Source organism: Oreochromis niloticus, linkage group LG12, assembly GCF_001858045.2.
Source record: "Oreochromis niloticus isolate F11D_XX linkage group LG12, O_niloticus_UMD_NMBU, whole genome shotgun sequence".
Classification (NCBI taxonomy): Eukaryota; Metazoa; Chordata; class Actinopteri; order Cichliformes; family Cichlidae; genus Oreochromis; species Oreochromis niloticus.
Genome location: NC_031977.2, coordinates 20,692,560 through 21,171,757, shown reverse-complemented (window position 1 = coordinate 21,171,757; position 479,198 = coordinate 20,692,560). Strand labels below are relative to the sequence as shown.

Below are 479,198 nucleotides of genomic sequence, written 5' to 3'. Positions count from 1 at the left end.
ACTCCTGAAGAAAATCTGAGCATCTTCAATTCTGCGTCCTGCCTTTTTGTTAGTGCCACTGTCTCCAAATCATACCTCACAGCAGGTCTCACTACTATCTTATAAACTTTCCCTTTCACTCCATCTGTCAAAAAACACCCCTGACTCTCATCTCCACCCACGCCACCCTGCCTACACTCTCTTCTTCACCTATTATATGCACTGTCCATTTCTTTGGATTTAAACTTATCCACCTTCGCAACCTCTGCTCGTTGCATCTTCACTATTACACCTGTCTCCCTTTCATTTGCACATATGTAGTCTGTTGTTTTTCTACTGACTTTCATTCCTCTTCTCTCCAGATCATACCTCCACCTCTACAGCCTCTCTTCCACCTGCTCCCTACTCCTGCTGCACAAATTTAATTTGTTGAGTTTGTGGGTGGTAATTTGTTGAAGGGGTGTGTAACTGTATTTATTCATTATAGATCTGTGTTTTATATTTGAGTTAGTTGAGGTTTTAGGATTAAATAAGCCACAGAGTTTCCCTAACCTTGGACATTTGCATAATCAGAGAAATGTAACTTGGATTAGTCTTGAAAAAAAATTGTTTATTGAAATATATTAATGATTAGAGTACCATGTAAATGAATAATGCTAAGGTATCTAAGAAACCTCAGCCACTGGCACAGATGATAGTGTTCACAAGGATTCGGGTGAAGATGTCACTCTTTGGACATCTGCTATTTTCACACTCATTGTTGGTTTAAACACTGAATGCACTTATAGGTTACAGTTGTCTGCATCACAATAATCACTCTATCTGCGATCCTGGTAAGGTGGGAAGTAACACAATACCGTACTTCAACTTTTAGGCAGCGTAGGTGTTTAACTTGTTGCCCATTATCCAGGAGCATCAGGAAAGTGTCTGACTGATCCCAGATACACAGAGATCTTTCCTCAGCAACAATAACAACAAGGAGTCCTGCAACAGATGGAGCCCTGATCTCTGCATCACTGAGTAAGTGTGGGATTAGACGAGGCGGAAGTCACTGAGACAGCCTAAATCCACAGAAGAACTACAGTAAGCTCATCCAGATGTCTTGCGTGGCCTACCTGGGTGGTAATGGGAGGTCACTTTATTGACCTCACTTGGCCTTTGCACAATAATGCACTGTACAGACCCATTTAAAATACAGCACTACATAAAAAGTCATATTCAGTTAAGTTTACCAGGGAAATAACTGCACTTGCATTTATTTTCTTCTTCTTTCAGTCTTATTTTAGGGTCATTTCTATATGTGCAAGACTTCGTCTGATGTACTGGCTCTTTGATCCTAGTACACTGACCTTATCTGCTGTTTATTTTGTGTGCGTGTGTGTGTTTAACTTGCAGCATATACCAGCACAAGCTTCTTCAATATTTCTAATTTATGAGTCTAACTGAGCTTGTTTTCCTATGAGTGGAACAACTTTCGACATTCAGCCCCTGACTCACCCAGTTTTGGGGAATTGATCAGAAAATTGGCGAGCTGCTTTCAAACACACGGCTCCAGGGTTGTTTTTCCCAGCAGGCTGAAAGCTCATCATGTATTGACCACCCAGTCAATAGCTATAAACTGGAGTCTGCCGATCAGAGACATCGATTACCTTTAGCGTGACTCATTCCAGCTATTGCTAACCACAAGCAACTAAACACACGTGCATAAACCCCCTCGTATTTCATATCTCGATCTTCTTTATTTCATTTTTAATTCAAAATGTTATGTTTTCAGTCAGCAATCGAGTGGAGGGGAAAAAAGGGAATTTCTCATCAATCATCAGGATACAAAGGAAATTAAAATTCCTTTATCGCTCTCGGGGTCACACTAATCCTCTATCTTCATTCTTTTTAGCCTGGCTCTGCCACTGCTCACACACTCAGGGGGCAACTCAGAAAATTTTCTTTAATTATGCTTGAGGAAACTCTGAATGCAGATCCTAAATGGAATGGGTCTTCCCCAGAGTCTGGATTTTCAAGGGTTTTAATCAGTTAAACATGTGTGTGGCTACGTGGCTAATCTGCTGGTTAATCTCACTAACACTTTTTATGGGATTGCTTGCTGCGGCGAGGATTACCGCACCAGAGATCACAACCTGATTTCCATAATCCTCCTCTTCTGATAGAACTCTGTTTGTCGCCCCCATCCCTTCCTTTTTGTCAGACTGTGAAACAGCATCCATTTGTTTCACTGATTCTAAAGGTGTTATTCTTCGCACTCAGACAAACTCGGTGTTTCATGCTCACAGTCAAATCCAGAACAAAAGGGGGTTGTAATGTTCTCCATTCCCGCTAGACTTCACTTTATCAAAATTCTAATCATAATGGAGATTAAACACTGGATTCTGATTGCTTTATGTTTTTTTTTCCTTTAATCTTTTGACATTGTTAATTCTACAGGTCACCTCTGATGCTGCTGCATCATGTTAAATGAAGCATGCTTGGTCCTTCTTACTGTGGTCTCACCGCAAGTCCTTATTTATTTGAAATGACATTATTTGGCTATTATTGTAGTTTATGTACTGTGCAGAATCAAACATGGAACACCAAACACTCAAATGTCCAATCTGTCAGCTATTTAAGAAAAACATTTACCCACACAGTTGTAATTTTAAATGTAGTGACGTAAGCTTTTCACCACAGTGTAAAGTACATGCTGCCGTGAAGTCTGAGGTCCCAAAAGAAGACCTAAAGTTTGAGCACCCTTCCAAGGTTTTAATCAACACAGAAAAAGGCAGACCAGCTAAGGGGGGGTGTACATTTATCTTCCATTTGGGTAAGTTGGAAATTTCATCCAAGTAATTTGTTTTGCCAGCTATCTCTTTAACAATAAGATACGTCTGTGTAGTTGAATTACGGTCAGTTTCACAACATAACACACTGAAAAATGAAGCCAACAGGAAGTGCCAGAAACTGCAGTTCTTCAGGTGGCCACTAGAGGCACTATCAAATAACATTTACAGTGGTCCCTCGTTTATCGCGGGAGTTACGTTATAAAAATAACCCGCGATAGGTGAAATCCGCGAAGTACCCAACTTTATTTTTTACAATTATTATAGATGTTTTAAGGCTGTAAAACCCCTCACTACACACTTTATACACTTTCTCAGACAGACATGAACATTTTCACACTTTTTAATTTAAACACTCAAACCTTTCAAACCTTAGAAGTAGAAAAATAAGTCCAGTATTATAGAATGAAACTGTGCAAAACGTTTGACCGACATTGTTGTGTTTGTTGGGGACTTACTTACTTACAAACATACAGTACAGCACTTCAGAGTCACACTGCTAGCGATCGAAGATTTATGTAAATTTGACAAGCTGGAGACATTCTGTACTGTACAGGAGACACGGTACGAGATTGACTGACAATGGTCTATGGCCAATCAGGACACAGAACACAATGTCCTATAAAAAACAAAAAAACCCAAAAAACATGCAAAATTGCACAAAAAAAATCAGCGAAGCCGCGAAAGGTGAACCGCGGTATAGCGAGGGACCACTGTACTAAAGATGAGAGAAGGGTGAAGCAAAGATGGAAGTGTCTAAAACCAGAATTTTACATTAATAACCAGCAGAGGGCGAGTCCTCTGGCTTCAGAAAACCTTCGAGGTTGAAATTAGTCCTCAGCTCCTTTGCTCTGTGACAGTAAAACCTTTTTGGGCTCAGTTGCTAGTTTTTAGTCCAATTGAATACAAAATTAAGTTAAACTGGTAAATTGTGGTTAGAAGAGGGATTATGGTATACAGGGTATACAAATGCACTGTCCCAAGTTTTACCAGATCAGATCCACCCCTCCTCATCACACCTGGTTTGAAAATACCATAATGGCTAATGAAACAAAGGTCAGCTCGAGCCCTCATAGTTAGACTTCACTAGCCAACAAGTCACGTAATGGTGGCTACGTCCATATTAGTTTGTTAAAATGGCCAAAAATCACAGAAAAGCAGAACATATAATGTTCATCAAAACTGATTAGTTAAAGCTAGCTGTGTCAGCTACTTGGCGGACGGGTGGATCCTGACATACGCGACTGTAGCCCTGAGCTGCCTGCTTGCCTTCATCTCCTGTCAGCTGAGTCACAGAAGAGAGCCTCTCACCTGTATTCCTGTCTCTTTCCTAATATGTGACCTCACAGATTGCTGCCCATCTTGAGCTTGTTTCTTCCTGTTAAAAGGGAGTTTTCCCTTCCCACTGTCGCCAAGTGCTTACAAACAGGGGTTTGCCGGATTGTTGGGGTTTTCTCTGTATTAATTTAAGCTCTTAACCCTAAAGCGTTTTGAGGTGACCTTTATTGTGATTTTGCACTATATAAATAAAATAGATTTGAACTGAATATGGCTGAAACTGGATGTTTGTACTACTGAACAGGAGCATTTCTGAGGCATGTATGTCTCTGTGTCTACATGTGTGTCAGTGCAACATATTTGCTTTTCTTTATCTCTTGCTGTCTCCCTCGACTAGCCTCCATTTTCTGCTCCGAGGGGCCAGAGAATCCCCTCACGTAGAGAGGAGCTATGATAAAGTAAGCAGAAGAGGAGTGGGGGATAAAGGGGAGAAGGAGGAGGAGGGAGTGTAAAGAAGGAGAAAAGAGGTAGGATGCTGAAGACAGAGGAACACTGAGAGTTGATTATGATTTGGGGTGGGGGAGCAGAAAGGCTGTCGGAGGGAGGGGGAAAACAGGAGGAAAGAGGAGGAGCTGAGAGGAGGGGGGTACAGGCATTTAGTAATGATGCCTGTGGAAATGGGGGTTTAACTGTATTACACACTGGCTGCTTCATCTCCATCACTTTGTGGCTGAGTGCGTAAGTTCATGTGTTTACTTGAAGACCTGGTGTGGGTGTGTGTGTTGGTGTGCGCGCGCGTGTGTGTAGATGTATGCGTATTAGTAACACACCCACGGGACCTTTACTCTGTCAGTGCTCAGTGATAATCAGCCTCTATCTCTCTGCTGATCCATCTCCACCTCTATCTCTCCCCTGCTGCTATCACTCACTGTACCCTCCTCACACCCACCCCTCCTTTCTTCATCCATTTTTCACTCTCCTTCACCCCCACAATCCCACTTTGCACAAACACACACACACACGCAGATGTAGCGCATGTGTTTGCGTGCTTGAATCGATTCAGCCTCTGCCCTTTCTAAGCTACAAGCTCCATTGGCCTCTTACTCTCCACCGAGCAGCATCTGTTTCACACTCCACTACTGCTGTATGCCATATCACTCCATCTCTCTCTCTCTCTGGCTTCATCTCTCTCTCGGCCATCATTTCCATTTAAGTGCATCCCTGATTCTTTTGCAAATCTGATTTCTTTCAAGTCCTTCCCCTCGCCCCGCTTTTGCTCTCTCACCAACCCCCTCTGTGGTTTGTATTGATTAACGCTCAGTCGGACTGAGTGAAAAATCTCGCAAGTTTACAATATATTGATAAGAGAGGGGGGGCGGGGGGTTAACTGCTAGTCTTGATGGCTTCCTGGTGGGATTTCAAATGCAAATGCTGCTGATTCAATCTTATTGGCCAGATTGGAAAGATTTCTGTTAAACTATGATGCATATTAACAAAGTGCCATGACTGTGAAACGTCAGGGGAAACACAGTGCAATTTAATATTCACTCTGTGCAACAACAAATCAGTTAATTAACAGGTGACTTTATTGTTCATGTTGTGGGAAATACACAAAAATATGTATAAAAAAGAAGTTAAACTGGATCCCTTTTGTACAGTATGTGTATTTTATCAATTATAAATGACCCAGAAAAAGTCTACATCAAGCTATTTCTTCCTCTAAGCTTTTAATGTTACAGGCCTTTATTTCAGTGCCTTTGGGGGTGAACAGGGGTCTTTTTCTTCTAAAGGTTTTGTTAACTGATTTCTGAAGAAAGGAACATTATCACCAGTGTAAAGCTTATATAAACCAATTTAAAGGCCTAGGTGGATTGGGAACAAGGTATTGTGTGATTTCAATTTGAATTCACGACCACACGCGGTGACATTCAGTTGATTTAATGGGGATGGAGTCTTTAAATGTTGTCTTCTGTCAGTAAGATTTTAATATATGGCATCAACTTCCCATTAATGCTCACTTTATATGTTTTCATGTGACTATGCTGGAGGGTATATGTCACTAAACATCTGGGTGAATGTTTTTGTTATGAAAACAGCCTGGGGCCAAGATTTGTGTGTTTACAAGAGCTCATTTTATGTTGTTTATCTGTTTGGTAGAACTTCCTAAAGGAAAAGCTTGATGAGAGGAAAAGCAAATTTGAGCAAAAAAGCAAACAAAAAAACCCAAACATCTAATGCTTAAACATTTATGAAAGCATTTGCATGCTCATCTTTGTTACATCAGTGATCTGTCGAGTGCTAACACATATAGGCTGTTTTTCTCTGACGCTGAGTGTTGTAGGATAGCAATTTATTACTCATCCTTCTCGCTCCGTACCCGGCCCTGCCGATCATTCTGTATAAAATCAACCAAATCAAACAATCTGGATGTCTGAGTATGAGCCAAGTGGATAAGGACGCTGCACTTAACACAAGTGCTACAGCAGCTCCATGCTCCTCTCTACTCTTTAGTGAAGCGAGTTTAGGGGCACGCCATCGTATGCTAAAAGAAAATTGCCACAAGCCGAATAAAGATAGCATCCATTAATCCTGTGACCCTTCTGGAAGATTTAAAGATTTCCTCAGGAAGTAAAGTTGTATGATGAGTGTGATACCGGTGCTGCTTTTCCATCTCACAGCCATTAGCTACAATCGTGAATGTTAAAAAAATATATACTATATCAAAAACAGTCTATATTAGAAAACTGTTTGACACAGAAGGAGTCACGGCTAGAAGATGGGCCTGAATCAAAATGCCGAAACCTACGACATAACCTGTCGTACACTTCCTGAGAACATGTAACCACACGTTGGCTCGATGCAGGCAGAAGTTATTGTGATTAGTCATCCTCCTGTGTATTTCTGGCTACCTTTTTACCACAGTTTTTTAATTTATCAGTGAAAGAATAGTAATCATTGCCTATCATAGGGAAATTATGAGCAACTTATGAGCAAATTCCTGGTGGGAAATTTCTGAAACTACCAGAGTGGATGTGAATGTACAAAGAAACGCAAAAACGTCGTCCTGTTACGTAGGTTATATCGTAAGCTCTGTAACCCTTCCCCACAGAAGAACCAGGCCTTCTCTCGTTGACAGGAAAGCTGTGAAGACTAATATTGCTTAAGTTTCTTCCTTCTGACTAAATACTACAGACAAAAGCAGTGCAGCTAATAGGAGGGCACATTTATACAATATTAAGGCTACAAATTGAAATTGTTGGGGTTCCCTTTAAGATCAGAAGACTGGCAAACCTTTAATCCACAAAACTCCAATTTAAACACCCATCTCTGTGAGTTTGTTTGTAGAAATATTCCTATGTAGTCAGTTTTCACTGATTAGGGAAACATCCAGCAGTGTGCAAACCATTTAAATGACATCAGAACCAGAACCAGGTGACGGCTGCAGTTTTGTTGTTCTGAAAGGCCTTTTTTTATGACTCTGAATAAAGGCAGTTAGTGTGCATCTCTAATTTCCCTGGGAGAGACAGCAAGACGGGCTGTGATTCAGAGCTCAGAGAGGAGATAATTACTGTTTCCTCATCACCTCTCTTCCTCTCTCGTCTCCACCCCCTCCATCTCCCTCCTTTTTTTTTTGCTGCTCTTCTTATCCAGCTGAGTGATTACCCCTCATTAAAAATCAGAATAAAACATTGTTAGCGCAGATCGTTAGGGCGCTCACTCCCGCCTTTCTCTCACCCACTACTCTGTCGTTAGCACTCAGCTCTGGCACTAAACGAGCGGCCTTTGAGGAATGTTATTCTAATTCCAATTAGCTCTTCGGGCTTGGAAGGGAGCCAAGTCCCTGAGAAAAACACTAAAGCTACGGGCACGCGCGCACCAATGAGAAGCAAATAAGGGTCTACACACAGAAGAACAAGCAGACACACACACACACACACTTGCTTGCATGCATAAATACATTGAAGTGGTGTGCACGATCATTTTCTAGAGACCAAACACATACACAGACATTCAAGTGACAACACACTGAATACTCTGAGAACAGCAGTGGCTAATGGCTTTGGCAGCACTCTCACTGGGACCTGAAGAGCAATTAGGCTCCAAACTACACATTGTAAATCCCCTCTGATTACTGTGCATGTGTATATCTGTGTGTGTGTGTGTGTGTGTGTCTGTTAAGCGCTGTTTATCTGCCACCAATTACCTCGGCCTGCCACAAGAGATGCACACTGGATAAATGGAATCTATAAACATACACCAACACACACACAGATGGGTTCATGCATTCAGGTAAATGTGCACAGTCACACACACTCACACATACAAATACACACTCGGAGTAGCTGTCTTATCAGTTTATGTTGGTGTAACTGGAGGATTTAGTCACATGACCTGCAAGACAGGAGCAGCCAGGCGCCAAAACTAATTTCCACCTTCAAAGACTCCCTTATCTCCTCAGACACCACATGTGTATGTATGTGTGCTTGCCTGCAAGTGTGTGTGACAGTGTGTGTGTGTGTGTATGTGCTGCTGATGATCTGATGTCCTCTGACAGAAAGACTCGCAGCAAATCGTGTATCACTGTCTCATCTGCATCAACCAGACACACACACACACACACATAGAAAGAAAGCAAGCAAGATAGAAAGAGACAGACGGATAGATGGGCAGATCAAGAGAAAGGACACACACACACACACATGCATAGCAGAGGACGGGGGAACAGCACGAGTGAGGGAAAGGCACATAGGGCAAGTGAAAGATGTGAAGCGTGGACAGAGATGGAAGGAGAGGTGATTTAAAGAGGGATGGAGACAAAGCTGCATCTGATTCACTGTCAACAGACAGAAAAAAACAACTTCTGCCATCTCGGAGCCAAAGTTGGCCAAATACAGTGACAGAAACAAACAAAAAAACAAGTCTGTATCTCAGCAGCTCGTGTTTCACCGGGCCGTCTGAGGTAGCGCTGCTTATCTGACCTGTGAAGGTAAATATCAAAGGCGAGCCCAGGCCCGAAAACAACCAGCTGGAAAACAGCACACCTGGAGGTACGAGGTTTTCCGGCGACAGAGGCGGTGGTGTGTTGTATATTTCATGGTGCTCTTTTTGAAGTTGTCCCTACATTTTCCACCGGCTCTTCAAAGGTCAGACTGCTACTGCGTTTCATCATCCCGCCCTCGCCCCCACACACCATGACTTTCTCCAGCTCCTCTCACTGATGTTTCACTCATGCTGGACTCTCCCTGTTCACCCTGTTTTTCTTTTGTGTGTGTGTGTGTGTCTGCGTTTCTCTCCCAGCAGCGAGTGCTGAAATCATAATCAGAATGAAATCAAATCATTTTGAAAAAGAAATATGTGGTCAAGTGGAAGAACATGAGACTTTCTGACCTATATGATGAAAGCACAAATCAAAACAGAGAGCAGAGTGGCTCTTTTGTTATAGAGTGCTCATGTTACATGCTTGACATGTGTATCAAGTGGCCCTACTCTGTGTTCTGTATACAGATGCTCATGTTAACACTGGATTCATTGTAGGCTGTAACGGCCTAGCAGGAGTGATTTTCTTTAAAATAGCTGCGTATTGTAATATAATAATGAATGAGTTAATTAATTATCAGGTAAGTCAGAGCGGCAACTGTATCATTAGCTATAATTGCCCCGTTAATGATGTACGCAAAGCCAGACAAGGGCTGATTGTGTGCTCGTACTGCATTTGTGTGCCGGATATTCTTTATGTGGGCGTGCGTGACCTATTTCTTCATGTGTGTCCTTGTGTACGTCTGCATTGCTGCGTGCGATTTGTTGTCCACATCATATCCATTAGCATCCTCCTGACCTGGAGCCTTTCCAGCCAATCAGGTTTGAGTGTGCTGTCAGCAGGTGTCGTCAGCTCGCTGTGAGATTTATCAAAGTGACGGGGCGCACCGCACAGCACGACAGCAGCATTTATCTCTCTTTCTCTCTCTTCCTTTCTATTCTCTCTCACTCAGCACCATACAAACACACACCCACAAACACACGAGAATCACGTCAGCGTCACTTTATTTACTGCAGAGGCAACGGATGCTCATGTTGAAGAAGAGAAACACCGACTATTGCCAGCTCGGTCTCATGATGATTTGTGAAGAAATAACAAAATGTGATAGTGTCACTTCATGACTTTGATTTTATTTAAATATAAAATAGATTTTCTGCCTGGATCAAATGTTTTTGAATACAGCCCCCTGACTGAAGTCATAAGCCAAGCAACCTAAACAGTGGATCTTTCAAAAATGTGATAAACACAGGATTTAAACGCCAACAACAATCATTTTCTACTATACATTGAATGTAAAAATATGTGTACTGCATAGGATTCAAACAACAATCTTTTAAGTGAAGGTCCTGCAACTTCACCTTCACCTTCTATAACCACGTACAACCAACTACACCTTCTCTGCCGTTTAATGTGAACTTTATTGCTGATTCAGTGTGGAAGGTGTCAATACAAGAAACGGTACATGCAACAACTGCTGAAGCTCTTGGCAAGAAACGACTAGAGGGGATGATTAAATGCATGGTAGCATTTATTTTTAGCCTCGTGCAGGCTAAAAACAAGTAGAAAAATAGCTTTTTCTTGGGCCACCCTGCGTGAAAAAGACATATGTCGCCACTGTGACGTCACCCACTGGTTGTGAACTTGAGACTTTTGGAGACTTTTAGAGAATCCAGCTTTACCCTCTGGTCACAGACACCTGCTGATGCCATAGCCTTGAATTTCAGGTTTCCAGCTAAACAGTTTTTTATAGTTTCTCTGGCAGATGCAGCAGAGTCATGCATGGAGTCATGCACTATAAAAATTATTTTGCTTTTAAAAAAGGGTGGAGAAATTAAATGTTTTTTTTATTTTTTCAATAAAGCTTTTGAAATATTCCACCTTTAACTTCTAAGCCAGGCTTATTGGAGTTGTAAGGTCTTATTTAGATCCAGACAGCAGGAGGCTTGACAGCCCAGTAGTCGTTTTTGTTATACTTCTTTGAAGTCTGCTTGAAGCCCCGTGCTTGCTGCGCATGCATAGTAGGTGCATTGTAATATAAAGTCTCCACGGATGAGTCTGTAGGGTCATAAAAATTGGCAGGCACGCAGACATCAGCACAGACCCTCACTCTCAACATCTGATGGAAAAAAATCTATGTTACTTGGACGTAAATTGACCCTAGTTGTGTGGCAAACTATACCAACTGTTCTCATAAAGGTTGCTCTAATTATCTATACTGAAAATACTAAATTTGTATATATCATATATATATATAATGCGTATCACTTTGTTTCAGTTAGGCTAACATGTAGCTTTAAATTTATCCGAATCTTACAAGATAGTTTATTTTACTCCAGACTGGGTTAAAAATGTAGAGAATTTGAGCCACACAGTGTAAATGCTTAGGTAATGCTTTCTACTAGCTGTCTGTTTAACTCAGTTTCATGCATTAAATTATGTAAGTACAACCTCCACCTGTGTCTTCCGCATGTACATGGCTCCAAAAGTTTTTTTTAATTTTAGCCTGACTTCCCGTGAAAAGTTCTCACATTGCAAGATTTAACCACCGGGACAATCACACTGATACCTAATACACAAACACACCATGCCACCCACGACCTTTGACCTTTAACTGTGCCACGACCCCATTATGATGATGTACAGCAAGCTCATCATCTCCATGGTAACATGAAGGAGTTGCACAGAGCAGCGCCGCAGGGGAGTGTGCACATGTGTGTGTGTGTTTTAGTGCATTCGTGTGTGTGCTGGAGCTCAATACACTTATTGATGGGAGGCAGTGCGCACAGACTGACACACACACTGACTTATACACTGACACACTAGGGCTCTCCATCTGTCTATGTAAATCAATCCTGACCTTTGCTGAACTCTGGCTGTGCAGTTTGACAGTTAATCACTTGATAAGTGTGCTGTGGTGTGTGTGTGTGTCTGTTTTATTATGTGTGTGTCTTTCTGTGTTTGTCTGAGCCTTTTCATTTTATTTGTTAGCACTAAGAAAAATATAGAAAGCTGTATACATTTTTATATATTAATTCTTAAATGTGATTTGGAAATAGTGTAATCCTATCCTTGTGTTTGCCTTCAGAAAAATAATAAAACAATGATTGCAGTCCAACACGTGTATGACAAAACCTACTAAAGAAAAATTATGCACCATTGCTAATGAAGCACTTTCCACTCAAAGCACTTTCTTACTACAAGCTCATTCATTCATGCATCCAAACACGAGCTGTGTCCTTTGCCTAAGAAGTTTAAATAAACATTCACACACTTACACTCCAGTGAATGCATTGGGGGCAACTTGGGGTTCACTGTCTTGCCCAGGGATACTTCGACATGCAGACTGGAGGAGCCAGGGATCGAACCCCTGACCTTCTGATTGGTAGACAGCCTCCAGGCAAAACAGAAGTTTTGAAATCTTGGGGGAAAGCTCAGAGAAAAAGAGAGAGAGAGAGTTAGAGAGTTCTCTGTGCACTTTTATTTATTTGCCAAGTAGCAAAAAGTTTTAATTGATCATCTTAGAAACATGTGCTCAGTTTTATAATCTCTAGACTTGTCATACATGATGTTTTTGGGCTTTGACAATTTGCTCTGTGCACAGCAGCTGGGGGTAGCGATCCATAAGCCCTAACACAATACAGTGTTTTATTCCTTTGGCTGCCTGTAGGACTGATTTTAATATTCAAATACTTTTTTTAATCACTGGAATCAAACAAAACCAGTCTGTCTATCTGTATTTTTTTTTTTTACACGCACCCTTTGCTTCTGCACTCTCTGCAGGAATCAGCCTGTAGCCACTGCAGCTCCAGTCTGCAGTGGCTACAGGATCTTAATACACACTTTTTAAAGTCTGGCTTTTATTTAACTCCATAATGCCAAATGTATCATATGTGATGTGGGATGGGCTTTTGTAGGTTTTTGAGACCTTTACATCAAAAGTGTGATTTTTTTTCTGAAAAATTAATTGCACAATACATTTTTAAGCAATAAATGACACGGAAATACAGAATATAGCAAAAATAATCCAAACTGAACTTCATATTAATTTATATTTATTTGGTTTATTGTTTTATTTGTCAGAAGTGTCAATAAAATTTTTATGGCCTTTTTTCATGGTTTTACAGGGTTAAGTTGGCTGTTAAATTTATTATAAATTAGTACTTTGGTTAGATCTCAGATCTTTGGGTTTTCCTTTGCCATTTGAACTTTTAGCAGTTTTATTGTTGTAAATTTGATTCTGCCTTTTCAGTGAGTGCAGCTTTAATGCTCATTTGGGCTGCATCAATCCGCAAGAGGTGATACGTACATGAAGCTGTGTTCAGCTGACTAAACCATATGGCAGCTGGTCTAAACTAAGATAACACTGCTGTGAGAGCAGCATGTCGATATTGGTTTCTCTCGTGTGTGACGAGGTTGGTCAATATGCTCATATAGTTAAATGAGATCTCTGTATTGTTGTGTAGGTCATTATGTCAGTGGGTGGCTGCTTTGTGTTGAGCTCACATAGAGACATCAGTGGACTGTCAGGGGATACTGGTGATGGAAGTAAATGAACATGATCTGTGTTTTATTCTTTGGCTCACAGACACCATGTGGAATCTGAGTTTTAGCAGTTTTTAAAATTGCAGCGATTGCTGCCTCAGACAGAAGTGCAGATCTGTTCTGGTCCCTGAGGAGGATTCGGTTTGTAACAGAGGGAGTCTGTGGACGTTGACTGCAATGACAGCTCATTGACAAGACATCAACAAAAAAGCTGTTCAGACACTGAAGAATACAGTCTGGCATCCCCACCATTAGCCGGTCATATAATGTGACTCTATCAGCAAAGACATTTAAAAATGCTGTCTGCAGCTGAGCAATGCACCAGCTTTAATCCTGCCACAGTGCAGCCAAGTTGTCATACACACTGATATACAGTCACACACAAACATTCTCAGATTAACCTAATCAAGTTAATCTGATTAACACACATTATAAAATCTACTAATCCTGCTCGTCCTTCTACAGAGCTGAACGCTCATCAAGAGAGGCACAAGTGCAGCATCTCCTCAGTTATTAGACAGGATCCACATTATCCACAAACAAAACTGTTTCCCTTCCATTCATTTACTGCTTTATGAAAATCATAGCGGTTGTGCATTCAGCATGCAGATGCATGGCCTGTCACTTAGGATAAGTGTTTGCTGGATTTATTGGACCCTTACAGCAGTTACTATATATATAAATATATATCACATTCATGCATAAATTAGTTAAAGCGTTCTTTTAGAAAACTGGACTGCAGCACTGATTCCAAGTCTTAGACATATTGACTTTAGTAGTCACCAACATAGCCCAGGTATGATGAGTCCACAGTCTCAGTTGTACAAACTAAAGTCATATTTCCTTCTCGGCAAACAGCATAAAAAGACCAAAAAGCTGCACAGTTTTGAAATAATTCACAAATTAAGAGCTTAATTTGCATTAGAATAAACCTTTATTCTTCATCTTTAAAGAACAGTTAAAACAATTAATCTTTCACCCAAATAATAGTCTATATAAATTCTTGTAATTCTACAGTGTATTACAACATATTACCCAATGCGATGAGCCAAGCTTGTATGATAGTAGGCTGCTGCCCTCTTGCCTGCAGATCTGGTACAGCACAGTGTTGTTGACTGGCAGCCTGCATTTACAGAAAAACACATGTAGTTATTATTGTGCAGAGAGAAACATATGATTAAAAAATAAATGCAATAAAAATAGTAAACCCAATAGTTCCTGTTAATGATTTTCCACATATGTGCCTTTATTTTAACGCTAACACAGTATCTTCACACACAAATACACACAAACCCGCTGGCTGCACTAGACTGTGTAAGCACTTGTGTGTATCTGACATGGGTGTGGATTTGTACAGACTGTCTGCCTTCCCAGATGTCATAAGAGTGACCACTGGTTCCATTCTATGACCTTTGACCTTTCCAGATGGTGACAGTCCCTGCCTCGATCAGAGGACGCTCAAGGAACATTTTCTGTGTGTTGTGTGTGTGTGAGAGAGTGTGTAGTGTTCCTGAACTAGCAATTTCTCAAAAATTTCTCCCATTGATTAAAAATCTATTTAATCTTGAATTATTTATCTTTTGAAACTTTTTAAGGAGACGCTAAAGAGTTACCATTTTATCGTTCTTCCTTAGTGAATTTCAATTTCATCAATTTGAAATCATCCATGACTTTTGCCGTGGTTCACTCTGCTGTTGTCACTTTTCTAAACCTGCTGACGGAGAGGAGAAAAGGAGAACCTGCTCTGTCTCCTTTATGGTAATATATTCATTACTGTCATTAACCTTTCGGCTACACGTTCTCCTTTATCTAATTATCCCCCTGCTACCGGTGAGCACTCACACACACTCGCTCTCAGCAGCTCTCAGCTGCTTCTCCCCACACACCCCGTCCCCACCTCAACCACCCCACATGTTGTTTGACAAATGAATGGTCTCGCCTCATCAAGCACATGACAATGTACACAGATGGGAGGTGGAGACAGGGACCCGTGCCAGCTCTAAACACACACACAGAGCGAAATCCTCGACATATGTTGCAGTTATTCAAACAGCCATGCTCACAGACACTTCCAGACGCTCGGGGAGTATGGCTAAACAGGAGGGTCTTTTTTTTTTTTTTTTTTTGAGCAGCAACCAAGGAGAAAATATCTGATTTATTGATTTGTCTCCTCCTTTGTGCTGTTAATGGGGCTGCAGATTGCATGAGTATCAGCGAGGAAGATACAGACAGATGGACAGTCAAATCAAATATCACCAGACTCTTTTGTCTGATATTGTTCTGATACTTTTAGTGTCGCAGTAATACCTTAAATTTGATTTTATAATCTTTTGTTACCTATTTGTGACTTGTTGTATTTCCACTTCACTGTGTGTAGAATTTGATGTTGTACTTTTTGCTTACACAGTGGACTGTTTCATGTCTGGTTTATCTCTGTTATTGTTGGTTTCTTCCTGTTAAAAGGGAGTTTTTCCTTCTCACTGTTGCCAAATGCTCAAAGGGTTTTTCTCGATCATTGTAGGGTCTTTAGGTTAAAGTATAAAGCGCCACTGACTCTTATGTTAAAATATGCAACTTTACCCCACATAGCAAGCAGGTCTGGCCCAGATCTGGTATCAAGCCGGCACTGCTGGCTGACTTCTGGCATGATAAGACGTATGCCATCCAAATATGGGCCAGGCCTGGTATAGATGGCACTGTCTATGTGATGGCATGCCATATCTGGCTCGATTGTGGTTTGGTGTATGTGGCCCAGGCTCACAGAAAACAGGTCTGGCCTGGATCCGGCATCAAGCTGGCACTTCTGACTGACCGGTGTCATGGCAGGGTGTATGTCAAGCAGATGTGGGCCAGGTCTGGCAATGATGCCACTGTTTATGTTCCTTTTTTCCTATTTTAGTTGGAAGACCCAAGTGCCATGTTGATATACTATACTGCTATGGTAGCCAACGCTTCAAATTCAGGTATGACCAGTGTGTCTGCAACGGGCCATCTCTGGCAAACCTGATCTGGGCCACCAAAGGGCCGTATGTGGGCCATGTGTAAGCACATTGTGTGGGCCAGATCTGGGCCATACCAATTTTGCTATGTGGGACAGTAATAAAAAACCCATTTAAGCCAGGTCTCTATGGAGAGTTTCCCCGTTCATGGTTCAGTAACTCTGAGTGGAGTTATTTTTTCCTCAAACTGGATAATTCAGTTATAGTTAGAGCGGTGTGGCCATGTGAATGACAGACCTGCACATCTGAAACTTTTAGGTCTCCTCCTCTCATGAAACTGGACCTCTTCACTGTGTGTCTGTTGTTGTAGTCTTTTTAATTGATTATCTACTTAATAGCATGTCTTGGACTGAGTTCAGTATTCAAACTACTACTACTAGAGCTGAAAAATTCTAAAGCTCATTTTAATGCTTTTCTTTTTTCCAAGGGATGATATGCAACAGGAGATAACAATGAAACTGTTCTTCACATGTGTAACATTTACTTTTTTAAATATTTTTGTACCAGCGAAATAACTGAAGGAGAAAAACTGCCTCTCCAGCTCCAACCAGTGATTTTATTTCCGAGCATACAGACACCGTTACAGTTATTCAGCGGTTAGATAATATAAATGTTTTTTTCTCTAATATTAATAAAAGAGATCCATAAAATGAGTTGGAACAAATCACCAGGATTACAACTTTACACAGTTAAAGCCATACTCTGCTTTCTGTCGCCTCTCTTTCATGCTTACCTCCTAATCATTACTCATTGTGTAATAAATTAGTGATTTAAAGGTTTACCTAAACTATTGGGTCATTTCCTAAGATAATATATTCTATAACACAAAGCTATCCTCAATGAGAAGACGAAAAAGTAACACTGCTGTGGCATCATAATAATAAAGATTGTAGGTTGCGATATTGCACCAGGGTTTGTCGTGATGAACAGAGAACGAGCCTTTGTCACTTTAGGCTCTCCCATGATTCTTAGTGTCTACATGATGGCGGTAAATTCTGATATGACCATAAACATAAATAACATGAAACATTTCAAATCTGTACATAGAGGAAAAATAACCGAGCGCAAATGTAATTACATGATTGTTGCAGTGGTGAGCAAAGCTACAGTGCCATGAAAATGTATTCACCCACTTAGTTTTAGATGTCTTAGTTTTTGGCATATTTGTCACATTTAAATGTTTCAGATCATCAAATAAATTTTAATAGTAGAGAAAGATAACCAGATCAAATACAAAATGCAGTTTTTAAATGTTTTCGTCTTTTCTTTAAGGTAAAAAGCTATCAAAATCTACTTGGTCCAGTGCGGAAAAGTAATTGGCTCCCCTTGTTAAATCATGAGTTAACAGCTTCTGTGATTAACCACAGAAGCTGTCTGACAAAGTGGAGCAAGCTATAAGATTTCAAAACCCAACACATCGTGCTATGATCAAAAGAAATGGCTGAGAGACAAAGTCATTGATATCGATCAGTCTGGAAAGGCTTATGAAGTCATTTCTAAGGCTTTGGGAATCCAGTGAACCACAGTGAGAGTCATTATACACGAATGGAAGAAACTTGGAAGAGTGGTGATCCTTCCCAGGAGTGGCCAGCCTGCCAAAATTACTCCAAAAGCACATCGACGACTCATCCAGGAGGTCGCAAAAGAACCCAGAGCAAGAACTGCAGGCCTCACTTGTCTCAGTTAAGGTCAGTGTTCATATGCAGCAAAGAAAAAGAAACTGAGCAAAATTGCCGTCGATGGCAGAGTACACAAAAGCTTGTCTCAAATTAACCAAAAGTTTAACATTTTGGAGAGTTTGAGTCCTGTCACATCTGCATACAACTAACACAGCATGCCCTGAAGCTCAAGCGTATTTGGGTGACGCAGCAGGACAATGACCCAAAAAACACCAGCCAGTCCACCACTGAATTATTGAAAACAAATCAAAGTCTGGACTTAAATCAGATTGAGACCTTAAACAAGCCATTCATGCTCAAAAACCTTCCAATGTGGCTGAATTAAAGCCAATCCGCAAACAAGAGTGAATTAAAATTCCTCCACGGGGATGTAAAAGACTCACTGTCCATTTCTGCTGCTGAGGTGCTGAGGGTGACTCTAACATTGACTAGATTTAAGAGGAATTACTTTATCAGGTAGATTTGAACAGCTTTACCCCCGTTAATAAATGGAATCATCATATAAAAACTGTAGTGTGACAAATATGCCAAAAAAAAAAATCAGGAAGGGGGAACAAACTTTTTTGCAACACTGTATATCAGGATCTGTACTTTCTTGTCATGAACATAAACCAAACTAACTTTCTATTTTCTGCCATGTGCAAATATTTATCAACATAAAAATATCACAACCATACTCACTCACCTGGCCTCAGATTTAAACCTCACATTAAAAGTCTACTTTACTCTCACATCTACCTTTCGCTTCTCCTTTTTCACCTGCTTTACCGTGCAATTAGTCAAACAGTGTAAATTACACCAAACAGAAAAAGGCAAATTTGTTATAACATAATGAAAAAAAACTTTGACATGGCGAGAGGTTTAAGCCAAGATCCAGCGACAAAGTCAGCGGTTAAAAGATTTAGCGAATAAACGTTTGTAATGTCCCGTCTCTCCACTTCTTTACTTCACCCTCTTAATCCAGCTGCGGTTATTCACATTGATAATTTGTTCCTGCTCTGCTTTTCATGTCTTTCGCATGTGCACAGTCCACATTAAGTCCAGTGTGGAGGTTCGCCTCTGACGAGTTTGATCAGGTGCAGCAGGAGAATTTTGGCTGATTCCTGGGAGCGTCTAAAATCGGCAGTGACTGACGACTGCTTTTTTCCTCATAGTTGGCGAACTTTGTTACCTGTCTGTGGGGTGGAAAAAAAAATACAGGTAAGACGGGTAAACAGGTGAAAGGTGGGAATGTGGAAGAAAAAAGAAAAAGAAAATTAGACAGTTTTTACATTTATAGTTGTTTCTTGTCAATAATGTTTTCTCATCAAGCAGCTAATTTCACAATAGTTACAGTAACTGTAATAAAGGCTAAAACATGTTCATGAGAAATGAAAACACAAGATTCCCAGCAAACTTTTTTTTCTTTTTTTACATCTAGTCATTGTTGAAAAATATTTCCAAAATAAAAGTTGTGGACATAGCCTTTGAGGACTCTTTGGTTTTACTTTTAAATGCCAGAATGCAGAAAATTATTAACAATTAAGAAAGTGTTTCACTTGTAAAACGAAAGATCAACCAGTATTTATTGTTATCATACAATGACGTATCCCTTGGTGGACGTTTAAACTTGTTGTTCTTAATGTCTTACTGATCAACACTGGCAATGCTTAGTTAGTGATGCGATATAAGCTGTATATACAACATCCATCCTCCAATAACGAAGTGAAACACCCACTAAACTAATGACAAAATATCAAACTGTTACCTTCTTTATGTCTAATTCATGAAGTCCCACAGCTTTTTTTTTGTTTTGGAATAATCAGGTGTGTGATTCTCACCTGGCCAGGTGCAGCACGGCCTCCAGGATGTTGGATCCATCTTTGGCGCTAGTTTCACAGAACAGAGTGTTGTATGTCTGTCGGTCAAAGACAGAAAACGTTTAATGTTTTAAAATTTTTATTTACTGCCATTCATTCCTCGAATTACAGGTTACAGTTTATATGATTTCTCTCAAAGTTGGAGGTGTAACAGGTAAATGTAAATGTTTGGTAAAATCAAGGTTTTTTTTATTTGTAATTACCATGGCAAGTTTCTCCCCGTAGCTGGTAGGAACGCAACCAATTCCATCTTGTCTAAGATCAGACTTATTACCCACAAGCATGATGGGAATGTCCTCGTGGGACACATCCTGCCAAGAAAAAAAAAGCCTCTTGAAACCTCTTGTGTCTTATACATCAGTATGAAGGTTACCGAAGGTGTGGTGAACTTGTGTTTTACACTGAGCACAAACTTCTGTACAGTGCATTATATGAGGAAACCACTGATCGAATATACAAAAAACACACACACACACAGAACACCAAATCATACTGAATGCATGCTTATCCAACACTTACATATTGGCTGCATGTAAATGAAGAAAAAAAGCAGAATTATCATATGTGATCTTTAAATAAACATGTCTTTTGATAACACAAATGCTGCCAGCGTCACAGTGGACACACTTAACCACATGATTATATTATACATGTTTCTAATGCGTGGACAGTTCATTTCAAAGTGTGTCAGGTGGTAACTGTATAACTGTGGATAGTATTGCTTTACCTCGATCATATCCACCCATTCTCTAATATTGAGGAAGCTTTTCTCGCAGGTGACGTCATACAGCAACAAAACACCGTCTGCCCGGCGGAAGTAAGACTTCGCAATACTGCGAAACCTGAAAATAGCACAGGAGATGTCTCAAACTACACAATTACAAACCTTATGTACTAATGAAGTGCTATTTATTGTCAAGAAATAGCAACACGTACTATCCACACCAACACATACCTCTCCTGCCCCGCTGTGTCCCAGAGTTGAAGCAGCACGGGCTCTCCGTCCACGATTAGGGTTTTCATCTGGAAATCCACTCCTGAAAACACAAAGGAGATCCAGTCAAGAAGGAAGTGGGTGAAAGTGTTTAACAGCTGATCAGAGTAACTACATTATACTATTTTATCGCAGTTCACAGTGTACAAAAATTAAGCATTAACTAGTCAGCTGAAACTTCCTCCAAGCTTTTATTTACAAGGCTTCTTGTAGAGAAGAGAACATGACATTAAAATGCTTGATTTTAGTTTGTGTCCAGCTCACCCAGAGTTGCACTGGAGTTCATTTTGAATTCATTCTTGCAGAGGCGAAGCAGGAAGCTGGATTTCCCCACAGCAGCATCCCCAGCTAACACGATCCTGTAAGCCTTCTCGGACGTCATGTAGCCCAGGTCAGTGCTGTCCTTGTCCTCCTTCTGTAGCGGTGACAGGGAGATAGTGTTCTCCAGGAAACTTTTCTGCACATTTGCTTCAAGTCGAATTCAGTTTATCATCAGCACTGATCATTTTGCAGTTTCCTCAACTCTTACTAGCGATGACTTACACATAATAACTCCACAGCCATAGCTACTACAGAGCAAAATGTACCTTCCTCATACATTTGTCTTTCTACAGTATCGTGACAAAGGGTCACAAAGTCTGGTAAGGTCTCTAAATAATAATACAAACTTTTCCAGAAATCTGACTGTAACTTAAATTTCAACAATAACCCCAATAATCCCTTTTTTCTGACATTTTTTACAAAAAAAAGAACGTTCCCTCTTTTATGACTCCTCTCATAATTTTCTCTCTCACCTGAACATTGATGGCACTGAGGGCCTTTCTCGTTGTTGGAGCTGGTGGTTCAGACGGCTTCCAGTCCAAAACTGAGCTGCTGTCTGATCCGAATGCTGATTCCCCATCCTGTGTCTCTGTTGGCTGTGATGTAGACACAAAGTAGCAGATAGTTAAGCATTCAAGGCAAGAATATGCTTTTTTTCCCTGGAGTTAACTATTTTCACTCTCTATGTGTTTAAACACCAGTTTGTATTTAATCATTAAATTATCGTCTGTGTAGGTTCTCAGTCATCCAGGTCATGGTGGTCTCAAGAGCTTGAAAAAGAGGGAATTAACATGGTGTATGCACAGGTATCATAGGTAACAGCACTATGGAACAACTTGGTCATCCCTTTTCAAACAGGTTTGTCAGAGAAACTTATTCAAGCATGACGGTGCAAAAACTGGTCCATCCCAAGATCAAACTTCCAAACAGAAGCTAAACATCAAAGTGCAGGAGTGCTTGGAGATCTGGAGAAACCAAACAGCCACTCCACAAACACATGACAGAACATTGAAGGGGCACCTCGACAGGGACAGACTCAGGTGTAGATCTACACTAAAAGGTAAAAGGAAGCTCTTTGGAGGGAAGACAGATGGCTTAAAAGAGGAGCAAAAGAGGCCATCACCATGAACACTGTGTGTGCAAAAAAGGTTGGGAACCCTTTCCAAGCACTTCAACGTCCATTCAAGTCTTTCCACTGTTACTGCAAGTGACCTCAATAGGTCACATGATAGGGTGGGGCGAGGTCTCACAGTGGCTTCACCCTTAACCCCCAGAGATGGTAACGCCTTTTTTCACAGTATGGCTCATGTGATGATGCACGCGATCAATAGCAGATCAAGAACCACCTCCAAAGGGGACCACCCCCACTGAGGGTTAAATACCCGGGACTCTCCATCTTTTGCTTTTATAACTGAAGAAACCTCTTAGATTGGAGGTGAAACGTCTCCACAGACTTGAATAAGCCCACTTCCTCTCTTCTTCAAGTTATTACATCTGTTGTGTCTGTTAGTTAGTATGTTATTAAGTCTTAGACTCGTTAAAACAAATATGTAGATATAAGCTGGACATGATTATGGTCTTACCTCAGTGTCAGAGAGTTCTCCGATTACACTGTCGTTGTTATCGTCGTCCTCCTTTTTCTTCCCTGGACTGGACTCGTACTCTTCTTCTTGACCTTTGACCTCATGCTCTGAGTCATAGCCTCCATGTGAGCCTCTGAGCGTCGACAGGCCGCTGTCCACGTAGATCTCGGGCAGGCTGTCCTCCTCACACTCGCTGCTGTGCCTGCGCCTCAGGCCAGGGTCACACATGGCCAACGCAAGGGTGTCACCGCTGGGCCGGCGGCTGAACAGAGGGTACTCGTCCATGCGCTGGCAGTACCTGAGGAAGAGAAAGGCAATAAAAAACACAAAAGCAGCTTTGTTGGTTTTCTTGTAGGATTTTTGATGGAATACCTGCAAAGCTAGATTGAGGGGTTTTTTTGAATTTCATGGGCTTATTTTGGGTTAATACGCTCTTTTGTAATAACATTTATATAGTCTACATTGTTTTTAATGAATAGTAATAAAGTAAAGTACTGAAAACATATGATAGATCAATTTTTAAGTTATATATAAAACCTGTAAATGATTTTTTAAAATGTTATGTGTATGTGTAGTTTTTGTATAAAGTACATGATCTTGTGTGCGCACTTCCATAAATATGTTGTTTTCATATTGCTTCTGCCTAAATGCCTGTACAAGTGCCAAAAGGCGTCACCACAAGCTAAAACTGTAATAATTACATACCTGAATCTTTTTTAATTAACATTTCAGAGAGGTAAAACTAATCCTCACATACATCGTCAAAAGAAAATACTTTTGTTGTCTCTTTTTAAGATGCAGAAAGTTGTTATTAGTGCAAAACTGGGCCTGTATTTGCTGCTTTATCGTACAAAAACAAAACCTTTATGCCGGATAACTGCAGAACCTCATGGTTCAGCTTCTCACAGCGGCTTAAATAAATAACTCGCAGCAAAATCTACTAGACAAATAAAAAAGTCACATGTTCTGGAAAAAAAAACCTTGTCAGTTCCAAAAACATCTGAATGTACCGATAAACACTGTCGGAGCCAACAAAACTCTACAGTAACGTCAACATTTATTTGAAAAATAAAAATAAAACAGTTTAAATATATATATTTGTTTTTTAGGAAAACAAAATAATTTCATTTTTGGTGTAAGACCAGCTCTAGTGTTCCAGTGCAGAGACTATACAGATGATTAATACATGTAAATTTAATGCACAGATGCTCTTCTTTGTCATCTGTGTTGTTTGTAGACCGTACCTGTCTAATAATGCATATGGTGATGTGTAGCAGATGCTTTTACTTCTGCTTCTTTCCTTAAATTCTCCTGGTGATCCTCCATTAGACTGCCACACACAAGAAACAAAAATAAATTATAAAATGTATCGTTATAAAGTTACATGTGCACAATGTTATATTGTAAGGCAGTGCATAGTTTTTAATGACACCTTAAAGCCTAAATGATGAAATAATTCCCAGAAAATTAAATGTTTTTCAAATTACTGATAAGTTAAATTAATGAAATATTATTTTGCACAGATGAGCTTTAATTTTTAATACATCTGGTATTTTTGTGCAATGTATTGCTCACAGTTTTTTTTATTTTAGATAAAAACATCTTTGAGAAGAAAATTAACATTGATGATGTAGATGTCCCAAAAACTCATGAATCAAATATGAGTCCCTTGGTGTTATAGAGTTAAAACATAATGAAAAAAATATTTTTATGTAAAGCTTTTAGGATAAATGTACATCAATGAATTTTTAAAATAGGCTGCAGTTCAATCAAATGAGTGGATTAAATCAATCCAAGATACTAAAATTTGCTAACTGCAGACACTCAAAATCTCTTTATTTCATTTGTGAATAAAGTAGCTTTATTAAGTGTTTATGAAGTGTTCAGCTTTACCCTCGTTATTCTCTCCAGAGCTGCTCTCAGGCCGTCATTGCTGTCATGGAGCTTCCTGTTGGCTGTCCTGCACATGCGCACACACACACACACACACACACACACACACACACACACACAGAGAAAAATAAAGACATTTTAAATGTAGGCAACGTCGTAAAATCAGTTTCAGTAAGTGTGTGTGTTATTATCTGGCTTACTGCAGAATCTCAATCTGATTCTCCAGGATGTCTCGCTCATCAGAGAAGTGTTTCATGAGCTCTTCGTCTCTGCAGGAAAACAGAGACAGACAGAAACACAGTTAGTAAATCCAAAAAAAATTAAAAAAAATACATTTGACATTTTTTGAGTTGGCAGAGCTTTACACTGGATACCCTTCTTCCTTCTTTTAAGGTGAATGTGTAAACCACTACATTGTGGAGCCAATTGTTACTAAATCTGAAGACAAGCATAAATTTATCTATCAATTTAAAAAAAATATTTAAAATGTTACATATTTATGTATGTTTTTTGTTTTTTACATGATGTTCATCACTGTTTAGGGCCACCGTTTCTACACAAAGCTTAAACAACACAAACTCCTTAAATGTATGGATTACTTTCAAATGATAAATTCTACAAAGGCTTAATTTTGACTAATTTTTATATTGTTAAACCAGAAGGGGAAGCAACCAAAGTAAATTAAAGATGCAACAGTTTGCGGCATAAATTTAGGATCTTCAGTCAAACAGCAGCTCCTGCAAAATATAACCAACATGGGTACCAAAACCTGCAGTATCTCTAGTGGCCACTGGGGGCTGCTTCAGAAGTGAGGTGATTCCAATAGTAAGCAAAAATTGCTTACAGCCTGACACAGAAAACTGGCTTTAGCACTATGGCCTTCTTTTATTTACAGTCTGCTGTCTGAAGGTAGGTAATATAAAATATAAACATCTGCTCTTATAATTCTTGCTTTTTATGCTGTGGAAGAGGGATCCCTCCTCTGTTCTGCTTTTTCTTTTTTCCCTGCTAAATGGTTTATTGGGAAGTTTTTCTTATTGTGATATGTAAGAACTGTTAAAACATCAATTTTGAATATATTATATATTTTGAATAAAATCATCATACTTTCCCCATTAAATAATGGCTGATATTTTTATACAGTCGTCTCCTTTTTTCTACGTCTCTCACAGTTGTGCAAAGTTACTGAAAGACACGCGAGACTCCTCAGAGATGGAGGAACAAAAGTGTCAACCCAGTGAGTCAGAAGCAGGCGGGGTTTTCTCCTCCCTTTGTCTCTGTTGCGTCTGTTACTAGGTAACGCTCCCAAAGATGTTATTGTACGTGTGAAGGCACTCCAGGATATCCTGTTTCAGCTGTGACAACACAATAAAATTCCCAGGAGCAAACACGCAGACAGACAACCAAGAGAGGTTGTGCCTCCGTCGTCTGTCTCTGTTACTCTGCTCAGGGGTGGGGTCGTGTGATAAGGTATAGTGGATTCTTCCAGAGTCAGTACATTTAGCCTGTATGAAGTGTATTCAGTGGTTTTACAAGTGTAAATATTTATTTTTCTCAAGTTCACATTAATCTTTAAACAAGGAAAGAAAAAGGTGGAAATAAAAACCTGTTCTGCAACTTCTTTTCATCATTAATGGAGGTTTAGACTTTCACAGTGTGCAGTGAAACTGGTGTCTGTATGTGTTTAGAAAGAGCTAAATGATGTGAAGTAAAAATCTTTTTTTCTTTTTTTTGTTTCTTTTTTAATCATCGATGTAAAAAGTAAACAGAATAAATAAAAAAAATGTGGTTAATTAGATGTGGTGCTCAGCTTTAACTCAGCTTTAACTTTAACTCCATGGACCATGGGTCAAAATCTGTACTGAGGGTTTAAATTATTTAACGAAAGCAACCAAACTGATTTACCGCTCGGAGTTGATGCTTTGATCGGTTAGCTCGGTCTTCAGCGAGTCCATCTCACTCTGCAGGCAGGCGACTTTGGTCTGAGACTTCAGCAGCTCCTGCTTTAACCGCTGGTTCTCCTGCAGATGCACAGACAAGCAGCAAAACAGAAGATTACAGCTGTGTGTTGTAAGCAGGAAGCATCATGACGGTATAAATGAGTTCAAATACATTCACTCTCACCAGTGTTAGCTCATTGATCTTCTTCTTCAAGGCTGGGCTCTCGTCTTTCACTGTGATGTTCTTGTACTTCTCCTCTATCTGGTAAAGTTGAAATGTTTAGGATAAAGATTATTCGGCCTACTCACTCTTGTGGGCTACTTTTACTTTTAAATGCATCCAGAAATTTCGATTCTAATTGGTTCAAAAAAGCCTCGGTCTCAATGAACAGCTCTTACAAATCAGTTTAAACGTTTTAACCTTTTACTTTCAGGATGCTTTTTTCCATGCATATTCTCAGACCTGATGCAAATGCATGGAGACATACACAGATGTCTTCATTAAGACCAACCCAACACAATAACTTGCTTCTCTTCATGCTTGATCGGCTCTTCAAGATTTTATGAAATCACCTCCCTTGTAAACAGCTGACTCGAAATCTTCAATAAGAAGGACCTCAGTCAGATTGAGACAGTAGTTTTTGCTGATCCAAATATTTACTGTGAAGTTTCAGTTAAAGAGGTCCAGCTGAGATTTAATGGACTCTGTGAAGCTGCTTCCTGCTTTCAAAGGTGTTAAGTTCTAAAATGCACCCAGAAAATTATTCTTCATCCTCAATAAACATAATATATAAAATCAAAGGTTTATTTACTCAATTAATTAATCATTAAGAAAAATGTGGTATAAATTGAATGGTATACCAATACTAATGTACTAATAATGTACTAATATAATTAAAATGAGTTAAAGTCAGCATTTTGGATATAAATTTGTTTCAAGTGTAAAATCCTCGTTGTGTCAGAATCATATAAATATGTTTAAGACCACCACTACAGCAATTATGTTGTATTATGCTAAAACCAGAACTCAGAAGTCAGACAAGTGAAAAATGTACCATCTGCATCCTCTGGATCTTACACTGCAGCTCACACACTTCAGTTTCATAACTTCTTCGTAATTCACTCAGCGAAGCCTCTGCTCGCTTCTTCTCCTGCAAAAGCACAGATACAACCCCCCCAAACAGGAAATATATCAATCAGTTGCATCAGAAAGGCAGTTTACTGTATGATTTGTGTGTTTGTGTATGTGTGCGATTGGTTTTTTGCTTCTTACTCTGCATAAAGCCATTTTAAGGTGGATTTTAAACCCCTTGATGAAGGGTCTGAGGAATCAAAAACTTTTTTAATGTACCATCTCCAAAAATAAATTCCTCCGTTACAGGTGCCAGGATATGACAGTGTGCATATCATGGTGTGAGAGGATACAGGTGACCGCCCTCTAATTTTGTGTGCTTTTCTTAGACAAAACAAACAGTAGCGCCCGAGTTCGCTGAGTCAATGGAGAACACTTACATAACTTTAGGCACAGTGATAAAACAGAGTTTATATTCACAACTTTTAAAGAAACGTCAGAACCGCAGATAAAATCAATGTGTTTAAATAAATTCAATGGTTTGTTTCCTGATATAACAAGTGATGCTTTATGTTTCTGCCAGTCTTTGTCAGCTTTTCTTCCTTTTATTGCATTTTATTTCATGTTATGGAAAGCTAAATGCTGTTATCAAAGCTTATCATTTTCCACAAAACACTGATTATGTGTTCTGCAGGATTTTGGGAAATATCTGCAGCTTTCATGATGCTCAAAATCCAGGGGCTTTTAATTCATAGACAATATATTTAAGACATAAACAGATCTAAATTTAGGCATTAAAAAGCTGCTGTAGTAACAAATTTGCCTTCTCTAGCTGTGGATGTGGATACATTTGACAAACAGACAGAATTCATAGAGATTTAACTTCATCAGTCAATAAAAAGCAGGTTAAACAATTCAAAGTTCAGGTCAGCCACATGTTGATGTAGCTGACCTGGCTCTTTATAGATTATCATCTTCACCCACACACCACTATCCTTATCACCACCAACACATACAGCCTTATCATTTTAGAATAGAGGATAAAACATGCCCCAGCACCTCGAGCTATCTGCTGTTTTATAACCACAGAGTTGTGAGATCAGCAGGCGTGTCTGAATTGGGATCAGTAAGCTGCTACACGGCTGCGTATGTTTGTTTGACATGAGGGAAGAGCTGAACAAATGCGCCCTGCTTATCACTTTGCCTACACAAACTCCAGGGAAAGAAACACATCATAGCAACTAGCCAGAAAAAGCAAACAGTGTAAAAACACAAAGTCATGGGTCTGCAGTGGAGGGTCTCATATGTGTGTCGTGTGGGCTCGGTATTGGTCCCACCTGCTCACGTGTTTTTCTCTCGGTAGCTTGAATGCGTTGGTCCATTTCTTCCTCCATTTCGCTGAGCTGCATTGATGCTTGGTCCTGCGCTCTGTAACACAGTAATAAGATCACCTCACTAGACTCCAGAAACTGCTATCCATGTGATCCAGGCAGCTGACGCTAACTTAACTTTCTGATTTGTGACAGTATTTATTGTTCGTCTGACATTTGGATTGACACAAAAACATTTGTAATTTCTTAGAAAACAAGCTTGACTATCAGTATCAAACAGTTATGCAACTTTTGTCCAATCATACATAACAGCGTTTTTGAGGCCAGATACTGATGTTAGACAAGAGGGCCTGACTCACACTCTTCTTTCCTGTTATCCCTACTCCACCAAACTTCACAGCTGGCACACAGCTCGGGTTCTCCTGGCACTGGCCAGACTCAAACTTGTCCATCAGACTGCCAGACAGGGAAACTTAATTCATCACTTCACAGGAAGTGAGCTTGACTTTCCCTTCCACTGCTCCTAGTAGGATTGGCATGCTTTGCACCGATCCATCCAGTACTTGTGACATTGTGCTTGCATTCAGGTCTTGGCCTTGGAAACCCATGGTATGAAGCTCCCTGAGAACAGTGTTTGTGCTGATGTTAAATGCAAGAGGAGGTTTATATAATGCAGTAATTACTGAGTCAGCTGCTCGTTAGAGACTTATGTCCTTCACAACTCAGTAATCCCGCTCATAATATTACATGTTTTACCAATTTAGGGACAAGTTGCTGTAGTTCTTTTATTCTTCCACTGCGATAACAGCCACTGTGACAACGTGGATGAGCAGTTGGAATACTCTCCACATGTCTCAGAAGTATTGACTTTTTGCACTTTAAGCACATTATTCTCTACCTATGTTTATTTGCTATGATTTGCTATTGTCAAAGTAATATTGCTGCACCTACTATCCTGGGTTTGTTTGTGTAAGCTTTATGTTGCCATCAAAATCAAACATTCAGCAGATTAAAGCAAATACTCAGTCACAGGTTGCTTTATATTTTTTAGGCTGCAGAATTAACTCCTTTGTGCATACTTACATCGATTGTTCTCAGCCTTCGTGTACGTCATGTGTAGGGAAAGGCCCAACCAGTGTTTCCTGATTTTTAAAGTACTAATGATGTCATGTCTAACATCAACAGGTCAAACTAAGAGGTTCAGTCTACATTGATGCACTGGTAGTTATACCGCTTAGTTATGATCTGGTTGCTCAAGTCTCTCTCCTGTGGTTCATACTCGTCCTGTCTACATCTTTGCCACATGCTCATTAGGGTGGTTGTAGATCAGTATGTAGAGCAGGTCATCTGCTAATCGTTCACAGATCATAACTGACCATATATGTGTGTGTGCATGATGCTCACCGTTTGATGGCAAGTGCCAAGTTCTCCATCTCTGAGTTCTGCTGTTTGATCTCTTTGGTGAAGTTGAGGATGACTTTCTCAAACTGAGGAATCAGTCTGGGCTCAGTCAGACTGATGTTCTGATACAGTGTTGCTGCTTGCTCACGCCTGGAGAAAAATCAGGAGATAAATTAGATCTCTGCAAACAAATTTTTGCTAACAGAAATTGAGGATTACATTGAAGAATTTTGGTTTGTACGGTTTGATTCATAAATATTTTTGTAGTTTTGTCTATTTTAAATAAAAACAATGAAGATGCGATTGAAGTGAAGCCTTCCTGCTTTAATTCAATGGTTTTGCAAAAAGATGGCAGTGACTGTTTAAACAATATAAACATTTTTATACACAGTCTCCCATTTTCAGAGCTTCAGAAGCAATTGACAATTGACTGACAATTTTCATGGCCAAGTAAGGCCTGTGCCCTATTTATGACCAATAAAGCAGATGAAAGATCTAAAGTTGACTCCAAGTGTTGAAATATAATTGATTAGTTTTTCACAGGGACGCTCAGTATGAGTAAATGTCAGTGCAAGTGAGGAAAGGTCACCATCAGGCTGAAAAACCAAATTAAACCCAAAAATCTTTAAAGTGGCCAAATCAAATCAGCAATTTATTTATTTAATTTTTTTAAAGAATGAATGCAATGACCAGCTCAGCAACACCAAAAGGCCTGAAAGACCACTGTGCATGATGATAGAATTATTTTGACGGTTAAGAAAATAACTTTACAGCATCTAACCAAGTTGAGAATAAACTCTTGAAGAGGAAGACACATCATTGTCAAAGTCTACAATCATGAGAGATCTTCATGGGTTGACAGCAAAATACAAACCACTGGTTAGATTCAAGAAGTTCAAGGCCAGATTAGCCTTAGCCAGAAAACATAAGAAAATACAGTAATGGAAACAGGTTTCAGGCAGATGAAACTAAGGTTAATTTGTATCGAAATGATGGGAAGAGAAAAGTTTGTATGGCTGTGACTGGAACTGGGCCACAAGTGTTTATTGATAGAAGTAGCAGGATGAGTTGTGAAGTACACAGGGCTGTACTCTCTTCTAATACTGATCAGGCACAGTGTAAAATCACAGTGCAAATGGATAATGACCCAAAGCAGACTGCAAAAGCAACCCAAGAGTTTCTCAAGCCAAAGAAATTAGATAATCTTCAATGGCCAAGTCAGCCACCTGATCACAACCTAGTAGAGTCGCTTTCAGTTATGAAATAAGACAATGAAGGCAGAGAGACTCAGAAACAAGCAGCAGCTTAAGGTGTCTACAGTAAAAACCTGGTGGAGCATCTCAAGGGAAAAAACACAGCATTTGGTGATGTCCATGGGTTTTAGACCTCAGTCACTGACTTCAAAGGATTTTTGTCTGGGCTGGGTTGGGGTATAAAAAATGTCTATAATTCCTAAACAGTTCATGAATGTTTTTTTTTTTCTGTGAGAACCAACCAATCAAAAATAGCCAGAAAATTCTGATTTTTTGGAACTTATAAGAAACTTATAACAACCCTTATAACAAAATCCACAAACATTTTTTTGCTATATCATGTTGTGTATGATATATTTTTATGATATATGTATTATATAGTTTTTGTATGGCATTTCATACATCGGGTGTGTTTGGCAACTTTATGTTAACAACAATGTTCATTTTAGACAAAAAAAGAGTTTTGTCTATAACATTTTGAAATTATGGCAAGTATTGATCATGTTGATGAGAACGAGGTCTCAGAAACTCATGCATCAAATATGATACAAAGGTCATCATAGGGTTATAGTTAAAGCTGAAAATGCACTTCACTCACGTCTTGAATGTTTATTTAAAATCCACTCTGGGGTAAACACAGATAAAATAACAAACAATTCTGTCTTTGTTTGGACTCAGCTGAATATGCTCTAAAAACAGACATTATCCAACAAATGCACAAGAGGTTTAATTATTTATTGAATATTTATTGAGTATTCTTAATAACAATGGCGGTCCGGACACACAAAGAATGTACCTTTTTATTATTAATTAGATAAATGGCAGACAACAGATTATTTCTTGTAGGTAACACTGGATTACAATAACAGCGTTAAAAGTCTTTAACTGTGGGAAAATGTTTTCCTCGCAATTGTGCATTTGGAGTTCTGATTTTCATTTGATCTGCTAACAAGACTGATGTTACGATATGAAAAATGGAGTGTAACAAATGAGTCAGGGTGTAGTACAGCTTTAATTACACTAATATTAAACAAAATAAACACTAAATAAACAAAATTGAGAATGCCTTAGGTCAACACTCCTCTGACAGGTAGACAAACTGTTCCACTTTATTCTGAGTGGCTGAAGAAAGAATTTCATCAGCTCGGTAGAAAGTTTGCTACAAAGTTTGTTCTATCTACCTCTACACCCTAACAGCAATTAACATAATTGAGATATTTAGCAAATCTACATTTTTGTTGGGCCTTTAAAGATGATTTAACAAGTAGAAAACAAATGATTTGTGTGTCAGTTTAAGTCATATCTAATCTTGGAATAACTCTTCTAATTTTAAAGACTGATTTTTAATGAATGCTTCTTTTCATGTATGTCACTTTACCTCCCAGTGACACAACCTCTCATTTATTTACCCTGAAACCAAAATAGCTTTCCTGGTGTGTGTTAAACCTGAATATCTGCTACTTCATTATGCAATATAGCCACTGAATGTCGTTTCGGAGTGATTATGGTAATACGGTGATAAAGTGTTCTGTATTTTCACATCCTACCCCGATGGTAAAAGTGGGCCATAAAGCTGTAGAGTGTTTGTTTGCTTTCTGATAGGGTGGACTGGCTGTAATCCTGTGCATACATAGACTGCTTCATGTACATACAGTCATACATTGCCATATACAAACTGGTCATGATAGAAATGCACGCAAACAAACTAATGTCAGACCTGCGAAGGTAAGATACAAACAGGAGCAGTTGTTAGGTAGGTCACATGATCTAAAGCCGCTGAAAACTCAGAAAAGCAAAAGCCTAAAGTATGAAATCAAATTAAACCCTGTAAAAGCTTGTTTTTATATATGAAATTTGTGTTCAAACGCAATTTTTGTAAACAGTTGATCATGTCAACAAATACAGAGTAGAGACATTTGACCCCTAGAAGAAAATTCTTGAAAACCAAGCGGTGAAAGCATGGAGAGCCTTTTATAGGTCAAACCATCTTTCCAGGCTCGGTCTCCATCAGCTGAGAGACTGAACAAAATTCATAACTCATTAGATCAGTCTCAAGCATAACAAAACTCTGAAGAAGGAAGAAATTGATTTTTTGCTCTTGACTTGTCTTCTTGTTCTCACACAAAATATCTTTTCAGCTCCTGAAAAACAGACATCTGTCTGAAGTGAAGCGTGTGTTGGTTTTTCCAAACTATCCTCCCTCAGCTGACTGATGTAACAGTGACTATAAATGCTTGAAGATGAAAGAGTGCATTTATCCGACGGCACCACCGTGACAATCAATGTCCTGATCCGCAACACAACAGCATGAGGAAAAGTCCCATGTAAGGCCAGTGGCCACACACACAGATAGGTCTACAGTGCGTGTAAAGCGAGTAAGCATTATCGAGCCCAGTCATCGGATGTGACCATTTTCAGAGAACTGTTTTTATCACTTAATACTGATTTATGAATAATTCAAGCATAAAAAATTGCACCTAACTCACAGGATGAGCCACATACATATAACAAACCACTTTGGAAAATAATCAGTTTTAAACTGTATCTTTAGGCACTTTGTTACTAGCAGCTTGTTACAAAACACATCATTTATTCTCATTTCCTTAGCTGAATCTACAAAAACGTAAAACATAAAGAGAAACGGAGGGAAAAAGCTTAACTGGACTGAATCAGTTGCACCATGTCTTATGAATCCAAATTTTAAATGTTTGGTTTCAATCATAGTCAGTGTGCACGATGGAGATCAGGAGAGAAGTACAACAGTCAGAGTCTACAGTCATCTGTAGAACACAGAGAAGGCTCCGTCATGGTTTGGGGGATCTTGCTTTATTTGGAAAGCACGGCGAATTCTAAGTGGCTTCATGTTTCAGCATGACAGTGCTCCCAAACACACTTCCAGAGCAGTAAAAGCATATTCAGATAGAAAAAACACAGTGGAACACAGTCAGTCATGGACTGGCCTCCTCAGAGCCCGAATCTCAATATTATTGAAGCAGTGTGGGATCATCTGGACAGACAATCGAACAAAAGGCAGCCAACATCCAAAGAAGAGCTTCAAATGTCCTTCAAGAAGCCTGGAACTATTGCTGAACATTACTTAGAGAATGAGACGGAGTTAAAGAATAAAGGAAATATCAACTCATAAGAATGCTACCAACTCTGTTTTTGCCTTATATACTATATTTCCATGTATGGTTTCACATTTCAACCAATCATTTCCCATTTTCCTAACAAAATATGAAGAAAAGAGGAATGACTTTGCACAGTGCTGTATTTAAATCAGGACTTATCTGGTCAAATAAGTAGCAATGAAGGCTGAAGAGGCGTCACGTTTTTGAAACTGGTTCAATCAAAAGTCAGAAACCGCACACTTCTTCCGACTAAACAGCCTCACAGCAGTTGATGAACTGCATCCCTGAGTTATATTTAATGCATTCTTATATGTTATGATAGTTGATTTTGGGGGACATCATGAAACCTTAATAATCAGTAAAGAAAACTCAAAGCGATGACATAATAAGGAATTTAATATACTTACCAGGAAGATTTAAGAACTACATGAAAAACCATAGCAGATACAGCCCACCACAGTGTTATTTTCAATGACACTGATGTATTTCCCTGTGGAAAATGCTGAGTTTGCATATAAAAATATTCACTAGGAGGTCTAACCTGTAGAAAGTTTTGAGAAATTATCGATCCATCCATTTTATTGCTCATGTATCCAGTGCATGGAGCCTATCACAGCTGTCAGAGGGGCAGAGGCAGAGAACATCCTGGAACCTTAGTTAAGGAATAAATAACACCGCTGGCCAAGAGAGAGAGAAAAAACCTTCTCTGCTTCTTAATTTCTTATTTTTCATCTCACCTCTCCTCCAACAAAGAGCACAGACTTTTAAAACAATTTAAAAACATCACATTAGGTGTTACAACGAAGGTGATTACTACAGTTATGGAAGGTGAAGCACGAAAATGCAGGATGAACACCTTCTAATCACACTCTAGTACTCCAGTATCTATTGTCATGACACCGACTACACTGTGCTGTATTATTCACATTCACAGATCCACTGCAGTCAACTGCTACATGGATCTGTTCTGGGATCTCTCTGTGCTTCCATCAGGACACATTAAAAGCCAAAAGGCAAGAACAGCAGCAGCAAGGACCCAACATTGTCTTACTGGTGCCAGCAACAGTGACAGCACAAACCACACTGATCAAGTCAGAAACAGCATTTAGCAAAATAAAATCACAATATGAAATTTGCTATTTGAGTTCAGCCATGATGTTGGTGATGATGTTACACTGAGATCAGCTGTTATCTCACAGGGTTGTGGCTAAACTTGGCTTCATGGCTTATCTGAACTAATGCTACACGTGATTATGTAACTGCTTCAGATGTTTTAATTTTAGTGTCCTTTAGCTTTAGTTAAATAAAAAAAGACATTTCTGTCTACACTAACGCCCCTGTACACATGTGACCATTCATATAGACTGGATATAGATGTGCTATAGTGTAAACAGGAATGTCCTTAGAGCTTCCATTCATATTTATCCACGTTGTGTTATTACATGTCTGCGATTCTTGTGGTTATTTCTTTTCACACAGTGAGATAAGTCTTGGCTAAGCTGGTTTATGTTTTTTTTAATCTGCTTTCCTTTTTATTATCTTAAATAAGGTGAAACAAACTCACTTTGAATAGAGATTTTACAACCATCACTGAAAGTGAGAACAGCTTCAGCAGGTCTTTGTACCTACCCAAAAAGGAATGGATGAATTTATTTTGTTTAAAGTGTTTATTTAAAGGAAAACCTCAATTTTTTAAAGCAGTATTATTTTTTTTAGTGTAACCTTCTTCTGTTTGCCTGATGGTCAGAAAATGTTTATTCCAGTACCTCTAAATATTAAATTCAAGGTGAGTGTCCTGATGAGTGATCCAATTGAACACCAGGCATTATAGAGCAAGAAAGGAAGTGTATAAGTATAACCAAGATTTCTTCACCTGCACCAAGAATGAGACTGAACTGATTGAACCGATCGATACATACCGATCGGCATACATGTTTTAAAATATAACACTTCATTGTGGACAAACTAACTGTAATTTCAGCTGACCCTGCTTGATTCCACAAGTGACGCAAAGGAAAAAAGGATAAAATTTACAAGAGGAACTTTAAAAATGCAACAAAACATCAGGTAACTGCCTTTTATGTATATCTATTTTCTGTATCTACAAACTATAACTGAAGATAAATTAAACAATCATAACAGAACATTTTTAGGTTTGAATTTTTGTTTGGAATTACTTTGATTTATGGATTAATGGCACAATTGTTAAACATGCTTTGGAGTTTGTTCCCCTTGTCTGCTTTTATGTTAGAACATGAGTGATTTGCACAGCTTGCAGCTTCCCATACACCTGTGTGTGTGAGGGGGGTCACCATTAATGCCTGTCTTTAGCTGACATGCATTCTGGAAAAAACAAACAAACAAAAACTTGAACATCCAGAGTGTTTCACACAGGCGCACTCTCATTTTCATATTATTAATAATGATTTTAGTCATTGATGGATATGGATTCGTCGTTTTGTAGCAGCAAACTTTGAAATGTGCTCTACTGGATCTTTCCCAGAGTTCACCTTTTTAAATTAGATGTGTGCTTTACTTTAGAGGTGCTATTTTCCCTGTGAAGATTAATTGTCACTATCACCTTTACGCACACTGCGCTCACTGTTGAACACACTCATATCTCCTGAACATTTCCATATTTTAAACACATCCGCCCGTCTGTACCCACCGCCCTTACCAGCCAGAGAACAGCTGTTCACTCTCACCTGGGGATGAACTTGGCCTGCTCGTTCAGTCTGCTCTCAAAGTCTTCCCAAGCAGCGGACGGGTCGCCTCCTTCTGACTCCATGTCCGCCTCGTAGCGGTCGTGAAATCCGCTGATGAACTCTTGCAGGGTGACAGTGCCGTCCTTGTCGACGTCCAGCTGGTCAAATATTCGGTCAGCCTCGGCTGTTGACACCTGTAGCTCTGCGCAAATTGTGAGAAACTCGTTTCGTTCGATCCGCCCGGAGTTGTCCACATCGTAGGCGTGAAAGAGGGACCGCAGCCGGTCCTGTTCCTCTGCGCTCATTCCCTTGATAGGGGGCTGTGGCTGGCTGGGGGGGAAAAAAGAAGGCGTTTCGGTAAATTACAATCACCACCGAGACGATGAAACCCTGAAACCTTACAGGAACGCCAGCGTTTTACTTTCCGGACACCAGGAAAAAACAAAAGTAGTCCAAACTCCAAACTTCCAGAGTTAATCCGCTCCTATCCAAACATTACCACAGCCGGTGTGCGTTTACAAAAGTTTTGATCAAAGAAATCCATTTTAAACAATCCAAACTATGATTAAAATAAAAGCATTTGCTCCCGTCTAGCCTTCACGCGTGATGTTACAGATTGTTGTAGCCAATGGCCAGCTGGACGGAAAAAGCTCACTGCCTCAGGTAACGCGCCTGCCATCGCTACCTGCCAGTGTGATCACTCCCCTCTCTCTTCCTAACAATAGAGCTCTGGGCTTCAGGCCAAATGAAAGTGGCTCTGTGGCGAAAGGCTATTATCGTTCTAGCTGAATAAACTGAAGTTTGTAACTGAGACGAAGAACGGACTGACACACACGTAGCCCAAATTTCCATTTTTTCCAGGCATAAATTATTATTTGACTATTAATCACTTTAAATAGAGGCGAAGATTTAAAAAAAAAAAAAACATGTATACATAAATATGAATTTATTTATCACTTTCAACACAATAATATTAAGAGGTAACTGATAGTAGACTTTACATTTATATCATACTGAGGACCTTTCAAATTCAAATCAGTTTTATTTATATGGTATCAAACCACCAAAACGGTTGCCTCAAGGCACTTTATATTATGAGATAAGGACCCTACAATAAGATGGAGAAAACAGAGAAAACCTCAACAATCATATGACCACCTATGAGCCAACACCTGATGACAGTGGCAAGGAAAAACTCCTTTTTAATAGGAAGAGACCTCCTGCAGAACCAGGCACAGGGAGCAGCGGCTATCTGCCTGGGTGAGGGGAGGAAGACAGGACAAAAACACTCTGTGGAAGAGAGGCAGTGATTAGTAACAACTACACATGTAGAGAGTGAAAAAAGTGAGTGAGCAAGAAACACTCAGTGCATCATGGGAAGACAGCCTAAGCCTACTGCAGTATAACTAAAGGTGGACTCAGGGTCACCTGATCTAACCATAATTATATGCTTTATCAAAAAGGAACGTTTTAAGCCGAATCTTAAAAGCAGAGAGGGTGTCTGTCTCCCGAATCCAAACTGGGAGCTGGTTCCACAGAAGAGAGGCCTGAAAGCTGAAGACCCTGCCTCCCTGCTTCTATGAAATATCCAAGGATCCACAAGTAAACCAGCAGTCTGAGAGCAAAGTGCTCTACCTGGTTGATACGGTACTATGAGGTCTTTAAGATGAGATGGGTCCTAATATTTTAAGATTTTGCATGTGATGAGAAGGACTTTAAATTAAATTCTAGATTTAACATGGAACTAATGAACATACACCAACATGGAAGCCATATGTTCTCTCTAGTCTTTGTAAGTATTCTCACTGCAGCAATTTCCCATTTCCACTGCAGTTTATATGGGAAAATACACAAAAATTAACAAAACATACTAAAATACTCTAGTGTTACACTAACAGGTATCATAATGAGCCTGAGGTCCTTGTCTTATAAAGTAATCATTTACAACAGGTTAAAGAAACCTCACATGTAGTTTTCAGCTTGCTAAAAAGTAATTGCAGCTTCTACCTTGTGATTGAAATGCTGTTTCTACATCAAAATTACTTTATTTGTTCACCATCGTCAGCACTTTTTGGCACACTGGCACATTTGCCTGATTTTCCTGCTCTGCCATGGTAACACAGCCCAACCTATGCTTGTTATCTAAGGATGGCTTCCTTGTGTGAAAAACATTAGGATCCATTGACAAAAATAGCTAAAATTTGCATGCAATACGTGGAATACAATGAAGTCACTGAGCACATTGTTCGGTTTTTACTGCCTCTGGCAGGTTAAGCAACAATCCTCCACCTGTGGATGCCCACTGACCTGATTTTACAGACTGCTCTGCAAACCAGAGACCTCAACTGCATATCTTACAAAATGTGACAGCTGTGATATTGTTAAATGCTTTGTAACACACAAAAAAATCTAGATTAGTACATCGCACTTTGTTCTTCAGTAAAAATCAGGTTAATGAACCAGATTATTGGTTATGCTTCCTGTTTAAGGACATGTCAGCAATGCTTGGTCCACATTTTCACAAGTAAGTCATCTGAAAACAGTGTTAATTTATCTTCATATTCAGCTTCCTGTCAGGTCAAAGTATCAGTTTCTGTTATCTTAACCTACACGATCCGTACCCACAAGAATAGTTGGATTCAAACCTTTCATAAATCCTAATCTACCATTAAAGAAGACCGCCGCATGCAGGCAAAAACATATTTTACACATTTTGCTATGACAAGCTGCAGTTAACTACACTCAGAGCACCCAGGACTTTTCACCTCTCACCTGGATAGGACCTGCTCTTTTTTATCTCCAGCTGAGGAGTCTGTGTCTTCCTCAGCATCATCTTCTTCCTCCTGGTGCTGTTCTTTGAAGCCACTAAGGAACTCCTCTAAGGTCACCGTGCCATCCTTGTCGACATCCAGGCGATTGAAAATGCCTTCTGCTTCCTGGGACGAGACGTGGAGTTCTTGGCAAATGGTGTTGAATTCATTTTTTTCGATCCTCCCGGAATTATCCACATCGTAGGCATGAAAGAGAGAGCTCAGGCGCTTTTGTTCCTCCTCACTCTTTTTCTTTGCTGCTGCCATAGTTTTGTTTTTAATTTCTGCAGCAATGTGGCTTTTAGATTTGAAAGCGAGTAGTTGCAGATAATAAAAAGAGAGAAAAAAGTACTAGAAAAACAGGCAGAGCCTACTGGACTTTAGCTGTTAGGTAAAGTGAAATTAAATTCAGAGCTGGATTTCCTTTTGATAGTTGATAGCCAGCCGTGAGGTTAAACCCCATTGTTGGAAGGAGATGGAGTGCAGCTCCAGGAATAGACTCAGTCCTTCTGGTACGTTTCTTTTATATCCTCCCCCTCCCATCTCTCTTTCTTTTTTATAGGCATGCAATACTGATAATAAACTATTTTAGGACCATCAAATGTGGTGTTGCAAATGCTGTTAAACCAAACAGCACCAAGCAAGTGGAAGAATCCTAACAGTGTGGCCAAAATCTGCAAAACCAGCAACTGCATAAAAAACAGCACTTTTTTTGTGTTTTGCCCTCAAACAAGTTAAAAGTAAACCCTCGGTATTGTCTCATTAAAGTGCCACTGCTGATGTGGTTCCTCATTTGACTTTGTAACACAGTTAGCCATTCACAGCATATGAATTATGTTTCTATCTTTAATTATTAGTACTCAGTAGAGCTTTTATTGGAAGGCTCTTTAAATCTGGAGTCAGACTAGTGCAAAACACACTGCTAGTCCTGCTATGATGATACCAGCAATGCTACACAGGAATGCAAATTATAGAAATTTAAAAGTACTCCTGCATCTTTTCGTATTTTTGCCAATTCCATGTACAATATCATGCCTTTGTAGCCAGAGTATAATCTTTACATTTTAATGTAAAATATAATCAGACATATTATTAAACCCATTGCCCCCATTTCCTGTTTTATAAACAGTTTATTAAATCAAATCTTAGTATTCTTAGCTTCTGTTTTTAGTTTATTTTTAGTTTATTTGATTCGATTCAGATGAAAAAAGTAAGCTCACAGTTTTGCTTTAAGTAGCAGTAACCCACTACACCACTACGAAGTCAGCGGCACATACAAACAACTGCAGTTTTTTTTTTTACTTTAAGTTGCAAAATACGATGAGATGGGTTTTTCCTAACAACATTAACCTGAGTTAAAAGTAGAAAAATGAGCAGCCTTTTCAAAAATTCCCGCAAAGTTATATAATGACAGAAAATATTTAATGCTTAGACGATACACTCTTCAGATTTTTGCACATCTGATAACAATCTTTAAACACATGCAGTCAAGCACATATATTAAATGCTTTTTAGTCATCCTTGAAAATAGTCCCCCAGACCATGGTAGACCTCATTCAGCCTGTTGCTCATGTAATAGCATGGAAGAATTAAAACTAATAATGCTACATACTTGGCTAAATCAACATTTCCCTCTTTGATATGTTCAATAAATATGTCGTGGAGATATAACTGTCAGGGTCAGGACAAAGGGGAAACATTAACGGTGCTGTTCACTTCTTTGATCTCGTGTTCAGTGGGTAGATGTGCACAGCCATAGAGATGAAGCACCTTCAGCCTAAAAAGAGACAAACATGGAAACAGATCATAGGTGCCAGCATGCAGTTTTTATATTTTGTAGCTACAGAAAGACTTTTGATTTGGGTATAGATTGCTGCTTTATTTTGCCATGTCACTCACTTATTAGATCACTAGCAGCTGACTTTCATATTTTCTAATAATTTCCACCAAACAGATCATCATTGTATTAATTACTGGAGAGCTGACATGCTTTATTTTAATTGGTCAGTTACAGTGTGCTCATGATAAGATGGAAGGAGAGTGGGTTTTTTTTGTAACTTTCGTAACTGTCATATGTTATGAAAACTTCACAGAGTTTCAAACTGCATAATCATGTCTCAGCATGTAATTTGTTTATTGTGACACTCATATATGTTTTTACACTCGTATGAACTTCTAAAAGATTGTTCTATTGAATTTAGGAGACAGATACAATATAATGAGCATAGTGTCAGCTCAGGCAGACCCATGAATTAAATGGAGCCCACAGTCCTGGGACATCAGCTGATCTCAATGCCTGTCCTCAATATTTGATGGCTCAGCTGATATCCTTCTGCACATATTATTAGGACATTTTATAAAAGGTTCACTATTTAAGTTGTCCCAGTCTCCCCACTACATCCCTGATTCTCCTTTTCATGTGGCACAGCTTCACCAGATGCTACTAGATAAACTACAGTCCATCCAGAAAGTAATTTTTTTTTTTACACATTTTATTGTGTTACAGCCTTATTCTACACACAGCAAAATTCTACACACAGTGCCCATCATTTTTAAACATCATTTATATATGAGCTAATTATAATTTTATCCTGTAAAAGGTCATGGGGGGTGAACCTAATGTGTTCATGTGTGCTAAATTTAGAACTGCAACAGTGGAAAACATTTGAATATGTACACAAATTAATAGAAATTGAGTTTGAAAGTGTGTTGAAGAGCAGCTACTGCAACCTTGTGAAACACTGTATTGATACGTCCTTGTGTTCATTCTGCTCAGTGGAATTAATGGCAGTACACACTGACTCTGCATTTTGTGCAGAGAATAAAGGAACATCTTTGAATGTGTGTGTTTTTACCTCTTGCAATGTTGGCAAAGCTTCAGTATTTTCTTTACGGTGATGTGGCAGAAACTGAGTTTGATGGTATGAAGATGTCTGTTGCAGTAATTTGCTAGCAGAGAAACCCTGGGTCACATCATGCACACACACACACACACACACACACACACACACACACACACCCATTATGTATGTAGCAGCAACACCAACACTGCTTTAGCTGTCAAGTTTTTGGTTGGAGCAGACAGAATCCATTCAGGTGAGGGTACACTTGTTCATCACTAACACTGACACTAGTACACAGATCACATGTGGTTTTGATGTGCGTTGTACCCTCTGTTTCCGGTGCTGGTGGAGCTGAGATCCAGCTGCTGAAGTCTTGTGCAGCCCAGAGCCAAAGACTGAACACCTGCATCTGTTACTGCTTTACAGCCACTCACATCAACAGCTCTAACTCACACAAACAAAAACCCACATGGATATCATAAATGATAATTGTTAATATGTCAAGTCTAAAATCTCACAGAAGCCTGAGAAAAATATTAATTTTGCTTTTTATTTTATAAAGTAAAACATATTTTTTGTACAGTTCCTCTGGAATTTTTTTTGCTTTTAACTGGAAAAACAAACCCACACTCCTGAAATGTTGTGATTGACTTTAAGGCCGGTTTTTATTGATAAGAACACAGCTGGCAACGGTTGGTTCTTATTAATTATGTGCACTTTGCTTCACTTTGCATATGTGTGGATACCTGATACAAGGTGAATATTTGCTGATGCTATGCAGTGTCAGGTCAGTGACTCCAGGACAGGAACTGAAGGACAGACTCTGAAGTTCAACGCAGTTCTGGAGCAAAGTATCAACTATGGCATGAGTGACCTGTTAGTGGCAGGGACTACATTTAGAGTACTATTAAAGACAGAGCTGCAGTTCCATAAACATTCAATGTGCAGATTCAAATTGAGTCACAGAAAACTATCCACCTGTAGTCCTGTGAGATTCAGTGAAATGAGGCTTTTGAGCCGTGCTGTGAACTCAGTGAGGCTGTTTACGGTGATTTTTGGCACTCGTCCGATGTTTAGATGCTGAAGGCCGGGAATCATCTGGATATATGAAGACGTGCAGAAATGTACAAGGAGTTATTTTTTTACACACTAAAGCGTGTTTAGTAAATGAAGCTCTGCAGAGCATCGTAGTTTTTTTTTATTTTAAATTTTATATTAATATTATGTGTTTTTAACTGTTATATCAAAATTTAGCACCTCATATACTGTCTGTAGCCAGGATGGAGTGAGGAACTGACAGCCAAACACCTCCAACCTGCACAGGCTAAAACACAATGTTGTAAACACCAAAAACAACAACATGACAATCTTGATGTGGTGGTTATTTAATGTCCTTCTGATAATCACATCTCACTCTTCACGAGATGAAGCAGTATTTATTTCAAATAATAAAAACATTCAGTGTCCAGGAATTCAAACTAAGCTTAAAATAAGGATTGCGAGGATTAACTAAGGATTATCTGAAACATAAGAGCAGCGTCTTTCGAGGCTTAGACTTAAGGATGTGAGGTGTCAGCCACTACAAGCAGTTATCAGAATGACATTATAGTTTTTCTCTTTGATGCAATTCTCACAACTCCTCCAGTTATTAAATCAGTTAAGTCAGAGGTTTCAAGGTGTTTTATGCCAGTGGCCACAACAGCCCACTGTGATCTTAAGTGGGCTGGACAACCAGATGAAAATCCCCTTTCTGTCAGTGCAAAGAAGTTTGACTGCACATTTAATCCCTGTGATATCTCAATAGAAGAAAAAGAAGTGCAAATTCAACAGCACCCTGAAATTCGCTGTCTGACAGAGAGACTGTATTTCACATTTGAAGTGTAGTTCAGATTTCGACTTGACTAAACTAAAACTCATCTGACAACCACTTGAAGACATCCCCCCAAAAAACCCTTCATGCACGATATTTACAAAGACAGTTTATCCAGAGACAAACATGCACGTGCATTATGGGATGCTTTCTAACCCCCACCTAAGCCTACAGTGTAGCATGAGTTACACCACCATTAGCAGTAAATGTGTTAATAGGGAAGGATTCTGACCTGTCTTTGTGTTTCATGACAAGTTCTTTCAGAGGGGCATCAGTAATATGACAGCCATTCAGGACAACAGATTTGAGTCTATAGAAGAAGAAACAAAGTTATCCGCCCATGTCAGATTCTTTATTTGGTATTATAACAGAGGTTAAGAAACTGGATCGACTGATTTCAACAAACACTTGGCATCAGTGGGAAGTAAAAACTTAACAGTAATAAAACTCAGGCAAAATCAAACTCATGGAAGTGCTAACATCTACCGGTTGTGGATGGATGCATGGATGGACAGACCCACAAATATGAAGATATAATATTTTCACCATACAACATGGCCTTCCTTACTCTGAACACAGTAAACAATTCAACATGTAAAACTTTTTTTTTTTCACTTCACTAACATAAAAATGGCAAGAAGTCAATTACACACAACCTAGAGTGAAGGTTTTTACTAATTTTAGAGGTTAGGTCAAGGCAATTAGTGGGAGTTGTTAGGGTCACTGTAACATCCTCCTATGTGTGTGTACTTGTTTAAGTGTCTTCATGAGGACCATAAATTGGCCTCTCACTGTATTCATGGGGACCAACAGTCAATGTGGGGACTAAATGCCAGATTTCATGAATTTGAAGGCATGCTTAAAATGTTGTATTTAGGTTATGGTTATAATTAGGTCATGGTTACTCAGTAAGCCGTGAAAACAAACATATGTGTGTGTGTGTTTACTGACCCTTTTCTGTAATCCGTCAGAGCCTTCACTCCTGTGTCTGTTGCTCCACTCCAGCTTACATCCACACTAGTCACGTGATCACAGAGCTGACTAATCACCGACAACATTTGATCACCATGGAGACCAGGACCAGTACAACTTGTGACCTTGAGTTCCTGAAATGATCACATGACTTTATATTCACGATATTTGCACTGCTGTCACAAAATACTGATGCAAGCCACGAAATATCACATTTTACCCACTTTACATCTATGAGACTTGTGACCAGTGATGGAAGATGCATTCAGAGTGTGGGTTCAATAAAAAAGTGTCAGCACAAAAACAGCTAATGCATGTGATTTTTTTTACATAACAGTCAGACACAACTCTAAGTTATGTGCACAGCCTTTCAGCAGAACATCCAATCCTTCGTGCCACCTCTGCGTGATTATCATTTAGTTATTTACTCTATTGAATCATATTCTTGTATTACTTTTCTTGTTATCGGATTTATTTTTTTTTTACCTTAAGCGAATTCCTACACAGTGAGAAAAACATCTGCAGCCCACAGGAGGAGACAGAGAGGCCACTGCAGCTATACAGAAACAAACTTCGAGGACAACGTCTGCCCACACACAGCAACCACTGGTCAGTTAAAGCTGAGTTTTCAAGCCTTAGATTTTTCCCTTGAAGGAGGAGTAAAACATAAACTTTTGTTTAATGTATGCAGCTTTTTTGTTAATTCAAAACTCTGAACTGTAGTTTCTATGCATCACTGTGCAGGTCAGTGTAATCATGTGTATGTTTGTTCAGGGAGCAGTAGAGCACACACCAGCTGGAAGCTCTTACATCATGAGAACGTACCATGTGCTGCTACTTGGAAAAGTTTAGAAAATCCCTCTGACATCTGTCGTGTGTTTGATCTGAATTTTAGCAGAATGATACTAAAATCTAGCTGAAGTGTTTACAAAACTACAGGTTCACTCACACAGTGAGTGATCAGATGCCAGTGCATGCAGGCGGTGGCAGACCTGCACCACTCTGGATAAATCCCTATGAGGCAACAGAGACAGGATGGACAGCCACACCTCATCAGGCAAACACAGCCAGCGGTCTCTTACAGGGACGCCTGCTGACTAGCAGGTGTAATGACACCACAACATGCAAAACAGAAAGTAGAGGGATTATTTTAACAAGGCACTGTGAAATGTTACCAGCGATGTTAAGATTTTTACATGAAAACATCAGATAGACTTGGGTTTTAATCAGAAACAGTTTAAAAAAGGTTAAAACTATGTGTGCATGGAGTAAAGATTTCCTACCTGGTATTCAAAGGTATTGTCCATACTGACATCCGTGGCAGAGTCTGTAAGTGTGAACAAAAGTTACACATTATAGTCTGATGTAAAAACAGTGCTAATTCTGAGGACTTCCAGCATTTACTTGGTTAAAAAGTGAAACGCATAAGTAAACATTATATCGGCTTGTTAACCAGAATGTCTTATAAAGAGTGAAATGAATTATACATAAGTTTCAACAGATGGAGCAAATTTGTCATGTGAGATGTTGGTGACTGAGCTTTCCTTTGATCTTCTGTTTTTTATAGCACTTTATCATCTTTTTGCAGTTTTGTCTGTAATTTTGATGTCAAGCTTACACTCACATGTTGTAAGTCCAGAGTCATCATGATGAAGAGTGTGTTTCTGTACAGGTTGAGGGATCAAATTCAGTTTCTTTGTATACTTGATTGCTTGTTGATGTCTGCAGGAGACAAAGGGTGAAGTTCAACTTGTCATCATCACACAGTAGAAACAATTATTTGGCTATTAAAATTTAAATTTGGTTCATATACCCTTAGATAAGAAGACAAAAGTGTACATCAGGACGGAGTAGACTTCTGGGCAAACTTAACGAGCTTTTCTAGTATAAACTTGTTCGACGGTTATGAACAACTCTCCAAACACTAAATAAGCTAACCTTGGAAATCTTTCTCCCAGTGAATTATCAGTGAGGATCCAGCGATCTCTATCTCCAGCTCTCTTTGTTGGATCTTTGAGAATCCTCTGATGATCTGTACTGTCTGGATGATGTCTAATCCTGTTTTGAAGCAAACCTGACCAAAGACACACAAGAGGAGGGGAAGACATATTAGCAAACTACTTAAACCTTTTCATCTCAGCATTCCTTGAATTACAGTATTTATTTGTAAAACCCGTTGACAACTTGCTGTAGAGCACTTACGAGTTATAAATAAGTCCATGACAGGCTGATATTTCTTCTAAGGATAGAAGTGAGGAAATTTAGTTTTTGATAAGAAAGCCAAACATTAATGTCCAAATTTAAAATGTGATAATCTTTTTTTCTGTCCTGTTTATCTCATAACCTAAGGGTTCATTTTGTGACAAAGTGAAAGCATCTTGACACCTTGATAGTAATAATTAGCAATGCCACATTTTTAATCTTTTAAACTATAGCATTTTTAAAGAAACACCCATCCATCTGTCTTCTTCTACAGATGGATGGATTTGGATGGTCTTGGTTTGACTGGAGCCCTTTCCAGCTGTCATAGGGTGAGAGATGATGGGGTACACTCTGGACAGGTTGCCAGAGACAGTCATTCACACTCACATTCACATCTAGGGCCAGTTTAGAGTCAGTAATTAGCCTAACCTGCACATATTTGGGCGGTGGGTGAAAGCCAGAGAACAAGGAGAGAACATACCAGGAGAGACTCCACACAGAAATGCTCCAGTTGGCTGGTCGATTCAAACCCAGGACCTTCTTGCCACCACACCACCATGCTAACCGGACTGTTATTTATTAGATTTTTCATCATCATTTATTGGTATTCTGTTAAACCCACATTTTACTGTTTTAAATTGTTGTATAATAATCTAGTTCTTTTACATATAATCTAATTGATTATAGCTTGAAATATTGAACTAATACAATTTTTTTATATTCTTTTTAAATTCTGTAATTTTGATGTGCATTCACCGGAAAATCCAAATTTCCAACTATATCTTGTTTTTTAAAGGGTTATATGAACTTTCAGTTGAATTTGATTATTCTGAAAAACACCAGGCAAACAGTATATACATGACCCCAATGCAGTGAAGTGAAGACAGCAAGGTAACAAGACTCAGGTGCAAACATCAAGACAAGAGGACTACATATGAATGGAAATTAACTACCAAAGTAAAACAATAAGTTAGTAAGGATAAATAAAACAAGAAAACTCAGTTGTAAACTTGACATGCAGAAAACACAGCTGGAAAACAGAGGAAAACACTAAAGAAATGATTCATTAAAATACAAAGAACTAAAGACTCAAAATACTGAGAAAATAAAAGAAGATGAAAAGGAAAATAATAAACAAACTAAAGGCCAAATGGAGAATGTTTAAGAACAAAATACAAGATCCATAAATTCTAAACTCAGGGTCCATACACCTCAGGACCATGAACACAGGTCGATTGATTGCATATAACCCATATAACAATTTCCATACCTGGGTTAGAAACAAGAGCAGCATCCTTCTCCACACAGTACACATCACCTGGCTTGTTCTCATCATTCGAGGCTCTCTCTTCTGCAGTTTCCTTCATAAGAGCTGTAGTATCTGCAGGTGTTTGCTTCACAGTCAAATTGCTGCAAGATTTAGCATTTCTATATTCGCTAGGAGTTTTATTGGTGCCATGTGAGCTCCTCTCCTCTGCGCTTTCTGCTGCGGTGGCTCCTTTGCTTCCTGTGTTGTTAACCTGTTTTTTAATCTCAGGATTTGTGATGTGAGAGTTCAGTTCAAAGCACGACCCCGGACAAGCTGGAGCTTTAACATAATTGCCCATTTCTCCAGATGTCGTCCCCTTTTCCTCAGGTGACTCAGGCTTGAAATGCTGGCTTATTCTGAGGTGATTTAGCTGAGCCACACATAGCTGGTACTGCTCATACACACTCAAATGTAATGACAATTTCAAGGGATGGATAAAATGGGAATTAGCTGTTTTTGCCGTCTGCTCAGGTATCATCTCTGGCTCAGCGAGGCTTATTTGACTATATGTGTGATCTGAGCTGGATTCCTGTTCTTTTCTATAATTTCCTTCAATCCTGTTGTCTTGTATTTTCTCCTTCTCATTTTCTTCCATCCGCTTGTCCTTTTTTCTCAGTACCTTTTGACTTTCTGACACCTCTCTTTTAGCTCCAGCTCTTTTAGAAGTCATGCCACTGAAATTGTTGCTTTCATGTAGCGGTTTTAAGATATTCACTTCACTGTATGCTGTGCTGTTTTTACAAATCGCATTGCTCCCAGATGATGTGGACTCTTTGATCAAGTGTGTTGCAGCATCAGATGTGAATGTGTGGTCCCTTTGATTAGTCATGTGAAATTTGTTTGTTCTGCAGTAGTCTTGGCTAGAAATGTGTTTATTGGTGGCATGTTGTTGCTCTGTACGTTTTATATTTTCAGTTTCAGTATCAGGCCAATTTTCTTCCTCTGTTCCTGGGGGGAAAGAGACAGGACTGTGGAGGTCATATGAAAACGTATATCTACAGGAGCTGGTTAGATCATTTAAAGATCTGGATTGACAAGTTGTTTTCATACTTGATCCTCCCCCATATACCTCACGAGCACCGGCATCAAAGGAAACTGGATGATGATATTTAGGTCCAGATGAATGTTTGGGTGAGATTTTCTTGGTTCCTTTGTTTTTCATATCGTTTATCAAACTGTCAGTTCTACAGAGTTCATGGCAAATCACTGAACCACTGCAGAGATATCTGTTAGCCCAGTCCAACACATGCCTGAGCTTCTGCTGCTCGCTAAAGAGAGAGTCACTGAGAAGATGAAGGCTCAGCTCCTGGTTGACACCCTGCCTACAATTCCCAACATCCTCCAGGAGTTCAGACACGGCACATTTTGTTGTAGTAGTTAGATCTGGCATTTGAAAAGATGTCTCTTCTCCAGTTTCATCCATTATTGCATGCTTTAGTATTTGGCCTTCCTGTGTACACCTTAATATGTTCTCTGTAAACAATCAAGTTATTTACATTAATGGCAGAACAGTCCTGTTTATTAGACGCAAAACAAATGTTTAATGCACACACTATGCAGAACATATTGAACACATCGACATGCAATACACTGAAAAAGTCACCCCTCATTTCTTTATATTTTGCTAGGACAATGAGAGATCATGTTCAATGGGGGTCATGTTGAAGAATGAAGTTGTTTCCAATCAGATGCTTTTCAGAAAGTTTTACAAAGTGTATCAAAATCTGATGGCACTTTTCTGCATTCATAGTTTCATCAGTTAATAAGACATCGTTAATACAACTGCTTGAAATGCACTCCTAAACCATTAAATAGCCTCCACCATGTTTTACTGATGGCTGTAGATACTCACTGTTGTGCATCTTTTCTGACCTCCGTCATACATACTGACAACAGTTTCAACCATGAATGTCAAATCTGGATTTCATCCATTTCCTTCTACCTATCTAGTTGAGGGCAGCAGCTAGGTGGGAGTCTATGCCAGCTTCATGGGGCAGAGGAAGGATACATCCTGGACAGGTTTCCAATCTATCAAGAGAGAGAATCCACATTTACACCTGTGGTCAGTGTGGAATCATCATTTAATCTAAAAGCCAGTGGCAGGCCAGAGCACCTGGAGATGATACGCAGACTTCACAAAGAAAGGCTGGAGGATTCAAACCCAGGATATTCTTGCTCTGAGGGGAAAGTGCTAACTACAACATTGTGCTACCTCAAATTTAGATTTGTTTCTCCATAAGACCTGTTCCACTGATTTTCAGTCCAGTTCTAGTGTAATTTGGCATACCTCAGCCTTTTGTCCATTTACTCTTTTTACAAATGGCTTCTTGATAACCAACCCTCCACTTATTTGTGAATGTGGGATAGGTCCACTTGGAGTTTTTCTGTTTCCTCTTTTTTATTTAAATACAAACTGTTTGATATTTTGCAATGACCCTGATGAAGGCCACAAGCCGAAGCGCATTGGTTACCTAATGAAGTTGTTCCCTAATACTTCAAGTGTGGCTGGAGTCTTCACATCATTCAACCTTTCACTGAGACTGTTTCCAATCAGGCTTTGGTGAACAGCAGCTGGATCAACTGAGGAACAGATACATCTCTCAGATCTTTTGCTTTTTCCTATTTCTTACAGACACAACTTTCAGATACTGTTCATTTACTGCAGCTAGTTTTTTAAGCCTGCAGTTTCTTCTTTTGTCCTTCTTTTGGTTTTTGTTTTTTTTTTTGCAGAGACACCGTGCATCAATCAAAAATATGCCAGGTTTTCGGCTAATAGCTTATTGGGAAATACCTTGTTGGTGCAAATTATACTATCAGACTGCATTATCACACAACCTTGGTTCACTGAAAAAGCAGCCAATGTCAAAAACCCCAAAACCAAAACAAAAAAACCTCAGAAAGCCTGGAGAACTTTAGATGAAGATAGAAGCAAAATATAAAGAAACAAGTGGTGCTCTCCAACATCCACTCTAAGAATTACATGGTTCGGCTATTTATGCCACAAAAATAACAGATTTAGTTTGAACCAGTTTAAGAGAATAATCACTCTTACCCAGAACTCTTTCCTGGCTTGTATTTTGATAGTTCCAGCCATAGAAATCACAAGTAGCATCTAAAACACATGAAGCTCAGGCTGCAGTAAAGCTCTGAACACACCCATGGAAATCTTGTGTTGCTTACACAAATATCACCATAGAGATCTCAACACAAGCTGCAGCAACTCCTTTTTACCACAGGAGGGAGGCAAATCTCTGACAAAATGGGATAATAGCAGGAATAACTCACACAGTAGTAACAACATTTCAATGTATATTCATCAGGGAGCTTTATTGTGGCAGTATTAACATATAAAACAAACCATGTTTTCTGTTATAACATACAAACATTCAAAATGTTCACTTCACAAAGTTCATAAGGCTTGGTTGTCCCAGTAGAGAGGGGGGGGGTCGTTACTCGAGGGATGGTTTTCCCCTTTTTTCTGACTCTTCCTAAATCAAATCTCCCAGAGTTTATTATTAAAAGTGACAAAATGACAAAAAAGAAACAACAAAATGATTTGACTAACTGATAAAACAACAAAACAATCAGATTTAACCATAACAATCAAAACAATACAGGGACCGTGCAAGAGATTCTGCTACTACTTTACATGCCCACACAACACTGAAATAATATACAGTTTATTTTGCTCTACCATGTGATGTCCAGTAGTTTTGCATATAGTAGACCTGAGTTCAAATATTTAAAATCTTAAATAAATGAATTAAAACATGTATTAGTGTATTCGGTTGTGTATAGTCATTTTAAACTATCTGATTTCCAAGTGTTAGTTAAGTGTTTTTGCTGTTAACTTTCCAGATATGTAGACAAGCAGTTAAATTTAAGGTTTGTAAATACTTGACTCATGCCGGTATCTTCTGAATTTGCACTCAGACATGACATCAAATGGTGTGATTTCTTTCTTTTTTTTTTACTTTACTATTTTTTTTTCTTTATCACAGTTTTCTTTACGTTTAGGCAACAAAAGTTGTTCTCTCAGTCCATCCTGTATCCTTTTTGTCAATAACAGAAACCCAAGTTCTGTAGCTCAAAAAAAGAGCTGAATCTCAAAGTGGTTCAATTCCCCTTTTCTTAAAGGCTGTTAATGTATAATTGAGCTACAGACTAACATAATGCTACAGTATCAAATAGACACCAAAGGCCTTTCTGTTGTTTGCAATGAATCAGTGGTTGATTCTAATTTTCTAGTTACAACTCTGAGGAAGTTGGAATTAATACTTTGATAAGTGAGGTTAAATTCATTTCTGTGAAGTGAAAGTGAATGAAATCTAGCCTTGCTAATGGCATCAGTGGCTAATATGCTAGCATGCTCTGTTAGCAATGAGGTCTGGCTTTAATGATGTACAAGCACACAGCAAAAGCACAATGTAGCTAACTAGAGGAGCTGCTCTTCAAGGGATGAGAATATTACTTCTTCCAAGGAGCCAACGTCTTATACTCAGAAAAAGTTAACACAGTTAGCAACCACCTGTAGCCTATGTTGAGAAGTGAGTGACTAAAATTAAGTCCAAAGCTCACTGCAAAGTGGTTTTTGGTTTCAAAAAGATCATCAGTTTCTCCTCTTGGTAAAAACACAGAGAACATGCATTTATCTAAGATGGTTGAGACAGCCAAGCCTGTAATCTACAGTGGATTGCTTTACACAGACAAGACACACAGAGGGAAGAAAGAAAGGAAATCTTTAACCAGACTGTTTTTTTTCTTTTGCCACAGCTATAAACACAGTATTTACAGATGAAGGGCATGCAACTTGCACTGAGAGGTCAGCAAAAGGAACCAAAAAAGAGAGATTCCCTGGTTTAACTGCAGGAAGATGGAGCACAGAAATAAAGAACCAAGGCCTGCATCTTTACAGCCGTGAAGAGTCTTTTAATCTGTGGTGAATCTCTTGAGCACTTTGATGCCTGTGCATACACGCTATGAAGAGAGAGATGATGGTGATCATTTAGCAGTGCATACAGATCAGCTTTGTTCACTCGAGCGAAGCCGTTAAAAAAAAGAAATCTCAGAATCTGCAGCGTTAGATGCAAACATCGTCATCAGAGTCATTTGGCCCTTTGCTCAGTTTCACCTTTGAAACTCAGTGCATGTGCTGTAGTAGGAAAATAAATGCTTTGTCCTCAAATAAACTTGTTCCTGTTGTTACTGCATATCTGCTATATATGCATAAAGCTTCTTAATGCATAAAGTCCACAGTTACACGACAACACAGCTGATAACATGAGGCAGAATAGATAGAAGAGAATGTGAGGGCTGTGCACTGCAGAAGCCTCTGTAGCAGCTCACTTACAAAGAGTATGAGGAGTGGAAAAATCAACTTTAAATGATGATTTTGTAATAGACCCTCGAGACTGGCTAGAAATTATACTTTGTTGCCATTCCCAGTTGTGATAGTAGTGCAAAGAGCATTGAAGTTTATCTATGAAGGCCAAACTGCACGTACAGGCTCTCAGAGAAGGAGTTTTGTGTAGTATTTTAATGAAACTGACATGGATGCATACATTAGTTGAGTGAAATTATGCTACAACAACACAGACAGTCAGCCAACATATTAATGTCTAACTTCACCTACAGTGCTTGGTTATTCTAAATAGCAAGACATATGAGATAAAGGTTATGGATAAATTACATGGTGTGTATATGCATTTTTTTTTATTAATGACTTTTTCATTTTTTAAACATAAACTGCATAAATGCCCTTTCCTGAGAAGTTGATCCAAATCAAACTACATTTCGGACACAACTACATCTGTTTTCATTTGATCTGAAGCCATTTAGCCTCACTTTCATTCAGAGCCACTATGCTGTAACAGACAGCCATCGTCACAGGTTCAACCAACAAGTTAATGGCTGTAAGGTCCAAAACGTCAACTTTTACTTAGTGACACTTTTGAGATCATCTATACAGACAGCACACACACAGAAACCTTGACTTGCTTTATATTTGACCTCACCTTTTATACTTTCATGGTAGACAAATGTGAATAACTTCCAAAATCCTACACTCTCTGGTCCAGATCAGTTTTCCTTTGTATATATATAGCAGGATGTCACTTCCAATGGCTTGAGTTGATCCTAAATTTACATACCAATCAACAACAAATTACAGTTGTGGTCAGATGTTTACATGCACGCGTCATGAAAGTTATGGCAACTTTGGGCTTTTAATGATTTCCTTGAACTGTTCTTTTCCCAGCGTGGAATCAATGTACAGCATACATCTTTAAAGACCGGCTGCACTATTTTGAATGTATTTTTTATCTAATCCACACATGGTGGACACAGGGTGGACACAGGGTGTCGCTTGAATAAATTTTGGAGCTGTCCACATGGACACATTTTTTTGTGGAGAAAAGGTGTATGGTGAAATGAGACAAATATTGAGGTGTTTGGCCACAATGACAAGAGCTACTTTTGGAGCTCAGGCTTTAAAACCTACTCTGCACTAACTATCAAGCATGGTGGTGGTAGCATCATGCTCTGCGTCTGTTTTGCTGCCAGTGGTATTGGTACACTGGACAAAGCAGATTCAATAATGAAGACAGAGGACTTCATCCAAATTCTTTAACATCATTTGGACACAATAAGGTGTTCCAACAGGACAAAGATCCCAGAACACATCAAAACTGGTTTTGGAATGCATAAAGCAGCCTAACGTTAAGCTTCTTGAGTGTCCTTTCTGAAGTCCTATCCTGAACACTTGAAAATGTATGGACTGTGCTTTAAAGCCGGGTCCATACCAAGAAACCAACCAGTTAAATAAACTCTACCAATTCTGCCAAGAGTGGTCAAATATCCAGCTAGAATTACAACAGAGATGTTGATGGCTACCAAAAGCATGAGGTCAAGGTGCAACAAGAGATTTTCAACAAAATATTAGTCAGAGTACATCTATATATTTAAGCCTGCATACTTTTTACTTATACTTTAACTATCCTTTTGTGAATTAGAGAAAATCCAAAATGAATTGAAACTCATGCACAAAGTTTGTATTTTTATAGTCATTAAATATGTATATTGTAAAATCATTCTACCCTGAAAAAAATGCTCAAAGAAATCATTAAAATCCACAGATTATCATGACATTGATGATGAGTCTATGCAAACACACCTGAAGTGAATAGGGACTGTTTCGCTATGAAACTGTAGGCCTTCGTGTTGATATTACTTTGATATCCACCAAGTAAAGCAAATAAAGCAGTGCTGACATATTATCCAATATCCTCAGATCCCAATCTGATAAAGCATTCCCAGGAAACAGAGGATCCTTAATGCTCCCTCTCAGAGGATTTTGCCAGTACCTGTGGGGCCTATACAGTGCTAGGAAAGTGGTTTTAGTTTATTTGGTGACTGATCGGGGTAAATACTTAAGCCGAATCAGAAGTATATGTCCATGAACAGAACCTTAAATCTCCTCAAACCAGAATCCCATGATTCACTGTGTCTACACTGCAACATGATACCTCTGTCTTTGGTCACATCCAAAGATAAATACTCAACATGATGCAACCACAGAACCTTTTAGAAATGTACTCTAATGACTGTGTCTGTGACCAAACTGCTGATCTTATTCTGCAAGATTAATAACTGCAACTGCAACCGCACCAATACATTACCTTCATGAGCGGTTTCAGGCCATTAAACGCATCACTTGTCCCACCGTGTATCATCTAGACACAGTGTAGTTGGAGCACACTCTTTTGAGTCAGCCACACCAACCCATCTTAGTTTCTCCTGAAACTTATGCACCGCTCCCTGTGAAGTAGCACGTTGCTGACTAATCAAAAATGAACCTTAATTCCACGATCATTTTCCCTCATAAGCTTCCATATAACCTTTTCTTCCTTTTTTCATACATTTACTGCAGACTCTGTCCATAGTGTTTAAAGACGCATGAGCGACCGTAAACTAATGAGCTAACATTTAGTTCAGATGACATTAACACTTTCATCGAAAAACATTTTATCAAGGAAAACAAGCTGAGAGTTTCTCTCGGGCCTTCCTTCCAAAATGACATCACGTAATCTGAAACAGTTGTAATCAGTGATCTGTGTAAAAGATTTGTGCTATAGCCTCTGTAGGAAAAAGCCAGGGTGCTACCAAGCCAACAACTGTTGGTGGTAGTCCTAAAAAATAGTTTAAATTTTTCAACACTCACACCCTGATAAATCTCAGTAAATTCGCTTTTTTTGTAATCTTTTGTAAACTATTAATTTGAAAATAAGCTCAAAGTAGATCCTCTGACTGAAAAATTCCTGAAAGATCTGGATCACATAAAAATGTACAAAATGTTAAAAACAAGTTTTTTTAATTGGCATTATTATCAATATCTCTTGTTGTTTTTTTAAATATATATGTATATATTTATATAATGTACCTCTGACTGTGGATGTTGTTGTTCAGTGACTAATCAATCATAGCTTTCTGCGTCCACCCACTCCGTCATGACTGACAGGCTCTGTGACCAATCAGGTGCTCTGCTCCAAGGACAGGAACCAATCAGAAAGGTTCGTGGAGAGTCTCCGCATCAACTTATCAGCATCAGGAGTGAACAGCCATTCAAATTTCTTCTTTTTGGAACTTTTTCTATGTCCATTACATCCCTTTCCACAAGTTCCTCCTTGAGCATCTACTTTCTTCTATCTTTTCACTTCATCACTATCTGAAGTGTTTATCTTAACAAGTGACTAAATGCTACAATTAAAATCGTATTTCGCTCTTCCACACAGCAAATTACGCAGCCAAAGAGGTGAAACAAATGCTCTTGTTCCAGTGTTTTTGCCTCATTTTAGGGATCCTGACAGAAATTTAATTGATTTTTTTTTTTTAATGAAACATCCAACAAGAATTTTGTGAGCCAATGTAGTGTTGCTTAAACTACAAAGTCTCATTTCATCTCTTTGGCAGACTGGTGTTTTGGCTAAATACTAGATTAAATATAAGATTAAATCACATGTTAAGACATACACTTGAACGTATTTGTTTTCCTCACAGTGACTCTTCTCTCTGCTCTTTTTTTGGATGTCTTTTCCCTTCTCAGTCTGACCACAGGTTCTCCATGGCCATGCTGATCTTACACAGGATCCAGCGTCGGAGCGGACAGTAATACTCGTAGTGAAACTGCTCAAACTCCGGTGTCTGCCGGATCTCATGGAGGAAGGACACGTCAATATCTGACTCCAGCAGCAGCAGCAGTGTGGGCACGGTGACGAGCAGGACCCCCATTACCACAGCGACAAAGCGGGCCACGCTCAACACGCAAGCATTGACTCTGTCATTGGATGACAGCAGGCGCAGACTGCTGGTCAGGACTCCGCTCATTCGACTTCTCGCAGCCAGGCGGGTGCGCTCATAGGCCCTGTCTCGCTCCCTCTCGGCCTCCAGCTGGGCCTGGATGTCGGGATCAGCATGGAGCTCCCTCAGCAATCTGACGGGGCTTTGAACTGGAGAGGAGAAGAGCAAGTCGACTCCTCCCTGGCTGTCGTCCACTGGGGTGGGAAGCATGCTGGCACAGGGACTGGAGAAGAGAGACAATAAGCAAACAGCTGATCCTATAAACATGTGCACCACAAAAATGACAATTTAAGTTTTATCAGGTAAACCATGTGAGAGGCGCTACACCAGGACCCAATGAACGTTAGTAATGTTTAGATTCAGTGTCTCCTGAATGTCCTGAGTCTCACTTATGCCTGAGAGAAACCTTTTGCTCCTAAAATGTTAAAAACTCTAACATTTGTACTTTGCTAGAGAAAATGGGCTTAAGTTGGAGTTTTCTTTCCAAAAACAGGCAACTGTATCCGTCAAAAACTCAACAATCTTTACTGTTTACACCGAACACATGAGCCAGAAAATGATCATTCAGCAGAAAACAGCTGTTGAGGCTTATTTAATAAAAAAGCTGCTTTTGACAGTTTATTATAAAGATTTATTGACCTGTAAGTAAGCTCAGAAATGGTCAGTGCGCCGCTGGCCTCATCGTCTTCCTCCAATTCATGTTCAGCTTTGGGTGTTTGAGGTCGGAGACTTGAGGTTTCCATGGAAACACGAGGCTGCAAGTCATTGCCTGAAGCAGAGTTTCCTGCTTCAGTACTTTGCTGCTCTGCATCTGCAGACCCAGCTAAAGATTTGAGGGGAGACAGGGGAACCGAGTCCTTCACGGGAGCAACACCTAGTGAGGGAGAAAAACAGAAGTCAGAGTATCTTTGTTTTTAATAAACATTCACATTTACTTCACAGGACAGATGATGAACAGACTTAGATACTTTTTTAAGAAGTGCATTTTTAGCGATGTGTCTTGCACAGTTCACAGCGGAGCTACAAAAAGCACATTTAGAGTTTGTAACTAAAAGACAGAAGATTATTTTGCTCTCCAATATGATCTCTCTTTAATGTAAATATGAACATTTTCACACTTTGTAAAGCTGGATGTTTTACCCCCCTGGTTTATTTAGAATCTATATTAAATTAGGAATATAGACCTTGTTCACACAGATGACCAGATCCCGCACAATGTTTTACAGAATGCAAATAAATAAATAAATAATATAAAATCAGAGGACACACAATGTAGTCAGTGGAGTTTATCTTAGTCAGGCTGACTGATTATAGCACTCCGTTCTTCTATTTAAATTCAGTGGATACAAAACAATGTGTTCTAATTTTTAAAAAGTAAGAAGATCATTATCTTACTATTATCTAAAAGTTCTTCTGAATGCAGTTAAAAACATACAAACTGGATTTCATGGATTATGTCCATAGAAGAGCAGATAAAGTTAAAAGTAGATTATTTGAATAAAGAATATAATAGTTTTATTCTAAACATATATTGAGAGCTCTGCCTTTATCACCACTTGCTTGACTTTTTCTTAGTATTGGCAAACTGTGCAGGATGTAATCGGCCTGCAAAAATCAATATTACTTTGTATGCAGCTGGGAATGGAGACCTCTTAGCTTTGCCTTTTTTGTGTGTGTTGCAGTTGACTACATTGACCACAAGATGGCGTTATTAGCTCACGTAAGGATAAAGCTTCAGACTTGCAAAAACAGCAACCGAGTAATAAATAAATACCCAACTGTGACATTAACACACAATTTGGTGACACCATAATAGTGCTACGCTGCAAGTGCATAGCATAGATATATGTCACTGCGTTTGGAGCAGTGATATGAGCAGTTGACAACACCTCTGTGAGTGTGAGCAACAGTTGAAGCAGCGATGAAGACCTCATGATTCTGTTGGTGTGTACAAATTTCAGCTAGCAAAATAATGCTGTGGTGTGCAGTTACACATTACTCTTTGAGATTGACGAGGTGCGAAAGATTAATGCCTAAATACACACACATTTGTTGATGAATGGAAATATGTGAAGTGTGTGTGTGTGTGTCTGCGTGTGTGAGTGAGTGTTAAAAATAAGCCTAGCTGTCTTCCTGCTGTGGATTAAGTAGGAGCTGGGAGGTAAATGTTCAGTGACATATGACTCAGTCTACACCTGTAATCCATAATCTATCTTGCTGTCTTGTGCCACTTTATGTTGTAAGGTCAAGACTCTACTGTTGGTCCCTACAAGCATAGTACACTTCAAATTTGTGGTCCCCACAAAGATATGTAAACAAGGACACACACACACACACACACACACACAGTTAAAGCACTCATACATTACAAACACAGCTGAAAACGTGTAGCCTTACAGGTTGTTAAAGAAGGGTTAAAACCTGATGAGAATACATGACAAACATTACATCTGCGATGTTTTTATGATCCATTGATTGAAAGTGGAATAATATCAGATACAGAAACTCAGTGTCAGAGTGACTAATGAGTTACCATGCTCCTGATTCAATTATAAATTGATAAAAATAAAAAATAAAAAAAAGAAAGAAAGGGCAAAGGAGTGCTGAAGAGTGAGTGGTGACTGCTACCATGGAAACACAGCAGGCAAAAAGCCAACAAGTGTGTGAACTCAGGGAGGGAAAAAAGGGGGGGAGGAATAAAAACATGGAAGCTGCAGCAGAAGAAAAACAACACAGTGATGCAGACGACGACGATGATGATGATGCTTGCAGTAAAAGAAAACAAAACTCAGATGTAATTATTGCAGTTTGTGCCTTTACTGAAATTCTGCACTGGACATGAATTTTGATTATCCCCTTTCCACAAATGTGTTGTCGTTACCCATCACAACACCAGCGGTATACTCCTCTGATTTTCTTCCCTTTGAAATCACCCTAAATTCTTCCACTAACACTGCTTAATAATCAGCTCTCAAATCTGTTGAAATGGTAAATGGACTGGTACTTACATATCGCGTCCCTACTCTGTTCAAGCACTCAAAGCACTTTCTCACAACAAGACTTGTTCACACATTTACACGAGTGCTTTTCTTTTAATGCCTGAGAACTTTTACAATAACATTCACAATCCGATGAATGCATCAAAGGCATCTCGGGGTTCAGTATCTTGCCCAAGGATACTTCAACACTCAGACTAGACTACTAGACTAGAACAACCCTGTGAATGGACGACCTACTCTGCCTTCTGAGCCACAGACATCTGATGTGGGGAGGACAAAAAGAAAGGGCTCAAAAGCAACCAAGGCAGAACTGCTTTGCACATGGTACATACAACATTATATGTAAAATTATGAATCAGAACAGAGTCCCATTCTATGTCAAGCTAAAACTCTGTTCTCGTCCAGTCGTGCCTTCCTGTTTTATTGTGATAGTTTTTGCTTTCTGTGACTCGTGTTGCATTTGCTTCCCCTCCCTCGTCATTTTTCTTTGTTGCATCGTCCCTTACTCTTTTTTGCGTCCCATGTGTTCTGTGTCTCCAGTATAGTTTTCTAGTTAGTAAATTCCTCGTATCTGCTCAGGTTAGGTTCTTTCCAGTCCAGTAGTAAAGCTGTATTTTGAGTTCAGTGTTGCTTCCAAGTCCTCCATATTGGGTCCTAATCTTGCCAGCCACATGGCAACATATCAGGTGCATCGTTTCATATTAAATCTATCATTCATAAGTGTGGCGGTGTGTCCATTACAGTTGGATGTTTGATTTTATGACACACTGATTGGAAAGCTGACTAACATTAAAATGGTACCTGTATCCTGTTTGCACTGTAACGTATTAGAAATCTATGCAGCAGGGACTGTTGAGTTCACATCATGAGCAGCTAAACCTGAGATTAAGAGTGAAAAATGATTTTGTAAATTTGCAAAGAAGAAATCCTGAGTTCTGTCTGACTTAACTAAACACATCGCTGCTGCTGCAGCTGCTTCTATTTCCCATTTATGATCCAGTCTGTCCTGTTAGCTCACATGCAAGCCGCTCCATAGATGAGGTGATTCACACTTCAAGGTGTTAGATTCCTCTGTGCCTATGCAAACACACACACACACACACACACACACACACACTAGTACTCAGAGCAGCGGTTTCCCCTGTTATGCAAGTGCCGACAGACCGATTCATCTTTGTCATGTAACCTCATCTTCACCACTCAAACACTTCAAACATAAATTTGTCTCTACGATTGTTCAGAAATAAATCAGCTATCAACTCCATTAACTGTGTGCTCAGCTCTTTTTTTAAAACTTTTAAGCCCAGTTTTTGAGCTGTTTGAAGGATTACAGCTTCATCAGTCAAATTATAAAATCTATTTTTCGACCAAAAGCATAGCCGATTTGTTAAAGTGATATAACTTTGTCAAGTCAGCTAAATGCACATGAGTCCATAACTGATTGCAGTCTCTCATGATGAGAATACATCTTTTGGCATCTAAAATGCTGAAATACAACAGGTTAGCAATAATTCTCTCTCACTATGTCTGTAAACGAGCGAATTTCTTTCACCTCTTTCATCTGCACTTCTCAGTTGTTCATAGGATCACTGATGAAGCTCCAAGGATATTTTAGCAAGAGAAACGCCAGTATGATAACGCTAAGTGGAATTCAAACTGAGAGCAAAAGTAAAACTATTAAGAGTTATCATAAAAAAATCAGTACTTGTGCTTTTATCAAAGATTTTGTTAGTCCTTTACTATTTACTAATTTAACTTAATCATTTGATTCATTTAACCATATTCCCAGATCTACTAATCAAATATTTAAAGTGCCTTATTCAACCCTTTCTTGACCCATCTACTTAATCACCATTTTATTTAAGGTTGTAAATATGCAGAGCATTTACTTCCAGCAGAAGTAAATGTCAGGTGCAAATGTTCAGTCTGTAACCAGTCAGGTCCTCAGGACGCACAGAGCCCCTGTAATATCACATTGCGCAGATGTGAGAAGAGAGCAGGTAATGATCTGTAAATTTACAGCTAACGAGTGGGTGTCATATATGCTGCTTCCCACGCGCTCCATCCAGCACACTTTCCACACGAGCCACATTTAGTATTTATAGTGGTGTGAAGAGCAGCTGAAGATTTAATCGTACCACTAGATCCTCAACAATAACCCTAACTTAAACCTAACCTAATTCTAACCCTATTTAATGATTTACTTCTGCATACCCAGATGTTTAATGTTATGGGGACAAAATCAAGTCCCCATAACATGAGTAATACTTAAACTATGCACACATGCACACTTCTATTAAAGCAGCCTCTTGAGAGTCCCATGTTTGGTAGCTTACATTCACAGTTTGCATCAGGCAGTTGCCACAACAAACCTGGCAACTAACTGCTGAGCTAACCGGGCTCACATATTTAAAAGGCGTTTACCTCCTGGTTAGACTGTGGGAAAAAATGTCAAAGGATACGTTTATTAGGAGCTAAAAGAAACTTCACACAGTGACCTTTTCTACTCGGCTTACTCTCTTCCAGTATGTTTCTCTGAGGTCCAGTACTGAATCCAGCGATGCGACCCCCATTGCCCACCAGTCGTACATAGACATCCCGTCTTGTGTGATTGGCTATACGTAGGTGGAGGCTTCGCCTGGTTGTTATCTTCACCTGGCACCTCAAGGCCTCGGCCACTACTATCGATGAGTCTTGCTCATCTTCAGCCTCTCCTGGGTGGAATACTTCAAGAGCTCCAGCCTCTCTCTGCTTCATCCCTTCTTCCCGCAGCCTCTCTGGTGTCATGTCGAGTTCGAGTCCCCCTATTTTGCTCCCATAATTCTGGGTGTTGTCGACACCGGGACGGTCGCCCAGTTCCAAACTACCCTGCATGAGGCTGCCTCCAACATCACTGCTGTTTCTGTGCCCTAGAAGCTCCATCATTCAGTATGATGACAAAAGCCGGAACAGCTGTCTGCACAAAGGCCCTCACACCCTGACTGACTGGGCTGCCAGCTGAGCTCCAACGCACGCACGCCTATACACAAACACTTATAGAGATGGTGAGAGACACACCAGTGCACCAGAGACATTCTCTCTCTCTCTCTCTCTCATGCACAGACATGGTGGGCCCTCCTGTGAATGTCAACGATGGTAACAAAGAGTGGAGGGGGCATTAGAGGAGGATCAGGCCCAAAGCTGCAATTTCTAAATATAACCAGGTGGTCCTGGTGGCAAAGGGGCAGCTAATCTAACTGATTACAGGGGGACAGGCCTGACTCAGGACGGGATGGGGGATCATTTTCTTTTCCTCTCTGCAACCCTCTCTTTATCTGAGTCTTTCCACCAATAAGATAAACCTAATTCTATTTCTACAGCAAACTGGGTACAATCCAACTTCATTCACTACAATACACGCCTCACTGTGAGAGTGAAAATGAAGGATTTTGTTGGATCACCCACAGGATCACATGCTGCATTAACTGCTGCAAAAACATGGATGATGCCTGGATTTTGAGGCGGAAATATGAAGCCTGATGGCTATAAAACATCCATTAATGATGTTCCTAGAGAAAACACAGCCAGAGTGTATGTTTTTGGATTGTGGTAGATAAGAAGGGAGCAAACTGTACAAACAGAACAAGGTCAGCTATGACCTTGGGTCAGCTTCCTGTTTCCCCTGTAAAGGCTGAGATTAGTGCTCTGAATATAGACTGTGACCCTAAACCATCTTGAGGACACTTTATCTTAAAGTCCTCGCGTCAGCCACCTTAGCAGAGTCAGCACATGAAACAGCGATGTGTCGTCCAATCACATCTGTTGGGTGAAAGCGTGCAACGTAATTAAACTCAAATCACATAACTCTCATCTGACTCCCATGGAAGCTTGTTTTCTTTCTCCTTTTTTTTGCCATCAATTAGTCACATTTCAGGTTATCATCTCAAAATTTTTACTTATTAACTCCTTAATGCTAAGTGCAAGACAGAGCATATTTCTCCTATACTGGCTTCTTTTCACTGGCTTCCTGTTAAGTCACATGTTTTCTTTGTATTATTGTAGAGTCTTGACCTTAGAACATAAACCACCATGAGGCAATTGTTGTTGTGATTTGGTGCTTTTTAAATAAAATTGAATGGAATTGAACTTAATTAATTTTGATGAGTTTTTTATGGCTCCACAACATTAGTGCAAAAAACCTAAATAAATGGCAAAACAAATATTTTAAGCAATAAATTGAAAAAAAAAAAAAGCCAGATGCAGCACATATGATACAAATGAAAACTCACATACAGATTTTTATTTACATTTTTTTGTTTTGTTTTGCATTTTCAATATTATTTGTTATTTCTAATGATTATTTCATGGTTCAGGTTTTAGATGGTCAAGTTGAAATTTGAATTTAATTCATTTTTAATAATAAATTTAAATTTAAACTAACTACTCAACTTTTTTTCTTGTTAGTGAGGAAAAAAAGCTTCCATAAACTTCCATGTGCAATGTTGGAAACTTGTGCTCATGAGGGAGGAGGACTACAGCACGGACTGATGTGCGTACCTGCTTCACATTAAGACGCCTGTGTTAAGAAGTCCTCTCTCAAATTCTCTTTCTACATTTCTCATGCATATTGTGAGTCTGACAATACATTAATATTTAAAAATCCTAATTTGAACAATCGATGTCTTCATCTCTTTTTAAAATGTCTTTTTTCTTCTAAACTCTTCAGTTTATTATATTTACTGTTAAACCTCTAATGTTTTAAAATAATTTACAACTATATCACTTAATATCTTATTACCAGAGGGAAAGGCAGGAACTGCAGAAGGAAACAAGGCATTTTCAAATTTAATCTTATGTTATTTACTCAGCCTGTATCCTGTACAAGGCCCTTTATTTGATGACTGCCTACTGCCCCTCCCAAACCAACTGAGACAGCCGAGATGGTTTCTACTGCAGATCTTTGACCCCGAGCCAAGAAAGAATTGATTTTCCTGTAAATGGGATGAGGGGAGATGAGTGAAAAACAGAGAGAAGCAACAAAGAGGAATAGAGATGGATAAAACGACGGGGTGACCTTAAAATCTGTCAAAAAAGGCATGAGAGAGAGCGATGAAGTCTATAAATAATTTGTAGACAGTGATGGTCCAACAGCATGACTGTACCGTATGCGTGTGAGGACCTAAAGAATGTGGTTCAGGTCGATTAAAGGTGAAAAATACTGACTTAAGTAATAGGAGAGGAGAAGCTCTTAGGCGATGGAAGAGACGTGGCTGGATGGATGGATATAATTTTAACTGAGGGTAAGATGAGCATCAAATCGTTCTTCATCCACAGAGACCAAGAGTTTTAATCCTCTAATCAACAGCAGCTAAGTGAAGAAGCGACTCAGGCACTATTTGTGGTTTAAAAACATACATCCTGCATGTTGCTAGAAAATACCAGAATACCATAACTGATGTAGTAGCTCATGATTCATAACAACTGGAGATAAAGTATCTGAATTTCAGTAGCGGGATCATACCTCCAAACACGCTCCTTCCGGTTCTTATATGTTCCCCCAGTTCTACAAGCTGTTTGTTCTCGTTTATGTGACCCACCTTCCCTCCCCTTTTCCATTCTTTAACTTCTTCATTTCTATTCAGTACATGGGGATCTGCCAGGCCCAGGAGCCGCCGCCAGTCCCCTTCGAGGCCTTCCCCAAACTGCAGCTCAATTCATGTCCAAGCCATTTACATTTACCTACTAAAACGCCGTCAATCCTAAAATGAGGACGCCCGGCGAGTGAATTCACAGGTTATTGTAATGAGTGAAGTACACAAAGAAAATGCTGTGAGAAATAAGACTGAGATTAAAGGAGATTTTCAAAAACTTGAAGGTCACCGCGATTCAAACTCATCCAAGATATTTGAAAATCCTAGGTCACTTCCTTCTCGAGTTATCGCATTCATAAGCTTTTAAGAAAACTTGACCTCTGACCTTGAGGTGGAGGTTACTGAGATTATTTGTAGATGCATCTATGGTATCAGTTTTCATTTAAAAACTTCTGAGTACGCGCAGCCTGCCCGGCAGGGTGACATCGACACCCCATCAGCCTTTTATGTCTGAGTAAAAAAAATGGAATCTTAGTCTGCAAAAACACACAAAGGTTCAGACACATGGAAAAACAGACTCAGAATTATAGTGGGATCCTTAGGGGGGATCATGAGAGGGTATTTTTAGTATGTCGCAATTGGTCACCAGGGAGACAGGATTGATGGCGAGATGGGAGCATCAGCTGCTCAATTAAAGCTCTCACTCTCTGAGTTTTGTGCATGCACTTCCTCCTACACAAGGAAGATCCCACGTGACTCCACAAATGTCTCTTAGAGGGGGCATCAGTGCATGTCTGTTGTGTGTATTTGTTTCTATAGAAAGCAGTATCCTCCTACCGCTGTCCATGGCCGTCTCTTCGTATTCGTTAGTGGAGGGCAGTGCAGGTACCAAAGGTTCCATGTTCATGATGAGATTTTTATGGCTCAGAGAGTTAAAACTTCGACTCTGACCAAACTGAGCTCTGAAAAACATGAACGTCATGCATTTTTTTAACACCCTTACATAACACCACCATTGTGCACTTTGGTATTCATATCTGTAGAACAATAGATGGAATTGTCATTATTTTATGTTTTATATGCAATAGTGTGACTTCAGGTGATTTCTCAGATGTCCTTACCTGCGCACTTCTGGTGGCTCTCTCTGAATTTTGGAGCTGGCTTCTATCACTTCCTTGGCTACTCTGCCACTAACACAGAAAAACGCATAAGTTAAAGGTTGGTTTGTTTTTATAAAAATACTGTAATTGAAAATAAAATGTTACGATGGCAGGTCATTAGTCTCCGTACAGGCAGGTCTGTAAAAAATGTACTGCTTTTCATTTACATGCATATTTATATAACTATACAAACCTCCCGAGGCCCTTTGTGACAGTAATATGAATAAGTTTACTCTATGCTATCGTCTGAAAAAATAAGCAGTAGCTTGTAGAACCACCTTTTGCAACAATAATATGAAGTAATCATTTTCTATATGTCTGTTCTATAAGTCTCTCACATCACAGGTATTTGTTTATGCACAGCTCTCTTAAAGTCCCATCACAGCATTGCAGTCGGTTTGAGGTCTAGACTTTGACTGGACCATTGCAACGCCTCGATTCATTCCTTTTTCAGGCATTCTGTTGTAGTTTTGTTGCTTGGGATCATTTTCATATTAATCCAAGTTGTTTGATAGACAGCCTCACATTTGAATCTAGAAATCTTTAGTGTGCAGAGGAGTTTATGGTCGGCTCAACGGCTGCAAGTCCTGTGGCTACAAATTAAGCCCAAATCATCAACCCTATACTACCATGCTTCACAGTTTGTGCTAAAATTCTGTCCACTTTGATCTCATCTGTCCAAAGCACATTGTTCCAAAAGTCTTATTATTTGGACGGATATAATTTTGCACACCTAAGCTGTGCTGCCTTGTTGTTAGAAAGAAGAGGCTTTCTCCTGGGAATCCTAACCTTGCCACACATGTTCAGTTGTTATCTAAATGTACTGTCGCCAACTTTAGCATTTAACATGCTAACTGAGATCTACAGAGTCTGAGTTTGTCTGAGCACTGCACGATCTGACCTTGGGGTGAATTTACTGGGAGGTCCACTCCTGAGAATGTCTCGAATGAGTTTTACTTGTAAGTAATCTTTGTTACTGTAAAATCATGGACTTCAAATTGTTTGGAAATTGCCTTATAACCTTTCACAAATGCTCACACCCACTGATGATCAGTTAATGAAGTGCATTTGAATAGCAGCACTTGGCTGCTACTTATACTCTTAATTCCTATTGATGCAGTAAGGGTCTATGCAGTTTCCCATGAGAACTTTTTGTTTTTTAATGTGCTACTACAATTTCATGGACAGTATGTCTGAGTTACACTGATTGCTTCATGTCATAAAAGAAAAGGAGAAAATCAGATTTGATGCTACTCGGCTTACATTCAGTGTTGTTCCTGTTGAGCAGACAGTTTCCTGCCATCAGTCGGCAGCTTCATTAGTCAGACTGTAACTGCACTGTTTAAAGCTAGCAGGCTTCATCATCTTACCCATTAATCTATTGTTGTTTAGACTGATGCTTAAGTCATAAATTAGGGGGTGATATAAAACATATGCACTTACATATTTCAAGAGACAGTGGCATCAGCACTGGTGGAAATACTGGAATCAGCTGGATCAACACACATTATGTAAAGACCCGATCTGCTCCGTTTTGCATAAACTGCCTTCATTTATGGGATACAAATCTCAGTCCTGTTTTGCATTTGCACAAATGACCAATTCCCATTTTTCAGAACAAATTCCACCATATGCTATTACTCATCGCTGAGCCCTTAAGCCAAAATGCTTCAGCGAGCTGATGAAATGGGGCAGGCTGAAGTGTAAGCCTGGTAAAGAGCTTTGTCTGAGGGGAGAATCAGGGCTCACTTAGCTTCAATAACAGAGTATATAGAAGCTTTCCGGTGATATTAGGGTCAGTAAATCATAGAAACCGGGATGTAGGTGCTGATGTGCAATGACGAGAATCCCCATCTTGGTTATTTGGTGTCTTGATGATCTAATTTTTGTCACTTTGGCAACAAATGCATGGGATAAGATGATGCTGCTGTTAGTAAAGAGTAAGGTGACACTGTGCAGGACTGAAACACTCTCTACATTTTTGCACGACATTAAATCTTCACATTTCAGTGCTTGAATTTTAGCATAACATCCCCTCCTGCCCCCCCCCCATCTTTTTTTCTCTGTTGTTCCCAATTCTCTTTGCACATATTCCTTATGATTTCTTTAATCATATAATATGCCTCACCTGTATCTGAACCTGCTGCCTTTGAAGAAGATATTACTGCTGGAAACTGTTTTTATCTGACTTGACTTTGCACACCTGTCAGACAAAGAAAGGAAGAAACAAAAAGAGACACATTACGTACAGCAGCCTTGCACACTGAACACTGACTAACACATGTACTAGCAGAATAACAGATTTTTGAAGGCTCAAACTCTCATCACAATAATGTTTCACTAATGTTTCACACGTAGAACACAGAGTAGCCTCTGAGCAAGCTTACAGCACAGTGTGTCTTTTTAAAAGCTTATTGCTGGAGGTCAAACCTTCATGTTTCATTCTATATAATTTATCATGTGAAACCAGACTCCAGTGCAGCAGAGAAGGTGCCAGAGCACAGACACACACATGTCTGCTGTCCTTCGTGCATGAGACACCATATGCTGGAAAAGCTCTGCTTGGCTGCCGTTCACAAACTCAATTCACTCTGATTTGATTTAGCGGCTCTGATGCTTGTCTGACATTCGAGCTGACATCCACTCCCTCTCAGTCCGCCTTTTAGAGACACATGAGCTGCTGTCATTAAGAAGTCAGTTTTCAGGGTTGTATGGGCAAGGACTATTTTACAAATTTATAACGATGTCTTCCTTTTGTAAGATTGTTTGCATATATATGGTGCTTCCTGATGAAATAAAGCAAGGCAGAGAGAAAAGCATGTGAAAAGTGAAGAATGCCTGCAGTTAAGACAGAGCAGGAGACCTTCAGATTGACTGACAGTGTGGAGGAGGAAGGCCACCGTAGAGAAATCCGTCACAAAGCAGCCTCCAGTTCTTGCGTCAAACCTTTGGAAAATCTCATCTCCTCCAGCCTGACCTCTCTCCATCAAATGAGACCAGCTGTTCAGAGCCGCTGAGCCTTCTTATCCCCCTCCACGCCCACACGCACTTTGCTGTTTGGTGCCTCTTCCTTTTCTTTTCACACAGCTCATCTTCTCAGATGTGAGCGAAAGATTCAACTGCTCCTGGGTTGTTATTTTGTGGAAATTTGACATCGCAGATGTGAAATCCTCTTGTGTTTTTCCATCTCAGTTGCATTATGTTTATCAGTCTGCTCTCCTCATATTCTCACTGAACTGGGATTGACAAAAGGGAGCAGATATGTTGTGCTTGCCCGCTACATTTAATTCTCTATTACATTAATGAACATAGATGTTAGCATCTTGTCTTGTCATGAACCTTGTCTCCATTCCCTCCATGCCAGTGGGGTCAATAGTCTTTGCAGATGAGATCGATGGCCTTGGAGCAATCAGCTGCTCCCCAGTGAAGGACGACGACATGTCCTTGCAGTACTGGGAGTAAATTAAGGAGAACGGCTGATAATGTGCTAAAATTAAAAGTCGGTTTTGAAGTGAAGCAAAATTTTGGCTTGATATAAGAGCTCAAAAGAAAAAAAAAACTTTTCTACTGGAAGCGGGGTTTTGGTGTAAGCTGATCCTGCACAGTCTCAGCAGTTACAGGAAAAACTCAATAAAAATAAAAATGAATTTGTGTGTGTGTGTGTGTGTGTGTGTGTGTGTGTGTGTGTGTGTGCAGACGTACTTGTAAAAGGCCTGGTTCTCCACCCCGCACTTCCATAAGTGCTTACACGCTGCAGGGGTCGAGGTGTGAAATGTCAACACCAGCTTCTTCTACACAGAAAAGGACAAAGACAGAAAGAGTGACAGTGAGGATGAGAAATGAGCTTACTGGAAAAGAAAAAAGTGTGAATAAGGACAAGAAAAGAGTTGAACGTAATGTGAGGGAGCTGTGCAAAATGCTGACCCACAGACCCTAAGCTGTAAGCTTGGCAAGATAAAGTGATTTGGTCACAGTGCTCAGCAGTAAAAAGGCTTCTACCTTGCAGAACATGGGTTTTTATGGACTAAGAGGAGGGATTTATTCCCGTAAATATCTAGTCTTCGGCTCTGCAAGTCTGGGAATGTGGGACGCCAGATCAATACTGTTCAGCAAAGAGGATAGAGGCAGAGACGAAGCAATGAAATCAATAACATGAGAATGAGATACTGTAACACAATATGATATTATTCAGCTATAAGTGTCTGTCACAAAAAATACATAAAAATAAAAACACCTCACTGTTAAGTTGACAGCAGTGAAAGGGTCCAGTCTGTGCCCACTTCATCAGCTATATTGCGCAGCCCCCAAACTGTCACATATCAGTTATATCAGGTATGCAGGTGTGATTTACACACATGTGCTTCAGTTGCCATGTGTGTGTTCACAGGTGTGTGAAGGCGCCAGGACTGCGTGTTAATCTGTATTTGGTCCCACTTTGGCTGACGTGCAAAAGCACTTTGTGAAGTATGAATGGATTTTTTGAAAATAGAAAAAAAAAAGATTTAATTTGAAAAAAATCAGCTTCTGAGGGTAGGAATAGACTGAAATTGTACATTTTAAAATGAAAACATGAACTCAGATGTCAGAAATGTATTTAACTACAATAAAGACAATGTTATTTACTCTGTGTGCCTACAGTAAAGGACCAATTAAGTTTATTAAAAGATCACGATCGTGGTTCAAATGCAGCCTTTTACAGCTGCAACCACTTCTCTGCAACATGCTTTTCAGACATGCTATCAGTCACAGCAGGGCGGCGTCCTGCATCAGCAGAGCCTATGTGGTCGTTGCTGCGCGTTCACCGGTGCGTTGTGACACCTGATCGAGTGTCAGACGGGTTGTTCAAAAACGCTTGTTTGGGGAAAAAAGGTTTTTCGAGAACTGCTCATCCAAACACATCAAATCAAATGGGATTTGAGGTACAGTACTCGAACTAACCTTGAAAACTGAAGTGAAAGTCTTTTTTGTTCTTTACATATCACAGCTGGTTATGAAACTGAGGTCCATGCACAGGCTAAGCCATGCTTGTGTGTTTGGAGTTAACTGTTGAGTCAGCCAAAAAGAAACCGACCAAGAATTTTTGACTTTGATCTCAGTCTCAGTGTTTCATCTATATAACCAGCAATCAGCTCAAAGTGGGACAGGTGGGTTTAGGTAATCAGAGGAGAGGGAAGAGTGAGGAGTGACCTGCCACATGGTGGAAAATTTAGGAAACAAGCATCGACACACAAATCCTCACATAAATAAAGTACACACACACCCACACAATCAAAAGGATGAAACGGTTATGAAAAAAATTGAATGAGTTGAATGAGACATGGATAGAGTTATAGATTAAGCAGCGTAACATTGCATGTTAATCTATAGTTCACTGGAAGTCAGAGGCTGAATTTGATTACATGGTGAACAAGACGGGGACGGAAACCACAGAACAACTGTGATCATATGAAATGAGAGCAGAGAGAACTTTTATATGACACACAGCAGACAAACGACACTGAACGACAATATCATGAAAAAATAAATAAATTATGGATAAAAGGTTCCTCCAATCATAAAGTGAGGTGAGGGCAGGGCTGCGGGTAAAGGTGTCAAATTGAGGATTTAAATACAACAACGATTTGCACTACTGTTTTCACTTGTATTTACTCACCAGAGATGACTATGTTTACACACAGAGAGAAGAGACAGAAACACAGAGATAATAGTGCATCTTCAGCCTTTCACGAGGAGCCGAACAGACAGACAAGGCAGACAAACTGACAAGTTAAGCAGCGATGAAAGAGCGGAACTGAGCTTCTGTAATGAAGACAACAGCTTTGACACTCATCGATTGGCTGATTGGTAGATTTAAGAGCAAAATGGCTTTAGCTGCAAGGATTTTCAGGTGTTTTTGAGCCACTTCAGGCAGATTGAAGGTAAAGAGCACATCGGTTGTAAATCCTGAAAGAATAAAGTATGCAGATAGATGCGGCACTGAAACTGCTGCTCAGAATCTACCACAGCTCTGTTGGTTGATAAACATCAAGCGACCAGATGAAGCATGTGTCCCAAATGCAAGACATCCGCTGTTTGAAAGTTAGTACTTGCTTTCTGTTTCAGTTTGGAGACACTGTGTCATATACTGTAGTTTATCTTTGTTAGGGATGCGGTGCAGTGAAGGAGTCTAATATTTGGGCCACAGTCAGCACATAATGTGAATTAGGAGGTTGTAACACACCCACCATCCTGTTACAGTGAATCCTGCCTGTTAAGGAGATCTGAAACAGCGACACACATATACAGTGTGTGTGATGGTGGACAGGATAACAAACAGTACAGTCACTTAGCACATTTATCTGACAAAACCATGATGAGGATAGGGGAAAAGGGGAGGGAGAAGGGAGGAAAGAAGGAGGAAAGAGAATGAAGGACGTCCGTTTTGCTCAGGGTTGGCAAACAGTCACTAACACACAACTGATCTCAAATTCTGCAGTCTGACTGTGCAACGTTTGCCTTTGTAATAAGTAATGAACACATGTTAGAGGTTTATATCTAACAAGTCAGCAGGATGACGATGACTTTGGTGCAAAAATACACAATTCATCGTCATGACATGGAGGAAACTACACATCTCTCTTGAGTCATCGTTTTTAACCTTTTAGAGGCACCTCGCTCACCTCTTTCTGAATGCCAATGACGTAAAAGGTTTTTCCTTCAAACTTCAGCTTGCTAACGTCAGCCCTGCAAACAAACACAGAGTTAAGACTTTAAAATATCTGCAGATGAGAGTTAAATATAGGCTAAATGCTAAACTTAAAGCTTTAAGTACATTTAAAGTACTGCTGTCATTGATTGTGTCATTGTAAAGACGTCTTCACAAGAAGCCACCCAAGCAACACAAGTTCCAGTTGCTAATGTCATAGAGAAAAAATGCCAGTTAAAAGAATTATTGGGTTAAAGAAAACTTTGATTAAAGGAGCAAATGTATATTTGTACTATGGTTAGCCTATAACTGTTAACCAGGTACAAGCAGAGCAACTTAGATTAGTACCTTTAGGTAGGCAACCTCCTTAAGACCAACAAAGAGCATCACAGTCTGAACTGATTACAATCACTCTCAGACAGTTTGGTGGGATTTGCAAATAACTGCAGCCGAACAGATTGGCAACACATTGCAATCAATCTGCGTAAGTCTGCGCTGATGAGCAGAACTTGCCTGCAACGCATCTCTTAGCAACAGAGGACTTGACTCAACTGGTTGTCAGCTGGTTGTATTCTTTTATATTCCTATATAAAACCAAGGTTGCTAAGGGCCTATGTCATTTTGCCATTAAATCGCCATCTATTGCCATTTATCACAGTTATTTGCTGTAGTATCACAAACAGATTGCAGGTAATTGCCAACTTGATGCCATTCATTGGCAAATGATAGCAGAGTTTCTATATAGCTGCAACGATTTTAAAGGCAATGACTTTGCAAATTAAAACATTAAATCATCATTAAATCATTACATCAATTAAACAGTCGTTGGGCTGCGTTCATATTCTTTTTTACATTTTTTTTACACACATATAGCTGCTCACTTCAAAAAATATTGTGTGTTTTTATCAGTTTAATTACCAATGGTGCATAGTTAAAAATAGCACTTCATCCATTCTTATTACTTTTGATAGATAAACTAAATTTTTCTCCTTATTCTTATGAACTTTCATTTGTTTAAAACTATGAGTATGGAGATATTACGACTGCTGCTTAAGTAAAGCATGGTTTTAGGAAATGCATGGATTGATTTTAAGTGTATTTTAACAGTTTGAAGCAAGATAATCTTATGGATGTCATGTTTAAATAAACAAACGGTTCTGCCTGCAAGGAATAGTTAAAGATGATTATTTTAATTTGCTTCTAGTAAAAATTATAAGTTTAGCAATACTTCAGCGATAAATCATAAATACAGAGTTTTCTGCTGTTAGCTTTGGTAGTGATTAGACATTTAATATCTATGTTTAACGCTTGATACTTGTGGCTACACGGTGTAGTGGTTTGCTTTTTTCCCAGCACACAAAAGACTTCCAGTTCGAGACTGGAGACAGTAATCCGTTAAATGCTGTGAAGGGAAGGGCGTCTGGTGTAAGAATCTAACAAATCAAATATGTGGAGCCTTCTGCTGTGCTGACAACCTGTGATTAAGGGAGCAGCCAAAATGAGCTTTTTACAGGTTGATGTTTTTACCATTTGAGGAGGTGAATCCTCTTGTTTCCCTGGAAGACCACAAAACCTGTGGCTGTGAACCCAAGAAAGGCAGTAGAGCCCGTAAAGTCCTGAAAAAAAAAACACATATCGCAGCACGTGAGTTAAGTGGACTATCTACGACCTCATTGGTGGATGCACAAAATCCCATGTTTGTCATTAAACTTTTTAATTGATCAAGAACAAGGCAGTTAAAATACAGACTGATTGACTAAGTCTGATGTAGTGAGGCAAAATTAAAATAATAACTTCCACATTGTTAATCATCAGTAAATCTCTAAATTTGTATTCATCTCTATATATCTGTGTAAATCCCTCCCTTTCCCCTGTGTGTTTCCCACATCTTAGTGCTTACTACTTTATCTCCATAGATCTGCATGTGCATGATAGTACAGTACTCGCAGTAACAGCTATTTCCAGCAAACTAATTTAAAAAAAAGCCTGCCAGACAAGAGTGGAACAGATAAAGGGGATCCTTCCCACTAGACAGAATTTAAATATCTTGTTAATCTGCTTTGTATCCTTTGATTTGTCTGTTCACAAGAGGATGTCCCTATTTCACACTTCGGCTTGGCAGAAGATGAACAGAAAGGATGAGCGCGAGCCATGAGCAAGTTGTAAAATATTGTTTTTCTTTATCAGATGCAGCCTGTTCAATCTATTGGGATAGCACAAGAAACAAAGAAACAAGTAAAAGGAGAATGAAGCAGAATAGCAAGTGTAACATATCTGATAGTACAGTCTAATTTTAACAATTTAAAGATGGAAGACAAATCAATGACACTGACTAACCATGGTTGTCTCCGATCAGTCAGTGCAGTCACTGTTTCCTCAGAACAGTGGCCTTAAATTATTTCCTAATCTGCTTGGAGCAAGTGTGTGAGGCCAGGTAGAAAGGTGCTATTACGCGACATGCCACTGGATGGCACTGTTTCTTTTGGGGTACCCCTGACAGCGCAAGGGATGCTGAGGAGCAATAGAGACGTTTACGGAATTGCTAGCTTGCGTTGGTGCATGTGTGTGCAACTATGTTTTCGTGTAGTAGTAATAGTAGTAGCAGTGGGTTACCAGTGTGCAGAGCTGTTAATTGCTGACAGCTGTCTGCAAAATATTATTTTCTTGTAAAACCTCCTTATTTTCTTAAATAAAAAAATATATACTCACTGGCTGTTGACCTATAAGTCTTGAATCATTAGTCAATGAGTGTGTGGTTTCACAGTCAGATCCAGCACTAGCTTTTCAGATGGTTACTAATCAACGTACAATGTCACAGTGGCTGCACCCATCTTTTATATACAGTCTATGGAACACGTAACACCCTATGATGACGAAATCACATGAACACAAGTGGATACGCACATGCTTGAGTGCATGGAAAGTATAACGCCCACATGAAGCCATCTGTGTGAAAATCAGTGTGTAACCCATTATGTGTAAAGCTACTGTGTACTGCATATATTCTCCATATTACGTTACCTTGCATGGGTGAGGGTCGACTCCATATGTTTCAAGACTGTGAGCCCTTTGGAGCATGTTCAGCTCTGCTAGTGCAGCACACTGGCCTCTGAAAGAAAACAGAGGAAAGGAGAGACCCGACTTTATAAACTGACAGACTGAAGAATGTGTTATTAAGGTGTTCCTGTGTTGGATTATTTTCAATTGGATTTCACTTAAATGTCGGATACAACCAGATAGAAAATCAATAGATGCAATTATCTTATTAGAGTTTTGAGATTTAAAGGTCAATATCTAGTGAATTTGGTTGTGAGCAAATTTGCGTTGACTTTATTCTAAGGATTGCTATTTTTTCTCCAGCAGTAAAGAACAGCACTAACCATCCACTGCTAGGCTAGTTTCTTTTACAAGGACAAGGTTGTTTGTCGTACTAAGTCTACAGTATTTAGACAATATCAGTTTTAAATAAAAGTATTACAGAATTTTTCACCAATTAAAGTGAGTACAATTATCTCTTATTATTATAAAAGAAAACAGTCATAACAAACCAGGCAAAGGGGTTGTGGGGGGGCGGGGCATTGATGCTTTACTTGCTCATTAGTCTAAGTGCTGCAAATTAGGAAAATGAGTGTGGTACACTGGTTCACTTCAAGACTCCAGACATATAAATCAACTTTAAAATTGCACACACATATATTGGATCTGTCTGTGCAGATAAAGGAAAGCATAAAACCCATTACAGAATGCCTGTGGAAATGTAGCTTGCAGACAGAGTGCTTCCCATTCAAAAATCACCTGAAGTCTCTCTACAGCTCAGTACTGATCAACATGCTGTTAATCCTGTCAGTCGTACCCATCGGGCCAGACAGAGGGCACTTGGCTTCATCTGCCTCTGTGCTGTGGGAAATGAAGGATTTGTCTTTGATGTTTTATAATCACTGTAAGTGTGACGGTCACAACATTATTAATCTGCTGCAGCAACACACAAACAACCCAAGAGAGGGGATTTATGTATACAGTACTACATATAATATAATGTAGAAACTTATGCTGTACCTGTAGAGTACATATTCAATCTACTGAGTGCATGCTTTTTTAATGACTTTTTACTTGTACTATTCTTTATTGCAGAACCATTTTCCCTTCAGGAAAGGTAATCACATGGTTGAAAAGAGGCAAATAAGGGTTCAAAGATACAGTAGTGGTACCCAGAATGTCTAGCTTTTGTTCACATGCAATAGAACACAAGATGATCAAATTTATCAGGGATGAGTGATTTTCATCAAAATTTAAATTCTGTAGTAGTAACAAGCAAGGTGTCTAAACAGAGCATGAAATAAATAATTCATGCTCATTCCTCTAAGCTAATGGATGTTTTTATTTACTTTCAACCAAATCTCGACTGAGAATACCTTCTCCAGTGCATTGAAGCTTAAATCTCTGGGTATCACACAATTCTGTGTCTAACCAGAAAGAAAGGCAGCATTTTATTGTCTGCTGTGTAGACAGTCGTGTCAGCAGCCTGTTATAAAACACAGATCACAGGAGTGAGCATCGACACCTGTCACCAACATCAAACGGTACAACAATAAAAAAGTACTGGCGGCCGCCAGTGCTATCCCTCAGCCTCCCAGTAGATGCACCTATGGTATAAATGTGCAACTCCTTCATCACCTTGTTATCGTATTCTCAAGATCTTCAAAAAAGTAGCTGCACCAAAGGCTCAATTAATTCAAAAATCCTACGTTGCCTTATCATCGAGTTATCACATTCACAAACTTGGCTGTACACACTGCCTGTCCGCCTGGCGAGGTGATAACAATACCCCAAAAAGCCCACAATAGACCAAAAAACCCTTCTCCAGACAAACAACAAAACCACGAGACAAAAAAAGACATTACTCTTTCACCTGAGCTCATTCTTGTGAATTTCCATAATCTTCCTCTCCAGTTTGAGGGATTGTTTAGGGAACAGCTTGAAGTCTCTGATGTAGTCTGATGGGTGCTCCTCTGGGTCATAGTCCCCAAGCTCAGCTATAAAGAGAAAGGGTGATTTCAGTAAAAAAATGATCTGAAAATAGGTCAAATACATTAGGAAATTAGTATACAGTGTTTGATAACTTTATATAAAGAACTAATTTAACACCCCTTCACTGCATATATAGTATGTACCTACAGTTAGCAGTCATGTAGCTCAGGTTAACAGAAAAACTGCATTGTAAAGCAAAATTAAATGAAGAAAGACATGTTTTATTTACTCAAGATTTACTCAACTTGAACTTTGCATATTAAACAATCTTAAAATTTGTAACTTTAATTTTATAGTACTTATTCCGTTTACATGCAACTGCTTATCTATTTCTATTATCGGATTGCAAATGGATGTGTCAGGACAGTTATAGACTTTAGTCTGAATTATTAAGCATGGTCACACTGAGTTGTTTTGTATTTGTGTTTAAAGTGTTAGAATAGCTATGACACCATGAGTGCAGCGGGTGGCTAGACTAACGACTATGACAATATTAAAAGACAGGAGTGTGCAAGTACAAAATACCCGCTGTAATATTAAACAGCTTTGTATCATCAGCAAATTTCCTGGTTGCTCAATCTAAGACAAAGGCTCAAAGACAGATCATTTCCTTTTTTTTTTTTAATTTCCACAGAATAAGATACCTATGAGCAATTGACTCAAATAACACAGATTATTGTTGTGCTCATTGAATCCACTAATTTATTTTTTAATGATATCTTAATTAACTATCCTTAGAAAGGTTTAATCAAAAACTTGCCTGGAGTTAATTAAACAATAATCCTCAAACTATTCCCCAGCTCTATAATCAACACCCTGACAAAGTAGGACAGAGACCTGTCGTAGTTAATCAGAGCAGCCAATGATACACTGCAGACATGCTCTGTTTTGAGATAAGTGAACCAGTCACACTCTCTTCTCTGGGGATATGAGCCAATCAGAGGGTGTTAGCACAGTTCAAGGATTTGTGTATGAGCCACAAGGGTTCATTTATATGATACAGCCCAGCTAATTCTTTTCTTAATCCATATTAAAGTAAGTGGCTCTGCGCTGTGATTCAGCATTAAACGGTTACGTTTAATTGACTGAAGAAAAAAATCTCTTTTATTCCTTTTCCCAGTAGTCCACATACATCTACTTTAAAAAAAAAATGTAGGATTATAATGACAGTGTGATGCTGTGAAAGGCAGCTGGTTAATGAGGACGAACTCAGTCAAACAGGGGTTAGAAAGTGGTTACACAGAGGTTGGATGATGTTAAGTTACATTTGATATAATTAGGTAAGATCATTGTTTGGTTAAAATACACAGTTAAGCACTTTAAGTTAAATGAGTGTTGAATTTTACCCAACACAGTGCAAGAGGATGCTCAAATTTAAAACTGTAATTCTGTAACACTAGATTAACAGTGTAACTAAACATAGTAATGACAGTTAGCTGAACTTTTAAAATGCTTGAATAAGACATACAAGTATTTACAAATCAGTAAGATGTAAAAATGAATAAATAAATGAATAAAAACGGTAAAAAAAATGTTTTTAAAAAAAGCACATGGGTCTTTCAGAATTGAAATCTTGAATTAAAGTAACTTAAAACAGCACTTTGACTTATAAAGTTATTTCAGTAACCTAAAAGAGGCATTTTACTTGGCTTAATTTTTACATTTCCTAAACTTTTGTTCTTTGCAATGAGCTTGTTTATTCAAGCTTAATGAAGAAATTGATAGACCTGCAAATATGTGGACTACAGTTGATATATCTGATTTTACATGTTAAAATTGTGTTTGTTAGTGATTTTCTATAAATTAAATGAAAAAGCACTGATGATAAAAATATCAGATAGACAAACTAGCATTAGATAGTGTGTTGTTGGTGGGTAGTTGAATATTTACAATCAATAAACAGTATCTCCCCCACCTCACCCCCACGGATAATGTCAGATGGCCTCCTCTCACTGAGGTTTATTCCTGTTAAAAGGGAGTTTTTCCTTCCCACTGTTGCCAAAGCCCTTGCTTATATTGGGTCATATCATCGTTGAGGTTTTCTCTGTTTTGTTGGTGTTATTTTAGTGTTGTTCTGATTTGGGACTATATTCAAATTTTGATTTAATTTAATATTTAAATAAAATATGGATTAAATAAGGAAGTAAATGCATTTGCAGGCACAAACAGTGATTTGTTAGTAGTCATTTTACAGCTTGTGCTTCTGTGACTTCAGCTGATTACTTTTGATTTGAGGCTACAGACTACAGATTTCATCGTCAAGAATCAACACCTCAGACACCATACCTCAAATTGGTAATTACAGTTTCTTAACTTAATTTGATGTGTTCATTCTATTCAAATCATGAAGCACTTTGCAAATGTGCATTCTGGAAAAGGCTAGAAAGTAAGTATCCTTATTCTTATTCTTATTACAGCTACAACCCAAGCAGCTCAGTCATTTCAGTAATTTCCGCCCTTATAATTTACAAATTAAATTGTGTAAATGTATATGTGTGCTTTTCATTTAAAACTCCAACATGTCACCAAGGATGTAATTGTGAAATATTGGCTACATCTCTAATACATTCACTATGAGTAAGGCCTCACCCTGTATGATGCAGGCTCCCAGATATGCAGCTTCAGCAAAAGGACACAGTAGACGACCATGGTAGATGTCTCTCTTCAGCTGAAGGTACAGGAGATACCTGGATGCACACGCACGCATAAAGTTACAGAAAGAAAGTCTTATAGCATAAATATTGATTTTTATTTTAAATAAATCAAATGACTAACAGACGCTTAATTACAATATACTATATAAAGCCACTGCTCACATTATGAAGGGGAACCGATACTCTGCTTTCACAATTTCTGTTTCCAAATAGTTTGGATGAAAATTCAGCATCCAATGAGAAAATAACAATCTGAAACTGTTGCCATGGTAGTTAAGGAAAGTATAGCTATGGCAACATACATCTTCACCAGCAGAATGTGGTACTTTAGTTACTATGGAAACACCTTCAGTGCTACTGACATGCAGACTTGTCTCGTGTTAGCAAGAAGACAAAAAAAAGTGGGGAACAGATGAGTTTCCAGTTGGGACGTCACCACTGACTCATCAAACTTGTTTTTCATTGAGGGAAAGACGCAGGAGAGGCAAAGCATAAAAGATTGAATGGAGCGAAAACCCTGCTGCTGTAGCTAAACAGTTTTATTTATAGAGTCAGAGTGCAGCTGACTCTATAAATAAACACCATGATCTACATTTAGATAACCTCGCTCATTTTTCTTCTTTGTGCTTCCTTTTATTTTAGGACATTTAGTCAGAATGTCTGCGTACATAGATTTGCTTTTCAGGTTTCTTAAATCACTTAAGCGTAGAAAAAGCCAGATTAGGCTTTGGTGCCCACTTAAACACAGAAATGATGTCGTTATTCTGTATGAAGATAAATGTCTGAGATAAATTTAAATTTTACAAAAAGAGCACCTTTATATACTTCAGTTTGCAAATATGATGAATAATGTCAGTGTAGTATAAATAATTGACAAAACATGTCAAACGTCTTCATGTGAGTGTATTCTTTTACACAAATAATGTTAAAATTACTCATGTGTGTTATATTGGCTGGATAAGTAATGAAGAGGACCTTCGTTATAGTCAGCCTGTAAAATCCTTAGATGAGGATTAAGTGCTGACTTTGCCCTTTAATTCCAGCACTGTGAAATATCTGTGTATGAAAATGAACAGAGACACACACTCAGCATTTGGTGAACTTTGAACTGCATATTTAATAAAAAGAAGAAGAAGAAGAATTTAGTTGTGTACACTCACCCACAACCCTCGTGTCCCTATACACTTTTCTGCCGTGCTAAAAATTACACCTGCTATATTCATATCTATAATGTGAGGTACCAAACACTTAATACCATAATCAATGATTACAGAACAGTGGGTTAACTTTTTCATCTATCTTCAATAGTTCTTCATATATAAGAGTTAAAATTACATCTTGCAAACTGGAGCGCGCACATTTTACCATTAAAAGTTTGGGGATTTTGATGATGGGGAAAAAAATTGCTCCCAGACATAACTCCATATTGAGAACTCGACAGGATTTCATTACTGACTGCATTTCCTTGTGAACTTTCCCGACTCATCTCAACTTCATCTTCCACTTCAAACTCATAAGTAGTGTGCCAGTGTGATGTTTTTCCTTAGGAGTCTGAGAAGAGGTTGTTTGTTTCTTTAGGACACGTGAATGAACAGAAATGGACACGCAGCTCTTTCAGAGGGAGGAATAAAGAGCTAATAAATAATACATCTGGAGAAAAACTGAAGCAGAATTCAGCTAAGTTGAAATTAGGCAAGAAAAGAGGGATAGGTTTCAGACATATCTGAAGAAAAAAAATAGGACAGAAAGACGTGGAAACATGACTTGAAAGGTGTGAAGAGGCACCTGAGGGTGGAGGGGGAGTTGACAGTGAGGAAGAAGAACGATCGACAGCAGGAAGGGAGGAGACACTGGGGGCGGAAAGACAAAAAAAACAAGGGAAGGCAGAGAGGAAGAAGGATGGAAGTGAAGGAATGGAAGAGAAAATTAGGACTGATAAAGAGAAGCAGAGTTGGTAAGACGTAGGGCAGAGAACACAAGTCCCTGCTGGGTGAGTGTCTCTAATTATCACTGCGCCTGAGAGAAGCTTTGTGTGTTTGGGTCTGTTTTGGCAGAGGTGGCGCTGGTGATGGAGCAGACTCTCTCCAAATCTTTTATTTAGTTTGTTTACTTATATAGTATCTTCATGGGCTCATCTACAGTTTCGAGAGCCTTTAACCTGTAACCTCACACAATATCATCTTGTGGTTATGTCGTTACCAATTGAGTGGCAAGCACTAAAACTTTAAGTAACTATTTGTAGCAATGACACATTTAGTTACACATTTAGTTTTAAGCAATCAATCACTAGAGAACATTTAATAACACACTTCCACTCACTGGATATTTTCTCCTCTCTGTAAACTCTAGGGATGGTTGTCCGTGAAAAACCTCAGAAATACTTTACATTTTCTCTCAGCCTGCCTTCTTTCTCTCTCACTCATACGCCATCGCCAGTGTTTGTTTACCTGGTGAGCTCTTCCTTGATTTTCATTGGCTCATGCGGGTAAAACTTGACCCGGAAGCACATCGTGTACGGCTGCTGAGCTGCTGGAGACAAGAAAGACACGATGTTGAGATGAAAAAACTAAGAGAGGTCAGAAACTGTAAGAAAAGTTAAAGGGCTGTTAGAACTTGCAGAAAAAAAGAGGAGATAAGCTTGACAGATATGATAAAGGGCATCAGAAGGAAAGTAGAAGATTTTAAGAAGCAGATAAGAAGAGAAAAGAAGAGGAAAGATAAATGAGGGGAAGAGAGGACAGAGGAGCCATCGGGATTGTGTAGAAGAAGAAGCTGGGGACAAAAACAGAAACCACAGCATGTCTCCAATACTGATTAGTCACCTCATAATTACAGTAATTACTCACACACACACACACACACACACACACACACACACACACACACACACACGGGCATGTGCTTCACTTGAACTGGGGTCTGTTCCTTCTCCTTTGATCTGAGTCCTAAAGCAGTTCATATCTCTAGGAGAGGATTTGTGCTTTGAATAGTATTTAAATATGCACCGTAACATACATACACAAGGTTACATAAGCGGTCACAGACACACACACACATATACTCAATGACAGGCTGAAGGGTTTGGATCAAATGACAGCGATAGCTTAAACTCCCTCCTGAGGTCTCACACAGCTCATCTGCTTATAAACATATTCATGCACTCACATATAAAAATAATATTCAATGTTTACCCTGTGAAGTTAGAACATTTACAAGATATACAAACACCAAAACACTGAAACACCAAGAGGAAACCATCATACATAGCAACAGATTTAATACAGTAATTGTATATAATGCATTTTAAATAATTTATACTTCCTTAAGTGAAGACTTCCTTAAGTTTGGTTATTAAAGAAATAAAACATCTTATAGGACCCTTTACTCATTTCAACTCCCATTTGGTGTCTTTGGTGCTCACTTTAATTAACAGAAAAACAGTTAACTGATAGCCTTGGTCTGAGGATCTATTGATCAAAAGCCAGAATTTTGTTCGCTCGATATAAAATTTTGACTCCATGTTTGGTTCAAAGCGTAGATCAAAGCGTTTTGGAGATTTGATGTCACTTCCTGTTTGGCAGCTTTGCAACTGATTTGAATTTTCTGATGGACACAATCAATCCAATTTTGTGGTTTTCTACATTTGCTTGCTCTGAGGATACTCTTTGCCAATTTTGAGAGTGGAAAAAATTGTAGCCTGTGAACTATTTCAGAAAATCCAATATAATGGTTACAGACACCACAGGGTCCGTATCCATTATAGAGGGTCTGTAGCCTCGAATTTGCCTTCTCTGACACATGAATGTTGAAAGCTAATATTTGAAAGTTGGGTTTTTTTTAAGTTCATATCCATAAATATACCTCCAGGTTCAGGCCTTTGCTAGTGACAAAGTGTTGAAGGCTATTAATGAAACTTGGTGAAAAAGAATTGAAAAAAAAATGAAATGGAAATTTTGACCTTCTTTGGGTCATTATAAACTAAAAATTCAGCAGATGGAAAAAAATATGTTATTATATAATTGACAGCTATGGATGGTTTACAGAAAGACATTTAAACCACGAGTAATAAATCCAACATGACAGCTGAATCACCCGTTCTTCATTATTTTGAGGTAGAAAGCTACAAATCTTAGAATAATGAATGAATTGTTTTGTCTTTGCTGTTCTCACAGGCGAAGCTTACATCTGAAGTTTACTCGTGTACACATGTGAGTTATTTTGAGTGCACATGGAGAGATTTCAAAGAGGATGAGGCAAAGGAGACGCTAAAAACAAAGATGCAAAAGTATCTGATAGGCATTCTGAAGTCAACATCAAGGAGGAAGAAAGTATCATTTCACATGGGATAGAAATCATCCAGAGTGCCCTCACCACTCTCCCTTTAATGGCAGGATCCTCTGCGGTGTTATCCAGCTATGAAAAACAGCACACATCTACATAATACATGCTGAGCAATATGAAAGAGCCAATCCTCCCACCCGCTCCCAAAGAACTTGAGCTGCTTATAATTATTTCTCAAGCTTAAGGGACGAAGAGGTTTTTTTGGAAAACATTTTAGAGAAAGTGAATTGTGCGGGTAAGACATGGCTGTGTAAATGTGACGTTTGCCAACGCACGTAAGCTGGGATGCACAAAGACGAAATAAAACACAAGTGCACGCACACATTGAAACCTAATTTGGGAGTAAATCCTGCCACAGGGAACTGATGTGTCAGTGCAACTCAGATCTATTCAACAACTCCCCTCTAATCTCGTTTTCTTTCTTTCACCCTGTCAGCTTCTCTCATCTCAAACCGTCTCTCCAATCTCCTCTTTTCGCTCATTTTTTCTTCTTTCTTTAGTTACGTTATCTATCACTGTCTTCTTTTAGTACTTTTTCCCCCTTGTTCCCGCTCTCTCTCTTCCAGTTTTCACTGATATCCTCAGCCTACCCCTTCTGTCATCTCACACATGTTCCGATGGAGCTGAATACTTTACTAATAGCTCTTTTATTAATTTATAACAGGACAGAAAGAACAGGACAGTCATTAAAAGGGTTAGTGAACTTCAGACTGAGACACGGAAAGAAAAGGAGGGTGGGAGAGTGGAGGAAAGCCGCTGCAATCTTTCAACACTAGATAGAAATGTAAAGATGTGAAAGAGTAAGTGGAAACGAAGGAAAGCAAAGGTGAAAACAAGAACCACTCTATTATTTACCTTTGTATTGTGTCTTCTTTTAGGGAACTTAGACTGTATGATTATATGTGTCACATTCTCAAGCTTATTATAGTTATACTGACATAACAGAGGCAAAATCTATCAGAGGCAAACATCATGAGGGGAAAGAAGGCTGTGCTCAGCTTGAAAACAACCCCTCGGGCTGTTTGTGTAAACTCTTATTACAACGTATAAGTAAAATTAAGTGGCCTCCAGTGACACATTAAATGCCACTCTGGTAACCTTGAAAATGTGAAAGCTTGACCTTTCCCTAAAGCCAAATAAAAAGGTTGGCCATGAAACCTAATCAAATGGAACAAGTATAAACAACAATAAACATTGAGCTAAACTCAAGCCCAGACACAACTAGAGCTGCAGTTTCCTGGTTAAAAAAAAAAAAATCTGGTGTGTTTGTGTCTCCATCGCTTCTTGTTTCCTTAAATGGATCTGTTTTCTCTTTGAAAGTGAAACACACCCATGCACTTTATGGGTACTGTGATGGACCCTCTTTCTCCTTCAAAACTTGCTTAATTTTTCATGCCATTTTTCAAGTTTCATCCATATTGCACAACTGGATTTAAAACTCACAATAGTAAAAAATATTATTATGCCAGATTCTACCCTACCATGTCAGTGTTGCAGCAGAAATAAAACCCTTCAGATCAGGCAACATTTTTCCAGTCTTCTACTGCCCAATTTTGGTGAGCTCGTTCAAATTGTAGCCCCAGTTTCCTAATCTTAGCTGACAGAAGTGGCATTCAGTGCGGTCTTCTGCTAGAGCAGCAGCAGACCACACCAGGTACAACCCCTGTTCTCTTTGAGTTTGTCATTTTAGTTTAGTTTAGCTTCAGTGTCCTGTTTCCAGAAGATAGGAAGGGTCAAGGAAGGGCATCTTCTGCCGCTGTAGCCCATGTGCTTCTAAGATAAACAGTTTGTGTGCTCAGAGATGCTCTTCTGCTTAGATTGTTTCACTGAGTGGTTATTTGAGTTCCAAAGAATTTTTGCCCAGAGAACTGCTGCTAGTGGGGTTCGGTTAATTGGTGATTCTAAATTGCCCATAGGTGTGAATGTGAGTGTTGATGGTTCAAATGTCTGTATGTGTAATAGGCTAGAGCTCAATTTTAACTTCAGTAAGTTGTCTTTACCATGCCTACATGCCTAAATGCTGCTACGTGATAGGTTCATTGGATATTTGTATTAGTGAGGTGTTGTATACGTGTACCTATGTCAATGCATATGTCATTTCAGTAAACCTTACACAGATACATCCAGAAAATGAATTTTCTGTTATTATCCTAAGGACTTGTTAACCAAACAGAATAGTCAAAAATGGGACATCAAAATAGACAAATAAAGTAATCAGATAAAATCTGCATCCTTTTTTGGAGATGGAAAATAAAAATATTAATATCATTCCTGTTTGTGGTGATTGTTATGAAGATTTGAATGTGACGTGCACATAAAGCAGGCAGGCTGTTTACTTGTTTTCGTACTCTCATAAGCTTGTCTTCCACTGCAACGTCTTTGCAACGTGTGAGTTTTTTCCTTTTTATGCCACTTGTCCCTCTGGCAGTGTTTTGTGTTTCTGAGAAACAGTTCTCTTGTCACTTTGTCTGTCTTCATTGTGTCTCTGTTGGTCTCCCTGCGGGACTTCTGAGGAAAAACTCATGTCCAACATTGCCTGACTCTGTCACAAGTGGGTGGGTGATAAAACTCTTAGACCTAGATGCTCTAAATGTTTTTTTTAAAAATTATTATTACATAAACAAATAAAATGTATCTGTTTTCAATTAATAACATAAACAGATTTTTTTGTACTCCTATCCCGTCACTTTAACAATGTTGCGTGTACGATGTTATGACCTTGTTAGAGTCCCTGTGGTGGTGTCGGCTTGTTTGCCATGCTTGACCCCTCACACCAGAGTGACCCTCTGGAGACAAATGCACGGCATAAGAAAACACACTCACACTCGCAAATACACAGACACATGCATGATGCTTTGCATCTGTATACACACGTGCTGACACAGAAAAGGAAAGAGAAAGGGCACTCACACTTCATCTGCCTCACTACGGGTTTATTGGGCTCCAGCCAGTGCTGAAAAAGAGAGAAAGACCAAAAATGTTACCTGAAAATAATCAAATTTATACTAAAGAAACTACAGGACTGGATTGAGAGCTAATTCAAAAATTATCTTAGAAAATTAAATTTGTATCATTGGTAGATCTCTGGTATTTTAAACTGTCATAAAAAAGATTATTACTACATTAAAGAGACTGATTTAGGGATTTAGGGAGACATGATGATCTTATATTCCTGAATAGAACCAAATTTGATCCATCTTCTTTGATCTACTGTCAAAAGCATACAATGCCAAGCATTATGTTACAGTTTCTGGACTGCATGACACTGCATGTTCAGTTTGTCTTACAACACATTTTCCTCATTTTTCCGTCCTCGCTTTGCATTGAGAAAAAAAACAGTCTAGCTGAGCTTCTGCTACGATCAAGCGTCTGGTCTGTTCTCTGTGTGGGCTGTTTGAAATATGGAGACTGATCTTGTTATTATTTGGCACTTGAACTTGTAATGTAATGTATCAGCTGCTTCCAGACTGATATTCAACATTCGTACTTTGCCTGTGCTGACTCACTGCCGCTGTTTCCTGTTAGTAGGTGTGATTCTGCTGTAATGAGCTGTGTGCTGTTTATAAGTAGAATTTCTAAATTGAGGAGAAGAATTTGTTAGCCGGGGTAAAAGAACAGCCAGATTTAGAGGAAGGAGACTCCTCAAAGATTACAGAGAAAAAGATGCGTAAGTGGCAATGCTGCACCTCAGGCCTGATTTAGACTTCTGCTGGTATATTTTTAAACCTTACGACGTGGCAGACGTCGTCGCCGGCATTTATGCTTGTGCTTGTGCCCTTAGGGTCCGGTTTTTCCACTTCCTTTCACATTATCCTACGTCAGTTAGCACTCTCCGTACAGGGATCTGCTGACATTTATGAGTCCTTATATTGATCCTACGATTGTTATTCCTGATACTGAAATGATGAATGTTATTCTCTCACTGATAGACTCAAAAAAAGTAGCCAGAAATGCACATGAGCAATCAGTGGTGCTGAACAGTATGGGTAGGGTAGGCATAGTGTTTCAGAGGGCTTTGTGGTTATGAAGCAGACTTCTAGCAGAAGCATAAATCCCCACTTTACTAAGATGTGGCTGTTGGAAAACTAACCACATACTTATAGACTGAAGTCTTTACTTTTCATAAACATACATTTCTGCAAATATAAGCACTGCTCTGACCGGCTGTGTAGGTCCTGTGATCACTCCTCTGGTAAAGAAGCAAACTCAGGAAACACCTTTATGCTTTACCATTAGTGTTTCCAGCTTGTATTTTAGGTTTTACAAGAGAAATGTGTGCTTGGTTGGACAAACAAAAGATCTAGGCTCTGGGAATAAATGACAGACTTTTTCTGATCCTTTGTACAAACTAGTCTCAATTGGTAATGAAAATGATAACAGATACTGTGCTTATGCGTGTGCAGTGTGTACGGACAGGTGTGTGTGTCATAGTTACCCTTTGTTTCTCGGGATCTACATATCGAATACCAAAGTAGTCTTTCTCAAGCAGGTTGTAGTGATTGCACACATGGTCCAACAGGAACTGGCCTCTGGTGTCTCTCTGCAAAGAAATAAAGCGCATCGGTTTAGGACACGTGACCCGTCTTTTGAGTTATGCTGATAAAAACCATAAACCTCTGAGCTCAGTCTGATAGATGCTGCATGACTGCATCGTGCCCACGATGAACCCTCATGGGTAATACTCCTCTGATGCTCTCATAATTTCATCACGGCGAAACATGTTAATGGAAAGAAATACGTCAGCACCCTTTTGGTCGCTTGCTGCTGACATATCTGTTATGATGGTGTTCTGGACACGGCCTCCTAATGTGCCAATAAATACAGTCTATTTGCAGGACCTAACACTGTGTAATCAATAAGCACCCTGCATTTACTGCCAGCTGCTTAGTCAATATCTACTCATTCAGATGCTCAGTATGATTTTCCTGCTGAGTATACTGACCTGCCTACGTCTTAACATACTCTATACCTTTGGATATATCTAAAGTCTAAAGATTTGCTTTTTGTCTGTCTATTTTATTTTTGTTTTTATATTGTACTTGCACTTATGTGCAGGTGAACCGTCTAGATTACACCACACCTGACACCAAATGTCAGCTGGGACGGTTGGATGAGCAGTTTTAAAAAATTGATGCTTTTTAGCTGATTTAAGGAAATACATATCAAAAGAAGTACATATTTAATTTTTACCTTTAACCTCTTGACTAAAGCTAATATTATGTGCATCAAAGATCCCAGCTCTGAGTGTGTGTGCGTGTGTGTGTGTCCTATAACTGCTCTATAACCTGCTGAAGGAGGTGGATTCTGTGCTCGGTTTAGCAGAACTGATTGATTCACTCAGATATCATGTCTTTGCCCTTGAGACTGGAATTTACTCATCACCTGGGAAGCATCAGCGTCATCACATACAGTCAGACCCACAGCTGGCCAAATCTCATCAACATAACTGCCTGTCAGCATGTCGCCTAATCAGGAAACTTTAGTTGGGAATTTGGATTTTTATAGCACTTCCTAACATAACTTACAGTCTAATTTGTGTCTCATTTCCTTTAAAGTTCCTAGTAGTTATGCACTACCTAGAATTATTTTTATTACCAGGTGAATTTAATTATGCTGGAATTTCAGGTGAAAAACATTGAAATTCCATTTAATTCTAGATGAATTAGACTCTTAATTGAGGGACATATTATACAGTGTTATTGAATATAGCAAAAAAATTGCACAAAAGCAAAAAAGCATTATCATATTTCACGTGATTGCACAGATAGATGTGCTAAGAACGGCTACATTTTGTGCACTGAGTAAGCAGCACACTCATACGTTTAAAAGCATGACTTTGTTAGTGCAGCTGAAAGTTTATTCAGCTGCACTAACAAAGTCTCACGCCCTCTGGCTTGACCAGGTCTCGCTTGAAAAATAGTTTTTAATCTCGATAAGACTTTTACCTGGATAAATAAAGGATGATTAAAACAATAAATCACAAGTTCATCAGGATTGAGAATGATCTGTTTCAAATCTGTTTCATCCTATATCCTTATGGTGCTCTTTTCTGTCCAGTGGCTGCTTCATCAGCAGTGGTCAGTATGATAAGGACCTCATCAGCAGCCAAGGTAAGGTCGTTAGCTTTGCTCTTTATTTCTATTTTCAGAGATTTGCAAGTGAAATGCAGTGTAGTGGCTGACATCAGCTGACTTTGTTAAATGGCTTTAACAGAAGCACATTTTCAGCACATTTGCACGGCTGATGGTTTGTCAGACTAAAGGCCCTGAGCCTCAGATGTCCCATATATTTGACTGGATTCTAATCTTTAAGAAAGCAGTGCTTTCTTTTTTGCACTATTTAGCTAATGTTTCCTGCTCTTATTTCCCTTATTATTTTTTTCCCACATTGTTGGATCTACAGTGGAAAGTCTGCAAAAAATAAAGTAGCATGGACCATTTTCCATCTGGTTGCTTCATCAGCTCTCGACTACTTCATGAGTTTATGTGCAGTAATGTAGCTGCTTGGTGTTTCTAATTGTTTTGTGCACTAATATTACAAATAAATATCTTTTTTGACTGAAATCTAAGGTTGTGCCTCTAATCTTCCTGATCTAATGTAAATCTTAAAGCTAATTGTGTGTCATTTGTTGTGTTTTCTGCTATAGGCAGACAAAAATAGAACATTTCTCAATTAAAAATTAATTTCTTTCCAGGCACAAAGCCCATGCAAATATTTTGTACTAATACTATATGACTAGAAGTTACACAGCATCTACAGCCTTTATTTTAAGTACATCAAAGCATCATTATCATCACCGCAGCATGCCACAAATTGTGAAATCAGTTCATTTGCTGATGTTCACTTATCCTCAGTTTTACACAAATATTAATTCCTCTTCATATGTTGAATTCTGTAAATACTGTAATGTTTTGCCAAGACAACCTTTTAAATGAATTTCTTAGTGAGTCATGCTGCATGTCTCAGTAAACAACTCAGCAAACACACTGTTATATGTACTACTAGACGCAAGGTGTTGACAGAACAGCCTCTGAAAATAAGATGTTTGCTGTAAATGTCACAGCAGCCACTCAAAAATTGTTCAAACGGGAACAGTTATATGTGTCCAGGACACTGTGGCTGTATTTGTTACGCACCAAATAAAGCAAAGCAAACATTAAACACAGCCTTAGTCAATTCACAAAGACACACTGTTGTAACAGCCAAAATTTTCAGGTCAGTGCAGCCAACAGTAAAGGAGAATCAGATTGTTTATCAGTGCTGGAATTACCAAATTACTGCTATTCAAGAAAAAGAGGTTTAGAATAAAAATGTAACATTCAAAAACATAAATCCTCCATGTCTTAACATTAAGAGGACTGTGTTAATGTCTGATACCTACACAGGTATCTGCAGGTGGTTTGAAACATGAGCTGCCTCTGAAGTAGTCTTATTTAGGTCAGTGTACTTCTGCATTAGCCAGAGGATACATGTAAAGATTAGCTCAACCTATTAATATTTAACCTGTTCAGTGGTCCTAAACAGCTTCAGGCAGAGGAGTTAACTGTTACCTCAAAGGTAACAGTTAATGCATACATGATCAAAATACACAAATGACACTAAAACCAAGTACGCAACTACAAACATAATTATTAGCTAATGCTAAAACAGTTTGCTAAAAGCACAGGATGGATTTTAGCTTCTTAGCTAACAGTGTTATTTATGAGTTGAAATTACAAACTAAATATAGTGGATAAACATCTTTGTTACCTGAAATGATAAATAAAACTTTTAAATTATTTTACTAAACATGTGATTAGCAGTGAAACTGCTAATGAACCAGGTGAAATTGTAAAGTATGGTTAAACTGTTAGAGGTAAGATTAAAAAAGAAAGACTTAAACACAATAATGAATGAAGTAATTGCTATAGCTATTGGATAGGTGAATGAAACAGCAGTGTTGGATGGTAAACTAGGGTGACCCAATCACAACAAACAAACACCATGGGACATGTTAACAATGCTCAGATTTTTCTGACTGAAAAAAAAAAAAAGAATAAATTGTGCATGTTATCAGAATGCCATTTAGCATGTATAGGCCTAATATATGTGAAGTAAATATAAAGGGAACTCAAGTTTTGGTCCTATGTTCTTACGAGATAATTTCTATAAAGTCTCTCATAATTACTGCAAAACCAGTCAAAATGCGGAATTCTGTTTCAAGATGTGGAACGTGGGCACTGGATAAAAATGCAGTGCAAAGTGACATAAAGAGGAACATCTGTTACCCTGTAAAATTATCAGGGTTTTTGAATCCATCTGACAGGGCTGCGGTCATCACGGTGACATCACCACCTCTCAAGTTTAAATTTTGATCAATCTTTTACACAACCAGCAAGGATCTGGATTGTGGATCTGGACATCTGATATCCTTTGAATAAATCCAGGTCCTGAAATACAAAATGCTCAATTTTGTTTGCCAGCTAGTTGCTAACTGTGTCTGATTCTAAGTGGATTAGTGCTGAGCATACAGCAGATTTTTGTTTTATAGATTTTTGAGTCAATAAAGAGGCCTGTTGTAAGCCAGTAACAACACTACAACAGCACTCAGACAATAAAGTTGTGACAGTTCAACGATGAGCCGTAACTCACTGTAAATCCCCGTAAAGATAAGCGGAGCTGCTGACTCAAATGGACACCACTATGCAACAATTTTCACACCATCATTAAATATGTTCACCTTTTCCTTCGTGAAACCTGTCCAGTTTAATTAAACCTTTTTATATAATATGTGACGTGGAGGATTTTGCAGGGGTGTTTGGTTGAATACAAGATGCCAAAACTGTATTAAAAATCTTCAACAGCAGTCTTAGGTGGATTTCCCCTGTGGCCTGTGTTATATCACCACAACATCAATTGGCTGTCAGCAATCCTGTTCGCTGCATGTCCCTACTGGCTGGTCCAGGTTTACTAGTATATCACCAGTAAGGTGATATACTTAGTCAAATGTGTCCCAGCTGTGATTGTCAGTGTGTCCACGTTCACCTGCCTGTGGGTTGTATGTAAATAACCTAGGACAACATCACTCTCTGTCTCTTTTAGCTGCACTTCTCCATCAGCATCCATGAGTTTGATGTGTATCTGTCTACATCTCTTTAGGATTTTTTTGGCTGATCCCTGACAACAGTGTTACTAAGATGTTAAATCTGAAGAGCAAACAGACAGAGACCCATGGAGGGAGGAGAAAAACAGACGAAACGGAATAAAAACAGCCACGCTGTGAGCTGCTTCCAGCCAGATCATCAAACGACACCTTTTCTCCGTCTCGTTCTCGGGCAGACGCTCGTGGAGTGTTGGGCTGACGCCAAGCGAGAATAAAGAGAAACAAACCAGACAGAGTGAAACAGGGCCAAACATACTGAGAGGCTGAGAGCAGCTAACATAAAGCTAAAAAAAAGGAGTGAATAAAAAAGAAAGACTGACTGGTGAAGCAGAGACATATAAAGACACTATCTCATGTCCAACAAGGTCTGAATACATATTTTATATATCCAAAGGCTGGGCATTAAAGATTAACCCAGTCATCCTGTCTCTACATGATCTCACCTAATGATGGCAAAGTGCTCTTCTCTCAGCCCCGCTCAAAGACAGAGATGCATACACACTCTGCAAATAGAACCTCGGTGTGGACCGAATTCAGTTTAGCACAAGCAAAGTGCACTTTGACATGTGTGCTCGAGTGTGTGTGTCCATCCACTACCATGGTTAACCTCCTTACAGCCAGTCCAGTCCAGATTCTGACCAAATAAACAAAAACTAAAAGAAAAAAACATAAACACAGATGTTTTTATTTTGTCCGTCTATTATTCATTTACAAAGCTAATTAAATTTTTGGAAATGAACTTGGAACACATGAATTAATGCCCAACTGAAAAGTTGTGTGGAAACGTGTAGTTTTCAGGGTTTTCCCCCAAATCTTCAATTTTAATTCAAACAAGGGTATTGAGTACTGTAGCTTTTGAATGTTTGAATTTTTTGCCTAGTCAGCATGAACAATTTTAAGTGTCTACACAAGGAACAAGTAGCAGCAATGTGGAGACCAACAACTAAAGAAAGTCAATGACACTCACTAGTGCTGTAGTGAAGCCAAGAAGAATCAGGCTGGGATGTGTTAAGGGATGTGCTGATAGTTGCTTCCTGTGTAGACGCGACTCACCAACAGCCTTGGTGGACTCTGTCCTTGAGAAATCACCAGAAACAGTCCTTGGTGGTATTTCACTCCAGTAATTGTCTCACTTTTAAGCCTCTGTGTAGCCACAGCTGTAGCCTGAGTTACACTTTTAGGCTGTATCACTATCTGTCCCTAAATTGTTAAAATTACTCTGAAAGGTAAGGACGGAGAGATGCCATTTTCACAGATGCACAGAACAAATTGGATTTCAGACATGGATCGGCAGGGAGCGGACGAGATTCTGATACTCCTCAGGAGAAATAGCCTGCTCTACCCCTTAATCAGGGCTTCACTAATGCAAGTTTAGTCTAGCTTTTTATTGACTTGACTTTTAGAAGTCTATACCTCACTTCCTCTCTGTGTAATTACGCTGGATAAGGTTCTTTGCATTGTCATAGCAGCATGTGATGAAGATCTCTAGCAGTCTAGGGACTGACTCTTTAACCAGCGGTCAAACAACTTTTTGAACATTTTGTGAACTTTGTGGAGATTTCAAGTACAACATGCCAGAAAAAACCTGAGGCCCACTCCCTTTAAGGAGTGTCATCATGTCAGCTTTTGAGGTGAGCATGTGTGTCACATTACCAGTATGTACTGACAATGGTGATTAAGGTACTCCCCGACCCCTCGATGATACTGTAACTGTACAGTATGTAGTGTTGAAGTTCATCACAGATATCTTATTTGTTCTGATCATGACTTTATGACCACTACGAGTTCTGCACTAGGACCCTGGGTACATTGGCCTAGTTAAACAGCGCTTGTTGTTTAATTAACATGCATGCCAGCTCAATTATGACTCCTCCTTATCAACTGAGACGCAATTGCTTCATGACACGGCATACCTAATTGCCTGAGTTGAAACACTGTGAGAAGATCAGCGTTAAATTTCTGTGATGCCCCCATGAAGAAATCTACTCTCACTCCTATCTGCATCCTCTGGGTGGGTGGTGGGGGATTCAGAAATAATGGTTTGCCCTCTTTACCTCCATGCCAACCAGTTTAAAAGCCTAGTAACTGCCATTCAAACAAATGATACACTAATTTGTGGCTTTTCTCTCTTTGTTGTCATTGCTGCTGCTCTTCAGGGAAATTGAAATTTAAGTCGCAAGTGGACCAATTTGCCAATTTATTTGCCAATTAGGATGTGTGTGCGAGTAGGCTTTTGTGCGTGTGTCCTATTATTCACAGTGCCAATATTTCTAAAGCCAGTTTGTGTTTACTATCCAACCCCCCCCACCCTGAGCTAATGAATGGATCAATCCAGAGGCTTGAGGAGGATACTGCAGAGACAAATCAATGTGTGGGACATGGGATGTGGGGAAAGGAACACACAAAACTGGGAGATAGAAACAGAGTTTAAACTCTCCTCGTTATTTTGCAACACGACACTTTGCCTTTTTCATCCCTTCTCCACCGTGTGACTGAACTGAATATACGGCATGTTCGGCATTGATTTATCGCAGTTTTTAATTGAAGCTACACAATGTTAACACTCAAAGACTATTTCATGGTACTCCATACATCATTACCTTTCCACCAAATGACTAATTTGATTTGCAGAGATCTATTCGTTTTTTTACTCTTCACGGCTACTTTGACCATTTTGATTATAGACCGCCAGAAGATAGACGGAGAGAGTCGGCAGAGTCTAAAACAGATTTTTGAAGTAAGCTACATAGACTGGGTGAAAATGCATAAGTTATCCACTGGGGAAATGCAGATTCTATAATTGGAAGAAAGCAGCAGAGGATCAAACACTTCCTGTCTGGGAGCTGAGTTATGCAACATCCACTTTATAAGTAGAGAAATCTTTGGTCTGACCTCAGCATCATTATCTCTCTAGCCTCCTATCATCGCACCATTTACCCGTAAATCTCTGATTAGGAGACCTATGCTGTCTTTGTTTTGCTTTTTTTACTGAAAGGCGGCACTGAAAGATGCAGTGTAAAGAGACAAGGCAGCATGCCGTGTGTCAGAATGAAACCCACACAGCTTCAGTATTGATCTCAAATGCTGCATTAGAGAGGGTGCTGATTTCACCTCTTCAACCAGTGACCCACAACAGTGATGGACTCTTGCCTGGAGCTACAGACCAGGCAGGACAAAAGACTTTTTTCTTTTAAGCTCATTGTGCAGTCAAAGTCAGAAGTTTACAGATACTCATCATGGGAATGGATGTCACAGTAATTTTGAGCACACAGGTTTTGATCTATTTTGGATTATTTTTGTAATCCACACAGGGTCAAAAGTATACATGGAAAATAAAAAATTGAGGGACTTGCTTGCAAAAATCTATATAGTTTTGATGTGATGATTACAATATTATGTTTTTCCCTGACTGCCAAACCTCTGTAGAACACTTTTCAAAGACACATGAGGAGCGCTTCCCCTGGTTCATGCTGGTTACTATGATTGCCACAGAAGCATTAAACTACTGCGAACTAAATAATTAAACTGAGCTCACACTGCAGCGACAAGGGTGTTTAAGTTTTTCATTACAAAACTGCATGAATTAGCGCAGGTTGTAGTCAAAGTGTATCAGCAGAATTCAGCTGAGGTAGCGCAGCGACGTTATTGGACAGGCCTGGACACCGATGCAGTTTTCCTGCGATATAATGTTAATGTGCCTCCTCTCAAAATCATTATTTTTAAATATATTTACACTTGTACAATTTAGAGCAGCACTCATGATGACTATGACCTTGCCTCAGTGTGACAGGAGGGAAACATAATTACCCTATGATCACCTACAGTGCTGTCCTCCAGAGATTCCCATGAACACATCGTACATGAGCTCAAAAGCATGCACAAATTACCCTACGTGATCTTAAACATGTTAGATGCACACCTCGAGCTCACTGCTGGGGGCGCGGTCTGTTACGCTTTGTGATAGGAATAAAAAAAATGATCACTATATGGAGCAAGAGCAGCTCCTTGTGTAATGGATTGTCATCAGATTGCGGGAGAAAAGAGGTGCGACGATAATGGCATGACTGCAGATGCAACACTGCTGGTATGAATACAAAGGAAGCACCGAAGCAGCTGCCTTATCTCTGCACCGCAGAATGTTTAAATTTGTGCCAAACGATCGGGAAATCCACGAGAACAGAAAAGAGGAGCCGCGTGTGAAAACCTGTGAGTTATTGTAAACAGACTGTTTGCTCATTTGCATGTTTGAAGCACAAATTAGTCCATCATATGTATCCTCCTCTGTTCGTGGTACAATACGTAAGGGTGTGCATTTCCTCCAGGGAAAAGAGTTGATACACCATGTTTGCACATTCACACGATGAGCCCATTGATGCCGTCACAAAAAACACACAGACTGTTTTGTTCTCTATATCTGTGTTTTTCTTTTTTCTATGTATAGGCCTTTTCTAAATTCAGAAACAGTTGAAACGATGCTTTTTAAGATGTTTCGGAAATGCAGAAGTCTGTCGTCTGCTTCTGTCAGCCTTTGCATATTCAGAGAAATGCGCCAGCAAGCAAAGGGAAGTGCATCTGGGCTCATTCTGTTACCAACAAACCATGAAAACATAAGCACAAATGTCGGTTGTTGGGTTTATGTACACAGCCTCACTGAAAGAAGCATTAGCAATAAAATGATTGTCTTCATGAAATCGAATAAATTGAATGTAGCTACTTGAAAGTTCTTTCTGTGAACTTGCTTTGAAAGGACAATATTGGCAACAGAAACTGAGACAGGAGCAACACATCAATCTAAATGCTAACGCTCAGTTTGAGAGTATGGTCAGCATCTTTAACCACATCTGCCAGATGTTCATAAAAGGGAGGGGGAAATCTATTAAGACAGAGCTTCAATAAACCAGATGTGCTCGCAGCTGAAGATAAGAACACTGTCCTTTTCCTTATGCATGTTTTTGTATTGCATATCTCATATACATAGAGACATTTTTTAAAGAGATGAAAAAGAAAGATAACTCTCTGTGTTACAAAGTAATTACTCCCTATCGTTAAATCCCAAATTAACCGTGATTAATCAAATGTTTTGGAAATCTGAGTTCAATTTCATGAGCCACACCCAGGCCTGATGACTGGCAGACCTGCTGAATTAAGAAATCACTTAAATAATAAATAGTAAATAGGGTGTTTTTTTTCTTTTCTTTGCTCTACTGGAGCACTCAAAGTGCTTTATACATCATGCTTCATTCACACATTCACACCAGCACTTTGTTTTCTACACCTAAGAACTTTCTGTCTAACTTTAACACACATTCATACACCAACAAATGCATCAGAGAACAACCTGGAATTCGGTATCTTGCCCAAGGATACTTTGGGATGCAGACTGGAGCAACCACTTCAAATTAGTGAATGACCTGCTCTCCCTGTTGAGCTACAGTCATCTATTAGCTACAGCCAGTAGAAACCATCTACGAAAGGGAAGTAGGCTAAAAGATCTCAAATAGCAACACATTATGCCGCAATCTAAAGATACTCAAAAACTCAAAACAGATGAGAAACAAAGGCATGCACATCTATCAGTCTGTAAACAGTTACACAGCCATTTAAAGGCTTTGGGACTGCAGAGCATCATCAAAACGGTCAGAGCACTGTATCTTTTTCATATCACAATACAGAAGAACCACAGAATGATGTCTCGGATTAGATATTGGAAATTTTGTCTCTGTGTCAAAATTCTAACTCCTCTACACATTCACCAATGGATCTGTATGTAGGAATGCAAACGTCTGACCGTGAATGGTCATTAACCTGCCATCTCTTTTGTACAAACTCTGTGTAATGGGCAATTGAGCTCACGTGAGAGGAGTGCAAGTAACTTTGCAGAGAGCAAGCTAGTGTCATGTGTCCTGCCTCCAGCACACATTATTCATTAACCACCATTGAAACCACACAGTATTTCCAGTAGTGAGAGCACATCTGAAGCGGACTATCTCCTGCTGTGAGAAAGGCTAATGACCAACATTGTCTGGAGTTCATGTGTGGTAATAAAAACAACTGTTGCATTAAAATGTTCAAGTGTCTATGTTTGCAGCGGTTATCGCTCCCAGTGTGGTGACAGTCAACGAGACCACGACACTGAACATCAGCCTGCTTTGTGTGACCTACTTTTTCCACTCCTACTTATTTTTTGTCTCTTTCTCCATTTTAAAATCCCAATTTTTCCACCTTTTGTGAATTCTTTTCTGTTTTTATACCGCCGCGTTTTCCGGTTTACCCTTCGCTCTTTTCTCTGCCCCGTCTTCCTTTTCCAAAATCCGCTCGCTCTGCCAGTCTCATTTCAAGTCTGTTTCATGTTTTAATCTTCTTAATCTTTTTTTTTTTTTCCACAGCCACGCCACCTCATTTCCTTTCCCGTTCCTTCCAACACCCTGTTGATTTTTCGATGCCATTTTCACAGCTCATGTTTTCCACCCAACCATGTCATCCTATATTTTTCCTTGTTTATCATCTCATTTTTGTTTCCCATCCACCCCGTTCTTTTGATGTGTCCCTCCCTCTCTGTCTCCTGCTGTCTCATCTCTTACTGCTGTCTTTCAGCTGCAAAAAGAAAAAAAACAGATTATTTCTCTTCACTCATCTTCGGGAAAGCATCAAAAAGGCGCCGGCAAGAAGGATAAGAATAGAAAACTGATGCTATTTATAAGCTTCTCCAAAGAATGCCTATTAGCCAAAACAAGAGCACTGCCTCAGCTTTATTTGAACACATACAGACAGATGTCTACAGACACCTCTCCTTGACCAGCTGGAACGGAAATGCAGTGAAAAACAATGCCATAGCTGATATGCTCCTTTAAATATACTGTGTTGGGGATGTATTGATGACCTATACTATAATAGAAACAACGCATTTATTACAGTCTTCCAAAAGTTCCCTGTAATCATGTTTTTGCACAGCCATATCAGTCTTTCTCTTATCTGTTGCAAATTAATGTCCATAATTGCAGAACTTTGGCTCGCTGGCAACTTTTCAATCTTTCATGGTCCCTCCAAATGCACACACACACATGCACGTTTGCACACACCCGCATGGTGTAGCGCTGACAGCCGACTGATGTTGGCCTCATGAAGCACAGTGATCTCCCTTAATTATACATGATGTGTCACAGAGGAGAGGGACGGAGAGAAAGAAGAGAGGGGAGGAGATGGAGGGGGGGGGGGGGCGAGGAGACAGAAAGAAGATATTGATGAGAGGCAGGCAAAAATAGAAAGTGAGAAAAGGTGGTCGGAGCGGTAAATGCGAAGCTGAAAATGGAGCAGAGGATAAGTGGGGTGAAAGAGGGAGCGGGAGTTGGAGGAGCGGAAAGTTAAGATGCCGGGGGAGATGATAGAGAGAAAGAGGAGAAGGACAGAAGGGAGGATGGGAGGAAAACGAGTGAAAGGAAATCAGAGGACGCCACCGTGTATTGATCTTGACGTCTCCCCTGCGGCTGGATGGACTTAACATTGCCACTGAACATGAGAGCAGCAGGTTGGACTCTTTCACCTCCAACCTCCAGGCTGTAGGCTGCAGGCACATGCAAAGCACAGCCACATACCCCCACTCGCTCTCTGCCTGCCTTATACACTGCTGTCAATCTGTTCTCCTAAACATGATTACACTCTTCTGGAGGCTGTCACTGTCCTGTATGACAATATTCTCTCAGTCATAGACCATAGGCTAAGAGAGAGAAAACCAATCCTCCTCCCTGATACACACACAAACTCATCCCACTCAATATTACTATAACTAGAACAGAAGCGCTCGTCCTATACCTCTTAATATTGCTGAGTCAGATTTATATGTATTATAAAAAGTCTTTCTCAGAAGCAAGTCTCCTCACTCCTCACTTATCTGGGAACTTATTATCAATCTGGTCATTAAAATTGGATGCATTTAATCACCAAATTAAGATTTTATCAAATCTGATGAAAAAACAAACAAAAAGTTGAAAGGTTTAAAGACTATGAGGCAAAACTGTATAGTTTTATATTTATATCCTGTTCATAGCCTGTACATAGCATGTACACTCACTACAGCCTGTACATACTTATAGTTGTAGCATATTCATAACATACCTTCATACCGTGTACATTGTAACATACCCATAATAGACCCATATTTTGTACCCTCATACCTATAACAGACCCATTTCTGTAATATATCTATATTATTGCTAAAGCACTTTCTGGATGGATGCAAACTGTATTTCGTTTTTGTACTTGTGACATGTGCAATGACAATAAAGTTGAATTCTATTCTATTCTATTCTATTCTAAACATGGTTTTAAAATGCTTTTGTTCCCTTTAATTTGTCTTTCCAACTTCAAATTTGCTGTTGCAGATTCTCCCAACAGTTACATTTCAGGTTTCTTTGAATTCCACACAGTACACAGTTTATCAAAGTTGTGCACTACAGTGAAGAAAATTGAAAAAATGACAGTGATGTTATGTGTCCTGTGTTCCTCGTAATCATATAACAGTCATACACAAAAGTTTTCACAGACCTCTCTGCAGTTCTGTGAAAAACTAAGTGTTTCCCCCTGATTCAGCAGCCTGCAGAAACACCTTTGGCAGCAAAGGTGTGTCTCAGGGTCTTTATCAGTCTGTCACATTGCTGTGGAGGATTTTTGGCCCACTTTTCGTTACAACATCGCTGCAGTTCATTGAGCTTGGTGGGCTTTCATTTATGCACAGCTTTCTTAACATCCCACCACTCAATCAGCTTGATGTCTGCACTTTGACTGGGCCATTGCAACACTTTGATTCGTTTCTTTTTCAGACTTTCTGTTGTAGATTTGCTGCTGTGCTCGGGATCATTGCCCTGTTGTATGACCCAGTTTCTGCCAAGCTCCAGCTGCCAAACAAATGAACTTGGTATACATAGAAGTTCATAGTCGACTCAGAGCCTGCAAGGTGCCCAGCCCTGTGGCACAAAATAAGCCTAAAATGTTGTCCCTCCAGCGTTGCGCTCGGCATGAGGTGTTTATACTTGATTTGTTGTGTTTGATGTTCTCCAAATATGGCTCTTAAAAAAGTTGCGCCTTTTCAGTCCATTTTTAATTGTGCATCATGAACTTTAACATTTATCATGCTGAGGCCTGTGAACTCTAAAATGTAGCTCTTGGGGTTTTTTAATTTTTTTATTTCTCTGAGCATTGTAAGGTCAGACGTTAGGGTGAAATTTGAAGGGGGGTCGTGGCATGGTCTTAACACACAACTGAATGCTCCAGACCAGCAAACTGTTAAAAATTCTGCTCCATAGAGATGTTTACACTTGCATAAGTATACCTGGCTGCTACGAACCTTTTTTATTCCCATGGAAATAAAAATTGTGAACTTTTTTTCCCGCTGGACTGCACAGAGTCCTGTGAAAACTTTCTTTTTCACATGTTTGTAAATGACTAGAATTTTAGATTAAACTAATGTTTTACTAGGTTGGTATAATTTCAGGTTCTGTCCACCCCTTATTGTGTCAAGACAGTTGAAACCCAGTTTGATTTTTAATCAGCTGCTCTTTGCTGTTTGTGAAATGCAAACAATAAAAATAAAAGTCATCTGACCATATCCACTAATGTTTACATTTAACTGATAAATTCTCAAACTGTTTCTGGCATTCAGCATTTAGAATCCAGGGCAAAAATTAAATTGAAATTTAAAATAAAAGAACAATTCAAAGCAATGGACAGGGAGAGGTGAAGAAGAGAGTGCAGGCAAGGTGGAGTGGGCAGAAAGTGTCAGGGGTGATTTGTGACAGAAGGATAGTAGCACAAGTGAAAGGGAAGGGTCGCAAGATGGTTGTGAGATCTGCTGTGATGTATGATGTGGAGACAATAGCACCAAAAAAACCCAAAAAAAACAGTGGAGGCAGAGCTGAAGATGTTCCGATTTTTACTGAGAGTGACCACGAGGGACAAGATTAGAAATGAGTACACCAGAGGGACAGCTCAGATGGAGTGTGTTGAGACAAAGTTAGAGAGGAAAGGCTGTGACAGAAGAGTATGCAAGGGATAACAGGAGGCAGATGATCTGCTGTGGTGACCCCTAAAGAGAGCAGCCAAAATATAAATGATGAATTCATACCCAACCCCATGTTTTTATCAATTAATAACAATGACAAAAAAAGCATCAAGGTGATCTATAGTCAGATAAAGGTCAGCACAACAGCAGCAACAAACACATTTTCCCTACATAAATCTGATTTAATCAATTTAAGTTCAGCACAAGCTCTTGGAGTTAAAGTCTGATATTTTCATTAACAGACACAAAGATGTGACGGAAAAACAAACGCTTTATTCTGTTGGCGCATTTTTTCAAATTAATTAATCCCCTATTTTTATTGTTGACCTGAAAAACCATCTCCCAAATCAGTCAGCAACAGCTTCACAACTGCGAGGCCAAAGTGAAAATCTTGGGCTCTGTAGAGACAAAGGAAGCCACAAACGAGATGCTGCACCTGGATGACACACTGATCAGCCGTGTCTGACGAATTATAGTCTGACACCAGCTTTCTTAAGCAGTCAGTTTGTTTTCTCTTTATACTCTCAATTAACCTCCAACATACTTCAGTAATAAACAGTACCATACACAATCACGAGCAACTCCAGCTTCAAATTGCCTCAGCGTTTGGTAGCGCTTCATTCTCTTGACTGGATAAAGATTGGTTCTTATTTATAGAACTGAGTCCTAATTGGCTCCTACAAGCTTTCCAACGAGAGAAATACAATGCAAGTGTTATCTGTATCACTGGGGAAGAATGAGATTGGAAAACTTCTAGCAAATATTGACACTTTCTTCTTCTACTTGATTAAAAATTCAAACAACAGCCTTATAAAAATAGGTCACTATCGCCGACATTATCGAGCCTCTTTTGTGGGATTCTCAACTGCAACTCCACCAAACGTGATGCTGCAGAAATGAAGAACAAATGTATATTTGTCATATTTAAAGCGGACAGTAAATGTACCACATGTAAAGAAATTGAACGTATCATCCCTTATCATGTCCTTTATATTAAGCCTGTTTTAAATCATTTATGTTTACTACCTACACTCACTGGCCACTCTATTAGTCGCACTTTGCTTTTAGTGTGTTGGACCTCCTTTTGCCTTCAGACCTGTCTTAATTAGCAGCAGGCAGCAACAAACAGCAGCAGCAGTTGTTTTTCAGCTGCACATCCATGATGAGAATCAGAGAAAGTGGCTACACTGTGATCATGAAGTAGCAGTAACACTCAGGTAGGCAGTACCATTTAAATGATGCTTAATTGATGATAATACACCGACAACAACCTGAGCCTTTGATACAAAGCAGGATGCTGTTTATGGTAAATTCTGACTCTACCATACAAATGTCACTGCATATTTTCAGACTCATCCAATCATGCAATGTTTTTCCAATCTTCTGTTGTCCAATTTTGGTGAGCCTGTGCGGATGGCTGCCTCAATTTTCTTATTCTTATCTGACAGGAGTGGCACCCAGTGTGGTCTTCTGCAGCTTTAGCTCACCTGCTTCAAGGTTTGAGATGTTGTGCGTTCAGAAATGGTCTTCTGCATACAAGTGGTTATTTGAGTTACTTTTGCCTTCCTGTCAGCTCAAAGCTGCCTCATCATTCTCCTCTGACATCAACAAGGTATTTTCATCTGCAGAACTGCTACTCACTTTTTTCTCTTTTTCAGACTGCTCTGTAAACCCTAGAGATAGTTTTTTGGGAAAATCCCAGCAAATTAGCAGTTTCTGAAATACTGAGGCCAGAACATCTGGCACCCACAACCATGCCACGTTCAAAGTTACTGAAATTGTCTTTCTTCTTCTCCAGTTTGAGCTTCAGAGAATGTCAGCTTCCCTAAAGCAGCTGGAATAGGTGTACACAGCAAAGTGCAAAGTGACTGCAAAGTTACTTGAATTGTTCAAGTCACTTGAACATCCCTTTGTTTTTTGCACTGCGCTGGATATTTCCTTACAAGTAATTATACTGGGTGCTGTTTTTCGAGACTTTTTAAAGTCTTCAGGATTATCCATGCAGTGTCAAACACTGTGTCCCCAAAGGGAGCAGCTAATGCACCAGTGTCTTTAATCCAGAGTCAACTGAACTGATGCCTTAGAGAAAAGTTAAAGGAATCAAGGGCATCCCAGACTGACATCACACTCTATTCAGTCGTGGTTTTTGCTCAGAAGTACATTTTAGGAACTATTCAAACGCACAGTTCTTTCAATTTTCCTATTTTCATGATGTGTTTTTCATTTTATTCTGACCTACATATGCAGGACAATTGGGAAAAACTGACAAAATAAGAAATGCAAAGAGGAAAAAAAAGAGCAGATAAAGTAAGAGATGGAGGTCTCCTAGCAGCGGTAAGAGGAGACGCGCTGTTGTTGAGGAGCAGAAGTGTAGCATGAGGAGCACAGGAAATGTCATGAAATATGTAGGAAGGAGCAGCTCAGCACCGGAACACAAAGCCATTAAAGAAAGCCCTGGAAAATGCAGTCAGCTAGAAATATAAACGTCCATTTCCTTATCGTTCATAAATACTCTTGCACACGGAGAAAAGCACACACATGCGTTCACATCTCCTGGAGAAAAAAAAGTAAAGCTTTAATACTCATGTACACAGTTTAACACACTCTTGTGCTCTCAGAGACGCAAGCACGCAACTGTACATGCATTATGAGCACTAAACACAAAGAAAACAGAGTCAGTCTCATCTCTCCTCTCTCTGCTCTCCTCCTTCTCTTCCACTGGACCTGAAGATGTTTTGTAAATCATTGATTGAGTACATGCAGGAAACCAGCGAGACAGCTAGTCTGACATGCAGCAAGTGCTCTCAGTCTTTCGGGTTAAACAGCAGGCCAGCGGACAACTCGCTCCGAAGGCGGTTTAGGGCGAGAAGAGGTGGCGCTCTGAGCTCTGAACACTCACTTCTCCCTCAGCCCCGTACAACTCACAGGCTTGTCAACAAGGTGCTTCAGCTGTGTGGAGGATTTGGTGCAGTGCTGAAGATGTAAGTGAAAAAACTATAACACAATACAATAGAATCCAGTCATTGTGACTTGGCACTTATTTGCTGTTCGGCATTTCATATATTTTTATGTGTAATAATGCATCATAAACTGGAAGACTGACAGGGTTTTATGTTTATCTCTCTGGCAGCAGCTGCAGCTCAGGGCTGGAGGGGCTGTGGAGCCTCACAGGATTTAGTTTGTTTGTGAAAACAGGAGGAATCTATACTTTCCTTTGTTCAAGCAGCCTTAAAACATCCCAGCGTTAGATCTCAGGTGAGGATAGTTAAAGGATTCATTGACTGGATCCAAGGATCGGGTTTTACATCGCACCTTGATTTGGATTTGACAGGATTTCAGTTTTGTTGTGGTTTTTGTTTTGTGCTTCAGTTATCAGTCTGCCTGAGCTAATGTCTTTATTTAAATTTGAAATTTTCATCTCAGATTAAAAAAAAACAAAACAAACGTACCCACTGTTACTGTTGCCGGCTATCAGCATGGCTAAATGATCACAACACTGGATGACCTGGACTGCAATCCAGCCAAAGTTCAGAGAAGGTAACACAACTAATGGAGATGAAGAGAAACAGCATTTATTAAAGCTGTACGTGTCTGCTACAAAACAAGACGAGGGGGATTTATTGTCTTTGTCTAGTCTATTTCTCCTGATCTCAATCCAGTCTCAAGGTAAATAGTCTTTTCCCCCTTTACTGAACTAATATATTTATTTAGGATCAGACACAGTACCACCGCATACTTGACAGTATGGCAGATTTTATTTTATTTTTTTACACCACATGCCCTTCCTGACACATACCAGTGGGATTTGCGTCTCCTTCCAGAATCAAACCAGGGATATTTTGCTTGTTGCACAAACGTGGGACCAACTACACTAGGAGAGCAGCAAAAAATCTCTTCTTCTTCTTTCAAATATGAGGACTTCTGACAAACACATAACACATAGCAGAGCAAAGGATGCTTTTGGAAAGACTTGTGACACACCTTTATGTGACATTAAAGACATTAAAGCACAGAGTTGATCTTTTCCTGTTAATATTATTCACAAGCCCATTTTTAAAGTAATGAAAATGATTGTTTTTCCCGGGATGTATATCTGTGGATACATTCATTTTAACAGAAATAAAAGACTGAAAGTAAGTTGCAGCTCTTTTCAGCAGCTCATGTTAGGTCAAAGTGCAAAAAGCAATTGAAAGTAGTAGTTATAGCCTCGGTTTCTCCACATTGGAGATAGCTCAGCATAAATACCTGCATCACGAACTCAGTGCTGTACAGTGACTGTCTTCACTGTCTGATAAAGACACTTGCTGCTGGTCGGGGGTAGAGGGTATGTATTATCATCTTTGTGGCAAACAGAAATGAGACCACACAAGTAAAGCACATCAGTGTTTCCGTCTCTCTCCCACTCAGCCAGCCACAGCCTCACATAATTGCAATCAATAGCCCAAACAGTTTCCGTCCATGTTATCACTACTATCATCATCACCACCACGCCCATGGCGCTCCATCGTTTCATCTTCTATAAATCAGAGTTCATGAGACTTCACTCTATGGCAGTCACATCTAGCCACGGTGACCACAACGCAAATGCATGGATCGCTACTGGGCTTGCTGTTTTCTCTCCACTGCCTGAATCATCTGAGCAAGGCAGCAACCTCTCCAGTAATTTACAGCAGAAGGGAAATTAAGGAGCAAGCTCTTATTAAACGACCAGTAATAATAATAATAATAAGCGTGAGGTTGTTGCAGCTCTAAAACAAAAATCCTCTAGTTTTAATTCTCCATGCCTGCGTAAAATTGATCCACTGCGTCCACGTGACATTCGCAATTATCAAAGACTACGAGATGGACTGGACGCGCGAGGCTTTAATCTACCTGAATGCTGCAGGAGATCTCGGAGTCGTCCAGTAACCGGATCGTACAGAGGATCTCCTGGTCCAAGGAGCGGAGGCTGGGGCTGCGAAACCGGAGCATTTTCATCCTTCTGTCGGTTCTGTTTCAGCCCCTCATGTCGGAGGTTCCACAGACAAGACCAGACGCGCGCAGAGGCTCACGCACACGGATGACTCACGCACACGCACGCGTCCGCGTATACATTGCCGTTCAGTCGGGTCTTGTCACCCCTTGAGACGCCCTTGGAGATGAATGGGTGGATGGGGTGGTGGATGGATAGATGGATAAGAGAGCGGATGGATGCAGCAGAGAAGGATGGGAGGAGAGCTTTCATCCGTCTCCAGCCTGCCCACTGATGGATCTACAGGACGGAGGATGGTTTTCCCTCTACTCCTCCTCCTCCTCTCTCTCTCCCTCTGGCTCAACCCCACTTCACAAGTGTCTTGTAACCCTTCTCATTGCTCTTCATTGCAATTACGTCCAAATGACACGGGAGAGCTGTAGATTGCTCATCGTGGATACCCTTTGATTATAACTAGTTAACAATTATAACAAGTGTTATTATTTCAAAGGCTGCTGATGCTGAAAAAACGGCATCTTTACCTTCCATATGTGTTTAAATGTTTGCGTTAGCGATAAATAATAAAACACATATATATGTATTGTTACTGATATTTCCTCATTGTAACGACACTCAAACTGAGATTAAATAATTAATTCCATCGGTAATGACGTCAGAGACAATTTCGTTGTAACGCAACACCGCGGTCCCTTTAACTGTGAACGTAAGCGACGTGCTTTGTGCGTCATCACGTCCCTTAGCAAAACAACCCGAGGCCATGGTCCAAATCGTGCGAGTTCATGGGACGTTATCGCCTCTTTCATGCGCCGGAGTCACGTTCAGCAGGCAGGTCTCACATTTTTGCTACTGTTTGTTTCAGCTCTTCAGGAAGGCTTGATTTTTTTTTTTAATGACGTAAAACCGAGGCTTTATTTTCTTTAACGAACGTTCGTTACAGTAAACGTCCTAAAAGGTTTATGTGTTATAACTTGTTAATTATGTTTTAGTGGGAGGCTGCACTTCAGCTGGACTTCCGCGTTTAAGGCATGACCGCTTTTTATAGCTACGGAAGCTCCACCCGTTCATCACAACGGCGGCATTGGTTACAGTTTAAACGTCCAGTTAACTGGACAGAGCCAAAAAACAACCCAGCAGATTATTCCTTAAGGAAACCATCATTAGCTGTAGAAAACATTTATGCATACACTCATCGGCCACTTTATGAGGTATCAGGTTGGACCACCTTTTACATTCAAAACTACCTTAATTCTTCCTGGCATGAATTCAACAGTGCTGGAAACATTCCTCAGACGTTTTTGCTCCACATTGACATGATAGCATCAGGTGCAGATCCCAAAGATGCTCTACTGGATTCAGATCTGGCGACTGTGAACTTATTGTCATGTTTAGGAAACCAGTGTGAGATGATTTGAGCTTTGTGACATGGCTTGTCATCCTACTGGAAGCAGCCATCAGCTGATAACAACACTGTCGTCGTAAAGGGTTTAAATGATGGTGAGTTCAGTTTTTTAAAGGGCCCAAAGTGAGCCAAAAAACCATTCCCCACACCATTACACCACCAGCAACAGCCTGTACTGCTGTTACAAGGCAGGACTTGTTTTGAGCTTTGTGGTATGGCTCCTTATCCTGCTGAAAACAGCAATCAGAAGATGGTTAAACTGGTTATAAAAGGATGGATGTGGTCACCAACAGTACTCAGGTAGGCTGTGGTGTTTACATGAAACTCAGTTGGTACTAAGGGGCCCAAAGTGTGCCAGTGAAATATCCCCCACACCATTACCAGTCCACCACTAGCTAATGCTCTGACACAAGACAGGATGGATCAATCATTTCATGTTGTTTACCCCAAATTCTGACTGTGTACCATTTGAATTTCACAGCAGAAACTGAGACTCTTCAGAGCAGGCAATGTTTTTCCAATCTCTTACTGTCCAGTTTTGCTGAATCATACCTTTAGTTTCCCGTTCTTGGCTCACAGGACTGGAACCTGGAGTGGTCTCCTGCTGCTGTAGCCCATCTTCTTCAAAGTTTGATATGTTGTGTGTTCAGAGATGCTCTTCTGCATGCCTTGGTTGTAAAGACTGGTTATTTGAGTTGTTGCATTCTTCAGGTTAAAGAAGTCTGGCCATTCTCATCAATAAGGGATTTTCTCCCAAAGAACTGACGCTCATGAGACATTTTCTCTTTTTTAGACCAGTCTCTGTAAACCTGTGAGATGCCTGTGTGAGAAAATCCCAGCAGATCAGCAGTTTCTGAAAAACTCAGACCAGCCCACGTGGTACCAACAAGCATGCCACATTCAACGTCATTCAAATCACCTTCATCTCACATTGTGATGCTCTGTTTGAACTTCAGCAGGTTGACCACATCTGATGTACTTAGTTGTTGCCATATTATCGGCTAATTAAATATTTGTGTAAACAAGCAGTTGAACACGTGTGCCTAATGAAATGGCCAGTTAGTTTTCATGATTGTCGTTAATTACTTTGACTTAAGTAAAATGTTCAGTGGGTGCTTTTCACTTCTAATGAAGTATTTTTACAGTAATTTATTAGTATTGATTTCAACTTTAAAGATCTAAACTCTTACATACATATATATTTATTTCCTTTTTCTTGTTTAGTCCTTTTCAGGAAAGGACCTGCTTTAAAGTGCATGAAGAACCACAGCCAGGATGATCTACATCATAATGGGAGTCTCGGGTTGTGGAAAGTATGTATACAATATGTTCATATGTATTGGAGACATATTCACAAGGCGGCATATCACATATGAAAAACATTTTCATGCTTATTGATTCACACAAGGAAAAAAATCATGCATAATTCTTTGCGAAACAAAAATAAATGAGTTATTTCTGTACCGTTATAACCATCAGTATATGTTTATGTCCTGTCTAATAGAGATTATATTGACAGACAATGGCAATTTTACTTATATTACACATTTTATTACATGTAAACTCAATGTGGTTAACACACAAGGTAAAGACATTGTCTTAACAATGTCTTAAGGCAGTGAAAACAGCAAAAAGGAAGCAGAAATTCTCACAGCTGAAAGAGAAGGTCCGTGTAAAGTTCGGTTTTTAACCCAGTTTTTAAAAAAAGTAAATATTTTTAAAATAAGTTAATAATAATATCATATTTTTATGATATTAAAGGATGTTGACAGATATTTTATTGTAACATTTCTCAAATGTTGCTACACCAGTTTTGTCCTTGATACTCTTTATTTATTTATTCAAAATATAGAAGCACGTTTGGGATCTTCCTATCTGAAAAGGTAAGTAGCCTCAACTCTAACCAACAACCTCCCTACACACAAATACACACACACAAACACACACACCTCCCTCTTGGTTCCTTGTGTGCCTAATACTCTTCTGTCCATGTGTGTTTACCCATCAGCTGGGTTGGCCCCTGTACGAAGGGGATGACTTCCACCCACGGGACAACATCGAGAAGATGTCTCGCGGTGAAGCGCTTACAGATCAGGTCAGCCCTGGTGTGTGTGTGTGTGTGTGTGTGTGTGCATTCTGTCTGCTTCACTTACATGTCAATCATTTATGGTGTTCAGTCTCTCTTCTGTCAGGACTAAATAACTCTGGTGGACTTGCAGAAACTCAACAAGTTGCCAGAGGGAGCTTCAGTCGTGCAGACAGTGAAAGCAGCAGGGAGCGATGCTGAGCTTTTCATAACAACCATCAGTCCTGAAATTCAGTTCAGTCATTTATTATCTGTTTGTTCGGGCCTCATCTCCTCCCCGTCCATGCTGACTTTTTAAATAAAGGGAGCCCTCCAAACAATTGTCTGGCTCCCTGCCAAAGTCGAGTATACAGGCTTACAGGCAGAGGAGCCCCCGCCAGCATTTGGCAGCAGTTCACCGGTAGCGGTGTTTGGTGGCAGATGATAACCTCCCACTCAGAGGTCTGCTTTGAACAGCGAGGAGAATTACCCAGGGACGTGCTCCGTCCAACGCTTTGGCATATTTTAAAAATTGTCAACAGTTGGCAGTTTGAGAATAAATGATGTGTGAGGAGTGGAGCAGAAATGTAAATACAGGATTACTGTCAGGCTGTGGCAAAATGTGTCTTTCATGCTACTATTAGAGTTGGCAGGTTGAGGTTGGCGTGACCAAACAGGACATGAGCGCGCTCAGAAACCTGCATGCAAGGGAGTGAGATTCCTCACAGAAACGTGGCTCTAGTTCAACTAGAGCTGAACATGCAGCCAAACTTGGACTAATTCTGTTTCTAATTGCAGCGTAATCAAAGATGCGTTTGTGTTGCCATGTCTGTCGGCCTGATCTCCGTTTGATCCCTGATTGTTTTTGTTGTTTTTAGTTTTTTAACCGTGCGAGTTGTAAATGTGGGTCGTTACTCTGATTAGACCCACTGTTAACAGTTTCTACCACATTACGCTCACTGCAGTCAGGTCTGTGCAGCCTCTGTGTTTCTGAGGAGCTTGCATAGGTTGAACCATATGTTTGATTATCAAAAGTGAGGGAAGAATCTTCTCTGGGTTTAATCTGCTGAAAGCTGTTACACAGAAGTTATTGTAATAGTCATTAAATCACATCTTTATTGACGGATACCAAAGTGTTATAACTTGTAAATGAGAGTACAGGGAAGGTCATCAAATGTCTTTATGAGGGAAACAGACAAGATTTCAAGTCTTCTGTGGCACAATTCAAAGATTCTCAGTGGGCTTTAGGTGTGGACCCTGTGGTGTCCAGTCACAGAGTTAAAAATTGTCTGACGCTTCCCTAGGCACATAATTTGAGCCTGATGAATCCTGGCATTGTCATCTTGGAATATGCCCCTGCCAAAAGGGATGAAAATATTAATTGATGGAAAAACCTGATCGTTAAGTAGGTTCAGGTGGTCAGCTGACCTCATTTTTTTGGCACATAATGTTGCTGAACCTTAGACCTGACCAGCTGCAGCAACCCCAGATCATAACACTGCCCCCACAGGCTGGTGTGATAGGGACTGGGGTTAATGACTGCAGCACTTCATCCTCTTCCTACCCTTTACCATTTTCTTTCCACTCATTACAGAGTAGATCTGGACTCCTCAGACCACATGACCTTTTTGTATTGCTTCCAGTTATATCAGAGCTCTTTTTCCCCGATTAGCGTCGCTGATATGTGGTTTTCTTAAGGCCACAAGTTTTTGGTTGCGGTTTTTTACAATTTGCTTTATACAAGTCAATAATTTAACCCTTCCTTTCCACGACGTCTTTTAAAATGTTTCTTTCACGTCATTAGTTTGTGTTAAATCATTTGTTGCCAGCCGAAACACGTTAATCACTACAGTAATTACCCAGTGGAAGGCTCTTAGTTATTTCTGTAGTTAATTCCATGTGGTGACTTTTCTTTTAGCCATATAAATATATATATATATATATATGTATATATTATTTCTTTTTTTTCTAAAGTAGCATACCAGCTGGAAAACTATTTAAAGGAGTTAAATACACAATCTTAAACTAAGCTGTGCGCAACAAAAATCAGTTTTTGTATTTAGTGTTTGCATTTCTTTGTCTCTGCAGGACAGATTGCCGTGGCTTCTCAAACTACATGAAGTAATTCAGAGGTGAGCCCTAACCAATCTCTACAAGTACACATAAGTTCTGTCATTTCAAATGACACAACACTGGCTTTTTTTAACCCATCAGCCTTTTAAAGGTTGATGTGGGGGGTGTTGTCATCACATCCAAGTTTATAAACGGGAGGGCGAGGCGGCAGAATTTTCACGTCGACCTCACAGTCAAGGTCAGAGGTCAAGTTTTCTAAAAATCTTGTGAAGAACTCCAAATGATACTATAGGTGTATCTACTAGGAGACTGAGGGGGTAAAACTGATGGCCACCAGTGTTTTGTGGCAATTTACCCTAATATCTGCTCTAAGCTTCATGCTAAACCTTTATGTGAATTTATGTTACTGAGACTTGATTTATGTCCCCAGAAATGAGGCAGGTCACCAAATGCAACTGTGTATAACCACATTCAGTTTCCCATATTCTAGGTAGTACAACTGCACACACACACACACACACACACACAAACTGATTCATGAAAATATGAGGTATTTTTTATGACATAAAGGAGAAGATGATGGGTTTAGAGGTGGAGCTGAAGAGCAGAGGAGCGAGGTGAGAATGTGCAGGCATGAAATTGTAGAGAAAATAAATGTCAACGATGGTCGTGAAAATTGAGATGAAAACCAGAGAGCCAGGAAAAACAGTTTGGGGAGTAAAGACAGATTAAGTGAGGAAAAGAGGTGAGGAAGAAGTAAAAAGTGTGTCATCTTTTTCTAAAAACGTCAGCGGCAACATCAAAGAGTCCTTCTGCTTAACTCTTCCACACTCAGATGCACTTATTTTTCTCCATCCGCTCGTCCTTGCGTCAATCTTTTTCTCTTTAGTTATTTGTGACTAAAGTTTACTTTAAGCTTGTTTTTTTCAGTCTGAACTTCAGTAGTTATTCATTCCTGCCCTCAGTAACGTTGTACATATGTGCATGTCTTCCCGTCACAGAGAGAGGAGTTCAGGCTCTGATGCTCTCCTGGTGTGCTCTGCACTGAAGCACCAGTACAGACGGATCCTCCTCCATGGCTCCAAAGCCCTCGCCTCCCCTTCGGACACAGACCAAGAAATCTTCCCTCCAGCTTCTCCTGATGTCTTTTTTCTTTTCCTTCGTGGTGACTATGAATTCATTTACCAGAGGATGGTGGCCCGGAGGGGTCACTATATGAAAGCAGACATGCTGCGTTCCCAGTTTGATACTTTAGAGGCTCCGTCGGATGAGGAGAATGTGTTGACACTGGACATCCAGAGGGGCATCGATGATATGGCTGTGGAGGTTGAAAGGCACTTAATCAACCACAGGTCAGGGCTACCAGCATAGCCCTGTCCTGCTACTAGCGTAGCCCTGTCCACCACAGCAGACCACATGGGAGCCATCACCGTGTTTTAACCATGCTTCATGGTAGTTGAAATAATAAAGTGAAATAACTCAGCAGCTGCCATCAGATTTCATGGTGCTCATAACTCCTTTTTACTTTGGCTCTCCCCTAACAAATATCTAATATATATATATCACCCCCAAGAGGTGGACATCTGTGATCCTTAGCAGCTCTAACATTGACTTTCCAGCAAATATTCAGGATCCTGCAGGATTACATTTGAATGACTCTGGTGATTCCCTGTGTGGCTCTCCACAGCAACCAGGAAGTCACAGTTTCCACTTATTTGGAAACATCCAGCATCTACTCGATGGATTGGCACACGAGCTTGATAGTGGACATCAGATGTTTGTTTTTTTCCCTCTTTCCCTTGAATCTCTTGAAAACAGTTGAGCAGTAGATGGATCCGCATGTTCGATTATTATATTGTCATGGATGCACATCCTGATGTTCCCCTCCTAGTTACCCAGGCTTGGACAAAGACTGGAAAGTTGTGACTCCATGAGGCTGGTTTGGTGTTTCCTTCTGGGGTCCCTGTGGGCATCTTTAGCATGTAAGGCGAATGAGTTAAATACAACATGGAGCCCATTTCTGAGAACTATAAACTTAAATCTATATAATTTTACAGAAATATAACATCTCTGTAAATTTTGTAATAGATTTTAAGGCCTCGGGAGTAATAAAAAGTATGATAACTGCCTTTATCAGGACATAATTAATATTTTTAGATACTTGAAAATTAAATATCTACAAAGCTGTGGTAGAAATGATTAACGTGTCAACATGACAGACTAAGATGATGAACATCAGTGTAGTCACACTGTCATGTGACATTTTAGCACCTAGCTCAAAGCAGCAGTTTGCCTAAGTAGAACAACACAGAGTGTGTGGCCTTTACTGTTGTTCTAGTCACTTTTGGTTTGTAATGAGGATGAGAAATAAATCACTGATTCAGTGTTGATGTAAAACCACAGAGTGTGGCAGGGTTGACGAGCTCATTAGTTATTTAGTAAAGAGTGGAATACACAGTATGTGTGATTCTCGAGAGTTCTAGCTGGCTGCAAACATTTAAAACGTTTAAATATTTAGATGCCATTCTAATAAATGCATTGTGTGTATGTGAAAAGCTTTGAAACTGAACCGGTTTGTGCTTATTTAAACATGGTATCTTTTAAGAATATGCCACAAATAAGGGATTAGAAGTTGAAGAGATGGTCGGTTTTTGGTCTACATTAATCACATTTGCATGGTGAAGATAAAAGGTTTTTACAGCCTGCTGTGAGTTCTGCCTGTGGGGGTGTGTCCTGCCTGTGGGGGGGTGTCCTGCCTTAGGTACCGCCCTTCTGTACTGCTAAGATCATAGTGCTTAATTAAGACCAGATAGATTTGTGTGGAGTGGAAGATGGTGCTAATTGTTTTTTGTTAAGTGACCAGCTTTTAGGTTTTTCTGTGTTTCTCTTCTTTTCATAGTGATAACATGTGACGAATCTCCTTTAGTTTAATCCTTTAACTAAAAAAACAAACAAACACGTATTTCATTACCAATTTTGCCTTCTTTTTCAATCTGGACATTTTTTGTTACTTCTCCACATCTCCTAGACTTCTGGACTTTTCGAGTGTTTGATCATAAACGATGTGATGCTGATCTTTTTAATAGTTGGAATAAACACATGGAAGCTCTTTATTTGTCCTGCTGATTGTCTTCAACAAACCCAAAGATAGTCAGGTCACAGAAGCTTAAGAAATAAAACTCTACAAAACTAGAACAGAGAGATGATGTCTGACTAAATTAATTTAGCTTATAATTGGTTTCAGCTTTACAGAAAAATAAATGTTATTCCTAATAAAAGCTGATTTACATCTTTGTTTGTTTTAGAGCCCTGGAAAACTCTGCACAGTGTCTTCTCTGCTAAGAATGTTTCTTTATCATTTTCAGGATAACAAGTTTCTTCTGAGATTGAAATCTTCACACCGACAAAGTCGAATCATTAAATAGATTTAACACTTCACTGCTCAGACCAAACAGTCAGACACACTCTCTCCCACCTGCACTCGGTCTTGTGGAGCTGTTTTAGTGTTGTGACTCATCTACAAACCTCAACCCGAATATTTTTGGAGCTTCTAATCCAGAAACCTCCCCTCCCGGCTACTCTCGTATCTCACACATTCAGCCGCACACACACTTTGCTGGAGATTACCCCCCCCAGTCTGGCGGCAACAGACAAACACATGCAGGTTGTCAAGCAGAGCGCATCCATCTGATGACAGAGTACGTGTTCCATGTGTCAGGTAGCTGTAAGCCCCCAAAAGGCAGGAATGGAAAGCAGAGGAACGCTCTCAGTTTAAGAACATCTTTTAATGTTGTTCAGTGCTTCTGTACAGTTTCAGTAAGTGGAATAACACATTTGCCCAGTTTGTATATCTTGCAGAGGTGAGCATGCAGATGTGGCTTTCTGGCTTACATTTTAACACTGTAGGCGATAACATGAGAATAACAATGATTTAACTTCGACCTACTTTGCTACATCTCAGATTCAAATTGATTTTCATACAAGCCATACTAAAAGACTCTAAATGCCACCTAGTGTTTATAGTGGGGTAGTGCAAGTTTAGATATTAGAAAGAAAAGCTTTGAGGAGTGTCATTTCTGCAATTTTGTGGATTAAATACTTAATCATACTTATACTTAATACATTATTACGCAAAAAGAACAATTTGTAGCCACAGAAAATCGTGCTAAACTAATGCTGCTGTTTGACCCTACTGCAGAACATTATATTTGAACACAGAGGCGTGGAGGAAACGCATCTTTTACAAAGCCACGCGTCCTCATAAATTCAGCAACAAATAGCACGTATTTACATAAATGAGAAACAACAGAATTGAATTCAAAGTAAATAACAGCATTTAATAGTTCTGTTTACAACAGAGCCACGAGTCATCTGAAGGATGTTGCTCAGTCTGTTGTTTGCTCATGAAATCCACGAGGAGATAAATGAGCCCGCTCCTTATGGTGCAAAAATACTGCAGCATAGAGGCTCAAGCTTAAGGGAGAGCATCACATCAGGCATTTCATGGCTGATGTGTTTTTCTCTTGGCTGTGCAAACCTCACTTTCTGTACCCGTCTAACCTCAAGATAAACACTGACGTCCAAGCAGATTTGGACTCTGCATGAAGTCATCGTCCTTCTTTGAATGTCTTTTTAAACTGAGTCTACGTTCGAAGACAAACTTTGTAATTATTTAGTGTTTTTATAGCCTGTGGTGCAGAAGCCACAGTAGCAGCTAGACAGAGTGGGAACATCACGTAACATATTGAACTCCTGGTTCAGTATGTTGGCTGAGAATGAGAGTGCGAATTTTCTGCGTGCATCCAGGACATCAGACTGTCTCAGGGTGCTAAAAGCTTTCATTAGACTCTGTCCAGGTGGCAACATGAAGAGGCCTGAGCTTTAAAGTGTGGCAGCAGAAAGATAATAATAATAATAATATAATAATATGAATATTTATGCAAACCTGCATTGTTTTAAGTCTACAGTCTATGACATACCTGGTTCCAAAAAAGTTGGGCTGTTGTGTAAAATGTAGATAACAACAGAATGCAATAATCTGCAAATCTCATGAACGCACACTATTTCTGGAAAAATATGAGCTCATTTTGAATTTGATGGCAGCAACACACCTTAAAAGAGTTGGGACGGGGCAACGGAAGACCAGAAAAGTACATTATAGTAAGGAAAAACAAAACATTGAAAGCCCATTTTACATCTGATTTTGTTCATTCGTAACAGGTCAGTAACGTGATGGAGTATAAAAAGAGCATCTTCGAGAGGCAGAGTTTGTCAGAAATAAAGTGGCCTGTGATTCACCAAAAAACTGAGTTTACAATTTGTGGAATAATTCTGATACTTTCCCACAATGCAAAAATGTGAAGACTTTGAATATTTTGTCATAATATTATCAAAAAAATTCTAAAAAATCTGGACTGCATTAAAACCAGACATGATTCTGTCTTGGACATCCCCGCATGTGATCAGGAACACTTCCAGTAATTATTGTCTGTGAACGCAGTTAACCGTGCAGGTTAAATGCAACGAAGAAGCCGTGTGTAAACAGTGATCCAGAAAAGCTGCCATTTTTTCAAAGCTCGTTTAAAATGGACAACGTGGAAAATTTTTATGTGGTCACAAAAATTTTATTTTTAAATTCTGGAAAATACGGACGCTGAAAACTGTCTAAAACTATCTCGCTTGTTATCGCCGTTCAGTTCAAAAATGACTGATGATACTTGAGTGCATCAGTGCGTAGGAATTGGAAGTTTGCAAATCAACACTGAAAGGTACGTACAGGTTCAAGAGCAGCGTATGCTCCATCCAGATGACAGCTTTTCTAGTTCAGCAACACAGTGCTAATGCAGACTGTATCTATTACAACAGCACGACTCAGTAGAAGAGTCTGGGTACTGAGCTGGCCTGCCATTCAGATGTTTCACCAACTGGAAACATTTGGAGGATTGTGAAAAATACAACAAAGAAACACAACATTTCTCTCCCAGAAGTCCAGCAGCTGGTCTCCTCGGTTCCCAGATTTTTACAGACTGATAAAAGAAGAGGGGGATGTTACGCAGTGGTAAACCCTGACCCCTGACCCAACTTTTTTGGGAAGGATGATACCATCAAATCTAAAATGAACTTATTTTTTTCATTTTTTAAAATTAATATATGGGTATAAAAGATTTGCAAATTATTGTGGTTATCTGGTGTTATTTACATTTTACATCGTGTCTCAACTTTTGGGGAATTTTGAGTCTGCACAGACCAAGACCGGTGCATATAAGACAGTGAAAGGCATTGTATTTTCTTGTTTCTAATATTAACCCAAACACTCACACTTCAAGGACAATAAGGATGTAAAAATCCTCCTACTGGTGTCTCACTTCTCAGTCAGTTTTACATGTACCTGTATACCTCAATATCATAAATGCATACAGCGCTCACCATGCTCAGACCTTTAGTTTGTTTAAGTGAAGTTTAAAGTGTAAGTGTAGGACAACAAACAGAGTTTAACATGATGTGTGTGATATAAGTTAGTTTTTGAAAGTGCATCAAGTAAGTATGGCTTTTTATTCTCTTATGTTTTTAGCTTTTGCAGAGCACTTTATAATCAGTACAGGTGAATCATTTCTTATCATAGCGTTCTGTTGTGTAGGTGCTTATGTTTATTGTCGATGTCTGTATTTGTGTACACTTGCACTGATGAATATGTGTCAGAGACTGAGCAGGTGTTGTATAGCAGTGGTGAGATCTCCTCCTGTGCTGATGAGGGCCTGAAGGTTCGCCTTCTTGTCTCTGAAGCCCATTGAGCTCAGCTGCTCCAGCTCCTCCTTGAACTCTCTCTCTGTGTGATGGACCTGACACAACATGACATGAGAGTTATTTAAAGTCTTACTTATTAAAATAATGTGTGAAAGAAGTCAAAATGAGATCATGATTAGCGATTTAATTGTGAATCCTTTTAAACAAATGGGAAAAAATTAATAAACCTTCCCAGATTTAGTGATTTTGTTTACCCAGACACCCAGTTTTGTTTCTGGGTATTTGGGTATGAGTCTCCCTTCAGGTGCAAAAACTTCTGGATATGAATCAGAAGCAGGCGATCCAGGCGATGTGGGAAACAAAAATAAATGTTTTGGGGAGGAAAAGGAGAGGAGGTGGCATGAAAAAAGTTTTTTATGAATAATTGAACTCAAAGAGATGGCCAAGCCGCTGCTGCAGGGGGATAAAAAAGGAGCACTGCAATAAAATCTAAAGCAAAAAAGGGAAATAAGTCAATAAGTTTGTCAGACCACACTCCTTCACACACTGGAGTAAGCAGCAAAAAGCTCTGTGGCAATAACCACCAGAGCTGAAGGCTGGGAGCACTCAGCCGAGTTTAGTGGTTCTGCAGGAAAAAAGCGTCAGTATCTAAGAAAGGGAAAGACTAATGCCATCTTCCTTCCCACCAGAAATCAGCGACTCTACCGGGGCTGTAACCCACTAAACAAATGTAGGATCCACAAGTAGAAGCACTGACTCTGAAACTTTAACGATTAACTAGAATTTGAGTCACTGAGGCCCAGCTGGACCTGCTTCAGTAGATTAAAATGTATAATAGTTTAAACCACTGAACAAATTAGACATCATCTGGCTCCATGAGATGTAGTGTGGTACTCTAATTTATCCACATTCATACCAGCAGCTGTTAATGCAAGCTGATATCAAACAGTCACTCACTCACTCTTTACACTGCGTAGTTTTTTAAAAGTACTGAATCACTAAATATCAAAGGCGTGTATCATTTGCCTGCCTAAGGGAAATTCTCATTTAGTGTCAAAATGCTATTTACTACTGATATTTTAAATTGAGGCTTAACGTTGGAGACAGACAAAAAGTTTACAAGGTAGTACCTCGTTATTAGTGTTAGCCAGGGCCTGTAGCATCTGCTGTACAAACTGCTGCTGCTGCTGCTCTGTCGCTGAAGCAGCCTGTTGACCGCTTCCTGATTGGCTGTTCGGAATGGAGTCAGATGGATGCTCAGAAGCGGCACCGATACCTGTTCCAGTGTTTCCGAGAGCATTCCTGCATGACGGGCAAGACTGGCGATAAGGTTTCTCTGTTCTTCCATCACAATAGATCTCCTTAGGTTGTTTTTACTCACGCAGGTATGAGAGCTGGAGCCTCTGTAGCCAGAGTGTGCAAGCCCTGTTGGATCTGCAACAGAGCCTCCATGGCTCTGGGGTTCAACATGGCCGAGAGCAGCTCTGGAGCCTGCATCTGCACATTATTGATAATGGCAAAGTTATTAATCATACCCACTGAGCAGCGGAGTCAGAGTAGTAATGCAGACATCTAATCCGGCTGAAAGACAGCAGGTTAACAGTGAGAGGAAAAAGCAGACCTGCTGCAGAAAGACGGGGATCTCCTTTCTCATTTGCTGCTCCAGCTGAGGATTTCCAGCCAACAAAGGGTGGCTCAGAAGCATCTGCAACAATATAAAAATGAAAGCAGGATGGACTATATAAGACATCTCTGCTGTTTAGGAAGAAGGAAATGTTGTCCTGCAGTTACCTAGTGAAAATACTGCACATTTAAGAATTAAAGTGTCCATGCATCACCTGTGCAGCCAGGTCAGGGTTCTGGCTAAGGCAGTTTAAAAGACTGCTGACGTATGGCCCAGACAGCAGGCTCTCCAGTAGACCTGGACTGGCAGTGATCTCTTCCAGCAGTGACTGCATGCCTGAAGCAGGAAGCCATTAATAGAATATTTTAAAAAGAAGTTCAATGATATCTTTAAAATATTTAACACATTAAAAAACATATAACCTAAGAATGCCTCAAGCATAGATCACCTGCTGTGATGCTGCTTTGAGAGTTTGAACCAGCTCTGGATGTGGCAGTCAGTTCACTGAGAGGATCTGTCGAGCGACCAAAGAACATCTGATTGGATTCACCCTCCAGTATGTGGTGATTTCTGGGTGATGTAGTCACTGATGCAGATGCTCCTACCTTCTGGTAAAAGACAAAGCAGATATTAAAAAGAAAACAGGTTAAGCATACAAGATAAGTTTAACCTGACCTAATAATAATCATCATTTTCAAAGTCACACCTGTAATTTTGCTTCTGGGTCAGAATTGCCAGTAATGACTTCAGGATTTTCCTGCTCTGACTGCAAATTTTCTAAAGCTTTGTCCTCATTTTTCATCATTTCTTCTATCATGTCAGGGTTCTTGATGAGCTCCAGCAACTGGAAAGAGAGAGAGATAAGTGCAAAAACATACTCAAAATATCGGAGGGAGAAATCAGGCGAGGAGGAGGCAACTGTATTCATACTGCAGTGAAATTAGAAAGGTTAAAATAACAACATATTCGCAAGTGTCTAGTCTAATGTTAGTACAGATGTTACAATGCTCTGACACCTACTATACCCACCTGTGTTATGACATCTTCGTCGTTAAGCATATCTTTCACTTCTGGGTTTGTTTGCAGGAGCTGCTGAATTTGGGGATTAGACAGAATGAGCTGTCTGATAAGTTGAGGGCTGGAGGTGGAGAGGGTGCTCTGCACAAAGGGGCTGCCCAGGAGACGGTGCATCATTTCTGGGTCAGCCAGCAATCTGTTCTCCATCTGGCGCTGGAGCTCTGGGAAGAAGCTAGTCCCACTGTTTTCAAGGACAAGGCTGTCCAGACCTTCTACTACAGAAACAAGGTGGAACAGAATGACAGATTGTAAGTTCACTGAGGAGCTGAGTACAGAGCAGCAGCTGAAGCTCAAACAGAGAAGTCTGGAGAAATGAGAACCACAAACTAGACTTATGAAAATAATTAAAGGCGAGAAGAGTTCCCGTGTTCTGCACATCTTACCCAGGCAGAGAGGAGAAGTAGGGGAAGGTGTGATGTTATCCGGTTCAGGGTCGAGGTCTGGGTCAGTGGGAGGTGGAGCAGAGGAATGCTGAGGTCTAAGACAGATACGCAGTTGTTGTTTTTTAACATAAGTTTGGTATAAATAGATTGTAAATCAAAGGAACCTTTTTCATAGATTTATTTGATTTGCTTTAGGAAGACACTCATTAAATTCTGACAAATTTAATATTTTATTTGCTCTATTTTAATATTTAATTTTACTGAGTTTTATTGTAGTTTTTCATGAGGCTATATATTTTTATATATTTATATTATATATTATTCATATATTCCCTGCTCTCTGCACAGACATTTTAGCCAAACAGAAGCCAAACAGAAAAGTGAAAGTTCTGTATTGTTGCACTTGGAAAACTAGAGCCAATAAAAATGTGGAATATTCTCTGAATATGCACAATAAACAGAAAAGAATAAAAATGCTGTGTAGTCCCAAAGTGGTACATGTGGTATCTAATGTAAGGCACTATGATTTAAAAACAAATAATAAATATAGCTCCAGCTAATGAATCAGCAGTTGCATTTTATTAGTGCCAGATTTGTCTGCAATTTTTTCTTAAGAGGTCACAAAAGTTTTTTGCAGCTGACCCTGTTGCATAAGTAAGGCGCAAAACACAGGAGGAACAATATTTAAAACAAGCGCACACACTGATTTACTGACAAATGTGACGTAATTTAAAAAAGAAAGTAAAACCTGTCTTATTTTTTTTCTTGATATTGAAATGAACTGACTGCACCTGTGTTTAGAAAACAGCACAATTTTTTTGTAAATTCCCAATAAACTCACCACTCCTATGAGCACTATTTGGGTGATTGGACGCACACAATATTGCTCCTTTTAGTACATCTGGACCTATATCTTTAAGGCAGTCGCAACCATTTTCTTTATCTTTATTAATACCAAATGTTGGTTTATTACTAGCGACAGCATGAGCCCATGCCATAAACAGAGCAGGTTGTCCATACCTTTGGATCATGCTAAGGCGTACCGACCCATTCTGTCCTTTAAGGTGACTCAAGGGTTCAGAGTCTTTGAGGACTCGACTAGAGTGGATCAGGACCAGCTCCTCCGCTGAGGCTCCCAGGTGCTCTGACAGACCCCATTTAAACTGCACACACAGAAACACACATCCTTCATTGTACCAGCCCAAAAATCAGCAGCAAAGACACCAGGGGCATGTCCAGACAGGGGCCTTGGGTGGCACCAGCCAATATAACTTCCATCCTGGGGTCTCTCCACCAAAACCATTAGATGAGGGCAGTGAAAGAACCAGTAATTCAATGTAGCAGAGAGTGACTATTCAAGACTTTACTTAAGTACAGTTCCAGTGTACTTCTACTTTAAGTGATTCAGGTTATGCTGTTTTCTGCTTAAATTCTACTATATTTTGGAAGCAAATATTGCACTCTGCACTTCACACCATTTATTTTAGGAATTCAGTGAATTATCATTTTGAAGATTTTAAAATAGGAATCTACATAGTTATGGAATGCCAGGACTGCCAAAATGAATTAATTAAAGACACCATTAAATAATTAATTAAATGTGTCAATAATTAATTAATTAAATATGTCATAAATATGTATTTAATAAATTAATTCCAATTTTAATTAATTATTGACACATTTAATTAATTATTTAATGGTGTATTGAATTAATTCATTTTGGCAGTCCTGGCATTCCATACATGGCACATTATGCTGTTTGACTATAAATAAAGCATACATGTAATATAATCATCTCTGACGGAAAGATTTAAGTGATATACACATTAACAAACCAATAACTATAATCCAATATATGATTTTGAATGGTGTGACAACAGTAAACCCACTGAATACATCCATATACATATAATAACATACAATCAGTGGCCACTTCATTAGGTACACCTATTCAGCTGTGAGTTAAACACAAATATCTAATCAGCCAGTCACAAACATTTAGAGTAGTAAACATGACCAAAATGACCTGCTGAAGTTCAAACATGCTGCTGATGTTGAGAGCATCAGAATAGGAAAGAAAGGTGATGTAAGTGACTTAGAATCTGGCGATGGTTGTTTGAGAAAGACATGGTAGTCTGAGCACTTTACAAACTGCTGATTTCCTGGGATTTTAGCACATAATTGTCTCTAGGGTTTACAGAGAATGATCCAAAAAAGAGAAAATAGTGGTCATTATCTGGGTGACAATGTCTTTTTGATGTCAGAGGTCAGAGGAGAATGGCCAGACTTCTTCAAGCTGAAAGGAACGCAACAAATCAAATAACCTCTAATTACAACCAAGGCATGCAGAAGAGCGTCTCTGAACGCACAACACGTCACACTTTGAAGAAGATGGGCTACAGCAGCAGGAGACCACAGCAGGTTCCAGTCCTTTCAGTTTAGAATGGGAAACTGAGGGTATGATTCAGCAAAACTGGACAGTATGAGATTGGAAAAACATTGCCTGCTCTGAAGAGTCTCAGTTTCTGCTGTGAAATTCAAATGTTACACAGTCAGAATCTGGGGTAGACAACAGGAAATGATTGATCCATCCTGTCTTGTATCAGAGGTTTCGCCAGTGGTGGTGTAGTAATGGTGTGGGGGATATTTCACTGGCACACTTTGGGTACCTTAGTACAGCTGAGCTTCACGTAAACACCACAGCCTACCTGAGTACAGTTGGTGGTCACTGTGACCCAAGGTGACCCTTTATCCATCTTCTGATGGCTGTTTACAGCACGATAAGGAGCCATACCACAAAACTCAAATCCCCTCACACTGGTGTCCTGAACATGCCAATGAGTTCACTGTACTCAAATGACTTCCGCAGTCACCAGACCTCAATCTAGTGGAGCACCTTTGGGATGTCACACATGGATGAAAATGATAAATGGACTGGTTCCTATGTACAACACGCCTCATTCATCCATTCATACAACAGCACTGTGCTTAACTGGTTTCTATCAAACATACACACACACATTTACACTCTGATAGATGCATCAGAAACCAACTTGGGGTTAGTATCTCCAGGATATTTAGCACGCAGATATAAAAGGACTGAACCAACCTCCTGGTTAGTAGATGGCGTGCTCTAGCTCCTGAGCTACAGCCACCCCCTGTGATGTACAACAACAACTGTGTGATGCTCTCATGTCATGTGAAGATGCTGATAACTGTTTCCAGCACCTTGTTGAATCTATACCACGAACTTAAAGAAGTTTTGAAGGGAAAAAGGGCGTCCAGATGTAACTAATGAAGTGGCCTTTGAATTATATTTTGTTACTGGATTCAGGGCCACTCTTTAGCTAGTCATCAACTTCATGCTAAATACTTTTTTAAAAACAATTTTTTGCCCCTTTTCACACAGTTATTCCATTCAAAACTATCTTCCCACGTGCAGAGTCACTTTCACATAATAAATCTGTATTAGCACTCTGTGCTGCACATGAGCCCAATTCCAATTTCTATACCACATTAGTGCCTTTAGTGATCTGCCCCTTTAGTGCTTTAGCCACGTAAATTAACAAAAACATTAATTTCAGTTTATTATGGCATGAAAATAAGTCTCACTGACGTTGTCAGCCTGTTATTATTATTATTACAAGGCTCTGAGGCCAGCTGGCTGATCGTGCTTCCCTGACCTGTCTGACGGTGCAGTCTCCTCTAACGATGAAGTCTCTGCTCTCCGTGACACTTGTGACGGTAACGTGGATCCTTTCAGCCCTGCGGCGGTGTCTCGATGTTGTAGTTTCGTCTTTCACTGCTGCCGACATCACTTGTCCGGCCCGCGGGGCTTTAAAGGCGGTGCAGACCAGGAGCGCACGGTCCCGACGCGGACTGCGTGTCTGTCCCGATGACTCGGCAATAAGTTGTGCGGATGTGTGGCAGCTGTGGCCACACCGGTCACTGAGGTGGACACGCAAAGCCCACACCTAGTTGCTACTATGCACAGATCTGATGCCCCTGCTGCCGGTTATAACAGTTTTTGAGTGCACATAGACTTAAAAAAAAAAAAAAAAAATCATACTCAATAATAAGCCAGTTATGTAACCGGACTTAACTTAAAGATATAGTGCACCATAAAAATCAGACAGCAGTTCAAATCCTAGATGCTCTCAGTTCCCTTTTAAACTCTCATTCCAGGAATAATAATGAATCATTATAATTTTAACAGCCTCCAAAGGTGACGCACAGGTGATAAGTGGTAGTTGATGGCAATAGTCTCAAATTTTTTAAATCTTTCTTCCTTTTGAGATTTGACCCAAGAAGTTTTAAAGTATCTTATTTTCATCTGGCTTATGTTAACATCTAATGACTCAAATACAATTTTTTTGGCTTGTTTGAGGCACTTTTACACCTTTTTTTTTTTTTTTAAATTTCTCCAAGGCTCTTTCATGCTTTCACACACAAAAAGTAAAACCACATTTTCACTGAAAAAGTAATTTATTTACTTAACAGTGGGAAAATAAAGAAACAAAACAACGTTGCATTACACACGTGTCATTTTGGCAACAAAACCTTTAAAGATCAGGCACAGAGCCTTCGACAGTACAGGAGATCCAGAGGCACTCTAAGGCCTGAAGAGGGCAGCACGATGTGCCAAGCAGCTACTTTAACACAAGCTTAGAACGTTTGTCGATATTTCAGAAAGCCTCTTGTAAATCTTATTTAATTGTGTAACATATCGTGCCAAATCTAGCTTTTTCTGTTAGAGTGTGTGTGTGTGTGTGTGTGTTTAGGGAGGGCATGCATTACAGGCTGACCAGGAGTCTAAGAATTTAAAATAAAAAAAAAAGAACCCTGATTTCGATCAGTAGTGGGAATATTCTTCAGGGGTTTCTTCATTTGTTTATTTCATTTTGTTTTCAGGCATTTTCCTTCTGAAACCTTCATAGATCTGCCTCTGAGCCTTTCTTCCCTTTCTTGTTTCCCTGTGAAACAGAAAATTGCAGAAAGGACACAATTATTTATGGATATCAGGAGGTCTGTGTGTGTGCTTTTATTAATTCAAGTCAAAAGATGGATGTAGAAACAGAACATAAATGAGGCAAACACAGTCTTTATCAACTGGGGAAAAAAGAAAAAAAAAGAAATCATAATAACTCAAAAACCAAGAAAAAAAGTGTTGAAATGCTCTGACCTGAATCTAAGCTCACCTCTCCCCTGACTGGGCCGAGTAAACTCTTTATGTTTCTGTCCTTTGGCTTACTTACGCTGACACTTTCTGACTTTACCTGCCTTACAGGCTGAAGTTTCTCTGTTAGGTTTCCACAGTTTCTACAGAAATCCACGAAAGCAATGAGGTGCATGCATGACCATAAAGTAGTATGCAGTCAGTTCATCGTAAATGAAGATGGAGACAACACTTTAACACCAGTTCTTCTCTCCTATAATGAAGATACCACACAGAAGAGTATTTGTACTCTCACCTGGTGCTTTGGTTGTTCTGACTGCAGTCCTTTTACTTTAGATCTCTCTTGTTCGAGGGCAGCGTGTAATAATGTTACCTAATTAAAATGAAAAACACAGATTTACAAATATAAATATTTAGAATCCCCCCCCACACACTCACTCACTTGGTTACACAGTTACAGACCTGTGAAGACAGCTCTTCTTTAATATGCAGTAGCTCCTCTACCTGTAGAAGAATTTCTGCTTTGTCTTTCACTGAAAAAGAGAAGGAACAGAAACATCACACACGATATCTTCATTAGGAAAGGAAAGGAAAGGAAAGGAAAGGAAAGTCAAAATCACTTTTTGGACAATGATTCACCCCCACAGTGGGTTTTAAATCAAGACAACTGAGATGTGACTCAATCGCAGACAAACACATTACATTTGTTGTTTAGGAATTGCAGACAATAATATACATATTCCTCTATATTCAGAGTCAATCCTACCTTTGTTTGCAGGTCACTCTTACTTAAATGACTTTTCTTTGGACCTCTTATTAGGAGTTGGAGGGAAAAGTTAAGAAATGCAAGTTCACTTAGAACAGCAGCTTTCATCTACTTCATTCATCATGAAATAAGACGGGAACAGGCCTTACCTGTCCATGAAAATGCTAGTCAGTCAATTCTGCTATTACTTTTGAGTCACTGAAAACTGTGCATAAATATATCCATAATTCGGAAACCTTTAATGCAGAAGTCTGCACCTCACTCACATCTCGATTGTTTGATTTAAAATCCAGAAGTGTTGTCTTGTTGTACAAAAGAAAAATTACAACAACAACAAAAGTGTCATTGTTCAAATACTTTTGGACCAAACTGTATCTACTGTGTTATCAAACTCACTCTCTCCCTGCTGCAGCATCTTCAGCAGCTGAGCATTTCTTGCTTTCACCTCTTTGTATTTTACCTGCAGAGACGAAAAGAAAGATTCTTTTTGTAGCACTGGACACAACAGTGAGGCAAGAAGTGTTGGCTGCAGGTGTGGTCACCTTTCCTTTTTTCTGTCACAGTGTTACAGTGGTGGATGCTCATATTAAACATGCACATAGTTTCAACGACGAGTGAAATAAGCCAAAAGCTCAGGCTTCAGACTGATCGACATGCTCATGTTCTGACATTTTCTTTCAACTCTTGTCTCTGTATGGCGTTACTGAGAGTGGATTCACTAACATGGTTATCTCAGACTCACAGCTTTGGCTCTGTGCTGTTTAAAGGGCAGCAAATCAGCGGAAAGTGGCTCGCAGGGAGAGGAACTAAAACTGCTATTTTCACACAGTCAAACAGGGCTGAACAAAGGCAAGCATGAGAAAAATAGTATTTTTGAATTATGAATCATCCAAAGCTACTCTAGTAGAGTCCAGTGATAAAAATATGAAGTTGAAAATTATATGTAGACATTTTTTTTTTTTTTTACAGAAGAAGTCCACACTAACTAACAGTGCCATGTTCAAGCAGCCCACAGCCTACATGAGTTGAGTTAGAACATCTCAATGATGATGACAAATCAACACTAAAGCCAACCTGTTTGGCTTTAAACATGCAGAGACTTTTCTGGTTAACTTCACCGTTTCTACAGCTGTGAAAATCAAATTTCCTTTTTGTGACTCATCATACAGGAATAAAAAAAAAAAAATCACTGTCCTCCTTATGAAACTGAAAAATGAATAGATGAGATAACTGTTTATGGCTGCTGACCTCCCACTGTGAAATGTTTTTTTTCAGCTTATCAATTTCCTGGTCTTTCTTCTCCAGCTCATACTTGAGCTGCTCCGCTCTGGGGTCCTAACAGGAAGAAAAACATGAAATAAAATCAGCAAGTAAAGAAAAAGAAACTTCACTTTGGTGATGGTGCGTGTATACAGTTTCACAAACAGCTTTTCAGATGTACCTTGAGGAAGTTTATCACTAACCAAAACTCAAAGGAAAAGCTAACTTACATACCCGAGTTAATGAGAGAGCTACGTGAGTATTTTGTTGTACTTGTGTCCACTCACTGGTTCATGTTCTGTTGACGTGCTGACTTCTTGTCCCTGGCTGTTTGTATACTGCTCGCGTCTTTTCTCCCGTTGGATTATCCGACTGACATCATCTTCCAACTTATTAAAAAAACGTTCGTCCTGCCCAACTCCCAATGCTAAATTAGCTGTTCTGGAGTCCTGGAAGGTAATTTGGTTGATGACATTTTTTTAAAGTTACAAACAAAACATTAAAAAATTAATTTTATCTTTAATTTTTTTATCCCTCACATTTCTGTGCAATCTATCTATAAAATATAAAGTAAACATAGAGTGGAGCCTGCTCACCTCTTTCTCTTGTTTTCTACTTAAATTTTCTGCAAAGAGAAAACACAATGCAATAACTAGTTACAAAAAAATAACAATATATGCAATGTAGTAAATCATATATATGAGGTCCATATATAAGACTTTAAAGTAATAGTAAGCTGGTCTCACCTGCACTGCTTTCAGCCTGGAAGTCTTGCAGAGAAACTGTCTTTTTGTCTTTTGCCTGCTGATTCTTCTTTTTGTCCTTCTTGCCTCCACCTTCTTTTCCTGCCCGTGACTTTGGCGAGGATGTGTTTGTGTTGCTCTGATGAATGAAAGCAGATGCTTTGACTTCAGTTGGCTCAAGTTCTTGCTTTGCATACCAGAAATGAATTCTGTTTTGTTTTTTAACCCACAGAAACTCCAGCAGAGTCATTTAAAACAAGATCCTTTAATCACCAACATGAAGGAGGAATAAGGTAATATGCTGACTTATAATTTAAGTGAACGTGTCACAGGTGTGTCAGAGGGATGTACGACTTACGTAAAAGTGAACATACAGCACAATGTAAAATGTTTCCGCTCTGACATCTGTGCCCCCAAATGTGGCTTTCAAAATGAGAATATTAGTGTTTTTCTGCAGCGTACCTGCTTCTGTTGTTCATACTCCAGTTTACTTAAAATCAAGGCCTTTTCCAAGTCTGCTTCATATAGTTCTGTGGTTATCTAAAAGAAAAGGGAGAACATTGAATTTTAAGGACTTTTTGTGTTGTGTGTAAGGTCAGGTGTGATCTGTGCTGCTCTATGAGGGACAGTCATACAAGTTTTACTATCTCACTCTTCTGTAATGTGAGTAGTTGTCATTTCTTACCTGCTCGTCTCTCCGCTTCCACTGCTGCCAACCCTCCGACGGTGTATCATGGTCCACCGACGTAGGATTGAGAAGTTCACTGGCTATTCCTGACAGCGTCATACAGGGAGGAGGGGCAGAAGATTTCTGAGGAATCTTTTTGAAGGCCAGATTACGCAACTAATAGAAAGAAAGATAAAACAACATGATGTCATCACTATTGATATAAACACAAATTCTGTGGTTAGCTGTAGAAACCATCAACCATCAACTTGTCTATGTGTGCGCAGCAACAACAAAAAACGGTCTGTTTTCTCAGGATGTATGCTGCCTGTGGTTTGTGTCTGTGGAGTGGAGGAGGATTTGTTAATGTGTTTAAGTGGGTGTTGGGCCTGAACACATTCCTTTTAATTGTGCTGCAACACTGTTATTGTCAGAGCTGAACATTTTTATTTTCCCCATTCTGTTTTGTAATGAACTGGTCAATAATATATATATACAGATATATATTATTGACCAGTTCATTACAAAACAGAATGGGGAAAATAAAAATACACACACACACACACACACACACACACACACATACACACATACATACACACACACACACACACACACATATACACACACATATACATATATATACACACACATAAACATATACATATATATATATACATATATATGTATAGATGTTTTTAAATATTTACAGAGTCCAAGGAGACAGTCTTCAAATCTTCACATTACAGATTCTGAAGCAAGATCACGTTTAACTCCCTGCTTATATAAGGCTAATTTCTGTCTAACTACAGTCACATAACAATATAAGCTGTGAGATGCAAAAACAAAAAACAGAAAACTTGCACTTTGAACTGATTAACTGTGCTGAAGCCAATTTGCTGTTATTTAGTATTTTTTCCTGGGATTGGACCAATTCCATATAAGAATTTAGTCCGCAAAATCCACTGGATGCTGTCTACTCCCATGTTATTTTATTTATTAAACATGAAAGCTATCTCACTGGCAGCTTTGATTAAAAATCTAGCCAGATATCAGTGTCACCAAGAAGGCAGAAAGCATACCTGCATGCTCATTTATGAGGACTTGGTATGAAGGCTTCTGCAATGTAATAGCTTTAGATAAGTTCAGCGCTGATAACCACAGACTAATTTCGCAACCATCACCAAATGATGTTAAAACTCATAGGGGTGTGTCTGAATGTTGAGGTTTTCTCTGTATTATTGCACTTTCCAATATAAAATTTTAATGACCTCAACGAAATACAACTTAAGTATTTACCATCTGAAGAACAGCATTTGTTTCACTTCTTTAGTAGCGAGCATACCAAAAACAAACCACAACCTGTTTACCTCTCCCTGCCCTCTGCAGTTTCGCTTCAGGAGAAGTGAAACGACTCAAGAGCCTGATCTTTCTTCATGTCACTGCAAAATAACACATATGTAAGAGGCAGAGAGCTACAGGCTGTTCATCTCACTCATTCACCTCATTTGCCTCACTCTGCTGCTGCTCTTTCTTCTTCTTCTTCTTGTCTTTCTTCTTGTCATTGCCCTGAGCAGCTTTCCCTCCGGCTGCACCTGCTTTTCCTTGTCGGGGCTTCCCAGAGGAGTCCCGTCCAGTTTTGGTGGTAGCCTTCCCCGACTCGGAGGTGTCGGAATCCGAATCTGAATCTATCTGTAGCAGGGCAAAGCGGGATGCTGTAGTGGGGACTGTGATCATTGCAGACGATGCCATCGCGAGAAGGCAAACTGAATGATGAAAGCAGATAAATGTACAACAGTTTATTCAGAATAACTTGGAGCAGGTCATAAAATGACGAGTTAGCGAATATTCACAACCTGTTTGTTTGTTTGTTGTTGTTGTTTTCCCCTTTTTTAGTACCACAGTATTTCAGCCAACACCTCTATACAAAGCTACGCACCTAGTCAGCACTGTGATCTTATGACAACAGACAGCAGTACAGATAAATGTAAAACATTTAAAGAGCTCCGTTACATACAGTCAGTGGACACAGCTAAATTAGCATCGCATAGCAGCAGCGTAACCCAGCTAAGGCTTAGCCGGTGTTGTTAGCTCCTAAACAAGTGCAAAAGTGCCGCTCCATGTCAGTTAAAAGCACAAGCGTGGACTCACGTTGATCTCCTTTTTTTAATGCGCTCACTGACTTGTGTTAAAGAAGGATTACTCACACGAAAACTGCCTGAGGATACTTTCACCTGTTCGCAAAGGGGCTGTGGGTTATCGTTGGTTTGCTACCAGCGATTGTCTCAAAAGAGTACAGTAGCCCGGCGGTGTCAAAAAGGAAAAAGACTGGGATTCCTATTCACCGTTATCCTTTGCGCTGCAGGTGCAGAAAAAGAAGTGTTTACGATATGTGCAGATATATCGTTTATTGTGTGCAGCATGTGCGCAGTTTGTTGACCGAATCGCTTTTTAAGGCCAATCGGACAATACTAAGCGATTATCGCACAATAACTAGCTAGTTTAGCCTGTTGTCATGGTTACACCTTAGTTGTCGGATGTCCAATCACGACCTGCCGTGTTCGTCATATTACAACAACTATCATATTACCATGACAACCGAACGGAAATACGCATTGGCGTAAAACAAATTGTAATATAAGACAAAGATAACCCAAGTAAATATAAAATGTAAATTTAAAGGTTGATTTCATTTATTAAGAAAAGAACTATCCAAACCTACCTGCAAAAGTAATTTCCCCTTAATTCTAATGCTCTTAGTTTATACATTTCATTGTCAAGTATGTTGGTTTTATTGCATGTTAAAAAATAGTGACAGCATTTGCAAGTTTTTTTAATTACTAGTGTATAAAATGTACAAGAAGAGAAAGATCACAGCACCCTCAAGCCAAAATCAGGTTGTAATAAGCCCAGACAATCAAAACATTACAGTGAGGTGAGCATTTTAGTGTGTTTAATAAATTAGATTGTGAAAAGAGTGAACCAATATAAAAAAATAATAATTTACACAGCAATCAACATAAAACTACATATATAAAGTGCACACAAAGTTTGCATCAAAAAGCTTTATATTACTGCAACAGTGCAGCATATTAAACCTTAAGCATTCACAATGAAGGATGAAAGATAGTGCTTCATGAACAAAATTGCTTTAATTAATTAATGAAAACCGTCTACGTTTTACGAGTATGTTCCAGCTTGCTGACTGACTTTGCATCAGTGTAATGGATATGGATGATGATAAGTATAAGATGATATATAGAAATACAAGAAAAGCGCCGACATATTTATGACACATTCATGACACATTTATGATTTAAGACATTTGAAAACTTGAAAGGATTAGAACCCCCCCCCCCCAAAATATGTGGGAGGAACAAAACCTTGTAGGATAAAAATTTATAACCACAGTGGAAGACAAATAAAAGGACTGAGCAAAGAGTAATGAGATTTTACTGCATCATCTCTCCAGGTCAACAGTTTGCAGTTCTTATTTTTTATGATGGTGCTGTTGTAGAAAGGTGAAATAAAACAGGAAAACAAAAATAATTACTGTTACAAGAAATTTAAATTCTTCTGGCCTGAACTCTAAAACCCCATTAAGTCATTGTATTGAGTGCCTTACAACATCAAACAGCTTTGTATCTACTACAGAAACTGTTCCTGACATCTCCATAAATACATCACCTGTCACTGTTTCTGAGGACTTCTATAGAGTCCTCCAAGATTGACTCAGTGCTTGTACCTACAGCAGACGGTCGCCTCCCAGTGGTAGAACCAGAGAACTGCAGGTCAGCTGGAGTGATCTGCTTCAGATCCCTGCGACACAAACGGACTGGTGTCATCTCCAAACCTTCCCCAGACTCATCTCTTACTCTCCTCCCCAGGGACGGTGTGAGCATTTGGGTGTATTCTGGCATTTTTGTCTTTTTGAGGGTTTGGCGGTCAGAAGAAGAAGAAGGGCACTTGGTTTGGTTTTCATTTCTGTTCATACAGAAATCGTTGTGCATCTTTTTGTCCATTTTCTCTGCATGTATTTTTTTGTATGTTGTTACAATATGTGTCCGTGTTTGAACCTCCTCAGGATGAGTTTGGGCTTCACTTGAACTTGAAGAAATCTGCATCTTTTGCATAGGTTTGTGCTCCTGTGGGCAAGAAGGCTGATCATTAGGCTGCAATGAATCACCGAGGATCACTCTGAGTTTCTTTTTGAGCTGCCGGCTGGTGCTTTTGTAGAAGTAAAGCTCTTTCTCCAGATGCTGCAGTCTGTCTTGCATTGCCTGTTCTGCCTCTCCCGGAGCACCCTCTGAACACATATGCAGACATACTGTGAAACCAAGTGTCATAAAACAAGTTCAAGTTCAAATCCAGGCTCTGCAAACTTCCTCACCTTTAAGTTTCTGCAGCAGCAGCTGGATGTTGTACTGGTGATCTCTGTGTTGCTGGGTGAGCCTGCGATCTGTATCCAGGGTCAGACGCTGCATGGCAGCCTCCATCTCTCTCAGCGCCATCTTTTGCTCTTCTGCCTGAAGTTCCAGCTCTTCACAGTGCAAATGTAGATGGCGCTCTGTCTCTCGAAGACAAACAACCTAAAAGGATGATAAACTTTCTGATAAGGTGATGATAAAATACTGTAGTAAGTAAGGCTATCCATTCATCCACACGTTCATCTGTCCGACTGTCCTCTGCTGCTTTTTCAAATCTGGGCTGCAGGGGCAGCAGGCTCCCAAACTTCTCTCTCCAGTGCATTCCCAAGCAAGGTGAGAGATGTAATTTCTCCAGCATGTCCTGGATCTGCCCTCCTCCCAATAGGACATGCCCAAAAAAACCTTACCTTGGAGGCACGCAGGAGGCATCCTAGTCAGAAACCCGAACCGCCCTTATTGCCTCCTTTTGATCTCTTTATATTTTAGGGACACTACGCTACAATACACAATGATGTCAGAGGGAAAACAGCAACAATCACACAACCTACTATGAGAAAGCACTTGGCAGAAGTGAGCAATAGTGGTGAAATAGTGGTACACCACTGAACCACATGCGAAGTGAAACAGAGGTGAGTAAACTTATTAGAAAATAGGAAATCCTGCAGCTGTATTTCTCAGCAGAAATGGTCCAACTGCAGGGGGGGTGGAGAAAGATGGATTGAAGATGGGTTGAAGATAGAGAAGGAGATAATGTGAAACATAAAAATGATGGACTGAAACAGAAAGAGAAAAAGAGAGCTTTCAGATTCTGTATGAGCACCGTAAAATCACTTTTTACAGGTAATTTAACAAGTTTTTATCAAAATCTGAGATGATGGGAAAGAAAAGGAAGAAAATTAATAGAGGATTTGAAGACGGAACAAGATACAGAACTAATGCATATGTTAGTTCTATATCTAACATAGAGAAAGGAGAATGCATGTGCTTTATATGCAAAGCAGAATATTGTGTATATACATATGTATGCAAGTATTTTCATTACCTTGTTGAAATATTTCACAAGCAGCTCCAGCGCCTCAGGCAGTGACAGGCCCATAAGTTTTCTGGTGACATCACAGAGTTGGGCGGGTTCAGCGTTTTGTGACTGATGCAAAGAAAAGTTTGTGGCCGACAGCTTCTTCTGTTTGTCCTGGATCGAGCGGTTTTTAAACTCAAGTGCTGCATCCAGAGCTTCAATAGCTTCTTCCAGCTGGAGAAGGCAATGCGTCTCCTACATGACGACACACACACATCACTTCACCTAAACCTGTACCAGAAATACATCGTGGTCAAATTTACACCATATACACAACACTCCCTTTGTTCTGACCTCCACAGTGAGCACTTGGTTGTCATTCAGCTGGGCGTCCAGAGCGTCTCTTCTTTCTTTAAGCATGTCTCTCTCTTTCTCCAGTTCCTCCATGGTAACTCCTGCCTTCCTCCTCTGTAGCTGCTTCTCCAGCGACTCCAACTGCATCGACACGTGCAGCAGGTCCTGACTCAGAGCCTGAAAAACAATTGATAATAAACCTCCTAATTCTACCATTTATAGGTGTCCACCTAATTTTTTACTGTAATTAATAAAGTGACTTGTGATAGTATTTAAATTAAACCATAGCAAACACAGTCTGACCTGACTGGAGCACAGCTTCTTGGTCTCTAATTTGCTTTTCTGTCGCACACACGCCTCCCTGTGAATGAGAACCTCCTCTCTCCTCTTCAGCTCCTCCTCCAGCTCATTCAGCTCTGCTCTCTTCTGAAGAACATGCTCCTCTTCCTCCTCCAGCCAACTACTGACACACAGCTACAGTGAGAAGGTGAGGGAGGGAGAAGAAGGAAGGAAAAGAGGAAAGGAAGGGGCACAAGGGCCCAAAAAGGAGATTGATGAAGACACGACAAAGGTAGACCCTAAAACACTGTAAGAAGATTAATACCTGCAGTTTCCTAAACTAAACTAAACTAAACTAAACTAAACTAAAGCCACTGTCCAAATGACTATTTCAGGGGAACAAGAACAATGTTTTACCTGTTCATTTGTGTCCTCTAACTTATACAGGTTATATACCGTTGAAACTCCAGCAATTTGCTCCTGTAAAAACAAACAAAAACAAACAAACAAAAAACACCCCCCCCCCATATATGTCATATATTGTTCAAATCTGATGTTTCTCTTAATGATAAAACAGTTTTCAGGTGATCACATTATTATATTATTCCTCCATTTTCTGATAGGTTTAAATACATTAAGGTTTTATAGGATAAAGGTCAAACTGTGTGAAGATTATAAAAGCTGACTCATATTTAAACTTTAGTTAAGCAAAGATAAATATGAAAGTGAGAAAAGGTTAATCTGTACATCTAACCTCATTTTCATTTTGTTGGACTTCTCTGTTATTCTCACTGGTCTCTCTCAGGCTGCTCTGAAGCTGTGCTCTCTGCGCTCTCATGTGCTGCAGGCTGTGATACATCTCCGCTCTGACCTGCCGGCTCTGCAGGGAAAGTCTTGCAAACACGTCGGCTTCTCTGCCGTCCTCAGTTTGCCTGTCACGTGTTTCCAAAGACAGAGTTTCCTTGTCTACTACACAAAAGCACACACTTAGAGATGCATGTACTGTTTAAAATAATAGATTTGTCAGGTTTTCAGTTCAAAAGTCAAAATAATCTAGGGTAGACAAGAATCAGCCTGAGCATGAGAGAAATACACTGTCATTACTTCAAAACATGACTCTGAGATGATCAGCGTAGGCATGTCGTGGATAAGCTTGTGTATGGTAAGTTAATCATTACAATCTTGTTGTCATTGTCATCTTTGAATTTCTAATGATGCTTCGGGAAGCTGCAGGACGTTCTGGTTATAAAGCTTTTCATACTTCCTTCGATACACCAATAAATCCAGAGGCTTCAATAGTTCCTCACTTAGCATAGAGCAGAATGCAAAGTATGACATTATCTAAACACACCAGTTTGCTCAAGCTCTTTGATGAGCTCCTCCTTCATGCGCATGTTGATTGACAGATCTCGGATCCTTCTCTCAGCAGCGCTTGCTCTTATTCTTGCTTTCCTCGTAGATCTTTGCTTGAGCTGGTTTTCCTTGATGGCTAGAAAAAAATAGCTGAGAATGTCACAGAAAGGTTCTAAGGCAGGAAGCCATCACTATAGAAAAGGACAAGCCTACAGACAAGTGCAAAACAGAGTGCATGTAAAGTGTACCTGTGGCTCTCTGAGGCTGCTGTAGTCCTGGTTTTCCACCACATGTGTGATTTGCTTCTGCGTTTTTCTCTTTCAGAGCTGATTTTTTCTGCCGATTGGTCCACGTTTGGTTTAAAAAATGCCTGCGGAAATGTCATTATATTAGTCCACGGACATCGTTTGACATTAACTTTATACTGAGGTTTTCTGAAGATTGACTTAGTAAATCAAACACCTGAAACATTTCCAAAACACCAATCAGGCCTATAATACACACAGAAGGGAAAAATTATGAGTATTTACAATACATACAATATGATACCATATATCAAACATATGGTCTGCGGGCCAGACCATCAATCAGCAAAAACTTTAGGTTTTAAAACTACAGGACAGTCTGGACAGTGATCTACCAGAACCTTTTCTGTATTTTACACATTTTTTCATGTAGAAAAACTGAGACACGCTATATAAGATATATCATGGATTAAATATGTCATTAAAAAGCTTTACACTAACAGAAAGCTTCACTCATCCAGACCCACTTAAGATCAAAGTGGGTCTGGATGTGGCCCTCGATGTAAAATGAGTTTGACATCCCAGCGTTATATAGAGATTTGCTTCAATTAAAATCCTCTCACACTCTTCAAATAAACACTTTCCATACAGTTTAATGTCCTTCACTGACAATTGATGAGGCAAACAGATTCATTTATCCAATTCAGGATCACGCGGTGACTCCTTATTTCATTATATGTGCCAAACGCAGGAAGATGATTAAACCAGGAGGGTTACTTTAAAAAGTGCAAAACTTGCTTTAGCTGCCGGTTCAAACCTGCAGAGAAAGCGAAAAAAATCTAAAAGAATAAAAAGAGAAACTTGACATTAGATGTTTTTGCCTTTGTGAGATGTCTGCTGGGCTGCACAAACCAAGTGAAGAGTGGTTTGTTGTCTGAACAGGTCGCTGCCTAGCAGCACAATATGCAGTCATCCTTGACAGCAAAATTGCAGCGTGTCGCTGGATTTTCAAGTACACACAACACACTATGCAGCCTTTCTTCCAGAACTGCTCTGCAAAGTGCAACAGCAGCGTGGAATAAATGCAACAGCATCTGAAGAAAACAACTTTTTACTTCTTCAAAGTCCATCCTTGCACTACATATTTAGCTTACATTGCCTTAGACATGAATAAATGATTTAATGACTCAGATTTTTTGGAATGCTTCTTTAGCAGAATACACTAAAAAAGATTCTTCAGCCTCAATAAAAATGAAGCAATAGTTTTGAATAAAATGCAGCTTAAATATATAAAATCAAAAGTTTATTTATTCAAATAATTAATCATTAGGGATTCTATACCAATCATGTAAATTTCATTTAACCATTAAATTTTGCATATTGCACTGTATTTATGTAACAGAATTACATGGAAAATTTACATGTAGTTAAATTAGTTAAATTAGTTAAGTCAGCATTTGGAGTGTAAGTTACTTGAAACTTATTACTGATGTTTGCACAAAAAAAGAACGATGCTCTCACCTAAATCTCGTTCTGCACATAAATGTGTCATTCTCATCCTCTTCCTCCATCTCTGGTCTGCCATCTTTGCTCTCTGCCTGTTGTTTTAAGAGCGGGCAGTACACGTCATCTTTTTCCTCGATTTCAGCCAGCAGGAGCTGGCCATGTATTTTAAAAGCTGCCATTACCCTCTCCAGTGTATAGGCTGGTGGACTGGAGTGAATCTAGAAGGCACAGGCACATTTTTTAGTATCACAGATAATAAAAGTCACAAAAAAAAAACCATTATAACAGACCAAACAAAAACAACAACATAAAAAAAAAACCCCTCACTTATGGACATCAACCTAACCCACACACTACCCACCGCTTCCTACCTTCCTGGGAGGCCTCCACATGCAGCTGTGTGTGATCAGAGGGACACTGTGGGGTCTCTTGCCTGAGTACTCAGACCCCCCCACTTCCACTGTTGCCCCTGAGGCTGTCCCCCGAAAGGTCATGAGTTCGCCACGAAGGCGATCAATCATTATCTGCTGGTTCACCAGTTGTTCTGTCTAAACATTTGCACAGAGGCGCACATTTACAGAACAAATGATAACACAGCAGACATGCATTATATTCATCTTTTAATTTTTTTCCCGTAAATAAAATATACTGATTTCTGCATCACAGAGCAGCTCTTTATTGCACTGTTCTCCTCCTCACCTGTATGCGTAATCGCTGCTTTTCTTCCTCTAACAACATAACGTGAGTTTTCCTCTCTTGAAGGAGTTTCTCGAGTTCCTCTTTTACCCGTCTCAGTTCTGCATCTTTCTGCTCCAACAGTTGCTCGTCTATGTGGAGAGCTTCCTAAGCATACAAAAGAGAAACTGGATAGGATAGCAAGCCTATAAAATTGTACAACTTGGCTTTTGTCTATGTAAACAGTTTGATCCATTTGAGCCATGCTGCGTTTATTCACATCATCTTCTCATAAGCTCTCAGAGGACAAGATGTTCCAGACGAAATGTTGACAACTTGTAACGGAAACAAAGGAATAACCAATGATATACCCATGGCTTTACTTCTTTCTACAGCCTCAAATCTAAACGGGATCCAGTCATTCTTAGTTTACATTAGCTATGTCTGTGGTTTTTTAAAAAAATCCATATTACACTTCAGTTCTTTAACGGCAATTCCATCAGCAGTTTGAAATGATTTCAGTCTGAATACACTTCTCCTATTCTGAATAGCAGGTATCTAAGAGGGTACAGTAATATATAAATAAAACACCAAGCTCATTTACATGCCTTTGTTGTTGTTTAATGTAACAGGCATGTCCACATGTTGGAGACACTAACCATCTTTTACACTTCAAGGCAACCAAATAAAAATCTCAGAGTTTTTTTGCTTTACTTTTTATCAGTTGATTGTAATCAAAGTGTTTGCGATCTCTTAATGGCAACATCCCTTTTAAAATCTTTTATAGTTACCTGGCATTTTTTTAGCTCTTCTCTGAGGTTTAATGGAGCAAAATGGTCTCCCTCCTCCTTTGAACACTCCATACGAGTTGGAGGTGAGTGACTGACAGCTCTGAGTCTCTCCTGCCAATCCTGCAGCCGCTGCCTGAAAGAAGGACTTGGAGAGGGGCCAGAGATATTCTCAAGCAGAGCAGCAGCTTCCTCTGCCAACAGACAGTACTGTGATGTTTCCTCTCGGCTTGCTGTCCTATCTGGTTCAGATACTCCGGTCTGACAGTATGCATTGATGTCACTTCCCTCTTCATATCTCTGACCAGTCTTTGCTCTTTCTGTTTCAACCTCTCTCTCCTTCCCTTTCAACAGCTCTCTCAGTGTCTCTACTTCATACTCCAGCTCCCCTAGTCGAGCATCATTGGGGTGCCAGGTTGTAGTAGCCTCTGTTCGACCAGGTGTTTCTCCTGGACGGTTCTGAACGTATCGGGCAGTGGATGCAAACTGCAGGACGCCCAGGGTCTCAGCTACAAAGTGGTGGGAGGGGCTTACACACGCCACCATTAGCGTGTGGGCGCTGCCTCCTAATGAGTCACGAAGGAGTCGAGTGATCTTGGCATCACGGTATGGTACGTGTGCACTGCCGGAGTTGTTACTGTGCCGATTTCGACTTTGGTCTGAAAGTGCACGGATAACGTTGCCCAGTGCAAACAGGCCTGTGTTGATATGAGCAGACTCTTTCAGTTGTGTCCCGGTGTTCCCAGTTTTTCCAGCACGTTCCGAGCCTGCCAGGTCAACCAGACAGAGCTTAGAGGAGTGGACAGACTTAAAGGAAGAGTTCTTGCTGTTGTGGCAGGATAACACGACCTGAAGGGTGAGGATGGTATGAGAGCGACTGGAGCGCTCGTTCATTCCTGTGGTGCTGGTGTGCCGCAAAGCATTTCCCATCTCTACAATGCTGAGCAGCTCCTCTGCTGAGGTGATAACAACCTCTTTGGCTCCCACCACCACTGGAATCACACAAAGAGACTTTTTAGTCAATGAAACAAGACTGTTGCTTCCCCTGTAGGCAGACATTCAAACAAAATGCCTAATCTCACTGGATCATTTATCATTCACTCATTAAATGTGCTGAAAACAATTTTACATATTATTACAAGTAGGTGCACCACAGAGCTGCTGACTGTAAATGATTACACAGTATATAATATCTTTTGCAGTACTTGTGATTTCTCCAGTGCGTTCTCTCAAACTTTTTATCCTGAAATACATAAGTGTTAATAACATCACAACGGTCTATCAATAGGATGATACTCAGATGGATGGTCGAAAATATAGGATGCAGTTTGTCATCTCTGAAAGTGTATGGTTTCTACTTTTTTATTTCCACTCTGAATACTAAAATATAAGTAAAGGTAGAAAAAGTTGATTACCCGTGTTTCCCCTCTCATCTTCCCTAATAAGAAGCTCTTTGTGGGTGGTCTGCAGCTGCAACAGGTCTCGTAGTTCCTCCTTGTACACCTCAATGTAGGACACCTTCACTGTGACATCCACAACATCACTTTCCTTCGTCTTCTCCGCCAGGTATATGAACAGATCCTGGGCTGCACGGTCAATAATTCCCCCCTCTTCATCTATGGAAGGTTTTGGAAAAAGAGAATTACGGTTATGAAGTTAGAAAGTTCAGATGATTAATGGGCCTTAGAGAGCACAAACACTCCTTGAACTTATCAGTCACTTATCAGTCACAGAGTGGTTAAGCTCTGTGTTGGAGTTTAACCACATTTTTTGGTTAAACTTCACATTACCTTGGCTCCTTCCACCCAGTGTGTACGTCTTGCCTGATCCAGTCTGCCCGTAACAAAAAACGGTTGCATTTTCGCCGTCGACCAAACGCTCCACCAGGCGATGGACGCAGGACTCGTACACCTCATCCTGGCTGACTGATGGTCCAAACGCGTTGTCAAAGTAGAAGAGTCGGTCCTCGCCCACCATCACCTGTCCGGTCCCCGGCACTACCCGCACACACACCCTGTGGCGGTGGAGGACTTCTTTAGGGAGCAGAGGTCGGATACGGACCGCCACCCGCACACACCCTTCGCTCATGACGTCCTGATGTCTTTAAAGGAGCTCTTTAACTTGTTTATCTCGATATTAACAAGAATCAATAAACACAAATTCACGGTAACACCTGTTCACTTTTTTTTCGGGCAATCGCTTGTCGCCCTCTGATTAAACTTCGTCCCATCTCGTTTGTTGTCGGTCCTCGGTTGCCCGGGAAACCGCTGCCGCCGCCGTCAAGAAACCGGAAGTGGGGATGTTCAAGAGTACTCATGGAAGTCGGTGCCGTGAAGGCGACAGCGCCATCGGGAGTCTGGGAGATTTACGTGATTTATAGATTTGTTAGGTCTTTTTAAGACATAACTTTCATTTGCCATACAGCGAAACCGATCGTATGAGGCAACCAACCAACTGTTATTTAACTCTATTTTTAAGACAACCGGACTTCTTTAAGTTTGCGAAGCTCTTACTCAAGAGTCTTCTCCAATTCTAAAGATTTAAGTTGTTTTTTTGTTTTTTAATAAAAATCTGTTTCTATTTTACAAAGGTATAGAGCGGTTTTATTTACACAGGCATTTGCTTAGTGGTTAGTATGAGTGTGTAGTTTTATTTTTTTGTGTGGTCATTCTGGGTATATACGTATTCTTTTAAATGTACAAGAATTCTGAAACAGAAATGTTTCCATGTTCAAAGGTATAGTGTGGTGAAACAGGCCATGTCTGTCCTGGGATAAAGTGGAGTGCACAGAAGCTGTTTACAAGAAGGGAACAAGCAGACTCATTTCCTAGGGAAACTGAGATCCTTCATTGTGTGCAGCAAAACGTTGGAGCTTTTCCTACACTTTGTTGTGCTGAGCACAGCTTACCTCACTGTGGTCTGCTGGAGGAGCAGCATCGGGTTGGTGACACCAACAGACTGGATAAACTGATCAGGACGGCTGGCTCTGTGATTGGCTGCAAGATGGACAGTATTCTAGCTGTGGTGGAGAGGAGATCATTGCACAAACTGTGCCATGGGTCATGGGTAATCCTGACCATCCTCTGCATCACTTACTGGACAGGCAGCAGAGCACCCTCTCTAACAAATTCAGCTGGCATGAACAAAATACATGAAATCTATTATACCACATGCTATCATCCTAATAATACAGTATACCTGTCAGGCAGACTGCATCTGCTAGGTAATTTATTATTATTATTTCAAATTTTAGCTTAAGCCTCTCAATATTCAGCTTAACACAATATCTGTACTCCTTCATTATGAAGACTGCAGAAATCTCTCATCTGAGAAAGGTTTCCATCTTTCATCACATTTTTGCTATATTCAGTGCAGGCTGTCACTTTTTTCTGTTCCCTTTTCAAAGAGGAGCAGAAAGTAAGATGCCTCTATATAATTTGTATTAAATAATATTTCACTGAAAAGAGAAGTGACCATAAAGGCTTTATGTTACCAAGAAAAAAAAGAGAAGTAAAAAGAGCTGCATGTTAACATCGGGCTTATCCATTTGCACTCATGAAATGCATAATACTGACTACACTGAATTTAAAAAACACTCTACTGATTACACTCCTTTTAAAAAAGAAAGACAGTATCAAAAACCAAAGTACTCTAATGTTCCTCCAGTTTGATGAATATCATTTATTGTTAGACTGTTACATACTTGCAGAGCATACGCAGATTGGCATAATATGATCATTTTCTCTACATCGAGAGGTTTGTGAGAAAATATGACCAACATATTTGAGACCGGCAATGAACAGCAGTGCCCACTCAGACAGACACGGTGCATTAACACTTCACAGCTGTTTCCACTGCAGCCAAAGAGAAGTCTGTTTGTATGTATACCTGGCACAGAGATGTGCTTGGCTTCAGCCCAGCGAGCGGCAGACTGAGAAGTGCAGCCTCCTGTATGTACGGCTGCCAGCCAGCTCATCAATAGTAAATACAGCGTGTGTGGTGTATGGGAATGTGGGCCATCTCTTTGTGGTGCTGCTTGGCATAAGGCCACAGGTAAAAGTCGATGATAACAGAGTTCACACTGCAGGGCTGTCCATCTCTCTCCTGCACCAGTTTGTGGAGACGGTCTTTGATCAGCTCCACGCACCAAATGGAACAACCTCGGATCTCTACTTCTCTCCGGTCTCCTGAAGACAGAAGCTCACCTGAAAGCGATTACATCTCGTGATTTGAAATATTACCTTCAGTAAGAGAAACAAGTGCATACACACACTACTGTCTCACCGTTCTTCAACGCCTGCATCAGCGTATCAGAGTATCGTAGAGCTCCTGAGTAGACAAGCGCCTGAGGAACCCTGTAGTCGGCAAACATGGTGAGCCAGTCCATGTTAATGATGTCACCCTGTCCTCTGGCCGCCATGATGCCCCAGTAATCTGCCACAAGAATCTGGGCTCGCTTGTAGAATGAGATCCTTTTACCCTTAAGCAACCAAGAAGGTGACAAAATATCGACATTGTATTTGTCCTTAAGCCATAAATATTCATAATTTGGCAGATGTTCTTACACAAATATAAAATTAAAAAAATAATGTCTGTGCAAAGAGTATAATGCTCTCCTCTGACTGTGTAATAAACTGACAGCATCAGTGTTGCTGCACTGTATTTGACCAGGAGGTGGAACTCTCACATCACAATTTATTTTGAATTCTCCAAATGCATATATTTGATCACATATATTTCATATATGCATTTAACATGTTTTATGCATTGTGCATAATCTATAAAGCAATATACAGGCTGTATCATTAGGCTGAAAATTCAAAGTATCTGCACAGTTATGTATTTATGCTCCGTACTAACAAAAAGATCAGTTTTCCAAATATTTGGGGAAATTACAGTTTTATGCTTGCTCACTGTGAACTATTCAACCATAAGTGATTGTTTTAGTATCTAAAAAAAACAAGTTAATCATTCCAACTCTTTCCTCTTGTACCAACTTGACATTTCTGAAAAGCCGAACAAGTGCAGCAAATACAGGGCATCTCTTTTATTTTTTGCACATTCCCAATTAGAAAAGGTTCCTAATTTGTACAATGATCCTGCTAAACTCTCACCTCATATGTAGCCTCATCCCTGTACGAGGGGATCTTCTCCACAATGAGCGCCACCATCTTCTGGGCGTCGTTTCCGGCTTGGCTGATAAAACTGCGGAAGCTTCCACCATGTTCCAGCAGCACACGGCCGCCTTCTGTCAGCACCTTGTTAAAAAGATTCAGCATGTGGTTTCTTTAAATGTAACAGGCGGAAAGCTCCGCAATTTAAATTTGTGTTTATAAATGTAACAAAACTAACAGACTCAATAATTAATTGAACTACAATATCACTTTTCTTGCTTAATATCAAAATAAAATTTGACGTTTCATATAAAGAAAGGCAGAAAAATGTGCCAAATATGAATATGTACCGTGATGTATATAAAAACACGGCATCCTTATTCAGTCTGTTGAATAGAGGAATGTAAAACCTTGTTTATTTCCAAAAAAACCCGTCACTGTTGCTTTAAAAAGCACTCCTTTCATTTTGTAAGACTGAGACTGCCCTGAGTGAAAAGACAGCTTTTAGATTTAAAGAAAGTAAAAAACCAAAGTAAAATCAAAACTGAAGCATTACTGAAATCCATATATTGGCCAATTGAATCATTATTTGAATATCGTATTAATATCAGAACCTGGTGACGCTCCCGCAGCATCGGCATGGGTGTTTCATTGTCTGACCGAAGGACACATCCCAACTCCTCCATGCTCATCTGAGAGAAGTACTTTGGATCAGTAATAGGCACACCTGTGGAGTGTGGAGAAGAGAAGGTGCTAGGTGGATTAATCTTAAAACAGGAGCTACCCTCAGTGTGCAATAATAAAAATATAACTTCACAGTGGCCATTTCTCACAATAGACTCAAAATACATAATTTCCTCTGATCTCACGCTGTCAACCCCCCACCCCGAGATTCACACTGGAGCCAAACTACCTGTGCTTTTCTGAGAAAATCTCTTGTAATTATAAAGGCCATGGCGACCACACACTGAGAGCTATTCCATATGAGACATAATTGATTCATATCCGGAGTCATTCATGCTAATTATAAATGATGCACAGGCACATGCAGAGCTACAAGCAATTTCCCAGCAGTCGTAGTTCAAATAAAGGGCACAAACACGATAATGGGTAATAACAAAACTGCACAGAATAGAGGGACAATCAAAATATACATTTTGTTCTCCAGAGACTAGGATTAAAACACATAAAATTATGTATGAAGTAAAGGTAAGAGCATGGTTGTAACTTTACTGCAAACAGTCACAGCGGCAAACAATTTAGAAATCTGACATTTCCATCCTTCATGTTTATGCTCATCAAGGATTGTTAAATTTCTGGCTTTCTATGTATAATGCTGTACAGTCTTTACCTTAAAATAGAAAGTGCTGTGAGTTGACTACTGCTATAAGTCTGTATAATATAGTAACTAAGTGGATGTACAGGTATGTACTCTTACCTTCTTCCATGGCTCTGGTGATGGCAGCACACAGGGTCATGTAGCCTGTGTATGTGGTGCCTTTATAAGTCACCTCACACTGCTGGGTTTCTTCCTCTGGCCAAAAGGAAAAGTTCATGGTGTCTACTACAAATACCCAGTTCAACGCCTGCAGTGGTAAATTGCACAAATTATTAAGAAAGTATACAAAAAAAAGGAAAGAAAAGTGAATATACTGTAACACACTGTCCAAAAGAGACAGGGTATCTCCACTGAGGTTTTAAAAATTTGTATTAAATTAGTGTTTTAGTCAATATTAGTACCCATACAAAATATAATCAAAGACCACTGCAACTACTGTCTTTTTGATTAATTCTGGATGTCAGTAGATACAATCATTTCATGAATCCTTCATTGTGTCCAGACAACAGTTGAAAACCTTAATACTTTATATTTATAGTAACGTAAAACAGAGTAAAGCAACATTTATTCTCATCACCTGATTAGCTGCAACTATTAAATAAACCCCCCTTAAAACCTTTTTTCTTTTCTTTTTTAAATTTCACAATAATAACCACTAAGTTCTCCAAAATTAAACTACATCAGGGGTCTAAACATACGGCCTTCACAGGGTCCAGTCAGGCTTGGAAATTTCAAAAAAGCAATAACAGAATCATTCCAGTTTTCCTACTGATAAGCCATGGCCTACAAAAATGGAAAAGAAAAATTGTTTTGTTTTAAACATTAGTCAAATTAATATAAATAAAAGTTTATTTTTTTTGCTATTTACAATATAATTTTCAATTTTTTACACAGCAAAAAATGGATGCTTTTTGTGACTTCACAGATGGTTCTGTGTAAGTTTAAGTCCTTTATTTATTTTTATAAGCCCAGTGAGGTCCTGATGGGTTTCTACTACAGCAAAATTTCTTTACAATGTTAACAAAAATGATTATGTAGTCCATGATGTAAAAACGGTTTGACACCCTGTTTGTATAAGTCTAACAATTTTGAAGGTCAAGTCTGACCACCTTTATTCTTATTAACTCTCTTAGACAAGCTTTCTTGTAATTTCCTTAAATAGTCTTCAGGAATAGTTCTCCAGGCTTCTTGGAGGACATTCAAAGCTCGTCTTTGGATGTTGGCTGCCTTTGTTTGATTCTCCGTCAAGATGATCCCACACTGTTTCAATAATGTTGAGGTCCAGGCTCTGGCCCATGTTTTTCTTTCCAGGTATAATTTTACTGCATTGGCAGTGCGTTTAAAAAATGAAGCTGCTGCTAATCATATGCTATCCAGATGGTATTGCGCCGTGGATCAAAATCTGATGGTGCACTTCTAAATGGCTTTCTGGAAGCAAAATTTTGATAAGATCCCCAACATCAGTGGCCAAAATGCAGCCCCAAACCATGACAGCAACTCCACCTTGTTTTACAGATGGTTTCAGACTCATGGCTGTACCTTTCTTCTGACCTATATTGAAGATTATTTGAACAAAAATGTCAAATTTAGATTCTTCACAACTGTTGCCACTGATTTTCAGTCTGGTTTTGGCTAAGAGCTCTTTGGGAATCATCTTGTTGACGCAAAAATTGTATGTTATAGATTCAACTAAACAAATGGGAGCATCATGGTTGTAGTACCAAAGTGCCAGATACAGTACAGTTTAATCCTTATATTAGGTACCCCTTTTCTGCTTGAATTATTCATAGGTCAGTGTTAATTGGCTTAACCACAAAAGTTAAAAAAAAAAAAAATCACAACCATCTTTCCATTTTCTACTGCTTATCCAGGTTCAGATCGTGGGGGCAGCAGTCTGAGCAGAGAAGCTCACATTTCCCTCACTCTTCGAGCTCATCTGGAGGGGGCGACACTGAGTCACTCCCAAGCCAGCCAAGACATGTAATCTTTCCAGCAAGTCCAGGGTCTGCCCTGGGAGCCCATCAAGGAGGCATCTTAATGAGATCCCCAAACCAAAATATTTCTTTGAAAATGGCTAGGTACAAGGACCGGACTTAAATGAAGTGAAAAAGCAGCCAATGCCCAAAGACAGCTTAAAAAGGAATTGCCCAAGAGCACTTCAAAAATGATAAGAAAATATGGCTCTATGGAAGCAAAATATAAAGAACTGAGGGGTGACTCAGGACTTCTGCATAGCGCTATAGTAGATATAATGCTTGGTCTAACTTATATATAGGTATAACCAAGGGAAAAACTAGAGAACACACGGAGGTTGACATCTGGAGGGAAAACTGATGTACCGCCAAAGACAGAGACAGTAGATAGGGATATTCACTGAGGACTGATAGAAAACCAGAAACTGGTAAAGATATTTAGAAACTGAGTAAGATTAATGAAGACATGATAAAAAGAAGGGAACACAAATGATGGAAAATAACCTTCTGAAAGGTCTTCAGAATGACTGAAGAACTATTGCTTAAAACCATTTTAAAACATTACAAGAAACTCTGGCTGCTTGGAAGCAAAACATGAAGAAATGAAGGATGGCTCAGCACTTTTGCCCAATACTGTAAACTATGAAGAATATTTTCATAGCCTGGGTGCTAGTACACTCCCCTGGTCAGATGTGGGTGCTGGGGCCAATGGATTTGCTTTCTTCCAGCCACTGGCTGTCAGCTCGTCACTGTGTCGGAGACCGTAAAGCATCTCCGCCACCTTCTGCACTCCTTCATCCTCGACAAACACATCCCGACTCCGCTCCGCTATGAACCGGCCAGACTCTCGTGGTAACAGAGGCTTCTCCATGATGGAGACTGTAAGGAGCACAAATTAAAACAAGCATGCATAGTATGAATGCACTCCTCTGTGGAAATAAGAAGAGTCCAAGAATGTAAGTGTGGGAATAATCACATCTATCTTTAATATATGCAAAGACAAGAGTTGATGAAACATGTATGGATTGAGTAAGTCCTTTACAAACTAAAGACTCATTATTTGAAAAAAATAAATAAATAATGACCAAAAAATGGATGCAGATTATAAAAGAGAAAAAAACGTCTAATAACATTCTCCACAATGAAGTGCTTTGGGCCAACATTTAAAAGAAACGTGGATTTATTTTGAAGGTTCAGGTATTCATCCTGTGTAAGCACTTCAAACATAAAAGCGACGCATGTCTGACCGACGTCACTCCTATTCCTTTTCCCTAAAAGAAGACAATTACACCCCTCTAGTAGTTCTCAAGTATCTGATGACTGTGCGTTAATGTTCCCAGTGACGCACAGCTCCGGTTGCCTGCTGAATGAACCCCATTTCCTACTCCTTTCCTCAGTGAACATGATTTGCCTCTCACTTATATGTTTCATGCATTTTTAAGGCTTAATTATTTTGCTTTTTGCAACAGTCTTATTTGTTATGCAGGCCAATTTCACGCCATCGCGTTTATTTAAGAAACCTGTAGGTGCAAAGTGCAACTACCGGAGCACTCACGCTGTCTCTGGAGTTTCACAACCATTAAGAACATTTCTGAGCGTATACAGTTATCGTCATTAAATAAGAAAAAATGTGTTTTAATATAAACGCAGTGAGCAGCAGTACTTTTTTTTTTTTTATTCCTGTGCAAACTATTGCTACTTACCGACGAAAGCACAACACTCGCGCTCTACTGTTCCCACTACCTGGTTTCCAGCTATTGACCAATCAGAGCCTCGCTTGTGGCATTAGCTGGTCAGTGAACCAATCACAAGAAGCTAAGAGAGGAAACGGCAAAGCAACGTCCGTTATAACTGCCTGCTAGTGTCTAAGCTAGTGTAAAAATGTCTCAAATATGGTGGCATAAATCTCATGGTTTGAGGTGATTTGAGGCAAATGATTGTAATAACACCACATGTGGACGATCTGGTGAGCCAATAAGATTTAACTTCTCCATTTGTTTTTTAAGAAAAGGAAAGAAAAAAATATAAATCAATAGACTTATTTATGCTGGCTGAGTATGATCAACACAAAATTATTAAGTAAAAATTTTAATAACAAAACAATCTGAGTAATTATTCAGTCAGACTTTCATACATTTACTCCGAGAGTCTATTGTGAGTGTATTTTGCTTTTCTTTACCTCACAGGAAAGGAAAGTAACTGGAATTTTTTTGGGGGCGGGGGGGGGACTCATATTAAAGAAAGTGAAATAAACTCCACTCTCTTTTAGTTCTAAGGTTTTACACGTCTGAACATAAAAATATGGTTCTTGCTGGGTGTTAAAATTAGGTAAATACAGCCTCAGATGAACAACAACACATGCCATATTACATTGTGGTGTTATCTAACGGAAACTAACCCAAAATGTAGTCAGTGTGTGAAAAACTAAGCACACGCTTACTGCTTCTGTATGAATTATGAGGGTAAGTTGTGGCCAGGTGATGGTGAGCAAATGTATTTATCATCAGCAGGTGCGAGCACCTCTACAAAAGCACAAGTTATAGTAGTGTATTTGTCTGGAGCATTCAGGTGTGCGTTAACAAATTGCCAAAGAAGACCGACATCAGCAATGATCTTAGAGAAGCAACCGTTGCTTCTCTAAGATCAGTCTGACAAGGGCTAAAAGGTAATTTTCAGTTACCCATATTCCCAGGAATACATATCCCAGCATATTTACCTCAGCCAGACTGTGAAATGCTCAGATGCTCAAAAAACCCCAAGAGGTACATCTCAGACATTACAGTCCTCCATCAGCGTTGATGTTCATGACAACACAATTAGAAAAAGACTGAACAAATATGACTTGTTTGAAACAGTTGCCAAGTTTGAAGAAAGCCTCTTCTCTATAAAAACATGACAGCGTGGTTTCAGTTTGCAAAGTTTTATCTGAACAAACCACATCCAAGACTTCTGGAGCACCGCCCTTTGATCAGATGAGACTTCCCACAAAATGAGAAGAGAAAGGAATCAAGGTGCTGAAAAAGGCCCAAGGGCCAGACCTCAATCTGATTAAAATGCTATGGGGTCATTAAGAGAACTGTGTATAAACGAATACACAGAAATCTCAATAAAATGAACCCAATGTGTAAGGAAGATTGGGCCAAAATTCCTCAGACTGACAGTTGTACAGAAAATGGTTCTACAGAAGAACAGGGTCTACAATTTGAATGTTTTGTTAAATAATGACAGTGTAATATGTCATGTTGTTCATCTGAGGTTGTACTCACATACTCACTCTTCAATCACAAGCCTGCAGTATTGTAGGGTCTTTGTCATACAATATAAAGTGCCTTTAAGGAACTGTTGTGTTTGGCGGTATATTAATAAAACAGCATTGAACTGAAGACACTTAGAAACCGATATAGACCAGAAATGTGAATAAAAAATAAAAATAAAAACATAAGTTCAAATAACACAGTCATTAAAGATTTAGTAAAAAGTGGCATCATCTTTATTCATCTTATAATTTGAAAATGGGGAGTCTACAGCATGGGCACAAGGAGAGCAAGAAACTGCAGGGACAATGAGGTTCAATATCCTTTTTTTCTCTTCTCCTTCCAAATTTCTAATAAAATGCCAACAAATTTCTAGCTACATTTTTCCATTTGTGAGGAATAAATCAAAGATTTCAGCTGTTTCATCAGACAACTGCTATATTCACACAAATCCCAACATAAACATCCCAAAAATCCAGTCTGAAAGGGTTAAGTCCCCCACAGTTCTCAAAAAGAAAATAAAAGGAATAAGCTTACATTCTGCATGTTGCACAGAGTGGTAATGTAGTACAACTGGGTGCGAAGGAACCAATATAGACTACAGAAAGCACACCAAACCCACACACGCCGACATGTGCTTACATGTACGCACAAAAGATTTCCACCAAGTCACAAACACACACGCGTCATAAAAAAAACAAAGCAAAAACAAAAACAAAGCCATCCAAAAAATAAAGGTTATGTTTATTTCTGTGAAAAGTCTGAAGGATAATTTGTTATCTGTGTTAGAAAAAAGCAAGTGTGTATCTGATAAACTAATGGATTACACTCTTAAAAATGCAGAACATCTACATTTTCTCTTATGCACAGGAATGTTGGACATTTATTTCATTAAAAAATACAAAAATAAAATTAAGAAAAAACCAAAAGACACCCACAATCCAGAATAGTCTGAAGGGGATGCGCTGGGAAGGGCAGAAAGGTTGAGGAAGGAGGGGCAATCTCATTCTTCTTCACTTTGAGCCTCCTTGGTCTACAGCAAATGACCAGAGTACTGCTTCACACTGAAATAAAAAGAGTGAGAAAATAAACAACACACACAAGGGCGGGGGAAAAATGAAAAAAAGAAAAAAAAAAGCACGTTGCAAGCCAATGGTATTGTAAATATGAGTGGGAGCATGAATGTGGAGTGGAAAGAGACAGCGAATACGAGAGAGGCAGAGGAAAGAGAGGATGAAGATGTGACTGAAGTGCCTGAAAGAGAATGAGGAAGACGAGGAAAATAGCAGGGTGTGGTTAGCCCTTGTGTCTAAGCAGGTGCAGCACACTGAAAGGGAGGAAGGAGAGAAAGGAAGAGGGAGGAAGGGTTAGTTAGCATGGCAACACTACCCTACTCAAGAGAAAGGGCGGCAGGTCTACAGCTGTATTAGCATTCGGGCAGTAGCATCAACAAGGAAGTAGTGTGTATTATACGTGCCTACTGGTTGCCAAGGGAGACAGAAGAGGAGGAGCCTGTGCTATTTGGCAGACTGTGATTTGTTGTCGGTTGCTCTAACTAAAAACAACAAAATCACTAGTCTTCCACACAGCAGCAGCCAGGGGAAGAATCAATCCACTCCCTGCTTCACAGTGAAACGGCTCTGATGGCAAACGGACTGTTTCTTTTTTCTGCTTTTTCTTTTTTTCATGATTATTTAACAATCATATTTCAGGGGACAGATGTGACAGTCAACGAAATATGCCTATCACATCAACCCTTAATAAACAAAACAAAAAAAACAAACATGTTACGTGATGTGTACAACAACTGTTAAGCTTGTCTGTTCCGTCACAGCCATTTCATGTAAGAGGAAGGTTTGTACTAGTTGCACGTTGCATGGGAAGAAAGGAAGGGGGTTAGTGAAGAAAAGACAGCAGGCAACAGAATTTCAGAAACCCAACAAAAAGTGGACTAACAGGATGTAATTTCAATATAACATATTTACAACCTCAACCAAACCTTTCCCCTATTAATGTGAGGTTCAACGAATTGAGGGAAGATTAATCTTTCACACATGAGCAGCTCTTCTCAGCATAAGTAAACAAGACTGCACTTTTTGAGAGGGTTGCATCATGATGCAACCCTCACTCATGAGAGGTCAGTTGACCACTGAACAGTTTGATTGAGGTTTTCTAAAAGTTCAAAACTAACATTACAAGTTACTGAGCCTTGTAAACACAACTTGAAGATATAACTACAACTAGCATGCTAGACCAAGAATTTCTAAATCGAAAACAGGATAAAAGTCACCGAGCCCATGTTAGGACTTGCCTGTTCTGTAGGAGGTATTGGGCATTCTGGATCTGATCCTGGGTGCCAGAAATGGTAATGATTCGGTCCTCAGAACCCTCCAGAGGTTCATCAATCTTGATGGAGGCCCCAGACTCATGGCGGATCTGTTTGATCCGCTGGCCTCCCTTACCAATGATAGAGCCAGCCAACTGTACCGAGTAAAGAAAGAGGGGTGGTGAACAAAGGGGGGGCGGGTAAATTAATTTAGGTTCTGGGACTAAAGGTGCATGTAGGTTGACAAATCTAGAGAACAAATTGGAGACGCAAAACACAGAAAAGCTTTACTCAGGAGAAAGGGGGAAAAAAGAATCAATGAAAATACATCTTGAAATTATTTTAGGTAGTGTTTAGTTTTTAATAAACCCAATAATTAGACATTAAATGACTTGTCTACTGTGGATATTCTGTGGCCATATTTTAGCTGCTGCACACCTAACGGCAACTCTCACACACACAAAGTTAAATGCCACTTAAATGTCATAATGATTATGACAGAGTGCAGATAACATGCTTGGATTGCAATGTACAGTTCCAATCTTTATATGAGGCACAGTGGACAAATAAAAATGATCTTCCTTAGGTGTAAGTTTACAGTTCTATATTGTCATTCACTCACATCTTTAGGGATTGTCACTTGTGTGGTAATGACAGGGCCACCCATGTCGTTATAGGAGCCACGACCACCTGATGGCAAGAAGAAGAGGAAAGGTAAGAAAAGGAAAAGAAAAAAAAAAAAAGGAAAAAAAAAAAAAAAAGCAATCTTTTCTAATCACGTTGACTGATGAAGTGTAGAGGCTCACCTGACTGGTAGCTATCCCATGAGGAACTGTTATCTGAGCAGGAGGGGAAACAAAAAGAACACTCAGTGATCGCCACCAAGACAGGCCAACAGTTGTTCAAATGATCCCCCTTGATACTAAACTTAAACCCATAAGTGGGTACAGATGGCAAAGAAATCAAGAAATTTGTTAAATCATATTTAAATTTCTACCTAATCCTTAACATTTGCTGGAAACATGTTTAAAATCAAATGTCATTGCAAACAAATTTCTTTAAAATTCACAATACAGATTTAAATTAACATTCCAAATACATTAGCTGCAATATCCTTTTAGCCCATTTATATTTATAACATATGAGAAAATATTGTCACCACACTAAATTATTAAGAATTCTCCAACCTGCACTGCTGATTAAGACGTTAACAGCATTGTAACCACATCCTTGTCACACAATACAGGATGCTTAGCACTTACCATATCCTCCGCCACTCTGTAAGAAACACACAGAAACACAGACTGGTTACATACAGCACAATGAAATCCTTTCATCTTTACATCCCACATGAACGGAGAGATCGTACGCAAAAATGCACGGATGCTGAAGCTGCAGCATCCATGGAGTAGACTAAACTAAAAGCCACCCAGTATTTCATCCATAATACAGACTCCTCCTCCTTCTCTCCCTCCATCCCCCCTTCCCATCTCTCCTTGCATCTCCATCAGCCCCCATTTTCAGCTGCTATTCAGCTGCTGCTGTCACCAGGGCAACAAGCAATTCAAATAGCTGTTGCTGAGCAACGGCAGGCAGTATCCTGCCAGCTCTCAGAGAGGGAGAACGAGGGAGCGAGGGAGAGAGACCTTCCAGTCTGTCAACAAAGCATTATTAGTGCTTAGCAACCAACCACGGCCACCCCCTACCTCCCTACCCTTCCAACACCCTCCCTCACTTTACAGGAAAAACAGGCTGGCCGTGAAAAGTACACAGTAAGAGGGCAATTATAGTTGATTATTATGGGGTGTCTCCGGCTGTGGTGATTACGGTCATTTGGTGGGATGGTTTACACCATGCCAAAGCTAGCTTGGATCCATGGCTCATCTGAGTGTATGCACATTCATTTGCACGAGTGACGACGTAATGTCAACTACAATTACCACCTTGTTATTTTATACTTCCGCCAACCAATCAAATTTCAACTAACATCCATGGCTGCCCAGCCCTGCCCTTCTGTATGTAAAAAGTTATCACTTAACCATTTTATCCTCTTTGGCATTTATGATCAGTTTCATGGTTACATAATTACACAATATATAATGAGCTGTTTCAAACTGTTTTTGATCTTTGGCCACCAAAATGAAACCAGTTCATACTCTAGTCCAAACAAACTTGTGCCAAATTTTAAGAAATTCCCCTCTATCAGACAGATGTACAGAAAGAAAACCTAGAAACAAATCCCTCTGGTTATGGCAGTTGATCACATGCTGACTTGATAAACCATTATTGTCATGACAGGATAATGGGACAATCACAGCATATTGTGTGGCGATAGGACCAACAAGTATGCTAGGTTGTGGACGCTGGCACCCAATGAGATGCTAGTACCAGAGCCGCGTGCATTTAGCAAAGGGTCACTAACCATGCTATCGCTGTAGCGATCCGGTCTGCCTCTTCTGTCACTGGTGATGGAAGGGAGGGGTGGGCAGAAACACAGAGAGAGGGAGATGTGGGTTGGGGTGGAAAGAAATAGAAAAAGCTTAGAAAAATGCTTGACAACATTCCAAAGAAAATTTCTGGTCCAGGTCAAACTGCACACACACGCTGAGCAAGATTACAGTATAAACACATTTCCTCTCAGCCATCTTCCCACACAGTAACAGGAACAGCTCTGACAGTGTTATGGTGAGAGGAGTGACAGGTGGTGGTGATGATGATCAGAGCCAAGGGCTGCTGAATTTTTCCCCCCCTACACGACTGAGCTAAAATAAAGAAGACTGAAGAAACACATTTGGATCTACTTCGTACTTTTGCTTTTCTTAAGAACATACATGCACAGATGTTAATATTGTGATAACAGTCTCAGCATAACTTAATATCACATAGTGCTTTTGCTAGAATCTTTCCCCACGTTTTGTTAATAATATCAAAGCTTTCTTGACATTAGAAAAATGTCTTAGAGATATCCTCAACAAGGCTATCGTCAGGGTATCATAATAGCTTTGTTCTTGTTTTGTCATCGCAGAGCTTACATTTTAGAATTTTTAATAGCCCTGCCCATAGTTTGATACCCAACATAATTTTCTTAATTGGTTTATTTCAGGTTGGATTTAAGAGTCCAAACTGAAGCAAAATTATACATCTCTACATATTAAAAATTTTTAAATCACAAGCTGGCATGTGAAAGCATGCCCCTTAGCAGGGGCTGTAAGTGACAAGCATCACATCAGCACATGACCCTCACACATCACCACAAAATAACCATCTAATGAGTAGCACAATGAATGGGTTACCAACACAAGGAAGAGCTTGTCATACAGTGTTTCTGTAGTGTCCTACAAAGCACTCCAAATAAATGGGCTGAACATGTGAATGTAGGTTAGGGTACTACAAAACAAACCGTAGTGGATGTAGTATTTAGTAGTTAGCAATACGAAAAAGAGTAAATCTTTTAGTTTCTCAAAAATGAGCAGAAAATGTGTAGAGCAGAGGAAACAGGGTTATGTAGGGATACCTTAACAATTAATTTTCATAAACTTCAGACAAATTGTCCATTTCATTTGTGAATGTAAATTTAGGCTTTCAGCAGTAGCGAATCACTCCAAACATAGACCGATGGGCAAAATCCCACTGGCGTTAACATGAAGTGTTAATGCCAGAACATCTACTTATAATGCGACAAATGCAGAGAATACAAACCAACTGAAATGTCAAAGTATCCCTGTTGAGATTAGTTAGGAGGTTTAGTCAAAGGTTTAGGGGCAGAAACTTACTTTGACCTCTCATCTGAGCCGCGGTACGAGTCATAGTAACGATCATCTCTGTGGGCAAGATGGAGATGGGGGTCGGCAAAAACAAATAAACACACACACAAAAAAAAGATACAAACACACCCAGACAATGATGAGCACATACACTTAATGATATGATAACCACTCAATAACAAACAGAATACTGGACTTAGTTCGTCTTACACAAGACAACTGAACCAAGTTGACCCTGAACAGAATGCATCTGAATGGAAAGAAGGCACCTGAAGAGATTAAGCTCTGTATATGGACATGTAGGAGGAAAATGAGCAAGTGCTCTTGAATGTAGAGGGTTTTATTGTTTTTTTTTTTTAACATCTCAAACTCGAGAAGCGCTAAACAGGAGTAAAAGGACTCAACTTCGAACTCGAATGTTTATATAGTCATTAAGCTCTATAGTATTCAGCAAATCAGTGAATGCTTACAAGATGGGCAATGTATTCGTATTATAACAAACTCACTTAAGTGGACATGCCTTGGGACAAGACTGATTTGTGCACAAGAAAAAGCAAAGCAGGAGAACAAACTGTATGTTATCTCTGCTCATCTCTTACCCTCTGTGTGGGTGTCCCATTGGCATGTTGCGTCCACGGCTACTCCCTCTACCAACCCTACTCGGGTGTGGTGGAGGAGGACCTCGGCGGGGGCTCATTTCATCGTAATCTCGACGTGAGGGAGGCATGGGTCCCCGTCCCCCTCTACTTGAGGGCATTCGGTCAAAGCTGCGCTCTCCATGGCTGGACCGGCTACCGCGCATTGGGAAACCTCCCATTGGTCTGCGTCCACCCCCTCTCTCCTCAAACATCATGGTAAACCCACCGTATTCATACGTTTCATCGTAGAAGTTGGGGTCATAGGGCTGTGTACGGCCCTTTATGGGAGCCTGAAACAGTGTGACAGAACATTCAGGCCTGCTCAGAGCGTCAAATTAATTTACAAGAAAACAGATGGATCATGCGCAACAATATTATTATTATTTACTTATTATTTATTATTATATGGTTTAAGTTCTGTGAAATTATCATGGATTTCATACTGAATTAAAACTCCCAACCAAACCTAAGGCAACTTAAAACTGAAAAAAAGACCCCGATATATCAGCAATATTCAATATATAAATAGCCACAATAAACTACTTCAGAATAGATAACCTTACTTCAGATATGAGCTCCAGCATAGTCTTGATACACTCCACCACTCTCTCCGTTTTACCACCAACCAGAACTACACGGTCTGTCGACTGGGGACAACACTCCTGAAACAGCTTGATGCTGGTCTTTGTGTTCTGGAGACAAATACAGACACACACACACACACACACGAGTGGACAAAGAAAACAGATGCTCATTTAACAAAATCCCAAGGCCATCCATTTATTAGGGAAAGACAGATGAACAGAAGATGGCAGTTAAATCAAGTCTATGAATAATATAAATTTACAAACATAACAAAAACAAATCTCCATTTTTTGAAGATACCTCACGCAGCTCCTTGATCTTGGCTCCCTTTACGCCAATGATAGAACCAGCCAGGCTTTGGTGGATCAGCAGACGGAGCTCACAGTCAAAATCCATCCCATTGTATTGCTGGTACTGCACGGGACATTTAACGTGTTCAAACCATAATACAAATTTTATACATCTCAACCTCATACACCTCCTGATTGCCAATGGGAATGAGCATACTCAACCTAAAATGTAGCTTACACTCTTACAGTGAGTTAAAATTTGAATATTTATTCTTTAAAAACAACAACAACAACAAAAAACAATTAATGGTAGATAGAGGCACATAGAAACAGTGTTCTACATAGTCACATCAGACTGCCGACACAAGCAATCAGAAAGCCTTTAAACCAGTGAAGTTTGACCTTAAAAACTACATACTGGCAAACGCACTCAATCCTACAACAAGCATATGAAATTTTCAAAGTATCTCTGCAAAGCAACTCACATTTGCAACAACTAGTTTTGCAATAACTTAAAATTCGGAGGGGGAAAAATAAATAATTAAATAAAATGGGGGTATAAAAGTGCTCACCTCTTCCAGTGTTGGGATAATCTTCAGCAGGATTTCTCCAACAGTCTCAATGTCTGCACTGATGCTCAGGATGCTTCAGAATTCATCCATGTGTAACAATTAGAGGGTGGGGTTGGGGTGCCGACAAGGCAACCCAGGAGGAAGGGAACAACATTTTAGATTATAGAATTCATACCATCCCCCTTTTTGCCATAGAAAAAACTGTCAAACACCAAATAAAGATTCAATAAGACTAACACAGCTAAATTAAATATTTGCGTCCAGTTTTTTTTCTTTCTAAACTTTACATGTTAGGTCAAGGTTGTTTTTTGTTGTTGTTTTTTAACCTCTCTAACTGGCAAAAAGCTGGCACCCAAACAATGCAATGAAAAGGAAAGTCTTTGTCCAGAGAAGGAAAGCAAAGAGACAAAATTAAAAGGACCCAAAGAAAAGTGACTGCATTTGGTGACCACTGAAGAGGGGAGACAAGGGAGGTTTGAGGAGGAACTGGCAGGAAGGAGCACCAATGGTGCCAAAGAAATCTTAAAGTAGAGTTTGGTGGATGCAAACCACAAACATTTTGACCACAAAGACCCCAAAATGTGCAAAACAGTACGTTTAAAAGCGCAGAGGAAAATTAAATAAATAACCCCCTTGCTTTTTTTTTTTTTTTTTTTTTTTTTTTTTTTAAATTATGTGCAACCTTTTTTTCTTTAAAACAAATAAATAGTTTGGACAGTCAATTTGTAGTTAAAATGTTGGTGTCCGCACCCACCCAGTGACAGTACAATAAACACTAGTTACTGAGAAGGAAAACTTAAGCACAGTTTTTACATGGGAGCAGAATGGTAGGCAGTTGAAGAGTAAAAGAGCAGATTACACCATGGTAAATGAAGTCTGCCACCACTCGAGTTTGCTTTGGTTGCTTTTTAAGGGGATGGGAGAAGCAATAAATATAAAACCAAAGAATGCAAAAATGAGTAGGACAGAGATATCCTGTATTTTCAATGGCTTCAGCAGTCAACCAAGTTCAGATAAAGCAGAAGACAGGAAAGGAAAACAAAAAAACCACAACACTTGAATCTCAGCTTGCCTTTTGCGTTTCAGAATGGATGGACTACTGCAGTTTATCAATATAAAAGAAGGGCTTCACAAGGAAGGAATGGGATGATGAAGCAAGTGAGCACATGAAACTAACAAAAATTAAAAATAACATCAGTATATCCACTCTGAAAGGGGGAGGGAAGTGAAAACATGAAAGATAAAGAGGATAGATGATCAATTTAAAAAAAACAAACAAACAAAAAAGAAACCACAAAAACACACGGACATATTGCACAGATTATAGCAAAGATTTAAAAAGATAGTGGCAGAAAAACCCTGACAACACCAGCCTAAGTTTAAATGCTGACGTGACTTTAAAAATGGCATATAAAAGGTTGTTCACATGGCTTTTACTGGATCAACAGGCAGATTTGGACATGAACGTATTTAGGCATTTTGACTCAGGCTAATATATTGTGTGAACAGGTAGTTTAAAAATACAGTGACTGGACAGAGGCAGGATGACTATTCATCTCTTCTTGTTTATTTGACCTGTAGTCAGGCAGTGAGAGGGAGGAGCTTAGGGACATACCGCTCAGGCCCACTGCTGTCTGGGACTGACACACTGGCTTTGTACTGGGCGTGGCATGGGCAGGGGCCAGGGCCATTCGAGTACAGATGTCAATCAAGTAAGGCGCCCGTTTAAGGACAGGGCACGATTATGGGCAGGGCCAACCAGGGTGTCAGGTGGGCGGGCGCAGGAGGGGCCATCCAGAACATGGGCAACAGAGGAGGAAGTGGGCAAAAAAGTAAACAGTAAAATAATAAACAAGGGGAGAGGGAAGAGGGAAGAGGAATACATTTTTAATATACAGGCTCTACACTGTTCAAATGTTACTTTAATTTGATTCTCTCAGAGATTGGTTTGTCAAAGAGAGAAAAGGAGGAAAAGTGACATTGGAAAATGGGTAATGGCATATCATTATCATGAAGAGTTCAATGTTGGGGAATAAACCAGAGACAGTGAGAAAAGAGGGGGACAACAAATTTTTGAGGGCTAGAGAAAGAGTCAATGAAACTGAATGAATTAACAACTGGCCTGTTTGTCTAAACACAAAAAAGAAGGAAAAAAACGTTAGCTTGAGCAGCAGGTGACCTTACAAACTCAGCACTGTGCTCATAAATTTAAATTAACAGGAGCACCAGTGTTTCCACAACAGCAGTGTGACAATAAATTATCATTGTGAAGAAACAAATGGACATGAAATTGGGTCTTTGTGCCTAGGGATAGTTTAGCTTAGATGATTACATAATGTTCATGTGAGAAGAAAAACAAAACAAAAAACAAAGATAAACACAACCCCAAATGGTTTGTCAGAGGACCTAATGAACAGGAGGCTTATAAACTTTCCTTCAGCTATCCACTGCCTTGTTTACATGGAAGAAAATACCAAAGCTAAATATTTAAATATATTAGAATCACTATTACTGTAATAAAAGGAAACAAAAACTGCTGTCCCATAAGAGAGGCTAGTCCGGTTTTAGAGGCCAGTGGAAAGAGAGAGGGAGATAGAGATAGAAACACTATAGAATAAAAAATTAAAATCCTAAACAAAATTAAAATTCAGGCTGCATAGAATAGATGTACTCACGTCTGTACGCAGGGCTTTGATGTTTTTGCCACCCTTCCCAATTACAGCTCCTGCATTCTAAAAAACACAAAGAACAGATAAGAGGCGTAAATATTAATTATGGTGCTGCAATTAACAGACATTACAATTAAATGTGAGGAGAAGTACTGTATGAATATAATGAAGCCTGGAAATTAATTATTCAAAGGCATAAATGTAATGAGGAGAACAAAAAGAAAGCCATGAAAAAAATAAATTTAAAAAAATGGTCTGAGTAGGAGAAATTGTCAGGGCTACCCACAAGAATGAGACAAAAATATAAATAATCACATAAAGGTTCAACATGAAATGTGAAATGAAAGGGGAGCTGATTTACTTTGCTCTGCAGGAGGATGCGAAGCTCAACCATCTCATCCGAGTTCCTGGAGCGCTTGAATGATTTCTGCTCATCTGCATCCTCAGCGGGGCGCTTACCTGGCAAAAGGAGATAAAAACACAGCATGACAACGCTGCGCAAGCGTGCACGTGTGCACACACGCACGCTTCAACAAGATAAATTAAATATTCAGTCTAAAGAGAAAAGTGATTTCAAACTGTTCTCCCATTATAAGGTAAACATATACAAATCTCCCTCTGCACATCTAAGAAAGAAAAGACTTCTTTGAATACACAAACACAATTTTAAACATAGACCAGTGAATATTTAGGTACCTTACTGTAACATAAAAAAGTAATTACTTTAATCTCCAAATACACAGATGTGCCAACCCTGTCCAAAATCTGATGCACTTAAACAACATACAAAACTTTAAAATAAGGTTTTTACCGTTAGTCTCTGTGTTGCTGAATGAAGTCTCTTCTTGCTGATCAATATCTGTCTCCATGGTCTTCTAATAGAAGAATAGAAGAGCCGAACACCTCGATCAGAGATAGAGATGGTAGCAATTGGGAGGGAGAAGCAGAAAACTGGCCCCTGTGAGCTGAGTATTTTTGTTATCATTGTAAGAGCAAGAAAAAAAAGAAGAAATTAGACAAATCATCTGAGTAGATCGCAGGAGTGACATGGAAGAAACTGGCCGATCCCAGAGACTCACCGATATTTATTACGTGAACAAGGGCGTGTTGAGAGGCGGAACTACCGGAGCAAGAACCAAACAACTCCTGCGACCTGAAAGAGAGGGAGAGGCTAATTTAAAATACTGAAATGATGGCATATAAATAGAGAGCGCGAGAAGACAGTTTGGTAAGCACCAATGATGGGTTTAAATTCTTGTATTTTACCGGAAGTAACAGATAATCAACTAAGACCACTGTTATCAGAATGCTAAATGTTATCAGCGGTAATGTGATCACGCACGGGGTTTGTTTGGCTGAAGAGAGGAGAAACCGCCACAGCTTTATAATCAGGAGTTAAATAGTTAACATTAACATTTAATGGCAGACCAAAAAATAACTTCTGCTCTTACAGTTGCTAAAAACAACAAGGCGAGTGTTTTTTTTAAGTAATATATACTATATTAACCAACAGCAGCCAATAGATAGTTAACTGTGACCAAATCGAAAGTAAGCTGGTCCGGTTAAAGCTAACACAGGGACCGTTGCCTAAGCTGCGGTTAGCCGCCGGCGGAGCTAACCACCCCGCAGTGAAACGCTTCGAGTTCTTGCGCTCACATTGAAATTTAGAACTTCACTACTACTCTGCACCACTTAGCTCTTCAAATGCGAACAGGAACTCGACACGGATCTAACGTGAACGAGTTCCTAAAACATAACCAATCGATCAATACAAAGAGTACACTAAGCCGCGCACGCTAGCAGCTAGCTACTTTCGCCATGTTGCCTTAATTTCGGTTGAGCACAAACGCAGCCAAGCAGAGCGGGTTGCACCAAACAAGCAACACAGCGAACAAATAAACATTAAAGACGTAGTTCTTATTATAGTAGCCGTGCAGTTCAACAACACAAAAAGCACACAAAATATATCTTCAAAACACAAACCTGCAGCGCAACACCTCGCTCGTTGCCTCTTCCTTCTCCACCGAACCTGGAAATAAAATGATAAGACGACTCACCGTGTGCTGATTGGCTGAACAGAGAGCAACTCAAGCAGGCGATAAACCCGATTGGCTACAACGAACGCCAATCACGAGAACCGAGGCGGTACGTACCAGTCTGTTTCCGGACACGGATCGACTGCTAACAGTGGCTCTTCTAGTTATTCCAGTTTAGAAAGATGCTATTTGCAAGACTAATGGTCACGTTTTTCAGACACGAGTGTTTGGTTTAAGGCATTCTGTTGTGAGTAGGGACCTCTGCCGCTGGATGCTTGTGTTCAGGTTTGTTATATAAGTAGGCTGGGTTAATCAACTTTGGCGCCTTTCTACCTACCTACTTGTGCAATACTTGATGGAAGAGTCTGCCCCCGTGCTTCTCAGGTAACATATACACACCAGCTAAATGGTTATAAACACTTTTATTTGGTAAAGTTTTTCTTACCCGATATCTCTTTCATGCTCCCCAACAGAAGGGTTGGACAATGTTGGGGAAAATATATAATTTTTCTGATATTTTCGCAGTCTCGATTTGATTTGAAATGCATATTCTCAAAGCTGAATTTCATGTTGTTTGTCATACTTTACGTTTAAACGCACAACTGCATGAAATACCTGCAAAACATAAACATAAATTTTGTAAGGTAAGGATAATGATAAAGACATCCGAAATATTTGTCGTAATTGCACTGTTTTCATTGGCGATTTCAATTTAAAATTAATAAACTGTTCAGTCCTGCAACATCTATTTACGTCTGCTTAAGATCACGTGCGGAGACAGTGTGGTTACCTTGTTCAAATAACCCAAGAAAACAATCGGATACAATAATATTATGTCCTTGTTATAAAACAGTCTTTTCTAAATGGCCCCACTGGTTTGAGGGCTTTACAATGAGACTAGTGCACAAAAAAGCTCATCATGCAATCTAGTGAGGTTTAACATTCCCTTTACCTTGAATTATTATTATTTTTTTTTGCCTATTTGGAGTACTCACTTAGAAAATAAAATAAGATAAACTGCAAGGCCAAATTTCATCTAAGAGGCCTCATTTAAGTCCGTCATGGGTCACTGGGGACTCAGCTCAGGGATCGTTGTAAATTAAATGTAGAATTTTATCTCTTCTCATAATTTGCACTTACAATACAGTCAAGTTAAAACTACATTAAGTAAAACAAACAAACGGTGCACTACAGATAACTACTGTGTTGCATTTTTTTTGCCTGACCACCACCAGACACCTCAGCTATACACTTACATATTTTTGTAAATACAGTTTTTATTTATATAATGTTCACTACCATCTTAATTTATTTTTTTAGTGTTTACTGTGTAATAGACAGTTACACAACAGTCTTTTTAACCTTTTGTTGTGATTTTGTATTTTTTTTCTGCACACGTAATTTTGTTCAGTCAGCGCATCAGTGATGTATTGACTGAATGACAATAAAAATGTGAATCTCATTAAAACTCTAAATGTGTTATTGAGTAATTAATGAGAAGTGCAACTATGATATGAATACCTGAATTTAAAAAATGTGGCTAAAGCAGCTTCAGAGAATAACTACAGTCTGTATATTCTGACAGAAAGCAGCTGGGAAAGCAGAAGAGAGCCAAATACACTCAGAGGGAGAGATGACTCCTGGGATTCAGGCAGTGGTACGTGCTACCCAAGCATGGCTGCAGTCCTCCTGGCATGTCCAGGTGCCCTTTGCCTGGCTAGAAGCCTGTGTGGAGTGGCTACAAGGAGAGGCAGGAGGAGCAGCTCATCTGTCACAGCAGCAAATCAACCAGCAGGTAGGCAGGATGTACGACTGTCTGAGTGTACAACTCGATAGACAGAAATCGAATGCTTTGTTTTTGTCAACAAAAGTCTCAGGATTCCTTTCCTACCTGTTTCTGGATATTTCTTCAGAGCTCCAGAAACTCCAGAATAGATTAAGAGGTCTTGTTTGCACTTATTGTCTTATAGGATGTTCGCCCACTTATTATGACATGGGTTAAGTATGGGTCACATGATAGAAGGTGGTGAGGGGGTGGATGGTTGCCCCAATTTTTGCTCAAAGATGGCTACTGGCTTCGACGTGAACATGTGGATTTGATGTGGTTATGCACATTTTATCACTCTTGGTAGAATAACCCAGTTTGAGCTGAATAACATCTGTGACACAGCAGTTAGTTTGTGTCTCTTCCTTTTTTGCATTCATGTGAGCTACATATTTGCAAAATCCTCCACAGATATGCACAAAGCCTGCACAAATATGCAGCTAGCAGAAGGCAAAACTCAAACAACCCTGGGGCTGATAACCAAGAAACAGAAGCCCAAGACCATATGCATTTCTATCACTGTCAGCTGAGAACAAGGAGCTCATGCTAGAGTAGGTAATAATGAGCAAATGTGGGTGACTGAAGAGTGAAAGGACACATTCTGGTCTGACAAATCCTGGTTTCTGTTACAACGAGTTGATGGCAGCATGAATCCATCCTACTCGGCGTCAGCTGTCGCAGCTTGCAGTGGCGTCATGTGGGGAATATTTCCCTGCATTGACGCATCATTTGTATGACACAGTGTACCAAAATATTGTTGTCGAACAGCTGTGCTCCTTTTTGGCCAAAGTTGTCTTTTTTTGTTGTTTTTTTCCCACTACGTGCTTGAAGAGGACAAAGTTTCTTGTTTTTTTTGTTTGTTTGTTTTCAAGGCACAAATAATCACCTCATGGTTTCAGGAGCATGCCGGTTCATTCAAGCGGTCCTGAGATCTCAACTCTGTAGAGCACGTTCATATTATAAACAAGAAATAAAATATCTGCAGGCATTGCTAACACTACTGAAGCACTGAATTCATCCGAATCCCTGTGACATTTCTCTCTTACTCTCTTAAATCATTTTTCTGTAGAGTTTCTACTTTTTTTCTGGATCTGAGTCACCGGTATCTGCAGGTAGCTTTGCACCAAAGCTTCCTTTAAAATAAAGGGTTATTTTAACTGTGCGTCATTTAAAATACATATACATATAACAAAAGAATAAATTATGGGACTGGAAGTGAACATAATAGGTCCACTCTATGTCTAACTGCTGCTAAATGACAGTAAGAACTTGCAGTGAACCAAAAATGAATCTCACTGATTGATGTGGTTTTTCAGGCGCTGGACCAATGGCTGTTAACAGACCTCAGAGACCTGGACTTTCCTGTCCTGCCTGAAGGGCTGGCTCAAGCCCAGAAGACTGAGCTCAGTGGCACCTTCTGCATCCAGGTACAAACTTTCATGTTACGCAGTTCATCCATTTTCTTTATTTATTCTTGTTGTTGTTGGGGACAGTTCTGGTCATATTTTCAACAAAAAACCAAATTTTTAAAAAGCGTGTAAAAACAGCAAACAATGGGCTGAGAACAATATGTGCTTTAACAGCATAAAACCTGAACTAAATCACATAAAGGAAAATCACTCAGCTTTTCACATGGGGAGGGGGGTATTTAGGCGTTCCTGCTGCATTTATTTAACCGACCCGTAATTTTGGAAAGTAGTCTAAAATTGGAGTTTTTGTGTGTATTGTGTGTATGTTTGTTATTGTTGTTACTTTTGCTTTTGTGACTTTTTTGCGTGCATCGGAGAGGGAAAAAAATTGGAAAGCAAGCTCTTGAGGAAATATGGCGCTTGAGTTAATGGTGATGATTAATTTGGGCTGTGCATGCAGATAACTCACCTTGCTGGTGACACCAATGCTCGATTGATCATCGTGCACGGAAATGGAAACATGACAAGAGGTCCAACTCTGTTTTAGGTTGACTCATTACTGGACATCAGTCAGCCGGCGTATGGTCAGCTGCAGAAGTGGAGGGGCACAGATTGTGCCAATGACGAGGTGTCTGCAGTCACACAGACCACCCAGAGGCCCTGGGAAGCCAAAACCACCCGTATGCTACTATTGCAGGTCAGAGTCATATGTGAATCATAGTTACCATAAAAAAAAAAATCTCAATTGAGTTACAGTAAAAGCCTTTTGAATGAATGCCTTTATATAGATAACAGCAGCGTTAACCTTAAAAAGCAGGCGTTGAATATGCGATGATGCTAGTCGTCTTCTTTCTAACTAAGACACAAGTTTGGGTCACAAAAGGGAGGTCAAAAATTGCAGATTTAAAACTTAAAATTTCATTTTAAAGCTTTGGCTTTTTGCATCATCCGGCATCCTGCGTTTGTCTGTGTCTTAGTAGCTTTTCAGCGTCTCACAGACAAACAGAAAAACATTCATGCACTTCCTGTAGAGACAGAGCTTTAAACTGTGTTGTTAATAGAAAAGATTGTCTGGACTCGTCTTGACTGCAGTGGCACGCAGTGTGTCCAGCACTTATCTGTGACCAGACTTTATCTTTGTATGTTTGGTTGAGTGGAATAATTCTGCTTCTCTTCCTGACTGAATCAGAGCGGACGGTACCATCAGTGAGAGCATATGAAAGAGTAAATTGCAGGAATATATGAGGCAGACTCTAATTTCCACCATAAGTAATATACTTTTCAGTGTATGTTTTTTCTTTTCTTCAAGAACAGTGCAGGTGTTGCTTAGAAACGTTCCTGTGGCTTTTAATATTATTTTAACTGTTTCTCAGACCATTTTTGATCAAAGAGTCGTGGGATGGAAAAACTTAACGACAGTTATAAATGATGCTGGCATCGCTGCATAAAGCAGGGTTATCAAGCTGCTCAGCTTTGACCAGGACAGGAAAGGACAGCCAGCATGTATAATCATATTAAAATAAATAGGAATAACAGTTATTTCCATACTGAATCAGCCTACATGGGTTTTAGAGTCTAAATAACCTACACTGCTGTGGAAAATTATTTATTATTCCCGATTTATTTTTCTTTTCTTTTTTTTGCATATTTGTCACGCTGGCATGTTTCAGATCATCAAACAATTTTGCATTTTTAAACAATAATATACAAACATAAACTTGGTAAATATAAATTACTGTTTTAGAACTGTGTGAAAAAATAATTGCCCCTAAATGTCATAGCTGGCTGTGACACCTTTGGCACCAAGAACTGCAATCAAGTGTTTGTGATAACTGAGTGAGTTGTTCACATCACTGTGGAGGAATTTTGGCCCCCTCATCTTTTCAGAATTATTGTCATTCAGCCACACTGGAGGGTTTTTTGAGTATCAATGACCTGTTTAAGGTTATGTTACAGTATCCAGAGTTATTATAAGTCCAGACTTTGACCACAGACACTCCAAAACCACCTCCTTTCATTTTTTTTTTGAGTCATTCAGAGGAGGATTGGCTCGTGTGTTTAGGATCAAACTGATGGAAGGACATTCTCCTTCAGGATTTTCTGGCAGAGATCAGAATTCATTCAATTACTACAAGTCATCCTGGAGCAGCAAAACAGCCCCAGACCATGTTTGACCACTGGTATGATGTTGTTCTTATTAAATGCTGTGTTAGTTTTACACCAGATGTAACGAGACTCAAACCTTCCAGAAAGTTCAACTTTACGCTTATCAGTCCACAGACTTTTTTTCCCTAAAATATGTACATACATCCCAAAATAGATGTTGTTCTGGAGTCTTTTGTGTCCTCCTGGATGAGCTGTCGGTGAGCTCTTAGAGTAATTTTAACAGACCGTCCACTTCTGGGGAAGCTTCACCACTGTTCCATGTTTTCTCCATTAGTGGATAAAACTTTAGAAGTGGTTTTGTAATCATTTCCAGACTGATAGCTGTCAGTGACTTTGTTTCTCAGCTGTTTTGAGTTTCTTTAGATTGTGTTAGTTTAAATCATTTCTTGATTCAGCAGGTTTGGTAGTAAACGTGGTTGTGGCCAATCTAATTGAACTCAGTTTATTTTTAAAAGTGTTCATGTTTGGATAGTCTTTTTCCCTTATTTAGTGAAATCGTAAATTAAATTAAATTTACTAATTTACTCAAATGCACAAATCATCTACTATGTTTTTTTTTGTTTAAAAAAAAATTATTTTCCTTTATGCCTTAATACGTCTACATTCATAAGTAAAGAGCAGTTACAAAGCTGTTAAGCTTTGGCCCAGATATTTCTGTCTAAATCCAAAACCCTCACATATTTATGATAACCTCCAGACAACAGCCGACAGGGTCTCAGATTACTACAGAAAATGAACTGAAAAATTCACACAACTGTCTTTTAATCTGTTAAATTCACACAAAAAGAGAAACACACTTTTGTTGTAGATTTGCACAAATGTCATCATGATCTTCTTATCATTTGCATGTTTTCTGATCAAACATGTTTGATTGCACAGGTGACAGATGGAGTTCAGAGCCTGGAGGCCATGGAGTATCAGCCGATCCCGGCTCTCAGCGCGGCACTCAGGTTAAGGATTGATCTGTAAAACATGCTACTGCAGTATCGTGTCTTTTTACTGCTACTCTCCCTAAAATGAAGTAAAAATCTTTTCCTCCTAACAATATTGCCTCGAGTTTTATGGAAACACAAGTATCCAAGCAAAACGAGAAATGGAATGAAATGTTGTTGTTATTGTTAATTAAAAATAAGAACTGGACATTTCCTGAAATGTTGCTGACTCTTGCAGGCCCGGTGCAAAACTGCAGCTGCAAGGAAAGATGGTTTGCAGACTTGGTGTTTTGCTTTTGGGGCCGTCCAACATCAAAATCCTCGGTGGCGAGGTCGAAGACCTGGTGGACAGGAATAACCAGGTAAGCTCTAACGATTTCTTGTACGTTTTGTCTCATTTAAAATAAATATGTTTCTGCTGATTTCTCTTTTCTTGTATAAAACTACACAAAGATATTATAAGATTTTTTTTATGGCAATAAGATGGAGTACACTATACACATTCAGTGGCTTATTTTGGTACTGTTGTGATAGGGCAGGATGCTTTGTCGGACACTGGGACTTCCTGAGCAGCAGCAGGAAGGAGAGGAGGCTCCAGCACAACAACAAGGTATATGTATTAGACTCTGTGTATATTCAAAGATCATACATCATCGGCACAATGTGACACTACATACAATTTATTAGAAATTTAGACATTCTGTCTTATATGGCTTTGCTTTTTTCTTTAATCTAACCTGCCCATTTTTGAAATTATACTAACATATATGTTGTTGTTTTTTTTCTTTTTCCTTATTTTTAAGGTAACCAGGAAGTGGATGACCTGGATCTTGATGATGCAGAGCTGTTAGCCAGTCTCGAGGCCCAAGAGGAAGTTGAAATGCTTCAGGTTGAACCTGCCCGAGACAGCGGCTACAGCACGCTGCGTGCGGCTTCCACTCAGTCTTCGAGAAGCTCGTCCGTCAGGAGCTTTGTCTCATCCGCTTCGTCCAGGTGGGTGGTAAACAATGTGATGTCTTGACATTTCAATGCTGCAAAGCCTCACTTTGCACTGTCGTGGAAATATATCATGGCATTTCTAATTTTAACATCACTTTTATCTTCAGGAAAAAAAAAAAGACTTTAAGATGGTTTTAATGCATTCAGCATCTTCACAAAGTTTTCTAATAAAATGTCTTTACATCACTGCGGCCGGTGACGAGAACAACATTCTTAACAAATACGTACTGAAGGCAGTATACATACAGCAGGAGGAGAAATCACAGGGTAGATTCAAATGTCACAACAATTTCCGTTTTATTTAAAGTTCATCAATTTCCTGAAGAGACAGAAGCTGCTGAGAATAAAGTGGAACGTACACCGGTCATTTGGAGATGGAGGAAAAAGACAGTTCATATGTCATGATATAAAATGCTAAGCGAGTTGTGCAGGGTACAATTATTTCCAGTAGGAATGAACTGCAGAGTCACTAGTTTACACTGACCTCACTGACTTATACAGACAAATAACATTGTCTCATATTTATCTGTTATATTGTTTCAATGTTGTGATGATAAATATTCAAGGATGGGATGATGCAAAGTGTTGTCGCTACAGTTTTTTAAAATTTATGTCTGTGTGAACTTCTTTGTCCAGTCTTCTTTGTACGCTTTGAACAATGACCTGATTAACCCCGATGATTTAAAAGCCCTGTTAACTCAGTTCAACATAATTTGCTGTTGTCTTTCAGAAGTGAACTCTCCACCCGCTCTGACAGAGGTGGCTCAACCCGAAGCAGCAGAAATGGTTTAGACCAGGGTTACCTAAATGATGACGAACACGCGGAAGCTGACCTCTTTGACTCAGTCCCCCCTGATGCAGTTCATCAACAGATCCAAGATCACAGCATGGCAGACGAAGACTTTCCTGATGAAGACTTTGACGACCTTCCCCTGGATGAGTTGGACAGTGTGATTTTCCAGGAAAATGAAAATGTCCCCACACCATCTGACAGCAGTTACAGAAACACACCACAGAACAGCAGAATAACAGGAAATCCCAACAGAGCAACAAAACCCCAAGCTGCTCTGTTTGAATCATACACTTTGAGTGGCTCTGGGTCACGACTTGGATCTATCAACTCCAGATCCATCGCACAGAAAAGGGACACTAGAGAAGCTTCTGAGCAATTAACCAGGACAACCCCCGAGCTATTTCTTTCTCCAGCAGCTTCAGAGGCAGCACGTGAATTAGATTTGGCTGCTAAAGATGAGATTGATTTTGTGGATGAAGATATGGACTGCATTTTGGAAGAGGCAGAAACCAGTGGGAAGACTAGAGGACCAAATGAGATCCCTGTTCAGCATAGGTCTAGTAGAGACACGGAGAGCACTAGCTATGAAACAGAAGCTTCAAGATCGTCCAAACAAAATGCTAAGAGTGGCAGCAGACTCCCTCCTGTCACTCTGACCTCTCCACCCTTTACATACTTGTGCTTGCTAGAAAATTTAATGTCCAAACCACTTCTCCACACCATGGAGATCCATGTCAAAGCTTTCATTGTGACTCTCTTGGGAAAACTGACCAGCAGTAATGGCGTTTGGAGTGTTTCTGCTACAATATCTGACGGGACTGGTTACCTGGACGTGGAGCTGTCCAATGAAGTTTTGACAGGCCTGCTGGGCTTCTCGGTAGCAGAGAAGGGAGCCCTGAAGCGTGACCCGTCCCGGAGAGGTGAGCTGGATGCGGGGATGAGGAGATGCCAGGAAGAGCTCGTGGACATGTGCTGCATTATGACTGTTATTGTTCAACCGGAGGGCAGGAAAGCGGTGGTGACCAAAGTGGACCCCGTCAGTGAGAAAATACTCCAGGAGCTCGAGCAGAGGGTGAGGGACGGGAGAAAATAAACATAGTGGTTGAGGGGAAGTGGGCGATAATGAGAAAATTGCAGGCAGCGGAAAAGTATATTGCCCTTAAGCAGAGATAAAAAATTGCTAACAAAACTGTGGCAGATGTAACATCACTCAGTGGCCTTGAAAGTTTTCTTTTCATGTAATGAAACTAATAGTTGCGCTGCGTGGAAGGAAAAAAAAAATCACGCTAGTTTCAGACTAAGGTAGTTATTTTAATTGGTGATCAACCTGCCCTTCTGCTTCAGATTTGGAGAGCAGAAGGTGTGAAATGATGATCAGCATCCCATCTGCTCCATGTGAATGTGACGTTCTGCCATTTGTCATTGGAGGATTTCATTCATCTAGTCATTGTGTTGTTTTCCGCTTAGAATGCGCTGCATTGCTCACAAGCACACTAAACAGATTCAACAAACAAAGGTGGTTATGTGCAAATCAGATCAGACATCCCGGTTTTCAAGGCCCCGAATTCTGCTTAATGCTGAAAAGTACCCGAAGCTCAGGGCGAAGTATATGAGATGAGAGGAGGGAAGTTGGGGGTGGGGTGTTAATCGTCTGATTGTGGTAATGAATTGCCAGCCTTTGCATTCATTCAGTACAACCATTACTTCTTACTGAAAAGTGATTGAATAGCCAAGGGCAATGCGGGTCTTTAATAAACTCCCTCAGAGAAGAATGAGAGGAAAGAAAGATAAAGGAGAGGCCATGAGCTTCGATTATTTCTGTTCATTACAGAGCCTCATCTGTTTTTGTCTTTTAAGAACACGCATACCACAAATTTAATGCATTGTCTGCATTTACTGTATCTTGAACGTTTTTATATATACATTTTTTTTGTCTTGCGCTCTGTGACTAATAAAAATGTGCACGCTCTTGTTGCTATGCTTATCTTTCCTTTCTGAGCGTTGTGTTTTTTCCAGTTTAGCTGAATAACGTTATAAAGCAGACTGCCTCACAGATACAGACCAAATGAAACACGGTGTATCAAACGCAGCTGTTGGATATTCACTGTTTAAGCACACAGTATTTAAAAGTATCTCTAATTACTGCCTGGGCTTCTTTAGAGGAGTCAGAGATCTCGCTTTCAGATGAAACATTTTAAGAATTTCTGCTACATAAATTACACAGTGTCTCTTCTGCCTTGTCTACATCTTCTCTTAGGTGTGATAATGAGCAAAACACAGGCTATTAAAATGTATGTTATATGCTTAGAATTGTGTTTCTGTGGTGGGAGGGCACCTGCATGTATATTGTAGTCTTATGCCACTGTGTGCACTTCCATTCAGGTAGCCGGTCTTGGTTCATTAAGAGATAATCAGCTTGAACATCTAAATCAGGACCCTGCTATGCATGTTGATAGCCTGTTATGTGCTAATGAAGCTGAATTTGGTGGAGGGCTGGGTGAGGAAGGGGGAAAGCAGCAACCCATAGGGAGATACAAGTGGAATAACTATTGGGTGATAGAGTAAATGAACTGAGAGGGGAGTGCTTGTTCACCGGGTATGAAAGCAAACCAGCAGTCTGCTCCCCATATTATTGGGTGGCTGTATGGTGAGTAACCAGGACTACACAATACATTTATTTCCTGTTTATATGCAGTCATGTTACAGAAACCTTGAGTGCACTTTAGAAGTACCATCAAGTTTAAAGAGCTGTCACTGATTTAGCTCCGTCAGCACACAATGGTTGTTCACTCATAGCTGTTAATTACCCAGCTATAAGAGGCTAAAGAGAACGATCAATAAAAAAAAAAAAGGTTCAGTTTTGCGCAAAGTTTTAAGGTTTTTATCTATTTACTAAATGAAAAATACAGTTTATTTCATATGGGTGTAGAGCAAAGAGGTCCACCTCATTTATTGACTTCATTGACCCTAGAGAGTCACAGATTAAATGGAGAGATTGTACACAGTTACCTTGATGATAGATATCAGTATGTACAAATAAAATAAATTTCACTCCAGTTTAATAAAGGTTACTTGTGGACTTCAGCCCTACTGTTTATATTGTAAGTAAATGATTAAAACTCACTTTATTTTCTAAAGAAACTGTATATATATAATGCTGTGGAAAAAGTTGAGAAGAGCCTCTGAATGTAGTGGAAAAGAAACTGAAAACTTGGAAGAAACTGGCGTTATTAATAAATTCTAGCAAAATGTGTATTATGTTTAGTAGCAGGGATAATAAAAAATCCAACCCCTTTTTGGGGGGGTTTCAATCTTGGGTTGGAGGAATGCAAAATAAAGTCAGGTTTATGATGAAATGTTGAAATGGGAAGATTGTATGAAACTAGATTTTTGACAAAAAGATAGCAGTAAGACGTAGCACAGCGGTGTGGTCATTAGCAGGATGCTTCAGGTTGAGCGGTTCAAAGACAAAGTTAGAGAGCCAAGGTGGTTTGGGCATGTGCAGAGGACGGACACTGTATATACATAGGGCAAAAGATCTTAGATCTGGAGCTCACAGGCAACAGTAAAAGAGGGAACCTTAGAGAAGATTTGTGGATATAGTGAAGGAGGACATGCAGATGGTTGGTGTGACAGAGAAGCATGCTATGGACTGTGGTGACCAGCCGAAAGTAGAAGTGTGAAATTAAATTTGATAACTAACCATCATTTATGTTGGGAGGCTAATAAACAATTTTAAAAAGTGCAAAACTGTTTCAATATCCTATAAAACCAAACATATCTTAATTCAGAAATCCTTATAGATACTACATAATAGCTCCATACTCGACCTTCTGTGTGGGGGAAACACATTCAAAACAGACACTAACCCAGTTTATATCCTACAGAATAAAGCTGTAAAAATCATTGGCAGCCAATGGATTATTCATTAAACTGCACAACATAAAATTTTAGAATCTAACACTGCAGCGATAATGTACAACACACAAAGTAATCTTCTTCCAGACTGTATTCAGCCATGGTTTGAAATTGGAGCGATAAAGTATGAACCCAGAGGGAAAGCCAGGACATCTGGAGCGGTTGTGCCAGGAATGTGTGGCTCGCTATATCATTTATTTATTTAATGTTTTTTTCTCTTTTTTGTTGTTGTTGAAAACATTTTACTGAAGTGAAGGGTTTGAGTACTCCTTCCCCCACTGCTGTATATGAAGCATTTTAGTGCAGACAGTCAATTACTACAATGTACGAGGTCAGGGAACAAATAAAGAGGAGACAAGCCAAACATTTCAGCATTTTTGCCATTACTATGACCTTATCACTAATTCCTCTAAAACGTATGGCTCATGCACTATGAGTCGGGGGTTCTTTTGAAAGCAGGTTGAAAGTTTTGTGGGGAAATAAATATATATATATATATATTCTTTTTACCTTTTAAAAGTTTTTCAGTAGCACATGATAAAAAATACATTTAGAAGCAGCATGAGAAAGTACTCGAATGCCCTAGCCTTTCATTTTGAAAATTATTTCCTCGATTATGTTGGTTTTCCACTTTTGTCTCAGTCCGGAGCGGAAGCAGGGGACAAAATAAGCTTTTCATTCCCCTGCGAGTTTGGATGTACCTTTCCAAATTGCAAATAGCGGGCAAGTCGTGAAGGGACGGAGCACACGCAGGCGACAGAGAGAGCACCGTGTTAATTTTCTAATGTTCATGTACAGCTGCACTGAACCTTTCTGGTCATTACAAATATCCGTGTAAGAAGTACATGAACAATTCTAATGCCCCTCCTGCTGTAGCAGCTGTAATTTTCTTTGCCCTATTACATTCAGTAATGAAAAATCCACTTAGACAGCTCAACCTCTCTTTTAGGCCTCCATCAAAATGAGCAAATGGTTTCTCTTTATGGCAAAAACATACCTCTAAATGCCTATGTGTGTGTGTCTGTGTGTGTGCGTGCCTGCTGTGACTTGAGAATGTGAATCATTAAAGGAATAGAAAATTATGAGGAAATTGGACATGGGAAACAATAAAGTACCTTTCCACTTTGATTTGCCTCATCTGGGTGGATGGAGAAGATGATTATTGTGCTTTTAAAAGGAACCAAGAAAGGACCCATTTCATGCTCAAATCAAAGTTTTCAAGGGCTTTAGGTTCACGTATAAAAGTTTTCCATGTACTATGTATATGCAGTTAGCTGTGATGAGATATTGTATTTTTCAATTCAGTTTTGCTTTATTTGTATAGCACAAGTTTGCATTAACAGTTATATCAAGGTGTTTTATGCTCTATTGTAATACACAATAAAAAATATTGTATTTTGAATCTGTGAATATTTATTTTCCAACAATAATTACATTGATACATCCCATATGCACATCTTTTCTTCTTCAGTGTCTGCCTCACCTGCCTTCACCCTCTCCCTACCGTCCTGCTCTGTCACACCAACCCTCTGCATGTCCTCCTTCACTTTCCTCCTGCCTGGCAGCTCCATCTTCACCATCTTTTTGTGCAGCATATCTACTGTCCCTCCTCTACACATGCACAAACCACTCCACTCTAAATTTGTCTCCAATACACACATGAAATTTAAAGAAAGGAAAAATCATACATCTTTAAAGAGGATGTTTTTATTGTTCACAAGAAAGTAAAACCACACATTCAAAGTACAGCAGTGTAGAAATATTTGCAGCTGAATGTTATAAATTCAATATTTAATGCATAAAAACTTTTATAATTTATGTCAAATATGGTATAGGTACTTCTTATACAGTGTTTAAAATGTTAAACTCTTTAATTTTTATGGAAAGATAATTATTGAAGGAGTTAAAAATACACTGTAAAAATATTGCATCATGTATGATTTTGAAATGAAGAAATTTTCTATATTCAGCATTAATAGTAATTTTCTTCATATAAATGGTTAAATTCCACACATAGAATTTAACCATTTACAGAAACATCCTTTAAAAAACAGATAATGAAGTAGCAGAAAACATTTTACTTTTTTTTATTTAGTTGTTTTTTTTTTACAGTGTAAGTACTGCTTGAGCTAGCATAATAAAACGGGAATGTTTTTATTTTATTAAAAATGTTTTACTAGTCAGTTACTTTATTAGGACTAATAAGCTGATATGCATGTGTATGTGTTGCACCTGTACAGTTTATGAATGCAGCTTTCTAACCAAGTTTGCTAGCATTAGCTGATAACCAGTGTTGGTCAAGTTACTTGAAAAAAGTAATCAGTTACTAATTACTGATTACTTCCCCCCAAAAGTAATCCCGTTACTTTACTGATTACTTATTTTCAAAAGTAATTAATTACTTAGTTACTTAGTTACTTAGTTACTTTTTAAAAACACGATTTACAACCCGAATAGGTGATAAAGCGATAGATCTTTCAGCCCAATTCTACTTTTTCTGCATAATTCATCATACAAAATGTAATCAAATGGAAAAGTCTCTTTTTAAAACTTGTTTTATTAGTTTTAATCTTTTAACTTTATGCATCAAGCAAAAATTAAATTATATGCAACATTCTCTGACTGGAAGAAATTTGTTTAACATTTAAACCTATTTTCTGCACATTCCAGCACATAAAATAAAATATTTTTTTGTGTTTACACTCACTCTTTCAAATAGATGCAAGTAAAACACAGCAGAAAATAAATAAAATCAAAGACTAGCGGTCCTGTTGCTCTATTTTCACCTGTAAAGCAGGACTGGGGTAGGCGGAGGTTTACCCTGGTGCAGGTGTGCTGCAGCGGTCAGTGGAAGAATCCGCGAGTTTCTCTGTGAATTTCACATTACGTCGTAGCGCACTCGGCGCTTGCTTGGAAGTTTAGGGGTTTTTCGCTGTAAAAAGAAGTTTTCTTCCCACGCACAAGGACACTAATGTTTTTGTCACTTTTTATGGAATCAAACTCAAAGTAAGGTCAGTACTTCCACGCTTTAAACGCTGCATGCTACACTCTGTCCTGCACTCGATATATTATGATCTGCACACAGCTGTTGTCACGAACGTCGCACTCGCTTACGTCACTGTCATGAGACGTTCTCGCAAAAAATCACGGTTTTAGTAACGCAGTAACGCAGCGTTCCTACGTGAAAGTAACGGTAATCTAATTACCGTTTTTGCAATAGTAATCCCTTACATTACTCGTTACTTGAAAAAAGTAATCAGATTACAGTAACGCGTTACAAGTAACGCGTTACTGCCCATCTCTGCTGATAACTGAGCACTCAACCCTTTTTTCTGTAAAACATAACTTTTACTTTTAAAAAACAAACAATATGGTGACAACCGAAACACTAAAAACAAAGCTTAAACATGCGTAGTCCAAACATGTCGTGATGGTCAGAAGTGGTTGACAAAATTCGCCCCCTCCTGGTAATTAAAAAGCAAATTTCAAACGCTTTCACATTGACCCGGTCTCTGATCTATGTCCATCTTTTAGATACAGTCTGTAGTTTTCGCTGTGGAAGAAAAAACTCACAAAGAAAAGCAAATCTTAGCGCATTAGTGTAAACGCTGCAGTGTCATCTACTACTACAAACTCTGGGGATTAGGTTTTAATTAAATTATGTAAATAATTCATCTGTTTTTTTTAATTTCCTAACGATAAACGAGACATTGGTTGGAACAATAATTGTCAGTATGTGTCATTATTAATAAGTTTTAATGGGATAATTCTGGGCTTTTTTTTACATAATTAATATTATTATTACTTTAAAGTTTTTAAGTTTATTTTTCTTTTTATTTCTTGAGCAGTAGTTTTGATTATAAGTTGATTAATAGTTTCATTATTTTGTTTTGATTATTTCACTTTTCTGTTTTAGTATTATAATTACTGGTTAAGCAGTCTCTGAGTTTGACTCTGATTCTTTGTGTTGTAGTTTATTGTAGCATCCAATGTGTTTTCCTGTGTTTAGCTGAGTGCTAGCATCTCATCTCTGTCTAGTTATTTACTTCCTGTTTTATTTTTTGAGTTGTTTGTCTCTTGTGTTTTTGCTATAGTTTAATTTCCTTGTGTCTTGTTACCCTCATATTTCCTATCTCTCTGATTGCCTCCTGTGTGTATTTAAAGCCTCAGTTTGTGTTCTGTGTAACGTCACACTGTTTTTAAGCCTTGTTTGCTCTCAGTCTATGTTCCTGTGGTGTTTTCGTCTGTGTTTAGGACTTTGTTATCTTGCCCTCTGGATTTTCAACAGCTCACTTTTTGTTTATTCCATCACAGCTTTTGTCCGTCTTTAGAGTTTTTTTCTTTCTTTCGAGATAAATTAATAAGTAGCTAGTAATGGTGACTGCATTGAGGTTGTAAATAAATTGATGAAAAATGTAATGGGATTAAAATTAAGTGAAAAGTATTGGAATCACTATATTTCATGCAGAACCTGGGACAGTTTTACACACAATAGTTATTTCCTGTTGTCCACTTCTATAGACCATTTTTGGTTCTCTTTCATGGGCTGGTATGTGTCTTTGTTTGTAGTTATTAAGAATGAATTCACTTGATTTTGTAAGCATCTCCTGCAGCACCCTGTCTATGCTGAATATGAGTTGCTACCATCAGGACGTAGGCTACCACCTTTGCAAATTTCTGATTGCACTGGCATCTTTTGTACCTACTTTTATAACTAATTTAACCAAATCTAGCTTATATGTTGTGATGCTTTCAGCCTTTATTTGTTAATATATATCATGTCTGTAAATGTGATGTAAGAGTTGTTGTGGTTGTATTTAACTGACAGTTGCCACATGCACAAAAATTAGTTTTTGAAAAGATAATAGACGTTACCGATAATAATATAAAAAGTCGAGCATGCGTGTAGTGGTTTTAAAATAAGCTATGCAATTAAACTAGATAATAATTAATACAACATAAATATTTATGTTAATTTGATGAGCGCATATGAATTAATTTCTCACAATGTCTACATTATATCTCACAGCGAATGTATAAAACGGTGTGAAAAGAACGTACTAATTCTGGAGATGTCGCAATTAAGCAGAAACAACGAACCCAGTCTTTGACCTCATTCTGATGACTTAGGTAAATGATGGTTAACGAGACTTAATGGGGGAACGTACTTAAGAGGCAAGTCTGAAAGAGTGCAGACAAACGATTGACAGGCCCACAATACAGCTGGCCTTTCTCTACATCCTGTCCTCTACTACCAAGCCATTACTAACATTTAAATAGAGCTGGATGTACTTGAGAAGCAGGACTTTAAAAAAAAAGAAAGCAAGGGTACCATATAAAGAGCTGAATGAATGATTTTGCTGTGACAAGAAAGAGAATTGTTCTCTCCCCCCACTTGTCCTCAGAAACGAGTCGGTCTGACAAGCTGGCCATTAGGAAGGTAATTTAACAAGCTGAGTAGAGTGCTTTTGCGGCTCCCTTACACCTCTTGAACATCATCAAGCCTTTTTCTGTACCCCCAGATAATATTAAGAAAATACACAGCCTGGAAAAGACTACAGATGATGACAAATGACAGCCAATGTATCAAGCATATGTCCTGCTCAGATCAACACAGATCTTTGAAATCAGTGACTCTCACGCCAGTGAGTCAGTCAGTTGTCAGCCAGCTGTTGAGGGTTTGTGCACTGCTTCTGAGTTATTGTTATGGTTTATTCATGAAGAGGATTACTGCACTTGATCTTGATGTGATTTGGTTGCATTTTCAGGTGAAAACAGTGGAGTCATGCATGTCATCGGGATGTTAATTTATAGGTACGAACACCTGTTTGCGCATGCCTTTATGTGTGTGTGTGCGTGTGTTTATTGGCTGACTTAATGGCTTTAATTCATGAGGCAGAGTACGAAATGAAAGGTCACCATCAGGAAACCACTGGGACGAGAAGGAAATAAGAGGAAATGAAGTCCATCACAGGAGGATTACATGGTATGGAGATTGCATAGAGACAGACAGAGAAAATACTTTAAAAAATACAGGAAAAAAACCCATGAAATTGTTAATGTAGCTCTCATCTTAGAGGATATTTTTGTATATTTTGTGGACATTTTCAGACAGGGCTGGCAGAGAATTAGAGCTCAACATGAATGACCTTTCGTGAGTGTGAATCCAAAACACGCAGAGACCCACACACACACACAGACACACATTACTCTGACTTACATTAAGTTTCTAGAGACTAACTGTAGCCTTAAATCAAGTTTTCTGCCTTAAATTTATATAATAATGACTTACATCTTCCCCCAAACAGAGTGGCGTGCCCATGCAATCAGACTGTGTAATACAAGCAAACAAACATTTTAGTTCAAATTACAAAGTCAAAATCATATACGTCCAAAGAGTATGCATAGTTAAAAAGGTAGCCTTTATATGTGCCTGTGTAGATGCTCACTGACATGCCTCAGTTTTGAGCTGTCACAAGTTTAGTTAAACCTCTCAGCAGTCCACTGTCAAGCACTGAATACCATTTGGTGCTGTTTTATACGGTGGAGCATTAATCTTGTCAATAGATATTTTTCAAGTGACCTTTTTTGTGCTTTAACCTAAACCAAACCAAAAAACAGCTGAAAAACAAAGCTCCCACTCGGGATTGAAACTGCAGTTTTCAGTGTTGTGATTCACAAGAACTTAAACATGACATTCATTTGATGTTAATGCAGCCAAACGGGAAAGAAGAAAGCTCAAAGACATGTCTGTATTTTAAAACCTTTACAGGGAAACGAATATGTTTCCTGCTGCTGGATAACATAACTGATAAACATTTTTGATGTGAGCCTGGTTTTGCTATCTATCAGCCTTAGACAGAAATGACTAACCCTTCCTTATCCAAACCCTGGCCTAAAACGAATCATATTCTGAATCACTGCCAAGGCATATTAAAGCTGCTGGGTTTTTACTTAAATTTACATTAATTTTCATTTCAAAACAACAAACCACGGGAGTGAGAGCGAGGAGATGTTGTTGTGGTTAGCATACAGGCATGAACCTCTTGAAAAATGTCCCAACTGCAACCCACCACCCAGCCTTTACTTTATATTATTGACGTGTTATTTTGTGCTTTTATATTCTCTTCATCCTCCATCATCTCTTTATCCAGCTCCTTCTTTCCCTTTCTTCTTTTGTAGGCGTTCTTCTTTCTGCTCCTTTTTCTTTCTTACCATTACATTCCCCTCTCAGACTATTAAAACTGGTGCTGTGTGTATTCTGGGCAATTTTCAGTGACAGGGAATAATTTAGCAACAGCTTATTATGTTTTTGGACCACACTGCAACACAATTTAAAGCTTGCTTTAGGCAACGCTGCATTCCTTTTTCTTTCCAAAAAGTAGCCTTTTGTATTGCAACTATAATACAAAAGTTTCAATAATAAAATAGAGACTTTGTACTGTAACTGCAACAAAATTGTTATAAACGATCAAATATTGTGAAAAAAAATTGCACCTTGCCATTATTATCTATTCAAAGAGTGACTGATTCATATTCATACATTCTGATGTTATCAAACAAAAATATTGTATTTTCCGTGCGTTTTTTTTCCACCTGCTTATTACTGTAATGTTGTTTATTGGCCTCATATTGATTTAATGTTTCCTCGGAAAGCTCTATCTGGAAAAGTGAATTAAAAACTCTGATTAAGCTGCAATTGTTGACCTGTTAAATGTTGCAAAAATTGCAAAGCCAAAACCTCTAAAGTTGATTATACTGTTTTTTTTTTTTATTATTATTTCTTAGTTATTGCTGTGATCTCAGTGGAACAGCACCACAACTCTACAGGAATGAGAATGTTGCTATGACACGCTGACATGCAGCATAAATTTTAAAAAATGAGGCCGTTGCTGTAGATAAAGCAGAACTTTTTAAATAGGAAAGAAATGAAAGGAACCTCAGCAGCAGAAGGATCCTTTTTCCAGGACAGACATACAGAATGCCGAAATTGCAGGTATATATATTGATAGTTTGTGTTTGTTTTAAACGTGAGATTTCCTCCCACAGCTAAACAACTATGGGAGTCAATCTCCTTTAAATAAAATCTAAAACATTTACAGTGTTTAACTTTGCTGATTCCTTAAAATTTTATCTAATGCCCATCGTCAAGTACAAAACTCAATCTGTGCAATATTTTGGTCTCACACCTTTGCTGACAGCAGTGGGAGAAAATAATTATTTGATGAAGTTTTCTCACTGACAATGAAACAAGCAATCTCTGATTTTTATGGCAGTTTCATTTTATTGGAGAGACAGAATATCAACAAAAGATCCAGAAAAAAACACACCGCATTAAAGTTTTACATTGGTAAATGGACTGATTCTTATATAGCGCTTTTCTACTCTCTCTAAGTACTCAAAGCACTGTATACAACATGCCTCATTCACACCAGCACTTCTAAACTCAAGTGCAAACTAACCAACATTCACACTCAGATGAACGAATCGGAGGGCAACTTGGGATTAGTATCTTGCCGAAGGATATTTGGTATGCTGACTGGGGAAGCCAAGGATCGAACCACCAACCTTCCAATCACCAGCTGATCTGTTCTACCACCTGAGCCACAGCCATCCTGAAAGCCACTGGCTGGCATGTCACTGAGTGATAAATACTTGATCCAAAATCAATGAACCAATGGATTGCAGATACTCCTAATCTCGACACATTATGCATATAAAGCACATCTCTCCATACGATCAATTCCAACCTCTCCATCACGGGCAAGACCAAAAAGCTGTCAAAGAATGTAAGGGACACGATTGTAGTCATACACAGGACTGGAATGAGTTACAAGACCATCAGCAAGAAGCTTAATGAGAAGGTGACAACTGCTGGTTAACCGTTAATCGCCCACATGCTGGAGCTTCATGAAAGATCTTGTATTATGGGGAGAGGATGATCATGAGAAAGGTGCTTGTTAATGATCTGAAAGTAGTTGATACCACAGTCACCAAGAACACCAATGACAACACACCCTGTAATAGACTGATCTTTTACAGTGCCCGCGAGATCACCCTGCTCAAGATGACACATGTACAGGCCCATTTTAAGCTTGTCAGTGAACATCTAAATCAGGGGTCCCCAACTCCAGGCCTCGAGGGCCGGTTCCTGCAGGTTTTAGATCTTACCCCGGGTCTACACACCTGAATCAAATGATTAGTTCGTTACCAGGCCTCTGGAGAACTGCAAGACATGTTGAGGAGGTAATTTAGCCATTTGAATCAGCTGTGTTGGATCACCAACACATCTAAAAACTGCAGGACACCGGCCCTCGAGGCCTGGAGTTAGGGACCCCTGATCTAAATGATTCAGAGAAGGCTTGGGCGAAAGTGGAAAGTCAAGCTCTTTGGCATCAACTGGACCCGCCATGCTTGGAGAAAGAGAAATGCTGGGTATGACCCAAAGAACACCATCCTGGCAGTCAAGCACAGAGGGGGAAACACATTGCATTTAAAGGTTGTTTTCTGTTAAGGGTACAGGTCAACTCCATCACATTTAGGAGACAATAGACGGGGTCATGTACTGTAAAATCTTGGACAAAAACCTTCTTCTCTCAGCAAGAACACTGAATATAATGACCCAGAACATATCCACAAGGTAACAAATGAGTGACTAACACTAACTAACATCGCAGTCCTGTACAAAATCTGTGGAAGGAGCTAAAGCTTTGAGTTGCCAAGTAGCAAGTAGAGTTTCTGTAAAGAGGAGTGGGCCAAAACCCTCCTGAGATGTGTGCAAACCTGGTGACCAACTACGAGAAACGTCTTACTGCTGAGCTCGCCAACAAGGGTTTTCCCACCTAACACTCAGTCTTGTTTTCCTTTAGGATTAAATATTTATTTCACTCAATGGCATGCAAATCATTTTAGAACTTTAACCTCATGTGTGTTTTCTGGCTTTTTGGTTGATATTTTGTCTCTCTCCATTAAAATAAAATTCTGTTCATTTCTTTGCAATACATAATTATTTCCCCGACTCTATGCTCAGTGTTCCAGCCTCAAGCAGTTTTCCAGTGCTATGCCACCTTTTCCCACAGTAACATACTGGAACATACAGTCGTTGTTATTTTCAGTGTTTTAATTCAAAATGTTTCCTTTTATTTAAATGATTTAAAAACTTCTACTTTGCTGTCACATGTTTGTCTCAGTCTGCAGGCTCATGCTTCAGCACCTGTAAGGTACCAATGATCAGCGTCCCCTGTTGGGATTTTTTTAGTATGTGTTTCTATGGTGAGTCACAACTTTCATGGTGAGTTGTTACCACGAAAGAGCGATGAATGACAGATTGAAAGAAGCAGGGACTACCTACGCTTGGAGATCATGGAGGACGGTGCTGATGGCTGTGTCAGTTTCTCTCTGACATACTAAGAAGCACCTTGTTGTTCGAGGTCTGTCTTTAATTGTAATATCTTCTGTTAGTAGTCAACAGTTGCCATAGCTACATCACGACTTTACACAAGAAAAAATAATCTGCGTAGCTCACTAACTTTTTAACTAATGCCGATTCCTTTCAGTTTATTCCTTCTAGTTTCTACTTAAGTTTTAACAAACTTGCATGCTGTTGGATATATAATGTTTGTGTTTCAGCTAGACTGCATGTGGAAGTTACTCTCACTCACATCTGCACTAAACTACTGCAAGTAGGGAACAGCAGGTTTATGTTGCTGCTCAGGGAAAAATTATTCCAACAGTGAAAAATAGTAATTAATTTATGCACATTCACACACATTAGAGACAAGTCTTGGATTTGGACGGGGACATTTTCAAGTCTTATTAATGGAGCTGATCGGAAATGACCCAGCTGGCCGCTATGTATTGCTCACCCATTATCATGCATTATCACACTCTTGCAAATGTCTTGCCCCATCATCATGTTAGTTTTTCTATTGACTGCAGTGCTGCCTAAAATTTAAATCTACCATCTAATGGATCATTTATTTTACCATTAGTAGTAGTCATTAGGTGTTATTTTCTGCTTGTGTTTTTCAGCATTTTAACACAGGCCGCAGGTAAATATTTATTTTTTTGGGGTGGTTGATAAGGGATTTTCTCCAGATTTTGAGGACGTGTTCATTCTTAGTTTGTTCAAGTTGGAACAAAAGTGAAACGGCTTCAAAACTCTATAACTTACAGTTGGCTATTCAAAAAAGATGTAACTATGTAGTCCCCAGATTTATTTGTAGTCCTCTTATATTCCTACAGCCTTCCATCCTGTTTCCATCTATTCAATTCAATCATCTGTTAAGAAAACTCAGATGCCTCTCACTCTGAAATCCAATTTGATGAGCCTAGAGGCAGTGTCGAGGAGAATGAGGAGGGGGGGCAAGAAGTTTGAAGGAACTATAATAAGGATGGAAAGAGGAAGTAGAAAAAGCTGAGAAGGGGTTGAGGGAGAGGTGTTTGGTGTAGATGAAGAGGGAGTGAGGGCTTGTGACAAAGCAACAGGAAGGCAAAGAGAAGAATGGGTTTGAATTGCATGTGTTTATGGAGACATTGAGGGAAAGCACCTGAGTGAATTCATGTAAATGCATCTAGCAGATGATGACACTGTTGTCTGTTTCTCTTCATTTAATTAGCAGTTTCATCAGCTTGTGGAGAGTTTAATGCTGTCAGATAGATGCATATTTAAATTGCAGTAAGCTGTCTAGCACTTGGTTTTTGAAGCAGGACTGATTTGTCATGATTTTTTATTAAATTTAGACTCCCAGAAGGACAAAATCCAGCTTTAGATCTGGAGACACACTGAGATACTTTTGGCTTTCAAAAGTACAGGACATTTTTAGGCAGGGTGTCCACATTTATACTATTCAAATTTTTTTGTCTAAATATATTTTCCTGTCTGTGTCAAGGAATCACTTTTATATTAGCAATTCCTTTTTTTTTTAAGATAATCTTCCTCAGGTATACACTGTCTATTTTTGCAACATCGTACTGTAGTCTTTATAAACTTCATCTTCTATACCATGAATTTAATTATAAAGAGAAAAAAAATTATTTCACCTTATGGTTTGAGACCCTGTCATGGCAACAGTGTGCTATAACGGTACTAATATGTCACAGTTGTCTTCATATACTCATCTCATAGATTTAAGAGGAAACAGGCAATTTATTCAAAAATCTTTTCTTTCTTTGAACAAATATCAAGTTTATTTTCATATAAGAGCTTACTGTTTGTTTATGTCTGTTCTCATGCATGTGTTGGTTACTCTGTGCGTTTGCCGGCATTTGTGTTACTGTGTGTCTGAATTATTCTGTGTGGAACTTCATAAAACAAAGGTTAATATCACTTTTCAGTAATTTGCCTATTGGAGTGCCATTGCATCCTCTCAGACTCTCTCAGACACACAGAAACACACACTCACACATCACATATGGCTCTTAACTGAATCCTGACCTCCTGCTCCTCAGACCTGATTCTGCGTTCTGCTCTTACTCGCGCTCACTCTTCTCCAGTTCCCCGTCCTAACTGTGGGAACGACCCTAACAGTCCAATCACTCTTTCTTCCAGGAAAACATCTTGTGCCCATTCACTGTAGGTTGGTACAGATTTGTGTTAATGCATGGTTAGATAGCTTATACATCCCACGAAAGCATTATCTTCAAAATACCTGAATCAAATGATAACAAGTGAATCTGAAATAAGTGTTTGGAGTAGGAAAGTGTCTAAAAATCTAAAACAAGCAGTCCTCAGATAGATGAACACCACAATCTTAATTTGAGACAACAAACTAAAAAAGGCTGTTTAAGCAAAGAAATGCCCCTATTTAAAAATAATATTAATAATTCAATTTAAACATGTATAAAAAATATTACATTTTTATATAACAATTTTTATACCACTTATTATATTATTAGTTTTAGCAGTAGTTGGGTCAAACCTCATTGTACTCCTCAGTTTGCTGAACTAAATAAATAAATAAAAATAAAATTTTAATTGACAGTGTTATAACTAAAATGTGGTTTGTTGCTTTATTAGCAAACACAAACAATTCCAGTTATACTTGAGCCATATGGTGGCACTAGTTACCAAATAGTATTTCTGTTTATCATATTCAGGGACATACACCTTTATTTTTTAGGTTATTGCTAATGCACCTTTCGAAAGACCGATAAAAATATCCTTTTTAAGAGGGTTATTGTCTGCTTTCATTACTTTTACTCGTATAAGAAGTCAATGTTCCGACCATAATATGTGATTAACTTATCTATCTACTTTCACCTGCATTTTTTTTTCCAGTCAATTTCAGTTCATTTTGCTTTAGCTTATGCATTTATTCTGTAGGTTTATATTTATAGTCCGGTGGTGGTCAACAACATCTAGGAATGCAACAGTTTACTTCCTAATGTTGTTATTTGTGCTATTTTGTAATGAATACCTTTAAAAACTAGTTAAAATGTATCTATAAATATCACAGTGTGCAGATTTTATATCCTAATACACACACACACACACACACACACACACACCTCAGCAGGCTCTAATTTACTGATATCATTCAGGCTGTTTCATTTAATTGAGCTTATCTTATTCTCTGAGCTTTGCTTTTTGTTTTTGTTGCCGTGCTACATCTTGTCTAAAGCTAATCTTGTTTTTAAAGTCTGTTTTTGGTTGTTTCTTATTTAGTTTGTTTTTCCCGTTCTGTCTTTTTCACTAATTTTTCAAAGGTTGCTGAAATACACAAGATGTTTTTCCTGAAATATACATAGACAATAGTTTCAGAGAAACTGTCTGGAAAAAAACAGGTTATTTCACTGCTGCTAATGATCAGGGCTGCAAATGATTACTCCTCTGAAACGATAGAAAGTGCTTGATTTAATGCATTTCTACCTATAGAAAAATAAAAGCAGCAATTACGCATTTATTCTTTTTTTTTTTTCTTTTCAACAAGCAGCCCTGACTACTGATTGTACTGATTTTCTTTGTTGTTATCGCAGCTGAAATTTCTCTTGTTCTGATTTTCTCTTGTTCTTTATCTTAAGTAACCACCATAGTTTTCATGCATTCAATGTCCACCAATCAGACTCAGAATTCAGTCCAATAACAGATACAGAAGAATAACATTGATCATTTTGTTACAATGAAATATTCTGGTGAAAAATATTAGGACACCCACCTGAAAGACATACACCTGAAAGACATGCATTAGAATTGCAGCGAGACCTATAAATGTCACTTTTCATTGAAACTCCATAGACCGAGCATCTGCGGGATGAACTGGGACGAGTCTGGTCCTTAGAAGTTATTTTGTTTATATCCTGCAAATCTCAGAAATTGCCTGCCAGGACCTCAACCGGTCAGGGCAGCACTTACACAGTATTTGGCTTTAATTGGTTGATTGGTGAGTGGTATAGTTTTATATTTTACTGACATTTATTTATTATATGTGCAATTTGATGTCTTCGTTTATATATTGTTACCAATTTAAAATTCTCTAATTTTTCAAACTAGCGTTCTAGGTCGTGTAATTATTTTTGTTTCCAATTTTTCCATCTAAGTTTCTACATGCATAGTAATTACCTGCCCATTCAGACTGCTCTGAGTGCAGCTCATAGTTAGGATTTCCAGGTAGAGACAATGACCCGTGTTTGGGCCCTTGAAGCAGGCTCAATACTCCGTTTAGCTTACAGCGAAGATGCCTCCCCTTCGTCGCAAGAAGGTCCTAATGCATCCTCAAGAGCCCTCTATGTGCTCTGTTGCTCTGGTCACCATGGAGATTTTGTGTATTTCAGCAAACGATAGGGTTAAATAAGTACGCGTTCAGTGAAGTACGAGTAGCAGCAACAACATGTAAACACTTGTTGGATGCCTGGAACAACGGGCAGCATCGAATGGAGGGACTCGGTGCCATGCTTTGATATGCTTTTAGAACTCACATCTGTCTCCCCCCACCATGGAGCCATCTTTAGCTGTTTGTGGAGGGACCCTAAATGGGATCCAAATTGATGGAAAGATGGGCAGAAGAGCTGCTGGAGGGAAGGCACAAATGTAAAGCCTGAATAGAATTAAAGAATTAAACAGCACTTGATATTCTTCAGGCCTCTGAGCCCATTAGGAGAATGCCGTTCTCTCCAAATTAGAGTAATTAGTTATTAGAGTAATGAGGAGTTTGGTACCCAGCTAGCTACATGAAAAACAGGCAGGAGAAAGGAGGGAGTGTAGGATTAAGACAGAAAACACATGATTTTTTGGGGGGGAAGGGGAGAAAGTGAGAGAGTGCAAAAATCACCACATTTCAATCACAAGTATCTAATTGGCCCTATAGGTTCTGGAGCAGTTCACTGATGAGTTTGTGTGCAGAATACATTTGAAACACTCAGGTTTTCAAAGGCACCGGGGGGTACAGGGAGCTGGGAGAGCTGGGAGAGGGGCTCCAGCGATAAGAGAAAGAAGGAAGCAAGAGATTGGAAGGAAGACAGAGACAGAAAGAGAGAGCGAGAGAAATGTGAATCACATACTGCTGCTCTGATCCCAGCATGTGTCCATCCCTGTCCTAGCCAGACCACCCGCCTGGCTTACAGGGAGTGTGTGTGTGTGTGCGCGCGCGCGTGTGTGCATGCGAGAAAGAGACTGACAGAAAATGAGCGTGTGCATTGGTCAACAAGCGCACACGCGTTGATGTGTTCACGCTTCCGTGCAATTGTGCGTCTGTGTGAGCTCTCCCAGCAGGAGCGAAAGCACATGGGATGAAGGGCACATGCGGCTAAACACGAGTTTAGTCATAAAACAGTCGCTAGTCGGAGAGAGGTTTTTCCCAGAACCTGCCTCAAACAACCTATGTGTTGTTGAAGGGGAGAGAAAGAGAGAGACAGACATCATTTCTGAGAACAAATGGAAATGGGAAACAGTGTTTGCTGCTGAATCCGGCTCGATGTGAACGGTTTAATGGGCACCATTTTCACTCCTCACCCAAACTGGAAAAGTCCCCCTCCAAAGTTTTTGCTGATCCACAGCAAAACGTTTCATGGGGCCACGCTGAGATAGTTTTTCACAGACTCTACTTTTTGTTTGAAAAACTTGTAAGTTTGCAAAAATACGGATTGCGCTTCCGTCGATAAAGGAGTGACTCCTGAGCTGTCAAACACATTTGTGTTCTTTGTGCAAGCCCGATGCGACAAAAGATGACCACTGTGAAAGAATCAGGATGATATCTTTCGTGGTCGCTCCACACTGCTCCCACAAAGTCAAATAAGCTTAAAGTTGTCTATTCTAAGTACTTCACAACCCAAAATACTCTGGGACAAAATTTTGATAGTGTGACTGTTGTGACCTGGAGCTTGTCCGCCTATATTAGACCCAACCTTCAGTCCTGGTCTAGAAATAGTCCCCCTGTAACTCCTCTCTAAAAGGGGGACTGTGATGTCATAGTGTTAATAAAGATACAAATAAGTAACAGTTTTTAAAATGTATTTCTTGCCTTATTAATTACTAAAAAAGTGGGATACTACTTACTGCACTTGCACATAGTATACTATCTACATGTATCACTAATAATAATCCACCATTTAAAATGATCTGATGCTGGAGATTTCCCATAACAACAAAAAATAAATAACCAAAACACCTCTACGCGTGTTTGGATATAAATGATGCTCGGACCATACTAACACGATTACTGCTGTTGTGTGTAATATTCTAACGAGAAACATGCTTCTCCACTTTCTACTATAATTAATGCACCAGATCAACTGTTTGTCTGCACACGTTTGTCAGGGATTCTCCTGTTTAATTTCTCACTCTGTGCCAAGACACATCCGTGTAATTATGTGTCAATGAGCAATTAAGCATCAATTAAGGTTTATTAGGCTGAGAGCATATCACCAGGAACAGTGATTAGTGTCTATCTATCTATCTATCTATCTATCTATCATCTCGACTCCTCTTTCCATGCTTTTACTATTTCTCTCTTTTCTTATCTTGCTTTTAAGTGCCTCTGTGAATCCTGCCAAACTTCATTTTCTGTTTTCTACCAACCCTGAGTCCAACTCCACGCGCTTCTGTCATCCCAGCAGCCTTCCTCAGTCTGTTCCTCGTCCTTTGTATGCTTTTTAGAGTACTGGCTGATGCAGCTTCATCTCCATTATTCAGTGCATCTCTGGTCCTTTTCACTTCCCTCTTCTTCTTGAGTGGTGCTACATGACAATCCAATATCTACCAACCTTAGTCTCCTAAATACTTGGCCTTTTCATCTATCCATCTTTATCTTTCCATTAATCCTTGAATGTCCTCTCTGCTGCTGCAGGAAATCTCTTTTCTTTTCTTTTTTTTGGATTGGAGGTACCTCGTACTTACAGAAATGTTCTCGGTAGAATTTGCTTTTCGAAATTGACCAGCTGTTACTTCCCACAAGGTTAAGCTGTAAAATGCACATTGCGTCAAAAGCATTTTAGTGAAACCATTTGGGGGCCAGGCTGCAAAGCTTTCTAGACACCCATAGTTTTTCTGCCTTCTCCCATTTATCATCATCTTCTTCTTCTTTTTCTTCTTCCTCTTCTTCTTCTGCTTTTGGAGGCTATGGTCGCTCCTTAAATCATAGGACAGTCGCCTTCTCTTCAATTCGGTTTCACCAGTATGGCAAATATTGGAGGGCATCTATTGAAGTAACTTGAAATCAGAAAAACATGTTTCTAGTTTTTAAACAACATGGCGCTGTTGGATTTCTGTGACCAAGCTGATCTTAAAGCATTGTGTGACATCAACGTCCACCATAGAGACAAAAGACAGTTAGTTCTAAGCCTCCCAAAGAGGGAAAACAATTTGCGGCTCTGACTTTAACAAAAAAATCAAAGTAAAGGACACAAAAATATTTTTTATAAGCTGCCAAAGTGAGAAATGGAGCCTGGCAAGATTCAAAAGTGAAAGCTAATGATAAGACTTGCAGCAGCAAGAACAGGTAAGCTGCACTATGGTTACATTTAGTATATGAGTATATGTTCACTAATAAGTCAAATATCTAAACATAAATTTTAGGCTGTTATAATATTCAAAGTTAAAAGTAGTGCTGTGTTTCGAAACGTTTTAGCTAACTGTAGCTTGATAACGGATAGCTAGCATTAGGTTTCCAATAGCTAACTTAAATGCTAGCTTCATAGTGCTAAAAGAACCCTAACCCAAAGTAAAATCTAAGATTTTGAACAATTAACAGCTCAAGTTTATTATTCAGTTAATAGTAGCTTCGTGAATGTGCAGCAGTTATGGAGCATGTTTGAGGAGGACTTTGGAGCCTGTGGGCCTTTGAAAGTGAGACTCTTGTTAGTAGGCTACTCAAGTTTCTTTGAAACTCAGAAGAGGTCATTCATCAATTCATGCACGGTCTCACATGAAAATTGCTAAATAAATGGAAACGTGTTGAGGATGTTCTGAACTTACAGTTAGTGATCCCGACCATCCCAGCATGTGGTGAGATCATCAATCCAAATCTGCAACTAGAGAAAATGTCTCTCCTGCTTTGCACGCTATGCAGTCAATGACACATACGTTTGCACTTTTATAGCTTTAATAATTATGGCTCTTTCTGAGGACACATGTGTGTGGATACTTGTTCATAATGTGATTTAAAGCAAGTTGTGCATGTTTGAATTTTGTGCACGTCTGTAAAGGTGGCCCAGTGTATGTTTATGTGGGATTAACTTTTATGGCACTGGTTTAAATGTACATTTACCTCTGCACATTGTGTCTGACTGCAAATAATGAAAAGATGAATTTCACTTTTAAAAAAATGTTTCTTAATGACATAATAATCTAAATGTGCCCCCCTGGTCAAGGTTGGTTGCCTGTTCAGTTGATGCCAATCCTGATTTAAGAGTAGAATATATCTCTGATTCTGTTTTAATTATTACATTTTATAAAATAAATAATAATAAAAAATACTTTGAAAAAAAACCTCACACTCAAAACTAAACATACAAGTTAAAGAGTGAAATTTAGACTTTTTTAAAAACCATTTGTTTGTTACAGATTTGATGATAAAGCTCTCAGACGCAAAGTAAGTTCGGTAAGTAATTCAGATTAAAAACCAAAAGTTTGGTTGGATGTAATTGGATATAAGTGATATAGTTTCCACATGGCCTTTCAGCAAACCTTGCATAGTGTTACAAAACAATTTTTAAGAATTGATTAAGTCAGAGGGAGAACCTGGCTGTACAAAGAGGGCAGCTGAATGTCTGCTATATACAGTAAATATACACCAGCCCCATTTTTAGATCAGATCTTTCTTTGTTGTACGATAAGTTTGATTAATGTGTTTTGAAAATGAAAATGATTTAAATCTCAGAGGATTCAAGGAGAAGAAACTTGCAGGGTGAGTTTATTCTCTCCATTTGATGGTTTGTGTGTATCTTTTAGATAAGCCAAAGATATTTACTAATTTCCCTTCTATTCGAATATCTTTAAACTAGCTCATAAAAAAAATAATGTGCCAGAATATTTTTTTAATGTGCCACTATTAGCCATAAAGCTGTTTTTCACCTTTTTTAACATGCATTTCTTTTACCAGTGACAGCAAACATAGCTTCAATGGTCATGGTGTGCCAAAGAAAAACAGATTCTTATATGTTATTAAATCGGTTAGATTATTTCTATAATTAGTTAACAATGAAAAACGTAAATTGTTTCCTTTTGTTATATATTACAGATGCACTGAAGTCGTCCAAACTAAACGGCTCGTTGTTTTAAACACACCGATTTCCCTGAAAATGGAGACAAAATGAGCGATGCATGTTTTCTTTTTTTTTCTCTTTTTTTAGAGAGGGGCATATGGTAAGATGGAGCCTAAACATGCCCTATGTGTCAGTGTCTCATGGCTGAGTTCAATGTTCCCTCTTTTTGGGTGTGTGAAATTCACACATGTGAACACACCTCCTGCCCACCGAGAAGGGAGCCATCTGACCTTTTGCTTGTGCTGGAATTAATGAAGAGACTGTCATTTGTGATCTCCATGATTGCATGCTCATCTCACACATGCAGATGTTGTAAATGTACAGCCATGATACCTTCCTCTTTGTTCTGGTTCACATTTCCTGAAATCGCCCATCGTTTTTCTCAAAACCGTAAAGTTCAGAATCACATTTTCACATTACACTCACGCAATGAATGCGACTTCTCGCAAGATCATACGCCTCAAAATTTTTTATCTGCGCTAAAAAAAATCCAACATTGTTTGTTTCTGATCATACAGACAGAGAGGGTAAAAACTCTACTGGGATATGACTACGAGCTAGATCAAAAACAGATTTGACATACAGATTTTCCAGCTAACTGTGAATGAATGAATAATAAGCATTTTATTACACAGACATACATAAACATGCTTACATATTCAAATGCAAGAGGCAATCTTGAATGCATGGAGTGAAAAAATACATTACAGCAAAAAAGATCCAGAGAGTTAATTAATGAAAATCCAGTTACAGTGACTTTAAACATTCCTGGATAGCCAAAGTTAGAAGTCTTTTGTGCACCTTGGGACCAGACAAAAGGCTTTGACATGTTTCCTGCTCAAATAGGACAAAGTGTTGCTTGGGAACTTGCCAACTCCTGCTGATTCTTTCAAATTTTACATCTACATTTATGTGTTCAAGAAATGTGTTTTAAAGGACTTTGTCAATAATGAGAACCTGTTGCTGCTGGGAGAACAGAAGAGTCTCCTGGTCTCAATCTCCTGGTTATAGAAGCCACAGAGAATCTGCTGAAAATGGGTGTATATATGTATTGTATGCATTTGACCTGAATGGGCATATATTGGTTTTAACAGTTTTGAGGAACTGAGTGTAAGTACTGAGATGGTTGCTTTACTTGTGTTTAATTGGAAGGCATCGGAAGTCTCTCACTGTGAAAATAGGTTTTATTAAGAGAGCATTAGGAAAATAAATATGACCATGTGGCTCTCAGAGTGGGATTTAGTGCTTTAGCAATTCAGTAAAGCTGTAATGAGCCAGATTCTTGGACAATCTGCCAGTCAAACCAGTGTGCCTCCATAATGACCTGATAGATCCAGCATTTAGGTTGCTAAACAGGACCCAAAAGACACCAGCGACATCTAGTGGCTAATCAGTGTGCCATTATTGAAAAGTTCACCACTCCAGGCAAGGCAAATTGTTAGAGGTTAGATCTTCTCTGTCAAGTGTGTAATTAAGCAGGTTTTGCAAGTTTTTCTCATTTTTGTGTTGGAAATTACTCTGATATAGCTTTTTGTACCATGAGATTTTTGCACTATTTAGAAACTGACAAGCTTTAGAAACACATGTACGACACATTAGACATACAAAATATCAATCACAGAGTCATTTCACATCATAGCGGTTTGAAATGATTGTTTATGTAATGATTGCTACAACGTAGAAACAAAATAAAAGTAAAAACATGAAATATTAAAGTGCAAATGTATTATTTTCAAACTATATAGTAATAGTTATGACAAAAAAGCCACTATATTTTAAATTATCATTATGCAAAACGGTTGGGTAAAAGGACGTGTTTGGCATGTTTCATTTTTAAGGTTTTTTGGTGAAAGAAAACTTAACTTAAAAAAAGGAAAACACCCTAAAAATGACTTAACCTGTAAACAGTACATGTCTGTAGCACTGGAGTGTGTGATTTACAGCATGAGGCTGCAGTTGAAACGTTCAGGCGGCGTGAGTGTGCAGCAGCCGAGCAGACTGCTCTGACTGAATCCGTCCCCTGTCGTCACGTTCCATGGCTCATACACTGTCACGCTGCAAATAAAACACACACACATGCACGAGAAAATGTCCACTTGGTCAGATGAGTGAGTTGTAATATCGTTTTAACTGGGCAACAGTAATAAACACACACACACACACACACACACACACACACACACACACACACCTGTTATACAGTTCTGTGCAGCAGGCATGCAGCTGTGAGCTGTTGGTCATGCTGGTGTTGTTGAACTCTACACTCAGTAAATGTGGGCACTCAGAATCAGGGATGTACAACATACCTAAGACAAAACAACAAAAATCCGAGTTATGGTTTTAAATGTTATGTATGTAGGTTTATAATTTGTTTTATAAAATATGCCAAACAGATACATTTTGAAGATTTAAAGATTTAGGAATCAATTCAATGTAGCTCAAAATGTTACATTTTAAAAATATCTTAGTTATGCCAGATCACTTTATAAAAATGCACATAAAGATGCAGATGAAGATAAACTGAAAGTACTTATTAAATTGTATGCAGAAATGTTGAAGATTGATCAAAAGTACTTTAAAATGTACATTTTTGCAAAGTGTATATTTTCGTGTAATATCAATAAATATTTCTTGTTGTGTATTGCCAGTATTATGTAGTATGTAATGACATATTTCCTCTATTGAACTATAGCTTATTTTCATGTAGGGTATAAAGAAACACTCAACACTAAGGTGACTGATTCCTGAGCAGCTGACAATGAATAATGACTAAATCTTAATTAAGGAATATTTTTACAGATAAAGAAAAATTATTAGATGCCAAGTAAGTAAATATAGTGTTAGTATAATGTTTAATTGTATTATTTAACCCTCAAACTCTCAGGTACTTACGAAAAAGCTGGATTTGAACTGATTTTTAAATCAAATTTAAAAATGTGCTTAAAACTCTGCAGTTGTAAAAGCTAAAATAAATGTTTTTGAACTAAGAACAATGTCAGTATACAAGGTTAATATACAGTTGCTGAAAATTTAATGCACACTTTCTGTAGAAGTGGTTGTTTGATCCAATAAGGATATTTGTACTTGATGAGGAAATATATCAAACATAATACTTTATTACCGAGAACATCAAGCCTGGCTGAAGAACAGATGTTACCTGCGATACAAGCTGTCATGAAACAAGAGATGCTGCCTGCAATCAGAGCTCTGAGGCCACAGCTGGAGATATCAGATCGTCTGTCTGGAGCCATGGCAGCTGGGGAAAGAACAATTATGCTGTACAGTTAGGTGTTTAAATTTCATAGTGACATTCTGTTTATAACTTTGGCTCTGTGCTCCTACAGTATGTTTGAACCAGCAATCAGTGTGAAATGGAAATTCAGACCTTCAGCTGTAGTTCAGCGGGTTAAAAACATTAGAGAAATTAAAGGCAGTTTTATACAAGGTGCAAACGTAATTGGACTATTCCCTAAAAAGCTGTTTCATGGACAGGTGTGAGGGAAGGAGCTCTCAGTGGGGGTGAAATAGGCAACAAAACAGCCATTTCCATAAGACAGATAGTGGGAGCATTCTGGGAAAAGGATCATGCAGGTGAGCTATGCAACATAAAAAGATAAGGACATTCAGGTAAGACAACAGTGGTGAATCACACGATCCTTTTGTAAAGAAAACCCCCTCAACATCACCCAGCCAACCTTACAGGTGGTGGGCAACTTTTACCTGAAGGATGGCGGTGGGAGGTTATTCAGAAGCAAATGATAGCAGATTGATGCACATATATACATATTTCCCCAGCAGCTGAGTTTCACCAGTGTTTATTGAGGATTTGATAGGAGAAAGGAGCAGCTGGACGAATTCTGACACATATAGAGCTAAACTCAGCGGTTAGATTCAGATGAATACAGTAAAATTGACTGTTCAAGTAGTCCAGACATACTGTGCAAGCAAACCAGGAGCTTCAGGAGTGCTACAGGCACCGAGACAGTCACCTGATCACACTACAGACTGGAAGACCTGCAAACAAACAGCTGAAGACAGGACCACCAAAGCATCAGAAAATCTATTCTCTGGTGATGCCCGTGGCTTCCAAACCTCAGACTTGTCCTTTGTAGAACAAGGACAAGCTACTATTATATTAGACTGTCCTGTTACATTTGAGCACAACGGCAGAATGACATGAAAAGTTAAAATTCACAGTTTTTTTCTTCTTACACTTCTATAATCAAGACTTTCTGCTTATTTTCAGTCCTTTAATATTTGAAGAATCCCTGAGCTGTGTCTGGAGAAGAAATTGTGAAGATGTTTTTAAAAGTGCATTTATCAGGTTTGGCCTTGTCATTGGAAATTTCAGGACCGCTGAAATGCATGATTGTTCATCTTTGTAACTTCTTTGCTACACTTCATCAAAATGATGAGTGTGGACTTTTTTCTCAATTTAAAGTAATCATTTTTTCATAGTCACGGTCTGTTCTTTGACTGAAAAGAAGCACACAAATTAGACTTGTCCCATTACTTTATATAATAATAGTTATAAATGCGTTTGTTTAAACTTTTGAAAATTTTCTGTCTGTTTGAGAATTAGGGGAATTTGGCAGCTACAAGCCCATTCAGCCCACACACTGTAACTTGCCTTAAATCTGACAGATTTGTTCCTTGTCCTGCCAACCAAAAACATCAAGGACACCCCCCCCCATCCCACCCCCCAGTCTGTTCGTGTGGTGGAGATACTATCAAAAAATTGTGTGCTACAATATAGTTCAGAATTTTTCCAACATCATGAAGTTGAATGTTTTTCTGTTTTGCTCAGCTTTCTTAACATGTCTAAAGGTGTCACTCACACAGCGCTCCAATTGACATCCCCAGTGAAGCAAAGTTGGAAAATCCACACAAAGCGTACGTTGCAATGGCTTCAGAATGGACCTGGAACAGAGCAAATAAATCTAGTAAAGAAAACGCATGAGGGTGTAGGGGGTACGCGGGGGGGTCATGAATTCCAAAAGCCTAAATTTGCACTAATACAGTTTGATGTAAATACATGTGTATATACCACCCTCTGGCGTTCAGCAATAAAATTGCACTGGGAAAATTCACAGGCGTGACTTGCCCAATTGACTGACACCTGACGGTCGAAGTTCCCTCCAAGCATTCAGTGCAGCGCCGAAATGGACAAATGGTAACAAGAAAAAACAAACAAAAAAAAGTCCTACCACCGAGACACCGGCCACTACCACCAATCAGCTCATATCTGAAGATGCATTTGCCAGTGACTGCACAGGTGATTGTTCAACAACAACGTGTTCGTCAGATTGGGATGCTAGCACGGATGTATCTGTGGATACTAGCCAAGTGGCTAGCATAGCTGGAGACAGTAATGTGGAAAGTGATGAATGGTCTGATACTGTTCTGTAAACCGCTGGAAGAAAGGACAACTGCAGTAGATATTTTTCACACATTCATGAACACACATGTACTCTTGTGGGACAGATATGTTGGCATCTGCACTGGTGGCGCACGGGCCATGACTGGGAGACACGGAGCATCCACCGAGAGGCTCTTGCTGCAAAGGTAATACCTGCCCATCTGAAACATGTTTTGAACACCACTGTAAAAATGGTTAACTTTGTGAAAGCCAGGCCGCTGAACTCCCGCTTATTTGCTGCATTGTGCAATGAGATGGGCAGCGAGCATGAGACCTTATTACTCCACACAGAGGTTCGGTGGTTATCAAGAGGGATGTGATCAATATTAATCAGTGTAGTTACTGTAACCAGAAGTTACAAGTCTCTAATTTTAATCTTAAACACAATAAAACCACAAAATTAATGTGGAGTGTAATTATTTTTGGTCTCAATGCGATGCTGTGTTTGTCCTCGAGGACCAGGACAAAACAGCTTTCTTGTATTTTTTCATTTCCCTGTTTAATTTTAGCTCTCACTTCCTGTTTTTTTTCCATTGGTAGTTATGTGTCTTTTGCGCAGTTTTACTTCCCCCTCCTGTCTCATTTCCTTTGATTATCATCACCTCTCTCTTGTTACTCTACTTATTACCCTTTCGTGTATAAATAGTGCTGTCTTCCCCTCAGTCTCCTTTGCATGTTACTGTGTGTTTGCTTGCCTGTGCCCTCTTTGGATTTTTGACATTTTTTTAATAAACTTTTCTTCTTTTTTTTTTTTAAATTAACTTTTTGTAGAGCAGCCTGAACAAACAACTTGCATTTTGTTCACTCAGTCTGTCTCATCACACACAAAAACTGAGAGCTAATAGGGAATAAGACACAGCTGGGAAACTAAACACACCTAAACTAAATCAAAGCAATGTGACACAGCTGCACTAAACCTATGATGGAAAAAGTGACTTGAACTGAAACAAGGAATTAAACACAAACTATAACCATGAACACAACCTAGACTGAAAATTGAGAAAGCCTGAGAATGTAGACAGAGAAATTCCAACCTGGAAAACAAAACTCAAAGCACCAAGACAAATAGACACAGTAACAATCAAGCAGAAAATATTAAATAATTAGTAGAAAAACCATAACTCAAAATGCTCCATCACAGACTCAGGACCATGACATAAATGTCACTGATATCCATTAGAGAAATTAAGCTATATTTAGACCATAACACTGTCAAAATTAATTCTGACTTTTGTCACTTTAGCTACCAAAAAATGGTAACCTCAGTGGGATGCAGGCATTGTCTCGTGCTACCAGTAGTCACAAGGAAACTAACAAAACACAAAAACGATAAAGGGAGGATGAGGAGAGAGCAATAGCCCGAGGCCACTACCTGCAAAATCGTTCCCTTTTTGGAGCTGGCTCTTCAGTGGACCTGTTGCCACTTTAATTTCCACCAAAGCAGGTGAAATGAATCCACAGTTGTTTATCCTTCCTAACTGGATAGACTGATATCTGTGAAGTTCAGCTGACTTTGTGTTGTACCGTGACGACTGAGTGCTCCAATAATTTTTGTGAACAGTGAATAATCATACTGAGCAAACCAGATAGGGAAAGAATTAAAAATTAGAAGAGAAATAGTGAGAACATGAATAAAACTTACAGAAATGTATTGCTTCACATTGTTCACATATTCTGGCCCCCCTGCCTTCCTCCGGTTTATCAACTCTGACAGCTTCTGATAGGCCACAAACTCATTGAGGAATGTCTTAATGCCCATCAGTTCAGCAACAATGAAACTGTCGTCAAAGGAAACACCCATCATGAAGGAGAGAGGCATGAACACGTAGGAGCAGATGAGCTAAACAAGGGACACAAAGAAGCAGAAACAATAGAAAAATAGGCACATCAGGCTGTGTTTTATTATATTTAAATAAAGTTTATTTTGTAGGGTTGGTGCGTGTGTTTGTGTATATTCACTGAGAAGCTGAGCTGTGGACAGTCGAACATCCCTCCCAGCCAGGAGAGGACAGCATCAAATAAGGCCAGCAGGGCCATGAAGGCAATGATGTTGGCTAAAACGCTGGCCACTAGTGCGATTGCACGAGATGCACCGAGGGATGCCGCCTCCAACAAATTCTTGCTTTCACTGAAGAAAAAGGTAGAACTTGATTGGCACTCCTTTTTTTACAGTGTGATATAAATATAGCATTGTGTCATCAGCATAGTGGGTATGCGATGTATAAAAATTAGGTTGCATTGTCATACTTGCCTTGATTATCATAGTTTTAGCTTAAATCAGTGTGGATTAACAAAAAACATAACTGAATTTAAACCAGGGGTGTCCAAACTTTTTTCACTGAGGGCCACATGCATAAAAATATAGGAGGGGCTGGGCCACTTACTAGAAATTAGGTATATAACCTTAACTGTAGTGTATTAAAGTTAGAAAAATCATTTAAAAGTGGTCAAATGTGTTATATTGTTGAATATAATTAAAGACAAAACTGCCTTCATCACAGCTTTCCATAAATGGATCTTTATTGATTTATTCAGAAAAAGCTTTGGTAGCTCATTCTCAGAACAGCAGCAGATTTCTTCTTAGACAGGAGATTTACAGCACAGAGAAAAAACAATAAAGGGGAAAATGGGACGGGTACATTTCAAGCTTGTTATTTAAGTTCTTAGGCTTAGCAACATACCTGTTAACGTTCGTTTGAAACGGTTATCAACATTAACAGACTGAACTGGACTTAATAACATGAGTCCATATAATTTTAGTAAATTATTCTGGTGAGTATCAGCTGCGCTGGGTATGTAAATCGGGCCATCCAGCTGCGGTGCTCATCGTACGCCACTCGTGCCAGAAATCCAGACAAATGTCACTTGATCAAGGAGCAGATCTGCATCAGATGAGATCAGCTGACTTTGCGTGTGCGTGCGCTGTGCACAGCGGTGTGTACTCTGTGTGTTAACAAGAGAAACGCATATAAGAAAGTGGTGCGCAAAAGCAGGGTAGTGACAGAATTGATGCGCATTATTGATATTTGAAGCATGTGTACCTGCACATGCATGCATATTGACACACGGGTACTGTGGAATGTAGTTTTTACTCACCTAAAGTGCTCGTGCTCTCGTCCACTCCCCGCAAAAAAAAAATTAGCAGCTGTGCGGTGTCTGTGGCATCGGTGCTCTCATCGCATGCGATGGAGTAAAAACCAAAAGCACAGCTTTATCAGACAGTTACAGTTTAATGTTGGCTGACGAGTCTTCAGTGTCTGGCACAGTGTTGGTCAAGTTACTTGAAAAAAGTAATCAGTAACTAATTACTGATTACTTCCCCAAAAAAGTAATCCCGTTACTTTACTGATTACTTATTTTCAAAAGTAATTAATTACTTAGTTACTTAGTTACTTTTTAAAAACACAATTTACAACCTGAATAGGTGATAAAGCGATAGATCTTTCAGCCCAATTCTACTTTTTCTGCATAATCAATCATACAAAATGTAATCAAATGGAAATGTGTCTTTTTAAAACTTGTTTTATTAGTTTTAATCTTTTAACTTTATGCATCAAGCAAAAATTAAATTATATGCAACATTCTCTGACTGGAAGAAATTTGTTTAACATTTAAACCTATTTTCTGCACATTCCAGCACATAAAATAAAATAAAATATTTTTTTGTGTTTACACTGTCTTTCAAATAGATGCAAGTAAAACACAGCAGAAAATAAATAAAGTCAAAGGCTAGTTGCTCTATTTTCACCTGTAAAGCAGGACTGGGGTAGGCGGAGGTTTACCCTGGTGCAGGTGTGCCGCAGCGGTCAGTTGAAGACTCCGCAAGTTTCTCTGTGAATTTCCCATTACAGTCGTAGCGCACTCAGCGCTTGCTTGGAAGTTTAGGGGTTTTTTCGCTGTAAAAAGAAGTTTTCTTCCCACGCACAACGGACGCTAATGTTTTTGTCACTTTTTATGGAATCAAACTTAAAATAAGGTCAGTACTTCCACGCTTTGAACGCTGCACGCTCATACTCTCTCCCGTACTTGATATATTATCCATTGTTGATCTGCAGACAGCTGTTGTCACGAACGTCGCACTCGCCTACGTCACTATCATGAGACATTCTCGCAAAAAACTCACGGTTTTAGTAACGCAGTAATGCAGCGTTCCTACGGGAAAGTAACTGTAATCTAATTAGCGTTTTTGCAATGTAATCCCTTACATTACTCGTTACTTGAAAAAAGTAATCGGATTACAGTAACGCGTTACTGCTCATCTCTGGTGTGGCACAACTGTATTTCTGGACATGCTGACGTTGTTGAAGTCCTGCACTTTTTTCGGGCACATTATTTCGGTGACTTTAACGAGGCAGCGTTTTATGAGGTCTCCATCTGAAAAAGGCTTGCCATGTCTTGCGATGAGTTGGGCGACCTCATAGCTGGCTATTGGAGCCTTTTCCTGGACAATTTGAGCATGAAAAAAATACTTTTGCTGACCCCGCAGGATAGCTACCCTTTGCTCTAATTTCTGCTCTCGCTCAGCACCAGTGTAGGATGCATAGGCCTGATGTTTGGTTTCTTAATGATGTTGTACATTATACTCTTTCATAACTGCCACAGTTTCAGTGCAGATCAAACAGACACACTTCCCCTTTAATTCTTTGAAGAAATATTCACTCTCCCACCGTGTCTGAAATTTCTGCACTCACTTTCTACCTTTCGCTTCTTTGGTTCTGCCATGTTTGGTAACTTGGGGTAAATTTCTTCTGTGATTGTCCTTTTTGGTGGAGCAACTGCCTTGATCAACACTAGCTCCCCCTGGTGTTAAAACTAAGAAGTGCAATACACTCAAGCAAAAGTTGAAGTGCGGGCCATTTTCTATTCTATTTATAAAATTACTTGAGGGCCAATTAAAAATGGCCGGACTTTGGACACCCCTGATTTAAACAGACATTTTTTGAACTTCAGTTAGATCTTCTCTAAAAGCCATTGGTCAATACCATTAAGGCTTTATAAACAAAGTCAGAAAGAAGTGACAGGATGAAGCAACAGCGAAATTATGTAGACCGAGTGAATTTAAAGATTGAACTGTAGAAAAACATTGTAACCATTTGAATCAAGTGGATAATAGATGTTGTATGGTGTAGGTATCTGTGTGTTTATTGTGATCACTCTTACCCACCCCTTGTCCATTTTGACTGGTCGATTGGACCTTAAAACTGAAGTTTCAGGCCAGAACATCTTGGCAATGGCCAGGGAAGCTGGAGCAGACATTACTGTTGCTGTCAACAAGTGCGTTGCATCAACCTCAAAGGAAAAGCAACAAATGGCACAGATTAATTTTTCATTTTCTTTTTATCAAATTGTCAAATTCAGTCACAAGCCTTAAATGAAATTTGAAATTACTCCTATATATGCTATTTTTTGCATCCTGCTCTTTGAAATTGAGCATTGATAATTGCAATAAATTTGACCTTTCAGCCATGAAGATGAATCTCTTTTGAGAGAGAGACTTGGTCAAGATAGAGAGCATAACTTTGGATGGTTTTTGATGTTGGGGTAAACTCCGCCCACTGTGTTGCAAAATTTAAGCTGCCCAGGTCAATAGAAAAGGATAAGAAGACAGAAATTGTGTCTTGATTTGAGTTTTCTGTTTTATTTCTGAAAATACTCATGTATTACTTTCCAGTTCGTTAAACTTCTTGTTAAACTGCTGTCCAGTTATCACATGTGAGGTTGTCTTTGAACTTCTTATAGCCAATCTTTTTTTTGTAAAATCACCATCTTGTATTTTCCCTCTGCATTCCCTGTGTATACTTCTCATTGCTTTTAGTTTAGTACTTTCCCAATTCCCATTTAATTATTCAGACTTGACTTGACTTTGCCTTGTGTCTGTTTTTGTCTGTGTGCCCTTATTCCCTTTATTTTGATTTTAATTTTGTTTGTTTGTTTATTCATGAGAATAAACTTTTAATCAAGCACACACAGAACAAGTTTGGGTGCCTAAACACTTTCCAAATGTGCCTAACTCTGACAACCTCAACACTTCTTCAAACCCACACCCCATCCTTTCAGCACATCCTCTTCCTCACCCCAAAGGAGATGTAGGCTCCCAAAATGGTACCAGAGATGCTGGCAAAACCTCCTGTCATCACAGCATGGATCTCTGACAGAGTTAGCTCACTGATATATGGACGAATCAGGAGAGGTGAGTCGGTCTGATGAGAGAGATGATGATGAGGACAGACGATGGGGTCGACTGACATTAGTTGATCAATACAGTTGACATTAGTGTACTACTGTAAATGGTTACAGTTGCTTACGTGTCCAAGGAATATATTTCCAGCTGCAGCCATTGATTCTGCTGGAGATGTTCCCATGGTAACCTGCATTATGAATCCAATCTGGGGAAAAATCAGTGATAGAATGTAAAAAAGGGGAAAAACTGTAATAATAATAATAATAATAAGATAAATATAACACTATTATTATTATTATTATTATTATTATTATTATTATTATTATTATTATTATTATTATTATTTTTATTAATATACATTCTCATTCCGTGCTGTCTGTTACTATAACAGTCAACAGCCTTTCATTTCCAATTTTTTACGTCTTATTTCTAAAATAATGCTTTAAAACAATTCATCTGACTCCTTATACAGCATGTCTTTCTGTGTCTCCTCCATTCTCACCTTACAAATGAGCCAGGCCATGAAGCCAATGTGGTAGAGCATGGAGATGACAGAGCTTAAAAATACAAGTATTGGCATCACCTGCAGAGAGTCCACAATCAGGAAAATATTTCTAATGCTTCTAGTTATGTTTATACCTTGATATTAAAAACTAGATTGTCCTTTAAACACATTTAGTCACATGTGCGCTTTCACTGGATCATCATACCCTAAAGGCAAAGAAGTGGTCCGTGTAACTTTCACCAAACACGAACTTTGATCCAGTATCTGCAAAGGACATAAACGCCTGCATAGAGGAGATTTTCAGTTCTCAGCAACAGAAAAATAATAATTGTAACAGATGTTTCTTTTTTTCATTGAAAATGTAGCTTTTCTGTCATCTTAACATTAAATGTCAAATATATGCAGCAGGAACATTTGTTTCAGAACAGCAGTGAGTGCTACATCTGCAAATTTACCAAAAGCAACCATACAAGCCACTAAAAAACAGGATGTGTGTGTGTGTGTGTTTGAATATATGTGTGTGTACACCTCTGCTTTGTTTCCAAGCCACTGCAGTGCACCTAAACCAAATGTGGTCCTGAGAATGAAAAGACCGAAGATAAACTGCAGCCCGATCCCAAAAACCAGCGTTTGCCAAGACCACTGCAACACACATGAAAAATACATTTGTCTATGTGCAAACATGCGTGTGTGATTTTGTGCATGTATGCATTCGTAAGCATGTATGTCCATCTTTTACCCTGAAGGGGTGTTTGGAGAACAGGAGTGTTAAGAAGACGAACAGCAGCAAGCCAAAGAAAGATACCAGCTGTCTAGTCCCCCGCTGGGCCGTGTCCAGAGCAAGCCAGCACACCGCGGCTACCAGCACTGACATATATATTATCCTGAACAGAAAGAAAGAGGGGAAGTGGAGGAATTCAGAGAGAACACAGAGACTCTGTACAAACACTATAGTATGCAGTGTATATCCCATGTTATGTATATAATACTGTTATATACCTAAATTTGTGTCAGCTTAGAAACAGAACATATACACTGTTGTGCAAAATCTTGAACCAACCCTCATTTCTTTACGTTTTGCTAGGAAATCTGGAAATGGGTGCAGTGATTTACTGGAATGTGCAAACTTAAATAGAAATACTGTACATAAGGCAAAACCAGAGTTAACGGTCAATATTTGGTCTAACCTCCTGTATTCTTCAACCTGAACTCTTTTTCAGGCTTTCTTGTCATTTCTTTTAAGTACTCTTAAGGAATAGTTCTCCAGGCTTCCTGAAGGACGTTCAAAGCTCATCTTTGGATGTTGGCTGCCTTTTGTTCTGTTCTCTGTCAAGATGATCCCACACTGCTTCAGTAATGTTAATGCCCGGGCTCTAGGGAGGCTAATCCATACCTGATTATGTTCCACTGGGTGTTTTTCTATCCAGATATGCTTATACTGCATCAGCAGTGTGTTTGTGATCATTATCATGCTGAAAAATGACGCTGTTGCCAATCAGATACTTTCCAGATGGTGTTGATTGGTTGATCAAAATCTGATCATACTTTTCTGACTTCATAATGTCATTTTGACAGGATCCCCAACACCACCAGCTGAAATGATGCAATTTACAATCTACATTGAAGTTAAGGCGGGGGGGGGGGTTGTAGGTGCTTGAAAGATTCATAGGTCAGTGTTACATGGTTTAATAAAGACAAGCGGGGGTTGGTTGGTGGGTGGTGGTGGGGGTACCCTGATCTTGACTTGCACCGGGTTGGCCGGCCTCCAGCGGCATTGGCTGCCCATCACCCCTGAGACTCCCAGCCATTGGCCATTGGTGCACCATTAGGGTCTCCCTCCTACTCTTGCTGAGATGGGTGCTCAGATATCGCTGACAAGTTTGGCCCCAGGTCTTCAGCGTTTTTGCGGTTGCAGATGGCCCGGTTTTCCTGGATCCATCTCTGTCTGCCTCTGGCTCCTGGGGGGCATTATTGCAGCTTCTCACCCTCATTTTCAAGTACATTTCGTGACAAAAACACACTCTTTCTCCCCCTCACACTCACACACCTGGTGTTGTATGTTTGTTTTTCTTGCAGGAGTGGCACTTGGCAATACATTGTACATTTCTTTATCCCCCCCCCCTTTTTTTTCTGCTTGTCCTGCCTTAGACATTGTCATACAGTATACCACATATAATGTAATAACTGAAGTGACACAAATAGAAATGAAGAAATAAAGAGATAAACCCTGAAATAGAGAAGCGTGCAGAGAATTTATGTTTTTAACATGACAGTGCATTCAGATCATAATTCTGATCGCAAAAGCTGCTAGACAGAACAGGATTTTAAAAGTGTGTAATATGGTTTGTAAGTAGACATTAGCCAAAGGCTGTACTGTAGGTCAAGCATTGATGTTATGAATAATAAAGCAGTATATATATTTAAATCATCGTTTACCATCTACAAGATAAAGAAAATTAAAATTTTCCAGGTGGGGTGCATTTCAGCAAATAATTTTATTGTGTTTAATGCAATACTCATGCCAGTCTCACTAATCATAAATTTTTATCAGTCTGAGGATGCTGTGATGTTTAGAAAATTTAGAAACCCTCCACATGCTGAACTCTCTCGCACATCATTCACATCAATGAGGGATTTTTGATATGCTGTCTTTACAGTCCCTCACATTTTTTCTTCCTGTGTCATTATGGTGAAAAGATCAGTCCTCTCAGCCCACCTGGCCAACCCCTAGCTGCCCAGTTCCTTTGTCGTAGAAGGTGCACATGGGTGTAGAAAGGCTGGAATATGATTTGTCTCATTTCTCACCATCTGATCCCACACAAGTTCCTGCTGAGAAGGTCTCTGATAGGAGCGAGAGCCTCCCACACTTGCTCACCATATCGTTCCATCATCCAATCCCAGACCAGGAAAAAAATGGTTACCAAGGAGATGACCAGCAGCCCCACAGCCCGATGGAAGTTCACAACACATGCCGCTATCACCATGGCAACAAAGCCTGAAACAAATATAGAATCAATGTGAGTTACATCCTCACATGACCCTCAGACTACTGACATGTTAATGAAATGTTTTTATTTAGACTACTGTATTATCTGTTTTGTATCCACTAGCTAGACATGAGGGGGTGTAGTTGATGTGAAAATGGAGTGCACAGATGACACATCTTCCAGCAGGCAAACGCTACTTAAAGGTTCATACGTATGATTCAGGACTCAAAGTCTTACTAGATTCCCCGACTGAACAGATCTGAGCTGAGACGTTAACTAAAAGTAGTCTAGTAGCAGTAGAAAATATAGCACGCAAAAGCAATATATGGAGAATTAGTGGTGAAAAAAACACACAGAAGAAACAGCTGAAATAGCTAGCTCACTGTTAGCTAGCTTTGCTAATTAGCTTAGCTAGTAACATGAATAAACAAATTAAATTGTTACCTGAACAATAAAATGCAAACCATAGTATAAATAGCTAAAATGTATAGGTAAAGAAGAATGAATTAATGTATTTTATCAAAGGTGGTGAAAGATATTTTTTTTCACTCAGAGTATGCTAACTGTGTTACAAACGGAATTAATGATTAAACTTCTTTACTCAAATAAAAGTAAAAAAGTACATGTTCTGAAATGTATTCAGCATATAAATGTAATCATTTGAAGGACTTTTATGGCAGCTATTTATGTGCTAAGCTAACAGACAAACGTTTTCATTTCCTGTTATGATGCTGCTAAAAGTACTTACAACCATTTATTTATGCACAGCTTTTTTAATGTCCAGCCATAGGTCTGGCCACTGCCACCAACACATTAATTCTTTTCTTTTTCAGCCAGACTTCTGTATATTTGCTGTTTGATACAATTTGGGCCAAGCTTTAAGTGTTGGATAGATGACCTCACATTTGGTTCTATAGTACTTGGTATACAGAGGAGTTTATGTTCAGCTGCAAGGTATGGGGCGCCTTTTGTAAAACTGAAACATGCTGCAATTAACAGCAACATTTTTCCACGTTTATCTCAAAAGCTTACAAAAACATGTTTTTTTCAAGTCATTTTTTTACAACATTTACTAAAATATTTGTAACTTTTTATATCTAAAATACAATTTTAAATGTAAAATCTAAATATTATATTTAAAACTAAATGTTAAAAGTTAAATCTTAGTATTATATTTAAATCTAAAAGTTAAATGTTAAATCTAAATGTTACGGGAAACTTTTACTGGATTTATTTTACGGGAAATATTTAGCTAACATTTTAACATGTGTTTAGTTGAAGACATTTGAACTTGAAAATTGTTGAGAACAGGCTTTTGAGTCCATCTGTCACGGCTGTCGGGGTTCACGTGAAAAAGGCTGGAAACCACGGAATGTACTTTAAAGCCTGTGCACGCTAAAAAGATCATTTTACATTTCAATTCCCATCTACTCTGGTTATTTTTGTATTATGGACTCATGACAAGGTGTTTTGAGCTGGAATCTCTTATCTACTAAAGATGAATTGAGATGAAAAAACATGTTTCATTAAAGCATATATTATCTACATGTACTCCACACCTACCCTCAGCAATCACGAATATTTAGACTGAATTTTTGAATGTTGGCACTCACCACTAGATGTATTCCGTACTCACCACCTGGCAGAAAAGCAGGTTTGGGGTCATCATCAGTGCTAAAACATTAACTAAACTTTTAACCTTTGATACAGTCAAAGGTTATCAAGGCAGGTGTTTTGAAAATCAGATATCCTACAAAGGGACTCAGGTAATGAAATAAATAATTGCCTAAATTTTGGTGTGTTGTTATCTTTGAATCAATAACGTCTCATTCGTGGGATACGAAATGTCATTTTGTGTCTGCCTGCACAGACCTCGACAAGTCCTTTTAGTACACACCGCTCGTGCTCTGATAAACCATGTCTTGATTTTTCCACTGACAATGAAAGCGATTTATAGTAAATTAAACTTTTATTTTTTCAGTTTGTTCCACAAAAACATGCTCACATCAATCTGCTCTAAAGGCAAAGAACATGCAGGTCCACTCACCTGTCAGGCTAGTTTGTAAATTTAACAGCCCTTTACAACTCAGTACAAAATTAGAAATAGATTCTCCCTTTATGCCTTTGTATTTTAGTCCTATGCGGCACAACTATAACCTACTTAGGCACCTGAGTTACACTTTAACAGACACAAACAGATAATTTACCAGCAGCTAAAACTAGCTGGATAATCAGGTGAATCTGGTCTTTGTGCTTTGCCATATAGCCCTGGAGTGCCTCCACTTTCTTCTCCAGCAAGCTGTTGACACACAGATAAGAGGAGTAAGGAGAGAGGTCATAAATGTTAGATCAAAAGGCACACGAAAGAAAAGCTGGTGATTCAGAAGATATGAAGAAACACTGTGTTTTTGGTTAAAATGAGAAAGGAAAAACCTCTTGTCGTGTTGTCCCGTCTTTGCCGATGCATTGTCTATACCTTCGGAGGAGATTTCCACATCAGTGCATATGTGCTGCTGTCCCTGTCACACATGTATTGAGGATCATTCATATTAGAAATTGTTAAAATTTGGCAGAGAGGACCCAGAAGCAGCCAACAAACTTGTTTTACATGATGTTGGTCAGTGAGGCAAAAAAAGATCAAGAAAAGGATGAGGGATGGGGGGGTGGGGTGACTGGTGACACACTGGTGCACAGAACTGGCTTGAATGGGATTGTTTACACAGCGCTTGCACAATGACATTCTTCTTCAAACCCTAGACAAAGACTTATTTTTCCTTTTGCACAATGACCATCGGGGTTATTATAATGCAGGATTTTTTCATTCTTTCTTCATTATTTTTCAGGTGATTTTAGTTTGTTTTTATTACTGATTGAAAGGATTTCGGTATAATTAGTTTCTTAGTTTTAGTTTTAGCAGTTTATTTAGATGGGGCATTTTTCCAGTTATAAGATTTAAGAAGTTCAAAACAGAGTGAACTTCCTATTTGTTTGCCCAACACAAACACACCAGTGCCACCTCAGTGTTTGTTTTTGAGAAATATGGTTGATTTTAATGACTGAAAATGAAGACATTCCTGTGTATTTATTTTGTTTTATTTAGGTTTTTTAGTTAACTGCAATCACCGTGCTCAGGTTGAATCTCCACGGGTTGGCTGCAGGTGTAAATATGCCACTCTAGCTCAAAAACCATTTGAGTTGGTTTAATCATCCTCAAGAAGCCTCAAAGTTAATTGTCAACTTCAGTAAAAGTCAGAAGATAGATGGAATTTTAATTATTGAATATAAAAAAACCCAAACAAACGTAGCTCAAACCATCTTGTAATTGAAATGATCGAAAGAGTTCCAGTTCTTTTAAGATTGTTTTATGCCTTACTTACCTCTGATTCAAAGGCCTCATTGTCATTTCCTTGTTTTCCATCCTTATTTTCTATTATATCCAGCTCCATTTCCTTGCTGTTCCTTGACTGTATGTCAGGCACTCACTGGAAGACTTTAACCCCACCTGTCCCAACCTTTTCCCCTCCCTTCCTCCTTTCCACTGACTTCTGTATCCTCTCCCCTCTCGAATAGTGTCCGCTACTTGTTACTAATGCATGGCTACTAAATATCTTCTTCTTTTTTTGGTCTGCCGTCTGCTTGGATGATCAGATTATGTAGTTAAAAAGTCACAGACGGGATACTTCATTGTTCTTTTGCTGACAGGGATGGTTATTGGTGCATTACTTTCTAAAAGCTTCAGTCATTTCCTTTGGTCCTTTAGCAGCCTGAGAGGACACTCTGTATATGTGCAGGCTTTCTAAAATGAAACAAAGCAGAAGTTCATCACTTCTTAGATTAAACTCCCAGCTCACTGGAAACATTGTGTTGTACCTTCTGAAAATGGGCTTTTTAAGTATCCTGTCTGCCACTAGAGAGCACTGCTGTATAATCTGTAAGTAGAACCACAATTCAAATGACTTGTAGAGGTTGAAATAAGTTCACGAACCCTCATAACATGCTGTACAAAACCATAGTAGTACAGAAACATCAAAACAAAACATTTATATGTAGGAAAATCAATAACAGCAGCGCATAACTGGAGGGATGTTGAACCACTGACAAAAAAAAAAGAAAAAGAAAGAAAACTTTTAACTTGACTTTCTTAAAGTTAAAAGAAAATTAAGAATAATTTTCAAATTTTACTTCCTTTCATATGAAAATTGCTCATCGTGTCATGCATTTGTTCCTTTTAGTCACAGCTCTGCGGTAATAATTCAGTTCGGAAAGTGACATTCAGACAATTTTTAATGAAAAAATATATTTCCTTTTAATAAAGACTTGTGGGTTCCACTGAAGACTACTATCTCCTCATACTTTGATGTAGCCAGTTCAGGATGAAGCCAGAAAGCACATTAGACTGAGAAGAGAGGAGGGAAATAGTCCGGACAGACTGAGGTTTGTCTCTCCGCGGGTTGTGTGTTGTGTTCCAAGCCGCCCCACATTTAGTGAAAGAAGAAAGACATTCAGCTCAGTGATGTTTTCATTACATACTCCCATCCACTCACTGGTCTACTGTTCCAGTCATGACCCGGGTTCTGTTACTCTCAGCTTTGGGCTAAAGCAGCATATCAGCCCCTTTCTGGTCCCAAATAAATAAACCGTAACAAGTTCTGGTAAATGTTTGGACTTGAAAATGATAAGACATTCTTCCTCATCTTGTGCAAACCTGAGGTAACAGCCGTAAGTGCACACATTATGTTCTCAGTCAAAGAAAACCCAAGAACAGAATATGATGCAACAACAGGAAGCAGCACAGGTAGCTTTAATGGAGCGACATGATTGCGAAGCAGCGACCAAAGCAATTATGCCTCAACAACGAATGACTGTGACGATAAAATAGGCGATTGGGATTCAACAACATCTGATCTGAAAGGAACTCAGGGGAGACTGTGATGATTGTATACTCGACTGTCATCACCTCGAAGTTTTACAGCATTTGATGGATATTTCCAGGAGCAATCTAATCCTGTATCTAAATGGACCCATCAAGCGATTAATTGAATATTATTTATAGCCCCAGTTTGATGGTTATTTGCAAATAATTGTAAAGATACAAAATAGTTGTGAACATAATGAAGGAAAACAGATGCAATTCACCAGTCTCCACACAGCCAGAGGCAAAGATCTTTACATTATGATGCCATGCTGCTATGGGGGAGCTGGATGACATCATGAGAGTGCGCACATACATCAGCCTCAAACAGAGTTCATCGTTTATTAATAAACAGATTTATATATTTATATATTTAAATACCATCTCTGATTTTTATTTCTAGAGCTGATTCATTTATGACTCACCCACTAACATTTTGCAAATGGATGTGTTTTTTCTTTTTTGTGAGGCAGAACTCGTCCAAAAGAAAGTACTTTAAAAGAATGTCCCATCTAATTTCAATAATTAAAGTCTGACTCTAGATAAGCTGCTTATTTTATTCAAAGAAACTCATTTTTGGCAAAGGGTTATCAAGATATGACATGGATTAAAACCTATACTAACTGCCAGAGGGGTATGGCTGCCAAATGAAACGTCCACAGAGACACCTTTAACATATTTAATGTCAATTTATGCGCGTACAGTTTAAATACATTGAAAGTGGTGATTTAAACCATGAAACATGCTGATTCACAAGAAGCCAAATGTATTGTGTGGTGTGGTAGGCGCACAGTGCTGTATGGAAAACCCATTCTGAGGATGACAGACGGTTCGCGTGGTGTTATTAATATATCACAGACCTGTAACACAGGTTGCATCCTCTAAAGGAGCAGAGAGGAATCTGAATATTCTGTTTTTGTCAGACACATTTTTTTTTTTAATTGGTACACCCACGCTGCTCTGTGCAGAGTGCGTACACCCCAGTTTGTGAGGCAGACACCCACCAGATTGGTTTGCACACAAACAGGGCTCCATAATTACGCTCCTCTATTCAGCAGCACTGCCTGTGCGTCAGCACAAACGTCATATTAGAGCTGCACATGGGGGACGGAACATTGGAGAGAAGAGGAGAGGAGAGGAGAGGGAGCCTCGCAGATGTGGCGTGCTGGGGCTGCTGCTGCTTGCAGGCAGATGTTCTGTCATCCTCTGTCTCTCACTTATAAGGTGAACGACTGTGGAGGAGTAGCTCTGTTGTCCAGTTGTAGAGAGCAGGGAGAGACTAACTCTTATGTTAGCAATGCATCCAGCTGAAGGAGATCTCACCTATAGCAACAGGGTGACTGGCATACAGCCATATAACCTGCACTCTAAGATGACATGTTATTGATTCAGGTCTGGTTTGGCTGAGAGCCTCTAATCATTATGAAATATGGCCTAATGATTTAATATGGTGATGCCAGGTGAAGTACATGCCAGCTAAAGACCTGATGATCGGTGATTGCTCACTCTTTCTCTGTACATATTACATCCAGCCTGCATATTTAAGCATCTCTCAGCTCAGTTAGAAATAAAGCTCCAGGATATTTAAACACAGTCGGCTACTCTAACATGTCGAATGAGGATTAAATGGGAAGCGACTGCGAAAAACAGCTTTGTTTTTCATTGATTAGCTGTGTACAGTTCCAGAAGTATTACAGCCAGATGATAATCATAATGACGATGGCAACAGTGTTGATGAGAATGATTACGACAATTAGAGCCTGTAAATTGATAGCCCCTTGTATCTCATTTAGTCAACGATCTAAAGCCAGGTAGCGGATAAATTAAGTAAGCTGTTCAGAGCACAAATCTTTTCAACCCCTCTGTCTTTTTCTTTATGTCAGATAAGGATGCTCACATCTTGCTACAAGGAAACTTCAACTAAACCAAATGAGGATAAATAATTAACCAGAAAACACGCGTGGAGAGCGAGCACAGGCTTTGGTGAGGTGCCCCTTGAGCAAGAAACAGTTGTGCTCTTCCACTGACCCTTCCCCCGGACCTTCCTGAGAGGACCGGTCCTCTAAGAGGGCATCGGTGATGTTTATTCACGGCGTGCATTGATGCTCCTTTATCATCTTCATCCCGGCGAAGCGCGCGGAAAAAGCGGTGAGGTGCGGTGCTCACCTTCTGACTGTCATTTTGTACACTTACATCACCACCACCACTAACAACAACCGAAAATTACCCTCCACACACGACAACTCTGTCGGGAGGAGGTTCCGGTGCCTGTCAGCTGAGAGGGAGAGAGAGAGAGAGAGAGAGAGAGAGAGATCCTCCTTGGCACACATTGCCAGTGTGGCAGTGAGATTTTGACTAACTGGCTGACTGACTGGGGGATTCTGGAGGAATCACACGGGGAAGGGACGACACACTCTCCGGTTTTCTCTTTTTCCCACCCCTTTCTCTCCTAGTCTGTCATCGCCGGAGCGGTCGATGGTTTTCTAGCTGAGAAGCCTGCATCCATCTCAGCGGCGGATTTTGTTTTATTTCTCCTCTCCTCGATTGGCCGAACCGGGGCTGATCCCAGCCAACCTGGGCCGGGCCGTGGAGCTGTTCAGCGAGCCTTATAGCTGAAGTTGGCGGCACCCGAGATGAGCGCCTTGAGACCCGGGAGCGGGGCTCTCTCCTCGCCGGGGAGACGGTTCGGGTCGTGGCGGTGCTGCTGCTGGTGGTGGTGGGTGTTGGTAGTCGGGGTGGCAGTAGGTTCGGGTGATCCGTGGATGTCCGCCGAGGCATGCCCCTCGTCTTGTTCCTGCAGCAGCACCAGGATCTCTTGCGTGGACCCGGAGCGGGGTATCAATGCCTTCCCCGTCCTGCAGACCGAGGCAGAGATGGAGAACATCACCGACATGTGAGTTTCCCTCATAAGCACCAGTTCAGGGAGAAATGTGAAGCTAATGCGTCAGCGGTAAATCAGCATATTTTTCACGACTTTATCCTTTTCCAGCGGCTACATTTCCCAGAACTTCCCAAATAAAGAAACGGCATCCTTCACCCCTCCTCTGTTACTTGTATGGGGAGCCGATTCACAGTCAGCAAAGAAAGCGGCCCAAATGTTGTTTATTTCTGCACTGAATTTTAACCCGATGAATGAATTTTAAAGCGAATTCGCAAATCCATGTCACTTCAGGTAGGATTTTAAGTAGCCGACAGCCTACACTTCTTTCCCCGTTGGCACGGGTTTGCCTCAGAAAGGCATCAAGTGCAACCTACATTGCATAACAGACTCTTTGGCATCAAGGGGCACATCAGTCTTTCGGCACCAGCGAGGAAACAAGCTCATTTAGAAATGAAATGCAACTGAAGCTGATGGGCTTTATTCTGACAAATGGACAGCTCAGTCTGCGCGCGTACGTGCTCGTGTTTGTGTGGAGACGCCAGATACTACAGTCCAAATATTAGCACAGACACTTCCCAAGATGGCTTATATGAGTGTAGGCTATCTAAATGAACCACACAGGCGGAGAGAATCGATGCTGAAGAAAGAAAAAAAAGAAAAGTGACGTTTTTCTTGTCAGACTCAACATTTTGCTGGCAGTCTCTCTAAGGCTGGTCGGGCGCAAGATGCCATAAATCTCAGTGTGTGTTTAGATGTACTGTATCCTCTCCTCCCCGGGCTGTATTTGAGCTTTTTCCACTCACATTTAATGAAACGTCACTTGGCCTGAAAATGAGCCGAGGCACCTCTGCAGCCGAGACAAATTAAACGGGAGATTAAGGTTTTTAATTGCGCCAGCATATTTCTTGGCAAAGATAAACGGCCTTGTTGGTAATGACTTATGTCGGAGATAAACAGTTTTTATCGGCGGCCTTGGAGAAGCCTTGGAAGCTCTTTGAATGAGCCAGTGTGGTGAACAGCACTGACTGAGTGCTTGGCTAATGTAAACAGACAAATTACTGATGACCGTGGAGCTGCTAATTCCGAACGACCTTGCCAAAAAAAAAAAAAAAAAAAAAAAAAAACTAAGCGGGGGGAGATGGTGTAGGTCATCGTGCGCCCTGTCGTATGTGCCGTTTTTGGTTGGACTTAGTTTATGACAGCTGATCTGAATCCTCAACAACTGGTCAGAAATTGATGTGCTGTATGGGTGTAACAGCTCACACAGTCTGCGGTGATGTCTCATTTATGCCCTAATGTGTAGCCTGCAGTATGTATATGCTCAGAATCCCAAACAAATCATACTTAGTCGCCATCTGTTAAGAAAATATCCTTTAGGGGGGAGATTCAGGGAGGCGGCTGTGCTAATGACCGGATAATACAGACAATCATAAATGGCAATATGTAGAAAATGCCCTCCTGAATAAATACCGAAAACAACCACGGCGTACAGAAATTTCCCAGAGTTTGTATATTGACGCTCGACAGACACAGGAGGCTAACGCACATATGTGGGTATAATAAAGGTTATTTAAAAGCTCAGTTAAATTCCTCCCTGTTCACTAAAACAGACGTGCAGCGACGGCTTCGTCAAACATGTGCACACTTGTGTTATTTGACAGCAGCGTTATTATCCATCAAGACTGTCTGCTGGACTCTTTTGCAGGTGTTCTTTACATTTTAATTTAATTTTTTTAAGCGCAGACACCGAGTGACTAATTGGTGATTTATTTCCGATAGCAAACGAGTTCGTTCCCCTAAAATAATTTTGTCACATTGTCCATGCATCACTGCTGTCAGGCCTTAGTAGTACAGTGTGCTCCTTATTGAGAGATAAATTTCATTACCACTAGGTTTTTTTCCCCGTACTTTTTCTAGTGGATTGTAATGGGAAATGAGTGGAAGGAAAGGATAGGTGTTGTGCACAAAATGTTCCCTGCAACACCCCAGACATGCAGATTGCATGATGTACTTTTTTTTAAGGAATTATATTGCTATTTAACCACCTATATCTATGTTACTCCCCCCCCCTTTTTTTAAAGGGCAGCAAACAGGCAGCCAAACACTACAAGTAATCGGAAGTAAACACAACATCCACTTTATATGCAAGCCAAACCAACTGCATTGCAACTTAGAGCAATCACACTGACCAGTGCTACTATGGTAGCAACTCCCTAAATTCACCAGGACCCCCCTGCTAAACAGACCATGTGCTGTCCCTTCAGTCCTAACTTATTTATCTTTTCACTCGCAACAACTAAAATGTACTTATTATGATATACATTGAGAAATATGAACTAAAAGGTACACCAGATGAATTTGCAATAATTCCCAAAAGAATTGCTCCTTCATTTCTACAGCCTTCAACAAATCAATCAATAGAGATGGTTTTTCTCACTCACTGCTTGTCTACCCCCTTGGAAAAAAACACATTATTTACTGACCTTGTGATTTAGCAAGGGAGTATGTGCAATAAGTGTGGAGGTTTGTGCAGGACAAAGGGCGGTGCTGTGACTGTTACAGCGTGTTCCCTTGATGGGAAAGACTGTCCAGAGCTTTTGTTTAGCTCTAAATGTTCTCAGAAATCCGATCCCGAAGCTGTGATATTCAAAGATCGCATATACTGCTTTCCAGAACACATTCACACAGTTAAATTCATTCACCCAAGGGAGATGCCCACAATCATCTCCTGCTGGCTCTAGAATCAAGTGCCATGCACAAGTGCTGCCCAGGAAAAGAGGCCCCCCATCTCCTACGTACCACCTGCACACTTTCCTTTTATTTTTTCCTTTTTATTTTGATGCCTTCTTATGGGCTCTTTATGGTCCCTCTGACTTTTTGAAATGCTTCTGTTTATGCTTCCACCTGTTAACAAATGAGCCGTCTCACCAACGCTTGCATCTCTTGACAGTTACATCGCAAACCAGAGCAGCTTCTCCTCCATCAGCGACAAAGACCTGCACTACTACAAGAATCTCAGGAACCTGTGAGTCTTTAATGGCTTATATTACTGGGACTCAGAACACAAGATCAGAGCCACTGTCAGTCAGCAAACTAGCTAAATATAATAACACACAATATGTCACTGTATATATATATCTTCTTTGTGCCCTTTGAGTTCTGTCTGCATTATTTTAAAGTGTTCTTGTCCAATTCTTGGACCCAAACAAAAGGCAGCATTTTAAGACAGGTAAACATTTGCACAGCATTTCTCTGCATATTCACTTATATCACCTCTTTTTATTAGCCTTATTCACTTATTTCAGCCTTGCTGTGTTTATCACTGCATCACACAGTGTTTTGTCCAGTTTGCTGCACTTCTTCATCTTAATTTGCCTCTTTAAAAGAAAAAAGAAAAAAACTACAACCACAAGCAACCACTTTCTTGTACCCTGAAGATAAAATCTGTTAGGAAAACGCTACCTAATTTCTCAAACAGTATCCCATTTACCAAGCAAATTAGCACAACGCATATATCCACAGTGAGTGTGCTGTATGGTTTTAATTGTCCGGACTCATGGGAAAACAGCTATAAATGCAGGAAGTCTTAAATGCTGTGTTTAAGCTACTATCTGAAACAAATGTCCCGTGTGTCTAAGACATGCTGCACAAACACTTACACTCTGTGCTGTGTTAATGTAATAGTGTGTGATCTGACTAGTCATACAACAATATTTATGACTCACACTTTCAATGGCTAAATGCTCAGTCCACGTGATGCCACACCATCAGCTGGAGGAGATAACATCGCACCAAACGGCAATATTGTCTTACAGCCTCACCTTAGCTGATAAAGGGCAAAGACTTTATGCATCCCGTTATAGCAGCGTTGTGTAATGCCTGTTATGTATTAATATTAATTTTTTATGTACATAAAAGCATTTCTATTGGGGTACCATTTACACTATGCCCAGCGGATCCAGTGTATTAGCTTCGATTAGCTCTGATGGATGCAGTTTTTATTGGCGTTGTTTATATAAATGTCATTTTAACAGAAAGAGAGACTGATATATCATTTTAATATGAAAAACAACCTTTGTTTGTCTCTGTCAGTTTGCATCACAGACATCCCTATATTGGACAGCCAATAACAGTGAGCATGTCCTCTTTAAAAGCCCTAAATGTTCATCATTAGATTAGTTCTTTGGACCTAAATTGTTCTACTTTCTAAAAAAAAGTGTTGTGTTAATATATATACCCTAGTTATGGTTTGTAGGTCATATAAGACAATAAGGAGAGCAGAATATGGGTTACCAGGTTCTTATTGCTGGTACATATCCTCATCTTGGCTGGCTTGTGATGTGAGACATATGTTCATGAAAATACTGATGGTGCTCTTGCTTTTGTTTTGTGCCAGAACGGTGACCAACAGCAGGCTAACATATGTATCAAAGCTGGCCTTTCAGAACAACTTTAAACTGCAGTACTTGTGAGTAAAAAGTCATGCTGTTTATTCTTTCCCTTCGACTGAAAATGTGTACCTTTGCAACGCAATGTGAACAAGTCACACTGTGAAGAGAAAATTAATGAGTAAGTAAGAAGAAAAGCCAGTGAAGGCAGTGAGATTGATGAAAAACGAAGTCCGCTACAGGTTAACAAGATTTATAATTGATAGTCAAACCGTGATGCAGAGTCAATATAATTAAAGTTTAGTTTGATACTTATTATATTTAATTAATGTGACACTTAAGGTTAATTGTGACAGTCTGTGACAATGTGTGGGGAAAACTTTAAATGAGAAAAATAATACAGGCTTATTAGTTTAGATAGAAACAGACATGTGCTGTTAGTCGTAACAACAAACTACTACTTTGCTTTGGTGCTAAAAACACAGTCTTCTTCCCTAATGTTTGGTTTAATTTCCAGGAATCTGAAAGATAACAACCTGTCATCCCTGTCCTGGAGGATATTCAAACACCTCAACATCTCTTATCTGTGAGTTCAGAGGAACCTTTGCTATCAGTCTTTCTATCCATGTGTGTGTGTGTGTGTGTGTGTGTGTGTGTTGGTTTACCTCCCAGTTACCATCGAGTCTTTAGATAAACACAAATATATACAGTAGCATCTGTAATAGCATATTCTCTTTTTAATCTCGAATATCGGTTTATAGTTCCATTTAGTCTTAAATTTTCCTGGAGCAAGAAAATTTTTAAATTTAGATGTAGCAAAGTTCTCGATTAAAGAAGAGCTGACTTTTTAGATGCATTCAGAGTCCAGTCAGAACCTAATTTGAAACAGAGATTCAGAAATAGTGACATAGTTGCTGCGGGATAGTGATTCAACTACAAAACCACATAAGCACTCTGCAAACTTAGGTTTATATTGGAATGCAACCAGTTGGTTGTATAAGACAAAGACCCTACAATAATCGAGTTCCCTGTTGCAAAGAAACACGTTGCAGAGCAGTCAGATTGATTGTAACTTGCTGTCAGTCTGTCTGTGTTTATAAATTACATGGAAGTTATTTTCAACCCTTTGGCAATCTGTCTGAGAGTGATTGCAGTGAGTCTGAGTCAGACTGTGATTGTTTGGAGACAGGTTGGCCCCCACCAGACAACCTGTCCAATCCCTTTGCAATCACAAGTGTTCACCCAGGAGGTTGAGGTTGCATTTTTTCTGTTTTTATTTTTTCCCCTGATTTTAAAGCTAAATAACAGCACAGAGAGCATGCAGAAATATTAGTGGGATAAACCTTGTAACGTGACAAAAAAAAGAAAGAAACAAATCCCAGAAACACTTAACACTGGTGGTGTCAAACAGTTACAATTCCTCTCTTTCTTAAATCTTCCGAAATGTCTGTTACTCTTTCGTGCTTTGCTACGCTCTGCTTCTCACAGATCTTCAATGTGTGTGGTAATGTGTGTGTGTGCTTCTAGGATCCTGTCTGGAAACCCTCTCCACTGCTCCTGTGAGAACATGTGGATCAAACTGTGGTTAGGAGAGGAAGCAGACATTCAGGAGCTACGCTGCATTGAGGATGGAGGAGCACGCAAACTGCTGTCCAGACTGACATTACCTAACTGTGGTAAGGGCGTGCACACACAAACACACATACACACACACACACACACACACACACACATAGGGTAAGGACCTGGAAAAAACATTCACAAGCTGTAGCAGAGTGTAAAGTGTTGAAGTACCTGGAGGGAAAAAAAAATCAATCCTAATAGTTTCCTGTGCAAATATTTTTCCAAGCGCTTGCTTAGATTTTTTCGTGTTCTTATGTATTTTTTCATATGTCTGACACATCTGTTTTTATGTGCACAGTTTGTATAAATGTGTATGTACACGTGTGCGGTATGAAACTTGATATTTGAAGACAAATGTGCTAAGTGTTTTGCCAATTCTCAGGAGGTGTGGGGGTTGAATGAATAGAGACACTGAAGTTTGCTGTTAACACCTAAGAGGATAACTGTACAAAGAGTACAATTCATGCACTGACTACAGCCTCTGCAGTAATCAGTAATATATACCTACTGGTATGTGAGTGGGTGCTGCATGGACAGCATTTCACTTACACGGAGCGTCGCTTAGCCTGTATATTGTAATTTCCCAAGACACTGTGAAGTGCAGAAAGCTACAATGTCTTATGCATGAGCAAGCAAACAAATGACCAAATAAAAGCGCGCACGCACACTTAGAGCCTCACTTTCACAGGGCTTAAACATGTTGTTTGCTCTCTGTTGTGTGTCACCAAAATGCCATCAGCGCTGCACAGACTGATTTATCTTTGTCCAGTTGGGATTTTTCCCCATGCGATGCATAGATTAGCTGCTAGATGGAGTAAAGTGAAATGACCGACACACAGGTTATGCATGTGTGTGCCGTTTGTGAGTGTGTGAGGGTTGTCTTGTCCTATAATACTAGGCGGGGTAGGCTTAGCCTTTCTGGACAGGTGTCCAGTCATCCAATCAAAAGTTACGAGTGTTCATCTTCTTGTTTGCTCTATTTCACTCCTCTGGTTAACCCAGCATGTTTAAAGTGATGATAGGTTTTAAAAAATGGCTGCAAGTTCTGTTAAACCGCTCAGAGATTTTCTCTCATCAGAAGGCCAATGGGAGAGAGCCCACCACTGTGTTCATGTATTCAAATTTTAATTTGGGGAGGTCCAGGTCCTTCAGCCTGCAAGTCCAAGTATTCTTGGGCAAAACACCAACCCCCAAATTGGTCCTGATGTATCCACCGTAGGGTGAGTGCATCACTACCAATTAGATGTGCGTTAGATGGGTTCAGTATTCTTGTGTAGTTCTATAGAAGTACATGCTTGTATATTGTATCAATTAATGATCCCACGTGCATCATGAGCCTGTCGCTGGGTCACCACAGTTCCTTTTTGATAGATACATACCACTGCATGCTGGGAACATTGCGCGATATGCACTGACCCAGTCGTCTAGCCACAATTTGGCCCTTGTTAAACTCGCTCAAATCCAGGCGCCACAAGGAAGAGATAATCAGTGTTATTCGCTTCACCTGTCAGTGGTCATAACGTTATGCCTGATCGGTGTATCTTTGTAGTAAAAAGGTCTGCAAGTACTAGTCCATTTACCAATTAGATGTGTGTTATTTCCAGTATTCTTGTGTACTTCTGTGTAGGTGCATGCTTGTATCGTGTATCACTGAATGCTCTGTCATTACATTGAATGTGCTAGATTAACCAAAGGAGAGAGAGAGAGAGAGCATCATGATGTATCGTACAGCACATGCTTGTATGCTTGTAGTAAAAAGGTCCATTTACCAATTAGATGTGTGCAATGTTTAATATTCTCGTGTACTTCTGGGGAAGCATTGTATTGAACGAGCAGGTGAACAACATGAAAACAAGGCTTTTATATTTATTATTGTATTTATATGTACATGTGTAACCTGGGGGAGGAGATGTTTAATGAACCTATTACATTATGTCTCAGTGAACCTTCCCTATTGATTATTTTCCCTTTTGCGTTTACTACAGACACTGTGAGGGTATTGATTGTAGAAGTATTCGTCCTAAGTATTTTCACACACACGTACTCACAAAACAATCTGGCCTGCTTTTATTCTGGAGGTTTGCAGAGCGCCTGACAATGTGTGCGTGTGTGTATTTGTGTATTAGCTGTGCTGCTATTTTAGAGAATAAACACACAGATCTTGATCGTTGCCTGTAGAAACCATCATATGTCTGCAACGTATGTCAGTCGTACGTAGAGCTTACTTAGAGATTTTGTGTTGTGTTCCTTCCCAGTTCTTTTCCTCGCCACATGCAGAAAACAAAGAAACGTTAGTTTAGTCAGGATTTAGTGTATTACGCTTATCGTTATCGGAGATCATACAAAACCTGCCAAATTTGTGCATCGTCTTGCCGAAGTTGCCTGTCTATTCCTTCTTGCTGCTCACCTTAAAGCAGCATGCTGTTGCAGGAGATTATAGGACTATATGATGCTTCGTGTAATTCAGCACATAGATGACATCATTGACTGTGAAAGTTGCTGACTGTATGTATTGCAGTAAAATGAAGTGTTATAAAGACCATCTGCACTGTGTCCCATAGCACCGGTGACCTGCTGTCACGCAGCAGATTTCATTTCCTTTTCCACTGAATCATCATGTTTTGTTCTCTAGGAATAAAAAGAAAAAAACAACTTTTTTAGATTTATGGAAAGCTGCAATAATATAAGCAAACCCCACAAAGATGATCACATTTTAAAAGCAAGAAAAGACGCTTTCCACAGATTTCATCAAGAAACGTTTCTTTGACCTGCCAAGAAACACAGTTAATATTATAATAAAGAATTATGTGTCTTTACAGTCCTCCACATACAATTACTTACCACACAAGTGTAATGTCAATTTAAGTACACTTCCATGACAGGCTTCTACAAACCACAAGGCTTTTATGCTTGTGCTTATGGGAGTGTTTATGAAGCATGAATGCATAAATGTCAGCAGTTATTTGACACTTTATTCTTCCCTTCTTTATATCATTTGTATGAATTTTTCATGAATCATTCTATTTTGGACACTCTTCTGTTCATAAGACGGGTCAAATTACAGCTTGACCTTTCTCAGAGTCTGACCTGCTCTCATTCTCTGGATTTGTTGATTTTTTTCCATCGTGCGCACTGTATCTGGCTCAAACTGGCATTTAGAGCTTGAGTTTGACCAGAGTAAGCAAATAAAACTTGTTTTCGCCTTTCGGATGGCGAGTGCACCCCAGTTTGTTTTAGTAACATGGCATTATAAAGGAATTTTCATGTCAGACTTAAATTAATAAGAAAAAAACATCAGTCAAATCCGATTTATGAGCCTAATCGTGTTTTGGGGTTTTGTTTTATCATCTTTGTTGTTCACAGAGGGATCAATCTGGTGAAAAATAGCTCTGGGCAATCCGGACGCTCAGGGCACGAACAATAAGTTAGCCTGCAGGAAGCTAACAATGTCATTGATAACTCCTATTGATCTGTCCCCTCTACCTCCCCTCCATTAGCAGAGGATATTTTTGGCATTAGCACAGTTACAGCAGGGCCTCTGGAGAGGTGGGCGGGGGACCCCCTGGCAGAGTGACATATGAGTAGGAGGACATGGTGGGGCAGGGGTGCCAAATAATGCCCCAGGGCTAACAGTGATACACCAAAAAAGACCTTTCAGTCTGGCCAAACTGCTGGCCTCGCTCTCCACGCTCATAGTTCTTCCTCTTTATTTGGCATTTTCCATCTGCCTGTCTGCTTTATGTAAAACCTTTCTGTCTGTGGGCCCAAATATTTCTGAGCGACATTATGAAGAAGGCACAAAGAGGAAATGCCCATCGATGCCCTCGGGCCGACACTGATCTCACAGGCGAGCCTCATATGATTCTCCGTCTGTGTTTCCCCATGGACTGTTTATGGTTGGAGCTCCGCCCCGAAAGGATTACAAACACAGAGCCTGTTCAATGTGCAAAATAAAAACATCAGCTGTGTCACTCAGCAAAAATGTTGGCAACGGCAGGTGTTTAACACTCCCGCTGTTTCTTAATAACAGGGTAATTAAAACAAAACAAAAGAGCCATATTTAACTCTTTATAAAGTCTTTCATTTTGTGTCCTTCCCTCAGTTCCTTCTCCCTTTAATGCCACGCTTGAAGAAGGGCAAGTTTAAGCTTTTTCCACCATCGCTCTTATAACACCTTTAGCTTCTGCTAAATGAATCAAATTCCATTAAAGTGAATAACTGAAACCAGCTGTCCTGAGCAAAGGGTGCTTTTTCCCGGCGCTGTAGAAATTATAGCAGATGTATTACCAGATTCCCGCTGGGCACATCACAGCACAGGTGCACTCTGCCTTCATCTGTGTCTCTCTCACTTAGTCATTCCAGTCAAACACGCAAAATGATAGACAGTCAGTCGTTGCCCTTAATCATCTATTTTTTTGATTGCTGTTCAAAGAATTTTTGCCTCTGTCCCCGTCATTTCCTTTCTGACTTAATTGGCTTCACCATCCAATCTGTGCATAGGCTTTTGAATAGTTGTATAGCAGATAAAACTAAAATTCAGCAGCACAGACAAACTCAAAACAGACCAGATGGCTTCTGTAAGAGTTTGTGGACAGGAAATGCTAATTACATATGTGAACTTTCTTACATGTTAAATAGTAAAGAATAAAGCAAGAGACAAAAGATTTAGTAAGTAAATTACGTCAGTTGGGAGGCACAACACAAAAACACATGACAGATGAGGCAGATTGTTGTATTTGTAGCTTGTAACGTTGTTTTATGAGGTAGCTGAAGTTAAAGTAACAGAGCTGTGAAGTTCAGCTTTATTCAGTTAAATTGTATTTATCTTTATAATGTAAGATAAAGACTCTACAATAATACAGAGAAAACCACAACAATCAACAACCACTTGTGAGTAAACTTGGCACTTGGCAACAGTGGCAAGGAAAAACTCCCTTTTAACAGGAAGAAACCTTCAGCAGAACCAAGCTCAGGGTAGCCATCTGCCACAACCACTTGGGGTGAAGGGGAAAAAAGAAAACAGAGGGAAACAAGAACCACTCAGTGCATTGTGGGAAGCCCTCTGCTGTCTAGGCTTATTGTATCATAACTTAGAGAGGGCTCAGGGTCACCTGATTCAGCCCTAACTAAATACTCAAATTTTAAGCCTAATTTTAAAAGTAGAGATCGTGTCTGTCTCACAAATCCAAACTGGAAGCTGGTTCCACAGAAGACGGGCCTGGAAGCTGAAGGCTCTGCCTCCCATTCTATTTTTAAATAGGAACCACAAGTAAACCTGCAGTCTGAGAGCAAAGAGTTCTAATGGGGTGATTTGGTACTATGAGGCCTTTAAGATAAGATGGGGCCTGATTATTCAAGACCTTGTATGTGAGGAGAAGCATTTTAAGTTTGATTCTGGATTTAACAGGAAGGCAATGAAGAGATACAAATACAGGAGAAATCTGCTCTCTCTTTCTAGTCCCTGTCAGTACTCTTGCTGCAGCATTTTGGATTAACTGAAGGCTTTTCAGGGAGTTTTTAGGACATCCTGATAATAATGAATTACAGTAGTCCAGCCAAGAAGTAATAAAGCATGAATTACATTTTCAGCATTACTCTGAGACAGGATATTTCTAATTTTAGAGATATTGAGCATGTGCAAGAAAGCAGTCCTACATATATGTCCTGGTCTAAAACGACTGCAAGAGTCCTCACAGAGTTACTGGAGGCCAAGGTAATGCCATCCAGAGTAAGCATCTGCTTAGACATCATGTTTCTAACATTTTTAAGGGTCAAGCACTATAACTGCAGCTTTATCTTAATTAAGAAGCAGGAACATAGAGGTCATCCAGGCCTTAATGTCTTAAGACATGGGTCTCCTGCTTTCCTTTTAAGGACATGCTGCTGTCATTTTTAAGTTTTCATAACTGAAGGATTCAAAAGAGATTAAGAAGGACAGTTTGTGGGAAACAGGACAGGCGGTCAAAACAATTCAATAAACAATCTTTACTAGAAATGGAAGAAAGTAAGTTCTAAGATTTTGAAACGGGCCAGAAGGATGTCTTTTTACATAGCTTAACCCTTTTAATGTGGAAAGGAATTACAGCCATTTACATTTCAGTGATTGTGTCTCGTTCCCATACAGAAGACTGTTTAGAGAGAATCTTTCTCAAAGCTAAGATGACTTTTCAAAGCTATTTAACCCAAACCGCAACGTAGCCTTAATTTAATTGCCATAATAATATTTCCCTAACAATAGTGACTGCTTTGTATTTTAATGCACGGCATGTATGGTGTGAAAAAATGCATATAAAATCTTTAAACCTTTCAGAAAGGCAGTAGGACCCCTAAAAGTCTGAACCTAATCAAACAGTGCTCAAAATGGGAACAACTTTAAACACTGAAAACTGTGACATATAGAACATAAATCTGATTGTCCTGGTTTAAAGTTGTGTTTTCATTCTCAGTTAGATATTTTATTCTTTACACTACTGCAATTTTCTTCCTTCCTGGCAGAGAGACCTTTTACCATCACAGAGCAAGCAGACCATGTTTGCAGGTGGTACGTGTCTAAGTAGCATCCACATGAAATACAGGACCCATGGTTTCCCAGCAGAACATCGCCAAGAGCATAGCACTGCCTCTGTTGGCTTGAGTTCTTTCGATAGCGTATCCTGCTGTCATCTCTCCTCCAGGAAGATGATGTGCACACAACCCGATGTCCATGTGAAAATAAAAGAAAATGTGATTTGTCGACTCAGATGCTCGGATGCCCAATGTAGATGTATTCAGTAGTGGATATATGGGTCAGCCTGTCTACTCTCAGCGTTCTGCAGCAAGCTGTGATGCACTGTGTTCTGACGCCTTTATATCAAAGGCAGCATTAAGGTTTTTAGCCACACACCACACACAGGCCAAGCATAATGACCTTGTGACCATGTCTTTGCTGCCAGTTCACCAGTCGTCCTTCCTTGGACCTACTGGCCCAAGAATACTGAGGAACTCGGTACAATTTAAATGTGGCCTCCTTAAAATAAAATAAAAAGTGCAGAGGGATTCAAAACTTTCGAATGATCTGACGCTGGAGTTAAGTGTCAGCCTGATTGACTGTAATCTCAGACAAGAGATCAGCAATCATTAACACATCATCCTCCTCCCTTTGTCTCTGCATCATTTTGTGAATCCTTCACAGTGCATTGACAGCTTCACAGTGCATGAACAGCAGAACATTCACAGGCAAACTTATGGACAGACTTTGTGTTGCATGCCTCTCCAGTGCTTTCCTCACCTCTCTCTGCTATACATTTTGTCAGAAAACTCTCTTTCTGCCTCTGCATCGCCTCAAAAAACACATCATTATGATGGCGCAGAAGGAAGGTTACATAATAAATGCAAACATTTCTCTAAACATCAATACAAACGTGGCTATTGTGGCCTGAAGCAAAAGCTAGCAACAATGACACTGAATAATGCTGTCGCTGATGCCGTACTTGTAATTCATCACCTATTCATAGAACATAATCTTGGAAAATGAATGCAATATGGATTCAAGGTGTCAAGGAGTGTCAAGGGCTAGTATATGCATGGGTAATGTCATGCATCCAGGGATCATTTGTGAAGTTTTCCCCACTTCTCTACCTGAGAGGTTGTCGTTTACAGACACTGAAATATAGTCTTTAAGCAAAGTTTACCAGAGCAATATCAAATTTTCTACTTAAATTGATCATTCTTGCTTATTCCAGTGCACCCTAGTAGTCAAATGATGATGCACAGTATCAGATGCACTGAGCTTTGCCTCTTAACTTTTACGAGATTCAGTTTGAATTAGAGGTAAACCGATGCATTTTCTTTTTATCTGACCCGTCTGACGTGGGCTTTGTGACCCTTGGCTTAAAAGTCAGATGTGCAATCCGGTTATTCAATTCAGAGTCATGAAGGGGTTGGAGACAGTTCCAGCTGTCACAGGGTAAGATCCAGGTTACACCCTGGACAGATGTAATCTGTTGCAGGATTAACACAGAGAGACAGACAGCCATTCACACTCACACCTACAGTCAATCTAGAATCACTAATTAACCTAATCACATGCATATTTCCATACAGAGCCCCAAGATTAGAAAAAAATGTTTGTTGTGGAATCTTTAGACATAATTAATACTCAGTAATTTCCAAAAATCCAATCTTGATGGTACAACCACGTTATTTCCAGGGTTTTATGTGTCAATATAAGATTAATATAAAACAAGGACACGTCGCGACATAGGCGCTACCACTTGGATGCATGTCGGAGACGGAATAACTCCCGACAGTGAGTGGATGAGTGAATAATGAGCTGCTTTCCAAATAAAACACCTCTACACAAGTGTGAAGGCTAGAGCAGTGTGGAAAAGACAAAAGAAAAAAAATATTCAGCTGACCTTTCAGTACAAATCTAAACCCTGTTGTTACAGTGAGCGTGTGAACTTCAAGTACAGACAAGTGAGAAATTAAAAGCAGCACCTGAATATGGAACATGGAAAACCATCGCAGTTCCAGATGCTTCTGTGGAGAGGTCAGGGGGTTTTGTGAGTCCAAGATGATGTGAATCAAATGCCGTGGACACCGGCATCAGTTTTGAGCCCAGCTAAGCATCCGTGGGATATCATGTTTCAGCACTGCACTGCATTTATTTGAAAAATATCATCAAATCACAAATTGAGGCAATATAAGTACAGTAATCTATTTATATTTCTACTCATAATAGAAGAATACTTGAAATTCTGCAATGCATGACAGGAAATAACCTTAAAAATAAGAAGAAAACAAGCTGTTCGAACATATCACTGAGATTTTTGTGCTCTTTAACCTTCATTCTTCCTTAGCTCTTATTGCATGTCGTCTTTATTTGTTTAAACGTATGTTTTGGAAAGCATTAGCTTAAACGGTGACTCTAAATTGGCCATGGTTTGAGTGTGAGTGTGAATGGTTTTCTGTCTTTGTGTGACAGACTGTCACAATGTAAACGTCTACATCTCTCACACGTAAACAGACCAACCTCACTGACCACTGCAAAGTTCAGCCATGCCTCCACAAAAGATTTGGCTCAACACTAGTAACAGAAACATAGCCGGGATTTTTTAGTCAAAAGACTGAATGAAAATCCACTTAGCTAGTGTCTGACTCCTTTGCATGAATATAAATGTCGTGCATCCCTTGCAGACACCCGACTGCCAGAATTTCCTCACAAGTGGCTGCAGGTGAACTATAGCACGGGCTCAGCGCTGATACACGACACTGTTCCGTATAATTGCTGGTGTTGTCACAATTGCAGGGCGATCTACCGTCCATAATTACAATAAAACCCTTTTCAATCCCACTTGTTGATTCTGAAAACATCTAAGCAGCTAAAGATTCAGGATCATACACTGGCATGGATGATTTAACTACCATAATTGAACATGAGGTCGTAACGATCCTGCTGCACTTACATCAAAATCACGGTGGTTTGCAGAGGTTTTATGCTAATTTGTTGGCTTCAGTGGGAGAAGTGTGTATGTATCTGTGTGTGTGTGTGTGTGTGTGTGTGTGTAATGTGCAGCCTGCAGATGGCTGTAGTGGCAGTAGAAAGCTGATTTACTGAGAGCCTGTTAAGATATGTCGTTCTGATATAGTAGCTGGGCTGCCACCAGTGAAATGACTGGTTTTTACGGCGTCTCACAGTGATTGAGTGGGTTGCCGTAGTGATAAGTGGGTTGCCCTGGTGATAAGCATTCTGCCGACGGACAGAAGAGGTTGGAAACGGGTGGGGAGAGGATGGGGTTTGATAAGAAATCTGTCCAGTTTTTATCTGCAGTAGCTGTCGACACTCTTCTCTTCTCTTCTCTTCTCTTCTCTTCTCTTCTCTTCTCTTCTCTTCTCTTCTCTTCTCTTCTCTCCAGTGATGTTATTGGACAGGGGACAAAAGTGGCAAGACTCTGATTGAGTCTGATTGGTCATGCTCAGGTCACATCCTGGTCAGCTATGTAGACACACACACACACACACACACACACACACACACACACACACACACACACACACATGCACACACACACAGTCACCAGTGTCTTTGCTTTGACAGGGGCTTTAGACTGTGTCCAATCAATTTAGTAGTTGGGCTGCTGAAGACATGCACTAGTAATCAGTGTAACCATCACTGTGTTTGAACTCTGTCTCTTTGTCTGACTGTTTGATTGGGGTGAGTGTGCTTAAATGAAAGCGAGAGAAAGAGAGCGGGAGATTGAATTCGAGCTCTTTCTTTGTGTGTCTCTGTGGTTGTGTGTGTGTGTTTGCCTGCTCTTCTCTTGTTGTCGAGGTTCTTACGTGATTTGTATTTCAACTGACAAGAAAAAAACGGTGGCCTTAAACAGGCCTTCAATCCTAAGTTTGCTTCCTTTCCTACCACTTCCTGTCCTGTCCTCTCGCCATCTCTAAACTTTACGTTCTCCTCACTCTTCGCTCCTCCTTTCTGCCCCCTTCCTGTATGCAGAGGTTCCCACGGCAACGTTAACCCCATCCAATTTGACCAAAATGGAGGGAGAGAATATGGAGCTGTTGTGTACGACCTCTGGTGTCCCATCTCCTGAGCTGATCTGGGATATGATACCTGTCGCCAACTATGTGGTTAGGAGACACACACACACACACACACACACACACACACACACACTTAACAGATTCCCTTCCCTTTACATTTTAGGTTTATAGTTTTACTGTTATTTTACAGTGTACCAGCACTGCTGTCCTACTGTTACAGAAATTATGATATTGTGCTCTATGAGCTTTACATTTCAGCATTTCAGTATTCAGACCATTTGTTGCTATGATACTGTTATTTTAATGTTCCTATTCTGATTTCCAATAAATGGCTTATTACCATTAAATATAACTGCATTTTGGTTGCTTGTATGTGTTGAAGACTTCGTCTCTTGCAATCCCCCAAAGTCAGGGAACAGGTTCCACGAAAATCTAAAGACAGACACTAGCCACATGGCTGCCCAATACTAGCTACCTCCCAAGTCTACAGCAATCAAAGCCTTACATGTAAAAGATTGTAGTAGCTTGCCGTTAGAATTTCTTCCCCCAAAGACAAAAGCATGTACACTGATTGATCCACTGCTGAATTTGTAAGCTTGCTCACTTACAAAGAATTGAATCGTCTCTAATCTTTCTGTTAGTTTCATTTTAATGGAGAGGGACAGAATATCAAAACAAAACAAATTACTACAAAAGTTTGACATTGATTTGCATGTCTATGAGGGAAATAAGTATTTGATTTCCCCACAACCCAAGAAGAATCTGGCTACCACAGACTGGCTGCGTCATCATAAAAACAATTAGCAATTTACAATGTATTACTGGTAACACATATTTTTCCCTCTTGTTTAAAGTGCTATGAACGACATAACCCAGCATTTCTAGTGTTTTATGCACATATCATGAACATTTAACAGCTTGAGCGTTATCGAGGTCCACTCTGATTTAAAAGTCGATTTTTACTTAATGTGGCTCTTGGACCTCTTAACATCACGATCAGACGTTGAAGACATTGTCTTCTACTAAGCAATCGCTTTTGTTTGTGCGGCTGCTCTTTTCTCACGCAGACATCGACATCGGGCCAGACTTCCAAGATGCAACTGTTTAACCTGTCTTCCACGGACCACGACAGCAAAATCAGCTGCACAGCTGAAAACATTGTAGGACACAAAGAGTCCTCCGTGGTGCTGAATATACTATGTAAGTTTATCCTCTGGCAAACTGCCCCAATTTAGTGAAGATTAATGTGTCAAAGCATCCCTCGATGCAGAGTAGTCTTTAAATCAGAGAATTAAAAGCTTGAGAAGACAACGGTTCTTCTCATCTTTTAATCTGTGTTCTTGCACGCTTCGCTAGTTTTTACTTTTGCCTTATCTTAGTTCTGTGTCTTCTGTTTGAATTTCACACTGTTGCTCTTAAACTCTCTTTTCTCTCCGCTGCAATCAGTTCCTCCCAAAATCACAAAGCTGAGTGACGCAATTCCAGATCATCATTGGTGTATTCCCTTCAGCGTGACAGGTACGAGAGATGTCCACATGATCGTATTTAGTCATACTCTGATGTTTGATTTCTGTGATTTCACAAGGTCCCAACACAAAAGACTAAGTCACACCAGTAACTGCGTAAATAGGGTAATGACATCTTTTTAAATAATGAAAACTAGTGAATGTTACTGGTTCTTTTGTATTGTTTTCACTACCTCTCTTTAGGAAACCCTAAGCCAACTTTCAAGTGGTCACAGAATGGTAAGTCAGTGAAGGAGGGGCCGTACATCTTCACCAGGATCCACGACTACGCTGAGAGAGAGTACCATGGCTGCTTGCAGTTGGACAGCCCTACACACATCAACAATGGGCGTTACAAACTAGAGGTTGCAAACCCCTATGGCACAGACGAAAAAGAAGTTGATGCTCACTTCATGCACATGCCTTCCGATGGTAAGATACAACATTATTGGATGTTTTATTTTCTGTTTCTACACCACTATCATCACGGTCTGATCTAGTTATTAAAAAATTATCAGCAAGTTCATTTTTACTATTTTTTTCAAGAACATATGATATACCACTTCTTTTTTCCCTTTTTAACAAAATTAGTAATTGAGGAAAAATATTCTTCATATTTAATAATCACGAGAACTAGACTATGCAATTTCTGGAGAAACAGTAGAGTGATTAGTGCTACTGCTGGACTCGCTATGTTGTTAAGAAGTTGAAGTTAAGTAGACTGCCCCAAAATACTTTTGATAGTTGAAACTCTGGCACCTGAAACCATTCTGATAAGTTCATGTCTAGCTAAGTTTTATTTGAAATATGTTATTTATTTATGAGCATCCTGTTAATTTTGTAATTTTACTTTGAAAATCTCACATTATTAAAGCATCTTGACAATGTCCAGTACACAATTGGAGGCTCTGATTTCGATGAATTCTGATGAATTCTTTTGAAAATCAGACAGCTTTGGTCAAGCGAATAGCTTTCTGTATTTAATTAATGGCTTTTATGTTGAAAGATCTACATGTTTTAAAGCTTACTGGTCTTCCATTAACAAGCTGGAGGAATTTGTTTTGAAAATCTTACAGCAACATAGACCCTGTTGTTAGCTGCTGGTGGGGTTTTTGGACTATTTTGTGTTTTTCATGTGTGGATTTGAGAAAGAGGCAGACAGGAGAAGCTTTGACTCTGAGTAACACCGTAACATATGTAAAGCCATGACTCCGGTATCTGCATGGGTACCGATACAAACAGTCAGGAACACTGACAGACAGATAAATAAATTGTATGTAAATTTATTGAGCGACCCCAAAAGTTATATATATATATATTTTTCTTTTTGTTTTACTTGTGTAGACCCAGAAAAAGAGGTATTTTCAGCTTTTCTCAAAAAGTCCTTCGTCAAAATATAATGGATCTGTATTGGCCAGATAGATGACACTGCTCGCATTTAGATGCCTCCAGGTCAAAGAGTGCAGATCAACTGGCATTGAGAAAAACATTGTTTGAAAAAAGATAAATTTTCCTCCTTTCTAGTCATGCAGTGATGCCTGTAAATTGAAAACCACGAGCCTAGCAACAGGTTAGAGTTAAAAATTTCAGAAGAATATTTTTCCTTTCCCTGTTTGACAGTTAATTATTGTACTCTACTACCACACATTCCATCCACTGAAATTAATGTTTTTTGTGCATTAATTGTAATAGTTTGGAAGAACATCAACAAGAAGAGTGGATAAATGAGCTGCTTATTTTGGTCTTTGAACTATAATTCTCTGACAAATGGTGCAGGACTAGTTGGGTGCAAAACTTTTTTGTCCCTTTGCACCATAAATGGGATTTTTTCCTTTACGACAATCCCACCAAATACTGCATTTTGGCATTTTTCAATACTGTATTCGAAGCAACATCCAAACTTTTCTAGTCTGTTTAGCCCGTACTGAATATTTTTAATTTGATCATTTTATAGCCTTTTAATCTCAAGGCAAAACCTAAGAAATCGCCCCTTTTACACTTATTTTTGCCGTTACAGATACTTTTTAGTTCTTGTCTATCTTTGTACAATTACAATCAAATATTTCTGTTTAGTATATAGGAAATGCATTTAATTATTACCACAAATAGACTCTTTCGTATACTTCTCAGTCACCATCCTGATTCATCATGACTCTGTTTCACACTTTAAATATTGCTGCAGACTGTGTACATTTTGCCATCTGGGTTATGCTCATCGATTTATAATGAGGGGTAGTTGCTGGCATGAAATCAGATAAAGGAATGGCAAACTGGCAGTGCTCTGTTTTAAATCTGCCTTTATTGATAGCAAAGGTGGAGCTGCTGAAAGAAAAAAAAATCTAGCTGATGCTTTTATGTTATACTAGACTATATATGTACAGGTATAGCTACATACAGTGAAATAGTTTGTGTTGATGCACAAAGTTGGCTTTGTGAAACGAATTTCATCAATGTAAATGTTCTTTTTTTTTGCAGCAACAGATCCGGAGCCTTACTATTATGGTGAGTACGTTTTGTTTTTTTTAAGTGCAAAATTATTAAAAGAGGCACATCTAGTTTCAGTTTACAGGCACTGTTTTTAGATCAGTGTTTTGTTTTTATGTTTAACATCAGCATCGTGCAGGGATTAAAGTGGGATTTGGCAGATGGGGGTATTCAAGCTTCAAGTGTAGCAGGGCAGTGAGGGAACAACTATATTCTACAATATGTTGGCCCACATTATGGGCCAGTATATTGTAGAATATAGTTGTTCCACTTGCCACTATGGCTGCTTTCCAACCCCCAGCCAGTAGAAAACTGCAATTTGGCAACTGTTACTAATGAACACGAAAAGCTTAAATAAGCTTAAATTAAAATCAGTGACATTGTCTACTTAGCAGCCATTTTGGAAACCCGAGCGCATAGATTACTGTTATTTTGAAGCATTATCTAAATTATCTTTCATTTCAAACATCAACAGGACATAAAAACTTACAGGCACGTACAAAATATTTAGTAAAATCTCATACAGATCAGTTCAAAGTTTGCATGCAGTTATAATTCGACCACTATCTCTCTAAATATCTTTTCAATTTTAATTCAGAATTGAAGGGCATATCTCTCTTTTATAATGTTTCTGGAGATACTGAGGACCCACCGAGCAGTGAGCCAGGACACCACAGTCCAAGTCCAGACCAAGCTGTAAACTGAACTAGAACATTACGTTTAAGCTTGAAATTTCTACCTTTATTAGAGCATTTTTCTCTCAAGTCTTCCCTCTGTTCTCCATCTCAAGGAGCAAAATGATCATGCATTAGCATTTTTTTCTTCCCTGGGAAACACAGTCACTCTGCCCTCAGCTAGCAGACAAATTATGTGTCAAACTGCAAAGAAACTGTTTTTGTGTCATACATATTGAGCTGTTGAAATGCTGAATTTTCAAGTACTCTCCACTTCAAAAAAGTTACTCCGATTATGCTCACCCCACTTCTGTAGCACTAGCTAGATGAAGCATCTCAAACACAGCTTTACATCTGAACTGTGGTGACTTAACTGTCTCTGCAGCCCATAAAAACGGAAATCACTTAAAAAAATATTGTGTATTAAACTGCCAACCTGATTTAATTACTCATTAACTGAAAGTGCCAGAAAGTTCAGGCTCACTTTAACAACTGGTGTCGTCAACAAACACAAATTACATTTCAGCAATCTTACTCTCACGAACTCTTTTGTTTTTCTTAAGATGTTGGGGGGTTACGTACGCGTACATCCCTGCAGCTAGAACGTGTGCATGTTTAGTACGTGCTGTTTGCATGTCGTGTTTGTGTAATGACTATATTTTTGAAACGAGCTCAGAAAACAGAGTGCTTGTCTTACAGCTGAAATATGTTTGAGAACTAATGTGTGTCTGTCTGTGTCTTTCTCCAATACGCCCTCCAACCAACAGATCAAACCACAGGTACAGCCATATCTTTTACTTGCTCACTCTTATCCACAAGTAACAAAGACAATGAATTATTTAGTTTTGTTTTCTATTTTTGCACATCTGACACCAGATTTGAGAGACAGAAAAAAAACAAAAAAAAAAGCATCCATCAGTTTGTGATATACGCTCAGGTAGCTTGCTAATTAGGCTAACTTTACGTCCACAAGTTGTTGAGTTTGTATAAAGTCAGTAATTAAGTAAAACGCCACATGCTTCGGTTACTTGGACAAGCAATTTGAGCTTAATTGCTTGTAATGTTAAAGTAATTTTCTCTATTTCAACAAAAAAAAGGCTTTGAGGAAGAGGTCAGATCAATATGACCGGTGTAAACCGCCTTGGATAATGAGGCTGTGAAGTTCTCTTAATCTAACCTCATGAAAATCTGACCTCTTGTTGGAGCAGCTTCCACATGGTGGGATACTTCTGTATAATGATGCTCTTGGTGTGCTTTTTGAAAGGCATAGATGAGTTTACATACCTGAGGTCAACCATCAACCCTCCAGTGGCTGGAGAATAATGTCAGGGATGATTCGTGACAGAAGGATAGCAGAAAGAGTGAATGAGAAGTTTCACAAGATGTTAGTGAGACCTGCTGCGATGTACGGTTTGGAGACTCTGGCTCTGACAAAAAAGACAGAAGGCCGACCTGGAGGTGCCAAAGTTTTCATTGGGAGTGACCAGAATAGACATGAGAATGAATGGTTTAGACATGTGCAGAGGAGGTATAGAGGATATATTGAACAAAAGATATTGAAGATGGAGCCCCCAGGAAGGAGGAAGACCTCAGACGAGGTTCGTGGATGTAATGAAGAAGCACATGTGGAGGGTTGGTGTGACAGAAGAGGATGGCAAGGGCTAGGATGAGATGTATCCTTGGCTTCTCTCTAAAGTGAGAAGCCAAAAAAAAGAAGAAAATGTAATATTTTAGCTTATTTTGTTAGAAACAGATAAACAATTTTATGCTTCAGATGAATAGTAAATCTTATTGTATCAGTTGAAAACATATCTTTGTTTGACAGTGAGTAAAAAACACTCCTTTACTTGTCCTTAAATCAAATCTTGAGTTTCTCTTCCTCTCTGATTTCTCTCTCTCTCTCTCTCTTGCATCAATAGACACCCCTCCTCTGAATCCACGCGAGGACAGAGTCGCTGTAAGTCACTTCTCACTATTTTCCTACAGCTCTACGGTTTTGCTGTTTGCCACTGCAAGTTATTTATGGTTTGTGCCTGTTTCTCTTTCATTTATTTGTGTTTCCTGTCTAGAAACACCTGAGCTGGCTCTATTTTTATGTAATGCGTAATTGAATGAACCCAACACATTGAAGATAAAGCAGACCTTAAGAAAATCTGCCTTTCTTGAGCAGTGATATAAACACAGCCTGTGGCCTATACCTTTTGTTGTGGTGGGTTTGGCATTTGGCTTTGTGTAGCTGTCAGTGTGTTTGCTCACCTCTCTGGGAGATTTATAACCCCGATTTCTCATTGTACAGGTGTACGTGGTGGTGGGCATCGCTGCTGTAGCCTTCACTGGTTTCCTTCTAATGCTGGTTATTCTCAAGTTTGGAGGAAACTCCAAGTTTGGCATCAAAGGTAAGACTTCTTGCTCTAATCTTGAGTTGTGGTATCTGAGCTCTGTGGGAGAACGAACCGGTGATTTTAGTTTGACGTGGACGGCTTCATGGATACATGAAAACATTAAAGCCTGTTATTAATTAGAGGGAGAGAGAACTATGTTATGTGGTCAAAGATATTTCACAGTATGAATTAACCAAAGAACAACAACAGTATATGTAGTTTTTCTTTAGTTTACATGTATATATATCTATATATATCTATATATATATACATGATAGGATAGGTAAGGAACACCAAGCCTTCATACTAAAAGTAGGCCAAAATGCTGGACTGGATAATTTGAAGTTTAGATGTAGATTAGGTGCAGTGCTGTTACCCCACAGTAAGAAGGTCAAGGGTTTAAATCCACCTGCCGGCTGGAACCGGCTGAGTAAGACTCCAGATTCCTTGTAACCTTGTCATATGTGGATGTATCGAACATTAATATGCCAACATCAAAAGCATACGGGCCAATCAGTGTTCGTCACTGACCACCAAAGCCTTGATTTGTGGTTCCACTTTTGAGGAGGCAAAATACACAGACATACAAAGAATACAGAGCCGAAATCTGAGTCAAAGGCAGGATGATGGCAAATTAAAGCAATCAGAACCTGAAAATCTTTGATCATCATGATCCTAATTTAATATGCAGGCCCTCATGTATCCACGAATTCACCTGGTTCGGATGGAAGCAGCTGCTGTTGTGATTACGTTTCTCTGGGTCTGTTCTGCTGGTGCATAACACGCATGTGGACTAAAATGAACTGTAGTCTTTGTCATGTTGATGTGAAATTGCTTTGGTACTGTAGCCACTGTTGAAGCCTCCACACACACATGCTTGCACACACGCCATCTATCTTTTATGCCACATAGTTTTCCTCTTTAGTATGTTTGAAACAACTGCTTCTGCATTGGCTACAAGTGTCACTAATCTGTTTCCCTCATCTGGTATTTACTATTCTGACTTACTACAGCAGATTTGTCTTTTCTCATTTTTATGCTTCGCTCAGATTTTGTCCTCCTTGTACACTAACAATAATCACTGAACCACGTCCCTTCCATTTTGCACATCGTACATGCAAAAATGGTCATGCTTCATTTTAATGCTCACATATTCCGTGTGTAGCTATAGAACTATAGGCGAACACATTAATCTTTAATTTTGAAATGATACCTTTCAGTCTTACATTCAGTTTGGTTGAGAAAAGAAATACGCAAAATTTACATTCAGGGCAGACAGTCCATGAACTCCTCGTCTTGAGGAAGTCGTTTTTTGCTTTTTAAAGATACGTTTGTTTTTAGGAATAAAACATTTCTTGGCACTGCTTGAGCCATCACCGTGTGATGCAGCGCAGGTCCATATTTTACATTCAAATTAGCGAACCAAAAAGTGAATGCAAATGTAGTCGCAGAGTTACTTGATGTGCGTTGCCAAGTGTGTGCGCCTTTATGTGTGTGACTCTCAGTTACACTGTAGAAGTGCAGTATTTTGACAGTGATTGATTTATGGGCCCCCGGAGAAGGAAGGATGTGGGACAGACGGAGCAAAAGGATACACATTGTGTTTGTGTGTGTGTGTGATTTCTTAGATGTCTTAGTATCATATATACAGTATATATTTGTGTGCATGTATTTCTTGAACATCTAAGCATTTTTGCATCCTGTGCAGGAGGTTAGGTCACATTACAGTTTTGCCCTCTGATTGCTTCCCTTGACTCTTCGTCTTCCTTCCTTTCCCCCCTTCCACCTTCCTCTTTCTGTTCACATTCCACACACATGTAGAAATACAGATGCATGTGCCCTGCAGCAAGTTTACGCTGCAGTAAGTTTATGGAGGGAGAAATTTGGAGACGCCTGCATAAGTATGAACAACAGATCTAGACAGGGGTTCAACAGCTGCGAGTAATCCACAGCAGCACTGAGCCCACTGAAGTTAATCTCAACAAGAGAAACACAACTGCTGATGGCAACTCCTCACCGGTCCTAATCTAAAACAAAAACTATTTTGTCATTGCAAAATAACTAAATCACCCCCACATGAACATAGTCATTGCTGATGATGACGGCGAACTTGTGATCAGAAACTGTGAAGAGTGCGTGTCAGGCCTTGTACCATATTGAGCAGGTGTGCAGTGAAAAATCGTCACTCGCCTCACTGAGCTGAGGATGATTTGCTGACCGCCTCTTTTTGATAGCTGAGTAAAAAGCTGTAGCTGGTTTACATTATTTATGCCGACTGCATTATTCTGCTCCTCTCTCATCAATAACACATGACAACGTTTGGTACAGGTTTCCTTGCATGATCTCCTCGCTGCTTCTTGACACTAGAAGGATGATTTTATTCAGTGTGTATAGTTGTTTGTTTTCTCGTGTTGGCACAAAGGAGTAGGTAATATTTAATGTAAAGTTTGCAGCAGGTTCACATGTGTGCATGCATCAGCAGCGGTGACATGTTGCAGTGTTTACTGTTGTAATCTGATCAAGCCCGTCTTCATGTTGGGGATAATTTATTATCCAATCGTAATCTAATAATTGGAGCTTTGCTTGTTTTAGCTTTGGAGACATTCATGTGGAGCCTGCTGCTGTATGAAAGCTATATGTAATAATCTGAAAGCATCAGATTTAGCTTTGTCCTCATAATGTTTTATTAAAAAACAGGCTGCATTTTAGGCTTTATGATTTTTATTGGTCACTGCTGATGCTGACATATGGAAAAAATGCAGACTACGTCCTTCCAGCCTAATGATTAGAGTTGGCACATTACCAGAATTTGAAACTTGAAAGTGATAGGCTGGAAAATACTTGATATGTGTTAGGACTTTCATTATTATATGAGAAAAAGGTGACAAAAGTAAAGATCATATCTTATAATACAAACAACATAACAGTCATAAAGCTGTATTTGTGAATGCATGTGTGTGTGAGTGTACAAGTGCTTAACAAACATATTAATTACCTGTACAAACAAGAAAAGGAACTATTTTAGAAATCTGTCTAAAGCTTGTTTAAAACTAAAAAATTATATTTTTTTAATTTTGGAGGCAAATAACAAACTGCAATTCACATTTTTTAATCAAAATTTGAAATTAATCACACATAACATTCAGTCACTAAAACAAATTTTTCTGTTCAAGAATGCAAGTAAATAACTGTAATTTATGTAATGTAATTTTAGCATCTTAATAAAAAATAATTTGCTTTACTATTTTTGAAAACTCATGGATAACCACAATAATTATATTTTAGCATTAAAAACATAATTTCGATTAAATAGATTTATTTTTTGCAAACTGGTGGATTAACCGTTACAGAAACATTTTTTAAAATGACTTTGGTAAGTGACAAAAGTTTCAAAAGACAATATTTAAGGTAGTGCTGAGGTAGTGCTGTACCTCTGTTTACTTGGCACTAGTGGTGTGCGGATCGATATTGAAATATCCATTCCTCCGATACCAGTTATTTATGTTCTAGAATCGATTTTCATAGTAAAATATTGATATTTTAGTAATTCGGGGTAAATTTGTAGTTTATTTAGTTTCGATTACCAGGAACACAGTGGAAAGAAACTATACATTATGATCGTCTAAATTGGAAGGAACTACTTCCTCTTCCGCCTTCCATAGTCATATGCGAAATACGGCTGTATAAATGTGTGGCAGTCCTCTTGGCATGCGCGCTCACAATAATGGCTGAGCATAAACGGAGTCATGTGTGGACGTATTTTACCTCCATAAACAGCCAAGACACGGTTTGCGATACATGTGGCAAGACAGTGAGGTGTTGTGGCAACACCACTAACCTCGTCAAACACCTCAGAGTAAATCATATAACAGAAATATGACGAGCTTATGTTGAGGCGAACTAAAGAGGAGGAGAGGACAGGGACAGGCGCTGCTAGGGCGAGACAGACGTCTCTCACGGAGTCCATGCTGGGTACATCCGGTCTTTAAGTGATGATGTGATGAATCCTGCTTCCGGGCCCAAACTACCCTGCGTTTAGTAAGGCTGTTGTGTTTTTAACATGTTTTAAAGCTTGTATCTTATTCTATTTAATCCCAAAACCCCTAAAAACAGTCAGTAATCACTGTCAGCCTCTTTTGGTTTTTATTACCGCTATTCATTCTAAAGCTTAGTTTTTAAAACCTTAGTTTGGTCTGTTTACAGCATCCTGCCATGCGATTGCATTTGTCCCTGACCATCGGGAACCCTCATGTTAACTTTTATCGAGTGGAAAAAAGTTAGCGTTCATCCTCGCCGTGGACCTGTTTTATAAACGCGCGGAATAGTTTTCTATACGAGATCGCTGCAAAAAGTGCAGCCTTACCTAATGTCCACCCTACTGTTACTCATTTTATATTAAGATTTAAAAATCTAGTTAGAATTGGTATGGCGAGTAGCCTTCAGTAATAGCAATAAATCACACAGCAATAGTGCATTCATTATTCATTATTATTATTTTCACTCAGTCTCACTTGTTCTGACTGATAGTTATTTGGATATATTAAAATTAAGGTATTGAGAAACTTATTTATTTATTTAATTATGTATTATACTGACAATTTCATTCACATAGCATTCTATATAAAACAGCAAGAATATATAAACTATCAATTCCTTTCCCTTTAGGCTATTTTGAGAGACTACATACATAGCTGACTCTAAAAAACATTGAATGCAGGATACCCCATCTTTTGTTTTGCCCTGTGTATTTTATTTTGTTTGTAGATGATTGCCCAAGAGCAGCAACACTCACAGGATGCCTTGTAGAGATGATTGTGATGGACCTCTAGCCTCTGTCCATAGTGGAGGACCAAGGTTTCCAGGGATTTGTGAGAGCTCTTGACTCAAAATATGAACTCTCAGGAACAAAAACACTGACAGGAACTCATCTTGTAAATTTGTTTGATGAATGCAAAGGCAAAGTAAGAGCATCTTTGCAAAATGCTTCTAGTGTTGTACTTACCACTGATATGTGGACCTCAGTGTCCACAGAGGCATATTTGACTGTAACATGTAATTTCATTGAAAACTGGCAAATGACAGAATTTGTCCTGGAATCCCACTCTTTCCATGGGCAGCATACAGCAGATGATATCAGCTCAGCGCTTAAGCGCATCACAGGAGAATGGGGCATAACTGAGAAGGTGGTTGCAGTTGTGACAATGGTGCAAATATGGCTGCTGCAGTGCACAAAGCTGGATGGAGGCATTATCCATGTTTTGCACACACACTGAATTTAGTTGTAAAGGACAGTGTAAAAGCTGTCCCGGAAGTGGTGCAGGTGCCGGAAAAATGCAGTGTGATTGTGTCCTTTTTTCACCACAGCGCAAATGCTAGATAGAAGCTCAGGAGTAGTAATAAGGTGGCAGCAATCCAAAATGGCGGCCAACCAAACCGGTTTGACAACCGGTTTGACCGGTTTCGTGCGTGTGCGCATGCGTGTTCAGGTCCTGGGGTTATGCGAGTTCATGTGTGGAAACACGGTGGGGTCATATGAGTTCATGTGTTTTTAACTTAATTTAATCAAACCATAGGGATTTTAATTAAACTATTTTTTCTCACTTTGGCGTGTCTCAACATTCATTTATGCAGACATATGTGTCCTTAAGAGCAATTCTTTGTTTTGGCATGTAGGGGTGGAAGCCGTTTTTGTTCACAGTGCGCATTAACAAATGCTTTTTATTTACATCTAGTCAAAAGTGTTGGTAATAGTGTTTTAATCACACTAATTTTGTGATTCTGACAATATCTCAGCTCGCAGCGATGCAAGCATTTTATTTTAAAAACGGCACAAATGGGAATTTCTTCTGAATGGGCAATGTCAGTCTGTTCACAAGCATTTCATTTAATAAAACCACTAGTTTTAATTTAACTAGTTTTACGCATCTACTGGGGCTTCTTTCACTGTTTGATGCCATCATTTTATTTAAAAATCGGGATTTCGGAATGTTGAACTAAGAGGGAGACAGAGCCAGCTAGTTTTTAACACAGTAAATGGTTACAAATAACATAAAGTCCCTTTAGAAAATAAATGCTATAAGTAGGCAGTATCACTCTTTCAAACTAATTGTGTTTTAATCACACTAATTTTGTGATTCTGACAATATCTCAGCTCGCAGCGATGCAACCATTTTATTTTAAAAAACGGCACAAATGGGAATTTCTTCTGTACAGGTAAATTCAGCCTGTTCACAAGCGTTTCATTTAATCAAACCACTAGTTTTAATTTAACTAGTTTTACGCATGTACTGGGGTTTCTTTGACGGGTTGATGCGATCATTTTATTTAAAAATCGGGATTTCGGAATGTTGATCCAAGAGGGAGACAGAGCCAGCTAGTTTTAACGCAATAGATGGTCACAAGTAACATTCAGCCCTTTAGAAAATAAATGCTATAGGCCTACTTCTAAAACACGTTGCACATGATGTCACCTTTTCCCCCAAAGCAACCAGTATCGCTCTTTTCAAACTAATCCTGTTTTAATCACACTCATTTTGTGATTCTGATGTCACAGCATGCAGCGATACATGCCTTTTATTTATTTAAAAACGGATCATTTTCTTCCGTAAGGGGTTTCATGGTTTCAGAGTAGTTTTTAACACAACAGATGGTCGCAAATAACATTCAGCCCTTTAGAAAATAAACGCTGCAGTGATACTACCAAAACCACTCGCACAGACCCGCTCCGTATTTTCATCAGGATTGCAAAAGCCCACTGGGGGTACCATTTAATCGTTGTGATTCCTTAGGAAGACAAAGATAAGTGTATCACTTAGTTGTTGAGAGTACCATGCGAACAAGGGCCCAACCTATTGTCTGAAGTAGGAGGTATCGTTTCTTTTGAAATTCCTTAGGAAAAGGTAAAAGCCGACAGGTGTACCAGTCGAACGGGGACCCGACCTATTGTTTAAAGTGGCCGGTATCGGCTCGTTTGTAATTCCTCGAGAAGGTAAAAGCCCCGCAGATGTACCAGTCGAGCAGGGTCTCGCCTATTTTCTGAAGTAGCCAGCAACAGCGGACCCTTAGGCCTATCTTGGCCAGTTACACCGGAGCTCAGCACCTGCGTGCCCCACCCTCATTGTTTTAAACTTGCACAGCAAGGTGATGCTCTGCAGCTGTATCGACCTCAGATTTATAGGCCCCCATCTATTGTTTTTGGAAGCACACGGTCCTATATGAACCGCTTCTCAGAGCGTGAGACCCTCGCCATTTCGCGTCAGGACCAGCGCCGGTGCAGACCATTTTCAACCCACACAGAGCGTTTCTGACCAGCCGGCGTTGCTTATGCATAAGAGAAAAGCAACAATACAACGCGGTTCTCTGCTCCAAGACATCCGCGGTCCTTTCACACGGTAAGCATGTGTGTTATAGCCAGCGCTTCATAAATGTCAGTCTGACAGCGCAGATTATTCAAACTGTTTTTAAAACGTGACTCATTTGTTGTCCAAAAAACATTTCCTCTAAATTTGCAAAGTTACTGATTTAAAAATATATATTTTCGAATTTTTAGCTGGATGTCAAACATATGATAGACTCTTGAGCATATTTATATAGCAAAATTCACAGTGGTATAACCATAAACGATACCCAAATGTGCACCAATGCACTCTAATGCACGCCTTTAAACTGTATGTTGATAAGTGCATGAAGTATACCTTTACCTCTATAGCTGAAAAGAGTCTGTATCCATAATTTGTGGATCTATTGATCTGTTTTTAATGTGGCGCTTTTTTTTTTTCACGAACTGCAGATGATGAAATCCTCTTTATTTGAGAAAGTGTCCCTAAGCTACTGCGGCTCATACTTACTGAGCGCCCTAGCTACTTCTTTACTATGTCAGTAAACTTTTTGAACAAGAAAGGTGTTGTAGATTTAAAGACACATCTTAATTGAAGCAAAGGCAAAACATCTGAATGAATTTTTGGGAGAAACAGGTGTTGACTCATCTTTTTTTTAAATACATGACTTAAAACACTAAAATCTAATTTCAAAGGTTTATTTTAAGCTTAAAGAATATAAGAGCTGGTAAGACGATGAGTTTTACTTCTCACTGTCCCTGTTATGTTGTAGTATCCATTATCATGTATGCTACTTTGCTCTGTGGACTGTAAAATGTTTCATTGTATTCATGAAATAAACCAGACTTTCAATGTCTGAATCTTTTACCGTTTTTCTGCTTTTGTTCACCCAAAGTTGACAAAACCCGCAGACATCCAGAGTTAACTCACTAACAGTGTGGACCAATCTCAGTGTATTTGGCTGCTTTTTTCCTAAACACAATCAGCTGACTGAGAGAAATGCCTGTAGTCAACCACTTTGGTCATTATGAATGTTGAAGGAGATTTGTTCCATAGACACATTATACTAGTGTTTCCTGCACTTAATCCATCACTACTATGTTCTATTAAAATTCAGATTCCTTTTATAGTTTGCAGTGAAATTTGTTAAACCGTTGCTTAATGTGACAGAAGTACACGTCACTCTTTACTAACACATTGTAGATAAGTTTATTGCTGGACAACACAGCTACCAGTCTCACACACACTATAGATTTTTAAAGTTCTTGTGTACAACGGTTTAGCTACAGATATAACTTCTACTTTTGATAAAGATCACTCTGTCTGCATATTTGTTAAGAAATAAAGCATCTTTACTGGGATATTTATTGTCAAACTATACGATTTTCCAAATGTGTGTGGAGTAAAATGTTGTCCCCATGAATCATTCAGGATTAACAACACAAACTGTTTTGATAGCAGAAACAGTCTGCCCTATAGTTCCCATACTTTACCGCTAGTTTTACAAACACATTCTTCTTCATATGTTTAATTGGTTTTTATGAAACTGATTTTCAATAGTACAACCAACGTCTAACTTTTCCTTGCTCCCCAGTATAAATGCAAGAATTTTGCAGGATTTATTGAAACTGTCACAATTTAACACTCAATGCCATAAACAGAGTTGATCCATGTCTCTATGGACACTGTTTCATACATCAACAGCTCTGAAAATCACTTTTAAAGTAATGTAGAACATGATCTCTCTCACTCTCAGCGTCTCTAAAAAAACCCAGCAAACTGACAATCACCTCTAAAGAAGGGGGTTAGTTTATAGGTTTTTTGCTTGTTTGTTTGTTTGTTTTGTTTTTTATCAGGCGCAACACCATGTAATACATGGATGTTAGACTCTTTCACCAGACCATGCTGCTAGCCCAACCACCAGGCTCAGGGTCTCTGAGCTCTAACCCCGGCTGCCAAATGTGCCTCTGAGCCTCTTGTGCCTTTTCACCACCAGACTAAGTTTGTAGTCTCATCTCACCTACTAATATTATTTTATTACAGGACAATATTCAGCTAGGTTACTACTTTGACTTTCTTACTTTGAGCACATTTCTGAGCCCATACATTATCAAACTTTTACTTGAGTATTTCTGACACTAGCAGCTATACTTCTACTTAAGTAAAAAATGCCTGCACTATCGGTATAAAGCTGTCTGTAAATCTTTAACAGTTCATGCAAAAATTATAAATTAAACCTGCACCACAGCTAACTCTTTTTAATAACCAATAACAAGTGTATTTCTTAGATCTACTGATACAGCCAAAACACTCTGCTTGTATGCCATATTCCCTCCCAGCGTACCCTTGTCTCACAACAGGGTGATTCCCAAAGTACGACTCAATAAACACAGACTCTAAAACCAGAACAGAAAGATAAAGTTGGAAGATCAAAGATTAAGGTTTGTGTTTTTATAGCTCGAAGTAAACTGTCCCCTTGTCTTCTAGGCCTTGGCGTGCGTACCTTAGAAGTCAGATTATACATTAGTCATACTTCCAAAAACATTTTGAATTCCATTTATAACTGAGATGTCGAGCTGATATCAGACATCGTATGCTCACCAGGAGCATGTATCCCCACCTTCAAAACCTTACGGTGTCAAATTCACAAGCCCAACATGGGCTCCTTCAACACATGGGGCCAGAAGTGCATGTCACCCTTTACTGACACACTGTAAATAAGTTCAATACAGGGCAACGCGGCTAACAGCCTTGGAAACGCTTTACATGAAATAAAACTTTTTAGAAAACCCTTTACAAGAATAAATGTGATGATCTGTTTTACCTGAATCAAATGTATTAGTTTGTTTACTTGAAATAAAAGTTATTTTGGAAACCCTGTACATGAAGTAAAAAGTATCGTGTTGTAAGTCCTGGCATTAATATTTCCAGCTGATAAGGACACGTATTGCATTTCAAACGCTTTATACAAAAGAGTTTTAAACATCCACTTTGTCTGTAACGACAGTATCAAGCTACATAGCATTGTTTTTACTAAAATTCAACTTTTTCAGATGAAAGTTTTTCTGCTTTTTAAAATTTTTATTTTACTGTAACAACCTCTGAATGCCATTTTAGGATGATATTCTTGGAGATTCCATATATATAGATATATGCTTTTGGAGTGAGGGTATTTAATACACAAGTTGTCACTGTGTTTTGTACTACCAGCTGTGAGGGATCTGCTTTTACTTTGTCTCGTGAGTATGTATTTTTCAAAGGAGATCTTCATCAAGTTGATTTGGTACCGTAGTCTTGTTGACAAGATTAAAAGACATGTCCATTAGAGTTTAGCAACATTTCAGTTTGATTAAAATAAAGGTTTTTTTTAACTACACAGGGATTTATTTTCTCATCTGATATAGTTATCATATTGAACATGTCAGTGATGAAAGCAAGAAAATAAAGAAAAATAGTAAACGGCTGTCTAATTAAATTGTTCCTGTGAACCTTAAGCCCAAAACAGCCTTAAATCATCCTTTAATATATTCGGTGTTACAAACTTGAAGAACCACAGAAAATTAATCTAATCAGTTTTTCAGCCTTCATTCATATTGAAATGTTGAAATCTTTCCTGCTAGACCGAAACTCTACGGTTTTTGAAAATTGCTGCAACTCCTAACAGCCCTCTAAGATCAACCCACTTCCAGATCACGCCCCCTTCTGTTATTTAAAAAAGAAGACCGTCGTCTCATTCCTTCAATCCTTTTTTAGCTCAAAAACAGAAGTATGGCCTCTGCAGCCCTGCGCCACACTGAGGAGGAGGAAAGTTCTGCGGCCGAGGGCACAATAGTACCTGACACGCCCGGTTACTATCGTCCCTTGGAGAAGCAGCAGCAGCAAGCCGACGAGCTTGACGGTTGGGCATCTTCTTTTTTCATCGATACCGTGAAAACCGCGGTGTATCATCTAGTCAACCTAGTAATCAACAGGTACCTCACTGACGAATGCAATGGCTGTAAGTCCGATCATCCCCGCCAGAAACAACACGAGTGTGTGCAAGTCTTGGAGGATGACTTTTACGCTGAAAATTATTACAGCATCAGAAAAAGACTCCTCACCCCACGTTTCATTCCATCTATTCAACGGCTTCTGTTTGCTCGCAACATCAAAATGGACGACGTCAAAGTCCGCATGGTGGCGGAAACTCTCTTGCACGAACTGAAATCGGAAAGGAAAGTCTTTGACGCCATAGCCGAGGCATACACCAATCTGGTGGGTTTGGACATGGTGAAAATCAGACAACTACGGTTGGTCGCAGAGTGTTACAAAGGAGGCTGCTAATGCTTTCTCTGAAAGACTGATTTTTCTTTCTTAAAATGTGTAACCTGCATTTTACCAACATTTAGTGCATTTTTAAAAAAAACAAAAAAACAAAAAAAACATGTACCCACGTAATCGGTGATGAATTGTGAAGTTACAATTCTTTTCTGTAAAAAGCATTTTTATTTTTGTATATAAATAAATGTTGATGTTGTGCGACGGGATTGTATGTTTCAATTTTACTTATAATGTGTCGAATCACTACAGCAGGCGGCTCAATGCCGTCCAGAGTAAGGATCTTGTTAGACACAGTGTTTCTAAGATTTTTGCATCCCGTTACAATAACCTCAGTTTTATCTGAACTTAGAAGCAGAAAATTAAAGCTCATGTATCTAAGACATCCCGGAAGTTTAACCAATAAAAGTGGGTATCATATGCATAGCAATGAAAATGTACGCTATGCCTTCTAAAGCATATATAATGTAAATAGAACTGGTATTTGCACAGAAGCCCTTGAAGCTTCATAATTAACCTCAGTGTGTGAAGAGGACTCTCCATTTAATAATAGCTGTAATAAAATGTTATGGTCAGCGGTGTTAAACGCTGCAATTTGGTCTAGCAGGAAAGATTTCAACATTTCAATATGAATGAAGGCTGAAAAACTGATTAGATTAATTTTCTGTGGTTCTTCAAGTTTGTAACACCGAATATATTAAAGGATGATTTAAGGCTGTTTTGGGCTTAAGGTTCACAGGAACAATTTAATTAGACAGCCGTTTACTATTTTTCTTTATTTTCTTGCTTTCATCACTGACATGTTCAATATGATAACTATATCAGATGAGAAAATAAATCCCTGTGTAGTTAAAAAAACCTTTATTTTAATCAAACTGAAATGTTGCTAAACTCTAATGGACATGTCTTTTAATCTTGTCAACAAGACTACGGTACCAAATCAACTTGATGAAGATCTCCTTTGAAAAATACATACTCACGAGACAAAGTAAAAGCAGATCCCTCACAGCTGGTAGTACAAAACACAGTGACAACTTGTGTATTAAATACCCTCACTCCAAAAGCATATATCTATATATATGGAATCTCCAAGAATATCATCCTAAAATGGCATTCAGAGGTTGTTACAGTAAAATAAAAAATTTTAAAAAGCAGAAAAACTTTCATCTGAAAAAGTTGAATTTTAGTAAAAACAATGCTATGTAGCTTGATACTGTCGTTACAGACAAAGTGGATGTTTAAAACTCTTTTGTATAAAGCGTTTGAAATGCAATACGTGTCCTTATCAGCTGGAAATATTAATGCCAGGACTTACAACACGATACTTTTTACTTCATGTACAGGGTTTCCAAAATAACTTTTATTTCAAGTAAACAAACTAATACATTTGATTCAGGTAAAACAGATCATCACATTTATTCTTGTAAAGGGTTTTCTAAAAAGTTTTATTTCATGTAAAGCGTTTCCAAGGCTGTTAGCCGCGTTGCCCTGTATTGAACTTATTTACAGTGTGTCAGTAAAGGGTGACATGCACTTCTGGCCCCATGTGTTGAAGGAGCCCATGTTGGGCTTGTGAATTTGACACCGTAAGGTTTTGAAGGTGGGGATACATGCTCCTGGTGAGCATACGATGTCTGATATCAGCTCGACATCTCAGTTATAAATGGAATTCAAAATGTTTTTGGAAGTATGACTAATGTATAATCTGACTTCTAAGGTACGCACGCCAAGGCCTAGAAGACAAGGGGACAGTTTACTTCGAGCTATAAAACACAAACCTTAATCTTTGATCTTCCAACTTTATCTTTCTGTTCTGGTTTTAGAGTCTGTGTTTATTGAGTCGTACTTTGGGAATCACCCTGTTGTGAGACAAGGGTACGCTGGGAGGGAATATGGCATACAAGCAGAGTGTTTTGGCTGTATCAGTAGATCTAAGAAATACACTTGTTATTGGTTATTAAAAAGAGTTAGCTGTGGTGCAGGTTTAATTTATAATTTTTGCATGAACTGTTAAAGATTTACAGACAGCTTTATACCGATAGTGCAGGCATTTTTTACTTAAGTAGAAGTATAGCTGCTAGTGTCAGAAATACTCAAGTAAAAGTTTGATAATGTATGGGCTCAGAAATGTGCTCAAAGTAAGAAAGTCAAAGTAGTAACCTAGCTGAATATTGTCCTGTAATAAAATAATATTAGTAGGTGAGATGAGACTACAAACTTAGTCTGGTGGTGAAAAGGCACAAGAGGCTCAGAGGCACATTTGGCAGCCGGGGTTAGAGCTCAGAGACCCTGAGCCTGGTGGTTGGGCTAGCAGCATGGTCTGGTGAAAGAGTCTAACATCCATGTATTACATGGTGTTGCGCCTGATAAAAAACAAAACAAACAAACAAACAAGCAAAAAACCTATAAACTAACCCCCTTCTTTAGAGGTGATTGTCAGTTTGCTGGGTTTTTTTAGAGACGCTGAGAGTGAGAGAGATCATGTTCTACATTACTTTAAAAGTGATTTTCAGAGCTGTTGATGTATGAAACAGTGTCCATAGAGACATGGATCAACTCTGTTTATGGCATTGAGTGTTAAATTGTGACAGTTTCAATAAATCCTGCAAAATTCTTGCATTTATACTGGGGAGCAAGGAAAAGTTAGACGTTGGTTGTACTATTGAAAATCAGTTTCATAAAAACCAATTAAACATATGAAGAAGAATGTGTTTGTAAAACTAGCGGTAAAGTATGGGAACTATAGGGCAGACTGTTTCTGCTATCAAAACAGTTTGTGTTGTTAATCCTGAATGATTCATGGGGACAACATTTTACTCCACACACATTTGGAAAATCGTATAGTTTGACAATAAATATCCCAGTAAAGATGCTTTATTTCTTAACAAATATGCAGACAGAGTGATCTTTATCAAAAGTAGAAGTTATATCTGTAGCTAAACCGTTGTACACAAGAACTTTAAAAATCTATAGTGTGTGTGAGACTGGTAGCTGTGTTGTCCAGCAATAAACTTATCTACAATGTGTTAGTAAAGAGTGACGTGTACTTCTGTCACATTAAGCAACGGTTTAACAAATTTCACTGCAAACTATAAAAGGAATCTGAATTTTAATAGAACATAGTAGTGATGGATTAAGTGCAGGAAACACTAGTATAATGTGTCTATGGAACAAATCTCCTTCAACATTCATAATGACCAAAGTGGTTGACTACAGGCATTTCTCTCAGTCAGCTGATTGTGTTTAGGAAAAAAGCAGCCAAATACACTGAGATTGGTCCACACTGTTAGTGAGTTAACTCTGGATGTCTGCGGGTTTTGTCAACTTTGGGTGAACAAAAGCAGAAAAACGGTAAAAGATTCAGACATTGAAAGTCTGGTTTATTTCATGAATACAATGAAACATTTTACAGTCCACAGAGCAAAGTAGCATACATGATAATGGATACTACAACATAACAGGGACAGTGAGAAGTAAAACTCATCGTCTTACCAGCTCTTATATTCTTTAAGCTTAAAATAAACCTTTGAAATTAGATTTTAGTGTTTTAAGTCATGTATTTAAAAAAAAGATGAGTCAACACCTGTTTCTCCCAAAAATTCATTCAGATGTTTTGCCTTTGCTTCAATTAAGATGTGTCTTTAAATCTACAACACCTTTCTTGTTCAAAAAGTTTACTGACATAGTAAAGAAGTAGCTAGGGCGCTCAGTAAGTATGAGCCGCAGTAGCTTAGGGACACTTTCTCAAATAAAGAGGATTTCATCATCTGCAGTTCGTGAAAAAAAAAAAGCGCCACATTAAAAACAGATCAATAGATCCACAAATTATGGATACAGACTCTTTTCAGCTATAGAGGTAAAGGTATACTTCATGCACTTATCAACATACAGTTTAAAGGCGTGCATTAGAGTGCATTGGTGCACATTTGGGTATCGTTTATGGTTATACCACTGTGAATTTTGCTATATAAATATGCTCAAGAGTCTATCATATGTTTGACATCCAGCTAAAAATTCGAAAATATATATTTTTAAATCAGTAACTTTGCAAATTTAGAGGAAATGTTTTTTGGACAACAAATGAGTCACGTTTTAAAAACAGTTTGAATAATCTGCGCTGTCAGACTGACATTTATGAAGCGCTGGCTATAACACACATGCTTACCGTGTGAAAGGACCGCGGATGTCTTGGAGCAGAGAACCGCGTTGTATTGTTGCTTTTCTCTTATGCATAAGCAACGCCGGCTGGTCAGAAACGCTCTGTGTGGGTTGAAAATGGTCTGCACCGGCGCTGGTCCTGACGCGAAATGGCGAGGGTCTCACGCTCTGAGAAGCGGTTCATATAGGACCGTGTGCTTCCAAAAACAATAGATGGGGGGCCTATAAATCTGAGGTCGATACAGCTGCAGAGCATCACCTTGCTGTGCAAGTTTAAAACAATGAGGGTGGGGCACGCAGGTGCTGAGCTCCGGTGTAACTGGCCAAGATAGGCCTAAGGGTCCGCTGTTGCTGGCTACTTCAGAAAATAGGCGAGACCCTGCTCGACTGGTACATCTGCGGGGCTTTTACCTTCTCGAGGAATTACAAACGAGCCGATACCGGCCACTTTAAACAATAGGTCGGGTCCCCGTTCGACTGGTACACCTGTCGGCTTTTACCTTTTCCTAAGGAATTTCAAAAGAAACGATACCTCCTACTTCAGACAATAGGTTGGGCCCTTGTTCGCATGGTACTCTCAACAACTAAGTGATACACTTATCTTTGTCTTCCTAAGGAATCACAACGATTAAATGGTACCCCCAGTGGGCTTTTGCAATCCTGATGAAAATACGGAGCGGGTCTGTGCGAGTGGTTTTGGTAGTATCACTGCAGCGTTTATTTTCTAAAGGGCTGAATGTTATTTGCGACCATCTGTTGTGTTAAAAACTACTCTGAAACCATGAAACCCCTTACGGAAGAAAATGATCCGTTTTTAAATAAATAAAAGGCATGTATCGCTGCATGCTGTGACATCAGAATCACAAAATGAGTGTGATTAAAACAGGATTAGTTTGAAAAGAGCGATACTGGTTGCTTTGGGGGAAAAGGTGACATCATGTGCAACGTGTTTTAGAAGTAGGCCTATAGCATTTATTTTCTAAAGGGCTGAATGTTACTTGTGACCATCTATTGCGTTAAAACTAGCTGGCTCTGTCTCCCTCTTGGATCAACATTCCGAAATCCCGATTTTTAAATAAAATGATCGCATCAACCCGTCAAAGAAACCCCAGTACATGCGTAAAACTAGTTAAATTAAAACTAGTGGTTTGATTAAATGAAACGCTTGTGAACAGGCTGAATTTACCTGTACAGAAGAAATTCCCATTTGTGCCGTTTTTTAAAATAAAATGGTTGCATCGCTGCGAGCTGAGATATTGTCAGAATCACAAAATTAGTGTGATTAAAACACAATTAGTTTGAAAGAGTGATACTGCCTACTTATAGCATTTATTTTCTAAAGGGACTTTATGTTATTTGTAACCATTTACTGTGTTAAAAACTAGCTGGCTCTGTCTCCCTCTTAGTTCAACATTCCGAAATCCCGATTTTTAAATAAAATGATCGCATCAAACAGTGAAAGAAGCCCCAGTAGATGCGTAAAACTAGTTAAATTAAAACTAGTGGTTTTATTAAATGAAATGCTTGTGAACAGACTGACATTGCCCATTCAGAAGAAATTCCCATTTGTGCCGTTTTTAAAATAAAATGCTTGCATCGCTGCGAGCTGAGATATTGTCAGAATCACAAAATTAGTGTGATTAAAACACTATTACCAACACTTTTGACTAGATGTAAATAAAAAGCATTTGTTAATGCGCACTGTGAACAAAAACGGCTTCCACCCCTACATGCCAAAACAAAGAATTGCTCTTAAGGACACATATGTCTGCATAAATGAATGTTGAGACACGCCAAAGTGAGAAAAAATAGTTTAATTAAAATCCCTATGGTTTGATTAAATTAAGTTAAAAACACATGAACTCATATGACCCCACCGTGTTTCCACACATGAACTCGCATAACCCCAGGACCTGAACACGCATGCGCACACGCACGAAACCGGTCAAACCGGTTGTCAAACCGGTTTGGTTGGCCGCCATTTTGGATTGCTGCCACCTTATTACTACTCTCAGGGATATTCAGCAACAGTTGAAAGTGGCAGAACACAAGCTAATTCAGTCAGTAGATACCTGCTGGAACTCTCTTTCACATGCTGGAGAGGCTCTGTGAGCAAAATGAAGCCGTGACCACAGCCCTCTGCCTTTTAGGGAAGAATGCATTGTGCTTAAGTGTGGGAGAATTATCCCTCATCAAGCAAACAGTTGATGCACTTCGGCCGTTTGAAGAAGTAACACAGGAAGTTTTATCTGAAAAACACGTTTCAGTCTCCAAAGTGATTCCACTTGTGTCACTCATTCACAGGGCTGTAGCATCCTGTGAACATCAGGGCCGCTCCCTTGCCACACAGCTGGCACAGCAATGCCAGCGCAGATTCAGTGGTATTGAGGGCATTCACTGTCTAGCGGCAAGTACATTTCTGGATGTTAGGTTTAAACACCTTGGTTTCCGAGACAAAGACAATGTTGACATATTAAAAAAACGTCTCCACACTGAAATGCAGGAAGTGTATCAGACAGGACAGTCTGCTCCCACTCTAACTGTAAGCTCAACACCTACTGTTAGCTCTGCCTCAGGGCCTTCTACTTCAGAGTCTAGTCAGAGTCCTGCACCCGCAGGTCCAGCTGCAACAAAAGGAGGGATATGGACAGATTTTGACATGCAGGTTTTGTCAGGCCAACATCACCGGTCAGCTTCCAGTGGAAAACTGTAACTATGCTGTTGTTCCTAAACAAAAACCTTTGAATAAGGGAAAGTGTTACTGTCAAATGTTTTTGTTGAAATGTCCAGGCACGTTAAATGATATGTTAAATTACGTGCTCACATAGCACACAACTTATTTTATTATTTTTTTATTTGTATGTTATAATTCTGCATTATTAAACAATAAGAACAAGTAGTCTGATGTCCTGTAATCATTATGAAGCTATAATTTCAAATACAATAAAACATTACGTTTTTGCACAAAGTATCGGTATCGGATCTGTATCGTCGAATTTTACTTGGCATCAGATCGGAAGGGAGATATCGCACATCACTACTTGGCATCACATTTTTCTTTCTCATTAAATACAGCCGTTAAAGTGGCCTTTCACTGTTTCTGTCTGGTTGCTGACTTTTCTTTGCTTCAGTCTGGCACTTCAAGAGAGACAAAATGCTTTTCAGATACAAATAATTGTTTTACTTTTTTAAATGAACAGTTTCTTTATGTTACTGACATTTGCTGCATAGCTCCCACAGTAATGTTGTTTTATTACTAGCCATAGCTGCTAGCTGTCGGGCAACTGCTATAGTTAAGCAGTTGGTGTTAGCATGTATGCCAGCCATGCTAACATTTCTGATAGCTGTTCAACAGTTAAATGTTGTTGAAATGGAAGATTTACTGACCTGGAATATTGTGTTAGAGTTTTTTCACTGTTGTGAAGGTCAGCTACTTCAGCTGCTAGCGAGGTGAGTGTGCCTCCTTGTCTGCAGCAATGCTGTATGAAGCTATGTGTCACCGGAAGAGGTGAAGACGGTACTTTTGTACTCATTTTGTTATAAATGAGTATAAAAATGAGCAATTATAATTTTTAGTATCAATTAGTATATGAGTATAAATGCTTTTTAAAACCCCCTCTAAAGACACAGTATGAGTAAAAGCATATTTTGCTTATTGTTTAAATTATTAAGGTTGAAAATGCATTGAGTTTAGTCCAGTTTAATCTCTTCGTAAACGTGAAACATTAAAAAAATACAAAAAAAAAGAGTCTACATGGAAATTACTGTATGTCCCATTTAATCTTACCTCTATAACTTTAAATTAAACAATAACAACATTTAGGGTATGCTATTCAGAGTAACAGTACCATTGTTTATGGATGAAAGCATGTCCACAGAGTCAGTAAGATCAGAGACAACACAACTGATTAGCCTGTTAAGAGTTACACGATCAGGTAGCTCTTTGGATTTAAGACAGAGACACTAAACTGTGGAATTTCTCCCACCATTTGAGTTTCCATGGTACTTGTCAGTATCATTTAGGATCTAACCTGCTCCCAAATAAGACTAAACCTGCCTGATCGATACAGCCCCAGAGAGAAAGCAAACAAGGTTTTTGGAGACTAATTGTGTGGTCTGCCACCTCGTCTGTGTCTGGTTCCACAATACCGAGGCTGCATCTCTTGGAATAAAGTTTAGAGCTGTATTGTGGATGAGTCCTACTTTACCACAAGATTCAGACCCTGAAAATTAGAGGTAGAACAGGAACACACTGGCTTAAATAGGCCAATTGAAAGCCTAACAGTTTTCACCAAATTATACATAACAACCACCCAAAACGAAATGCAGAGCTCTGAAAGAGGGACGAACCTAGTTACGTGTAAGTGGGCATGTAGGAAGAAAAGTACAACACAAACGACTGTTATGTGGTAAGAGCGAGGCAGAAATGTCAAGACAGGGGAGGAAAATGATTGATTAAAAGTTAAAAAAAAAAAGTAAATATGACATGCGGAAAGTGTGAGACAGGTGGAGAAGCAAAGACAGAGTGAATGTTAAAACTGACATTTGACACAAAGTCAGACTGAGAAAAACAGAGTCAGCAAGGAGGTGAGAAAGAGGGAGAGACATTAAAAACTAGCCCAGAGCGGGGCAAAGAGAATAAGGAAATATTGGCAGAAAGAAAGAGATGAAAAGAAAAGTCTTCTCTTGTCCACTTATCAATGATTCATCGTTAGTGCAGGTTTCAGTTTTCTCCTTGTTTGGTGGAGTTGCACGCCTCCATCTTTCTCTCCCTCTTTCTCTCACATGCACACACAGCGCCTTACTGCCGATCGATCGATACGACACCCTCAAGGTCAGCAGGGCTTCATTCGAGGCCCAAGTCATTACTGAGCATGCTCAGGGTACCCACCACTGCCTCCTCCTCCTCCTTTCCCTTAACTTCCTGTAGAAAAGCAGTACTGCCTTCAGTTGTTCAGCGTTTTAAGAAACTAAAGCAAAATCTGAATGAGCTGAACTACAAAGTCAAGACTCTGAAAACAGTCAGTGTACGGCAGAGTAACCTTCAATACCTTTGCAGCACTGACTGAAAGGCGTCAGCACCAAGAGAGTGTTAAAAACCAAATACTGGAATCGGGAGCCAGATCAGAGTTTCATTTTTTATAGACAGACAAAAAGTTTAATGAACAAAGCAAATAATCTACAGTCATGCTTGTGGCATAGGCACAACATAAGCACAACAGTGCATGCTAAAATGTTCCTGTGGTAATGTAACATTTATCATGTTAGCATATTTGTATATTAGCAGTAAGCTAGTGGATTATAGTTCAGACTGGTAGCAGATTTGTGTGGGATACGTTTAGCCATAAAAGAAGCAAACATAATTTTTAGCAGTGATGCTTTGAACAAATTAAATCTGGACCAAAGTGACACCACTCCTCGAGTCGTGACTGTGCTTAGACCTGTGGGTACAATTTGCATCTCTAAGACAGAATTTTGTTATTTTTGTATCCCCCCCCCCAAAAAAACTTTTATGAATTAATTCTAATAATTTGTAACTAACTTATTAAGTTGAGCCATTTTTTGCCTTTAGAACTGCTGTAATTCCTCATGGCATATTTCCAACAAGGTGCTGGAAACATCCTCGGGGAATTTTATTGACATGATTGCATCACACAGCTGCACATCCGTGATGTGAAGCTTCTGCTCCAGCAAATCTCAAAAGTGGTCTATTGGATTGGGATCTGGACACCGTGGTGGTCGTTTGAGTTCAGTGAACTCACCGTCATGTTCGAGAAACCAGTTTAAGATTATTTGAGCTTTGTAACATGGTGTGTTATCCTGCGGGAAGCACTTATCAGGAGATGGAACACTGGGTTAAAAAGGGATGGACATGGTCAGCAACAATACTCAGGCTGCGATGTTTCAGTCATGCTCAACTGGTACAATCCCCACATCATTACACCACCACTGACAGGCAGGGTGGAGTTAATGCTGTCATTTACACCAAATTCTGACTCTAACAGCTGCATGTCACAACGGAAACTGACACTTGAGACCAGGCAACATTTTTCCAAACTTCTACTGTCTAATTTTTAGTGTTGTTAGTTGAGGGGAGTGGCACCTGGTGTGGTCTTCTGCTGCTGCAGCCCATCTACTTTAAGGTTTGATGCATGTGTTCTAACATGCTCTTCTGCATACTGCGTAATGAGTAGTTATTTGAGTTATTGTTGCTGTCATATTAGCTCTAAGCAGTCCAATCATTCTTTTATGTAAACAAGGAGTTTTCACTCAGAGAACTGTTGCTCACTGGATATTTTCTTTTTTCCAGACAGCATAAAATTTCCCAACCGTTTAAAAACAAACCAAAATCCTGTGGTGTTAATTTTATCACTGTGGGATTGGATTCAATCTGGTCAGATCTTTTAACTGTGTTGCAGTTAACTCTTATCAAATTTTCCATCCATTAAATATCGCTGTGCAGTGACTGTCTGCACAATACGCAGTGCTGCATTTCTGAATGGTTAGGGTTATATCACTGCCTGATGCTTCAGTGTGTTCTTGAGGGTTTGGGTTTTTTTTAGCATTTTCACATAGGGACATATGGAACAGAGATATTTTCCAAAACAAAAGGAGTAAAATCTTTCTAGCCTGAGCCTTATTTAAGACTCTGTGTCAATGTATTCATAAATAAGAGGAGCTCATGTAAAGGTCAGCTGGTTAAGAGTTTTTGTGGTGCCTTCCAGAGTGTACCTGGACTTTTGTTAGCAACTTTAAAACTTGTTTGCAAGTCAGCAGGCTATTTGTGCTAAATGGCCTAAAGCTGTGCTATTCTGAACTGCCATGCAAAATTGCACACAATTATTTTCCACCTGACAAACTTGGTACAAAATGAGCCTTGAAAAAAATGCAGATGTAATAAAAAATGCTTTAAATTGTTTTACAGCAGGTTCTTATTCAGAGAAACTGTTTTAAAAAAGGACAGGCGTGACGTGTAACTGTGTCGTGTTAGAGGGGCTGTTCAGTGAGCACAGAAACAGAACTGCACAAATAAGTTTGTTGGAGAAAGATGACTGTGACATATTCTCAAAGGAACCAGCTGTTTATTTAAATTTGGGTTGTAATTTTTGGCTGTGAGATTGTCAGTCTGCTCACGTCTGTTGTTTATGTGCTTAGGGACGTCAGTGTGGCCCCAGATCTCCCCTTTAAAAAAGCATCATAACTTATAGCCCCGATTGCTGAAGCTTTAACAATAAAACAATTTGCAATAAATGGTTTTAATCCTCTTCAATGTAAAATTTATTTTAGTTAAAGTTGATATTTTTATACCTTTTAAACAAAAAATACAAACTATATTAACAACGCTAAGCGAACCCTTCTGCAATGCCTTCTGCAGGAAATGGCTTTAGCCCCATGTGACCCCTTGACATAAAGCATTGATGGATGGCTAGAACAGAAGCCACCCATCTTGGTGGTGTTTGTTTATTCTGAACTTTTTGTCGTGGAAGTTTTTCAAGGAACAGTTTGGTTTGATTGAAGATTTTAATGTTGAGAGCTGGAGAAAGAAAATTCAAAATGCCTACGGCAGATCCTAAGGGCAGCGATTGCTTGAAGTGCTCTAAAAATGGAAACTGCTCTTTTCCAAAGTGAAACGTTGCCTGAAGACCGTGTCTCTGCACTTTCCTGACTGCAGCTTTTTCTTTTTGTTCACGGCGCTATATAAGTGAACATTTTTGCAGTCTTTTCCACATTCATTTCTTGCGAGTTCACCTCTGCAGACTGACATATTTGAATTTGTGTTGTTCTTTGATCAGTTGTTGAAACGCTGCAAAGTTTAACAGACACCACAGAAACATGGTGTGATGCTGTAAAATGTCATCATTCTCAGAAGCTGCTTTCAAAATGTCTCATCTTTGCAGAAATATTCAGAATCGGACAAACACAGGAAGTGAAGTAAGCATTGGCAATGTTTATTCATTACCTAAACTGCCTCCTGTGATTTCATTTTCTGTTATTTTGTGCAGCTCTTTTCTGTGAAATCAGACAAAGCGAGCAATCAGAAGCCTTGAGAAGGCCTATTTTGAAAAAAGAAAAATGTTTCTGGTCAGATTGAAAGATGACTACCATCACTTGGTGTTTCTCTCCTCATCTCTGGTTACGCAGCTGTATATCTTTTTGCTGTCTTATATTGGTCGGCCTGACCTTTGCTAAGAGTCGGAGCTGTGAAAAATTAGATAGCTCAAACTGTGACTGTGAGAACAGGACATTTTGTATACATACTATTTAAGCAAGAACAGATGAAATTATTACAGAGCAGCTGAGCTTTTAAAATGTTCTTCCACTTTGAAATATGGAGGCTTTTTAAATTCGATCAGTCACTCTGAAATGCTCAGCGTGACCTCATTTTAGTCTTTCCACTGATGGCTACGCACATCAAAAAACATAAATGATCGTACAAGTAAAACCATGGCCTCGGGATGCTTACAAAGGATATATTTATCTGCATTTTTAAGACATTAACAACGCTATAGTCTGGGACATGAGGTTCTCTGGCGGCAGTTGAAATATATTAATGCAAATAATTTTCAGTAATGTTATCTTCAGATGGATATCTGCCCCTTAGGATAGATCAGGCTGGAAATAATAACTTGACCGTCAACTAATCACTACATAAACATGAGCATTATTTTCCTCAGAGTGAGAGTCCTATGAGTGCAGCTGTTGCTCAAGAGTATTCTGATATTCACTTGGCAACACAGCAAATATAATTAGACTCTCTTTTTGCTGAACTGAAATCATTGTACCACAAAAAAAAAATCATCTGTGAGAAGAAAAATGAAAAAGCATGAAGGGAAATCGTAGAATTCAGTTTCATCAAAAACACGGAAAGGTTCTTACTCTGTTTACTTGAAGGCCAACAGTTTTATCGAAACAAATATAACATCTAACAAAGGCTAGACAGCGGTTTGTTTACCACATACACAACAGAGGTAGTCTTTTACTGGATATGATACATGAAACCAGGAACTAAACAAGCAAACAAATAAATAAACAAAACAGAAGTATTTGTCCTGATTTCTTTGGGGGGGTTTTTCATAGTGGTCACACATGTTTCAGATCAAACACATTTTAGTGTCAGATTAAGATTAAATCTAAAATACAGTTTTTAAATATTGATTCATTTATTAAGAAAAAAAAAAGCCACCCAAACCTACCCGACCCTATGTGAAAAAATAATTACCCCCTAAACCTAATAACCGGTTATGCAAACCTTGGCAGCAAGACCTGCAGTTAAGTGTTTGCAATAACTTCTAATGAGTCTTTCACATCACTGTGGAGCAATTTTGGCCCACCCTTCTTTGCAAAATTGTTTAAATTCAACCACATTTGAGTTTTTTCCAACATGAACAGCCTGTTTAAGGTGATGCCAAAGCAGTTTAAACCACCTTGAAGCAATCCAAATTCTTCATTTTTTGGAAATTTCAAAAGTCATTTAAAGGTGGCATGATGTGCTGCTTTATGAAAACTTTTAGCTTCTATTCAAGGGATTTTTTGGATTCAAGTGGTCTGGCAGGAATCATGTCTGGCTGTGGATTGTGACATAGAGCATGAAGTGACTGTGGTTAACCACAGTTACTTCATGGTTTAACAAGGGGGCAATTACTTTTTTGCACAGGGCCATGTCAGTTTGGGTAGCTTTTTTTCCCTTTAATAAATGAATTCATCATTGCTTGTATATTTGTATAAATGTGTAGGGGCAACTTGTGAAGTTTTTTTGTTATATTTTTAGGAAGTAAAGATCAATTTCACAAACAGACGTTGGAGCTAGTTTGTCATACCAACACCAGGCAGGTTGACTGCTTTCTTAGATTGGTAATACTTTTAAAATAATATTATGAGATTAGATTATGCATAATCTGGATGTATATTTTTTGTTCTCACTGATATTTTTCTCTATCAATTCAGTTTTGTATGACTTATATCAGTCTCTAGATTCATAATCATGTCACATCAGTGCTTTTTAAAAATCCGAAATGTTCTGGCATCCCATAGGGACTCCAATCAAAAGCACCAAATTCTGCCCAAGCTGTTTTAATAAACAGAAGTATTTATTTGGTTAATGATTGCCATGGGTCTTAAATTAAACACAGTATCAAGTTAGGGGGGCTCTTTCAATTATTTTTAGGAAGAAAGACTCCGTTGCTGCATTGATCATCTGGAAATTATCAGAACTTTGGAGACCTTACCAGATCTCCTGTACCTATGACAGCTGTGGCATGCCCTGGCCACACCACACATGAAAAAGAGAGCTGAAACCTCGCAGGCTCTAATCCAAGAAGCAATGACCGTGCTGGGAGTTATCTCCATCTGCTCATGTGACTATCAAATGCTCGCCTGGAAAATCTGCTTGAAAAAAAGTGTTACCTTTGCTCCTGAAACACAGAGAGGAAGGTATCAGCTACTCTGAAATCGTGTGCTTTAACTGTGCTGTGTTTAGCTTAGTTTGTCTGGTTCCTGGTCCCTGTATATAATTGTAGTAAGAGCTTGGTTTCGATGCCAGCAAAAAAGTCAAACTCATCCTCGGTGGGTCCCTGCAGGGCTGCCCTTTGTCAAAAACTCTGTTCATAACTTTTACGGTAGGAGGTTATAGGCACAGCCAAGATGTCGAGGGTTTCCTGTTTGATTTCAGAATCTCTCGTCTTTGCTATTTGCAGATGATATTGTTCTATTGGCGATATCAGGTGGTGAATGTCCATTGGTTTGCTTTGCAGAATAGTGTGAAACAGCCGGGGTGAGAGTTAGAACATCCAGGTCTGAGGCCATGGTTCCCAACGTAAAAAGAGTCATTTTCTTACTACAGGTTCAAAATAAGGGAAAGGTGGAGCGGGAGATTAACATAAAGATCGGTTTGGTGTCTGCAGAGATCTGTCTGCTGCAATAAAGAGTGAGCTGGGTGTCAAAGCAAAGTTGCCAATTTACAGTAGAGATCAATCTGTGTTCGTACCTACTTTTGTCATGAGCGCTGGATAGTGACTAATAGAATGAGCTTGTGGATACAAGTGACAGGGTCATTTAGGACTCAAGAGTAGAGCCACTACATCTCTAGAAAAGAACCAGCTGAGGTAGTTCGGACATCGGTTCAGGATACCTCCTGGAGCCATTTAGGTGAAGTGTTTCGGGCATCTTGAACTGGCAGATGGCCCTGAAGCAGAGCAAGACATACTGGAAAGATGAACTCCTTGTGGCTGACTGATTGTGTGTTTATTTAAATGTTTTTATATAAGAGTCAAAGTGACCCTGATTGGTTTGGGACTCAGGAGGTGGTCTACTAATGAACAAGGGTCAGTTGCTCAATCTGTGGCTCCTTGGACAAGATACTGAACACCACGTTGCCTTCGATGGATGGAAGTGTGACTGTGTGAATGTTAGGTTAAAAGTGCTCATAAAACACAAATGTATAGAAAACAGGCATTTGCATGAATGTGTGTGGAAATGGGTGAATGAGGCTTATAATGAGACAGATCTCAAATTGAGCAGAAAAGCACTATATAAGCACCAAACACAACAGATGTAATGGTTACCTGAATGATCCAAGGATAGGAAATAAGCTTTTAAGTGGTTTCTACTTCAAACTGTATTTCAGATTTTTGTTTTACAAGATATGATTATTAATTCCTAGATTGGAAAATGATAATGAAGTACCCTGGAGTAAAAGTGAAAGATACAATAATAGAGCCATAAATTAAAAAGGCTACTTGGTTCAATAATCTGGGCATTTTCCTGTCTTATGCCAGAGTGATTCATGTTGTATTTATTCTCAGGAAGTTAAGACTTCAAAAATCAGAAATTATCAGTTGGAATTTTTTTCTTTTTTTAGGTTTTTAATTCTATAGTCATCAGATTTTGAGTTCACGACATGGGTGCTTGCCTGTGCAGAAGGATTTCATGTGTAAACAGGTACACCATGTCAGCGTGATGTTGTTGCTCAGACAGTATGACACTGTGTTGCTGTTCAAGGTCCTGCTGGTTGCTTAGGACACGTCACTGCTGCCAAAGAGTGTGTACGTTGAATCACAGTTTGGCTTTTTCTTGGCAGCAGGTTGGATACCCGTATTATAGCCTCTATGTTAATGAGGTTTTAGCTATCAATCAACCCCTAGTCCTGCTGGACTAAGGCAGCTACTCAAGAGGCCAAGAGACACAGAGAAACACACATGGAAGTGCACAGTTTTCTTGAATATGTATGAGTTGGCAAAAAGGCATGCCAGTATCGTTTACGGTGTCTGGCTGCTTTTGTGTTGCATATTTGTGCGTTTGTGTAGCATTTTCTGCACAGCGGGGGCCAAAAAAGTGGTGAGAGAGAGAAAGACAGCATCAGTACAGAGCAGTTGGGAACAGCACTATAACAGATAGAGGTTTATTGATGGATCAATTGATCGTTTGCCTGCCCAGAGAGAGCCAGGATGCTTCTGTCTTCTTGGCTCTGTTTTCATATAGCGGCCTAATGCTAAGGTCAGCAGCTCTGCTGAGAGGGTGGTGGTGGCATGTGCAACTTGGTATAACCAAAATAACGATGATGAGAGTGTGGAAATGTGTGTGTGAGGCAAAATGTTGGTCATTATTTTAATTCCTGTCATAGTCAATTTTTGGATAAATTGGTTCTGTTTTGAGTACTTGGGCTCATTTCCAAGTCCAGTCAATAGTCACATCCAAACTGGAGGTGCTGTTCAAAGCTTGCATCTATTAAAAAAAAAGGAAAGGAAAATTTGATTTGTCTTTTCTGCGATTTCAGGTATTGCTGATAAGTTTCCGTGTGTCACGACAATTACTGAGATGAAATTAAGTCTAAAAGAATTATCAGGTGAAATGTGTGATATGGAAGACTGTATTCATCTATAAATATTTCATTTTTAACCGTGTTCAGTAATATGACTGTAAAACAGATCAAACATGTGTACTGTGCTACGTTTGAGTCAATTGAAAACTATTTGATCGTAGATACAACTTTAGTTTGCATCTTTGTTTATTTGACAAACTATTTTTACCATATAACCCAGTAACGGTCAATATTTCAGTGGTTGTGAGTATGTGTGTGTGTTTTGGTTAAATGATGTTGGGCTCATGGTTCTTGTGTGAAGGATAGAGGAAAGGGGGGAAATTTTTAATCAAATAATCAAATATTTGATTAAATCAAATCAAATATTTTAATCAAATATAGTGAAAGTAAAGTGGAAAAATAGAAAGAAAGCTTGAAGCTGTACGCATATGAAAGACAGTCTAAGCAGCGCACACTACAGCACAGACTGTACTGGATGTTAGCAGCGTCTGAGAGCAGCCAGGTGGATTTATTACCGTAAGTCCAGCCCGTGGGCCAGTGCCGAGCTCTGTGCTTTTGCTGAGCTTCCAATGTATTTCTAATCTGACATAAGATAACTGAGAAAACATTTCCTGAGAAAATGCTTATTGGACAGAACGAGAATGAGAACACTTCCAAAATTCTGAGGACAACATTGTTTTTGTGGATTCTGTTTTTATGACCTTGTGTAACTGGAAGAGGCAGCTTGAACCCGACACAGACAGAAAAGCAAACATATTTCCTAAAAAACTGATTACACTGAGTTCTAGTCAGAGTACTCTCAAAATTATGAGGAAAACATCATTTATGTGAATCCCGTATGCCTGACACTGTTTTTAAAATGCTTTTAGGACAATCAGATCTGGTGTGGATGACACACCCAGTGTAAATGACCAAGAAGATGATCTGGGATGCAATTTGTTTTTCTCAGCTGTTCTGTTGTCGACTTGCTGCTGTGCTTGGAACCATTGTCATGTTGCATGATCCAGCTTGGGCCAAACTTTAGCTGTCAGACCGATGGACTCACATTACACCCTAGAAAGTATCGTGTCCCAACAGGGCTTTGTATATCAAACACAACTGTTTGATACTGTTAAACAAATACTTTGCTGGTGACATAATAACTCTACAGAGTAGGAGCTTTGATCTTTAAGAGGAATGCAAGTAAAATATAAAAACTAGTGGTAGTTATGTTATTACACCTTCCAAAACCGAAAGACGTCTTCAAATATTCATAGTCGAGGTTCTGAAGCCTGAGAATGACTTATTAAATATCAGATTTTCACTGTAACGAGCAGCTATGATTCACAGTAATGTACAGCTCTTTGTGATAACGGTTAAATGCTGTAAATACTTGTGGGGGGAAAATAACAAGCAATTGTATTTTTTTGTTTTTCCTTACTTAGTGTGACTGTTTTTGTCATTAACAAGCAGATAGACACAGGGGAGTGTAATATAAATATTCATCCATCTTCATCCGCTTTATCCGAGGCCGGGTCGCGGGGGCAGCAGCCTAAGCAGAGAAGCCCAGACCTCCCTCTCCCCAGCCACCTCCTCCAGCTTATCCGGGGGAACACCAAGGCGTTCCCAGGCCAGCCGAGAGATATAATCTCTCCAGCGTGTCCTGGGTCTGCCCCGGGGCCTCCTCCCGGTGGGACATGCCCGGAACACCTCACCCAGGAGGCGCCCAGGAGGCATCCTTGTCAGATGCCCGAACCACCTCAACTGGCTCCTTTCGATGTGGAGGAGCAGCGGCTCTACTCTGAGCCCCTCCCGGATGGCCGAACTTCTCACCCTATCTCTAAGGGAGAGGCCAGCCACCCTTCGGAGGAAGCTCATTTCTGCCGCTTGTATCCGCGATCTCGTTCTTTCGGTCACTACCCACAGCTCGTGGCCATAGGTGAGGGTAGGGACGTAGATCGACCGGTAAATTGAGAGCTTCGCTTTTACACTCAGCTCCCTCTTCACCACGACGGACCGGTGCAGCGTCCGCATCACTGCAGCCGCAGCACCAATCCGTCTGTCGATCTCCGGCTCCCTTCTCCCATCACTTGCGAACAAGACCCCGAGATACTTGAACTCCTCCACTTGGGGCAGGAACTCATCCCCAACCCGGAGTGGGCACTCCACCCTTTTCCGGCTGAGAACCATGGCCTCAGATTTGGAGGTGCTGATCCTCATTCCCACTGCTTCACACTCGGCTGCGAACCATTCCAGTGCGAGCTGGAGGCCTTCACCTGATGAAGCCAACAGAACCACATCATCCGCAAAAAGCAGAGATGAGATTCTGAGGCCACCGAAGTGAAAGCCCTCCGCCACTTGGCTGCGCCTAGAAATCCTGTCCATAAAAATTATGAACAGAACCGGTGACAAAGGGCAGCCCTGGCGGAGCCCATCACCCACCGGGAACGAGTCCGACTTATTGCCGGCAATGCGAACCAAACTCTTGCAACGGTTGTATAGGGATTGAATGGCCCGTAGCAATGGGCCAGACACCCCACACTCCCGCAACACCTCCCACAGGACACCCCGAGGGACACGGTCGAATGCCTTCTCCAAGTCCACAAAACACATGTAGACTGGTTGGGCAAACTCCCATGCACCCTCAAGTATCCTTGAGAGGATAAAGAGCTGGTCCAGTGTTCCGCGACCAGGACGAAAACCCCATTGTTCCTCCTGTATCCGAGGTTCGACTAGCGGACGAACTCTCCTTTCCAGCACCCTGGCATAGACTTTCCCAGGGAGGCTGAGGAGTGTGATCCCCCTGTAGTTGGAACACACCCTCCGGTCTCCCCTCTTAAAGATGGGGACCACCACCCCGGTCTGCCAGTCCAGGGGTACTGCCCCTGATCTCCACGCAACATTGTAGAGGCGTGTCAACCAGGATAGCCCTACAACGTCCAGAGCCTTCAGGAACTCGGGGCGGACCTCATCAACACCAGGGGCTCTGCCACCAAGGAGTTGTTTAACTGCCTCAGTGACCTCGCCCCCGGAAATTGGCGGGTCATTCCCCTCATCCCCAGACTCTGCTTCCTCCTCGGAAGACGTGTCAGTGGGATTAAGGAGGTCCTCGTTCTTTAATATAAATATTAAAGTAAAAAAAATGTTCTGGGCTCTAAGGGGAAAACTAATGTATCATTGTAATGACCAAGCTGCTGAGAGTATTACTCTGTACAATATCTAATAAGACCAGAGGCCTTTTTTTAAAACATTTTTACAGTTCGAAACATTTTTTAACTACAGCCGAGTCTCGACACAGCCAAACTACCACACTGAAGCAGTGACAGATGTCTCACAGCTGTCTCCTTGAGCCAGTTTTGAAGTTGTTCTCTTTGTCTCATTTACTGCAATACAGGATTGACATTCAGGGGAAGTGGCGGTGAAAAGGCAGTAAATAATTGTGCAGGGAGATTTTCAGTGCAGTTCATTTTTAATGTGAATAAAATGGAAACGTTGATGCTGTTCAGCTCCTGGCTTTGACATATAGTGTAGTTTTTCCAATGCATGGACCAATGTTTGTATGTGTCTATAGTTGTCAGAAGGTCTGCAGTGTGACACAGTCAACTTCCGTTGCCCATTGCATGCTGTTGCCATGGCAACCTGCGTCATTGCTAACCTGCGCCGCTCCAAAACTAAATCATTATCACTTGCTGAGTATGAAGGTAGTGATTCACTCCTCTTGCGCACACATACGCGCGCACACACACACACACAGATATATATATATATATATATATATATATATCTATATATATATATATATAAATGAGGACACATGAACCGACACCTGGTACCGACTGAAGTCAGCAGTTGAAGCTGAAATGAGAGCAGACAAAAGACGTCAATTTGTAAATCCCAAGTTCATTACTGCAGCATGGTGCCTCAAGCAGAGAGATCTTTTGCTCCATTTACTGGCTTTGTTTATGAAGTGAGTCATGGCAAGAAAAACATTTTTCGCTCTTCCTACACGGACCGGCGATGATTGGCAGCAAAACATGAGACTGATTTGGATTTTGAAGGTTGAAATTATACCTTTAAATCTGGCTGGTGTGCTGTTTTGAGACGCAGAGTAAAGAAAGTCTGGCACATCAAGTGGCGAACTGTATTTGTTTTGAATATTGAAGAGCAAGACAAACAACAGGCAGCTGCAAACCTATTTATGAGTGCCCGTCCGTAAATAGACGTAGACAGAAGAGCATAGGATTTCCTTTTTCTCACACCATTTAAATCAGTGGTAAGGTCCTCATTCTCAGCGAGTAGAATAATCTGAAAATCAGCCTCTATCTGAAATAAACACAACAAATCTTTAAAAAACACATCAAATTTTTAAAGAAGCCCAGAGCTTCTTACTTTTCAGGACTTTTTCAGTTGAGAACCTGGATCGTGACCCAGTCCTGGCTTCGCTAAAATACATAAACCATCTCACGGAAATCTTCGTAAGGCACCAATAAACACCACCCCCCGCATCTCCGATGTTACATTCCTCTGCTGTGTGCTGGGGTGCCAGCGTACTAAACATCCAATAATGATCCTCAGCTGGATTATTATTTCTTACATCTTAGTAACAAATCCCAGCTTTAAAAGTGTCGCTTTTATTTGTAACATCACCACAACGAGGAAGCTCAAGACACTTCCCTCGCGGGGGGCTAACTGGGTTTACTGTCTCCGCTGTCACTGCCTGCTGGTAGTAAAGTGAGAGTCTGTTGTTTTCTGGCATGTTTACTTTTAGTCCACTGCCAATCTGGAAAATTTTCTTTCAGTTTTTGCAAAAAAGAAATGACAAACACAGCTTAAGGAGGGGAGCCGAATGTTGTTTTTGGCTCACCTCATCGTTTCCTTTATCATAAAGTGTCAGCTGTCTGGAATGGTTTTCTCCTTTACTTTCCTGCCCTGACAGATGCCTCAGCCATCACTTTGCTGCTGCTGCTGCCTGGGCTGACTTTATTCCCAGTGCTCGGGCTACCTAATTACACATCCTTCTTACTTGGACCTAGACACATTGTTCTAGGGACAAGGCATAACAAGCATGTTTGCAGTTACAGGATGATTACACACAATCTGGATGTACGCCTCGCTATTATAAGTTTACTCGTTAGTGCTGTTTTTCACTTTCAATAAGCGGAGATGCTAATGGGGGACGTTTATCATTACCATCCAAAACTCCCCTAACCCCTGGCTCTCATTAGTTTTTGGATTGTAGCTTCATGTTAATTATTTGTCAGTTTACAGACTTTGTCCTCAGCTCGTGCAGAATTACAACCCTAGCTGCAGAACTAAACAAAAAATGTAGTTTGCTAATTATTTTCTGTAACTAGGTAATTGATTGGGCCCCATATATTAATGAATTATCTTCCATATTAGAATAGGTATAAAATGACAGAGATCGGATGTGGTGTTGATGTTTTTTATTCCGGACTTGTTTGCATTTGAGCACTGTTGACCTCGTGACATACTAGCTCTGTTTGAGCCAGCAGTAAAAGCTACAAGCTTTTTTGGACTAATTTTTCTTCATAGCTGCAGGAGTTGGCAAAACTCCCCTCTAAAACTCAGCGGGAGATGCAAAGCCAAACAGTATGTGAAGTCCAAATGATTCGAGGCACGTTTTTTATTGTGCTAGTTGGACATTTGAAGCAGTGCAGCAGAAAATCAGCTGAAATGCAGCTGAAATTTGTATTGAAATCGCTGCTGTGACACTCCTGAAACGTGACTTTCCATCTCTTTTTCCCCTCCCTCATCTCTATATCCCTCCTCTCATCTGTTTGATGTTGTCTAAGACATGCCTCTCTCACATATCAGCTTAGGCCACGTTTTTTGGGGGTTTTTTTTGTCTGTGACATTTCTTATTTCGTCCTAGACATTTGGCATGCATTTGAACCTTAATGCCACATCCAGCAGAGAAGTTTCATTTGTTTTGGTTGGCTCAGCCTCTGTCATAAACTGACAGGTTGGTAATATACACATAATCCTCTACCACAGATACGGCTGTTCTGTTGTGCTGGCACAGACTCCCCCAGTGACATGCCAGGTGTTGGTATCAGTCTGTAATTTTACAAAGAAACATGCAGCTGATTATCTTTAATGAATTGTGCGCGCCTGTGTGTGTGCACATGTCTTTGGCAGAAAGCGTAAACAGTTGGAAATGTGGAAAAGCCCATTACAGTATCTGGTGTGTGTGTGTGGGTGTATGTGTCTTCATTGATCGGAGTGCAGTTGAGCACTCCAAAGCAAAGTTCAGATGTGTTTAGGATCAATGAATTTATTGTTCATGTTTGCAAAAAGGTCACTTCACCCCTACTGTGAGTACATATTTTTTAAACAAATAAACACCTTACTAGGAAACCTCTGCTGTTTTTCTGTATAAAATATTGGTGACCATGACCTTTTCTGTATGCTGACGAATAAATATGGTCAACCTTATCACACACACATGTGCACATAGATGGTGAAGAGGGTGCAAAAGTTAAAGCACTGGACAGAGTGAGATCTGTCTTCAGTTGCTTAACTCATTTTATATCGAGGGCCACACTTTGATTTTGAGTGAAATGAGTGAAACTGCACTTCCTGTCGGTGTTAAGATGTTTAACTACACATTTAATACCTGAGATATCTTAATACAAGATAAAAAGTGCAAAGTGCAAAATCTGGTAGCTCACTGCCTGTATTTAATAAACATAAAGTTTTTGTTGAATGATGAAAATTTACTTTTTTCTAATAAAAATGTCTAGAAGAAAGTAACAAAACAGCGACTTTTCTGTCATTTGATTGTTTATCTATTACTTAACTTTGGTGTAGTATGAATGGCTGTGGGGAAGGTCTTTAAAGAAAAGCTATAAAAACACAAATAAAATAAAAAAAAAGTTTATTGCCTCCTTCATACTTTCCAAAGCCGTTCAGACAAGTTGCTGGGAATCTCTGGCTCATACGTAGAAATGACAATGGCACAACAGATGGGATAAAAGTGGCTGCATCCATCTTTTATATACAGTCTACAGATACACCTAAGCAGATGAAACATATTAATTGTACATTTAGTTTTGTTGCTGTTAAATTGCTTAATTGTCACAGCTCAGAAAATAGACTCAATAGCGGGACACGAAAAAAAGAAGAAGTAAAAAAACTGGAAAAGAACATAAAATATGGGGCAATGCAGTGATACAGGCTGGCAGATGATGAGACGCTGAACTGCTGGTATGTAAGCAGCTAACGAGGTGGGGAAGATGCGGTGATCTTACTGGCAGGAGAGCAGGGCGGGTGGGAGTGGCAGGTCTGAAACAGTTTGTTGATAACTGACAATTAGAAATAATGAATCACTCTGACCCTCGATGAGGGGGCTGCACAGGCGTTAACTATCTACTTGATACCCACCTTGGACTGAGTAGTGTCAGTGTGTTTTTTAATGAATATTTTGGGCCTGTATTAGATATCACAGTGAAGAGAGATGGGTAAGCAGGTGAGACACACAGCAGAGGGTCAGAATCAAACCCAGGCTGCTAATTTCAGCTTTTTGCCTGCTTAACTTATGAGCTAAACTGCTCCTGCGTTAGTGTTTTTTTTGTATGTATTTTCTATTTAAAAAAGAATTAAGATGCTCTTATTGTTAATCCATATTCCAAAAACTTTTTCGACTATAACAATACGCAGCTCATTACTGGATGGTGGCTCCACCGTCGTGCTCACCATCAACACAGTTTAGCACTGCTGCCCTAGAGGGGTTTAAGTCACCATGAAAGCCTGTTTTAAATTGTATCTTGTGTGAATATTTAGTCAGAGTTTCTGGGCCTTTATTGTTCTGTAAATTGTAGATGTCCTATTACAAAACTTAATGACTACAGAAAGTCTACTGCTGCTTTGTTATGAATAACTTTGAATAACAAACTTACTAAACTTCTCTGTTCTAACACCAGACTTTTCTGACCTAGAGTTAATTTTACTCACAATACTTTTTTGCTATATGAAGTGTGGAGAAACAACACAAGGTAATAAATGCAGCTGTAATAGCTGATTGGTTGACGAGTGCTTCCTTCAGGTTGCTGGCTGCCGCTGGGTCAAATCACTCACGAAGAGTCCTGCACCAAAAAGTTTCTTGGGTTACTTTGGTTGCTATCAGGTTGCTGTGCCCATAGTTTGCATGGAAGACCTTAACCTGTCTGCAAACACTTGCTAACTATGCACTGGAGTAAAATTGAGTAAAATTGTAACATTTGTGGCTTATTGCTGCAACTTCTCTGCGATCAGTTTCACCTAGCAACGGCATGCAACCTCCTGTAACGGCTCGCCAACCAGGTGAGAAGTAACATTTTTCTCTAGTGACCTGTGGTTACCAGGGGGTCACTGACTGGTCTCTAGGCCAGTGTGACTGGGGCTTTTAGCAACTGATTTCCCAGAAACTGCTAGCAACCACCTGCAACTGGTTAGAGAATATGTGGTTATCCCTGGCCATTAACTGGTAACCAGTCTGTAGTTGTGTGTTACTGGGGTCTTAGTATTTAAATTAACAAGTAAGAGTTAGCACAGACAAAAAAGCCTTGTGAACTTTCTCCATTCTACAGTGAAGCATCACAAAAATAACTATATATAACAAATACTAAGCAACAAAAGTCTCTGTGGTACTGACACCATCAGCAACTAGACCACCTCTCTTGTATTGCTTTATTATTATTATTATTGTTGTTGTTATTATCATTATCATTATCATTATTATTATTGTTTTGCTTTTGTTGTTGTTGCTTATGATTTTTGTGTTTCCCTTCAGGCTGTGTGTTATTTCACAACATCCCAGTGGAGGTGGTCTCACACTAAAAGAGATGGACACACAAGAGACTGAGAGAAAAAGAGAACGATTGTTTGTCATTTTGTGTGTGTGTGTGTGTGTGTGTGTGTGTGTGTATTTTTCGTGTGTGTGAGAGCGAGCGAGAGAAAGCAGGAGAATGAAAATGGAAAATGGGGGAAGGAAGATAAAGGAGAGGTGCATTCTCATATCCAACTAACACAAGAAAACAACAGTATATATAAAAATTGAAGGGAGTGGATAGTTATAGAGTAGTGCAACAAACGAACACAGACACACACACACACACATAGACACACAGACAACACCGGTGGTCAGGTGGGAGGTGTCTGTTGTGTTCTCTAAAGGTAGAAGAAGCAGGTAGAGCTCTGGGATGCGGCAGCCCAATCAGCCAATCACAGAGAGCCTTCGGAGACACATAAAAGCCTCTCCTTGGATGAATTATTCACAAAAGAGGGACAGAGACAACCATTAACCTACATATTCACCAAACACACTCACATCTCCACGCTTTCTACACACACGCACGCACACGGCAGATTTAGGCACCGCGGCCCCTGATAGGTTACCTCGCAGCCCATTGGTACAGCTCTAGACAAGTTCGCTGAGCTATTTCTTCTCATGCACGCTATGTACAAGGCCTTCCTGTGCCCACACAAGCTGTACTTTGTAAACAACCCTGTGTTCAGGGCTCTGTCTAATTCAGACTATTTTCCATGTTTAGAAATTGTATTTTAACACAGAATTCAACCCCTCAGATATTCAGCCAGCACACTGCCCGCACTCAGAGATGCTCCTGAAATGAAAGAACAGAGAAGAACAGTTTGAAAAAGTGTTGAGGCTGGGGAGAAAAATTTGGCTTTGATGGCAAAAAGTGATTTTATTTGAATTTGGCAGCAGCTCCCTGTTAGTGTAGACTGCACTGCCGCAAGTCACAGTTAGAACAAGTAATAAAAGTGATCAGAGATATGGGAGTGCGTTTGAGAGAAAATGGCTTCTCTTCCAATTGCCTCGCTCTTGCACGCAACAAATGCTAAGAAGGATAACTACGTGATGAGTCGGGCAGGCTACTGAAAGTCTTTATTACAGCCTGTTAACATCAGGAGTGTCGAAGTACATGCGTAACCCGACTGTGCCGTGTAACCATCAAATTAGTTTTGCAGGTATTCGGCACACCTGTCAAAGCATCCAGCACATCCGCCACAAAATACATTTCCTGTCCTCTCGCCGCCCCTGCCAAGCCCTATTAAGTGGAAATTGGTAGCTGTATAAATCAAAACATGTTGATTGGTGCGACTTTTTTTCCCATGTTTTCAGGGTGTGTATTTCGGGTTTTTTACACTGAGAGATGTTATATGTCTCATCTCTGGCTCATTAGATAACTTACACCTTGTCAGTACTGACACATACAAGATCATAAATTAAAGTCTGGGTTAAATGAACCTTTCCTCTCTGCAAGACACTCGTGCATGCACGTTCAGTAATATAATACACAATCAGGCTGTTGCACCTCTAAATCAAAGACCCAAGAACATCTATGTGCATAGAAAATCTTTTCCAGTTTGGGCTGCGTTGGACTTTAATACAAATATTTAACATATCTTTGTTATCCCTGTAAAAACGTGCTGTTTGCATACATCTCATATAGACTATGGGGAAAGATGTAGTCATAAATTAATCATCATGCACATGTCAAATGCATATGTGCATCACAGCGTAGTTCATCATGTGTGCACATGTCAGGCCAGCATGTGGGATGTCTCTCTGTAACACACACACACACACGGACACACCATAGCGAGAGGGGAAGACAGAGGCAGTGTTGGCTGAGATTGAGGTCAGGGCAGACGTTTGGGGAATATTTGATTAAGGGTTAAAACACAGACACTTTTTCTGGTGTGGAAGACAATTTTTGAAGTTTAATAGAGTACAGCTCTGTTTATCCTAAACCCCAGACAGCTAAACTAGTCAGCAAATTTAATCTGAAGCAAAAAAAAAAAAAATCATATATTTTCAGATGGATCATGTTTTTAAATTGTATTATCTTAAGAGGGTGCACTTGAGTAGCCACTACATCCATTAATAAGGAAAAAAAAGGGGGGGGGGGGGGTGTGCACTTTCACTGATGTAAAAAAAACAAAAGTCTGCATTTCAAGTGGGGTCCAATGACCAATCTGAAATTGCAAACAGTGTTTATGCTACTTCCACAATGGCAGCGGCTTTTAAAAGGGAAGTTAAACTAGTGTTACACGCCACACACTCCTAAAGATTTCTGATTCCTTTACAGTGTGAGGCTGATTGAATTAAATATGAGGATTAGAATTTGTCAGCCAAAGGGAATATTCGATGTTTGTTCACTCGTGTATTTACACACAAAACGGGATTAATTATTAGAAGAAAGCCCAACATTACCATTCCCTTTGGGCTTTAGTGAAAGAGGAGCGTAATCAAATTGTCAATGCGCTAATTAGGTGTCACAAATAAGTGAAATTTTAAAGGGATGAATGTTTTAAAAGGCAACATGCTGAATCAAAATAAATGGTAAATGCAGTCATTTCACAAAGCGCGGCGGTAATCAATAAAAATCGGTGTGACAGAAGGTGGGAGAGTGGGACGTGTATGTCTTTGTGAGAAAGAAAGGGAAAAGGAAAGGAAGTGCGACATCAAATAATCAAAAAATTGCAGCTTCATCAGCGATATGAATGTACCTTTTTCAGATGTGTATCTGTTGCTATAAATGTGAAACTTGCTGTTTAACCAGGTATATAACAGTGCAGTGCATATATATGTATATAACCGCCTGATAATTTACAGTAACAGCATTACAGTAACATAGTCATGTATTCATTGCTCTTTAGTACAGGTTTTATCAAGGATGAGGTTTTATAAAAATTAGAGTTTTTAATCATTAGACACCCCTATCAGTAGAGCAGCTACGTGAATAAAAGCAACTACCAAACGGGTCATGAGCAGCATTTGAACTTTACTGCTAAAAATCAAGATTTTTCTGTTGATTAAAAGAAAACAAGGCAGGAAGACGACAGAGTGCGAGGGCCATATTAAGTGAAAAATATTAGCGTTGATTCTGAGAATAAAGTCGTCATTTCGAGTTAACTGCAACGGCTGCCACACCCTCTACAAAATGCCTCGTTTTAAAGAGTTTCTGAAATCATACTTCAGACTCAGTTTTAGTAACAAGGAAGTATTTCTCTTGCAGCACATAAACACAGTGTGGTGATCAGTGTAAGGACGTTGAAGAGATGGTGCAGAAAGCTGCAACTGATGTGGAGATAAAAACACACAAACATGGCCGGATTGTGCAAAATGAAATAACTGGCAAAGGACAGATGCAAGAATATCAATTATACACCCTCGTGCAGTACAGAGGCGGTACGATGTATCACAAGACACTTTAAGGTAGCTGATCAAGTTGTTTTGGTAGCTCATCTACACAAGGGATTTTATAGGGGGTCACATGACCAAAGGAGTTATTTGACTTAAAACAACAACTTTAATCTCCACATTTGGACTTTATATAAATAATCTTTTGACTTTTATCTCAAAATTGTATTTTATGAGTTTAATCTTTATATTTCATTATTGTGAAAATGAACAATTATATATATTTTTTTCTTAATGTGGCCCTAATATACCTTTGAATGTTATTCAGTGCCATTTCAACAGAGCTCGGTCAGCTCTTTTCCCTGTTACCAGGATTTGTGCTGAGCTGCTGCTTAATATTTTAATTTATGTGTAAAACACATAAAATAAAATGATATCGCTCTTATAGTCTTATCTTGCTGTGGCATTTTCCCTTGTTTTAAGTTTTGCTTTGAGTTTGTCAGGAAACTTAACTTTGTTATGGAAATGTTGTCATAAATCCTTAAACTTCAATTGACTTTTTAGGATCACCTTAGGGTTGAATTTCTTTTATTTTTTGCACGTTGCACATATATTTTTTTCTTTTGTTTGAAATTTGTAAATTGTGTGTGGTTCTTGGAAAGATATTTTAGCTAACAATGGGAAGAAAAAAAACACGCTAACACTGGGAAATATGACAGTAGAAAATAGGCTTTTGAACTGGAAGTGAATGTTGTTTCAGATTTTATTGTTATTTTATTTGTCCTTTTTATTTCCTTGGTGGATTCTGTGATACATAAAAACTGTTGTTTTGTAACTCAATTGTTCTCAAGCGTTTGTGGCAGACAGTCATACATTACGATACCTCATTTTTCATGCATTTCCATCTGCAATGTTATGCCCACTAGCAGCTGTATAGTTCAATTTAAAAAGAAGGAGAAAAATAAATACATTAAAGGCAGGCAGTGCACAGTGATGACCTCCATACCTCTGAGCTATTAGGATGCCACTTCTTAATTTCTTTTATCAGCATCAAGGCGAATCTGAAAAGGGAAAAAAATGCTCCATGTGGAGTTGCAAAGACTTTTTAGCCATAAGCTTCTTCCATAAACTACACATGTTTTGTAGCATTAAAGCCGTGTTCGAGAAACAATTCTGTAAAGCTGTTTAAAAATGTCATTTGAAAAAGATATTTCCCCCAGAAGAAAGCTTGGGTTTTACTTTTCAATAAACAAACTCATTTATTGGTGTCCCACGTGTGTAATTGTTTCTATTTCATTTCAAAGTGGAACAGCTTTTAAGTGTGTGCTTGTGCGTCAGGGAATGCTTTGTACGGACTTTTCCTTTATTTATCCGTAACAGAAGCCAAGTCAGTAAAAGAAGCCAAGTCAAACACAGTAAATAGAAGGGAGAATATCTGAGACCATTCTGTGAAATCAACGGCGCTTCCTCTTTCTGTTGGTCATGTTTTCCTCACTTCTCTCTTTGACTGTTGGCAGCAATAATGTTTCAAGTCATCAAGGCTTTTCCCGTTCTTACTGTCTGACTGTACGGATTTCCAGCACTTTAAGAGTGTCACTGTCAGTGACGAGCTCCCACCGGTCCTTTCTTAATTATAGTGCAAACCCTTTTTTTCCCTTTTTGTACTTACGGAATTTAAGAGTTTTAATTCATTAAGATGGGTTATGCATGGACACTAAGCTTTGATGGGTTTAGGGCAGTGGTGAAGGAAGTATTCAGATCCTTTACTGAAGTACAAGTAGCAATACCAAACTGTGAAAATACTCCCACTGAAGGAAAAGACACTTTACAGTATGTGTGAAAAATAAAATCATCTGAAAACCTTTGTGAATGCTTGCCTGCGGTATTGCATCTCATGCATGCTTTATTTCAAGAAGGGCACAATTATTAATGCAGCAGCTAAGGTATTTAAAATCAACATGATTCTATTAATCATGCTCTGGTCTTCTTTCTCATCAACGCCTGAGCAGGATCGGTGTTATAACCACTCACTGGCCACTTCATTAGTTACACCTTGCTAGTATTGAGTTAGACCCCCGTTTTCCTGTAAAAAAAACTTTAATTTTTTATGCCACAGATTCAATAAGATGTTGGAAACATTGCTCAGAGATTTTGATCCATATAGTCATGATAGCATCACATAGTTACAGCAGATATTTCAACAGCACGTTCACGAGTCTTCGGTTCTACCACATCCCAGTGGTGCTCTATTAGATTGAGATCTGGTGACTGGGAGGCAATCTAAGTACAGCAAACGTAACGTACGGTTACATTGTAACCTTGGTTCTCTGAGTGCGAACCGTAATGGAGTGGAGAGATAGTTTCGATATGATAGAGAATATCATGAGTTAAGAACCAAGTTTGAGATGATCTGAGGTTTGTGACACCATGTATCCATGAGAAAATCGATAAACTATGGGCAGTACTGCCAGCAGCAATACTCAGGTAGACTGTGCTGTTTAAATGACTTCACCTCACAGAGCACACAAAATCTGTTGTTGTTTGATTGGCTAGTTTGTTTTTGTCAATGACTTTTTAAAATATTAATTCTTAATCAGGATGATGTGTGAAAGCACACGGTGGCTTCGTGTCCTCCAAGGTTAAATAAGTGTTTTGCTGTCAGGGGAGTCTGATGGGTTTAATGAGAGAAATGCAATTATTTATATATTAAAAGGGTTTTAAATGCAATACAACAATGTAAGTATATAGAAATGTAACAGGAACTGTGGCTTTTGTTTTAAAAAGCTGTGATATTTAAATTTTAATTTTGCTGTTATTAACTGTATTTGTAATCGTAACTGACTTTTACTTTTGTGGATTGATGCATGTGTAGCAGCAGCATAAGAAACCTGAACCCTTCTTACACCACTGTAAATGTTATTTTATTGAGCATTAATCATTAAAATTAATATTTTAAAATGAATTATTTTACTCTTTTAGTGGGTCAAATAGAGTAATGTAGTTTAACGATACGTTACATTTTATAATATTCTAACAAGTGTTTGAATAAGTGGGTAAAATTCAGCATTTTGTACAGAAACTGTAATAGTCTTGACAGTCAGACACTTATTGAAATACTCGGGCTGTACTTGAGCAACGTCCAACACATTGAGGTCAATAGATAAAGCCACTGAATCAAAATGTGCTTAAAGATTGATTTATGATAATTAGTGAAGTTCCTCTTGTTATAGGCACGTTAGCATGACCAAAGGTAAATGCCACAATCGGTAGATTTATATTATGGGGTCCCAGAGTTGTGTCACATCCGCTGTAACCTCATGGGTGATGATAATAAGACCTCCCTTCACTTCAAGGACTTCATACCCAGCACTCCACGTACGCAGTGATATACGAGCCAGGTTTGAAGAATTTAAGGTGAATGGTTTGCATTGTAGGTGTAGACACACACACACATACAGAGATTCCTTCATTTGTTATAAATTATTCATTTAAAATTTCATAAATGCACATGTCAATAAAGCATTTGCTCTTGTAATGGATTTGAAGGTTTAATATGTTGTGTTATTTTTTAAAAATTATGTTCATTTGGGTTCCTCACAATCATTTTTTACGTATGTAACAGATGCTTGGTAATAGATTTTCTGCTCCTGAACCGAAAACACCACGCTTTATCACTTTTAATTTCTTTCGCTATCACTTCCCTCCTCGCTTCTTAATTTTCACATCTTTGACCAACGCAGACTGTTTTCAGTAGGAGGAACTGGCCTTCTAATGTGTCATATGGGAAGGTGAATGTGGGTTGAATATTATAAATAGAAAAGATCAGACTAAGGGGGCTAGAAGGAAGGGAAAAAATGGAGAGGAAGAGAGGAGGATGTGGGAAACAAAGAAGAGGATGACGAAAGAAAGCGAGGTGGAAGACACATACATGGAGATGAGAAAGGAGATACACAACGTGACACAGATGCACAGAGACGGAGAGAGAAGAGGAAATGTCTATTTTTACCAGTGGTTATTACAGAGAAAGAGGGAATGTGATATGCCTCTGCATTAGGCCGAAGAGGAGGAGGATTTTGGCTAAGGCAGATTCATATGGACGTTTATCTGACTGCAGCATAGAGGGAATTTTAGCTAATGTATCCATCGCCCTGTTTCTCTTTAGTTTATTTGCTGTACTCCCTCTATTTCATAATATACGCTATTTTTTTCTATCCCCATTAAACAAAAAATAATACTGTAGTTTGTTTAACCTCAATGGTTTGAGTGCTGTTGGTCCCTCTGTTGTTATCGTCATCATGAAAACCTTTAAAGTGCATGAGAACTTCATGATCATGATCATTAAAATAATATTATTGAGATGCACTGATACACTGTTGCATTTCAGGGCCACTGTAAATAATCAGTCTGTTTATTTGGCAAAGACCTACATGACTGCCAATGATTTTAACCAAAATGAAAAAATGAATTAGACAAAAAAAAAATGACAGAAATGTCAAAAATAAATATACAAAAGTAGCAGTAAATGAGGCAGAGTGACAGATTTTCTTTTCATACAGTCAAGTCCACAATTATTCATACCCCCTCCCTGTTTGTTATGTTTTGTGAAGCAAAGCTTCAACCTTAACTAAAACTTTCTTCCGTTGTTCTCAAATATGTTACAGATGAATAAGTAATACCAGAATAATAAGTACTGGCACATTTTTTAGACCATTTAACTTTCTTTTTATTTTGGGAAATACACAGTTTCCCAGAAACTTCTGTTGTAATTTTTAAAATTTATATGTGGGACTATAGAAGCAGGACAAGCCACCTTCATATCAGTCAGACATTAATCATGATGAAGGTGAAGGAGCTCAGTGATGACTGCAGGCATTGTGACTGTCCCCAAGGAGGCCAAAGGCCACTAGGCTATCTCATTGCCTTATAGCCGTTGGCCTGAAAGTTCACAAGGTCACCATCGAGTCCATCTTAAAGAAGTTAAAGAACACTCAAACTGTGATCAGTTTGAAAGGTCAAGGTCAGAAGCCCAAAGTGTCCCAAGCCTTGATCCGGAAGGTTGTCCAAGAAGTCAGCAGTAATCCAATAACCACCTCCGAGGTCATCTTCAAGAACTCTGGGATACAGATTTCATGAACTACACCTTAACAAAGTCTTAACATTGGTGCCAGGAAGACTCTGATGTTCAAGCCGATGCACCTGAAGACATGTTTGGTATTTGCAAAGCAGCATGTGGAAATGGGAGAAGCGGTCTGGTTATCCATTTTGTAGTCTGATGAAGGAAAATGTTGTACGGAGGAGAAAAAGAGAGGCTGTACCCACTGTGAAATGTGGTGGTGGGAGCATCATGCAGCGGGGGTGTTTTTCGCTTCATTTGGTACTGGCAGCTTGTTCAAATTCGATAGGATCATAAAATGTGAGGACGGCATCAAAATCCTTGATGAAAATCTAAAACAATCCCAAACACAAAGCCAAATTTGACATGCCAGTAATCATGTGATGGTTCTTGAATGATCATCTCAAAGTCTGGAGATTTGTGCAGTGGGCTAAAGTCCGAGGTCTATGCTTGAATGTCCTCTAACCTAACACATCTGGAGGCCTCTGCCAAAGAGAAGTGGTCTAGGATCCCAGAAGACAGATGTAAGAATCTGGCTGTGAAGTACAAGAAAAGGCTGGGCGAAGCACAAAGATGTCCTACTGATTATTAGGATGACTGATTATTAACACTTTTGAGTTCTTTGGCAGAGAAATTAGGTTAGGATGAAGGTTTTGCTTCACAAGACCTACATACAAGAAGGGGATATGACTAATTGTATTTAAGTGTAAAGACATCAGTTTAGATTAAATGAGCAATAATCAGATTTAGACCGATCCCTCAAATGTCCATTGTAAGTGAGCAGTTGCTAAACCCTAAACCTGCACAAGAATAAGTGATATCTTTTCCAGATGATATCTCCCCTACTTTAAGAGGAAAACTCTACGTGAAATAACCTTGTTTTTACGGCAAACGTCGCTGCTCAGGAAAAAAAAAAAACAGCTGAGAAAAACACATTTTCTGCCGTCCTTTTTTTCCATCTTTCCACTAACCACTCTGTGAATCTGCAGCTCCTCTTTCCTTACCCATTAAACTTCCTCCCTTATGTCCTCTGTCTGTCTCTCTCCGCCTCATCGCTTCATCCCTCTTCCTCTTGGATCGATAGATTACTTCCTGTGTTCAGCAGGGTGACAGCACAGTTTAGAGACCATGGGGTTCATGTTACCAATCATCTGTGTGTGTGTGTGTGTGTGTGTTGGTGTGTTTGCACGTATTGTGAAAGGCTTAAGGGGTCACAGAGGCCTTTGGTATCAACAGTCCTATCAGTCACTCTGAAGCCTCAATGACTGATCCACTGACTGCTTGTGTAAAACATTTGAGAGAGAGTGAGAGGGAGAGAGAGAAAGGGCGGTTGCATGTGATATTTTGTGGACTTTTTGTCCAGTTGATTGCATGTTGATCAAAAATATCTAAATTGAAATAATGTAGTCAACAGTTTGTGTTGTGAAACTGGAGAGTATTAAAAAAAGCAGAGCTGCTTTTGCTTTTGGTGCATGATCAAAAGAGTAGAAAGAGTAAATGTGAAATGGCTCTACGTGTAGAGACCCAACCCAAGCCGAACTTGCTGCTTTCCGTCAATCTGTTCTCGTTGCCAACTTTTACCTCATATCTGGAACGTCCATCATCACCTCTGACGTTTGTCTGAACCCTATCCTTCAACCAGAGTTACACGCTGACCTCACTGACTGCTGCCAGTCATTTCGAATCATGAGATCCAATGTTATCTGCAAACAACCCTTCCCCCTGTTCCTCTCAAGGCATACGACAACCAGGCTGTTTTAACAGACAGACTGACAGGCCCTGATGTCCTTAAATCCTATAACAGTCTCTCTACATCTATCGCCCTGGGCAGCATGCAGCAGTAAATGGCTTCAGTTTGTCTGAGGTGTACCCAGAGAGCCCAGGAGAGATCAATACAGTCACTCACTGTCATCGTTTTAACTCAACTACAGTCTAGACTTGTCATAAGACTCCTTCTCCACTCAAGTTCCCAAATTCTCAGGCTCCCACGGCGAGGCTGGTGTCACTGCAGCAATGTGAAGAACTAAAGAGCGTGTGCTGTCCACACGGCTGTGTAACGTTACATCTGCCTCACAATCACTGGTGTGAAGCATCTGCAGCACCACCATCACCATTTCTCTTGCAGTAACTGCAGTAACTGAATTTCTGCTGAACGCTTCAGGGCTGCATTTTGGCTGAATTACAGTTGATTTAATTTATGGCACCATTTTCCCGCTGCACTAAATCCTGCCTGCAAAGAAGGAATGAGTATCAGCTGCATTTCTCCTCCAGAAATTAGAAAACTGTAGCAATAAGATGGGAGTGGAAAAATCCAGCCCCCTGCCTTTTATATTCTATGCAGCACTTAAGTTTCTAATATCCCCCTCATACCTAAAGTGGAGAGATTTGTGTTTTTTTTTACTTTCACCTGAAGTTCTTATAGCTGAGGTGTGACGACAGAACACATCTGCTCGGTTTCACCAAGCATCTGATTTCCAGCACTCAACATAAAGCTCTAATGAAGCAGGCTGTCAGGACTTGAGATCATTAATTTAACACTGTCATTATTCATGAGCTGTATTCTGATTGGACGACAAAAATGCCTAACGTCCCTTGACAGAAACAGCTGTTTAAACAGATGCAGGGCCATTTGTAGCAAATTTGATCAGGAATTAGATGAAGAACAACTCTGAATCACACTTGGTGGCTTTTTAAAATCTTATTGTTTTCAGCGTCAAACAGCAACGCGCACCAGTTTGGCATCTCTCACCGCTGGTAACAGTAACACTGCACTCATCGAGTTAATCATGTGTGAAAGGTGTGTTTAAGACTGTACACCAAGTCAGTCAAGGCTAATGCGAAGACGCACTTGGGCACAAATTCACCTTCAGTGGATCAATTTGAGGGAGTGTTGTGTGAGTGGAAGCTGTAAAAGTACACTCATCCCTCTAAAGACTTGCGAATGTATGAAAAGAAGCACAAAACAAACCAACAAAAAAACGAAGATGCTGAAACCAAGAAAAGAAAGCAGTAACGTTCCTTGTGAATTTTAAAGGTCAGTTTAATGCTAAAGTCCAGAATCCACATAGAGAGAGTTTGTTGACTTTGTAATTGTTCCAAAATTGGTTGCAGTTGACCTAGAGGCCACTTATGAGATATATTTATGATGAACGGAGCTACAAGTCTCCACTCATTCTGCCTTACAAGCAGTGGGATTTCTTGCCTTTGCGAACTATTTGGATTACAGCACAAACTGAAAATATTTTTAAAAAAACAAAAACAAAACAGGAATTTTGAGTGCAAAAATTGATCGTCCTACACAGACAGTCCTACAGTTCGGCCCAAGAGCTGAAGCACGATCAGTGTTGCCACTGATGACTTAAAGAGCCCCACACAGCATCACCTACATAAGAAATAGCTCGTATCGGCTTTATGTTTAGAATGCAAGCGACTTGATGATGATAACAAATTTGCCTAACTACTTATCCAATTCAGGGTGAAGGGAGTTGATCCCAGCTGTCAGGGCACGCCCTCAACAGGTCGCCAGTCCATAACTGAGCTGTGACACAGACAGAAATTCAAACTGGCAATCACACTGGTGGCCAGTTTGTCTTTGGACTGTAAAATTGAACTCAGGACCTTTTTGCTGCAAGGCGACAGCTCTGATCACCAAACAAAAAATATTCTATTGTGCCTAAAATCATTTCCAAAAGAAGGCAAAGGCAGATACTGAAATATGTCATCTAAAATTGTTGGGAAGCTTAACATATATGAGCGTTCACAGATTGAATTTGGAGTTCTTCAACTTAAACCCACAGCACAGCACTAGCACTAGTTTTGTTCTCCTGTTAGTTTTTCATGGGTGAGATAATCTAAGAAAACTGGTGACTTGATTGCTGCTTGTCTGATTCTTTCTTTTTTCTTTCTGTTGTTGTTGCTGCATACCCAGATCCAGGCGAGTCTTGCAGTTAGTTTAACAATTATAACACTTCGAGTCACAGCCAATACGACTCCCTACAATGAGACTCGAGTTGTTATAAACCAAAACTTCTGTCAGTTATCTTGAATTTAACCACATTCATTTCACTGGCTTTTCAATAACCTAAACACTCACAAGACACAGACTTTACTGTGTCGCTGCGAAGACTGGAAAACAGTGACATACAGCGACCTGCAGCTTTAATGCACCCTGCCATCCACCTCTCAGCTGTGACCTCAGCTTTGAAAGCAAGGTATTGTAATTTATTGACTGTTAACCCAGGTTTTCCCCCAACACACTACAAGTAGATGGAGTCTCCATCGGTTTAAACACCAGTTCCATGTCCATTAACACTGTTGGGTCTTGACCTGACCCCACTTATACCTTCACCTCTGATGTCCATCTCTCCCTCTCTCTTCCTCCGCCTCACATCTCCACATCTTTTTATTCCCCTTTTTACCCAGTCACTCCCAGTGGACCCTCCCTCTCTCCTTGTCTCACACACAGGCTCCTGCTGGCCCTCAGCTTAACGGTTTTTATAACGATCTGACCCTGGGACCTTTCTCTCTGTTAATGATCTACAGCCCCTCCCCTCCCCAACACAAACACATACACACACTGACAGACGGAAACCTGCGCCTGTGTGTGTGCGTCGTGTTATTGTCCTTTTTGTTATGCTGAGATAACGCCAGAGCAGTAAACACTAAAGGTAATTATACAATTCAAAAAGCCCCAAACTAACAGTTTCAGTTCTTGAATATGAGAATTTTTCAGAAGAGACATAATTGAAAGCTGTTTATTTATTTATTTATTCAGTTTTTGACAGCCTGTGGTTTGGACTCACTGCTGAGATGAAATGGCTGCTCTACATTTAATAATGCTGCTACAATTGCAGACTCGGTTTGAGAGGAAAAAGAAGAAAATAGTAGCACCTGCCTTCATTTAATGAAATAAATAGAATTTTCTTCTGTGATGAATAGCGACAATCTACTATATGTCTTGAGCTTCAAATGGAAATCAGAGATTTCATTTTGCAGCTGTGTCCTTGGAGTTTTTAATGAAACCAGATCTATTAATGTTACCTTGTTCTGAAGATTTCACTCAGATGCTGCGTCTCAAACATGCACTCACTCATATTGTGCGCTTTGGTACTTGCTCTTCCTTTGAATGCATAAGTACATTAGCACTGAAGAGGTGCGGCGACATGCAGTGCACTACATTTACCAGAACAATGTACCTAAAATTAGGGTCTGAAATCTCTATAACACAGAAATGTTATATCTCTCCTGGGTGATAAAATTATCAATGCACTTATCAGAGAAATGTAATTAACTTGCAGTGAAGAAGAAGAATTTTGCAAGAGGAAATTGGCGGCCAGAAGGGGAAAAGCTAATCAGAGAGCTAATTAACTAAATGGACATAGCATTAAAAACGAATATGCATGATAATACGCAAAACAAGATGGACAGTATGCAGTAAATAAATAAATAATTCCTGCTTTTGTGTCATTAGAGGGATTTTTTTCTGCTCCACTGACACAGATACTCTGGTACATTTTAGATTATTGTCTTGTAATTTCACAGGATCGCTGGATTATAGTTACTGTGGGCATTATGTGGATTTCCACTTACATGTGCAATACTCTATGTTTCTCAACCTCAAAAACTGGTTCCCTCTGTGGACGCAATCTTTGAATTCAGGTGTCATAAGTTTTGATTGTAATTCCATCCATAATCTATCCATCCTCTTCTGGGTTTGGTAACCACAGCAACTCAGCTACTTAAAATAAATAAATTAATAAATTCAAAGTTGAGAAAATTCAAAATACCAAAATGATGTGATCCAAAACATCTCAGATTGTGTCTGCTTTTGTTTCTTTTATTAACAAAAGTCCTGGCAATGGTCTTTTTCACTTAGTTACAATATTCCCGTGGGGTTAACCACTTAATGCCTAGTATAATGTTTTGGATACATGCGGTTTGATTTCTTTGTTCTGAAACACCTAAATAATTTGCACAATGTATTTATAAGCAATAAATATGGAAAAAAATGCCAGATTTAGCAAAAATTACAATTTATATAAATTAAATGAATATATAATTAATTTTCAAGAGATTAGAATTTTCTTGCAATTACTTCACGGTTCCCGGTTTAGGCTTTAAAGGGTTAAATCATACAATTCTTGCTTCTGTGGCATGTATTTCAAAAAACAGATGGATCTGCATATTTGATTTTGCACAGATTTTTACACCAGATTCCCCTACTATTGCAAGCTTCCCATTTATCCAGGCTTGGGGTCACCCAGGGTGCTACGCTACCCTGCCATAGTTTGCTGCCAGAAGAAAACACTTTCCCAACCTCTTTGAGTCAGGATGGGCATCTGGTGTAAAAAAGTGTGCCAAACCAAATATGCAGATCCATCGGCTGTGGTGATCACTTGGAAAATAAAATGAACAGCTGAAAGTTGTTAATGCAGTGTTTTTGAAGGTAGATACATGTTACTGAAGCTATCATTTTTTTGTAATTTTCAGGTTGCCAGAAATATTGTCCAAATGTGTAAATCAGTCACATATTGAGACATTTCAAAAAGGTACTGAATTACATTCCCTTAATAGTCTTTTACAAAAAAAAAAAAAAAAAACGTTCCCTCAAGTTTGTGTAGTTATGGAGTTTCAAAGTTCCTCTGGCATTAAGCTAACATATAACTGGGAGCATCATGGAATGGGTTTCTGTGGTCAAGTAGCTCCGGTAGTTATACAGAGTAGGTGGTCTGGTACTTTTGTCCATATAGCGAATCTTGTCATGGTAGCCTTTAAGGTAGGAGACCAACAACCCAGTTTTCAGTCATTAAGCAAGGTGCTAGTTTGCTAGTTAGCTAATGTTTGTTAGCTAACTAGCAAACTAGTTTGTTAGTTGCTGTAGAGTATTTCCTGGAATAACTGCCAGAAATGGTGAAATTTAAGTCCACTTTAAAGGAGTGAGAGAATAGCTTAAAATAGCATGTTTGTGTTAAGTCATCTGTACAGAACACTGTATTTGTTTCCTTACTTGTTATATTGTTATGTCTTGTACTCGTAACGTCTGCTGCCCTCTTGGCCAGGTCGCTCTTGGAAAAGGGATTTTAATCTCAAAGTGACTTTTACCTGGTTAAATAAAAACTATAAGGTGTCATTGTTAGAAGGGTAACAGTGTTGTCTGGATTTGTGCATTTAAACTCAGTGTGGTATTTAATATACTATTCACTGTGTAGTTAGAAGCCTGACAAGTGGTTTGTTTTTTTGCGAAATTTGCCAGGTAGCTTGACAATCAAGGTCAAATGTTGCATTGTGTTTCACACTGAATGATAGTTAAGTGTACAGTACACTGTGCAACGTAGATGTATACTAACTGAAGTATCTGACTGGCAGGATTCCTTTTAAAAGTAGATTCAGAGTTACTGTTTTGAGAGTTTTGACTCTGTTTTCTGATAGTTTTATTGCCCTTTGAATGTTCTGTGTTCAAAAAATAAACGTTTTTAGTTGGTGATTGGTAAGTTTTCAGAAATGCAGAATTAAATTAAATTAAAATTAATCTTAATTGGTTTACATCATACCTGTTTTGCACAACTTAGATTAGAAACCCTTTAAAGAAATTTTCAAAATAAAAAATATTTAAAAAGAATTCAGTGTACCCTTCTACTGATAACAATACTATTAAATTAAACCATAATTAGTTGACCTTTTAAGATATTTTGCACGGCAGCACTGATTTGTGCAAAAGAAAAACCATTTAATCCGAGCACACAGTGTTCAGTAATACTTCTTAATACACTCCAAATATTGCACAGCATCCATTATCACCATTTTCACTGCCCCCCAATCACTCTTTGAGATCTTCTTACTGAAAGTGACACATTAGCTTACAAGTCTGGATCTTGACAAAAAAAGATGCCGTCAGACATCGCAGCCAAGACACACACATTTACAGCACATATAAACTCTCCACACACAGAAAAACAAACTATTGTGCTCTTGCTCTCATTCTTTTTCTCTCTCAAGGCCTTTTCATTCTTCACGAGTCACCAACACACACATACGCTGGTTAAGACTCACACATACACACACACAAACAAACTCTCTCAGCTTCTTCCTCTCAATCTAGCCCTGTCAACAGCACTAGAGCCTGATACGCGTCCAGGGACAGAGGAAATGAGCGATGTCAACCAGTATTATAATGCAGCAGAGCCGACCACATGAGAGGGGAAAACATCTACTATGTTTTGTGCTCGTGGGAAATCAATCTCAACTCATAATACGATGTTTTCAGGCTTGTGCTCGTATCTCAAAGAGGCCTAGAGAAGAATTACCTGTGTGTGTGTGTACGTGTGCATGTGCGCATGTAGCTGTAATCCTACCACGTCTATGATGAAACCCATGCTCTGACTTGTCTGTAGGGTTATTTTCCTTCTACTGACACAAGGTTGACGAGCTGATGAAAGACCGAGACTGCATGGAAGCATCCAATTATCCTGCTTAAGACAGTCTTATGGATACACAGTTTGTATTGTTCTCACCTGTTATTCAGTGAAAAGGCATGCATAAGATGATATTGCACAGCTAGAAGCATGACTCTGATCTCTCGCCAGACTTTATTTCTGCATTTTTAGGACAATGCACTAAAAAGCACTAATTTACTATCCGCTTCATGTACCTGAGTGATTGGAATCATTTGCATCATTGCCTCTTAACAATCTTTGTTATATGCTAAGATGGTAGCGTCTGCAATTATATACAACTGAGCGTGGTTAATAAAAAAAAAGAAGAAGACATTAAAGGAATGAAAAAGGTGTGGGGGTTGTTTCCATGCAGCTATTTAAAATGTGGAAAATATCACCACTGGGGCAAACTTTGCAACTTTGAGTTCTTTCAGCTTATGATTGGCTCCACAGTATTTAAGATTTGTGAAAACTTTTGGCAGTATCCCAGAAGAATCAGCTACCCAAAACAAAAAGCAGAACGCTCTTGAAGCTGGAATGAACTGCAGTAAAGTGCTCTCAGTGGGATTGCTGCTGACATAACAGGAAGTCATTGTTTCAGTGATTTAAGCAGCACTTATTTATAATTACACATTGTAAAGACTGAGAAAGACAAGCTGGTCCTAAAAAGTATGTGCACTCACTGGCCACTGTGATAGGTAGACTGTGCTAGTATTGAGTTGGACCCTTTTTGCCTTTAGAGCTGCTTTAATTGTTCATGGCACAGATTCAGCAAGGTGCTGGAAACATTCCTCAGAGATTTTGGTCCATATTGACATGATAGCATCACACAGTTGCTGCAGATTTGTCAGCTGCACTTCCATGATGAGACTCTCACATTACGCCACATCCCTAAGGTGCTCTATTGGATTAAGATCTGGTGACTGTGGAGGCCATTTGAGTACGGGGAACTCGCTGTCATGTTCAAGAAACCATTTTGAGATGATTTGAGCTTTGTGACACGGTGTGTTATCCTGCTGGAAGCGGCCTTCAGAAGATGGGTACACTGTGGTCATGGACATGGTCGGTAACAAAACTCAGGAAGACTTAAAAATATGCTAGGTTGGTAGATTGTTGTTGCAGCAGATATTTAGACTCGTCAGATCATCGGCTGACCGAAATGGCACTGTGTGCTCTTACAGATTTGCTTCAGGGACAGATTTACTGTCCCTTTAGAGATGTTCTTCCACATAACTCAGTAACAGTCAGTAGTTATTTAAGTTACTGTTGCCTTGTTATCAGCTTGAAGCAGTCTGGCCATTCTTCTCTGACCTCTGGCATCAACAGGGCATTTTCACCCAGAGATCTGAATACTGCATATTTTTTCTTTTTAAGACAATTCTTTGTAAACACGAGAGATGGTTCTGTGGAAAAATCTCCGAAGATCTATTTCTTAAGTACTCAGCCTAGCCCATCTGGTACCAACAACCATGACCATGTCTACATGCCTGAATGGGTTGAGTTGCTGCCATGTGATTGTCTGTTTAGATTATTGCATTAACAAGAAGTGTATCAATAAAGTATCTGTTGAGTGTATATATAATTATATGATCTTGTATATATTTTACTGGTTGCTATACATGTTTCTTCTATACTGGTCATAAAGAAGAAATTGCTTGGAAAAGCAATTTCGGTACTGTATGAGATTTGTGTCAAAATAACTGAACTACAAAGAGGCTATGGCACTCTGCCTTAGACACATCAGATGGTTTCTTACCAAATTACCGTTGTTTTAGCACAAAATTGTGGAGACTGTTTTCACCGCTGGCTGGGCTGCAGTAGAACAAAGCGGTACAAAGGGACGAATTTTGTAACTCCTGCTGGAAGCGCAGAGTCGTCAGATAAACTTCAGCTGAAATATTAACACAGCACAAAGACATGAGGTTATTTTCCTGATTAGTTGAATTAAAACTAAATTGCTTGTCATACTTTGTCCTAAATTCTACTTTCACAATACATTTTTAGGTATTTCAGATGGAATTGGAAGCTTATGAATTTTAAATGTACTGTATGTTAAACGTGTGAGCTGTACTTTAATAGCCAGTTTTCTGTGTTGATTGTAAGAACAATTATTATTGTGTAGGACTGACTTCACAGTTGTGCTTAATAAAGTGGCCACTACATTTCTAGTGCATGGTTGTATGCAGACATATTGATTGTAAGTATTAAACGGTCCAGTGAGAGATAAGGGTGCATATGCAGGAGTCAAAGGTGAGGCGAAAAAGAAACCCAGAGTGAATATCAGTGTGTACCTGTAGGCTCTTGCAAATGTAGCTGCTATTTCCTGCTATAGCCTATGTGAGAAGAAGAATAAAAAGAAGATATTGTTTGCTTTGGCACTCAGTGTATGGGTACAGAAAATTAGCAGCAATGTGATGAGGGTTTACTGTCACAGACAAACCTCCTGGACTATTTTCACGGGCCTAATTAGAAACTAATAACGCCTCCATTCTGCTGCCAAAACAAACCCTTTTGCTGTGAAAGGGATGGGCTCCGTGTCTGACTCACGCTACCCCACCTCTGCTTTGTTTTCGGTTAATTCATGTTAATGCTGCATCTTGTGCTTTTCAGAAATTTGAGTTGTGTGAAAGAGGAAGCCTATTCTCCCGAGACTTTTATTTTAACGAGATAATAGTGCCATCTCTGCGTCTGCATTTTCCACTTTTTGTGTCGCTTTGTTTTTTTCCACCAAGCTCCTAGATTGCTGCTTTTTATTGCATACATGAATTCCCTCTGTTACCTTCCTGCTCTGGAGGAATACACTTCATATTAGCCTTCTTTTCTTGACTTGATCATTAAATGCTGCAGAAGCTTACCTAAAAAAGCTTTCAAACTGACAAAAAGAAAACAGCTACTGCTGATAAAGTACCTAATGGTATTCTCCCATTTTGGCCCCCTTAATGGGGCACTTACCGGCTTAGTCACTCATTTTCTTCATGCAGAAATTTGTAAATTTGTTTTCGTTCAGTCAAAATGACCCAAGTTACTACATGAGCTGCTACTTCTGCCCCTCATTCATATTTCCTAGCATCTTCGCTCTTGTCAATTAACCTCATAGAGCTCTGTTGCACATTAGGATTAAAACATCCGTTGCTGACAGAGGGGAGTCATGTGCTCTGCCATTTGGACCTCCACCCTCTTTCTACCTGGATAAATACTGTTGGGTGTGGCAGGTTACTCCTGACATTGCTTACTTGCATCAGTGTCCTAGCAGGAGATGTAGTAAACAGGCTTTTTTCTCCCCTGAGGAGCTCTGTATGAAATTCAAAATCAGTGGAGTCTCGGACTGGAAATAACTCCTGGATTTAAGAATACAACTTACTGTGGTCGGGTGGTTGTTTTGGGTGTCAGTGAGACATGAAATATAATTTTAAAAATTCATTTTTTTCACATTAAAAAGAAATGTACAAAGTTTACATATGCAGTAAGGCGACCATCTAACACAGGTCAGCACTTGTTGGTCACAAATGTTGATTCTGATTCACTTTGTTTCTGGACCGTTTAATTTGTGCTGAAGTCAGCTTGAACTACAGTTGTGAATAATGCTGGAATGACGGACAGAGCTTTGCATGAAACAAAGGAGCTGCAAGGATGTGTCGTGTAATCACATCTGAGGGCAAGCTTCTTTACAACAGCCAGAACAGTCAGACACAAGGAAAAATACGGCTTTGCCTAAAGTAAGGGCTGAGGCTTGATAATGGTTCAAATGGGGATAATAGTGCACACTTTGAGGCAATCTTTTCTTGAAGGCACTCATGTTGCTTGTCCACCAAGAAATAGCTGTATGAAAAGCAGAAAAAGAGAGCTTGCTAGAGTTCTAATGTTAGGAAGGTTTAGGAGTCTGTGGGATTTTATCTCCTCACTGCCAGTAACAGCTTTAATTACTCCACTTGCATCCTCATACTGATCACATAGCTGGAATGCTTTTCAAACATCGCTTATCCCCATTTCTCTGCTACTTAGGACCATCTTCGGTGATCAGCAATGACGATGACTCTGCCTCTCCTCTTCACCACGTCTCCAATGGCAGCAACACTCCTTCGTCCTCGGAGATGGGCCCTGACGCAGTAATCATCGGCATGACCAAGATCCCAGTGATCGAAAACCCTCAATACTTCAGAAGCACAAACAGCCTGCTCAAGACTGACACGTGTAAGTAAAAGACTCGCATATCTTTGACGTGGACCCGAATTAACTCTGATTTAGAATCAAACTTTTATCAGTTGATTACAAGCTACTGTATACATCCTTCCTCGCTGTCATGTCAGTGACCTTGGAGCTGCTGCTGGTAAAATCTGAGGGAAGAATGGGAAATAGAAAGTCTAATTATATGCATGTTTGTGTGTGGCTGTGCCCCAGCATACGTTAGGGACACATTCATAAATTCAAGACTTCCATGGATGACTCATATACATACCAGAGCTAAAGAAACCAAATGATGCTAGACCTTATTTGCCACTGGTTTAAATTTTTCAAACCAAGTGAGAATGAGAAAGTGACAAACCCGAAGTAGAAGCTAGAAGAAGAGCAGAGGGAGAGAGAAAGAGAGCCACAGACAAATAGACAGACAGAAAATGCACAAGGATATTGACCTGGTCCATCAACATGACATTATGATTATTGGCAAGTTATAAAAGCTTCTCCAGGCTTTGGCCTTGTGTTGCAGTAAATTATGGACCCACGCATTTGTGTGTGTGTGTGTGTGTTCATGTGTGCTCATTCTGTTGAGAGCAAGGTTTAGGTTGTATAATAATGGGGGACTGGAGGTCGACCTCTTCAGTCCTGCATTATAACTAAAAGACTGACTGGGATTTACAGCCAAATGACGAAGAATGAAAGCGCTTAGGATCAATGAAAGTCAATAACACACTGCGGTGTATGTGCATGTGCCTGCATGTGCGTTTTTAATATATTACAGCCATTACAACTATTACACAGTGTGTGCCTTTGACTCACAGACAGGCTGCATAAATACTGAAAGTATCTGACCGATTATTTGGCACTCCGCCTTTTCAGACCGGTACAATAGCCTTTGATGGAGACAGTTTGGCAAAGTGGCACATGGTTGAATGCCAGGAACGGAACTCTTTTTAAAGAGAGGTCTTAACCAGTTTGCATCCTGTAATATTGAATGCAGGAGGAATCAGTAGCAGGTACACGTCTCTGCTTAAATGATCGCGCAGGCCTCTTTCGCGCAGCAATAAAGCAACAATTACTCTGCTGAGATGATGAATCCACGTGTAATTATGGGAAATGTTAGTGTGCTGCAAAGCTTCGGTTGTGCAACTGTCTTTTTAAGTGAGCACCTCATTAAAAATAATGATATTAGCAGAGTTAGCATTGTTGGAAAGCAGGTCACAAACATTACAAAGGAGCTTCAGTAAAGCACACAGATTTGAAAAGGTGGTAACTGTTGTGTTTATGTTTTGCTGATCACTCACATATACATAAATTTGGGTTTACAACTAAAATATGGCAGTTATAGGTATAAGAGTATATGAACATATTCTCCCACTACATTTACTATCATGTCACACATATCTTTCCACTAAACTTCTCTGGATTTAATTTGAAGATTCAAATTTCAGGAAAACCCTTTGCAAAGTGTAATTCATTTCTTTAGACCACTAAGACAGAAATCGGGCCAGTCAGATAACCATGCACAAGCTTGTTTTATTAAAGACCAATTCTGAATGGTTGAGACCCAGGCTGGAGTTTCTTGAAGGTGGCAACGAACTGTTGATTTGGCTTCACTGAAAAGTGGCAGGCTGACACGTTGTGGCAGACTGAGGAGAGTAAGGCAAACTGGCAGTGAACCTGAGACACAGGGGGCATACAGTTAAACATGGTTTCAAACAAGATCAAGAGAATACAAAAACTAGACATGTGTTGCTACCAGGTTGGAAAAACTCTGCCAGGGACTGGAGCATAGAGTCGGGCATATGGGCTGAAGGGCTTCATAGGAGATTGGATCACAGGTGCAACTGAGGAAAGAAGTGGGAACAGGATGCTGAGCCATGCCAAGACAAAGAGAGAGAACAAACAGGGGAGACTACAAGATACACAAAGAATGAGAGAGAGTTACACTCTAGACCATGGCAGCAAAAATTGTTTGAAATTTCAGGAATAATTGAACACTAGTTCAGGCAGGCCAGGAGCCAAAACTCAGTCTGCAAAACCCAGTAAATCAGCCAAATCAACTGATTGCTAGTACTTCTAGTGGTTTCCCTGAAAGTATACACATGGACAGGCAGGGAATCCAAGAACAGAGTCATGCTGCCACATATTAAAGATGATAAATATGAAGGTGGTGTGAGTAGACTGTCAGCTTGCATTAGCATAAAAAATAGGAAACAGCTAGACTGGCTGCATCCCCCCCCCAAAAAACCCTCCAACTGTCACAGTATATAGAATACATAGAATTTATGGTAAGCTTTAATGATTGATAAATAATCCAAAAATAAACACAATTCAAGGAAGGAAGGAAAAACAATTGAGATAGAGGAGACCATAAATGCTGTAACAAAGACTAAGGGGATGGATAGGACTATTTATACACTAAGGGATGATTTGGGTGCATTTAATCAAAACAGGTGAGGACAGACAGGGAAGAAGAGAAATGTAAAGCAGGAAATGGACAATAACAAGAATACTAAAACAAGGAGACACTAAAACATGGAAGAAATCTAAGTATGTAGAGAAAAAAAAATCTCACTTCTCTTTAACATGGAGCCCAATCAACTCTGATGTAGAACTACACATTTATCAGTTACAAGCTATAAAATAAATTTCTTCTTGCTCTTGTGTGAATGACCTTGAAGCTGCTGCTGTAAGATCTGAGGGAAGAATGGGAAAATAGAAAGTGTAGGTTTGTGTGTGACTGTGTCCCAGCATATGTTAGGCCACTCATAAATTCAAGACTTTGGTGGATGACTCATACACATACCAGAGCTAAAAGAACCAAATCATGCTAGAGCTCATGAGCCACTAGTGGCTGATTCAGTTTTTTTGATTGCAAAAGCTAAAGACAACACGCAATAAAGTTGCGTGTTCTGTAAAGCGTCCTTGAATGTTTTGAAAGGCGCTTCTAAATAAAATGTATTATTATTATTATTATTATCAATACACTAAGTGAGGTAAAAGGTCAAATGCTGTGGCAAAGATTATGGGGATGACAGGGGTATTTATACACCAAGGGATGATTTGAGATCTATGAGAACTCGTTTCTGCCACTGGACAAAAACCAAAAAAAACCCCAAAAGGCCTTCCATAAGTTTTAAGGTTAGGTCTCTAAATTTTGAGAAAATAACTTGAAATATCAAGTTATTAAGTTGACATTTTTATATAATTAAAAATGTTGACTATAGAGAGCAACCATGTATAATGACACTGACAAATCAGAGAGGAAAGAGAAGGTAGAGAATCTAACAAAAGACATTAAGAAAAACTTACAAAGAAAGGCAGGAAAGGTAGTTAAAGCTCAAAATCACAGAAACATAATCATCTCTAGAATGACAAATCAAAACAAGAATCAGAATACAAAAATACAATAATAATAAACTCTGAAGCTAAAAACCATGAATATAAAACAACAAATGACAACCAAGCAGGGACCCCAAAACTCATATTAGCTAAGAATATAAAACCTCAAAACAACATAAAACCCCAGCGCCATGGCAGAAACACGTGCCCACCAGCACCTGCAAAACTCAATAATGTACATTTATACAAAAACTGAAATGCTAATGACTGTAAATGAGAGGCAGAGGACTGGCTGCTATTTATTGTACCATTTTTTGCCTTTGTGCTAAGCTAAGCTAACTGAGTTCTTGCTGGATCCAACTATATGTGTAGGGTCACATGTAGGGTCATGTAGGGTCACATGTAGGGTCATGTAGGGTCACATGTAGGGTCATGTAGGGTCACAATAGTAAAATCATGTGTCTAAGCTTTTCATTGTAGTGTTTAAACTCAAATAGAGATTACAGACGACTTGATATTAATATCTGCAGTAGCGGTGTTGAAAAAGTGATTTTTCTTTCATCATCTTTCTTACATCATCCTCTTGGCTTTGTGTTCAGTACCTCTCAATTCTTCCACTGCTTCTATACGAGTTGGTCTTTTGGGCTTTGTATTTTTTGTATCTAGGGAATGGGGATTAACATCACTCTGGAAAATGTTATTCACAAGTCAACACGTACTGATTGTATTCGAAGACACCGGTTTACAAAAAACCACATGTGCATGCACGCACACACACACAGGCTGACACACAAAATTTAGGTCACAATTAGCTACGCTGGCTGATAGGAGGGCACAGAGTCAGGAAAAGTCAGTGCCATGACATTATTGAAGAATGTTTGACGTTTCTGGTTGTCCTCTTCTCAAAGCATCTGTCAAACACGACTGTGTCTTTGACCTATCCTGTTGCTCAGTTCAAAGTACCGAACTCAGTTTTTCCAAGCTGTTCAAGCTGTTTTATGTCTGCATTCAACGCAATGGAAAGAATTCGGGCAGATGAGACGAAGAGGAACGGAATATGAAACAGATGGCAAACGGAGAATAATTATGTCCCGAGACATTAATTTATTTGGGAGTTCATAAGATGCTGATGAAGGATAGGTGTGAGAGGGGACTCTAAATGATGTGGTGGAAAAATGAAGGCAGGACGGCAAAAAAGGTGGAAGATGAGGGGGTCGATGGGAAATATTATTCTTCTTGATGTTAATATTGTAAGCCCTGTCATAAACAATTCATGGAAAAAGGACTAATGGAGCAACAGAACGGGGGAAGAACCTGTGCCTGGATGTTAATACTTAGAGGATGCTGATTAAAAACTGATAGGTTTAGCAGCCAAGAGGAACAGCAACAGGGAGAGATAAATGGCGAAACAGAGGAACGCTAAATAAGGAAAGTGAGAGTAAGATAATGAGAATAGATGGAAGAATGCAAATGAGGGAAAATGAGTGAATATGATAAGCATGGAAAACGGGTACTAATTAGGAAAAACATCAGAGAGTAAGTGTGTTAAGTCTGGTAAATGAGGAATTATATTTTAGTAGATCTTAATTAAGGATACTGATTGAGGAGAAGGGGTGTGATATGTCGCACGGCACGTGGAGACACAGTGTAACAATGAAAGTGAGGTGGAAGACAGATTGTAAACTTGGCAAAAGGAAAGCAGCTGCAAAGCAGAATTATTTCATGACTGAAATACGGCCATTAGAAATAAAAGGACTTATTCTTCTACGCTCTTGATAGACAATAAATGCTAATGCCTGAATACATGCAAAGTAGATGCGACAACACTGGAAATCTAACCAAAAAAGACACAAAAAGAAAATTGCAGGAAAAGGTTGTGCGAATAACCACATCTTCCTGCCAAAGACTAAAAAAAAGAAAGGAGGAAAAAAAAAGCGGTACGGGAAGCACTGGTCTGCAAACATCAATTTATTTGCTATTTGAGGATGTTAATTAAGGAGAAGTGGTGCAAGGCATTTTCATGGATGAATGCTTATTATACAACTGCAGTAGGAAAATGGTGCGGTGAGGTAATTAGCTGGTTAAATGGTGGGTAGCTTTCTTGTGGGGATGTGGGTTTATTGTGTGCCGTTGTTGCAAAGGGAATTGTGGTGATCAGCGACATGTTGGTTTTTTTTATTTGAGATGAAGACTCAATTCTAGGAGAAATAGATGATAAAATAATTAGTAAATGATGAAATAATTTACAAATATTCTTGACTTTTATTCATGCTGGTACCTCAGGATTACGTACTCGGGTTTAGGAGGTAGAAGTTATTCACATGCTGCTGATTTGCAAAAACGGAAAAGAACCGTAGCGTCACTTTTTCATCATATTCAGATGCTTACAGGACTTATTTGATCAAACCATCCTAAACTATAAGCTGATGAGGTTTAGGCCCTTGCCATCTGAGTAAAATATTAAAAGGTGAACTGTGTCTGCAGCACAATGCATGACTTGTTTGTTTTGAAACGAAAATCTTTCCCCAAACATGACCATGATACTTTTGCTGGGTAACCACACAGCACATGGAAGAAAGAACTTCCGTATGTGGACTTTGTTGCTCTTTCAAACAGCATCGTTAGCTCTTGGCGTCTAAGATTGCTGCAAGGCACCAATGCGGACGGACACCCAGTGTGTATCCCTGTGTAAGGCAGTGGTTTCTCACAGAAACCTGTATTTGAGGCCCGAGGACAAGAAAACGTTGTCTATTTAGTGTATCATAGATTCTACATCTGGAGTACTTCCCACCATCCTAACAGAAAGGCCATTATGTCGTTTTTTCTTTTTTTCATTGACCAATAGAAGCTCACAGAAATCTTCCACACACAAGATATCAAAATAATAGAGAGGTTGTAGTATAGAAAACACACTGTCCTCCTTAAACCACCCACATTTTTCTTTTTGTTCCTTTTAGGCTTTTTTTGAACACAGGACAGATGGGACTGAACGATCTGCAGTCTTTTTAATTAAAATGTTTTAATTCATTTTCCTGTTTGACGTTTCCTTCCCATTAATTCACAAAGGTTACAAATGAAGGCCAAGACGGGATTTGACGGAGACAATATGCAGCCTATCGCGTGTCATAGCAAGAATTTACGAGTGTATAATTGCCTTAAGCAAAACAAAAGTATCATGTGGTCTTGAGCTCATATTTGATGCTTTTGAATATCTGATGCAGACCAGCTGTGTGTTTCTCTTTTCTCCGTAGGTCTGCAGTTACAGTATTGGGTTAGGGTGGACCTCAGTAGCTTACAGTGTCGATCGATGCAGCTTCTTCAGAGTCTAGCTGAGCTTTAATGTGATATTCTGAGTGGACAGCTTTTCTTCAAATGCACCTCTTAATCACATCACACATAAATCTCAGCTCTTGGTGTGTGTGTGTGTATGTGTGTGTGTGTGTCTAAAAGCGTGTGTGTATGTATGCATTTGTATTCAGGACCTAAACGAGCACAGGTATTACAGGATAACGTGTTTCTCTGCATGCAGACAGACATGGAGCACATTTGGCTGGCGATCAAAAGACGGGGCTTAACTAGGTTACTGTAAGGTCACGAGGCTGTTAATCATTCTGCAGGATAAAACCTTGTACCATAACCGGCGAGATGCCAATTTTTTTATTTTATTTTATTTTTTTGAGAAATCAGCTGGCGTGGATTCGCGAGTTACTTAGCAACAGAGAGCAGAGTTGTCGACTCTGATCCAACTGTGGATGAGCAGAAGGCAGGAAGAGGTTAGATGCATGAAGCAAGCGGAGAGACACGTTTTTCAAATTTACATTACTGTAAAAACTGTGTTGAAATCGTAGAAGACAAAAAAGAAGGAATTTGCTTATTTACTTTTGCGTTTATATGATGCATAAATAAAGACATAAAATATGTATGCAGTAGAAAAAGATCCCCAGATATACAGTAGATACAGTTATGAGCCTTTTTTGGCTTCAAAATGAAACTGGATGAGGGGTGAAAAGAAGAGGAATCTATCTGCATGTGGATTGTGAGTGACAGAAACCATTTATTTTAACATCCTTTTCCCTTTAGAAAAACCACGGGGTTAACATGCCCCGCAGCTGTGCTTTTTGTTCAAAAAGGAGGAAAATCCGCAGCTTCGGATTAACAGGGATAAATTGTTACATGAGTAAAGGTTATTTTAAAAGAAAACTGACAAGTTTCAGCTGATACTCCAATGTGATACTCCAAACACAAGGTCCAGAAAACAAGAAGCAACTGGGCATTTTAGAGAAGAGTAAAAATAGATTCAATTGCTCTTGTAAATACTGGGTACTTACTGGGTAATAGTGCTGAAAGAAAGTCGGTGACGAGAACATTGCTCTTACAGTGTAATTACAGACTAATAAGTGTAGAAAAGCCACACTTTATATTGCAGACCTCATGCCTCATCAAGGCTGTGTGTTATGCGGTCTGTACTTTTACTCATTAGCAGACGTTACTGCAGCTTGTGGGAGAAAATACAATTTAAAGGAAGGGAGGTTTATTACAAAGACGCTGCGTGGATTTATTACCACATGTCTTCATGTGTGATAGGAGAAAATGATTGGATGATACTTGTCCTGAACTACAGCAGCTCATAGTGGGCACACTGCAAATATACTGCTCTCAAGCACAGCTACGCTAGGTCGCAATTGTTATCCAAGGTGGCAAAGGAATTTGAAAGTCAGGCTATCATATGACTTCTAGAACTATGGAGCGAATTGTTTATGTCCGATAAGGTGTTTATTTCCTTTAAGGACTGAGCAAGAATAATAGTTTTGCCACATATGCACTACAAAGATGCTATATTACCACATGCTATCAAATCAACATTCAAATGTCTTCTTTTTGTGTAAAATCAGATGTCTTATGATGCAGTTTTCCTTTCTTTGAGTGAAATCAAACACCACAAAAGAAATGACACCACACGGACTCACTGCATGAGCTGAAGTCATTAAAGTATAAATGGCGTGCGATCAAAGCATCAATCCTACTTTCCATCATCACTTCCAGCTCCATGTTTTTATTTGTGTACTTCAGCTTGATTTACAGTTTATCTTTTTCTGGGCCAAACAAGCACTTTTGGCTTGTTTTTCCCTCCCATTAAGCCAGCTTTCTTCTTATTGGCTGCCCATCACAAACAGAAGGTTTAAGCAGCAGGTTGGTGGGCTGTGAGCTAAGATTAGAAAAGCTCCCTAAAACTGAGCATTTGGGGCAATAGAAAAGAAACGAGGAAAAAAGATTACCCCCCTCCCCAATTTATATGCATGTGTTTGTAACTTGTACTAAAAAGTTTTCCTCTTCATCTTCTCATTCTACAGTTGTCCAGCATATTAAAAGACATAACATTGTGCTGAAGAGAGAGCTGGGAGAGGGAGCCTTTGGAAAAGTCTTCCTGGCTGAGTGTTATAACCTTTCACCTGACCAGGAGAAGATACTGGTGGCCGTCAAGGTAATGTTGAAGTCCTAAAATTCCTAAGAAACATTTTTATAAATCAGAGAATTAGACTAATTAATTTCATATTGACTCCAGGGATTGTAGTGAAAACACAAACTTCTTTTTGTAGCTTTTACAAACCAAAGCCCAGAAATGTATCCTGTGTGCAGTAAAACAAATGGGTCAAGTTTCAACATGAGATATTTTTGAAAACTGCTGGTCCTACAGAACGATTGATCATGTCAAAATAAAGCTCCTAAATGGCATTATTGAAGGTGAAATTATTTTTCTGTTCCACAGTATTCAGAATTGACATCTGATACATGAAATACATTGAAAATATTGAACTGGTTCCTGAAATAGATCCATGGTATTTTGAAATAAAATCCCTCACATGGTGTCAGCACGGTATTGAGAATCCATGTTGGCCTCCATTTCCTGTGCTATTGTTAGAAAGTCCCTCTTTTCAAGGGTTTCTCTGCAAGAATAAGGTGGAATTACACTCAAAAACCGCTGACTTCCGGGGTCAAATTGAATGGTTTCCTAGGGAGCATCGCATCTATGTGTCCATCGGTCTCTCCATCTAGGCTGCTTTTTCTGCTGTTCTGCAGAGAAACAGGATCTGAATGGTGAAGAACTTCTCATTAACTATACATGACCTGTGAAAGAGCCCCCTCTGCCCCTGTCCTCCTCTGCCCCACACTTCCTCTGTCCTCCACACCTCCAGCTCTCACCTGCAGTCTTTTATTTTCTCTCTCCTCAGTCGTCATCCTGACACTTGCCTCTTCTCAAATCCTACACCTTCTTTTCTCTTCCTACATTTCCTGTTTGGTCCCGGCTTAGCCCTGAACCACCTGCTGATGTATGCTGCCAGCTTAGCGTTGGTTTAGACTGAACACACTTCAAAACACAGACCTGGAAATCGTGGACAGCAGCACAGTTCTTGGTTGTAGAACACGATGCTTCATTTTGCTGGCTGCATGTCAAATCTGGTCAAATGTAGGGGGGGGAAATGAACAATTCTCAGATTTCCACGTATGCAGTTACACCATTGAATGTTCTTTCTAAATGACAGCAGATTTGTTTTTAATTAACTAATTGACGACCTGCATACGTCAGCGTCAGTGATCCTGCTGCCAATACACTGCAATAACACAAAGTGCTGAAGGGTGATGAAAAGAGACTTTCAACAGTACTATCTCCATCCATCCATCCATCCATCCATCCATCCATCCATCCATATTGCTATAGTTGTACATATACATATGGCATAACTTGAAACTAAAATAAAAAAAACAGTCTCGTGAAGGAGATGCTTAGAAATCCAAATAAAGATGTGCATCGTTTCTGTTTGCAAATAAATATGTTGTCACTTCTTACCAGCTGCTTTTAATTAAAAGAAGGAGACATCAAATTAATACAGACTATTCCTCGAGGTTTTCTAGGCAAATCAAATCCCACGAGATGTTTGAACACTCAGGAGGATACACACATCTGATCTGATCACTTGAAAACAAGAGTGCTGAGAATCTGTTGTAATGACTGGATTTTAGAAACAAATTTGATTTGCCTGTGAGAGCTGTCAGTGTATTTAATTCAATCCCTGGCCAAAAATTATGGACTCGCCACACTTTGATGAAGTTCATTCAGCTTTTTTCCCCTTTTTTCTTTGAACTTTCTTAGAAATGAACAAATCATCTGACATGCAACCCCATTTCATAAATGAGTATTTAAATGGTTTGCTTTAGCTCGCTGTAAACAAGCTTCTCTTTCTGTGTTAGTGCTGGTTTTCTTTCGGCTTTTCAGTATGAAATCCCATTTCATTCCGCTGATTTCTCACAGTTGTATCACAAGCGTGAACTCCTATTTCTGCCAATTTGTTTTTTCCGTGTTTTGTCTTTGCATTTTTTTGTTTTCCAGACATATTGCTTTGAGTTTTCTGTCATTCTGTGTTGTCTATATTTGCTACAGATTTTATAAACCACAATCTCCTTCATGAAGGCGCCGTATAATCCTTTCCATTGTTTGAGTAGACACCTCCCTTGTTGGAGGCCATGCTTCCTTTCAGTCAGCCAGGTGTAGCAGCAGCTTGTTAAGGCCCTCAAACTCTTTCTTTTAACTGCAGACTATTTTGCATATTTAAATTTGCACAGGTATTTGCTTTAGAAATGCAAATTGCGAGGAGTTTCAATACTTCTTTCCTCAGCAATCAGTGATTTCATCCTGCAAATGTGGTGATTCCATCATTTCTGCCAACAGTTATAATTATTGTGTCCTGTAATTCCACTGTACAGAATAAAGGGGAAAGGACATGGATTATGAGGAATGCACTTCCTTTATGATAAACCGTGCTGTGCTTATATTGCTCTCTGTGAGTCATGCTACATTACAGGAACAGGTTCTCATTTGTATACCACATTACAATGACCTACACACACTAATAGAGCTTAATGGGCCTGGATTTTAGGGTTGTCTATCAATCAATCCGTCATCCATAATACAGAAGCAAGTTTTACTGTTACTGTATATTAAACACTGAGTTGCCATCGATCAGAGGATAATTGTAACAAGTGCACATAAAAAAAATATGCATGTGCACATGCACGCAGGCAAGCTCATGCAAACACATTTACGCTCCTGCATCCCATCAGTCATGAACCCTGAGCACTTTCAATAATGTTCCCTTCACGCATGTATATGAGTCACCACATTTGTGAGCTGGAGGTTGTTGATTGCTTTTTATTTGTCCATGGACCTGAATGTGCTCAGACTGGATGACTAACAGTGCAGTGTTATGAGTTTTAGCATGGGAATTAATGCAGCTTTCAGTACAGAAAGTCACACCGTGATTTGTAATACTCCCAGGCTCACAGGAAAGTCAGTATTTTTCCTAAACTCAACATTAATATGTTTGGCTCAATACAATGATTAATACTGGTCGCAGTGGTCATTTGATACTGATTGAGACCAGAAGTGCAGTGAATAACATTTTTTTTCCTCTTTAAGTTCATTTTTCTTTTCCAGTTTTTTTTAAGGAGCACACAGTACAGTACATCATAGATCAGACTCCAGGGAGTCATCGTCAGTCAAACTGGGATAATGAGGAAAATTGTCCATGCTCCATGTTTTGTGCGCATCTCTTAAGAAGTCACTTTTTGCACAGATTTATAAATTGTAAAAGCTTCATTAGAAGTTAATAGATCATTACAGATAAGTTATAAACCATGCTAAGAACAAAGTCTGGGCTTTCAGCATCACATTCATCGCCTCTTATTACCTCCTGCTGGTTTCTTTCAGAGTGAGGAACAGCTGTGTTTATTTGTGGCTTTCAAACATTCAGAACTGCACTGATATGAAAAACCACACCAATAAATATAACTGGCAACCTCAAAGCTGGTTTTAATAGCTTTTCATTGACCTACACAGCTTCAGTCTTCATTTCTAGCCATTATTAATTCTATTAATTATGAACTATAAAACTGATCACATTGAATATAACAGTTAAAGGTCCTGCAAAGACATCTGAGGAAAGTCAGTCAACTCACATATCCTATGCATATTCTCACGTTACACGGTGAGATAGGGGCACAGACATTCATATACACTATCTATACTGTAATAATCATCTTCTTGCAGTATCACCTTACAGTCTGCAGTGTACTTGATCATGCCTCTGTTTCACAGTACATTATTGGTTGAATGTAAGTGCTTAAGGTTGAAGTCTGTCTAATATTCTTGCATTTTAGTGCTTTTGATGAAAGGTCAGAGGTCATCTCATTCAGCTTTTTCTAAGTCAGCGCTCCTGTACACCTGTATTTGTAGTCGTAGGTTCTACCTGCAATGCGTGTGCACAGGCACACTCGCCACACGCTCATAGCTCATGTATATCTGTATCATATACTGTAGGAAGACAATCAATTATTCATGTAGGACAAGAGAAACTTTTCTATATTTTTCTTCTTATATGTGAAATTAATACACACCCCGTATCACTTTCATTTCCTGTAACTCGCCCCCAAACACACACACAGTCATTCACTTTCACTGTCATTCTCTCGCTTTCACATACACTCTCTGTCATGGATGCTTGTATTACACAACCTCCCTGACAGATTTCCTGATTCATGGAAGGGAGACAAAGATTAGTTTCAAAGGGAACAGGGGAACATAATGAATGTAAACAGTGCTGTACTTTGTAATGGCTAGCATTAATATAAAATGTCCCCATCCTTTTCCTGCTCTGCTGTCATATCGGTCCTTGTTTGGTGCCAGTAATTTCACACTGTTTGTGCCGTGTTGCTGTAACTCACTTTTATACGCACTTTTGTATTGTTTTTTTCACACAGTGGACCTCGGCCAAATAAACTGGAGGAGAATGAATCCACTATGAAAATGACCAATTGGCAGAAGTGTATGTGGTATAATGTGTGAGGTTTTGATTTGTCACTTTATTAAAATGTCACTTGTCTGTGTGTGTGTGTGTGTTTGTGTGTGTGCAGACACTTAAAGAGGCCAGTGAAAATGCCAGGAAGGATTTCCACCGTGAGGCTGAGCTGCTGACGAACCTTCAGCATGAGCACATTGTCACTTTCTACGGAGTGTGCGTGGAGAGCGACCCGCTCATTATGGTGTTTGAGTACATGAAACACGGTGACCTCAACAAGTTCCTCAGGCATGACTCTCTTCTTCATTATGTAAAATGGCAAATGGCAAAATGAAAAATGTGTATTTCTCTAAAGAGTTTTTATGAAAAATGAGCGATCAAACAATTAAAGATTAGGAAGCTTGCGATTGCTAATCCAGCTTAATCTTCTGCATACTCTCTATTAGAGGGACGCAAAACATCATACGTGGTTGATACATGGCTGAAAAGACAAATGATACATTGTTTCCCTCACAGGGCTCATGGTCCAGATGCAGTTTTGATGGCAGAGGGCCAGACCACCAGACCTGTGGAGCTGACCCAGTCTCAAATGCTTCACATTGCCCAGCAGATAGCATCTGGCATGGTCTACCTGGCATCACAACACTTTGTGCACCGTGACCTGGCCACAAGGTTTGTAACATACTCCGTTAATGCACATCGTGTTCCTTGTTCCTAACAGATGCCAGATGTGTCATTAAACAGGAACTTTCATTCTGATCCTTCAGGAATTTATCTTAAACTCATAATGACTGAGTGTGAACAATCGCTAATACCACCTAAAAACATCTAACAAAGAGGACTGTAGCTATTAGCGGAACCAGTAAAGTAATCAGCTAGAGATAATCTGTCAAACAGTCATGGTAATAACCATATAATAAGCTATATGGTTGTAGTTTAACACCCTTCATTTGAACTCAGCAATGTGAAACATCTATATTGAGTCTCACTGTGTTTGTTGTCCAAAAGGAACTGCCTGGTGGGTGAGAACCTGCTGGTAAAGATTGGAGACTTTGGCATGTCAAGAGATGTCTACAGCACTGACTACTACAGGGTAGGTGTATGTGTCGATATCTTTTCAGGCCTTTCTTTCAGCCTCCCCTTCCTCCCTGCTGCATGGGTGCCTCTCCGCTACTCCCCTGCATGGGCATGACTGATGGACGTGGGGGTTTGAGTAAGACACTGGCAGGGATAGGTTAACTCAACAGAAGGAGTTGGAAATGGTTAGCATGTTTGATTAGGTGAGTTCATGGGGTGTTAAATTTGCTTTAAATAACTAAAAAAGTACGGGTAAAAGGAATGCATTTAAAAAGATCCTTGTTCTGTGTTTTTGAGCATTTTTGTGTACTCCAGGGATATTTAGAAGTTTTTCTTGCTGTGCTTGGATAACTCAGGGGTACAAAACAAAACTGAAAGTGTGTGTGTTTTTCTTTCTGTAGATAATCTGTTACTTTTCCAAAAGGCCAAAATCTAATCAGTTGTATTGATTGATAGGTAGTTGACTGTCCATTTTTCCTGCCCTTTCTCTCATTCTCTCTGACAAACCAACACAACTGACAGTGACAGAGTAGGAGAGAGAAAGAGGTAGAAGACTGCAGGCATTCAATGGCTAGACAATCGTTTAAAAATTCAGAAAGGTAATAATCTACAAATGATGGATGTATCATTCAGTGACGGTAATTTTGCAGTAATAATTTATCTTGAATAGAAATGCTCAGTATAGTTATGAAAATCTATATTTTTAACTTGCTGGGAAACAAAGTTGTCTTTGCAGTTTGTTCTCTTTCACACGTTCCCTCTAACATACATAATTACACATATATACTTTATAAATTGTAATGTACATGCACTGTATTGGCATGCAGATATAAGAAAACACAAGTATTCTTTCCTGTTTCTCATTAAAAATATTAAAATTGTCTGTAACTACTGGGGCTAAAAAAATGAAGTCAAGTTAGAAGTGTCAGAAACTGCAGTTCCTTTAGTGGCCACTTGAGGCTGCCCACATTAAGTGAGTCTGTTCCCTATTTTCACAACTGTTTGCTGGGCGAGTTCTTTAATTCTTTTTTACAAAGTGCTCTCCAAACCCTAACATTGTGGATAACAGGTGAATTTGGCCGTTTCAGTGCAACTAGCCAAACAATGAAGAACTACCTACTGCTAAAGATACAGATACAGTGAAAGTGGACAATATATCATTGTTGGGTTTTTTTTACCATAAAACTCGTTGTTTATAGCCTGAGGCAGTACAAATGTGACCCCCTTAGACTTAGTTTTAGTGTCCTTGTTTTCCACTGAGATATTGGCTCTCTTACTAGCAAACATAAACTAATGTAAATCAATTAGCTGCAACCAACATCTCGTTCTGTACTGGCACAAGATGGTGCTAACCATGTTATAAAAACTTTAACTTTAAACATGTATTACTTACATCCAGCTCCAAAGCCATTGTTAAATCCATGTCAGTTTTAGGGAATATGGCTCCATAGTGTAAATTAGCTGTGGGCTCTGTGCACTATGGGCTTTATACATGTAGTGTTTCATGTCCACGTTAACTTTATGCATTTAGCTAAATTTGAAAGGTTTGTGTAACTGACTGATTTGCCAGCAATTGCAGAATTATAAACCATTTACTTCTGAGACAATGAAAATAAGTATGTAACTAAAGTTTATTTAAGTGCTTCTCACAGACATTCACAAAGCGCTGTACACAAAAAGAGTAATATAAATAAGAACACTAAGTGCAATAACAGCAAATAACAAGATACAGTAAGACACAATAAAATAAACAGGTTGTTTAATCGTGTCTTTGATCGTGTATGGGGAACAACTAACAAAATGTGAGATTAAGTATGAAAATGGTCATTTTTAAACAGTTAGTGGAATGCTTTTGGTAAATCACTTGAATTAAGAGTAAAACTCTGCAGTTCAATCACATGATGATAGTTTGATTTAAAATCCAGTGGGGTGGTTTACAGATGTATTATCATCCAAATATTTATGAGCCTTTCTATATCTGTGTATGCGCATTGCACCTGTACACTTTATGAGTATAACTTACTAACCAAGCTTGCTAAATTCAAAATATGGTCCTTTTCTGAAGGCTTCCTGAAGACTGTGGCCATCCTTTATATACAGTCTGTGATTTCCTCACAGAAAGCTTCATATACCCACAGAAGTATAAATGCCACATTGCCTGAATTAATCTGTTTTAAAAGAACATAAAAAATGCTCTTTTTTCGAGGTCTTTTATAATGACTGTTGAGATAAAATCAAAATAACAGGTTATATATGGCATCAAATTAAAGATTGGTTTGCTGCTGTGGCATTCTTTTGTGCTATCTCTGTGTGACGACACACAGCAAGCTCCCCGCTCCTCCTCCTTCCTTTCACCCCTCCTCAATAAAGCTAAGTGCTGTGGCTGTAGTCATGGTAACGGCAGAGGGCAGTGGCGGTGGGTCTCTTACTTGGGTCTCCAACGTTTCTCAGGAAGAAAAGTAATCAGAGAAGTTCTGTTTAGTATGCTGAGGCAGTAGTGGAGAAATAGAGGTGGAGAAGGAGTGAGATGTAAGTGTGGGAGATGGAGGCAGGAGGGTGGCAAAGCGATGAAAGGAGAGAAAGGCTTGGAAATAAGGGAGGGGGGAGGGGGGGGTAGCAGGAGAAGAAGAGAAAGAGGGAGGAGAAGGAGTGGGATGCCAGGAAAGAAGAAAACAAGACACAAATAAATATCCAAAAAGAGAGACGAGGCAGTAATAGAGCGATACAGGGGCATACGGCACTGCTTAAGACGACCACGGAGCAGTGTATCAGAGTAAAATGACAAAAAAAGGACAGAGAAGTAGACAGACAGGAGAAAAACAAAAACCAGAATAGAGGCACAGGAGGGTGGAAGGTAAAACATAGTGATTCAGCCGTATTTCAGCATCCAGGAGAGACAGAGGTGTGTGTGTGTGAGTGTGAGTGTGGGGGGACGTGTAGAGTGTAGGGACCCAGTCATGCTCTTGCGTCAGACAAGTGAAGATGAGTCATAGAGGAATTGGAGCCCCCCCCCCACAACCCCATGCCTGTGTGTGTGCGTGTATATGTGCAGGGAAATAGATGCAGAGGCGTAGGACTGAAGGGGCTGTGATGACGTCATTGAATCCCCTGTTACACAATGAACCTGACAGGCGCTTCAGGAGACAGACAGGATGCCTCAAATCAAACCTTGAGCCTTTCCACACAGCCTTTTAGTTCGGTGTGCGTGTGTGTATGTGGGCGTATGGGTGCGTGGGTGGGGCTCGACTCCAACACTACAGCACATTTATTCATTTTCCCCTAAACTGATTTTACGGCCAAATGTGTAGGATGAAAGAAAATTAAGGTTTCATGCCTGACTGTTTTACGCTGCTGACACGGCCTGTAGAGGAACACGGGCAGTGAAGCGGAGCTGACAAATCTCTGAGTAATTTTTTTGGGTAGTGGCTGTTTTTTTTTTTCTACAGAGACAAGCATCGACCTTATGGAGCACCTGGAGAGGTGACAGTGAAACAGTTATCTGTGATTAAGCAAATGTGCATCAAGACAAAACTGCCATTGTATGAGAGGAAGTTATTCAGCTGTATTGTTCATGTACATCATGTGTCATTATTATTATATTATTATTATTACAAAGAAAGAGACTCAATTCCCATACTGTATGGTACGCAATACATTGGTTACCAAGAAATTGATGGGGCAAAGTTTTTTGCCTTCGAACTTATTGTGAAAGAGTGCACACTAACCCAGTCCTATTTATATAGTTGTGTAGAACTAATCGCAACATCACAGGGACTGAAAAGTCAAAAGCAAGGAAAAACAAAAAAACCCAATGATCTAAAGTTTGCATGCTTACATAAGCTGAGACTTCATATCTTCTGGTTAAGAGATCATGTCATTAATGGCTCGATGAGAAAGTTTGCGAGATCACCACGTCACCCAACTTAGTCTCTGGGGACAACAGCCAATAACTGTCCATTTATAAAACTTACTGTAATACAGAAACTCTTTGTTTTTGTTTGTTTCTTTGTCTGCAAATCCCCCCTAGATCATGATCTAGGAAGAATTTGAAACAAAGGTCCCTTAAGGTTCTTATCTATATCGGTTGTTATGCTGCCATCGTGCTAGCGACCACCTAGCAACAGTGACACTTTTTAGCATTTAAGCTCCTATAATGCAGTATTAAAGCAGCCCATTGTTTTAAGTTCAAGACAATAACATCTCATTTATATCCACAAAGGCTGAATTATGCATGATATACTACGACACTATCATGTTGCTTAGCAACCACTTTGCAGTAGGCTAAAGTGACCCATTTTTTAACATTTAAACAACATCTATCGCCCGTTTTTTACTTTTCTCAATGTGATTAAATATATCAGTTCAGCAATAGCTTGGACAAGCCAAACAATACTGTACCATGAGAGCATATTAGTGAAGAGAAGTTAAGTAAAAGGCAAAATCATCGTGCCGATTTTGTCCACATGGTTTGTTTACCTGTGTGAAATCAAAGCCTGTTCAATCCTGGTTGGTGAATCTAACCTGTGATGCCGAAAATCTTGCCTTTTACTTTGGATTTTGCATATGAATATGTAGAAATCTTCTTTGCGAGATTATTTGAATGCTAACACAGACTTTTGCAGGCTTTTTTACTTTCTCATTGTTGTCCTAACAAAACGTCAGTATGTGGCCATTGGGAATTTTTTGACTTGACAATTGCGCGTTGAAGAAGTCCTACCATCGTATTTTCTGCTGGGTTTTTACTCGACATGAGCACCATCACAAAAAATACTTAAGATAAGATAAGATAAGATGGCCTTTATTAGTCCCACAGGTGGGAAATTTGTTTTGTTACAGCAAAAGTGCAAAGTTATGTAGCAGAAATTAGAAAAAAAAAAATACTTAAACTGTAGCTTAAACCTACATGCCATTGGCTTTACTGTATCTGAGCTGGCCAGGAGAGAACCAGCACACAAACACATACCATCACATGTACTTAGACACAGGCATTCTTGAGTTTTTTTCCATGACAGCACAGACAACGATACGGTTCTCTGTGCAAGAGAGAGTGGGCGGGGTTACTCACATAAGCTCCTCCTACATTAAAATCCCATAATGCTTTCTTTTCAACGTGCAGTTGCCATGGATACCACAGCCTCTGGGAGGTCATCACAAAGAACACACATCCCTCCTCTCTGCTGTGTTTTTTCCTCGTCTTTTTGAGGCTTTCCTGGAACACTCAGACAGTGGTCGAGGTGAAATAATGCATATTTATAAGACAGAGACGGAGGGAGACAGGCAGGCGGGCTTAGAGACAGTGAAGGAAGGTGAGAACGATTGAGAGAGATTGAGGGGGAGAGAGATAAGGGAGCAGGAAAGAAGACAAAGACTGATGACGAAGCCACTGACAGCAAAGACAAAACACAGAATGAGCCGATGACAGAGAGAAATGCAGCAACTAGGCGTAGGTAAAAAATCTTAGAAAGCATGTTTGGTCTTCAGACTGATCCACTGTAAACACGACTTTCTTAATATTTGATGACCCCCTCCTCGCAGTGACAGGAAGACTCAGTCTGAGGCTTTCCTTTCCTGCTCTTTCATGTGTTTTCTCTCCTCTGTTTTCTATTTAATTCAGCCCTGTTGGTGCCCTTTTGAAGTGACTGCCCTTCACTTTGTTCCTCATTGTCTCGCCAATGAACACACACAAATACAACAAACATAAAAGGAGAGATGTTGCGCAGCAGTTCAAGAGGCCCGTATTAATATTTCAGAGCATCAGGGGAAATGATCAGTCATGATGAATAACATAAAAAGACTAATGGATATAATGAAATATATAAAAACTATCAATAGAGTAGAACGGAAAAATCTCCCCGACAAAGCAAGTAATAACAACGCTGCTCGACTTAACTGCAAATCCTTTGTTGATGCACGCATGAGTGATTTTTATTCATAAAAAAACAAAAATAAACTAACGAACAATAAAACATATACAGAGAAAAATGAATTTCAGACAGTTTCCAATGAGTAGGAAATTATACAGAGCCATTATGTTCTCATTTTGTTTAATGTTGTTGGCGTAATTGTTGGTTAGTTTGCAGCACATTTATTCTAATGTTAATCTTCCAAGTGCAATAATAAATAGAGCTGTGTTTGGTTAGAAATGACACTGGTTTTTTTGTTGGTTTTAGGTTTTTTTTTTACAGTCTAAACAGATTATTAACACATTATGTTAGTGTTGTTGCTGCTCATAAAATGCCTTCTTGGCAATCCTCCTTTCTTCCATTAATGATCTACAGCACCATGTAGCACATTACAGTCACTAACAAACAGTTTGGTTATTTGAACACACTTTCAGAGGTAGGTGTTATATAAGCTCAGCCTACACCCTTTCAGTTTGCCATTTGAGTTCCTGTGATGAACATTAAATGAATTTTTAAAAAAAACAAGTTTGGAAGTTCCTCAGTTATCTGCATGATGGGCAAAAATTCAGAAAAAAAAATTGATTTTAGGCTGAATTCAAGAACATTCTAGATTTTTCATCATTTTTATTGCACTAAAGGGTAAGACTGTGACAGTGAAGAGCACAATGCACCAAGGTCTATGAGGGGCCTGCAAACCAAAATTCAATCTTTCACTCATGTATGCATTTTCTAACACAGGAAGTTAAGCAGGAAGTCACTCTTCAAAGCGCTGGATGACTATCCAAATATATTATAATACACTGGACAAATTCGAAGAGAGACTACAGACTTTTTTTCTTCAAAGGTTTATAAAGAACTCGGTGATCAAATTCAAACCTTTACTGGAGTTTTGAACTATAGAAGCAGCGATTAAGGGCAGAGTTCAATCGAATGGTGGATTAAATTTATTTAATGAGCTCCTTTTAAAAAAATATTCAGTATGTTGATTTGCCACGAATTCAAAGAGTTTCAGAACCAGCAGAATAACCATGCACTTTCAACACGAGGAGGCAAAGGGGTATAGTCAACAATGCAGGAATGCATAACCCAGATAAGAGTGGCATTTGTGAAAGTGACTTTGGTATTGATGAATACAGACCCCGGTCGGTTGGAGACAATAATGTCCTACACAGTACATATAGTTGTGGTTGTGCAAGTCAAAGGATAAAGTGAGAAATTTATCTTTTGACTCGCGTGTATGTCCAGAGGTAGACTGAGACATTAGTTCAAACCAGGATTTCATTCCAGACAACTCTGGACATGCAAACCATCACACTGCTAATTATGCTGGCTATAATCCAGCTGTTGTTCTGATATCCAGGTTTCATTATCAAATTATTATGACCAAAAGGTTTCATTTTAATTATATCATTGTGATATCTTTTAGAGATTTTGGGAGGAAAAAGGAAAATTATTATTATTACTCAAATTAATTTTTAAGCAGAAACACTAAAGGAAGGTGGAGAGTATGTGTCACCATAACTGTACAAAACGCAGTGCAAAAAGAGAAATTATTAAGCTATTATGCTGCATTTGTTCACAACATGATGTCGAAATGTAAAGTAATGTAAAATTAGCTCAAATTTCCCAGTTAAAAATTCCATCATCCATCCATGATGGATGATGGATCCATGCACCAGTGTTCATGTTGCCAGCAAATTTAGTTTTAGTCATACATTTAGTCTTTTTCACTAAAACATCTTATAGTTTTATTACTCTAATTTTATTCAAATAAACATCATAAGATTACATTGAAAAGTATATTTTATTTGACTAAAGTATGAAGTATAAAAGCTTGTTGTGTTTTTACCCATGAGAGTTGCTCCACATGGTTTACAAGGCATCTTTTTTTCACTGACATCAAATGTGACGTGGTTTCATGAGAAACAGGGAGCACAGGAGCTAGTTTTACCTTTTTTCCAGATCAAATGTGCGCGTCAAGGAGACTACTCCTGATTGGATCACTTCCCAACTCGTCCTTCCTTTTCACAAAACGTAATTAGTTCTGATCGGATCTCATCTTTCCAGAATATTTCCATCTGGTTTATATTTGTTGACGAAAGTTTCGATACATTTCATTAAAGTTCTTTTCCTCATGAATTAGTTTTTGTTTATTTATCAACTTGTTGACCAAAAATTTTGGTCAGTGAAATTAACGCTGCTTCGTACACTCACTTCGATCAGTCATGTAAAACTCATGTTTTAGCCTGATCTGGGCACTATATGAATTTGCTTTAATCTGTTTTTTTATATATATTTTTTATTTTCTGTCTCTCTCCACCTTTTTTCCTTATAGTCCGATCAACATGTTGTCTGCGTTGTAGTGAGTAGGGAGTGTTGACCTACATGCGTTCATTTATGTGTCATTAACAAATACACCTGTGTGCCATGAGGATTGGAGAGTGTGTGGCTGAGAGGGTCGCGGTTTGTAAACTGTTTACTGATCAAGTTGACTTTTCACAGCAGGCCAAAACAACCCTCATGCCACCAGGAAATATTCCAGCTTTGCTAACTGACCAGTCCACCCTGTGTGTGTCCTCATTAGGATCACTGTTTGATCAAGCAGTGCTAAGTTTATATTGTTAACTATGCTTAAATTGTAAGAGTACAGTTACACCAATGTATTGTAAGATATACTGTAACAAATTATTTTATACACAGAGTAGACAAGCAAAATAATGCATCACTTTAAAAAAAACTAATAACAAATAATGTGTAAGATATTTCTTTGTTAAGTAATGACAGCAACACTGGCTGCAAAAACAATCAGACGAGTCTCTAAGAAACTGAAGATCCAGTGATTTTTCTTTTTCAGCAGTGCGCTCATAAAAAAGGAAAACCCTTTGTCGTTTAACACATTGTGTAAATAAAGTGGCTAGCATTAGATTAACTTTGAAAACAGAGTTAGTCGAAACTAATTCTGAGGGTTAATCAAAGATTATGGAAACTCACACCTGTCAGTTAGTAGGAACTGGGTGATTAGTGTGTTTTCATGTGCTTTGTGCTGCTGTGTAGTGTAACCTGAACTTAGCTGGGCTTTTGTTGGCATTTCCTGAGAGGAAAAAGTGAGAAACGTTGCGTGTAGTTTAAAAAAAAATATTCATTGTGTAGCATAGTGTCTACTGTGAGAATCTGCTGTTGTGTTCTGATGCTGGTTCAAATACTTGCATCTCCAGAGTTTTGTTACCATCGCTCAGCTGCTCATTTTTGAGGGGCCAGCTGACCCATTAGAGCACGCTGGGGCTTTTGGAGAATGTGGCTCCTAAAGAGTAAGAGCTAAACCGAGCACTTAAGACAAAGAGTGAAACACAACTGTAGCACTACTGAAATAAAAATATAAACCTGTGAATTATCATAATAGGAGCGGTTTAGGAAGAACAGGTGCTGAGGCTGACTTCAGTTCAATGTGAATGGACCATGCAGTATCTGTTATGTAGGGAGGAATATAAGGGAGAGCTCTTTGAGAACACAGCATTACAATAAGACAACAATGAATGTTTTAGACTAAAATCCTGCTGTATTCTGTATGTTGTACACTTCATGATAATAATAAAAAAAATTAAAAAGACTCAAACCTGCTGTATTGTGTAGGCGTGTGTATAATATAAGCATTTTTTATATTATATTCTATATTACGATTCACATTATGCATTGTGGACCTTCTACTCTGCTTTAGCATACTGCATGCAGATGGAGAAATGTAAATGATAAACAGAGAAACGAGGGAGAAAAAGCATCACTGCAAGAAAAATGAAGGCCTGGGTTTGAAGAGCACGAGCTGCAGAGATGGAGGCAGATATGTTTCCCCAGACGTAAACGTAAACCTGATGGCTATCTGTGTGACAGTGCACATTTTATTACTCTATTAAATAACCCCCTGACTAACAGAGGACCAGGCCAAGTGTGGGTAGCAAACCATTAATGACACACATAAACCTTAGAAAATGGATTGTGCTATCCGTGTAGCACAGTGGAGTGCAGATCAGTCGCTAGATTCATGTTCAGGGGAGACTAAAGTGAGCGGGGAGGTGCAGTAAGAGGAACAAATATTGTCAGCAGGTTAGGTTTGCTTTTGATTAATTGACAAGTTAATGAAAAAGTTGATATGTTTAACAATGTTAAGTCCCTGAAATCTAAGTCAGCCGTTACAGCCAATCACCATCCTTTTACTTGCAATGTCACCAAAAGTTACATCTCGTTTGGAGGACAGTAAATTTTTATAGCTTCTGGAACTCAAGTAAAAGTAAACATTATGTTGGATGGTTTTGCTGAAACGTGATGCTGTTGCTCACATGTGCAAATGCTTTCTGTTCTCAAGAATGTGCATATGCTACTTAGCCACCAATGTACTCATTACTAAAGCTTTACTATAGTATGCTATCTATCACATTTAACTAGTGAAACTCAGTTCGATAAGTGCTTTCCCAAAGTTGCAGGGCCAATCTGTAGAGTGTAGTTACATAAAGGTCATTAAGCTACAGGAGCAGCTCGATCCTGAGGTATAAATGCAGCATATTCTATCGAACTGACTTTATGAGGGAGTTGGGCTGGAAACCCGTGTAAGAATGTCTAAATCGCAGGGTTACTAAGAAAAATCAAGTCATTACAAAAGAAAGTAAAACCTTAACGGTGTGGTATTGATTTGACATCAGTCATAAGTGGAACATCTTAACAAAAGGTGATAAATGTTAATCATAATTTTAATATATTTCACATGTAAAAACAAAGAAGTTACCTGAAGCCTCAGTTTAGCCCAAATATTTTGTTGTTCTGTGACTTACATGCTGTTTTTTTCACTCATGGGTAATTGGTTTGATTTAATGATGGACTTCTCTCTCTTCAAATAGTGATTATTAAAAAAACAACATTTGAATTTGAGATGAGTTTCTTATAGATTTGATTTTATTGCTTAGCTGCTGAATAATTCGTCTTTTTTTTCCTCCTTTCGTTTTTCTCAATTTTAATGTCTTGCAAAAAAAAATTGCTTGGAATTATGATTCACGGCTCCTCTTTTGCCGACTCAGATTTAAATATATATTGTCTTTTATTATCGCCCTTTCGTAGGTATCCAGAGGTATCACTCGTCCATTTTCTTTCTGCCCTGAAAGTCATGCTTTGCTCGCTCTCTGTGTCTTATCAGTGTATCTGACCTCTGGGATTATTCAGTCAGAGAGTAGATTAAGTCTGTCATCACGCTTGCTTGTGTCTTTATATTCCTCATTTTTCATTAGGATGTGGTTTCCGAGGCTCTGAAGATTTTAACTGTTACCTTGAGATTTTGGGGTTTTTTGAATCCACCTTTAGATTTCTTTTTGCTTGACGTTGGCTTAAGTGAAAACATTTTGTAACAGAAAAAAAAATGGAATAAAAAAACCTGTTATTAGATGGAAAAAAATGTTAAAATACTTCACGTGTACATAGTGCGTAACTTTAGTCAAGAGCTGATAAAGAACATGTAATATATTACGTATGAGTTTTGTTATAAGATTATTTTTGCACCGTTAAAGGAAAAAGAGACAAAAGAAGAGGGATTAAAAGAAGATTCATTATATTTGAATCAATTGAATTAATTGTATTTATTAATTTAATTCATTAAACACAGACATGTATTCATGACACATTTTCATGTTATTCTTTTTATCTTCATTGTATCACTGTAAGTAATGAGATGGCAAAATCAGCTGTTCATAAACACCAAATAAATGAATTTAGTTGTTTAACTGATCCAAGCTCAGCTGTATATATGTGCAGTCGTTGTTTAGGGGGATATGAAGCAGTGTTTTCTCACTGGTTTACCCTTGAGAAAAATCAGTAGTGTGCTACAGTCATGGAGATAACGCTGTTTGCTGTGCCACGCCATCAAATGGAATACCTCGGGCGGCGTTTTGAAGACGCGAAATGTAGCATGACATTAAAATATGTTTAAATGTGTGAGCGTGTGAGAAATGCGCAGGTGAAATATATGCACTCAAACAAGGAAACAAAAGAAAAACACCGTCCTGCATCATATTTTCTGTATGAAATCCACCACACGTCCTTTACTTCTTTGGTGTTGGTTTTTTATTTTGCTCTATCGTGTCACCTTACTTACCGTATTTTTCGGACCATAAGGTGCACCAGATTATAAGGCGCACTGTCGATGAACGGGTCTGTTTTCATACAGATCAGATAAGTCAAACTTTACTCAACTCATTCTTCTTGCTTCCTCCACTTCCGTACCATTGATTCATTAATGTTGAATTCTCTCACAGCTGCTCTATTCCCATGTTGTTGCAGTATATTAATGACTAACCTCGTATTGTGGATGGATTATCTCAGTTGTTCTCCTGACTGAAGTTTGGCGTTAACTTTTATCGAGTGGAAAAAGTTAGCATTGCTAGCGATCACGTAGCACATCATTATATACCAGCTAGTCCAACTTCAGTAACCCTACAAACGTCACTGCTGTTTAGTTTTCGGTCTTCATTTATGTTGGAAGTGACAGCAGAGCTGTACGTTTGAATCTCTCAGTCAGAACATGCTATATCACGTTTAGGTGGAAACTAGCGAGCTAACTTCCTGCTAACTTCTAACTCCATTAAATTTAATACATTTTGTTTTCTTGGATGCCTGGATGTTTAACTTAATTGTTACACCTGATAAAGCAGTAACACTGATAATTTTATTAAAGATGAAAGAATTTAGACAGTTTTTAACTCTCAGTGACTGATTTTTGTAGTAAGCACAACCAGAATTCATACATAAGGTACACCGAATTATAGGACGCACTTTCGATTTCTGAGAAAATTAAAGGATTTTAAGTGCGCCTTATAGTACGGAAAACACGGTACTTCACGATGTGGCAATTCTTGATTGTTGCACTGCAATGACAGAAAATTACAGATTGTGTAAAAAAAAGCATGTTCTGCTTATTTTGGTATGAAATCGGACATAGACAACCACATTCAGTTTGCTGGGTGTGTTCTGAAAATTCCTGAGCATGCACTAAAGGGAGAATGAGCTTGGGTTTTGGTATTCTAGTGGTATGGATGAAGCCACAGAATCACTCTGATTGCTATTTTTGGATAAAGTTCAAAAATAAAATCATCTATCAGTTACACTAACCTGCCATTAGCGACGAGACCTGTACCACATTCAGATGAATTACCGCCTGCCATTTTCACTGGCTTAGTTGATGAGAGAGAAGAGTCGGATGATGTTTCGTCTCCAGATTTACGACATTTTAGTAATGAAGACTTTGAACGTCCATCGCTTTATTATCTCAGCCAGAGTTAAATGAGTTAATGTAAGATTTGTATCTGCCAAAGGAAGTGGCTGACTTGTTTGGGTCTAGACTCATTGAGAAAGCCCTCCTGGCTCCAGGAACCAAATTTTCTTTTTATAGGCATCGCAAGAAGGATTTTATTCCATTCTTTGAAATGGATGATGACATTATTTGTGCTGATGGTGAAGGTCTTTTGGGGGCAATGGGTTGTGAGTACAATGCAGTTGGAGTGGAGGATGTTCATCGACAAGCAGAGAAGCCAGCCAATATTAAGTAATATTATTTATTGGTATTTTTTTACTTAAATTAAAGGTAATGTCAAATATTTTCTGGAAAACAGCAGACATTTTATTCCTTGATGCAGGGCGGGGAAACAGAATATAAGATGCTTCTCAGCTTTCACAATCTGACCATACTTCATACTTTCTGTGTGTAACTGTGTCTCTGTGTGTGTGCTTTCAAAGGTCGGAGGTCATACCATGCTGCCCATCCGCTGGATGCCTCCTGAAAGCATCATGTACAGGAAGTTCACAACAGAAAGCGATGTTTGGAGTCTGGGAGTTGTTCTCTGGGAGATCTTCACCTATGGAAAACAACCCTGGTACCAGCTCTCCAATAATGAGGTATATAAACTTTTATCATGAATGCAATAGTTTCTTCTGCAGGTGCACGAAGAAGGTTGTGAGTCACAATTATATAAACAACCTGGCTTAGTAATTAACATACTTTTGGCAGTGTTTTTAAATTTATTGAGTGATCACCAAGTCCTGGTAATTCCAGCATTAAAGTTAAAGTAACAAAAGTTCTGTAAAAGTTGCCTTGGAAGCATCTTCTTTTTAATAAGTGATGCTGAACAAGATGTTGCAGCCCCGAGATATGATGAAACAGCCCTTCAGCAAACGTAAGGCTAAATATTTGATCAGTTTTGTGTGCATGTTTCTCATAGGTATACATCGAGTGAGTCTTTTGTTCTGCGTCATCTCCTCGCTCACAGAAACTCAACAAGAATGACTTCATGACATGGAGCAAGCTACCCGAAAGAAAGAGAAACAAAACCCAGATGAAAAATCTGCCGGGGCCGTTTCTTTTTCCTGCTTTGCTTAAAGTCTAGCAGAAGTGTAGCAGTTGTTAGACATCGCGCCTTTTATATTTTTTAGATATTAAGAGTATTTTCTTGATTCCTCTTACTTACTGTATAATGAAGTTGGAAATAAATGGCAGTATCTTAAAGCCACACAGGGTAAACACTGCTGTGTTTTCCAGAAAACACTTTCTAAATAACATAATTTGTTTTAAACACTCAGATGTTTTGAATTTCCAGAATTGACAACTGCATCTATCAGAAAGCTGTGGAAAATTAAAACAAGGCTGAATTGTATAAATGATTCATTTTAAAATGGCTAAACAATCTACCTGCTCAAATTCAATCAGCAGCTCCCTCACACAAAGAAAATCAACCTCACCCAGAATTCGAATCAATTTTCTGGAAAACACAGCAGTGTCACAGCCTTCAACCCCCTCGCCTTAACCTTAGCCTTACCAGCAGGAACCCTGGGAGAGCCCTTAACTCTGGTTACATCTAAAAAAATTAACCTTTAGCCCTCTCACTGTCTTCTTTTACCATTTATGTCTGTCTATCCTCTGCTGTATCACAGCTCACTCGCCTCGTGAATGAAATGTGATGCTCACATATCTTTTACACAGGATTTAAAGTTTTGATTGGGTCCTTTGTAATTTTAGATATTGAAATACTGCCTGTGATGACTACAAACAGTACAATCACCTGACACTTTGTTAGGTACACTTATTTATGGGCTTGTTAATGTAAATATCTAATCAGCCAGTCGGCCGCAGCAGCTCAGTGCATTTTGGCATGTAGTCATGGTCAAGATGAAGTGCAAACTGAGCATCACAACTGCTGATTCATTGGAATTTTTCTAAGTGATCAAATAGAAAACTGAGTGAGCTGCACCGTTAATGCCAAAGGTTGGAGCAGAATGGCCAGAATGCTAACAACTCAAGTAAATGCTCATTGCAACTAAAGTATGCAGAAGAGGCCTCACACAACACAACACATTGAACCGTGAAACAGACGGGCTATAGCAGCAGAAGACCCCACCGGGTGTGTCAGCTAAGAGCAGGAAACAGAGGCTACAGTCACATAGACTCACTAAAATTGGGCAATACTGGAAAAATGTTGCTTGTCTTATGAAGCTTGATTTGGTGCAAACTCCATGAAAGCATGGATATATCCTTTGTATCAATGATTTAGGCTGCTGCTTGTTGGGTAAGGGTGCGGAGGATAATTTGTTGGCACACTTTCGACACCTTAACAGCGTATAAACACCACAGCCTCACTGAGTATCATTGCTGACCCTGTCCATCCCTTCATGATCACAATGTGCTGATCGTCTGCCAGCTGCTCCCAGCAGATAACACATCATGTCATAAAGCTCAGATCATCTCAAACTGCTTCCTTGAACTCGGTGAGTTCATTGTACCCCTGGTGTCACTAATCTCCACAGTCACCAGATCACAATCCAATAGATCAACTTTGAGATATACTGGAACAGCAGATTCACTTCCTGATTGTGCAGCAGACAAATCTGAAGGAACTGTCTGATGCTGTCATGTCAAAATGGACCAAACTCTTTGAGGAACATTTACAGCACCTTGTTGAATCTGTGCCATGAACAATTAAAGCAGTGCTGAAGTTAAAAGCAAGGTGTATCTAATGAGTAGGTGGTTTTACACATGCATGTTGTAAATCTGACTTTCCCCTCACGCTGGTGTAGAGAAATTGCAGACTTTGTCTTGAAGACTTCTCTGGCATATTATTTCTCGAGTTCAGTAAATAATTTATTCACTGTGACATTTTCACTTGGCAGAGCAGATGCTCCATCATCTTAACTGGAGTTTGAACACTGAATTTATTTTTTCTGCTTTGTTCTTTACCAAATGGACGGGGCTTCTTCTCACAATTAACTTGATGCTTGTCTTTCTTTCGCTCTGCAGGTGATAGAGTGTATAACCCAGGGCAGGGTGCTGCAGCGCCCTAGGACCTGTCCTAAAGAAGTGTATGACCTGATGCTGGGCTGCTGGCAGAGAGAGCCACACATGCGTCTCAACATTAAAGAAATCCACAGTCTGCTCCTCAACCTGGCCAAGGCCTCACCTGTGTACCTGGATATACTGGGCTGAATGCAGAAGGAGGGCAAAGAAGGGTTTTAGCTGTGTGTATGCAACGTGTGTGCATTTATGTGGGGATGGTCGCTGAATGTGAACGTGAATGCATATTTGTTGTTGCGTGCATGTGTGTGCGAGCTGCAGCGTGCGAAGCTCATGCAGGTGTGCGTGTGTGCAAGGTGCCGCTGTACAGGATGTGAAGCTATTATTAAACTCTCAAAGGCAATCAAAAAATTCCTCAACTGATCCCCGATCGCCTCTTTCTTCCCTGCCGATGTCCTCTCCTTTATGCATTTCCATCCCCCTTCCTTCCCGAAGAGACATTTAGGAGTAATTTAACTTTGGAGTAAAAAGAAAAACAACAACAACAAAAAAAAACAGCATCTCACTTATTTTCAAATGCTTTAAACTGACTGGGGCTAAACTGATGAAACCTAATTTAAAGGACTTTTAAATGACTCATTCCCTGCTACCTGTTGGACAACAGGACTCGTTTGAACGTCCGGAAATTTCGAGGAGACGTGGCGAGGGGAGGATTTCCGGAAGCGTCGATGTTTTGCGTGTAAATATGAGACTGGCTAAGGAAATGGCTCTGAGAGATGTCGAGCCATAAAGACACTGTGTTTCCCCCTCCCACCCTGTCGGTTTGTCTGTCTTTTTGTCTGTCTCTCAGAAATGCATATCAGTATTAATGTCTGCATTCATCCAACAAGACTACACAGGCAATGATTAACACGTTGGTACACATACAGTAAATTGCGTGTAACCAAATAATGACTGGAGAAGAAAAACAGTAAACAGAATCTGCTTTCCTGTCACACAAAATTAGGAGATATGATGAAAAGATCATTTCTGGTCGGCCAATTTTGCTGATGCAAAAAAAACCAAAACAGCGGCAGCTGAGGCTGATCTGAACTGCTGTGGTGACGGAATAATTCAGGAGTATGGCTGAGGAATTATGCGATATTTAATTGTGAGTAATACAAATGTAAAAAGAAAGTGTCTGATCTACATTATCGGCTCATTATCCACTCTTGTTCTGTTGTTTTACTCAGGCCTGTACTGCACTGTCATACAGCACAGGGTAACATGAGGACTACTCCCCCAACCCCCTAAAGCGACAGATGCTTCACCTTGTGATGTCAAGCGCTCGTGTCAGAGGTCAATTGATTCATTTGTCCACAGCTGTCCAACAATCGCGAGATCATGGCGTTGGGGAGGGAGGCATAAAGGTTGCCTGGGGAGGCTCGGGGTTTGAGTGGTCAGATGACGGTCAGATGTGTGGGTGGCGGCATAGTAGAAGGTGTGGTTCATTTGGTCAACCCATATTAAATCATCAAAGCTCTCAGCACTCAGACATCCTTGAAAACCACATCTGCGCTACAGGGGATGCACACGAGAACACACACACAGTGTATACTTTATCCCGTCATCCTTCCATCTCTACACCCGCACACACACACACTCACACACACACACACACACTGAAAGTCACTCAAAACTGTCCGAGAAGGAAATTGAATTGTGCATGTTTTATTATTTGAGCGGTGCAGTGCTTTAGCCAGGCCCCGTCCTCTGTAATGGTGTAATGTATATTTCATTACAGCCTAATGGGCTCCATTAGCACAGTCTCCTCACAGACATTCAAGACTTATTGTTTTATGGCCGAGAAGGAAGGGTGGAAGGATGGAGAGGATAGAAGAGGTGAAGGAGAAGAAAACAAAAGTAAGGGGCCCGGAATGAGGAGCAGCGGAGGGGAGAAATAGGAGGAGAGGTAATAACGCATGGTGGGAAGAAATGGAGAGCAAGGGAGAGAGTTCAGATCGGAAGCAATGGGGTAGAAAGGAGAAGACGATGGGAGTGTGACGGTACGGATGGGTCATGTGGAGAAAGATGAAGGAGGAAGAGGAGACAGTTGAGCGGAAAGGCGGAGGGGGAGAGAGGTGTAAATGTCCCCGGGGAGAAGGTGAGCGCGAACATCCCTCATTACTGTAGCCTGCAGATGTTCTGTAAGCCACAACTTCAACTTCACGCTCCCCTCACATTCCTAAAGCTGCCCTCAACCACATTTTACACACATACACACTTCCCCACACACATTTTACTGGCAGTCCACCAACAGCTTAAACCGAAAATAAACTCAATAATGTACCACACATCCCCATTATTGAGAACCACTTCACTCACTTACAGTACAGCTCACATATCTGAAAGCTTACAAACGCACTGTATATACAGCATCTCGTGCATGCAAGGAGACACATTCTGTGTTTGTTTTTTTGCATTTTGCTGGGGCATATTTATCCTTTACAGATATATGAGGTACAAAAAAAACAGTCATAATCACTGCGGTTTCACTTACAGCCATTTTTAATTCGATGTCTTCTTGTTTATTAACAACAGCACTTGATGGTATTGGTGTTTGTGGATTTTGAAAATGTTGATTTTATTGATTTCTAGTATTATTATTTATAAATTAAGAAGCATTTTGTACATTTCTTTCTATAACTAAAGTTGCCTTTTGCAACTACAACTTGACTGAAGTTGAACACTGGTTTAGTTGATTACATTTTAGCAACTGTGTAAGATAATCTTGAGTGTATATGTATTTTTTATGTCAGGCTCCCTCTAAACAGTTACTATGCCTGTCCTCTTCGTGCAGCCCTCTGCACAACAGGGATGGATGTTTCGTCAGTCCGTCACTTTTCTAGATTTAGCTCGACATATTGCGAAATTATTGTCACCTGTCAGTGCTAAGTGTGAGGCTTAATGGAAGAAGCATTGACAGTACGCACTAACAAGGCTCTCAGAATCCATCCCTGCTGTACAGTCAAGTAGAGTTTGCACTGAGTGAGCACACTCGCAAACACCTTCAAAAACTTGCCACACAATAACTCTGTGCAATAACAGAGGGCACGGTGTGTGAGGGCCTGTGTGTGAGCTGGAAAAAAAAAACAAAACACAAACTGTGAGAAACCAATGCAGCGCGTATGAGAACGCCTCTGGTGTCAAAAGAGTAGCGTACGTTGAAGAAACAAGCTCAGCTGGCTGCACCGCGTGTGCACGTACCCGCTGTGTTTCCTTTTCTTTCTTTTTTTAACAAAGTAATGAACTGTGTCAAGTTGGACAGCGGTGATGTTTTGATAGTTGCTGTGAGAGGAAGAGGCTGTGAGAGAGGTGTTTGCTAAGACGAACACTGGTCAGCAAAGATCGACTCTGTGTCTTCGCATTGATGCCTCACATCACAGAGATTTCAGCAAAGGGGAGACGATAAAAAAATAAAGGGAAAAACAACAACTGCTGTATGACCAGACACCTCAGATGAGGAGGGACTGACAATCACAGACTTCTTTCTCTCTCTTATTCAAGTGACCTACTGTAAAATAGACTATTCAACCAACTTTCCTCTTCTATGCTGCCTATACTGTATGTGATAGTCTTAAACTTTGGTCTTTAGAAGTGCTACTTTTCCTTTTTTCTTTCTTTCTTTCTCTTTCTTTTTTTTGTAAAATGAAATAACAGCAAGAGGAATGAACAAAAATACAAATGTACAAATGTGAATAAGCTGCTGAAAGAAATAAGCATCGCTAACTACTGTGTCCCAGACTGTGTCGGTATCTAGATTGTACTATTTTCTTCCTTTGTTTTCCAAGTAGAGGGCAGAGAAATGGGAAGCTGCACTGGACTCACAAATACACAAGATGACATACAGCAGCCCCCGAGATTCAGAGTGATGCTTGCTCATTCTCTCGGGGGTGCGTTTGCGTGCGTGTCTGTGTGTGTGTGTCTGTGTTTGTGTCTGTGTGTGTGTGTGTGAAGAAGGCTGATTGATGCCAGAGTGAGTCAGGAGGGATCTGGAGGCTGGGTTTTAGACTCAAGCCAAATCCTAGTTCAAATGCAATGAGATTCAAGACGAGAATCACCGATTGATTTGTTGTCGCTGTTCACCAATTCATGATAAATGGCTTTCCCCAGTCGTGTAGGACTGTGGTGTGTATTATGGCAGCTAAGATTTATGGAATCAGTCAATTGCTTTATTTATGACTCCAAAATCAGCCTTCTTCTCTACGCAACTTACTAAAGCCTGGTTTTCACACAGGTATATCAGCAATAGTAACTGATATTTTCCTTTACCTGTTCTCCTCACTTTTACATAGTTTGCGCTGAGTTTGGGCTAAACCACGTGACTCAGTGGACCAAAGCATATTTCTCATACAGTAGATACACATCGCAACTTTGAGTATGCTTTGATCCGTATCGCATTTAATCCCTTCTCTCTCTCACAACCCCGGCATCACAGTCTAAGCTAATAGAGCTAAAATATCTTAAAGGTCATCTCTGAGATTACTTTTGTGCTTGGATGCTTCTGGAGCCCGGACGCCCTGAAAAACATAATACCACAAAAACTGCTTTGCTGCATAGAAAAAAATAGCATTGAGGAAAAAAACTGTGATTTGCTATATGCAGTATTTTATTTTTTGGGTCTAATTTTTTGGGTTCTGTGCCGTTTGTTTCTTGTGTTCAGGAAGGTTTAACCACTGCTATTGTGGCAGGAGTGGAAGAAAAAGAGGATGTTTTTTGGATTGTAAGAATTTTTAAATGGGATGGTGGACAAAATGTGTATGGAAGATGTGTTAAAATGTTACTTGTTTGCCTACAGATGCTCTTCAAAATGTAAGAAACATGTGTATTGCAAAGCACACAATGTTATTAAAGCTGGAAATGTTCTGTCTGATCGAGATCACGAACGTTTATCTTTGCAAGCAGTGTTTTGGGGTTTTTTTTTTATTGGTACTGGAAAGAAAACATCTGGATGTCCACATCTGTGCCCTGCTGGTTCAAACACACACACACACACACACTAAATTCACACACATATACAGACACACAAACATGCATAGAAACACAGACCAGAGGGAACTTGTACAGTCATACAGTTGCGTGGTGAAAATGGTCATAGTGACTCATGATGGTGATGATGGTGATAATATGACTTCTCTCTGAAGGTGGACCAGTCTGTTGTGATACAGTGTAATTAATAAAAAGTGTTATGTCACATCAAAGTTCCTGCAAGTGATTATACGCTCATGTTATACATATATGTGTGTGTGTGTGAGAGAGAGATGAATTCAGAAGTACTCAGGCATGCTCGAGGCAGTGTAAGCAAAGCAGAAAAATATGCCCAATTGAATTGAGTGATAGAGCTCGAGTGTCCGAGTGATGCTTCATCTATCTCGTTCTATTAATCCCAACATAAATCCAGCGTCTTTTAAGGGAGAAAAAAAATTTTGCTTGGTTTGCAGATTAGAAGCAAGCCGAAGGCTTTTGCTGGGAATTGTGCTAGCAAATTGGACAGGAGCGTGTGCCTAAATCCCTGATGCAATTAGGCAACAGCTGAATTAATATCTCCTTTTTACACAGAGCTCTGTCTACAATTTATCTTTTAATAAAAATGTCGTTGGGAAGGAAATGAGAAATTCAAAAATTCACCTTAGTGTAAGTGTGTGTGTGGACTGTGTGTGTGGGAGATACTTAGACTTAGCAGACTGCCTGGGTAAGCAACAGCCAGGTGCTGCTGATCAAATGAGGTTGATTAACTAATCAGCAGCAGGTGTGAGCACCTCTTTAAAAGCAGAGGTTTTTCTGCTTTTCTGGTCTGGAGCATTCAGGTACTCAATGCAACAATCTTCCCAGGAGTAGTTGTCCCAACACAGTCACCGTAAAGTCAGACTATGAAACTACAGAAAAGCCCAAAAGCTACATCTCAGAGTATACATGCCCCAGCTAGCATGTTAAATGTTAAAGTTCTTGATGCTGCAAATAAAAAGACTTGTTTGGAAGGGTTATAGGAGAAACCCTCTTCTTTCTAAGAAGAACATGGCAACTTTGCATGCTTCAGCTTTGCACAATTGCATCTAAACAAACAAAAACAGCTCTTTGGACAGCTCAGACCAAGCTGGACATGTTTGGTGATAATATACAGCACACACACACACACACAATCCCCTATAGGCAGAACTTTGTGACAGTGGAGAGGTAAAACTTCCTTTTTAACAGGAAGAGACCTCCGGCAGAACCAGGCGTGGGGAGGGGCAGTGACTGATTGGTTTGGAGATGAGGGGGAAGATAGATGTGGAGCGCGTAAAGAGACCACAACCCCAAAAAGGATGCAAAATAAAGAAGAGAGGACAAAGGTTAAGGGCATGCAGTAGTGTCAAATTAATGCATTGGAAGGGGGGAAACAAAAACTCAGTGCATCATGGGAAGTCCCCCAGCAGCTTGAGCCCGTAGCAAGAACACTACAGGATCGTACATGAGAGAGGGTATCTGTCATTCTGCCTTGCATTTTTCATTTTGAAACTGGGAACCACAAGAAGTGTATGCTAGTGTCGTCCAGGGCAAAATAAATAAACCAAAACCAGGAGCAGTGGATCCAACACCTTCCCAAGCATGGTACTGCAGTCTTGGTAACCTCTCACAATGGAAGGGTGAGAGCTCATGATGCCTAACAATCAACCAGACAGGAAACCACCCAGATTATTAGCCACTAGGAAAAAAAGGCACAAGCTCTCCACAACCCAAATGGCTTGACTATATATGAGTACAGACTGGAGAGTGCTGCCAAATGCCCAAATCCCCTATGCCCTTTTTGTGAGTGGCACTTGCCAGTAACCTTTCAAAAGGTCAAATTTACCCACATACTAACCTGACAAATGCGATCTTCCATTGTAAGAAACCAACACGAGTCAGCCTACGATTCTGAGCAAACTTTTCAAACCTCTATAACTCAAAGACAAGTTCAGGGCCATCTCAGTGTGCACCATTATTAAATATGTACTGAGCTTCAGCTTCCAACTGCCTTTTCTTTTCCTCAGAATAAAATATCTGCTTGATGGGGTCAGCACCTTCGACATCCACGTCCTGCTGTAAGTGGGTTGATACCAGCTAGCAGAGCGGGATAGCTCCAAATAACCAGCACCTCACATTTCCTCACATCTAAATGTTGTTACAAGGTATCCAAGTACTGCAATGCTTCTGAATTTTTAAAATGACCCTGTAGCACTACATCAGACGCCAAACCCCTCTCTCCACCACCTCACAATCAGAATCAGCAGACAAGGCAACAGGAGCAGCAGCAGCCACTGTTGGCTAGATCACTCTAGAGCCAGGATACTTTAAGCTCTCTGAGTCACAGCTTTAAGGGTCTGGCTTTAAGAGATTTTTAATTTAGTTGATATCTTATGGCTTGGATTTCAAATAAATAGCTTAGGCCAGACACTCGGAGCACCACAGTGCAGCTGCTACTGTACTTTCCAAAATTGCTAAGATAACAAGGGGCAAAAGCGCAAGGACACATTCGCTGGGACCGAACTAATGCTAACTGCCTGTCAAATCATCATTTTTCTTCACTTTTTTTTCCCCTTTGGGATCACTAATTTTTCCTAATCCAGTTCACCTGGCCTTTCCACAGGTTAAATCTAGAGATATTTAATTAGCCAAATAGGTAAATGCAATAGATGTAAATCTGAAATCACTTCTAGGGGAGATGGTGTTTTAATTTATATGTATGCCGTTTTCTTCATTTGTTTGTTTTTAAACATACTTTGTGTCATAAAAATTAAATTTAAAAAAATGCAAAGAGCAGATCTTTGTTATTGGCCCTGTCAATATACTTGACATAATTCTGAGAATTAATTTTTTATATATATATATTTTATTCTTTTTATGTGGACATAACATGTGTAGCATTAATTGTTTATTGATCAAGTGATCAAGTGAAAAGTTTTATTAAGAGTTTGTTTTCCTCCCCCCAAAAAATGTAAAAATGTGGTACAGTGTCACATCTTGCTTTAAGCATGGCCAGAAAAAAATCTTGTGACATTTATTATGGGGAAACTCAAAAGAACTGCTATGTGATGTCTGTCTTTATTGTACTTTATTCTATTTATTGTATTAACCTGTTACTATACGGTACCTTGTTCCTCACAGCTTCATGACAGCATTACAGACAAACCTCAGACCTTCAGCAGAAGAATTCACTTTCCAGTATTAAACGTGTTCTGCACAGTGAAGGTGAAATATTTAAGAGAGTGATGAACACATTTTTGAGCAGAGGACGCTGGGAACACGGCAACCCTCAAAGGGATCCATCAAAAGAAGAAGCAGACATCATTATCATAATCATAATTACATTTGATTGGATGTAAAGTAGTATTTATCTGTGTAAAGCACTCAAAGTTTCTGTAAGTGTGTAAAAGCAACGCATCTTATTAGAAAAGCCGATGTACTCCCACAAAATCTCATTATAGAACAGACATCTTGCCAAGGCTGCACTGGCAGAGATCCCACTTTCAGCATGTCAAGGCATACTTGACATGATGTGTGAACAAAGAATAAATATTGATAACAAATAAATGAGAAACATAAACAGAACAGTAAGTGCAGTTAGTGTCAACTGAATGAAGAGCAATGCAGAAACTTTGTTCAACACAGCAGATCAGTGCTAATAAAATAAGCACCACCAATTAGTTCTGTGAAAAGTGGCAACACCAGTCCAAGAGGTCACCATGAAAGTTGGTGCACAGATAGCGAGAAGGTATCTGAAGAATCTAAGAGTTTTTTGAGACCTCTAACTTTCCCTGACAAGCATCCATATTAGAGATATAGATCTAAGTGAACAGAGCCATTTATCTTTGTCACCTTTGTGGCTTTTGACCTTACAGGATTTGCAAGTTATCCGATTTTAGAATGTTTTAAATTTCTTTTTTTTTTACCTCTCCCAACTTTTAATGCCACGAGGGTTGCAATTACAGCAATTATAGTCTCTGGTCTGCTCTTGTTTTAATGATGGGGCAGTGATACTGATATTATCATTCAGCAACTAAGTAAAATGTATTCATGAAGCACTTTTTACAGATTAAAATCACAAAGTGCTTAACAGTAAAATAAGAAATAAAATCATTATATAAAACAAGGTAAAGCAACAGAATAATACATAAAACAACAAATGAATTAAAAGCTTTTTTTCTGTATGAAAATGTCTGCAGCTGTTTTAAAGAGTCGGTGGAGTCTGAAGGAAAAACCTTGAATTTTAAAGTAACTTTTTAAATGCATCTGCAGACAGTTTAGTGTTCAAAACATTTAATTTTGAAATGTGCTCAAATTGATATTCAATTACATCAAATATCATTTTGATAGCTACAGTTGTCTGAAAATTCAAAGTCTGAACCTTGACATATTTTCCACTGAAAATTAGCTCAATCATTCTCAGAGGTCAGCTCCAGTCATTTCCCAACTCATCCCATCAGGATCCAATTTGTTTCTATTCATAGTGGGAACCTGTATTCCTTATTTAAAATGTCTCATCCCTTCAAAACTATGTTTAAATGTTTAAAACCTAGATGACCAACATGCAAATAGCTCTATAAAAACAGACATTTATTATAACATGTTTCCCTTTACCAATAAAACCTATGTTTAATTAAAGACTACATATCCATGCTATGGTCAGGAGAAATGCATGAGCAAGGATTAACTTAACAGGAATACACACAGAATGATTAGCATGAGAAAGCATAAGCAAACTGGTCTATTTGCCATGCTGAGTAAGCTGATAATCTGACGAGGTGTTGATGGCAGTGCTGGTCCTTTTGGACAGTGGTTGATTAGGCTGCAGGCTGATGGCTCGCAGGTGGTTCAATCAGGAGGAGCGAGAGGCTCCAGAATCACAGCTGTGGCTTTGAGGCACTCTGGGAAAACAAACATTATGGACCAAAAGCTTATTATGACAATACAGTTACTATTACTGAACTTTGGCTATTAACTGTAACTCAGTTAAAAATTCTCTGCTGGGCTGTAAACGAGCCATTATTTCTTAGTGAAGACTGATATCAGATTAGATTAGACAATGATAAACTGGGAAACATTAAAGTAGAGTTTGTGTCTAAATCTCATGAATTTATTTATCCAGTAATGGCAGAAATAATGAAATTTGCTATAAAACAGGGGAGATTGACTCCAAATGGAATATGTCCTGCACATCCATTGCTGAGGCTGCTGTAAGGACCTGCATCTGCAAGGTGGTTGGTGCCTGCCATGGTGGTAACCCCCTAACCAGATGGTGGACACCGAAGGTTAAGGGAGCAATCAAGCTGAAGAAGTCCTATCAAGTTTGGTTTGCCTGTGGGACTTTGGAGGCAACTGATGAGCACTAGCAGGCCAAGGAGAGTGCATCTTGGGCAGTAGCTGAAGCAAAAACTCAGGCATGGACAGAGTTCAGTGAGGCCATGAAAAAAGACTTTTGATCTGCCTCAAAGTGATTCTGTCTAACCATCAGGTGACTCAGCAGGAAGAAAGTGGTGCTCCACTCACATGGTGTATAGTACAGGTGTGTTGCTGCTGACTTCAGCTGAGGATATAGACAGGTGGTGGAAGGAATACTTTGAGGATCTCCTTAATTCTACTAACACATGTTCTGCAGAGGAAGCAGAGTCTGGGGATGAGGTGGATGACTCGCACATCTCTGGGGGCGAGGTCACTGAGACAGTTAAACAGGAAAAAATGGGAGGACATTTGGGAAAACAAGGCAAACAAACGACTTAAATTGTTCCCAAAAACATCTGCACTGAGTTCAAAGTCTGACCAAATGTGTCAAATGAGTGATGACACATGTAAACGCGATGTGTCACTAGAGCTGAGTGACTGAAACCACACAAACACAACATCTTCTTCCTCTTTTCTCAGTTTTGAAGCTAAAGATAAAATGCTAGCCAAGCTAGGGCTTAGAGTCTTATGCTGTACATCAAGGCCTCAGTAATGCTGTTACTAACTATAGACAGGATGTACCTTAATACTATGCCATTAACAGCGGCCTCATCCCAGAACAAAAGAGCAACTGTTGCTTGGAGGAAATCTATCATTATTGCAGACATGTGGGCTTTGAGAGAAAACACACAGAACAATAGTGCAGTGGCGACAAAGACGAGACATGCCAACACTGCTTTGTAATGACGTGGACCAATTAGATATTTTTAAAGCAATGACAAGCTCTCATTAGTGGTTAATCCCTTGCTGCTGCACCTGCATGGTGACATCATCACCACAGCAGGGAGGAGTGTTCATGCGGTCCCCCTCAAACGTCTGTTTCTGTGTGAGTGATTTATAAGTGTTCTCTGCTGTAAATAGCATTACAGAGCATAGTGAGCATCTTTCTTAATTAAGCATTGTTATTTTCAAATGTTATTTTGCTTTCAAGTGAACTTTCTTTTCTTTTTTTCTGCTCGAGGGGAAAAAAGGAGATGATCCCCTAAGTGCTTATATTTTTACCAACATCCCACATAGAAAAATTGGTATGGCCCAGATCTGGCCCACACAATGTGCTTACATATGGCTAGGGATGGGTATTGATAAGATTTTCACGATTCCGATTCCATTTTCGATTCTGTTTAACGATTCAATTCTTTATCGATTCTTTTTAAAAAGGAGAACACTAAGATCGATTAGCTTGGAATTTTGTTTTATATCTTCTCTTTGAACAAGATAGAAATTTAGGAGTAACATGGCCTTACAAACCCAACAGTGAGATCTTAAGAGATCCACAGCCTATGGCTCTTCAATGGGGTGTCACAGGGTCCCCAGGAAAAAAAAATGTAAATGTAAAATAATAAAATAAATATTCTCTGTAGCAATAACAAAGTATAACATAAATTATTCTGTAGCAATTACACAAGAATATCCAGTAATGTCCCTGCCTACAATTAGACACATTCACTTACCGAAAATCGGGGGCATCTGCTGTGGCAAATGGGTGCAAGCCTTTGACCACAAACTTAGTCACTGCTCGGTGACATTCGTCTATCCTGGCCTGAAAGGAGACGCTAACGGTAGACTGCAGCGAGAACTGCCAGCCAGACTCTGTCTCTCTCATCATGGTCACCTAAATGCACAGTAATGGCAGGTTTTGTAATAAGGCAGATCGCGCTAACATAATATGCACTGTTAGCTGATTATTTACCTGCCGTATTAACAGGACAGGATGTGCAAACGTTACCGCTGCTGCTGTGTTGAAATTCACGAGTCCAGAGCGGAATTAAAAACACGACATTCATTTAAGGTTATCGCCTGTTTTGTGAGCAAATGCTTTTGCATATTCGTAGTGTTTCCTCCCTTAAATGAAATATCTACTTTGCAAGTATTGCAAGTTGCCCTGTTGTCATCCGTTCTCGTAAAGTATAACCAAACTTTTGAGCGTTTGAGCCGCTTAGGCGCCATGTTTCCTGCCAGGTAAATGACGCTCCGCAGCGTGGTGACGTCATTCGGGGCGACTGCAATCGATAAGGGAATCATTTGCAAAAATGGCAAACAATTCCAAGGAACTGAAACGGTGGGAACCGGTTCTCAACAAGAACCGGGTTTCGATACCCATCCCTACATATGGCCCACATACCGCAAAGAATGACGGCCCTTTGGTGGCCCAGATCTGGATTGGCAGAGATGGCCCACACATGGGCCAGCACGACGCCAGTTGCAGACACACTGGTGGTCCTGTGCTGGCCCCAGATGTCAGCCCAATGTGTACCTTAATCAAGCCATGTAATAACAACATGTGTCATATTTAGCACAGATTAAAAATGTATCAACAAAGATGATTCAGTTATACAAATATTTATTTTTAAATGGAATAATTCATATAATTTATAATTAACAATATATCAAATAAACTGCTGCTGGAACATAAATCGTGCAAAAGTAAACATTTTGGAAAGCAACATTGTTCAAACATTGAAATATTATTTTAAAAAAAGACTTTATCAAATTTAACACACACACACACACACACACTCTGGAACACAAATCACAACAGTTTCACTTTCACAGATCCTTCCTTCTCATTCTCTGGTAGTGGCTGAGAGACACACGGTCTCTCTGGCTGGGGCTCGGGGTTGGTCAGTCTGGTCCAGCTCAGGAGTATGGTGCACTCTGCAAGTACCATGATTAGCATTAGATATTATTTATTTTTGTATTGTGTACTTGTATTGGATTCTTTTGTTGGTGTTTTTCCAAATGGAATAAGTTCTTAAGGAATAAGGAATGAATAAAAACTTAAAGTGGACAGTCCATCTTGTATGCAAAGAAACAGATCGACGTAATTCAAAAATGTGAAGGTGGACCCCGCCGTACATACACAAGAGCACATGGTTTGGTGACAGCACGTTTATTTTTATTATAACAGTTCACTGTGGTTTCGGCACGCGCTCGGGACACAGGCACTCCCGCTCGGCTGTCACGTCCGCTCACCAGCCCTCCTCAACTGTCACTGCAACATAAAAAGAGTCACAATCAATCGGGCTTCCCCAGCACACCTGTTCACCCCGCCTCCGTGCCGCCCGGGGAGCTCACTGTGCCGCCCCTCCTCTGCAGCTGGACAGAGACCACGCCCACACCACAAAAAAAAATTCTGATAAATGAATAGATAATCAAATTCAAATTAACAGTAGGGGTTACCGTGGTTTTGCTGTTAAGACAGCTTTCTCCCTTGTATCATTTCCTTGGGGGTCGGGGCGAAATGAATAAAGAATATTTGGAGCACTACGCAGTTCGGCTAGTCTGCAATGATATAACAAACCAAATACTGGATTAACATTTTACAGACCAATAGCAGAAGATTAAATCCAAATAAACAATTCAAACATCTTACTTCTCCCATGGCTTAGGTTTTGGAAAGACATGTGCCATCTCATCTTCATCTTGGAAGAGGATGGTCTTAGGTCTAATTACATACTTGATGTTATTAAAATTGAAAATGCACATAATTTCAGGCATGTAAAAAGTAAAATATATATATATATATATATATATATAACATAACAACTTACGTTCTTCTCCTTTTGGGTTTAATTGGAGAATCTTTCCCATCTGTCCCAAGGTCAGTGTGTTCAACAGCTTCTGGAAGCTTTAGCCTCGCCTCATTATAATCATCTACAAAATAACAAGTACTTAATGGTTAATACAACTGGTTATATTTAAATAATGTGATTGATACTTTCTTGCCACAGGAATACTGTATTTGCATTTGTTTGTGTTTACTTTTGCCTATATAAACAGTTACCAAAGACTAGTCTCACAATTGTACTTACTTGATGTGAATATAACTCGGAACATATGTTTTCCAGCCTGCTCCAGGTTTTTCCTGGCTCTTTGTTGCTTTAACAACATCCACTTTGTTTGGTGGCCACATACACTGTTCTCCGTTGACCCACTTCGATGGTACCACTTCCACTTCATTTGTTTTCTCAGAAATAACAATGTGATGAATGTGATGCCTATAATGTAAATGTAAAGAATTTTGTTGATTTTCTTCTTACTGTAATTTACTATTTAAAAAGAACTGCAGAACACAGGAGCAATATGAGAAGACTGTACTTGGTGCCTACTTCACTCTCAACAAAAGAAGAAAGTGTACTTTATTGATCCCCATGGGGAAATTCCTCTCTGCATTTAACCCATTCACTCAGTGAAGCAGTGGTCAGCCTTTGGGTGCCCGGGGAGCAGTGTGTAGGGACGGTACCTTGCTCAGAGGTATCGAACCCCTGACCTTCCGATCATGGGGCCACCACTCTACCTACTGAGCTATCCCTGCCCCACTCAAAAGCAAGAATTTAAACACAATGCCATTCAAATTGAAAAGGTGGGGTTTCATCAACTCAGAAATTGACTCAGTTATTCCTGTACAGACATTCATTTGAATGTATCAGGGGCACAACAACAAAGTCATCATAGAATGGCAATCTTATGTACTTTTGTACACTTTCCTCCATCTGAAAGTACTTCACATCCTTGGACACGCTAGAAACTTTGTATATTCCCAACTCTCTAGAATCAATGGGATATACAAAGAATGGTTCCTTGCATCTGTATAACAGTATATAAGTATGTTTGACATATGAATATGGCTATATTTCTATCCTTATACAAAATGCTAACACACCATTGAACTAATAAAACAGTACAAGTCTGCATTGGGGAAAAACAAACATAATAGCAGACCTTTCTTTTCCCAAAAGAAAGAATACGTTTTAACCATTGTTTATGAAGTCTGATCATCTTTAACCAGAAAGTTATCAAGTTTTTCTGAAACAACTTGAACTCACCTTACAATAAGGTTTAATGAGCATTTAACATTGAAATAATTTTTCCCTGTACACGACCATATTCTCATCTCCTTTAAATCTCATCTCCTTTAAATCAACCTCTGAAACAATGGTAACGATTTGATCTTTATCCAGCTCCGGGACTCCAATCACATTTTACACTTTGCCTGCAGCAGCAGTAACCTTCACAGGTGATCAAGCAAGTAAGTGGGAGGAAAAAAATGGAATAAAGAGCATTGGCTCAGGCAGGACTATCACACAGTTAACTTGAACATAAAACATATTCTTACAATATGTAATATGTAATAGTTGTAAGAACAACTGAATACTCCAAAACACTGTTTTGAAAACTTCATCAGTGCCTGCCCAACACACCCAAACACTGAGAGTTGGGAAGTTGGTACCATGCTCGTTATATCAAGCATTACATCTAGCAATGCTAACGTTCACAACACTCACCAAGACAGTCGGAAGTATTATAATTCCTGCTGAAACAACCTCCGGTCTTCTTGGTGATTCCGTTCTGCTCCTCCTGAACCAAATCCCAGTTACAGGCTGTTACTTTTTCCACTGCAGAAAGTATTTTTCCTCACTAATCAGGGGTTGCTTGCTCTAGCATTTTACCCCATGCACTGTAGCCTCATCTGCATTACACGGGGAATCTCCCTCAGTCAGCATGAGGATTGCAGTGACTTTTTAAGATTTTTTTCAAGATAAGATCAGTGGCCTAAGAGGTAACATAACTCCCCTAGATAACATCTTTAACTATGATCTTCCAGACTCTGTAATTATGGAATTCTTTCATCCAGTTTCTTTACTGTTTTCTTTACTGACCCAAATGAAACCCTCAACGAGTCCAGCTGATGTCCTACTTTATTTTGTAAAGTTTTTGATACCATTGGCCCCTCTGTGGTCACGTTGATAAACTGGCTCTGTCTCTGTGCTTTAAACAGGGGGTTATTCAACCTCTGCTGAAAAAGCCTAACCTGGATCCGGTACTTCAGTCAAGCCCATCTCAAAACTTCCTTTCATTTCTAAAATATTAGAAAAAGTCATTTGGTCACAAGTAAAGAAGGCACTGGAGAAGCATAATATTCTTGACAACTTCCAATCAGGTTTTAGAAAGTTAGACTCCACAGAAACAGCTCTCCTCAAAGTTACAAATGACCTTTTGATGGCCGCAGACAGAGGCGATTGCTCAGTCCTTGTTCTATTGGACCTTAGCTCAGCCTTTGATACCGTCAATTATCAGATCTTAATCTACTGCTTAAATCATATGGTATGGATATCTGGATCTGTCCTAAAGTGGTTCACCTCATTTCTGGCGGGTAGAACACTTTTAGTTTCAGTGGGAAACTTCCGGTCAGATATAGCAAAATTTTCATGTGGAGTCCCACAAGGATTGGTTTTAAGCCCCTTGTTATTTTCATTATATATTCTTCCTTTAGGCCGTGTCATCAGTGGTTTTAAAATTATTTCCTACCATCTGTATGCAGACGATATCCAGTTATACATCTCATTTAAAGCTTGGAAATTAGACATATTATCTACTCTAATGGACTGTCTTAAGGAAATTAATGGTTGGATGACAAACAATTTTTTGCAGTTGAACAAAGACAAGACTGAGTGTTTAATTCTTGCTCCAGAGAGTATAAAGCCCGAAATTAATCAACATCTGGGTCCTTTCTTATCCTGAATAAAAGCTACTACTCTGAATCTTTGGATAATTTTTGATCAAACTGTCACGGTTCTGGGTCATTTGACCCAGCATTTTCAGTTCCTTCTATTTTGGTATTTATCTGTATTGTGGTTTATGTTCTGATTCTTTAGTTATCCTGTTTTGAATATTATAATTCTGTTTCAATTTATTCTGGTTTAGGGTTTTGTTCTTAGGGTTTGTGTCTTGTGCCCTCGTGTTTAGTGTAGGTTTAGTTCTGTGTCTAGTCTGCGTCTTCGTTTCTTGGTTCCTGTTTTATTGTGAAGGTCCATGTCTTATGTGAGTGTATTCTGTTTTGCTTCCCTCTGTCTCGTTAGCCCTAATCTCTCCCAGCTGTGTCTCCCTCCTGTTTCCCATTCCCTGATTATATCAGGGGGTGGAAATGGACAAGTTAACTAGGTTTTTTCATCTTGCATGAGTTGCTGTGTTTGATTATTTTTAATATTTTAATATTGTACAGTGTTTTATTCTTATTGTTTTATTGCATGTCTTTTACCCTATTTATTGTTGACTTGTCCTGGAGAGACTCCTGCCCCTCCCTGATTATTAACTTGACACACCTGGGAGGTCCCAGAGGCCTATAAGAGGGCCTGGCAGGTCAGGAGAAGGAGGGCAGCAGAGATGGCGAAGTAGCTGGTGGCAGGCAGTGGCCGCAAGTGGCAACGTTGGCGCGGTTTGGTGTAGCAGTACGTGGCGAGGGCATACAACGGCCAGTGTGCAGAGAGGCAGAGGGAGCTGTGCTAGTGCTGAAGAAGTAGCTTGATGCCGGAGAACGCTGCGGTGGGGGATTAAGTGGCAGCGGGGCAGCGCCCTATCTCCTACGGCGAGACCACAGTGCTGGTGTGACGCAGAAAAGCGGCAGGTGGAGCTGAGAGCTCTGTCCCGAGACATATCGCGCTGCGATAACCCAGTTCACTGGAAAGAACAGTGAATGTCGCTGCTCCCTCTCTCTTCCAGTACTCTGAAGCGGAGAGACAGACGAGACAGCTGTGGGACACCGCCGGGTTTTCCTTGCCCCGCTCCGATTTTACTGGATTTTAATGCTGTGGCTGACGCCACCAGACTTTTAGTGTTTGTTTATGTTTTATGGTTTTTACTGTGTGTTCTCCCTGGCCAGGGTATGTTTTATGGTTTTTAACTTCATGTTCTGCCTGGCCAGAGTATTTTAGTGGTTTATTTGTAAATTAATTTTAGTTTTAACAACGTGAGTTTATTTTCTACTTCCTTGGCTCCTCCACTGCTCTTCCCGTTAGAAAGGTTTCCCTTCTGTTTCAACCTACCACCTAGTGTCCACTTACAATTACACCTCAGTGTATTTAAGCCCCGTGTTTCTCTGTGTCAGTGTTGTCGTACCCTCAGATTTTGCCTGTGTGTTCCAGTTATTGCTTTCACAGTTTGGTTTCTGTTTCACGCCAGCAATAAAGCTGAGGTTTTTGAGTTTGCCATTTTGCCTCCTCGAGTCCTGCATTTGGGTCCTCATCCCTGCCTGCCCTCACACAGAGCCCTGACACAATCTGTCTTTTGATGCTCATATCAAGTCTGTGACCCGCTCCTACTTCGTTCATTTAAGAAATATTGCTAAACTTAGGACTATTGTCTCCAGAGTTGAAATGGAGATGCTTGTCCATGGCCTCATCTCCTCCCGGTTAGACTATTGTAACACACTCTTTTTCTGTCTTTCAAGGGGTTCCTTAAATCACTTTCAAGTAGTCCAAAATGGCACAGCAAGTCTTTTAACCCACAGTAATATTCTCCCATATCACTACCATGTTCAAATCCTTGCACTGGCTTCCGGTTGGATACAGATATCAGTTTAAAATCCACACTTTTAGGTTAATGTCTTTACGAGGTGAGGCCACCACCTATATCACTGAGCTTCTTCAACCCTACTCTCCAAAGCGGATCCTTAGATCCACTGATGGTGGTCTTCTGACTATGCCACGGACTCGTTTGTAAACGAAGGGGGATCGTGCTTTTCAAACCCTAGCTGCAATATTGTGGAACAGTTTACCTCCCCCCGCTATGCACCATCGACTCTGTGACTTATTTTTAAAAAATGACTTAAAACACAACTGTTTAGACAGGCATTTGGGTAATGTTTGAATTAGTCTGAATTTCACAGTGAAGATTCTTTTACAGCAAATACTGTGAGTTATAAGTAAAAGTCTATCTTAAATTAGACTGTTAAGTCACAAAGTCACATCTACACCGATGTGTCAACCCCAGGAGTCTAAATATGTGACATATCAATAATCAAATGCATGCCTTGGGTTCCTATTAGCTTATGAATGTTTGCATTTATCAGCAAACTGACAGCATTTTAATACCATTTTAACATATTTAATGTAAAATGAGTCATTTGGAGGCTAAACCAAGACACCTTTTTTAACAAATTAACATTCTGGGAAACTGAGAACAAAATAAAAATCTTATTGAATCTGTGTCCAACCTCAAAGGATGTGAGGATTTGCGACATCCAAGTACAACTTGATGCTGCTAGAAAACACTGTTAGGCAACAGATCTGGGACGCATAAGCTAAACCACACTCAGGCCAGATATGGCATGCCATCACATAAACAGTGCGATCTATGCCAGGCCTGACCCACATCTGGATGACATACCACTTACCATGTCAGAAGTCAGCCAGCAGTGCCAGTTTGACACCAGACCCAGGCCAGACCCGTCTGCTATGTGGGATCATGAAGAAACTGAGAAAATGAGTCACGCTCTCAGGTTAAGATTCAGAAAACACTAATTTAATGCTTAAAGAGGGTTTGAGCATACATGACATGAACAGCTAAATATCTTACACAGCTACATTACTTACATTTCGTTCCCTAAGACGCTACGTCTCACTGAAAATGCTACGTCCAGATCAACAGAATCAACTTTTTGGGATTTCCTTACCTAGATGATTGAGCATGCATCAAGACACAGCACAGTACATACTTACATGTAATACTTTGCAACAGAGGTTTAATTTAGTGGTCACACTGTGTGTTAAATAAGAGTACCAACAAAACATGTCCAGCTCACGAGCCATGAAAAAAAACAGGGAGAGTCCCAAATTAAACAAAATTTATCAGGTTAATAACCACAAGAAGCCATAAAACAGGTGTGTCTGCAGAGCATAAAACCTAAAATAACTAGGCTGAAGCCAACCAGACAAACAGCATGGTGCTGGGTGGATGGAGATACAGCAAAGCCTGAGAGAGCCAGCACTCCAGGGACAGCTTAAGACAGTTTAAATGCTCTAGGGACACTGGCCAGGTGCTCCCTGTTACTCCCACTACCCCCGCCTACCAGAAACCTGCAAGGTAACACAGAAGGACAAATAGCAGAAAACATGCAGCAGGCACAGCCAAGGCAAAGAGCCTTTGCAGTCCAACTAAGATGTGTGCATTGCTCATAAATATCATTGTTAGTTTATCCTAAACAGCGAAAAACCTGCTCATGTGTAATATTAATTTATCTAACTTTACCAGCTTATGACACAGCGAAATGTATTTTCATTAACAGGCTACAACTGGGAATACAGCGTATAATTTATATATCACAATTTTAATGGCACATTTATCATTAATTTTCCTGCCATTACAGACCACCGAAATTAATGATTAGAGAGGTCGTTATGCTCAAATATTGAGACAGTAATCACTGCTGCAAATACTGACTTTGAATTTCAGAATGCACACATCCAAAAACAGTAAACACATCATCCATCCATCCATCCATCCATCCATTCGCTTCCGCTTATCCTTTTCAGGGTCGCGGGGGGCGCTGGAGCCTATCCCAGCTGTCATAGGGCGAAAGGCGGGGTACACCCTGGACAGGTCGCCAGTCTGTCACAGGGCCAACACACAGGGACAGACAACCATTCGCACTCACATTCACTCGCACATTCACACCTAGTGGCAATTTGAATTATCCAATTAACCTATCCCCACAAGTAACCACAAGGGGATAGTAAACACATCAGACTTACTAAAATGTCCAACAGCAGTGCGGAGCTCAAGACTCCTGAACCTGTTTAACACAATTAAACAGTAAAACTGCAACTCTGATGTGACAGAATAGACTGTGGTTTGTCTTGCTGTGTTGGGAACGAATGATTGAATAAATAATGTGGTGCCTGCTGCTGTCTCATGCATAAAGTGCGACTCTCTGCTTTGGTGCTGGACACTACAGATCGTGTGAAGCTGAAGGAATCAGACGGCTGGAAGCAACAAACAAATTTGATTCCTGTTAGCCTTTTTTATCAAACCAGGATTAGGCTAGATCGCTAACTTCTTACATTATGGTGTTGGTGAAAAAACGTGAAACTAAGATAGGACCCAGCCATTTCTTCATAAAATGATTCTTTCAGCATGAGAATGAAGGTAAAACCACACGTCACATGCCAAAAAAGGGATTGTCTGCAACTCTCAGGTGACACACTAATAATTGTTTTAAACACGATACTCTGCATCCTCACAGTGCGACATTACATGTTGGCTTTTCTGCCTCTCTTATACATTTAGCTTCAAACAGCTAGGACAAATTAAAAATGCATCCCAAACAAGAACTCCAGTCTCAGGAGGTTAAAGCTATTGTCAGTAGCAATTCAGCTAAGGACATGGCATTTCCAACTGACCATTAGTAGGCTGCTATTAAGCTTTGATTTATTTCCCCTACTGAAGACTGCTTATTAAAAGGAGTGGTCTTCATTGCCATTAGACAAAAGAAAATACAGGGAATCTCAACTTACTGAGACTGAGAAATGCGAGCTCTTTCAATTCGGCCTCAGTCATACAGCCTTATACACATCTCGAACCATCTAGCAGTTAGAGTTCCAGTGAAGTCAACTGCTAAAACCACAACCATGAAGTCCTAGTGACCAAGTGAGGAAAAAAAATATGTGTATCCCAGAACCGGTTAGGATGTGGTTGCTGGAGGTTGTTGACAGTCTCTATTATTAAATTGTTCATAAAGAGGTTCACGATCCTGTGCCCAAAACCTCCATCACTTGAAGTTTGCTGCGGACCTATGAGTGACTGCTAGCAAACAGCGCAACTGCAAGATTTTTGAAGCCGTACCGTCTTTGTGATCTGTTTATTTGGGACTTCTTTTATTTGAGGTCACAGATGTTTCCCTAGCAGCTGAAGGTTTCCCAGGGGTCGCTGACCAGTCTCTAGGGTGGTGTTGCCTTCATGAGTAGGGCGCCAGCTAACTGAAAATGAGCTAGCTGAAAATGAGTAGTAGTATAACCTGTAAATTTGCAGGAGAATGACCCCATTACTTCTTTTATAAGGCCCCAGTCTTAGTTTAACAGAAGTCAATGAGATGACATCCAGTATACAAGATGATACAAGAAGAAAACTGTGCAATGCTGCTTTTGTTGCCAAGAAACTACACACAGGACTCGGCTGGAAACATCTCCAGGGATGCTCCATCCTGATAACCACAGCAGAACAAAGACATTTACTCATGTTAAAGGTGCTGTAGCCAAACAGGACCATTTTCTGCAAAACACAACAGCAGTAAATACATGTAAATGTAAGAAGGCTGATGATTTCTCTTCCTGTGCCATTTTGCTGAGGCAATAATAAAAAGCAATTTTATTTTTCGCAGGTTTCTTGCTGAATGGTTTAATTATGGTAAATGAGGTGCCTGGAAAACAACGAGCAGTGCTGGATCACTTTAAACAAAAGCAAAAAGGATTAGATACAGATACGAATAGGCCTATTAGGATTGCTGCCCAAATACAGAGAGGTCTATGATTACAAACAACACCTCTGCAGATCACTCAAGTGAATCCCGATGAAAAAGGCGCTCTCAATCCACAAGAATTCTCCCTCCCAGCGGACGTAAAACATCGAAAAACGGGACAAACTTATGAGCAGGAGTCATTCCTCATCTTCTGTCTCTTCCAGTTCCTGCATGAGTTTCCTGTTCCACCGAAAAAGAGAACAGCCAGTGGCTTTATCAAGATTTATGAGCCAAATCATCATTGGAAATATAAGACAGTTGTTGGGGCACAAGGGGAGATTGGAGAGGAGAGGGAGCAGGTGGAGAGAGGGGAAGAGATGGCAGTGGTTTGAAAATATGAGGGGAAAAAAGAGAAAGACGATACGGAGTGAGAGGAAAAACAACAGCGATGACGAAAGAAAGACAAACACAGATAGAAGGCTTTTGGTAAGAACAGATGTCTAGACTTGATTCAGAAACCCAACTTCAGTTCTATCTTTTATGATGCCGCTGTTTTCCTCTCTAAATGTGCTGACATCCCATTTGAAAGCTGTTATCAAGTGAAACACTCTCAAAACAAGCGTAAGTGCAGCAGTGATAAAGGGCTGAATGGACTGGAGACAAATGGAACATGAGGTGAATCTGAAAGTCCATCAGCCATATCTGTTATATTACACGACGACGTCTGTTCGTGCACTTAATTTTCTCACTCAAGATCTCTTTTTTCCCCATCAGAAAAAGAACAAAAACATGCTGAAGAAGAAAGAAAGCACCGGCACTGTGTCGAGTCAAGTCACTTTTATTTATATAGAGCATTTAAAAAACAACAGGAGTTAACGTGAAGTGCTGGGTACTCGCGCGGTTATGTCAGCAGGCCTAAAAGCAGGAAGAATGGGGGTAAAGGCAGCCATGAATAATGTCCCTGGGCTAGCAATCTATCATTTAGGGGTCGCCACAGTGGATCATCTTCCTCCATCTCACCCTATCCCTAGCATCATTTTCTGTCACGTCAGCCCTCCTTCTCTGGTGGTCTTACTCTGTTCCTCCTGCCTCGCAGCTCCATCTTCAATATCCTTTGGCCAATATACCCACAATCCCTCCTCTCTAAATGTCCAATCAATCTCAGCCTTTTGACTCCAAATTGCTCAACCTGAGCTGTCCCTGTGATATTTCTAATCCTGTCCATCCTGGTCACTCCCAGTGAAAATCTTTCCCAGTAGGAGATCAGTAAAATGTCTTCAGTACAACGTTTTAATCTAAAGCTTTAATCCAGTATCTCAAACCTCCCCAGGACTATAGTCTAGTTTATTGGTCACAGGTCTTTTGGTTGAAGCTGGATTGACGCGTCTGCATTTGTCTTGATTTCTGTGGTTTTTTGGTTATGCAGAGAGAAGGATTACAGGAACTCAGTGCACAAATAGGCTACAAAGATGCACTTGTGTGCAGACCAACAAAGCGTCAATGGCAGGTCACCAGTGGTGAAAAGTTGGCGTGAATAGGAAAGGGAGCAATGGCAGAGTTCACCAGCTCGAGGAAGTAGTATAAGAATGAAAAGCATAAACAGTTGCCCCAGTGGACAGTTTGAATGATCTTAACCCACATTACCAGCTGTTTCACATAGTTTCGACACTGTTCACTGATGATGGCAAACAACAATAACGTGAAACTGGACTAATGACACATTACCATGATGCACGTGTGCAGTGAGTCAGCAAGGGAAGACGTGAGATTTGGGGAAAGTGGCTGGGATGGCCAGAAAACTCAAACTACACTAATTATTGTTAAGTCTTATAAATCCAACCAGTTAGAGTCATTGTAGTAAAGGTGTTTTTTATCAGCAAGGCTGTAAATAATAATAATGCATTGGATTTTATATAGCGCTTTTCAAGGCACCCAAAGCACTTTACAATGACATTATTCATTCACACTCACATTCACACACTGGTGGAGGCAAGCTACGGTTGTAGCCACAGCTGCCCTGGGGCAGACTGACAGAAGCGAGGCTGCCATATCGCGCCATCGGCCCCTCTGGCCAACACCAGTAGGCGGTAGGGTAAAGTGTCTTGCCCAAGGACACAACGACCAGGACAGAGAGGCCGGGGATCGAACCGGTGACCTTCCGGTTACAGGTGCCCTTCCCAACCCCCTGAGCCACGGTTTGAAACTCCTGAGGAAAACTGAATAAGATTTCTTATTGCATGAACGTGAGACAATTAGCCTAATTCGTGTGGACATTGGCTACAAAAATGACAAACTTACGAAGAAAAATATCCCAATTTACACAAATTTAAGGAAAATAAATAAATAATGTCCTTTCATCTGTTTTAGCTCAACAAGTCTTCTACAAAGCGTTTGCTTGCTGTTCATCGAACACACTGTATCTCCTTTGAAAGCTCACTTCACGATGAAGGTTTATTATTGTTTTATCTTGATCTACTTATTTTAAGCCCCAATCGAACGCATCTGCAGGGATCGTGTGAATAAAAACAAAATTAAAACTGTAAAATACTTGATAAATGTCAGCTCCCACAGCCTGCACCACCTTTATTAGGCTGTAGCATCTGTCCATTGAACAATACGACCCTCTATGAAATGACTGCCGAGCCTCATGGTTGTTTGGGCAAATTGAATCAAGGGTATCTGCAATTTCCTGATTTCCAAATGATTGGCCGATGAATTGATTCAAGTGATGCCGTAAACTGAATCAACTTATTTGTCCCGTATAATTTCTACACTGCCAGGGTGGAGTTAAGAGTTGTCGAGTGGGCCGTAAAAGCGAAAATGATGTGAGCATGGGTGAAGCTGAAATGTGAGGAAAAGCTGTATATAAATTGCTTTCTAATAGGTTACAATAAATCCAGTGACGACGATGAGAGGAAGGAGAGCGACAGAATGAGGAAGCGAGTGCATAAAAAAGTCAAAACAATTGAATCAAAGCAAATAACATGAGAGCAATAAAACAAGACGGCATTCAAAACAGGTGCAGACAGTGCAATCAAGCATCAGGAGCCAGCAACAGAAAACACTGGGGAGCCTGATACATGGAGAGCAATAGAGCAAGCAGCAAAAACGAGCCAGTGAACGAGGGATGGGCTTTTGATGGAATCTCATCTGGAGTGTTTATGACGAGACAGCGCCAGCAACGTAATGAGTTGACTGATCAATCTTTCCTCCTTGCCCCGCTGGATCAATAGCACTGTTTTGACAGCCTACATTAAGCTCTAACTAATTGCCAGATTGCTAAATGCTTTTAAGAAGGAAGAAAAAAAAACATATCCAGGGCAATCAATAACACAATCACACTAGTGACTCTCCTGCACTACCAAGGGAGGAAGGATGCGCTGCTGTGTGTTTGTTTGCTTGTGCCTCTATATGGACGCGTGTGCGAGTGTGGTGAGATTTAAGGGCTAATCGGTTACCTGCTTCATGAACTGCAGTACTCGGGCATGTATCTCATTTGAGTGAGTGGTGTTAGAGCAGCTGGGACTTGTGGTCAGTCGGAGCACAGCGGTGGTATATTTGGGGTTTGAACCTCGGCAGCCTCAGTGGAGTAGTTATTTGATTTGGTTCACAGCTCCGTGGCTAAACCACCAACACTTTAAATGAGGGCTGTGTTATGGGCTATAAACACTAATAAAATTATTACAATTTGAATCTTTGAGTATAGGTTTGGTCATCCTGCACATTATAGCACTCGCCAAAACATTCCCATCTGGTGGCAATATTACTGAAGGGTCCGAACAGGGCAGAAAGCTGTTAGCTGTATCTTAAAACATATCTTAAACACATTATGAATGATATCAAGGAATTTTGAGGCAGTAAAAATATTGGTGCAATGGGGGTTTAGATTTCCTTTAGGTAAAAAGTGTCATTGCATGAGACACCCGGCCAAGAGGGCAACAGAAATGGGAACAAATATAACAGAACAGTTCTGTAAGTGGCTAAAAAAGACAATAATGCAGAGTTGTAAAGATCGTTTATGTTACATATAACCTCTTTGTAAATCTTGTTCTCTACAGCTTATATATGCAAAAATTATTAGACATTAAAATACACAGAAACACTGAAAATGCCTTTTTAGCACACATGGGAAAACAGTGGTAGGAGACTATAGGGTGATCAAAATTATTCCAACCATGTGCAATCATTTCGATATCCCCTTGTCTTTGAAATGATCACTTCATACATGGGGACCAGGTATGAGTCCACTTGCAGTCAACTGCCAAAATGGAACAAAGTGAATCCTTTCCTGTGTGGAGATCTGGGCATAAAAATGGTGATGGGCTTCAAATGATGCTCTGCAGGATAGCAGCAAAAAAAATCTTTCATGAAAGCAGACTATTTTTTAGGAATCTACGGTGTTAAATTTAGCACAATTTCCAGTAAGTTGCTGCTACAAAGCGTAGTACTTCAGGTTTGTGTTTCATTATTTGGAGCTGATGAGTTGCCATCACTGGTGCAGACTGACTGATTACAACATGTTGGCAGTTTGTCAGAGTTTATGAATTAGATGCTGATTAATTGCAAACCTTCTCCCATCTGTTTGAGAGTGACTGCAGTCAGTCCAGGTCAGACTGAGACAGGTTGCTTCCCACCAGGAATTGCCTTTCTAATAGTTGGTAGCAATGAAAGATAGTGGGGAAAAAAATCAATGCAATCATGTCAACCACCAGTTTTTGTTTTTTTCTTGGTCACATCTAGGCTGCGATAGTATTTTTATTTTAGCGTCTTATTTATACAATTTTATTTGTAGAGAAAACTCAATTAAGCACAACTGAGAATGACTTTTTGCTGTTTTCAGGAACATAGGCCTCCTCAGCAGCAGCTAGCTGGCTATCACAATATTTGTCATCTAAACAGCCAGATCCAAAGCAAAGGAAAAAAAGACTTAACATTGTACCTGGTGAAAAGACACAGATTCAGAATTATAACTAGCTTTGCTCCATTACTGTTCTTTGCTAATGCCATGATTAGTGTTTTGAGCTTACCTTACTAGCGTCACTATTTGGATGCTGATTCTGATGTATTTGGAAATTCTCTCCAACTGAAACCTTGGGTATTTTGGGGGTAACAGTAGTACTGTGGGCTGATGGGTGCTTTGGTTTGCTGTGAACAGTAAACTTGTCCAGAAATGATATAAGCTAGAAGATGCCTCTCAGAATCTGAGAGCAATGTCCCCGGCATGCACCAAGGACACACAAAGGTGTAATTCCCAAATCCAAAGAAAAAGAAAAGGTGAAGACAAGGGTGGAGTAAGATAAGCCATTTTACGTAAGTCGACTTAAGCTGAGGAATAGGAGACAAGAGTAGAACTAATGGATACAATTGAACTTTCAGAACTGAAATCTAATCTTAGGTGCTTAACTCATTTAGACTTTTTATTATTACATAGGTTAAAAAAATACTATAAACGTTTAGCATGAAAGTATAACGCTAAATGCAATTTTGAGTAGTTGTTCTTGTTTTACTGATGAAATCATGAAATAAATAAACAACCAATTTGTCTACAAATATGAAAGATAACTTTGCATTGCCAAGACTTTTAAGACGTTGAGACTAAAGACTAAAACTAAATGAAACTTTTATTCTTTGGACATCAGAGACACATCCAGGTATATATTGCACATATTTGACACTGTTTAGCATACTTGCTAACTTTTTAGCTAATAAACAGAAACAATATGTAATAAAAAGCTTCAAATGCTATAATAATAATAAATAATGATAGGGGGGCAGAGCCCGTATCCTTTTATGTCATTATGTGGAATAACAGCTCTTATGTTATATTTAAAAATGGGAATAACAACAATAATTATGTATTTTTTGGAACATTTTGGAAAAAGTACTTAAGCTAGCAAATCAGAGTTGTGCTAATGTAATCACATTTTTTTTTTAACACTGGCACTTCACCAACATGTGATGTACCTTTAAACCTGAAATAAATAGCTTTTAAAGTAAAGCTGATGAAACTCTGTTAACAAGAAAAGCTTTGACAGGCAAAAAAAAAAAACCCAAAACTGTGTGTATGTGAAAAACCTCTTTTATCTCTAAGGGTCACAGCAAAATGAAAAAGCTAACCACATTCACAGTCAAATGACTAAAACTGAATGTTTTCTCAGGTTTTTGCAGGTAGAGGGTCAGCTTAGCCCAGACTCCCCTGCAGGCTTTCAGGCTAAAACATGTGAGTTTTTACATGCCTCTGTGTGTTACGTGTGGACACTTAAGTATCAGCATGTTTTTGTTCAGGGCAAATTGGGTCATGTCTTCGGAGATGGTTGACGACGCCAGGCGTCGATCTTCTCTTCCTCAACCTCTCCATTTCCACTAAACAGTGGGGTATGAAAAGCCTTTAATTTTTTAGAGAAGCAATGCTTCTCTGAGCCGGAAAGCCTCTCCTGTACAGTGAGTTCATGCATTTTTAACACAAGAAAACAAATCGGACAAAACAGCGCAAATTGAAAGCGCACGCATGAGAGTAGCTCACCTAGTGTCTTACTGGGGGTTTTTTTTAACAATCCACACAATACTTTTTGCAGCCTTACTCACAACCCAGCAATTAAATGTGAGAAACATTACAATGAGGAGCATGAGGAAACGCACAGAGGAAATAAACACAGAGAGGGAGAAAGTGACTACACACAGCATCCTCTTTTCATTGGTAACACACAAAGATAAACAAAATTATTATTGGAGAACATATTGGTCTGTTAAAACTACACTTAAACGTCCTCTCTTTGCAATGATTTCCATCATTCCCCAGACTTGAACTGTAAGCCAGGCTGACATTAATTTCTGGGGTGCTGATTGTAGGTGAAGCTAATTGCGTGCAGATGATATCATGATGACAGTGTGATTAGGAAGCATAGCTCTAATTACTAAACAACTTGATTCAATTTTTTTTTTTTGAATCGCTAATCAAGCAGACCTAAATTTGTATTCAAAGTGTGCACAGCAACACCAGCGGATGCATGCAAAGCTGCAACTATTGAACTGATTAGAGTCCGCGGAAATTAACTTACAACAGTCCGAATCAGTGATTTGTTTATTAAGCAATGCTTTTGTAAGTATGTGCTTATAAGTATTTTTAGGTTTTATGACGAAAGAGACTCCTGACACTTTTAATTCATATTTTAATGCACCAAACACAAAAAGGAAACTTTCTCAAAATATGTAATAAACTGGATATTATAGATCATCTGTGGCAAATTCACCAAACAGTCAGGTTTTGTTTTTAAATGTTGTCTTTTGTGATGTCTTTGGTAATTTATTTCTGCAGGGGCAGAAATTCACACAGATTCTTTTAATTGAGAAACAATCACACTTTCTTTGATGAAACAGAGAGAACAGGATGAAATACTTTGTGGTGTTAAAAAGGTACATCAGCAGAGCTCGATAAAGAAGAGCTCATAAACTCAACATCTCAACATAAAAGGTTTTTGTCAAGTATGTCTTTCAATAACCACGCGCTGTCTTTTGGACACTATTTTTCTTCCTTTCCTTCTACATGACGTCTTCTCCTTTTTCACCCCTTTCCCACTTCTCCTCTGGCTCCACCCCTTTTCCTAGCTGATCATTTTCTCCTCTGTTTCCATATCTCTGCTATTAAAACAACTAAATTATTAAACCTGCAGTAATAATCAATAACACTCTTTCATAGGAGGATAGACCGCTTAATAATTGACTAATCCTGAGGGAACCTCTCCCCCCAGTGCGTGCTTTTTGTGTGTGCTTGTGAGCGAACGCGCATGCGTGCGCCCCTTTGGAAGGGCACATCCATTTGCATTTGTGTGCACCTGGATGTGCTTATTGTTCCTTTTGATTGAGATGAGCGTTATTGAGGTAGGCTGGCTCTGATGAGGGTCATGCCGTACTAATTAAACCCTTAACTCTCATTTCTAGAGAAGCAGGAAAAGAGAGCAGTCAATGCATGTAATTAGAATGACTAAGCCACAGGTGCAAAAGGGTAAACAAACACATTGCATGCTACATCACAAGACTTCACTAGGATTCTGCCACTTTATGGAAACTGTTGATTCATATACCTTTAAATGATGAAGCTTTGATTTAGCAGATGCATGCTTCACTCAGCCTGTCCCCGTGCAGGCATCTTTCTTCCCTCTCCTTTCAAATCTCAACCTATAAAAAAAGATTGTTCTCTTTTAACCTGTCAGTGTGCAGATGGAAGAGTGACCTACTTTCAAAACAATGCGCTAGCCCCATTAGTCCAGGGAAACGTCATTTTCCAGATCCTGTTCCATTAAAAACAAAAGCCTTTCAAAATTCAGAAATGGGTGAAAGGGACTTCAATACATGTTGTCATTAAGTATCACGAACACATGTTAAGTTAATAGACGATCCAGTTTAGCAGTTATTCACAAGTAATTGAATGATGGTGTTTACTTGTTTAATAGTTGGATTAGAAATAATTTATGAACATTTTCTGGAAGGTTTCATAAATTTGCTCATTACATTTATAAAACTTTGTAATTAGTTATTAGATAATGCATAGTAAATCTATAATAAACCGATATTATATACATTCAGTACAGTACAAAAGTCTTGAGTGCTCCCTGGTTGTTTCATATTATCCACATACATAGAAAAACAGCATAAATGGTAAAAACAGAGTTTTGAAAGTCACTTTATTTTATATGACCGACTTTATTCTTTGACACAGTCTGAACCCTCTTTGGAAAGCTTTCTTGGTTGTTGAACAGACACTTCGAGATCTAGATGGTTTTGCATGATGGATCAAAATCTGTTGATACTTTTCAGCATTCATATTTCCATCACTTTTGACATGATCCCCAACACCACTGGCTGAAATGGAGCGCCTAACCACGACAGTGCCTCCTCTTGTTTCACAGATGACAGTAGAAACTAACCACTGAATGTCTCACCTGACTTCCCTACATAGAGATGATGATTTGAATAAAACTTGTAATTTGATATGGCTCAACAAAATAAGGTTTTAGGCCTGACGCTTTTCCTTTTCTTCCCTGTTTGTCTACTTTTCTCAGATTTTTTTTTTCTTTTTGAAGACACACTGAACACCGTGCTCAGATAGCCCAAGTTTTCACTAAATAACTTTGGGATTCATCTTACTGGTGCAAAATTAATCATCTCTCAAACTGTGTTATCTTTGGCATTTTCCATAGATTTTTTTTTTTTTTTTTTGACAGGCTGCTAGTAACAAAGTGTAAGAATTTAAAAAACGGAACGATTTAAAAATTGATTTTTTGCTAAGCTTGAATAATTCATAAGTCAGTGTTAAGTGGCTTAAAAACAAACCAGCAACTGCAGCAACAAGCAAAAAAACAACATATGGATATAGCTGTATAAACAGTATATGGATAGCCATTATAAAGTTGGAATTGATAGTTAAACTATAGTATTTTAACTATAGTTTATCCACATCATTTTGAAAATGATTATTCGTTATTTTCTTTTTTCCTTTCATTCTTTTTCTACTTTTTTTCTTATAGTCTGGTTTAAATCAGTATGATTCAGCCACAATATCCTATTGTGGTGTTGTGGTTGTTTTATGTTTTATGTTTAATGGCATGTTTTGGCTCCACTGAGTCTTTGCTCTTAACATTCCAGAGAGCTTTCAAGCTCTTTTATTGAGTCAAGAATTCAACCTTTATCCTACCTCTGGTTTTTTGGATTGATAGCAACTCTTCTGTCAATTGCAGTAGTGTGCTCCATCTGCTTTAGTCCTTAAATTACCTAGTTAATCTTGGAGGTCACACAACTTCTTCGCCGATGGGTTTGAAAGCTGCCTATTACATTATGGAGTGGCTCAAAGTTACATAATCCTGGGGTCACGCAGGAGGGTAAATCTTTTAACCTTTCATGGCTTAGAGATGTTCTGAGTGACAGCTATCCTGTGCAATGGCAGAAATTAAACAGAATTTTTTTTTATCTCATTATCAGTGAGTCGTGTTAATATTTAGACTTTATAAAGCAGTGAAATGGATGTTTGTTTCCTGTCACGCCCCTTTGTTGCTGCTCATCATTTAAGATTCTCTCATCATCTCCCTGCTAAAGAACCAGCTACAGGAATATGCAGAAACCGAGACCAGCACTAGTATCTTACACACTGATTACCTGTCAGTTGCTAGAAAATTAGCTAATGGTGGATTTTAGTGTTTTTCTCAGTTTAAACATTCTGAAAAATTCAAATAAATTCTTGATTTCTGCTGAATAACTGACTTTAAATATTTAACGATGGTGCACAGGCTACAGCTTGCCAAAGAAAAGCTCTACGGGCCCTTTTCTGGGTAAAATGCTTATTTTTGAGTGTGAAATGAGCTCAGTGTTGCCCCTTATGGCTGCTGGGAAGCAAAACATTAAAAGAAATTCAAGCCAGCTCCTTAAAAAGTATCCACAGTTAAATCACATAAAGGACTTTAAAAAGGAAGACTACGTGGATGTTTTTTTAATGTATACTTAGCATTTCAGTGTGTTAATGAGAGTACAGCATAATCCCTTAGCTAAGTCTTAGCTTTTTTACTGAACCTTGTCTAAGTCAGGACTTCATTGTTTTCTCTGCTCAGTATTTAAATCTGCAGTGATTTGCTTTATGGTTGTGTTTTCAATATTTGCAGTGTGCTTTGTGAGTCATATGTTTTCTTAATTGCTTTCTGTTATGTCTCCTTGTATTATTATATTTACCTGCAGCACAGCGACCTTTGGTTACCAGTATAAAGATATGCATGGAGGCTGCTATAATCATAAGGCAGACATACAGTACTTTAACTTACACATTAAAGACACTCCTGAGAGACTTTGTGCCGGTCTGTCTGTATGTTTTTCTCTCTGGAGCTATCATCACCATTCACTCTTCCCACCGTGCACATGGAGCTGTCTCCACCAGGGCGTGCCATGAACTTAACGTGCTTTGTGTGTGTGTTTTAAGTGTGCATATGCAGTGTATGCAGTGTTGTTCCTTGTGCCAAGCTGAAGGTTATGGCTGTTGACCTTGCTGGCGTCCATCCATCGACTTCCCCGAGTCGCCTCGATCCGGGGTCTGAGTGGACGCTGACACAGGACTGTAAGAGTCTGCTGTCACTTTGTCTTTCTTTCCTTTCACACACTCTCTCTCTTGCTCTGTGACAGAAAGCTGACACAAGAGTGTAGGGCTGTCCCTTCCTGTCTTTGCTCTTTCTCAGCATCTTTTCTTTCTGCTGTTGAGCTGCATCCAAATATCTACATTTTTTCTTTCACCATGATTTCTAATATTGTATTGTTACATTTCTGTTTCCACACTACGATTTGCCAGCACTGAAATCAATTTAGTAAAAATCGGATGCATTTAGTTGTTTAATGCCAGACAAAAAAAATTCCTCGGGGTTAAAATACTGCATGTGCAGATTGGCACAGAAACACTAGAAGGATGGTCTGCAGTGTGTGTGCTGCTCTTTGGAAATACAGCTTTCTAGTTTATTGAAGGATGTATGAAAACTGGTTTTGTTTGTTTGTTTGTTTGTTTGTTTGTTTTCATGTAACTGTAATTACCCAGATGTAAACCTCACACAAGCATTGAATTTTATTAAAGCCCATCCCCTTTTTCCTTTCCTCCAAGTTTGTACATAATTGATATGCAACACTGGAGCTACAACATATTTTCCCTCTTTGCAGAGACAACATTTATGCCATAACACAGCAGGCTTTATTTGCTGTTTTGTGTGTGTGTGTGTAGTATCCTTGAGTGTGCATATATTTGTTCACCTAATATCTCCAGAGTTCTGCCTATGAGGCAGTATATACTTCCTGCTTCCTGCTTTGTCGGCCAATGATAACTCGATACACCCCTGAGAGCTTTTGCGGGGGCGGCGATGGGAGAGCAGACGAGCCAAAGGATGAGAAGTTAGATAAGATGGGGCAGTAGTGGTGTTTCGAGGTTTTAAGTAAAGTGTCCACCTATAAAGATGAAAACATTCAATACATTCTTTCTTCTTTTTCCCCCCACAAACACACCAGGCTCCGTCTGACTTCATCTACCAGCATGTGAAAAGAAACAGACTAATTTCCAGGTCCTTTGCTCCTCTATCAAAAGCGAATTACACAGACATTGCCTCTTACACGTCGTGTCATGCGGGTCTAACCGAGCCACTATCTCCGTGTCCAACCTCTGAGGACACGACGCTGTTCGTTATTCAATTCTTTTAATTGGTTTCAAGTCTGCCTCATTTGCATATGCATGCCAAGAGGGCATCTTATTGGAGGAGAAGTGGGAATGGAAATGGGCTGAAAAGCACCCGGAGAGAGAGAGAGAGAGCGAAAAAGGGCAAGAGAGCGCGGCATAAAGGAGACTAAAAGGAGGAATGAATGAACAAACAAGTGAATAACAGACGGGATGTGAGTAAGTGCTTCTAGAAAACTCAGTCTCTCCGGTTACCACGGCAACGAGAGGTGCAAGTTGGCACTGCTCCCTACGTAACCAATTATGTCTGTGTGAGTGTGTACGTGTGTGAGTGAGTGTGTGTGTGTGTGTGTGTGTGTGTGTGTGTGTGTGTGTCTACTATCTAGCACTATTGATATGCAAAAGAGAAGGCATATCCACACGAGGGTCTGTGAAAATGTTTGCAGGCCATTTGATTTTAATGTAACATGTTTGCATCTGTGATCTGTGTCAAGCTGTCTTCTGTCAGTCTATCACCAGCCACAAACTCTGCCCTCACACACACACACACAGACACACAAAAGCGAACAAAACCCACCGTGTTTGTACTGTTATGTTGGTTGACTGCTAACAAAAAGCTGCACACTGGGCTCGATTCAAGAACACCATCACGAGCGGTTCCCCCTAGTGAGAGACACAATCCGTGCAGTCTTCTTGAGGTATACATTTTTATATGTTGGTGTCCTTTCACGTCTTCTATCTGATAGAAATGGCACAGTGTTTATTGAAATCCAGTTATTTTTGCCGATTGCTGCATAGCTGACTTTGTGTTTTTAAAGCTCATAACCTTCTGTTCTGTTGACGTTGGCTTTACTCTCTTAATATGTTGGCTTTTTGTTCCCTTTTCTGACTTTTTAAAAACCCAGTGCGGGGTAAAGTACGCAATCTGTTTGGGGTCGTTTCGAGTCCATCTGTTTCCCTGTTTTTTCAAGAACAAACACTTATAAAACTCCAACATCAGAAATCTCAATAGGCATAGATTAGAACCCCACAAGGTGCTTACAAAAGCAAAAGAATTAAGCTGATGAAAATCCTATGTAATTAATCATGCGTTACTTAGCTACAGGAAGTTTTGTGTTTCTTTAGGAGACTTTAGGAACATAACATCATCTTAAAGAAATAAAACATCCCCGATCCTTGCTGAGTTAGTGACCTCAGCCCAGTTTCTATCGATGATAGGGTTGAGCAAGTAATGTACAAATTAATATGTAAGCACTCGGTCCAAACTTTTGTCAGTGGTGTCATCGAGTATGGCGTGCATCTGTTCACGAACCAGTCTGTTAATCTTTTAAACTTTTCTTTTTTTAAACTACTATACAGATGGGTTGGTGTCAGGCTAAAAACACTGAACGCGTGCCCGAATGTGATACCTTCAGTGCTGAGTGGCACCATTTTTATCCATTCAAGCATCTTCAAAAGCACTTCTTCCTATCATGCCTGTAACAGCTTATACAGTTTAACTCTTTGCTGCGAACTTCTAAAACTGAATCACAACGAGATCAAACACATACACAAACACATGCATGCAGAGTTATCCTCCTGTGACATGCAGCCTATACACACACGTCTTTGTCAGGACGTCCTTTGTGGACTTGTACCTTTTCAGGGGAGCCATTCTGTCCCTCAGTGGGACCACCAGCGAGTTAGAGATGCTGCCAAGTCGGACTCTGGCACTAATTGGCTCCACTATTAGAGGCTCACAGAGCCACACTTAGACTACAGAAATAAGCTCGTCAGTGTGAGGATGGAGGTTGGGCACGGTGCCTGCATGAATGCATGAGACGAAGAGAGAGACAGAGGGAGAGAGAGATTACTAATTAGGGGTCTCTGATGTACATGAGAAACCTACAGAAACAGTTCAAAACCCTCCACCCTGTAAGGCTCTCTCACACACACACCTTTGCATGCTTTGGTCAGGGCAGTTAATTAATTGGTTGGATGGTGCTGATGCTTTCTGGTGTTGGATGGAGGGAATAGGGGGGTCTTTTGTCTGATGCACTTCAGTTGCTCTGATTGACAGCAGGGACAGGAAGTGAGGGCGTGGGGCTTAGAGAGGAAAAGAGCTTTTCTCTCCATGCTGCCTTCCTCAGATTAACATTCCCCTCCAACTCTCCAAATTCCTCTCATCCTCCTTTCTGCTTTTCACTCTCTCCCTCCCTTTGCTCTGACTTTGCTCCCTCCTGCATCTTTCTGTCCAGTTATACCAATTTACATTCAGTATCATACACTACTGATTTTCAGAACACATGCACTGGCTTTTGTTGCCCCCCCCTTTTCCCTGTGTTCATCTCCTCAGAAGCAAGACATTAGTTTACTCGGGCCACTAGCAGAGAAGGCATATTACTATAAAAAAAAATGCTTATACAACTCTGCCTCTCACAAGAAGTGATTGATTATCTACTTATGCTCTATTAGCACAGAAATAAATCACACCCAACCAAACCCAGACAGAGATTTGCCGACTTGACCTGATGGTGATCCTGTGACCCGACATCTGTCTGTCATCTATGTTTCACAAGTTCATTTGCAAACCTTTTTTATTTTTATTGCAGCTTTGATGGAAACTATACAAACACATACCACTGTCAGGGTCTGCCGATCATTTTCTAGTCCTCAACAGTGGCTTGAGGGCTGCCGTGCTACAGGAGGCTGAGTGAGAAGAAAGGATTACATCATCAGATTTTCAAAACCTCCTCTTTCTAAACTGTGACTGGCGAAATTGTGTGGGAACAGAACCATTATCTTTTTTATCATCCTCATAAGTACATCTGCCTAAAGAGGAACAAAGTCCGCTTCTCTCCTCTCCAGATAGAAATATGATAGATAGATCGTTATTATCATTATTATTATTATTATTATTTTTGTTATATTTAGGGAAAAACATGACACAGGTACAGGGTTCGTTTTCCACTACCAAGCATTTTGTGCTGTATATCTTCCAGCATGCCTGTAGGCGATGTTTAAAGAATTAGCAAGTTGCTGACCTTTTTCTGATCTGTTCGGATTTGTGGATGTGAAAACTTCTCCGTGCGTTACAGAGAGGTGAGCAATGCACAGATGACGGCGCTAAGAATAAAGAAAAATAGTCTTCTGACAAATAAATGACTGTATGAAGGATGAACTTAAGAGATATCATTAAACAATACTTGTTTTTTAAAGGATAACAGGAGTACTAAAAGTGCACATCATTGTCATTTCTCTTCCTGTCCTTGTTTGTGAATAAAGCTCCTTTTAAAGAAATTACTGTGGGGAAAAAAGGATTCTAGCCTTCAGCACAAGCTCATTTGCATGAGTTAAACTAAAGTGGATATCTTCCAAAGTTTATGTTTTCTGTACTCATTGTTCGGCCTGTATCTCTGTGCCTAGCAGTGAAGAGGCAGCAACACAAGCAGGGAATTTCATTCCCAAGACGACCCAGTTAATTTGTCCAAGTCAGACTACAAAGGCCTGATATTAACATTGGCTGAACTTTAAAATTATTTTCTGCACAGAGAGAAGACAGGATCTCCCCCCCCCTCCACCGCCGACACAGAGCAAAGTCGTGAGCATGCAGGGAACAGGGTAAATGCATGCTGGGGTGTTGGTGTGTTGGTGTGTCTGCCTCTACCCAGCAGTCAGGCAGCGGCTTCTGCTGGGGTACTACTGTAATGCGGTGGTAAAGTACTTTAAAGATTTTAACCATCCTTTTTTATGGTGTAGCTATAACTAAATTTGGTTTTATACTTTGCAGGTTTGTATTTGGTTTGTATGCTTTTATTTTGAAAACTGTTACTAGTGATACTTCATAACCACATCTCCCAATTAAGGCAATGAGGCACATCTGCCCTGAAACCCCTTAAAAAAATAAATAAAAATGAGACCAGGCCAGGATGGGGCGTCAGCACAGCGGGCGAGACACAGCAGAGCGGCCACAGCAGGCATCACAGAGACCCAGCAGAGCAGGAACAGCAGCAAAACGGACATCACTGGGAACCCCATAGAGCTGTTTCTTCGGAACCAGCATTGGACATGTAACAGGCAATTTACACTGAGATCCTACTGATGAATGATTAGGTATATGCCTGCCATACTGCTACAATGGTTTCTAGAGCCTTTGTTTCAAGACGCCTGTCGCCATGGACACAATGCACTGCTGGAGTGTTTGCTCTGTGTGATTTTAGTTTTGGCTTGTTTCACTCTCTTATATTAGAGAAGAATCTCTCTGTACTCATTGGATGATTTAAAAAGGTCTTCCTTCTCTCTTTTCTTTCACATTATTAAGTCGCAACTTCCAAATGAAAAGGAATGAAAAGCGGAGTCAATGCTAAAATGCCGAGGACTGCAGTTCCTCTAGCAGCCACTTAAGGCTTTCTCCAAAGTCAGCCCACAATGACTCCTTTGTGAATAATAAAGCAATGTTTTACCTCGTGTTTTCATGTAAATTAAAAAATGGACAACGGGACCAGAGTACAATCACAGCCAGTATAAAGGATTAAGCCAATGCATCCCAACTCAGTTCCTGATTTATTAAGTTTCACAGTAAGATCCATCCATCGATCATCACATCTGGCTTCAAAAATCAACCTGAGGCTTCAAAACAGGTCTTCACAAACCAGTGGGTGACACCATGGTAGCATCATCTCTTCTATGTCTGAGTTGAATCAGTGGTTGAAACAGAAACAGATTACCAGAACTTACCATGAAATGCTGCAATTTTGTTCACTTTTTTCCAAGCTCTTCTTTTTTTTGTCCCTCTAGACACAAAGCTGAATCACGCATACAGCCCGATTCAAATTTGTGTGACGCTGTACAGTGTGACTGTACAGCGTCAGTCACAGTGTGCTCCATTTCTGACCGTCGGTGACAGCAGGAGAATCCAAGTCGATGGGTTTTTGCAGTGCATCATCGTAAAAATTTTCACCAAATTTGAAAAAAAATGCAACAAATGTGCCTCGATTTGCATTGTCCAGACCAAATGAAGTTACTCAGACAAGCGTTTTAAAACTTTGCTCTGTGTTTGATAGAGAATAATACCCGTAGTTTGTTTAGATATCGAGGGTGATGTTATGGCCTCAACATTTTAGGAAGTTTTATTAATGTCAACAGGTTAAACTAAAGCAACCATACAGGATTCTGGTTTTACAATAGATTTGAAGCAACATGAATCCCTCCAGTAATCCATTATTAACAAGCTAACTCCCCCCCCCCAATCAGCTGACTGAAATGATTTGCGTGCATGGCGCCAAAGCTGGACAGGCTGTTTATATACAACCACTTTAATGCTGAGATTTAGAAGAGTGTCTGTCAAAGACATAAAGTGAAAAACTGCTGTTTATAAAAGCAAACTAGGATCTTAACCACAGTTTAATGGACTGACATTCTGAAGTTTTGGCCTCTTTTGACGCCTGAAATGAACATATTTACATTAGGCTGGGTGCTGATCTGTAACTATGCCTAGTAATCTCAGTTAGCAGCACTGATCTATAGCATCTGTGGATGCCCTGCACAGTCAATTAAAAAAAAAAGTAAATAATACAACTTGAACTTCTTGGAATATCTTGGAGAGTTAACCACACTGCCAGCCACATCATTTGTCAGATACAGGACCGTGCAAATGACTTGACACCCCTCATTTCTTTATATTTTGCTAGCAAAACAGGAAACGGGTGCAGTGATTTATTGAAACCAAAACCAGAGTTTACAAGCTTGAAAGTAAACAGCCTGAAAACTCGTTTTCCTTTTTTTTTTTTTTGAATGAAAAAAAAAAAAAGGAAAAGAAAGCTCTTTTAATGTGTTTCGCTTCTCATATCTTAAGGATCAATTACAGTTGCTTTATTAAATTCAAAGAGAAATGTTTGTATGAGGAGAGATTTTATGTGAATTTGATGTTCACTCAGGTTTCACAAAACACACGTCAGTATCACAGTGAAAAGTGTACAGGTTCAGGAAAAAAAAACTAAATATGAAATAAATAAAATACAGCAGTTTACCATATCCACATTTTATTTCCCATCTCTTCAGTCTTAGCTTTTATTTTCTGCAGTACAATCAACTTAAAATGAGTAACTATCCCAACAAACGCAGCCCAGCATTGCACTGACATAAATATGACAGACACGTATCGCATATTATACCGAAATTACACGTGAATATCTCACACTCACACACACACACACACACACACAGAGGACAATAATGCTGTGTTTCTAAGATGTCCCAAACAAAACTTAAAAGGAAGCAAAAGACAGAAAACAGAGGAGTGAAATGGGTTTAGGAAAGAGAGGAGCGAAAAAATTATTGGGGGAGTGAAGCCGAGTTAGAGTGGATAATCAAATTGAAAGCAGAAACACACTTTAAGAGCATTAGCTGAGCTGAATAATGGAATAACTTAAACTCCTGCAAATGTGCACACACAGTCTGCACCCACACAGAAAAATGACTCATGTACGTACAGGAAGCATCACAGAAAAAATACTTAATAATTTAAAAACAGCAAGCAAAAAAACAAAACAAACAAACAAATCAACCTGTACAGGTGCAACAGAAACACATCTCTACGAGCAGGAAAAAAACAATTTGATACTCAGCACCATCTGTTTTACGCATGGGTCTGTCCTACACAAATCCACAAAATATACACACAAGAGGAAAAGACAACGAGGGGAAAAAAATTCCAGTATAGACATTAGAGAAGTGTTACCGTCGAGCTTTGGGCTGGGCTCAAACAAACGAGGTGACTAAAGATGAGGTTTCCACACCACTCGCATTCACTTTGTCTTTGTTCTGTGTGATTTGTGTTTGTCCAAAGTGCACAAGGGTTTTCTGCTTTGTGTGCAGCTCATGCTTTCTTGTTCATCACTACTTTGTTATACTAACACGGTTCATAAAAAACAATGAAAACACCGACATGTGGATGCTATACATTCCACCTAAATGTGTGACTGATGTTAGTTTGCTGCGTTTACATCCACGTTTTAAATACTGTACAAGGTTTGTCTTTATAAAGACGTGAACATTCTGCTTGTGTGTGATATGAATAGCTTCGGTTTTGGATAAAGCAAGGCAGAGAGCACATGGGTGATCGAGCCATGTGTCGCGTGGCCAAAGAGGGAAGGAAGTAAGGTCACGGCTCAAGTCTGGTTACATCTGAGCTGGTTCTCGTTCAAATGATGTTAAGATATGAGAGCTGTTTGATCATCTGTGCATCCCATTTCAACACTGATACCTTGGCTTCTCAGAGAAAAGAAAGAGACAAGCAAAGAAGGCCTGAACAAACTAAATGACTACAAAGTTAAAGTGCAGGGCAACAATGAAGAAAGCTAGAAAGAAGAAATAAGAAGGCAGGCAGATTGGATCTCGGTGCTGGCCAGTGGAGGAGATCCAGTTTCCCTAAATCACCTGCAGAAGTGTTTCTATCAAACACAGCGTCACAGATGAGAGGGCTTTCAAAAACTACAGAAGCCACTGGCTCTATTATACAACTACAACCTTGGCAAAAAGCTTCAGCGTGAGTTTGGAGGTGATAAAAAAGGAGCAGCGAGTGGACCGGGGTTCAAGTTAAATGTCCAAAGTGCCTGCTGGTTGCAGCCCTGTGCAGCTATATGTGAATCTCAGAGGCTATATGGTGTCTGAGGTCAAGGCTTACAGTTCATGACGATTAAATTCTGGTAGTGAAAGGTGAAAACATTCATTAGAAGCTTTATTTTTTGTATTACTGTGGCTTACATCAGTCTAGGTGGAGTACCTTTAGGAGCAGCACGTCAGCCCCGTGGACAAGAGTAAATCGATCTGCTCGACGCACACCTGTGTGGTGCTTATGTACCATTTGGATTTGTGTTTACAGCAGGGTCAGGTTTAAATCTATGCTATTTATCCAACAGTCAAAGTGAGAAGTGTTGCTATGTCACCTGTGAAATCTTTAAATTTAGATCATCTAAAAGCCCAGGCACCGGCTGTTTGTAAGCTCAAACTGCCAGGTACAGATGAGATTAACCCCGCAGCGCTGATCCCTGCGATTAGTACGAGTCGGACAGCTGATCGAGGTGGTCGGGATTCTCGTGGACGTTGTTGCCGTGCTCGTGGTGGTCGGGCTCCGCGTCCTCATTGTCGCTTTCTGCGCTGTAGTCTATAGCCTCCAGAAAGGACGGCTCGTCCTCCTCCATCACATAGGTAGTCGGGCTGCTGGATAACAAAATAAAGAGTCACTGCCACACGTGTCATGGATAATGGTTAAACTGGAAGAATGGCAAAATGTGAAAGCACAATCAAATCATATCAGGAGCTTTCATTTAAAAGAATAAATAAATAAATAAAATGTTTCTTTATTTTGTGATGTTTTTAGTCAGAGGCATGATTTATTTTTTAATTTAAATACTATACCAGTAAGACAGGTCATTATTTTTATTGCTGATGGAGTTAGTGATTATCTTGGACTGACTATTAAATTCTTAGTCAAAAACAAATTGATTTTTTTTCCTTAAAGTTTGATTTAAAAAAATCTTTTCTAAATGAAAAGGCAGCAAAAACAGATCTGAGAATCTAGATTTAACATTTTTGCTTGATATATGACTTAAATGACCGATATAGTCATAAAACTGCTGCAGTTTGTGACCTTAAATGTGAGGATTTGCTCTCTTTCCTCACATTTCTTCTGTTAAATGCCACATAAATAATCAGATCCTGCCGGTAAGAGTAATTGCTTAAACACAGAACAAGAAGCAAATGCAAAAATCCAAACAACAGACCTCAAACTCTGCAAAATAATTATACATATTAATATAACATTTACAAATCATAAAAACGTAGAGACCGCTAACACACATTAAATGTCTGCTTTGACCAATGAGGCAGTTTTTTTTCTGTGGGTCTTAATGGTTAAATGCTTGCTGGTTCTTTGAGGTTTTAGTGGCTTTAGTGGGTTTTTAATGGTGTTAATGGTCTGAAATGTGATCCCAGGGAGACAGTTGATCAGGGGGGCTCAGACAATGATCTCCCACCAAGCTCGCCAGAGTATGAGTGGATGAGAGAGACAGAGATACGGAGAAATTACGCATCAGTATATGTACAGTAAACGTGTATGTGTATAAGGTAATGTGTGTGTGTGCGTGCGTGCGTGTGCGTGCGTGTGTGTGCGTTTAATGCATGTTGTCCAAGCAGATAATGAAAGCTATGTGTCAACCATTTCAGGCCATTACAGAAATATCAAACCAGTTTTTTCCCCCCCATTTCTGTATCCACCAAATTGCACTCATCTCCATATACCGTCTGTCTGAATATGCAAATCCATATATGTTCATTAAAACCCAAATTACCCTCAGTCACACAAGGATAAACCTCCACATCTGCAGAACCTTCTAAATCGTTCTGGGTCCTTTCTTACGCGCACGAAAAAAAAAACAACAGACCGCATTGCTCGTATCCACCCATTTAAGCACTCCAGTTATTTGAAGACACATCCCAGTGGCCACAATATCATCGTTGTGATGAACTCTTAAATGGTAAGTGGTACTATACCAAGCCCCACGAATAAAGCCATAAATCCAGGATGAGAGCAACCAATCCCAGAGGGTACTAATGCCCGCACACACACACAGCCACACAAACACTTTTGGAGTCCCTTAATGATCAGACACATAAATGATGAATGAATATATCAATATGAGAGTAGAGTAGGTTAGTAACAGAGAGACAAGGAGATGCAGGGAGAAAGAGATGTAAGCATTAAGTGGTTTGGAATATAAAGCCATAACTTGGATTCGACTTCTTTAACAAAGCAGAAGCTAATGTATTAAAATAAGAAATGAAGATAACCTCGGTGGTCACAGCTTGGGTTTGGCCAAGCTTAATAATTTATTGGCTGTGTCGAACTAAGTACAATCTAATCTGTGTCGACCTCATATTTCTGAACTGGTCATTTCAATCGAGGTGATTAGATAATGCATGAAGCTACTGGGTGATTTTTTTTTCTTCTTTTAGGGTGAAGAGCAGTGCTGACTCACTGTCACTTGCTAAAATATGGATGAAGATGCCCAAAACTTGAGTGCAACTATGGTTTTTGAATGAGTCTGTATTTAGATGTGGACAGTTAAAACTGCATTTTTCTTCTAACCCATAAAACTCTGATGTAGATTACATTTTTTTCTAAACCTTAGTTAATGTTGGTTTGTCAGACGGATACGTCATTATTTCCTAATTATAGCAGGTCCACTGGGTTCGGTGAGAAAAGTCCGACAGGCCAACATGAGGTCCAATTAAAATGTTAAAAATAATTTTCTTTAAAAAAAAGGATTTAAATGTGGTAACTTGTCACGCATCTCTGGGACGCTTTCAGAGAGGCTTTCATTTTTAATACTGCTGCTTGGGAGTCTAGTTCTATTTCTATACTTCCATGCCTGGAATTTCGCCATAGAGCTCAAACTTGTGCACAGACGACAAAGATTGTGGCGCGTGATGACAGCTGGGTCTCCGGTTATGCCCGAGCAGTTTCCAAACCTAAAGATGGTACATCAGTTTAAGGTCACCCCACAGGGTGAGACTGAAGGCTGACTTTTCCTGCAAGGTCCTGAGACGCCTGAGCAGGGGCACTCGGTGATCCGAACTGTAATGCGTGCAACTGTGTGACGGCGTACACCGCACTGAAGAGGCACAAGTTTTTTGCCACCACAACATAATCATCGCTCACCACCCTTCCCACTCACCAGACTTGGCTCCCTGTGACTCTGTCAGTTTGCCCGAGATAAAAATCAAATTGAACAGCTCCCATTTTGACACACTGGAGAGGATCCAGCGCGCATCGCCGACGCACAAGCGCGAGGGACGGAACGAGACTTTCAAGGAGCAATCTTAAAATAGCAGCCGTGCTGAAAACTGGTCCGGAGGTGCACGAGAAGACAAGGACTGCACCTCATATAGTCTACGACAGAGTAAAATAGAGAGCAGCAGCAAATCTATACATGAACCATCTATCTATCTCTATATTAAAACATCAAAACAGATAATAAACGTGGTAAGTTTTCTGATAAATGCTGAATAGAATTCAGCCCTCCTTTTAATCCTATGCCTGATACTGCAGTTGTATCCTTCCCTTTACTGCACTGGGGAATGAGAGAATAAGAAATAAAGTTACTGTACACTACTGCAACAAATTGAACACTTTGAGACAAGAACTATAAAGAACATAACTATAGAATAAAAAGGCCGATAAGATTAAACTTCATCTTAGCAGCTGAACTATAAAGACATTCAGTTTTACCATCCTTTGACACTTAGGCTGTATGAGGACACGCTGTGATACTGACTTTAATAAATTGCTTTCCTACTTTGTTGCAAATGTATTCCAGCTATGGAGGGAGGCTAATCTCCACGTTCCACGCACATGTACTATCCTGCACCATCAACTACTTCACACGGCCCTTAACAACTCTACTGTGTAGGTGTAAATGGTTTTATCAAAAGAGATCTTCTGGCTGTTTTAAGAAATAATGACGCTACTGACAATTATTCATGACCACTTCCCTCTCAGACCAAAGTTTTCATTATATTCCTCACACATGATCATTGGTAGAATTTCAATGATGCTCACAGCAGCCCTGCATAAATTCAGGCCTTCATTTGTTTCTTGAGTAGTGCTTCAGAGCCAGAGTGACAGTCACACCGTTGAGAATCAGTGCCGAGGGGGAACGTGTCTGACAGTAATGAGGATATTTGTGCAGATAAAAAAAGAAGGCAGTCTGTAATCATTTCCAGGTAGATTTATGGTAACGGAAAACATTATCAATATCTCAGATATCTTGAGAAGGTTGCGAGAGGACAAGAACTCCACAGCTAAGAAACAAAAAGCTGAAAAACTTCAAATACAAAGGAGGAAAAAATAGGTTTATGAGGAGAGTAGTTTTTTGTTTGCTGTATTGTTTCAATAAGACCAAATTCCACAGCTGTGTGTGGCTTGTTCAGATGACTGCACAAAGTCATGGCTTTGCCTTTTCCGCAATACTAACCTGACCACTTTGGACTGCGTCCCAATAATATCGCTCTCCAAATCCAGTAGGTGTTGGTGGTTCCGGAGCCCGGTCAGCCTCTTCAGCCTCAGCAGTGCCACGCAGAACTGAGCTCCCATCTCCTCCAGCTCTCTGGTGCCGATCTGAAGACCCTGGAGAAAACGCTAAATGGTAAATGGTCTGCACTTACACAGCGCAGTTCTTAGTGGTTCTACAAAGTGCTTTAAAATGTGTTTCTCAATTATCCATTCTCAAACACACTCCGATGACGGCAGTGCTACAGTGCAAGGTGCTCGGCTGTGATAGTGGGCAACTTGGGGTTTGGTGTCTAACACCAGGGAACTTTTGCAAGTGGAGAGGGTTGGGATTGAAACACCAACCGTGAGATGACTGGACAGCCCGCTGTACCTCCTGAGCCCAAGATTTTAAACTTGATACGTTCACCAGAAAACAAACTAACAACTCATACACATACTCGCAAGTACTTCCAATATACTGACATATTCAAAAATAACTGCAAAGGTCAGAGTGAATCTAGTTTAAAATGACTGCTGTGGGTTTTCTAAAGCTGCTCTGGAGCCTGGGGATAGAGTCATTGTCCAGCTTCAAACGCCCCAATTCTCGCTGCGGCCAAGCACTCGGTAAGGAAACTTTTCATGTGGAGACATGATAATTTATTTCATTTTCAGGGACACACATTCAAACGCATATGCACCCCTTCCTACACCCACACAAAGTCTGCACAGTTCATTCGTACAAGCAAACTCACACAGGGACACACTAACCTTCAGCTCACCCCGAATCCCCACCCCCCCAAAAAACCTTCATGTTCTTTTTCCCCCCCAGGGCAGAACAGAAGGAGGAACATGTAAACTTGGCCACAGACATATGCAGCCACAAATCAGGGGACATTAGTTCCTGCACATCTGGACAAAAACTTTCATGAAAACCAGTAGGGGTCTTAATCAGAGCCAAAATGGCATTGTGGGACTCAGTGTTAGATGTTGACATTGGCGGTAATCAATAGGAAGGAAGTCAGCTGGGATGGAACACCATGGAGTTAGAAAGAAGAAAGGAAGGCAGCACAGTCAAAAAGGGAAGAAGGAGAAAGGACTGAGAAGAAGCAAAGACAAACAGCACCGCAGCTCCACCTGGTGGGCATGCAGAGGAGCAGAGGGGCACCTCCCTCTGAGAAAATGACAAGCTTGTTCGAAAGAACATTTTAATTTCAGGGTCATTATTCTAAACTACAATAAAATGCCCAAGTCTTTTATTTGTCCATACAATGAATGGGTACTGTTAAGATTTTACCTGCACTCTTATTGCTGGATTGCACATGTGTTGATGTACAATATAATCATAAGTTTTACACATTGCCAACCTCATCAGAGTAAGCAGGTGGGGCTGTTTGGTAATGTGCCTCAGGTGCCAACAGCTGCAGTAATCTCCCTACAGGCAAATGTATGAATAACTATGAGCGATTATTGAATTATCACAAAATTAACTGTTGGCTGGAGCTTTTCATTAAATAGGAACATTAAAAGTAGTGATTTAATTTGAAGTGGAAACAACTGTATTTTTCTGCATTGGTGCAACTCACTGCTCTGCTTATTATAAAAACACTGTGTTTGAAAGTCGTTCCAGAGGTGGGCGGCACCTGCTCAAATGAAACCATTTCTTCACAATCAGTGAATTTTCATTAAATGTAGCAAAAGGTAGTTTTGAACAGCCTGTCCCATCTACATGACAGGACAGCACAGAAGTGTTGTCATGAGAGCAGAGCTCTTACAGCTCTGTTAAAATGAAGTCTAAATTGTTATTATGCTAGATAAAGACTGACTGTACAGTAGCACTCTTTGTCTGGTATTGGTACCAATTTAATACTAGTGTTCGGTAGCAATCCATACTGAATAAACAAATATACCCATACCTTATATTTGCCCTGATCACAGCCGCAGAGCGTGCTCTCCATTGTATAGCTGCGTTGCACTCCGATCTCTCGCCAGACAACCACGCGGGCGGTTGCCTCTTTGGAGCGCTCCACAACAAAACTGCAGCTAGCCATGCTGAAGACTGGAGCGATTTGGGACAGGATCTTGGGAAGGGTCTGAAGAACATGTAAAAAGTGTTTGAGAAGTCTGAACGTCTTTGTGTAGGCGTGTGTGTGTGTGTGTGTGTGTGTGTGTTAGGGGTGCAGATGATTAAATAAAGAAAAACAGGAATCGATAAAAGCTATAGTTAATTTGGGTTTTCATTCCCAAATGCAGACAAAAACATTTTGATGTTACCAGTCTGAACACAGAATGTGGAAAAAAAAAAACAAAAAAACAAAAACAAACTTATTTTGTCTTTGCAAAATGAGTTTAAACACATTTGAAAATGTTTGTTAAGACATGGTGACAGTGTTAAAGAAAGTCAACAAACAGAACAGGTACCATTACAAAGATTTACTTACTAAAATTAATATCTTCAATATGTAGGATTAACTATGTGCTGGTGTAATTAAGTCGACTGATGGCATGTCTTTTCTGGAGTAATACGAGTACAAGTTAATAATGGTGATTCACATTCAGCCCAATTAATATCCACTGATATGTTAACTGTACTTTCAGAAACTGGGCAAGTCTGAGAGAAGTTTGTGTGCACTGCTGGCATTCACCCTGTATCCAAGGTCCTCGTGCAAGTCGCTCGATGTAGCACTAATGTTGGACTGCCAAACTGTCTCCTTTACGCTGCAGCCGTACATAAACACATTCTTCTTCCTGGAATGACCGTGGTAGTCGCAAAACACCTGTGCATTCAGGCACACATGCACACACATACACGGAAAAGAAGTACATTGAATAGGTTTTTTACCATGACACTGAGACTCGAGTTATAAAATAATGACATTGTCTGGTCAGTTTGCAAAGAATAACAGCCTCACCCCTCTTTGTGCCTTTACGTTGCCACCCATTGCAATATACTGGTAAATAAAATTATATGTAGCAGAAAGGCCAGCACAGGGTGTTTATGATAACTATGTGTGTAATAAAACTAATGCAGTTATTTACAGATGTTAAGTTCAGTGAAATCTAGTGAAAAAGCAGCCAAACAGAATATGCAGCTGGATGGAGAAAAAAAAAAAAAAAATGGTGTCGCAAAGTGGAAAACGCCCCTAGAGTAATTCCAGTTAATTAGAGGTCATACCAGTGGTGCCCTCTGTATGTGTGCAAGGTACTGCAGCAGGCTCTTAGTGTGGTAGATGGTGGGGTGGAGCTCAGGATTGGGATTCTGCCACTGCCGATTCAAATCCTCTCCACTTAGAGAACAACGATGACTATAGCAGAAAGGAGATGGCAGAAGAGGGGAAGGATACAGAGTGGAGCACAACAGAGCAACAGCTAGAGAATCCTTCAAGACAAGATTTGATGTGTGTTAACGTAAAGCTGTGACCACCGTGCAGGCCCAGGCTCGGCAGAGTGTGTGTCGTTGGTGTGTATACTTGAGAGTTACGAGTTTGCGTTAATTTAGTTCCATTTCTTTTTACTCACTTCCCATTTATAACTCCATCAGGGTTGAGCATGGGCACTATCTTGAAGATGTAGGCCTCCCTCAGGCTGGCTGCCAGTGGGCTCGTGCCCATTAAGAATTCCAGCGTGCCCTTCATTACCCAGCTGGCATTGGTCTCTCCGGGGTGCACTCTGGCAGACAGGAAGATCAATGGACGGTTCCCTGAAGAGCGAGAAAGGAAAAAAAAAAAAGTGCAACACAAACATGAGCACAGGAAGATGGAATGAGGAGGAAAAAAATCTTCAATTTAAAGTTTTTTCACAGCAGAGAAACAACATCAGTGCAGCGCGAAACTATTTGGAAAATAAGAGTATGCCCTGATACCTCAAGGCTGTTTTCCTGTTGTACTAGTCATTTCTATCAGTTACTGGGGAGGTTTTTCAATTAAAGGACCCAAAGAAATTATCACCAACTAATGACAGATTACTTGTGATAAAATAACCTCAAGTGGATCAAAAATCTACCTATTAACAGACCCTGAAATAGTTTTATCTGCTTAAACAGGCTACAAGATACTCAAGGAGATTCATAAAAGCAAGTAAGTTGGACCTTCAGGCTCAGTTTACTTTGTTAGACAGACTGCTCCCAGCAGTCAGGAATAATCTTCATTCTAAGGATGACAAATTAGGTGTATCTGAAAGGCTGTTTTAGGTGATAGTGAGTCGAACTAGAATTCTTCCTTATGACCATTTTAATCAGAGCGTCTGGCAATGAAACCCTTTGGACTTCTTTTACATTTACATGATTCCTATGATTGTGATTTTGTTGCGCATTTGACAATTTTAGTTGGATAACTCAATGATTTAAGAGCCCAAATAAGTTTGAACTAACTTTGTTTCACCAGAATAAACCTTCAATATCAATACTTTCCACAAGTTCCTGAGTGCAAACAAAATGATGAATCCAGCAGTTTGCAAAATCTATCGACTCCAGATTTTTCTGACATTTAAAACCACAGAGCACTGCTTCTTTGGCATTTATTACCAACTCTAGAGAGAGCTATATAGCTTTAACTAAATAACTCCATATAGATCTACATTTATTTACTCACTAAACTGACAGATGTGATCATTTGAGTTGGACTCGGGCATGGCAGTGATGGTAAGAAGGGGGCAGCTGTTCCCCCCGAGGGTTTCGCACAGCACGTCCTGTCTCAGGTAGATATGTGGGGTCCTCAGTGCCTCCAGTTTGGCCAGGTGCATCTGCGCACAATGACAAATTGCAGCTTTTAATCCCACTCCCATCCACAGCTTCCATTTGAACCCTGAGAGCTTTTGGATGTTTCTCTTTTTACATGTTATGGTTGTATTATTCTACTGGCTATTTAATGAGCTGATCACCATTAAGTGATTTAGATTGGGTTTAACTGCTGAAGTAATTCCGTGAGGCAGCTCTAGATATATGCAAAAAAAAAAAAGGTAATGTACCTATTCTCTTGATAAGTGTGCAGTAGACTGAGAGCTAATAGTGGTCTGCATCAGGGTTCAGATTACAGGTTTGTGATATTTAGCAACAAGGGAAGAGAGTGATAATTACTGTACGAGCGCATGCTAAGACCCAAAATATCATTTCAGTATTCTTGAGGTTACACATGTCCTGTAGTGCTACAATAATACCTTGAGCGTAGAATATGTATAAGGGTAATGATAGGCAAAGTAGCAGACGTCATCTTTATGGCTGAAGGTTGTGCTGAAGGTCAGAGTGAAATACGATTTTCCTTTCTGACCACCAGCTGCGATGGAACTCCTTGCAAAGTGATTCCTACGAGGAGGAAGAACACTTCGTGAGCATCTGTTGAACGCCAACACCACACACACTCTAGTTCTTCATTAGAGATCTCTGCATAATCTTTGCAGGACAATACATTACAACTTTCATAAGTTATGTTGATTTGTGTGCTAATATAGGAAACTAGTAAAAGTGGAATCACAGTCAAAAAGCACTTGAGCAAGTACTGGAAGCTATACTAGAAGTTGTAGTATGGAGTGACTACCTGAATCCACTGGATGGCACTGCAGTTATTTTTATAATAAATATGCCTGGCCTAATGTGAGCTGTAAAAACTAACCAAAAGAGAAGGTTATAGCTTTATTATTTCAGATGTTGCATGAAGTGAAGACAACTGGTGTGAAATATTATTTATGCTTCACTCGATTTAAAGAATGGATTAATATATATATATTGGAATATTCAGCATATATTTCACTTCCATGGTATGGATATAAGACATTGCAGGGGCCTGTGAACACTGTTAGAGATAGAAAAGCCTTTGGATGTCAGCTGGTGCTTGGATATATGTGCATGTCCACATTTAGTTGCTGCTAAATTCCTTATGATTAGCCCAAAGCCTCTTGAATGAAACTAGTCTCTCATTTACCTGAGTTTCTTTTAACTTTCTTTCACCCTTTTCCTAAAATTTATAGTTAAGACGAGACAAAAGATCATAAACAGGTTTGGTCCTGCTGTTAATTTATTAGAACTGTCAAAGCAAGGTCTCTCCTCTGGGGTGAGGCGATGACAACACTGTAAATCCTACTTTTCTCTGAAAATATACCTTATAACTTTTGTCGCTGTAGATATAAAATATGTGATAAAATGCACTCAGTGGCTACCATATTAGGTACATCTTGTTAGAATCAGGTTGGATCACCCTTATTTCTTCATGATGGAGATTTTGGTTTATATTGACATGATGGTGTCACACGGGTGCTGTACATCCATGACGTCAATCAGTTATTCCACCACATCTCAAAGGTGCTCTATTGGACTGAAATCCTGTGACTGTGGAGGTCATTTGAGGGCAGTGAACTAATTGTCACGTTCACTTGTTATTGATTATTAAAGCTTTATGTGAGTTATCCTTTTTAAGGTAGCCATCAGAAGATGATCATAAAGCTATGGACAAACAACAATACTTTAATTATTCTCCAAAGGGCCCAAAGTGTGCCTAAAAAATCCTCAACTCCTACACCATTACACCACAAACCACAAGCCTGAACAGTTGATATAAGCCCAGACAGATCCATGCTTTTATGTTGGTTATGCCAAATTCTGAGCCTACCCTCCGAATGTCGCAGCAGAAACTGAAACGGAGCAGGCAAAGTTTTTCCAATCTAACATTGTCTAATTTTGGCGAGACCATGCAAATTTGAGCTTCAGTTTCCTGTTCTTAGCAAGTGGCTCCACATGTGGTCTTATCTTGCTGTGGCCCATCTGCGTCAAGGTTCAACATGTTGTGCTTTCACAGATGCTCTTCTGCACACTGTGGTTGTAACGAATGGCTATTTGAGTTAATTTTACCTTCTCATCACACTGAAGCAGTATGGCCACTCCCCTTTGACTTGTGGTATCAAGGCATTTACACCCAGAAAAATGCTGCTCACTGGATACATATATGTATATCTTTTTCGGGTTAGAGACAGCCATGTGTGAAAATCCTAGTAAATCAGCAGTTTCTTAACTACTCAGACCAGCCTGTCTTGTACCAACAACTATGCCATGAGTCACTTTTCATCCTGATTCTGATGCTTAGTTTGGTCGTCTTGGCCATGTCTACATGCCTAACTCCACCAATCTGCTGTGTGCTGTGTGACTGCAATAACAAGAAAAAGTGCATCTAATAAAAGCAGCAAGTGTAAGCCTACTCTTGCTTTAGAGCATTTGATTTTCTGCTCAATATTGCCCATTTCACTACAATATGATTGCACCTACTTGTAGTAACAGATGTCTGTTCCCATTCTAACCCAGCGAGGTCTGCCACTGATTGCCTCCTGCACAGAGTACATCAGTACCTGCATGCCTACACACACAAAGACGCACAAACAGGGAGAAAGCCCAAACACAAAATAAGTCAAACTGTGCTGTGCAAATTCTCAAGCAAATTACAGTCAAATGTTGTTACTGTGCCTTTAATACAGCCTAAATCCATTTCTGCTGTATAAAAATCTTTAAAACAAATGAATAAATAAAAGTTCTGTGGGTCGGATTGTTATTCTTCTCACCATAGTTGAACTGGCTGTTTGACTTCTCACAGTTAATGATGTTGAAGCGGTAGGTGGTCCCAACACGCATCCCACTCACTTCGAAGTAAAACCACTGGTGGTAGTGATTACTGTTGATGTCTGAATTCAGCACAAGGTCATACTCATACCTGAAGAAATACCACAGAATAAGCTCTAAACATGAGCCCAAACATCATCAACCATAAAGAAAACTCATCTAGAACATTTTAAGCGTTTAATATTAGTGAAGTCACACACAGTAAAAGCTTACCACAGAGTGATTTCTGTAACACTGTGTACTCCATTGAGTATTAAGTACTTACTTTCTAACTTGAACTGCCTTTCTGAGGTTACCAGACTCAAACTGAGAGTTAAACTTCAGTGATTCCCCACTGTCTTCAATGACAGGGCAACTGAAACATGAAAATTAATATACAGTAAATGGCACAACTCTAATTATAAGGACCAAATTAGCATTTGTTAGTACCACTTAACTGCAAATGCTCAATAATGGAAACAAAATTCATAATTTTGCATCAGTTTAACTGTAATTAATAAAAAGCTTTAAGGCTCACCTGGGAATGTCCAAGTCATAAACCACTTTATCCAGGATGTCATTCGGGTGAATCAACCTCTCAATGTCCTGGAATATCTTAGATCTGCAGCGTAACACCCAAAAAGAAACTTTTAACAGACTAAAAGGATAAATATTCTTCCATTGCTTATTAATGAGGATGACCTCTCACCTCTGTACACCATAAACTCTTTCCAGAAGGGGTTCCTTAAATGTTGGGGCTACATGGCCAAAGTAGTCTGGGTAAGCCACTTCAGCGTACTGTGGGACAGAACGTGTCCCCTTCACCATCTCCACGTATAGGTCAGGGTCATGCAGCGGGAGGAGGAGGGCTGTGTCAGGCACCTCCAGAACCGCTCCTTCGCCTCCCTCATCCTCAGCACCCTCTGATCCACAATCTGAACCTCCTCCTCCCACACGACGTGTAGCGATATCCCCCAACAGCAGAGGTGACTGTATGTGTCTTGTAGCACTGACTGGGGATCCCTCTTGTTTCACTCCCTTTAAACCGTCCTCTACAGTCAGAGCCCCCTTGTCTTCTAGAGAGACACAATCCAGTGCATGTGGTAGTCCCTGTTCTATCATCTGGCCTTGAGGAGAATGCATGGAGGAGGATAAGGTTGTATGCCCATCTGGGGTAGGAATGTGAGCCTCCTCTTTTTTGTCATGGTCCTTGGTGAGGTGGATCGTGTCCAGTTCTAGAGATGCTAGAGAAGCAGCGGGGGTTCGAGAGGTGGCAGAGGGAGGTGGTTGTGTGTGTTGTCCTTTGATAGAGTTGCAGATCTCCTGAGAGCCTGGTGTCCCCATGTGCTTTGGGGACAGGGCTTGAGCTGTGGGCACTATGATTGGACGAGTGGATCGAGTTGAGGATGATGATGAAGAAAGGGATCCTGATGAAGAAGTAGTAGAGGCACCTTTTGAGCCTTCAAAGTTATACCCCTGCAGGAACAATATATTGTAGTTAACAGTTCATGCATTGAAGAATGTCTAGACCAGACCGCTGCCTGTCAGCCAGTAGTATTTTTAGTAAATATTACATGTTCAATCAACACCACAAATATAATAAATAACACAATTTTCTTTAACTGTTAAATGTGATAAACAGACCGACACGTGGACACATATGCAAACTTTTAGGCACCTACCCATCATGCAATATCAACACCATTCAAGCACAGAGTCAAGGTCTTACAGAACTATGAGGACCATGGAGCCGTGTAGAAAATACTGACCTGAAAGTCTTCAGATAGTTCCAGAAAGAATCTCTCATATACCCTCAATTCCTCGAATGGACGACTGGGGCTCTTTGTGGGATGCAGCTTGTTCAGGTCAGTCTCTATGTCATCGTTCTGATCGACAGGAAACAAAGGAAGAAAAACTTCAAATTGCCTGTTATACATTTGTATTTGCTCTGTCAAGACAGCTCCAATCTAGTTCTTATGAGGTTCACCAGATATGGATGACAAAGTGATTTCAGCATTCAAAGATGGCTGGTAAATTATGACTGCCCTCTACTGGAAATTTAGGAAAGTTCAGATATCAATGACTAGGTATGACTCATGAAAATGTATGATTTTGTGTTTCGCAAAACTAACGATGATATTATAATTTCCAGTGCTATCAAAGTTTAATTGTGAATCTAATTTCACATAGAGGCAATATGCTTACCATAGTGAACAAGTGTACCACATGTTAGTGTACTGTTATCATGTGAAATGTCCCATATGCATGCGAGTATTTGGTATTACCAAAGTGCGATGATCTTTCTCGTCCTCTTCATTATCAGTATCAGTTTCTGCCTCCGTCTCCTCATTATCGTCGCTTTCATCCACCACATCATCCACTGGGTACGACACACACACACACACACAGAAATTATTCACCTGACATTTCTGTTTGTCTTTTGCCCACGCTGGGGGAGAGAGAGGAGGGGGGCTTATTATTTCTGAAAATGTGAAAGAGGCCAGCACATGACCAGAACAGTAGTCCCCCCCCCAGAGGATTCTGGTCAATGAGTCGTAATGCTATGCCCAGAACAGAGGAAATGCTAACAAAAAGATGTGAACAGCCATGGTCAAGAGATGGGTGATCAAGAGAAAGAAGAGGTTCTGAGCATGTTTCTTCAAATACAAATTCAAGAGCTCACCAACATGTTTTTAGGAATATAAACGAGTCAGCACTTCACTCTGAGGCATTTACTGATTTACCAATCGATGCTGTAATAACTAATGTATATCACTGTTTTACAGCTTTCCTGTTTGATTCTACACTCTGCAATAAACCAAAAAAGGAGGTGGTAACTGAAATATTTGGTAACCTCCTTTTTAAAAGATATATATATATGAACAGTGCTACTTGGAAAAAAAAAGACTGGAATAGCGCTTTTTTTATTTAAAATTTCAGTTGAGACTAAAGGCCCTTACACACCGAACGTGTTGTGAAAAATTCAAAATTTTATCAATCTGAATTTGACATGTAACCTACATAAACACAGAAGGTGTTGTGTTTTTGCAAAAAAAAAATCATCCTCAAAAAATGGACTGTCAAGAAAAGAAAAAAAAAAAAAAGAAGTTGAGCTGATGATGAGCTGGCCCTGATCTTCCTAATGAAGACAAGGAAGAAACAAAGATTCTGCATCATCCACTTCTCATGAGAAAACAGCAGCAGGGAGAGTACTATGGTTTGGTCCAGGAGTGGAAGTGGTATCACAGCCGCGTTTGTACATTTCAGGATGTCAGTGGGGCAGTTCGAAGTCTTGTTAGCAGAGTTGGAATCACATATGAGGAAGTACAGAAATCATTTCCGAGAGCCAAGTTAGTCGGAGTAGTGTTCGGCTGTGTGTCTGAGGTAAAATAATATTTTTTAAAACTATTTCCATGTAGTTGCATATTCAGAATCAGAATACAGTACAGGTTTGGATTTGAGCTATGAATGCACATGTTGCCACTGACCAGAGATCTGATTATTTGGATCCGAAACATCAGAAAAATTGAGCTTGGTTCAAAGAAATAAGTGTTTCAACTTCGTCAAGTAAAACTGTTTGGTCCGTGTGAATGGCTGCATTAAGAAAAGGTCCAGAAAATATATTTTTAACGCATAAAATATTTACACTGATATTACGTGTCGGTGAGAAAGGGCCTTAAGAGAAAAGAAAAGAAACTCAAATGTTTCATCGCGCAGCCTGTGGACATGATGTAGGAAGCAAATCAGCGGAGTTAAATGCAAGAACATACAGTATGTCTACTAGTGGGAAAGCAAGACTATGCAATGTGCTCTTTATTACCAACACATGTCATGTGTTAGTTTAGTAAAGTATGACGTGAGGTGAATGAGAAAGAAATAGTGAATCTATATAATCTGAGGGTTACGTACGTCTTACCCTTCTTTAAGGGCTTGTTGCTGAGCTGGTGACTTGTTGTTCCTGTAAGGCACATTGTGTGCAGCAGTGTCATGAATGTTGTCATTAGCCATTTAATATTATTTATCCGTCTGTATGGTATAACGTGTTGAATCTAGCAGTTGCGACAGCAATTTTAAAAAAAAGTGCCTGTACTGTATAATCATCGATGGAAGGCGTGCACATACATAGTGATAAGCTGGGCCACACGCTTGTGAACTGTGTGTGTGTGTGTGTGTGTGTGTGTGTGTGTGTGTGTGTGTGTGTGTGTGTCCTGCGCTCTCACCCCCAGGAGGCTGGCTGTACAGCTGTGCCACAGGCCCAACTGGAAGCACATGAGGCAGCTGGTAGTGGAAAGCTGATTTAATGGTAGGCACAGGCAGACGGTTTTTAGGAAAACACTTCCTCATGATGAGACTCGAAGTGTTGATCAGTGGATCCAGAGTTCGCACCGGCAGACACTCCTAGAAACAAAGCCACAGCAAAATCAGAGAGCAGCTCAGACCGAAACCTGTGTATGTGTGAAGTAGTTCTGTTTTGCATGCTTTAACTTCTTGTCATTCACATGCAATTTTCTCACTCACGGTAGATGTGTTGTAGAGGATCCTCATGCCATCGGCCTCTATGAATGCCTTTCTCCCAAGTTTGATGTTGGTAATATTCCTGAGGCAGACCAGCAGCCCTTTGCGAATCAGCATGTGACGATGACGTGCGTCATTGCGATGCCAATCCAGGTACAGAGCCAGCAAGGCGGGCACATGACCGCCGTCCACTGCACGACGAGCGTTAGTTTCTGAAAAGGGAAGCGAAAGAAGAAGCGAAACCACTGCTACATATCACTTTGCAATTGTGTGGCGGGACAGAATAAGAAAATGAAAATAAAAGCAGTAATAAGCATACAGTATATAGGAGAAAGTCACGTGACACTAAACTTTAAGTCTATGTGGAATGATCTATTACAGGTTGCTCCAGAGGATTAAACAACACCAATTAAGGACCACTGACCTGTTTAATGCTACAAACTTAAATTACTCACTGGATTTGAGAAGTGCTCCAAGTGCATCCAGAGCTACCCTGTTGATTTAAAAACAAAAAAGATGGGTTAAGCAGTGTGCCCAACAGCAAATATGACACAACTATAGCCAGAGGCATATGAATGTGGATGTTTCAGGTCTGCAAAAGAGCCAGCATTGACAGTTAGACACTCACTTGAGCAGGCTGGTGTTCTTCTTGCTGTATGGTGCTATAATCTTGAACATCAGTTCCACTACTCCATTCTTGCCCAAAGAAATTGCATTCACCGCTATTAGAGTAGAAATCAAAATCAGGCACAACTTATAAGTAAACACAGCCAGTTCAGTTCAATTATTTTTATCAGCTGCTGTCAGGGATTCTCTAGTATTTTTTGGGACTACTTTGCTTGAACTTCAATAGAGATTATAATATATACTGTGAGAGTTTACGGGGACTTACAGTTGGCCGAATAAACCCTGAGAACCTGCAGGCAGGGCAAAAGGAGTTTGGCATTCTGCAGATTCTGTTTGATCAGGCTGATGGTGATGTTCAGAGCTCCACTCAACCGGGCCTTCACACCAAACTTTCTGTCTGGACACACACAGGGTCCAATGTCCCAACTCAGTAAATAAACAATAGAAACTTTAGATTTTTCAGTACCTTTCCTCTATTTTTGTTGCTGAACAGAGGACTTGTTATCAGTTTTGCTTGTTGTTGTTTTTCTGCAAATGGCTGAAAGTTTTTTCACTTATCCACTTACCGCTGATAGCAAAGGCACTCACAAGATCACAAGGACATCATTGATGTACAACTTCAACATATTTTTTTTTTAAATAAACATTACACATGTGATGTCAGCAAAAAGTTTTCATAATGTAAACATAACACTTTTTATTTACAAGCATGATGCCCAAAACAAAAATTAGACAAAAAAACAATCACTGGCTCATCCAGTGTGTGTGTGTGTTAGACTGTGACACTACCTTTTGGGCCAACCTTGGCTAGCAGCGAGTGAAGCTGTAGCATGAGTTCCTCACTGGGAGGCAACTCTTTGCTGGCAGAAGTCAGGATCTGGAATAATATTCCCGTTCCTCCTTTGGACACAAACACTCCCATCCTGCGACCCCTGCCTGAGACAGAAAAAGATTGAGAGCATGAGAACCACATGAACTAGATACTGTAATTATTAATCCAATCAAAAAGTGTAATTTAACACCACGTAGCAATTTATGGGTAACAAAAATCAACTGTTCACATTTTTAGCTATTGATTGTGTGAACAAAAAAATGAAGGAAAAAAAAAATCCACTCACCCACAGTCAGCAGCTCACTAAGAATATACAAGATGTTCAGGGTGGTCTGAACGTCTCTGCTGTTCTGTAACAGTCACAAATAATACATTAGTTAAAAATTATTTGCACGGTAAATCTGAGAAATTTGTCTAATTACCTTGATGTTACTCTACATAAGTGTGAAATCTAATTCCAAATTGAATTCAGGGAACAAGGTGCTAGAAAATTGAGTCATAATGCAAGAGTCAGGGTGTGAAAAACTACATACACCCTTACTGCATCTATAGGAATGAAGAGGATAAGTAGCAGCCAGGTGCTTGGTCACAGAATCTCTATAAAAACAGACGTTTTTGGCAGCTTGCTGGTCTGGAGTATCCAGCTGTGTGTTAAAAAAGATGTCAGCAAACGACATTGTTGCTGTCCATCACTCTGGGAAGGGTTACAAGGCCATTTCCAGATAATTAAAAGTCATTTAAAGTCCTTCATTCGTCAGTGAGAAAGATTTTTCACGAATGAAAAGCATTCAGAGCAGCTGCCATTTTTCCCAGGACTGGACGTCCATGGAGATTCACCTCAAGGTCAGACCATCTAATGCTCAAATGAACTGAGTTGATCTGAATGTGATCTGAATTGTCTCTGCAGGCCTCAGCATGTTAAATGTGTTCATGACAGTTCAGCTAGAAAACAAATTGAACAAGTGCGACTTGTTTGGAAGGGTTGCCAGGAGAAAAAACGCTTCTCTCAAAAAAGGACACGGTAACACACTTAGGTTAGCAAAGTCACATCTGAACAAACCACAAGACTTTTGGAACAACGTCCTTTGGACAGACGAGACGCAAGTAGAGATGTTTGGCAGTAAAGTGCAGCACCATGTTTGGTGAAAACTAAACACAGCATATCAGCACAAACAGGTCATACCAGCTGTTAAACACGGTGATGAAGGGGGTGATGATTTGGACTTGTTTTGCAACCACAGGACCGAAGCACCTCGCAATCATTCAGTGGAACATGAACTCCTCTGTGTACCAGTACGAAGGATTCTAGAGTCAAATGTGAGGCCATCTCTCTGACAGCTAAAGTTGGCCCAAACTGGATCATGCAACAGGACATTAATCCCAAGCATAACAGCAAATCTACAACAGAATAGCTGAAAAAGAAAAGAGTCAAAGTGCTGTAATGGTCCAAAGTTCAGACCTCAATTCGACTGAACAGCTGTGGCAGGACCTAAAGAGAGCTATGCATAAACAAATGCAAACAAACCTCAATGACCCAAACCAGTGTTGTGAAGAAGAGTGAACCAAAATTCCTCCACAACAACGTGAGAGACTGATAAAGTCATACAGAAAACAATTACTTAGTTATTGCTGCTAAAGGTGGTTCTATAAGCTCCTGAATCATGGGGTTTACTTAGTTTTTCACACAGTGCTTCTGCATTATGATTTTTTTGTTTTTGCAAAATAATAAAGTGAAAATAATAAATAAATAAAATGATATGTAAATCCTTAGAACTATATTATATACATGACTGTATGACAGTAATATCTTTCTAATAAGTTTTCTTTGTAATAAGTTTCTTAAACATTATTGATCTCTTAGATTGACAAAAAGCTCTCTTCAACAAGTCACTAACAATTGAAATGCATAAGAACTCAAGTGTTATTTGTGAACTGACCTCCAGTGAAGCCAGGATGACTTCCATGCCGCTGGAGCCTTTGGACATGACCTCTTTTCCACTCTTCTCTGTAATGCACAGCAAAGTTAACATGAACACAAAAGTGAAGACTAACAGATTTGCACTGCAATTTTGTTTTGTTTTTTGGAAATCACAATGTCATTTATACTGGAGTATGCAAAAACATCTAGTTTACTCACACTTAGAAAACTCCTGAAACTCTCAGTGAGTACAAACTGCATCTTTAAGGCACATTTTACAACCATGTCCTCAACCAGTCTTTGCAGTCTTTGTTTAGACACTGACCTGCTCAAGAACATGTGAAAAGGGTGACAAGGTCTTGCAACAACCCCTACTCTTTCTTCATCTTCCCACCTCTTTAAATCCATACCCTATATTTGTCCTGTTATTTAGGAGGTGACAGATTCCTGACCTCTAAAAAGGACAGTATTGGTCCTGTCCTGAATACAAAGGGATAATCAAGTACAAGTATTCGCCTTTGCAAAATGCCCTGTGTAAACCAACAGCAGAAATTGTAGATGATTACAAATATAGAAATAAATGTCTTGAAATTGTATCTCAAAATGTGATACATACATGCCAAATACTTTGCATATCTGAGGACCCATTCACATATACAAGTGGTCTGGAAAGTAAAGCAGTAACCTCTTGTTTCTGCTATGCCAGACTTTTTAAAGCACTTCAACACCAACCCCACTAAAGAATAATGAAGGGTCACACAAGGGTAACTGTATTGTTTGAATAATGATGATTAGTTTGTTTATATAAGAATCTTATAAAGATTAACTGAACTTCGAGACTGAACAATCACCATTCATTCGACTGTAATTTTTAGTCTGTAACAGCTGACAGTGAAAAATATATATATATTTTTGTTCTGGACTGTACCTGGTGTGTCCAAGGAAACCACAGATTCATGGTGTCTCCTGGCGTAGCAGTACTCCATTTGAGGATAAAAAGTTGAGAAGCTTTACATGAAACAGTGTCTATTTTCTATTTTCCAAAAAATCCCATTGAGGCTTCCACAGGAGTACTAAAACTGATTCAAAAAGCTTAACTCTTTGACACCTCAAATCATGTGTTGCCAAAGAATGAAAATCAAGGCTTTTCACTAACTCCTCAATTAGTCAGTCCAAGCCTCCTACTTTTCAACCGTACCTCTAACTCTCCCCTCTGAGTCAGGGCTGTCTGAAGCTGGTAATCAGCCCCTTTTCCGCCTTGATACTTGAAACTAATCCACAGACAGCTCCTATAGACATCAGCATAAGACAACTCTTGTTATGCAGAGGGGGTGGATGATACATTACCACCAAATGAAAACAGACACTACATTTCCCACAGGATCCATGCAATATGGAGAAAATTCAAAATTTCATTCATCTGGCAGGAAACCAAATGTCCAGAGGTACAGTATGTGGAGTAATTATTTTCCTCTTCTTTTTTAAAATTATTTCAAGAGATGACATTTTGTCTGCCCTTACAGCACCTGAAATTCCCTTGTTCTTTCTCATGGTATTTCTTGACTGCCTCTTAAGCTCCTGAGACCCTGAAATTGAGACAAGAGTACAGCAAAGTCCGTCCTGGGGTGTATAGTTACTGCGTGCGGGGTCACAGACCTCGGCGCTTCCCTCAAACCGACGTCACACTCATACACATTTCAAGTTGAGACTGCAGGCATGGTGTTACGGACAGCCAAGCAACAGGTGAGAGAGGAACAGCTGATACTGCATGATTGATAGAGTCACAGACAAGCCTTTCCACTGTGCTCATCATTCATGATGGATTAGCTAGGACTTTGCTTTGAAGGAGGAGGAAGCAACAAGTTATGGAACGTGGAAAGGTGAAATTTAAGAAAAGTAAGAGAGAAGAAGTAGTTGGGAATCATATCATATCATGATTCAGCAGAATTTCTCAAAGGAGGAGGGGACTGACAAGCACTGAGAACCAGTAACTTAAAACTGTGTGCTACAGGGCAACATTAGTTTATTATAATTATTATTATTAGTAGTAGTATTATTAATACTACTACTACTACTACTACTACTACTACTACTACTACTACTACTGTTATTATTATGTTATTATAAGTAAAAACAAACAAAAATCTTGTAAAAATTGATTTTTTGCAAGAGAGCATTTATTTGAAGATTGATTTTTTTAAAGGTTTATAACTTTATCTTTGGAAAGGTTTGAAGTACGAGTTTCAAATGCTAAATGTTGTAAACACAGGATCAAAAGCCTCTGTGAGTTTGTTAATATAGCAAGTCCTTTAATTTTTAATTGTTACAGCAGCAGAACAATGCTGTCTGTTTTTTGTTTTTTTAATTAGCTCCTTGCTAACAGAGACGCACTCATGTATCAGTGTGTTCAACACCTGGTGTGCCACCTTCTTCCGTTATCTTCGTCTCGGTTTTCCTTTCAAGGAGTAATCAGAGATTGGGTGACACATCTTGACTGTCAACGAACTACTACATCTCAATTTACACAACAACCACACTTTAAGTTTTCTACGAATTTGGGAATTTTCTCCACAAGCTGAAGCTAGGCATCAAGGCATTTGTGAAATGTACAGAGATGGGTTTGAGAGGAAGAAATGTACTTAATAAATGGACAATACCTCTGATTCTGCTGCATTTGACTGAAATACAAATAAGAGTTTCTTTAAAGCTTTCACATAGATCTTTGCCTTTAAGTCTTAAAACAAGGTAGTCAAGGTAGTTCCACTTGGTCATTATAGGTCCAGTGAAAGACTTCGAATGGTACAAACTTAAAAAATTATGTACATTTAATAGAAATTAAATGCTCAAAAACTGACTGATTTACAGCAAGAACCAACAGAAACCAATTAAGTCTTAAGATTAAATCCAAACAATTCCAACAGGTGCCCAGCTTCTGCTGATAACTTAATAATTTTGCTGCAAACCCTCCATCTGTACAAACTCTAAAACTACACCCTCTGACACATTAGGCATATCTACTCATTATCATTCCAGTCCATGGTTATTGTAATAAAGATTTCTCAGCTAACTGTAGTCATATTGTGCTGTGGCATCGGGCTCATTTTGTGGGATCAGCCAGAGACACTTAGCACCTTCAATTAAGCTGTTAATCTTATGAATGTGGGTGCATGCACATTATAAATAAATATAAATACATTTTAAATGCTGTTTAAACTTCATATTTGAGGCCAAACTTTTTCGAGAATTGAAAGAAATGATTTTATCAGTTATGACTGGTGAGTCTATACATACATGACCATTAAAATAAAGGTTAGGGCTGTATCCTCATTCATTTTAAACACGAGCTTTAAAACAGTTGCACAAACAACTGCCTATTAGCAAGACTTGGATCCTGGAACTAAATATACTACTTTGTGGTTGTGTGACTATTCCAACAACTAAAGATGCAGTTTACAGACATGTACTTGTCTGTACACGTTCATACATGTCCAACAGATATACTGAAGATCTTCCAGATGATTACAGGGAGGTGTTTCTGCAACAATTGGAGGAATTTAAATATCTCTTGATCTTCACAAGTGAGAAACAAACAGGTTGGTGCAGCATCAGCAGTGGGGTAGATGTTGAATGGGTCTGTTGTGGTAAATACAGCTGATCTACCAATGATAAACGTCTGTAGAATGTCTGGGCTCAGCCATAGAGATAAGGTGAGGAAAGGGATGGGCTCAGAGCACAGCAGCTACTCCAGCACTTTGAAAGGAGGTAGTTGATGTGGTTCAGGTATCTCACCAGGATGCGTCCTACACATGTCCTACCAGGAGGACCCAAGACACAATGAGGGAAATTACATCTCTTATCAGGCTTGGGAACAACTTGAGGAGGAACCTGGAGGAACTGGAGAGGACAGGTGGAGAAAGATGTGTGGGCTTCTCTGCTCAGACCGGTGCCCTCATGACCCAGAGCCAAATAAGAAGCAGAAAATGGATGTATGGACAGAACCAAAGTTTCTGTCATGGTTAAGCATATGACCAAATGTGACCACTCCTCAGCTGTGACCTTGATTAATGGCCCGAAAAATGTTTTTGCAAAAAATTATTACACAACAGTGACGCAAACCTTTGACCCATTCAGCTATATAATGGCATCACATCATGCTTCTATGGCATTAAACATTTTGTAAAACTCTTGTCATAATTAGTGCACTTTTTTTTAGAGTTTAAAAAAAGTGATTTCACAGGAACCTTTGACCTCCTAATTCTAAGCAGCTTATCTCGAGTCCAAGGGAACATTTGTAGCAAAAATATGGAGGTGATCAAAAACCTCTAATCGATAATGTCGAATACTTGCTTACATAATCCAAACGAATCACTTTGCAAATTGCAAGGAACTGCTGTTTTATAACTTATTACAATGCCTGAATATTTTGCAGCCGTTTCCACTGCCAGCAATGCAATTCAAGGCCAGGACTGCTCACTGAGATTGCACTTGGCTCAAGATAACAAAACTATACCGGAGTTCAGGAGATTACATGTATCACTGTGCATGTTTGCACACATTCTTACCCTGTGTCTGTATGAGATGAAGGATCTTTGCAGTGACCTGTCTTGCTGTTTCAACATCTCTGACCATGGCCTCACCATTCATCCTTTCCAGTTGGCCCAGGAGCATCACTATCCTGGAGTTACTAGGAACCCTTGTAACAAATAAAATCAGTTTTTACTTTTAGAACATTGCATCCAACAGGATAATTCAGCTGTATGTTTAAAAAAAAAAAAAAAAAAAAAAAACACACACACAAGATGATCAACTGTGCCCTCAATTATGTGAAAAGGCTAATGTTATTAATCACAATGTGCAGTTGGCAACGGAAAACAAATGTAAAGCATGATCTAATATGTGCAGTGACATCATATACTTACACTGAGTCAAGTGTGTCTTAGCCCAATTTTAGAAAGCATCCAATAAAAACAGCCTTTTCCATGTTACTTTTAGCAGTGCCGGTGATTACAAATTGGCAGTCTATGACTATATGACTTTAAACTTCATTTATTAGAGCTTTTCAACAAAGCTGTCTCTTTGTGTTTCACTTCATTTCTGGAGCACTGATCCGTCCTCCTCTTATAATCCTAGCTCAGTAGCACTCAGCTGGAAACTCGAGGTTAGAGGTCCGTTGTTGGTACAGCAACGGCAAATACTGGACAGAGAATCAAGACCCTGATTCTACCCAGGGGAGCAAAAATGTCTTATATGTCCTTATAAAGACAGAGAGAGAAGAAAAGAGAGAGACAGAGAAAGTGTATGCTAAATAAAGAATAGCAAAAAATGTCAGGAGTGAGGGAAGAATAGTGTATTAACAGAAAAAGGAAAAAACAGAACAAAAAATAGAAAGCCTAAATAAACATACTACATTAATCACTATGATGAACACAGACACACACACAAAAAAAGATCTTGGAAAGCCAAAATACACCAAAGGTTTTTCAAAGTATATTGCCTCAGCGTTAAGGACAGCTGTTATTTTCAGTCTTGACATATTGAATGGCTGTTTCAAGCAAGATCCGCTAATTATCTACCAGACTCTGCTCTGTTGCACAAGAAGAAAAGCAGGGTCAAACCCTTCTGCAAAAGGTCTTAACAAGGTAAAACAGAACAAAAGTGGAAGTGCATCATAACACTAAAGGCTCACTGAGACAGAGAGAGAGGGCGCGAGAGTGTGAGTGCAAACAGATGGCAGTGACACAGCAGCCTTCAATCAGAAACACATGCACAAACATCACAACCCCCATGCCTGTTTGTGTTCACATCTGTAATGACATTTTTATTTGCTTTCTGAATGCAAATCAACTCACCCCTTCTCTGTGGCCATTTTGGGCTTGTTCATTTTTACTACATCAACATTTCAAGTCATCTGCAAGTGAAAGAACATGTAGATTAGATATGAAGAGGAAGAGGTATTCAACACAATTTTAGAAACAATCATGTTTGTTAACCTTTACCCCACTCGACTCCCTCTGTTGCAGCCAGGCTTGCTACTATGCCAAACCATTTCACAGAAAAGTTAAGTGTCCCTGGCTACAGTGTACGCATGCCTTGTGAGGTCACCCCACAGACAAGAAGCTGTCAACTTAGGGGACACAATGAGCAGAGAAGCCATTAGTCTGCAAATATGCAGCAGCTCCACAGCAGACTAAAAACCTGTCCTCTGTGTATCTGCCCAGCAGTGCATGCTGGGACCACCTGGGGGACACATTACCTATCAACTGATTTCACACAAAACAAAAGGAGCTGTTCAACTCATCTCAGATATCCACACAAAACAGTCGCAGTCAAGGTAATGTGAGCACAAGGTTTGAAAGCACAATAAACAAGTCAACTAAGTGCGGTACCATTAACCGAAACGGATGAGCAGGTGAATCCAAGAAGACTGGACGAGTTAGTCTGCTGCAGTTTCAAAACAGAAGCATTTATGGGCTGAGATAAGATGGGTCGTAAACATGTGTTAGTGCGGGGTCATCACTGGTGCCTAATGACATTTACTCCATTATTTTTAAACACAAGGGAGTTTTGTAATAAGGTTATAATGTGTCCACATTAAAATACTTCATTACTTTAGAATTGAAGGTGAAAAAGTAAAAAAACACCTTTACTTCTTAACGAGAATTTTGCAAAGCTTACAGGCCCATCACCCGTTTTACCAAAAGGATAGAGCCTAATCTAAGAGTGACAGCACAATCTATGGTCACGCCTTTGTTACAAACGGGCTAAAGAAGAGTAAAGATGAAACTGGAGGTCAGACCATATACACGTTTAAAATTTGCTCAAGCAGTTATGAAATCTGACATGTTATAGAGGTCAGCTTACACAAGACGGTTGTAAACAAGTCGAAATAACCCTATAGAGCTACTTCACAATCCCCGATCCAAAATCCTTTAAGAAACCAGGGTCATTCCTCTCATTGCACCAGCTCACGGGGGTTGTCACTGTTAGCGGGTTATTGGTGAAAAGGTAAACAGCTAGGCAAGCCTCTGTACGGTACATGTTTACGAGATGCTAAGTCAGACAACCTAGCTGAAGCTGGTGGCCGCTGCACCTGCTGGGCTAGTCACTCATTAACGACTCGCTGTCTGCGCCAGCAGGCTAGCTAACTGAAGAATATGCTAACAAAAACAGCACACAGTAGATGTTAGCTGAAGCAGTGGTTCTTTAGAATAGCAGCACAAAAGAGATGATGTACAAACCTGTATGAAAAAGGAACTGTTGTCCCGTTTAGGGTGGAGGACTAGTTGCGGGATAAGAGGCGACAGCTACTGTGCTCCTGAGCGTTGCCTGAAACGCCCTGATGATGATGATGAGATGGAACAGACACAACTAGAGGGGGCAGTTAGTGAGCACCGCGACAGTGGTTACGTCTTTGCGCGTGGTGTAAGCGGCATTTAATGCTACGATGTGAACATCATAAATTAGCTCACTAAATCCTTAAAACTTCTCAAAAATCGTTTTATATCATCACTGGTCTGATTTTAAGTCATAAGCGTTCCGTTAGGCTTGGCGTTCACAGGACTACATTTCCTATCGCTGCTGCTGATGACGTCATTCATGTGCGCCAATCTTTACAGTCTTCGGGGGGAGCTTTGATTAGCTACATGGTTAATACAATATAGTAAGGTACGTGCTGATTTACAGCGAAAGTATAATTTCTAAGTAACAGTCTTCGTGTTTTATATGCCTGAGTGGAATGGATTAATCTGTTAAAACATCCATAAGCAGCTTTTGTTCACAGAGAACACCCACTGTCGGCAACATTAGCTTGTTTGCACACCGTAAAGCTAGCTAATGTGACGATTGGTGATAGCTAACTCACACCATCTCGTGTCTTTTAAAATTATGTATCTTGCCTAAGAGTTTTAGTACGCTTTTGAGAACTGTGTAAACTTAGGTGACTTTTTGACATCCATGTTATTAGTTTCAAAAAGGTATATGTTAGGAGACAAACAGTTACTACTTATCCCATTGATCATTTTACGGGCATTTGATCAGGTAATATCGATTTCTGATAGGCTTTTATGAAACATCTATACAAATGATTACCCGTGTTGCCTCTTATACGTACTCTAAACGTTATATATGTTACATGTGAATGAATCAGTCATTTAAAAATGGTTTCAACTCTCCCTGACCCACATCAGTTTCTTAGTGTAGACGGCTGAGACTTTCCAGGGCACTCTGGAGTGCAGTTTACACCATTTTAGGCTATAACAAGCTTCTCAAGTCAGCTCGCATGTTAATCCTCTGTTGTTAGCTTAGGTCAGCCTCGTCAAACTTCAATGAGTCGAGGCTAATGTAAACAAAAATGCGTAAAAGCTTTTAAGAACATACAGAAATTGACACATTTCCAGTTTAAAAACAATAATGGATTGCGGTTTTAATGCTCAGAAGATTGACTGACTGATCAGTGAATTATATTATTACATTGGATCACATTCACTTTCTTACTGTACGTTAACTTTGAGCTGTGTTACAACTGTTAAACTGCATGCTGAAGTTTTAAATGTTTATGTTTTTTATTATTAGGCCAGAGTACTTTACGCATACTAACCTTTCATAGCTCAGTAATAAAATTATATTTAATATACAGTATAATATACACTACCTTCAGAAGTCTTTTGATACTGTAGATTATTCTACTCTACAAGCAGATATAGAGCCAATATAGTTTTGGTCAGAAGTTTACATACACTTGTTATGGGCATGAATGTCATGGTGATTTTGGGCTTTTGATGACTTTTCCTTTTCCACTGTGGAATGATTGTACAGTGTACATATTTAATGACTTTAAAACAAGTTTTAATTTACTTTGGATCCACACAGGGAATGTATGTAAATATCTGTGGTGGTTCAAGATTTTTATTGGAAAGAAAATATTATGTAGAATTAAATAATGATTCTTAAAGGTCACCCCTTGGAAATGTTATTTATGGTATGACAGGATCTCTTTTAGGTTCATTACTTTTTTCCATCTATATTAATGACATGCCTCAGGCTGTGTATGAATCTGAATCCTTTATGTGGATGATTCTGCTCATGTAGTTAGTGGAAACACATCCTAAAGATCCATTGATCCATTTGCTTCTCCTCCTTATCATGGTTGTGGGGGGCTGGAAGCTATCCCAGCTACCCATAGGGTAAGAGGCAGAGTACACCCTGGACAGCTCACCAGTCTGTCGCAGGGTTAACACAGAGAGACGGACAGCCATTCACACTCACAATCACACTAAACACCAAACACCAGTTAACCTAACCCCACTAATCCTAAGGATATTGAACCTACATTGTCTCAAGAATTAGAATTTGTTAGCCTATGACCTGAGGAAAATAGGATTTCACTTCAGCAAGGAAAGACTGAAAGCTTTCTTTTTTCTAGTAAACAAAAAACCTAATAAGATAAGAAACCTCTTAATCAAGTGTAACTCTTATGCCATTAGCTGAGCTAATTATAACAAGGACCTAGTACTAACTTTGAGCTAGAATTCATCAGGTACAAGCATGGCTATATCTGTTATTAAAATAATAAATAAATAAAAAAAATGTTTTTATATAGGACAAAAAATCTTTCTTTTCAGTAAAGGAAGGAAAAAATGTGGAGATATTGCAGATTTAAAGCTTTATGTGAGGTTTTTTTTTTCATATCCGCCATGTGTCTTTGTGGGGTTCCTCTGGGTGCCTTGGTGTCCTCCCACAAACCGTATGTTAGTTGCTGATTCTAAACTGGCATTAATTGTAGTTGTGCAAGTAGAGTTTATGGTTGTTTGGATCTCGGTGTTAGCGCTGTGATGCTAACACAGAGACACAGAGGCTGCTGGCCCCCTCACTGCCTCCCTGAACTTTTAAGTTGGCTAGGCGATTGGATGGATGACTTAGCAAAATGCTTTACATTGGCATGCTATGGTTAATTTAATGTAATGTTTATCTATGTGTCTTAAGCTGTCACCATGGTGATGAAATCAGCAGTTGATGATGATGACACTGGCTGGGGGCTGGGTATCCCAGAAAAGATGAAGAACAACGCCAACTGGGTTGATATTACACATGAATTCAAAAGCGCCTGCAAAGGTAAGGACTCTGTGTGTGTGTGTGTGTGTGTGTGTGTGTGTGTGTGTGTGTGTGTGTGTGTGTGTGTGTGTGTGTGTGTGTGTGTGTCATCTGTGTGCAGTTAAAAAAAGGGACTGACGTGTTTCTCCTTCCTTGTTGTCATCCTTTATTCATGCAGATTTGAACCTTGGAGAGTTGCTTCATGACAAGCTGTGAGTACACCAAAGTGCTTTTTTGTGGATTCACATTTTCAAGAGTCCCTCAAATTAGAAACGACCTTTTCATCTTACTGCTGGACAGATCCTCAATTTAAAAAAGTTTTCATGTCCCAAAGTCATAGTTCAAAGCATTGACTGTCCAGAGTAATTATAATGAAAGCTTCTAATGTTTTTGCCACAAGTGACTTTGAATTTAATTGGGTTGATATTTGCATTCATTTTTGGATCGATCCATAAATATTGTCAGTGTTTTTATGTTTTCATGTAGTGAACACAGAAAAAATGTTACAGAGGTCAAAAATGTTTTACTTCTGCTGCAGGTTTGGCTTGTTTGAAGCCATGTCAGCTATAGAGATGATGGATCCTAAGATGGATGCGGGAATGATCGGAAACCAGGTCAACAGGAAAGTGCTCAATTTTGAGCAAGCTATTAAGGTACTGATCTCTTTTTCATGTAATAAAAACAGTATACAGACAGAGATGTAATGTAATCCTAGATTTAATTTTTCAGATCTTAGTTTAATTTGTTTGTGTATATAACACACATTTAACCACCTTATTTTCCTCTTTCTTTGTTCCAGGAGGGTGCCATCAAGGTCAAAGACCTCAGTCTTCCCGAACTCATCGGGATCATCGACACCTGTTTCTGCTGTTTGGTGAGTTCGCTTTTGGTTATTATAAGGCAAAATTTTGAAAGTTATGTTCAAGTAATGTGCTGCCCCCTGTAATTCCTTTGTACTGCAGATTTTCTGAAATGTGACTGGATTGGAAAATGTTTACTGCAGTAGTATTAGCTTAATCTATAATCTGTATTTGTAGCCGTTTTAACGTTTTTATGGCATTTTTGTCTTTAGTAGATTGTAAAATTTGAGAAACACAATAAGTGTTGGCAAAGAGATTACTGATACAGATCGGGCCAGCGATGACTCAAACTGCGGACTCACTGATCAAGACATATTTATGTATGCATGTTTGTGTTTTCTAATATGTGTGTATATGTAGATAACATGGTTGGAGGGACACTCCCTGGCCCAGACTGTGTTTACCTGCCTCTATGTTCACAACCCTGACTTGATTGAGGAGCCAGCCCTCAAAGCTTTTGCCCTGGGCTTGTTGAAGGTGTGTGACATTTCCCGGGAAAAGGTCAACAAGGCTGCTGTGTTTGAAGAGGTGAGCAGTTTTCTGCTGTCAGTCAGTAAATGTTTGGGTACTGTGGTACTGCACGTTTCAATGTGGACATAAAGTCAGAAATGGTAGCAGGTTAAAATCATGGACCAACACAAAAAAACCCAGGTGGGAAAGAAAAAGCTGTGAGTAAGTTGTGTGTAAAAATTGAGATATCTGAAAGATGGAGCTCAGTGAAGATTTCCAGACCCAAAGAGCTTTAGTTTGATTGCAAATGTGTTTTGTTTAAACCTATTTGTTTGAAAAGTTGTTCTCGTAGTAGCCCATTTCTAAAACTGCCATATGTCTGAATGGTTTTATCTTATATGTCTTTATGCAGGAGGATTTCCAGGCCATGACCTATGGCTTTAAGATGGCTAATAATGTCACAGATCTGCGGGTGACAGGTATGAAGACTTCCACTCATAACTGATTAAGGCTCAATGTCAATCTCCAACCTAAAGCATAAAAATGAAACTCTTAACAACCTAAATGATACCATTCGAGTGCACAGGAGCAGACGTTGAGTAAGTCAGTTCGAGGCCTAGGATTGTGTGTTTGGGACTCTTTGTGGGTAATGCCCTCAGGCAGCATCTGCAGATGTAGGCGTGCAACAAGGTTTAAAAATCTCTGCCAAAGAACACTTGATACTTTGACAGTAGGCCCTCGTGGTTTTAGCATAAACACACATCCAAGTTTATGAACCCGTGTGTACACATTGGGATTGGGCTTTAGTCTGCAGCATCAACTACAGTGTAGACAGCTAAAGCAATTACAGGCAGACACTGTAATCATTCATCTCTCATGACGTATTAATCCTTTCAGGTATGCTGAAAGATGTAGAAGATGAATTACAGAGGAAAGTTAAGGTAATTATTCTTGATTGCTTTAAGTAAAGGCCATTGCCATTTCAATGAAGCACTGATAATGCAAAAGCTTTTCTGACATGCAATGTTTCCGGGTTATTTTGTGCTCCGTCAGAGTACGCGCAGTCGACAAGGTGAGCAGCGAAACCCGGAGGTTGAGCTGGAGGTAAGTATTTGTGTTGAGTTTTTGCAACAGTGTTTTTTTCTAGAGGCATTTTCTTTAACTCCAGGAACAAATTATCTCACGTTTCTTTGTAATTTATACCTTTTGAGTCATATCTCACTACCGGCTATAACTGTGTCAATAAAGAGTGTGGGACTCAGATGACCTCTTAAAGACTCAGCTCTGGAATTTCCAGCTCGTTCAGTTATATAGTTATATAAAGAAAGGAAGGAAAAAAACAAGAAGACCCAAAAATGGACTTTTCTGAGCAGTCTTTAAAAAAAAAAAAACAGGTGTATTAATAGCTCTGCAATGTTCTCCCATGCCTTGTTTTTTTCAGCATCAACAGTGTCTGGCACTATTCAATAGAATAAAGTTCACACGCCTTCTACTGACTGCACTGATCGCCTTTACCAAGAAAGAGGTAATGCACATATCGACAAAAGCCCAGCAGCAGATAGAGACTGATTCTGTTTACTGCATACGTTACATATAAACAGTTTTTCCTGTGACTACACATGTAAAGACAAGTAGTCCACATGTAGCTGAGGTAATGAGAATGTTACCTTATCTAACATTTTTCCTTTATTTCTGAACAAAAATATATTTTCTGCTCGAGTAAATGAAGCAAAATATCTTAAAAAACAAAACAAAGAATAATGGAGGGAGTTTGTTTTTTTTTAACAATCCTGATGATTTTCTTCTGAGGACGAAATTTTGATGTATTAGAAAAACCCTGATGTTTATATAGAACTGCGATATTTAAAAACTATACATGCTTTTGTTGATAAGGGGGCTTGTTAGTAAGTGTTTTGTTTTGTGTCTTTATCAGACCAGCTCAGTGAGCGAGGCCCAGAAGCTCGTGGCACAGGCAGCTGACCTGTTATCCCCCATTCATTCCAGTATTCAGCATGGCATCCAGTCACAAAATGACACCACTAAAGGAGGTAGCACGCACATTCATGTTTAATCTGTTAAGTGGAGGAGTACAAGTTTAGCTTTTTTGCAATTTGCAAGCCGACAGCTCAGCTACAGCTGCAAAAGATATGTTTATAAATGGGTAATTAAAGAATTTGAGCATAAAATAATCATTCTGAGGCTCCAGTCATCCAGTTAAGTCATCCTAATGGCAACCTAAAGTTACAGTCCACACTGGATGTAACTTGTCTACACTAACAGTTTTCCTCACACAGAACTGAAAAAAATCAACTTCTTTTCATTTACTTTGGTTTGGCAAGTTCTTAAAGATGATTCAGTTACAATTTTTTTCAAATGTGACTTGTGCTAATGTCTCTAATTTACGTTGTGATTTGTTTTTTTCCCTGTGATTGCTGCAGACCACCCCATCATGATGGGCTTTGAGCCTTTAGTCAACCAGAGATTGCTGCCACCCACGTTTCCTCGCTACGCCAAAATCATTAAGAGGGAGGACATGGTGGCGTATTTCAGCAAGCTTATAGAGCGCATTAAGACTGTTTGTGACGTGATCAACACTACCAACCTACATGGCATACTGGTAAATACATTTCCTGAGGTTTGTCTTGATGCATTATTTTTTATTAAGTTTTATTATAAACAAGCTTTTCAGGACATTAGAAAGTTTCTTCTAAAAGCTAGACTGTTTCAGTTATGCACCAGATTCCCTTCCTGAGACAACCTCAAAGGGGATTTTGTGTCCAGTTGGAAATATAAATTGAAATTAAAGCTACAAGCAGCACTGAGAGAGCCCGCGCACCCTGGCACCATCGACCCATGCCCAACACCTCCTGTGCCCACTAGGTGGCGATGAGGTATCCCAGTTAACAGTATGTCCCACTGGAACCACCTATTAACATTTCATCTAGATTAGATAATGTTTATAAGCTACTGTGCATTTCCTGTTCCAACTAGGCGGCGCTCAAACTATCGCTGACAAATGGTATATCAATCTGTTCAGAGCCAGACTGTCCTCGTGCCTGTCAAGTCTGGTAGAGTTCATTCAATCCATTTTTGAGTTACAGCAGTTTCATGGCGAATGATCGAAATGTGGCGTGCCACCACAACATCACCACTTCCTGTTGGGTTTGGGGTGATCGGCCCCTGGACATTTTTATCCTTCTTTGTATGTTACACGTGTGTACCAAGTTTGATGTATACAGCTCAAACTATGCGTCTGTAGTAGTTCAGAATAGCCCGGTAAGGTGGTGCTCTAGAGCCATTTTGAAACATCGTTGTTCCAAACCCATAAAATATCTTATTTTCCACCGTGTGCCAAATTTCATGAATTTATGACTTGTTAAGACTTTCAAAAAGGCAATTCATATAACAAAATAATAATAACAAACAGCCTTCACACGTTTCGTGCTCGGGCTCTAATTATAAAGTTTCTTCTATGATGACTTAAAGATTGTGTTTTGGGTTTTTTTGTTGTTGTTGATGTTTTTATCAGGACTTCTTCTGTGAATTCAGTGAGCAGTCTCCCTGTGTACTCTCCAGATCTCTTCTTCAGGTAGATGAATACTTGCTTTCCTAAATCTTTCAAATGTACCTGTGGTTTTATTTTGGTGATCCGTGTAGTTACAGTCTATACAAATATTAGATACTGTGGAGTATTTAATAAAAAAGTAAATGAAACTACATTTCATTTTTTTCCCATCAATCCAGACTACATTCCTGATAGATAATAAGAAAGTGTTTGGCACCCACCTGATGCAAGACATGATTAAAGATGCTCTGAGGTACTTTGTCAGCCCACCAGTCCTCTCATACAAGTAAGTTTTTTTTTTTTAAATACTAAATGAGATTAGTTGGTCTGTTGTTTTGTCACTAGCTTAGCTGTGATTTGAGGTTTACAATATGCTTTTACCTGAATTGATTACGTTAATCTTTCTACTGTCAGAGGATAGTTGGTGCAGCAGAAAAATATCTGGAAAATATAAAATATATATGACACAATAATGCCATTACTGTAGGCTGAAATGAAACACAGTGAGAAATGAGATATGATGTGATCTGATTTAAAACACTTAATAACAATATCCTTTATAAACTAATCAAATATTGTAACCACTTCTTGAACACACTGATATTGTGTAATAAGTGATAACAACTGATTAGATATCATATAACAGTGATCATTTCAAAACCCCTTGGCCTGCAGTTAAGCTACTGGATACACTTACTCCGAACACACTGCAGTGTGTGAGTTCTGGTTGTGAACCTCAGATAGACAATTCAGAAGCTAAGCTACAGAACAACAGTCCCTTTGTCTGGCTCAGATTGACCTTGTCACATGTGTGGATGTACCTGTGTCTCTCCAGGTGTTGTCTCTTCAACAATCACCAAGCGAAGGACTACATTGACTCTTTTGTTACACACTGCTCCAGGGTATGTTGTTTTTATGGCTCAAAGTCTCTATATCTAAGTCATTGTTTATTATATTTGACTCTCAGTAGTTGACTTACAGGTAAATCGTATGAAAGTAGACATAGACATCTGTTTCCACCGTGGAGACTTATGTGTAATAAAATATAAACATCAAAAACGTTCATCTCTATAACGGATGATGTTTATGATTGTTGTATGTATTCATTTTCTCTTGCTCCTCACCCCCAACCTGCTGCAGGAGATGGCCACCCCTCCCTGAGCCTGGTTCTGCTGGAGGTTTCTTCCTGTTAAAAGGAAGTTTTTCCTTCCCACTGTTGCCAAGTGCTTGCTCATAAGGCATCATCTGATTGTTAGGGTTTCTTTCTAATATTATAGAGTCTTCACAATATGAAGGGCTTTGAGGTGACTGTTTTTGACTGAACAGGCGTAATATGAATTGAACTGAACTGAGTGTTTTCCCCATAGCCTTTCTGCAGCCTCATCCAGATCCACGGACACAACCGTGCCCGACAGAGAGACAAGCTGGGACACATTCTTGAAGAGTTTGCCACACTGCAAGATGAAGTGAGCTGCAGCTACGTTCATCCAAATTAGCTGTCTTTGCAGTTCATGCTACAGGCAGTTTCTCTAAATTCATGAAGCAACCTCAGAGCTCTTTCTTTGTGCTCTACAGGCTGAGAAGGTGGATGCAGCTCTGCATAGCTTACTGATGAAACTGGAGCCTCAACGACAGCATCTAGCGTGTCTTGGGACCTGGATCCTCTATCATAACCTGAGGATCATGATTCAGTACCTGCTGAGTGGCTTTGAGCTGGAGCTTTACAGCATGCATGAATACTATTACATTTACTGGTAAGATTTCATGCCTCTGTGAATTACTGGCAGAAGCTGAATTCTCTCTCTCCCACATACCTGGGTGCAGGTTTGCTGTAAATGAGTATGTGTTTGTTTTGGTTGTAGGTACCTGTCAGAGTTCCTTTATGCGTGGCTGATGTCCACTCTAAGCAGAGCTGATTCCTCTCAGATGGCAGAAGAGCGGATTCTAGAGGAGCAGCTGAAAGGGCGCAGCAGCAAAAAGACCAAGAAGAAGAAGAAAGGTACATTTTGTTGTGTTGCTTTTATCTGAAGCGGATAACCACAACATACAAACTGAAGTCTGATCAGAAATGACCAATTCATTGTAGAAGTGGCATCATCCTGTCGATATTTTTCCAAAGAGCTCTGAAGTTATTGTTTCTGATTTTCTTCAGTTCGCCCTCTCAGCAAGGAGATTACCATGAGTCAGGCATACCAGAACATGTGTGCTGGCATGTACAAGGTAGGCATAAAAACAATGCCCTTTATTAGCCCACTTTTGATACAACAAAGTGTAACATGCCCTTTCTCTGCCTTTCTCTTCAGACGATGGTAGCTCTAGATATGGATGGGAAGGTGCGTAAGCCTCAGTTTGAACTGGACAGCGAGCAGGTTCGCTATGAGCATCGCTTCGCCCCCTTCAACAGTGTGGTCACCCCTCCACCTGTGCACTACATCCAGTTCAAGGTACTGTCTCTTTGTGGGCCTAATTCATCTTTTTTTTTTTTTTTAATACTCTACTTTCTTTTTAAAATGTTTCTTGTCTTCTTGCCTATTTCAGGAGATGTCTGATCTGAAGAAATACAATCCTCCACCAGGCTCTGCAGACCTCTATCTGGCAGCTAGCAAACACTTTCAGCAGGCGAAGCTCATCCTTGAAAATGTGCCCAGTCCCGATCCGGAGGTCAGAAAGTCAAAATACTGTGAAATAAATACAGCGGTTTATGTTCATTAGCATTTGTTTAGTTAGGAAGTAAAACTCTTGAGATTATGACTCTCTTTTACAAGAGAGTGCTGAGCCCAGACGTGTAGCACTAATCTTACATTCGAGCCAAACCTTATTTGGATGCATGCATGAAGCCCTACTTTTAGCTATTACTAGCTGGATAGATGCCCATATAAACAAATGAGTAAATTGGTAAAATACTGCTCTGTCAATCACCAAAACTGAAACACAAACTTCCTAGATGGATTTTATCACCCAGCCAGCTGTAATTTTAGTCTCATAATTCATCACAGATGCTCCAAAAGGCACCAGCAGCACACACAGAGTGCAGAAAGCCAGTTTATAGACTCAAAGTAGTGACGGTGAGGCCTTACAGATACTGATCTGCTCCAGCTGCCTGTGTCCGAACAGCAACACGTTAGCATCATTAGCTCCAGTGGCTGTCCCTTGGTTTGAACACACTGTTCTATAATGTGGCTGTGATGCATAAAAGTGTGTATGTTATTATCTTGGAGTGGTTTTCAATTTTATACAATGATATCTTATCTGCACCTTTTCTTGTCTTGTTCTATAACCACTTATTACTCTTTGATAACAGGTGAACCGTATACTGAAGGTGGCCAAACCTAATATTGTAGTTATGAAACTACTGGCTGGAGGTCATAAGAAGGAAACCAAGGTAACACATTACTCACAATACTTGTATCATTGTTTGTGTTTGTGTTTGCATTTACAGTTAATACAATGTAGATGTTTTAAGCTACAAACCAAAAGAATCAACCAAATAAAATTGATAATTTAAATAGGAGTAGTTGATATTTTAAAAAGTACTAACTGTATACATACTGGTTGCAATGGGCTTCTCTTAATGCAGCTATACATTTCTTTATCCTCAGGTGCTCCCAGAGTTTGACTTCTCAGCTCACAAGTACTTCCCCATAGTGAAGATTATTTGATCCCACCCCGAGCCACAGGGTGACAGCGTCCTCACCTGAACGGGTGTGCAGCGGCCCTCACCCAGACCTCGTCCAACCGTTTGTGTGACACATTTAACTGTAACGCCATGTACAGGAGTGTCTGCACCTAACTCTTTTCTCACCAGAGAACTCACCACTGGACCTCAATGAGTGACAGTATGCACATTTGTATTTGTGTGTGTGTGTGTGTGTGTGTGTGTGTTACAGAAGAGCCGATGTGCTTTTGTGCAAAGAACTGGCAGATGGATGCTGCCTGAAGAACAAGTCTTGTGAATGCTTATAAAGAGTGCTGTAATGATAATGGGTTCATATCATTAAATCATATGAAACTTTTTTGTATGTGTCTGCATGTTTATCTGAGGAACAGCGTTGAATTTAAAAATGATGTCCTGTTAAAGCTTATTGTCTCTGTAAAACAGAGGTGTGAAGCATAGGGCCCGAGATCTGACAATCTGGAAGAAAAAAAATAATTGGGGTCTTTTATTTTCATAAGTTTTGCAGTTTCTCCTAATGATAAGGATCTTCCCCACAGCCATGCATACTGCACCAACGTAAATATCAATTTAATAAACAATTTAATGACAGAAAGTTGCTGGTTTTTTACTCTATACTATATAATTTATGTTTTGTTTTTTTTAGAATAGAATAGAGTTTTATTTTGAGGATGTCAAGATAACTAAAATAAGAGAAAAAAGAAAAACTTTGTAAACAGACAAAAGTATAGACATCAAGTTGTCACAGTATCTCTCTACACAATGTTTATGCTTGAAAAGGAGTATGATGAAGTTTACACTTACTTGTTCCTACCCCCTTATTTCAGTTAAATCAGTGTTCAGAGTTCAACATATAATCCCACAATATGAATGTTTATCTGTGAACAAGTCTACAATCATACAATACACACACAAAACAATTGAAGCTTAATTCAATTTTATTTATACAGCGCCAAATCACAACAACAGTCGCCTCAAGGCGCTTTATATTGTAAGGTAGACCCTACAATAATATATACAGAGAAAAACCCAACAATCATATGACCCCCTATGAGCAAGCACTTTGGCAACAGTGGGAAGGAAAAACTCCCTTTTAACAGGAAGAAACCTCCAGCAGAACCAGCTTCAGGGAGGGGCGGGGCCATCTGCTGTGACTGGTTGGGGTGAGAGAAGAAACACAGGATAAAAGACATGCTGTGGAAAAGACTCACAAACCAAAAGATCAAACTACATTTTTACATTGGCTAAACACCCTGTGATGAACATCCCACTAAATCTCACCTTTAAATTTGCTTTACAGTGATTTCACAGAAAAAAAAAAAAGACATTCTGTCAGTTAGTTTTTTTTTCATTTTTCTATTTTCAGAACAATCTGGGCAATGAGATACCAGAGCTTTCGGTCATTTTAAACGTATATTTCTTACAATTTAAGCCCAAAGAGTCATGTGTGCAGAGTGAAGACCTGTGGTAATAAAGTGATAGTTGGAATGCCACTAAATATAGAGAAGATTTAATTTTCTCAAGCGTAAATATTTTAGACATCTATCCCTCTGTTTGTAAAAGCAATGGTACTCCTACTTTACAGGCCAGGAACCATCAAGGCCTACTCCTTTTATTTAGCACGAGAACACTACAGCCATCATCACACATCACAAGAAGACAAAAAACATATATACAGTGCTGCAACAAAGTATTTACCTGCTTCATGATTTATTTATTTTTGTTTTATGTTTTTGCATATTTGTCACACTCATATGTTTCAGATCATCAAAGAAATTTCAAGACAAGACAAAGATTGCCTGAGTAAAGCAATCGAGCATTTGGTTTTACTGACTATGAGTCTTTCTCGTCTCTGGACAGGAGGGAGGAATTGCGGCCCACTCTTCTTTGGAAAATTGCCTCAGCCACACTGGAGGGTTTTCAACCATGAGCGGCCCTTTTAAAATCATGCCAAAGCATCTAAATCTGATTTAACTCCGGACTTTGATTAGGCCACTCTGAAACCTTCATTTTATTAATTTTTAAGCCATTCAGAGGTGGACTTGCTGCGTAACCCAAGGGTGCTTGAGCTTCAAGGGACGAGCTGATGGCCGGACATTCTCTGTCTGGATTTTCTAGTAGAGATCAACATTCATGGTGCCATCAATCACAGCAGGTCATCCTGAAGCAGCAAAACAGCCCCAGACTATCACACTACCACCACCGCGTTTGACTGTTAATATGATCTCCTTTTTATGCAGTGCCAATTTTACACTAACGGGGCTCAAACCTTCAAAAAAGTTTCGCTTTTGTCTCGTCAATCCGTAGAATATTTTCCCAAAAGTCTCGGGGATCATCGTGATGTTTTTTAGCAGATGTGAGACGAACCTTTGTGGGGTTCACCTTGAACTGTAAATTTTTAAGCAGCATGGACTTTCAGTCTGTCTGTAATTTAATTTCTTTTTGGAAAATAAATAAAAAATGATCATTGTACCGTCTCAGGTTTTATCCTCAGTAAATTGAGGAAGCTTGTTGACAGATGATTTCCTCTCAAGCTTTGTAATCAGTATCCAGAGTGAGCTGACTGCATATCCAGTCCTTGAAAAAATCAAACATGTCTCAAAGACAGATGGCCACTAGCTGGCACTGGCTTCCAGAATGTTGTAGAATTGATTTTAAGATGTTATTGCTTGTTTTTAAGTCTCTGAATGGATTAGCTCCGTCATACCTCTCTGACCTTTTAACTAAAAATACTCCAAATAGAACTCTCAGGTCAGCTGATGTTGCTTCTAGTTGTCCCCAGAAGGTTAAAGGCTAAAAAACAGAGGAGACCGGGCCTTTGCGATTGTTGTGCCCAAACTTTGGAACAGTCTGCCTCTTCATATTAGGATCTCTCCAACACTCGACATTTTTAAAACCCATCTGAAAACACAGTTTTACTCTTTAGCTTTTAATTGCGACTGAGTTTGTGTTTTATTCTCTGTTTGTTCTACTTTTTACGTTTTTTACTATTTACAGCACTTTGGTCAATCGGTGTGATTGAATTGAAATTGATAAATCTTATTCAAATGGAGAATCAGGCTTTATTGTAATGTTCGGTTTTGTGCAGAAATATTTTTATTGTGTTACACTTCAGGTACTTTATATTCTAAAATTAGAAAGTGTATTTTTAATAGAAACTGCAGTTAAATCGAAATTCTACAGCATAGTCTCAATCATCTTGTATGTTGGGGGTATTCTAGCACATACTATAATCTGGAGTTGTGCTGATTTAACATACATGAAGGAGATGATTTATTCTGCCAACGCTCAATCAACCATGGGTCAGCTTGACATTACAGAACGTCTCATATGAAGTAAAAGTGTGCATGAAATTTGAAAGTGATCAAATTTTTATGGAAAACAGACATCTGATATTCAAATGCCTCAAACAGACATCAGATAAGACATGAACTTCAGGTAACCATATCATTTTTATTCATAGATGAAAACAGTGGTTTCAGAGACAAATGGTTTAACTCATTCAGTGTACAGAACCAAGCTGTTTGCATTGTAACTGTACTTGACTTCAGTTTCTCCGGTCTCTGGTCTCTTTTCCAGTTTATTTTAAACTCTCAGAATAAATTAGGAAAAATAAGATATGACATTTTTAAGGGAAACATATTTCCTCTGTGGTTTACTCATGGATTGTTCCGCATGGTGTCAGCAATCCACTTTCTGTAGTGACAAATATTCAGCATTACAATAGGATTTGCACACTTATCAACAGGGTTACTGACAATTATTCCATGTAAAATGCCGTTGTACTCCACAGCTGTACCAGCATCACCCTGGAAGACAGAGTTCAGAGGTTAGATCATTTTAAATATCAATGTTTAAAGTTTAATATCAAAACCAACTTGGGGTTAATATATGAAACAGTTTGCTTACAAAACAGGACTCCACGCCAGGTTTATGGGCACACATGGTGGTAGTCTCATCACTAAAGTATTTACTATCAGGTTTATCGTTCTCTTCACACGCAGCTATCTCAGTCATAGCGCACTTTAAATTCTTGGGGTTGCTGGCCTCTGAGGAAATAAGATAAAGCAATATTTAACTTATTTCTATTTTCAAAAACTGAATCTATTATCTGAGGGTTTCCTTACTTTTCACATCAGCTGTCTTGGAACCCCATCCTCCAATCTGAACAGGATCGTTCATATTTGGTTTTTGACACCCATCAACAGGAGGAAGCCTGATGGTGGGAAGTTTAGGATTCACATCCTCATTCAGTTTTATCAGCATAATATCATGGGATTGTTCACCATCTTTGAAGGTAAACTGTTGTTTAGGATCAATGTCCTGCTCAAGATTTTTGGGGGATCCTGAGAAAAGATTCTTAAAAAAACCTTTAATTTGTTTCAATAATGGTGCTTTGTTGTTTAAGCCAATCTTCACTTTGACCATCCTGCAAAAAAAACAGAGATTTGTTTATTTCAGTTCATAATATAATAACAACATTATTACTGAGCAGCCTAAAAATTTAGTCATTCTGTTCTCTTTCATTTTCACTTCACCTTCACTTTGTGCTCCTGATGACCAGAGATGGGCACTGTAATCTGATTACTTTTTTCAAGTAACGAGTAATGTAAGGGATTACTATTGCAAAAACGGTAATTAGATTACAGTTACTTTCACGTAGGAACGCTGCGTTACTGCGTTAATAAAACCGTGATTTTTTGCGAGAATGTCTCATGACAGTGACGTAAGCGAGTGCGACGTTCGTGACAACAGCTGTGTGCAGATCAACAATGGATAATATATCGAGTGCGGGAGAGAGTATGAGCGTGCAGCGTTTAAAGCGTGGAAGTACTGACCTTATTTTAAGTTTGATTCCATAAAAAGTGACAAAAGCATTAGTGTCCGTTGTGCGTGGGAAGAAAACTTCTTTTTACAGCGAAAAAAACCCATAAACTTCCAAGCAAGCACCGAGTGCGCTACGACGTAATGTGAAATTCACAGAGAAAAGCGCGGATTCTTCCACTGACCGCTGCGGCACACCTGCACCAGGGTAAACCTCCGCCTACCCCGCTCCTGCTTTACAGGTGAAAATAGAGCAACAGGACCGCTAGTCTTTGATTTTATTTATTTTCTGCTGTGTTTTACTTGCATCTATTTGAAAGAGTGAGTGTAAACACAAAAAAATATTTTATTTTATATGCTGGAATGTGCAGAAAATAGGTTTAAATGTTAAAAAATTTCTTCCAGTCAGAGAATGTTGCATATAATTTAATTTTTGCTTGATGCATAAAGTTAAAAGATTAAAACTAATAAAACAAGTTTTAAAAAGAGACGTTTCCATTTGATTACATTTTGTATGATGGATTATGCAGAAAAAGTAGAATTGGGCTGAAAGATCTATCGCTTTATCACCTATTCAGGTTGTAAATCGTGTTTTTAAAAAGCAACTAAGTAACTAAGTAATTAATTACTTTTGAAAATAAGTAATCAGTAAAGTAATGGGATTACTTTTTGGGGGAAGTAATCAGTAATTAGTTACTGATTACTTTTTTCAAGTAACTTGACCAACACTGCTGATGACACACTAGCTTTAAACACCATTCCCTCTCATTAGTGAAGTGACTCAACAAAAGCTGCAGTTTCTTACTGCTCGGCACAATGAGAAGCCGTGATGACCCAGCGGGTGTTAATCAGAGCGCCTCCGCAGGTCTTGCTCCCCTGAACAGAGTCTATCTGGACATGATACTGCCTGTCCTCCTTACAGGATACTCCCCCAACAATCCTCTTCTCAATGTCTCCTGATGCACAACCTGACACGAGGAGGGAGAGACGGGTGAAAAGTGCACTCACGCTAAGTAATTTCTTCCTTTTAAAAACGTGAATGTAGACAAGAATATGAAGAAAAACAACTCACCAGCGAGCACAAAAACAAAGACAAGGGAAAGCATCATCATGGTCTCTCTGGATGTGGATCACTTCAGGTGACCAAAAGTCTGATCCTGCATCTTTTTTATAGCATGAACCAAGTGGCGTGAGATGCCTAATATGGCAGTCACAAGTACCGTTAGGGTGGGACATGGAGAGGATTGGAGAAATGGGAAGGAGTGTATTTAAAATACTGAGCAGGTTTTTGCATACCAGCTCCACCTGTGACCTCCTGAACTCGAAGAACCAGTTTGGAGCCCCTTTTCTGTTTACACTTTTTACCTCAAACTAAACTTGTGGGATTCATTTCATTTTTTAAAGAATTTTCCAAACTTTTAAGAAAAGCCTTTTTAAATTTATATCACCTTAAACTTTACAGTTTAAAATAAAATAGTTTAGCAGCCTTGTGCTTTTTCCATGTAACTTAGAGTATATTTATTGCAATATATGATGAATGATGATTGGATTTGGGCTTAAATTAAAAGTTACTTCTTTATATCACATTGGGTGGAGAATCCTAGTTTCCTACTGTCTCCCTGGAAAATCCTGCTAGAGATCTGGGTCAATTAAACACTATCCACTTATATAAAAATAAAACACTTAGAATTATGGTATATATGACAACATGCTACTGAAGTCATCCTCCAAATGTATTTATTTATTAATTAATTTTTTAATCCTGTACTGTCTGGCAGCTTTTACAATCAAAATTCTGATCTGTATGCAGCGTTGTGCCAAACACATTCGTGTTTTCCAACATGAGCTCTATAAATTTTCTATAGGTTGCTTTTGCTCATGTATGTATTTCTTTTAGCTGTTTATTTATTCATTTCTATTAGTATTAGTTCAGTTATTTCACTATATGTGTCATAGTATCCTCCACATGCATAATTACTTTAGTAGAGGGAAGCCCAAATTATAGGCTTACCTTTTGTTTTATATTGAAGTTGCCTGCTATAGTTTTATATTGTATTTTAGGTCAAAGTTAAATGGTGCCGCTAAACAGCTTAATAGCCCAATGTATGATAATGTATACACAATATTCCTTTAGTCGCTTTGGAACCCGTATCAACATTTCTATAGTATTTTGCATATTCAGTATCATGAAGAGATACTTATACAAATGCTTAACCAAATCCTTTGTAACCAAATGTGATCATGCTGATACTGTTTTCCGTTTGATTGTATATTGCTTTTTATTAGTTTTTCAGTTGGAACTACGTGCAAAAGTTATAGTTAAAATGTGTAAAACAGGTTTTTAAAACCCAGTCTATTCAAAAAAGTAATTGTTCTAACAAGAAAACTTGTGAACTTAATGTTTGATGATAAAGTGAAGACTACACAATATCCTATTCAATAGTATAGTATACAGCAAAGATACTGCACAGGACCCGCCTCTGGCAGAGGACCCGAGCTTGAAGGATAGACCGCCCGCAGGGGCGAGAGGGGAATTTTATATATATATTTTATGTTTATATATATATATATATATATATATATATATATATATTATGTTTATATATATATATATATATATTTTTTATGTTTATATATATATATATATATATATATATATATATATATATATATATATATATATATATATATATGTATATGCTGCAGGACTCCATAAGTGCAATTTCCTATTCTGTGTTACTAAAAGGACATTTCAGTCATTTCAGGTATCACTAATTCCAGAAATCACATGGCTGATTTTAGGCACACAAGCATTTCCAAAGTATTTGCAGAAAAGTTACTTTTTGAAAAATGCCATCTTATTTTGAATAGTCCATGTAAAATAACCCTGTATAAGCCTCTCTTAGGCCTTCAAAGCTGGGGAAACATTTACAGCACATATATATATATATAGTCTGTACTTCTGCAGGGAAGAAAAAAACATTGTTACATTAAGTTTATCAATATGACACGTAACCGAACTTGAGCCTTTGCTGAAGAAGTCTGAAGTGAAATAAATGACAGTTTCCAGGTTTTATGTTTCAGTTCTTTAATTAACTCCTGAACCTTTGAACCAGCCAGGAGCACAAAAGCTGAAGGCCATGGTGTTTCAGGAATACTTGGAATGGTGACTGTAGCATTATGAAAATTACAGTGATAACACATCTAACATCATGAGATAATGTAGCTATATAGTAAGTTTCTACACAGAGCAGAACATCTGCACAAAACAAAAGGCTGCAAACGATTCATAATATTCCCAAAAAGTTGATTCTGTTCATTTGGATGGAGAAACGTTTCATCATTCATCAAGACAGATCCATAATATTATTACTTATTCTGTTAGTTGACGTTTAATAAAATTAATTTCCATTTCAGCTTTCCATTCGAAAGTCAATTTAATCCCACAAAGAGACGTTTGGTTACTTCATTTTTCACAAGGGGTCTGTAAATTTGATTTGCAGATTTGTATTTATTTTACACTGGATGCCATTAATTATGCACCCTTATGCATCTTTCACTTGCTGGGTGAATGTGTAAACATTACATTGCAGAGCCACTAAAGCAGAGACTGAATCTGCACAATAAAATCATTAAGGCTGCTATCCTGTATATATTGTGCTATCCTGTATATATTGTACTTACTATTGTTTGTTTTAATGTACCTTTTATATTCTACATTTATATTTATTATTGTATTTTTGCACCAAGGGAGTGGCACTCCAATTTCGTTGTACCCTGTACAATGACAATAAAGGCTATTCTATTCTATTCTATTCTATTCTATTCTAAGGCAGTATCAGACAGCTGGATGACAGTTTTCAGCTGCTGACTTTTTTCATTTCGTTGCATAAGCATTGCACGTATCAGATATTTGATTGTATTCATTTGCATTTTAAGCTCCTTTCACAAACTTCCACTTTCTTTTTCTAAAGTCTTTGCAATAAGTTTGATGCCTCATGTTGCAACCGCAGCTTCAGCATTCTTAGTTTCTGTTTTCATTGTCACATTTATTTCATTCATATTGCCTTTGTGGAAATTAAGCAGTTCAGTAGCAGCGTTTGCAGCAGACACAGCCAACAAAACAGTCAGTATACATTTCTCCACCAATCAGTTATTTTTGAATCCATCGTTAACACAAGAAATCATACGTCATTGCTCAGGCAACATAGATATTAAAAGGGCAGACAGCGCCCCCCAGTGGACAGGTCAAATAGTCCCTCCACTCGGTGCTTTAGTCATTGCAAATGAAGAGCGAAAATTTCATTTCGTTTAATTGCATAGTTCAGTAATCAGTTTAAACAACCCGAGCACGAAGCACAGCATTTAACATGCACACACAAACACAAGGGGAAAATAAGGTGTCAACTTATCCTCTCTGCATGCCACCACACCGTGAAACAACTGATGGTTCTCAACCCAGAAACAGACGTGCAACACAACATATAAAGGTTTATAATACTGGGAAATCCCTACATCCCAGTACCTTATTATCACCACACTGTTAAGATACTGGATCTGTTATGTACTTTCTGTTTGTCTATGGTCATTTGATAAACAAATTTTTTTTTAATTATATTTATATGTATATATATATATATATATATATATATATATATATATATATATATATATATATGTATATATCTTATTTTCACCCAATGGGGAGTAGTATGTGTGTGATACTAGAGCTCTAACAGAGCTTGAGGGTCCTGTCAGGATCTTGGCTGTTGCTAGGATTGCATTCTTCTGGACAGGGACCTGATGTTCAAACTGGAATCTGCTGGAGCCACGCTTCCAATTTGGTTACCACTCCTAATGCTCCCATTACCACTGAGACCACATCTTCCAGCTGCCTACTGTAAGCGCCATATCTATCGCAACTACTGTCCTCTGCTCCTTGTCAACTGCCTGTAGGTGCACCTCCAGATGAGAGTAAGGCAAGTCCGGAGGAGTCAGCTGAAAGGGACGAACAGGTGTTGATTAACACCTATGATGTGAAGACTGTCAAATATCCGGGAGCAGACAGAAGCCACTGACATCAAGACAAGAAAGCTCCTTACTTTGCATGGAGGGTTTCAACCCAAATCCAGCATCCTGAGACTGTAAGCTAAGCTAAGGATAAAGACCACCGACAGGGCAAGTGGGGAATTCATATATAAATATACATACCATATATCAGAAGTGTTGCTTGAATCTTGAGGCTTAGTCCAGCCCTGAAATCTTTTGGATTTAAAGTGTTAACAGCACCTTTAAAAAAAAAAAAGTTATTTATTATTTTTTAATTTATGTTTTCATTTTGCAGTACTTTGTTTTTTGAGTATTTTAATAATTACATAATACATGAACCTCTATCATTTTCCTCTTATTGTGGCACAAGAGCAACAAATTGTAACCAGAGAAATTACAGAAAATGCACTCAAGAGAAGGGTTCATATTGGGTTTTTTATGAAATAATATTATTGGCACAGTCCTCACATTATTGTCAATGGAATGATGAATTCACCTATTGTTAATGTTACAACAGTAATATGCACTATATACATATACAATGTATTTCTTTTACTAGATTACAGTTTGATATCGCACGGACATAATAACCTCAGATCTTTTACTGGGCATCATGAGGTTGTCTCTGAGCAGCTCTGTGATTTCATGTTTACACCATCGCAGAGCTGTGATTATTTCTCTCTGTCCCCTGATGTTCTTAATAACTTTGTTATGAGTGATGAATTTGTTTGTTGTTTCAGCCTACATGAGAAAATTAATGGATGTGTGACTCAGTGTGAGAAGTGTGTGAATCTTAACTTTCCTTCTCCACCTCCTCTCACGTCACCTGTGCCCTCGTCACTTTCAGAAAGATTTAGAATGGCCATTGCTGAAGCGTTTTAGTAAACGAATCATCACCAGATTTACTTGCTTTACAGCGAGAGGTGGGAAGTAATGAAGTATAAATATTTTGCTACAATACGTAGACCCTTCAGGTATCTGTACTTTACTTGAATATTTAGTAAACAGTTTTTAATGAACACTTTTTACAGTGTTATATTATTAACAGTAATCTAGTCAGTTTTAAAGATTAACAATGACTAACACTCAGCAGTGCTGATTTTCTAACACTGGAAAATAACTAAAAATGCTAGTATTATTCCAGTGTTAGAAATTAAATTAAATTTAGATTTAAACAACATTTGTATTCCTGTGTACTAATATTATTTGTATATTACATTATATTAGATGGTAGAATTGTCCTTCAGGGAGCTACTTTTTTCTTTCTTACTTTAAAGACATTTCAGAGCCTGTACTTTTCACCTTTACTTCTACTGTATGATATTTAGTGCAAGTATTGTGGTGGATTTTTGTGTGATATGTATAACTATGTAACTATATACACTATATATCTATGCGCACTGAACATATATTTTAACTTTCATGTAGAGTCTTAAGCACAAGACATTTTTGCTTCATCGAGGTTTATTAAGTTGGTACTGTAACAGGGCAGTTAATGTAGGGGGAGAGTTCTCTTGAATAATTTACTTAATAATTAATTAATTTAACGTCTTTAATGCAGCACAACCAAAACAGTAACATTGTAATAGAGATCCTGAACACATCACGATAAAATATCATACAAAATACACACACACACACACACACACACACACACACACACACACACACACACACACACACACTCTGAACCCACACTGAAGTGTTTTTAAGCATGTAACCTGTGTATTATATGTTATAAGATTGTGCCACTTGCTGTATAAGATTTAATAATTAGGATTAATGTGTGACCTTTGACCATGTTGTGACCTATTGTCAGAGGGTAAAGCAAAGGGTTAACCTATTGGTGTCACTTTGGACCGGGCCCTCAGCCAGCGCCAGGTGTGAACTCTGGCCGCTATCTGACCCCAGCAGCTGTGCTGGGCGTGTGGGAAAGTTACCCAGCAGCAGGGGGCGGCGACACTGGTCCCTATATTAGGGGACCAGAGGACGCCCCCAGGGCTCTTTTCCTCCTGCTGCTGCTACCTGTCCGTCTCCGTGTTGCTCTGTTGTCTGTGCTTAAGGCTGTACACCCCGGGGTTTTGCTTTGCTTGCTTTCTGCTATGTAATTTTCTTGCTAAATGTCTGTATGTATTTTTCCTGCTGTTCATATGATTCAGTGTATTAAACTCTGTTCCAAGAATTCTACTCTTTTACAGAGCATCTTTTTGAGTGTCTTGGTTTTAATTGGATTTGGATCTCCACATCGTTGGTGGGAGAAGGTTATCAGAATGGCTTCAAAATTTGCGACCACAGTATCAGTAGCTCTACTTAAGTCCACCTCTGTTTGCAGCACAGCTGCTGAAGTCCCGCACGTTGTTGAATTCTGCTTGTCGGACCAACCAGCACAGGCACTGATGTCAAGGTGGACCTCCTGGAGGGATGCTCAGCTGTGATTGGTTCTTATTATTAAGGTAGTTTGGGCAGACAGAGACGGAAGTCCTTCACATGTGACAATGGTTATGATGCTGTAAAATTTGGTATCCTCTTGAAAACCAAGGAAAATAGGTATGTTTAACTTTTTGGGGGGCCACTATAGTGGACGTAGTGAATAGGCTGGGTTTCAGGAGGATACCTATCCAATACCAAGTAAATACAGGGCCAGTATTACCATTACCAGTAATGATACTTTCAACTTATAAAGGCAGCTTATGTAAGGGGAAGTAATACTTCATTACTTATGAGATGAACACATTTTAATGACCACTAAATCACTGTGATTTCCACAATCAATTATTAGTTACCATAGCAAAACACACCTTTCAGCTTTTCATACCTTTTGAAACTAGGTTTTTTGAAGACCTGGAATTTCGCCTCTCTTTAAATCACTTGGATCAACCTCACAGTCACCACACTGAACTCAGGTTCAGGGTTATTGAAATTGCAGGTGTGCTAATGTGCACTTCAAGCATCCAAGTGATGAGAAGCACAACATGCTGTCCCTGAAACATTATAGAGGAAATATGTTACCATACTGTTTTATAATGTTACAGTAATTCTTCTGCAGAAATCCCCTTTTCACTCTTTGCTATGTGACTTAATCTGACAGAGTAGAGACCAAAACCAATCAAAACTCCAAGTAAAACCATTAACGTCTGAGCAGATTTAAACATTTCCCACAACTCTACACATTGTTCCAGAAGAAGATGAATAGGAGGGAAAAATGTGTAAATATGTGTAAAAACATGTAAAAATATACATATATTACGTACTTTAAAAGATTTAAAATTATTGCAACCCTGCAAACTCTAAAGCTTCCCCATTCAGCTAACCAACAGTATACACACACACACACACCCAATTTATTCTATAATTTTTCAGCCGAGCTCTGAGCGTTGTTAAGCCAGTGCAATACTTCAAACAAATCCATGATATTTGAACTACAGAAAATGTTCTGCAAATTTTCTGCAGATACAAAAAACACAGCCAATATCAACCTTCACAGTTTATACTAAATTTTGACCTGACAATGTGGTTGTATAATGTAAGCCACCAGAACAATGAAGTCAGACATGTCCTGTGCCCCCAATCGTCCCTGTGGCTGCAGCTGACACAGTTTTATATGCAGTTTTTGTTCCCCTTTTTTTCCCCACTCACTGTGTTTGTGTGCACCTTGTGTTGGCTGCAGGTGTGCTCAGCTCACCTCAGCTGTCTCTTGTAGAGACTTTCTATGAGGCTCCAGCTGAATCTATTTTATCTCTTTTACTCTGCAGCTGGTCAGCTCATACAGCCTGTGACATGTACAAAGACATAAGTATTGGATTATTTACCACTTTTATTTAGGCTCATAGTAAGAATTATTTAAGACTGGACACAGATGATGATGGCAGCGAAGACAAAAAATTTAAAAAAATGTAGTTAATGAAATTATAGAAACTCTATCATAAAAAATACAGTTAATAGTAATAGCAATAATAATACCTTGTTTGATGGAAATATATAAATTCGAATGCATTTCTCACACACTTACAACAAAAATCTCAAATGAAAGTCTGATTAAGAACATTGTAAGAATTGACTCTAATGCTACTGACTTTCCTTTGGCTCTGGCTAAAACTCCTTTGAGACCTCCCAGAAGCCTGAAATAACAGCAAGACATCTGTTTCATGTTTGTTTCATCTTAATGTCACTTACACCACAGAGAGTAAAAAGTAGAACAAATATTAGCTGCAGAAGTGTTTGACTGCCCTTAACTAAATTGAAAATGAGTAGTTAAGGGAGCACATGACCCAGGCGTTAACCTCACTGAGAATCTTGGGATGTGCTTTGTGTGAAAACACACAGACTCACTATGGAGATACACAACTGGGAGAAAAATCAGTGTAAATCTGGATGGAAATAAATGTCAAGACCCTACACACTAAGGTTGTTGAAACAATGTCTCGGCAAATGTATCATCAAAACTGAATGTGATCCGACAAAACAGAATTCTAGCACATAATATGATCTTGAGTTTTACTTAGTTCACATAAATGAAGGTGCCTTGTTCTACAGATTTGTCAGTGCTCATTTAACAATGGGTCAGCTTGATATCACACTATGTGCTCTATGAAGTGGGAGTGTGGCTGAAATGTGAAACTTTTTTTATGGAAAACAGAAAGAAATGACAGTTAAACCCAAATTCTACAGCATAGTCTCAATCATCTTGTATGTTGGGGCTATTCTAGCACATACTATGATCTGGAGTTGTGCTGACACACCCTCATTCAGTTTTATCAGCATAATATCATGGGGCTGATCACCTTCTTTAAGGTAAACTGTTGTTTAGGATCAATGTCCTGCTCAAGATTTTTGGTGGATCCTAAAAGATTGTTTAAAAAAAACTTTAACTTGTTTCAAAAATGGTACTTGGTTGTTTAAGCCAATCTTCACTTTGACCATCCTGCAAATCGGGAGGCTCCAGCTGATACTCTTGCATTTCATCTACTCTACTACTACTCAACTGGTCAGCTCACACAGCCTACTCTGTCACACGTACAAAGACAAAAGTATCAGATTATTTGCCACTTTTATTTCTGTAATTTATTTAGGCTAATAATAGTTTATCAACCCTAATTATTAACATGTTGTTCTGTTAATTAAGTACATCAGAGGAACAGCTCAGCTCAAGTGTTTTAGGCTACGTTCACACTGCAGGCGAAAGCGCATCAAATCCGACTTTTTTGACCCTACGCGACCCATATCCGATCATGGTATGACAGTGTGAACGGCACAAATCCGATATTTTCAAATCCGATCTGGGTCACTTTCGTATGTGGTACTGAATCCGATACATATCCGATGTTTTAGAAAGCGACTGCTGTTTGAATGGTCAGGTCGCATTAAATCCGTCTTTTACGTCACTGACACAAGACAGACGCCAATTATCAGCGCCGGAGAAGACATCGAGAAGGCTTCCTGGCCATCCAGTGTAGATGTTAGTGAAACTGTTGGGAAGACAACGTGAACATTTTATTTGTACTGTATAATCTGCAGATTCTGACAGAAATCTGCAGCTATCCTTTGAAGCACCGCTCCTTTCTAAAACAGCAATAAGGATAATTTTTAATGTATTTACATTATTATGTAAATAACAAAATAACTTAAAGCAAAAATTGGGAAACGTAAAGTCCGAAGTCTTTATATTAAGGGCCATCAGTCAAATAATACTGTTTGCTCTGGTCAATGGTCTGCAACCAGGGGTCTGCAACCTTTTACACCCAAAGAGCCATTTGGACCCGGTTTCCACGCAAAAGAAAACACTGGGAGCCGCAAATACTTTTTGACATCTAAAATGAAGATAACACTGTATATATTGTTTTTTATCTTTATGCTTTGTGTGAACAACTGAGGTGTGCTGCTTATGAAATCCATGAAGTGCTACAGAGAAAATTAAATTATATTTATGTAATCAACACATTTTGAACTCTTAAAGAAATATAACAAAAGGAAAGACACCAAGCTGAACTAAAATGATCCATGTAGCAAACAAAAACTGTTGTCAGCCGCCACCCTTATATCGCCTTTGGGCTGTTGGAGCCTTGACCTGACTCTTAAAAAATAATTGGAAAAAAGCACTATGCTGCTGAAAAATGAAAAATAGATATTTGCAAAATTCTGCCTAAATATGTATTTTACCTGGTTAATGCGTGCGGCGGGGCGTGGTTTGCAGCGCCGCTGCAGGGGAGGCGGACGCACCTGAGGGACACCCGCAATCACGCCTCGCTGCCTTAACGTCTGCGCTATCTGTGCTGTGTTGTTGGTGGTGTGTGTCGGGCTGTGAGCTGAAAAGCTACAGCCGGCTGTATGCGTACAGCAACCGTGTGTGAAAAGTGCTCAATAAAGAGATGCTCAAAAGCATGCTCATGGAAACATCATCGGGTCTGCCGTGATTTGTTTACAATGGGACTTCTGCTCCTGAACCTCTGCGCACAGAGTCCGCAAATCGGGGTTATACGAAGTCAGTTTACGCAGGACTGTAAGCTGTCATCTGTCAGGCGTGAACGGTGTTTGTCTTTAACATAGTTCATGGTGGAGAACAGCTGCTGACATAATGTGGATCCGAAAATCCATAATTGGCCTACCTGGGGTTGAAAGTCTCGATAAATGCACGGCGTTTCGGCGGGTATACCGGCTTCCGCGAGTGTGACGCTTATTTTGAGCGATGAAAAAAATAATAGAATATAATTTTATTTTTATATTTCAATATCACAATAATCTTCCAATTTAGAATTTTAAAAAGAACTAACATAAATAAAATACACTTCAGCTAAATACTTCTAATTTATTTGCCCAAACCACGCGGAGCCGCACTACACTCTAAAAAATGAAACATGGGCTTTTTAAAAATTAATTCATAGTTTTATGTTCAATATACTTAAAATTGTTAATCTTATGTGTGTAATTAATATTTTTAAATTTGAGTTAGTTAATTCTAAACCGTTTTAATGTTAAATAATAGTGATATTTTCAATTTATTGAACACATTTAATTAAATCCAAAGAGCCCTTTCCACATCCTTTCTGAGCATGCGCAGAGAATGAAAAAAAAATCGCGCACACGCATTGACCTTCTTCATCTACGCCATACTGTGCTTTGGCCTCGTGTCTGGAAAGAGGGATTAATCACGATTCATCCGTTGGAGTTAAGGTAAGCCCAGCTTTCTGATATACATACGTGTGAGGTAAAGACAGGATCATTTGAACGAAGAACAAAGGAAAATCATCGGCTTCATGTCAAGACTGCTCAAGAACAAGGTGTGAACTGTTTAGGTGTAAGAAAATCATGTGTTTTAACGGATAACCTCTCGTATTTTAATGTTGTTACTGGTTACCCTCCCGACATTGTGCACGATTTCTTTGAAGGAATCGTTCCTGTCGAGTTGGCCCAGTGTATTGACCTTCTCGTGTCAAAAAAGTATTTTTCTCTCGAACAACTGAACAATCGTATTCGTTCTTTTCCTTACAAGGAAGGAGATAAAACTAATCGCCCCACTGTGTTATCAAAAGCTGTAAGTAAGAAGAAGAGACGTTCTCTTGGGGGTAATGCACATGAAAACTGGTGTCTTATTCGCTTGCTTCCTTTTATCATTGGACCAAATGTCCCTGCTGATGAACCAGCCTGGCTGGTTATTTTAGACTTAAAAGATATTGTCGAGCTTGTAGTAGCTCCTGTTCACAGTCTTCAATCTGTTGCATATTTGGAATGTAAGGTCTCAGAGCACCGAAAGCGTTACCAACAACTATTTCCTAACCAAAAACTGATGCCTAAACACCACTTTACTGAGCACTATGCAGAAATGATCAAATGTTTTGGTCCTCTTGTGTCATTATGGACGATGAGATTTGAGGCCAAGCATAGTTTCTTCAAACAGGCTGTTCGGAACATCAAAAGCTTCAGAAACATAGCCGGCTCTTTAGCTCGTAAACATCAGTTAATGGTTGCGTATAGAATGCTTTGTCCTGATGATGAAAACTCTACAGATGTTACTCGCGTGACAGAAGTGCCGTTGGATGTCCTTAAAGACAATGTTGTGAAAAGTATCGCTAACAAACATCCAGACGTGACTGCTGTTAACTTAGCCACTGGCGGTTTTGTGAACAATATTCAGTACAAAAAGGGGATGATTGTTGTGCACGGATCATGTGGTGGTCTACCAGATTTCTGTGAAATTCAACATTTGTGCATTATTAAAAAAGAGACCCTCCTTATTCTGAAAAGACTAAATTCATGGTACATGGAGCACTATAGGGCTTTTCACCTACAAACAACAACAGATGTTGTTGTTGTATCCATGACAGAGCTGGCCGACCCATACCCCCTATGCGACTATGAAGTGGGACACTTGCGGATGGTCACCTTAAAAAGACATATTCACATTGGTAATTGTTTTATTTGTTTTCACTCATTGTTAGGTAAACAAACATTTGTGGCAACAAGTAAGTGTAATACAAATAAAACTGTCATGTTTTTTAGACTGTATTGAGTAGTGTTTCATGATCCAGGAATTATCTATGTATGTATTTAGAAATATTGTCTGCTGGACAGTATTTCTTAAAAAAAATCCCTAAGGATAATCTATACACTGGTCTTGTTTTTCAGCTTGAAGAATGGCTGCTACTTTGAGGGTGATACTTGGAGTGGACAATTCATCCAAGTTGGTGCTTCCTTCTGGAATCCCTGGTTCAGTGGACATTTTAAAAGAGGAAATACAAAGACAGTTTGGATTGACTGAAGATTTCAGGCTTCAATATAGAGATGTTGAGTTTGACAATGAATACATGAATCTAACCACAACTGGGGACATTAAAGACAAGAGTACAATCAAAATAATTTACACTCAAAACTCTGCGCCGTCCACTGTGCCCACCACAGCACCCACAGCTGCCTCCAGAGAGACAGTACCACAGTTTGCTGCGCCATCCTTGCCAGACACTGACATCCTTTCCTCCTCAGACTCCAGTGCCTCTTGTTCATCTCTTCGCTTGCGGAAATGGCCCTTAAACTTTCCAATACCAACGTTTAGTTTTGATGTGGAGTTTCAGTTACACAGAGCCCAGCAAGAATATGAAAACAATGGGACTCTCTTAGACCCGAGCCCAAAACTCAAATCTGACATATTAGATATGTTGGCATCAGAAATTGCAAAATACAAAGTTTATCCATCAAGTGGAGATATTGATGATGTCGCTAAAACGTTAATTCAAAAATATCCCTTTCTCAAAGAGACCGGATCTGTGACGGGCTGTGAAGGCTGGAAAGTAAGCCTAAAATACAAAATGGCCAATTACCGGACAACACTGAGAAACATAGGGTGCCCAGAGGTGGCAATAAACACTCTACAACACAAGAGAGAACGAGAGAAGAGTCCACGTCGAAACAACGTCAAAAAGCCACGGAAAGCAGAAGTGAACTTTTTACCACAATACCCTGCAGGAGAAACAAAGAAAAGTCTGGAGGAAGAATGACAAGCACTACTGATTGAGGTGAAGAAAACAAACAACGATCAAATAATCAAAACAAAGATGGATAAGACGTTTGCACACAGAAGAAGAGAGGTGATTGAAGAGATGCCATTCATCGCAGAGTTCAAGAGCAGATGGCCGGCCCTCTTCAAAGTACCCGAGGTATGAGTTTGAGTCCTGGTTTAAAACTGGCCGTGAACAGAAAAGTACTGCTACAAAGCTGATGTCACCGAGCTGATGTCTTTTCAGCTTAGTGCAGGTAAATTGTGTTGTGAGAAGGGCAGCACCAATGGAACGAAAAATTTTGGGAAAACGTTGCTAACATTTGATTTTATTTTATTTTATTGATTAGCATTCAAATATCTCAGTGAAGACAGAATAAAGATTACCACAAAGCAAGAAAGCATGAGACAAGGCTAATCAAAAGGTATTGGCTGAATCATTTGCTTATTACGCCAACCCTTTTAACAAAAGATCTTTTTGCATGCAGCTCCTGTACACAGGGCTCGAAGCAAAGAATAAAACAAAGCAAAAACAAAACAAACAAAAAAAAAAAACTTTCCACCTTAGATAAATAACTACATCAAAGCAAAACAATCAAGAGTTGTTGGGGTTTTTTTTTGTTGTTGTTGTTTTTTTGGTCTTTTCATTCTTGATATATATATTTTTCTAATACTGTATTTTCTCATGATACACGTCAGTTTCCTTTTACAACTAAAGTGCAAAATCATACCGCATGGGTGAGGCACTCTTTTGCAGCCACCTGATTCTGCCAGTCCATCTATAAATGTTTTGGGTGGCATGTTGGAATAACTTTTCTGTCGATTTAAAAATCTTTTTTTTTTCGTAATCGTAATTGATTTTGGCACATTCCCATCTGATTAATCGATTTCCCCCCCTTTTTTTTTCTTTAAATCAAACCTGGACAGCACCAGAACTTTTTGTCTGGGATTAGATCAGGTTTGGTCTGGATTTAGTCCTGTTTTGAGCTGAACTATTTAAAAAATTTTATTTTTGAACTTTGTAGATCAATGCGGAGTTCACCCGAATCACCACAGTTCCACTGCTGTCCACATTCATGAGCAGTCTTGACCAGTACTCTGACCAGTTGATGAAGATTCTACGAAAAAAAGGAGGGGAAACAGCGCGGCGGATCACAGCAGCGTTGTCTGCAATTTCACAGGTATTCTGTCTTGTTTAAATGTTCTGTAACTAATAGATTAGTTGCAGGTTGATCTCAGGTCGGGTTATGAACCTGTATTTTTAACTTTCTTGGGTTATTTTATGCTTGTTCTCTCCTGGGCTATACTTCTCATCTCGCTTTTGGCTTATATTCTGGATTTGGTCCTGACACAAAGCAGAACTAAATAACTCATGCCCCTAGAGGCTATAAGTGCCGCTGGTGGCATTGCAGCTCTTTTCTTTTTTTTGTTACTCATTAATTGTCCAAAGGAATAATTAGCTACACTGAGAAAAGATAAAGGCAGAGGACATTTCACATTTCGCCACAACTCAGTGACACAATAGATTATTTTTTCTTCACTCAAACTTGGTATAAATACTGTAAATGTGGTGGTAGCCCGCATACCTCATATTAACGTGACAGTGTAGTTTTTGTCATTAATTTTTGGAAATGTCTATCAAAATGTTTTTGATTCCTTTGAACAACACTCCTAAGCAACAACACTTTTCTTCCTTCTTTCGGGTGGTACACAACGCTAAAGCTGCATTTTCCGCGACCCAATGTATCGCAATCAGTGTAATTGGACTCTAAACTTATAATCTTTATGGGAATGAATTGGTAAGCTTCTCATTCTCTAACACAAAATACTACTTGCTTGCAAAAAGCATGTTTAAAATTACTTAGGAACAATTATGAATTGGTTAAACAATAATAAAAATTGACTTGAGTTCTGTGGGGGTCTCTAAAAACTTAAAAAAGTAATTGCGCTGCATGTGTTGTTTTGTTTAGAGTTCCCGAATCGAAGTGAAGCGTGAATGCATCCTTAAAGCTGTGATTATATACCTGAATGAGAACCCTGAAAATCTCATCAAAGAGTACATGGTAAGTTTATTTTTAAAGGGATATTCCACCCCTCAGTAAAATTTTGACTGTCATAATTCCCAGAGTTTTGTAAGTTGAAAAATTTATTTTCTAAACAAGCCCAGGTATTCTCCTGATCTGGCAGCAATCAGTTTTCTTTAAATTAGCTTACAACAATAAAGTGCATGGGAACTTATAGGATTTTCTTTCCATTCACTTACATTGTTTTATGCGAAACTAAAGAAAATAACCCTGGTCAGCAAAATATTGATAATATTATTAATGCATACTCCTTCTGCCCTCTCTCCATGTTTCATGTATCTTCTTCTTGGTCTTTATTTGGTGATAGTCTTAAATCCACATTTTTCTTTGGTCTGTTCTTCTCAGTCTCATTCAGGGATATGCGTAATTAGGGTAGTGTGGACCATTTTAACTAAAATGGAGTGAATAGATAGATGATGCGATGACCCAAATACAACGGATTTAAAATATTTCTGTCCTTTTCAGGATTTCAACGTGATGGAAGCTGATGAGCTCGAGAGGATGGATTTGGGTGTTTATAAAATAATCCATGAAGGAGCACAGCCTGATGACTCCCTTGAAGATGTTGGCATCATTATCGAGAGATGCACTGTCTTGCCGGATCTTCGCGATGTGGCGAGCGGGTGTGCACTTTTGTTTGGGCTAATTTACTGCCTCAATCTGAGTTACCCAAAGCCACTTCGCTACACATTTGAGTTCTTCCAGAAGGTGCTCATGGGACTGGAAGACAAAAAACTGTCTAACAAAATACAAGTGCTGAAGAACAAACTCTGCCAAAAGGAGACGCAATGACTCTTCTAGATCAAAATGTCCCCCAAAATAAGTGCTCTGTTTTCTTGCTGAGTAAAAATTTTACTGTTTAAAAGTTTATAAATATATATATGTTGATCCTTGTTTGTAAATATTTTTTCAGCACTTTTAATGTTTAAGAGATTTACTGAATGCCATTTTTCTTTTGATTGTGGAAAAGAAAACACAATTCAGAAACTGAGTTTTTTGAACTGGGGACAAAATTACCCAGATTGATATTTTTGTTGTTGTTTCACTTTAACATTTCTGCAGTTTGAGTTGCTGTGGTAATTCTGCAGACTGTAGCCATTGCAGACCTACAACTGTACTACACTGCACTGTCACTTAGTTGAAACTGGAAAGTTGTTTCAAATGTTTACATTTTGTTTTACGCACTTCATTTAATGTTGCATTATGCAGTGTTTTTTTCCATGTTTAAGCTTTGCCTCATTGAAAGCTTTTGTTCAAGTTGTTAAAGCAACACAATTTTTTTTTTCTTTTTTTTCCTTGTATTTATACTTAGTTTAAGCTCTGCTGTACCAAGTTTCCATTGCAGGTCAAGGATATTGAGTGTTATAAATGTTAAAGTTTATGTGCAAACAAATGTGAAAGGTTGTCACCTGTACTCAAATTAAGTGCTGGATTTTTGGTCTTAGTATTTAATTAAGAATGTTGTGAGATTTGCTACATGCATTGTTTTTTTTGTTTTGTTTTTTTGTTTATTAGAAATACCAAAGTTATAATTCTGAATCTGATTTTTGGAACTGGGGACTAAATCGTCCAGATTAACCTTTTTGTGTCATTTAAGTATTTTCTGTAATTGATTTATACAGTGGATTATTATTTTTTTAAGTTGCTGTGATAGATCTGCAGATCTGACTATAATCAAATGTTGTTGTATTGAATTCAACATCCTACGGCACACTACAATGTCACTTTGTTAAAACTTGAAAGTTGTTTCCAATGTTGTTCCATTTAATATTGCCTTATGTGGTGTTGTTCCCTGATCGTGAATAAAGTTGTTGGTGCAGCACCCTTTTTTTTGCATTGACACTTGATGTAAGCTTTGGTGTAAGAGTTTTCTATTGTAGGTCAAGGATCTTGAATGTTATAAATGTTAACATGTGAGCAAGTGTAAAACGGTTCTCGAGTTGTCACCTGTACTGTAGTTAAGTGTTGGACCTTTTGCTGAAGACCTCTGAAGTTCCAAACACCTAATTGCAATGTATAGATGACAACTAAGGAATTTTTTTAGACTTGTTTTGATGATACCTAAACATTTAGCATATAGATGAAACTATTCATTAAATCATAATTAATCAAATTAATTAGGGCCAAAACACAATGTAAATGGTGCCATTAAATTAAAATTAATATTGTCAATTGAACCTAAAGCAATACAGTTAATAAAATGAACAAAGTGTTTAAATTCTAATTAATGGTGTTAAATAGTGACAATGGAAAGGAAAGCTGTTGCTTTTATATAACAATTTCACTTCTGGTATACATCACCATTGAATTTGCAGATAACAACCATATTGATTTATGTTTAATTGACCAGGTTTTGTGGAAAAGATTGCCTTAACTTTGTCAATTAAATCCAACGTTTTATTTCTTAGAGTGTATAAGGACTAAAGAGCCGCATGCGGCTCCGGAGCCGCAGGTTGCCGACCCCTGATCTAAACAAAGCGCGTTGTGCGTGACATCTTCTTTTGCGCATGCGGGCCGCTTTGAGCGTTCACACTAGAGCGCGTTTGCTGTCGCATTTTATTTGTAGTGTGAACAAGCAGACAAAAAAATCGGATTTGATCAAAAAATCGGAATTGAGCATTAAGACCTGCAGTGTGAAGCCTTGGAGACAAAGTTACAGAGGCAAGGTTTGGACATGTGTGGAGGAGGGATAGTGGATGAATCATTAATGATGGAGCTGCTAGGGACTTGGGAAAAAGGAAGACAACAGAAAAAATTCATGGATGCAGTCAAGAAGTACATGCAGAAGATTGGTGCAAAGGAAGAAGATGTTAGGGATAGGATGAGCTGGAGGCAGGTAATTCCCTTATGGCGATCTCTAAAGGGATAAGCTGAAAAAAGAAGATATAGGAGTTGAAATTCTGTGAGACGTTGAGAATTCTTTTTGGTTTGTTTGTTTATAGTAAATGGGAAAAGACTTTAGTGAGTGCTTTCTTTTAATGTTAACAGAACACAACCTTGTGGGTCAGAGAGCTGACCTGTTATCATAAGCATTCAGCACGGCATTCCAACGCAAAATTACACCACTAGAGGGCGTAACACACCCACAGTTGGGCTTCATGTGACCGTACATGCCCTCAGCTACAGCTACAACATAAGTGTACCAAAAAAAAGTCCAACCACCAAGAATGGAAACATACCATATTACGGTATATGCATAATAATTAAATTTGTGGACACGCCATACAAATTCAAAGCGCCAGTCATCCAGTTAAGTTATCCTCAACTTACACTTTTACAGTACAGCTTAACCCCTGTCCCCATGCACAGGTGGGGACAGGAGTTAGAAATCAATATCAATAGAAGAATCAATAGAAGAAGAGAAGAAGAAATCAATAAACTTTTATGTTTATCGAGCTAGTGCAAGATTGTTTGGGATGTGATCACTCCACCAACCTTCATGGCATGCTGACACATTTCCTGACCTTACTTTACTTTCTGAATCAGAAACAGAAACATAGTCTTAAAACTATTCAAACTAAGCTCATTCTCAGTTATAAGGAGGTGATTGATGGAAGACATGTTTAAACATGCTCCAAGATGAAGCAAAGTTTACACTGGATTTTAATGAAAAAAACTCTATGAAGAATATATTTAATGCTTCCACAGGAATTAAGAGGGAACATATCAGCCATCTGTTGCTACTCAAACGTGCTTGATTAATTAATCAAGTGTGACCATCTGCACAAAAATGTCATTTTTGGGAGTTTGCTGGTCCAGAGCATTCACTATAATCTTCCCAGGACTGGACACCCCAGCAAATTTACCCCAAAGTCAGACTGCACAAAAGCTACATCGCAGAAACTAGAGGTCTCAATTAGCATGTTAAAGTTCATGACAGCACATTTAGAAAAAGACTGAACAAGTATGACTTGTTTGGAGTTTTTGTCGGTCATGTTAAGTTTAATTATGATGACACTGAAGCGCCCTTTCTTTCAATCTTGAAGTGACTGCTGTTGTGATTGGCATTATATAAATAAAATGCAACTGAGATGAATTCATCTGGGCCTTAGCACAGCTAGGAGCATTGCTCACCAGGCTTCAGTAGGCGTGTGCAAAGTTAAGAGATCATAGAAGTAAGGAGGCAAACAATAACACCTTGAAATCAATTCTAAGACTGACTGGTAGTCAGTTTAAGGAAGATATGTGATCTTGCTGGCATGTGCCAGATAAAAGCTGAATTACAGCATTTTGGATGAGCAGCCTCCGACCAACCAATGACAGACTGGCACCTAAAAAAAAAGAAAGAAAAAAAAAAGACTGTTTCCGCTTTCAGCCATGCGGCATATGGTCGCCTGCTCATCCAACTGAGCTAAACCAGCACCAAAATCAGTACTTTTCTAACCAGTATCTGACTGTATGCACTTTCATCTTAACCTCCTAAGACCCGAACTCTTCCACGACATGCATTTTTAATTTCTCTTTGATATTTGGGCATATTGGGCCCCGATGAATGTAAAAACAAAGAATTTTTTTTACCTTATTTTTGTTTTTAAGAAAAATGAGAGCCACAAATGAGGATATTCATTTAAAATTTTGATAGAACAGTAGCAGTATAATGTCCTTGTAAGTGGATATCAGGCCCATGTAGAGCAAAATTGAGTATTTTGGTCTAAATAACCCAAAATGTGATGTCCACATATGTGGACGGCAGGTCCTAGGAGGTTAAATAAGCTTATTGCATCTGTTTGTTTTTTTTCCACTAGCTTAAACCTGTAACTAAATGTGTATGTTTACAGTGAAGTTTTCTCCAAAGCTCTTCTGCAGCTTCACCCAGATCTGCAGACACAACTGTCCTGACGGAGACACAAGTTGGGACACATTCTTCAAGTCTGCCACACTGCATGAGGTGAACTCCAGCTAAATGTATAAACCAACCTTTGTAAATGTTATGTAAAGGTTAAAGAGCAGTGGACCAAGGACAGCAGCTTGAGGTACCCCTGCGTAAATTTTTATTTCTGCACGTCTAAAACTACTAATTGAAGCACATAAACATCAGTCTTACAATTTGAGAACCTAGCCTGTTAAACAAACGCAATCATGAGGCCTTTGAGTTAAAATATTTTGATGAGCAGTGTTGAAGGCAGCAGTGAGACTGAGAAGTTACGACTAAAACGCTCCGTGAATCATTCTCGATCTTCAAGCCTTAAATAAGAGCTGTTTCTGTGCTGTGATTAGTTCTGAAACCTGACTGGTACTTATCTAAAGGTATTCATTCATTTTTTTATGAACATTTTTTCAAATATTTTGCTGAGGAAAGAAAGATTAGAAATAGGTTTATAATGAGTTCTTTTTGTTGAGTAGCGGTGTGATTAGAGCACTTTTGAATGAAACAGGGAAAATGGAAGCCTGTAAAGAGCTGATCATTTTTACTGAAGGATTTACACCTGTAAACTTTCAGATGATTTGAGCTTTGTGACATATTACCTTACTCCCTCATGAAAATGTATCGATAGAGGAAATAAAAACATTTTTATTGTCAATAAAGGCTATGATTTTTTTTAAAATCTTTCACAAATTTGTTCAGCAGTTCAGAATAAAATAAAATGCAAATTTCAACAAATCAAATTTTAATAAAAGTTAATCTAATTAATAAAAATCATAAAACATTCTCTCTCGGGCTACACATACTTTTGAGTTCAGTAAACAAAACTTCCTGAAAACAATGCAGTAGTTATCAAGGATTGCAAAGTTAGACACTGACACAAACAATAAAAAACATAAACAAAATAACACAATCAAAAAAAAAATAAAAAATCTGTAACATAAGTTCCCTGCAGACGGGCCAAAAGGGAGACAACAAGGCAGCAAAATTGCATTGATTAGTTTTGAGGAGTGCTGCTGCAGGAGTGATGTTGACTGATGTTCAAGCATGAGACAGTGCTGCTGCCTATCGACTATCATCTCTTAGTCCGTGTTGCTAAAAGGAACAAAGCTACTTAAACTAGAATTTGAAATGAACAGTTGCTTCCCAGGCTCTGCAACTTCTTATTAGGTCAAGAATTTCATAATGACACAACATTTTTTTAACATTTCAGTCATTTCAAGAAATCATGTAACTGATTTTAGACAGAAAATTATACAGTAGACAAACTCCATCTATGACACCTGAACAATGTTTTTGTATCCAAGAAGCTTTTAGTTTACCTGTGTGTGCTTCAGAGCTTGAGAAACATCCACAACTAATACATTCCTCTACATATATTGTGTCTGTGCTTCTGCACTGAAGCTAATGCGTTTAAGTGTAAAGTGAAGACCACATTTATTTGGCGGCTGCACACTTTCTACCAAAAGACAGATCGTGTGCTTTAAAATCAACAGAACAAAATGATGGTACAGGACATTTTAGGTGCTTGAATTGAAAATAGAAGTTTCTGTGGGTTGAATAACACCAGCAGTCAAACCCATCGTCACACCAGGCAGATGAACGTCACTGCGTTAGAAACCTACTGTACTTTAACCACCCAAAGAAAAAAACAATTCAAATTGGCAAATGAAAAGTAGCCTAGGAAGAGAAATTTGCACTGCACGCGTCGGGATACTTGCAATGATAATCACGGTGTTATGAAAATTACAGTGATTACACTTCTAACACTGCCTATAATTGCAGCTCTTTAGTCAATTTTTCTATAGAGAGCAGAGCGCAGACGAACCGGCATAAAGCAAAAGGCAGAAAATAATCTGCATATAATTACACCTGACATCTAGCTAACATTACTTGACATTTGCCTAACTGCTTTCAAATTAGTGCAGGAGAAATAAAGCTTGAGGTGCCATCCCTGCTCCAAGGAAATGCCCTTCATAATGTAACAGCAATTGTCAGACCCCCCCCCCACTTACAGACATAATGCACAGTCCATTTAGCCCCGCAGACCAAAGACGGTCAAATGTTAACCTATGATCAGGTAAAGAATGTACTACATGTCAGCATTTTCCAGCTATTCCATTTCATTATAATTTAAAACTCAACCAAAAACACTGCACACGTTTGACATTATCACACGCTGTGATTGAAAATGCAGCTCTGAACAGTTTGATAATGGCGCTTTAGAACTAACATAACTATTAGCATATCTTGACCTCTGACCCGGAAGTCAAAATCATTTCTATGAGTGAGTTAAGGCTTTGTTCAACGTGCTGTTGAATCTTGTAGAATGGCGGCCAGATGGAGCAATTCTGTCACAGAAATTACTCAGATCTTTAAACTTGTTGCAGCTTTTAAAACCTTAAAACCACTGAAAACTAGACAAACAGTGAAAGTCAACACGTCATTACAATGTTTGCATTCCAGGTATTCAGTTTTTCCAAGTCGACAGTCTTGAGACGTCTTGAGTTACATAGTAGATGATAAGAAAATATCAAACTAAATGATAAAAGAAAGATCATCCAGGAAGCTACTTTTAACCAGTTTTTTGTACAGTGACTTCTATTTGATGTTTATTTTCCCCCGAGCTGCTTGAACCAGTACAGCATTGTTGGCTTAGATGTAAACCAGATCCTGTTTGCCCAATCTGATATCCAGCATCCTTCTCAAGCTGTGCCCTGCAACAAAAATACATTCAGGAAAAGATGCAAAATATCAGTGAGCGAATGTGCCAACTGTTTCCTTAACTGTCTGTACTTCTGTGTGCATGATGTACTGAGCTTTTCATGTTCACTGCGTTCTATCTTGGTACTTATTTACTAATTTATTACTACATGCTGCTGTATGAGAGGTTAGTTCCCAAGTGTAGCTTTTCCTTTTTATGTTTATTCATGTTTTTGTTTCTGCGTTAAAATGACTGGACCTGGCTCCAGCCTGGCCATCTCCTACACTCATCACCACAGGATATTTACATAGAACTGTATCATATTTTCTCTGCTTTGTTGCTGGCTGCTTTCCTGATTCTGCTGAGCTCAGTCGGGATGCAGGGGGTTGTCTTTTTAAAAATAATTATCTCTCACTTGCTGAACTTTTTGACATGTACAGTTTTGCCCAGAAGTTAATATGCAGACCTTCAGCTTTAATTCAAGTTTAACAAAAGTACTGTGAACTGTTCAGAACATACAGTCATTTTTATACATCATCTCTCATTTTTAAAGGCTGAAAAGCAACTGGACGATTGGCTGATTAGCAGCTTCAGGGCCTGGTGACGCCAGTTTCCTTGTTATTCCACAAATAATTAAGCAGATATGAGTTTATTCTAAGTGTTGAACTTGGATATGGTAACTGTTCAACTTTAACTCTAAATATGAGGTTCATACAGATGCTGAAGCAAGTGAAGTAGTCCATCATTAGGTTAAAAACCCTTAAGGAAGGCCAGATCAATAACTCCAGATGTCTCATCTTTGTAATTTGCAGTGGAATAATGCAGAACGGGTGGATGCTAAATAGTCGTTAAACTGATAAAATTAAGTAAACATGAAGAAAATCACATTCAGATTCCTCTGAACATTGGACACTGGACATTATTTCAACAATTACACTGCATATCGTGTTGAGTCAGTGTTTTTTTCATCACGACCTGAAGAATGATACAGTATGTGAATGCCACGGAGCAAGACAACAGTGTGTGTGTCCGAGTGTATACCTTAGTTTTGAGCTAGCTCAGCTTGTTTGTCTGCTTCAAACTCCCCTTCATTCTCATCATCTCCATTGTAGTCAGCCAGTTCATCCTCCATGACCTTGTCTACCAACAAGTACAACATGGTTATTAAAAAGAAACAAGAACTTTGTAAAATGACAACGTACATTTATTTTTGTAATGATCACTACTATTACTGGCCAATATGGCCTCAAAGTCACATCATGATATTGGAAAAAAAATATCTAATAACAAAATAAATACATAAATAAAATAAAAATACTGAACAACGCTTTGATGCCTGCAGCTTGGCATGGAGGATTATATCCAGTGACACTTCAGAAGGCGTATTTTCTCCAGAAATTTAAAGTAAAAAATAACAGCATAATACTTCTGTCTGACAATAACTAAAGCGCCATAACTCTTCAGTAGCAGCACAGTATTGTATAAAAAAGGAAAAAATATAGAAAATAGAAAATATTTTCTAACTGGAATGTTGTATCTTGACTCAGGCTTTTTTAGCAAGTTGCTTACAGGCCTGCTTTCTCCGTGTGTGAGCACATCCAGTCTTTGCTCTTCCACATCACCAACTGCTACTTCTCCTTCTTGGTTGTACTCAAAAGTGCATTTTGCCTCAAATGATGAAACAATGCGTACTGTTTCCACTTTTTTTTTTTTTTTTTTTTTTCATATTTGTAAAGTACTGTGCTTTAGTAAAAGTAGTTGAAGTAGCTTCCTTATTAGTTACTAAATCACCAGGGAAGGCTGACATGCAGCTCTTGCCTGTGCTTGTTCTGTAGCTATAGTGATTATATTGCGATATGACATTTTTACTTTGCATAAAAATTTCTACTAGGATTACCAAGGACTATACGATAAAGTTTGATTGAAGGACAGTGGTTATCTCTGGCATTCAGAATCGTCCTTCCTACTGACATGAAGCCTGTCGAGACCAGAATGTCCTCACTCTCTAAATGCTTCGCAGCTAAATTCTATTTGACACACATACCTATATTTTCATCCTGTTTGTTCTCCTGTGGTTTTTCTAAATCTTCTCCACCCACGACTTGTTCATCTGCGTCGTACTCTTCTGGTTCCTGAAGTTTCTGACCATCTTGAGTTTCATCAGCCTTTCCTCGACCAATCAGCATCCCTTCCATTCCAGGGTCTGCTTCTGAAAGAACAAATCACAGATAGGATAAAATACATTAAAAAAAAAAAGGTATAAAAGATGTCAAAATATAACCATATAAAACAAGCGCATTGTTTTTGCTAAAAAGTCTGTAAGAATAGCCTAAAATCTATAGAAAGATAATCTCTTGCTACTCAGTCAATAAGGTTGACGGTAAAACATGCTGGCAGGTTTTCTCACACACACTCCAAGTTATAAATATATTAGCAAAAGAAATTATTATCGTTAACTAAAACTAATCTTAAAAACTAAAACTAGATGTGAAAAAACATTATAGTTAACTCAAATAACAAAAAACCAAAAAACACACGTTTGAAAAACATTTAAATGAACTGATTTTCCTGAATTTTGTCTCTAACATATTCCCTCCATAGACTAATAAATAAAAGACTAAAGCTAACACAGAAACTAAACATTTTCAAACAGTTAAAAACTAAACTGAAATAAGAAAATCAACTCTGGATGCTAACTGAAATTCAAAGTCAAAATGAAATAATAAAATCATAATTAGAAAATGCAAAACAATAATAACACTGTTGCTTGCATACATGTGCACATGTACAGCAGCTTTTGTGGAGTGATCAGCACCAATAATGTGACACTATAGGAAGAAGTTTTAAAAAAAATACCTCTAATAAATACGCTGTTACATAACAACAAGGTTCTGTCCACTTAAACTGAAGAGTTTTTAAATTTTAAAAACAGTAAGAAGAAGTAAATGGTAAATGGCCTGTATTTGTATAGCGCTTTACTAGTCCCTAAGGACCCCAAAGCGCTTTACACATTCAGTCATCCACCCCTTACACACACACATTCACACACTGGTGATGGCAAGCTACATTGTAGCCACAGCCACCCTGGGGCGCACTGACAGAGGCGAGGCTGCCGGACACTGGCGCCACCGGGCCCTCTGACCACCACCAGTTAGTACTGGTTTGGGCCTTGTGGTAAAGTCTTTCCGCTAAACAACAGGACGTGTGATTGCCAGGCAGGAAAACACAGCTGCTAATACATTAAATGTGTGTGACTACCCAAATTCTTTACCTTCTATCTGAGGATCTTCTTCATGAGCATTCATCGCCTCATTCTCTTTGTCTTCAGTCAGATTATTCTCCACAAGTTTACCAGTCTCTCCTTCCACCTCATCTGCTTTGTCAGCTCCCTCTTGTGGCTGTTTGTCTTCCTGTTTCAATGCAGCAGCTGAGGGAACAGACTTTGGCCCTGCTTTGGAGAGATCCTTTGATGTAGGCTGCTCCACTGGAGCGCTGGGAACTAGACAAGAAAATAACAAAAGCAAGTGCAATGTGAGGTTGTCCACTAACTATGACTAGTGTGCTTAGACACGCAATATGTACAAGTGTATATTTCAGTAAAGCAGACTATTTATGTTTTTTGTCTTACCTATATCCACCATGATTTCATTTGTCAGTAGTTCATGAACTTTATTTCCTTTCAGTTGAGAGAGACTTGGTGTTTGGCTTGAAGCAGTTGCTGGAATTCCATCAGACAGGGCCTTGACTGATTTGTTGATTTCCACTCCTCCAACATTTTCCTGCTAAGAAATGAATATAAAATGCTGTGTCACAGCTCCATAGCTCCTGCCATGCAGAAATATAAGGGTTTTTTTTTTTTTTTTTTTTTTTGCCTGGATCCGCAAACAAACACGAGCAAAAGGAAGTCAATTTCCCCATTTGCATGTAAAAACAGTAGTGACGATAATCATGTATAGTAGGAAAATGTTTTCAGACATTAAGATTTTGCTTTGTCCTGATTAACATAAACGGGGTTGGTGACAAAAAAAAAAAAAAAAAAAAAAATCAGCTCCACCCCTCGGCCCAAGTCTCAATCATATGGAAAGACTAATGACTTTGCATCCTTTCACATGCTTCACTGCTAAACAGGAAAGCCAAACCCACCTGTGAGGAGACAGGTGTATGGATGAGCTTCTGCATTTTCTTGTCAGCTTCAAGTTTAGCGGCAGCCACTCTCTCATCGCACAGCTCTTTCTGGGACAGCACCTGGGCGTTACACTGGGTCCTATATGCACAACAAACAGACGGTAAACAGTAGCATATTATAGTGGCATGTACAGTGATCATACTTTCTTTACAAACGACAAATATAACTCTGCACAAAATAATGATAATAATAATAATAAATAATAATAATGAATCATTTTCTTACATGTCATACATAAGTTTGTTATTAAGGGTGTTGATGTTGCCTTGGCAACTCTGCAGATCTTTCTCAAGTTTCCCCAGAGCATCATTCAGCCGATTCAGCTGACCTACAGTACACACAAACACATACATGAAATTAAGTGCACAGTTTTTCAGCGGCCATGTGATGGTTGCTAAGTCAAAGCAACACTTACAACAAGCTAAACATTACGTTACCTTTGAGCTCCTGTATGGTTTTTGCACTGGAGGAAATGTTCTGCTGCAGTGTGGCCTAAACACAAACACACAACGCATGTCAATACTCACTTATCACACTTATTTATAGTTCATATGAAAATTTTCCCTGATAAGTTGTTTATTTGGTGTGAACCGCAACAGTGAGTAAGTCAGAAAAGTGTGTTTATTGCCCATAGATTCCCTTGTGACAAGAGCTGATAGACAGCACCTCTGAGGTAGCGTTTGTGCACATAAAGGTTTTTTGTCACCAGTTTTGTTTGTATGCACCTTGTGTTGGCTGCAGGTGTTCTCAGCTCCCTCCAACTGTCTCTTATAGAGACTTTGTATGTTGCTGATCTGATCCTTTTGTTTCTGGATCTCCTGCTCGAACTCCTTCTTCTTCATCTCGTCTGCTCCTCGCTCTGCTGCTCCACGTCGCACCTGGCCCTCCAGCTCATACAGTTTAGTCTGTGTCACATGCAGCAAGATCAGTATCACGTTACTGCTTTTTATATAGGCCACTTATTTAGAATTTGTCATGGGTCATGATAACATCCATATGAAGAGAACAAAATGACAGAAACTTCCTGGTTCAGAATGAGTCTTTAAGGGTTAACTATGCATACAGATATATATAGTTACACATGCATGTGTTACCTTATTTTCTGTGTCTAATAAGCTAAAACAGGAGTCTTTCTAACCTTATTTGACAGAAATTTCTGAATTTCTTGCCATTTAATGCAATATATTAAACAACAATAAAAACTGGACTGAAAAAAATAAAACCTATCTGACAAAGGGAAGTAGGCTAAAATATCTCAAGCAGCAACACATCATGTCGCAATCTAAAGAAAACTCAAAAACTCTCAATGGAGTTGAGTCACTTACATCTATCAGTCTGAAAAGTGTTACAAAGCCACGTCTAAGTGAAACACTGTGAGAGCCATTTTTCACAATTGAAGAAAACCTGGAACAGTGGTGAACCTTCCCAGGAGTGGCCAGCCTACCAACATTACACCAAGAGCGCCTTAAAGTTCATCCAGGAGGTCATAAAGGAACCCAGAACAACATCTAAAGAACTGCAGGTCTCACTTGCTTCAGTTAGGGCAAGGTAGTATAAACCTTGCCTAACTTCTAGGTATTTTACAAGAAAGGAGACACTCCTTTTCAAAGTTATGTGTGAATGGTGATTGTGAAAGAAAAAAAGAATAAAGTTAGAATTGGTGCAATCATTACAAGGTCACACAGGTCTCCAAATTATGACAGTATTTATATTTTCTTTTAAGTCAGTAAGCGAGAACAGTTCTTGGCACATTTATATTGGTAAAATAAAACACATGTAACGCAACATCAAAGTAAGTACTATTAGAGAAAGACGTAAAAACAAAAAATTTTTTTAAACCTGTAAGCATGATAATTATGCAAAAGAAATAAGAAATGAGGAAGAGTTTGAATACTTTTTAACCCACCTGAAGCTCCAGGTTGCGGGAGCTGGACACCCAGTAGTTAAAGCCCAGAACCAAGATACAGGCGATCAGAGCGGCAATCATAAGAGGCGGTGACCTTCCTCCACGACGCCCGTTCCCCAGCCCACCCATTGCTGTCTACCAACTGAAAACACACAAAGTAGCCCACGGTTAGCACACTTCTCCACACTTTATTTTCTAACTGCATCTTTTAAACACATATTTTCTGTGCATTTCTGGCAAAAAGGTGGTGGTTTTGCAAGTTGGTTGCAGACATGTAAAAAAAAAAAGCTCGCTGTCGGTTGTTGCAGCTTTTGTGTCAGCAAAAACACAAAAAGCTTACACAGGAAATGTTATTTGCACATACATACAGACAACAGTATGTTGAGTGATTCTGTTGGAAACAACACATACACAGCTTTGGTGTTATGTTTACAAATATTACACACCTGTACGGTGTCACACTGAAACATACCCAGCACCACAGACAGCAAAAAGATGTGCTCAAAAGTGGTGACTCAGTTAAAATGTTTTTAATGGGGAAGGGAAAAAACAAACAAGCTAGAAGGACATTCCCAAGGACCAACGGGAGCTAAAATGCAACAACTACATACTAAAGAGCAGCACTACACATCACCGACGAAGTGCCGTATTGCCTAGTTTGTAATACATACTGTCGATGCGGATTCCTGCTTTCCGTGATTCTCCGTGATTCTCCTTAGTCAATCAAATGACCAAAGGATTGCAAAGGCGCAAAGAACTGTTTAACATGTGACAGCGCAATTAGTAACAAAACGAACAACCAGCTAACCTTCAATTTAATATCACGTTAGAAAAATCTGATGTGTACTACTAAATCACAACACAGGCCTGGAGCCAGGGTATACCTGTGTTGTGTTTGGCAGTATAAATCAGAGCCACCCGTATCGTGACGGTGGCGATAACACGGAACAACTCGAGAAAAATGGGTCCTTCGTATAATCGATTAGGCAAATTCAGGTCAAGAGAAAGCAGAAATACTAACTTCGAATTTTTTTTATGTATATTATTTATTAAATATGTGACAAAGCTACATAAACGTGTAAAGAAATGGCCACATTTTCTTCTTATTTGGGCCAGTGCTGAAAGAAGAAGCGAAGGAACTCTACGCTGCAAGCTAACGCTAACATTGTTAGCAGCGCTGCTCCTTCACAGTTGCTGTTACCGTTTTTAGGTCGCTTAGCTAAAACTAGCAGCCGAACCTACTTACCGGATATGTCTGCCTGTCAGAAATCAGAGCCAAATCCGTGAGGCGATATATGGAGTGACACCTCGTTTTATATTCTAACAGCTTTCGTAGACCGTCAACGTCGGACGATTAGCTTGTATCCATCATTGCCACACAGACAGCTCAGTCTGTGTGCTCTGCCTGCTGCCTATGACTGAGACGTTCAAGTACTTCCTCGGATTGCTGTAAAAACAAATCATATTTAGTTTCACATAAATAAATTAATAGACAACGAAATCCCCCTAAACCCTAAAGTATTTTGCAATATCAGCTTCGAAACAGTTTGCTTTTGACTGCTGTCAAGTAATAAATACTGAGAGACTGGTAGTCTAGGCTACTTTAAGATCTAAGAATTTGTTTTTTACGAAGTGCCTAGAAAGGCATCACCGGCAACGGTCAACCGGTCCTCTGCATCTGTAACATTAACGTGTCATATCATGTTAAATAAGATTTAAATAATAAATGTAGGTATATTAAAAATATTAATACATGTAAAACATTAATTAAAAACTAAACAATAAAATATTATATTATTTATAGATAAACTAATGTAAGCAGGATAGGGATTTCTCTACCCAGCCTTTCTTTCTTTCTTTCTTGGGCCTGATCTGAAGTGTGACTTTTATCATTTAAGTGGGAACTGTATGGGGTTAGAACGATGCCACCTTAAAATAAAACTGAAAAAAATATTGAAACTGAAAAAAAAAAATATTGTAAATGAAATAAATGTACTGAAAAATTTTGTATTGAAAGTGAAAAAATTGATAGTGATAAAAGATTAATTGAAACTGTAAAATTTTTCAGTTTCAATTTTTTATGTTTCTGTTTTTTTCAGTTTCAATATTTTTTTCCAGTTTCATTTTAAGGTGGCATCGTTCTAACCTCATAGAACTGGTGTTGTTTTTTTGGTCATGCAAGGAAGAGTGCTCCTTTCTCTGTCTATTTTGAGTTACATTTTAGTATAATTTTGTTTTTTCTTGTGCATTGTCTTTCTTTTTTATGGTTTAATGGTTTTGAAACTTAATGACAATTTTCATGAAGAAAAAAGAAATAAACTAATATTACTTCTTTATCCCGTTTGTCTTTTGACTTCTTTTGAATCTTTTTTTTTTGGAAAAAATACATTTAATATTTTAAAATTAAACAACATTTGTCTTATTCAGATTGCATTAATTGATTTTTCAAGTTGACAAACTTTATGATTATGGCTAATTATAACATAAATATGGAGTCAACGTATATATTTCAACAAGAGATGTAAGATGGTGTGTTGAGAAGTATTTTGAGAAGCTGATGAAGAAAAAATGAAATGGGGAACAGATGAAGTTAAGTTAGTGGATCAGGAAGTGCAGAGAAATAATGAGGAAATGAGAGGATCTATCAAGAGAATGGAAACAGGAAAGGTCCAGATGACATACCTGTGGAGGTATGGAGAAGTCAGAGAGAGAGGGCAATGGACTTTAACCTGATTGTTTAATTCAATTTCAGAGGATGCCTGAAGAATAGAGAACTGCACGGTACTTCAAGAACAAGGATAATGTGAAGAGCTGTATTAACTACAGAAGAATAAAGGTAATAAGCCATAGCATGAAGCCAGTGTGCTTCATGTGCTATGTTTGCCTTAAGAGTGTTGATGGAGATGTATAGAGAGCGTCATAAGAAGTTGCACTCTCTCAGCACTTACGATAGGGTTTCAAGAGAGGAATTTTGGTACTCCACGAGGAAGTCAGGAGTGGTAAAGAAGTATATGAGCATGGTGCAGGACATGTATGAAGACAGCGAGACAGTGGTAAGTTATGTGGTAGAAGTGACAGATGGGCTCAAACTAAGGGTGGGCCTGACTCAGAGATTCAGCTCTGAGCCCTTTCTTGTTTTTAGTGATGATGGGCAGGACTTATGTTTGCAGACAACATTGTGCTCTATTGTTAGAGCAGGTGGAAGAATGCCTGGAGAGGTGGAGGTATGCATTGCACTAGCAAAAGTCAGCCGCCCAAGCTGGACGTGGCAGAGCTGAAGATCCTCGAACTGGGAGTGACCAGGATGAGAAAAGAGTAGATGAGAAGAACAGATCAGGTTGAGTGGTGTGGAGAAAGAGTTAGAGAGGCAATCTGTTTGAAAGGGATAATGGATATATTGGACAAATTCTGTCATTAGGACATGCAGAGGGCTGCAAAAAATACATGTAAAAAAACGAAAACAAAAAACAAAACTCTGTACACTCATGGAATTACAGTATAAACCTCTCTCCATATATTTGCAAACAATTCTCTTGCAATAATTATCTATTTAAAAGAAAAAAAACAACAACCCTCAGGCCATGTGGTAAAATAAACATGGTGACATTTGAAAAAAGGGCTATAAAGGACATCTTGGGATGCTGCTTTATTTCAATTCAATCTTTATTAGCAGACTTCATGTCCATAAAAAACAAGACAGAAACACACACACACACACACACACACACATATATATCTATATATAGATAAATAAGTATATAAAACATTAGTAAAAATATAAAACATTTGTAAAAAATTTGTAAAAATATAAAACCATAATATACATAAAACACAATTACTTAAAATAAATCAATAAATACACAAACACTTTAACCAGTGCTTTCTCAGACTGGATGAGTAACGGGAACCACTCAGTGTCGGATCTGTAAGTGCTAAAATTATACTGTTACTTGAACCATCCAGTCGTTCTCTAAAATTGTACATTAACTTTCTTAAAAGTGCTTTAAAAGTCCAAACACCCACAGCTACAAACATCTGACTGGCACTACCACTTCTAGGTATCCTGCAAAGGATTCTCATCGCATCATTATATGCAACATGCAGCTTCTGCATGCTACATTGTTTGTAGGATGACCACAAGGGGGCAGTATATAGCGGTGTGCAATACGCTTTAAACAAAGCCACTTTAACTGGAAGTGAACAAAAGCTGAATTTGCGTGCAATAGTATTTGCCTGCACATAGAGCTTACATCGTTGTCTGTAAATGTCATCATCATCATTCATTTCCTCAGTAATAAAGTGACCGAGGTATTTCACCTTTTTATGAACTTCAAGAGTTTTTTGGGCCAGTTTAAACAAAGGGAAATTTAGCTGTTTATCCTGCTTGGTTCTACATATCAAAACAGCACTTTTAGCAGCATTGTACTCTATGTCATATTGCACACCATATTCAGTACAGACATTAAGAAGATCCTGCAACCCAGCACTGCTTGGACTAAAAACAACCAGGTCATCTGCATACATAAGATGATTTATCAGTGTTTTACCTAATATACACCCAGTGTTACAGGCTCTCAGCTGCATGGACAGATCATCAACATATAGATTAAATAAAATTGGAGACAAAATCCCACCCTGTCTGACACCATTGCTGACACCAAAGGGGGCAGAAATACTACTTCCCCATTTAACCTGCATGCTCTGATGAGCGTACCAGTAAGAGAGAATCCTCACGATGTATATGTCTTTATATATTTTAGGTCACTCAAAATCCAACAGCAGATAAAGTACACGCAAAAACATTATGTTTTAATTATACAATAACAGTCGAACAGTTCTAAATTGTATAAATAGATGCCTGGAGACTGCACCACATGAAAATGATGCTATTTAGCAGATACAGTTGAAAACAACTTTAAACATGTTTATGTTTTTGATATATTCTCTTTGACATTTTGCTTTAGGCACAAGAATTGAATTTCAAATTAAATAAATATAAAATCTATGCACATACTATGAGGTCTATTATCCACCAATTTTATTATACAACATAACAATATCAAGCACGCATTTACACACATGTGTTAAGAAGTCCTTCTAGTTACCGATCGCTATAAATACCACCTGTATTTATGCTGTTGATATAAAACCCTTTATTAAAGTTATATTTTACATCTTTACGTTTTTTTTCTTAAGAGTGAATTATCTGCATTCAGACTTCCCTTTGCAGAAAATGTTCCATTTGAATCATTTATTCTATTTACAGCACATATTAGCTTTTTGATTTCCCTCCAGGTCCTTCGTGCATCACACGTCGTCAAACACGCCCTTCACTGGAGGTGACAGAGTGAGGTAACTTCCTCCTGTGGATCTACAGCATTAAACACAGTAACACAGTGCGACAGAGAGGGACTGTTAGCATTCTTTTAAAACACAATATTATTCAGATTCATTTTAACACTAATCAACTATATTCTTGGTACTGAATGACATTATACCTTCTGTTGGGCGACTCGTCATCACTGGAGTCTTCCTGCAATAAGCCCGTCTGCTGCTCGTCGGCCTTTTCGTTTCTTCTGGTAAATGTTACAACTGTGAATACAGAGAAGAAAAGATGCACAACACTAGTAAGCAGATTGACTTTTTCTACAAGGGGTGGCTATAGCTCCAGAGATAGAGGTCACCTACTAATTGGAAGGTTAGTAAGTTCGACATATGCATTCACAGAAAAAACGTACCTGTAGATTGGGTGAATGACACAAGTTGTATAATGAGTGCTTAAGTAGAGTAGAAAAGCACGATATAAAAACCATTTTATTTACAATATAAATCATGATAATCCATCAAAAATCCATGTTTGGTGTAATTCAAAACAAAGGGGGAAAGGTGGTGACATGTTAAAAACTCTAAAAATGTTCTTCGTAATAATCATGTGCAGCAAAGAAATGACCGTTATCTACCATCTGCTAGATATTTATATATGTAGAAATATATATAGATGTAAAGCAGGCAGTTGTTCATGTGCAGCGTATTAGGTTCTCGCCACATAATTTTAATCAGATTGAGATCTTGAATTTGACTGTAATTTTACAAAACTTTGATTTCTTTTTTTTTTTTCAGCCATTCTGCTGTAGATTTGTTGCTGCAGCTTGGAATCATTATCCTATTGCATTACCAAGCTACAACCAAGCTTTAGCCGTCAGACAGATGGCCTCACATTTAACTCCAGAATACTTTTTGTACAGAGCAGTTTGTGGTCAACAGGTACCCAGGTCCTGAGGCCCACATCATTACACCTGCACCACCATGCTTGATAACTTGTATGAGGTGTTTTCTTGCGGTCTTTGGATAATAATTTGTAAACCAAAGCCATGCTGCCATGTTTTTAGAGAGAAGAGGCTTTCTTCTGGCAGCACTTCCAAACAAGCCATACTTGTTCAGTCTTTTGCATAGATTCCTGTATGATAAGTTCTTTTTACTTGTGTCATGTTCATAGAAACCTAAGAATAACTTCCTGTGGGAACACAGGGGTGGTGCTTCTTCCAAAGAAACCCAACCAGGCAAGCTGTAAAGCCTGTATGGATATGTATCTCATGTGGGTGGGGTGCCCTAGGTCTAAAATTATAGATTTTTAGTTTCTTGTATGAGCAGCAAGTTAGGTGGATAAATATCGATAAAAAAAAAAAGTGTGAAGAAAATATTAGATAGATGTAATGATATGAGAAAGAGCCTTACCACTTTTCTTGATCTTTGTTACAGGCTCCTTCTGGTTATCCTTTAACTCAGTGTAACCAGCTCTGTTCCGCCCAGTGGCCCGATCGACACCACACCGCTCCCTCCACGCCTGAAGCACAAAACAAAGTAGGTACACTATACACACAAACCAGTAGAACCGGGGAGCCAATAGGCTGGATAGATTTTCTTGTCTTGAGCGACTAAAGAAAGAAAATATCTACCCATCTTCGATTCTCTCCATCTTCAGCTCTTTGTCTTTTCCTTCTTTCTACAGAAGAACAAATTATAAAACATACAGTTTAAAAAAAACCTTTTTCATAGGTTACAAATTTGTACAAATTTGGATATGTTTAGCTGCTAAAACTGCTCTGATGCACAGAAACTTCAGAAACAGTAAGTGATTGAACTTGTGATCAAATTACCTCTTTTGATGAGTTCCCTGCCTTCATCCACCAGGTCAGAGGTCAAATCATCATCAGTGATGTACTGATGGAAGCCCAAGAGGTTCAAACAGCGAGACCCCAGACTACAAAACAAAATGAATGACATACATACTGTAACACATAAGTTATTATACTCAAGACAAAAACATGATGGGTTTTTCAGAGCAGATTCCTTCGGCAAAATGGCCATTTTATTGCTCATAATTAACCTTCATCTCAAGCGTATCAGAGTAATACAAAGTATAAAACTAATTTCTACGGTCCACTTAGTGATAAACAGGTGGGTAGTGTATAGCTGGGATGATTTTAACCACACTGGATTAAATTGGTAAGTAGTATAAAATAAAGGGCGTAATAATGTGTTTGGAAATGTGTTTGCACTACAGATTCTGGACAAAAGCAGAATTCAGTAGAAAAGCTAAAGTCCTATCAACTCTACTTCAAACACTGAGTCCAACAAAAAATGAAAACGCTATTTTTAAGCATAATTTAAATAAAGAGTGTTTTACACTCATACAATATTTCACATTATGACTCACAAAACCATCAACACTTCAAGGATTATAGACAAGACAGATTTTTACTCTATTATGAGATAAACTGTAACAATGTTACTTACCCTAATAATAGTATTAAAACTTGTTATTTATAGCTCTCTTTAAATATATACACTTCTTAGTTCTCATGTTTATACCTGTACTTATACATCTTAAATCAGCCATTGGAGTATTTTCAGGTGGGAAAAATACACAAGAATGTGCAAAAGTTGTTAGAGATTGCTGGTTACTTTACTTGCAATATGTAGCAAAGCACAGCAGCAACACCAGCATGGGATAATAGATGTAGAACCCATCTGATATAAAAGACAGCAGCTGCATAGAGCCCATGATCTGATAAAAAAAATAAAGAAAAGAAAAACACACATTTAATTTACAGGTACAAATGTCTCTGTGTGTTGATACGTGAATTTGTGGAACCCACAGAGGTGTAAGATGTCTGTACTCTGTCCTTGTGTGAGATGGCAGAGTCCATGTGAATCATTCCCAGAAAGTTGAGGCATAAAGGTGGAGTGAGACGACAAAATAACCTGAGTCATACAGGGAAAAAGAGAGAGAGAGAGAGAGAGAGAGAATATTAAAATTAGGACAACACACATTAAGCATATCAGACTAAATTGTGCTTCGTGTTTGGAAAGTCTGACCTGTAACCTATCCTTCCACTGGTATGAAACCAAAAAGCAAAGATGTGTTTGACTAACTAACTTTCCATTTCAACTCACTTCATCTCTTATAGTGTAAATATGCTGCACATACATGCCACTGAACAGCAGGCTGTAAGCATCAGTCTGGTGATGTGGCACCAGGTAATAGTAGTTGAAAAATCGTATCCTGAAAACTGTGGAGTAGACGCACACGCACATGAACAGGATAACGACAAAGCACACCATCTGTTGGAGAGAAAAAGGAAACACGTTTGAAGGTTAGACTCGAACCGAAGAGAACAGAATAACCAACGTGTTTATGCTCACAGCAGATTTCTGTTGGTTTTAAATAAAATAATAATGTGGGAGTCCAAGTGTTTGAAAGGCAAACTTTTGTTTCTTTCACCAATTTTTTGGCAAAAAGGAAAAAAAAAAAACTTTAAATAAATTAAAATACTGTGTTACTCCTTGTAGTTACTCCTTGTAGTAACGTCATTTTAACGAGATTAACGCTAACAGCACTAATACATACTCACCTCAATGCAATGATAGTTGTACCATTTTTCAGCCAACTGAATAAAGACCGCAAACAGAGAAAGGACGGGGTGTGTGCTGAAGAAGGTGCACTCAGACCAGATTACTGCAGCGGACAGTAAGCACAGGAGGACGGCCAGCAGCCTGCAGAGGCCCTGTCTGAGCACACACTCCCAAAACCACTCTGAACACACACACACAAACACAAACAAATATGTGTGTAAGTGCAAACTCACATTTATGTTATACAAAAAAAAGGCACATGACTGCCACGAAGAATTTATTATTAGACCGAGTGTCCCTAAAAGTTGCATTTTGCTTGCCAGACGACAAAAAGTTCAAAAAAGAGAAATTATCGTGTTGCTAACTGAAAACAAACCACAACTTTCTATTATGGCAGATATTCAAGAACATTTTTTAAGGATGTATTAGATATATCATCAATGCCATAATAAGTTTTACTTTTAATACTCCATCTGGGAATCTAAGAACTCACCTACAGTTGGAGTGTAGATGAACCTACGGATCCAGCCACGGTGTGCTAAAGGAAAGCTGTGGGTGAAGTGTCGGAGCGAGCTGTTCCGGCTTTTTGCTACATCTTCCAGATGAAAGGCCTGCTCTAACAGGATAAACCACTGAACCTGAGTCTGATTGTGTCTCTGCACTGCGCTGACCACCTGAAAACACACACGCAAATACAAAACATACAGGAAAGATGGGCAAACACTTTTTACAGGCATTTTAATGTGTAATCATATTTTTTTGCTTTATTTTTTTTAAATTCACAGTGCACTTTTAAAAATAATTAATTACTTTTTCATGAAGTTTAACTAGGACTCTTTTGGTGGGCGGGGCATTCTGGTCCACGCGAGAGATTTCCACATTTATTCCCATCTCTTCTTGGTACTTTGTGGGACACTGAAGTGAAATGACACTCGAATGAGCCCAGTGTACAAGCTGAAAATGCAACAATGTACGCATGAGGAAAAAAACTGTTTGTGGAATTTGGTTTGATTTCTTACCTTTGTCAAAATTATGTCCACATACTTTCTTAGAAAGTGGTTTTGCCTGACAGAGGCATGGATGCCTGCAACCTCCTGATAAAAACAAAAAGCAGATTATTTTTGTAAAGAAAAAAATTATTATGCTGCAGTTTATTCTTTATTCTGTTATAAGTAAACCCTTGCCTCCATGACATCTGCAAGTTTCTCATCTGCCTCTGCTTTCTCATTAGCCATCTTTGCTACCTTGAAGTAGCTCTTGGATAGCATGTAATCGTGGGAAGATGACAGCCAATAAGACCGTGGGATTTCCACCAAGCCATAACCTAGCAACAGGACCAGGAGGAAGAGTCCCCAGGTGTTGGCAGCTGTAATCCCTATGGTCTGGAGGTCCGCCCTACATGATTTAAAAGAAAGAAAATAGATTATGCTGATTATGCTAACCAGAAAGCACACATGAAACATAGTGCATACAGTTCCAACTCAACTTACCAGGTCAGTTTCCACTTTAGCTGAACAGCCACATAGATGAGCAGAGCGATGAAGATGAGAAGGTATGTGCCATAATAAAGTGCATTTTCAATTAAAGCTGTTTTGATCTTTCCAACCACTGAGAAAGCTCCTGAGCGTGCATAAGACTGCATAAAGGGCAACAGCAGCCTGCACGCTCACACAGAGAACAGAGAGAAAGAAAGAGAGAGAGAAAAGGAAAGTCAAAACATTTTTTAACTTAAGGTAGAATGAATTAGCGTGTAAAAAAAAAAAAAAATGAACAAATTATAGCCCAACTGAGATAGGAATTTTTTCACCGATTATTGCTGATTTAAAAATTTAAAATATCAGCTAATATATTTTGGAGACGCATTAAAGATAAACACACTTCCTTAACATTTTTAATATTGAGTTTACGGACTCTATATAAGGTAATATGATAACGTGTTTTTTCAAAACAATCTGGTTTTAATGTCACAACAACTTGTGGACAACTCATTTGCACTCTGCCTAAGCCTGATCAGACCCCATAACCCTTTTTTCCTAAGTGAACATCGGCAGGTCTGTTTTCACATCGCAAAACTATGGCATCACAACAATGTGACTGGTCACATGCAATGATGAATCCAGACCAACATTAATTATGATGATCCAGAACCAACGCCAGCACAGGGATATCCGATACACTTATTGCCAACAGGGAGGATAGAGAGTGCCCTCTGGTGGAACACTTAGACATCCTGACTCCTAACATGGGACGCTTTATTTATCATATGTTTATGAGTAAGAGGATCTTACCATGTAAGAAACTGAGAAGTCCAGTATACAACTCTCCAAAACACTCTGAGGGTTTCATTTGGAATATAAGTCCAAGGCTCCTCACACTTGCCTGGTGGACTAAAGTGCACACAGAAGATTAAAGAATTAGAGAAAAAAGCACACTGGAAGCCAGGTATAAAATGCTAAATGCTCACAAGCCACATGATACATCATCACAACTTTAACACAACCACACCTTGAATCCATAAAATATACACTGTATGGATTTTGTTGCCATTTCAAAATCACTCATTGCCCCTAAAAGGTTCAGTGCCCCCAAATTTCATGACAGACTTCTAATAAAGAATAGCTCCAATAAAATAAAACAATGTACGAACTAAATGCGGTAACATTTTTGTAAAGAAGTATTACTCCTGAATTCTAAAACTGTATTTCTCAAAGCTGTGAGAGCCACGAATGGAATTTAATTCACCTCCATCGTATCAGGGTGACGGTGAAATCTGAGAGATGACACTGATCAGCCACTGTATTAGATACACTTGCTTGTTCACGCAAATATCTGATAGGAAGGCAAGAGTAAGTTGAATAACTACTCATTTGTGAATTTGGCATAAACAACATGAAAGCACATGTTGTTTATGCCAACAGGTATCAACACTTCAGGATGCTGCTGGCTGTGGTGTAATGCTGTGAAGATATTTTCTTGGCAGACTTTCGTCCCCTTAATATCAACTGAGCATTGTTTAAACACGAGAGCCTACTGGAGTATCACAAAAGGTCTCCACAGTCACCAGATCTCAATTCCATTGACCACCTTCGGAATGTGGTGGAATGAGAAATCATAATCATGCAAGTGCAGCTGCCTGCAGGAATTATGTGATGCTATCATGTCAGTGGTGATATGAGCGACTTGTTGAATCTATGCCCCAAAGAATTAAAGGAGTCCATTGCTAACTAGGTGTAACTAATAAAGTGGCCGGTGAGTGTATGTAACAAAAAAAAATGATGAGTACTGATATCATCTAGGGGAATTACAAATAAGAAAAAAACATTGATTCTTAACAGTTTTAGAACACCAAACAAAACAGCAGAGCAACTTGAACTGAGTGAATAAAGTCTGTTCAGTTGTAAGGCTTTACTTGGGCTTAAAGCAATCAAATACATGGAGAAGTCATGTGAAAGATGAGCAAATGAGATTATGAGATCCCCGTGGAATGCTGGCTCCTTTGCTAAACAAACACGGACAAAGTGGATATGTGCAGATCAGCAGATTGTCTGCTGTGTTGTGTATAATGCTGCATGGCGGTGGAGCAAATCTGGAAGAATACTGAGTTAGTAAACTATGGCCCTATTTTTGATAAATCAAAACAACATCTTTACCTCATAGATGGAAAAGGAGAGAAGTTGGCCTCGCTCCTACTACTGGGGTTCGTTGGAGTTGCAGGAGTAGTGTTGTTTGTAATGTTAGAATTGCACTGATTGTAGACAGTCTGGCAGAAGAGTAGAGTTTGCACAGTTAGGCAAACACATGTAAAAGTACAGTGAAAATAGTGAAAAAGCACATAAAAATCTGACTCTAAAAATAAAGTTACACTAATAAAGAAATTAATGTCTAGTACCATGCTGACATCAAGTGGTAGGATGAAGACGATGAGGAAGCAGAGGTACCAGGACAGCAGCGTTCCAAACAGGACCAGCCTCTGCTGCTTCCACAGATCTCCATAACGCTGGAGGAGGTAGAGGGCCAAGAAAAAAACGACCACCACCACAACAGCCAGCGCAGCACCACTCATGATTACTTATAACAAGACAGGCATCAAGAGCTCATGACGGCAGACTGAAAGTACCTGGAAACAAAGAGAAAGAGATGAGTGGTGAAAGCAGATTATCAGCTCTTATCTGCTGGACAACAGAGAGAAACAGCTTGACCAGTTGAGATGTGGGGAAACAGAAGTGACTAACATGCAGTAACATAACACACTGCCATGGATTAATTAAAAGAAAGCTTTATTTACTTATGAGAGGAAAAGAAATTAACGAAAACCAGCAGGACCTTGAATTAATCCACAAATCTGAAACTCTAGTGTGCCCAAAGATACTCTTTGACATTTCACAAACACTCACAGAGAGTTAGGCTGCTCTGATAACCTTCAGAGCGAACAACTGGCTTTTAGAAAGTTTTTAAGTGGGATATTTTTCACATAAAAAAAGCTCTAAATCGTGTTTTCCAGATATTCTGGAGTGATAACTACTGTTTCCAAGACGGTCATTTAGCTATTATGGTTATGTTTTCTTTTTTAAAATCCACAAGCGATGATTTTCGATGCATTTCCGCGCCGTGTTCTCCGCACTGTTAACTAGTCAATGCTGTGTTTCACTTCATGAACAAAGCAGGCCCACTTTTTATATACATTTTACATACATATTTTATTTATTAGAGCCACAGAAACTCTTACCTGTGGAGGGTTTATTGTCACTCTGAAGTTCAAAAAGCACAAAAAACTTTCTTAACTTACAGTCACATCATATTTCCTGGACGGGAACCCCGACTGATGTATACAACCTTTGAAACTACGTTGCGTAACTTACGTGCGGTACGCTAGCTTTGCTGGAGCAGCAGGTGGTTCTGGGTATTGTAGGCACTAGTGACTGCTGAGAATTTCATCGACAACATTGTTGGCTCCGTAACGCCAAGTATATCATATTTGATACATGAGCTGTTGTTGTTGTTGTTGTTGTTTTTAACTCATATATGCCAATTAATACTTATTTACTTATTTGATCAGAAGGCATAATAAACACTCCAGTTTAAAAAAAATATGGTAATTATTTCATGGTTCAGGCTTTATAGAGTAGACACACGTAACTCTGCATTTTATTAGCATTATTGCATCACTGGGATCCATACATACACATACAGTGTAGACAGGTAGACAGATATGCTCATACAAATAATTGTGAGTTCAAAGCCTGAGAAACATACACAAATATAAACTTTTAAACTGTTCTAGTAAATTAAAAAAGGAGAAGTAGCTTCATTATTTTGTAGTCATTCCATTTGTACCCAGTTTTTTCCGAACTAAGTTCGAAGGACAAGTACATACTTTGCTAGAATGTGTTGTGAGCTGACAGTACTATCTTTAAATATAAGTAAAAAGCAGAGATAACAGAAAAACTTTGCATTAGTGTCTTATAAGGAAACCTCACTCACCCCACTTTTTAGTGCAAGATATAGGATGAGGAAAGAATCAGCAGCACAGAGTCAAGAGGCTGGAACGTGGACAGAGAAGCAAGCATATGAATAATGTCGACCTTATTCAGCACAAAAAGACGTGTGGATTGCATAGCATTGACAAGAGAAACATCATGGTGTTCTGTATAAGACAGAAACAGTTTTTATCTCCAGAGACATGGATATTTTGTATAACACAAAGCTACACAAGGACAGGCTGAAATATAACAAATGAAACAGAAAAAAACAATGCTACGTCTTATTATTATACTCCTGATTCTGAATTTAACAGAGTGATAAAATTTATGAAAAATAAAATTCATATGAACTTCAAAATCTATTACAGGTTCATATACAGAGTCAGCCTGGCTGATTTAACTTTTTTTTAAAACTTTTTTTTTCTTCGATTCAATGGCAAAGTGCTGGACCTGAAAGGAAAAAGTAATTTATAATGATATAGCACTGACTAATGAGCAATATTTTAAAACAGGACAGCTTATCTTCTTCTTTTTTTTAACATCAGTACAGTTTATTGCAGAAAGACAAAATTGTGCATCAACTTCTTTTTTTTTTCTCCATATTTTTTAATTCTGCCAACATACATGTTTTTTCAGATATGGATTCTGATATTCTGATATGATATAAATTAATTTCTGTCTGTCCTTGCAAACTACCTTTTAAATCCGTTAGTTAAAGTTCTATTGGTTTGTATGCACTTCTAATTGCAAAACAGGCAAAAAATGCATAAATCTAAATTCTTTAGTCTAGAAAAAAAAATCAAATCACATTTTCAGTCATGTTTTCTTCTGATCGTGTGCTCCTCTTCTCCTCCACCCTGCTCCCTGAAACATTTGTACTTATATCCAGATAGAGTGCTGACTGAAAGCAACACAGAATGTTTTCAGTGCGTTTCAGTTGTGGAGGTACAACCATACATAAGGGTCGTCAGCATACATGGGTCCAAGTATGTTCATGCACACAGCTCGGTGCTCCAGCAACAAGTCCATGTGGCCCAGCAGATCCAGACACAGATGTTCAGCGAGATTCACTAAAACGCCCCAGCCTTCAATGGCTCTGGTCACACCCAGCGCATCCAACCAAACCGACCCAAAAATATCCAGAGAGGCTGTCCAGTCCTCTAGAAGACTGTCTGTTAGCTCCATTTTCCTGCGTCTCGTTTCTGCAGTGCAAAGCTTATTGGCCTGATTCAAACTGTTACAGCACAGATAAAACCCAATGGCAGGTGCTTAATGAGGCCATCTGTCACACACACCCACCCTCCCACTCCTAAAAGGATTAAAAGAATTAGGTGCATGACCATTCAGGGCCTTATGAGTTAAGTATGGTCATTGATAAACCTGTTTGAATGAGACTCAATCCTTCAGTCACTGTAGAATATATGTATGTCCTAATCTCATTGATCAGATACACTTTTCAAATCTGAGGCAGAGATTATCCTGATTATTATTATTATAGCATCGCCATCTAACTGGAGGCTAAAGTTATGTATGTTTATAGTCATTAAAATTGTTATTAATGTGTAATAAGATAATGTGTTCAGCAGGTTATTAAAATGAGCAGCTCGTATACTCACAGCAAATCCTTTCTTAACCTTATGAAGGGACATTTGCTGATTATAAAGACTAACAACGTTTTACGTCACACATTTTGGACCTGTCGGCATTCATCAGTACTGTTTTTGTTATTTTACTGTTTTTGTTTAGTTTTTACTTTAATACCAAGCAAACAAAAACACAAACAAAACCAATGTTTTATGTATACTAGATAAGGAAAAAAATTGCTCAGGACCAATATGTCTTTAACCACTAGATTTAAAGATGCAAAAGAAATTGTTCCTTGGGTGAACTTTAACAGGGTGGATTGAGTTAGTGCAGTTGTTTCACCACTAGATGGAGGTAGTGAATTTGTTTCTGAAGGTTCAGCTTTGCAAAAAGAGAGAAACAGGATCAAGCAGGTACACATTTTAACAATAAATAAATAAATAAGTGAAAATAATATACAAACATCATTTATTTTGACATCAGTTGAATTTCAGAGAATATAACTAATAAAACAAATCACTGTATGTGTGGTGATACAGTTTCATATTTGAATGCCAGGAAGCTGCTGCTCACACGGTCACAATCGTGATTACTTTGGGGACGGTTTCTCTGGTGATCATGATTATTTTACACAAAATTTCAGTGCAATCTAAATACATACCATTCAACAGAAACATGGAACATGACTGCAGTGAGGCTCAAAGACAGTTCAAACCCCCTGAATGAAGATGTAATGAGGTGAGGTACTGATTATCTCTTCTTCATGCTATTATCTTCTCCCATTGTTACAAGTCTCTTGAATCTTTCACAGGTTAAATACATGAACCCCTTGTTTTGATACAAAAGACGGGCGTGGCATTTTAATCTCTGAGAACTTCAAACACAATTTTGAAAACCTTGCCAGGTTTCTGGTCACACCCTTTGGCACAACAGTATGCAGATTATTTGGGAAACCTTGTACACTGTGCTGTTGAAATGACTTATACTGAAATCATATCCCTGCCACCCGAGCAAGTTTATTCATGTTTACTCATTTTAGTGAGACATGTTGTGCTTTTGCTGGTTGCTTTTTTGTAGTTTAATAAGGAGCATGTGATATTCAGGAAATATTGTTGAAAAACAGATTTTGGGCCCCACTAGTGGAGTGTGGTGACACTACTGACAATTTTAAGAACCACTTTATTTGGGGGGATTTCAAAGGTTGAGCCAAGACCCAAAATCTGAATCCTTGTCAGACTGGTGTTTACATGCAATGAGCAGCTCTAATCTAGCAATTAGAAAGACAAAATTAAATTTCTCAAGTTCATGGGTGTAATTGGGTCAGCTAGATGATAAATTGCATTAGATTGCTCAAAATACTGAAGGAAAAGTTAATAAGAACATAGTTTAGATACTCAATTCTGGTGTTCACTTAGTGCTCTGTAATCTCGAGTGACAACATTTTGGTTATATTGACAGTATTGCACATAATCCGTTAATGAGTGGGACATGGTTATCAAAACTTTGTCATGTAATTCCTTTCCTGATTAAATGATAGTGTTAATGATAAACTGCAGCTGAAGATGTTGGAATTGTTGAAGAAAGAAGGTAAAAGAAAACCCACAGCTGTTTGTTTTAAATGCTACGCAACACTGAATGCGACTCAGAGAGACATTATAAAGTTCATAAATTCAGAGACATCAGAGTTGCTGCTATAGTTAAAGTATGACAAAACAGCAGCAATAAGTCACCTATTTGTCACAGTGCTGACAAATGAAATTTTTGGTGTCACGTTATTGTCATTATTGTAAAATTGGCAACAAACAACATGCTGACTTGTTTCTGTTTCTTTCTTTGTATTGTGAATTTAACACTCACAGAACACATTATTTTTAGTCTTCCTTCCTTTGTTCTTTTTTTTAAAGACAAAGACATAAAGTTGCAACACAAAGTTTTAAGGTCTTAACTATGTTCAGCTCATTTTTGGTTTGTAAGGTTTATCATATTCTGGCTTAATGTGTAACCATCATTTTAACATTACAGTGGGTCAAAGTCGGGTTAACTATAACTGTTATAACTTTAAATACAACTCTATACAATATAAATGCTGTGTCAAAGTCTTGAGCCACCCTTCATTGCTTTATATTTTGCATCCAAGGAGCAAAATGTTCTTATAATTTTAAAAACTGGTCCTGAGCAATAGTTATTTCTAAACTTTTGTCCATCTAAACATAGGAAATATAGGAAAAACCTGACACAGGACCTGAGAGATGCAGAAGGTCCTTCAGTTGAGTCATCTACTGTTCACTGAAGCCTCAGCAGAAATGGTCTAAGTGGAAGGGTGATGATCAGGAAGCCGTTCTAAAGGAAGGGAAATAGGGAGAAAAGGCTGAAGTAAGCCAGATTATACAAGAACTCGACTGAACATCAGTGGCAGCAGGCTTTGGTTGTCAGTATGTATGGAGGATGACAGGAGAGAAGTGTCTACAGCCATGTGTGAAGCATGGTGGAGGCTCTGTCATGGTCTGGGGTTCCGTTTCAGCCAGAGATGTTAGAGATCTCTTCAAAGTTTATGAAACTATGAAAAGCATCATCAGATTTTGATCAACAACACAAGACCATGTGGAAAGCATCTGATTGCTTCAAAGCATCAGTTAAAGCAGTGATCTTAAGCATGATGCAGTAAAATTATACCTGGATAGAAAAAACACACCATAGAACATACATGGATTGGCCTCCCCAGAGCCTGGACCTCAGCATTGGAAGCATTGTGGGATCATCTTGACAGAGAATGGAATGAAAGTCAGTGAGCATCCAAAGAAGAGCTTTGAATGTCCTTCAAGCGGACATGAAAAATATTCCTGAAGACTATTTAATGTAATTAATAGAAAGTTTCAATACATGGCTGCACCGATTTCCCATTTTCCTATTAAATTATAAATAAATGTAGCATAAAATTGAATTTCCTACTAAATGTAAACTTGCTCAGAAATTCCACCACTGCTGACTAGCACATAATAAAATGCACGCAGTCTTCAAAATGTTCTTATCTATGAAAACACATCACCCTAGGGACGAGTACAAGATGTACTAGTCTCCAATTTCTTCATCTGTAAACTGCTGCCTCATTTTATGCTGTGTGGAAGGGAAGCATTGCCTCGTTTGCAGGTCTGTTTATCCGTGTGCCAAATACTGAGATGCTGTTTCTAAGGCATGTCTGCTACTATTACTGAGTGTCGAGACTTCTTCTTCTCTTTTGCTGTCATTAAGCACTCTCTCCAAGTATTCCTATCTGTATGTCTAGCATCTTATGACTCCCTACCATCACACTCCTCCTCTGCATCCTGTTGACGAGCCACTGGGACAGCATCCAGTGTGGCCTTATTGATACCAGTGAGAAATGGTGTGTGAACGTCTTTGCCTCCCATCTGAACAGCTATGAGTGCGCTGAGACCCCTGGGTTTGAAGTCTGTAACATTTGATCCATGGGAAACCCTCGTGCACAATGATGCCGCTGAACAATGTGGCCCCAGTTCGGTGTGTCCCTAGAGGGCCACTGTAGACTGAAGATCTTATAACCTGTCCTGGATACATCACCCCCTTGGGACCGGACCACTCCCATCTGAAACTACTGGCCCGGTAGTTCAGCCAGAACCAGATAGAATTACATGATAACTGGTGCTGAGGCTGAAGGCATGATTTATATGTGTTTGTGTATAAAATGCCAGTGTGTGAATGAGTGAGTAAAAATCTAAGCGCTTTTGACATCAGATTTAAATAAGCAAGCAGCTTGCTCATGGCATCACTTACCTCTAAAGTTACCAAATAATCTAACTTGTTTTTCTGGCTTTCTTCAAAGACTCCAACTCTTTGTGTAGCCAGTTGATAAGGGAAAGCATGGATGATCACTGTTTCCTCTTTATTCAATGGATTATTAATAAACAATGCTTCTGACATTATACGATTCTGCACTTTAATCCCAGAAAAACACAAGACACCATTAAAACACATGGCTTCTACAGTGAATCATCAGATCAGGACTAAACCTATGTTGTCCCACATTCCTCCAATAATCTGTTTAAGAGAACTAAGATGACACCACTAACTGCAGTGTTTGAGGCGCTGCAGTTACCTAAAGAAAGCAGTGGTTCATGTTGAAACAAGATGTTATAAGATTTGTGAAAATATTACATGATGAAACCCGTTCCCACCAATACCGTCCCGTTTTTCTGGCACATCCCAGCTCAGAAGCCGGAAAAAAAGTTAAACCCTCCAACAACAAAAATTTTATCAATCAGTATCAATAAAAAGTATTTAAGATGGGTTCGGCAGATGCTGGACTATAAGCCAAGCACACAAAAACCCACAGTCATGATAATGAAGACATTTGTATACACACAAGAGAGAATCCAGACTCCAGTAATGTGCCACAATTATGTGTTTCTCTTTTACTTCTGCATTTTATGTCACGGCACTGATTCTTGTTTTCTTTCTTCTCTTTACAAGTTCAGCTCTTTGGTCCAGCCAACCAGCTTTACCCTGTGACAACAAAGGAGGCTGTTGTTTGTTGTTCCCTGTTCGCTTAGCTGTGTGACGGATGCCATGTGGGTCTCTGTGGTGAGCATTGGGAATAGTGTAAGTCATTCCAGATGACTTGAGGCTTAATGAGGAGAGAGCAAAAGTTTTGGTATGATATTACTCCCTGTCAGGACTCGGTGTCGCAGACAGACAACATTCAGCCATTCAGTGTGCTTTCACATTAATTAGAACAAGCAGTTCTACACTGTGACCAAAGTGTGAGCAAAGTGTAACCAAAGCCCTCATATTGAGGGCTGTAGTGAAACACTGACATTTTATATTGTATCAAACCAGTTACTGAAGTTAATGAACTACCATTAAAAAAAACCAAAACCAAAAAACCCCAAAACAACAAAATGTAGGAATGCAAACTGGGAACTGTGACATCACTTCTTGCCCCATCTCTGTTATCTGTTCCCTTTGGTCATTATTGCTTCTGTTCCAAGTCATTTTACATAAGCTGCAAAGAACAGTCACTGACCTTTATTTATGATCTTAAATGCGCTGTTTTTCCAGAAATATTTCTTATCTTCCAGTATAACTGTATTGATAAAAACTCTAAAGTTTATAAAGAAAATATTATTTTTTAGCTTCCACTGATTTACATTTGTGTATATAAAGTGGGATCAAAACCTCCCTGAAAGTCTCAACAAAAATGAACGTCATTATCATGCTTTTATTTTATTAATGTACAATTCATCATATAGCCACACCTAGTGAAAGTGGAGCTGAGCATATGTTTTTCTTCAGATTATCACATAGTCTTTACAAAGATGTAGAAGGACCCAGGTGCTGTGATGCCACTGACTGGTCAGTAAGTCTTGTTTGGAAGTTTCAATCTGAACATTTTTGCAATCACTGTCTTGATGTTTTGTATCTGGATGTGAGAGGAGAGAACTGAGTGACACTGCATGCTCATGTGGTAATGACATGCCAATCAAAAAGCAGGTATACCCTAAAGTGTATCCTTTTTGACTGAAATATATCCCCAATATAAGACTTTCATGGAAAAGTCAACACTGAACTGTGTTATCTTGACTGGATTGGGTTGCTAGGAGAAGCTTGATAATAAGTATCTGATGGTTGGGCTTTCTGTCATGGGGTTTGGGCAGGCTCAGCCTGAATGAGTCGCTTGGGCTCCTGTGGACACCACCTGCAGAAGGGTCCATTGCAATGTGAACCAGGCGGCATTCATAGGCAGAGGCCTTAGCAGTCAATTACCTGGTTATTGGAAGTTGCTTTGGATACATGGAACATCAGCTGTCTGGTGGCAAATGAGCTAGTGGTTGCTATGGAGAGACATTGGCTCACATCATCACACAAGGGTAGCTATATTTGTATCGACCTGGTTCTGCACTTCCATGTTGGGGTTTTCCCCAGTGGACAAGAGGGTTGTTTCTCCATGTCTTCAAGTCAAAGAGCAGGTCTCGACTGTCTATGCTTAAGTGCTGAACATCTGACCAGACAACCTTCTTGGTGTGACTGGAAAGGGTTCGGAATGGTGCTCTATCTGGGGACTCTATTGACAGTGGAGGGCTGTCATCAGGAGAAATGGCCGTCTGACTTTAACCCAAGTGATGGTTTTGTTTTTTTGTTTTTTTTTACTTCTGTGCTAACCACAGTTTATCCATAACAAATACCGTATTTAAGCATAAGGGTGTCCATAAGTGCATTTGGCTTCAGAACATCTGAGGCCGCAAGTTGGTTAGCGATTTTGTAATCATATTGTCATTTCTGCAGCCTTCTATAGAGCTTTTACAGTATTCTGAGGAAGTCTGGGGATGGACTTCCTCTGAATGGAGTATGTTCTGCACTTCCATTGCTGATGCAGCTGTGCTGAACTGCAGCTGGGAGAGTGAGGAGAGCTGTCAAGCTGAAGAAGGAGTCCTATTAGGATTAGTTAACTTGCGTGGCTTCAGAGGCAATTGATAGGTACTGGCAGGCCACATGACCTGCAGCTCTGGCAATAGCCAAGGCAAAGAATTTTAGGTGTAGGAGTTTGGCAAAACTATTCAGCCTCCAAGCAATTCTAGCAAACCATCAGACCAATCAAACAATTTATGACTGGGAACTGACTTCGTCTACACTGTATATGGCGGGAATTATGCTCTACTACCGTGGCTCAGGGGGGTTGGGAAGGGCACCTGTAACCGGAAGGTCGCCGGTTCGATCCCCGGCCTCTCTGTCCTGGTCGTTGTGTCTTTGGGCAAGACACTTTACCCTACCGCCTACTGGTGTTGGCCAGAGGGGCCGATGGCGCGATATGGCAGCCTCGCCTCTGTCAGTCTGCCCCAGGGCAGCTGTGGCTACAACCGTAGCTTGCCTCCACCAGTGTGTGAATGTGAGCGTGAATGAATAATGTCATTGTAAAGCGCTTTGGGTGCCTTGAAAAGCGCTATATAAATCCAATGCATTATTATTATTATTATTATTACTAAACTCGTCTGAGAACATAGTCGGGCAATAAAAGGAATACTGCTGACACACCTTTTGTTCTGGAAGCAAAGTTTAAAGATGGATGGATCAGGTTCATGTATCAATATCAAGCATTAGCCTAAACTCCTTTTGAACACTTAGACATGAGGCCACAAGCTAGGGATTAAACCACAAAAACTACAAGTAATAAACCTACCCAAAAGCAGAAACAAAAATTACACTCTGCAACAAAAATCTATTTATCACAGAGTAACATGACAGAAGAAATTAGATTTTACACCAAACTTTACACCAACCCTGAGTTTCACAATCTTGGTTGGTTATCTTTTATAAAGTTATCAGTCTTTAATATTTGGAACAAAAATAATTGTAATTATAAAGTGTCAAATATCAAACCATCCTTATGAACTCTGAGGGCCTGAAACTCAAAAAGTTTTCAAAGTATGAAGGTAAAATTTTGCATTCCTGCATCAATTCGAATAAAGCAATCGTGCAAAACAAATCAGCTGGAAACTTTTTTTCAGATTTGATTGATTTTATGTGGAATGATCCAATAGTAAGACAGTCCTTGAAAAGAATTGCTGTGCCACCACGATGTCTTTTCATCAATCTCTCTTCACCTAAACAAATGTCTCAGCGGTATGAGTACAGTGCAATTAGCTGTGCTGACAAGACAGCTGCAGACATCACTGTCTGTGAAGACATTATGGATCTGTTCAGTGTTTCTGAGGCCCAGGGCATGCCAAGGTATATAATAACAGCACAGACAACTTTTTGTTGTATTTCAAATATAACTGTTTGTTTCTCACAAGGTAATGATGGTTATTAAGGTATTCTAGTGGGATTCCAATGTTGCCAATAACTCTGTGCCTTTCTGTCTGCTCCATTATGTTATGAATAAATATTACAGTCTGAAACCTCTCCAAGCATTTGCTCTTGTGATCTGAGTTGTGTGCTCACATGTTTGTATTTGACTAAAATATGTTCCTTGAGGGGAACATAGTTTCCCGTTAGGTATCTGGACCAGTTTCATTTCTTTAAAAAAACTAAAAGTCATCTGCAAAAACCTGGACCAATGAGTTGTAGTTTCATTGTAGTTTAGCTATGTAGAAATCAAAGCAGCAAAACATCAGTTGAATGTGCTTGATAGCAAATTCTTCTCTGGTGTATCTACTGATACTGTAGTAATGCACAGATTTTTCAAATGCAAATATTCTTGAATTTACATGAAAAGCATCATTGGTCTAGATCACTGTGAATGACTGTGTATAAAATGTTTTACTGCTGAATTTGGTGTTGAATTACTTTAACCAAACTTTAAAATAGAATTCAGAGTATCTGGATGAATGGCTGGAAAGAGGAATGATGTTTTTCGTGACCATGTTGAGTGGTTTCTGCCATAGACTATTGCATTCGATTAGCTTTATCTTAATATCACGGAATAAACAAAGTTGCAATCAAGAAACATTTGCACCAAGGTCACATGAAGAAAGAGGGACAGTGGGCATTTGTGTTTGCGCAGACTGACGGCTTAAACATTTCAGAACATTTTTGCCATATTTGGGTTTCCTCACTATAAGTCAGAAAGGATACCTCGGGACAAGCCTGACTCTAAATTCCTACATTTCAGTGCCAAAATAAAGTCCACATCATTGCTTTCAAGCCACTGGGTCCCGTGTGGTAAATTTTGCGTTTGGGTAACAGAAGTGCAGTCGCACTACAGTCAGCTCATTTTTAAAAACACGCGTCACTATTGGAACAGTCTGTTTCTTTAATGGCCCGAAGCTGAGCACCACTTGTACGATAGCCACTTGGTAAATATTTACCTTCTCTTTTTAGTTTAACAAACTTAAAATTCCACAGGTTTTTAGAAAAAAAGGGCAGCCAAGAGGACTTTGTA

At 39.3% G+C, this 479,198-nt stretch overlaps 18 protein-coding genes and 4 long non-coding RNA genes across 63 annotated transcripts; 7 read left to right on the top strand and 15 right to left on the bottom strand.

The window, feature by feature from the left end:
• Positions 1-17,203: 17,203 nt before the first annotated feature.
• On the bottom strand, positions 17,204-41,119 carry rasef (RAS and EF-hand domain containing). The gene is made up of 18 exons (XM_003446123.4): positions 40,602-41,119; positions 37,830-38,159; positions 30,744-30,890; positions 29,346-29,436; positions 27,992-28,087; positions 27,121-27,198; positions 26,902-27,017; positions 25,197-25,265; positions 24,997-25,063; positions 24,348-24,433; positions 23,104-23,401; positions 21,994-22,116; positions 21,464-21,614; positions 21,161-21,242; positions 20,933-21,047; positions 20,409-20,516; positions 20,167-20,243; positions 17,204-19,521 (listed from the first exon to the last, which is right to left on the bottom strand). Exons 1-18 carry the CDS (start codon positions 40,904-40,906, stop codon positions 19,419-19,421), a joined length of 2,442 nt encoding a protein of 813 aa, XP_003446171.1. The 5' UTR covers positions 40,907-41,119; the 3' UTR covers positions 17,204-19,418.
• Positions 41,120-42,039: 920 nt separating this feature from the next.
• LOC100694865 (uncharacterized) lies at positions 42,040-52,981 on the bottom strand. The gene is made up of 15 exons (XM_025911974.1): positions 52,888-52,981; positions 51,688-51,863; positions 49,797-51,308; positions 48,263-48,398; positions 47,949-48,046; positions 47,608-47,651; positions 47,274-47,421; positions 46,811-46,971; positions 46,304-46,458; positions 45,585-45,662; positions 44,740-44,806; positions 44,461-44,580; positions 44,229-44,356; positions 43,810-43,926; positions 42,040-42,416 (listed from the first exon to the last, which is right to left on the bottom strand). The coding sequence occupies exons 2-15, from the start codon at positions 51,695-51,697 to the stop codon at positions 42,320-42,322; spliced, it is 2,871 nt and encodes a 956-aa protein (XP_025767759.1). The 5' UTR covers positions 51,698-51,863; positions 52,888-52,981; the 3' UTR covers positions 42,040-42,319.
• Positions 52,982-53,135: 154 nt separating this feature from the next.
• frmd3 (FERM domain containing 3) lies at positions 53,136-112,239 on the bottom strand. Of its 6 annotated transcripts, none has more exons than XM_025896995.1 (17): positions 111,695-112,239; positions 92,062-92,166; positions 90,537-90,579; positions 85,733-85,814; positions 83,221-83,318; positions 80,513-80,636; positions 78,625-78,712; positions 77,131-77,219; positions 75,578-75,641; positions 75,143-75,178; positions 74,572-74,580; positions 72,621-72,709; positions 71,047-71,121; positions 68,880-68,948; positions 68,596-68,720; positions 59,829-60,063; positions 53,136-59,412 (listed from the first exon to the last, which is right to left on the bottom strand). In XM_025896995.1, the coding sequence occupies exons 1-17, from the start codon at positions 111,797-111,799 to the stop codon at positions 58,932-58,934; spliced, it is 1,917 nt and encodes a 638-aa protein (XP_025752780.1). In that variant the 5' UTR covers positions 111,800-112,239; the 3' UTR covers positions 53,136-58,931. The 6 variants fall into 6 exon arrangements, with proteins under 6 accessions (XP_025752780.1, XP_025752781.1, XP_025752782.1 ...); XM_025896996.1 differs by having other exon boundaries at positions 85,733-85,811; positions 111,695-112,238; XM_025896997.1 differs by lacking the exon at positions 74,572-74,580 and having other exon boundaries at positions 111,695-112,238.
• Positions 108,948-120,440, top strand: LOC100694333 (IDNK gluconokinase). Of its 14 annotated transcripts, none has more exons than XM_025897000.1 (9): positions 108,948-109,803; positions 109,953-110,077; positions 110,246-110,359; positions 113,987-114,168; positions 114,418-114,506; positions 115,046-115,076; positions 115,202-115,288; positions 117,347-117,390; positions 118,333-120,440. In XM_025897000.1, the coding sequence occupies exons 5-9, from the start codon at positions 114,469-114,471 to the stop codon at positions 118,700-118,702; spliced, it is 570 nt and encodes a 189-aa protein (XP_025752785.1). In that variant the 5' UTR covers positions 108,948-109,803; positions 109,953-110,077; positions 110,246-110,359; positions 113,987-114,168; positions 114,418-114,468; the 3' UTR covers positions 118,703-120,440. The 14 variants fall into 14 exon arrangements, with proteins under 14 accessions (XP_025752785.1, XP_025752788.1, XP_003446168.1 ...); XM_025897003.1 differs by having other exon boundaries at positions 108,949-109,803; positions 113,987-114,072; XM_013271840.3 differs by lacking the exons at positions 108,948-109,803; positions 109,953-110,077; positions 110,246-110,359 and adding an exon at positions 112,501-113,288 and having other exon boundaries at positions 113,987-114,152.
• Positions 120,441-121,095: 655 nt separating this feature from the next.
• LOC100694060 (ubiquilin-1) lies at positions 121,096-131,287 on the bottom strand. 2 transcript variants are annotated; one of them, XM_013271841.3, is made up of 11 exons: positions 130,843-131,287; positions 128,180-128,322; positions 127,160-127,254; positions 126,729-126,991; positions 126,406-126,543; positions 126,148-126,304; positions 125,914-126,035; positions 125,697-125,780; positions 125,457-125,572; positions 125,206-125,377; positions 121,096-124,170 (listed from the first exon to the last, which is right to left on the bottom strand). In XM_013271841.3, exons 1-11 carry the CDS (start codon positions 130,972-130,974, stop codon positions 124,027-124,029), a joined length of 1,566 nt encoding a protein of 521 aa, XP_013127295.1. In that variant the 5' UTR covers positions 130,975-131,287; the 3' UTR covers positions 121,096-124,026. The 2 variants fall into 2 exon arrangements, with proteins under 2 accessions (XP_013127295.1, XP_003446167.1); XM_003446119.5 differs by having other exon boundaries at positions 126,148-126,307; positions 130,843-131,284.
• Positions 131,288-131,840: 553 nt separating this feature from the next.
• Positions 131,841-138,269, bottom strand: gkap1 (G kinase anchoring protein 1). Of its 5 annotated transcripts, none has more exons than XR_266177.4 (13): positions 137,979-138,267; positions 137,275-137,537; positions 135,790-135,948; positions 135,567-135,644; positions 135,108-135,243; positions 134,958-134,986; positions 134,649-134,810; positions 134,350-134,436; positions 133,498-133,561; positions 132,798-132,868; positions 132,631-132,708; positions 132,342-132,478; positions 131,841-132,132 (listed from the first exon to the last, which is right to left on the bottom strand). XR_266177.4 is itself a non-coding variant. In XM_025897146.1 (13 exons), exons 2-12 carry the CDS (start codon positions 137,521-137,523, stop codon positions 132,407-132,409), a joined length of 1,185 nt encoding a protein of 394 aa, XP_025752931.1. In that variant the 5' UTR covers positions 137,524-137,537; positions 137,923-138,269; the 3' UTR covers positions 131,841-132,132; positions 132,358-132,406. The 5 variants fall into 5 exon arrangements, 4 of the variants coding, with proteins under 4 accessions (XP_025752931.1, XP_005452123.1, XP_025752932.1 ...); XM_025897146.1 differs by having other exon boundaries at positions 132,358-132,478; positions 137,923-138,269; XM_005452066.4 differs by having other exon boundaries at positions 132,358-132,478.
• A 275-nt stretch (positions 138,270-138,544) lies between these two features.
• On the bottom strand, positions 138,545-148,846 carry LOC100693788 (kinesin-like protein KIF27). 2 transcript variants are annotated; one of them, XM_005452064.4, is made up of 15 exons: positions 148,204-148,846; positions 147,829-148,029; positions 146,417-147,405; positions 145,650-145,793; positions 145,322-145,498; positions 144,966-145,168; positions 143,448-143,569; positions 143,198-143,335; positions 142,601-142,815; positions 142,264-142,326; positions 141,871-142,041; positions 141,568-141,744; positions 141,241-141,468; positions 140,162-140,360; positions 138,545-140,077 (listed from the first exon to the last, which is right to left on the bottom strand). In XM_005452064.4, exons 1-15 carry the CDS (start codon positions 148,499-148,501, stop codon positions 139,455-139,457), a joined length of 3,948 nt encoding a protein of 1,315 aa, XP_005452121.2. In that variant the 5' UTR covers positions 148,502-148,846; the 3' UTR covers positions 138,545-139,454. The 2 variants fall into 2 exon arrangements, with proteins under 2 accessions (XP_005452121.2, XP_005452122.2); XM_005452065.4 differs by having other exon boundaries at positions 142,601-142,812; positions 148,204-148,845.
• Positions 148,847-150,060: 1,214 nt separating this feature from the next.
• Positions 150,061-156,667, bottom strand: qng1 (Q-nucleotide N-glycosylase 1). Of its 2 annotated transcripts, XM_005452063.3 has the most exons (7): positions 156,543-156,667; positions 155,522-155,718; positions 152,966-153,113; positions 152,142-152,254; positions 151,528-151,671; positions 150,698-150,893; positions 150,061-150,618 (listed from the first exon to the last, which is right to left on the bottom strand). In XM_005452063.3, exons 2-7 carry the CDS (start codon positions 155,708-155,710, stop codon positions 150,389-150,391), a joined length of 1,020 nt encoding a protein of 339 aa, XP_005452120.1. In that variant the 5' UTR covers positions 155,711-155,718; positions 156,543-156,667; the 3' UTR covers positions 150,061-150,388. The 2 variants fall into 2 exon arrangements, with proteins under 2 accessions (XP_005452120.1, XP_019221267.1); XM_019365722.2 differs by lacking the exon at positions 155,522-155,718 and having other exon boundaries at positions 156,543-156,638.
• Positions 156,668-158,306: 1,639 nt separating this feature from the next.
• hnrnpk (heterogeneous nuclear ribonucleoprotein K) lies at positions 158,307-170,987 on the bottom strand. 3 transcript variants are annotated; one of them, XM_013271856.3, is made up of 17 exons: positions 170,921-170,987; positions 170,017-170,090; positions 169,749-169,902; positions 169,299-169,396; positions 168,944-169,000; positions 167,884-167,927; positions 166,269-166,341; positions 165,707-165,820; positions 165,385-165,513; positions 164,783-165,111; positions 164,193-164,240; positions 162,842-162,881; positions 161,682-161,697; positions 161,226-161,258; positions 161,042-161,109; positions 160,405-160,574; positions 158,307-159,157 (listed from the first exon to the last, which is right to left on the bottom strand). In XM_013271856.3, exons 3-17 carry the CDS (start codon positions 169,804-169,806, stop codon positions 159,127-159,129), a joined length of 1,308 nt encoding a protein of 435 aa, XP_013127310.1. In that variant the 5' UTR covers positions 169,807-169,902; positions 170,017-170,090; positions 170,921-170,987; the 3' UTR covers positions 158,307-159,126. The 3 variants fall into 3 exon arrangements, with proteins under 3 accessions (XP_013127310.1, XP_003446165.1, XP_025767838.1); XM_003446117.5 differs by having other exon boundaries at positions 169,749-169,812; positions 170,921-170,978; XM_025912053.1 differs by lacking the exon at positions 164,193-164,240.
• On the top strand, positions 170,043-181,081 carry rmi1 (RMI1, RecQ mediated genome instability 1, homolog (S. cerevisiae)). Of its 2 annotated transcripts, none has more exons than XM_025912052.1 (9): positions 170,043-170,165; positions 172,559-172,768; positions 174,115-174,225; positions 174,755-174,904; positions 177,253-177,323; positions 177,544-177,667; positions 177,840-177,915; positions 178,109-178,298; positions 179,035-181,081. In XM_025912052.1, exons 2-9 carry the CDS (start codon positions 172,607-172,609, stop codon positions 180,188-180,190), a joined length of 2,040 nt encoding a protein of 679 aa, XP_025767837.1. In that variant the 5' UTR covers positions 170,043-170,165; positions 172,559-172,606; the 3' UTR covers positions 180,191-181,081. The 2 variants fall into 2 exon arrangements, with proteins under 2 accessions (XP_025767837.1, XP_005452119.1); XM_005452062.4 differs by lacking the exon at positions 170,043-170,165 and adding an exon at positions 171,085-171,357.
• A 19,571-nt stretch (positions 181,082-200,652) lies between these two features.
• Positions 200,653-204,091, top strand: LOC112841865 (uncharacterized). The gene is made up of 3 exons (XR_003213284.1): positions 200,653-200,948; positions 202,013-202,049; positions 202,801-204,091. It is a non-coding gene; the product is annotated as an uncharacterized LOC112841865 (long non-coding RNA).
• LOC100692982 (solute carrier family 28 member 3) lies at positions 203,319-221,432 on the bottom strand. 4 transcript variants are annotated; one of them, XM_003446115.5, is made up of 17 exons: positions 221,183-221,423; positions 220,239-220,324; positions 220,013-220,104; positions 217,624-217,813; positions 215,558-215,702; positions 215,347-215,460; positions 215,024-215,101; positions 214,816-214,896; positions 214,438-214,518; positions 214,207-214,332; positions 213,297-213,421; positions 210,092-210,260; positions 209,775-209,972; positions 207,552-207,633; positions 205,871-205,969; positions 204,905-205,019; positions 203,319-204,768 (listed from the first exon to the last, which is right to left on the bottom strand). In XM_003446115.5, the coding sequence occupies exons 1-17, from the start codon at positions 221,249-221,251 to the stop codon at positions 204,651-204,653; spliced, it is 1,968 nt and encodes a 655-aa protein (XP_003446163.1). In that variant the 5' UTR covers positions 221,252-221,423; the 3' UTR covers positions 203,319-204,650. The 4 variants fall into 4 exon arrangements, 3 of the variants coding, with proteins under 3 accessions (XP_003446163.1, XP_005452117.1, XP_025752933.1); XM_005452060.4 differs by lacking the exons at positions 220,239-220,324; positions 221,183-221,423 and adding an exon at positions 219,419-219,444 and having other exon boundaries at positions 220,013-220,110; XM_025897148.1 differs by lacking the exon at positions 204,905-205,019 and having other exon boundaries at positions 204,638-204,768; positions 221,183-221,430.
• On the top strand, positions 207,818-215,640 carry LOC106098299 (uncharacterized). 2 transcript variants are annotated; one of them, XR_003213283.1, is made up of 4 exons: positions 207,818-208,278; positions 210,063-210,272; positions 214,190-214,322; positions 215,565-215,640. It is a non-coding gene; the product is annotated as an uncharacterized LOC106098299 (long non-coding RNA). The 2 variants fall into 2 exon arrangements; XR_003213282.1 differs by lacking the exon at positions 215,565-215,640 and adding an exon at positions 215,365-215,453.
• Positions 221,433-224,535: 3,103 nt separating the features above from the next.
• ntrk2a (neurotrophic tyrosine kinase, receptor, type 2a) lies at positions 224,536-343,412 on the top strand. Of its 2 annotated transcripts, none has more exons than XM_005452057.4 (20): positions 224,536-225,610; positions 228,549-228,623; positions 229,995-230,066; positions 230,504-230,572; positions 231,514-231,662; positions 242,096-242,229; positions 243,210-243,342; positions 243,589-243,660; positions 243,852-244,079; positions 246,123-246,149; positions 247,573-247,584; positions 248,725-248,762; positions 249,102-249,201; positions 307,511-307,699; positions 316,381-316,511; positions 320,996-321,168; positions 321,397-321,552; positions 321,889-321,979; positions 335,628-335,786; positions 338,179-343,412. In XM_005452057.4, exons 1-20 carry the CDS (start codon positions 225,351-225,353, stop codon positions 338,362-338,364), a joined length of 2,454 nt encoding a protein of 817 aa, XP_005452114.1. In that variant the 5' UTR covers positions 224,536-225,350; the 3' UTR covers positions 338,365-343,412. The 2 variants fall into 2 exon arrangements, with proteins under 2 accessions (XP_005452114.1, XP_003446162.2); XM_003446114.5 differs by having other exon boundaries at positions 224,540-225,610; positions 321,889-321,973; positions 338,179-338,364.
• LOC109204603 (uncharacterized) lies at positions 249,114-270,488 on the bottom strand. Its single transcript, XR_002064112.2, has 3 exons — positions 268,386-270,488; positions 267,558-267,622; positions 249,114-249,243 (listed from the first exon to the last, which is right to left on the bottom strand). It is a non-coding gene; the product is annotated as an uncharacterized LOC109204603 (long non-coding RNA).
• A 2,803-nt stretch (positions 343,413-346,215) lies between the features above and the next one.
• LOC112841870 (uncharacterized) lies at positions 346,216-349,354 on the bottom strand. Its single transcript, XR_003213288.1, has 2 exons — positions 349,195-349,354; positions 346,216-348,098 (listed from the first exon to the last, which is right to left on the bottom strand). It is a non-coding gene; the product is annotated as an uncharacterized LOC112841870 (long non-coding RNA).
• A 29,740-nt stretch (positions 349,355-379,094) lies between these two features.
• Positions 379,095-407,963, bottom strand: agtpbp1 (ATP/GTP binding carboxypeptidase 1). Of its 4 annotated transcripts, none has more exons than XM_005452054.3 (27): positions 407,826-407,963; positions 406,437-406,495; positions 405,150-405,280; positions 400,607-400,674; positions 398,956-399,019; positions 398,627-398,773; positions 398,103-398,234; positions 397,839-397,932; positions 397,666-397,703; positions 397,214-397,422; positions 396,916-397,093; positions 396,612-396,653; positions 394,981-395,075; positions 394,465-394,581; positions 393,405-394,171; positions 393,234-393,317; positions 392,982-393,071; positions 392,659-392,807; positions 392,369-392,456; positions 390,274-390,418; positions 389,709-389,859; positions 388,639-388,819; positions 388,295-388,424; positions 387,765-387,896; positions 387,036-387,212; positions 385,106-385,257; positions 379,095-381,290 (listed from the first exon to the last, which is right to left on the bottom strand). In XM_005452054.3, the coding sequence occupies exons 2-27, from the start codon at positions 406,466-406,468 to the stop codon at positions 381,125-381,127; spliced, it is 3,759 nt and encodes a 1,252-aa protein (XP_005452111.1). In that variant the 5' UTR covers positions 406,469-406,495; positions 407,826-407,963; the 3' UTR covers positions 379,095-381,124. The 4 variants fall into 4 exon arrangements, with proteins under 4 accessions (XP_005452111.1, XP_005452112.1, XP_005452113.1 ...); XM_005452055.3 differs by having other exon boundaries at positions 379,095-381,287; XM_005452056.3 differs by lacking the exon at positions 396,612-396,653.
• A 153-nt stretch (positions 407,964-408,116) lies between these two features.
• On the top strand, positions 408,117-419,564 carry naa35 (N-alpha-acetyltransferase 35, NatC auxiliary subunit). Its single transcript, XM_003446055.4, has 23 exons — positions 408,117-408,252; positions 410,569-410,697; positions 410,855-410,888; positions 411,215-411,329; positions 411,476-411,550; positions 411,897-412,064; positions 412,399-412,465; positions 412,884-412,927; positions 413,040-413,090; positions 413,428-413,511; positions 413,920-414,034; positions 414,425-414,603; positions 415,516-415,575; positions 415,731-415,837; positions 416,387-416,453; positions 416,919-417,017; positions 417,127-417,305; positions 417,414-417,550; positions 417,704-417,771; positions 417,855-417,995; positions 418,090-418,212; positions 418,853-418,933; positions 419,151-419,564. The coding sequence occupies exons 2-23, from the start codon at positions 410,577-410,579 to the stop codon at positions 419,208-419,210; spliced, it is 2,175 nt and encodes a 724-aa protein (XP_003446103.1). The 5' UTR covers positions 408,117-408,252; positions 410,569-410,576; the 3' UTR covers positions 419,211-419,564.
• Positions 419,565-422,657: 3,093 nt separating this feature from the next.
• LOC100699202 (kallikrein-2) lies at positions 422,658-425,246 on the bottom strand. Its single transcript, XM_003446054.5, has 5 exons — positions 425,121-425,246; positions 424,854-425,016; positions 423,352-423,653; positions 423,134-423,273; positions 422,658-423,033 (listed from the first exon to the last, which is right to left on the bottom strand). The coding sequence occupies exons 1-5, from the start codon at positions 425,158-425,160 to the stop codon at positions 422,884-422,886; spliced, it is 795 nt and encodes a 264-aa protein (XP_003446102.1). The 5' UTR covers positions 425,161-425,246; the 3' UTR covers positions 422,658-422,883.
• A 10,696-nt stretch (positions 425,247-435,942) lies between these two features.
• On the top strand, positions 435,943-442,931 carry LOC102077674 (uncharacterized). The gene is made up of 5 exons (XM_019365964.2): positions 435,943-437,496; positions 437,717-438,741; positions 439,607-439,762; positions 440,552-440,644; positions 441,131-442,931. The coding sequence occupies exons 2-5, from the start codon at positions 438,640-438,642 to the stop codon at positions 441,455-441,457; spliced, it is 678 nt and encodes a 225-aa protein (XP_019221509.1). The 5' UTR covers positions 435,943-437,496; positions 437,717-438,639; the 3' UTR covers positions 441,458-442,931.
• Positions 442,932-446,257: 3,326 nt separating this feature from the next.
• golm1 (golgi membrane protein 1) lies at positions 446,258-455,757 on the bottom strand. Of its 5 annotated transcripts, none has more exons than XM_025896941.1 (11): positions 455,572-455,757; positions 454,326-454,467; positions 453,145-453,324; positions 452,857-452,911; positions 452,654-452,747; positions 452,377-452,497; positions 451,862-452,012; positions 451,505-451,732; positions 450,278-450,442; positions 449,275-449,376; positions 446,258-448,246 (listed from the first exon to the last, which is right to left on the bottom strand). In XM_025896941.1, the coding sequence occupies exons 2-10, from the start codon at positions 454,452-454,454 to the stop codon at positions 449,276-449,278; spliced, it is 1,224 nt and encodes a 407-aa protein (XP_025752726.1). In that variant the 5' UTR covers positions 454,455-454,467; positions 455,572-455,757; the 3' UTR covers positions 446,258-448,246; position 449,275. The 5 variants fall into 5 exon arrangements, with proteins under 5 accessions (XP_025752726.1, XP_025752725.1, XP_025752723.1 ...); XM_025896940.1 differs by having other exon boundaries at positions 451,862-452,015; positions 455,572-455,756; XM_025896938.1 differs by having other exon boundaries at positions 451,862-452,015; positions 452,645-452,747; positions 455,572-455,755.
• A 3,356-nt stretch (positions 455,758-459,113) lies between these two features.
• LOC100691902 (LMBR1 domain-containing protein 2-B) lies at positions 459,114-468,102 on the bottom strand. 2 transcript variants are annotated; one of them, XM_003446111.4, is made up of 18 exons: positions 468,028-468,102; positions 467,131-467,358; positions 466,892-467,001; positions 465,530-465,628; positions 464,732-464,899; positions 464,426-464,636; positions 464,261-464,335; positions 464,052-464,156; positions 463,735-463,915; positions 463,241-463,422; positions 462,817-462,950; positions 462,485-462,590; positions 462,296-462,393; positions 461,483-461,586; positions 461,282-461,328; positions 461,061-461,169; positions 459,824-459,917; positions 459,114-459,696 (listed from the first exon to the last, which is right to left on the bottom strand). In XM_003446111.4, exons 2-18 carry the CDS (start codon positions 467,302-467,304, stop codon positions 459,633-459,635), a joined length of 2,061 nt encoding a protein of 686 aa, XP_003446159.1. In that variant the 5' UTR covers positions 467,305-467,358; positions 468,028-468,102; the 3' UTR covers positions 459,114-459,632. The 2 variants fall into 2 exon arrangements, with proteins under 2 accessions (XP_003446159.1, XP_005452108.1); XM_005452051.4 differs by having other exon boundaries at positions 467,968-468,101.
• Positions 468,103-479,198: the final 11,096 nt, after the last annotated feature.

Coding starts and splice junctions, on each gene's coding strand:
- LOC100694333 (XM_025897000.1), top strand. CDS start 114,469: ATGATCTACATCATAATGGGAGTCTCGGGTTGTGGAAA. Junction 115,077..115,201: donor GGATCTTCCTATCTGAAAAG/GTAAGTAGCCTC, acceptor TTTACCCATCAG/CTGGGTTGGCCCCTGTACGA. Junction 115,289..117,346: donor GTGAAGCGCTTACAGATCAG/GTCAGCCCTGGT, acceptor TTGTCTCTGCAG/GACAGATTGCCGTGGCTTCT.
- naa35 (XM_003446055.4), top strand. CDS start 410,577: ATGGTGATGAAATCAGCAGTTGATGATGATGACACTGGCTGGGGGCTG. Junction 412,065..412,398: donor AGGCTGCTGTGTTTGAAGAG/GTGAGCAGTTTT, acceptor GTCTTTATGCAG/GAGGATTTCCAGGCCATGAC. Junction 418,213..418,852: donor TGCCCAGTCCCGATCCGGAG/GTCAGAAAGTCA, acceptor CTTTGATAACAG/GTGAACCGTATACTGAAGGT.
- hnrnpk (XM_013271856.3), bottom strand. CDS start 169,806: ATGGAGACAGATATTGATCAGCAAGAAGAGACTTCATTCAGCAACACA. Junction 169,397..169,748: donor CAGCAACACAGAGACTAACG/GTAAAAACCTTA, acceptor TCCTTTTGCCAG/GTAAGCGCCCCGCTGAGGAT. Junction 165,821..166,268: donor TTATCCCAACACTGGAAGAG/GTGAGCACTTTT, acceptor TGTCCCGTGCAG/TACCAGCAATACAATGGGAT.
- LOC100694060 (XM_003446119.5), bottom strand. CDS start 130,974: ATGTCGGCAGCAGTGAAAGACGAAACTACAACATCGAGACACCGCCGC. Junction 128,323..130,842: donor GAGACTGCACCGTCAGACAG/GTCAGGGAAGCA, acceptor CTGTGTGTGCAG/TTTAAATGGGGTCTGTCAGA. Junction 126,308..126,405: donor ACCCAGAAGCAAAATTACAG/GTGTGACTTTGA, acceptor GTCTTTTACCAG/AAGGTAGGAGCATCTGCATC.
- LOC100692982 (XM_003446115.5), bottom strand. CDS start 221,251: ATGGAGCTGGATATAATAGAAAATAAGGATGGAAAACAAGGAAATGAC. Junction 215,461..215,557: donor TCTCCAAACACCCCTTCAGG/GTAAAAGATGGA, acceptor TGTGTGTTGCAG/TGGTCTTGGCAAACGCTGGT. Junction 215,102..215,346: donor GGCTTGGAAACAAAGCAGAG/GTGTACACACAC, acceptor TCCTCTATGCAG/GCGTTTATGTCCTTTGCAGA.
- golm1 (XM_025896938.1), bottom strand. CDS start 454,454: ATGGGTGGGCTGGGGAACGGGCGTCGTGGAGGAAGGTCACCGCCTCTT. Junction 452,912..453,144: donor ACACCTGCAGCCAACACAAG/GTGCATACAAAC, acceptor GTTTGTGTTTAG/GCCACACTGCAGCAGAACAT. Junction 450,443..451,504: donor AGAAGATCCTCAGATAGAAG/GTAAAGAATTTG, acceptor TTGTTCTTTCAG/AAGCAGACCCTGGAATGGAA.
- gkap1 (XM_025897146.1), bottom strand. CDS start 137,523: ATGGCATCGTCTGCAATGATCACAGTCCCCACTACAGCATCCCGCTTT. Junction 135,949..137,274: donor AGCAGAGTGAGGCAAATGAG/GTGAATGAGTGA, acceptor TCTTTCTATTAG/TTGCGTAATCTGGCCTTCAA. Junction 135,645..135,789: donor GGAAGCGGAGAGACGAGCAG/GTAAGAAATGAC, acceptor CTTTTCTTTTAG/ATAACCACAGAACTATATGA.
- rmi1 (XM_025912052.1), top strand. CDS start 172,607: ATGACTCCTGGGATTCAGGCAGTGGTACGTGCTACCCAAGCATGGCTG. Junction 172,769..174,114: donor AGCAGCAAATCAACCAGCAG/GTAGGCAGGATG, acceptor GTGGTTTTTCAG/GCGCTGGACCAATGGCTGTT. Junction 177,324..177,543: donor GCTCTCAGCGCGGCACTCAG/GTTAAGGATTGA, acceptor TGACTCTTGCAG/GCCCGGTGCAAAACTGCAGC.
- qng1 (XM_005452063.3), bottom strand. CDS start 155,710: ATGGAGAAGCCTCTGTTACCACGAGAGTCTGGCCGGTTCATAGCGGAG. Junction 152,255..152,965: donor CACCAGAGCCATGGAAGAAG/GTAAGAGTACAT, acceptor CACACTCCACAG/GTGTGCCTATTACTGATCCA. Junction 150,619..150,697: donor GATGCAGGCGTTGAAGAACG/GTGAGACAGTAG, acceptor AATCGCTTTCAG/GTGAGCTTCTGTCTTCAGGA.
- LOC100691902 (XM_003446111.4), bottom strand. CDS start 467,304: ATGAGTGGTGCTGCGCTGGCTGTTGTGGTGGTGGTCGTTTTTTTCTTG. Junction 464,157..464,260: donor TGGACATAATTTTGACAAAG/GTAAGAAATCAA, acceptor ATTTCACTTCAG/TGTCCCACAAAGTACCAAGA. Junction 459,918..461,060: donor AACAAAGATCAAGAAAAGTG/GTAAGGCTCTTT, acceptor CTGTATTCACAG/TTGTAACATTTACCAGAAGA.
- ntrk2a (XM_005452057.4), top strand. CDS start 225,351: ATGAGCGCCTTGAGACCCGGGAGCGGGGCTCTCTCCTCGCCGGGGAGA. Junction 243,343..243,588: donor CGTGGTGCTGAATATACTAT/GTAAGTTTATCC, acceptor CGCTGCAATCAG/TTCCTCCCAAAATCACAAAG. Junction 321,169..321,396: donor GACCTCAACAAGTTCCTCAG/GCATGACTCTCT, acceptor TTTCCCTCACAG/GGCTCATGGTCCAGATGCAG.
- agtpbp1 (XM_005452054.3), bottom strand. CDS start 406,468: ATGAACAAGCCCAAAATGGCCACAGAGAAGGG. Junction 398,235..398,626: donor AGCCAAGGTTGGCCCAAAAG/GTAGTGTCACAG, acceptor GTGTGTGTCCAG/ACAGAAAGTTTGGTGTGAAG. Junction 397,704..397,838: donor AAGAACACCAGCCTGCTCAA/GTGAGTGTCTAA, acceptor TTAAATCAACAG/GGTAGCTCTGGATGCACTTG.
- LOC100693788 (XM_005452064.4), bottom strand. CDS start 148,501: ATGAGCGAAGGGTGTGTGCGGGTGGCGGTCCGTATCCGACCTCTGCTC. Junction 145,499..145,649: donor AGCAGCGATTACGCATACAG/GTGAGGAGGAGA, acceptor GCAAATGTTTAG/ACAGAACAACTGGTGAACCA. Junction 140,078..140,161: donor GCTGCTGCAGAAACTTAAAG/GTGAGGAAGTTT, acceptor ATATGTGTTCAG/AGGGTGCTCCGGGAGAGGCA.
- frmd3 (XM_025896995.1), bottom strand. CDS start 111,799: ATGAAAATGCTCCGGTTTCGCAGCCCCAGCCTCCGCTCCTTGGACCAG. Junction 92,167..111,694: donor AGATCTCCTGCAGCATTCAG/GTAGATTAAAGC, acceptor ATTTCTTTGCAG/AGAGACACCAGAGGCCAGTT. Junction 71,122..72,620: donor GAGAACCAGGCCTTTTACAA/GTACGTCTGCAC, acceptor TTTGTCTGACAG/GTGTGCAAAGTCAAGTCAGA.
- LOC100694865 (XM_025911974.1), bottom strand. Junction 47,652..47,948: donor TGACTCTGGACTTACAACAT/GTGAGTGTAAGC, acceptor TCACACTTACAG/ACTCTGCCACGGATGTCAGT. Junction 44,807..45,584: donor GTCATGAAACACAAAGACAG/GTCAGAATCCTT, acceptor ATTGTGTTTTAG/CCTGTGCAGGTTGGAGGTGT.
- LOC102077674 (XM_019365964.2), top strand. CDS start 438,640: ATGGATAAGACGTTTGCACACAGAAGAAGAGAGGTGATTGAAGAGATG. Junction 439,763..440,551: donor CGTTGTCTGCAATTTCACAG/GTATTCTGTCTT, acceptor TGTTTTGTTTAG/AGTTCCCGAATCGAAGTGAA. Junction 440,645..441,130: donor ATCTCATCAAAGAGTACATG/GTAAGTTTATTT, acceptor TGTCCTTTTCAG/GATTTCAACGTGATGGAAGC.
- LOC100699202 (XM_003446054.5), bottom strand. CDS start 425,160: ATGATGATGCTTTCCCTTGTCTTTGTTTTTGTGCTCGCTG. Junction 423,654..424,853: donor GCTTCTCATTGTGCCGAGCA/GTAAGAAACTGC, acceptor TTTTTTTTGCAG/GATGGTCAAAGTGAAGATTG. Junction 423,274..423,351: donor CAAGACAGCTGATGTGAAAA/GTAAGGAAACCC, acceptor TTATTTCCTCAG/AGGCCAGCAACCCCAAGAAT.
- rasef (XM_003446123.4), bottom strand. CDS start 40,906: ATGGCAGCAGCAAAGAAAAAGAGTGAGGAGGAACAAAAGCGCCTGAGC. Junction 21,615..21,993: donor TCAGTGCCATCAATGTTCAG/GTGAGAGAGAAA, acceptor TCACCGCTACAG/AAGGAGGACAAGGACAGCAC. Junction 21,243..21,463: donor GAACTCCAGTGCAACTCTGG/GTGAGCTGGACA, acceptor TTGTGTTTTCAG/GAGTGGATTTCCAGATGAAA.